The sequence below is a fragment of the Eucyclogobius newberryi genome, unplaced genomic scaffold (genome assembly GCF_026437365.1).
Source record: "Eucyclogobius newberryi isolate DKJ021-1_F unplaced genomic scaffold, fEucNew1.0.hap1 SCAF_3, whole genome shotgun sequence".
Classification (NCBI taxonomy): domain Eukaryota; kingdom Metazoa; phylum Chordata; class Actinopteri; order Gobiiformes; family Gobiidae; genus Eucyclogobius; species Eucyclogobius newberryi.
The window spans coordinates 11,874,487-12,451,202 of record NW_027315945.1 but is presented as its reverse complement, the minus strand read 5'-3'; the positions used below and the strand labels follow the sequence as shown (position 1 = coordinate 12,451,202).

The 576,716-nt window shown below is 41.4% G+C and overlaps 5 protein-coding genes and 2 long non-coding RNA genes across 10 annotated transcripts in view; 3 read left to right on the top strand and 4 right to left on the bottom strand.

The window, feature by feature from the left end:
• Positions 1-26,320, bottom strand: part of LOC140374658 (uncharacterized) — a 27,099-nt gene extending 779 nt beyond the window's left edge. Inside the window, exons 1-4 of one of the 2 annotated variants that reach the window (XM_072461623.1) lie at positions 26,035-26,320; positions 23,250-23,309; positions 17,053-17,427; positions 13,840-14,079 (exon numbers count right to left, since the gene is read on the bottom strand). In XM_072461623.1, coding sequence (XP_072317724.1) covers positions 13,840-14,079; positions 17,053-17,427; positions 23,250-23,301 — 667 coding nt within the window. In that variant the 5' untranslated portion in view covers positions 23,302-23,309; positions 26,035-26,320. The remainder of the gene's footprint in view (positions 1-13,839; positions 14,080-17,052; positions 17,428-23,249; positions 23,310-26,034) is intronic. The other variant, XM_072461624.1, reaches the window with a different exon arrangement.
• Positions 26,321-31,020: 4,700 nt separating this feature from the next.
• On the top strand, positions 31,021-52,184 carry LOC140374322 (uncharacterized). Of its 2 annotated transcripts, none has more exons than XM_072461184.1 (8): positions 31,021-31,096; positions 36,153-36,503; positions 41,606-41,872; positions 45,791-46,072; positions 47,448-47,552; positions 48,449-48,510; positions 48,654-50,270; positions 51,672-52,184. In XM_072461184.1, the coding sequence occupies exons 1-8, from the start codon at positions 31,057-31,059 to the stop codon at positions 51,693-51,695; spliced, it is 2,748 nt and encodes a 915-aa protein (XP_072317285.1). In that variant the 5' UTR covers positions 31,021-31,056; the 3' UTR covers positions 51,696-52,184. The 2 variants fall into 2 exon arrangements, with proteins under 2 accessions (XP_072317285.1, XP_072317284.1); XM_072461183.1 differs by having other exon boundaries at positions 31,022-31,096; positions 51,666-52,183.
• A 62,164-nt stretch (positions 52,185-114,348) lies between these two features.
• On the top strand, positions 114,349-117,758 carry LOC140374656 (free fatty acid receptor 2-like). Its single transcript, XM_072461619.1, has 2 exons — positions 114,349-114,483; positions 115,793-117,758. Exons 1-2 carry the CDS (start codon positions 114,369-114,371, stop codon positions 117,034-117,036), a joined length of 1,359 nt encoding a protein of 452 aa, XP_072317720.1. The 5' UTR covers positions 114,349-114,368; the 3' UTR covers positions 117,037-117,758.
• A 5,582-nt stretch (positions 117,759-123,340) lies between these two features.
• Positions 123,341-142,966, bottom strand: LOC140374014 (tyrosine-protein phosphatase non-receptor type substrate 1-like). Its single transcript, XM_072460772.1, has 6 exons — positions 142,896-142,966; positions 139,875-140,189; positions 133,331-133,708; positions 126,219-126,305; positions 123,707-123,744; positions 123,341-123,581 (listed from the first exon to the last, which is right to left on the bottom strand). The coding sequence occupies exons 1-5, from the start codon at positions 142,945-142,947 to the stop codon at positions 123,722-123,724; spliced, it is 855 nt and encodes a 284-aa protein (XP_072316873.1). The 5' UTR covers positions 142,948-142,966; the 3' UTR covers positions 123,341-123,581; positions 123,707-123,721.
• Positions 142,967-160,515: 17,549 nt separating this feature from the next.
• LOC140374137 (uncharacterized) lies at positions 160,516-160,822 on the top strand. The gene is made up of 2 exons (XR_011929070.1): positions 160,516-160,746; positions 160,790-160,822. It is a non-coding gene; the product is annotated as an uncharacterized lncRNA (long non-coding RNA).
• Positions 160,823-163,306: 2,484 nt separating this feature from the next.
• On the bottom strand, positions 163,307-165,434 carry LOC140374158 (uncharacterized). The gene is made up of 2 exons (XR_011929074.1): positions 165,303-165,434; positions 163,307-165,238 (listed from the first exon to the last, which is right to left on the bottom strand). It is a non-coding gene; the product is annotated as an uncharacterized lncRNA (long non-coding RNA).
• A 146-nt stretch (positions 165,435-165,580) lies between these two features.
• On the bottom strand, positions 165,581-461,278 carry iglon5 (IgLON family member 5). 2 transcript variants are annotated; one of them, XM_072461621.1, is made up of 9 exons: positions 460,789-461,278; positions 308,578-308,601; positions 238,145-238,223; positions 227,960-228,192; positions 220,070-220,189; positions 197,335-197,466; positions 195,233-195,353; positions 177,287-177,438; positions 165,581-166,564 (listed from the first exon to the last, which is right to left on the bottom strand). In XM_072461621.1, exons 1-9 carry the CDS (start codon positions 460,853-460,855, stop codon positions 166,461-166,463), a joined length of 1,032 nt encoding a protein of 343 aa, XP_072317722.1. In that variant the 5' UTR covers positions 460,856-461,278; the 3' UTR covers positions 165,581-166,460. The 2 variants fall into 2 exon arrangements, with proteins under 2 accessions (XP_072317722.1, XP_072317723.1); XM_072461622.1 differs by lacking the exon at positions 308,578-308,601 and having other exon boundaries at positions 165,582-166,564; positions 460,789-461,275.
• Between the last annotated feature and the right edge of the window lie 115,438 nt (positions 461,279-576,716).

Below are 576,716 nucleotides of genomic sequence, written 5' to 3'. Positions count from 1 at the left end.
TTGAGCGTTGTTTGGATATTACGGCAACATAGAGGAACGCCTCGGTCCGTATGACGGGGAAGAGGAAGAGGAGGCGTGACCTGGTCGGTGACGATATGAACAGCGGGGAGGACTCCCCTGGAGCCACTGATCCTGTGCAGCGTAGGGCGTCTTCTTGCTCGTCTATGGAGGGCTCTCTCAGTGAGGAGCAGGGCGAGGGGGTTGCAGATATCGGGGATGTGAGTTCAGAGTGTAAGGTGTTCATAAAGCTCGCGCAGGATAATGCGTCCTTTAAGGGGTGGGATCCGATGGCGTTGACAAGGAGCCTGACTGTAGCTGTGGGAGTGGTCAAGCATGCGAGTGTCCTTAGGGATGGCTCGCTGCTGGTCGTGTGCAAGGACGTGGCTCAGCAATGGAAGGCGATTGAAGCTAAGTGTCTGGGGGGGAAGGACATTCTTGTGTCTGATGCTGTAAGAGGCACGGTCAGGGGAGTTATCGTAGGCGTCCCTACGACGACATCTGTGGATGACATAAAGGAGAATTTGACTGGAGCTAAGGTGGTGGATGCTAGGCGGTTGAAGGTGACCCGGGATGGGGTAAGGTGTGACAGCCTGTCGATAATGATTAGATTTGAAGGTGGGATCCTGCCTCGTGTGGTGTGCGTTGGGTACATGCGCTATGGCATACGCCCATATGTTCCGCCGCCCCTGCGTTGCTTCAAGTGCCAGCGCTTTGGGCATATTGCAGCGGTCTGTAGAGGGAAGCAGAAGTGTGGTAAATGTGCAGGAGACCACGAGTATGGGAAGTGTGACGAAGGAGCAAAACTCAAGTGCTGTAACTGTGGGGGAGAGCATAGCTCTGCCTACGGGGGATGCGTGTTCAGCAAGAGGGCTGCTGAGGTGCAAAAAGTTAGAGCCTCTCAAGGCATATCCTACGCGGATGCGGTCAAGAAGGTGTCTGGTAGTCAGGTGAAGGTGGATGCAGTGCGGGCTGCCAGTGCTGCTGGTGACCTAGGCGACAGGGGAGGGGGCAGCGTTGCCCGCGGCCAGGGGGAGGTCCCCACTGGGATCCCTGTGTGTGTGGCTTCCACGGGCAGAGGCCCTGTGGTTGCGGAGGATGTACTGGTTGTGAAGAGGAAAGATTTCTTCCTCTTTATGGTGGAAGTGATTAACTGTACTGGTCAAACCAAGAAGAGATCCGAAAAGACTAGGATCATCGCTAAGGCTGCAGGGAAGTACTTTGGAGCTGGGGGTCCCGAGTGGACGGAGATAGAGGATGCGCTGCGGGAAGGCACCCTGCCCCATTCTGGCAGTGGGAGTGGGGGGGCTCCCGATGCGCCGTCAGGTTCCGGGGGCTCATAATGGCGGTGGTTGTCTTGCAATGGAATGCGCGTAGTCTTTGTGCTAATGGCCAGGAATTTAAGCATTTTGTCTCTACCTTGTTGAACAAGCCTCACGTTATGTGCGTGCAGGAGACTTGGTTACAACCTAGGTGGGGTTTTGGGATACAAGGGTATGTGTGTGTAAGGAATGATAGGGAGCAGGGTAGAGGCGGAGGTGTGGCTGTGTTTGTCCGAGATGACCTAAATTACGTTGTTGTCAGTGTGAGTAAAGCGCCGGAGGCTCTGGTGGTAAGGGTCTGGCTGGGTGGTGAAGCTGTTACTGTGGTTAACCTTTATAATCCGTGTGGTGAGTTAACGTTAGAGTCCTTACATAGTATCGGTAAGGATGTTCGGGGAAAGGCCGTGTGGTGTGGGGATTTTAATGCGCATAGCGCTTTGTGGGGCGGTAGTGGTACCGATAGGTATGGGCAGGTGGTAGAGGGTTTTATCAATCAAAGGGAGTTGGTTTGTCTGAATGATGGGAGTGGCACCCGCTATGATATGGGGACCGGTACGGAAAGTGCAATAGATCTTACGCTTGTGTCCAAGGAGTTAGCTGGTGTTTGTAGTTGGGAGATTCTTGGTAATCTTTCTTTTGGTAGCGATCACTATCTAGTCCGCACCGAGATTGGCTTTGGGAGCTGTGTGGTCAGGGGGACGAGGATCCAGAGGTGGCAGTTGGCAAGGGCGAACTGGGGGGCTTTCCTGAGGAAAGCTGATGATGGTTCTAGGGTTCTGCGGGAAGGAGGATTGACTCAGGTGGATGTTCTCAATAGTGCAATTGTCTCGCTCATCACGCAGTCAGCGGTAGGCACGATTCCTAAGAGTGGTGGTAGTGGACATAGGAAGCGGGTGCCGTGGTGGAATGAAGCATGTGGTTATGCTGTTAGGGCAAGAAATGCGGCGTTTCGCCGGCTAAGGGTTACCCACACTGAGGGTGCCCTCATTGACTACAAGAGGGCCCGCGCTGTTGTGCGGAAAACTGTAAGAACGGCCAAGAGTGCCTATTGGAGGCGGTATTGTTCCAAAATTGGGAGAGAAACGCGTCTCGGGGATGTTTGGGGGATGATTAAGCGGATGCATGGGGTTGAGCGCCGTCATGGGACCCCGGTCCTAATACTGAATGGTGTTGAAGCAGTCAGCGACGTTGACAAAGCTGAACTGTTGGCCAGCACCTTTGTGTCGGTGCACAGCTCTGACAATCTCTCACCTGCGGAAAGGCACTACAGGGAGAGTACTTTGGCCCAGAATTCTGAGCTGATTGGGCACCAGCCTTCGACTCAAGATGACCTTGACCTTCCGTTTAGTTTGTTTGAGCTAAGGAGAGCACTTTCTAAGGCGAAACAGACAGCCCCGGGTAGAGATGAGGTGTGCTATGACATGCTCTCTCATTTGACTGATGACACGCTTGGGCTAGTCCTGGGTCTTTTCAACCGTGTTTGGGATTCAGGTTGTGTTCCATCTGCGTGGAAACAGTCTACGGTGGTGCCGGTTCTGAAGCCGGGTAGGCCAGCGTCTGACCCTTCAAGTTATAGGCCGATTGCCTTGACGTCGCAGCTCGGGAAAACGATGGAGCGCATGGTTACCGAGCGGTTGGATTACTTCTTGGAGAGTCAGGGTTTGCTTCCCGCGCACCAGAGTGGTTTCCGTAGGGGCAGGAACACCATGGATTCCGTGTTGTGTTTGGAATCTGATATCCAGCTGGCCAGGGCTCAGAAAGAAAAGGTTATTGCGGTGCTCTTTGATGTGGAGAAGGCGTACGATATGGTTTGGAAGGATGGGCTCTTCATTAAGCTGCGGAAGTGTGGTGTGAAGGGTAAACTGTTTAACTGGGTCCGGAGCTTTCTGTCTGGCCGGCGTATCCAAACCAGAGTGGGCGCTGCTTACTCTGGGGTCTATGAGGTAGAGAATGGGATCCCGCAGGGGAGTGTGTGTAGCCCTATCTTGTTCAATGTTATGATTAAGGACATCTTTGACGACGTGGATGGGTCTGTTGGGAGGAGCCTTTATGCTGATGATGGCGCTCTATGAGTGAGAGGGAGGAATCTCCGGTTTTACGAGGCGAAACTGCAAAGGGCAATACAGCAGGTGGAGCAGTGGACCCTGAAGTGGGGGTTTAAACTGTCCGTACGGAAGTCTAAAGTGATCTGTTTCTTCAATGGGCATAGGGACGTCTCCCTTCGACTGCATGGGCAGGTGCTCGAACAGGTCAGGGAGGTGAGGTTCTTGGGGGTCACCTTTGACGAGAGGCTTAGTTGGCGTCAGCACATTGATGGGGTCAGTGGTAAATGCAAAAGGGTGAATAACTTGCTTCGTTGTCTATCCGGCCAGGACTGGGGGGCCAGCAGAAGGTCGCTCCTGGGTATTTATCGGGCCGTCATGAGGGCGGCTATTGATTATGGCTGTATAGCCTACATGTCTGCGGCTGAGACTAACTTAAAGAAGCTTGATGTGGAGCAAGCCCAGGCCTTGCGCATCTGCTGTAGGGCTTTTAGGACCTCCCCTGTCTCGGCGCTGCAGGTTGAGTTGGGGGAATTGCCGTTGCGGCTCCGGAGGCTAGAACTTCTGTTGGCTTACTGGGTGAATGTGCAAGGTCATACGAGCTCTCACCCGGTGAGGGACTTTCTCAGGGTTGATGGGAGGCAGAGTGAGGCTGGCGGTATGGTTTTTAGCCAGGTAGGAAATGCGAAGGCGCGGCTTGCGGGGGTTGGTGATCTGCGTGTGAGCCCGTCGGTGGCTTTGTCTGCTATAGCTCCGTGGAAGTTTGTCCCGGCTCCTGTTGATGTTAGCTTGCATGGGAAGCTTAGAGGAGTCGCTGGGAGGGCACCGCAGTTTGCCGTTCAAGCGCTCATTGATAAGCACTCAGGTGATGTGTTTATTTATACCGACGGGTCTAGGGATCCTGAGAGTGGGCGTACTGGCGCCGCTTATTTTGTGCCTGACCTGGGGCTGGCGGTCAAGAAGAGGTTGACAGATCGCCTTTCTGTTTTCATGTCGGAACTCATAGCGATACGGTTGGCATTGGAATGGGCGGAATCTGCTTTGCAGTGTTGCGGCATTGTGGTGGCCTCTGACAGCCTTTCTGCATTGCAAAGCATTAAATCTGGGAAATCGGATTGCAGACAGGATGTGTTGAATGGCATCTTCTGTCTGCTGCTCTCCCTGTCCAGGAAGGATGTGAGGGTTTCCTTCATTTGGGTCCCTGCGCATGTGGGGGTGGATGGTAACGAAATGGCTGATGCACTGGCTAAGCGTTCCCTTAGGCGGCCATCAATTGATGTGGCGGTTGAGTTAAGCAAATCTGAAGTCAAGCCCGTTATCAAGAGTCATGTGGTCGGCCTTTGGCAGGAATTTTAGAGCCACTGTGTTACTGGACGGCATCTCTATCACATACAGGGTAGTGTGGGTCCTTGCGGGTCTATGGGCAGGAACGCGTGGGAGGAAAGGGCCTTCGCCCGGATGAGGATTGGCCATGCTGGACTCAATTGGTCACTGAGTAGGATAGGCAAGCATCCGACCGGTCTGTGTGGTCGCTCTCGGGTGCCAGAGACTGTCGAGTATGTGCTGATTTGCTGTGACGCTTATGATAGAGAAAGGGCCAGGTTGGCCTTGTGGTTTCGGAATAATGGGCGGGAGTTCAATCTGCGGAACGTTCTGGCGTTCCAGTCACAGGGTTTGTGTCAGTTGTTGTTGTTGTTGTTGTTGTTGTTGTTGTTGTTGTTGTTGTTGTTTTATGGCGGTTGGCATCCGAGTGTTGCATTACCGCCAGACTTTATTCCTCAGACGTTTCGTAGTCCTCAGACTCTGTCGTAGTCCGTAAAAGTACACCTTCCATTGCTTTGGTGTTACAAAGCCCATGAGGTCATGATATGACTTTGTGACTAGAATAGTTGTTGTGTTGTTGTTGTTGTTGTTGTTGTTGTTGTTGTTGTTTTATGGCGGTTGGCATCCGAGTGTTGCATTACCGCCAGACTTTATTCCTCAGACGTTTCGTAGTCCTCAGACTCTGTCGTAGTCCGTAAAAGTACACCTTCCATTGCTTTGGTGTTACAAAGCCCATGAGGTCATGATATGACTTTGTGACTAGAATAGTTGTTGTGTTGTTGTTGTTGTTGTTGTTGTTGTTTTATGGCGGTTGGCATCCGAGTGTTGCATTACCGCCAGACTTTATTCCTCAGACGTTCGTAGTCCTCAGACTCTGTCGTAGTCCGTAAAAGTACTCCTCCCATTGCTTTGGCGTTACAAAGCCCATGAGGTCATGATGTGTTTTTGTGACTAGAATAGTTGTTGTGTCAGAGACCAACCGGCTTTATTCCAGGGAGACTCTTCTTCACCTTCCTCGCCCTCTTTGACGTTCGGTGCTTTGGAAGTACAAAGCCCATGAGATCATGGGACGTCTTTGTTGTTTTACAAAGCCCATGAGGTCATGGGACGTCTTTGTCGTTTTATCCTTTAGAAGTCCTTCTTCCATCACTTTGGCGTTTCTAGGCCCATGAAGTCCAAGCGCGTTAGAACATCCTCTTGCTAGTCAGAGACCAACCGGCTTTATTCCACGGAGACTCTTCTTCATCTTCCTCTCCCTCTTTGACGTTCGGTGCTTTGGAAGTACAAAGCCCATGAGGTCATGGGACGTCTTTGTTGTTTTACAAAGCCCATGAGGTCACGGGACGTCTTTGTCGTTTTATCCTTTAGAAGTCCTTCTTCCATCACTTTGGCGTTTCTAGGCCCATGAAGTCAAAGCGCGTTAGAACATCCTCTTGCTCCTCATCCTCGGCTCAGTCTCCAACACCCCCCACCTCTATAAACGTTTACCCAGCCCTGTGCTACATAAGTAAGCAACCACAGCCTGACACAAACCCTGTGACTGGAACGCCAGAACGTTCCGCAGATTGAACTCCCGCCCATTATTCCGAAACCACAAGGCCAACCCGGCCCTTTCTCTATCATAAGCCTCACAGCAAATCAGCACATGCTCGACAGTCTCTGGCACCCGACAGTGACCACACAGACCGGTCGGATGTTTGCCTATCCTACTCAGTGACCAATTGAGTCCAGTATGGCCAATCCTCATGCGGGCGAAGGCCCTTTCCTCCCACGCGTTCCTGCCCATAGACCCGCAAGGACCCACACTACCCTGTATGTGATGGAGATGCCGTCCAGTAACACAGTGGCTCCAAAATTCCTGCCAAAGGCCGACCACATGACTCTTGATAACGGGCTTGATTTCAGATTTGCTTAACTCAACCGCCACATCAATTGATGGGCAACGTTTAGCCAGTGTATCAGCCATTTCGTTACCATCCACCCCCACATGCGCAGGGACCCAAATGAAGGAAACCCTCACATCCTTCCTGGACAGGGAGAGCAGCAGACAGAAGATGCCATTCAACACATCCTGTCTGCAATCCGATTTCCCAGATTTAATGCTTTGCAATGCAGAAAGGCTGTCAGAGGCCACCACAATGCCGCAACACTGCAAAGCAGATTCCGCCCATTCCAATGCCAACCGTATCGCTATGAGTTCCGACATGAAAACAGAAAGGCGATCTGTCAACCTCTTCTTGACCGCCAGCCCCAGGTCAGGCACAAAATAAGCGGCGCCAGTACGCCCACTCTCAGGATCCCTAGACCCGTCGGTATAAATAAACACATCACCTGAGTGCTTATCAATGAGCGCTTGAACGGCAAACTGCGGTGCCCTCCCAGCGACTCCTCTAAGCTTGCCATGCAAGCTAACATCAACAGGAGCCGGGACAAACTTCCACGGAGCTATAGCAGACAAAGCCACCGACGGGCTCACACGCAGATCACCAACCCCCGCAAGCCGCGCCTTCGCATTTCCTACCTGGCTAAAAACCATACCGCCAGCCTCACTCTGCCTCCCATCAACCCTGAGAAAGTCCCTCACCGGGTGAGAGCTCGTATGACCTTGCACATTCACCCAGTAAGCCAACAGAAGTTCTAGCCTCCGGAGCCGCAACGGCAATTCCCCCAACTCAACCTGCAGCGCCGAGACAGGGGAGGTCCTAAAAGCCCTACAGCAGATGCGCAAGGCCTGGGCTTGCTCCACATCAAGCTTCTTTAAGTTAGTCTCAGCCGCAGACATGTAGGCTATACAGCCATAATCAATAGCCGCCCTCATGACGGCCCGATAAATACCCAGGAGCGACCTTCTGCTGGCCCCCCAGTCCTGGCCGGATAGACAACGAAGCAAGTTATTCACCCTTTTGCATTTACCACTGACCCCATCAATGTGCTGACGCCAACTAAGCCTCTCGTCAAAGGTGACCCCCAAGAACCTCACCTCCCTGACCTGTTCGAGCACCTGCCCATGCAGTCGAAGGGAGACGTCCCTATGCCCATTGAAGAAACAGATCACTTTAGACTTCCGTACGGACAGTTTAAACCCCCACTTCAGGGTCCACTGCTCCACCTGCTGTATTGCCCTTTGCAGTTTCGCCTCGTAAAACCGGAGATTCCTCCCTCTCACTCATAGAGCGCCATCATCAGCATAAAGGCTCCTCCCAACAGACCCATCCACGTCGTCAAAGATGTCCTTAATCATAACATTGAACAAGATAGGGCTACACACACTCCCCTGCGGGATCCCATTCTCTACCTCATAGACCCCAGAGTAAGCAGCGCCCACTCTGGTTTGGATACGCCGGCCAGACAGAAAGCTCCGGACCCAGTTAAACAGTTTACCCTTCACACCACACTTCCGCAGCTTAATGAAGAGCCCATCCTTCCAAACCATATCGTACGCCTTCTCCACATCAAAGAGCACCGCAATAACCTTTTCTTTCTGAGCCCTGGCCAGCTGGATATCAGATTCCAAACACAACACGGAATCCATGGTGTTCCTGCCCCTACGGAAACCACTCTGGTGCGCGGGAAGCAAACCCTGACTCTCCAAGAAGTAATCCAACCGCTCGGTAACCATGCGCTCCATCGTTTTCCCGAGCTGCGACGTCAAGGCAATCGGCCTATAACTTGAAGGGTCAGACGCTGGCCTACCCGGCTTCAGAACCGGCACCACCGTAGACTGTTTCCACGCAGATGGAACACAACCTGAATCCCAAACACGGTTGAAAAGACCCAGGACTAGCCCAAGCGTGTCATCAGTCAAATGAGAGAGCATGTCATAGCACACCTCATCTCTACCCGGGGCTGTCTGTTTCGCCTTAGAAAGTGCTCTCCTTAGCTCAAACAAACTAAACGGAAGGTCAAGGTCATCTTGAGTCGAAGGCTGGTGCCCAATCAGCTCAGAATTCTGGGCCAAAGTACTCTCCCTGTAGTGCCTTTCCGCAGGTGAGAGATTGTCAGAGCTGTGCACCGACACAAAGGTGCTGGCCAACAGTTCAGCTTTGTCAACGTCGCTGACTGCTTCAACACCATTCAGTATTAGGACCGGGGTCCCATGACGGCGCTCAACCCCATGCATCCGCTTAATCATCCCCCAAACATCCCCGAGACGCGTTTCTCTCCCAATTTTGGAACAATACCGCCTCCAATAGGCACTCTTGGCCGTTCTTACAGTTTTCCGCACAACAGCGCGGGCCCTCTTGTAGTCAATGAGGGCACCCTCAGTGTGGGTAACCCTTAGCCGGCGAAACGCCGCATTTCTTGCCCTAACAGCATAACCACATGCTTCATTCCACCACGGCACCCGCTTCCTATGTCCACTACCACCACTCTTAGGAATCGTGCCTACCGCTGACTGCGTGATGAGCGAGACAATTGCACTATTGAGAACATCCACCTGAGTCAATCCTCCTTCCCGCAGAACCCTAGAACCATCATCAGCTTTCCTCAGGAAAGCCCCCCAGTTCGCCCTTGCCAACTGCCACCTCTGGATCCTCGTCCCCCTGACCACACAGCTCCCAAAGCCAATCTCGGTGCGGACTAGATAGTGATCGCTACCAAAAGAAAGATTACCAAGAATCTCCCAACTACAAACACCAGCTAACTCCTTGGACACAAGCGTAAGATCTATTGCACTTTCCGTACCGGTCCCCATATCATAGCGGGTGCCACTCCCATCATTCAGACAAACCAACTCCCTTTGATTGATAAAACCCTCTACCACCTGCCCATACCTATCGGTACCACTACCGCCCCACAAAGCGCTATGCGCATTAAAATCCCCACACCACACGGCCTTTCCCCGAACATCCTTACCGATACTATGTAAGGACTCTAACGTTAACTCACCACACGGATTATAAAGGTTAACCACAGTAACAGCTTCACCACCCAGCCAGACCCTTACCACCAGAGCCTCCGGCGCTTTACTCACACTGACAACAACGTAATTTAGGTCATCTCGGACAAACACAGCCACACCTCCGCCTCTACCCTGCTCCCTATCATTCCTTACACACACATACCCTTGTATCCCAAAACCCCACCTAGGTTGTAACCAAGTCTCCTGCACGCACATAACGTGAGGCTTGTTCAACAAGGTAGAGACAAAATGCTTAAATTCCTGGCCATTAGCACAAAGACTACGCGCATTCCATTGCAAGACAACCACCGCCATTATGAGCCCCCGGAACCTGACGGCGCATCGGGAGCCCCCCCACTCCCACTGCCAGAATGGGGCAGGGTGCCTTCCCGCAGCGCATCCTCTATCTCCGTCCACTCGGGACCCCCAGCTCCAAAGTACTTCCCTGCAGCCTTAGCGATGATCCTAGTCTTTTCGGATCTCTTCTTGGTTTGACCAGTACAGTTAATCACTTCCACCATAAAGAGGAAGAAATCTTTCCTCTTCACAACCAGTACATCCTCCGCAACCACAGGGCCTCTGCCCGTGGAAGCCACACACACAGGGATCCCAGTGGGGACCTCCCCCTGGCCGCGGGCAACGCTGCCCCCTCCCCTGTCGCCTAGGTCACCAGCAGCACTGGCAGCCCGCACTGCATCCACCTTCACCTGACTACCAGACACCTTCTTGACCGCATCCGCGTAGGATATGCCTTGAGAGGCTCTAACTTTTTGCACCTCAGCAGCCCTCTTGCTGAACACGCATCCCCCGTAGGCAGAGCTATGCTCTCCCCCACAGTTACAGCACTTGAGTTTTGCTCCTTCGTCACACTTCCCATACTCGTGGTCTCCTGCACATTTACCACACTTCTGCTTCCCTCTACAGACCGCTGCAATATGCCCAAAGCGCTGGCACTTGAAGCAACGCAGGGGCGGCGGAACATATGGGCGTATGCCATAGCGCATGTACCCAACGCACACCACACGAGGCAGGATCCCACCTTCAAATCTAATCATTATCGACAGGCTGTCACACCTTACCCCATCCCGGGTCACCTTCAACCGCCTAGCATCCACCACCTTAGCTCCAGTCAAATTCTCCTTTATGTCATCCACAGATGTCGTCGTAGGGACGCCTACGATAACTCCCCTGACCGTGCCTCTTACAGCATCAGACACAAGAATGTCCTTCCCCCCCAGACACTTAGCTTCAATCGCCTTCCATTGCTGAGCCACGTCCTTGCACACGACCAGCAGCGAGCCATCCCTAAGGACACTCGCATGCTTGACCACTCCCACAGCTACAGTCAGGCTCCTTGTCAACGCCATCGGATCCCACCCCTTAAAGGACGCATTATCCTGCGCGAGCTTTATGAACACCTTACACTCTGAACTCACATCCCCGATATCTGCAACCCCCTCGCCCTGCTCCTCACTGAGAGAGCCCTCCATAGACGAGCAAGAAGACGCCCTACGCTGCACAGGATCAGTGGCTCCAGGGGAGTCCTCCCCGCTGTTCATATCGTCACCGACCAGGTCACGCTTCCTCTTCTTCTTCCCCGTCATACGGACCGAGGCGTTCCTCTATGTTGCCGTAATATCCAAACAACGCTCAATAATCCACCGTCAGCGTGTATCTTCAGTTGTTGTCTTATGGCGGTTTATACCTATGGTGTTTTATGGCAGTTTCAGAGACCGACCGGTTCCTTTTCTCTGACTCCCATTCAGATGTCAAACACTTCATGAATTATATTTGTCCTGACTGCATAAAGCACGGAAGCCCACTTATTTGTCCCGCCCACCTCACCTCCAGCCAACGGCAACGTTTTTTAGACAGGAAGTGCAAGTAGAGAACAAAAGAACTGACAAAGAACCTCTGTGTTTGTTCTTACATCCGTCAAGCAAATAAATCATAACTCAAAGTCGGGCTGCTGCATAATATCTGATTACTCTTTTTGTTTTTGCACATTTTGTGACTGAGAATTCATCAACGACACATATTTAAAGGTGTACCAAGTCACTTTTCCTGTGGGGGATCTGCCACCTGCTCGTCTTCTTGAAGATATTATTTATTTGTAAAGAAAATGTCCACATCATGGCATTAAATTAATTTACCTTGCATTTATTCAAGCTGTTTATATTCCTAAAGAAATACATTTAAAACATACATCCTTTCCACAGATCAAGTGTAACTTTCCATTTTACATTATGAGCTGTAAAAAGTCAAAAAATTTATTGAATAATTGAATGCACATCAGGGATTTCATTTTTTGTATGTAGTTTTAAAATATAAGTTATATATAAACCTCAATATTGATCTAAAATGACTCAGATATAGAACCAGGTCCATTGACTTCCTGTTCAAACACAACTCAAAAGCCTCTTCACTGTAAGCTGTGGATTTGAATTTATGTTTTTTTTTGTTTAAAAAAATGTGACATGTTTGAATAATTATAAGTAGGTACAGAAACAGAACTTTTTCTGAGCACTCAAGACTCAAATGCAGAATTATGCAGAGGGATTACTCAAAAATGCATAAATCAATTGAATTGCAACTCTGAGTTAGATAATGATGAGATAACAGAGTTATAACATGGTTCAAAGCTCATAAAAGTTGATTTTACATCATATGTAAATTCTGATCTATAAAGACAACATAACTAGTTGTCCAGTTCCAAAACTCTCTGCATGTGTGGCTTTTTGACTAAAGCCCTCTGAGCTCCAAGAGGGGATGTTTTGTCCATATGCGTTTACTCCACGAACAACTTTATTAATGAGACCCGGACTTAAAATAGAACATTCCGGGCAAAGCAATAACATCTCCATAGAGACAAACCCTCCTCTAGAAAAGTTACACAATGCACATTTAAACCAGATTAACACACATTTCAGACACATTTAAATTTGTGAACTGTAACTTGACTTAAATTGGTGATTATTGATATCGGACATCCATTTATTACCTAAACAACTGCAGATTTAGTTATTTGACATTCACATTTCAGCTGTTTGGAAGTTTATAAATCAGTGCCTACACAGAAATGTTTTTGTCTCGGATGTGTAGCACAAGTTGCAGCAGTACAGCAGTTATTACGCTAGAGATTTATCGATCCTGCAGTGGAAAATGCTTTATCACGGAAAAATGGCTGCCGACACAACTCTCAGAATTCTGTACACTCAGCAGCCTGCTCACGCTGACAAAATGCTCAATGTACACATGAGTGAGAGACACGAAACAGGAGGTGCAGATGAATAGTGTGGGATATAAAGAGGAGATTTGGCAGAACTTCAGTCTGAACTATGATTAATGTATTTTCTTACAAATATAAACAATTCACAAATAAACATTCTGCGTAATTTACGAAGGGAAATTCCTGCTAGCACTCTGGCCCACCGAGAATGCTGGTATTATGTACGTGGGGCATTCTTGTATTGTACTGTTTGTGTGGACTAAATAGTGTAAGTGAGTACTTTGCAGGTTCACACTTTGAACTGACTTTTCTCAAAGAAATTAGAGAGAGAGAAAGAAAGAAAAGGACTGTGAGTATGGGACACAGAGAGAGAAATATTATATTCATGCATAGAAGTTGCGATAGGAATTGTTTATATTTTGATAGTTTTGCGATGGACGTATACTAAGATCTTGTGTCATATTGGTTTCAATGGCCTGATACCAAACTGTTGTTTCTTCCTCAATATGGACTAGTGCCTCGCACCGTGTGATGTGCACCAGGTGATCAGACTTGACCGATCAGGGCAATGGCAGCTAGAGCTGAGCTAGCATGGGCTGAGAGCGAGGCTAGGCTACGCTTTGCAAAGCTGTCATAGGCGCTTTGAAAATGTAAACATTCTTTTTGTTAAGCTGATGGTGTGAAAATAGAGAGGAACTCGCTTAAGGACAGAGGGGTAGAGTCTAGATCCATGATGCAGACACACACAGCAGTCTCATTTTGACCCTTGGCACTGCATTTACTGTATATCTGGACTGGAGCAAGACTAATTTTACTTTATTAAATGAAAAGTCCCTTTAATTCTACATTGCAACTATTTTTGTTATGTATTGAATAAAACTCACAATATGATTTATTTTCCCAATATGTCACTTATGTGTAAGACTTGCAGGCCTTTGTATAGTCAAAATTAAATGTATGCTTTATGTACAAGTGTGGCATGGATTGGCACTAACATCGGAGCGAGTGGCACAAACGTCTGACCTGCTGTATAAGTGGCAGTGGCGTATCCCAGTTGGTTTTGGACCATGCAGGTGAAGCGTCCGCAGATAGGACTCTGGGTGATGCGCAGAGTGGTGCCGTCCTGGGACACCTGCCCCACAGTTTGGGTCACGGCCACCCTGTTGTAGAGCCAGCTGAAGTGAGGGTCGGTGCCCCAGGCCTCTCCACACACCAGCAGCGAGTGGGACATGTTAATGCTCACCGAAACATGGTGCACTGCCTCTGCAAAGACAAGAGGTGGGAAGAATATCGAAGCTTATGTGAAGGTATAACGTGTATTATTACGATGATGATGAAAGCAAATTATTATCATTAGGCCTTTGGAGATGTGATGTTTTGTTACAGAAAAGATTGTGGAATTTTTTTTTATTTGACTGTTTTTGACACTATACCATAGCTAAAATAACACATTATTTATTATTATTATTTTTATTATTTATGCATGATGTATGTAATAATTATTTTCCTTTTTGCTCTTGTAAACCCTATATTGATTTAAAAAGCAACAATATCTCAATGATAGAAACAGGACCATTGAATTCCGATCCCTTCATTGGGATATTTAATTATGGCAAGCAATTTACATATTTTATTGTTGAAAAATGGCTACCTGACGAAGAAAACTGGAAAACTATTATAGTGGCGGGTCTGCCACCTGCTTATTTCATTGGAAAAAGTGAGTGCTTTTCCTAAATGTTCCACAGTATGGCGTTAAAGTTATCTATCTTGCATTTATTCAATATCAAATGCTCAAAAATACCTTGAAAAACTATTTTTTTTACTATTAGCAGTGTCATCTCTCCACAGTCTCCTGGCCTGGCGTTGTCACCGGCTTGTCTACGTTTAATGCCATACTGTGGAACATTCCAGGCAAAGCAAAGTAAAACAAGACAAACAGTTAGTGTCTCTATAAAGTCACATTGTGCACCCTGAAAGTCAACATTTAATCTTTTTCCTCTACGCCAGGTTTTCTGTGTAAGAAAACCCTCCACCTGTCAACTCAACGTCAACTTGGCATCACAGATATTCATCAACATGGTCCTTACACACCAGTGGAACACGTCTGGAAAAACACCATCAATTTTACACTACAACAGCCAAATCTGACAAAACTGACGGTCGGACGTTAGGCACTCAGCAGCGAGCCTCTGTCAGGAGAAAGAGAACAATCGCACTAACTGTCTGCGAGCGTTCGAGACAAAAGAATCATGAGAAACATTTAACGCTGTCAGGAGGAACTGCTTCACGATCGCGGACGATAATGACACCGGCGAGGCAGATGTAACGTGAAAGAACAAGGGATGATGGACAGTCTTGGCGAGAACCGAGGAGATGAATGGATACTGTTAAAAGCACTGGAGAGAAGAGCTTTAACAAACAATAAGGCGAAAAGAATTCCTCACCACTCCCAGAAACTAAGAAAAAAAACAAGAAAGCTAGCCAAGCCTATGGGCAGTTTAATTTCAAGTGTTTCAATATTAAATACGGCATGAGAGGAAACAATGCCTGCTGGTGCTGAACCAAAGCACTTTCATTACACTGTGTTGGTAATTGCTGGAGTTTGAGATACAAAGAACTGGAGCAGTGCACAATATTTCTGTTCTTTTATGTTAGAATAAATAAAGAGCGGAGGTGGAACTAAACAAAGTACACCATTTTTCATTTCAGTGAAGGTATCTGTACTTTTTATTCATTCATAACCAAGACGGGAAAGCACAAAGTATTTTTCTGATGACATCCTCCCTGAAGGTTTTGACTTCAATTCCCGGCTTTGAACCAACATATGCTATAATTAAATACAACCAGGGAAATTGAGTTACCGATTCACCTTTGTTGACTGAAAATCAGAACAGTTGTTTATCAAGATCACTACATTTGACTCTTACATACGTTTCAAAATCTGTGTGAACATTTTCAAACAGGTACAGTACTTCAATACATACATTACTTAAGTATTACTAAGTAGATTATTGTATGTGTGAGGTTTTTTCCCCCTGAACTTTTACTTGAGAACCATTTAGTACCACTGAAGTTTGTTTATTGTTATGTTGACAGTATGAATTGTGATATTCTTTGGTTTCAAAGAAATTGATCACTGTTGTTGCTGTTGAATGGTCAAAAATCCTCAACTTTTTCTGAATTTGTTACAGGCCAACTCAAAGCCAGAAATCCCCTGTGGGTCTTCTGTGGCTTTCACAAGACTTTTGTTGTACTTGTAGACTTGAAAGAGTGAAATCTAATGCCAGATAATTAGACCATTTTATTGGAAAGCAAACTTTCTAAATGAAGTGAGATTGCCCATGGGTTTGAGTGTGCGACAATTGATACAGTGTCTGACTGGATTTCAATTACATTCAACTACTATTTGGTTTCAAATGAAGTGCGACAGCATCATTTTGTTACTAATATAGTTAATTTGCACATTTTCATAATTGAAGCAGTTTGACAGCGTTTACAATATTAACTCTTGTGTAGGTTATGCTCTGAACCAAAACAGAATAATTCAGTAATGGATCTGGAAGACTTCTGCTTACTTATATGTTGACAGATATATGAAGTTGATATAAATGCATTCCCTCTCCCCTTCATTAGCCTGCTGTTTATACTACTTGGCCAGAACCTGTCATCCACACACATTTCCATCACAGCAGTTCCATCCAATTAATTACAACACCATAGATTGTTTTTGATTGTCTATTGTATTGTGTTTGGCCAGTGGTTCCAAGTACAAAGCAAACAAAAGGGGAGACCAATCACAACCCTATCTCACTCCTCTTCATTGCACATTTTTTTATGCAAAATGCAGGATTTCTCTGATATTTATCTAATATTTTAATGTTAAATTGAATAAGTAAAATAAAAGTATTGCCATTTTCGTTTTGTTTGTCATATTAGAACTATTGTTTGAATTAGACACACTTTGGCCTCTTAAAACTTTACAGTATATAGGTAATAGTAGTGGAATTACCTTACATAAAGAATATCTGTATGCAAGTGAGGTAAGGCAGGTTATTCAGTTTTTTTTTAAAATTGACTTTTACCATAAATGAAGGCACTTTTTTGTTTGAATATGGCTGAGAATAGTGTGTAATATGTATTAAAATATTGCAATAATATTGGTATTGCTTTGACACCCATATTGCAATATTTTCCAATATCAGTAAAGCCTCTTTGTTGAATTTTGAACGTCCTTACCATACTCTCTAACAATGCACCGTGCGCTGGTCTGATTTCCGTTCTGGTGAGTCACAGTCACAATATAGTCCCCTCCGTCTTCTGGCACATATCCACTGATCTGAAGAGTGCTTTCCTCTTCTCCCACGTTGACGTTGGCCAGCACATTTGGCCTGGTCCCAGTGCATGGACTGGGGCCGCTGCCCTGGCATGTGGCCAGTACAAGCCTGTTGGGTGTGGACCCCGTCTCGGCCTCACGTTCCCACGTGACCATCGATAGCTTGTCCCCGGGAGTAGACTCGATGCGGGCGCGGAGGAGCAGGTTTGATCCAGGGATGACATGCACCGGGCCCTCGTTCAAGACCCGCAAGTTAAGGGACTTAGAGGCACACGGCACTGAGGGAAAGAAGACGCAATCGTTACACAAGTAATAAAGGAAGTTGTTTTTGTCACATAGGCTTTGTTAGAGCTGTAAATTGGAAGAAATAGGGGTGAAGAGCGGAATGACATTCAGCAAACTGTAAGAAATGGTTATCGATTTATCAGAGGCGCTAAATCTAGTACTGTCCTGCATGTGTGCTGTCCCTAAGCCCATGACCACAGTGCAGTAGATGCTAAGTGAAGTTAGCTCTCACTGTTGGCTCTCATAACACTTAGAGCTATAGTAAAGTTACCTACACCTTTGTAAAGGAGATAGACTAATGTAAGAATAATGTAAAGAACATTTCAGACATAACATCTCCACTGAGACACACAATATCTGGACCCTTCACCAGAAAACAGCCTACATTACCGTATTTTCCGGACTATAAGTTGTGCGGGGGGTTGTGCGACTATTACTTATACTTATATACTAATACTTATAATCCGGAGCGACTTATATGTGACATTATTTGTTATTTTCACACTTGTAACCGCATATCATACTCCAGTGCAACTTATATGTTTTTTTCTTCTCTATTATGCATTTTTTGGCTGGTGCGATTTATACTCCGATGCACCTTATAGTCTGGAAAATACGGTACATGTCCCTGCTCAGGATCAGGAATGTGTCATCAAACTGCAAATAGAGGATTACTGCCACACTAGCCCTAACCCTGTGGATATGGATGAAAACTTTTAGGATGTTAGCTACCATAATATTAGGACACTAGTGTTATAGCATATTATTATTACCATAACCTTGTCTTTTTCACTTGTATGCACCATTTTGGCTTTTAAACGCTGCTGGCTGCTATCAGCATTATGGTTTATCCACAAGTTTTCTCAACAGCGTTTTACCTGAAAGAGCTATTTGCTATCTTTACTTTCATTTGTCTTAAGTTCCCACACATTTTCATATTTTCATTCATTAAAACAAGTTCATTTAATTTAGTAACAATTAACTTCTGTCTATTTAACACGCTCATTCATCCTACTTGGTAATTCTACTTATTTCTCCATATTTTCCATATCTGTCTGACATGACCTTTTGGTAACAGATCAGTTGTACATAATAGACACATCGTTTTGGGCGTAACAGGTAGTTATTATCCTAACAATATAGCATAAAATTGTCTCGGTCTCGTTCTTGTACTTCTTTATGAATATTTCTGCTTGCATTCTGTCAACTTATGTCATTGTATGAGTTTTTGCAGAGGACAACTCTGTCTAATGCGATATCCATCAAGGTTCATCAATATCAAAAATCGGTTTCAGAAACTGTGCGGAGGGACGATAAGCAACAGCAGGCGATATAAGTAAAGTCATGTGTTTATTGTTGCGGGAGGTAGTTTAACAGGACTTTAATGTTGGCAGCATGAGCCCCGCTGAGACGCATTTTTATAACATTGTCAATCATTTATTTAATTATTAAATCATAGTCGTGTTTTCAGTGTTGTTAATTAGTGACTTATAACAGCAATTAAATACTGGGAGACTTCATTTGTAGAAATTTTGTTGTTGCACATTAGCCATGATGGTAAACTGTAACTTGCAAAACTTTTATTTTTTTTTATTCAGACTGAATACATTTATACATGACTGTAATATAAGAATGTTCTGAGAGCACAATTGACAAATAGTTTAGCTGGTGTTCTGCCAATGTGGTAAATAATCAGGCAAACTACCAATGTGAGATTTAGGAATAAACAAAATGCAGTACTATTCTACTTCAGAGTATGTGGTGAGTTCTGTATCCTTCTCCTGTAATGATCCATAGAGCTGAACCTTAGAGCTGAACCTGAGAGCTGAACCTTAGAGCTGAACCTGAGAGCTGAACCTTAGAGCTGAACCGTAGAGCTGAACCATAGAGCTGAACCTTAGAGCTGATCCATAGAGCTGAACCTTAAAGCTGAACCTTAGAGCTGCACCTTAGAGCTGAACCTTAGAGCTGAACCTTAGAGCTGATCCATAGAGCTGAACCTTAAAGCTGAACCTTAGAGCTGAACCATAGAGCTGAACCTTAGAGCTGAACCTCAGAGCTGAACCTTAGAGCTGAACCTTAGAGCTGAACCTTAAAGCTGAACCTTAGAGCTGAACCTTAGAACTGAACCTGAGAGCTGAACCTTAGAGCTGCACCTTAGAGCTGAACCATAGAGCTGAACCATAGAGCTGAACCTTAGAGCTGAACCATAGAGCTGAACCTTAGAGCTGAACCTCAGAGCTGAACCTTAGAGCTGAACCTTAGAGCTGAACCTTAAAGCTGAACCTTAGAGCTGAACCTTAGAACTGAACCTGAGAGCTGAACCTTAGAGCTGCACCTTAGAGCTGAACCATAGAGCTGAACCTTAGAGCTGAACCTCAGAGCTGAACCTTAGAGCTGAACCTTAGAGCTGAACCTCAGAGCTGATCCATAGAGCTGAACCTTAGAGCTGAACCTTAAAGCTGAACCTTAGAGCTGAACCATAGAGCTGAACCTTAGAGCTGAACCTCAGAGCTGAACCTTAGAGCTGAACCTTAGAGCTGAACCTTAAAGCTGAACCTTAGAGCTGAACCTTAGAACTGAACCTGAGAGCTGAACCTTAGAGCTGCACCTTAGAGCTGAACCATAGAGCTGAACCATAGAGCTGAACCTTAGAGCTGAACCTCAGAGCTGAACCTTAGAGCTGAACCTTAGAGCTGAACCTTAAAGCTGAACCTTAGAGCTGAACCTTAGAACTGAACCTGAGAGCTGAACCTTAGAGCTGCACCTTAGAGCTGAACCTTAGAGCTGATCCATAGAGCTGAACCTTAAAGCTGAACCTTAGAGCTGAACCTCAGAGCTGAACCTTAAAGCTGAACCTTAGAGCTGAACCTTAGAACTGAACCTGAGAGCTGAACCTTAGAGCTGAACCATAGAGCTGAACCTTAGAGCTGATCCATAGAGCTGAACCTTAAAGCTGAACCTTAGAGCTGAACCTCAGAGCTGAACCTTAGAGCTGATCCATAGAGATGAACCATAGAGCTGAACCTTAGAGCTGAACCTCAGAGCTGAACCTTAGAGCTGAACCATAGAGCTGAACCTTAGAGCTGAACCTTAAAGCTGAACCTTAGAGCTGAACCATAGAGCTGAACCTTAGAGCTGAACCTCAGAGCTGAACCTTAGAGCTGAACCTCAGAGCTGAACCTTAAAGCTGAACCTTAGAGCTGAACCTCAGAGCTGAACCTTAGAGCTGATCCATAGAGCTGAACCATAGAGCTGAACCTTAGAGCTGAACCTCAGAGCTGAACCTTAGAGCTGAACCTCAGAGCTGATCCATAGAGCTGAACCTTAGAGCTGAACCTTAAAGCTGAACCTTAGAGCTGAACCATAGAGCTGAACCATAGAGCTGAACCTTAGAGCTGAACCTTAGAGCTGCACCTTAGAGCTGAACCATAGAGCTGAACCTTAGAGCTGAACCTTAGAGCTGAACCTTAGAGCTGAACCATAGAGCTGAACCTTAGAGCTGAACCTAAGAGCTGAACCTTAGAGCTGAACCTTAGAGCTGAACCTTAGAGCTGAACCTCAGAGCTGATCCATAGAGCTGAACCTTAGAGCTGAACCTCAGATCTGAACCTTAGAGCTGCACCTTAGAGCTGATCCATAGAGCTGAACCTTAGAGCTGAACCTCAGAGCTGAACCTTAGAGCTGAACCTCAGAGCTGAACCTCAGAGCTGAACCTTAGAGCTGAACCTCAGATCTGAACCTTAGAGCTGAACCTTAGAGCTGCACCTTAGAGCTGATCTATAGAGCTGAACCTTAGAGCTGAACCTGAGAGCTGAACCTTAGAGCTGAACCTTAGAGCTGCACCTTAGAGCTGATCTATAGAGCTGAACCTTAGAGCTGATCCTTAGAGCTGAATCTTAGAGCTGAACCTTAGAACTGAACATTAGAGCTGCACCTTAGAGCTGAACCTTAGAGCTGAACCTCAGAGCTGAATCTTAGAGCTGAACCTTAGAGCTGAACCATAGAGCTGAACCTCAGAGCTGAACCTTAGAGCTGAACCTTAAAGCTGCACTTTAGAGCTGATCTATAGAGCTGAACCTTAGAGCTGAATCTTAGAGCTGAACCTTAGAGCTGAACCTTAGAGCTGAACCATAGAGCTGAACCTTAGAGCTGAACCTTAGAGCTGAACCTCAGAGCTGAACATCAGAGCTGAACCTCAGAGCTGAACCTTAGAGCTGAACCATAGAGCTGAACCATAGAGCTGAACCTTAGAGCTGAACCTTAGAGCTGAGCCTTAGAGCTGAACCTTAGAGCTGAACCTCAGAGCTGAACCTCAGAGCTGAACCTTAGAGCTGAACCTCAGAGCTGAACCTCAGAGCTGAACCTTAGAGCTGAACCTTAGAGCTGAACCTCAGAGCTGAACCTCAGATCTGAACCTTAGAGCTGAACCTTAGAGCTGCACCTTAGAGCTGATCTATAGAGCTGAACCTTAGAGCTGAACCTGAGAGCTGAACCTTAGAGCTGAACCTTAGAGCTGCACCTTAGAGCTGATCTATAGAGCTGAACCTTAGAGCTGATCCTTAGAGCTGAATCTTAGAGCTGAACCTTAGAACTGAACATTAGAGCTGCACCTTAGAGCTGAACCTTAGAGCTGAACCTCAGAGATGAATCTTAGAGCTGAACCTTAGAGCTGAACCATAGAGCTGAACCTCAGAGCTGAACCTTAGAGCTGAACCATAGAGCTGAACCTTAGAGCTGAACCATAGAGCTGAACCTTAGAGCTGAACCTTAGAGCTGAACCTCAGAGCTGAACCTTAGAGCTGAACCTTAGAGCTGAACCATAGAGCTGAACCTTAGAGCTGAACCATAGAGCTGAACCTCAGAGCTGAACCTTAGAGCTGAACCATAGAGCTGAACCATAGAGCTGAACCTTAGAGCTGAACCTTAGAGCTGAACCTTAGAGCTGAACCTTAGAGCTGAACCTCAGAGCTGAACCTTAGAGCTGAACCTTAGAGCTGAACCTCAGAGCTGAACCTCAGAGCTGAACCTCAGAGCTGAACCTTAGAGCTGAACCTTAGAGCTGAACCTTAGAGCTGAACCTTAGAGCTGAACCTCAGAGCTGAACCTCAGAGCTGAACCTTAGAGCTGAACCTTAGAGCTGTTGCTATAGAATGCATATATATATATATATAATATCACCATAATCTAGAACTGAGAGAAATGTATTTTGGATGAACTGTTTTCTAAAAGAAAACACTTTCCAAAGAAGAATCTGCTTTAAGATTATGTGTCAGCTCTTGTGTTTGTTGAAGGAGAGTTTATCATCGATCCAGATGAAGAAGTATTTGTAATAGGATACTTCATATTACCATCAACGGAAGAATAGATACATATTTTAAGTCATTAGAGTGTCTTTTGGAGAACAGCATACATTTTGTTTTACTTTAATTATTAAACAATTATAAATGAACAAAGTTTTGTTTTGTAATGCTGAATATTTCTAGTAAAACAGTTTCGTCCCCATGGCGACAGAGGACACACCCCCACTCCCTCACCAGAAAACTGACCTGAGATATAAAATGATATGTAGAATACTTAATAAAAATAACATGTTTTGTATGTATTTTTTAGTTGTTGCTATTGGAAGACATTTGATTCTTTTGAAACGTTTACTAAACTTTTTTCCTACCAAGAAGCTGGTAATAAAATGTCACTTCTCTTCATGCTTTGCTTTTGTACCTTACACAATGTTTTCCAAACCTCCTCCAATCAGAGCGACTTCCTGTGGTTTCAAACGTTATTAGAATGATGATGAAAACAGAAGCATCCTTACACAACAGGAGCAGTGGTGCCACCCTCCAGCTCAGGACACACAGCACCTCCATGGGACCTGCTGATGAACACACACATACACTCTGGGTTTCCTCTGCTCTGTGTGGCACATCCCAAACTCATTTACAGCTGCATGTCAGACCAAGGACCATTTTTATGATTTACTTTTTACATTATTCTTTTTGTTTCTTTCGGTGTATTTTGGGACCGCTGGCACGTTACCACAGCCAGAACTTGGAGCGAGTTTGCTGCCAAAACAAAACAAAGCCCTCAAGCACAACCTTCAAATCAGACAAAACATGGAGAGTAAAGAACTCAAGTCCTGCCTGTTTTAATTAATGTACTATGGAAGGTATAAAACCACAGGAGACAAACAAATCAACCTTTGCACCGGAGAAGAACACAATTTCTACTGTTTTAGTCCTGCCAGACAAAGCTTTTGGCATTACTTACTAATTGGCAGAGGCGTTTCTAACATTAAGTGCATCGGGGCCCCAACTCCTTTATAAAGGCCCCATAGTTTTAAAGTGAGTTATTCTCTAAATGTCTGTTCAAATATATCACTGAAGGACATCTTTATTCATATCACATTTAAAGTGGGCACCTATGTATCCATCTGTAGGGGTTTTAGCCGTGTAGGAACCTTTTTCACTTTTTAGTCCAGACCCCATTGTATGCGTGTTCACACAGAGCAAGAACTAGAGACCAGGGCCACATTTTGCTGACTTTCTTTTTACCTCCTGGTCTAGGGCTGGTACCTTTTGGTGACACGTTTAAAACACTGACTTTTTTTGTTTGAGCGTTTAGTACATCAGCTTTATGTACATTGTTTATAGGTCTCAAGACTATTGTTTTCCTAACTCGATGAAATTTCAAAGAAAAAATGAGCAAGGGGGGCTGGGTGGTTCCTCTGACTAAATAGGGACTGGGGGATTGGTTGCCTGACCAGCCATTCCCAACACGTTTTGGCAAACTACTTATCAAAACTGTGTGTGGGTCTGTGGCTCGACCGCTGCGGTTCCATTTCTAGGGCCGAGTTTAGAGCAGAGACAGAACCAATCACATAAACCCAGAAGTGACGTAAAACACGCGACACACTTAACCGGATTTTACTTAGGCCATGTCAACAAGGCGTGTTCCGCGTTATCCTTCGCCGAATGCAAAATATGTCTCCTGAATCGCGATGACGCCCTTCGCATAACCGGATCTAACGCACGTTCATCACGGCAAATAGAGCGGACTTTCCTGATTGTTCAAACCGAAGCGAGAGCAGAAGTAAACACTTATTACACTTGAATGTTTTGGAACGGTGGTGGAAAGCGCTACTTCCGTATCCCAATGTGACGCGTTAAAACCTCCGCCTGGGATTGGTCGGTAAATGGATTACCGACGATTTCATTGGCTCTGACTCGGGTTCCAGACCCTTACGCATTCGAACAGAATGTGGGCGGGGCTGGCGGGTCAGGCAAGGGGATTGGGGTTTTAGCTCTTGGAACGGTTATGTGCAAAAAATGTCTTATTTAAATCTACTGTAAATGTTTAAGGGTTTATGGCTCACGTTAATGTAGGGGCCTCCAAACATCTTTTCATAGGGCCTCCATGAAGTTAAAACACGCCCCTGTCAATTGGCAAAATAGTACTAATTTGGTGAAAGACATAATTTCTTCTAAAGCAATTGGTCAAACAGAAGCATCTAAAATAACTACATGGGAATAACAATTAAGCAAATTTAGTTTTATTTACAGTATTCATTTTTTTGGTTTATTTAGTCCAGTCTGCCCCTAAAGATGTTTTATTATTTAATTTTATCCACTTGGTGCCATGACATTTAAAGAAACAAGATTTTGATTGATTGCACAGAGGGATCTTATTCTAAGCCTGATTTATTGAAGCAACATTTTAATTTACATGCCAAGTTTTAAATTGACAAAATACTATAATATAATAATAAGTTAATATATTAAGTGATATTTCTAATTGTTTTTATTTTTTTCTAAATGTATTTTTTCCTATCCCTGCTTTCTTTTGCTTTAACACGTTTGTACTAAAACACAAAACAAAATAAAGTTTTCCAGGAAAAAAACACTCAAAATAAATAAATAATAAATACATACATACATACATACATAAATAAATAAATAAATATTGAAGTAAAAGTATCACATAAAAAATCTATTTAAGAAAAAGTACCCATTTAAAAATGTACTTTAAGGGTAAAAAGAAAAAAATATTGCACAAATGTTAAGTACTCTTAAAGAATTATAGAATTGTGCTGATCATTGGTAAACAGTAGGAATTCAAATACATTTTCAAAGTTTTCTCGTGAATTTGATAAAACTCAAAACCTTTAGTCAGGACGTCACATGTACATGCAAAAAATAACTCCTCAAACCACATGAAAAGTACTTTCTACTTTTCAGTCCAGTTAAAAATCTAGTTTAGTAGAAAGTACAAACCCGTGCTCTCACACTCAAAGGGTCCACTGCAATCTAAAACATACTTAAAAATATCACTTAAGTACACAACTTTTACTTATGTTGTACTCTGTTACTTTCTTACTAGTAGTGGATCTTGATCAAGTACACCCTTTTTTAAAAAACAGCCATGAAGCAAAACTACTATCACACTGAAACTTGTAAACAAACAAAAAACTACATGATTTATCCGTCATAACAACTCCTGAAACACCATCAATTCATGCATGAACGACTCGAGTAATTCCATACTGCACCAACCCCGAGACAACTACCCCATTGACAACCCCCTCTAAAATGGAATGGTCTTACCTTGACAAAGCCCTAGTCAGTCCACTCTCCCTCCTCTTCACTCCCCTCTGTTCCTTCTGCACCTTTTAGACTTTTTTTTTCACTGCCCTAAATAAAACCCAACCTTCAGAGCACTTGCCATCGCCGTGTTTTTAACTGGAGTTGTCTCTTTTCCGACGACACCAAAGTGCACTAAAGCTGCTGTATTTAGGGCTCTTCCTCTTTCCAACCTCTCCTCCGTCCTCCTTGTGTCACGGTGTGCGTCACTTTGTTTTTAAGTCTCCCCCTCCGCCCATAGTCCCTTCCCTCCCTTCTTCCTGTACTGTACTCTGCCCCTGCTGCTGCTGCGCTTAAAATAAGACCCGACTTTCCATTGTTACGTGAGAGGTGCGCGTCTGATCCTTCTTATCCCATTGACTTGCATTGGCTGGTCTCCAAACCTGTGCCTAGTTCAACGTTCTGCTATTGTTTTTCACCAGAGATAAGATGTGTGCAGGGAGGAAGTTTGTTACAATGTTGGGATTCGGACTCTAAAAATGGGCTTTGTGCTGCGAACTGCTTATCTAACACGATCGTTCCAATACATCGTCTTCCCCGTATTGTAAAGAGGGGCAGAAAATAAACAGTTTGGAATAGTTGTGGGAGTGACGGCTATTAAAATGTACCTTCATGCACGTAAAGGGGAATTCCACCATTCGGGTTCCCCTGGGAAAGATTTTGAGAGTGGTTTATGTTGCTCTGGTGCAAGTTTGGTGTGAGTTTCAATGTCAAAAATTAATACTCATTTGATATTGATGTGAAAACAAATCCAATAAATATTGCACAACTGGATTTTTCTGGAATAGTTTGAGAATGGTCTTGTACTGACTTAACCATGTGCAATACCGTCATAGTCATGTGCAATTACCGTCGTACTCACAAGCAATTAAGGCCATATTCATGTGCACATAACTGATGTAAATAAGAGGGTTTACTTACCATTAGTATTAATATTATTTAGTCTTATGCTAGCTATTTTTACTGTACTTTATTTTATTATTATTTACTTTAATATTTTATTTTTATCTTTATCTTTTGATTTGATTTGATTTATTTGTTCCTCCATTCCCTATTAAGATATGAGAGGAGTTTTGTTAATAAGAGTTTTTTGTTTTGTTTATAAGAGTTCATCTATTAAGAGTGTTTTTTTGAAACTTCCTATAATATCTGTCCTTTCCCCCTGTATCTACCTGCGTTGTAACACCGAAATTTCCCCATGTGTGGACAATAAAGGCATATCTTATCTTATCATTGTCTGAACATTGTGTTGTTTTGTGATTTGTTACAACTTAGACACAAGTTGTTGTTTTTTTCATCTTGAGCCAATCTTAGGTTTATGTGCATAATATGTAAATACCACAAACTTAAAATCAAAGCTAACATTTTGACTCTTAACGCTTACAGAAATCATCACAGTGATAACATTTTACCTGACACCAACAGAAGTTGACTTGGTGCATTATAAGAACCTGAACAGGACATAAACATAAAAAACGCACCAGAACAAGAAAAGCCAGTTCCACAACTTTCTCTCCAGTCTTTGAATTTCCACTGCAGGATATATCATGTTATTGTCTGGAAGTCTAAAAGATAGATGGAGACACTTTGAAAAATGAATAACTGGAGCTTTACAGTGAGAACAAAGATGACTGTGCAGAAGAACATATATCAAGCAAAAATGTGCACTTCTGATTTGAGAAACAATTTAATCTCTGGTTATTATAATGTGACCACCAATACAACATTACAACAAAAATGCACAAAATGACACAATTAATAGCTTTTCTGTTGGCTGACACAATATACAGTTGAGGACTTAATCAAAAGATGTTAGTGACAATTACAAACTATGCAAAAGAGGCAAAAAAAAATCATGACTTTAAACTGACTGTAAAACAACATCAATGTAATGTACTTTATTGTAAATGACTGTCCAATTAATAGTGTTTTTTATTTTTTTTACAGTAATAGCTGTTATTTAGTATACACATAAAATTGGTATAGGAACAGAAAAGTTACCTTGCCTCACATGCCATCCCATTACGTTTAGACACTGCTTATTATGACAAATTGCGCTTTAAAAAAAAAGAGAAAATAGACCTCTTTGTTAATCCTTTTCAGCCAGCACATTCCGAAACCATGTGTGACCCAGTCTGTCAAAACAGCCGCAAAATGTCGCCTGAGATATCTGGCTTTTCTTCTGTGCTCATCTCTCTCTCCATTAGAGCAGTCAAACATAATGAAATTACTTATTCAGCGGGTTAGCTCCACGACTCCACACTTTAGGAGACACTTCCCGGGGCACGAGTGATTCCAAACTGATTATTAATCCATTTGTGTTTTCGCATGGTTTATGAATAATCATGGCAATCACAGCTGCGGTGCCCACTGAGCACTTTGTCTACAGAGGAGCGGGATTTACTGCAACAAACCAGCGGGGGGCAGTGACACATCGGTGGAGAGCTTTGATTCCACTGCATCAGACATAATATAGGCCTACGTTAAGGAATATGGTTATTTATTTTCCTCCGTTCATATCATCACACATGGCTAAACATTAGAGAAGTTTGATTTGATCATTTATTAACCAATTTATCACATCGTTGATGCCATTTCGTCTCCAACCGAGGCACAGGGAATTCACTTTGACCTTGAAACATGAAGAAGGAAATAATTAGCATTAACTTAATGAAGAAAAATCCTAGTTGTCGCGGCCATGGTAAAAGAGTCTGTATTCTTGCCAAGTATTGCTCTTAATTGCTACTGACAGTTTATCTGCTTTGTCAATACGGAAAATTGCAGACAGGCAGGCATAATTTATCTTATCTTTAATTGCATTTTGGATTACAAAGCAAAAAGATTAGAAGGTGCTTTGCTTATTTCTATTAGGCAGGAATTAAAGTGCTTACAAACCCCTTAGAGAGACAAGATTGGGGTCAATTAAAAGAAAGAAAGAAACATCTAATGAAAAAATGTGCTTCCAAAATGTGAAGTCACTTTGGAGAAAAAAAACACATTCGCACCCTGTGTAAATTAATACTGAATCAACTATGCAGCTAAAATACAAGCAGTGGGTGTCAACAAGGGCTAATCCAATGCAATAGAAAAGGAAGGGAGAAAGGGTAGGGACTTCAGTAATCAGGGAAAAGTGCAATAGTGCATTTAGATACCTGATGAAAAATATCATACAAGTGTGTAATTTATCAAGGCTCATAAACAAGTGTATTTTCCCGCTCATCAGTGCTGAAAGGTCAGATTTTTTAATGATAGATTCAATTTGTGGGCTGATTGATGATTGTTTTTTAAAATGCAAACATTTAATCTACTTTTTTAAGTTTTGAAATGTTATTATTAGGTATTGAATGGTACTACATTTCTTATGTTGTTAATGTATTTGTTTTCATAGTTTCTCATTTGTTTGGTGGGCTATAGACCCACAGCCTATTTTCTTATTAATAATTGGACTGCTTTTGTGTATTATAAATCATACAAATTATACATTTACTACTGGTGTGTAGTATGTAACTCAATTATACCAAATGAATGCTTATAAATACTCAAAGTTTTACATATTTAACCCATTTTTTGTTTATCTTATGAGCTTTTGACTAGTTCATGGCTTTATTATAGCATATATTTGTATTTTATTTATTTGTAAAAGAGACAACACATATATAATGATTATTTTGTATGTAAATATGTAAAGGTTATAACCAACGAGGCTAATTTCCATATTCGGTCCTTTGGCAGGTTGATGTCAAAATATCTATACATATCACCACCATAATCACACAAAGGTCACACATCTGCACAGTTCATTTGGAGTTAAACCAACAACATCTCAATACTAAAAAGTTACTCAAGGTGACATATTTGACCCTCCAACAACCGACGTTTTAGCGCCTTAGAAAATGCTGCAGTGTTGACAGCTCTCTTCTATGAGCAGCTCTGTGTTCCAGGCCTGACACGCTCGGTAAGCTACAGTTGCCCAAAAGCACTTTCTCTGAACGGCACAGAACAATCACCTCTAGAACCTGCTCTTCTTGTCCGATTTGGATTTATTTTTTACAAATTCTAGAAAAGGGGGGTGGAGCGAGATCATTTTAAATTTTCTACACAAATCAGCATGTTTATATCATGTTGTAATTTTTTTTGATGGATGGTTTCAACTGATTTAAGTTTTGTTACTCAATGTCCAACTTAATGCAGTAATTTAGGTGGGATGAGATCAGTGAGTTTAGATACATAATTGCAGAGTTTGTGATTAGATTATTATATGACAAAAAATGTAAATGCTATGTCTGATTTTGTTCATTGTTGTAATAAAAAGAACTCTAATGCTGCCTCTAGTCTGAAGCTACAGTGGATGGCACATTTAGAGACTCCTATAACCATATGGTATTTAAATGTTCATGAAATACAGTTTGGAATAGTAGTAGATAATATTACAAATCAGAAAGTTATTATTATTATTATTATGATTATTATATACGAGATTGCAAAATATTGTTTTATTAACTTTATATACATTTTACGTGATTAATTTGGGACGTCATCTCAAGAAATTAAGAACATGGGCCTAAATAGTTGAGAAGGACAACCAAATATGTTTAAAAGCGTTATATACTCTTAGAATGATCATGTTTGTGTTCTAGTCCACGCTTCTAAGAATCTCAAAAATAGATCGCGGTCCCTTTAAGAAAACAGGTGCGCCACTGACGTCACGCACAGGTGGAAAACCAGAAAGTAGCGCCGCCGCTCAAAACTATGTCTCAAAACAAACTGGATTTTCCGTTTATTCAACACGCAAATCAACATGACAGCAGGTGCAAAGTACTTTGGTAAGATTTACGGGACACCATCTTAAGCTACCTTATGTAAACCTTTATTTTCTAACACACGATCGCTTGTTTGGCTTGTAGTTTCTCTCTTTTGTCTATGATTTGATAACGCTGCGGGCCAAAAACTGTATTCGATTTTCCCCAGAGCGCCCCGACTGACGAAATGAGACAACATCTGCTTCGTACCATCCTCCCTCTGGCAGGTAGGAGACCACACGGCCCTTGGCACTGTTTATGTCATGTTGAAAATAGTGTTAGAGTTCCGTGATTTGGAACAAAACAAACAGGTGGAGCACGAGTTGGAATTCAGAACACGTCGATAAAACATTTGAACCTGCGCGACAGCATTCCTGACCTTTTCATGCCTGTGCTTTCAGCTTGTCTGTTTGGATGGAGGATTGCATATTGTCTATTCATCACTTAAACATTTACACTTGAGTTCCTAAGTGAGCCACGACTGTCTTTATTCCTCCTCTGATTATAAAGGTCTATTTGTATGCCGATAATATCAATGTTTCAGTTCTTATCGCTTCACTGAGGCTATATTAGCTTCTCTGAATTAATATAGTGGGGTGTGTAATATTGTACAAATGTATTTTATTAAGCCTAATTCATTCAATAAGGATTTTCTTGGCTCTGGATGGCAATTCATTAACGCTTAGTAATTTTTCTTTGGCCTGCTTCTTCTGAAAGTTACGGCTTCACTCTGATTGGTGGAATCCAGCGGTCACTCACTCAGAGCTTTACAGATGCTAACCATTTGGAGAACTGGGCGGGCGTTTTGCAATTTTTTTTAAAATAAAAATAAAGTGCATTGCTATAAAGCATGTTTTTATTTTTTTGAATTTGTTGCACTGAAAAACCTAGAAGAACATGTGTTTACTGTGAGCGGGCTTTTCCACAAACTCACACTTGGAGGAGGAGCCATCTACTGCTCTCCATGGAAATATAATATTCCACCGTATGGCATAGCATGTATTTCCCGCCATGAAGAATGATCTTAATATATTGTTTTAACCTCCAGTTGCAGTGTACAAGTTACGAGGTGATATGACTAAATTGTAATCTGACAATTAGACCAACGTATCAGATCGTCAAAGGGCTGAGATCACTGTTCAATTTTCAGCACCATATTGCCCAACTTTACTTTATACTTTATGCATTCTCTTTTTTATAATTGCAACCTATTATATGTATTAATTAGACAAGTTTGCTGTAGTAATCTCCTAGCTGTAACAACGCATCTCAACAAATGAATACTTAAAGGGCCCCACATCATGCAAAGGGTTAGGGTTTTAAATGCAGTTTGGGTCAGATACTTGATAGTTTTGAGTGCTTTTGCCAAGCCCCTTGGCAAAGTCTAGATCTACAACCAAACTACAGCCCCAGTAATGACTGTATCAGAGATATAGGTCCACATAGAGTGTTTTTAATGAATACTTGTTATGAATTTCTTTGGTGCTGCTTCTTGTAATGTTTGCCTTGTCTGCTTGGGCTTCAGTACAAGACTAGACGTGTATAAAAGATGAAATTACTATTATTAGCGCACCATTAGATTTCCTCTCAGTCTTAAATGTGTCAGGTCTATTCTCTTTGTAAACTCTTTGCAGCTATCACATCCATTGCCACTGAATTAGATATGTAGAATGGTGCACACAGTCACTCCCGCTTCGCCTGTGGACTGGATAAAGAGTGGAAAAGATCAAGCAGAAAATCTCCTTCCTAAATTGTTAGCGCTGCTGTTGCTACATGAGCGCACCACATTTCCACCAGGAATGTAAATGGTGTTTTAATTTGCTCATTAACTGGGATTGTTGTTCATGCATAAAATATAATGATTAAAGTAATAATCAGCAACATTTTCATGCAATTAAATAATAGTTTTCCCACAATGTTTTTCACTACTTGGCACTTTGCTGTAGGGAGACATCACTTGTTTAAAAATGAGTTTAGTATAACTTGATAATTCAATGATTTAGCAGCTTTTATTCAACTTTTCAATTTGCACAACCCAATTTTAAGGAGCCTGTCGGGACTACAGGTGCCTTGCTGTGAACAAAACCAACTAATTTTCAAAATCTTGTGAGCTAAGATTGTAATTTTTTTTAACAAAGATTATGATTTGCTTTGCAATATCATATTTGCATAATCTTTAATTAAAACCAAACCATTTAAATATTAGCAACATTACCAAAGCACATTAGTAAATATCATGCGAGAAATGTGTATTTTTTAATGTATTTGGGGATTTTGGTTAAACGTGACAAAAGATGCTTATTTTATTCTACAATCGAATCTTCTTGTAACAAAGCACAATTCCCTAAATTAACTGACAACCAAACCAATGTTCTATTATAGGAAAGTAATTTAGGACAGTTTTGTATATTTTTTTAATTCTATGTGATGATGTCACACCTTCAGATGGGGGGAAAAGACAGTTTGTGCTTTTACATTCACGCCAGGAAAAATGCATATGTTACATAGTCCAATTTAGAGCAGAACAGTAACATGTTCACCTCATTGAGCGTCTTTGTAACACTCTGTGATGGTTGAATATGTGTTTTTGGGATGTTTGAAGTGTCCTTTGTTGCCCTCCGCTGTCTCTGGGCAGAAAACTAGCCATGCAACATTTGCGACACCGACCCGAAGACAACTCTTCTGAGAAACACTGGCTCTTTTTGATATTTGTGTGAAATGTTTGTGTATGTGATTATACTGTCTGGGCCCTTCACTGTAGACTAGAACGTGTGGTTTTGTTTTGAAATTAAAAGTGATAACTAGTGTGTTTACCTGTGCTACGGGGAGCAAATATATGTAATCAAATACTCTATATTAAAGACATTGCATATCTATATTATGTAATGTATATTTTTTAATGTTTTAATTTATTTGTTAAAGGCCAAAGGAAATATCACAAATGTTGAATCTGATAACTAGGTCCATGATTGTGCTGGGCAATTCTGGAAAATAATTTACTTTAAAAAGTCAAATTCTGTTCAGAGTGCACAGTGTAAACCACTCCAGGCACATTAACATTGCAAAAAAGACTTTAATCTGAACATTACAGATGTCAGTCCAAACTACAGGTTCAACTAAAGATTTCAAAATTTGAAAAAATCATGAAAACAATCATGAATGCTGTTTCAAAGATGTAGAAAATGTTAATATCAAGTTAATAATTTCTTGTAAAAAAGCACAAACTAAAAAGAAAGAGACAACATCAATAAACAACTGGTCTGAAGGCTGCATTTGAACAGAATATTTATGAATAATTAAAGTCTTTGCAGAGGACATTCTATCTATTAATCTATTAATTGCAGCCTTTGCGATTTAATAATTGCCCCAACTCAAAACCGATTTCAATTCAGTTGCAATATATCAAATGCCAGAGAGATAATGTACAATTTTTTTTGTCAGTCAAATTCAAGCCGTTTGTTTATAGTGCACGTTTCTCAAATGAGGAAGTCCTTTCAAAAATCCTTACTTGCTGATCTGCCTGTCAATGACCCAGACGTTTTAAAGTGGAGGAAAAGCGTGTTGTCACATTTCTACAATCTGCCATATTTATTATAATTGCAGTTCATGAATCCCTGTTGCATAGATGCATAAATGAACTATGTATTCGTCACCGTTTCATATTCACCCACTGTACTCCCATCCCACGCCCCTTGAAAGAATCATGGCAGCGCCGCGTCATTGCTGGGCGTCTCCGCACTGACTCGCTCCCTTTTACCTTTATGTTTGATTGATATTTTTAGCCGCGTCGCTCGCTCAAACCATTCCTTTGTCCTTCACTTCTCAGCGTGGGAACTTCAGTGTAATCCATCTCTCTCCTGGCTCTTTTCATTTTCAAAAGCGTGCCCTCCTCCTGAAAAGGTAGTAAATGCAGCGCAGCCAGGCCGATTTGGACCATATTGATTTGATTTATAAGTAGTCGTTGGCCATGTCACTCCGGCGTAGTCTGGTAGTCTAGTTAAAAGCATTGAAAATTCAGAGGCCGCTCTTTGCACAAAATCTATAAAGCCTTCACAAACACAAAGGTAAGGCTGTCTGCTGAGAGATATTGCCGACACTAAAGCATAGATCAGGTAAGTGCGTGTGTAAAATGAATGGGAAGCTGACAGCGCGCCCCACTTGTTCTCCGAGGACTGCACCATATCATTTCGGCGGCTTACGAAAGGCAAACATGAACGCAAAATAGAAGTTTAGCCAAGGTTCACGTACAATCTCAAAAACACGACGGTGTAATCTATAGAGCGGAGTGGACTGTGCGCCCTGGTAATGGTTTCTCAGCTCCGATCACACGCGGCAATTAGTCTTTATTGGACATGACTATAAAGTGGGAAATGGTGAGAAGAGCAGGGATGACATTCAGCAACTTGTGCGAGCCGGGAATCGAACTCACGATGCCGCGGCCGGACGCAAAGACTCTGCCGTACTGTATGTGCTGCTGCTTGTAAGGCATTTTAGAAAGAAAACCAATCACGTGTTTGTTGGAAAGAGTTCTCCAAAAATACGAAACAAAACACAGGATTACATTTGGAGAATCATTTTGAATATAATTTTTTTTCTTCTAATACAAGTATGTTTTTGGATGAATCCCCCGAGCAAAACAATCCCACCTCTTGTGTCTTTGTTGGTCGTAGGAGCTGAAGGTGCAATGTAATTCCTGCAGGCTTGTCCAGTATTCATAGAACCATAGTTACATTCATATTGTCATTTTAGTCACGACACCAAGATATAAATAAATCACATTAATGCCCAACATTTGTAATGTCATTTTAAAAGCTCGAAAAGCCTCTCAAATGGCCACACTTTAGTCATTCTTCATTTACTCTGCACTTTGTGGAGGTATACTTTTGTAGCCACAGCTGCCCTGGGGTAGATTGACGGAAGCGAGGTTGTCAATCCGTGCTAGCTGCTCCTCCAATCTCCAGCCACTCCATATACTTACCTAGACACACCGGATGTGCCAGTGCCTTGCCCAAGGACACAACCTCTAACCAGTACATGCATCGGCTACTGTAGCTGTAAATAAAACTATTAGAAGAGGACATTAGAAAGGTCTATCTGTACAAACGGTAAAGAAGCACACATACTTTTTCTTACCCATTATTACCAACAAAGCGCTTTTTAAGTCTCCATTAACAATTTGCTGACTACTTGGATATTTGCACCACCAGTTTGTACATGTTTTAGTTGATTCTATATGTTGAGTGTTCATACTCTTGTCTTACCCCTGCATGTCGCCGTCTCCAGTGCTGCTCTCCGGCCCGGCCGAGGCCCAGACCCCTGTGGAGATCGCCTTCCAGACCGACCCGGTGCAGGTGCAAACGGGCACCGACATCCTGTTCACCGTCATCAACGCGCCCATTGTCTTCACCATGACGTGGCAGTACCAGGGCGGGGTCACTCTGGGGCTGTGGGTCAACGGCGCTCCCTCGGTCAAACCCATGCCGCAGTTCCAGGGCCGGGTCACCATCACGGCCACCACACTGCGGATCGGGAGCGCGGCGCTGGCGGACGGCGGACAGTACACGGTGGAGGTGGACCCGGCGGTCAGCACGGGCCTGGGAAAGAACTCCAAGTCGGTCCAGCTAAATGTGTTTGGTGAGTGAGATATTTGTAGATTATTTTCACACTTGCAACTGCATTTCATACTCCAGTGCAACTTATGTATGTTTTTTTCTTCTCTATTATGCCTTTTTTTGGCTGGTGCGACTTATGGTCCGAAAAATAGGGTACTTATGTTTAGTACACTTTTTAAGTCGGGTCAATTAATGACAAGAAAGCTTTTCTTTAGGGGTGTGCTAAAATATCAAAATGTCTGTATTGGTATTGTATTATATTTTGGTATATTTGACTAAACACTACAATATTGTTGCATAAACAAGCATAACTTGTTTATGCAAATCGTTGCACATGTATAACGTTTTGATGATTAAAATAGGTGTATTTCATATAGAGTTTGTACTCGTCATGGTTTAACAAAGAGTGCTTGAAATGTATTTGGATCTTGAAAATAGTGACCTATCGCAGAATATCATGTGCAAAATATCGATGATCATATTTATAGCAAAATCATATTATCGTATCAAGAGCCATGTATCGTGGATCGTGTTGAATCATGAGGAAGCCCTGATTTTCCTGCTGGTTTTCTTACTAATTTGTAACTATTAGGCCAATTTTTTTTTTTTTTTTTTTGAACATACAATACATAACTACTTGATAGTTCTGTTTATATAACACCTAATTACCCGTCTTCTCATCACAAACACAAGGGGGCAGTAAAGGAGTTAATGATTTCCCTCTGATTAATAGAATGACTTTTGATGAAGGTCTCCATTTTCAGAATCCTTCAATTTCTAAAATTAACAACAGTGTTTTCTTTTTGACAAATGTTTTTCGACTTTTTAACTGATTGATTAAATGTTTAAATCTTCTTTAGATTTGTTTCTATTTAGGTTCACGCCTGAGTTTTCCCTTAATCTAAATAAATGTTTATTTCTAATTCATAAATCGTTGTTGCCTGCGTTTGCCACCGCTTCCTACAGCACATGATGAACGAGCGCCACACCGGTGTTAAGGAGGAACAGACGGGCGCGCGGGGGGCCGAGGAGGAAGGTGGAGCTTTGGGGGTTTTGGAGAATTAGTCCGGGAGGTATAATGAAATTAGTGATCCCTAGTTTAGCAGCAGGTAGAATTAATGAAAAAGAAGGAGGTACTTGCTGGAGTTAATGCTAATTCCACCAGATTGCCTACGCGCCGCCTGTTCTTTTGCATGTTTGATGTTGTCCTGCTCAAAAATCTGCCCGTCGCATTTCCATATATACAGTATTTGCATTCATTTACATATGTACTGTAATGGAGGCACTTCATTTGGCAGCCCACGCGTTGCCACGATGATGCACAGGCTCTCGGAAACTGGAGGCCAGGCCGTTAGAAGCTCCACTGCTCATTACAGCCCGGAAAGGTAATGTCCTCCGAGCTCGCAACAGCTATTTTATGTCATGTAAGAGCAGAGTCCTTAAGCACGACTATCAACTCTCTAACCTGCCACTTACTTTCAAGTTCAAATCAAAGCCATCGCAGACAAATACAACTTGTGTGAGGTTTCATGGTATCTTCCTCCTCAGATCTAGAATAAATACATTAATAAAGTAATAAATACAGGCTGCGGGGCAGGAGTAGTGATCGATTTCATTTACTTGAGTAACTTTTTAAAGAAATGGCACAAGAAACGACAAATAACTATGTCATACTTGCCGGTGGAGCAGGGGTTAAGGGCGTTGTGGTTTGGTTCCAGCCCATGACCATTTTTTTTTTTTTTCAATAAATTCTTCGGGACAGACAAATCTGGGAGAAAAAAATAATATATTTATAAAATCTTCATATTTTTTGAATATCCGAATGGTGATAGTCAGGCAATCCACCAGGAATATTCTAAAACGTGTCGGTAAATCAGTTACTCAATCAGCTCTCCTCAAATCCCTTTATTAATCCCTTAAGGTCTGTGTGCAGCAGCTGAGGAGGCTTCTAGAGGGTCTTTTTTGACTCTGTTCTGGAGTTTATACAGGAAGTCCGATGATCTTTACAATGTTCTGCAGCCTGCTTTCATCGTGCACAGAGATGGACATTCACCAGCAGATGTGGGAAAGTGAGAGTGAATGCGTTGTAAAAGGTGGATATAATGTGTTGACATCATTTGTGTTTGAACTACTCTTTCCACAGCGTTACCATGGATAGTTGTTGTCTTGTCACATGCTATTTACAAATGTTGTGCCTGAGGTTCAAAGATCACACAAAAAGGATTGAGTGCTGAAATACATACCCTTAGATTACAATGCAAGTTTCTTTTATTTTGAAATCAGCTCATTTTATAGCCATTTGAAATAGTTTATGCTTTTTCCATATTGCATTTCTTATATCGCAACAAATGCAATATTATCCCTTTTTAAGCAATTTAAAGTCTTACATTTGGTTATCACTATGAATAAGCGCCATAAACTTTTGATGAAAATATTAACATCATTATATAGTTTTTCTATTAGGCTGAGCAATATAATATGTCTGTTTGCTGTTACCCGACCGACCCAGTGTGAAACTTGCCGACTGAAATTTTTTTATCAGCATTTTTTTGAAAAAACGTCATTCTTTTATTTTTCAATTATTTCGCCGACTCACCGACCGGACTTCCCTAAACTACCGTGTTGAATATTTTTTATCATGCTTGTTATCCTATCTTTCATCCTTATAGCAAAGATAACGCACTGCGCATAGTCACTCCCCCACATGCGTCTGTAACAAAACAGACCGCGAGTTAATGATGACAAATTGCCTTATACAAATTAATGCACCTCTGTTGGGGGCACTTAAGTCTCCATAGGACATGCCAGGCTCTGTCAGGGTGTTTTACGCAATGCATTCTGGGATTGACACACGCCCAGTAGCGTCATCACAACAAACATGGCGGCGCCCTTGTCCCCCGCATGTTCCCCCCGCTCACCTTCGCTACCAAAATAAAGAATAACGACGTACAAAAGGTCGATCAAAATGTCTTAAAATCGTGAGATTTAGTCTCATGATCGGGTTGATAGAGACGTTTTCCGTCATTGACTGTTGAAGCCTGACCCCTAGTGGTCACTCCGACTCAAAAAATGGCAAAATTTTGATCTTTTTTTTGCCTTCAAAGTAAGAAAAATAAGAATTTGCCTACCGACCGAGCCACTTGAAAAATGTTGACTCGGGTTACAGCAAACAGACAATTTATTTGGGGCAGCCTTATTTAAGGTATTTTCTTTGGAAATTCTAAGCATTATTTAATATTGGGTCCGTCTGATAACTTCAAATCACAAATAAAATGTTGTGATTTGAAGTCGAATTAATAATATTGATTAATAATAATAAGGCATTCTAGTGTCACCAGTGCCATTTTACTCTTTGAGTCATTACTATTACGTCTTCTTCTGGAGTCCTGTTGTTTGAAAGTACTACTACACTTGTCCTTCTCTCCACACTTCCTACACATGATGTCTTTCCGTGGATGTTAATGCTGCGGAAAGCTCGGCGTCTGGCTCCTCTCCTCCTGTAATTATTTGACTTGGGCGGCGCGCCAAGAGCCACAGCAGCTCCCTGTTGCACTGTCTGCCCTTATATCGCCCATCTGTGCCCTCCTCTTGCCTCTCACTCCGTTTGATTAGGACAAACGAGCCTCAATAGAAACATCCAAATGGCCGACATTATTCTGTCACTTCAAATTCCAAAGTGGACTTGACCAGGCTCATTTTGGACGCTGTGTGCTTCACGAGCGAGGTGGATATACAGTATTCTACACAGTTTTACTTGGTTCTGCTCTTAACTTCTACTTAAAGAGCAACTGTGTGGCATTGTTTTGGAACTTATGATTCAGTTTTTGATTGATTTTTACTTTGTAGAAACTGTTAAACTATTGCGAGTGTAATCAGCGAGGTCTGATTGCATTCTATTCTGATGATATTAGTCAGGTGGTGAGAATTAGGGCTAAAGGTTGTATTTTTTTCAATCAGTAATTGCCTGAAATGAGACCACACTAAGGTTTTATTATTCTTAGTGTGTAGATATGCATGTAACAAGTTTTGAAAAGGAAGAAAACACAAAGTACAAGTACAAACAAAATCTGATACTAACTGATTCTAATACTTTCTGAAGCTTTGAGTCGATTTAATCGGTCGATGTCAACCAAAGAACATAGACCAAAAAAATCCAAACTAAAAAAAGTACTTTTCTGTATAGTTGTTCATGTCTTTAGTCAACTGAAGAATTTAATTTGTCGACTACTGCCCTAATCGATACTAAAACGGATAACAAACAGGACAAACTTTGACCTTTCTGATCAGGTTGGTGCAGTACCTCATTCGTCCAGTGGTGGTGCATAGACGATGTTTTTAAAATCCAGACGTCACAGATAGAAAAAAAGTCTTGATTTAAAAAAAAAAAGAAAGTCATTGTCCAGAGCTCTGAGGCTTTTTCTACCTTTTGTGAATAGTTTTAGAATGAGTTTTATCAGAACTAGTGCAAGACCATGTGGTAACATAAGTAAAGTACTGTTATTTTTTGTTGAAAAGTGTATTATCTCAAAAATACCTTTTTTAATTCTCTTTGCGGTATCAAGCCTATTCCTTTGTATCAAAATAGAGTTTGAGTTGGGAAATGTTTGTATCATGACAACAACACTTATTGGATAAACCAGATTTGTTTTTCAAATGTTTCTTTTAATTCAAACCCAATACAAAGCCAGTGTATACAGTCATAGTATCATTTATTGAGTATGATCAAACAGGTATTTGAACATTACTTTTGTTTTTAGTGGGTGTAGTTTAAGGTCATTGAGGCTGTACGATTAATCGCAGTCAAATTCAAATTGTAGTCACCATTTGAATGGACGCAATTAGACTGAAGATTTCCTAAAACTACAAAATATTATTCTTATTCTGCTTGAAAACTGCGAAACCTGTTGTTTTGATCTGTACAAACAGGTTCTGAAATGCATTGATTGTAATTATTTTATTATATTGCCAGTTCATATTTCATTGTTATTGTCTTTTGCCAATTCTCCTGGATATTTTTTCCAAATCATCCAGTCCTTAAAGCTATTATTGTATTCTATCTGATGCAAATGTTCGTTCTATAACATATTTATTTGACATCTGTTACCTTCTTCTTCTTTCCCGCAGATGCAGTGACGGGCGTGAACCTGTTTGTGCCCCCGGTGTCCATAGAGGGGAAGAACATCTCTCTGACCTGCACACACCAGACCGGCACGGACATCACGTTCCTCTGGACCAAAGACGGCACCACCCTGGCCCCCAGCGCCAGGATCACCATCACAAGAGGCTCTCTGGTCATCAACCCCGGCCAGCGCAGCGACGCAGGGGACTACACCTGCACCGTCAGCAACCCCGTCAGCGCCCGCACCGCCAAGCAGACTCTCACCGTCTACTGTGAGTCACACGTGAGCGCCGCTGCTCATTAAGGACTGATTAATAGTCCTCTAGGCCTCGTGATCGAACCGTTTGAACTATCTAGTTCCAATTAGGTTTGTCAAAAATATCTAAAACAATGTAATAAGTAATACAAAAAGGAAGATCAAAACTAGAGACTCATTTGAACAAATATTGATTGACCTGCCCAAATGTGACAGTTTTAGAACAATCTTGAGCTTTATCAGAACTAGCAGAAGACCACAGGTTTATTTGTATTGCACATTACAGTTAATTGTGTTTGTTATTGTATTGAGCCTATTCCTTAGTATCGAAATCGAGTTTGAAATAGAAAATTTGTGATAGTTGAAAGAACTTCACACGTCAAAGTCTATGAGACAGGTGCGATGGAGGGAGCAACTCAAAGTTCATAAATAGCTAATTTGACCTCTATGGCCTAGCAACAAGGAGACTTTAACACAGAATCAGTGAGCACAAGAGCTCTATCCAGAGCAACGGCAAGAATGATCCAGCAGTACATTTAGGGTGCTTTCACCCTCTTTTGCCTGGCTGGTTCAGTTTGTTTGGTTAATTGTGAATGCACAATCAAACTCTGATCCGGACCAAAGTAGCAAACTCTGGTCCAGTTTGAAATGTCGGTTGCGGCCCGATTGAATCGAACTGCGGCACGAGTCATCTGAATTGTGGACAAAATCGACCAGAGAGAGGAACAAAACCAGGAAGTGAGCATGAAGTGAGCCACGCTGAGACACACGTGAAGCTGAGAAACAAAATAAACTCCTGTGTGAGATCGATAATGGGACAAATGAGACATGAAAGTAACAGAGCAGGTCAAAGACTGGTTTAATTAAAACTAATGATCAACCAGAAAATACATCACAGTTTCCAATTACAGAAATAATTTAAAACAAAGTTTTAGCTGGCTTTAATGTGGAACGTGGCAAATTATTCAACCAGTATTAAAGTGTAAAAGTAAATGTGATACTGAGTGTACCTGTGCAGCCAGAATCTATCAATGGGAACCACAAATACAAACTGAAAGAACTATTGGAAAGTTGTTTCCAAAAGTGTCTGATAGACCTACAGTTTATCTAGGAAGTATTTTCTTTAATTATTGTCTTCTTTTTTTGTATCATTCATATATAATGCACTGATTTGTATAATTTTTAAATAAAAATGAGCTGGTGCTGTTTACTATTTCAAAATGTGAAACGGCTTAATTTAAGTAAGCTTATGAAGTGACGTTACAAAATGGTAGTTAAAAATTAAAATGTCATACCAGACTATTCTTAAGAATATATATTTGTACGTAGCTATGGCTTTACAGCAACATCGTATGTTAATGAAACAATAGACAAACTGCTAATTTATCGGTGCTGTTCTTGACTCAAGTTCATTTGAAACAGTCCAAACTTATTCCTCACTTACATTTTCTAAATATTCAGCATTATAATTTTATTAGCCTTTTTACAACTTTCAAATACTAGCGCGGAGTTTTGTCGTTGCTGTAAAGCTAACAACAACTAGCATGCTAACAGTACACTTCCTACTTCTCCAACAATATGTTCATGGGTTTCAACTCGTTGTTAAATACGACATTTTGAAGACTTTTTTTCCCCTGTCCAAAGATATATTTGGATTTTGAATGGTCAACCGCTACAAAACTAATTGCTCATCATTTTGAAACCCATGGATAATTCGATGCAGACAGCATACAACGGTCTCATTTTGCATCAAGGTCTATGTGACAGGTTAGACTTCACAAATTTCACAGGCCAACTGCCTTGTAGGAATGTCAGAAATATCGAAACAAGATACTAATTTGAACAAGGAGCTACACACAAAAAATAATGATTAAATGAGACTTTGAGACTTTTAAATAGACTTTCCTTTGAATGGCCTTGACTTATATCAACTAATATAAGACAACAACTAATGTAATGTTATAGAAACTTGTATTATGATTCTTTTGACAATTACAGTCTATTGTCTATAAAAGGACGTTTTTAATTATTGTGTATCCAAATTGAGTTTGAAATGTTAAGTACACTCGTGACCACACTCGTCTTGAGAGAGAACCTCATTTCCAGTCAGTTATAGAGCATGTCACTATTAAAAATGAGTTTGAATTATATCTCTAGTCGATTAGTCACCATTATTCTGATTATTCGTGGGAGCCTTTCTCCGCTCCAGAACTGCTGCGGCTAATCTGGTGTAGCCACCGCAAACGGCACTGGCTTATCTGCTTATCCACACTGCAGTGCTCTGATGAATGGCACACAGTTATTTTTTCTCTAAGCTTATTGGACTGTCGCATTGTCTCCATCACGCTCTTAATCCTGACAGCGGAGGCCTAAAATGACCCCACAACCCACTGCAACATGTGCAATAACCCAGCATTTTAACAGAGCTTTACGCCACACAGTTAGAAAAAGGCGCTTCCAATCGGTGTCCTTGAGTGCGACTGCCTTCCGTACTAGAATTTAATTTAGTTTTCGCACATTTTCTGAATGAAGCTCATTAAAAACGTAATGTATTAATTTGCAGCCATGAATTAATCTTTAACTTTTCCAATTAAAGCGGCAATGGGCAAAAATATCACAAGACAATGGCAGTGTGTGACAGTAAAGGGCATTTCCATGACTAGATCTCCTTTCCATATTTTATAAATGTAGAAATGGAAAATGCAACAATGCCTCCCGCTGGTTTAAAATTCAAAATGTCACCAAACTGTCTACTAGATTAGAATGAATCATGAAAATTCCACAAAAGTAAAACGGTATTATGGGGAATCCAAAGCAGTTACTCTCATTCGCAAATGAATAATATTACTTTACGCATATATTGTGATAGTAACTGCCTTTGTAAAATAATAATGATACTAATAATAAAAATAATGATATAAATACAAAAAATTATAAATAAATAAATGAAAAAAAAATAAAATAAACATCATAATCATCAGTAAAAGAGCTGATAAAAAAATAATCTTGCTATTTTATAATTCAAAACATCAGGTATCATCAGGACAAGGAAAGATTGCAGATTGTATTACACACAGGAACAACTGAACTTTTTCACAGACATTATTTAGACATTACTTACAAAATGCATATTTCAGTGGCACCAGTGTCATTGGGTAATGGAGAGATTATTTAGTTTCTACATCAGCATATGTTCTCTCTTCAACAGCATTTTGTCTTATAGATGGGTCAAACTACACATTTCACTCTAATGTAGTATAAGTATATCAAGTGTGTTTAAAATGTTGCTTAGAATGTTGTCTAGTTTTTCCTAGTCTGACAAGTTTGATGAAGTTTATTACTTCAGCAGATTGAGCAACGTTACCATACCTTGTTGGACCTTGTTAACCATACTGTTAACAAGGTCCAAACTCGCTCAATTTACAATACAATAGGTAAATAATAAATCTATTTAGTTAAAGAAAAAAGTTAATTTGTGAGTTTTACCTCGCTTTGGATTTTAAAAGCCTAATATCAGCAAATATAGTTATTGACGGCAAGACCAATATCGGTATGAGCCATTGCGATTAGATTTGTGTCATGTATTTATGTTTTAATGGTCTGATTCTGTTCAAAGTGCACATTTTAAATGTCCAGGATCATCAACAGTTGAGAAAATGCTGAAATACAAATTGCTAAACTGAGTCAAGAATAACTTGCATTTCAGAACAGAAGTTTGTAGAGGGCTCAACTACAGGGTTAACAGTTTTTACGCAGAATAAGACAGAAAATGTATTTGTAAAGGACTTAACTAATCTGTGCTCCTTGCTAATTACGACCATTCAAACTGCGATTTTGATGAAATTGTGATATATATCTGTTATGCACTTGAGTGGTCTTCTAGTGCCTTTCTTGTACAAATAGTGCATGAAAAGTAGTTTCTCTTTCCCCTCAGTCGGCCCTGACACCCCTGTGCTGACCAAGGACACTGCCAAAGACTGCGTGGGTGTCGGTGACGTGTGGACGGGGAAGACCATCACTCTGACCTGCACTTCCACCTCACTGCCTCTGGCTCAGTTCTCCTGGCAGTTCAACGGAAAGGCCATTAGCAGCCCCGACACTGGGCAGCTCAGCCTCCAGACGTCCGCCACCAACCAGAGTGGCAGATACACCTGCACAGCCAAGAACTCCGTCACAGGCCTCAGCTCGAAGCAGGGGGCGGATCTGGTGGTCACGGGTGAGTCCTGGAGGGGGTGTGGGCAGAGTGAATGGTTCACAGTATCGGCTAGAGTAAATACAATGTTAAGATTGAAAAGTAAATGTGAAAGCGGTCCTGGAAAAGGAGCAGCATCTATTATTTGTTGTTGAAACTTCGTGTCTGCTTCTGTCACTCCAGCTGTTAGTTTTCTCGAGTCTCCATCAGACGCTCCTCGATCCAAACGTCACGCATAATTTAACTTTTTATATGGGGATTTACTCTCTCAGACACTCACTGAACTCTCACTTATGTATCAGTTTTGCAAAATATGTGCATTTTCTAATTGTAAATCGGGTGTAACACTATTTTTCCGTTTATACTCGCAGTTTAGTGCCTGGTTTGTGTTTAATGCTTAAGTGCCTCTGACAGGTCGAATGACTCATTGAAGTAAGATGCAGTTAAGATAAATATATTTAAAATTATTTGGAAAGTTTATAATTTGACTTCCTGTTTGTAATTTGTAATCACTACAGGAAATTACCTTACAATAACGGGGCCAAAATTCATCTAATCAATGTAACACAGAAATGTTGACATGAGTGTCCCTACTGTGATGTCACATCCTGTAATTTTCTACAGATTTTTCAACTTTTCTCCACAAATAGCAACTTGATTGGTGTAAAACTATAATTTCTAGGTATAACAGATAAAAAATACACCAAAGAAAGAAAGAAATAGAAAACCATAAAAGCCTGTCACACGCACTCACAACGAATTGTACTACTACTAATAATAATGGCGGCTTTTACTTTTAAATATATATTCATAATCCTACTTGCTCAGCATGGAAATAAAATCACATTGTTAGATGTGACAATTTCCGTTCTAAACTCCCCTCATGGCACTATAAATATATTCCTCAGATTAGTTTTCGTTCAGAAATAACAAAGCCTTTTGGATGAGAGGTAAAACTTCTGCAACTTAAGAGTACTTTGTTGTAAATTCTTTGTAACTCATCTCCAGACTAATATTACAAGTCCTACTATTACTACTGCTCCTGCATCAGACCGCTCAGACGAGGAGACGCACTTGGTCGGCCGTCATACAGCACGTGAGTTATGGGCCGGCCGACCTTTGCTGTGACCAGTAATGATGGCAGTTGGTTTTGGAAGCGCTCCTGAATCCGTCTTGGTGACAGCAGAGGGACACAGTTTCCAGGGAGAGATTGATCTTCCCACAACGTGTTCAAAGTCATTCAGGGACGTTCACACCAGCTTCTATTTTCATTTGGACTTCTGTCTGTCCAATTACTTCATCATCATTTTAAAGCGGGTCCCTCCTTTGTCATGGCTCTGACTAGACTTTATCATTATTCTACATTTTGATCTCGTTATATCACATCTTTCTGTTTCAGATGTGTGTCTGGATGTAGGAGAGGTTGTGGGGGTGGTGATTGGCTCCTTAATCTTGCTCATACTTCTCATCATCCTCATCATTCTTCTTGTCAGATACATAATAGGTAAGTCTGGTAATGTGACTGGGAAGTAGATACAATCAAATTAAAGGTGTACTATGCAACATCTGCCATCTACTCTTCTCCATTGCCTTGATTTTATCCTTGGAGAAAAGCAGGTGACACCCCCAGGCAGAGTAACGGGTCACATCTATGGAGAGGCGACCCAGTTTAGAGTAAGAATGCATGTTTTTGAGCAATCAAACTCAAAATCTATACGTTTATTGCCATCGTGTGTAACATTCAAGGCAAATTAATAACATCTCCATGGAGACGACCAGAGTGGAACGTCTACCAGAAAGGTTACATAGTGCACCTTTGAATAATTTGAGTGTTCTTTGACCAAAAATAGTGCCATTTTGCTGCAGGTTTACGGGACTATACATTAGAATTACAAGTAAAACATTGATTTGATCTTCCATATTAAAAAAGGGTATGAGCTATTGATTCATGCTGCTTATTGGCTGCATACTTGAAGCCTTTTTACTTCCAAAAGTGGTAATCAAGTAGTGCATTAGTCAAACTGTTTTTAAAGGCAAATGATGGAATAAAATTATCTAAAAAGTGGCTTAGTGTTGTCTCATCTGCAGACAACTTTACCAATAACCTTAATACTTTACTTAACCTTAGATACAAAAAGTTGTTCTTATCCTCTTGCATCTTGATAAACTTCCTCGTCCCTTCCCCCCCAATATTCTAGGTGTATTTTATAATGTATATGAAACTTTTTTTTAATGTGTAACAATATTTCCAATATAATATAATGAAAATACTATACCTTCATTCTGTTTACCTTTTTGTTCTTTTTTTGGGCCTAAATAGGGTTTGTACTAGTACAGTTATATGCCTTCTCTACCTTATCTATTCTATTGGTCTATAAGTCATATTTTTTATCACCGCAGTCAGGCGTAGACGACGAGAGGCCAGCACAGTGCAGAAGACCAATGCAAATCCAAAGCCTATAGTAAGAGACTACCGCTATGATTCTCTATTGATTTTTGTCTTCATCTGATCCATGCAATTTACCCAGGGGCCTTCTCAAATTAACCTCTTTTTCTTTTATTATCCCCCCTCTCTATCCTGTCATTTTTATGTGTTCCTATTAAGCCTGAAAATCCAGCGGCTAATGTTGGCCGAGATTTAGCCCAAGGTCCCCAGCCTCCGCAGCTGTACCACGCCAGCGCTGAACCTCGGCGAGCAAACCACTTATACACTGCCCCTGTGCCTGGACGTAATGGTGATGGGCAGAGACCAACTCGGAACGCCCAAAATAACTCCGCTACCTCCTGGCACAATGGAATCCCCCTCGCAAATGGCCTTCAGCACAATGCCATTCAAAACTCTAATAACCCAACTCTGCACAATGGCATCGACAACCCCGCTTTTACCCGGAACGAGCTTCAGGCCGCGCCCCAGCAGCAAACACAAAATCCAAATATTGTCATACAAACTGGAAGCGCCCAAGTCCGACTCAACACTTTACAAGGGACGGCTCAGCAAAACAACAATGGACAAATCCCCACCATTCATGTCAATCTCAACTCGTATTCAGGAGACCAGCAAACTCCCATTGAAAGTGTGGCCCTTCCTGTTACGAGCACGGCCATTGATGAAGCGACGCAAACTCCGCAAAATGAAAGACGGGCAGCCAGTACTTTGAGAACCCCCATGCTGGATCGGCATAGAGCTGTTCTACAAACCAATGCCGGGCAAATTCCGACAGGCTACACTCATTACAACCGCAATAATACTGTTGAGAGAAACACAGAAATGGAGGTGTTCAACCAACAGTCAGAATCAAGAGGCAGATCAGACTCAAGCTCCTCTCAACCCGCATCTCGACGCCAACTGCCTTGGGATACGCTCAGAGGAACGCCGTCCTACCCCAGCAACAATCAAAGAAGGATAACTTCCGATAGTACAGACTACACCGAGCATCCGCCGTTACCGCAGGCAAGATCAAGAAGTAGAGAAAGACAAGAAATGCAGAGAACGAGTGAGAACAGGAGGCCAAGCAGGGAAAGGGAAATAGAAAGGAGATCGCCACGGGACGACATGAGAGGGAGGAGGGAGAGCCGTGCCCCCAGGCAGGAAGGCAGACGCGACAACAGCCCTCCGGCACTTCCTCTCATGAGCCAGGACTCCCCCGCGGGTCGCCCCTTAGTGCAGAATCAGCCCGACATGAGAGCGCTGGTCGATCCCAATCACCTACCGCACTCGCAGGCAAGTCGGCAATCCAGGCAAGTGCCCCAAATGGAACCGATAAGCAATAGAATGACAGTGGCAGCAAATCAAATCCCACAAGTGACCAATCAAATGCCACAAAGCAACTGGCCGCCCGATCAAATTCCACAAAGTCGTCCACAAAGGCCGCAATCTCAGCTCACCCAAGAGGCCCTCCAAGCGCACACGGAAAGGGCGCAGACTTTCCAAAACCGGAGGCAGCAGACACAAGCCGCCCTTTTCCACCCGGGCCCCCAGGCGAACCGGGTCCCCACACCGCCGCCCGTCATACCCCTGCAGCAGTTCCAGGCCCTGCCCGTAGAGAGGACCAGGCAGAAGGAGGCCAGACCGCCCGTGAACATGCCCGTGGCTCAGAGACCGCACCACGCACATCACAGGCACCACACGGCCATGCCCCAAAATCAGCACCAACATCATCAAACGCATCGTCAAACGCACCATCAGGCAGGGCACAAGCCGACGCAGGCTCCGACATGGCAGGTGAGTGGCATGAGGAATACATTTGGTTCATTCAGTTGGGTGTTTGTTGGCAGACGTCATTTATCTCTGTGACAATTGGCATGAAAGGAGTATGGACTGGGAACTGCTGCGTGTGCACTTGCATTAACTCATAATTAGCATATTTCCTCCTAAAAGGAAATGTTAACATGTTGTATACACATACAGCATATATACATGTGATGATGTATTCATGCTAAGACTAAAATCAACACCAGGTTTCACAGTGGGGCGGCAGTGGCTCAGTAAGAGCATTTGTCCCGCTCGGACCAGTGGGTTCTGTCATTGTGTCCATGTACGCGGGTGTATGAGCGAGAGTGTGTATGTGAGAGTGAACGTGGGACACATCTCATGGCTGCATCATGTGTATCATGTATGTTCATCAACATCCACCGTTCCCACCAAATAAACCAATAATAACTGAAATTTACAGAACGATATTTCAACACATTGTAGACCAAAACAAGAGCAAATAAAAACTGGAAAATGTAAATTTCATGAAATTTAACTTTAGAGGTTCCTAAAGAGTTTTAAACCAGTATGGCAACAAGATTTTTTGCAATGCATTAGAATTTAATGTTTAATAGTTGCAATTAGAAATCCCCAAAAGTTGAAATTATTTTGGTAGTACAATGTCTAGAAAACAAATTCTAGATAATCTCTTAATTCTTAAAAGAGAGTTGAGCAATATAAACAAATACCTTTCATTATTGATTTCTTCAACATAAACAAGACAGACTTTTAAACACTGCAATTTCTTCTTCAAGAGTAAACCACATATGATACTTCTACTCAGAAGACTGGCTCTACATGTCCCAGAAAAAGACCCACGCTATTTTCCAATCTCGATTCAAATGCGACCAACTGCACAGCCCCATCTGCAAACGTTTTCAAATCCATGTCATTTAGCTGTTTGTAGAAAAAGTGCATGGTTGACAATGGTTATTATTATGAATAACCATGCCATTGTCAACAGTATTCTCTTGCATCCAAACACAGTATGAATATGTATTTTCCCTCACCATATCTTTGCATCTCCACGTTTCGATATGCAGCTGCTAACGTACGCTCTGATATTTCAATTCACGCCACATGACAGGCCACATGACAGGTCTCTGATGTGCACTTAATTCCGTCACATCCACACACAGGTGCACCGACTCCTGCTTTTGTACGGACTTGCATTTCCTGACGGCTACATTTAACTCACGGCTGTCTATTTGATTGACACTTGCCACAGTAAACATACACTTAGTCCCCAGTGTTTGTGGCAGTTTTAAAAGCTACGGGAAGCGGCGTATGTCAGATGGTTGTCCTGTTTTTTCCCCCCCGGTTGACATGTTGGAAATGACGGTTGTCTCGTTGTGTATTTCGTAGCAACAGGCGCACAGGGGGAGGCCGCGGTGACAAAACAAGCGAGATACACCATTGTCCCCCAAGACTCATGCCACAAACCAAACAGCTGAAAGACGTGATCCAATAAGGCGGCAGGCAGCGGGAAGAGAGGGACTGTCAGGAAGCTCAAAAATGCCAAAGAATGAATGAAGAATGAAACGCTCCTTCGGGCGTGATGAAATAAGAGATCCACCGATGAAGACGATTTTTGTCAAGATGAAGTATAACAATGAGCACTTTTTGTTATTTTCACATGTATTTTGTGTCAGATTCTGTGATGATGGCGCTTCGGAGCAAGGAACAAGGAAGATTAAAGCTAAATCGGGTAATGTTTTGGTAGGAATGTGTGATATCAGCATTTTCAAATCAAAAATATATTGTATACGTCATAGAATTTGTTTACAATTCATACACAGCAGCTATAAACTTCCTATAAGTTATCTGTCCTTTCCCCCTGTATCTACTGCGTTGTAACACCAACATTTCCCGATTTGTGGACAATAAAGGCATATCTTATCTTATCTATCTTATATTCATAAAGATTAACCAAAATATTTGTCCGAAATGTCACAAACCTTAAATCTAAGAGCTATAAGAACGATAACGTTAGAGGTGTTATGATTAAAGTCGTTCTACAGTTTGTTACGTCAAAATAGTAGCTGTGTTTGAAAATTGTATGACGCAGCTTCATGAAATAAGTCCATGTATAATCGATTCGGGGGCAGAAATCTAGACAAAAATTGTAACAAGATGTAGTGAAGTTTTGTTTTGTTTTAAATTTTTTTGCTGTATTTAAATATTTAGCTACTCCGTCTTGAAATTCCTAGCCTTAATGTGATGCACTGCTTTCTCACAAGATATGAACCTTGAAGCTACGAATTTCTCAAAGTGACAGAGTTCCACTGTCAAGTCCAGATTACTCTAATAAGTGCTGTTTTTAAAATGTTTTTTATTATTTTGTATTATTCATGTACAGAAGTATTTTACCACCACCGGGTGTGGGGAGAATTAACAATAATCAAAGTGTAGCGTTTTTATTATGATAATCAAAGCTCTGCAATCCAGCTCACATCCAGATGACACTGGGACACAATGTTTGAATGTCATTTTTACATTTATTTCTTTTAGCAAGAACATTACTTACATTACATTACATTACTCTGTTCAATGCAGGAGCTCAGAAATGTTCCCAGTTTTGAGAGAAGATACTCACCAGATGAATAAGAGCTTTGCCGTTGTCATGGAGAAAGCGCCCGTAGAAACCATGTGCTGGAATAAAGATAGATATTTCCCTGATCCTTCATTTTTGTGCTAATAGACTCACATTTACTGCAGCGACTGTGTCTCTTCTCTAAAGCTCTGAACCACATGTGCTTTCCGAGTGAATATTGTCCTTTTTGTTTTAAGTTTTTGCACTTAAAGTAAAGATGTAAAACTGCTCATACTTTCTCAGCGATACATTTGGAAATAAAGTCTCTTCTGTTGACCCGGTTTAATAATGTTACCAGTATCAGCACGCTCTTCCTGAAGATAACTGGAAATGGAATTTATTCATACATTTTTCTGTTTTTACTCAAGGGTCTAAAGTGCTTATGTTTATTCTGTATTGTCCTTGTAACTCACTGTGAAATGTACAAACGGATTTGGCAGTGTATTTATTTAGATTTTTCTCTTCTAAACCAGAGCAGTGAAAATACCATATTCATTTGAATATTTGTCATTACAAAAACTTTGTTACACCCTTTGCCTTATTTGAAGATAATATAAGTTAATATTCAAAATGAGACAATTCAGTTTCTAAATATCGTGATATTTTCATGAATATGACACGATTACAATATTGAGCTGAATTAGAATATTGTCTGGTCAAGTGCACATGACGTTTGTAAGTTTCGTTTTGTTGACTGAGGTTGTTCCTTTGGTCACTTGAATAAATATTATTTTGAACAAACATTACACAAAATGATCTCTGTAAATTAGAGTTAAAATACCAGAGAGCCAAACTTCTACTTTTTGGACACTCACACCAGCTGATCACACAAAAAGGAAACACAACATCAACAACAAATACTTGCTTCAATTTATTCATGATGATTGAGAATCACTGTAGGTGTAGGTGCTGATTACATTCATTATTTCAAAAATAAAACTTCATTAGGCTGCCCCAAATAAATTATATGGTTGCTGTAACCAGACCCAAGTCGGTCGGTAGGTAAATTCGTATTTTTTTAATTAGTAATTAGTCCCTTGGGATGAAAGATAAGTTGATCGGCGCTATAAAATTACTTTACACAGCGCTTTTGGAAAGAACGATCAGTGAGTCGGCAAAATATTAGAAAAATAAAAGAATTTGGCGTTGTTGGTTTTAATTACTGAGAATAACAAGACAAGATTCTGGTCGTTATAATAAACATATTTATTCCCTACAATTACAAAACTAACAGATTAAAACGCATGTCATGTCCCTCAAGTTCCCATCAGACATCTGTGCTCCTCATCTGGGGGCCTCTCACACACAGGACAAAGAATATGAATATTCATAAGAAGGTGGATCTTTTCTGGCACCTCTTGGTACCAGGCTGTACCTTCCAGGACATCCTAATATGGTCGTGAGATGCGACCCTTGACCCAGACCGAGAAGCTGGGGGAGCAGAGACAGACACAAGCAGACAGAGAAGAATGTGCAGTGTGTGTGTGTGTGTGTGTGTGTGTGTGTGTGTGTGTGTCCAGTCTGCAATTACAATGAAAGGTATATTAATGCATTACAATATTAAATGCTTATTAATTCCTTCAGCGTCATTTTGACAAAAAGCTGTTTTTTTATTTTTTCAGTCGGTTGGTTTTATACCGGGTTGGTCGGGTTACGGCAAACATACATATTATTTTGCTCAGCCTTAGGTCTTACTTTTGCTTGCCAAAAAATAGGTTTTATCTTGATAAGTGACACGTCTCAGCAGTCGGGTGGCGCTGCTGAGGAAGATGACTGATGCTCACCAAAACATGTCAAAAACCTATTTACTTTCCAAGAATAAATCTAGAAACAATCAGTGGTGGGCGCAGGTGGGACAGTGATGGGTTCAGGTGTGCTCTAATCAGTGGTGGGTGCAGGTGGGTCAGTGGTGGGTGCAAGTGGGTCAGTGGTGGGTGCAGGTGTGCTCCAATCAGTGGTGGGTGCAGGTGTGCTCCAATCAGTGGTGGGTGCAGATGTGCTCCAATCAGTGGTGGGTTCAGGTGTGCTCCAATCAGTGGTGGGTGCAGGTGGGTCAGTGGTGGGTGCAGGTGGGTCAGTGGTGGGTGCAGGTGTGCTCCAATCAGTGGTGGGTGCAGGTGTGCTCCAATCAGTGGTGGGTGCAGATGTGCTCCAATCAGTGGTAGGTGCAGGTGTGCTCCAATCAGTGGTGGGTGCAGCTGTGCTCCAATCAGTGGTGGGTTCAGGTGTGCTCCAATCAGTGGTGGGTGCAGGTGGGTCAGTGGTGGGTGCAGGTGGGTCAGTGGTAGGTGCAGGTGTGCTCCAATCAGTGGTGGGTGCAGATGTGCTCCAATCAGTGGTGGGTTCAGGTGTGCTCCAATCAGTGGTGGGTGCAGGTGGGTCAGTGGTGGGTGCAGGTGGGTCAGTGGTGGGTGCAGGTGTGCTCCAATCAGTGGTGGGTGCAGGTGGGTCAGTGGTGGGTGCAGGTGTGGTCCAACCAGTGGTGGGTTCAGGTGTGCTCCAATCAGTGGTGGGTGCAGGTGGGTCAGTGGTGGGTGCAGGTGGGTCAGTGGTGGGTGCAGGTGTGCTCCAATCAGTGGTGGGTGCAGGTGGGTCAGTGGTGGGTGCAGGTGTGGTCCAACCAGTGGTGGGCGCAGGTGTGCTCCAATCAGTGGTGGGCGCAGGTGTGCTCCAACCAGTGGTGGGTGCAGGTGTGCTCCAATCAGTGGTGGGTGCAGGTGGGTCAGTGGTGGGTGCAGGTGTGCTCCAATCAGTGGTGGGCGCAGGTGTGCTCCAATCAGTGGTGGGTGCAGGTGTGCTCCAATCAGTGGTGGGTGCAGATGTGCTCCAATCAGTAGTGGGTGCAGATGTGCTCCAATCAGTGGTGGGTGCAGGTGGGTCAGTGGTGGGTGAAGGTAGGTCAGTGGTGGGCGCAGGTGTGCTCCAATCAGTGGTGGGTGCAGATGTGCTCCAATCAGTAGTGGGTGCAGATGTGCTCCAATCAGTGGTGGGTGCAGGTGGGTCAGTGGTGGGTGCAGGTGGGTCAGTGGTGGGTGCAGGTGTGCTCCAATCAGTGGTGGGCGCAGGTGTGCTCCAATCAGTGGTGGGTGCAGGTGTGGTCCAATCAGTGGTGGGCGCAGGTGTGCTCCAATCAGTGGTGGGTGCAGGTGCGCTCCAATCAGTGGTTGGCGCAGGTGTGCTCCTATCAGTGGTGGGTGCAGGTGGGTCAGTGGTGGGTGCAGGTGTGCTCCTATCAGTGGTGGGTGCAGGTAGGTCAGTGGTGGGTGCAGGTGTGCTCCAATCAGTGGTGGGTGCAGGTGGGTCAGTGGTGGGTGCAGGTGTGGTCCAACCAGTGGTGGGTGCAGGTGTGGTCCAATCAGTGGTGGGCGCAGGTGTGCTCCAATCAGTCGTGGGCGCAGGTGGGACAGTGGTGGGTGTCACAGGATTACAATTGCTGTTTTCTGTTGAGTAAACAAAAGTAGGTCATGAACAGCAAGATAAAGCAAACCATATTTGTATGAAGTAAATGTAGATTCTGAGAAAGAGTATATTTTGTTTAATGCTGAGCGCACAATAATGAAGACTAAACATATTTCTTGCCTCACTGCACACTTCTTTGTAAACCCTGTTTGAATGCACTCCGTCCCCCCTGTGTCCTCTAAATATTGTCTAGTAATTTAAAGAATATACCTCAAGATATCACCTTGAGGTAACATTTTAGCCCCTTTAACACAACTGTTGTCCACTTTGTCCCTTTCAAGACGCCTCAGTCCAGCCAGTTAAAGAATAAAGTACAAGAATCAAACAAGGAAGATAAAGTCAGATTTGTAGATTTGTGAGGACACTCTTCTGCATTTGTCTGTATTTTTGTTTGTCCCACTGAAATATCATTAAACTCTTCTCCCTTAAACATGAATTCACCGAGATAACCAAACTTTTAAACAGTCGAGTGAGGAAAGGGTTGGAGCAACATTAAAGGCTTGCAAATGCCTTTATCCACAAACGGAGCGGACATGGAAGTCAACACATTCAATACTTAAAGGGGAAAAGATCATAAATGTCAATGTTGCATAATATTTCTTAAGATCCAAACCTCCAGAATCAGACGAGTCAGAAGAGCTGAGATCTCCACATCCAGAGTGTTTCTTTCCCATACGCCATTCTATTCAATCAATTAAAGAGTTGAACAAATAAGATAAGATAAGACATTCCTTTATTGTCCACACATGGGGAAATTTTGTTGTTGCAACGCAGGTAGATGGAGGAAAAGGACAGATAACTTATAGGAAGTCTAAAAAGCACTCTTAATAGAAGAACTCTTATAAACAAAAACTCCCATAGACAGAACACAGAAAAATAAAGATAAAATAAAATAAAAACAGCTAGCGTAAGACAAAATAATACTAATAATAATAGTAAAATAAACACTCTTACATCAGTTATATGCACATGAATGTGACATTATTGTGTGTGAGTACGACATGCAATAATCCTATTTGCGATTCAATCTTATGCATTTCATTTCAATCTTATGCATTTTGTTACAATTCATAATTAATAATTGGTAAAATTGTCAGGTAAACAAAACTAAAGTCTGGTGAGAAAAAATACATATGCATTTTAAATGAATCATCAGCCCTTGCATACCTCTCCAGTGTTTCAGGTCCACTTTGTGATCGATTCTCTTCTCTTGCCATTTAAAAAGACCATGGGCTTGTGGTTTACCTTGGAAAAATAAAATACAAATAAATTAGTAAGAAGAAAAATGTACATAAATGTGTACTAGGTATTTTAACACTGGGACGACTCACATGAGACAAACCATTAAAGATAAAGCATTTTCCTTTGACTGTGGCACTAAAATCATTTAATTAAAAACCTTGTTTATTTATATGAGTTCTCATGGCTAACTCATTATGCACTGTCCATGGAATATATACATAAATAAAAGTAGAATTGTATGTAAAAGTGTACTAATATAACCTACCCATTATGGAGGACCCAGAGAGTTAAAAAGAATAAAGATTTAAATAAGGGTTAATATTATGATTTGATTTAACAAATGGTTTTAAATAAAATTCAAAGGAGAATTTAAGAAATAATGTATCAAATATTTTTTCAAAGAAAAAGAAAAGAAAACATATATTAAAGAGCTCTGTGTTTACAAAAATAACCATTTGTCCTTTTTTAATGCCATAAACACGACCTTTGTCCTCAGTTACAAGGTAAACATGTTTAAATCCAATGTGACTTTTACTGATAATGTAATGTTAATTTATTCTTAATTTCAAAAAGTCAGAGTACATTTTTTGTCATTGATTGCACATAAAACTGCTTGGAAATAAACCTAGGACTTTGTGTGGTCAGTGTGGTCACATTAAAGGTGGTATGGACGATTTTTTTTCAGCAAATTTTTTATCATATTTCCTCGTGGCGTGGATAAATCATTTGTCCTGCCACGTATCAATCATAAAACGCACCTACCGCTCACCTGCAGCCGCGTCAGGCTCGTCCCCACGTTTCCCCGTCTCTAAGCGCATGGATCTATCATAATATAGTTCCCTCAGTGTACGGGGCAAAATGAAGACGGAGAAAGACAGTTCGAGCTGACGCAGAAGTGGACAGAAATCTACGGGAGACGAGAGATGCGATGCGCTGCGTTGCGCTAATAAACAAACGCACGTGTGTGTTGTATCGGTCCGCATGCGCACTTCCGCCTGCGTTCTCAAATCGCCGAAAAATCGTCCATACCGCCTTTAACACTAGGCCACTAGGCTACACACCCTTTAATGTCCACATACGATTCAAATCAAGGGTTTGCTCACTTTTGTAATAAAATAAGATTGTGAAGTAAAACAAATAATGAAATGATAACTACCCCTTTTGGAAGCAGCTTCACACAAGCTCAGCAGCAGCAGCAGACAGCAGAGGATCTTCAGGTCCATGTTGAGAGCTGCTCGATGGTCTTCCTCCTTCCACGAGCTGCTTGGTGAAGGCTCCGACGTCGCTTTTATTTCAGGGCAAATGTGGGTTCCTCCTTTGGCTGGCGTGAGAGGGACATGTCATCGCATTTTTACTGCTTGATGCACAACACAATTTATTACAATGTAACTTTCTGACAGGATGCTTGAGAAACGCAATGCTGACTGTGTATTTCTAGTATTCTGAAAAGTGTGTATCTTCACTTACTTAAACCTTAATCAAAACTCACGCGTTGGACAGCGAGTTGCACATAAGATAAGATAAGATATTCCTTTATTGTCCCACATGGGGAAATTTCATACATACCGTATTTTCTGAACTGTAAGTCACACCGGAGTATAAGTCGCACCAGAGAAGAACCAATCCGGCTTGAGGACTTTACGTCTGGTGCATGTGATGTGTTTATATGTTTTATTGGGATTCATTTTTTGGATCACACCTGAACGATTGCCTTTTTTTTTTCCAAAATCGGACTTGCCCTAGGTTTTTTGTCGGATCAAGCTCAAAACAACACTGTCCTTATCTAGAAACATTGAAATTTAATAATTAGCACATTTTTTCCCACAATGCACTTTGTGAAAGTTCCGCTAACGGTGACACTTACAAAATAAAGGCCTCTGTGTTTTACAGATATAGAATATATAGAAGCAGTTTTATTTTGACATGGCCTAATGCTCGTTGCTGAGAGTTTTTTAGCATTTCAAAACAATTACTGCCTCAACGATGTATTGAAGCTTCAAAGCAACAAAAAAACGAAATGTAGGTTCAACCCCCCCAGACGAAAAATATTTAGTCTTTTTTTCAGTTTCAACCTATTTTGAGATGATCCCTAAGACACCCTGTGGTGCAGGAGCGCCTCTACTGGCATGATTTAACGTCACCAAAATAACAAATACAAACAATCTGTTTGTTTACAAACTTTGATATAATATTTGCATAAAACAGATTTACAACACAACTACACAACTACTTTGGATAATTTACTCCATTAAACTAAAGATAAGATTACCTTTAGTTGTACAACAGGTTTATACTCAGATAGACAGAAAAGATGAGAAGACACGACGGTGTGTACACGCAGACTTTTCAGATAGAGATATAGTTTTGCTTCCTCCCTTATATCAAAGGAAAAGAAAGTGGTACCTTGAGATGTCATCAAGCCAAAGAACAAAGACGGAACGCCGGTGACGTCACAAGACACCCGGTGCAGAGCAAAAGATGGAATGCAGCGACATCATATGGGATCGTCTCAAAATAGGTTGAAGCTGAAAAATGCTATATTTTTTTTGTCTTTTTCAGACTCCCCCCCTTAAAAAAAAAAAAAAGAAACATTAAACATAACAACTTAACAGTCATCACTTGCAATTTATGGACCATGAATTGGAGGATTTCCATTTATTCTGTCCATCTGTGAATATGTCTTGTCGTTTATGATCGGGAAATGTCACTTGCTGCAGTACGACGTACGCCTTGATAAAACGATGGTAGTTTGACAGACCTTGCTCACCTCTAGTCCCTGAACATCCTTTGGTATGTTTATCAGTAGCAGTTATGAACTCTCCAAATAATGTCACCTGTCCCGCATGTTTGTTTACTCAATCCACATGGTCCACGGGCACGACACATCCCATTCAACCGCTACGCCAGCACCATGCAGACTCAACTCGCTCAACCAGGAAGTGATTTAAGTTTCTGATTGGCTGCTGTAAATCGCTATGCGCTTTACATTTCACAACAAGCAAAGTCATGAGTGTCTGATGTCATGGATGTTGGCCTAATGCTCGTTGCTGAGAGTTTTTTTAGCATTTCAAAACAATTACTGCCTCAACAATGTATTGAAGCTTCAAAGCAACAAAAAAACTAAATGTAGGTACAACCCCCCCAGACGAAAAATATTTTGTCTTTTTTTCAGCTTCAACCTATTTTGAGACAATCCCTAAGACACTCTGTGGTGCAGGAGCGCCTCTACTGGTCGCCCCACTAACTACAAGAGCATAGAAACACAGGAGCCGAGGGCCTTTTGTACATTGACATTTATATTTTTCTTGCCTGTCGCCTTCCTTGGTTGAATTAAATAATAATATTGTTTTAAAAAGTTCCTTTCTTATATATATATATTTATACACTGCTAAAAATATGTTACTAATCTTTAGTATGCTTCTGTAATAAAAAATAAATGAAAAAAGTATAACATTTCAGCAAACACATTTTTTTTATCCCTGAGTTTTGTTCCCATAGAACTATTGAACACAACAACAATGTTTTTGTTTATAAGAGTTCTTCTATTAAGAGTGTTTTTTTAAACTTCCGATAAGTTATCTGTCCTTTTCCTCTGTATCTACCTGCGTTGCAACAATGAAATTTCCCCATGTGTGGACAATAAAGGATTATCTAAGAAACCAAAGTGACATTCATCCATTCATTTATCTTCTACCACTTGTTCCCTGCCCGTCACTTTGTGAAGCTCTGGCCTTGATAGATGAACAAAAGTATTATTATTATTAAAAGTAACATATAACATATAAAAGTACATACTGTTATGGCCCTGAAGAGAGGCTGCAACATATTTAAAAGGACACCGGAGACGAAGACAAGTTTAAACAAGTTTATTAGGTTTTCACCAAAATAAATGCCAACTTTCGAACCCCAGTGCCCTAAAAATCACCCCAAAGTTATAAAAAGAAAGGTGGACCTGGTGGGCCAGCCAAACAGAAACAAATAGGAGCGACACCGGGCCAGCCCCGTATAGGGCCGTCGAAGCCGGTGCCGACACCTCTAACTAAAGCAAGAAATAAGATACAAAAAAAACTCCTATCTAGCCCCAAACAAATGCGAAAATGGGACTACAGGTCCCACCAGGCCAAACAAAGAGGCTAAAGAGGCTAGTGCTACCGCTAAGAAAGCCAGCTGGGAGCAGGCGAGCTGAGTGGGACAGCGAAGCGGGACGCGTAGCGGGATGGGCGGAGCTGAGCTGTGAGAGAACGATGAGCCCATCCGGTCTCCATTTAAAGGCTCCAGGGCGCGCACCCGCGGCCGGGAGCCAATCTAATAAAAAAAAACTAAACAGATCATTAGACAAAAACTGAACAGACAAAATATTATTATAAACAATAGGAAGGAAGAGTGCCCAAACCTAACACATACTTATAACATATAAAGATATATAGACTCTATTATCTCTATTATATCTTTTTTTTACAGTGGTCTGAGGAGAAGTGGTCTAACAAACTCTGAGTAGGCTGTTGATGAGGCAAAATCAATAAAACATCATTAAAATGCTAATTTTACAAATATCTTTTCAACCGGACACTATGTGTTGTATTCTCCCCGAGATGTTGGAATGCCAGTGAAGATAATAGACAATAAACAACACTCAACACTGTTTTGTTCCAGGTGAATGCCATTCCTCGTTCATCCAAATGGGCTCCAAACTAAAGTAGTCATTTGAATTGCTTTGACTTCTATCTTTTTCAGTTATGAACTGGTTTATGCTGTCGTAAACCGAGGAGTTTAAATCTAAAACTTCATCTAACTTGTTCTGTACAGAAGAACATTGTTGAGTACTGTTATTTTTGATTGATTATATTTCCACATGTTTTTTGTATAGTATCTAGTATAGTAATTAGTAAAATCTTATCTTTATTAATCTTTATTAATAATTATTATATTTTGTTCAAACGATTGTGACTGTTACTCTCTTTGAGAGAGTTTGAGTGTTTTTCACACAATTTAACCTTGTTCTGCTATCACTTTCAACCAAATCATCAGCTAGTCCTCCAGACAGGTTTAACCCCAGTGGCATCAGAGGATGGGTGAAATGTAGAGATTCCCTCTAACTAAAAACCGATTAGTTAGTTTCCTCTCGGCCACTACACTACACTTTAACATTCCCTCACTAGATAGTACTACCAGTTCCCTCATAACACTGGCTAATGGAAACACTCTCAGATCGGCATTACCCACGTTGTACTAACCCAGTGAAAATACTACAAAGTGCATCTAGAAGATCCATTATGTAAGGATTCTGGAGACGTAGCGTACGGGATCAATCATCTCTGTCATTTTCCACGTGATTCTTGCCATTTTCCACGTGATTCTTGCCAGCACCTTTCCACCTGACCCTTGTGTGTTTGTCAGTTTCAGAGGAGTCTGAGTAAGAGCAAAACAGTCACAGTACATGGTTGTAAATAAACAACAGCAAGTCCATCAGGAGTAAACTAATAAACAAGGGGCATTTGAGGGCAAAAGCAGTAAAATGTCATGACATTGGCTTTGAGTTTATGAATGAAAATAATTGGAAACTAGTGGAATTCCTATTAAATATCTTAATATTAGTACACTTACCATTTGTTGTACACATAATACTAAAAGCTTTTATTACTTCCTGCAGTTTCTTTTTTTTTACTTTTTGTTTTGTTTTACATGGCTTTTAAACTTATTTTTTAGTATTTTATAATGTTAACAGACTCTAATGTGTAAAACAATCCAAATTGAGGCAGCTGGTACGTGGGAAATACACAAAATTCAATCATATAATGGCTGTATAAATAAGTTATGTGAATACTTTCTGGTTTGATGTGCGCTGTACAAAGATAAATTGTTTAAGTGCCTATGCCAAGGCCCTATACCGTAAATTCCCTCCTTCCACATACCCAAGTTTGACTAAAAACAGAGAAATTTCCTCTGAAAACTCCATATTTTCTTGTTACCGCGGACCTCTTTTCCCGAACTGCAGTATATTTAAATGTATGGGCCTCTGCCTCGCGAGCCATAACTCAAATAAGATTCAAGTTTGCCGGCAGCCGCGTCCAGTGATCCATGGCCCGCTGCTACTCCCTGTCCAATTCATCATTCCCCACTCGGCGCCTTCTCCACGTCCTTGATGTTTTAAACGAATATCTTTACTGCTCACAAGAAGGGAAACAGGCGGGAAACAAGGCATCGCCCCCTGGGAACTTAATTGTGTCTGTTATGAAAGCGTGAATTAGCTTTGGAAGGTATTGTTAGGGGTTTTGATATTCGTCTTATTTGGGGATAAATGAGCTGCCAGTATTGGGATGAGAAATAATGCCGTTTTTGTACTTTGAAACCAGAGACAGGAATATCTTCTAATAAATCTAAAGCAAAATATTAAAATCTAAACTAACTTAACCCAGAATCAAAACTCAATCACCCACCCCCAAAAAAACTTTTAAATCTCCACATTCAGATTTACATGTACTTATAAATGATTAATAATAGAATCCTACGCTGCCATTAATTCAATTTCAATATTTTATTTGAATTATTCCTCTTTTCATTTACAGAACTGTTGTAATTAAAAATACAATGACTCAATAAGATGAGTCCTTGTTCTACCCTTCACAACCAGGAGCATACATACTTTTATACAAGTGTCCAAAAAAACGTTAATAATTCAGCTATATTTTTTTATTAAAACAGGTTAATCGCAACGTTACGGAAGTAATCATCTGAAATAATTAGGATTTCAATTATGAGCCAAATGGTCATGTTATTTTGCCATAATCGAGCAGCTCTAGGACACTGCAAGTGATCTTAAACTTATTTCAAAGCGTTGTATTGTTTGCAAAGCCAGAAGAAACGGTCTAATAGGTTGCTATGTCACATTTTTTGGATGAGAATGGATTGGCTTCTCTTCTCCACCTGAAAAACTGGTTCTAAAGCTTTGCATATGCACCCAAAAAATCATGCTTTGTGAATAAGAGCCAAAGGTATTGTCAGCGATAGGAACTAGTTAGGGCTGTGGTCAACTTAACACATTCTTGGACATGCTCCACTGATCAATTAGTTGACTAACAAGACTGTAACCTCAATATTTATTATAATAAAACAGTGTATTAATACTTATAAAACCAGACTGAACTTTTCCCTTTGTATTATTGTCCCATAAAAATAGACAGTGGTGGAAACAGTATTAGATTTTGTTTAAATGAGTCATATTTTTAAACTGAAGTAACAAATAACAAATTAAAGTAAAAGTACCAGTTGAACAATGTAGTTTAGTAAGTAAGAGCATTTCACACAGATTTTGAGAAATATTAAAACATCAAATGTGTTCTTGATATTGGGAATTGTGCTCAAAAGCTAGTGAAAACATTTATGTAGTCATTGTATTTATATATTTTTGTTTGCTCAAAACCTTTTGGCAAGATGTCATCATGGACCCCTTGGCGGTCTCAAACCCTACAGGAAAGTACTTTACTTGATTTATATACTTAAGTAAGTAAGTAGTAGAAAGTATAGCTGCTCTCAAATGTTGTGAAGTAAAACGCATCCACTGTAAAATATATAAGTAAGTAAAATGCAGATGCCTAAAATGTTTACTTATGTGCAATACTTTGTTACTTTTGTTACTTTCCACGTCTGGCTTCAGGTACTCCGCTTGTAATGAAGTACTTTTTGGAGACATTTTTCATTGTCTCTTTGTAATTACGAGACTCGCATAATTGTTAAAACGGGTAAACATCGTAGGCCTCTGTTGATTGTCCTTCTTTCCCAGGAGGAAGGGGGCGGGGCTATGCCAAACCAGGAACTATTTCTTGGGCCACATCTGTTTACAAATGCCTCTCATGACACTTCTCAATTAGGGGGATTTGCCTGGCTGCAGCCTGGAGATAAAGCCCAGCCGCTCTGAAGGGGATCGCCAGCACAACGGAAGGATGGACCGTTCTTAATTAAACGCTTTTATGAGACTTAAATGAGATGGAAAATAATCACACAGAGCATGAACGAGGTCAGCACAAAGACCGCAGCGGCTACAGTTTCTGCTGAAGAGGCACTGTTTAACAATCGACTCGTAAAATGCATTGAAATGGCGTCTCTAATGGAATGTCATAATGATTTTTCCAATTTGTTTATTAAGGCTTCTTTTTTTACCGTGTTTTTACGCTTTGTGACGGTTTGTTTATTGAACAAATAAATGGTATTTGTGTTTTTTTATGGGATTCTTTTGGAGAAAGTGGGATTGCTATGTAACTCAACGTGTTTTATTCGACGAGAACAAGTCAAGACGACGATTTGGGGAAAGTTGTGCTGAGGTTGTGTCAATGTATGGAAATATATTCAACTTTGTACGTCAATACACTCCTATATTACAATTACGTGCAGGCAATGATTCTGAGTTTTGAAATGACTTTTGTGCAGCCTAACTTTGGCGTTGTAGATTATTCTAGAGGGCGAAAGAACTCCCGCTGGTGCATAAACCTCGTGAAGGTCAATTAACTTTAAAAACATGGAGGAACTTCATGAATTATCACGATGATTATGCAGAGGAAGTCACACAAATGTATTGACTCATGTTAAATAATAGTCAATGAGATTCGAATTCTGATTTCAATACCTTCTGTCAGCAGCGGAAATGGGTGATGAAGAATTAAATAAATGAAGCCCTAAGGAAACGTGAATGCTATGCTAGTAGAACCACGCCTTTGTTGTGAACACAATTTGACATCAGAGCGAGTCCAATTATGTTTTTATGGACTTTAAAAATGAGCAAGAAAAGTCTGGATTTTTACCTGTGATGCAATAATACTTGGAGAATTCAAACAAGAGTTACTTGTGAAGACAACCTTGTAAACAGGATTAATGAAACAAGCGAGAATGAAGCCAAAAAGGTACGTTTTTGGTGAGGGGACAACAATGTAACATGTTAATATCTCAAAAAAGTCAATTGTGCATTATACGTATGTGTCCTTTAAGGCTAATCTTACAAATAGTCTAAACAAGTGCACTTTGTTTCAAACTCCAAATCATGATTTATTAGCATTTTACAGTGCAGTTTATTTATTGCCTCCTGTCTGAACCCACTTTCACCTCTCGTTCTTATTTGCGGTACATTTCCTTCTAAGAATTCTATTTATTCTGCGACCAGAGAGCATCAGTAGCTTGTGCATGTTCTGAAGTGTTACTATTCTCTTTCTCTGTCTCTTCTTGGCTCTCTCATTGATCCTGCACTTAGGCACTTGTAACAGAGTGCGGTTGAGATGAGGCTTGTTCATGTCTCGTACAGTGTCATGTTTCCTGCTGCTGCTCGCTTGGTCCAGGCCTGTCTCCTTCTCAAATCGCATATGATGAAGAGAAAGAGAGTTCAAGGAGGAAAACAGTTCAATAATCAACATCCCTGAACCAACTTTCTGAGATGCTTTGCTATTTCATTACTGTCAAACATTTACGATTGGAAATTCTAACACATTTTTATAAAGACGGTTGTTGCTCAGGCGTTTAAGTAACGTTTAATCGTTCCTTCACTTGTTGTTTTCAGGAATGAGTCAAATGGTGGAGGTTTTTTCCGAATTTCAGTTTTATTGCCATTGTCAGTAAACATTTCACCAACTAGGAACATGCTACGGCGGTATGAATGAACTAAAGACCTGCAAAATAAACACTAAAGAACAAAAAGAATGTAGAACAAAAGTGATTTGAATACAATACAAATACAACAACAGGATCAGAGTGATAAACAGTGGATAAGAGGGTCATCTCCACTGGACGTTGAGCTCCGGGTAGTTACCGCTGCACCGGGACGTCACCCGCCGGTCCACCTCCCTCCTGCAAACAGACTCATCCCCGTCTTGCATTTATTCTTACACGGGTAAAACAGGAAGTGCACTGTTAGCATGCTAGTTGTTGTTAGCTTTAATGCGACAGCAAAACTCTGCTTTGGCTTCTAAAAGTTGTGAAAAGGGCTTATAAAACAGTGAATAATTAGGATGCTAAAACCTTGCAAGTTTATGTTCCCATTGACGTTATTATCGCATAAAACCATTTGGGATCATATTTTTTCAACTATATTAACATCCTGGTATTACAAACTGCACATTCACATTGAAACGTTGTAATGCATCTCCCCACTAATGGCACCAAATTTTCCACGGGCCCATTTCCCCGTACTTGTGCAGTTCTTGTTTTACTACTGATTTACTATGATTTAGCGTGACTGCCGCCAGTAATTGTAATTGTTTACGCCTCCCCCCGGACGCATAAATTAACCCAAACAGAAGTCAGACGCTGCAAGTGTAAATGGCCTGTTCTTTCTGCCTGTACGTTGATGAATGGTTGTTTTACCCCGTTGCAGTTTTGCTCGCTCGTCTGTTCACGTAGAGGAGAGTGAGGCCGCATGATTGGACTCCGGAGAGAATGCAGCAGATTATACAAAAGACCACAGCAACATGGCCGACGCCGGAATGACGCTTTTCAAATGGACCGGATCCAGCCTGCATACGCTATTCCTCCGTGTGCCGGCATTTCAATGTTTGTTCAAGATATGCACGGAGAGGCCGCAGGTAAATACTCTCATAATGGATTGCACAGTTAGACGACCAGGGAGAGGCTAGACTTTGTGATCGTGATAAGTAATTGAGACAACGCAAGAGAGCAGAGAGGCAAAACAACACATACTGAGATGAATTGGTAATTGAATAACGTGGGTTACATTTACCACTAATTCTAAGATGTAATATATGAAGTATTATACATCATTATACAATGCATTATTCAGGGTTTTTAAAGCGACAGAATGTAACTTTCAAGAGGTGGCACATATGTTAAAGTTAAAATCATACTTCAGAACATTTTCCATGGGGATATATGTGCCATGCTGTGGAATATTATTGCCCAAAGAACAACATTTCCATAGAAACAAGCTTGTTTTGCAGTGCAATTAATAAATCCCAAATGAAAACATGTTTTCATCCTAGTCTATTGTATTAAAAGGTTACACACTGGGTACTTAAGGTGGGACAAATTGTTTTTTTACCTACAATTTAAAGGAGACTTATTGTGCGTGTGAGCCATGATTTTATGGGTTTCCCCTCATCATTAGTTTACTCTAAATTACATTTTGATAGATTCATGCATATTTGAGTAGTCCTGCATTCAGGACTTGAGTGCGCTGCAATGACTCTACACAACTATTGAGTGTTTCTGAGAGTTCCACTTCGCTCCTCAGCAGATCCCAGTCAGAAGCTATTGTAGGTGGCAAAACTTCACCTCACTCTTAAAAACATTTGTCCAGTTGACAAAATTCAATTTTCTTTTGCTATGACACGACTGAGGGATTTCAGACATTTTCAAACTGCTGCATCACTCATGTCTCTGTCCGTGTGTGAGAATCGCAAAGGATCAGCACATTCTGAAATAATCCCATCAGCCGCTCTGACACTTACCACCATGCACCTTCAAAAACACCTCTACATCCTGCTTCTCTTAGCTTCACTTTCAACAGAATTCTGACTGTTGTAGCCAAAGGGATGTACAATTACTGTAATGTATTTTCAATGGAGTTAGGGGTTAGTTTACATCCTGCTTGACTAATGCATCCTGTCCTTGGGAAAATATCCGTCATCAAGGTTGTCGAATCTTCAAATATTTTACTGATTTGTTAGAATGAATGGGACAGACTATTGCCATGGTTATTTGTACAAGTTATGAAAGAAAATGTGAATTGAATGTACCAACTTGTCAATTATTTCTTTTTCTTTTTCTTTTTTGTTTTACTAGAGTTTCCATATTGTTTTAATCTCTTATATATAACACATGTCTATTTTACTTTCAGACTAACTTGAACAAAGTCTTCTGTGAGTATCTCTTCTCCCGTCCCACTGAGTACAAATTCCATTGCCCTTTCAGCGCTCGCTTCCAGCCGGGCCAACTTTTCTCTCTTATCCCCAGAATAGAGAAATCTCATTCAAACTTGACCTTTTAGCCCAGAGCTTATTGTGCAGCACTGTGGCACTGCAAAAAAAAAATGAAAAAAACCTCTCAACAACTCATGAGAAAACTAGTGGCGTGAAACAATTTTGAGACACATTTTGAATTGACCATGATGAAAGAACAGTGTTTCTCAAGCTGTGCTACTTTTCTTAGACGTACAAAAACATGCGTCCTCAACACAAGCCTGGGGAGCCTCTTCCTGCTTGTTTCCATGGAAATGTTCCTTTGGCTATATTATTTCACAGTATGGCATAAAACGTATCTATCTCCATGGAGAATGTAAACCAAGAATGGTCTCATGGAACCATGCAAGTGATGCTTGATCCAGAATCCACACTTTTACGAAGAGTGAGTCTGGTCACCACTCCCTCCGTCCACCTCCAGTCTAACTCAGACAGCCCCCTGTAATCAGTTTATTTCTGTGACGCATGTGAAATGAATGATCATTTCAAACTTCACAGCCTTTTGTGCTTTGCTAATTGATTTGTCCGAAATCTGCAATTTTTTGTCAGTTTTTGCCTTCTTTTGATACGGATAAGGCAAGCGTGTCCCTGATTGGCTAACCCGCCTGTCAATCACACCCATCATCACCATCAGAGAGGTCAGGAGCCCTGGTGGAGGTCCGGCCACCTGTTTGTCTCCATGGAGATGATACTGTATTTCATTGCCTGGAATGTTCCACAGTATGGCATTCATTCTTCCATGGACTGGAACTGATTTACTATTATTATAGATGATACTTGAATTACTTGAATGCTGTACTGTGGAATATTCCGGGCAAAGCAATAACTTCTCCAGGTGGCAGACAGAATAAAATACAGTTTAATTTCCACAGCTCCTTTCACTACTCAATACCCTGTAGAGTAAACACAGACATAATGTAGCCTTTATGTGGCTATAATTACATTTCATATTGTCTATTGGGAGGAGCAAGAGGTCAGACACACTCGTGCTCATAAGTGTATATCATTACTGCAGTAGTGTCCTAAGAGGATCTAGTTGCCCATTCCTTTCAAAGTGTCCTTGAACATGGGGCTCAGGCTGAACCCGTCCGGACCCTCTGTGCAGTCCACCCTTCAGTGACTATACACTCTTTACACATCACAGCTTTTGGATGCCACAGGAACTGATGCTATTGTCTGCACATTCTTCTGTTTGCAATGATGTACGTATACAAGGGATCACTGGAGTTGGGACTATGAGGAAGGAAATACAACTATAATTTTTTTTTTTTATTGTGGCCAAACACAAACTCTGACTGAAGTAAAAGTAATCTTGAATCTACTGAAATGGCACGTAGTTGGTCCTATACCTTATACACAATCACAGGCGTTCTGGCGACAATTGTAAGAGCACATTGTCAGTTTTAAAGCTATCAACATTATTCTTAGTTTAATGTAAAAGCAGCACTTTTTTGTGACAAAATCAGATGATCAGATGATTCACCAACAAGTTTTAAATACAATATATACAATATAATAATAAATTATCTTGTTGGTCATGATCGGTGCCCCTTGGCCACAGTACAAAAAAGCACACATTTATATTAGCCTCATATTTACTATTTACTACTACATAATAACTCCAGTGGTCTCTTGTATACAATTATATGACTACTAAATTGGTTGACGATCATTTCAATAATCGATTAGTTGCGATTAATCGATAAACTTATTGCAGCCCTACACTGATTCTTGTTTCATTGATTCATTTTGCACTTTATTCCTATCTTATCAGAAACATGAAAATGTAAATTGCAAATAGTGTTTACAAAATAAATAATGCTTTTTTCATTTGGGCCATTTCACATTTCATTTTGCTCACCTCATTAATGATGTCATCCTGAACGGTTTTGAATGGACTTCAGACGGCCAGCATGCAGCGCAAACAGCCCAGTCTCTCCCAGTGTCCTTGAACAGGTCCTTGAACACAAACCCCTGCAGTACTCCAAACGCTCCACATGGGACTGTCCAAGATGCAAATGACTCGCCCGCACACCAGGGAGAGCCGTGGGAGAGCTCCACACACATTACCTATTGATCACCTGCCACCTTTGCTTTCCCTCCAGGCTTTGGCCATCTGTGCAAGTCTGACAGTCCGATTCAAAATGAAAACATGGGCCACGGGCAAAATTAGTCTTGTCTACAGTCCAGCAAAATAAAAAAATACAATTCTGTAAGGAAATCCTTGTTTATTGATGCTTAAAGGTGAACGGCTGCCTTCGGGGAGACATATCAAGCAGTGTTACTTCAAAGTGTGCAGCGTTTCATCGTAATCTTTTGTTGATTCAGTGGAGCGTGCCTTGATGTTTTGTAAGTCTAAAAAAAAAAAACTTTATAAATGATGCTTTTCAGCGAAATATATCACAAACAAGTCAGGAGTCAGTGTAATTTCACATTTGAAAGGCTCTCTGTTGATGATGATAAAAGGATGTGGGAAACAGAAGCTGCAGGTGTCGTGATTAAAGATTAAATTCTGTTATATTTCTGACATCTAAAGCTGCTCTTATATGACTAAGAACATTTCTACATAATATGTCGAGCCCTTAAGTATTTTTGTACCCATTCTTTTCAATCTTGACCTAAATACAGAGGTACAAGAAGACTTTATTTATTAGATAGGAAATGAAAGCGTGAAATGGGGAATGAGAGCTTCTTAAATTGCTTTTCCCCCATATTTCTGTCAAATTAAACCAGTGTTTGTTCATCAGTGTCGTTACATTTTTTTTTAGTTTATTTGGGCTATTCGTAACATAATGTAAAGATACACAAAAGGACCACAGTCCAGGAATGGTCCACAGGATTTAAAGATAATAACACTTTTTAATAAGACCTAAAGAAAAGTACACATTTTTCCACTTGCTTTAACTGAAATGTAACCTGTAGAGTGAGGGCATGCACCAAAAATAGCAGTTTCAGAACAAAGAAACGAATGATTGCTGGAGTTTCATCTCTGGTAGTGGCCCTCGTGTTGCAGAGGAAGCCCCTGTCAGTTCAAAAAGCAGAGAGATGACTGTTCCGAGGGCCATCGATGCACCGGCTGCTAAAACAATACGAGTTTGATTTCTGAAAAACTGAAACTAACAACTCCCACGGCATCTATGTCAAAGCCTATGTAAATGCTTTTTGAAAAACACAGGATGTGACTATTAGATCCTCACTCACACCTTTGCAATTCGAGGCAACATCAGTAGAATAGAACAGAAAACTGGGTGTACCTCACTATAAAAACTAATTCAACTAAACTAGAGAATCATTAACACAATCTGTCGGTGTAATCCCTCATTCGTCCAGGCGTGTTCCATAGTAACTCTTTCTACTTCAGGAAGGCTCCTCCCAATGGGCGGGTCTTACCACAGAACAGTATTAATATCGGAGTTCTCGATCTAAATTCTTTTATTGACAATGACTCTTGGATGAGAGTCGAAACGTCTACTTTTTCAAACTGAGTCCAGATGACTACAACTGAAGCTTTTTCTACTATTAACACAATCTCTTTACTGTTTACATGTATTATTGAAATTCCATTAATTTAATACACATACATTCACTGTCAAAGTAGCAAATTAGCAATAGCACAACAGTTGCCGGTCTGATCCCTGCCCCTGGCCGACTGCCGTTATGTTGGGCTTATTATGCAAAATACAAGCTTTTAATCATGTTATATGCTTCCCTCCTCATTTACCCTCTCAAAGTATTTAGAATGAATGAGTAGCATTATTCTCCTGCATTCACGAAACCATTGCTTTGAGAAAAATGCATGGTTTGGCAGAGCGGCACTTTGTTGTGGTGTCTTTTACGGTGACGCGGTTTAAAGGGACAGGTGGGCAGTTTTACACTCACTTATTCCTGTTATTAGTCGTTTTTGTGATTTGAAATGTCCAAGATATAAAATAGTGATCCACAGATTCCACTAAATGGTTGGCAACAGCACAATATGTCTTCTTTAAAGCTGGGGTACCTGATTTTCAAACTAGGAGGAAGTATGTTTTCATATCCGTAGGTAGTTGTGGACAAATGAAGCCTGCGTAAATTCACCTGGAAGAACTAACTTTATCTGCATCGGCCTCCATGGAAGGACCCCTCTCCCCAGCTCCATCATCGCACTCAAGCGGGCGTCCGCCTGTCCGTCTGAGGGAGTCAGATCCCTCCTTCACCATGGACTCCTCCAGGTTTCTAAATATTCCCAAGGAGGTTTTGTAGTTTTTCCTGGCTGAGAAGGAGGGTATAAGGGCAGGGGACGCCCGCGCCATCGCCCCTCGCTCCTGCTCTCCATCCTCAACGCTCTCAAGTCACTCCTCCCCGCTCCCAATCAGCCCAATCGGTCGCATTTAAGCCCTGAGGCAGATGGCTCGGCCGCTTCAGACCGTACTGCGACCCACCACCTCCCCTCCTCCTCCTCCTCTGCATCCCTCTCATCATAATCATCCTCTCTACCCTCTCTCCATATCTACCACCACCAGTCTCCAGGCCCTGGGGGAGACATCTAATTAAATTAGATTATGGAGTGCCCATAATCGCTACGTTTTCCGCCGGGGTCTGAGCGCCAAATAACCTTCACAATAAAGCTTGCTAAACTATCTTTCCCGTTTTCTGTGTATGAGTCTCTTCAGGGTGAAATAAAGGCTATCTTATCTTGTTGTTTCTACCTCTCACAAACTTTGGCACATCAGTGGTATTCACATGCATGGATTTAGATTGTGTTTGGCCTCTAGCACAACTTCAAGATGGACTACCAAAAGACAGTAAAATAATTATCACGAGAAAGCATCATATAGCAACGCAAATAGCTCTTTCTTACAAGTTTGGCTTGATCAAATTTGGTACAATTAAATGCGGAGAGCATGCACCAGACTGACAAAGCCCCTTTAAGCACAGCACCTTGCCCAATACATGTAACGTAGAAAAGAGGCCTGACTATTCTACCATATTGTTGTGAGGCTAACCATGATGCAACTCCAGAAGTGACATCTGGCTCGCTAAACGTCACATTTAAGGTCAGCTGACATGTAGGAAAAGTTAGAATCAAACACTTTCGCTTTTTATCAGATTCCACTGCTTTGACAAAGCAGGAGATGAGCGTAAACACATCTAACAAAAGATGTTGTGATAAATTGCCTCCTTCCTTGAGCCTGATCCTTTATGCTTTCACAGCAAGTAGCAGCTCTCCATGGCAGCTATTATGCAAAATGTACTTTTTTGAGCTTTTAACGCCGCTACAATTACAATCCTCCTTTAGTTCTAGGATCCTCTGCATTTGACCCATCCTTCAGCAAAATTCAGAGTCAGGGACCATTCTCCACACTTTGCATTATGTTTGGTCAGAAAAACTAAGCTGGAGTAAATAAAAGTGATGAAAAGGGCCTGTTTTATCCAGGCAATTCAACCCAAGGCCGTCCTGCTTTGTGATGAGCGTGATAACCATGGTGATGTTGTCCTTCATGTTTTTATTGTGCACCTTCCACAGACTCATTCTGCTCATTCAACTGTTCAAATTCTACAATGTGCTTGATACAAACTGTGCCCTGTTCCAGACGCAGCAATACTAACACAATATACAAACGTTTCATGTCAATCAAGGCTTTGAGCTCTTTCTTATTATAGAACTACACCAGGAAATATAGGAGTTTACAAAGCATCATATAAAGACTACAATGAAATTTGCCGACATTTTGACCAAACCAGCGCTAAAAAAACTAATCTAAACTAACTCCATAATACAGGCATGTCCAAACTAGGGCCCGGGGGCCAAATGCGGCCCTCAGACCAATTTTTGTTGGCCCTCCAGCTTCCTGCTATGTCGGCCCAAACAACAAAAACTAGTACTTTTTACTGTGAAATTGGGAAAATTCAGGCATATTGATGTTATACCAACCTGATATTAATGTTCCAGGTATAATTAAAGGTGTGGAGGCTCATCGCAATTAGGTCAAATGCAAAATTTCGAATGATTCACTTTGTCATTCAACAAATTCGACATTGTCAAGTGGTTTCTGGCTCTCTGCCCCGTTTAAGTTTCAAAATGCGGCCCTAGGTGAAAAAAGTTTGGACACCCCTGCCATAATAGGACTTGACCAAGCGTAAAACAGGCCTGCAACAGATTTAGCCGTAAACTAAACAGCGAGACATGGCCGTGCAGTAGCTCGCCTCGCATGCTCCTCTGTTGTGCACGGCAGTATTGTGACATGATGACACATATCTGAGATCACCCGATTTCCCAAGCCGCTCAAAGGTTCTGCTGTGTGTATTCCGGTGTTGATGATATGATATAGTGCCCCGTATTTGTAATCTTTCCATATCCTTGTTTTCGTATCTGTGTGTATTGGTCCGGGTAAATATAATTGTTAGCGATAAAGATCATTTGCAGTCACGTGTATACAGTGTAATGTTCTGTAATAATGATGTTAAACCGTCTCACATAAACATTTGGAAAGTTCTTAACTGGCTTTCACAATGTAATATGGTTATTAGAGTCATGTTGGTAATAACCGTGCTGCTAAACAGCCATTCAACATAAATCCATTATTATTTTGCCAGCAGAGGGCAACAACATGTTAAAAAAGTGAATAAAGCATAATAAGGGATCATTTAATTCAATCAATTTTGTGTGTGTGGGTGTGTTTGTAGGAGTGTGTGTGTGTTTGTAGGAGTGTGTGTGTGTGTGTGTGTGTGTGTTTGTAGGAGTGTGTGTGTGTGTGTGTGTGTTTGTAGGAGTGTGTGTGTGTGTGTGTGTGTTTGTAGGAGTGTGTGTGTGTGTGTGTGTGTGTTTGTAGGAGTGTGTGTGTGTGTGTGTGTGTGTGTGTTTGTAGGAGTGTGTGTGTGTGTGTGTGTGTTTGTAGGAGTGTGTGTGTGTGTGTGTGTGTTTGTAGGAGTGTGTGTGTGTGAGTGTGTGTGTGAGTGTGTGTTTGTAGGAGTGTGTGTGTGTGTGTGTGTGTGTGTTTGTAGGAGTGTGTGTGTGTGTGTGTGTGTTTGTAGGAGTGTGTGTGTGTGTGTGTGTGTGTGTGTGTGTGTGTGTTTGTAGGAGTGTGTGTGCGTGTGTGTGTGTTTGTAGGAGTGTGTGTGTGTGTTTGTAGGAGTGTGTGTGTGTGTGTTTGTAGGAGTGTGTGTGTGTGTGTGTTTGTAGGAGTGTGTGTGTGTGTGTGTGTTTGTAGGAGTGTGTGTGTTTGTAGGAGTGTGTGTGTGTGTGTGTTTGTAGGAGTGTGTGTGTGTGTGTGTGTTTGTAGGAGTGTGTGTGTTTGTAGGAGTGTGTGTGTGTGTGTTTGTAGGAGTGTGTGTGTGTGTGTGTGTTTGTAGGAGTGTGTGTGTGTGTGTGTGTGTTTGTAGGAGTGTGTGTGTGTGTGTGTGTGTTTGTAGGAGTGTGTGTGTGTGTGTGTGTGTGTTTGTAGGAGTGTGTGTGTGTGTGTTTGTAGGAGTATGTGTGTGTGTGTTTGTAGGAGTGTGTATGTGTGTGTTTGTAGGAGTGTGTGTGCGTTTGTAGGAGTATGTGTGTGTGTGTGTTTGTAGGAGTGTGTGTGTGTGTGTGTTTGTAGGAGTGTGTGTGTGTGTGTGTGTGTGTTTGTAGGAGTGTGTGTGTGTGTGTGTGTTTGTAGGAGTGTGTGTGTGTGTGTGTTTGTAGGAGTATGTGTGTGTGTGTTTGTAGGAGTGTGTGTGTGTTTGTGTTTGTAGGAGTGTGTGTGTGTGTGAGTGTGTGTGTGTTTGTAGGAGTGTGTGTGTTTGTGTTTGTAGGAGTGTGTGTGTGTGTGTGTGTTTGTAGGAGTGTGTGTGTGTGTGTTTTTGTGTTTGTAGGAGTGTGTGTGTGTTTGTGTTTGTAGGAGTGTGTGTGTGTGTGTGTTTGTAGGAGTGTGTGTGTGTGTGTGTGTTTGTGTTTGTAGGAGTGTGTGTGTGTGTGTGTGTGTGTGTGTGTGTGTGTTTGTAGGAGTGTGTGTGTGTGTTTGTGTTTGTAGGAGTGTGTGTGTGTGTGTGTTTTTGTGTTTGTAGGAGTGTGTGTGTGTGTTTGTGGGAGTGTGTGTGTGTGTTTGTAGGAGTGTGTGTGTGTGTGTGTGTGTTTGTGTTTGTAGGAGTGTGTGTGTGTTTGTGGGAGTGTGTGTCTGTGTGTAGGGTGTGTGTGTGTGTGTGTGTGTGTGTGTGTGTAGGGTGTGTGTGTGTGTGTGTAGGGTGTGTGTGTGTGTGTGTGTGTGTGTAGGGTGTGTGTGTGTGTGTGTGTGTAGGGTGTGTGTGTGTGTGTAGGGTGTGTGTGTGTGTGTGTGTGTGTGTAGGGTGTGTGTGTGTGTGTATGTGTGTGTGTGTGTGTGTGTGTGTAGGGTGTGTGTGTGTGTGTGTGTGTGTGTGTAGGGTGTGTGTGTGTGTGTAGGGTGTGTGTGTGTGTGTGTGTGTGTGTAGGGTGTGTGTGTGTGTGTGTGTATGTGTGTGTGTGTGTGTGTGTGTGTGTGTGTAGGGTGTGTGTGTGTGTATGTGTGTGTGTGTGTGTGTGTGTGTAGGGTGTGTATGTGTGTGTGTGTGTGTGTAGGGTGTGTGTGTGTGTGTGTGTGTGTGTGTGTGTAGGGTGTGTATGTGTGTGTGTGTGTGTGTGTGTGTGTAGGGTGTGTGTGTGTGTGTGTGTGTGTGTGTGTAGGGTGTGTATGTGTGTGTGTGTGTGTGTGTGTAGGGTGTGTGTGTGTGTGTGTGTGTGTGTGTGTGTGTAGGGTGTGTATGTGTGTGTGTGTGTGTGTGTGTAGGGTGTGTGTGTGTGTGTGTGTGTGTGTGTGTAGGGTGTGTATGTGTGTGTGTGTGTGTGTGTGTAGGGTGTGTGTGTGTGTGTGTGTGTGTGTAGGGTGCCGTAAAAATGTGGATCTTCACTTCTCGTTCCATTCTCTGTGGAAATTAGCCAGGTCTTGCTCAAATAAATGAAAATAAAAAGTCTAACATACATTCATTTATATATAAAACAGACAATCTTGATAAAAGTACTCACGTAGAATGCAAATTTGAGGATTTGGATTTTGTGGCCTGTAGGCTTTATTAGATGGGAGAAAGTGTGAAATAGGGATGAGAGAAAAGGGAGGACATGCAGTAAATTATTGGAGTCAGGATTTGAACTCACACCACTTGGAGCCTGGCACATGTGAGCTGTGCCTTAACCACTCGACCACCAGGCCACACTTGAATTGTGTTTTGAATAAGGATTAGTTCAGTTTATTGTATGTTAGCAATAGCTTACATGTATCGTATGTTAGCATTAGCCTAAAGACAAAACCACTTTTCTAAACAGATACCGTAGATGTCCCCAGGTCCCTTTCCGCATTGTTTTAATTAATTATTGATTTATTTTGGCAAGACTCAATTAATTCCCCAATAAATGTATGGAGCAGGAAGTGGAGCTCTGCATTTTTAAGGCAACCGGAAGTAGCCGGTCGATTTGGTCAAAAGGGCCTATGTTTCCTTGCGATAAGAAGATATTTTATTTAGTCAAATGTCCAAACTTTTGTCCCCACTGTGGGCCGCATATCGAACAAAGGCTTGGGACATTAAACTTAGGTCTATGTCACAGTGCAATTAAGTTAGATTCTTAGAACAAAATAAGTTTTAGGAGGTGGATAATCTTTTTTGTAACAATTTGAGAGAGATTTTTATTCTAAAAATATACCCAATTTTCAAATATCTTCTTAAACACAACATATTATCTATAATTTGACTATTTGCCCACCCCAAGTTCAATATTTTTAAATACATAGGACAAAAATTTTAACAATATTCTAGTACAGCAGTTATTCATTCTGTGGACAGAAACATTGAGTTGTGCAGATGCTTAATGAATAGTGACACAATCCATTGGTCACACATCTTTAGGAACCACCACACTGCATTAGCCTCCCTCTGACTGAACAGAAAGCCTAAAATAGTTGTGTTGCTCCTCCAAATGCCATAGCAGCTGGGTCACGCGCCCTTATGTTAAGCATGCCTTTGGGAGCAAACCGTGACATTTTGGATTTGGGGCCTGTGTGTGCTTATAAAATTGCTCACCATCATGTACTTCAGAGGCGGGTTTGATGAGGACAACACGCGGGGCAGAGGAGGTCCCCACATGGCATTTGTGTTGACCCGAAAACATGCAGTTTGTCCTATCAGCCCCTGTACCACACTCACCGAGCCTGGCTGGAATCCAAATCAGCTAGATATAGATGTGTTCTTCTTTATTGATTCTTTTTAGACGTTGTTTCGTGCAGGACAGGTGTGAACATGAAAGGGATGAAAAGTGAGTGGAAGCAGCAAATTGTTGGAGACCATGCAGTGATGGGCCAGATCTTCAGTCGGATCTCCACCTGCTGCTTCTGCTGAAAACCAGACAAACAGCAGAAATATGTTTGATGGCCATCAGTCATGTGAGGACAGACTAATATCTCTTATCAGCTAATCAGAATCAGAATCAGAATCAGAATCAGAATCAGAATCAGAAAAGGTTTATTGCTATTGTCAATGAACAGAATTCACAAACACAGGAACTTGTCTTGGTGATTCGGTCCAACACAAAACAATGAACAATGAACAATGAATAAGTCAAGAAGATAACTATTTAAATCTACTATGGATACAAATAACAAGAAGCTATAAGATAAAAAATAAGAATAAACATTTAAAAATGTATATGAGTATGGAAAAGGCCAGACCAAATCTAATTCAGAACCACATCTTGGTGATTTTTTCCCTAAAATGTTGAAATCAATGTTTAACAACACAAAGCAGAATATATTCCTATTTCTGAAGATTTTTTTTTAAAAATACTGTGTTCTGTATAAAAACAATAACAATTGAGAGTCATTTGGAAGCCTCAAAGGTCGCCGTGTGTGATGTAATAAGATGTGTAGCGAGCATAAGCAAATGTTAGTTACATTTCCCCAAATCAGTTTAACATCTACATTTTCGGACTAAACTTTAGTCATCGTTTAAAAGGTCATGTATTTCCTCTTGAACAGTTGTCACGCGGGTAAAGGTCACACACAGTATTTTTGTTGTTTAAATTTCCCTTGGCAAATTGTCTATTTATGATTGAACAATTAACCCTCTTGACTTAACATGACATCTCTGAAACTCCATGTCTTTGGGCTGATGTTGATATGGTTTAGCCTTAATGCATGTCCCTCCCCAGTCTCATCCTCATGTTCCGCTGCACTGTCCGGTCCCAAAAAAAACAAATCCTTATCAATAAAAAAAACTGAAAATGAAAGGCTGGTTTCAAAACTTATATACACTACAATACCTGGGATGCTCTTAGCTTCCATCAATCATGTAATGTAACACTTCTATTCATACCGTTACCATAGAAATCGCTAGCATTGTTAGCTTTAGAAGTGGATATCCGAATTATATCGACATACGGCATCCACTTCAAAGTTAATTTATGACACATGATTTTGAGACTCAAAATAATGTATGTATAGAAAACCTCCCATTACTTTCTATAGGTCAGGCACTGGTAGCACTCTATCTACTGGCAGGAGAGGGAATTACCATGTGGAGGATATACAAAAGATCGCTTTCCCCTGACATGACAAGCATGCAGTTATAATAATTGCAAATAGGCGGCAGAAATGCTTAGAATGAGTCTGATTTATGGATTTAAAAACAGCACACGAGATCTCCAGATTTCTACCTTTGACATCACGCCATGGGACATTTGAACCTGTGTCTTTTTGTTAAGCTCGTATACAGGATTAGAGAAACAACTGTGAATGGTGCTAAATACAACTCCGGGTATGTTTTTGATGAGGCTCCAAAAAGTAAATTTAGCATGTATTCCCTTTAATGCCAATACGTTTCCTTTAAATGCCAAACGTACCTTGTGCAGGATTGTCTCTGTAAAGAAAATGTCCACAAACTTTATAATTGGGACTTCCTATTCATCATCTGTGAGGATTACATCGAGGAGCTTGATGCTGCTTCCTGGTTCAACAGTGCATGGCTCGTTATGCAGATTTGCCTAACCCTCCTCACCACTGCCTGGGAGAGATGCCAAGCCATGCACCTGTGCTATGGCCGTGTTATGGACGTTTATCCAGTTACGTGGAGGGGCGGGGGGGCAATACTCGGAGCGGTTGTAAAAGATATCACTCCATCGAAAGCTTGAGTCATAGTGGCACACAGCAGCTTGATTAGAAGGCCCAGTGCAATAACACACTAACGTCAGAGGTTCTTTCAAATGGGTCTTAAAATGACAGTTTACAATGCTTTGCCTGGAAGCTGGTCAATCATCATGGCATTGTTCTGTGAAAAGCTCTTTAGTTTTTCATGCTTATTTATTGACTTACTTTGGACTGTAAACATGTTTTGTTTTTGTTCTTTGAAATAATCTTGACTTGATTATCTAGTGAGGATTTAAGTCTGTGAATACAATAACACATTAAAGCCGAGATAAAAAAAAAAAACGATTTTGTTGTGGAAAAACACAGTGGGGGGTGTGACCAAAATGGGTCACAAAAATGCCATTAATTATTAAATTTCACATTATTGTACATTCCACATTACTGCACAGTTATTGCGCAACCCACTCGTTGCGCTGTCTACATCATTGCACATTCCAGGTTATTGCATTGCATGACTAACTCATTGCCCCGTCCCCATTATTACACAGGTCACTCATTGCACAGTCCCCATTTTTACGCAGGCTACTCATTGAGCAGTCCCCATTTTTACGCAGGCTACTCATTGTGCAGTCCCCATTATTACACTGGTCATTCATTGTGCAGTCCCCATTATTACACAGGCCACTCATTGTGCAGTCCCCATTATTACACTGGTCATTCATTGTGCAGTCCCCATTATTACACAGGCCACTCATTGTGCAGTCCCCATTATTACACGGCTCACTCATTGTGCAGTCCCCATTATTACACAGGTCACTCATTGCGCAGTCCCCATTATTACACAGGTCACTCATTGCACAGTCCCCATTTTTACGCAGGCTACTCATTGAGCAGTCCCCATTTTTACGCAGGCTACTCATTGTGCAGTCCCCATTATTACACTGGTCATTCATTGTGCAGTCCCCATTATTACACGGCTCACTCATTGTGCAGTCCCCATTATTGCACAGGCCACTCATTGTGCAGTCCCCATTATTACACGGCTCACTCATTGTGCAGTCCCCATTATTGCACAGGTCACTCATTGCGCAGTCCCTATTATTGCACAGGTGACTCATTGTGCAGTCACTATTATTGCACAGGTCACTCATTGCACAGTCACTATTATTGCACAGGTCACTCATTGCACAGTCACTATTATTGCACAGGTCACTCATTGTGCAGTCCCCATTATTACACAGGTCACTCATTGTGCAGTCCCCATTATTGCACAGGTCACTCATTGTGCAGTCCCTATTATTGCACAGGTGACTCATTGTGCAGTCACTATTATTGCACAGGTCACCCATTGCACAGTCACTATTATTGCACAGGTGACTCATTGCACAGTCACTATTATTACACAGGCCACTCATTGTGCAATCCTCATCATTGCATTGTCCACTTTCAAATAATATATATTTTACACACACACACACACACACACACACACACACACACACACACAGACACACACACACACACACACACGCACAAATCAAATAATGTTTATTTACATTTTCTTCACTTCATTACTTCATGATCTCTTTCAATTATGTTGTATTGTATTTATTTGTCAATCAGACTCTGAATGGACCTATGCATTAAGAATGTCTAAATTTTGGCATGGAGCACCAAAGGAGCTTGCAAAGGGTCCATGCAAAGACAGAAATGTTTTAAATGTTTTAAAATCCCCATAAATTTATTCAAGGAGTTTTAATTTACTGTTCCAAGAACAACAAATTCTCTACCTCTAACCTCTAGTGATCAATATACTGTGATAAAATGTGAATATATGATTATATTTCTGTGATGTATTTTATCTGCATAATAGTGATATTTTATCTGCATCATTAGTCTAAGAGAAGAACGGGTGTGTGACAGCATTTGTTTGTGAAGGGGTCGTAAAGATGGGCCAAAGAATGTTGCCCCAGGGGGGGGAGTTGCACCCCCCCTTGCAGGCTTTATCTCTACGGAAAAATACCAAGTGCCTTGATGTGAGGCTGACCAATGAGAAATGTGACCCGCCTATTCCAGAATATCTAATAAAACCAACCAGCATGGGAAAAAACGGGGTGAGACGCAGGAGGATCACGCAGGCTGCTTACCACAGCTTGCGTGATCAGTCCCGCGTTTTCTCCCAAGCTTGCCATACAAATGTCTGATATTTCTGTGTCGTTTCATATTCTAAGTTGAATTGTGTTCTCTATGTGTTACGGAATAGCATCTGGTGTATGTCTGATTCCCTGACATATACCTTAAACAAACTTCTCACAAGTGCATACATCTTCAATAAATATCATTTATTATAATTTTATTCAAAGTCTGGTATACAAATAAAGGAAGTTATTCAAATAAATGTAACTGAATTGGGACGGGGTCAGTAACTCATGAAAACCCTACTATTGCCACATTCAGCTAAATCAACGTCACAATTTGAAGGGAATTTGAAATCAGAGGGATAAAACCTTCTGTGGGGATCAAAAAGGCTCCCAGTTAAAAGGCGTATCATTAGACAGGCAAAAGTGAGTTAAATCAATGCTTTAGTCAAACAACGGGCGATCGGCCAGATAAAAGGATTCCCTATTGGAGCTGGCATATTCTCCCAGCTCTATCCAACTTGAAAGTCCGCCCATTAGAATGCAAAATGACCCGATTGCGGAATACACCTCTCACACATCTGAGCGGCACGGAACGCGGGCCTGAAATTTTAATGATGGCCTCCGGGAAACGCTGGCTAACATTCGGAAACGTTAGCCATGCCCTCATACTAACACCTTTCTCTGAAATTAGGGTGTCTAATGCCGGTAATCACTCGTCTTCATCTCCCCTTCTGAAGGAAATTACTGAAAGGTGGGCAGCGTAAGTGCACTCTTTGATTCAATATTTTAATACGTGTGAGGTATTGGTGCAAGAAAGATGCCACAGGATGGTTATTACAGGCTAAATGTTATAAGGTTACAAGCAGCACTGGCAAGATCATTAGCATTAAAATGACTGAAATGATTAGGGTCTTTGATTATGTGGAGTTTGTATTCAACAAATCTGAAACAAATAAATGCACAGTATCCTTTACAGCTGATTGTCTATGTTCAAGTGGTATTATTGTTTGCATCTATATTCTTAACCTGCTGTAGAAATATTTGTTCTAAAGAGAGACAGGATATTCTGGCACAGGACGTGTATTTAACACCAGCACTGGATCTGGAGACAAGGGAAAGCTACTCACAGAGAAATGGAGCAACTGTGCATGAAAAATTCCCCTTCATTTCCAAGCCTGCATACAGTATTTATCAGATGTTATTCAGACAAGTAGCCATGGATATCAGCGGAATTATTTGGCAAATGTATTAGGTCTTTTGATGGTGGAGAGAAACCATCTTCAATCGCAAAGTATTTAATGACATTGTGTTTAAAACTGTGACATATTTTAAACAGAGGAAGTAACCACAGGAGAAAAGGCGTAACATTCCCTTTGGCACAATGCCTAAGTGAAAAGAAAAGTATATAAAATAAAAAGAGTTGAATGCAACACCAGTAAGAATATTCCACAGTATGGCATTAATCCTATCTCTGTCCATGGAGATAAGGAGGTGATGCCACTATAGGCCAAGTTACAGGTCAGATCTGTGAATAGTTGACTCCACTGACAGTAAGTTCAGTAAGTGTTTTTGTAAGTGTGTTCCTTTTTGTTACCATTTTCTATCAGTTTTTTCATTTATAATAGTGTTGATTTGACTTTATAAAGGTTTGATTGCACTAAAATACAGTACGTTTTGATTTTAAAAACATTGCTATACAAAGAGTATAACAGCAAGCCTTGGATTACTTTTTTTTTTTTTTAAATGGCACTCCTCTCCTCTATTGGCAAATAAACGAAGAATGTTTTGAAAGTTTGTTGCAATATAAACACCCACAAAGATATAAATGCTATGGATGAATGTAATGCTGCTGTAGAACATTCCAGGCAAAGCATGGACATTTCCACCTCCAGAAAAAGTTACATAGTGCCCCTTTTTCATATAATCAGACAATCCTGGTCGCACCTGTACTCACGTCTAGTTGAACTAGTCATACATTTAAGCACAACGCCAAAGTCTGTTTCCATGGTAACATCCAGTTCAGTAGCAGGCAGCAGCTGACAGAATGGAGCCTCATTGGTCATACAGTCTGGTTTTTGGTTTGTTTGTGCCCTTTGTGTTCTGTCATGAATCACCCACAGACAGCGCACTGGAGATGGGGCTGTGGGGCTGTGGGGCTGTGGGGCTGCTGGGACGGTCAGGGTTCTGGATGTACAGTGGGTGCGTATTGCGAGAGGGGCCTGTCTGAACACCCCTCAAGACCAGGGGAAATGGGGTGAAAGGTGAAGGTCTGGGGGACCTGTGGTAAATAGATGTGTGGACGGGAGAAGCACGTGTCATTATCTCTCCTGCTATTCTTCTTTTGGACACATAGAGGAGGGGGTCAGAGGTCACAGCAGGCCAGTAAACTACAGATACAATGTTATCTTTCACCTTCTTTGCAACTAGGTTGAGTTCATGTGACATCATAACATTCTAGAATGGCCATAGTTTAAAATTGAGCTTGAGGGCTTGTCAGAATTTGCCAGAATTTAAACTGTCAAAATGCAGCTATTTAGTCTTTCTTTAATGTCTTTGTAATTAGCCTGTACTTGGCCTATCCACATGGAACAAAAACTGGAAGAACATTTACAATATTCTCTGTGAGCACAAATAAACAAAAGTGGTGACACCTTAGAATTGCAAAGGCATCAGTGTTAAATTAGCAGATATTACCGATGAAGCAATTACCCAATTATTGATGACCATAAAGTTATGAAGACATGCTATTGTTGGCTCTTGGACAAAGTGATCTAAAACAAAACCAACTGTGGCCTACATTTACTTCTGTTACGGGCACGGCTCTTGTTAGCATGAGCTGCCGCTCCCTTGTCCTCTGTGGTTTGTGTGTTTTCTTTGCATGTTAATTTTGCTGGTAAGCCCTGGATCCTGATTGGCCAACTACATCCAAGACCGGACTCTGGTTGGCCAATGCTGTGGGTTCTGGATTGGACAGGCACTTTTCCTGTTCCTCCAATCTTGTGGTCCACCTGGTGTGTGATGTTGTCTTCCGTCCAGCTCGCCATCTGTGTTGATATGTCTCTTTTAGTGATTATTATTGCTAGCTTTAACTTTTGTATTTTCATTGAGACACTCGTTAATTATTATTAACAAAAACTGTGTTGTCTAAAAAGTAGTTTGTAAGAGTCTGGTTTAGTTAAGCTTTGACTTGTTTAGTGTTTTTCTTTTATATTAGTCAATTTCATTTACAAATTATGATCTTTTATTCGATGTAATAACTAAACAAATTTGGGATATTTTTTGTTTTTTTACTTTGTATAACTTTCCTTTTGTCAATCCATAAATTGTTAGTTTCCATTTTAATCTCGGTTTGTTACTTTCTTTAGTTCTCTAGATGAGCAGGTCGTTACTACCTCTTCTCCAGAGCTCACCTGCACCTCAGACTTCATCACCGCATCCCAGTTACCCCTTTTTTACCCAATCTTTATCAATGCAGTCTTTTCCTCATAAACCCACAATCCAGACGATGCATCCGCTTTCCAGTTTAGGTTAAGTTTGTGACCACGCACCTCGTCCATACCCTTTGTGTCCAGGCCCCGGGGGAAGTCGTCTCCTAAATGTCATCTAATGTGCCCATGTCCATCATTGCCAGTCTTCTGCCAGGTTCTGAATGCCCAAAGCTGTTCAATAGAGCTCTTCTAATGCTTCTCGGTCTGTGCGTCTCCAGGGTAAAACGCTTTATACACGAAGCAAAACAGACAAGCTGGTGGTAAGTCGCTTGTGAGTGCAATGTTGGCAGAGTCCTGTAGAACTTTGAATCGATTCATTTTAGGTTTTCCAGCATTTAATCTGATGTTTTTGGCTCGAAAATAAACTATTAACTTGAGCCATTTGAGAGAACAAACCTTTTTGAAGCTGTATTGAAAAAAAAACTTGGCCAAAAATGTTTGTCTTTTTCAATATGAGTCCGTCTACCCTCTCCTGCTATTGGTCAGCGTCTGTCATTCTCTGGATATATCACAAATCACAGTGAATCATGAGCCCTCAGAAGCAACATATATAATTAGTTATCCACCCCCAAAGCATTTTAAAGTTAGTAATTGTACCAAACATAAATCAAAGTAAAAAAAAAAAATCTAATTGAGCTTTGCGTTTACAATTTTAGTTCAGTTTTAATTATAGGATTCCATTCACATTTTAAACACGTCCAGGAAAACTGACAAAAAAGCTGAAATATGCTTATGAACTGACCAACTACAAGAATAACATGCATTTCAGGACATGTTCATATATATCTATACTACATGGGTCAGCAGCCTTTACAAGTTGTTAATTGCATTCATTGACATTTGCGTTTTCATCTTGCAGCCCAACCTTTTGGCATATCTCCCACCAATTCTTGTAGACATCTAAATAGTCTCCAATCCCTTCTTTTCGATCAATCTACAGTATGCAATATGAAAGTGTTAATAGTGTCCACAGATATTGGAACAATTCAGCGATGCCCCAGCTTCTTCACAGTCTTGATCGTAGCCAGACACCTGCTGCTAATCCCTGCCTTCCAACCCTGAGCATGAACCCATAAGCTCCCCTCCTGTTTGCGAAGGAAGAGGAGAAATAAAATCATAATTTCACCATTCCCACGCTGCGTTGTGCCACTGCTAAGCCTCCACTGCGCCATGTGAAGGGCGATTTCGCTTCCCAACACTTACTCCCATCTACACACGGTCAAAAACCAGCGTTGAAAATATTACTGCGCACATTTAGCTGGCAGCCTTACCGACCGTGATCGGCAACCAATGTAGAGGAGTCGGAGGACGGAGGAGATGTGAGAGAGGGTTTGAGCGTTAAAGGGTCTAAATGGATTTCTCTCCACCCAGCGCGGCTAATCAGCTCTGTAATGAACACATCACTCTCCACAGCCAGCATCGCCTAACCAAAAGGAAACTCTGCTCTAGTCTCGTTTCAAAGTGTGGTGCAGTGTCAGACACAGCAATTAATGCGGGAGACAGAAACTCGTAGGGAAACAACTACAGTTTGTCATCAAGCAAACTCGTTATAATGATTGGACTTTGTGTCATGTGAACAAATGTGATGATAAATGTTTTTTAGAAATGTTGTGAGTCCTGCCTGGTGGTCGAGTGGTTAAGGCACAACGCTCGTGCTGCATTTACTGCATGTCCTCCCTTCTCTCTCATTCCCCATTTCACTCTGTCTTTCCTGTCTAATAAAGACTATGTCTCAAATTTAATTATATCGATTTGAAACTTTGCTCACATACGTTTTTTTATAAAGGTTAATCATTGTGTAATGTTTTCATTACGGTATTTTATGAAAAAAGCGTAAAATTGCATATATTTGGGACATTCATATTTTAAAAATGGACACAACCAGGTTTAAATTCCTTGGTTAATTTTTTTGCTGTATTAGGAACAATAAAATGAAGTCTGCAGAGCCGTGAAACTGGTTAGTTTTCTGTTTCTTTCTCTCTGGAGTTTAGTGATTGTCACGGCTGGGATGGATGCACATGGTGGTGTGGTTTTAAGAGCAGCCACATAGAGGGTTTTGACTCAAACATGATTTACTGAAACTCAAATCAAGTTTCACGTGATTTACTGAAACTCAAGTTTCAGTAAATCAGGTATGGATAGTAGGGCATTGGGCCTGTGGCTGATCTAGCATTTTGCCTCACATTGATTATGGACTTGGTCGTGTGTTTGTTCAGAGAAAATTATGCACGTCTCTGACTTTTCTAAGTCTCAATCTGAGGAGTTTTTGGACCAGTGTACCAAGGAACGGCTGCTCATTTCTGAGCTCTCCGTGTCTGATATTAAGCATGATGATGAAGTAAAATCAGTTGTCCTCAAGGCATATGAGATTGTGCCTGAGGCTTATCGGCAAAGGTTTAGGATGTGTGCTAAGTTTAGTGGCTATTTGGAGTCTTCATGAAATGCACTTTACACGCAGGTGCATGGCGTCAATGGTTATAATTGTTTTGGAGCAGCAAGTAAATTTAGTGCCAAATGCAGTAGCAACATATATTTGTGAGCAAAAGGTGGAAATTGCCTTGGTAGCCGGCACCCTGTTGAACGACTATGTTTTGATATGCAAAGGGTGGGTGGAACCGAGGAGTCCTGGTAGAGGGAGCACAAGTTGGCCTGGCAAGCAACAATTTGATGGGACTCCTAGTGGTGGAAGCAAGAGCAGGTGCCACTATTGCCGTGAAAGAGGCCATTGGAGATTTAATGTCCAGTTCTCATGTCTAAAGGTAGAACACCGACACTGCAGGTGAAAGTGGTGAAACTGGGTGGCTGCTCTGTCTCATGGGGGCCTATCTGGTCTTGAAAGGTGTCCAAAATTGTAATATCATGGTATAAACAAATGTATATAAACAAAAATATAATTACACTTATATAATTAACTATTTAGTGTAACAAAGCATCTACTAATATTAACAAACAAGTGCCTCAATGAATAATACAAGAGATTAAACTAATTTAAATCATGATAACCAAAAATAGACAGGTGTGGTAGCAAATTGAACATGATCTGGTTCAGCCGCCCCGAGCTGGTGGAAGACGAGCCAATTTATTGGGCACCTGCGGCAGGTGACTTCTCACGGATTGGAGGAGTGTAGGCCCTACCGGTCCAATCCTGGCAAGTTGATCCCAATCGGTCAATCAGGTGCGGAGGCCAACCAGCACCCAGAGCTCCTTGAGCACATTAGCATACATGCACACAGGCCAAGGGAGAGAACACAAGGGAGAAGAAGAAGTAAGGGAACAAAAGCAAGGGCCTTAGCAGTGGTGGCAGGTGGTATTTACGTGGGGGTCCAACAATTGTGGTAGTTACAATTTTGTTCGTTCATACAGAATATCATAACAGTCGTATGCACACAATCAGTGCAGCATCATCATCAATCATCAGAACTAATGACAGAATGTAGTTTTGTCTAAGTTGAATAAATCAACAATGCACAGTTAAAACATGAACTTTGCCAGCATTCCTACAACCTAGTCCACCACTCAAAACCAGCAACAACACCAGCGCAACACCAGCACAACACCATAACAAAATACCAGCACAACACCATAACAAAACACCAGCACAACACCAGCACACACACCAGAACAACACCAGCGCAACACCAGCACAACACCATAACAAAACACCAGCACAACACCAGCACACACACCAGAACAACACCAGCGCAACACCAGCACAACACCATAACAAAACAACAGCACAACACCATAACAAAACACCAGCACAACACCAGCACAACGCCATAACAAAACACCAGCACAACACCATAACAAAACACCAGCACAACACCAGCACACACACCAGAACAACACCAGCGCAACACCAGCACAACACAAGCACAACACCAGAACAACACCAGCACAACACCATCACACACACCAGAACAACACCAGCGCAACACCAGCACAACACCAGCACAACACCAGAACAACACCAGAACAACACCAGCACAACACCAGAACAACACCAGCACAAGACCAGAACAACACCAGAACAACACCAGCACAACACCAGCACACACACCAGAACAACACCAGCACACACACCAAAACAACACCAGCACACACACCAGAACAACACCAGCACAACACCAGAACAACACCAGCACAACACCATAACAAAACACCAGCACAACACCAGCCCAAAACACCAGCACAACACCAGCACAACACCAGGACAACACCAGCACAACACCAGGACAACACCAGCATAACACCAGCACAACAGCAGCACACACATCAGAACAACACCAGCACACACACCAGAACAACACCAGCACAACACCAGCACAAACACCAGCACAACACCAGCACAACACCAGCACAACACCAGAACAACACCAGAACAACACCAGCACAACACCAGAACAAAACCAGCACAACACCATTGCAACACAAGAACAACACCAGCACAACACCAGAACAAAACACCAGAACAACACCATAACAAAACACCAGCACACACACCAGCACAACACCATAACAAAACACTAGCACAACACCAGGACAACACCAGCACAACACCAGGACATCACCAGCACAACACCAGCACAACACAAGAACAACACCAGTACAAAACCAGCACAACACCAGGACAACACCAGCACAACACAAGAACAACACCAGCACAACACCAGCACAACACCAGAACAACATCAGCACACACACCAGAACAAAACCAGCACAACACCAGCACAACACCAGCACAACACCAGCACAACACCATAACAAAACACCAGCACAACACCAGCACAACACCAGCACAACACCAGCCCAAAACACCAGCACAACGCCAGCACAACACCAGGACAACACCAGCACAACACCAGGAAAACACCAGCATAACACCAGCACACACATCAGAACAACACCAGCGCAACACCAGCACAACACAAGAACAACACCAGCACAACACCAGCACACACACCAGAACAACACCAGAACAACACCAGCACAACACCAGCACACACACCAGCACAACACCAGCACAACACCAGCACAAGACCAGAACAACACCAGCACAACACCAGAACAAAACCAGCACAACACCATTGCAACACAAGAACAACACCAGCACAACACCATAACAAAACACCAGCACAACACCAGCACAACACCAGCACACACACCAGCACAACACCATAACAAAACACCAGCACAACACCAGGACAACACCAGCACAACACCAGCACAACACCAGCACAACACCAGCACAACACAAGAACAACACCAGTACAACACCAGCACAACACCAGGACAACACCAGCACAACACCAGCACAACACCAGCACAACACAAGAACAACACCAGCACAACACCAGAACAATATCAGCACACACACCAGAACAAAACCAGCACAACACCAGCACAACACCATAACAAAACACCAGGACAACACCAGCACAACACCAGCACAACACCAGGACAACACCAGCACAACACCAGGACAACACCAGCACAACACAAGAACAACACCAGTACAACACCAGGACAACATCAGCACACACACCAGAACAAAACCAGCACAACACCATAACAAAACACCAGGACAACACCAGCACAACACCAGGACAACACCAGCATAACACCAGGACAACACCAGCACAACACAAGAACAACACCAGTACAACACCAGGACAACACCAGCACAACACCAGCACAACACCAGCACAAGACCAGAACAACACCAGAACAACACCAGCACAACACCAGGACAACACCAGCACAACACAAGAACAACACCAGGACAACACCAGCACAAGACCAGCACAACACCAGCACATGACCAGAACAACACCAGAACAACACTAGCACAACACCAGAACAAAACCAGCACAACACCATTGCAACACAAGAACAACACCAGCACAACACCATAACTAAACACTAGCACAACACCAGCACACACACCAGCACAACACCAGCACAACACCATAACAAAACACCAGCACAACACCAGGACAACATCAGCACAACACCAGCACAACACCAGGACAACACCAGCACAACACCAGCACAAGACCAGAACAACACCAGAACAACACCAGCACAACACCAGAACAAAACCAGCACAACACCATTGCAACACAAGAACAACACCAGCACAACACCAGAACAAAACACAGGAACAACACCATAACAAAACACCAGCACACACACCAGCACAACACCATAACAAAACACCAGCACAACACCAGGACAACACCAGCACAACACCAGGACAACACCAGCACAACACCAGCACAACACAAGAACAACACCAGTACAACACCAGCACAACACCAGGACAACACCAGCACAACACAAGAACAACACCAGCACAACACCAGCACAACACCAGAACAACATCAGCACACACACCAGAACAAAACCAGCACAACACCAGCACAACACCAGCACAACACCATAACAAAACACCAGCACAACACCAGCACAACACCAGCACAACACCAGCCCAAAACACCAGCACAACGCCAGCACAACACCAGGACAACACCAGCACAACACCAGGACAACACCAGCATAACACCAGCACACACATCAGAACAACACCAGCGCAACACCAGCACAACACAAGAACAACACCAGCACAACACCAGCACACACACCAGAACAACACCAGAACAACACCAGCACAACACCAGCACACACACCAGCACAACACCAGCACAACACCAGCACAAGACCAGAACAACACCAGCACAACACCAGAACAAAACCAGCACAACACCATTGCAACACAAGAACAACACCAGCACAACACCATAACAAAACACCAGCACAACACCAGCACAACACCAGCACACACACCAGCACAACACCATAACAAAACACCAGCACAACACCAGGACAACACCAGCACAACACCAGCAAAACACCAGCACAACACCAGCACAACACAAGAACAACACCAGTACAACACCAGCACAACACCAGGACAACACCAGCACAACACCAGCACAACACAAGAACAACACCAGCACAACACCAGAACAATATCAGCACACACACCAGAACAAAACCAGCACAACACCAGCACAACACCATAACTAAACACCAGGACAACACCAGCACAACACCAGCACAACACCAGGACAAAACCAGCACAACACCAGGACAACACCAGCACAACACAAGAACAACACCAGTACAACACCAGGACAACATCAGCACACACACCAGAACAAAACCAGCACAACACCATAACAAAACACCAGGACAACACCAGCACAACACCAGGACAACACCAGCACAACACCAGGACAACACCAGCACAACACAAGAACAACACCAGTACAACACCAGGACAACACCAGCACAACACCAGCACAACACCAGCACAAGACCAGAACAACACCAGAACAACACAAGCACAACACCAGGACAACACCAGCACAACACAAGAACAACACCAGGACAACACCAGCACAACACCAGCACAACACCAGCACATGACCAGAACAACACCAGAACAACACTAGCACAACACCAGAACAAAACCAGCACAACACCATTGCAACACAAGAACAACACCAGCACAACACCATAACAAAACACCAGCACAACACCAGCACACACACCAGAACAACACCATAACAAAATACCAGCACAACACCAGGACAACACCAGCACAACACCAGCACAACACCAGGACAACACCAGCACAACACCAGCACAACACAAGAACAACACCAGTACAACACCAGCACAACACCAGGACAACACCAGCACAACACCAGCACAACACAAAAACAACACCAGCACAACACCAGTACAACACCAGAACAACATCAGCACACACACCAGAACAAAACCAGCACAACACCATAACAAAAGACCAGCAGAACACCAGCACAACACCAGCCCAGAACACCAGCACGACACCAGCACAACACCAGGACAACACCAGCATAACACCAGCACAACACCAGCACACACATCAGAACAACACCAGCGCAACACCAGCACAACACAAGAACAACACCAGCACACACACCAGAACAACACCAGAACAACACCTGCACAACACCAGCACACACACCAGCACAACACCAGCACAAGACCAGAACAACACCAGAACAACACCAGCACAACACCATAACAACACCAGCACAACACCATAACAAAACACCAGCACAACACCATAACAAAACACCAGCACAACACCAGCACACACACCAGCACAACACCATAACAAAACACCAGCACAACACCAGCACAACACCAGCACAACACCAGGACAACACCAGCACAACAACAGCACAACACCAGCACAACACAAGAACAACACCAGTACAACACCAGCACAACACCAGGACAACACCAGCACAACACCAGCACAACACCAGCACAACACAAGAACAACACCAGCACAACACCAGCACAACACCAGAACAACATCAGCACACACACCAGAACAAAACCAGCACAACACCAGCACAACACCATAACAAAACACCAGCACAACACCAGAACAAAACACCAGCACAGCACCAGCGCACACACCAGCACAACACCATAACAAAACACCAGCACAACACCAGCACAACACCAGGACAACACCAGCACAACACCAGCACAACACCAGGACAACAAGAGCACAACACAAGAACAACACCAGTACAACACCAGGACAACACCAGCACAACACCAGCACAACACAAGAACAACACCAGCACAACACCAGCACACACACCAGGACAACACCACCACAACACACCAGCACAACACCAGCACAACACCAGCACACACATAAGCACAACACCATAACAAAACACCAGCACAACACCAGGACAACACCAGCACAACACCAGCACAACACCAGCACAACACCAGCACAACACCAGCACAACACAAGAACAACACCAGTACAACACCAGCACAACACCAGGACAACACCAACACAACACCAGCACAACACCAGCACAACACAAGAACAACACCAGCACAACACCAGCACAACACCAGAACAATATCAGCACACACACCAGAACAAAACCAGCACAACACCAGCACAACACCATAACAAAACACCAGGACAACACCAGCACAACACCAGCACAACACCAGGACAACACCAGCACAACACCAGGACAACACCAGCACAACACAAGAACAACACCAGTACAACACCAGGACAACATCAGCACACACACCAGAACAAAACCAGCACAACACCATAACAAAACACCAGGACAACACCAGCACAACACCAGGACAACACCAGCACAACACCAGGACAACACCAGCACAACACCAGGACAACACCAGCACAACACAAGAACAACACCAGTACAACACCAGGACAACACCAGCACAACACCAGCACAACACCAGCACAAGACCAGAACAACACCAGAACAACACCAGCACAACACCAGGACAACACCAGCACAACACAAGAACAACACCAGGACAACACCAGCACAACACCAGCACAACACCAGCACAAGACCAGAACAACACCAGAACAACACTAGCACAACACCAGAACAAAACCAGCACAACACCATTGCAACACAAGAACAACACCAGCACAACACCATAACAAAACACCAGCACAACACCAGCACACACACCAGCACAACACCATAACAAAACACCAGCACAACACCAGGACAACACCAGCACAACACCAGCACAACACCAGCACAACACCAGCACAACACAAGAACAACACCAGTACAACACCAGCACAACACCAGGACAACACCAGCACAACACCAGCACAACACAAAAACAACACCAGCACAACACCAGCACAACACCAGAACAACATCAGCACACACACCAGAACAAAACCAGCACAACACCATAACAAAACACCAGCACAACACCAGCACAACACAAGCCCAGAACACCAGCACAACACCAGCACAACACCAGGACAACACCAGCATAACACCAGCACAACACCAGCACACACACCAGAACAACACCAGAACAACACCAGCACAACACCAGCACACACACCAGCACAACACCAGCACAAGACCAGAACAACACCAGAACAACACCAGCACAACACCAGAACAAAACCAGCACAACACCATTGCAACACAAGAACAACACCAGCACAACACCAGCACAACACAAGAACAACACCAGTACAACACCAGGACAACACCAGCACAACACCAGCACAACACAAGAACAACACCAGCACAACACCAGCACACACACCAGGACAACACCACCACAACACACCAGCACAACACCAGCACAACACCAGCACACACACCAGCACAACACCATAACAAAACACCAGCACAACACCAGGACAACACCAGCACAACACCAGCACAACACCAGCACAACACCAGCACAACACAAGAACAACACCAGTACAACACCAGCACAACACCAGGACAACACCAACACAACACCAGCACAACACCAGCACAACACAAGAACAACACCAGCACAACACCAGAACAATATCAGCACACACACCAGAACAAAACCAGCACAACACCAGCACAACACCATAACAAAACACCAGGACAACACCAGCACAACACCAGCACAACACCAGGACAACACCAGCACAACACCAGGACAACACCAGCACAACACAAGAACAACACCAGGACAACATCAGCACACACACCAGAACAAAACCAGCACAACACCATATGAAAACACCAGGACAACACCAGCACAACACCAGGACAACACCAGCACAACACCAGGACAACACCAGCACAACACCAGGACAACACCAGCACAACACAAGAACAACACCAGTACAACACCAGGACAACACCAGCACAACACCAGCACAACACCAGCACAAGACCAGAACAACACCAGAACAACACCAGCACAACACCAGGACAACACCAGCACAACACAAGAACAACACCAGGACAACACCAGCACAATACCAGCACAACACCAGCACAAGACCAGAACAACACCAGAACAACACTAGCACAACACCAGAACAAAACCAGCACAACACCATTGCAACACAAGAACAACACCAGCACAACACCATAACAAAACACCAGCACAACACCAGCACACACACCAGCACAACACCATAACAAAACACCAGCACAACACCAGGACAACACCAGCACAACACCAGCACAACACCAGCACAACACAAGAACAACACCAGTACAACACCAGCACAACACCAGAACAATATCAGCACACACACCAGAACAAAACCAGCACAACACCAGCACAACACCATAACAAAACACCAGGACAACACCAGCACAACACCAGCACAACACCAGCACAACACAAGAACAACACCAGTACAACACCAGCACAACACCAGGACAACACCAACACAACACCAGCACAACACCAGCACAACACAAGAACAACACCAGCACAACACCAGCACAACACCAGAACAATATCAGCACACACACCAGAACAAAACCAGCACAAAACCAGCACAACACCATAACAAAACACCAGGACAACACCAGCACAACACCAGCACAACACCAGGACAACACCAGCACAACACCAGGACAACACCAGCACAACACAAGAACAACACCAGGACAACACCAGCACAACACCAGCACAACACCAGCACAAGACCAGAACAACACCAGAACAACAATAGCACAACACCAGAACAAAACCAGCACAACACCATTGCAACACAAGAACAACACCAGCACAACACCATAACAAAACACCAGCACAACACCAGCACACACACCAGCACAACACCATAACAAAACACCAGCACAACACCAGGACAACACCAGCACAACACCAGCACAACACCAGCACAACACAAGAACAACACCAGTACAACACCAGCACAACACCAGGACAACACCAGCACAACACCAGCACAACACAAAAACAACACCAGCACAACACCAGCACAACACCAGAACAACATCAGCACACACACCAGAACAAAACCAGCACAACACCATAACAAAACACCAGCACAACACCAGCACAACACCAGCCCAGAACACCAGCACAACACCAGCACAACACCAGGACAACACCAGCATAACACCAGCACAACACCAGCACACACATCAGAACAACACCAGCGCAACACCAGCACAAAACAAGAACAACACCAGCACACACACCAGAACAACACCAGAACAACACCAGCACAACACCAGCACACACACCAGCACAACACCAGCACAAGACCAGAACAACACCAGAACAACACCAGCACAACACCAGAACAAAACCAGCACAACACCATTGCAACACAAGAACAACACCAGCACAACACAAGCACAACACAAGAACAACACCAGTACAACACCAGGACAACACCAGCACAACACCAGCACAACACAAGAACAACACCAGCACAACACCAGCACACACACCAGGACAACACCACCACAACACACCAGCACAACACCAGCACAACACCAGCACACACACCAGCACAACACCATAACAAAACACCAGCACAACACCAGGACAACACCAGCACAACACCAGCACAACACCAGCACAACACCAGCACAACACCAGCACAACACCAGCACAACACAAGAACAACACCAGTACAACACCAGCACAACACCAGGACAACACCAACACAACACCAGCACAACACCAGCACAACACAAGAACAACACCAGCACAACACCAGCACAACACCAGAACAATATCAGCACACACACCAGAACAAAACCAGCACAACACCAGCACAACACCATAACAAAACACCAGGACAACACCAGCACAACACCAGCACAACACCAGGACAACACCAGCACAACACCAGGACAACACCAGCACAACACAAGAACAACACCAGGGCAACATCAGCACACACACCAGAACAAAACCAGCACAACACCATATGAAAACACCAGGACAACACCAGCACAACACCAGGACAACACCAGCACAACACCAGGACAACACCAGCACAACACCAGGACAACACCAGCACAACACAAGAACAACACCAGTACAACACCAGGACAACACCAGCACAACACCAGCACAACACCAGCACAAGACCAGAACAACACCAGAACAACACCAGCACAACACCAGGACAACACCAGCACAACACAAGAACAACACCAGGACAACACCAGCACAACACCAGCACAACACCAGCACAAGACCAGAACAACACCAGAACAACACTAGCACAACACCAGAACAAAACCAGCACAACACCATTGCAACACAAGAACAACACCAGCACAACACCATAACAAAACACCAGCACAACACCAGCACACACACCAGCACAACACCATAACAAAACACCAGCACAACACCAGTACAACACCAGCACAACACCAGCACAACACCAGCACAACACCAGCACAACACAAGAACAACACCAGTACAACACCAGCACAACACCAGGACAACACAAAAACAACACCAGCACAACACCAGCACAACACCAGAACAACATCAGCACACACACCAGAACAAAACCAGCACAACACCATAACAAAACACCAGCACAACACCAGCACAACACCAGCCCAGAACACCAGCACAACACCAGCACAACACCAGGACAACACCAGCATAACACCAGCACAACACCAGCACACACATCAGAACAACACCAGCGCAACACCAGCACAAAACAAGAACAACACCAGCACACACACCAGAACAACACCAGAACAACACCAGCACAACACCAGCACACACACCAGCACAACACCAGCACAAGACCAGAACAACACCAGAACAACACCAGCACAACACCAGAACAAAACCAGCACAACACCATTGCAACACAAGAACAACACCAGCACACCACCAGCACAACACCATAACAAAACACCAGCACAACACCATAACAAAACACCAGCACAACACCAACACACACACCAGCACAACACCATAACAAAACACCAGCACAACACCAGCACAACACCAGCACAACACCAGGACAACACCAGCACAACACCAGCACAACACAAGAACAACACCAGTACAACACCAGCACAACACCAGGACAACACCAGCACAACACAAGAACAACACCAGCACAACACCAGCACAACACCAGAACAACATCAGCACACACACCAGAACAAAACCAGCACAACACCAGCACAACACCATAACAAAACACCAGCACAACACCAGAACAAAACACCAGCACAGCACCAGCGCACACACCAGCACAACACCATAACAAAACAACAGCACAACACCAGCACAACACCAGGACAACACCAGCACAACACCAGCACAACACCAGCACAACACCAGGACAACACCAGCACAACACAAGAACAACACCAGTACAACACCAGGACAACACCAGCACAACACCAGCACAACACAAGAACAACACCAGCACAACACCAGCACACACACTAGGACAACACCAGCACAACACCATAACAAAACACCAGCACAACACCAGCACAACACCAGCACACACACCAGCACAACACCATAACAAAACACCAGCACAACACCAGGACAACACCAGCACAACACCAGCACAACACCAGCACAACACCAGCACAACACAAGAACAACACCAGTACAACACCAGCACAACACCAGGACAACACCAACACAACACCAGCACAACACCAGCACAACACAAGAACAACACCAGCACAACACCAGTACAACACCGGGACAACATCAGCACACACACCAGAACAAAACCAGCACAACACCATAACAAAACACCAGGACAACACCAGCACAACACCAGGACAACACCAGCACAACACCAGGACAACACCAGCACAACACAAGAACAACACCAGGACAACACCAGCACAACACCAGCACAACACCAGCACAAGACCAGAACAACACCAGAACAACACCAGCACAACACCAGGACAACACCAGCACAACACAAGAACAACACCAGAACAACACCAGAACAACACTAGCACAACACCAGAACAAAACCAGCACAACACCATTGCAACACAAGAACAACACCAGCACAACACCATAACAAAACACCAGCACAACACCAGCACACACACCAGCACAACACCATAACAAAACACCAGCACAACACCAGGACAACACCAGCACAACACCAGCACAACACCAGGACAACACCAGCACAACACCAGCACAACACAAGAACAACACCAGTACAACACCAGCACAACACCAGGACAACACCAGCACAACACAAAAACAACACCAGCACAACACCAGCACAACACCAGAACAACATCAGCACACACACCAGAACAAAACCAGCACAACACCATAACAAAACACCAGCACAACACCAGCACAACACCAGCCCAGAACACCAGCACAACACCAGCACAACACCAGGACAACACCAGCATAACACCAGCACAACACCAGCACACACATCAGAACAACACCAGCGCAACACCAGCACAACACAAGAACAACACCAGCACACACACCAGAACAACACCAGAACAACACCAGCACAACACCAGCACACACACCAGCACAACACCAGCACAAGACCAGAACAACACCAGAACAACACCAGCACAACACCAGAACAAAACAAGCACAACACCATTGCAACACAAGAACAACACCAGCACAACACCAGCACAACACCATAACAAAACACCAGCACAACACCATAACAAAACACCAGCACAACACCAGCACACACACCAGCACAACACCATAACAAAACACCAGCACAACACCAGCACAACACCAGCACAACACCAGGACAACACCAGCACAACACCAGCACAACACCAGCACAACACAAGAACAACACCAGTACAACACCAGCACAACACCAGGACAACACCAGCACAACACCAGCACAACACCAGCACAACACAAGAACAACACCAGCACAACACCAGCACAACACCAGAACAACATCAGCACACACACCAGAACAAAACCAGCACAACACCAGCACAACACCATTACAAAACACCAGCACAACACCAGAACAAAACACCAGCACAGCACCAGCGCACACACCAGCACAACACCATAACAAAACACCAGCACAACACCAGCACAACACCGGGACAACACCAGCACAACACCAGCACAACACCAGGACAACACCAGCACAACCTAAGAACAACACCAGTACAACACCAGGACAACACCAGCACAACACCAGCACAACACAAGAACAACACCAGCACAACACCAGCACACACACCAGGACAACACCAGCACAACACAAGAACAACACCAGCACAACACCAGTACAACACCAGCACAACACAAGAACAACACCAGCACAACACCAGCACACACACATTAGGACAACACCAGCACAACACCAGCACAACACAAGAACAACACCAGCACAACACCAGCACAACACAAGAACAACACCAGTACAACACAGTCACTCTCATGAAGCTGCTGTAACTACAATAAGAGCAGGCGATCACAATACAAAAACATGTCATCAGTGCAGCTCCAGCGCACACTGTAGGTCCACCCTCCCACACACAGTGACAGCTCATTTTACACACATTTCAACTCTAAGGCTCTTCAAGTTCACCTAAAATCAAAAACAAAAATCTTACCTTGCTTTTCCAAAGACTGACGCTGAGTGCAACCTCAGTCTGTGCCTTCCCAGGTGTTCTGTCTCCAAAAGTGTGTCATTTAGTCCAATACACAGAGTTTCAAGTCCAGTGGGATCAGTGAGGTTTAGAGGGATTAAATGATAAATGAAGGCCAGAGTGAATCAAAATACAAGCTCAGATACACAGTAAATCCTCATAAACACGTTCACCCACCCTTTTTTGATTTTTTTTTCAATCTTAATGGTGCAAATTTTATTTTTGCAAAGAAATAGCATTGTTTTAAACTTTTGATGGATCCATATTCCGAGCGGGAGGCCATGTTGTTGCTGGACTGCTCTGCTGATTTCTGGGCTTTTTAATTTATTATAAATTTCAACTAGACCCATTGCCTTAAAGACCAGCCGCTCCTGGGCATGGACACTCTCCGAGAGGTCATTAGTCGCGATAAGGCCGGTCATTTTGGTGTGCGTAAATCATAGTATTCTTAAGCATTGTTTCTGGAAGAGTGACCTAACCCTGGGTTTATTAAAACTTGACACGTGTGCCAGTTCACCCTGGAGAGACTCAGACACAGAAAGCATAAAAGATGTTTTAGCGAACTTTATTGCAAAGTTTATTTGGCGCTCAAACCCCGGTGGAAGGCATAGCGATCATGGGCACTCCATAATCTAATTGAATTAGATGCCTTCCCCCCGGAGCCTGGAGACTGGTGGTGGTAGATATGGAGAGAAGGTAGAGGATGAAGGGAATGTAGAGTTGGAGCTGGGGAGGTGGTGGGTCGCAGTACGGTTTGAAGGGCTTAAATGCGACTGCCTGAGCGCTGATTGGAGCGGGGAGGTGTGACTTGAGAGCGTTGATTGGGATGAGTAGCAAGTGCGGGGGCCATGATGCAGACGCCCCCTGTCCTTTCACCCTCCTTCTTGGCCGGGAAAAACTACAAAAACCTCTTGGGATAAAAACAGAAACCTGGAAGAGTCCATGGTGAAGGGGGGATCTGACTCTCTCAGACGGACAGGCGGACGCCCACTTGAGTGCGATGATGGAGCTGGGGAGAGGGGTCCTTCCATGTTGGCTGACGCAGATTTAAGTTAGGTCTTCCAGGTGAACTTACGCAGGCTTCATTTGACAGGGAAATCAAACCAGACGGAGGGGTCGTGCTTTTTTTTTTTTTTTTTGAGTGGCGGTGGGTGGAGTTTGGCTCACTCACACTTTGTTTTCTTTTCCTTCTCTTTCATTCTTCACTACACACCTTACCACATCACCAAAAACGATCTATTCTCATCGGCGGTTCCTAGATCTATATGGATGTCGGTGAAACTGGTTCTAGTTAGTTTTGTCTCCAGAGTTTAGTTATTGTCGTGGCCCCGGGTTGTCTGTCTTTCTTGTTTAGTCCAAGATTGTAACGTTTGGTGTGTGTAGGTGCTACTTTAAGGGCTGAACTTTATATCTCTGTAGGAGAAAAAAATGTGCGTTACACTGTCCAATACAAATCTATGGATGTAAGTTGATTAAATGAAAGCATAATACATCCTTAGAAGCAGATTCGACATGTTTGTTGTTTCCACATGAAAGCTTGTATGTCAATAGAGCAAAATTACCAAAAAAACTAAATCGTTTTGTCTGTAGTTTCTCGCCTTAACATTTATCTCAAACATTAATTTTTCAACCAGTATTTTCAACTGTCATTGCACATCATAACTTTTGTTCCATCTTTGTCAAATTCATCTGCAATATTTCAAGGGATGTGGATCTTCTGGGCTTTTCTCTTCTAAAGGGATTCTTGTTTTAAGATAAGGACAAATCAGAACAGATTTTTGCTGATGAGTGTTCATCTGCATAGTCATTCTATTCAATTCACCAATGTCAAAAAACTGGTTTAAAAATCTTGTATGATTGAGGTAATAGGACAAATATATCATCCACTTTATACTAATGGTACATGAGTCAATGCAGTAGTTCATCATGACTCATTCATGACTGAAACTTCAAGAGCACAAATAGATGTGTTCAAAAGGGAAACAGAGGTAGTTTTGTTATTTACTTTAAAACATTGACCTTGTTTTTTGCAACTGTAGTTTAAAAAAAAGAGTTACGAGCCAGAGGCCATGACAGCAAATATACCAAACAACGCATACAAAGTCGAACTCGATGAGGTCAGGGGTGTATGCGCGTGTTTGATCAGAATATGTACAGTATATGTATGCACACTCATCTACTGTATATGAACTGGACTCTGTGTATCATGCAACACTACGGTTTCTCACTAATGCTAAGTCCCTCTGCACTCTTTTTGGTTTAGTTGGTTGGACATCACTTCCTACTCATGCAAAACAACATTAGTCCATATTCATTTGCAAAGCTATTCTGGGGAACTGTACTTTTCAACATGTCTCGATGCCTCACAGTGCTCAGAAAATCAGCGTTTTCCTACTCGGTACCAAAGTGTGGTGATAGAGAATTGTTTTCATAAATTAATATTCTGGGATTTTCTGTACTGGGTTGCCAGGTTTCAATGGGACTTTCTGGTTAAATAAAGGTATACCCCACAGCGATAACATGGGGTTGTGACAAACATGGTTAACATTTCCAGAATTAAAATGTCACAATTGGCTTGGTCATGAATTATGCATAGAAAAAAAAGAAAAAAAAAATTATGAGGAAAACACCAAAAAGCTCATAAAAGTCCATCCAACATGTGTTTCCCTTAGTTTTCAGGCCATGTTTAAATCCAGGCTTAAAACAATCATGCTTGGTTGTGCTTATGGCTAAATTATTTTTTTCTGCACTTTTCTCAAATATATTCAAAATGTTGTATTTATTCTTTTGTTTTTATTGCTATTTGATATTGTATTGCGATTTTCCTTTTGTGTTCTGAAGCACTTGGAATTGCCCTTTATAGTTATGAATTGTGCTATACAAATACATTCTACTGATTAAATAACTTAGTTTATTTCCATACTTGTAATAAAATACAGTGTAATATTGTGTCCAGACTGGTGTTCACAACTTTTGTAAATGTGTTGATGATGAAAACCTGTTCTTTCCTGTGTTGACACTTGACCAAACACTTTTCCTTCCTCTTTCTGAGAACACCAGAGAAGAGTATTTATGTTTTCTGTAAATGAGAGGGATAACACTGTACATTGGTTAGGCAAGGCAAGTGTATTTGTAGAGCACAATTTGTACATAAGGCAATTCAAAGTGCTTCACACAACAGGGGAAAAAATGCATTACAATAACATATATGACAGAAATCACAAAGACACAAATCAGAAAAACAGTTTAAGACATAAAAGAGAAGAGTGCAAAGAAGATCCTTTCACTCATATGCACAGCTAAACAACACTGTTTTTAGCTTAGATTTGAACATTGTCACAGTAGAAGCCCGTCTCACATCTTCAGGAAGACTGTTCAAGGTTTTAACTCCATAAAACTGAAATGCTGATTCTCCATGTTTAGTCCTGACTTTGGACATGTGATGGTACTTCCTGGTTCTAGTCAGGACCCGAGCAGCAGCGTTCTGGATGTACTGCAGCTGTTTTACTGCTCGTTTGGAGAGGCCAGTGAGCGGCCGTTACAGTAGTCTAATCTACTGGAGACAAACGCATGGATAAGTCTCTCCAAGTCTGGTTTAGACACTATATTTTTGATTTTGGCAATGTTTTTTAGAGGGTGAAAAGCTGCTGGTGTTATTGATTTGATGTGGCTGTTAAAATTCAAGTCTGAGTCCATTATTACCCCCAGATTTCTAATTTGATTTGTAGGTTTTAGAGTGAGACTCTGGAGGTGACCGCTAAAACTTTCTCTTTGTTTCTGTGGCCAAAGACGATGATTTCAGTCTTGTCTGAGTTCAACTGGAGAAAGTTATTTTACATCCACAAACTGATCTGTTGGATGCAGTGACAGAGTGAATCCACTGGTCCATATTCACCTGCCGACAGTGAAACATAGATCTGAGTGTCGTCTGCATAATTGTGATAGGGAACACCGCTGATCCTTATCAACTGACCTAACGGCAGCATGTAGAGGTTGAACAGAACGGGACCCAGGACTGACCCTTGGGGCACTCCACAGGTCATTGGCATGTGGTCTGAGACACAGCTACCAATTTCGACAAAGTACTTCCTGTCTTCCAGATAAGACTTTAACCAGTTTAGGGCAGTGCCAGTGATGCCCACCCAGTCCTCTAGTCTCTGTAAGAGGGTCCCATGATCGACAGTGTCAAAAGCAGCACTCAGATCTAACAGAATTAAGACTGAGGCTTTGCCCGTGTCAGTGTTCAGGCGGATGTCATTTGTCACCTTGACAAGAGCAGTCTCAGTGCTGTGATGAGGTCTAAAACCTGACTGAAAAACATCAAATGAGTTGTTTATTAAGAGGAAATCTGTGAGCTGTTGGTAAACAACATTTTCAAGGACTTTGCCCCAAAATGGCAGATTAGAATTTTTTTTTAAAGACATTGGGAATGTTCCAGATTGAAGCGACATGTTAACTATGTGAGTGAATGGTGCTGTTCAGCACGGACTTCAGAAATCTGGTGGGTAACACATGGAGGCAGCATGTAGATGAACTCAGACTGGTGATGATCTCATGGACAGTTTTGTCAGTTACTGGTGCAAAGTGAGTTAGCTCTAAGTGTCCAGGTGGTTTAAGGGTTATTTTTGCATTGTGGAATTTATAGCATTTTAATGCCCTGAACTTTGTACACGCGACACGCGAGTTGTTACTGCAGCTTTATTTCAGAAAAAATATCCTTCCCTAGTTCTACATAAAATGAGGTTGAACATGTACAACTTCTCTCTTTAGATCTATTTTTGAACCTGAAGCTTTGATCTGCATCATTTCCGTTCGGCCTGGCTGCACTCCCTTTTCTGTGCCATGACCGAATCCTCAGAATCAGAATCAGAAAAGGTTTATTGCCATGGTCAATGAACAGAATTCACAAACATAGGAACTTACTTTGGTGATCGGTGCAACATAAAACAATGAACAATGATAAAACAACCTTGATTAGTCAAAAATAAATCAATTAAAATCTGCTATAGAGTAAAAAATTAAAATAGGCATACTATGTACACAAATATACAGTTGAATTTACATATGTAGTTCAGAAAGTGAACAGTGCAGTGAGTGATTAAATCATGGTTGAAGTGACAGTGTTTAGGAAGTGCTCATGAGTCCAATGGCAGAGGAAAGAAGCTGTTCTTATTAGTTTATTATGTTATATTTATGTAATCTTTATGCAGTTTGGTGAAATGTTTGGCCAGATTTATTATTTGTTAGAAACATTTACACGATGTCGACTGGCCCGGTGCAGTTGTCCCCTGTGCGTGCCTGTGTCCGTGTGTCTCCGCCCTACTGGACATAGTTTGGCGTCATTAACAAGTTTCATAAAAACAACCGGTGTCTTTGTCTATCGAATTTGTCCATTTTCAAATTAAGTGTTATAACGTCGGTCCAGTCCTTAATTGTCGACCATTTCAAGTCAAGTTATTTTATTAGAATACATGTTATTTATTTCTTGGCGTCTCCCCCTCAACAAAGGTATGATCACACACACTTTTCAAATAGCCTTTACATGTGTTTCTATATTGTTTATGCAAAATGCACAGGACTATTTATTGTGTTTTAAACTAATTCCCTCCAAATAAAATGTTATATTTCAACTACCACCACTGTCGCTGTAAATATAGATATTTCAACTATACAGAAAAAAATATGTAAGTTATTTGTTTATGGCAAGCTATTGCACTTGAAATTTCTTTAAAGATTTGGAAATGTCATGAATGCTTTTTGCTTGCTGGAAATCCAACAGCTGTGTCATTAGAAACTATTAAGTGTAAAAATGGCATTTAATTCAGTTCATAACACTGCGATTAACCTCAAAGTCTGTGATAATGTTATTAGAGGACTCAAAACAGACTTTCCCTGTGTAAGCCAAACACACGTGACCAGATCTTGCCCACGGTTATTGGAAATCCCCTGTCCTCTGTCCCATACGCCTGTCCTCCATGTTTGTTTACACTGTGGACCAGACACCGACACGTGACAGAATATACACAAAGCACCAGTGTCTGTTGTCCCACACCTTTTCCTACTGTAATTTAATACGTCAACTTTATTTTCAGCAACGGTTCTATTTCTGGACTTACGTTTTCCAAGTGGTGATTGTGAAAATTCAACGATGTCTTTGTTCATGTTTTATTATAAATAGTTTTTTGTATCGATTGATTTTGTCGATTCATTCACTATTACTCTGAGTCATTTCCCTTTCATGGGTCAGGGTGAGCTTGTGGGTTGTGTTCACACTCATCATTATTTGGTTCTAAATTGAGTCCATTTTAGTCCCGATGTGGATTTGGTTTGGTCCTGTTCTAGTCCTTGTTTTGTTCTGATCCAAGTTCTAGTCTTGGTTTAGTCCCAATTTGATGTGGTGAATGTGAACGCTAGATTCTAGAGCTAATGAGCTAATGAGCTAAACACTTCAATGTTTTGTCATTTGCTTTAGTCTGTGGACAAGATTCATCAGTTGAAAATGAATAAATTCTATACAAACAAAACCCAACATAATTTAGTTTAAAAATTTGTATAGAAAAATCGTTATCATGTTAATAATAATTATTACACCTTAATTAGCCTTAATAAAGCTTGAACAAAGACTTAATGATGAACATAATAGTTTATTAAGAATGATTCACACATAGTACCTACTTAATTAAATGGTTAGGAGCTAGTATTAAGGCATTAGAGGCATTTGTTGATGAAAAATATAATAGTCCCATGGCTCACTGTACGATTCAAACGTTTTAATATTGTGATTAGTTGCAATTAGCGTGAAATATTGTTTTACATGTAGAACACTGTATTTAAAAATGCAAACCAATTAAAATAACATAGATTCAAAATAATCAAATCAGCATACAGAGTATCGTGTTCTTGCCAAAGCGGAGTACGACTTGGCGGTTTAGGGTGAAAGTCATGTTGGATTGTCCCAGAGCTGTGTCAGAGCAGAAGCTGGCCCTCCTGGAGTGGAGTAATGGGCCTGCTGTAACACTGCAGAAAGCCCCTGACGTCACGTGAAGCTGCGTAACTCAGTGGAACAGTTCTGTGGTTTAGAGGTTCACACGTTCAGACTGAAACACATCAGCATTTCTGGTAATGTGTCGCAAGAAATATCAGCTTTTTTTTTTTTGCTTCTCGAGAAGGCCAAATGAGTTATTAATATATTTTTTTGTTATGCAATCAAACTGGAGAAACCAGAAGGGGGAAAGACACTTTTCTTTTTTTCTTTGCTAGCCTCTCAGCGCGTCCGTAGAACACGTAGTAGTAGTATAATGATTTTAATTGTTTTATACTTTGTGACATACATGTTACACTTCTATATTATTGGATTTCTGCAACAGCATTTTAGGAAAACCAATACTGCATGACACAAATTTGTCTGGAATCTAAATCTAAATGACAAATGTTGTGCAATAGCTCCATGAATCACGCAGATGATCAAGAATTTAGTTGACTGACAATGTTAATAAAACTGTTCTGGTTCTGATTCATTCTGCAATATAAAAACCTACGTTTCAACCACAAACCTATAATTGGAGTCTGAAGGAGTGTGTTAAAAGGGACATAGTGTTTAAAGTCGACTTGAATTAGCTTTACACTGAGTTATAACTGTATTTTGAGTAACTTGTGTATTTTTGAGTGATCCTGCATTGTTCTACATTGTTGAGGCAAGAAAAAAAATCAGTTTTCACCTATCCCCGCCCACAGATCTACACTTACATGCTCGTGATAACTCCTGGTTATACAAGTAGGGATCAAAAATGTCATAAAGCCATTTTTCAACAATAAAAATATGATGATTAACATAGAAAAAATGTTTGACTAAATTAAAAAATCTAAAAATTGTACAGACTTTGGACAAAATGAGACAATTACACCGGACTACATGTTCAGGACTATGTGAAATGCTTTCTCTCTGTGTCGTGTTTCTTTTGCTATTGATTTGAAACATTTTGAAAACTTTGGGATATTCTACAAATATTTCTACATATATTTTGCTACAGTTTTATACCCAACACACATCTGTTTTTTGTGTCATGACCTACATATGTTATTCTGAATACTCTGCATAATTCTATATGTCTTCTTTTAAAAATATGCTTTATTGAAACTGAGCTTCGTCAGATCAGCACAAGTGTTTTGGAGCTTGTGTGAAGGTTAAATGAGTTGTGGTGTTCTCTTTCTGTTCCTGCTGTCTCTGGACAAAACAGAACAGCATGTGGGCGCGAAACCCGTGAACCTTGACACAAGCTTCAATATTACATACACATTATCCTTAAATGATCCCTCTATTTCCCTTTACCTCCAAAAAAAACTGCAAGTTCTATTAGTCTATTGTGTTTTTCTTATTACAAATTGAGATAAACAGTGACAATATAAGACGCATTTCCGAGTAATGAGTTCCTCTCTAAATGGGTCACAAAGGCCTTGACCTCTCACATGTGGCTCTGTGGTAAACCTCCTGAAAACATTCCAAGAACACGTACACCGTAGTCACGTCTTCACTCTCGCTCAACTTCTTACAGCGATGGCCATAAAAAGCACTTCCATAAGCAAAACGGGGGCAGTACAAAGTGGTTGAACATCTTTTAAGTTGCTGAGGCTATAGCGCGGAGCCTGTAAACCCACAGAGGTGAGAGCGCGCTGCAGAAAAACAAGCCTGGAGTCATTTACATACATTACATTACACCAGAGCTACTCTTTGTTCACCCCTCAGCCATTATGTCTTCAAACGACTCTGCGACTTTGTAAAAATGAGCCGTACCTGGTCTGCGCGCTGCAGTTCCCTTCTCCTCCACCAGGCTTGATTGTGTTTCTTATGCTACGGAAAGCATCTGAGGACAGCCTTTGTCAGCCGTCAGAGATAAGGCCCGTATACTTTTATGAGGGTGTGTATATAAGCCCGGGCAAATGATTGGTCAATGTTTGGAGAAGCATTAACACATTAGGATTGATATTACAGGCCTCTGGGCATGATAGATTTCAGTCATTTAGTGCAGTAAGGTGTCAAATAGAGGCACAATTAATAACATTAAACGTTTGTATGTTGAGTGTCAAGAAAAGCTCATAATAAAATAAATAGAGCTAGAAAATAAAGGGATTTAACGTGTACAATGGTGGTCAGTGCTGAGTCAGACTGCATAAAGGTTTACAGTTATGATAAAGCCCCCATTGGAGGAGACATATTTTGCAAAATCCACTTTTAAGAGCTTTTAACCACATTATAATTGTTTTATCTTCTCATTTACCCACTCAAAGTGATGCATGTTTGAGTAATCTTTATTCTCCTGCATTCAAAACACCATTGCTCTGTCAATTCTAGTTTTCCCCTACTTCCCATACACGCCGGCTGCTCTTTACATATTTTGTTCTCCAATTAGTTGTCATAAAAGTTGATGCATGTAGGATGCACTACTGTCGCGTAGCCATTTTGGCATTGCCTCTACCGTGAACTATTGTAAAACTGTAAATTACAACAATAATACCCTGCACTTGTAATGCATTTTACAGGCTTGTCTGTCTCTGTCGAAGCCTCTCAGAATCAGAATCAGAATCAGAATCAGATAAATCACTTCTGCCTCGCCATAGGCTCCTCCCACCACCAATAACTCCACACCACATTCATACTTGGTTAATGTAGCTGAAGTGTCTTGCCCAAATGGATGAGCACTCTAACCGTTGAGCCACTGTCACGGGGTGACGTACAGTACGGTGTTTAAGTTGTAAATAAACGTAAAGTGTAAACTGTTAAATAATAGTTCATGGGTGTCATAGATTGAAATTGTATAGCAGACAAAAGTACGTCTAAATGCATACAAATTGGAATGGTTTTTAAATTTCCCAATTGGGTTTAACATTCTAGTCAGAATTCCAGAATGTCTCAACAAAAAGATAGCAATTGATTTAACCAGCTGAAATCCTGCCTGATGACAAATGAGATAACAGGTATAGAGGTCTGATTTATGAAAGGAACTGCAGCAGTCTGCGCCTGCAGCTGTGGAACGCCACACTCCAGCTTTTCAGGAAAAGACTCAGGTTTGATGCAGGAAATGCTGTTGGAGAATACAAGCGTGCTCGCTTTTTTGTGTGACTGGAGTCATTTGAGTGAAGTGCCTTGCCCAGGGACACAACAATGGAGGTTTGAACAGGTGCTGCTTGACTAAAGTCTAGCCATGAATAGATGAGCTCTGAACCTAGACTTTAAAACAAGATTACCAAAATAAATTGTTTCCTTTTTGTCATTTGGATCATGACCCACTTTTCAGCACTCACAAGTTTTACGTTTTAGCCATTTAATCCTGGCTATTTGTTACCACAGCAACCTGATAAGCAATATAGGCTTGTGTCCGTTAATAACGATGCTGTCGCTTGTGCCTCGTGTGTGAGATAAGCATGTAAAAACGATGTGGCGTTGGGGCGGGTCACTTGTGGGCGGGCCCAGGAAAGAACGCAGTAAAATCCAGAGTGTTTTAGCCGACTCGAAGGCAGGAGGAAGTGAGGACGTTGCTTTATGTTGTGGCTTTTCTTTGGTTTCATCACCGTCGCTCTCCACTATAAGTTCCCCTCGCTCACCACCATAACACACACTTCTGATGAGGCGACTGCTGTTCAAACAAGTCTCATAGGTAAGACGTTCATTCATTTGTTTATCGTTAGTTTTTGCATTTTAATTTTAAAGCTATTTTTATTTTAAGGCTAAATTGCAGCCTCCATTAAAATCATTGACTAATCAGAAAAAAAAGATTATTATTATTGTTTTTTTATATTTTATTATTTGATCTATTGTGCATGGGCCATACAGATAACTTTAACAATGGTAACTAACTAATGAATCCAGTTGTTCTAAAATAACTCAACAGACAAATGAGATGGGAATTCATACATTTACTTTAAGTCATCATGTTATTTTTCGATTAATGAAAACTTCATTGGAACAAGTAGAATTCTGACGTGCTTTCATTATTTTGGAAAACAAAGCAAAGTAAAATACAATTTGTTCATTTTTGTTTGCTCTTGATATTATAACTAAGTTAGTGAGTGAGTATGAAGTACTTTGGCGTTTTTCTATATGTCCTTTAGCGCTATTGTCAGTTGATATTATTCACTTAATAAATGGTGCGAACATTGCATGGTTTTAGTTCAGACAAATGTATTGTAACATGCAGATTGCAGAGCAGTTATGGGAGCCAGGCCCGTGTTTGGAATGGTCCTCTGAGTCATTATAGTTATGATCAGTGGAGAACGTTGCAGAGCCGGCTGTAAAAACACAACTGTTGAACAATCACGCATTTTAATATACAACACTTACTCCTCATTAAGAGATAATGGCAGAGGACAATAGAGAGCTGGAGAGAGGACATTAAATCCAAAATGATATAGGTAAACAGTGCAAACTGCATCATAAGCAAAACTGTAATTAGCGATTAGCATTACAAATATCGTTATAGTTTTTGTTTTGCTCTTCTTTTGTCTTCGTGTAAGTAACAACTGGAGCTGAAATTGTATAAAACTTTTGACTTTCATACATACATGGATTTTTGATGGATTTGTTAAAACACCATTATATAAATGTACATCCAATGATAATAATAACTTAAATCACAAATTAGCAATGGGCCAAAAGTTTCAAACCTTGCAAAAAGATAATATTGATAAAATAAATATTATGTTGATCAGTGGTTGTCATAAATCGACTTCCAAAACATCTATTTTTTTTAAACAATTGTATGCCCTTATTTTTAATTTGAATCAATATTTACTCTGTTAATTTAGCTACATGTTCATCATCAATTAACATCCACTTTGGACCTGAAGCATTGAACTCACTCAGTCCCATTTACCTGGCGCTGTCCAAACAAATGTGAGATACGGCCAGTTGAAACCACTGTGTTACTCACTGTTGTAATCTCTTTCCATTCTCTCTTATCTGCAGAGCTCAAAGCCCGCCAGGAGACCACGACCGCCGAGTTATCAGCAAAGGACAGGAAAACCACGCTGTCTCGTTCGCGACCACTGACCCATTAAGAAGACCCCATAAGACCCCCACCGACACCTTCCAACGTCCCTGCGAGTTTGAAGGGCATAATGTGATTCGTTTGGGTTCTTGGGCCTTCTCCGACCTCTGGCTTAGCGATTCCGCCACCATGCCGCGTTGCCACACGGATCTGTGCCTGTCCGTCTACATCCTCACCTTTTTGCTCGGATTTCCCTCGAACATCCTAGCCTTCTACACTTTCTGCAAAAAAGTGCGACAAAAGGCCAGGCCCATCGACATTTTCCTCCTCAACTTGACTATTTCCGACTTACTTTTCCTTCTTTTCCTGCCCTTCAAGATGCATGAAGTCGCGAACGATATGATTTGGGACATGCCGTATTTCCTCTGCCCCCTTTCTGGATATATTTTCTACTTGACCATCTACACCAGCACCTTCTTCCTCATGGCAATCAGCGTGGAGCGATATCTCGGAGTGGCGTTCCCGATCCAGCACTCCTTAAAGCGCCGACCAGTGTACGCCACGGCAGCTAGCATCTTCTTTTGGATATTCACATGCATTCACTTAAGCATCGTCTTCATCATGCCGCTGATAGCTGACACCCCGATGTCCACCCCTACAAACTTTTCCAACAACTCAGATATCCAAAACACAACAACTTTGGCAGAGACAGAAAAGGTGTGTTACGAGAACTTTAACCAAGCGCAGTTGGAAGTCCTCCTTCCGGTGCGCCTTGAACTATGCATCGTCCTATTTTTTATCCCATTCTTTATCTCCAGCTACTGCTACGTCAACTTCATTCGAATTCTTTCATCACTGCAGCACATAAATCGAAGAAAGCGTCTCCGCGCAATCGGCATGGCATTGGGAACTCTAGTAGTCTTTGTCCTATGTTTTGCACCTTACAACGTTTCGCATATTGTCGGTTTCATCCAATGGAAAAGTCCGAACTGGAGGGACACGGCGTTACTTTGCAGCACTTTCAATGCCTGTTTAGACCCATTTATTTTCTATTTTTCGTCTTCGGCAATGCGAGGGTCGGTCAGCAGTGTTTTGCAAGGAGTTAGAAGAAAACTACCAAGCTGCTTATCTTGTCGTGTGCCCCAAGTTCTGAAAATCAGCAGCAGTAACAGCAACAGCGACAAAGATAAGGAACGCAAACAGGAGTCCGTGAGTGCAATCTGATGGACTGGGCAGGAGCAGTGAGCAGCTGTTCTTGAGCCACGTATTGTGCGTTTATTGTACTTCAGCCCACGAGACACGGAAAGGAATGCTTATGTTTTTTGCTCTTTAGCTCTGGTTTGTATAGGTGGATTATGTGTTGGGCCAGTGACTATCTCAGGTCTTTACCAGAACTTTAAAAGAGATGTATTGAAGCTCTTTTACCCATGCTTAAAACCTTTGCGTGCTACTTTTTGCCATAGCTGTTTGTGACTTCTTTTAAGCGCTGCGATTTACACACAGCCATTTTGAAACTATTCCTGATGCCACAATGTCTGTTTTGATGTTGGTATTACTGTTTCTAAAAATGCAGGTCATTTTTATTAAGTACTTTGGTAGAATAATGTGTTTATTTATCATGACATGGGGCTGTTTCGAAACCAGATCCTTGTATTATGTTTGTGTATAATGTATGTGTAAATGTGTGGGGTTAACCTGAAACTGCGATACCGCCGACGCGTGGAAGTTTACACGTCGTTATTCTTTTCACTAAAATAATTTGCATCGGAAAGCAACACTGCAGATAAGAATGTTTTATATCCAAGCAACATGCGCGTCATCGTGGGCAGTAAGAGATAAGGCTGTGGCAACGGCTGGACATGGACAATTGGTTGTTGACTTCTGCTGTAGCATTTGAGGACCTCGTGTTTGAACGTACGGTGTATGCAATAAAGCTGTAAAGTCTGTTTTGATAAGATACTTTTTGTCTATTTTCTGTGTACACATAGATAATATACCAATTTTAGAGTGAATGAACTTTAATCATCTCAATAAAGTTGAACAAAGACTTAATTTATAACGAACAAATTATTTATGAAGGCTTAGTAACAACTTAGTTAATCCTATAAAACTGTCCCATTCATTATTTATTCACTAATCCTTAATTATTCCAAACTATTTGTTCATTATGAATTCAGTTTTTCTTCATGCTTTATTAAGGTGTATTTATTACAACGTGGCACCAGTTAATACAATGACCAGGGGTGACGCCAGGTTTCATGGGCCCCCTAAAATTGACGTTCTCTGGGCCCTCCCCCTCACACCCCCTGCACACCCACAGCTGCAGAGGTGCGCTGGAGGCAGGACAATATGTGACTCTCCCATTTTCCAATGACGTCCACTCTAAACTTTGACCCAGAGTGAAACGTCACTGGCAATTTTAAGATCTTAAAAACAGTTTGCACAACTATTTGGAATGAGACGCTCCTCTTGTCTCCATCAGAGCATCCATCAGCTGATCGATACAACCACACGAGTCCCGAGAGCACACACACCGAGCCAGAACAGCACAACACAACTGCATTGTTTTTTTGATGTTATTGCTTGTTATTACACTTCAGTCTCACTCAGTCCCACTGCTGCTCCTTCACAGTTTATCTAAACTTCTGGCACATGTCACACAAGCCATCGTGTCTCGTGTTGTGTCCAATCCAATTGTTAATTCATCCTGTTTCATCCTGTTCTCCGTGAGCTCCGACCGATCGTCATAACTCCTTTGATATTAGCGTTAGCCTGGTTCTTTTTAGACGTACCAGTCTATTGTTTCAGGACAACTTACCAAACACAAACTGCTCCTCTTTGAGAAGTAATCTCATTATTAGTCCAAATTAAAGGTCCAAAGCTCAAACAAATCCATCTTCTCTTTGTTTTGTTCCTAAACTCTGCCAAAGGTGAACCACAGAAGAAGCTAGCCCATCAACAAGCTTTGAATGTAAAGATCTGGTAACGGCCCCAGTCATTACTCAGGAGCAAACAGTTCTGAATATGTAACCCCCAAAACACAAAATCTGACACTGTACTCAGAACAATGCTCTTTATTATCTTACAAAATGTTTTATAGAAATATATCCTTAAAATGATGTTGTTTATATTTATTTTATGTAATGTATTAATAAATAATGTCTGAAAGTCTGTTTTATGTTGCTCTGATAGTTTGGGCTTTAGCCCTGCGAGCACAGAACCATGATGTGTGTGTGTTTAACCTACGTGTGTCTGACACGCACTGCATCGAGAAGGAGAGCGAGAGACACACAGGGAGAGACATACAGAGAGACACAGAGAGAGACATACAGAGAGACACAGAGACACACAGGGAGAGACATACAGAGAGAGACAGAGAGAGAAATACAGAGAGACACAGAGAGAGACATACAGAGAGATACAGAGAGACACAGAGAGACACAGAGAGAGACATACAGAGAGACACAGAGAGACACAGAGAGAGACATACAAAGAGACACAGAGAGAGACATACAGAGAGACACAGAGAGACATACAGAGAGACACAGAGAGAGACATAAAGAGAGACATACAGAGAGACACAGAGGGAGACATACAGAGAGATACAGAGAGACATACAGAGAGACATAGAGAGAGACATACAGAGAGACACAGAGAGAGACACAGAGAGAGACATACAAAGAGACACAGAGAGAGACATAAAGAGAGACACAGAGAGACGCAGAGAGAGACGCAGAGAGAGACATAAAGAGAGACACAGAAAGAGACATAAAGAGAGACACAGAAAGAGACATACATAGAGGCATACAGAGACACAGAGAAAGACATACAAAGAGAGACATACAGAGACACAGAGAGAGAGACAGAGACACAGAGAGAGACATAAAGAGAGACACAGAGAGAGACATAAAGAGAGTCATTGCAGAGAGAGGTAGGCTTGACTTACATGTAGTTTTAGAGTCTCTTAATGCCAGTTCTTTAGTGACACAAAGCCCCATAAACACACGTTTGTCCCTCACTCCTCTGTCAGTTCATCTCGATCGCAGCTTCTGCAGATGAGGGGCCAAACCATTAGACACAGAGAAGCTGCAGTGAAAGCTAAAATCTAGACATTTGTCCATTTGCAGAAAAGTATTCTGAACTTTCTGGTCACCCCTGGGAAGGTGTAGGCTGAGGCTCCTAACTCAAACCACATTGTACAACTGTAAGATCAATACAATGAATCAATAAAGTTGATTTTAATGTAAGGTGAGCCATGGTAAGGGAGGGAAAACCTACTCAGAAAGCCAAAGACATGACTGTTATGATAAAAGTACACATAGCTTTTGTTCTGCTGTTAATAAATAGCTTTCATTCAGGAAGTATGCACAACTTCCTGTAAAATACTTCAAGATTGTCCGTCCAGAATCACACTGCAACCACAGAGCTGGGGCGTCAGTCTGGGGGTGGTAAAGGTGTCATTTATGTAATTACTACCCCCTGATTACTGTCACTACTACTACTACTACAACACGTACTTAATCACTACTACTGTGTACTAATAATGAAGTGACATTGCTGAAGAGGCTGAGGCGGTTGCTGATTCTACTGCTGCACTGGACAAAGCTCAATGATCAGGCAGATGGAACCCATTTCTCTGAATAGTTGATGAGAGGATTAGTTGAGAGGTGAAATTGCACGGGGTGAACGGCTGAGAGCAACAGTCATGTGACACCCAGCAAGGTGTTGGCGTCACAAGGGGCCACTTCCTTGATTCTTTAGCGGTGTAGCACACTTACTAAGAAAAAAACAAAAACGCACGAAGAAAAAGCCACAACGGATATGAAACAGACTGTGACTTATCATGGCTCCATTTGCTGGTTATTCACCATATTCTGGAAGCTGCCACAAGCGGGGATATTATTTGTGCTCTTTCTTCTGCTTGTATAATTTTACAGCTGCCAATCTCAAACGGAGAATATGTTCTACACAGATTACATCAACCGTTTTCAAGCCACCCAGAGAAACGCCGCAGTGTTGCACCATTGTTGCACATGAACAATTAAAGGTGGTATGGACGATTTTTTTCAGCATTTTTTTTTTATCATATTTCCTCGTGGAGTGGATAAATCATTTGTCCTGCCACGTATCAATCATAAAACGCACCTATCGCTCACCTGCAGCCGCGTCAGGCTCGTCCCCACGTTTCCGCGTGCCTAAGCGCATGGATCTATCATAATATAGTTCCCTCAGTGTACGGGGCAAAATGAAGACGGAGAAAGACGCAGAAGTGGACAGAAATCTACGGGAGACGAGCGATGCGATGCGCTCCGTTGCGCTAATAAACAAACGCACGTGTGTGTTGTATCAGTCCGCACGGGGGAGTGCGCATGTGCACTTCCGCCTGAGTTCTCAAATCGCCGAAAAATCGTCCATACCGCCTTTAACATTTTATAAAAATCAATCTACTTTATAGAGACAAAACCTTTCCCTCCATCTCCATTTACGCAAAGGGAAATCCCGCGAAATGCATGAGCTGAATAGCCTACTGCAAAATAGATTGAGCTATTGTTCATTGAATAAATCCTTCCGAATCAATACAAATGAAACAGGGGCTGAACAGTCATTGTCGGTCAAACGTTTGGATACTTGAAACTGGACAATGTTTTGGGAAATACAAGAGTAACTTGTAACATATCTCTCCTCTCTACCGCCCTTTTAATGTGGGGTACAATTTACACCTGATGAATCACGGAATCGAGAAAGCAAGTGAACAAAAATGGGACGCAGTTGGATGTGCTGTGTGTGGAACTGTCCTTCTTGCTGACCCCACTACTTCTACCATCAGTAGGCTTACGAGAGGGCAGAAGTACTTTTACAGCTTCCTTTGAAAACTCACAATCTTCTCCAAACACTGCTATCAGAGAATACAGGCGCTGTCATTTACTGTAATCCTGTTTAGTGTGAGTCGGGGGCCGGGACAGGTCTGATCACTTTATAGGACGTGTGTGACAGGTGCCTCGAGCGTGGAGGAGCCATTTTGACACGCCACATGCCACTGAACCGATGCCATGGCTACAAAGGGAGCAGGCAGGAGCACGGCGGGGAGATAAAGGGTGCGAATACAAGCAGATGGGATGTGCAGCAGGGCATCGCAACAATCCTGTGTATCAATCTATTCATATCTGCCCAGACAAGACATACAGAGGTTTTATTCACAGTGTGGAGGATAGATTGAAATTGAGCGGCCTTTTGATGCTGAAGGAACACTTAGGCAGGTTATATTATGGGGGAAATGTAACTGCGTTTGAAAAGGTTGAAATGTAAATATACATGTTAGGTTATATATAACTTTTAGGATGCTCTAGTTTTCTTAAAGGTGCACTCTAACCTTTTGTCAGGGTACACCACTTGCTTTTCTCAAAGGAATTGCTCTGGCTTTGCACTGAATGTTCCACAGTATGGCATTGGGGTGCGTTCACAGGGGTTCCCAAACTTTTCAGGCCGGGACCAAACTATTCCATACAACCAACTCGAGACCCCCGGTTTAAAATGAAAAAGATGTCTGAAGGAATTTCCATGTTTAGTCCTGACTCTGGCACCAGCAGGAGGCCGGTCCATGTTTAGTCCTGACTCTGGCACCAGCAGGAGGCCGGTCTATGTTTAGTCCTGACTCTGGCACCAGCAGGAGGCCGGTCCATGTTTAGTCCTGACTCTGGCACCAGCAGGAGGCCGGTCTATGTTTAGTCCTGACTCTGGCACCAGCAGGAGGCCGGTCTATGTTTAGTCCTGACTCTGGCACCAGCAGGAGGCCGGTCCATGTTTAGTCCTGACTCTGGGCACCAGCAGGAGGCCGGTCCATGTTTAGTCCTGACTCTGGCACCAGCAGGAGGCCGGTCCATGTTTAGTCCTGACTCTGGGCACCAGCAGGAGGCCGGTCCATGTTTAGTCCTGACTCTGGCACTAGCAGGAGGCCGGTCCATGTTTAGTCCTGACTCTGGGCACCAGCAGGAGGCCGGTCCATGTTTAGTCCTGACTCTGGGCACCAGCAGGAGGCCGGTCCATGTTTAGTCCTGACTCTGGCACTAGCAGGAGGCCGGTCCATGTTTAGTCCTGACTCTGGACACCAGCAGGAGGCCGGTCCATGTTTAGTCCTGACTCTGGCACCAGCAGGAGGCCGGTCCATGTTTAGTCCTGACTCTGGGCACCAGCAGGAGGCCGGTCCATGTTTAGTCCTGACTCTGGCACTAGCAGGAGGCCGGTCCATGTTTAGTCCTGACTCAGGCACTAGCAGGAGGCTGGTCCCCGAGATGGTTCACATGGCACTAAGATGTATGAGAGACTTTGGTGCTAGGCCATGGAGAGACTTGTATAGCCCGTATAAACAATTATAATTTAATTTAGAAACGTACAACTTCCAATGTGCCAATTTAAAATAATGTTTATTTTTATTAATACAGAATAATTACACATATTTATTAAGATGTTGACGATATAATAATTGCATTTGCACAACAGATTAAACAGTTGCACCAGCTAATAGACCAATTACACTTTAATACACAAGGCTATTTATAGATACATGATCCAGTTACTATTATTTCTATAGGAAGCTATAATAATGACAAATAACCAGTAACAGCTTTCATATGTACAGGACAAGTTCATAACAATCAATCCGATCTTTCATTGTGTGTCTGGACAGGACTCAGCTCGGCGTTATATTTGTCAAAGGTTGGTCTCCTGGGATGAGGTCCTTTTGTGCAGCCGCTCTTGTTTAATTTGATTTCCTGGAAGAAGAAAATAATAGCGTGTCGCGTCAGTGTTGACTTTCAGTGTGTGTGAAAGGTTACATGGGTAGAGACGGGAACACTGTGTGTGCTGTTAGCCTCAGGGCACACAATATTGTACTCACGTGGAAGACATCGTTTTACCGCCGTTTGTGCTTGACGGCTGCAAAAGACATAGTAGCAGTTTAAAGCGACGAGCGACATACTCTAATTCTGTATGGTGCTTTTACATCAACACGTAGAATGGCTGGCTGCTAAGTGGATCCTGGTATCAGTTAATTCGATTGATGAACAAAATAAATGAAAATAAAGCCCAGATGAGTACCACTGCTTTATTAAGGGCGCAACATAGACTTTTGTACGGGTGCTTGAAATCCTTGAAAATGCTTTGATTTGACTACGTTGTGTTCAAGGTTGGGAGAGTGCTGGTGTTTTGAAAAAAGTGCTGGGAAATGCTGGAAATTTAAACTTGCCATTCTGCATCCTACGCGTTTTGACAGTTAAGAGCGCTACCAGTCTTCAACTTCTTGTTTTGCAGTAAATTGCTGATACCACTGCTTCGTGCTGTTGTTAACATTAAGCGCGACCCTTCAAAATCATTTCTGCTGCGTTAATTCAAGGGGGAGGGGCTCACGAAGCCTCGAATTAATTACTGGAGCGGGGGCAGAGTTTTTCCCTCATAACACCGGCTTTTGCTGCGTTTGGGGCTTGAAGCAGGTGATAGACACAGGGTAAAATTACACTTATGATCAAATTAAAGAGAAAATGCATGGCGTAATATGTCACAATCACGTTTTCATTCGAAAATGTTCTGCGTCGCTTCGTTCTCTCTATCTATCTCTTCCTCAGTCAGTCGGTCTCGTCTCCGTCCGTCTCGAGAAGCACGATTTACCACCGTTCAAGTGCTCAATTTGTTTGAAATTACTTCCTGATAAAAAGGTGTACGAACTTTGCATTTCATTCATAAAATATACCACAAAGTCCTTTACAACGCATTCAAAACAATCCCACATGGCCACATCCCACACAACCAACCCCACAGGTTTAACCCTATCCAGTTATATTTTTTATATGAGGCAGAGTGCAGAGGAACCAGTGGAGGAAACACCATCAGAGACATTTAACTTATTTCAGTTCATGCCTGTGACTATTTTTCTTTAGTCTTTTACTCTGTATAGCATCTGTGGCCTTAGTTTGCAGTCTATTCAAGGTTATTCAAGCTTATTTCAAAAGGTCAGTTTATCAAAGTGAAGCCCATCAAAGATTATATATTTAATCACCAAACAAAATGATCTAATCTGAAACTAACAAGCTTCGTGTTTCCTCGGCTCCGGTCAGCTTGCCTTGCGTAGGATAATTAGCAATTTAAAATGTATTTTCACAAGCATAAGACAGATTTAACTGCATGCACTAACATGTACAAAGGTAACAGAACAGTAGCAGTTTGTTCATGTGTGTTGCCATCTGGTTAGGTGTAGGGTTAGCGGTAGATCAGGTACAAGTATGTTAAGGTTAGGAAAAGGCTTTGGGATTGTTATTAAAGGAGACATATTATTCAAAATTATTCAAAATTTACTTTAATGAGATTTCAACCTTGTTACAACAGTGTTTCATCATCATTAGTTTACTCAAAGTTGTATTTTGATTAATCCTGTATTGTCTTACACTTGAGGCTCGAGTGCTCAGAAACTTCCTGTTTTCACCTACCCCCTATCCCCGCCTGCACATCACTGTACTTAGTTGTGATTATTTGAAAAGTTAAGACTCTGAGTGACACGTGCAGGGTTGTGAAATGTCATGTAGCCACGTGTAAATGACAATATGATGCTTGTTACGGCGAAACTGTGCTGCAATTTTGAACAGGAAGTCAAAAGTCCTCTTTCTATTGCTCATCCAATATTGCGGTTTATAATAAGCAAAATGTAACATAATGATTTACTATGTTGTAGCATTAAAAGCAATTACCTGAAAAAGGCACAATCGTTTAATGTAAATGATGTTAACGTTTGTAATACCGCGGACAAAATAATGCATACAATATGAGCATGGACTGTGCGTTTGCTGTAGGCTACATTTTCAAATTCAATACACAATTTAACAGCACTTTTACATGATAGCAATAATGATGATAAGTGCTGATTATAGTATGGTACAAGTGTTTTAAATCATTTAGTTTAACCCTTTGCTCCTGAATTTAAAGTGTGTAAGGACTGGCATTTTGTTTGACGAATATAATGGACAAAATGACTGCAATTAACAGTATTATCAGGGTAATTATTCAAGCTGTAGACGGTACGGTATATTAACAATTGCAATTATATATGAATTTGTTTCTATGTCAGCCAACTACTAAAGTATTATTCTTGGTTGTAAATAAAAACAACAATGATCTAGAGGAGAACGTCATGAGTAGCGTTGTTCTGCACAGTCTAGTTGTGTCGTGACGATTACCACAATTACACAAAATCTACCTTTTTTATAGCGATAAATGATATTACTCTCTCGTCCCTAATTTGGTGTTTGCGTATTAATGCATTTGTGTATTTGTACACTGAGGCTTTTGGGATTCATTCGTCAAATACAGTCGAAAACGTACAAATGCCTTTCACAATGAATCACATACATTTGCTGACTCACCTTCCAAGGAAAAGACGGCCGTCAGAGCGGAGAGGAGACACATCTTGAGTACGTTGAGCGCTCCGATCAGCAGGTTGGGAGGGGCTTCTGTGGGGACGACATGAACACACACACACACACACACACATACACACACACACACACACACACACACACAGGACTGATTAGCACAGCCTGATCACGCATCGACCGGCCGGGGCCCACAGCGAGAGCCAGAGGAGCTGCAGAGGTTTGCACGTGATGGACACCGGCTCCACTCTGGCAGGAGAGCTGTTTAAATATCGATCGAGGGAATCGTTCATTTGTTCAAGTATGCAGGCCGAGAGTGATCAATGTCCCGACCGCAGTAACTCTCAGGTGAGAACACGGAGAGGTTGGTATGGTGATGCTACTATGTGATGTATTGACTAATTCAGTGGCTTATTTCTGATCTGGTGCATGTTCATGACCTCGTTTGAATTATGTATAAATAGTCTTGGTACGAAAGCTCAATGGAATATTTTTCTTTTCTTTTTTTTTTACCCTTAATGAGGTTATGTATTTTGTTTTGGCTGCGGGTCGAGCTACCTATGGGTATAAATGAAGTCACCTAAAGCCGAAGAGCCAGGTTTTTCAGTAAATCGTATTTGAGTAAACTAGCTCTGACTGAAAATTGGTCTAAAATTTTAAATTTCACCAACTTTATTTAAATTTTTTGTCTAATTTATTATTAGTTCAGGCCTGGAATTAGATGTCAACAAAGCCTTCTTTACGATCCATCAAAAACAAAAATCAGGAATTCAGGTTCAGGGAAATAATAAAACATCTTTAGGAGCAGATTAGACACTGTTGTTGTTGTTGTTGTTGTTGTTGAGAGAGCAAAATATATATTGTCTTGCCTTGAATAAAAGCATGTTTAAAGTTATGTATTAAATAATCCCTGAGGACTCCTTCACTTAAAGCTTTACTCCTTTGTGGCACTTAAAAGTACTTAAGTAACATTTAAGGTACATTACTGAAATACATTTTGCTTTGGATGCACTACCTTTGAGAGCAGATACTTTCTCCTCCACTGCACGTTTTAACTGGACTGAAAGTAGAAAGTACTTCTATGCACATCAATGACGACATGACCCTAGAAATGATCAATCAGCCCAATTATTTATCAAGATTACAACATTTCAATCTAAAATACATTTCATAATCTGTGTGACATACTTTTACTTTAAAAGTACATTTTCAAACAAGTATTTCAATAGTTTTGCTCAAGTGGATTATTTTATGTGGAACTTTGAAGTGTTTTTTTGCTCCCAAAATGGAGTACTTCATCCACCGCTGCACTCAGAGTCCTCCGTATGGACCAGGCTAATCTCTGTCTAACTGAAAGGACAACAAACAAGTCAGACGTGGCCATTTGAGCTTGTTAGCGAAGTTACAGGTTAGATCTCTGGAGAAGCAAGCCCATTCTCAATTAGAATACATGTATTTAAATGAAAATAAATAAAAGGTTTCATGCAATTTCAGGCAAAGCAGTAACATCTCCATGAAGACAAGCAGGTAGCAGATCTCCCACCGGAAAAGTCTTCACATTCTATCCTACACGTGGAACTAAAATAGTCTAATAGTGTCTTTTAACAGGGAAAAAAATGAGAATTATTTCTAGCTCTTAGCACAAAGAAACCGACGTCTGTCTTGAGGATGTGTCAAACCAGGGTACATTTTCCGGGCTCTGAAATTTAATACGCCTTTTCCACTTTAAATCATTTGTCTTGGTGGGCGAGGGCCACATTGAGAGGAGTTCTTCTTATGCCAAACACACATCACAAAATCACAGCTCTGTCAGTTCTTCTCTTCTCACAATATTTAGCGCCGTCTGCCTCAGCGGGACGACAGGGAGAACGTGCTTTGTACCAATCATCACCTCGCCGTAATCAGGAGCGATGGGCTCGACGTGATGCCACACTTTAATGTTGGAGTCAGAGTTAAAAATAAAGGAGAAAAATTGGAGGACTTCACTTTGGAATATCTCGAATATACTTCGAAATACTCTTTTGAGGCAATGCTGTATTCTCGTTTTTTTCTTGTGAGAGGGAAGGAGTAGTTGAAATCTAAGGTCTAACTAGGCATTTGTTGATTCAGACCTTTAATTAAGTTTGTCTGGACTACATTTTTATACCTTTTACTTAACCATGAAGTCCGTTAGAAATGAAAACCCGACGGAACCTCACCCAGACATGAAGCAAAATCCACCCGTCATGGAAACTAACCCAGGACCTTTTTGCCGTGCCAATTAAGATAAGATGAGATAAGATATTCCTTTATTGTCCCACATGGGGAAATTTCATTGGTGCAACGCAGGTAGATACAGAGGTAGATACAGAAGAACAGATCACTTATAGGAAGTCTGAAAAACACTTTCAATAGAAGATCTCCTATAAATAAATAAAAAACTCCCATAGACAAATAAATAAATAAATAAATAAATACCATTGCATGTGATCACGACAGTAATTGCACATGAATATGTGTCACGACAGCACATAGATTGCACATGAATTTCACAGTAATTGCACATGAATTCCAACAGCAATTGCACATATGACAGAATTGCACATCAGTATTAGGTTAGGTCAGTATTGCGAGTGTTCAGTACTAACAGTGTTTGTTATAAAGTCTGACAGCAGCAGGAAGGAAAGACCTGCGAAACCTTTCCTTCACACAGCGAGGGTGGATCAGTCTCTCACTGAAGCTGCTCTCCAGAGCGGAGAGAGTGTCCTGCATGGGGTGACACTCATGGTCCAGCATAGATGTGAATCTAGCCAGGACCCTCCTGTCCCCCACCTCCTGCACCGAGTCCAGAGCACAGCCCAGGACGGAGCTGGACTTCTTGATGACTTTGTCCAGCCTCTTCCTCTCCCTCTCTGTGATGCTGCTGCTCCAGCAGGCCACACCGTACAGGAGGGCTGATGCCACCACAGAGTCATAGAAGGTCTTCAGGAGTGGCCCTGTCACTCCAAAAGACCTGAGTCTCCTCAGGAGGTAGAGCCGACTCTGGCTCTTCCTGTACAGTGCGTCTGTGTTATGAGACCAGTCCAGTTTGTGGTTCAGATGAACACCCAGGTACTTGTATGAGTCCACTCTCTCAATGTCCCGTCCCTGGATGTTCACTGGTGAGGGGGCAGTGGGGTGGCGTCTGCGGAAATCCACCACCATCTCCTTGGTCTTCCCATGCATTGATGAGGAGGTGGTTCCGCTGACACCAGTCCACAAAGTCCTGCGCCAGTCTTCTGTACTCCTCGTCATCGTCGTCCGTGATGAGTCCGACGATGGCAGAGTCATCAGAGAACTTCTGCAGGACACAGCTGTCCGTGTCATGTCTGAAGTCTGCAGTGTAAAGGGTGAAGCGAAAGGGCGCGAGGACAGTGCCCTGGGGCGCCCCCACACTGCAGGTCCGAGTGTCAGACACACAGTTCCGGGCTCTCACAAACTGGGGTCGGTCTGTGAGGTAGTCCAGGATCCACTCTGCCAGGTCATACTCCACACCAGCCGTCTCCAGCTTGTCCCTCAGGAGCAGCGGCTGGATGGTGTTGAAGGCGCTGGAAAGATCGAAGAACAGAATCCTCACAGAGCTGCCAGGCTTTTCTAGGTGAGAGAGAGAGCGGTGCAGCAGGGAGATGACGGCGTCCTCCACTCCGATGCCAGGCCGATATGCAAACTGCAGCGGGTCCATGGCTGAGCTCACGGTGGAGCGGAGGTGGTCCAGGACTAGCCGCTCCAGTGTCTTCATCAGGTGGGACGTGAGAGCCACCGGCCTGAAGCTGTTGAAGTCTTTGGGGCGCGGTGTCTTAGGCACAGGTACCAGACAGGAGGTCTTCCAGACCTGTGGTACCACCCTCAGCTTCAGGCTCATGTTGAAGACATGCTCCATAACTCCACATAGTTCATCTGCGCAGGACTTAAGGAGCCTGGGGCTGATGCCGTCAGGTCCTGCTGCCTTCCTCACTTTAATCCTCTTCAGCTCAGGGGGACTGTGTGCTGGGGGGATGGGTGAGTCCAGGCGAAGTGGGGAGCTGATGGTCCGGGGCAGATAAGCGAAAAGGAACAGATGCAGGGCATTGTCCAGCTGTGGAAGAGGGAGCATGCAGCTGTGCAGGGGGAGGGGCGGGTGACCGATCAAATCTAAAGAAGTGAGCATTTAAATCAATCACCGACTGTAGATCCCCCTCTGTCTGGGCAGGGGGGATTTTGAAGCCCAAGATGGTTTTCAGGCTCCTCCACACTCCCTGAATGTTTTTTTGCTGCAGCTGCTCTTCCATCCTCCTCAGCCTGCCTGATCTCCCTCCTCAGCTCCTTCTGCACAGTCCTCAGCTCCTCCTTGTTCCCTGACCTGAAGGCTCTCTTCTTCTCCTTCAACAGAGCCTTCAGTTCACGGTTAATCCATGGCTTGTTGTTTGGAAAACACTGCACCGTCCGGGAGGGAACAATGTTCTCAAAACAGAAGTTGATGTAGTCCGTGATGCACTCTGTGATGGTGTTGATGTCCTCCCCATGTGGGTCATAAAGCTCAGTCCAGAGAGTGGTGCTGAAGCAGTCCCTCAGAGCCTCCTCGCTCTCAGCAGACCACATCCTCACCTCACGGGACACCACAGGCTGCCTGCGCACGATGGGTTCATACACAGGCCTCAGATGTACAAAGTTATGGTCCGAGCTGCCCAGGGGAGGGAGGGGGGAAGAGGAATAAGCCTCCTTGGTGTTGGCAAAAAACAAGTCCAATGTTCATTGTTCCTGGTAGGGCAGGTAACATACTGGGTGTATGTTGGTGGAACAGAAGAGGGAGAAGCGTGGTTAAAGTCACCAGAGACGAAGAAGAGAGCCTGTGGGTGCTGTGTTTGCAGCCTACAAGTGCAGGAGAGCAGTGCTTCACAAGCATTTTCAGCATTGGCAGACGGGGCCACATAGACTGCGATCAAAATCACATGTGAGAACTCCCGGGGAAGATAATATGGCCTCATGCCAATAGCCAATAGTTCAATATCCCTGTTACATAGCTGCTCCTTCACTGTGCAGTGTTCGGGTTTGGACCAGCTCGTGTTCACATATACAGCCAGACCTCCACCTCTTTTCTTCACGCATTCTCACGTTCTGTCCGCCCGCAGCAGATGAAAATTGTCCAAACCTACAATAGAGTAATTTCTGCTGTTAACCAGGTCTCTGTGAAAATCAAGACGCTGCTGTCCCTATAAATCCTCTGGGACCGCATGAGGCTCGCTATTTCCGTCATTTTATTTTCCTGCCTCATCTTCCTCCTCTCTTCTCTCGGAGTTTACGTCCAGCCCGTCTGCCTCGTTGCGTTTTCCTTAGGCTGTCCGCCGGGATAACGTGGCGATCTCCGGGTAAGACGACTGTTCTCCGCAGTTTCATTAGTTCCTCCTTTGTGTAAACGCGGTACGGCGCCGGCCGGGGGGCGGGTGCCGGAGCCGGGGGACTCAGAGCCAAGGCACATCGCCACGACACGACGAAAACACTCAATCCAGCCAAATAAAGTCAAAACAAGTTAATTTAAAGCGATTCCAGTGCGTGTCCCGATCGTTCGTGAAGTTCCTCTTTAATACAAACGTGTACATAAACGTGTACCGACGACACGCCGTACTTTAGCGGCGGCCAGAGGGCGCGGGGGGGGCTGGTGGGCTCGCTCGGAGCTAGCTCACATCACAACAACACGACGAAAAACGCTCAAATCCAGCCGAAAAAAAGTCAAAAACAGTTGAATTAAAAACGATTCCAGCGGTGTCCCTATCGTACAGTAAAATAGAAAAAATATACTAACTATATTTACAAAATATAGGAGATAAAGCACAGTAAGTGTGAGAAAAAAGAGAGAGCGTTTACACCGGGCTGCTAGCTGTACCAGCGCCTTATCTAATTAAAGTTTATCCTTGCTAATTATGCATTTTGTCTGGTAAAAAGGCTTTTACTTTTCACCGTTTGACTTTCCTTGTGTCTCTTTTTCCCACTGGGCTTATTTTTGGAGTTTTTCTTTGCCAAGGTCTGAGAACAGGGGATGCTCCAGGACAGTTATCCATTTTCTTATATCCCATGAATGTTGGTTAATCCATGAATCTGTCTTTTATTGACCAATGACTGTTTCACTGTTGGAATTTCCATCTTTCTGTTGCTTAAATGATTAGTTTAGTGAAGCCCTGTGTGACTCCTGCTGTTGGGATTTTAATAGTTTTATTGGTATCGTACAATGCTCTAGGTGATACTTACAATGCTTGACACTGAAAGAAAGGGTAACGTTGGTACCTTTCTAACCATCATTTTCAACTGAAATGTCATTTCGCTTCAGCTTGCTACGAAACGCTATGAAATTACCTACTCTAGTGTGATATCATTTTCAATCCGGACGTCAAAAAATTAAAAGCAACAAAAATAGCCACACTGGGGTGAAATTGTTCATCTTGAATATAATTATGTTATTGTGCTTTAGAGTATGTCATGTGATACACACCTTAAAGGATACATATTATGCAAAATTTACTTTTTTAGACCATTTTATAACATTGTTCTCTCATCAAAAACATACCCAGAGTTCAATTTTGCTTCTTTCACACGCTTCATTAATCCTGCTTTGAAAGTCCTTTCCCTCAGAGCTCAGAGCGGTCCTTTCCCTCAGAGCTCAGAGCGGTCCTTTCCCTCAGAGCTCAGAGCGGTCCTTTCCCTCCGAGCATCAAAAACATTCTGAATTTCCCAAATGTATGATGAATCATCGCCAAAGGCACTCAAGAGCATGTTTAAAGGCCAATAACAATACAAATAATGGATGATATTTGTCCTTTAATATGCAATGTCTTTCACTTTGGTCCAGGTCACCCTTGTACTTGGTTAAAAGGTTAATAAAGGTTAATAAATACATAAACAAACACATAAATAAATAAATGATATCAATAATTGAGTGAGGACTTATTAATTTATTTAATCAATTCTATTCTTTTAACTTGTCCTATGAGGGGCTGAATTGCTACAGTGAGGGACTTTTAGATAAAAAAACAGGTTATTTCTCAAGCGTACCCAATTTTACCAACACGTTTTCTACTTCTCTTTTGAATCTTAGTTCCTTTCTCGCTCCTTACCCCATCTGTAGGTTGCAGCCAGAGGATCCGTCATGGCGGGATGTCCCTCTACCACACAGGCATAGGTCACCCCGGTCTCCAAATGCTGTCTGTCTGGTAGAGGAAGCACACCGATCAGATACACTTCACTGGTCCTCGTGTCCACCAGTCGCACACACTGTGGACTCTGGACTTGGTCAGCGGCGGCAGCAGTGGTGGAGGAGGTGAGAGTGCAGTTGTTGATTGACGGCTGATCGATGGTGCTTGCTGCGCTCTGATTGGTCCAGTAGAGGCTTAGGTCACTCGGGTAGAACCCCCATGTGACACACACCAGGGAGAAGGGGTCGGTTTCTGGGTCTGTAGGAGTCTGCAAGTACAGTTTGGGCTTGGAGGGCGGGGCTGGGGAAAGTATACAAAAAACTAGAGGTATAAATACATTCAGGTTCTTTATAGACTAGTTAAAAGCCCGTCATCAGAATGGACAAGATTCTAGAATGGAGGCAAAATGAAGCAAAGCATAATTTTTGATGATTAACTGACTGAGCTAAATTGACAGAACTAATAGTTTTACGTCTTAATAACAAAATGTATCAACAATTTAGAATTTCCAGTGTATAAATGTCAGTTTGATTATATATGAGCTTCACAAAAAATATAATTTGTGGTAAAGTATGCAATATATCTGAGGATTAAAGTAAAAAAGATTGTGGGGCCAACATTTCTGTAAGGGTTTGTCAAGTTTTTATTTTTATCTTGCCTTCATCAAAAATGCAAAATGTGTAAACGCCTTTAAATTAGGCTGATATCACTCACGTTGTATCCGAGTGGTTTTCATTTGACAAAATCACCTTGATTTTTAATATGTTTTTTTACTGTTTTAATTCCTGTTTCTCCATTGAAATCACATCGTGTTTTACATCACTTTTGTTTAAAAACCTTTAAATAGTCTATAGCAAACCTAACTGCCAGCAACACAAAAAGTCATTTCTGTAACTTTCCATAACAACTACAAATAAAAATAATTACTCATGAACAAACACTTAATTCATACTGAACAAAGAGTTTATTGAGAATGATTCAGGTTTAGTAACTACCTTTATAACACCCTACAACCCTAACACCCCTTATATATATAACCCCTTATACCCCAAGTAACTAAGTAGGTTTACTAAGCCTGAACCATTCTTAATAAACTATTTGTTCAGTATGAATTAAGTTTTTGTCGTGTTCATGCCTTGTGAAGGCTATTTAAGCTGATATTATGCAGTGGTACCAATGTTTATTGTATTTTTAAATTTGAATAAATGAAGGTGCACCTTTGGTGAAGGGTACTCCAACTACTTGTCTCTCTGGAGATGTTTTTGTTTCACTTAGAATGTTCAACACTATGTCTATCTCCATGGAAATAGCTTATGCCACCAGGGCAAGTTACAGGTCAGATCTGCGGTGAAAGCAACACTAAGTAAGAATGATTCATTTTCCTCAAGTTTTTTGTTGCTAAGGAGATTTTAATTGAATAAATAATAGATTAATACATGTCATACTGTGGAAGCAGGTGGCCACCAGGAAAGTTACAAAGTTCCCATTTTTAAATCATTTACAGACATTTTTCCTCAAAGGCCAAGAAATGGTATTATTCATTTACTTTCAACATATGTTTTCATTGGAGAGGATGGTGGCCTGGGGTAAACTAAACTTGTACAATTTGCTGATAATCTGAGCTTCAATTGATCATAATAAGTCATTCTAATTACACTCTTTGCCTATTGGGTAACTGCTAAAAGTCACCTTGAATAACTTATTGTCCATACATTTTCAAATACTTCCTACAATTTGTCCTTGGACTTTCTTGGGGAATTTTATTACCTAGAGAATAGGCGTAATATGGAAGCCCTGTCAGGACATTTAAAGTCGTAACCAGGTAGGCCATAATAACAATTAATTGGATCTGGGACTTGTAATTAATCAGAATTGGGTTTATAATTCACTCAAACAGGCTTGATAGTTGGCATTTCACTTGATTTAAGACCAGAATTGTGAATTGAGTAAGAATAAAGATAAAGTAATTTAACATGTATCCTTTTTTCTGTCAACTGCACAGTGGCATCAAATATTACTGACCTAGATGTTAGTTTAATTTTAAATAAAGTAAAATAATAACGCTTCAAGATAGGTCAAACACAACTCTATCCAGCTGGTGCCATGGTAACAAGTGAGTGAGGTAAACGGGCCTGTCATTTATAACTTTAACTGGGTCTGTGCGCAAGACATGATCATTAAAGAGAAAATAGGACAACAATTAAACTTTGGAGTTGATGGATTCCTCTGGCACCAAGGGCAACAGAAAGTCACAGCTAAAATAGGGCCACACATTGAGACAGAGCTGTTGGGGAAAAGATTTGGTAAATAAATGGAACCCCGGCCTAGACGTTCTCAATGTTTTTTGAGACCAGATTGGAGCATGCACAAAAGTCATGTACATTTTTTAATGCTTCAATTTACCTCAATAAATTAGGGTTTATTTTACTTACCTTTTACTAAGCAATGCATGTTAAATCGGAAATCGTCACCATTGTAGCCTGATCACGTCCAACTGTTGGTAACTCTGTTTGCTGTGGCAAAACACAGTGCATAATTTGCCCATTGGATCTAAATCCAGATCTGCAAAGCGCAGAGAATGCCACAGCAGTGACCACAAACATTTTGACTAAAATGTTGCTCTTTAGTCAGAGCGGGCCTGTAAATGATTAAAATCTGTCTGTTTCTGACACAGTCTCTGTCTCGTCAACCCCAGAGCACACAAGAAGCAGTGCCAGGTGCACACCACTTCTCCCATTACCCCAGGCTGGCGCCAATCTTGAGGGTGCTAATGCCACTATAATTACTCGATATAACAAGTTGCGCATTCAATAAAATGTCTCACACTTCTCTTTCTGATCAGCATTTACCCCCTATAGCCATCTCTGTCACCAAAGCAGACATATGCAATCATTATATTACTAAACTTTTCAGTAAATTAAAAATGATTCTCTAAGAGCCACAACGTTAGCACACTTTAACAGCGTGTTGACTAGTCAGAGCATAGCAACTGCGCGTATGGATCTGTCCATTTTAACCGGCAGACGCAGTGGGTCAGGCTGTGAGTGAGGAGAGAGCAGGCGACTCTTGTTTGTGGCATAGTGGAAGGGTCACGCATTGAAGGGGCAATGAGGGAAAACCTGGGAGGGTCTATAGCATCACTTTACTGTGAGTCTCCTAAAATTCAGCAGGTGTCCTGTGTCCTGTGGGGTGCACTGAATTGAAGAGTAGCCTCCTCTCCAGTGCGCACACTGATGCAGAGTGCATTCTGCTGAATGAATGAATGACGCAACTGCATGTGCACAGCATATTAACATGAATGCATAGCCAAAAGACAGAGAGGGGACTTGTCTGGTTGGCACGCTCTGACTAGTAAAGGCACTGGAGAGCTCAACATGGAGAATGGCATTGCCAACACTGAAGGGAGAGATTCACTGAAACAACATTGACCCAGTGCGCCCTTAAGGCGGTAGCCACATGAGCCGAAATGCGCCTCACCTTGTCAGTGTGTGCAGTGGAGAGGAGCCCTCCATCCTTGCCACCATGGGATGAGAGATCCAGGGCTCAGCCCAGGCCAATACACACAGTTTAATATGTGTCCTTTTGACTTTTAACACTTACAAAGTTTGAAATCAGCAGACAACATTTCTGGCATTCTGGTGAATTCTAAGAGCTCTTGGGCAGCTCAAGTGTGTAAGAATTTTTAATAAATAAATGTGGCACACAAATGTCTTATATTTTTCTATATTCTAACTAATAACTGATGTCTAAAAGTATGCCTCCTGGTGAAAGGGGTTGTTGTATAATGAGAGTTTGAGAGTTAGTGTGAGGTTAATATAATAGCCTTATGTACAAGTCACCACAAGTTATTATCATTACATATTACTATCATTATAAGCAACATAAGCAAATCATATGCATACCTACAGAAAAGACAATACAATCAATGGGCCTACTTATATATATTCAATATTAATATTATTATTATAATTATTAATATTATTATATATTAAATAATAGACAGCTAATCATTTGAATTAGTTGAATCCTCTTATTGTCCTCTTATTGTATATGTACCTGGCCATTGCCCATTCACTCGGTTGCATGATGTGTTTTTAATGTTTTATTCTAGTACAGCAGTTTGGATTCGGAGCTTGACCGATGACACCCGGGGATTCAGCCCCGGATAAATTGGCCTGGCGACGCCTAGTGTCAGCGCAACAAGCGGCACTGCTACAACAAGCTGCAGGGCAATGAGGAGGATTAGAAGCTTTATTTGGATTACTATTGTTTATGGATTTATACCAATTTAACAGACAGGACCTTATACATAGTCACAATTTGAGCTATCTTAGGCTATGAAATGAATTTAACCACAGTTCAGATCAGACTCTGCTGCCTGTGGTTTACAGTAAACCACCTGAATGGGGCAAATGAGATAATGTAACATTCAGTAAACCGTTTATTGAATTATCTCATTTGCCCCATTCAGGTGGTGACTGAGATGGCCATAGGTCAACGATAAGCGGAGAAAGAGACATTACGGTTTATTGAATGTGCGCACTTGTTTTATAGAGTCATTATAGTGGCATTGGCACCCACAGGCCTGATGTCAGCCTGGGGTGAAGGGAGAAGTGGTATACACCTGGCACTACATTTTGTGTGCTTTTGACCATAGAGGGTTGAAGGAACAGATCAAGAGTGCTCCATGTGTAGTTCCAGCAAGCACTAGTTCCAGAACCAGACAGATTTTTATCGTTTTCAGACCTGCCCTGACTAAAGAGCAACTAAAGAGAAACAGTTTGGTCGATGGTTACTTCTGGGCTACTTCTTGGTCTTTGCCGCTCATGCTTTATTCATTATTTCTAACCAATTAACATACAGAGACAAACAGTTGGACATAAACAGGCCACAGTGGTGACAATTTGAGATTTCAATTATTTGAACTTATGTAGCTTAATTAAAAGGATTCACATTAGCCACACTTCAGATCAGACACTCCAGATGTTCTGCTGCGTTAGCTCAGATGATACACAAGCACGTGCACTTTCTCAGGATCCTGACCCGGGACCCGACAACTTACTAAGTCAGGAGCACGAGAATGACCCGTTATACTTAACAGTTTATCAATGTGGGCTCCATATTTTTCAACAGAACATCTTTTGATTTAGGTATTTGTCGATGAGATCTCTCAGTCGTCCAGGAGTGGTGGTATACTATATACAGTATGAATATATACATAAATAAACAGCAAAGATCTAAGCTGTGCCTCTCTTTATTCTTCACGAGGGGTTTATTCCCACATCACCCTGGCTCCATCCCTCCCTGCCTTGTTTTGTGGTGAGTTTGAGTCTCGCGGGCTGGATCGATGGCGAGGCTGGTGCACCAGGCTGAGGTTATTATTTCTGCATCTGTCATCAAACTGCTCAGCCACAGACTGACAGCAGGGACTTTCACATGGAGGGATTTTTTATATACATCCAGATTACGGTAATAATGCAATAGAGCTTGGAAGAAATGGATCCTAAATCTGTAATCTGGTGTCAGTGTATTGTTTAGGTACCAATAAAGACTTTAGTTGGTTTGTAGTTCACCAGGAAGCTTTATATGACAACATTGCTCATTTGTACACTATTTTACATCTATATTTGTATACTGATACTGGGTTGTATTACAGTTTTTTTCAGTCTGCAGTTCCTTCTGGTGGTGTTTCAGATTTTTTCAAACCTTAGAAAATATATGATATCCAATATAGCTATTGTAATTTAAAAAGAAAAAATGTTACATGTTTTCTAATGTTGCTACATAATATAATCAAAAATATTGAAGATTAAACATCAAAGGTAACACAAATGGACAAAAACTAATAACAGCGCAACATTAGCAGAGAGGTACAATTAGCAGTTTATACTTACATGACAAACTCAGGGACTTAAAACGCAAATACATGAATTTTAACTTTGATCATTAAGAGAAGGTTCAATTGTCTGTACTAATAATAATGTTTGGCACATCAGTAAAACTAATTGGCTGCTTACGAAGGGAAAAAAAGATACACAGGGAACTGAAAAACATTGCAGATTTCTGTGCAATAAATGAACAAAGCACTAAACACAAAACACTGAAATAAACTAGTCTGATTGCACAGTTCTGTTTGAGTTTGGCTCGAGGCGAGGAGGGAGTGGTGTCCAGACTGAGATCTCTCTGCATGCAAAATACATTCTATACTTGCCAGGCAACCAATTATGTCCTTTTATATGCTTTTTTTTTAATGTCGTATACCTGTGCAAAGGAGTTCCTAGCTTCCATAGGCTGCTAGATTCCATTTTCATTCGTATTTAAGTTTAATTGATAGAAGGGGCACTATGCTGATCATTTTGCATTGTCATGTCTCATACACAATATTTCATCCTGGGCAGGCAGACCATAATCATATACTATTTCAAAACCGTGGTCAAACTGGCCTCAGTAGATTCCCTTGACTCACCCAACACAAGGATCAGCGTTCCGTTGCTCAACTCCGGGTCTTGTAGCAGGACGGTGACCTCGCAGTAATACTTCCCAGAATCCTTGGGTGTCGCCTCAGTGATCAGCAGAGAAGCGCTTTGGTTCCCCTCCAGCAGGACGTGGCGAGGAGAGGCGGAGATGAGCTGCCTGCCATGGTCCATTCTGAACCACTGCACCCCGCGCTTCTGGGACTGCACAGTGAAGTGACAGGACAGAGTGGCCGTCTCACCCCTCATCACTGTGAGCTGTGCAGGAGACTGTATGAACCCCAGTCCCACAGGGGGCACTGTCAGTCCTGAAGATGAGCCCATTAATACAACATGTCAGACAAGGAAGAGGAGGTCGACTGCGAGGTCGTTTACTAATGTGTAGCAGACATGCTTGTGGAAGGATATCATTGCAATTTATGTCACTTAAATAATTCATAATCATACTCATACTCATTTGTAAGACTAACTGCATTTACTCAGACATTCAAAATATAAAATGTGTTCCGCTGCAGAGTGAGACTGTCCTTTTTTATGGAGAAGAAACACTTTACAAGATACATTTTTTAAAATGCAAGCACGCCATTTCTATTTTTTTGTTTTCATGCACACCAGAAATCTGATCATTGTCTGATTTAAGGAGTAATTTCATGAGAGTAATCTGATTTATTTCTGATTGTTCACCCCTATTCAGGTTTTGAGAAGGAAAATTATGCAAAAAAGGACAAACTAATGTGGCAAAGACAACAATGAAAGACTGAATTCATTGAACTTTGTCTTCCAAATAGAACATTTACTTATTAATTAACTGACATGTGTCACTAGGTGTTTTTGATGGTCAGATGTCTCATGTGCACGTAAAATACCCTGCCTGTATATACCCTAAATGGAGTTTCAACAAAAAAACAGAACTTATGTGCCTGGTTTGTCAGAAAATGATTTTTAGACAACCTGTGCTTTAAACCAGGCAGCACCTTATGCATATAGATATAAACCAGTTCATCCCAAGAACAAGAAAACACAAACACAGAGTAATGTTTTGTATTCTATTCGTTGTGGTGAGCAAGTCTGCATTAAGAAATACAATGACGCCACAAACAACCACTGCACAAAAGACAGACACAGAAAGGCACTCAAATTCTGGTTTACAATCAGCAGTGCGCTCTCATCTAAAAGCCACAAATCACATGATGGAGACAGTGACACTACATTACAGACAGTCAACATTTTGGGCAGGAAAAAGGATTTAATTTTTTTCATCGGAATAGTGGTCTGAGCCCCAACAGTCTACAGTAGCGTCATAAGGCCTTGAGAGTATAAATGCTGCTTTCTATATCTATATGTATGTCTATTATCTAATGCCCACCATCTCTAGTTATCTGCCATATAAATGTATCCACGGACAAATGAGTGAAGTGCATGAAGGTTGAAATGATAAACTTGGGTTAAAGAGATTGAGAGGCTGAAGGGGCTGCTGGTTCAGCTGCTGGGGAGAATGCATATGACGATAAACGAAGAATAAATGGTAAATGGTTTATTTTAGTGGCAAACGTGTCATGGGTTTGGAAGTCTTGTGCTTGCATTTACTGGTAATCCTTTTTTTCATCACCACCACAAACAAGTCAGTATTAAAAAAATATACAAAAATCTACAGCAGTCAGACCAAACACATTTTTGAGAACAATCAAAAAACAGTTTGATCAAATTGTAGAATGAAGCACACAATTAGAGAATGCCTTCCACTGTTAAGATAAATGCCCTCACAATAAAATGCGCTGTAGAGGAAACAGTGAAGTACGTGTGATTGGAGAACTGCTCATCTGCCCCGGTGCGATCAGGTGATTATTAAGTACTATGATGAAATACTGCAGATAATATAAGCAAGAAGTCACTCTCACAGGTGAAGAGCACACGCACGGCAAAATAGGTCAGAACTGTACGCAATGTTGAAGTTTGTACTTTTGTTCTAAAGTGGTTTTGTGAATGACACAAAACCACTTTAGAACTCCCTCCGAATAACATTCAATGTTGTACGGTTTTGGAGGAAGGCGAATACAAAAGGAAATAATTAACATTTTTATTTTTAACTATCTTTTAGAATTGAGAAGATCTACTTTTTACAATTTGGGATTTTTACCTTTAAATGTCACAATTCACAAACCTTTTAAAAAAAAAAAAAAAAAACTCTTTATGGTGAAACATATGTTGCTACATTGAGTTATAATAATATTTAGTATAAACTATTAGAATAGGCTATAGTCTATAAATGTTACACATAAAACTTATAAAGCAGAGCAAGATGAACTTCCTCCAAACACAGGACTGTAAATATACTATTCTAACTGGGTGAGATGGAATGTAATGCAATTTGTGTAACAATGTTGTTTTTATTAGGTTAAATAGTTCAAAGATAATACTGAGACTTTAAATTTAGTTTGTTTTCATATTTATTAATACACTACCGATTTTTTGCCCATTTTACTAACTTATTTTACAATTATTCTCAATTCAGGCTACCACATCATTACAAAGTAATCACCTTCTAATAGAAGGTAATTGCATGTTGTTATGATATTAAACACAGCCACATCTACGTGGCATGATTTCAGGTCAAAAAACATTATGTAACACTCACATTTTGGCAAAATGTTTTAATAACTTAGTGGTTTATTAAGTTTCAGGTGGCTTATTAGCCTGGAGCCAGCTTTAAAACATGTATTATTTTCTTCTAAATCTGAGAAAAATTATCACTCCAAACAAAGTAATAATTAAAAAAAACATGAGAACTTGTCATATAAACTTTTACCCAAAAAACATGCAGAATAGGTAAACTCCTCCATCTTTGTGGTTCTGTCCGAGCCGAGTTCAAGATCCGTCCCAGTGCCATTGAACAATGGGTCAAATACATTGGACAACTTTCACTAAGTGCGCAATACAGCGTACCTCGATCTCAACCGTAACACTTTACCACCATAAAATATACGTATAATTCTCCATGCAAAGCACTTGCTTACCAGCAGTTTGCCATGTCCACAGCAGAGAGCACAGTATGGCGACGGCTGTCATGTCGCCGCTCAGATTTGCGAGCAGAAGTGGCTGTAAACGTTGGGAGCGAACATGTGCTATTTACAATGTGACGTGTCAGCGTGTTCATGTGCGCTCGGAGGTGAGGCTTCATTAATAGGTCACGTTGGAACACGGGGCTCCGTCTGATCGGGGTCGTTTGGGTGAAAAACAACATGTCAGACAAGCAAACGGGCCCAGACGTCAACCACAGTGCAACAGTAAACATATGCTATCAGGTCACGCCGATACACGAGCATGGGAACTCATTTTTATGTACATTTGCTCCGCGCACAACTACATCGGCTAGCTCACTGTTTGCTCACAGTTATCGTTTCTATTTCCGCTCCTATTATATCTGATGTCTTTTTTGCGTGCTAGACAGATCATGGACAGCATGTTGTGAGTAGATATTGCTGTCAACATGTCTTAAGGACTTTACAAATGAAGTGAATATGCTTTTGTGTTTGTGTCTCAAAGCACAAAAATGCTACTTCCCTTCAAATCCTTAGCTGACATACAAAAACATATAGAATAAAACTCCTAAAAAAACTCTTATACATCTTAATCATTCGTTTTTTTTCATCCTTTTTTATTACTTTAAGACATTTTTAGACTAATTGCCATATGCTTCAAAGTCATTATGTTGTGCGTTACATATTTTGTACGCCTGTAAACAATGCAAATGACAGTACGCAGAAACATACATACAGCTGAATAATAACAATAATGACAACGATCAATGAAAAAAGGAATATAATCGACACCATATACACGTACAGACAGACACATTACCACATAGAGTGCTATATATTATGCTTACATGCTTATTCTTAATCATTCTTAAATTAGACAATACATTAATATTAGGGTGCAATCAGGCACATCAAAACTATAGGACCAAATTTTGACAAAACTGGCAACTAAATGTGCAGTTGACAGGTCCAAACCAGACCTCTTTTTCAAGGGTGACCTGGGGCAAAGTGAAAATGTAGCACACAAATCATGAAAAAACCTTTACACATTTAAAAGTGACATTTAACACAACTACATTTAATGACACAGACATTTTTTGTAGAAAACTCTTTGTTTTTTAAACTTGAGCAAAAACCTCAGAGCAAGACCAGCTCACAAACCTCAATTCTGAGTTCCAAGCTGTGGGAGCAGCATAGGAGAAGGCTCGTTTCCCCCAATCATTCCACACTCGAGATACCGACAAGCCATAAATGTCACGTGAGCGCAGGGCATAGTGTCCTCCAGCTCTCTGCACATTTTAGGGTGTACAGATACAGTCATAACGGAGTGAAAGCGTCCTAATGATGAAAGTGTCATTTCTCTAACCTAGAATTGAACTCCGTGGCACCGTAAACTTCTTTTCCCCTCTTTTTTATTAGACAACATGGAGGATACACACACGTTTTCATCTTGTTGCATACCTCTTCACAATAACACATCCGGTATTTCAAAATAAAACATTACAGGCACATAAATAATACATTTCACTGTACCGTTAGTTTTCAATACTCCCAAATAATAATGCATGGACACATTAACAGTGTAGCATATGAATATAAATAGTTACAACATCAGGCCGGTGCACAAACATGGATTAAAGTCATTAGGCCACTGAACCACAACCCGTCACATATCTTATTGTACAATGATAAGAAAGAAAAATGACATGGATTTGTTGCTTTTCTACCGCACCGTAAACATAACCATTACTATTGATATAATACTATGGTCTGTTGATTAAAGAAATCCACTTCCGTTTCAGCACATAATGGAATTCAGTGTTTTGAAATGATGTAACACATGTTTTTCAAGATTTAGTCGTCCTTGTAGGCAGTAGTGAATAATAATGAATATGTATGTTCCTTTAGCATGAAAACGCAGAGGTTAACGTAGGCTTTATTATTCATGCAATTTTCAATACAATAAGAAAAAACACACTGGAAATGATCTGAGCGACATTTTCTCCGTTTTCCTCTGCTAAAAAGTCCAAAGGCGACTTTCTTGTAAGTATCTGTGAAGTAAAAATAGGCTGACGTAGAGAGAGGTGAGACGGAGGTGAAGTAAGTACATTTGTGCATCAGAAAACAGACAGTGACAACCAAGTGTTTAATATCACTTTCTATTATTACAATTTCGCATAAGGAACCGGTCAGTATTTGTGTACTTGGGAGGACAAGTTTGTAGCTACTGAATTGTATATACTCTATATATACTGTATGGGACGGAATTGTATTGTGAAGGAAAAGTTAGTCTAATCCTATTCCAAAAGATTGGCCACGAGGGATTGTGTATGGGAGAGGTTTCAGACCCATGTCACTAAAGCGGTTTTAAATACTTTTCTTCTTTTTGATTATCCTGTGAAGACATGTAAGACTGCACTGCAAGTGAATAGGACAGAATTCTTACTTTGTCATGCCAAAATCTTTTGTATTTGCGACGTATAATTCTGAAAATGTGATCGGTCAACGTATACATTTCTTAGATACAAAAAACTTTAACAGATGAGATTTTGGATAATATATATATATATTATTTTGTATTTGAGTACACTCGATGTAACTGAAAATTGGCTTTTTAGAATTAGAACAAATCCTTTTGTATGATCTGACACCATTTTAAAATTTAGTGTGTTTAGGTGCTACTTTAAGAGCTGATCTTCATGTTGCTATGGGAGCAAAAGGCATTTACAATAAATCTATGGATGCAAGTGGATTAAATACAAATAATTCAACATCTTTATGTGCATATTGGACAATGTTGCTGTTTTCAGGTGGAATAGAACTGTTGAGAGAGCACTCTGATATGGGCCCACATGATTATGGTTAAATCCCAGCTGCTATTGTACTCTAGAGCAAGACACTTCACCCACACCCAAAAGCAATACGGAAGTGTTTGTGTGACTGTGACTGGAGCTATTTCGAGGCACAGAATGGCTTTCACATCTCCATCGGTCTGTCCCGGGTCAGCTGTGGCTACAAAAAGAGGAAACAGCATTTAATTCTCAGAAGGCTGAACGTTCAATATACATTTGATTGAATTTCGCTTGGCATTAGCATGAGTATCAGCCCGTGTTGAAGTTTAGAACTACTTTTCGCTCAGACAAGAAGGTCCTGGGTTCGACTCCTGGGCATGGGATCGTGTGTGGAGTTTGCATGTTCCTCTCTGCACTTCTTTTGCCCAATGCTCCTGCTGTGTAGAGTATTTCTTCTATTAACAAAATTCGCAATGACTTTTTGAGCTAATATTTATTCTGCTCGACTAAAATTACATCTCTTACAGTCTCTTGCAAAACATTACTTTTCACTTCTCTCAGCAGGAAGCCCATGCACACCTGACCTTCTGCTCCTCTGTCACCGCACACCACACTGAGCAGCTTTGCTTAAAAACAACTCCTTTTGTTTCTTCCCTCCCTCCTCTTGATATCATTTTTATATCCACACTTCATAGGTTTTTTGGGGGTGAAAAAAATATCAAAAGACACACAGAACTAAATAAAAATCAAGGAGAAGTTCAACAAAATGAAAAACGTAATACACTCGTGGAACATCTGTCAGAGGAAGACAAATGTTTTTCAGTTTATTTGGGTCAGTGAAGAGAGCTGATGTCGCTGCTGGGTAAAATGTACGGAACAGCATTATGCAACACTTAAAATGAAGACTATGAGTCATGTGAAGTGGAACCAAGTATATATATTATTAATGTACATGTAGGAAAGGTCATAGTAAAATAAATTGTCTCAAAATGAATTGGAGTGTGGAGAGTGAGGAGAGTGGGTGAACTGAGAATGCTTGACACTAACCAAGACCATTCAGCTATAGAATGTGAAATACTTTTATTGTAATCAAATATTGTAATAATTTAATAGTGCACACTCAAATTGCCTGAACTAAAGGAGGAATTTATTTTGACCGTTTTTGGCTGCTTCCCTCTGCAGTGCGGCAGCAGACAGCCGTACTCCGTCTCTTGACAACAGTGGCATTTTTGTACAATAAATCAGAATAAATAAATATAAATAAATCAGTTGTTTGTTGGTCTTTATTATCCACCAGGAAATTGTGACAAAAATAAAACATAACCCCCAAAAATCAATCTTTAAAAAGCTTTAGAGATGAAATCAAACCAGATAAATATTTTTTATATTTTTCGAGATGGTAATTCTCTCAATTTGCAGTACCGCTTTAGAATTAGGTTCCTTTGTAAACAATTTATTATAATAATGTTGTTGACAGCCTACAAGATGTCTACAAATGCTAGTAAATGCCTTATACCTGCATAAACAAAAAACTAGTGCTAATTAATGCTACATATGCTAATGCAAATACAAATAATTCAACATCTTTATGTGCATATTGGACAATGTTGCTGTTTTCAGGTGGAATAGAAATGTTGAGAGAGCACTCTGATATGGGCCCACATGATTATGGTTAAATCCCAGCTGCTATTGTACTCTAGAGCAAGACACTTCGTGCTATTAATGCTAAATACTTTGCTAAGCCCCTCCAAGAGCTACAATTCATTATTCATCGTCATTATTCATTCAATCCAAATAGAAGACTGACCGCCAACATTCACTGAGAAACACCCCAAGTAGTAGCTGAGCCCGTAACTTTTATTATACCGTATGCCAACCTACTGCCCTCTAAAATCCCCTCACCCATCCGTCGACTTCCTCTCACCCTCCTCCCTGTCCCATGAACACAATGTAAATCAGCACAAAAACATTCAAGACCGCTGTCAGTGGGGAAAGAAACCCAAGTCCCTTCCGTCAATTCTGCGCGCCACAACCAATATTTATCCCGACTGTGATTGACAGGCAAAATGCGGACGTGGGCACGCTGATTCTCGAGGGCCGCAGACAAGGGGAGTCATTTGTGGAGGAGCTGCAAGGTGGGCGACTTAATGACATGTCTCCATTGTGTGGCCTGCTCACAGCGTCGCTCAAAGGCACGACTACAGCAAGATTAGCCACGTTGACGATGCAAAACGTGTGGTGGGGAATAGTTCTATACATGGGTTTAAGGTGATGTTTTGAGGACTAGCTATAATCTGTGTTTTTTATTGGCGTGGCAATGATGCTGGATTTTCATCAATCTGAAATCCTTGGATAGGTTTTGAATAATGCACATGAGCATGCTAACAGGCTAAAAGAGCTTTATTTGGTTGTTTTTTCAGAGTTTTGTCTGTGTTCTATATTTGAGAGTTTGTTATTTTAATAGGCAGAATCCTTCCATTTGCTGTTTGTGCTAATTTGGTTTGCTAGCTCATTTTCATACAAGCTGATTAGGCTAAGTGGTCTCTGTCTTTCTATGTCAAACCAATTATCCATGGGTTTCCGCTTCCTTTTTATAGGTGATATGGAGAAGACTTTTATCATAATTTAAAAGATGTGATATTTTGTTTTGTAATTGCTAATTGCTGAGGGTGACTAGACATCTCTATTCATCCGGGACGGTCCCAGTTTTGAACCCTGTGCCACATGTCCCAGCAGATATGTCTAAAACCATTGATTTATCCCAGTTTGATGTAAAAACTGTCCCAGTTGTCCCGTTTTTTGACCACTTTGCCGCCAACGGTAAAGAGGGGAATATACTGTTGTTTCTTTAGCCAAAATATGGATTTAGAATAACCAGAATTTTAAAAATGCAGTCAGTTCCACTGATAGAAGTCTCTCGGATTATACACTGACTCACAAGGAAGCTGTCAAATTTACTTTTTACAATTTATTGATACTCCCCATCCCAACCTGAGGGTGTTCCTGTTTTTCATTTGGAAAATCTGGTCACTCTATAATTGTTAAATGGCAATGGTGCTAGATTTCATCACTCTGAAAGAGCCTAAAAGACGTTTTCAATGATGAATGCTTGTTATTTAAACTAGAAAGAGATGTAACTATTTTCATTTGAAAAAACAATCTCTTCTCTTCTATGCTAATTTGGCTTGCTAGCTCATTACTCATTTTCATACAATTTCATGTCTTTCTTCGTCAAACCAATTAGCCTATCCGTGCATTTCCACATATTGTTCTAGCTAGATTTTTATGATTTTGCCCTTCAACAGATGTAATGTTTTGCTTTTAATTGTTAAATTAGAAGACAATAGTGCTATATTTTTAGCACTCTAAAACCTATGGGCATGCCAACACGCTTAATTAACATTTTTTTGTTTTTCAGTTTTGTTTGTTACATTGAGTTGCTACATTGAGTGCTTGTTATCTGGAAAACATAGAAACACAAGTGTAACTAAGTCAGCCATTTGTGGCACAAATAAAATCTTGCTATCAATGCTAATTCAATTTGCTTGCTCATTAGCATAACCCAATTAACACATTTTGAAAGAAACTAATTAGGCCTCCCTCTTCCAACCAATTACCATATTCATGAGTTCCCTTTTCCTGTTTGTAGGTTATATTTGGGGGACTTTTCCCATTCAAATCCCATAATATTTTGTTCGCTACATGTAAAATATGCAAATATCTTACTGTCAGCCAGTCACATTCTGCCATGTCTTTATTCATTCTCTCAGTGTCATCCTGTATTCTCTGCCCATTTGCCACAGCAGCTTAGCCACCTCAGATTGTCCTGTTCTTCGTCACAATAGAATGGATATAAGACTGTCTGTGTCAATCTCTCCTGGTTGAAATGCATGTATTTATAAATGGTTTAGGTAATATAATAATGATAATAGTAATTTTATAATATTATTGACCTGCCCTCTGACCGGACCACCGGTGGTAGATGGATTTGATGTAGACTTTATATGGTCATGTTTTAGTCCTGGTTCAGCCCTTGCCTTGCCCATGTTTTGTTGTGGGTTTAGTTCTAGTTTAGGTCTAATTTTAATCTAATATAGTGTCTATAATAAGTGTGAACGCACCCCAAAACCTGTTATGATGCTTTTCCTTTAAATGATTTCCAGTCACACATGGGCATTAAACATCAGCCATATGAAGCTTGGATATTTCACACTTGATGACATACAAGGCAGTTATGGTGTTGGAAACTGATGCCCTCATTATGTAGCAATGTAGAGCTTAATAGACCCCTGAGAGCTGAATATTCTTGTGGATGGTTGGTAAACAGAGGATAACAGTGTTAATATAGTGGAATTAACCATGCTCTGCTGAAAAGGACAAACTGCGGATTTGGCTCAATAATCTCATATTTACACTGAATTGTCACTGGGTTGGCATATTGACTCGTGCAGGCTAACACCTAGTGCTTGTGTTTTTACATTGTGTACGGTGCCGTAAGCCTTTAATTAAACAGTATCAATGCCTGCCACCTCTGGAGGCTGCAAATTGATTTGTCCCACAGCTTTGTCATTACTAATATGAGAGATTGTCTCACATAAAAGCACAAGCCGTGGAGCAGTGATGTGTTAAAAGTACTCTGTCTGAAATGTTTACTCATCTCTTAAAGAAAAATAAATCATGACCTATTTTCCTACCGTAGTTTTACTAAATAGGTAAAGTCCAATTATTTTCTTAAATTTTCCAAAATATGTTGCCTTAAGGTTAGGTCTATCTACAAGGGGCCTGAAAAGTATACATTATTTTTAGTTGTATACATTATTTTTAGTTGTTTGTTGGGGCCCGGCCGGGCACAGCCCGAAAGAGCAACGTGGGGCCGCCCTCCCGTGGGCCCACCACCCGCAGGAGGATCCATAAGGGGCCGGTGCGGAAAGATCTGGGCGGCAGTCGACGGCAGGGGCCTCGGCGACCAGATCTCCAGACACAGAGACTAACTCTGGGGACATGGAATGTCACCTCGCTGGGGGGGAAAGAGCCTGAGCTTGTGCGGGAGGTTGAGCGATACCAACTAGATATAGTCGGCCTCACCTCCACACACAGTTTGGGCTCTGGAACCCATCTCCTCGAGAGGGGCTGGACGCTCCACTTCTCTGGTGTTGCCCGCAGGGAGAGGCGGCGGGCTGGTGTGGGCTTGCCTATAGCCCCTCAGCTCAGCCGCCACGTGTTGGAGTTTACCCCAGTGAACGAGAGGGTCGCGTCCCTCCGCCTTCGGGTGGGGGACAGGTCTCTCACTGTTGTGGCGGCCTACGGGCCGAACAGCAGTGCAGAGTACCCGGCCTTCTTGGAGTCCTTGGGAGGGGTACTGGACAGTGCACCGACCGGGGACTCCGTTGTTCTACTGGGGGACTTCAACGCCCACGTGGGCAATGACAGTGACACCTGGAGGGTGTGATCGGGAAGAACGGCTTCCCCGATCTGAACCCGAGCGGTGTTCAGTTATTGGACTTCTGTGCTAGCCACGGTTTGTCCATAAAGAACACCATGTTCAAGCATAAGGGTGTCCATCAGTGCACGTGGCACCAGGACACCCTAGGCCGGAGGTCAATGATCGACTTTGTTGTCGTGTCATCTGACCTCCGGCCGATTGTCTTGGACACTCGGGTGAAGAGAGGGGCAGAGTTGTCAACCGATCACCACCTGGTGGTGAGTTGGATCCGCTGGCGGAGGAGGAAGCCGGACAGACTTGGCAGATCCAAGCGCATTGTGAGGGTCTGTAGGGAACGTCTTGCGGAGCCCTCTGTCAGTAGGGTATTCAACTCGCACCTCCGGGTGAGCTTCTCCCATGTCCCGGGGGAAGTTGGGGACATTGAGTCAGAGTGAACCATGTTCTCCGCCTCCATAGTTGATGCGGCTGCTCGGAGCTGTGGTCGCAGGGTCTCCGGTGCCTGTCGTGGCGGCAACCCCCGAACCCGGTGGTGGACACCGGAAGTAAGGGATGCCGTCAGACTGAAGAAGGAGGCCTATCAGGCCAATCTGGCTTGTAGGTCTCCAGAGGTCATCGACAGGTATCGGCAGGCCAAGCGAGCCGGGGCTCGTGCTGTCGCAGAGGCAAAAACCCGGGCCTGGGAGGAGTTCGGGGAGGCCATGGAGGAGGACTATCGGTCGGCACCATAGAAATCGGCACCATAGAAATTCTGGCAAACCATCCGGCGCCTCAGGAGGGGGAAGCAGCGCCTCACCAACACCATTTACGGTGCGGGTGGAGGCCTGCTGACCTCGACTGGGGATGTCGTCGGACGGTGGAAGGATGAGGATCTCCTTAATCCCTCAGTCACGTCTTCCGAAGAGGAAGTAGAGACCGGGGACTCGGAGGCTGGCTCATCCATCACCCAAGCTGAAGTCACTGAGGTTGTTCGCAAACTCGGTCGGGGGACCGTGCCTCTGGACTGGCAGACCGGGGTGGTGGTCCCTCTGTTCAAGAAGGGGGACCGGAGGTGTGTTCCAACTACAGAGGGATCACACTCCTCAGCCTCCCGGGTAAGGTCTATTCCAAGGTATTGGAGAGGAGAATCCGACCGATAGTCCAACCTCGGATTCAGGAGGAGCAGAGCGGTTTTCGTCCCGGTCGTGGAACACTGGACCAGCTCTATACCCTCCATCGGGTGCTCGAGGGTTCATGGGAGTTTGCCCAACCAGTCCACATATGCTTTGTCGATCTGGAGAAGGCTTTCGACCGTGTCCCTCGGGGGGTGCTCCGGGAGTACGGGGTCCGGGCCCTTTGCTCAGGGCTGTCCGGTCCCTGATGGCCCTGATGATTACCGGAGCAGGAGCTGTGTTCACATGCCGGCAGTAAGTCAGACCTGTTCCCAGTGCATGTTGGACTCCGCCAGGGCTGCCCTTTGTCACCGGTTCTGTTCATAATTTTTATGGACAGAATTTCTAGGCGCAGTCAGGGGTCGGAGGGTGTCCGGTTTGGGGACCACAGGATTCCATCTCTGCTGTTTGCAGACGATGTTGTCCTGATGGCTCCATTAAACCCGGACCTGCAACATGCACTGGGACGGTTTGCAGCCGAGTGTGAAGCGGTTGGGATGAGAATCAGCACTTCCAAATCCGAGGCCATGGTTCTCGGCCGGAAAAAGGTGGCTTGCCCTCTTCAGGTGGGTGGGGAGTCCTTGCCCCAAGTGGAGGAGTTCAAGTATCTCGGGGTCTTGTTCACGAGTGAGGGAAGGATGGAGCGTGAGATCGACAGGCGGATCGGTGCAGCGGCTGCAGTGATGCAGTCGCTGCATCGGACCGTTGTGGTAAAGAGGGAGCTGAGCCGAAAGACAAAGCTCTCGATTTACCGGTCGGTCTACGTTCCTACCCTCACCTATGGTCATGAGCTTTGGGTAATGACCGAAAGAACAAGATCGCGGATACAAGCGGTCGAAAGGAGTTTCCTCCGCCGTGTGGCTGGGCGCTCCCTTAGAGATAAGGTGAAGAGCTCGGCCACACGGGGGGAGCTCGGAGTAGAGCCGCTGCTCCTCCACGTCGAGAGGAGCCAGCTGAGGTGGCTCGGGCAACTTTTCCGGATGCCTCCTGGGCGCCTCCCTCGGGAGGTGTTTCAGGCATGTCCCACCGGGAAGAGGCCCCGGGGAAGACCCAGGACACGCTGGAGAGACTATGTCTCTCGGCTGGCCTGGGAACGCCTCGGGATCCCCCCGGAGGAGTTGGAGGAAGTGTCTGGGGAGGAGGAAGTCTGGGAGTCCCTGCTCAGATTGCTGCCCCCGCGACCCGGCCCCGGATAAAGCGGCAGAAGATGGATGGATGGATGGATGTTTGTTGAAAATGTTGTTTTTATTTTACAGACTGGAGTATGATTATCTAATTATACAAAAATATGTATACTAAATGATTTCATTTATATTACTGTGACATGGGATGGAGGCTCTCTAACGATGCATGGAGCATTTACCCCTGAACAAAATATTTCAAGACTGGTTTGGCCGCTATCTTTAGAAATCTTCATTTGTTTCTTTTTGTAACTAGACAAGCAAGTTTGAAGCTAACAAGCGCATGAGGGCACTTTTAGAAGGTTGAACAAGTCAGTTGTTGGCACCACTTAAAAGTTTATTAAGAATGATTAAGGCTGGGTAACTAAGGCCCCATATTATGTAAAATAGACTTTTGTGAGCTTTTAACCTTCCATTAGTGTTCATTCAAAACAACCCCAAAGTAGTTATTTTCTTTCGTCGGTGGACTTTATAATTTGAAATGGGGGAAGGGTTTTTGGAGGGCCAACAACTACACGCAGAGTCCCGACAAATTTGTTCCTGTGTTTTCCAGTTTCTGTCCAGTCTGTTTAGGCAGGATTTACATCAGAAATGCACGTCTGCATGTCTGAAGACGGACGAGTCATTGATAATGTTTAAAAAAACATTCTATTCCCAACAGACACGCCCCCGCGGATTATAATAACATGTGTCAGGGGCCGGACACCAGACTGAACCATGTGGATTGTAATAACGTGTCAGGGGCCGGACACCGGTCTGAACCATGTGGATTATAATAACATGTGTCAGGGGCCGGACACCGGTCTGAACCATGTGGATTATAATAACATGTGTCAGGGGCCGGACACCGGTCTGAACCATGTGGATTATAATAACATGTGTCAGGGGCCGGACACCGGTCTGAACCATGTGGATTATAATAACATGTGTCAGGGGCCGGACACCGGTCTGAACCATGTGGATTATAATAACATGTGTCAGGGGCCGGACACCGGTCTGAACCATGTGGATTATAATAACATGTGTCAGGGGCCGGACACCAGACTGAACCATGTGGATTATAATAACATGTGTCAGGGGCCGGACACCGGTCTGAACCATGTGGATTATAATAACATGTGTCAGGGGCCGGACACCAGACTGAACCATGTGGATTGTAATAACATGTGTTAGGGGCCGGACACCAGACAGAACCATGTGGATTGTAATAACATGTGTCAGGGGCCGGACACCGGACTGAACCATGTGGATTGTAATAACATGTGTCAGGGGCCGGACACCAGACTGAACCATGTGGATTGTAATAACATGTGTCAGGGGCCGGACACCGGACTGAACCATGTGGATTGTAATAACATGTGTCAGGGGCCGGACACCGGACTGAACCATGTGGATTGTAATAACATGTGTCAGGGGCCGGACACCGGACTGAACCATGTGGATTATAATAACATGTGTCAGGGGCCGGACACCGGACTGAACCATGTGGATTATAATAACATGTGTCAGGGGCCGGACACCGGACTGAACCATGTGGATTATAATAACATGTGTCAGGGGCCGGACACTGGACTGAACCATGTGGATTATAATAACATGTGTCAGGGGCCGGACACTGGACTGAACCATGTGGATTATAATAACATGTGTCAGGGGCCGGACACCGGTCTGAACCATGTGGATTATAATAACATGTGTCAGGGGCCGGACACTGGACTGAACCATGTGGATTATAATAACATGTGTCAGGGGCCGGACACTGGACTGAACCATGTGGATTATAATAACATGTGTCAGGGGCCGGACACCGGACTGAACCATGTGGATTATAATAACATGTGTCAGGGGCCGGACACTGGACTGAACCATGTGGATTATAATAACATGTGTCAGGGGCCGGACACTGGACTGAACCATGTGGATTATAATAACATGTGTCAGGGGCCGGACACTGGACTGAACCATGTGGATTATAATATCTTGCCTCTCTGGGCAGCACCATGACAATGCATGACAATCAACAAATGTATTAGCTTTTCTTTTCACTAGCATTTAGCATAGCGACTGCAACATGCAACAGAGGGCACATTATTACATTTGATTGAGGCTTTAGTGCACTTTAAAATGCAGTGGGCAGTCATTTGTCTTTGTATGTCCCATAATAAACAGGTGAATGAGGCGTGAACAAGGAGTAAAATCTTTTGGGCATATTAAGTAGGTTTACTGATTAACGCATTGGGTTCTTGTCATTTGCTTTATGTAATAAGGCAACAGGCAAAAAAAAATGTGGGACACGGGGCCAGACCTTAGACAGACAGAGCATATTTTAACCCCTTCAGGAGTTTTTTATTTCGTCTCAATCCGTTCAGGGATCATTAAATACAAAGGGCTAAAAGGTTTAACTCTTGATTACATTAAATAGCAGATTAATTTACAGGAAGCCTTTAAAGCAGTCGAATAGGGCAGCATGCAGACTTTTCAAATTGTTTAATTCATGTTTTACTGACTGACTGCCAATAGTTACTTGTCAGAACTTTATTGTTGGTTACTGGAATGAGAAGTGAATACAGGCTTTATATTCTGATCAATGATGAATACAGGCTTTATATTCTGATCAATGATGAATACAGGCTTTATATTCTGATCAATGATGAATACAGGCTTTATATTCTGATCAATGATGAAATCTTGTCCAAAGTTATGAAATAAATCACATTTAACATTCTGCTTTAATTGACTGAAGCATATGAAGTTTAAAGTTTTATCATGGAAGTTTTATTTTAAAGATACTGGTACACAATGTGACTTTTCTGATGGAGGTGTGACATAATTCCATGTAGCGCACTTGACACAAATATCCTTGGTAGAGCGTCAGATCCTTTGGTCCACAGGTTGGAGGTGTGATCGCAGCTGCATCAAATGAATGCTGCCGTTAAGTCCTCAAGACACTTATCACTGTGTACACTGGTGTGAATGTATGTGCTATTACGTGTGTGAATGGGTGAGTGGTAAAGCGCTTTGAGCACATTGAGCCCTATATAAATGTTCCTGCTCACAGTAAAATGCATGTTTTCCAAGGTATTATTTTGAAATAAAACCCCTGTAATTGAATGAATAACATTTCCATAGAAATGTGGCCGATCCCACCAAAATAAGTGACATAGTACACCTTAAAAAAAGATTTGTCTGTTTTTTATTTTGGTCCAGGCTCCATAGAAGTCTGCACTGCAGCATGGTTGTTTAATTGAACTATTTTTGGATTATACAGTAGATAGTATATGTTTAGTTCAAATATGCTATCAAAGCAATAATGTTACTCACAATAGGAAACCATTATAAAGACTCCAATAAGCAGGGAACAAACATTTTGGCCTACACTTAAATTGCATTTAGTTAAACTATTCTTTCTAGATTTCCTTTCCTGGCCTTCAATGGTAGTGTCCTTTTGCTTTTAATCATTAACCACCAATGTATGGATTTAAATGTTCAGTATTGTTTTTACTTAAAGTTGCAATGAAGTCTTAATGATTAATTTAATAAGGTCTTTAAAAAGTCTTAGAACATATAATACAGTTTACTTCAGGCTCCCAACACATACGCTGCAATTAAGTTGAGAGGGATCCAGAAAAACACTTCTCCAATTCTTTATGAAGAGTCAGTCTGGTCACCTCACCCTCCGTCGTGACTCGAGTCAAACTCAAACAGTAATGTGCGATTAGATTTGTGTATTTCAGTGACACATGAGACATGAATGAGCTCATTGGTCACTTAATTTACAACAAAATCAAACTTCTTTCACCTCAGATTAACAGTGTTTTGTGCTCCGCTCATTAATTCTGCAGTCATTATTTTCCTTTCTTTTTTAGCCATGTTTGTTTCAATACCATACGTATCCCTGATTGGCTAATCCACCTGTCAATCATGTCCCTCTGAGCACAAACTGGGGAGATATAACCAACCTGACTGATGTGTAAAAAATACAGCGATATCATATTAGACTTTCCAGGCAATAAATTAAGTAGAATAATATGAATTAGATGTCAATAGTCACAGACATTTCAAGATTCAATGGGGGGCAGTGTGTTGCCCAAGGACACAACAACAGCTGTTTCTCTTACCTTAATGTCCTTCCCAAAAAACACACACCAAAAAAATCATGGCATCTTGGATTTCCCTAAACTAACACACACAAACTAAAACAAACCAATAATCCTCTGTATTCCCTCGACATAGACCTTTGCTTTACATGTGTAGTTTACTGCTTTAACGTTTCAGCTTGCCCAAATAGTTTCAGAGAACGGTAAAAAACAAAACAAAAATCAATGCACAATTAGGGGTGTCTTGTATCAGAAGTGATAAATTTGCTCTCCGTTCTAAGCCTAGTCTATGGACACTTGATCAATTCGACTTGTGGGGAGCGGCTGGGTATGGCAAGCCGCGGAGAAATTGCTCTATTCCAAAAGCCAGTGACTCACACGTTATTGATTAACCATTGCGTTCTAAATTGAAAGTCTTTCTTGGATCGGTTCCATGTAGCGAGCCCGCAAACAAACGCATCGTGAGGGACAACAGTGTTCTAACCTTGAACAAAACCGCAATTGTTCTGCCGAAGCTAATTATTCTACCACCCGTGTTCAACAGTTGGTGCTTTCCCCCCCTTTTCTTACACCACTCATTCGTCTTCACGCTGCGCCCCCAACCTGTTAAGAAAATCCTGTTGATTAGAACCAACTCCACGACGACAACGACAACGACGGACGACGACAACAACAACAACAGCTAAATACATAAATCAGCTCTTGCTATTGCTTGGCTGGAACAAACTGCTAGTGTGTCTCCAAATTCATAACAGCTTATTAACAAAGCTTGAATAAACATATCTTCATAACCTTCAACAGCGGGAGCCAATCAACAAGTTCCCGTCAATGCAATTAGGGCCATGGAAACGTCTTGTTTTGGGCCGCCGCTGACACACTAAACCTCATTTGGGGATGTTGTTGGTTCTTCAAAAATAGGCCAGTCTGTTTGTGATCCAGTCTATGTTATGCGGTTCCTATTACATTGAGGCAACCAGAAATAGTGCGTGGTGGCGACTACACCGCCTCCGGGGAGCGTGCAGATCAGATTTGGAAATGAAAAATGAGAAGTGTGTTGTGAGTTCTGGGAATGTCTGGGTTAGTGTCAGCCCTTCTCTTCTGGTCGCATTGAGATCTGGGGGGGTGTTGTCCTCCCTTTGGACGTCTACAGTGTCCTTGTACATCCTTGTGTCCCACCAGACTCCTCCTCTGCTGGACTGAAACTGTGAGTCATACATTGAATATATGACAAGAGGAAATGTGTTGTTTTTTTGTCCTCTGTTCCCTCTCCATCAAGAGTTTGAGACAGTTTAAAGCAGAGTTAGGAACAACATAAGTCTTTCAACCACATTCTAACAGTTCCATCGAATCTGAATCAGAAAAAGTTTATTGCCATTGTCAATGAACAGACTTCACAAACATAGGAGCTTGCTTTGGTGATCCGGTGCAACATAAAGCAATGAACAATGATAAAACAACCTATATAAGTCAAAAAGAGAGAGAATTTAAATCTGATATGGGATAAAAATAACAAAAGGCTATAAGAATAAAAATAGGCTCACTACGTACACACATTTACAGTTGAATTTGTAGTGCAAATAGAAAGTGAACAGTACAGTGAGTGATTAAATTAAAAACAGCAAGAAACTGTTCTTATGGCCGGGCATTCTGGTCCGTATGGACCATAGCCTCCTGCCTAAGACATGGACTATTTGAGTGGCTCAAATAGTCCATGTCCAGGGTGACAAGGGTTGGCTGTGATCTGACCTGCAAGTCCCAGAGCCCTGGAGATATACAGGTCCTGCAGAGATTAATAATAATAATAATAATAATAATAATAACTTTTATTTATATAGCGCTTTTCAGTGACCCAAAGACGCTGAACATATATAAAAAAGGGGGGGTATTTACAGACAGGGGGGACAACACGTACAGAACACATTAATATACAGATAAAATGAACAAGACAGAAGAAGTAGAGAGAAAAAGATGGGGATGTAACAGGGGGTAGAAGTGTAGGCAATGGGGTAGAGGAGGCTAGGGGTAGGGGAGGTCATAGGCTTGGGTGAAGAGGTATGTTTTTAGGCGGGATTTGAATGTTGTGAGTGAGGGAGAGTGGCGGACAGGTTGGGGGAGGGAGTTCCAGAGTCGGGGTGCTGTTCGGGAGAAAGCTCTGTCGCCAAAAGTTTTGAGTCGGGATGTTGGTGCAGTCAGGGTGAGAGAGGAGGAGGATCGGAGAGCTCGGGTGGGGCGGTGGGGGATGAGGAGGTCAGACAGGTAGGGGGGGGCAAGGTGGTGAAGAGCTTTGAAGGTGAGGAGGAGTATTTTAAAGTTTATGCGCTGCTTGATGGGGAGCCAGTGGAGAGAGCGGAGAACGGGAGTGATGTGATCACGGGACCGGGTTTGGGTGAGGAGGCGGGCAGCGGAGTTTTGGACCATTTGGAGTCTGTGGAGGGAATGGGAGGAGATGCCAGTGAGGAGGGAGTTGCAGTAGTCAAGGCGGGAGGAGATGAAGGCATGGATGAGGGATTCAGCAGCGGGGAGGGTGAGGCAGTGTTGGATTTTGGCGATGCGGCGGAGGTGGAAGTATGAGGTCTTGACGATGTGGCTGACATGGGGAGTGCACCGGTGCAGCGGAGGAGAAGCGGTGTCGCTCGCTCGTGGCGGTGCGTGCCGCTCGTGGTGGTGCGTACCGCTCGTGGTGGAGCCGGTGATCGGACGTGGAAACGCCGGTGCAGCGGAGGAGAAGTGGTGCCGCGTGGCGGTGCGTGCCGCTCGTCACCGACCTTGTCCTGCAGGTCAGAAGTGTTCTGGTGCAGAGCTGCTCCTGGTCCCGGGGCCGTTACTGGTGCAGAGCTGCTCCTAAGATTACCTTCTCAGCAGAGCGCACAATGCGCTGTAGTCTCTGTTTGTCCCTGGCTGTGGCTCCAGCGTACCAGACGTGATGGAGGAGGTCCTGGGTGATGGTGGTGCCAAGAAAGTGGAGGGAGTCCACTGTTGTGATGGGGTAGTCTGTGATGGTGAGGGGGGGCTGGGGGGCTGTAACTTTCCTGAAGTCCACGATCATCTCCACCGTCTTCTGGGCATTGAACTCCAGGTTGTTACCGCTGCACCAGGACACCAGCCGGCCCACCTCCCTCCTGTAGACAGACTCATCCCCGTCCGAGATGAGCCTGATGAGGGTGGTGTCTTCCGCAAACTTGATCAGTTTTACGGAGTCATGGCTGGAGGTGCAGCAGTTTGTGTACAGGGAGAAGAGGAGGGGAGAAAGTACACAGCCCTGTGGAGCTCTTGTGCTGATAGTCCGAGTGTCTGAGACATTCTTCCGCACTACCTCCGATCCGTCAGGAAGTCAGTGATCCACCTGCTCGGGAGGATGGTGTTGAATGCAGAGCTAAAGTCCACAAACAGGATCCTGACATAGGTTCCCGGGGAGTCCAAATGCTGCAAGATGAAGTGGAGTGCCAGGTTGATGGCGTCGTCCACAGACCTGTTGGATCTGTAGGCGAACATCAGGGGGTCCAGCAGGTGGGAAGTGAGGGACTTGAGGTGAGGACGGACCAGGCGCTCAAATGACTTCATGACTACAGACGCAAGTGCCACAGGCCTGTAGTTACTGGAGTATTAGTCTCGTTTTGGGTAAATTTCTTTGATAAAATTCAAAACCAAGAACAGCCATTTCATCTTGAAATGCAATGTAAAATAATAACAGATTAAAGAACATTATGAATAAGTTTACGTATGCTAACACCTTCAGCTACATTAGTTATCAGATAACTATAGCATAAAGAACACGCTAAAAAGTTTATCAAAGCATTACTATTCACCATAAGCACCAAATCACTAAATCCATTGAATTCTTCTTCCTCTGTGTCACTTCAATACAACTCTGCAAACTCCAGAGGTAGAGGAAATGCAGATTCTTCTTCTGCGCCGCTTAGAGCCTAGAGCGCCCTCCTGCGGTTGTCAGTGTGATAATAATCAACATGTGGATATGCGGTTGCAAGTGTGAAAATAACAAACAAAATTATGTGTTGTTAATAATGTATATTAATAATAGTGTTAATAATATCACATATAAGTGGCTACGGAGTATAACTTGACCTATGAAAAAAAGGAAAATACGGTAGATCTATAGTGATATAGACCCTCTATAAACCATTCTCAACCCTTGTCACTGATTCGATGACTTGTGTGTAAGGGATGTGAGTGCACAGATACAACAGTGTTCGCTCGGCTGATAAATGTCACTTTTTCTCCTGAAACTCAGTTTGTCTGCTCCTGTGAAGTGTGACTGTTGATAGAAGAGAGTAAACACCAGAGGGTCCGTGTTTCCTGACTTTTCATTGGTTAAACAGCGTCATGTGATCACCAACCAAAACAGAGCGTTGCGGTGCTAGGCTAGCTGTGATGCTGACCATTCACTCAGGAGTCTCAAACGGACCCATAGACTGATACGGTCTATGAATGGACCTTAAAAGTAGCGTCAGAGGTGCAGAAATTGGAAAAACTCCCCATTTATCAGAGGGAAACCCGTGTGTTGCCTAAAAGTAGTTTGTGTCTGTAGTTTACACAGTATATATTTGATGTTTAGGCAGAAATATCACTATGTGCCTTGCTGTTGTCATTGTTTGTGCATCTCTCTCTTCTGAAAAAAATCAAACTGGAAAGTTCACATCCAGACGGTGTTTCCAGCGTATCTGCTAATTTTCATTGGCCACTGACTCCATGTGTGTCAGTAAATAGTCTGTCGTCCCGGAGTACGGCCAAAATTGTCTTTATTACATGTTTAAATGAGTGCTACTGGGCTCTAATAATGTCCTTCTGCTGTGCACACTTTGCAAGTCCAGTTGTAACAGTTCCACACTACAAGACTGAAGCAGCTGCAACTCTCTTCAATTCGAGACTGGAACTGACTAGGCATGACTGATGATCAGGGGAAAATCGGGCTAAAAATGCGTCTTCAGCTCTAAACGAGAGAGACATAACTGATATCCTTTTGCCACTCTGTCTATATGTATATTTATATGTATTTGTGTGTTTGCTAAATTTTTAATATCATAATGTACAGACGATCAGGAGGGTAGGGGAGCCAAAATGAAGCTTTAATCACACAGTTGAGAGGAACCAATAAGTAACCTATATATATATATATATATATATATATATATATCACAGTCGCTCTCCGAGACAACCGCTGTTGTGATTTTTAGCGTTACAAAAATAAATCGAATTGAATTAACCTATTGTTACTTATATTATACTTACTATACTATTATTCAAATGAGTTTTCAAAATTATTTTTTGCATGGCTAATATCCAATTAACACTTCCTAACTTAATTGACTGGTTACAGTTTAATGCATACAATACATTTTATGTTAGGTTAAGTTTTTTAATCTAAAATTCCCTCAAATTCACTCTGTACTAAAAAGTCAAAAGCCCTATGAGTGACTTGCATCTAAAATTATTGAGTCCAAAGAATACATTCTGTAAGTATATATATCTTTTCAAACATATTTCCCCCGTTGGCCTTACAGGACTTCCGCTGTGTAGCCCACTGCATGTTGCTCCAGGTGCGGCGTCATGTATGATCGCAATGGCAGTAGTAAAATGGTACCCTAGTATTTTGCTCCAAAGCAATTTTAGATTTAGAAAATCTTATGTCGACATAATACTTCACTTAAAGGTAAGTACTGTATCTTAACCCCATTGAATGCCATGTCAATCCCATTACCCATAACACATTTTTTTTACTAGATGTATTTATTTTTTTTGAAAATCCATCCATACGTGAACATTGACGTGCTTTTTTTCAAACTCACACAGAGAAACATGACAGCTTTTGTTTGCCTTTTTTGGATATTTTCTTATGTTTTTGTTCTTTTTTCATCATGGACATATACATGTGTTATATGTGTCTAAAAGCCCTAGTGCCTCTGACACAGAACAATGCACAAGGGAAAAGAAAAACAAAACAAATCATGACAGAGACAGTTAAAAGAAGCGCTGATCAAACCACCTGCTCTTGTGCTTGAAATGGAATTCAACAAGACGCATGCACAAACTGTTTGTTCTGTCACAACCCAAGTACATCTCAGAGGGCAAGACTTTTTGAATACCACATGTATTGTTTTCAGATTAAGGGCCATTTAAAACAGAGCTTCACAATCATTGCAGAGTACTGTACATAGTTAAAAGTACAACATTGATATATCTTGTTAATGGCATCACACCACAGCTTCCACCATATTGTCAACTCTTGCACAACAGGGGTTATTGCTGGTTTGAAAGAAAACAACAGACATTCAGACACTTGATTTGCAACTATCAAAAGTGGCAGCTTGGATCTTTCAGTGCAGGCATGTAATACATTTGCATATACTCCCCTGCGAATTAGACAAGGTACCACCTTGTTCCATTGAAGCTTCCGTTGCTTGTGCTGCGGAAATTGGGTTTCCGCAGCACAAGCAACAGTTGAAGATTTGTGCCATGGGAGGGTTCCTACAGGGAGTGTCCATACTGGCATGTTGCACGTAGATTGAAAAGCTTTGTCCTTGAAGTGATTTCCTGTCGGCGGCTGGATTGAGCTTGATTAATGGGGTCGTGGGCGGCTGGCAGGTGGGACCAGCGGAGCTGGAGCTCTGTCACTTACCCAGCCACAGGTAATGGCTAATCACATTTTTATCTCCCCAGGAAGCAAAGCCGTACGACATGCTTTTAAAATCATCTGTCTGCTGAGAACTAAAATCGACCAAAATGTGAGAAAAAACAAAAACTCCTTAAGTGAAGTGGTGAAAACGGATACTAAATTACATCATTCACTGCCTGCGTATGAACTTATCCATTGCACCATTTCAAATGTTTTAAAAAGCTTGTCATGGCAAAATAGCACATCACTTCAAAAACTTTACATCATTTAACTTTTTTCCCCCCGATGTCTCTGAGTATATGATTTAATGTTAAAAGTACAAAAATGATTCTCCCCCACGCACAACTTGTACCATCAGACCAATTTTTTTCATACATAGACTTTACTATCCATAGTAATTCAAATACGTATTAACATCATCATTATCATCACCTGTAGTATTTTCAACACCAAAAAAGTAAAAGCAGGTAACCTTGCAGAGTAAAACAGACACAGTGCAGGGGGTAAAGTGGGGAGGAAGGGGATCATGGAGTCACAACAGGAACATCTCTAACCGGTACATGCTATCAACAAGCGACGAAAGGGCGGTGGTGATGTTGGGGTTGGATAGATCTGCAACTTCCCAGTACACACGACATTGTAAGATAGCCTTTTGCTGTTTGTTTGGGAGGTTAAAGCAGTGAAGTCAAGGCAGATGAAGGGGTGTCATTCTGTTCCCGGGCCATGTGGGGGCGCCTGTACTGCATATATTTACACAAGGTTGAAAGATGAGAGACATTGAAGTTCTGTTTCCATCAAGCAGTAAAATGTCATTCAGTTTGGTGGTGATAATACATTTTTATCATATCGCCTTTGAAGATCAGAAACTAAGGATTAGGTCTCTAAAGAACAATCTCATGAACAACTTTAGACTATGTACACATTAACTTCCACTTTTCAACGTAAGGTTTGAAAACTGAGAAACAGCAAAGGAAACAGGTAATTGGGCAAGGAACTAGCTTTATGAAAACCCTACATTCGTTGTCAACTTGTCAGGGAAGCCAAACATTTGATAAATTCTAAACCTAGATAGAAACACTTTTTCTCCACACCTTCTGCATGAATTCAACAATTTAATACGTTCTAAACCCAGATAGAAACCTGCTCCGCATTGTTTGCATTGACCGGTCAAGTTGTTGGGGAGCTTGGCTGAAATGCTTGGCAGTAAGAGTCTTTTTCTGAAAATGTTGGGTTTAAAAACTGGATTACCCATTGACTGACTCTAAAACCAAACCTTAACTGAGAACCAGCCCTCTTGCAGCAACCCTGACATGGGTTAGAAGTTAGATAATTTGGTCTGGAGAACCTGACACTTCGTTTTAGCTTGATGAGGGAAGCCAGAGCGCCAAGACGACACCCATTCACACACTGAAAGAACATGCTAATTTCTCTCTTAAAGACCCTCTTCCTGTGCCAATCTACTTGTTGTATACAAATTAGACCATGCTGAACTGTTTGGTGGAAACAGAGCATTGTGAATACTGAATAGACAGCAACGGACAGATGTGGTGAAAGGTTTGGGTAGTGAGGAGTCCACATGCGTAAGTATTACCCCAATATTACAGCAGGGGGGATAGTTCGGACTGACGCCATCACCACCCATCCTTTTTGTAAGTACCATTTGACATCATTCATAGCAGAGTCACTGCTACACAGAGAAAAAGCCATACATGTTTGTCAATGCGCATGGGTGACACTTCACATGGTCACCTATTGGACCAAGGGCAATCGTGACCTTCAGTATCGCATACCATTCCCAATAAAATCCATCTTGGTGATATTCTGTAAGGCAAACATTGTAGGTCAGTCATTGTAGTCTATGTTTATTTTACATTTTTGATCGTCCAGGAGTTAGATTAGCTATTTTCTCATTGTGATCACTGATACAATAATCTTCAATATACACTCTTTACCAGCCTGGTGGTTATAATGGTAAGGTAACAAAAAAAAAGCGGGTACCAAGTCAGATATTGTGGGAAAAGGACAGAAAGAGATATGAAAAAAAGAGTTTCCGTTGTTGTGGCATTGGTCGTTTGTTTGATGTTTCGATGGCTCCTTGAACAATGCATAATTATTTCAGTTCACAGTGATGGGTTCGTAATTAAAGAATTTCATATCTGTCTTCTTTCTGTCAAAAAAGAGTAAAGGGGAGAGACCGGGAGAAGGACGAGGGCTCGGCGGAATCGTCAGCGGTGGTCCACGTGGAGCTTTTAGACCTTCAGCAGATGGACAGCCGAAAGAGAAACCAAGATGCTGACGCCGATGTTCAGGCTTGCTTGTAGACTGCTCCCTCGGCCATACACAGCCCCTGGTCCTGAACAAACCGACACAAAAATGTATTACATAGTGACAATCATAATCAAACTACGCAATAGAGTTCCCAAATTTGCATTTATGGATTATCTAATCTTTGACACTGGTAACGGAATCAAGAGTAAGTAGTACATTCACACTAATGTAATAGAATGGCAAAAAGTAAAAAGTACACAAAGCATTGGAACAGTAAGACATTTTAAGACCATTTAGAGAGACTTTATTTCATCACGAGACCAATACTTTTTAACACAACTAAGTTACACCACAGAGATTGAGTGGCTTTCCACTCACGCCTCTCAGCAAGAGGGTTGTGGGTTTGATTTCTGTGTGGAGTTTATCCTTTCGTCCGGGTGGATTTCCTTAGAGCATTCCAGTTTCAACCAACACAAAACATGCACAGCAGGTAAAATCCTACAGTCCTGACCAAGCTTAGCACAAGATCTGGAGCTGGGTCCTCTGAGGTTGTTCTGTGGTGCCCTATGCTCCTGTCAGGTTGCCCCAGCGGCATTGAAGAATGGGTAAAATGAAAAGGACACATTTCCCTATGGGGACAATTAAGTGAACCTTAACCGAGACATAAACTGTCAGAAGCAGTGGTGCAGCACAAGCAGACACATGAGTCAAGGTGAACTGAGATTTTGTGATTGTTGGTAGTTTTAGGAGGGTTATTGAAGCACTGAAAGCCACCCAGGCACAGGTAGAACATGCACACTATAAAATAAAATAACTTTCCTAATTTTCTCCATTTTGTCATGTAAGGCCAAATCAGACACTTAGAAAGTTTTGTGTTCCCTTTATTTGAGGATTATCTGTCTGATGATCCAGCAAACAAAATAAGCATTTGCTTGCAGGAATTCTTAAAAATATTCTGTGCCATTGAAAAAGCACACATTGTGCATGCATACCCAAATAAACGGCTTTACAAAGTATTTTGACAACTTATCCCCGCATTATTGACACATGAACATTGGAAGAAAAGCCTGGCAAACGTGTGCTATTCCATAACCACTTGACCACAGGGCAGCACACAAGTAAATATTTCTATAGACGGCAGTTGTAGCTGCCCACTGATCAAAAGGTTGAAGGTTTGATCCCATCTCCTACTAGAGCATATTTGTTGTGTTCTTGGGCAAGCCAATTATCCAGCAGTTCATGAACAAAATTGTATTTTCAATGGGAAAAGTATGACCAGTGATGCCAACTAAGAAAAATGACAAAGCAATTAGTCAGTTAGATAGTGAATTTGAAAATCTTTGTTGAGGTTATGGTCACTATTCCATGGAAACAGAATGCTAAAATTATACTTTAGAACCATCTCCGTGGAGTTAGATGAGTTTTATGCCACACTGTGGAATGTTAAAGCTAAAAGAACAACATTTTCATGGAAACAAGCAGAAGGAGGCACATCCAGCTATTCTGGGGAAGAATGTCTCAGACACTCGGACTATCAGCACAGGTGCTCCACAGGGCTGTGTACTTTCTCCCCTGCTCTTCTCCCTGTACACAAACTGCTGCATCTCCAGCCACGACTCTGTAAAACTGATCAAGTTTGCGGACGACACCACCCTCATCAGGCTCATCTCGGACGGGGATGAGTCTGTCTACAGGAGGGAGGTGGACCGACTGGTGTCCTGGTGCAGCGGTAACAACCTGGAGTTCAACGCCCAGGAGACAGTGGAGATGATCATAGACTTCAGGAAAGTCACAGCCCCCCAGCCCCCCTCACTATTCTCACTTTCTCAGCACCACCATTACCCAGGACCTCAAGTGGGGGCCCACCATTAGCTCCCTCATCAAGAAGACCCAGCAGAGGATGTACTTCCTGCCACAGCTGAGGAAAGCCAAGCTGCCAGTGCAGAGGATGGTGCAGTTCTACACGGCCATCATTGAGTCCATCCTCACCTCCTCCATCACCGTGTGGTACGCTGGAGCCACAGCCAGGGACAAACAGAGACTACAGCGCATTGTGAGCTCTGCTGAGAAGGTGATCGGCTGCAGACTTCCATCTCTGCAACTGTACGACTCAAGGGCTCTGGGACGTGCAGGTCGGATCACAGACCTTCTCACCCTGGACCTACGGACTATTTGAGCCACTCCCCTCAGGCAGGAGAGTACGGTCCATCCGAAAACGGAACCCGCCACAAGAACAGCTTCTTTCCCTTTGCTGTTGGACTCATAAACACTTCTTAAACACTGTCACTTTAACCATAATTTAATCACTCACTGCAGTGGTCACTGCACTGTGGTGCAGTGGGACTGTGAAGCAATTTGTTTGAAAGTCTATAGAGCAAAATATAACATTTAATGAGTTTGCAAATGTAAGTAATACATTTGGATGGTTTGCATGGTAGACATTTTTGTATATTTATGTTTATATTGATTTTACCTTCAAAGACCATTTGTTTCTTCTTTTTTTGTGCACAACAGTCTGAATTAAAAGCATTTATTTATATATTTTTTTCAGATTCCAGTCATTTAGTGGATAAAAGTACTGTGGCTCTTCAATTATAAAGATCTGTTATTCCACTTCTGCCTTTATTGCGTGACTGAGCCAATTCCTTTTCAGAGATCTACCTCCCAAGGTCTGCATCTTCTGAGTGTATTTTATAAAACGTTGTCACTAGTGACCAAAATTCTGCTTCTTCATTAACCCATTGAATCAGAATAACATTATTTTCTATTTAAAAAGATGAATAGTAAGTTCCCCTCCAATGTATATAATTTCCATGTATCTAATTTAGATAATGCTACTATTTAACTCATTAATATAACAGTCATGTACAGCTTGTTCCTGAAATTATCAGATTTTTTGATCCAAGAAAGACATTTTAAAAAGCAGCTATTTTGGGGAAGAATTACGCACATACATACAAAAAAATCCCATTAAGATTTCTTTTCATAGCACAATACTTTCATTTGCTTTCCCTGCCATTTCTCTCCAAGCTGGTGGTGAAATTATAGAGAGCTGTAAATGCCAAAGTGGGACTAAAAGGTGGAAAAGTCACTTAACACAGCGAACATGAGAAATAGTAGTAATCCTAACGGAAGCTAGATTTGATATATGTTAATAGACTGTATCAAAAGGGAACATGGCACACATTTATGGCCTCAAAGCATAACTTTAAGTGTTTTTTGGGAAAGTTTTTCTTTTCAAACACTGCTGCGCCTGTAGGTGTCATTGGTTCCGTTAAAAAGCGTAAAAGCCAAAAAAAATAGTTGTGAAAATTGTTCTGTGCCATTATATCTCAGTCTTTGGTCTTCAATTTTTCTGGTAAAGTTATTTTAGATTGCTTCAACCTTCTTTACATGTCGCTTAAATTGGTCTCATAGCACAGGTTTAGAATTCTATTGGACAGTTAGTAAAGGATATGACCAGATTACAAAAAAATAATGGTACAATCGAACTCACAGTCCAAAATCCACCCAATATTTATAAAGCGAGTGTCTACAGAGCCTGGAACTGCTGCGCTATTTGACCCCGCCGTTTTAGACCGCGCCGGTTTTAGGGTCAGGGTTAGGGTCAGGGTTAGGGTCAGGGTCAGGGTCAGGGTCAGGGTCAGGGTCAGGGTTAAGGTTAAGGTTAGGGTTAGGGTTAGCCATGAGGCTATATGGCAGTGCCGCGGTTCCTGAAACTGCTGGGCCTTTTGACCGCGCCATTTAACCCTAACCCCATTTATAAAACAGATTTTTTGGGGACATGACTGGTTCACACTCGCATTGTTTTATAAGGCGTGAAATGTATTACAACAGTCGACAACAGCTCTTCGCCAGTGAGACTAAACAATCTTAAAATTTATATTTTATATTTTGAAAAGTGAACCATATTTGTGAATATTAGTTAGTGAATATTTTTGTTTTGTTTTTTGTTTTTAAAGGTTTTTTAACTGTTTGAGCTGTACAGAAGTTTGGTCTCCAATGAGAAACCAGAATTCAAGTGTAAAAAGTCATTATTTTCAGTTGTACAATATGGCTGTAGGTTTTTAATTATACACTTGTTGGCAACACTAATAGAGTTCACTATGACAGACATGGGTGACAGTAGTATAATTAAAAAGTTCTAAAACATTACTTGGACAAGTACGCTATGAGGCCAATGAAATGTAAGTTTTTACATGATCCAGATGATGGCATATACAGTTCATTTTTAATGAATGTAAACATGTTTTCTTTCAAACTGCATGTGCCTGGGGAAATCAACACATTAACTATTTTTAAAGTTTCGGTTTGCCAAAATATCTCAGTTATCTATAATCTAATCTTATTCTATCTATAAATATGGAGCGCTTCGTCTAATTTCTCAGGCCTTTTTAAAGCTACATTTGTCTCTCAGACTGACTTGTTTACTGGTTTGACGCATGCCAAAAATACCCGATGACCTCACTGCGACTGGCAGCTAAACAGCACTCAGGGTTTAATAGTATCCAGTCATAGAAATAACTCTTCTTGTGTTATCCAGGGGTCAGTAACCTCCGTGTGGGAGGTTTGGAAATAGAAAACATGCATCACTGGATCATTAAATGGACGGGTGTAATCCTTCCCCTCAAGAATAAAAAAGTAGTAGCTGCTTTTTAAAATGTCTTAAATTGAAAAATGTTTTACAAAAAAGAAGCACAGAACCGGATGACTGCATCTTGATATTAGTTAAAGGACACATAATATGCATAATGGACTTTATGATCTTTTAACCATCTTTTAACAATGCTCCCAAATAAAAAAACATATCTGGAAATGTCTTTAGCTTCATTCCCGCTTCTTTCATTACTATTCCCTATATCTCCGAGCGTCACTAAAACAATATGTTTCAAATTTCCCAGATTCATGATCCAGAGGTCTCCTGTGCTGCTTTTAAGTCCATAAATCATTGCCAGATTCGTTCTGAACATTTTTGCCTGAAATCACAATCACAACAACTGCGTGCTGACAGTAGATGGAGTGCTAACACCAATCCTGATGATGGACCGCCTGACTGATCTAAAGTCATGTGTTGTTTTAATGTAAAAACAACACCACATAGACTTTCCTTGAATAAGTATTTCATATCTACGGCTTTTAAATGTCAGTTGAAAATCGCTGTGGAAAACCATTTGTGGAGTAAAAATGGAACTCCAACTCTAACTTTGCATCAAATTGAAGTACAATTTGTATGTTCCCAGTTTGGAATAGAAAGATGTATGTGATATGTGAAAGAAACTAGTCATGGTGTATTTGACTAAAGCTATTACAATCACTGTGGCAAAAAGTGCTCCTGAGGATTTCAAATAATGAAGAGGGAACTGTCTTTTTCTGGTAACTCAGCTTTCAGCTCGAAATATGGCTGTTCCCTGCCATCTGGAGAAGAGCTCAGTATAGCCATGTGTCTGTCAGCAGGCGGTGTATACCGCCCAATCCGCCCATACATTTAGCAGCAGAACTGCCAGGATTCAGCAATAGTTTAGTACCTCACCAGTTCTTTAGACTTTTCCTATATAAAAAGTGAAGGTGGAATACGTTTCACTTTAATTGTCTTTGTTGGACTAGATAGTAAGTCTGGTAAAATGGGGGTAAATAGTGGTGTGTGACAAAATTATTAGTGCCAGCAATGGATTGTGTAAATTGTTTTGGAAGTGGAAGTTGTAAAAAGGAACTATAAAATGTGCTATATTTTCGTCTAGCCCTTTTGGGGATCAAATCCATTATAGGACTCATATTATAAATCATTTGCATATGTTCTTGAGCATCTTTGCTTTGACATCTCATGGTGACGTAATCCTTATTAGTCAAGGAGTTGTCCATGGTAATAAAGCATTCAAACTAATGAGGGATTAAACCGACTTGTTTCTTGAGATGTTTTGACTTCCATCTGAAAGTCATTTTTTCATCTTAAATTCATTTTCAATTAAGACTAAAAAGACTTACAGATGGAAGTCAAAACAACTTGATTTGACAGTGTCTGAAACAAAACAAAAACTAGCTTTCCCTGGCATGAACATACAAGAATGCAGTTGTAATGAATGCAATTAGAAGAAAAGCTCAGATAGAGTCTTGAGACAACCAGATTTCAACCTAGTCCATTAAAACATAGCTATAAAGTGCTAACTACTCTGCCAGTCTGCACATCCTAAACAAAGAAGTTAGCAGATAGCTTTTCAGAGCTCAAAACTAACATGCGCTGTTACTTTGAACTTAAAACCATTTCAAGTTGACCAAATCAATTCATGCATGTGATTGCTAACTCATTTCAATGCTTCTTTATGACTTTCCTATGTCTGGTCTTGAACCTAAAGCCGTTTGTTGTGTTCTGATGCCATGAGTAGATTATGAAAGGAAAGAGGACGCCATTATATACCAATAGGCTGAAGGGAGCGACGGCAGCAGCTTCAAAAAAACTGAAAAATCGGAAAAACTGAAAAATCAAATCGCTCCGAGAAGACGTATGGGTCTGACGAGGGAGTAAGTCACTGAAGGAGAGAGAATGAGAAAGGAACGAGAGAAAGGAAGGGGAAAAGAGGAGGGATAGATGAAGGACTCACTTAAGACGGTAATGGCACTAAACGGGGGGATATGAAGGAGGGCTGGAGAGGCGGAACAGCCGAGGAAAATGGGAAACGCTCACAAATCGCTCACTGGGGAGGTTTAATGATAACCAGGTCGGGGGAAGAGGGATGGCAACTTGTGGAGAAGAGAGAGGGGAAGAAGTGGTGTTGGTAGTGATGGGGTGGTCAAAAATAGGCAATTCATCTGAAAAAGCTGTTACTGTTACTAATCTCATTTTGTGGGCATTAGGATATTACACAAAATCTGATAACGATTGCATGTTATATCGGAACACCCGCACGACACTACGGTGTTGCAACTGTGTGCAATTTACTATTTTCGTGAATCAGACTTTATTTTCAGATTGAAAAATGGCCAGTTTCTTTCATATAAGCGCGCTGTAGCAGAACTCTGAGGCTTTACCCAGTGCAATGATTCATATTGAGCGTTCCACAAACTTGACGATTCAAAAATATTGCCAGTTGGGTTTTACAAAGTCGACTCGGTGGATTTAAACTATACTTCTGTGGCCAACGACTGCACGTGTCGATCGGAAAGTGCTCTTGGGGTGGAAGTGCATTGGTGACGTGTGTCCTCCAGCTGAAACTATGAACAAAACCTGCTTTAGTCGGTTTAATCTTAAAGGAGAAACATTATCACGTGTTTTGGGACTGTCCTGCTGCAGCTGTGTATTTGGGCCTCAGAACTCCTGCCGTGGACAACAAGAATGGATATCTCTGGAAGATACTTTTGGCAGCTGGGAAAAAGGCCATCACAAAAAAATTATTGACTTATGGAAAAGGACACATTTGACATAAACTGGACTAAATGGGATTCAAATCTTGAACCTGGTGTGCTTTAACCTTGCTTTATATTTTTATCTGGATGCTCTATCAAGTAATATACGCTTTGTTTTTTCTCTGGTACCACTCTGTCTGTACCTTTGTTTTGTTGTTTTTTTAATATATATTTTTTATATCTTTAAATGAAAAAAAGACAAAAAAAACCTATGGAACATACATTGACCTGCAGTTTTTCTTATTTGTTTGAATTTGTAACACCCCCTGAGCCTAACACTAGAACTAGCTGCTGTTCGTCACCTAAATATATATATAATGCACAATAATTCACCTAAAAATGCATATACACACCCAAGCAGCTATATGTTTTTGTTTGTTTACCTGTACGTCACTGTTCCCAGATCTATGATTAATCAATAGCATTGGATGATTATACATTTCCACTGACTCCCTAGAAAATTACAAATATTTCATATCCTATTTTGGGTTGTTATTTTCTTTTATTTGGTCATGATTTTGATGAAAAGGAAATAACTTGTTTTCTTCCTTTTCTACGCTCGCTCTCTAGAACCCATCAAAAAACTGGCAGGCAGATCTTTAATGGGGCGGAGAGTATTGGAGAACAAGAGAATGGAGGGTTGTGGGAGATGGCCCGTGCCGCTGAGGGGGGGACGTGAGGTCTCTGCGGCGGCTGCCACACTGCATCTGCTCAGCCTCGTGCCGCCTCGATTTTTTATTTGGGATGGGGCAGCGGGGGGACAAGCAAATGTGTGGATTTAAGACGAGCCATGGGAAGCTTTGGCGTGGTTTATGAAGGATTACTTATGTGCAGAGTGGGTATTGTTATTTACTATTACCGTATAACATTCCACATTTGCGTAAAGACAATCCGAGACTATTCTGAATAAGTTTATTTGGATTGGGTGCTGCTGTAGTGTTTCGAATTGTTTTGTCATATTTAATCGTTTTCAGTTGAGCCAAATGTTAAACCAATGAAGATGCTAAAGATGCTGATACATGTATTTACCAGTAGTGACCCAGCAGCTTATGAACTTTATTATCCTTACTTATTATTACCAGAGGTGGGTAGTTTTACTTTCACTTTTAGTAATATTTCTATTGAAGTAAAAGTTAGTTCAGGAAATATTTTGGTTACTCTTCCCACTCTGAGTTAAGTCCACAAGAGATACAATCTTTATGTTTAGCATTTCTGTTTTTTGCACTGCTCCGTTTAATTTTTTCATATTTTTGTGTCTGTCTTTTGAAAATACCATATTTTGTGAAATATTTAAAGATTTATTCTTCCAATTAACTTCAAACAAGAAATCAGATTGAGACGGTTACACTTAGTTACATACTAAAGTAATTTCTTAGTACTTGGTAAAATTATTTTGGAGTAAGTATACTTGATTAAATATTTTGGCTACTCTACCCACTACAATCTCTGCATAGTCTGCTGTTTTTGCTATATCTATGGACGTGGTACACCATGTTAGTAACATTTTTGACATTCAATCTTCAGTCATCAAAGAAGCCATATTCTGCAATTTTCTTCTTTGGATATTTCGAAGAAGAAAAGTACAAAACATATCGATTATTATTTTACATTTTGTTCATTTCAATCAGCAATATTGATCTACAGTTGAAGTTCATCGACTTCCTGTTCCAACTGCTAAGCCCCGCCTCTTCATAGTGCCATTTAACTGTAGCAAGCAGCAGATGTATTAATTATTTCCCCCCCAACATAACTTGTATAACCTGGCGTTTGAATTATTTTTGACTAATCGCAAGTACAGAGCAGTGGGTGGGGATAGGGGGTAAGTGAAAACAAACATTTTCACTGCACTCAAGCCTCAAATGCAGCACAATATGGGAACAATCAATTAAAATAGAACTCTTAATGTTGAGGGCACATTGATTTTTCACAATATATCTCATTATTTGCGCCTTTTTTTGTAAATACTTCTACATATTATCAGTCGTCTTTCATTCTTCCCCCAAACTACAGTATACCTTACACTACACATACACTATAATATGACGGAATTTGTTATTTTTGATATCACAAATTCTTGATCAAGACGCAGAGGAGTATAAAGCAGTCATTTCCAAACGCGGACGCTGGAGGGCTGAGTCAATGGGCCTGTGTTGGTGCATTGCGAGCCGTGGTCACTGCTCATTTAGCACGCCTCTCTCCGTCCCCGCTCGAGTGGAACCGACGAGCCAACGAGTCGCCTGCACTTTCAAGACGACATACACCTTCATACAGATCTCCAACTGCATCCAAATATTTAAACAGATGAGTTGTTACTAATCTGGTTTTGTGGGCATCAGGATGTAACGCAAATCAGATTAGGTGTTGCAATTGTGTGAAATTAAGGTTCAAGATTCTGAATTTATTTGGGAGATTTCATTTGTTGAAGGATGTGACGATACAACACGTGAGTGAGAGAGAGCTCTGGGGCTTTTAATGGTGCAACTATTAATGCAAGGGTTACACCATATCTTACTTTTAGGCAAATAACTTTTTTTTTTCTTGATGATTGAATGATTAGCACAAAACAGAATTGTGAATTATTGGGATTGAAAGGCTTTGCAGTTCTTTTGTGGTAGCGATTAAAACTGGATTTCATAAGCTTGAGTCCCTGGGTGAACAATTTTGGAAATGTATCTAATGGCAAGTATTGCAATTTCAATAAGATTTGCAAAGGCAATCTCTTTCTTGAACTAGTTTAATCGTTTTCATCCAAGCAAAAACTGTACATCTAATTGTAATTTAAAGTATGAAAAAAATCACGTTCACAGTGGATTTTTTTGTGGCTGGACTCTTTGTGAAGCTGTGACTGTTGTTTTGGCCTCTGATGTTGTGGTAAATATACAGTAAAGAGGAGTGCAGATGGAGGATTAGACTGATAGACACTAGTGAGCATTTGTTGGGGCTTGACAATTCTCATTTCAACAAAGTTCAAAAGTCCAAGTGGAAACCATGGAGGAAAAAAACACCATAAATAAATAAATTAATGAAGTCCTAATAAAAAATTTGCTTTTTTTTTGTGGGTTTGAACAAACTGATTCTCAATGGATGATTTGACTGTATATAAGCACAAGGCGAGGAGCTGAACAGTTTTATCACCAAAGGGAATACATTAGTATGTTATGATTACTATACTACTTACTATAAACTTTTTACCACCCTGTCATTTCAATATAAGATTCACATTACCTGTATTTACAAGCATGAATGAACTTCATATATTCTGCACATTTGTTGGTCCCACTGCCTGTCATCACTGAGTGGCTAAAGCAGCTTCACACATTCGATGCCTCATGTGCAGATTTAACATTACAATAGCAAAACATTTATTGGCTTTTTAACTATGGTCTGAGATGGCATGAGGTTTACTTACGAAACAGGAGCATGCTGGCGTTGGAGGTTCCCAGGCGGTTGGAGGCAAAGCAGGTGTAGTTTCCAAAATGTTTCTCTGTTACATTGGAGAAGAGCAGCAGCGAGCGCGTCTTCTCGTGTTTCACCCGCAGATTGTTGTCACTCTCAACTGGCCTGTGGACACAAGACAGGAAGGTTGGTATATTTGTAGATTTATTGATATCTAAGCTTTTATTAGTAGACAATGGAAAATAGTAGTTAATATATGGGTCTGGTTTGGTGGCTGCCAGTCTGCACCAACCACGACCAATCATTAATTCACGCAGCAAAAGACACCACCATCCCAGATAGCAAAATTGTTGTTGCCCAGTTGAGGCCCACATCGTACACTATGATTTGGCCCACATACCGTATGGATGTACGGCACTAATGCGGTCCACATTCGTTTACCACAACTGGCCCACCTTTGGTACAAATGCGTTTTCACTATTGGCCCAGCTGTAGCATACTTTCATCGGGCCACATCTGGCCATGATCCAAGACTTTGATGCGGCTGACATACCGTTTGGATGTACGGCACTAATGCGGTCCGCATTCGGTTACCATATGAAGCCCACATGTGAACCAAACCAACGCCAACTGTTAACCAGAAGAAGCCCTGAACATCCGAATGTGTTCCAAAGCTGGCCCACCTATAGTATACATGTGGTCAGATCTGGCCCACTTATGGCACGGATGTGGCTTTCTGCTTGTCCTACATCTGGGCCACATGTGGTCCACTGAATTACAGTGCACTGACCCCATCTAGCCCAGGTTTGGACCATACAAAAAGCTTGTGGCCCACTTGTGGCTCTTTGCGTGGTATACATCTGGGCCAAATGTGGTCCACTGAATTACAGAACAATGACCCCATTTGGAATGTGGTAAAGGTAACTAGATATAACATCCATCCATTTTCTACCGCTTGTTCCCTTTCGGGGTCGCGGGTGACTGGAGCCTATCCCAGTGACTTCGGGCCTTAGGCGGGGTACATCCTGGACAGTGGCCAACTCGTCGCAGGGCCAACACAGAGACGTAGACATGACATAGACATAGACACTCTCACATTCATTCACTTGGGCCAATTTAGAGTCACCGATGTTTACCTAACACATGTATGTCTTTGGACGGTGGGAGGAAGCCAGAGAACCCGGAGAGAACCCACGGTAACACGGGGAGAACATGCAGACTCCACCCAGAGAGATCATGTGATTATGGTCTGGTCCGGGAATAGAACCCATGATCTCCTTCTTGGGAGGCAAGAGCGCTAACCGCCTTTGCCACCGCGCTCTTTCTGCACTGATGCACTACGTAGTGACGTAGTGACGAAGCTACATCCGCTGCCCGGGCTTTTTTATTTCTTTATTATTTCTTTTAAAGATCATTTTAATATTAAATTGCATAGTAGTTCAGAACCAACTATGGTAAATTGACCAAGATTATGAAGTTTTGTCCCAAGTTCCAACCAGGCTTGGCAAACTGTACAAACAACCAACCTAAATCTCTATATTTAAGGGATATACAAATGATGCCCTTATTTTGTAAGGGTGATAGTTAGTGGTACTGCAACTAAAACAGTGATGGGGAAAGTAAAGCTTTTTAAAATATATATAATAAAATTCACATTAAGTAGTGAATTATTATTTTATAGGGTGAAGTATAATGACCAATGGTTGTGTCCATGTGGTGCAAACCTAGTTTGAGTCTGCATAAAATATAGACCTAGCCGTATTATAAGTCAGAATTACTGACAGACGGATGGAAGTGCCACATCTTTGCCATATAGTGGCCCACATGCATTTTGCCAAATCTGGGCCATATTTAACAAAGTGCACGTGGACCACATTAGGCTGACCTCTGGTTTACCCAAAGAAACCAATGATGGAAGTGCCACATCTTTGCCAAATAGTGGCCCACATGCATTTTGCCAAATCTGGGCCTTATTTAACACAGTGCATGTGGACCACATTAGGCTTATGTCCGGTTTACCCATGATGGAAGTGCCACATCTTTGCCATATAGTGGCCCACATGCATTTTGCCAAATCTGGGCCATATTTAACACAGTGCACGTGGACTGCATTAGGCTGACATCTGGTTTACCCAAAGAAACCAATGATGGAAGTGCCACATCTTTGCCATATAGTGGCCCATATGTATTTTGCCAAATTTGGGCCAAATTTGGTTATGCTATATAAGGCCCACTTCTGGTTAACAATTGTTTCTTCCGGCCGGACTAATGCCACAAGTGCCATATCTTGGCCAGATATGGGCCACATTAGCTTGCTATCTGGGATGATTAGTCAGAGCAGGGATCAAACCTCCAATCTTTAGGTCGATGAGTGAAAACTATAGTCACTGTTTCACTTTTTCAAATATGCATTTCTGGCAACAAAGTGGATTCAAGTTGTCAAAGAGTGGGGGAGTCAACTTAAAGCTATACCGTAAATGTGATTAAATACAAAATGTAGTGGGTGTGGTGATGCGGTGGAAGAAAGAGGGGAGGCTGAGGAGGCAGAGGAGGCTGAGGAGGCAGAGGAGGCAGAGGAGGCTGAGGAGGCTAAGGAGGCAGAGGAGGCTAAGGAGGCTGAGGAAGCTAAGGAGGCAGAGGAGGCTAAGGAGGCTGAGGAAGCTAAGGAGGCAGAGGAGGCTAAGGAGGCTGAGGAGGCTAAGGAGGCAGAGGAGGCAGAGGAGGCTGAGGAGGCAGAAGAGGCAGAAGAGGCAGAGGAGGCTGAGGAGGCTGAGGAGGCAGAGGAGGCTGAGGAGGCTGAGGAGGCTAAGGAGGCAGAGGAGGCAGAGGAGGCTGAGGAGGCAGAAGAGGCAGAAGAGGCAGAGGAGGCTGAGGAGGCTGAGGAGGCAGAAGAGGCAGAAGAGGCAGAGGAGGCTGAGGAGGCAGAAGAGGCAGAGGAGGCTGAGGAGGCTGAGGAGGCAGAGGAGGCTGAGGAGGCTGAGGAGGCTAAGGAGGCAGAGGAGGCAGAGGAGGCTGAGGAGGCAGAAGAGGCAGAAGAGGCAGAGGAGGCTGAGGAGGCTGAGGAGGCAGAGGAGGCTGAGGAGGCTGAGGAAGCTGATGCTTCTGCTGCTGCAATGCTTTGGGCAAAGAGGATTGTGTCACATAAAAGAAGAGACAAATTAGTTTCACAATGGACACACATGGAAGTGTCTTAGCAAAAGATTTAAGAGCGTAAGGCCTTGTACCAGAGCTCATGCTTGCACACTTCACGATGAGTATATTCCCCACAATGCAGTTCATTGATTGTTTTCAAACTTTGCTGCCTTCGCACCTTAGCAACTTAGCAACGAGCGCTAACTGGACACAATATCAAGGAATGTTACTATAGCCAAACGGATATACTTTAAGTAAACAACATTGTAAAAAAGTTACAGTTCCTCCAGCAAATTATCTAAACAGAGGCGTTAACTGCAGTTAAATTCGTCAGAAAATGACAGCTCTGACAGTTTTACACTGCTGGATTTGACCTTATCACTTTCACAGCGCGGACTTTACTAATTCTCATGTTTACCTCCCGGTGCCCTTGTTCACACACGTCACGCATTTTCAGAAAATACACACTTCATTGGAGAGTGTAGTGTGGATTTTGGAAGACAAATAACTTAAATCAGTGCTTTCAGAAGTGATATCCTTAGGGCCAAAGAAAGACTGTGAAAGAAGAAGTGGTGGAAAGGTAGGGTAGAAAATACTGTTTTCCTTGTTGAATATTTGATTAGGCTTCATGTAACTAACATAAGTCAAACATTACCTTAACCAAATTATGCACCAATCTGGCTTATCCAATCCAGTGTTGGCCTAAGAAACTCCACTTATTTTACAGTTACTTCATTTATATTTGTCCCAACACAATTTGCATCCCTCAACTCGCAACTCATTAAACTTAACAGAAAGAGTGTGATATCACAAAGCATCACACCTTCGACTATCTTTTTATGTCTCTTGGGGGCCTTGCACAAATAATCCAAGACCATAATAACAATGCCCTCCTGATGGGACCCATTATAATCGACTAACACCTCCCCTGGCTGACAAAAGCATCACACACTACTTTTTCTCGACGCCAAATATCTTCATGCACTTGGGGACCTCTTACAAACTTGGAAGGACAATTTATGTGAAGCTAATAGAGAGCAAATAGGTCTTTGATGCCAGATAATACTCCCCCAGAGATTGTAAAAACATATATGATTGTTATCGGAGATGTAATAATGTCAGGGCTAATGGGTGTGAGCCAAGATTGCGTCCGTGGCTTGCAGGCAGTTTCCTCGGTCAAACATGAGGTGCTTAATGGTTAGTGCGTGTGGATTTATGTGATGTGGCTTTTAAGGTAACAAGAGTGTCAGGAAAACACAGCACCTACGAGGAATGAAGGACGACTGTGGATAAAAGTGTGACAGTTGTATGTTTAATGCAGCTTACATGTGTTGTACAGTATATGCATAGACTTTAGATCAGGGGTGTCAAACATGCGGCCTGTGGGCCACATCCGGCCCCCCAGAAGTTTTAATCTGGCCTTTTTGATAGATATATAGCGTCCCAGAATCCTTTGCAGCCACGGCCCCTCCCCTCCCCTGCGCTGCTCTGCGCTGCTGTGTGTGCTGCCAGCGCAAATGCCGAGGGCTGAGAAGTGCCCACGTGCGTCGCACACTTTACAGACTTGAGCAGAAGTCTGAGCCAGGAAAGAGACGTGAGTTTTGGGAAACACGTGGAAGAAAGAAAAGAGACGGTTTTGTGGACAATAGAGCTGCGCTAAAAGCAGCGCTAATGTGGAGCTGACAACAAGAAAACAAACTTCTATGATGAGAGTTCAGTGAGGAACTCTCATCATAGAAGAGATGTTTAATCCAAACCAGTGCAAAACCTGGACAGATCAGGAGCCACGGGTAAAAAACACAGTTCAGAGAGTAATAAAGTAAACATGATAGAGTGATGCTGCTGTGAGCACTCATTTGATTCACTACATGAATAATTTGTCACTAAAATCAGCTTAAACTATAACAAAAAGTGAGCTCATATTGAGTTTGTGCAGCAATATCAACATGTCTTTGATAGTGATTTGTTATATTTGTTATTGTTTTATTTTTTACGTTATGTGGAAATTTGGCCCGCGGCCCAAAATGAGTTTGATACCTCTGTTTTAGACTTATGACTAATACTTACTAATAAGTAAGTAATGCATTTAGGTATTTAGGATAACTGAACCGAGTATTATTGGTCTTAAGGTTGGTAGAATAGAGTTGTCAGTGTCAGTGAAGTTCTCATAAATCTGTGATAAATTTACCACTGGGTGTGTTACATACATGCACACCGGAAATCAGATTCATGGTGTTATCAGATCATTGAAATGTAAAAAAAAGACAAAAAATGAAAGAGAATATACAAACGATTGAAAGAGTTTAAAATGTTTTCAACAGTTACTTTTAAAAACACTCAACAAAAATCAGATCTTATATTTGAGTTATCTGATTATCATGGTTATCTGATTTGGCAAGATAAATATGCCCATTATTGAAACCAAAATTCCACCAACAGCTGGATAAACCCACTAAAGTGATGGGGAAGTCAATACAAAAATATCCATATTTGGATACTGATAAAATAGGAAAGTATTTATTCTCAAAATTTTATATTTAATTGTTAAATCAGTTCACTCAGGGATGAGAAAATTAAGCCTTTCTACTCTATGGTAAAATTCTTCAAAAATCATTACAGGTAGTATCAGTATTGGATCAGTATCGTGACACTTGTCCTGGTATTACTTGGAATCAGATTTAGAGTCTTAAAGGTCCCATAACATGCAAAATCGACTTTTCAGAGCTTTTAACCTTCTTACATTGCTATTTGTGCTTCATATATGTACCCAGAGTGTTTTTTTGATTGATTCCCGCAGTGTTTAGCTATATTACAGACTATCTCCTTTCCTCGAATCTCCAAACTGACGGGCGGTGTTCACAGGACCGCGTCATAATCACAGGCACGCGTCATCATCCCCCCCCCCCCCCCCCCCCCCCCCCCCTTCCCCCCTCCACCTGCCTCCCGCCTGCCGCCTCCCGCCCCCTTCCCCCTGGCTCCGCGCTGCTCGTGTCTCCCTACAAGCCCGGAGTTTTTCTGCTTCGATTTACGACGAAACACGACTCAAAGGGGCCCAAAACTTCATTAATGATATCGCACTCTTTACTATCACAATGGTGAAGGTTTATGTGGCACTTGATGCAGCAACCGGGAAAATAAACGGAGAGAAGTTCATCCGATACCGAAAAACCAGGAAATAAGAGTGAGCTGGACATAAGACTTTTATATATAGATCTATAGATCTATAGATATATCTGTTCTGCGCACGCTGTAGAATAAACACCAGATTTATTTAGGCTCAAAGTAGTGTTGATCTGAAGTTCTATCGTTTGTCACTCACTCGCGCGGCAGGAGCGGCGCAGCGCGGAGCAGACAGCTGTGAGGCTACGTCACGTGTGGGCGGGGCACACACGCGCTCTGAGACTACGTCACGGGTTGAGCGGGGGAGCCAGATCGCTCTTCGCAAGGGTGGGGGCGAATATCAAACCAAGCCGCTTGCATTTCCGGGTTGGTGAGGGGGTCCAAGGTCTGGGTGATATTTCTTAACTATTATGTTAAGGGTGTTGCACAACACTTATTATTATCTATAAAAAGCATGTTATGGCACCTTTAATGGAGGTTGTTGACCTGGATATACTCTCAAAAAACAATTAAAGCTCATGTTGGTAGAGTGATCAAAAGGTTGGCGGTTCGAATCCCGCTCTCAACAAACACATCCTTGGTAGAGCGGTCAGATCCAGTGACCCACTGGCTGGTGCTGTGGTCCCAGCGCCCACAGGTGAATATTGTTGTTGTGTCCTTAGGCAAGACACTTAACCTGCCTCCTTCCCTGTGTCTGTGTACACTGGTGTGTGAATAGGTGAGTGGTTCCTTGATGTAGCGCATCTTGGGGTCGTCACAGCAGTGATAGCATTTTATATTCATACACATTTGGGCCATTGGACCACTTTATTCTGCTTCATATCTTTGTGTCTGCATTTAGCACAATAGTACAACACCTTTTTTGTCTTTTTCCTTTATGTTTTTTTAATACAGACATTAAATATATACATTTTGTCCATAGATACATATAAAAACGGTATGTTTTTGTCTTCTTTGCAGCTGCATGGATGGACGGCTGCAGGTCACGGCGCCGTAACCGATCAAATGATAGACGACTAATTGCGGCGGACCATTAGGGGATTTGATAAAGCAAATACTTGTATTGTGTTTAGAAACTAGCAGCTATAGGTGGAGACACCATCACTGATTTAGACCCTTTAAAAGTTTGCAAATAAATACCTTCTATATTTTGAAGAGGAGACAAAAGTTAAGTGGAAAATAATGTGATTACCCCCTTAGAAACTGGGATAACGGATTATCTTATCTTATCTTAACTTCAGAATATGAAAATATGAAAAAGGAAGATGTTTTGAAAGAAAAAAAAAAAAACACACATACTCTTTTATTTTGTCATTTAAAAAGGAGATTATGAAAGAAAGACGTCCCATGACCTCATGGGCTTTGTACTTCCAAAGCAATGGAATAAGAATTTAGTCTGGCGGTAATGCAACACATAACGAGGTTAAAGTAGGAAAGTCTGGCGGTAATGCAACACTTGGATGCCATAAAAAACAACAACGACAACAGTTTGGATATTACGGCAACATAGAGGAACGCCTCGGTCCGTATGACGGGGAAGAAGAAGAGGAAGCGTGACCTGGTCGGTGACGATATGAACAGCGGGGAGGACTCCCCTGGAGCCACTGATCCTGTGCAGCGTAGGGCGTCTTCTTGCTCGTCTATGGAGGGCTCTCTCAGTGAGGAGCAGGGCGGGGGGGTTGCAGATGTCGGGGATGTGAGTTCAGAGTGTAAGGTGTTCATAAAGCTCGCGCAGGATAATGCGTCCTTTAAGGGGTGGGATCCGATGGCGTTGACAAGGAGCCTGACTGTAGCTGTGGGAGTGGTCAAGCATGCGAGTGTCCTTAGGGATGGCTCGCTGCTGGTCGTGTGCAAGGACGTGGCTCAGCAAAGGAAGGCGATTGAAGCTAAGTGTCTGGGGGGGAAGGACATTCTTGTGTCTGATGCTGTAAGAGGCACGGTCAGGGGAGTTATAGTAGGCGTCCCTATGACGACATCTGTGGATGACATAAAGGAGAATTTGACTGGAGCTAAGGTGGTGGATGCTAGGCGGTTGAAGATGACCCGGGATGGGGTAAGGTGTGACAGCCTGTCGATAATGATTAGATTTGAAGGTGGGATCCTGCCTCGTGTGGTGTGCGTTGGGTACATGCGCTATGGCGTACGCCCATATGTTCTGCCGCCCCTGCGTTGCTTCAAGTGCCAGCGCTTTGGGCATATTGCAGCGGTCTGTAGAGGGAAGCAGAAGTGTGGTAAATGTGCAGGAGACCACGAGTATGGGAAGTGTGACGACGGAGCAAAACTCAAGTGCTGTAACTGTGGGGGAGAGCATAGCTCTGCCTACGGGGGATGCGTGTTCAGCAAGAGGGCTGCTGAGGTGCAAAAAGTTAGAGCCTCTCAAGGCCTATCCTACGCGGATGCGGTCAAGAAGGTGTCTGGTAGTCAGGTGACGGTGGATGCAGTGGGGGCTGCCAGTGCTGCTGGTGTCCTAGGCGACAGGGGAGGGGGCAGCGTTGCCCGCGGCCAGGGGGAGGTCCCCACTGGGATGCCTGTGAGTGTGGCTTCCACGGGCAGAGGCCCTGTGGGTGCGGAGGATGTACTGGTTGTGAAGAGGAAAGATTTCTTCCTCTTTATAGTGGAAGTGATTAACTGTACTGGGCAAACCAAGAAGAGATCCGAAAAGACTAAGATCATCGCTAAGGCTGCAGGGAAGTACTTTGGAGCTGGGGGCCCCGAGTGGACGGAGATAGAGGATGCGCTGCGGGAGGGCGCCCTGCCCCATTCTGGCAGTGGGAGTGGGGGGGCTCCCGATGCGCCGTCAGGTTCCGGGGGCTCATAATGGCGGTGGTTGTCTTGCAATGGAATGCGCGTAGTCTTCGTGCTAATGGCCAGGAATTTAAGCATTTTGTCTCTACCTTGTTGAACAAGCCTCACGTTATGTGCGTGCAGGAGACTTGGTTACGACCTAGGTGGGGTTTTGGGATACAAGGGTATGTGTGTGTTAGGAATGATAGGGAGCAGGGTAGAGGCGGAGGTGTGGCTGTGTTTGTCCGAGATGACCTAAATTACGTTGTTGTCAGTGTGTGTAAAGCGCCGGAGGCCCTGGCGGTGAGGGTCTGGCTGGGTGGTGAGGCTGTTACTGTGGTTAACCTTTATAATCCGTGTGGTGAGTTAACGTTAGAGTCCTTACATAGTATCGGTAAGGATGTTCGGGGAAAGGCCGTGTGGTGTGGGGATTTTAATGCGCATAGCGCTTTGTGGGGCGGTAGTGGTACCGATAGGTATGGGCAGGTGGTAGAGGGTTTTATCAATCAAAGGGAGTTGGTTTGTCTGAATGATGGGGGTGGGACCCGCTATGATATGGGGACCGGTGCGGAAAGTGCAATAGAGGTGGGGGGTGTTGGAGACTGAGCCGAGGATGAGGAGCAAGAGGATGTTCTAACGCGCTTGGACTTCATGGGCCTAGAAACGCCAAAGTGATGGAAGAAGGACTTCTAAAGGATAAAACGACAAAGACGTCCCATGACCTCATGGGCTTTGTAAAACAACAAAGACGTCCCATGATCTCATGGGCTTTGTACTTCCAAAGCACCGAACGTCAAAGAGGGCGAGGAAGGTGAAGAAGAGTCTCCCTGGAATAAAGCCGGTTGGTCTCTGACACAACAACTATTCTAGTCACAAAAACACATCATGACCTCATGGGCTTTGTAACGCCAAAGCAATGGGAGGAGTACTTTTACGGACTACGACAGAGTCTGAGGACTACGAAACGTCTGAGGAATAAAGTCTGGCGGTAATGCAACACTCGGATGCCAACCGCCATAAAACAACAACAACAACAACAACAACAACAAGAAGAAGGAGAAGAAGAAGAAGAAGAAGAAGAAGAAGAAGAAGAGCTAGTCTCCGGTCTGGAGAGACGGGAGATGGCGGAGGAGAGTGGATCGGTGGTCGAAGACGTTCTGGACGGCGTGGAGGAGCAGCCTTTTCTGGCTGCACGTGCCCGGAAACGTAAAAAGTCCCTTAGCTCGTCCGAGGGTTCTGGGAATGAGCAGCAGGATGAGGCTGAAGCTATTGATATCCGGAGTGAGAGCAGAGACTGTAAGGTGATCATAAAGCTTGCACAGGATAGTGCATCCTTTAAGGAGTGGAATTCAGTGGCATTGTCAAAGAGCCTAACTGTAGCTGTGGGAGTGATCAAGAGTGCGAGTGTCCTTAGAGATGGCTCGCTGCTGGTCGTGTGCAAGGACGCGGCTCAGCAACGGAAGGCGATTGGAACTAAACGTCTGGGTGGAAAGGACATTCTTGTGTCTGATGCTGAAAGAAACACGGTCAGAGGAGTTATCGTAGGTGTCCCTACGGCGACGTCTGTGGATGAAGTTAAGGAGAATTTGACTGGAGCTACGGTGGTGGAAGCTAGGCGGTTGAAGGTGACCCGGTATGGGGTAAGATGTGACAGCTTGTCGGTAATGGTAACGCTTGAAGGGAGGTGCCTGCCTAGTAAGGTGTTCATTGGGTACATGTGCCATGACGTTAGGCCATATGTTCCACCGCCCCTGCGTTGCTTTAAGTGCCAGCGCTTTGGGCATATTGCAGCGGTCTGTAGAGGGAGGCAAAGATGTGGTAAATGTGCAGGAGATCACGAGTATGGGAAGTGTGACGTGGGAGCAAAACTGAAGTGCTGTAACTGTGGGGAAGAACATAGCTCTGCCTTCGGGGGATGCAGGTTTAGCAAAAGAGCTGCTGAGGTGCAGAAAATAAAGGTCTCTCAAGGTATATCCTATGCAGATGCAGTCAAGAAAGTTTCAAGTAACGAGTTTAGAGTAAATACAGAGAGAGGAGCCAGCGCTGCTCCCAGCCAGGGCGAAATGAGAAAGGCCAGCGTGGCTCCCAAGAAGTGTGAAGGTTTCAAGAGTGGAGGTCCCAAGTGTGCAGGTTCCAGAATTAATGAGAATACCCTGGTTGTGGATAGAGAGGATTTTGTACTCTTTATGGTGGATGTTGTAAACTGTGCTGCTCAGACTCAAAGCAGAACTGAAAGGATCAGGATCATTGCTAAAGCTGCAGGGAGATTCCTTGGAACAAAGGAGCTTGATTGGGCAGATATAGAAAACAGGCTAAAGGCGCTAAATGGGAGTCGGAGTGATGGGGGTCTGCTTTTGGGGAGTCAGAGTGATCAGAGTGACGAGATGGGGGTGGGGGTGGTCTCCTGCCCTCGCCCAGTCTCGTAGACGCACGGCTACCAAGCAGCGACATCAGTGGAAATATTAAAGCCTATAGAATGAAGCCTAAAGAATAAAGCTGTACGGTGGAAGCACCGAACGTCAAAGAAGGAGAGGAAGATGAAGAAGAGTCTCCCTGGAATAAAGCCGGTCGGTCTCTGAAACAACAACAACTATTCTAGTCACAAAGACATATCATGACCTCATGGGCTTTGTAACACCAAAGCAATGGAAGGAGTTCTTTTACGGACTACGACAGAGTCTGAGGACTACCATAAAACAACAGTCTGAGGAAGAACAAGCCCTGGACTAAAACTGTGAGGAGACCTTGCTCAACACCCGGTCTGGAGAGACGGGAGATGGCGGAGGAGAGTGGATCGGGGATGGAAGACATTCTGGACGGCGTGGAGGAGCAGCCTTTTCTGCCTGCACGTGCCCGGAAACGTAAAAAGTCCCTTAGCTCGTCCGAGGGTTCTGGGAATGAGCAGCAGGATGAGGCTGAAGCTATTGATATCCGGGGTGAGAGCAGAGACTGTAAGGTGATCATAAAGCTTGCACAGGATAGTGCATCCTTTAAGGAGTGGAATTCAGTGGCATTGTCAAAGAGCCTAACTGTAGCTGTGGGAGTGATCAAGAGTGCGAGTGTCCTTAGAGATGGCTCGCTGCTGGTCGTGTGCAAGGACGCGGCTCAGCAACGGAAGGCGATTGGAACTAAACGTCTGGGTGGAAAGGACATTCTTGTGTCTGATGCTGAAAGAAACACGGACAGAGGAGTTATCGTAGGTGTCCCTACGGCGACGTCTGTGGATGAAGTTAAGGAGAATTTGACTGGAGTTACGGTGGTGGACGCTAGGCGTTTGAAGGTGACCCGGTTTGGGGTAAGATGTGACAGCTTGTCGGTAATGGTAACACTTGAAGGGAGGTGCCTGCCTAGTAAGGTGTTCATTGGGTACATGTGCTATAGCGTCAGGCCATATGTTCCGCCGCCCCTGCGTTGCTTTAAGTGCCAGCGCTTTGGGCATATTGCAGCGGTCTGTAGAGGGAAGCAAAGATGTGGTAAATGTGCAGGAGATCATGAGTATGGGAAGTGTGACGTGGGTGCAAAACTGAAGTGCTGTAACTGTGGGGAAGAACATAGCTCTGCCTACGGGGGATGCAGGTTTAGCAAAAGAGCTGCTGAGGTGCAGAAAATAAAGGTCTCTCAAGATATATCCTATGCAGATGCAGTCAAGAAAGTTTCAAGTAACGAGTTTAGAGTAAATACAGAGAGAGGAGCCAGCGCTGCTTCCAGCCAGGGCGAAATGAGAAAGGCCAGCGTGGCTCCCAAGAAGTGTGAAGGTTTCAAGAGTGGAGGTCCCAAGTGTGCAGGTTCCAGAATTAATGAGAATACCCTGGTTGTGGATAGAGAGGATTTTGTACTCTTTATGGTGGATGTTGTAAACTGTGCTGCTCAGACTCAAAGCAGAACTGAAAGGATCAGGATCATTGCTAAAGCTGCAGGGAGATTCCTTGGAACAAAGGAGCTTGATTGGGCAGATATAGAAAACAGGCTAAAGGCGCTAAATGGGAGTCGGAGTGATGGGGGTCTGCTTTTGGGGAGTCAGAGTGATCAGAGTGACGAGATGGGGGTGGGGGTGGTCTCCTGTCCTCGTCCAGTCTCGTAGACGCACGGCTACCAAGCAGCGACATCAGTGGAAATATTAAAGCCTATAGAATGAAGCCTAAAGAATAAAGCTGTACGGTGGAAGCGCCGAACGTCAAAGAAGGAGAGGAAGATGAAGAAGAGTCTCCCTGGAATAAAGCCGGTTGTTGTCTGAAACAACAACAACTATTCTAGTCACAAAGACATATCATGACCTCATGGGCTTTGTAACACCAAAGCAATGGAAGGAGTACTTTTACGGACTACGACAGAGTCTGAGGACTACGACAAAGTCTGAGGAATAAAGTCTGGCGGTAATGCAACACTTGGATGCCAACCGCCATAAAACAACAACAACAACAACAACAACAACTACGACAAAGTCTGAGGAATAAAGTCTGGCGGTAATGCAACACTCGGATGCCAACTGCCATAAAACAACAACAACAACAACAACACATAACAGTTGGGTTTTACTGGATAAATAATATAAATAATACATATCACATACTTTACCAAAACAATATACTTTCTGTGAAGCTTGAATACAATTTGAAAACAGTCCATACTTTGTTCTGCAAATGTATTGACTATCATTTCCATTTAGATTTGAGATTTTATGTAAATCATTGAAATTGTATTATGGTTTACTTCACTTTGCCTCATGACGCCTCCACTCTGAAACTTTCTTGATGTAGCATTTTAAAGGGTCTAATACTTATACCACATTTGGGCCATTGGACCACTTTATTCTTCTTCATATCTTTGTGTTTGCCTAACACCTTTTTTTTTGTCTTTTCCTTTATGTTTTTTAATACAGACATTAAATATATACATTTTGCCCATAGATACATATAAAACTATATACTAGAGGTGCAACAAGTCAATCGATCAATGGTAACCAATCAACCATAGAAATAGTTGGTCAATCGACCAATTGCCAACTGAGCTCCACCCAAACTCCAAAACATGCCAGAGCAGGAATCACAATCAAGTGTCTTTGATGAAAACCTTTCAACTTTTGAAAATAATCTCCAGGACGTCCTCAAACGGCTCCAGTTCAGCTCTATCTGGGTTAGGGTTAGGCAAAAATTTTGTAAAAATCTCATATTCACAAGACAACCAATTAATCAATTAATCAGTCGAAAGAATACCGGTAATCGACCACCAAAACACTTGTCAGGACAGTTCTACATTAAAATGAATGGATTGCTTCCCCCGCAGAGGTCAGTTGGTGGGCGTTCTCTCGGATGTCCTCAAAGGGACTGTATCTGACTTCAGATTGTAAAAGCAACTATCTGAAAATAAAGGGAGCATATTTGATGAATGAGAACCTTATAAAAGCAACTTCCAAGGGCATATTTTCCTCCAATCAGGCGCGATGTTGGATTATCCTATTGGAAAGAAGTGGCTTTGACCGTCCTATTTATTTGTCTAGGTTAAAAATCTGAGTGACAGAAAAGTTAAAAGTTAAAAGTTAAAAGTTCAAACTAAAACATATTCTTCACTTATGACAATTAAGGCGTGGAGGTAATTTATCATTTGAAATTAAACTGAAAGAAATTCCAGCACCAAGTGTCCAAAGAGATGTTTAATAGACTGAATCATGCACAATATAAAACCATTAAAAACAAACTAATATTAGAATAACACTTATTATTACTTATTAATACTTTGTTGTAACACATTTTGATTACATTCAATTGAGCGTGTAACACTATTGACAGCATAAAACGTAACCAAATATTTTCTATTTTTAAGCCGTGCTCCCTCAGATATGACCCGTGTTTTAACATCTAAATGGACTCATTATCTCATTATCTGAAGCTGAAGCCTCATTTTCATAAGGCCGACATGAGTTCGACCTGGAGCGATGAGTAAACAGGCTCAAATCCCACACAGGGATGCTTTTAATATCAGAACATTGGTATCTTAATTCTACCTCCAAGCAGAGACTTTTAAGGCAATAGAGCAGCATGCGCAGATTTAAAATAAGTCCACTCCATAGTCTTGGATCAGCGTATCCAACCAAAGTCACCAAACCAATATGTTACAGTGGCTCAGACAGAAATGCTGACCAACCTCTAACTGAGTGGTTTTCTAATCAATCCTTTAATGCATACTGCTTATGTGTCCTTCAACAAGAAACTAGTGTTATTTAGGGCTTCCACTCATTTTATTGGTCAAATAGTCAGCGAGAGGCCTATTAATCTCGTAAGGCCGTGCGAAGCACGGCTGCGAAAGTGCGCACGTAGTGCGCACGAAATCGAGCGCGAAGCGCTCGCCCACTTCCAAGCACTCACTAACGCACTCCTTCACTCACGCACGCCCCGTGCATACTAATTAGTAGTAGCACTCATTTGCCCTAAGTAGCTCACGAATACATTCCCCATCTCTTGCATGTTCCGTGCATATAAGCATGTAATGCAAAAAATGAACATTACTACTGTATAGAGGGCCAAAAACACAATGTGGGCGGAGCCCACTCAAAATTAACGAAAGTACCCGTCAGTGACCAGGGACCCACGAGCACTTTCCGAAAATGTATAGTTTATGATATTTGAAAAATGGGAAACATTGTTTTCGCATCGGAATATTATTATTTCTTCTTTCTTTCTTCTCGGGACCAACCCCCCTATTTTTCACCCAGGGAACATTGACGAAAAGTCAAAAAAATTTGCACACCTCGAAAAATCGTGCCTCTCTACATTCTGGCTATTTCCCTTTTCTAAAATAAAAAAAATTGGCATGCATTTGCACATGCATTGAGAGATAGGAAATGACCCAAAAAAAATCTGATCGTAGAATCATAAAATTTGGCGCAGAGGTAGATGGTGACAAGAGAAGTAAAAAATATTATTACGGCAACGCCGTCCACCCAACCAAATGTCGGACATATTGGTTCAAAAATGGCTAAGCAGGACTCGGGAGTTTTTCCAAACGTCGTACTTTTACGAACTCCTCCCAGGGCGTTGGCTCTAAAAAGCTGAAATTTGGTGAAAATGCTACTGAGGAGTGGGACGTCAAAAGTTATTCAAATTACATTGATACCTGTCACGGTCTCTGAGCGGCGAAGCCGCAAACTTTAGCTAGAATTTCAGAAATTTCCCAAATTTAACATTTCTGCCGTTTGCGCAGATAAAGTCCGAATTGCATTAAATTAGAATCAGTTGTTAAACTCTTTGCGCTAAACGTACTTGAAGTGAAATAAATTAATTTGGCACCACAGCGCCCCCTACAGATTTTATATGGAGGTTAAATGTTTAGTTTTGCGAAATTTTATGAAATTTGACACAAAACTCAATTTTGGCATCCCCATCAAAAAAGTCAATGAGACCCATGTCATAATTGTTATGGTTTTGCCGTAGCGATGACCAAAACCTCCCATGTTATTCCAATGGGGAAATCGCCAGAACATGTTTACACTTTAGACTTTCACAAACTCCTCTTAGGGCGTTAGCCCTATTAACCTGAAATTTGGTGAGACTCATCTTCAGGGGTGGACCGTCAAAAGTTATTCACATTTTTATTCAAAGAGTCACGGTGTCTGTGTGGCAAAGCCGCACATTTTGCCAAGAATTCAAAATAAAATAGCTTTTTGATGGTAAAACAAAGGGGAGAAGATGTGACAGCATCACAGATTCAGCAGTAGGCGTAATAAAAGGACAATTGGGGCGCGTTAGCGCCCCCTCCTCTTGCGGCGTGGCGGCGGTGTGGTGGCGGCGTTGCGAGGGCCGATCATTGCCGCTTGCGGCTATATTTATTATTATTATTATTAGTTTGATTAGTGTAACTCGTATATAATTAATACAATGTCTAATTTGTTTGTCTGTACATTGAGAAGGTCGAAAACATCAACAGCTTTTTTTCTGATGTATAAGATGTATCAGCCTAACTCCACCTGACCATCGGACCAGATTTAACCATCCAGACAAGTATTGGACCTTAAAACCCAACACGACCCGGTATAAAAACTCATTTTTGTCAACGCGCTGTCCCAGATTGGAACCAACTACCAACTGAAGTAGTTTTAAGCCCGATTTTGGCTGGAATAACCGTAACCTGACGCTCGCTCTCCTCCTTCATCAGCGCGATACTTATTTTTGGAGTTTGCCGATTAATCGAAAAGGAACAGAACCAGATTTGTTACCAACATTTACAACCAGATAAAGTTAGAAAACCTTATTGCTTATTAAAACCACAAATTGCCATGAAATGTATCAACCTTTTCATGGAGAAACGGTGATGCGGACTGTGTGTCTAAAAGGTTTCTTTCCTCTCAAGCTGTTTTCTGACCAAAGTTTTGCCTTGATATCTGCAGTGACACATCGTTTCCATGTGTTCTGGGACTGTCCTGTTGCACATAAATATTGGACAGAAATGAACAAGGCAATGCAGACGGTTTTTAACATCACCAGTCTGTATTTGGGCCTCAGAACTCCTGCCCTGGACACAATGCCAATGGCGGTTATTTCTGGCAGCAGAGAAAAAGACATCATGAAAAAATGGATGACACAAACAGCGCGGACGATTAAGGACTGGACTGACGCCATCACTGACTAAACTTGGAAATGGACAACTATGACAGAAACTGGACTCAATGGGACTTTTATTGTCGACTTTGTTTGCTTTGACTTCATTTTTCTTTGGGAGGCCTCACTTTCCTAAATTCTCATCTTAAATTTTACCTGATTTGTTTATTATTTATTATAATTTTCAATCTTGTGTAGTTAATCCCACAAGTTCTTGTCCTCATCCCTCGTCATGAATAAATAAATACATCAAAACTGCTATGCTAAAGTCATTTTCCCTCATGTAGATGTTACTTTACCCCCTGTTATGTTTGTGAGAGTGTGTCGCTCACCTGTGGTCGTCTCTGTACCACTCGAAGGTAGCGGCTGGTACTGCCATGGCTTCACAGCGCAGGATGACGGTCTTGCCCACGTGTGCAGGCATGTTCTTCACATCTGTGATCATGGGCGGGTCTGCAAACATCACCAAGAGCATAAGAATGTCAGGATTATGCAGTTAATCCATAATCGGGAATATTTAGGTCACAAAAAAAAAAAAAACAATAGTCACTATTTTAGTCTTATCTGTAGTTCAAAAATACATCTAAATATGAAGTACTTTTTATATGGCTGTTTTTGTGACATTTCTTTAAAGCCTATATGAAATGTTTGCATGTTTTTCGAATTGTTTGATGAGAGACCCTGTGGTAAAACAAATATGATAGTTTTCCTCAGTTATGTTGTAGTTTGTGAAGAAAATTTGACAAATGAAGGTAGTGCTGAGTTCTACAACAGAAAACCTCCGCCTCTGTGATGTCATCAAAAAGCGCCATTCTATTAAAAAAATGCACGCAACCTCCATCTTTTTATAACAGTTTAAACAACGACTCAACAAAACAAAGGTGTTGTCAGGTGTAATTATTTGTCTAATCATAACTATTGGATGGATTTTGGTCCTTGTTTACAGTCCGGTTGCTAAGTAACAGTTGAGGAATTACCTCTACCTATGCCGGCCAATTGCTGGCCATGTAAAACCAGGAAGTAACATTATAAACGTCACAAAGATTGCCAAATTGGACAAAAACAGGCAAAATGTTTGGTAAATAAATATATATATAATCATATTCCCTTTGTTTGACTGAAAAGAGTAGTCTAATGTGTCAAATGGACTTGAAAGCCGTGTTCACACCGCGGCATCAAATTCGCGCTCAAAGCAGATGTTGAACGCCTGTACATTTGAAGACTAAACGCATCCGAGGCGCGTTCTCGACGCCCTGGAGGCGAGTCGAAAATAAAGAAACAGCGGGTCCGCTGTCTACGCACATGTGTGTCCGTGCAGCGAGCTCTCCTCGCCTCCCTTTGCCCTACATACTGGCTTTTTAGACTTTTCAAGTGTTAATGCACTTTTAATGATTAAACTCAAATATTTTCCATAACCGACTTGTTTCTGTGCATAGCCTGAGCTCCTTATCGTATTATTAATTAATTCATGAACTCCGGGATTAAACTGTCCAGTAGACATTCTTCAAAAGCTGAATTTCCTTATTGACTACCAGTCCTACGATGAGCGGATCACGCATATTTCTATACTTATAATCAAATGAAGGCATAGAGTGGAGGATTCAAGATGTTCCCTTGTTAGTTTCATATACACAGTACAACTTGGGGTGCCTCCTGTGAGCAGCTGGTGCACTAAACGTTGTGACGAGCCCCAGTGCATGTCTTCGTGCTTCGTGCGCACTTTACAGACTGACTACATCCCGATGCCGTCTGCACCTTCACTTTAGCCTTATGAGGAACTTTCAGACTAGCGAACCTTCGGACTCGCGGGGGTAACCGAAAAAAAAAAATTCTGCGTCAAACACTTTGGACGCCTCGGACTCCCGTCAAAGCGTCGAGAGCGGAAAACGCCAAAGCGCCCCTGACGCACCGCGCTCAACGCCAAAAAAGCAGGAATCGTGCCGCAAAAAAGCAGTAATGTAACATAGATGTAGCACATTAGCTTCCCTCCGCCGCTAACAACAACAATAACGACACAGCAAACCACGGAGTAATGTGATTAACCAACACATGCGTTATTATTTTATCATCTCTCCTGCAGCTCGCCCGGAGGTGTGAGTTGAAGATCCTGCTGACAGAGGGCTCCACAAGACGTTCCCAACAGACCCTCACAATGTGCTTGAGTCCGGCTTCCTCCTCCGCCAGCGGATCCAACTCACCACCAGGGGGTGATCGGTTGTCAGCTCTGCCCCTCTCTTCACCAGAGTGTCCAAGATACCACGACTTTATTTAGAGACCATGTTGTGGTTCTATACTTCAAATGAGGATCTAGTTTCAATATTAGTTTTAGAATCCATTCATATCAGATTGTGTGCAGGTTGTGTGCAAGTGAAAACTCCTGACTTCATAAATGAACCTGCATGTGACCACTCAGAGATGGCTGTGCTTCACTTACAGTTCACAGTCACTTTGACTTTGCTCTGGTCGGCCGGGGCGACTCCGTTGTGGGTGACGCACTCGTAGTCTGCCGCCTGCTGCCTCTTGATCTCAGTGATGTCCAAGAACTCACCGTCGCTCAGCAGCCCATCTGAAAGGTCAAAGGTTACAAGCAGTTAAAGTTACGTTCACTGATCAGAATGATCAGAATGGTCAAAAAGGCTTTTTGCCACGAGCTACTGAAACCTTTGTTTTATTGCTTATTTTGACAGGAATAACATTAATTTTCTATTGTATTAACACTTATCTCAACATATACTGTAATAGAAACACATGGACATGCCTAAACATCCAAGTTATTTGCCTTTGTAGCAAAGGCACAAAACAGGTAGTGGAGTCTGGGGGGAAAACTTTAAATAAATCATGAGCAGCATGATGTGGTCCGCCCTGCTCCCTTCACATCAGAGGCTGCAAACATTTTTCTTGGGATTGCTAAACTTACTTTATGTTTTATATTGTAGGTTGATTTGTAACATTTATCTTTTACAAGAACAAGTTTAACTTTGTGTCGCACTTCCTTGTGTCGGCTGTGTTGGTTTCTACCATTCATTCAGTCTGTTGCAGCTTTCACTGTGAATATGAGGACGATTAATGTAACATAAACATTTTGTAGCTTGACAGCAGTAGAACAAGGCTGTGTCATTTCCCCAGAGGCATCAGAGGCATCTGTTTTTACTGTCTATGATCATAAACCTAACCAAGCCTACTGTGACTCGAAAAAGTGACAACAGGGAAAGAGGAGAGTGACGTTTGAGCAGGTCTAAAGGGAGAGAAAGCACTAAAGTGGCGTGAGGGTAATAACAGTGCAGTGATCACACAACATCAGTGATCAGTACCCAATTCATAGTCTACACCATTGCATCACTGACCAACAGCCTTGTTGGGTCATCAGATCAGAAACACGCTCTTGTCGCAGACATTTGTGAATAAAAAGTCATATTCCATCGTCATAAAAACGGTATGTTTTTGTCTTCTTTGCAGCTGCATGGATGGACGGCTGCAGGTCACGGCGCCGTAACCGATCAAATGATAGACGACTAATTGCGGCGGACCATTAGGACGTCCCATGACCTCATGGGCTTTGTACTTCCAAAGCAATGGAATAAGAATTTTTAAGGACTACGACAAAGTCTGAGGGGAGGAAGAACTTCTATAGGATACAATGTTGTTGTTGTTCTATGGCGGTTGGTATCCAAGTGTTACATTACCGCCAGACTTTATTCCTTAGACTTTATTCCTTAGACTTTATTCCAGCTGGCCTTCTCCCACGCCAGACTTGTCTCTTCGATCGCTCATAACAAAGGCATCTCATGACCTCTTGGGCTTTGTCAAAGCACTGGAAGTCAAGGCACTGGAAGAAGAACTTTTAGGACTACGACAAAGTCTAAGGAATAAAGTCTGGCGGTAATGCAACACTCGGATGCCAACCGCCATAAAACACCACCACCACCACCACCACCACTACCAACACCAACAACACCAACAACAACAACAACTTCGGTTGTTGTTGTGGTAAACATATCACACACTTTACCAAAACAATATACTTTCTGTGAAGCTTGAATACAATTTGAAAACAGTCCATACTTTGTTCTGCAAATGTATTGACTATCATTTGCATTTAGATTTGAGATTTTATGTAAATCATTGAAATTGTATTATGGTTTACTTCACTTTGCCTCATGATGCCTCCACTCTGAAACTTTCTTGATGTAGCATTTTAAAGGGTCTAGTACTTATAGACTTTTCTAGTATCAGTTCGGTCAACGTTCAGGTCAATGCTCTTCAAACTATGATGTGTCGGATAAAAGTAACTATTTCACACAAATCATATACTGTAGAAGCAACTGCCAGGGAGTCTTTTTTCATCTATCAGTCACGCAGTTGGGTGAAAATCATATCAAAACATCTGTCTGTCTGTCATGGTGCAATATCAGACAGAGAGAAGAGACTAAGCGGATGGAGTTTGATGAGAACCATGTGGAAACATCTGTCGGACTATATTGTGGCATCCAATCTTCAGCTTCTCCGACCACCACCAATTACTCACACACTGCATTCATACATATTCATAATTCCAATTCTGTTTTTTAGATGCGCTAATTTCTATGGCAACAGTGCTATATTTTGATCACTCTGTAACTCATGAATCTTTCCCAATAACATAATAACAGTATGCAATGATCGGAGCTGGGATCTCGTTGTCAAACTCCCAGTTATAAGGCAATCGCTTGACCATCTGAACTATTGTCAACCTAAAAAGAGTCACGTTATGTTACATGGGTACCTTTACATGGCCAGTACAAATCAAAGGATTACATAGATTACGCCTATAATTAAATCGCTTTTTGTGTGTTTACATGTCCAAAACACATGTTTTTAGCTATTATATTTAGAAGAGAAAGATCAAATACCATCTGTCCTAGTTTAGCCCTTTTTTGCAGGATTTTCGTTGTAAAAATGCTGTACAGGTGTTTCAATATTCTGATAAATTAGACATGAAATAATGATCAGATTTTTGGCATTCATGTAAACTTATACTGTATGTGTTACTAGTTCCTGATGGACAACAGAATGAATGTTGAGAACAATCTATTAAAAACTAAAATTACACTGATAGTCTTAAGCACAGACTTTAAAACGTTCAAGGTTTGAAGCCGGCAGTTGCAACATGTAAAATTAATCAGTGCATGTCCTTGCCAGATAAATATTAAAACTACAGCCTATCTGACTAATGTTTAATCAATAGAAAACAGCAAAGCCATTTGCTATAATCAAAAAAAATCACCAAAATGGCTATCCAATTAACTGGCCACTAACTAAAAGACTGATTAGAGCAATTTACATGAGCGAAATCAGGCCCATCAGTCCTGAACAAAAGCATATGGCACTGGACTAACTCAAAGCCATTCTGAGCTTAAAAGCAAATATGCTACTAACAAAATCATAGTGTAATAGCTTTAATAATATGTCTAGTTTTTCGAAAATGCTAATTTTTGGCGTGTCATTTACAGCGTCCATTTCAGGACAGAAAAAAATGTTAATTTCAATAACAGCTCCATTGAGGTTTCCAAGGTCTGTTTTAGCAATGAAGACGTTTCAAGTCCCATCAGAAAGTAATTTTTACTTTTTTGGAAATGCTTTGAGCAGCAGCATTTATACTCTCCTGAGCTAAATTGGTCCTGCCAAAAGGGAGGAGTTATAACTTAAAATAGACCGACCCTTGTTTACAAGTCTGACATTTCCACTCTTACAGCTTGTGTCGCTAATTCCTTTTCATGTCTGGCCAGCTCTTCTTCAGAGCTGTCAAGTACCTCATTAGCATTAGACTGTTTGATTTCTGTCATGCTCTTATGAGGCTATTGCAAACTGAGGGTGGGTTAGGGTTAGGGTTACAGTTTCGTTACAGTTTCGGTTCTTTCGGCTTACATTTTTAGCTCAGTGTTTTCAGATGTGAGTTATGGCTTTTAGATTAAGATTGACTACCGTTGAAACCTATTTGAACACAGACCACCCCTGAACAAATGAGGGATATAATAGTAGCAACACAAAGCACCTTTAACTTTTTCCATCCAATTTGCTAGTTCTTCTTTGCGTCTTGAATAATGTAATGAAATGCTTTCCCCCCCCAAACTAACATGACAATATAAAAGGTTTTCGATACATGTAAATGAAACACCATTACTTTTCGGCATTGGGGGACGTTCTGCTCCCTTCACCCAAACTGTACAGACACAGACAGAGAACGTGTGTGCTTTGTCCTAGCTTTTGAAATAGGTGTCCACTGCACCATTAACTAAGTCCCCTGTGCGTCTCAAACCAAATTAGTCAGTCTAGCTCTCCTCGGGCCAATAACTACACCAATCCTGTACTCCCAAAACACAAGGGAGACACTTATTGCTCTGGGACAACAACAGGAGTTATTGTATCATCATAGGGACAGAAAACAAGAGGAAAAGAGTGGAAGAGAGAGAGATCAGCCCCGCTTCTCTGCCAATCTTAGCAGCCAGATGTCTTCCACCAGCGTCAAAAGAGCATCAGCTTTATTTTTCTCTGCCTTTACCCTGTTAGAGGCATGTGGAACAAAACAGCAGAGGCAGCTACAGCGCCTAAGTACTGTTACATAAAAGACCTAAAGTCAACATTATATAATTACTTTTCTGTGCAGAGTGGAGTTAAGCAGTAAGGAGATACATGTATAGGGAATTGATGACTGAAGCAAAGTATTAGAATGTGCAAAGCATCAATCTTTAATAATCCGAACTTTATGTCAATCCTGCAGTTTTTGAGACTGTCTGGTCAAGCAGCATTGAAGCTAGGAAAAAATGTTTGCTGGACAATGAATGCAGTATACATACATTTCACTTCCTTCTTTATATTGCTTTATGTGTCCGCTTCACCAAGAGACCAGTTTATCATCCCTTTGGTCAAGTTAAACGTCACCTAAAACCACCCTGTCCATTGTTCAGTCACATCATAGACCCAGTTAAGTCCGAGTCTAGAGCTGGTCCCGCCTGGTAAAGTTTAGATTAGATCTGGCCCTCGAAAAGCCAACCATCATTCCAGGTGGCACTTGATGGGAAATGTCAGAGAGCTCGTCAATGAGGTTATGGAACAGGTCTGTTTTGACTTCTCTTATAAAAGCTAGATGATAAAAGTCGGTGTAATCCCTCATTCGTCCAGGCGTGTTCCATAGTAGAAAAAGCTTCAGTTGTAGTCATCTGGACTCAGTTTGAAAAATAGACGTTTCGACTCTCATCCAAGAGTCATTGTCAATAATGATTGACAATGATTGAATAATGAATGATCATTATTGACAATGACTCTTGGATGAGAGTCGAAACGTCTATTTTTCAAACTGAGTCCAGATGACTACAACTGAAGCTTTTTCTACTAGATGATAAAACGATATTTAAATGTTGGCAAGCGCTTTTGTCTGACAGAAGTCATTTGTTTACCTGTTTTACCCATGTCAGCTACAGTACTTCCTGTAGGCCTCCCCAGAAGCATCACATGACGGTGTTGTAACATGTTTTGATGATGTGACATGTTTAACAAACAAAGCTACTGTCGGACAATTTCTCCAAGATTGCATCCCACGGGTGTGACAAATGGGAGGCTCTCTCGTCTTGATTTATGCTCCTTGTGGATTTTGATAGCCTCTCAGATCCAGCAGTGTTTTTTGTTACTTTCAGCATGGATGACCCAGGCATTATTCCAGTCCATGATGCAGTTTTGTCTCTTGGCTGATTTCAGGTAAAGCCAACTCCTTGTCACAGATACAGTCCTCGAGAAGGCGTCAGACAGTAGGCACGTCTGAGGAAGGCTATGGGAAATAACTGAAACATGTACAGCGGGTTAACAAAATACTCTTGTCGGACAAAAAAAGTTTAAAGTGGATGACAAAATGAACCTTTACCAATGATATTTTGTGTGTCCTGTGACTCAATAATGCCACATACCTGAGAGACTGAGTTTTGTTTCATATTAGTTTTTCAGGCCGCAGCATGTAAGTTTTATCAAAAAGACCAATGATCAAACTTACTTTAAATAATTGCACAAAATCCAAACTTTATCAATCCAAAAAAGTGTCAATATCAAAATCACAATCAGAAAAGGTTTATTGTCAATGAATGAACAGAATTCACAAACATAGGAACTTGCTTTGGTGATTTGGTGCAACATAAATGATAAAACAATGATAAAACACCCTATATGTGTCAAAAAGAGAACAATTTAAATCTTCTATGGGATAAAAATAAAAATAGGCTATAAGATAAAAAAATAAGAATAAAAATAGGCTTACTATGTACACAATTATTTGCAGTATTTGCAGCCAGCTAGCTTGCATCACAATCCTATTACCAACTTCAAACTCAGCTTTCACGATAGATTCTCCTTGCCCCTCTATACCTCAAGCCATCATTAGCCCCTTGAACCTACACAATGATTCCCTATTATAAGACAAACACACAGTGGATAAAATAAATTCACTAAACGCCACTATTATTCCCACTGGAGATTAGCGCTGCGCAGCTAATTGAAGATTATATAGAGGATTATTAGCGCTGGCTACTGAGCTGGAGAGCATTATTTGCGTTGGTGACTATGTGGCACATTCAGTACAGAAGAGGTAGTGCCCCACACAATCCATTTTCACTTCTTCCATTAGTTTAATAAATACAGCTCCATGGTGACATCTCTGTCTATTCGGCGGAGCACCCAGCACGGTCGCGAAGAGAGGGGGGGAAAAGATAGAATCAGACAAGCAGCACTGGAGGAATTACACACCAGCCAGGGACTTCCGAGGAATATAATAGGACAAAGGAAATCAGAGCAGACATAAAGAGATGTAATTTGTGGGCAACGGGGAATGGTGAAGACACAGGTGCATGAAGTGGTTCTCACAAGTTCATACATCAATACAACAAAAGTTAAGGGTGAGTGAAGTGTCTTGTTCATGGATGGCAGTAGGTGTGGACAGAGGTCGGGTACGACGTGTCAACATTCAAGTAAGTGACAGGAAACAAAGCACAAATGCAACCAATTTGAATGAAAAAAAGAAAACTGAAATTAAAACAAAATTAAGAAAGCAAAAGACGGGGGGACTATTTCCAGGTGGCCTTTTGGTTTTGAAACTCAAGCATTATTTGTCCTGTCATAAACCTGTATATGCCACTATATGAATTGAGTTCTGATGCTGCTCGAATCAATGTATAAATGTGCCCTCTAAATCCTGACAAGAAACCATGATGGCAGCATCACTGTGCCATTTTCTAAATGTCTTTAGTATTTCATACTAATGTATGTTTCATTTTCTAAATTATGTTTTGCCCTGATCAGATAATATAACAGAAGCTACTCCATCACTCTCAAGAGGAGAGAATGTACAACTTTTTTCGTTTTTTTTTTTTTTTTTTACCAGATCAGCCTTCTCTTCTATTGAGAAACAGTCAGTGAAACTCATAACCAAAAGAGATTACTACAGTACATGCACTCGACTAAAAGCATTTGACGAAATAGCTTATGAAAACCAAACTGTGACGAGTGAGTGATGAATGATCCCAGTGCCTGGAATGAAGAACGTCATTGTTCTGGTGTGTAGGTGGAGGAACGGGCTGAACAGTTTTATTATGTGTTTGGTCCAAGAGAGAGATAATTTGCATTGTACATTAAAATGTGTTAATTACTTAAAGGCGTAATGGACGATTTTTCGGCGATTTGAGAACTCAGGTGGAAGTGCGTATGCCACTCCCCCGTGCGGACTGATACAACACACACGTGCGTTTGTTTATTAGCGCGACCGATCGCATCGCATCTCTCGTCTCCCGTAGATTTCTGTCTCTTCAGAGACAGCTCGAACAGTCTTTCTCCGTCTTAATTTTGTCCCGTACACTGAGGGAACTATATTATGAAAGATCCATGCGCTTAGACACGCGGAAACGTGCTGCTCTCCTGGGGACAAGTCGCACGCGGCTGCAGGTGACCGGTAGGTGTGTTTTATGATTGATACGTGGCAGGACTAATCGGCCGTCCACGCCACGAGGAAATGAGACTCAGATTTGGGCCAAAAAAATCGTCCATTACGCCTTTAAGTGTGATAATGTATCATGGCATCTTTTATCCATCAACATGCCCAGAGACAACAGGTGGTAATTATCAGCTTTTGTTATAACTTGGGGTTATCTTTCCTTTTGGTAAATGTTTATTGCACACTGTCCCTGTGTAAATAATACTGTAGTAACCTGCATCTGACTGAGCTTTACCATGGTGACAGTTATGTTGTTCTGCATGTTTTTTTAAATGTCTTCTGCCTCGTCTTGTGAACATTTTAACTTACTTCAAGTTAATTCAAATGATCCTAAACTGTTTGGGGAAATTACAGATCCATACCCACACCTCGGTCCGCCGATTGTTTGAATATTTGCATCAATATTTAATACGTTGTCTAAACTGTACATACCAACCCCAGGCCAGTTCCATCTGGGAGTCCAAGAGGAGGGGAGAAGAGAGTAACTCTCCCCCCCGACTTTAGCTAAAATATCTAATCTAAACTAAGATAAATAAGATAAACTAAGCTAAACTAAGCTAAGCTAAACCAAGCTAAGCTAAACTAAGCTAAGGAACAAAGACAATGCCAGAGAGGACACATCCGAGGAAGTTAATTTTACTCCTTGTCTTTGGACACGATGTTTGCTTCAAACTGCAACACGCAAACCCAAGCGAAGGATTCCCTTTGCGTCTTCCAGCCAACAACTTTGACTCAGTCTTAATAATCCATGCGCCTTCAAGACCATCGCTCTCTCGTCTCAAGGAAAGGAGAATCCAGCGCTTCTTCAGCCTGACGCTGTCAGAGCCTTCAGACTAAGTGGCCCTTGTCCTTCCCAGCGTGACCCCTGCAGAGCTGAACCCTGGAGGCGTCAGCTCCAGGGTTCAGCTCTGCTCTTATTTATTATTAATTAATTTGGACATTTGATTTGAGAATTTGAATAGCTTAAATACGGCTGGTGCCCCACATAACTAATAAAACATACAAATTAAACAAATCCCTACCCTCATGCTGTGTGGCATGTTTTGAAATCTTGATCCGATTCTTTAATCAATATCAACTTTGAATGTCACCCTCTTTCATAAGTGGGAGGACAGGATACAGTACTTGGACTAGTAGTTATACAACAATATCATACATACCACACTATGAAACAACACCACACTGCCACTACAACTACTACTCCCTTGCCTACTTCCCTATCCACCATTTCTTCAGCTGTTCACACCACAATCAAAGACCTGATCCTGCCCTGTCCTTCTCCAAACTACACCTCCATCATCCACTTATCCCATCCACTCTGCCTCCTGACCACCGCAGACCGAAAATCCGAAAGGTCTGGCTCGTTCTCTGGCTCTCCAACACGTCGGACACTTGATTCCTCACCACTTAAACACATTTTCATTCCATACGCTGCCACGACAGCTTGCAGGTGTGAGGTTTAAAAGAAAGAAGAGCAGACTGTGAAACATGTCATTTATGTCAGAATAGACTGACTGATAGGAGTGTGAGCAGTGAAAGGAAATGTTTCCTCTATAACTTTACAGATGGAAATACGGTCTAAAATAGTTGGGTTTTTATGTCTCTATAAAAGCATTACAAGATTTTTTGGTGAACGAATACAATAAATTCTCCAGTTTGAAGTACTCTTGTGGAAAAATGTTTAATCAATCATGATTTTAAAAGTCATACATTAACATCATATGAATTCTGTTTGCAAAAGATACAGATACAGAACCATGTCTATTAGTATAAAACTTACAGCTATGATCAACTTATCATTCGTTCATCATCTCCTCAGCTAAAGTGATGCCTTTTTAAGCTTTAAACAAAGATTCAAACATGCTTTTCAAGTTTATTGGATAGAATAATTACAAGCATAACTGTTATTACTCAAAAGGCAAATACGTCTCCTACCGTGCTTATTTTATATCCAGCTATGTCTACTACCAGTACTACCGTAATGTTTACTAAAAACTAGCCAAGAGAGTAAAAAGTATTGTAGAATACAGTAAAAAAGGTGTGCTTTTTGCTGCATGTAAACATCCATTTAGATCAGAATTATGATTTTCAAACCAGACTTCTACCTTTATAATCAACCCTAAACGTGAGAGCTGGCTTATTCTCCAGCAAAGTACTTCAGACTGAAATCCTGACTCACGATCCGGAGAAGAGTGTTGACAAAGCAGAGAGACTGTCCACTGCTCCTGAAAGATGGCTCAAAATGCTGAGGATGCATTTTGCAATGGGGGAAATAGTTAGCTTTATGTACAAAGAATATAAAAATAATTAGAATGCATGTTTTGAAGTGTTTACTTATTTGCACAACAAACTTAAACTTCTCTAATAAAACTTGTAAGATATTTTAATTTAAGGCCCTCATGAATCTCTTCTCATCCAATGCTATTAAGCAGCTCCTACATCCGACACATTATTCACCTACAGCAAACTCCATATCAAAATGTCTACATTATCGCCATAATAACCTCCTATGCCCGTATCTACTCATCTGTCCTTTTGTACATGATGTCATTTTTATCTTTTCATTTTCATACTGTGTTGTCATATCTCTTAAATCACGTATGTTGCCTTGAGCTAAGATAAAAGCGTTAGGGTCATTATAATTTATTTCTACACTCTCTACTTTCAACATTTCATTTTCTTAAAACCATTTAACCTTTGCTGACAAAACCATGGTAATGCCTGAAGCGCTGATGTTGCACTGGATTTTCACGTTAGCGCCTGTTAGCTCGTGTTAGCATCAAACAGCTCTAGTGGTCCTGTCTTAAGCATGTGCTTGGTGGAAAGGATGTGTCATGATAATGTACTCTTTTGCTGGTGTTGCGGTTAACTGGGGAAGACGTGCAAGGAAGACTACTGGTGTTGTGCTCTTGTCCACAGAGTTGAAGTAGCTTAATAGAAATGTGTGATCAATTCCTTCATGTCAAGTGTCTTTCACAAGGACTGCTGTTGCTGAGGTGGTATCCAGTCAAAGCAGGATCATATAGTAACCAAGGAAGATGAATTCTTGTGATTCATGCTGATGGATGTACTTAAACCTAATTTAGTGGAAATATAGGACTATTTTGTTTTTGATAAATGTGCTTTGTGGATTTGTGGATAGAAAAGTGCACCTTTTTTCTAAACTGGATTTAAAAAGTGTGATTTCTTGGATTCCGCTTTTTCCAGATTCCTAGTGATGGGCAATACCACATTTTTTTTATTCAAACCGGCATAGTAATACTATGTGTAATACTGTTTTGTACTAAAATGTATTAGAAACTCCTCAACTATGAGCAATTTTACGTTATTTTCTTTGAACATGCTTGAACTAATATGAATAGTAAATATAAGTGACAGAAAACCTAAAATATCTAATATAATCTACAGTGATCCCTCGCTATAACGCGGTTCACTTTTCGCGGTCTCGCTGCTTCGCGGATTTTCATCATGCATTGTGTTCTGCATTCTGATTGGCTAAACAGTCTCTCCAACGTTATGGATTAATATGTACACGTACGTAAAACCGCTTGCCAAATTTAAGTTTGCGAGGCCGGTGAGAGCGCACGTGTGAGCTTCAATGTTTTATGGAGTATTTCATTGTATAATAACTGTAAAAAAATAAAGGTTTCTACTTCGCGGATTTCGCCTATCGCGGGTTCGTTTTGGAACGTAACCCCCGCGATGAACGAGGGATCACTGTATTACAAAAATAAACAAGAGTTTCAATACTTCGATTTCAATTCCTCTGTCAGTATTGATAGATCAATATTTGATATAAATCTCCCTATCACTTTCAGCAAGATTTTGAACAGTTATTGTTGTTTTTTACTGTTGCTGGCTCTCACAAACCCTTTGACACACGTCCAGTATTCACATGCATTATTTTTTTGGGTGCGTTTACAACTGGAGAACATCCCAACTTTTCAGATGGAGAAGCAAGATTGATTCAAAAACGTGGGTGGCTGAATAACTGATGACATAGTTGCATTCTAAATATTGTTACCACTACAAAACCATTTATACTTTATCACTGTTTACTCCACAGCTATCAAACAACCACCAAACCAATTCCACCACCTCACAATCGTCGCCACCTCTACCGCTGTTTCCCACTCTCCTCCTGTTCCCGTGCTGAGAGTGAGTAATGGGAGGCAGATGGCTTGTAGATTCTTGCTGTTTCTTTTGGGCTTCTCCATACCATACCTCCCTTCCCTCCTCTTCACCCTCCGAACCCACTTCTCCTCACTCTCCCACTCCCCTCCCATTCGCCGCCCATGGTCGCCCACAAACGACGGCTAGGGCGGTTGCAGAAGAAACACACTGTTCCTCGGAGCGCTAAGGAGTGGGAGGGGAGTAGTTGGCCTGAACGAGGGATGGAGGGGGAGGGGGAGGGGGGGAGTTAGCGAAGAAAAGATTAGTGCTGACAGAGGCGAATGGAGTGAGGACAAGTGCGGACGCTCTGTGATGTCAGATGCAGTTTGTTGGCTGTGTATAGGACCTGCAGGTGTTTGCTTCTGTAAGGATAGGACACCTCCCTCTTACAGGCTATATACAGGAGTGTGTGTGTGTGTGTGTGTGTATGTGTGTGTGTGTGTGTGTGTGTGTGCATGTGTGTGTGTACTTGTCCCAAAATCACAGTACATAGGTTCAAAAAGTGTGTCAGGAAGGACATTGTATAAATAGCAGGTGAAAACCGGATCAGCAGCTGAACCTCAGAGGAAATACAGGGCACAAGTACATCACCACAGTATAAGCCTTTCAAGTGGAGCTGAAACATGGCGCCTGCTCACACAAAAGGGTCAACAAACGTTCCGACACAGATTAAATCAACATTTTGATTCCAAGTTATGAGGCATTAGCTCCACTTTCCACAGAGATTTGTTTTTATGCTGGATGCCATTTCTTTGGCCAGCAGTCATGCCTGACTTAAGAGACTGTTGCTTGAGAGTCTTGCCAAATAACTCCGACAGCACGTTCAGAGCCATTTCTATCTTTAAGCTGTTTATGCACTGGCTTCACATCCAATTGGAGGCGTCCACAGCTGAACATGACATCTGAGCAGAACATGTTAAGTGGCAGATTGGTGGTGATAGTGTTGGCATTTAAGGTTAATAGTAGAACAAGTTTCAAAGGTAATCACCACAATACTGTTTTAGAAATCAAGACGTTTTGACTTCCAATCTGACAATCATTTTCAGTTAAGTGGAAATGGTTTGGAAATGGAGCAGAAGCATTTATACTCTCCTCAGCTCTAATTGGTCCTGCCAAAAGGGAAGAGTTATAACCCAAACTTTCCACTTTTAACTAGTTTGATTTCTGCCAAGACCTACCTAGGAAACATTTTCTACCATGATTTTATCAATTCATGGTTAAGTTATACTTGATTTACCCCATTGGGAATTTGTTCAATATGCACCTTACCATCCTTAATACCATCTCTCATCATATCCATTGCCCGGTGCCATTGGGGTAACCTGTCAGAGGAGTACTGGAGAGCAGCGGTAGCCCAGGGATCCATCTCCATATCTTGAGCTAAGCTTGGTCAGAACTACCTTAGCTGGAGGATTTAACCTATTTTGTCTGTTGTTTGTTTGATGGGCAAAATTAGAGTGGATTGTGGACTGGAAAACCCACCCAGACATGTGGGGAAGGATGCAAACTCCACACAGAAGGGTCCTTTGCTGTGAAGACTCACCCACTGGCTGCTTAACCTATCAATTTTCATATTTTATTTGTCCACCAATTTGGTAATTTATTATGAAATAACCAATGCACGAGACTATATTGCGTGCAGTCTTCTTTGCACCTGAAGTTCAGTAGATTGTGTCATGCTCACATGTCTTCAAAACATTTCAAATTCTGTTTTCCAAAGTTTGTCCTTGCAGCTGTCCTTGCCCAGGTCCTCGACAAACCATTAAAAAAGCCCTGAGCCCATCTACCACATCCATGAAATAATAGAAACAAACAAACAAACTACAATTAAATCACACTGGACTGGAGAGATTTGTAAGTGGATCGTAAAGAGCCAATGCAAGGCCAATTCATATCAAGAACAGTGGATTTAAGAGGAAGAAGAATTATTCAAAACGATTTCATCAGCAACGTACTTTAGTGTCTTTTGTTGCAAATTCCACATAACAATACTACATTTCATTTGATTATATGTTTGACTGTCTTTAACAAACTCTCAAACCACTTTCCCTTCACCACAGCCAAAACTCACAATTGAGTGTATTATTTGTAATAAGAACTGCAGCGCTCGCTAGCTTTGTTTTGCTTCCATCGGACTGCATTACCGCTCCACACCGTCCGCAATAACAAGCACTATAATTGCATTCTGTTTAGCACACGTCCACACTGACCTATTTATTACCGCTTTGCCTTGAAGCCCTGTATTTCCCTGTCTCTAAATCCCAAGTCTCTCTTCTCCACTATGAAAAACCAACCTAGCACGCCTCAGATAGAACGGATAGACCCATTATCTGCCTTTCACTTCGATGTCAGGCCCAAACTCTATTATTTGTCTTGTTGTTATATCTCCCAAATTCCAAACTTCGGTTTCAGATAATGGACGGAAAGTAAATTGGTTGTTGATATTTTCTCTGCGGGGGTCAAAGTCTATACTGCGTTCACCCAATTTCTTCCCTGTCAAAGAAGAGGTAAAACCTACAATAGCTTGAAGGCTCGGCGCTCATGGATGTTCTATTAGCCACAAAGAGGAGCTGTCAGAATCCAGCCCATCACACCTGAGAACAAACAGATCCCAGCGGTCAGGAATCACATCGAATGGACGCCGTTAACCAAGACCAGATTCTGCTGGAGGGAAAACAACAGAGGGTAAGGAAATACTTCACTAAAGGAAAGAAAATGCTGTTGTTTTTGAGAAAATTCACTTTTCTCTATCAGGGAAATTGACTGAACTTCAAATCTAGAATACTTCGAGACTTCATTCAGATTGTAATGTAAATTTACTTCAATTCTAGCATTTTGTACACATACCTAGAGTTGTGTTTTTTTTTATTACATTCAATACGTATATAATATAAATTAATCTATTAACCTCATTACATTGAATAGTTCTTTTCTCAGACCACACTGGATTGCCTATGCTCCTGGTCAGTATATGGAAGGGTTAGGGTTAGGGGCTAGTGTATTCAACAATGTATTTCGTTACAGAATATTGCATACCTGCATTACAATGTTTTTTATAACACATTCTGTTACACGGGGCAATCAGAGGAATGTATTCTGAACTGTTAGAATAAATGTGTACCTTTGCTGCACCATTTAACAACAGAAAGTATTCACCACAGGAGCTTTATATTGTTCTACCTAATAGTGCTATTTGAAATGTAAATCAAATCAAATATAGATCAAATACAGTAATGTATTGACTTTATGTTAGGAAAGTATCTGTACTGTGAATGCCACCATCAAATAAAATGAAATATAAATGAAATATAGTTACTCAAAATTTGTATTCAAAATATATATTTTTGATACACATAATAAGTTACTTCTAACACGGCTCCTGATGTGCATCTGTAAAGTCGCACTTACTACGTAATCTTAACTAAATTAACTGTAATAAAACTACAATTCATTTTTGCTACTTTTTGCAACCGTACTACTTGAAGGAGTCATGGTCTATACAATATACCTGTATTTCTTTCTGCTTTTATGTGTGCTGCTTCAACATCTATTTAGACAAACTAACCCTATTTTAACTGTCCATATCCATATCGTTACAGGGCTCGAAGTTACATCTCAATGTGTTGAGTTATTTTCAAGATGGTCATACAATTTGTCAGATCTATATACAAATCAAAATACCCCTGTTATAATAAAAATGTTGGCTTATACAATTAACTGTCTTAAAGTGAAAGATACATGAAAGATTTCTTACCCTTCCCTCTACGTCTACAATCCATCAACCAACGCAAACAATAATTGCTGTTGCACAGTCCACCTTTCACAGTGTAAGTATAGTGCTGTATTGTCCAAGTGCCAAACAGATGACACAGTGGAGCATTACTCCTTAAACAAAGCCTCAAATCATATCATCTCCGGGGGCCAAGTCGCCGTGCCGTGACTGACTTTGGACATTAGTGCTGACAAGGGTACCATTAAATCGCACGCTGATCCTATCCCACTGTTTGCACTTCATCTATCAACCACCACTGACCACCCCAGCACCCGCCATCGGATAAAAATAGAGCTAATTGAACGGCAAAAGTTCGCATGCGCCGGTGCGGTGATGCTTGTTGACGGGGCGGATGAAGACAGATGCCGTTGATTACTGGTGGCGTGCTGGGGATAATTAGGTATAATGTGTGGCTGTTTGGGACAAAACGCAGGGACATGGGGAAAAGAAGAGAGTGTGAATGAGAGAGGGGGAGATTAAGCAGCTGGCTCTGAATGATGACACAAGAAGGAGGGATAAAGATGTATACAAGATCAGAATTCTGATCAGCCTTGTACAGTCGAGAGGAGGGGAAGAGGACTATGGACTACAACAAGCTCACGGACAGGCAGGGGAGGCAGGGGAGGCCAGGCAACTATGCCAAAAAAAACAATAATACATTGTATTAATAATATCTATGAAATAAATACAGTTAATATTTTTCTTTTGTATATTATTTCTGTGTTTTGAAGCCTGTCATTATGTGTTTTTAGTAATTCTACAATAACATTTGCTAAATTTCCATACTAGATGATTAAATTGCCCAGAGACGGCCGCTCTGAGGCTGATTGTACATCACTGCATTTAGAATGTTTAGCCAGTAGCATTATTTCATACAGGCATAAAGGCTGTGATTTGAAATGTTGCGATTTCATATTTCAACCACTAAAACGTCATAATATTGTCTGATTAACATGATGTGAGTGAGTGAAATTTAACTGTGCTGATTCCATTTTACTGCCTGAGTCTTGACACAAGAAGTGGTGTTTGAAGCACACAAAAAGGGCAAGGTTTAAAATCAAGTGCATTGCTCATCACACAAATTGAAGAACCAGAGTTTTGTAGTTAAATCTTTGTGTTGTCGCATTCACAATACAAATTGAAGCGGACTTGGTTAAATTGGGGACCAAAGTTGCTGGTCGGGTTTGCGTTCACGATACACTTGTCAATCAAACCAAATGTGCAGAAAGACACCTCTCCCCCTCGTCTGTAGAGGCGCTGTGTACAATATCAGCCAAAGGAATGACATGGAAACGTGAGGAAGAGGCCCGGAGCTCTGCATGATCCATGGGTTGGCACTAGGTCATATAGGGAATTGGACAGGAAGTGACAAAATCTTGCGGCCTAAATCACTTGCGGTTCACCATTTTACTACACCTGGTGGTGAGAGTAATAAACTGTCTTACAGCACCATCTTGACAGGCTTGCTGGCCTGATGCTTAGAGACATGGCTTAATGCAAGAGTTCATGGGTTCTATACCTGCACAGAGTTTTATTATCTCGAGTTTAAAATTTTTTGCAGTCTAGTTTGTTTTGGGATGAGTTAGCTACACTTTTGCTAATACAAAGTCATGGTATAAACTAGTTTTAACCAAACGAGGTAAACCTAAAACTTAGGGTTAGGTTTAGGGGTTAAGGGTTAAGGTTAGGGTTAGGGTTAAGGTTAGGGTCAGGGTTAGGGTTAAGGGTTAAGGGTTAAGGTTAAGGTTAAGGTTAGGGTCAGGTTTAGGGTTAAACCCAGACCCATGTGATTTACATTTTCACAAATCTTTGTTTTACATTCAATGCACGCCCATTTAACACTATTTCTTTCTAAATTATGAATATGACACGACCGTTCGCCATGTTTACTACGGTCGACCACCTGTTTACTTCCGCCCGGCTCCCGTCATGTCATCACGGGCCATGTTGTCACTTCCTCCTGTCCAATTCCCTATATGACCTAGTGCCAACCCTGATCCATGTCACATAAGCAAACTTGGAGTGGGACTTTAACAGTGTTTGGATTCATACTTTGGATTTACACCACAACCTGCCCCACATGTGCACAACCTCCCCTAAATGAGCACAACCTGCCCCATATGTGCACAACATGCCCCACATGTTCACAACATGCCCCACATGTTCACAACCTGCCCCACGTGTGCACAACCTGCCCCACGTGTGCACAACATGCCCCACGTGTGCACAACATAGCCCAGATGTGTGTCAGTGGGAGTCACAGCCGAGGCGGAGTGCGGACATGTGTTTTCACGACAGGAGGACAGGAAAGTACGAGGCTCAGAATGCCCAGGGGTAAAGAAAATGTTATTCAAATCAGCGTTGTATAATAAAAACAGGCTATGAAAGGTTTGACATCATCATATTTACTTGTACAGGTTAATACTGGTTCAATAATTGGCCATTTTTTCAACATTAAAGCCAGCTTAAGCGTTGTTGGGAGGTGGTCGGCTCCATCTTTGCAGGACCTGTACGTCTCTAGGGCTCTGGGACCTGCAGGTCGGATCAGAGCACTCCCCTCAGACAGGAGGCCACTCCCCTCAGACAGGAGGCCACTCCCCTCAGACAGGAGGCCACTCCCCTCAGGCAGGAGGCTACGGTCCATCAGGACCAGAACCTCCCGCCATAAGAAAAGTTTCTTTCCCTCTGCAGTTGGACTCATGAACACTTAACACCTGTCACTTTAACCATAATTTAATACATCACTCACTGCACTGTTCACTTTCTGCACTTCATATGTAAATTTAACTGTCAATTTTGTGTACATAGAAAGCCTATTTTCATGTTTATCCTATAGCAGATTTAAACGAATCCTGATTCGAATCAAAAGTGTATTGTGAAAGCACCCTTAGATTTTAGGCCTAGTTAACTTGTCTAGTCCTGTCCCAAAGAAAAATTTCATGCACAGAGGAGTGCGTCGTAACAGCCAGGGACACCCCTAAATCTTCAATCGTAAATTGTAGGCGAAATATAACAAAACAAAATATTGATTTCACTAATTTGATTTTTGCACATCACTTGCAGGCTCTTGCTATAATTACATTTGTTTTGTTAAATGCATAATTCAGATGTAATTTTTCAAAGTTGCAATTAATATTTTTGAGGTGACAATTTGGTAATTAATGCTAATAAACATTTGGTTATTAATGCTAAAATACTGCTAACATGGAAGGGTGCAGCCCTATTTAGTCTCTCTCTTTCGTTCTCTTTATATTGGGCTCAGAGTGTCCGTGCCTCACAGTTTGTAAACCTTCACCACACGCATTAGACATTAGGTGTAATAATAATAATAATAACTTTTATTTATATAGCGCTTTTCAGTGACCCAAAGACGCTGTAATCCAGGTGTCTAATCCAGTCCTTCCTTAGATCAGACAGACAATAGAAAACTGGCCTAGTCTAATCAATTCATAAATTAATCAAGATTTATTTGTATGGAACCATTCATACATAATGTAACTCAGAGTGCTTTACAACCATAAACACAGAGAAAAAAACTAAGTACAAAATAGCTCCCAATGCAAAAAATGTGTTACATTAAAATGAATTAAAAAAAATGTCAAATAAAGATAAAATTCTCTCATATGCGCAGCTAAAAAGAGATCATTTTGGCCTGGATTTAATCATTGCTAAAGTAGGGGCCTGTCTCACGACCTCAGGAAAGCTTTTCCAGAACATAACTGCAGTGTTGAAACGCTGCTTCACCATGTTTAGTCCTGACCCTGGGAATCAGCAGGAGGCCGGTCCTTGAGGTTCTCAGAGTCCAAGATGGTTTTACAGCTCATTTGGAGAGGCCAGTGAGCAGGCCGTTATCTATCCTACTAGAAACAAATGCACGAATAAGCCTCTCCAAGTCAATTTTAGACACTGCATTTTTAATCCTGGCATTGTTTTATAAACGGTAAAACGCTGCTGATGTTATTGATTTCATGTTCAACTCCGAGTCCAACATTACTCCTAAATGTCTCACTTTGTTTAAAGGTTTTACAGAAAAAGACTGGAGGTGACCACTAACACTTTCTCTTTGTTTCTGTGGCCAAAGACGATGATTTCAGTCTTGTCTGAGTTCAACTGGAGAAAGTTGTTTTGCATCCACACACAGTTACCAATCACAACAAAGTATTTTAGATAGAACTTAAACCAATGTAGGGCATTGCCAGTGATGCCCACCCAGTCCTCTAGTCTCTGAAGTAGGATCCCACGATCAAAGTAGGATCCAATGAGCGAAAGATCCAGCAGGACTAAGACTGATACCTTACCCAAATCATGCTCAGATTTCATTTGTTACTTAAATAATGAGAGCGGTCTCAGTGCTGTGATGTGATCTGAATCAAGACTGGAAAACAGAGTCCTTCTGTACAAGGAAGTCAGTAAGCAGTTTGTATGCTGCTTTTTCAAGGACTTTTACTAGAAGGGTTAGAAGAGCAGGTTTGAAATGGGCCGATCATTTTTCATTGCTGTTGCATGTAGCAAGACCGCTCTTCTTAAGAAGAAGCTGATTGACTTATTTTCAAGACCCTTGGGACTGTTCCAGACTGAAGAGTCGTATTGACTACCAGTATTTCAGTGAGTGGTGCGAACACACTGCTCGGCACAGACTTTAGAAATCTAGTGGATTTAAAATAATACAAATAATAATAATAATACTTTATTGTCAGATAGAATTTGACATTTGTCTTGCATTAAAACAGCAGCTCCAGCACACAGACACAATGACATTACAGACAAACAGAACATGTAGGACATGAAATCTAAAAAACAACAAAACAACAAAAAAACAAATCAAATATTGTCTACTTCCAATAATCATTAACATCAATGAGTGTGTCTAGCTGGCTGTTCAATTGCGGAGTTATTGCGGCTATTTCCAACCATCCATTATTTGAGAGATACCTCTCCCTTGTTCTAAACAGTGTCTGGTTGTACTCTCACTGTTTTTCTTTATTGATCTCATAACAGACCTGAGACTCTGACTTGAGGCACTCCCTTTTTTGTGCTCTGACCGAATCATCATTCCTCCAGAGGACCAATTGTGTCCAGGACATTCACAACACTGGATCTAACAGAGTTTAACAGCTCGTCAACATTAGAACATACGGTATTTTCACATTTTTACCATTTCTATGAACAGTGCACCTGTTCTTTCATTTATGTGTCTCCTTTGAACAATTGCAGGGCCAGCTGTTGTGACAGACATGCCAAAGAAGACACAGAAATAATCAGACAGGGCCACATTGTCTACATTGACATTAGGAATATCAAGCCGCTTTGTTATTAGCAGGTCCAAAATCTGTCCTCTGCAGTGGGTGGGGCCACTCACATGCTTAATCAGGCCAAACGTTTCAAGGACAGAATCAAGATCTTTAGCATTTCTGTCAGAGAGATTATTCACATTCACGTCACCTGTAATGACCATCAAAATCTGTGCATACGACTGAAAGCATCTCAGTAAACTCATCAATAAAACCTTGACAGTTCTGGCTTGTGTACAACCATAAAGAGTAAAGAGGGAGAATGTTTTCACACCATCTTAAATGAGACGTATTCAAATGACAAAAACACCCCAAATGACTTTCAAAGATCCCAAAAACACATCTGGAGAAGTCCATGTGTAGTCGTGATCCTGGCGCATGTAACAGTGTAGTCCAATAAAGACTAGGAGTAAACTAAGCGAGGCATTAAACTGCACCAGATCAGTAAAAGACAGTAAAATATGTGTTTTGGTCCGCTAGGTTAAAGTGAAAGTAAAAACTACCGCAGCTTCAATGTGTTTATTAGCACTGCAGAGAGCTAATAACATGTGATTAAAAACTTTTCAAGCATATCTGAAAATCAAATGATCAGATTAGTTGTCACGTTATGTATCTATGTTATATGTATGATAGACGTTTTTATTCAACGTTTTGGTGCTAATGCAATCCAAGGACACGTCACAATAGTGAATATGTTGGCGATGTTACTTTGATAAAACTTCCCATGCTCATTAAAATCCGTATGCTTGAGTGTCTAGCACCTGTTTTTTTAAATTCCATCTATTTCAGGAAAACACCTTTTCTTCGGTACATTGTGAAGCAACTATTTGTGGAACAAATAATAAGACTGAATAATATAGTCTAAAAGGCATTTTGACTGTATTCAATCATGTATCAGTGTCAATCACCAGGAAATGACTGTCATAGTTCAACATCAGCAGGAGAGAAAAGAACATTCTAAAACATGTTCTTCACTCATGGTTCAAAATCGAGAACTACAATAATAGTAATCGTAATACAAAATATTCCGTCATTCGTGCCGTTTTGAGGAGGTACAAAGTTTGGCAGCCCCCTTCAGTTTGTATTGTAGATGTTTCCTTGGGCAAGAAATTTCAAACTTTCCAAAACTGATGTGATTGTGATGGTGTTTGAAGAACCAAAGACACACACCGGTCCGTAAGAAGTATCACAAGTACCACACATTTTACAAAACCAAAAGAAGCAATAACTGTTTCATCTGATCCATCTGATGGATATTCTCATGATTGAACACTAAAGTTTCCACCTCTCTAAAAACAGGTATAGCAATAATAAAACCAACTCAAAAACCTGACCATTCATGACCAAGTTCAAACATAGAAGATATTGTTTAAGATGAGGAAACATATTGTGATAAAATGTGAATATATGATTATATTTCTGTGATGTATTTTATCTGCATAATAGTGATATTTTATCTGCATCATTAGTCTAAGAGAAGAACGGGTGTGTGACAAACTGCATTTGTGAAGGGGTCGTAAAGGGCCAAAGGATGTTTACCCTAGGGGGGGTGACAGCCCAGAGGAGTTTGGATAATGTTTACCCAAGGCTTGATCTCTAGGAAAAATACCAGCTGTAAAACAAGTGCCTTGATGTGAGGCTGACCAATGAGAAATGTGACCCGCCTATTCCAGAATATCTAATAAAACCAACCAGCATGGGAAAAAACGGGGTGAGACGCAGGAGGGTCACGCAGCCTGCGTGATCAGTCCCCCGTTTTCTCCCATGCATGCCATACAAATGTCTGATATTTCTGTGTCGTTTCATATTCTAGGTTGAATTGTGTTCTCAATGTGTTACGGAATAGCATCGGTGTTTGTCTCCTCCCAAGGACATTTTCTGATTCCATGACACAAATGGAAAGATTGCTTGACTTGGGTTGTCTTACATTTGTGGACCTTCCAGGTGACGGTGGGCTCCGGTCGCCCCACTGCGAGACAGAACAAGTTCACGTTCTCCCCCTCGTTCACCGACACGTCTTTGGAGATGTTGACGATCCTTGCTGGCACTGGGAACAGACGGGAAGAAAACCGGTCAATGTCTACCTCCATAAAAAATACCCCAACGCAAGAAATAACTTTGATTTATGGATTTAGCGGCAAAGTTCCTTGTGAAATTTGTACAGTAGATATTCATTTAGTTTGCGGTGCAGTTTCCAACCTTTTGAAAAACCCTTTAGTGTCCACTTCTACGGTCTTAGAACATGTTACAGAGCGATGCAAAGTGCCGTACCTCGCACCGTCAGGCAATAATCGGACTAATGATGTGAACAGCTATGCTCAGTGAACTTTAACCGTCTGCGCGACCTTCTCTTCAAAATGCGCACAAGTCCAAATTGCAGCAAATGGCCATTAAAAACCCACTCTTACGTCAGCGCGGCTTTGAATAATACACAGAATAAGAAGCTCTCCCAGACCTTTTAGTATTCTTCTCTTTCAAGATTCAGCAACCAAGATGATTACAAATGGGTACTTACAGGAGTACGTTGAAGAGTGTGTCTTCTAATATGAGACTGACAAATAACTGACGGTGAAAAGCACTGCAAAGTAATGTGAAAATAAACTAAACGATAAAATATGTAATTACACTATTTGGTGCATGGTTGATTTGAATCCTATGAGTTACTGAATACATTACATGTCCATATATTGTGAGGCTACAAGACAGTTCAAAAAGGTTCAAATTTCCAACATAAAAAGGTCAATCTGAAAAATTTGAATATGATTTGGTATGATGTGATTAAAACGCTGATGACGAAAGTGTACAAAGCCTGATTCAGCCTTGGCTATGGCTATTTGAAGTTTGCCTGAAATATTATATTACACACTATATAATTTCATTTTAAATTGTGCTCGTATTTAGCACTACCCATTCAATCTTGCAAATAAATGAGTTACTTCAGAAATTGCCCACTTCTTGGAAAACCTTTTTGATGCCCCTTGAATTCAAATTACTTGATATTGTTGCTAATGCAATACCACCGGAACATCTAGACTTTCATTTTGTTTCTGTCTTGAGGGACATTAGTATTTGCAAAATGCAGACTGAAGAAGTGTTGTCATGGTTTGATGCACTGACTTGGGGCAGTAATTATTCTGAAAGCTACAGCTGAACCTGGAGGGGACTTGGAAGTGCGCTCTGTGGACATCCGTGCCAAGTTTGAAGCCCCGCGGATAGGAATGTTTGTTTGGTTTTCCGTTAGCTAGCATCTGACATCGCCTCCGCCACCTGCGAGCCCAAAGCCCATGTCTCCGATGCAGCAGATTGTCATCACTATAGCCAGTTAAAAGTTTCTTGCAATTTTGTAAGAGGGTTATGGAGACATACATTAGTGCAATATTCAAAACAATTACGCGTTGTGATTGTTTGCACCGTATAGAATTTGCACCATAAAGAACTATGCTATTGTGAAAGATGCCTTGAGTACATAAAGGTACACTTTATATTATATTATACACTGTCATTTTTCTGTCTTTCAGTGGATCCCCATAGAGTGAAGCAGGCGACACCACTTTCTTACAAGATATTTTACAGCAATAAACCCTTTAATTATGTAATTTCAACTTGCAAGAGATTACATACCGTGGAACCTTTCAGATTTTTTTTTTAAATCTTCCTCTTACCGGAAAGGTCTATATACCTTTAAATAGCTGTTCAAAATACAGCATATGAAAAGACCAGAATAAATCCATTTACCCAGACGACAACAACTTACAACAACTTGCAATACGCTCCTTCCTTCTATCCATCCCCATAGCATCCTCCTTCACACACATCAGTCCTGATCAGTCAAACGTCACGCCGCTGCTAGCTTGACGAGTAGAGCTAGCGTCATAGTCACACTCTGTCAATCATTTAGCCCACAGACAGCCGGACGGCCCCCTCGTGCACCACATCTCCGCTCTGTTGTCTCCTCGTCGATCTAATCGGCCTAACTTTGACTTCATAAAGATGAGTAGAGCTCCAGAATGTATTGGACAAATTGACCTGGGCAGTGCCACAACCAAATGCAAGCTATTCATCAACCGCTAATGTCTTGGTTTACTGCAGCAGCGATTCCTCCAGCCATGTGCTACCGAGACGATGCCATAGGACAAGGACAAGCTCATTTGTGCATGTGTGTTGGTAAAGTTAAGTTTTAAAACCTCAGAAACCTTGATTGTAGAATGAGCAGCTAATTGGAAGACAAAGAACAAAAAAAAGAGGTCGTTTTTTATTTTAAATGATTTTTTTATTAACTCAGGGTGATGCCTCTGGAATTACTGATTTTCCTGCTCTTTTTAATACAATATGACAAAAATTAGAGCACAACTTACCTCAACATCTCAAGTTGATTCACTGTAAGGCTGTGTGTGTGCCAACTAATGTTTTGTATAATGGCGGACTCTGTTATTTGTATCAAGATGTCATGAACGTTGAAACAAAGGTGTGGGTACAACAAATTTAACTAGATACTGTGCCTTGAACCTTTAATATGAGTCTGATGTGTGTGAGTGAATGGTTGGTGGTGGTCGGAGGGAGAAATTGGACAGATTGGAGGAGTAGGGTGGAGTGAACAGATACAGCGATGTAAAGCGTCTTTGGGAGTCCAAAAGCACTTTTAAAATCAAATGCATTATTATCAATACTATTACTATGTATGCAGTATTCTAGCACTGACACATAAGAAGAGTAAGGACTGTTGGGGCCGTTTCAAGATGGTTTCTCTGCTCAACAAATCATAAAGCAGTTTAGCTGATGATTTGCACAGGTTGGAAACATCTCCACACACTTGTATAGACACCCAAAATGTTAAGAATTCAAATTAAGGCCAGGATCAGTCGACAGGAGATTAATGAACGTCAATATGAAAAAAAAAAGCACAGAAAAAGCATGGAAACCAACATGGATTGCCTTCGAGGGTGTGCAAGTCTTGAACTGAATTCTCAAATGTTTAAACTCCGATTTGGTTTTTGGAAGCTTGCATATGGGGATTGACCAGGAAGCAACCACCAGCCTTTTGACAATGCCATCTTCACAATCATGTTCATTTCCTTCTTTATTAACGTTGCAGTCTTAGTCGGTTGGACAATGGCTGGGTCGGGAGTTGTTTCCATCAGCCTAAACCAGGCATGTCCAAACTAAGGCCCGGGGGCCAAATGCGGCCCTCAGACCAATTTTTGTCGGCCTTCCGGCTTCCTGTTAAGTTGGTCCAAACAACAAAAAGTAGTAGTTTTTACTGTAAAATTGGAGAGATTGAAGCATTTCGACGTTATACCAACATAATATTTATGTTCCAAGTCTTATTAAAGGTGTGGAGGTATCAAAACTATGTCAAATGCAAAAAAAATCAACATTTTCAGGTTGTTTGTGGCCCTCTGCTCCGTATAAGTTTCAAAATGCGGCCCTCGGTGAAAAAAGTTTGGACACCCCTGGCCTAAACAATCCGACCTGAGAAACAAATCTAAAAAGTGCAATATTCAGCAAGGCATGTTCATGGACAACACGCTACTCGCACCTTCTTGCTTCGCTAAATTGTCAACACATGATTTCGTACAGTGAGGAAGAGCAAGGAGAAGAAGATCATCCCCTCCAACAACATGCAACCTTGTTTTTGAAATTGTGCTTCCAGAATTTGTACATAGAGACATGGACAAAGAAAACGATGAAGTCTATTGACGAGCCTTCAAAAACAGCGGTGCCGTGAAAGCGCCCGATCAATGAGAGAAAATGCAGCACCAATTATATTCGGCTTTGAATTCTGATTCCGATATTCCAGCGTGAAAAGACTGCACACCATCATTCACCAGTCATGTGCACATCTGTTGCAGCGTTAAAAAGAACTCGTTTTTGATATCTTTATTGAGGAACATGCAACTTCCTAAAAAAAAAAACTGTCAATAACACAAACGTCATTGGCGATTCATATGAGATACACTTCTTTATCTCCCCCTGATGTCGAGCCTGAATCAGAACCATTCAGCGCCGTGCCTGGGTTAATAACGACATTATGTTATTAAAATCATTTAGCAGATGTTTTTATATAAGACAGGCGGTGCACCTTTTTCTCTACTTCCTTCATTAGTAAGAATCACGGTATTGGGGAAAAACGAATTATAATACTTATTTAAGTATTATAATTTATGTACATTAATTTTAAAGCCTGAAATCAATGTTCGTTCAACAATTTTACTACAAGCTGGCATTTTTCAAGGTTATATGGGAATAAACACATTCACTTATTAAGAAGATAAGGCAGAAAGTGCTTTTTGGCTGTAAAACATATTTCTGATTGAGTTAATGACATCTACAGCAACAAAAATATCTCTTGGTGATATTTAATTTGTCTTTTGCAACACTTTTGGGAAAGACATGAACTGCAATTATGCAAAATTAAATGATAGACATTGGGTTTGTAGGTCTGAATATTGCACATAACTGTTTGTTTAGTTAGATTCATTTTAGATGAATGTGTTTTGTCTCATTTGTCCATGTTTGTGTAACATATACTTTGTCTTATCTTCTTGACAACCACTTGACATCAGCTGGTTATAATTGAGTGTCTGCGAGATGTCTCGCAGACACTATATGTTCTAGTGTTTTTTATTTTTATTATATTTTCCAGTTTTTTCCTGACCTTCGGTGCGTTTCAACTCCTTAACGCTTTCATCGATCTCAACAAGTGATACATCATTATGACCGTGTTCACTGTGTCATTATTGCTATTACTTTTGACATTTGTACTACTTGCACTTTTTGCAGTATTTGTAAAAGTATACTATTTTAACCCTTTCCAGTCCAAAACCTTTGGCGCGTTTCAACTCCTTAACGCTTTCACCGATTTCAACAAGTGATACCTCATTACGATCGCTTTCACAGTCTTACGTGTGCTATTACTTTTGACATTTGTACTACTTGTACTTTTTGCAGTATTTGCAAAAGTATCAGTATTTTGACACTTTTCCACCTTCGGTAAGTTTCAACTCCTTAACACTTTCACCGATTTCAACAAGTGATACCTCATTACGATCGCTTTCACAGTCTTACGTGTGCTATTACTTTTGACATTTGTACTACTTGTACTTTTTACAGTATTTACAAAAGTACTTTAACCCATTGTAATAATTGTGGCATTGAACACAATTCATGTTTTCAACAAATATTAACCCTTCCACACTTCCAAACACTTTCAACACATTCAGAATTCAACACATTAGTATTTAAACACATGTAGTACTTGTACACACATGTAGTACTTTTACACACATGCAGTACTTTTACAAAAAAAGTACTTTTACATAAAAAAATACTTTTACACCAAAAATACTTTTAACACAAAAAAAGTTTTAACACAAAAAATACTTTTAACACAAAAAATACTTTTAACACAAAAAGTACTTTTAACACAAAAAATGCTTTTAACACAAAAAATACTTTTAACAAAAAGTACTTTTAACACAAAAAATACTTTTAACACAAAAAACACTTTTAACACAAAAAATACTTTTAACAAAAAGTACTTTTACATAAAAAAATACTTTTACACCAAAAATACTTTTAACACAAAAAATACTTTTAACACAAAAAGTACTTTTAACACAAAAAATGCTTTTAACACAAAAAATACTTTTAACACAAAAAGTACTTTTAACACAAAAAAATGCTTTTAACACAAAAAATACTTTTAACAAAAAGTACTTTTAACACAAAAAATACTTTTAACACAAAAAGTACTTTTAACACAAAAAATACTTTTAACACAAAAAATACTTTTAACACAAAAAACACTTTTAACACAAAAAAATACTTTTAACACAAAAAATACTTTTAACACAAAAAATACTTTTAACACAAAAAGTACTTTTAACACAAAAAATACTTTTAACACAAAAAATACTTTTAACACAAAAAATACTTTTAACACAAAAAAATACTTTTAACACAAAAAGTACTTTTAACACAAAACATACTTTTAACACAAAAAAAAACTTTTAACACAAAAAATACTTTTAACACAAAAAAATACTTTTAACACAAAAAGTACTTTTAACACAAAAAATACTTTTAACACAAAAAAAACTTTTAACACAAAAAATACTTTTAACACAAAAAATACTTTTAACACAAAAATACTTTTAACACAAAAATACTTTTAACACAAAAAATACTTTTAACACAAAAAATCTTTTAACACAAAAAGTACTTTTACACAAAAAGTACTTTTACACAAAAAAGTACTTTTACAATAAAAAAGTACTTTTACACAAATTCGGCAATTTCACACAATTAAACAACTTCAACAACTTCACACTTCAACAAATTTGTACTTACACACATGTACACTTTCAGCAAGAATGCAGACACTCAAGCAATGGCTTCAGCCATTGCAAAATCTAGTTCAGAATGCAGTACACAGCTGACCAACTTCTTTACCAACTTTAGCCTGATGAAAAAATACATATCACTCAGGCCGTGCAAACTCTGCTGATATTGACACAAACATAAGGCCTTTTCACCTTAAAAAAAGACATTTTCTGATTTACAATCTCGTATAAAAGACCAGCTAATCAAGAAGTAATATCTATAATTGTATTTTTATTGACGCTCCAGCTCCAAGTCTGGTTAAGTAAACAGCGTTATCTTCAGGCTGAAAAGAAATGCTTCTAGCTTAACCAAATACTGTTGAATTGAACAATGAAATGAAGTCTAATCAGTCTCGTGAAAAGTACCAATACACAAGGAAAACAAGTAAAAGTATCACACACAGAATTAGTATTTAGGTACCCCTAAAGTATTTCCCACATATTTTGAGAACCGTTAAGTTCAATGGAATGATACTGATGAAGATTTTTGATACTTTTGGGTCAAAAAGAGCAATTTCATTTCTAGTCTATTTTAAGCCTGCAGTATATATTTTAGTTTGCTCATAGCTGTGGCTTCAACTCAAAACCTTTTGACAGGATGTCACAGTGAGCGTGTTTAAAATAACCCCTCAAACCCTATGGAAAGTGCTTTGTCCAAAATGTAATGGGCTAGAAAGTACAGATAGCTGATGTAGTAAAGAAAAAGTGAATGTTTCTACTGTAAAATGTAGTTAAATCTGTCCAACTCAACACAAAACCTCTAACAGACCCTTTGGCACATTGTTAATATCAAAATACATTCATTTTTGAGCGTGTGCACAGTTTTAGGGCAGTGAAACTAAGCACTTTTGTCTGCTGATTATTGTGTTAAAGCCAAAAACGATCTTTGTTATGCTGCTGGCTATACATTTTGTGCGGAAGTCAATACAAGGAGATTTTGATCTGTGTACACTTGTTTTATCTGAATAAAATTAAAGCCTGTTTGTGTCTACGTCCAAACTGAGGCGGACCACCCAAGCACAGCCAATCAGAGCGCTGCTTTCAGCTCTTACTGCCAGGTTGATGAGACATACAATACTTTATGTCTCACAAACGTAACATTTACTTATCAACAAAATAGAAAATATGGATACACCAGCTTTAAGTAAAGTACGGATACCTCAAAATTGTACTATACTTTTACTTTTGCACCCTGTCATGACATGGTGAGGCTTTTTTGTGATGTGGTCAAGGAGAGAGACTAAATACACAAGATTATTTCAACATTTCCTCCAATAAAACACAACTAGGTACTGTTCAAAGCAACAACAACAAAAAAAGAAGTCAGTTTTTCATAATAAGACCCTTTAATAACACCTTGCTCAACATATTCTAACCCTTCACCAAATACCATCATTTCTCTGCAGTCCTCTCCGCGGTGCATGAACCTTTCCTACCTTGCACGATGAGGTAGACGTGGGTGAGGCGGGGCTTGTTGTTGGCCTGGAAGGTGCAGGTGTAGGGGCCCTCGTCGGTCACCTGCACCTTACTGATGTGGATGGAGAAGTCGCTGCTGTTGTTGTTGAGCAGGGTGACGCGCTTGTCCAGGGTCCACTTGTCGCGCCCCGTGAACATGATGTTGGAGCGGTTGAGCCAGGCCTTGTGGGTCACCTCCTCGTCGATCTGACATCTGCACACACGGTTTGGCACACGGGTTAAAACACGGACTTTAACTGTTGTATGGAGAGTAAGTGAGGCAAACATGATGGCGCATGGAAAGCTGCTACAGTAATTGACACAATTGGTTGAATACTGAGAGCAAAGTGAACTATACGCTGGTCAAAATGTGTGCTTAAGCTACTCTGGGACCTGTAACAGATTTTGAACCATGAGTGAAGAATGTGAAAGTGTCAATGTGCCAGCTTTTGTTTGCTGTGAATAGTTCCCCTGGGGCTTACCTGGTTAAAAAAAGGTTCATAATAATTGCTAAATATCAACTATAAACCAAAGTTACACTCTTGGGGGCTTGTTTCTCCACATAACTTCTGGTTCTGCCCCTGTTTGTCTCAGTGGGGTTTCTTACTTTGCCTCTAACGTTCCAAAGAATGTCAAAAAAAATGTTGGAGAATGTTGTTTTAAAGTTTGGTTCAATGCAGGTGGCAAGCCTGGAACCAGGATTCTTACACAGTGCTTCTTTAAGACTATTTTGTTTCTGAAGGTGCAATATGTGTGAGATAGAAGCCCATGGTGGGTCATGAAGACAGATTTGAATTTCAGTTTGAAAAAATTACAATATCGATTAAAAATGTATGATTTTTGTTTGGTCAGATTTCAGTTGCAATAATACTTGGGGCTGGTTCAGTGTGGATTTGTTTGAGCCGGTACATATCTCGCTCTTACGATTTGAAAATCCATAGCAAGAACCACTAATAGACGTTAAGTTATAACAAAGGTTCACAAATTAACTTTTCGCTTTAGTAAAAATGTAACAAATTGTTTTTTTTTGGGCTATAAAATCATTAGTTACATGGTGTAAACAGACAGCAATATTTTTAGTCTTATTGCTCTTCTATTTTCATTGAAACTCACTCTAGTCTGTATAAAAACTGGGAATGACACAAGAATTTAGGGAAAACCATTTAATATCACCAATTACCCGCCCCTAATAATAATGACAACAATAACACATCATTCAACCAAAAATATTTTAAGGGAAACTTGATTATTTCCCCCCTCAAAATGTACTCAAATCAATATAAATGTTAATGAATTCAAGCTGCTATTATTTTAGCTCTCGACAGGTCATCAACGCTGTGAGTGACCACTAGATGTCCTTCCCCTGCTTTCACTAAACCACGTGTGGCCGTTCTGTTTAATTCATATGACACGGATAAATCATGCTTGAGAGAAACAGTGAGCGAGAGAGAGAAAGAAAGAAAGAGAGAAGGGCCATGCTTTTTAAACAAGACACCACACCAAAAGAAGCGTTTCATTACTCGATTAGCATCACATCTGTAGCTGGCGGCACACATTGTATTAAGTAAACCCACCATAAAATCATAATCGCTGTACAAATGTGCTGTTAATCTATTTTTAAATTAATCACTTCTTCTTGTTCTGGGGTACATCGGCGCAGGAGCCCAAAGGAGATGTGGACCGTAATAGCATCAAAATGTATTTATTCTTAATGGGCTGCATCAAAGACAACACGCAGCATTGTCTAGAAGTGTCTGTGCCACTGGGGTATAAGGGATTCTGCGTCGTGATGGAGTTATTTATAAAAGCTCTTTGCATCTGTTTGTTGTCCACGCATTTGATTAAAGATGGCATCGCAACTGCTGATCTGAAGTGGAACAAAGATACTGGAAAATGAAAGAAGTATAATAAATGCAATAAAAATAATAATTTAAAAAAGAATCCTATTTATAGTAATAGGGAAACTGGTTAATAAATCATCACTTTTACTTTCCTACTTGGGAATTTTATATCAAGAAACAATTTTCCGCATTCACAAACTTCATAAGGTCAGGAGCTTTTTTTTTCTCTTTAATTTTCAATTTTTTATGGGAGCCAAACTCAGACAGAACTGTGCAATCAGATTTATTTCAGTGACACATGTGAAATAAATAAACTCATTATCACATCAGAGTCAGATTTAGAATTACTTTGAATAATCCCCAAGGAGAAATTATTTTTGATACAAATATGCAACCGACAATAAAAAAAAACTAAAATGTCTTTATCACAGTAACAATAAAATGCTATAAATTGGTCGTTTTATGTTTTATGTTTTTTGTTTGATGCGCATGCTCAGTGCGGTGCAGCACTTGCATCTCTATCCGTCTGCAATAAGTGCTATCGCCTCTACAACTCTGGAGCTCTCACACTTGCCAGACAGAGGCTCTGATTGGGCAACTTAACGGTGTGTGTTTCATCTGGAAGTCTCTAGAAATCTGACACTTTATTGAACGAAATTAAAAAGAATGAACGTGCTCTTCACAGCCACCAGAAGGAACGCGTTCATGAACTTTAGTAAAATTAACATGTTCAGGCACAACACTGACCCTCACAACATATATACATATATTTTGCTTGTTCCTGTACTTTTACAGTTGAGCACCTGTTATCCACCATCTGCCTCTTTCGCCCTGTGCACAATGGTTGGACATAACCAAATGGCATTGCTTATTAAAAGAGGATCCTACAGCCCACATGTGAGTGTGATGCATCATTAGAAAGCTTAGGCCTGGTAGTTTTTGCAGATGTGCCAATTCTCTAGGAATTTGCATTTTGGTGCTGTTGACCTTTTTGTATCAAAAAGTATATTCGGAACAAGTTGACATGTTTTTTTCCAAGGGCTGTTGCAGACAAAACAGAAAACAGAAACATTTGTTAATAGTCTCATTCTGTAGCTGAAAGTGTGACGAAAACACACAAACCAAACATCATGTTGGAAATCGAACCAGTCTTTTGTTATGGACAGAGAAATACACTGGTCGAGCTTTAGTTAGATTTAGTAGATTTTTTTCACCGAAGAAAACACTGTTTACTGGACTATTTCTTCAAATGGGATTACGTCAGGAAAAATACAAGTGGGTATTGTTTTTCTGTGGATTATTATGGACAGAACAAGTACAGCTAGATATGGATTGAACACAGTTGAGTCCGTCATAAACACGCAAGAAACGCATTATGAAAAGTTGAGACTTTATCACAAACTATTGGTAATTGTTTATTGGGGCATATTATTCAATGTAAGTCAATGCCATATTCGTTTTGTTAAGAAAATAATCTTTAAAATGATGTATAGCTTGCTGGAATTGACAATGAAAATAAAAATGATGATGCAATAGAATTTAAAAGTATGGTTTTCGCCCGCACGCGCTCTGGCAGTCGTAAATAAGTTAATATTGCACAAAGAGGATTTGAAAGCGCAGCGTTGAGCAGTTTGATGGTGACAGTAGAATGATTTCCTGTGTCTCTCAGTGGAACAGCGAGGCCGTAACAGTCTATTGCATCTGACCAGCACACTGTGGAGCTAATAGAATAATCCTCCTCTCCGACTCTGCAGTTAGAGTCAGGTCCCTCCCCAACAACATGTCCGGCCTTCCTTCCGATTTTATTGATTATCATTTAGAACAAAATCAAACTTCTCTCACCTCGGATTAAAAGATTCTGCCCAGTTTTCAGTCTCCTGTGGTGTTTTCTCACCGTTCCTTTTTCCTCTTAAGCAGCCATGTTTGTTGTGATACAAGCGTTTGATGATCTGATTGGCTAATCCACCTGTAAATCATGCCCATCCGAGAGAACAATATTCAATATCAGCTTCTGAAAGCATTCTTAATATAAAAGCTTGCGTACCACAGGCTGGAAAAAACTGCAGTACAGGGTAATACAAATAATATTGTAAAAGTCAACTGAATTAAAGAGTTACCAGATCCTATTGTTGATTTAATGGTGACATTTAAGTTAAATATTGTCTAAATGGGTTTCTATTGCTAAAACATGATTTTTTTAAATCTTTTGTAGGCTTTCCTCCATCATACCAGAGTTTGCAATTAGAAATGAAGAGATCAGGTGCAGCCAGGACATGTTTACCAGTTGGAGGTCTGAAAAGTCTCAATTGCTGGAATGTACATTCCATTATTTTATTTTTTCTGTAATTTTGGTAACATGGTAACAAATAACAATGTTTTCCAAATATCTCTTTATACCAGATATAATACAGTAAATATGTTTATCTAGGTGATCACTAAGAACAAGTTTATGCTTAGTGATTATTAAGAAGTCTGTGTAATCCCTCATTCATCAAGGAGTGGTTCATGGTAGAAAGTGGTTTCAAGCTCATGGGATTGAGAATTTATACTGTCCCGCTCAAATTAATGTTTCTATGACATAGAGCCACTAAACACCAACACAAATGGGTCTAAAATCGATGTACACATCCTTGACCATATTTGGTCATTTTAGTGCATATTTGTAAAAAAAATCAAAGATCAAAGCTGTGCCTCATTGTCCTCTTAGGGTTCAACTGTGACCACTACATTTGAATTTTGTGGTTGGACCAACGGCCGTTGCTGAATTATAAGCCTGGCGATTACGCCACAACTGACCTGAGCCCCGCCCCTGTGGTGCATGAGAGACGAGACATGTTTCATGTCGGCAGCCGCTGTCAATCACCTGGCTAGAGCCCGCCTCCTCACCTGCCCCTCTCACCCCTGCGCCTCACCCAAAGCACCGCCCACAGGGGAGGCTTTTGGCCTTTTTCTATGAGGAGGAGGTGGCCAGACCTCACAAGGTGTCCAGATGACTACATTTGAAACCATTTCTATGAGATTATTATGGTTTAATTATCAAGTCTGCTTTGTAGGTGCACTTGTGTTGCCTTGTCTTTAAAAACACCTTGGTCATCATTAAGCTCTCAAATACATCCCAGTTTCCCCCATAATATTTCATTCATGTTTTTTTTGTCTTATCATCTCATAAATGCACCTTTAGATCACCTGTTTCGACCCGCTGATGCACTTCCTATTTGGTCTGTTTTTACAATACACACAGAGTAACTTCTCTTCTTCTGCTGTATGTAATTAATTCAAGAGCGTGTGACACTAACCAAGCACCTGTGTTGTTATTTAGGGAAACAATGGAGACATTCTTCAGAGGAGGATGGATTTTCGCCGGAGAGCACGTTCCGTTTAGCGATCGTGCCCAAATAACTGCGATAGATCCCTGTGTCTGGGCGCATTGATGCACAGCTGCGGGCTACACTCCTGATGACATTATGGATCGCCCTTTTTAATTTACAACTTTGGCTCTCGTTGTAAACAAATATTGGCGGAGCGGCGCTTGGCTTCAAAAGTGTAACAAATTCTACTTTAAGGGAATAAAATGAATGACTAAAGGGATTTTGTTTACATCTTGCTGGATTCGCTTAAAAACGTCAATGGATTTAAAAGATGCGGCACATTCACTTTAATAATTGGAGGCTTGTTTTTAATATTGCAAACTATTTTTTTTCCGCAAGTGAAATTTGGAACCTCCAAGGTGTCTTTGAAATACTCATTTGCATGTAAATAACACAGTGTTTGCTGCGGTGAAAGACAAGAAGCCACAAGCTGTTTGCACTAAAACTCTAACACTGTAAATACCTTCACCGGTGCAAAGTTGTGATGCAGGAAAAAAGAAAAGAAAAAAGGAACAATAAAAGTAAAACAATTACTTTTCAATCATAAATCCTTTGTTATACTGTACAACGTAGTTGGATGATAGTTGGAAAATACTTCTGAATAGTTGTTTTCTATGAAGTCACATTTTTATTTTAATTTAAATACTATATCACAGCCAGGAATGACTTAAAATGCAGTTGTCCTTGGATAGCAAAATAAGTACTTGCACTAGAATAGTTATGTCACTCCATGCGATCATTGTCTGTTCATCTGCCACAATAATGAATAAATGTGTCCTCTAAATAAAGACATTTTTTGGTAAATATGTTCCATTGTGTATGACACTCTGAGTTGACCTGTGCACACTTCAATGCTGAGACCATTGAGACTGTATATAATGAGTGCAGTTGAAAAGAACTCTTTCAAACGTTAGCCCCATTTGCATACGCTGAAAGACTTCCCGATGTATTTTTCATTAATGGAAATAACGACTGCTGTTTGATCTGCCTCTGCTTAGTATTCAGCACTTGCGTTTGTGGTGCACGCGTACATATGGTACACGTACTTACAGACGGCATGTTGACATCCGAGAGGCGTGTCTTATGTTCTCCTGTTGAGTACAATAACACTTCAGCCTTTCACAGATTATTCGTTTAAACGTCTTATAGAATCACTAAGGCACAGTGGGGAATGTTTCCACACCAGAGATTAACAAAATATCCCTTAATATACAAACAAAAGCAGATAAATCCATATTCACTTTTACCATTTGACACAACAATTATGATTTGCAATTGATTTACTTTTTTTTAAAGTGTTGTGATAAAATTATTAGGAACAATAACAGCTAAATGTAAATGTAACTGGACATGTTCTACTTTATGGCCGTCATTTTATCCAACTGGCCATGTTACAGGTCAGATCTATGGAGAGGCGATCCCGCTCATAATAAGAATGCATGTTTTTCGATGTATTTTATAAGAATTAAAAAATGCAGGATAAATGTTTAATTTAATAATATAGAACATTCCAGGCAAAGCAATAACATTGCCATGGCGATAAGCAGGTGGTGGACCCTTACACAAAAAGTTACATTGTGAACCTTTATGGGCTCATTATAGATATACAAATAGATGTAAATATATGCTAAAAATCATATTATTATCAAACAACATTATATCCACCTTATTCCAGCCCACTTTTGTCTCTTTTTGCCAGATTTGCACTTCCATTGTAAAGGCACTTCCAGTTAAGCAGAAATTCTGTTAACTAAATCTCACTACTAAATTATGACTTGAAGTAGATTGATTTGTGCAAAATGTTCTATGTTGTACTAGAACCAGGAAGTATGATCACATTAGTCCTGTTCTCAGGTCTCTGCACTGGCTCCTGTGGCTCAGAGAACAGACTTTAAAGCAGCTCTGCTTGTGTACAAGTCTCTCCATGGCCATTTCAGACATGTTAGTGCCATATGAACCATCTCTGACTCTGAGGACCTCAGGGACCGGCCTCCTGCTGGTGCCCAGAGTCAAGACCAGACACGGGGAATCTGCGTTCCAGTTCTATGGGGCAAAAGTCTGGAATAGCCTTCCTGAAGTTGTGAGACAGGTCCCACCCCGGCTGTGTTTAAATCCAAGCCGTGCCTATGACTGAAATACTTTTACCTGGTTTATAATGTTTTAAATACCAAATTCATTTGTTTTTATGATTTTATTTATTTATTTTGATATACACTGATTTATATTTTTATAAACTGTATCGTGTTCTTATTTTTCAAATGTGTTATAACATTATAAAGCACTTTGAATTGCGCTACGTACAAATTGTGCTCTATAAATACATTTGATTGATTGATATGTTCATGTGCAGTAACAAATCAAGAATGTAGCATAAAGTGGCGTTCAGACCAGGGTGTCCACAGCGTCCAGTTTACATTCAAAGTCTATGTGGACTTTGACTTTGAACGGCGCGAATTCTGCATTTTGATCATCGGACGCTTTGGACCGACGCTGCTATTGACTAAACTCTGCTCACCTCTGAAGTATCTGCGGGTCCGAGCCCTAGAGCCCATCGCCTCCGTTTTTGAACTTTGTAAAGTTAATACACCATTGCTCCAAGAGAAAAGCAACACTGAACAACTCCTCCACTTCATGTGCTCTACACGCCTCGGACGTGCGTCTACTTGTGAGTTTATTTTTTGCACGCGCGTCCGAGGCGTCTGCCTTAATATGTACAGGCGTCAAACTCCTACGTCGGGCGCGAATTGGACGCTGCGGTGTGTCCGCGGCTTTACTGGCAGTGCCCTTGGGAATAAGGTGAAGAGTAAAGGTGAAAGCTATAATAGTTGTTTTAGTGTAAAAAATCTAAACTAAATCCAAACCTTTCAATCATCAGCAGAGCTTTAACATTTTATTTTTGTGAAGGCATGGCACATTTGGCTCAGTGGTAGAGCTGCTGCACATATGCAAGTATGAAACTCATCTCACCATAAACAGTTTGAGGTTTGTCTCTGACTGTCCCTCTCTGGACCCTGTTTCTTTTCTTTTCTAAACCATTCGCCTGTCCATGGGTTTCAGTCACGCGACTCACGTCACACACGCTGTTGACTCTCCGCTGTTAGATAGTCATGAAAAACAGCTTATAAAACTGGAAATGAAAAGGGTTGATGCTTGAAGAAGACAGAAGTTATGGGCTTTGGTCCTAATCTACAGCAGCGACAACTCGCAACAACAAACTTTTGCAAACAATCACATCCAAGCTTCCTCGTCCACAAGCCGTCTGCACCAGACAAGCCGTCTGCACCAGACAAGCCGTCTGCACCAGACAAGCCGTCTGCACCAGACAAGCCGTCTGCACCAGACAAGCCGTCTGCACCAGACAAGCCGTCTGCACCAGACAAGCCGTCTGCACCAGACAAGCCGTCTGCACCAGACAAGCCGTCTGCACCAGACAAGCCGCGCACGCACGCGCGCGCACGCACGCACACACCTGTACCAGTAATCCAAGTATTTCCATTTTAACATGGTTACTTCTAATTCAAGTCCAGTTCATCAATAAAACAACACTCCTCTTGAGTCTTGAGTGACAGCTGTAGGGGGAGGTGGTGTCAGTTTGACAGGGGGGAGGGCTTATCTCAATGAGATGCAAATGAGCCCCCCTGTTACTCTAGGCTCACTCCGGTGAGAATCTTTAGAGGCCGTTTTCTCAGTGAATGGGTTTGAGAGTTGTATACATTCAAATGACCACAACTTACTCAAATATGATCAGATCTACACGAGTGAGACATCATTGGAAAGCTTTGAATTCACACTTTGAGAATCTGTGAATAACTCAAAATATCTCTGGGTAGACTTGTGACTGGTTTTTATACGGCCGGTCACATATGTAACCTAGCATTAGCCAGCTGCTAACTACCTGAAACAAAAAGCTCAGCCTCAGTCGGGAGTGATTTCTGTGAGTCCACTGGTCCCTGCTGACCATAGTAATACATTTCTGCACAATCAGGGTCTTTTGGGATGTAAGAGGACTCCTTTGTTTTGAGACTTTTTGTAGGCACAACTCACTTTTGGCCATGCAGCTTTTGTCCTCAAGATGGCAGTAGCAACGAGTGTCACGCCACTTCGGACCCATGAATAACCACCACTCCATTTAACTTTTACAGTAATCGACTCTGCAAATGTATTCAACCACTAATCACATCACTGATAGCTAGACAGCAGTGACAATGCACTTACGAAGGTGTTGGGAATCCCCAGCCATCCTGATTAGGGTTAGTGCAGGAGCCCATTTTAAACCAGGAGCTAATTAAACCGCTAAGGGGCCAACTGTGATACCTGACAGTTAGGATTAGTCAGTTAGCCCTATGACGTGGAAGACGTCACGCAGGAGACAGGAGACGCAGACAGGAAAAACACTGTCTTTTGTGGTGTAATGCAGTGCACATCGTTCAGAGGGAAACACCAGCTGCTGAAGAAATTGTAATTAACCCGTCATTATCATGTGTTTTGGGGCTGTTAAAAAATAAGAAAATAATATATATATATACATTTTCGGTGTAATCCCTCATTCAGGAGTGTTCCATTGTAGAAAATATTCAGTTTCGACTCTCATCCAAGAGTCATTCTCAATCTGCGAATATATATACATGAAATAATAGCACAAGAAATGTAAGACTCTATTTCAAAGTATATGCCCTAAATATGATACGGTAAAAATGAACTATTACACAAGTAAAATCTTTCTACAATTTAGTTATACTTTACTTGAACTAAAAAAAACTATGAATAAACCCTGAGAGACACAGTACATGGGAACATTAACCAGAATGCGATGGGGAAATGTTCGAGTTTCATATATTAAGAATTTAGGTCACAATGGTTCAGATTTGCCTCACATTTCAACCCAATCACCAGCGTTTACCGAGCGGGAAAAACCAAGGGTGATATTGGACAACCTTGACGGCAGAATGGGACTCACCTGAGGGTGACGCTGTCCCCCTCCAGCACCGTGATGTTGTCAGGCATGTGTGTGAACTCTGCTCCCTGCACGCTGGAGCCTGAAACACAACCACAAATCAAGTTCAGCACAGAGGAACAGAGATGTGGAGGAAATAAAGTCAAGTTTGGGACGTACCACTATCTAAAAAGTATTTGCCTCAAAGTACATTTTGAAAGAAGGCAAACGACTGGTGCGACATGGAAACACATTATGTCATTGTTTACTATTGTTACTATTTGCACCATTAAAAGTATGATGTGCTGAATGTCTTTCCCCATTCTTTCTCCAATTTAACTTTACGTGATTACTTTCCTCTTAATTAAAGCTTTAACAAAAAGTTGAAGTATTATGTAGCGGTGTAACAATAACTGAAATACTGTGATATCGTATCGCCAAATGTATCACAATAATATCATGGAAACTACATGAAGAAATAACTGTTGTTAAGCACTTTTATGGTTTCATTCAGTGGCTTGTCAAGGAATATATTTGTATTTGATTTTGAAAAATGCATACATATACAAATAAGAAACGGGACAAGAGAGCTGGACAAAAAAAAAATACAGTCAAGTCCCATTTAGGCCAAAGTTTATACATTTTTGTCAACGTATTTTAAACGGAAAAGGTGTCATATCTACAATTCTGTTACACTCTCAACAATATCAGAATAAATATCGTACAATGAAATGAATATTGTGATAATATCTTACTGTAAGATTTGCTTATCATATTATGTTACCAAATTTTAAACTTCTTAATTAAAAAGTGATCTCATGACAATCTGGAAAACTACCAAAACTCCCAAGTTCCACCAGAGCTAAACCAGGTCTAAAACAGGGCTATTCCAGAGCTAAATAGTCCAATTAGCTTCATTAGCTCCTTTGATATGACATAATAAGAAACCATGATATATTACAGATTTGAAATAGGTCTAAATTGGGTCTAGAATAGAAAAAGAAACATCGCTACAGTAAGTTAAATCAAGAACTGACCCAAAACAGGTCAAAAATATGGAAGAATTTGAGTAAAATATCGAACAGCAAATCATCCCGAAGAAGCTGGCGCACCACAGTTTGAGAAACCCAGGTACAGATTCTTTATTATGACACACCACAGACTTGTTTTGGCTTCCCGGCACCAGCGGGACGTCGCTTTTGTGCGGCGGGATAGCGCATACTTCAGAGCCATTGCATTAATAATAAACAGTCCTTGGCAGAGGCTATTTATACAGGCCATTTTAACAAGGCAATTCAAAGTCTACAAACTAATTAAAAAGTGACATAAAATTAAACAAGCACATTAAATTAAAGCTCATTGTGATAAAATGAAAGGGAACCAGCGACACAGAAAATACAAGAGCACGGGGTTGGCAAATTCAAAGTGAAACATGGAGGAAAAATAAGCTTCCTTTTGCTTATTGGAGAAACTGTGTCAACAGTAATGAAAAGAGTCTGAGGACCTGTCGTATGAAAATAAACGCTATTTCACTTGGTCTTGTCAGGTTTTAACGCAAAAGGCACAAGCAAAACTAATTATCTTATCATCATGGTTATTGTGAGTGGACAGGAGCGTAGAATTGCAAGTGTATTTTAGTCACCGACTTGTGGGATACAGTTTTCGTGAGTTATCACAGCTGACGACCTTTGCCGCTCAACCAATCACGTCCCAAGCATATTCATATAAATACACTTTCTTTCGCCTCCATCATCTCGCCATTTCAGCTACATGTGTGCCACGACTCTCCGGAGCAGCAGAAGAACCATCGCCTTCTCCATCTCCTCCTTTCACATTTGTTTCCTATAAGCAACGCAACAACGCAGGTAATTCTTTTAGGTACAAAAACAAAACCCGACAGGGCAAGAGAGAAACTAAATAAGTCAAAAATAATATGAGAAAATAAGGAAGGGGTTGCATCCAAAGAAAAGATGGTTAAAACTAGAGCTGGGTTGAAAAAAATCTGTTTTCCGATTTTTAATCGATTCGCATATTAATGACCGATTATCAATTCGTACGTCCAAAAATATTATTTATTTTTTTTAAATATTTTTTTTTAATATTTTTTTTAATTCAAATTCTTTTCTACATTTCCCTCAGTGAACTTCAATCTACCTTCAAGAAGGATAATTCAGGATTCCTGGATTAACTTTCTTGAAGGTAGATTGACCCTTAACCTTTTCATCAGTCTTCCATCAGTAACTACCAATACTCGTAAGATTTGCTGTTTAATATTGATATAATACTAGTTTTAATATGTTGCTTCTTTACACAGTCATAAAGTGAAGGAAACGGTTCAAATACATTTTTAATAACATTAACCCCCGGATCGAATCGAAATCGGATGGAATCGGATGGAATCTGAGAAATCGGTGAAAATCGATTTTGAAACGTAAAAATCGGAATCGAATCGATTCTTGAAATTTGAATCGAAACCCAGCTCTAGTTAAAACACATTGAGTACAAAATAAAAGTCCAATTTAGTCCATTGTCAACAACATCATACAGTCAGGACTTCAGCAGCTCCTCAATATGTTCTCATGATGTTCTTTCAAAATGCCATTACTGATAAAGCTTCTAAACATTATTTTATAATACTGGGAACAAACAGTGGTATGAGAGTGGTATAACCTGTGAGGCTATTATATTTGCCTCAGAGGTGACCGGGATATGCACAATATTATAAACTGTCTGGACAAATAAGCTGGTCAGAAGGAACACTGCTTTATTTGAATCATTCTGCTCTCCTCTGTGCACGGCCCAGCTGCAGCAGAGTTCTAACAAAGAGTGTGGCGTTCACTCGTGTCTCCACGTCCTGCATCATCGTTACTATAAATTCATGTAGAATGATGAAGCCCCGGAATGGCATCGTGCAGACTTTGGTTTGTCTTGAGAAAAGCTCGGCGAGGTCACACGCAGAAGAAGGATGAGTTATAAACGGGCTGAACAAAAACAAAACTTTCCATGCACTTTCATTTAGAGCCAAAGAAAAAAATGGATGAATTTTGTGTGGATTAAACCTGCTTATGAAAGAAACAAGAGAGCGTGAAGAGCCTGTTACAATCACTGTAGCGCTGGTGAAAAATGGAAACATGTGTGCAAACTCTGTGTTGGTTTTGTTCGTGCTTTTTCTAAAGTTCAAGAGTCGTCACTAGGCAACGGAGCCTCGCACTGTCCGGCTGCTCTGATTGGCTGGAGTAAAGCTGTCGGAAGCAAATTGGAAACAATTAGAGGTTTGCGAGCTGCGACCCGACAAATAGTCATAACAGGATCACATTGACCCCACAGACGCGAGGAGTGAAACCACAAATAATCACTTACGAGAATCGCCGCTCGGGCCACGTCTCCCTGAACTCGTGGAGAGGCAAATCAAGCTTAAAATCATGCACAAAAACAACATAAATCTATCACTGTCAACAAAAGATTAGAATGTCCCAGTTTGTTTAAGATGAGGAGGTTCTGAGACTCACCACATACGCGTCGAGACTTTCCAGCACAAAATAAGGGCTATTCCTGTGGGAGAATGTGACGTCTTGTCTTCCATGTGAGGAGTTCAACACTGCACTATGAAAAACCATGTAGTAAATAAATAGACTTGACACAAGACAAAAAGCGAACCCTATAGACGGGGCCCTGACTTGTTCTTGAATAGTGATTTGGTTGCATTCTGGAGGGATGCAACTTCAATGAGCGGGGCTGATAATAAGCCAAGGGAAAATGATTCACACCCAGTCACCAGAGCGTGAAATGAAGCCAGCAACAGTATAGCACCGGGAAGACTCCATACTGACTAGCAATATACACAAGCATATTTAATACATATGTACTTCCTGCATGCGTACAGGAGGTGCAGGCGTATGTGTGATTTGGAGCCAGGAGTTGGACTGCTGGACCTTTTATTTGCAAGAGTGAAAACATATCTTGCTGGTTTCTTGTATCTATATAATAATAATAAAACAATTATAATAATATTAATAATCTAATATAATATGCTTAATATAAAACTCAATTTTGATACTAAGAAAATAACAGAGAGAATAGATAGAAACATTATTATAGTACTTTATTTTATATATATTTTTTGCAAAACAATGTTTATAAATTAGCTTTTTGCCTTAAACTAGTTCTGACATAGATCAAAATCATTCTAGCATTCTGAGTGATTCAAGGGTTCTTAGAATACATTCAAATGAACCCGACCATATCCCATTATTCAGTATCAAAGGGTCCATTATCAATATTTTAAGTAGTATCAATACCAGTTTTAGTATCAATTAGTATCAGGGTATTGATTTGACAATCATCAAAACCGTAACTGGCAATTGGTAGAATCCCAAAGTCGGTCATCAATATATATTTTTGTCCATCGTTATTCGTCTAGTTGTGAAGCTGAATATTGCACTCGTTGCCTGAAAAAGTGCAGCAGCTCATTTTAAAATGGCCGTGAGTAAGATCAGTCAAGAACTAGTCACTTAATCAAAAAGTAATTGTTTTGAAGCCGGCCATGTTACGGACCATTAATTTACAATACAAATGTCTAAGGCACCAATTCAGGAACTCATTATTAGCATCTATTAAAACCTCGATTGACCTTCCCCCAAAGAATACTAATGTTATAGCAGTCGACATGACATATTTAAGACAACTAAGGAATACGTGAATAGAAACAATTGTATTCAAAAAGTATTTTCAATTTAGTCTGTGGGAATGAAAACCCGCTCATTTTAAACTATAATAATAACATTTTAGTTTCTCATTTGTATCATTCATGGTTGTGCACATAGGATTACATAAATTACATACTCCTTTTTAAAACAAAATTACAACCAATTATACAAATAGTTGGTCATCACTGTCGCCGTATAAGGTCAAAACACAAATCATTAGGCTTTTACTATAATTCATTAATTCCTCTGTAACGATCATATGCTCTCGTCTGAAACATCTTTTTTCAAACGGAATAAAATAGCATTACAGTCTTGTATGTGCTTGTATGAACAACACCAACAACTAAAAAGTGTCTTTGGAAAACAGCAGAGGAAACTTTCATTTATTCTTCTCTCATCATAATTCATGTAAAGACACTACAAATGTTACCAAACTATTAACAGCTTTACACATTGTTACAAGAATTTTGAAGCAGACACAATGCATTACACCCTGAATTTGCTTTTTCTTTTACATAACTGACATGAAGGTGCAAAGTTCATCATCTAATATTACTAATATTACGCCCAATAAGCCCAGTATACATCATATCGGCTGATGTTCACGTCATTGAGTAATATCGGCATCAGCCAAACGCGCCGATATCAGCCGATATTGCGACCATGCTGTCTTTGCAGAAACAGGAAGAAAACAACACACTTTTATCCAGTCTTTATCTTGAAGCAAAAGACGCAGAAATGTGTTACAGACTTTAAAAAGCTCTACAAAAGTGTGAGACAAAACTTCACACACAAATTTGCTCCTGCAACCTGCGATAAACGTGACATAATTTCACTCGTTTTCCTCCTCGACGATCAGTTGTTTACTCCAAATAACGTCAGTGTGAGAGGTTTAAAGAAGGAGAAGAGAGTCTGAGGAGGAGAGACTGTCGCTGCTGCTGTTACTGGAGAGATTCAGAGAGATCTTAAGAAAAGGAAGGAAGGCTAATTTGACTCTAATAAAGAATAATCATATTTAATCCTACCAGTCTTTAATATTTAGCACTTTATCTGAAAATAGTGCTAAATAAATTACAGCTCTATCAAACTTTTTCCCCTAACTGAAGGGTATTGTGTGTTTTAACTGGTTCTATACATTTTAAAATAGATTTGATCCTAATTTTAGAAAGCTCTTATAAAAAGGAATTAAATTACAGCCGTATTTAAAAATAAATAAAAATGTATTAAAAAATATCGGCACAATATCGGCTATGGGCCCAAGCTTTTCCCATGAAACTGGTCTCGGTATCTGCCTAAAATCTGTGCATCAAGAACTTCACAACAGTTACTTGGTCATTGCTAACCTCGTTGACAGTAAAACTTGATGAATAAATTCACATCTGTTTATAACCTCAACTTGGTTTTGGAGTCCTGCGCATCAACTGAAAGAAGACGTTTTCGCATGACTCTGGCTCAAATCCTTAAATCTCTTTCATGAATTCAGACACAGTTACAGTAAAAAGAGCTTAATGCTATGCTAATGAAAACAGGTAGGGCAACGTCCCAGCTGGATACCTGTCTTAGCCTATCCGCAGAACATGACAGCGCACCTGGGCCCGTGCCCCTCCCTCCGCCGCCGCTCTCTCCCTCTGACCTCAATATCTCAATAGGCTTTATCCCGCCGCCCGCCGTGAGCTTTAATAAACGGTGACTTTATGAAACCGAGATGGAGCTCTGCGCGGCGCTGCCAGGTCTGTGGAGGAGGAGACATGTTAAACAGAGGAGAGGGGATCCAGAGTGATAAGCACGGCCAAATGGAATGAAAATGTACCGTCAAGATTAATGTGAGGAGAAACGATTTTACAATTGCTCGTGATCGTTGACTCAGTGGGCCAAAAATAAATCGTGAAATGGTTTGTGTTCTCGCTTTCACGTCGTCGTGTAGCTGTTCATTTGTCTAGTATGTGACTAGCTTTATGAAATACAACTTTCTGAATTACCGTATTTTCCAGACTATAAGTCACACCTTTTTTCATGGTTTTGCGACTGGAGTTTGCGGAGTTGTTTAGAAGTGACACAGAGGAAGAAGAATTCAATGGATTTAGTGATTTGGGGTAAAACTGATGCTTTGGTAAACTTCTTCTTCTTCTTCTTCTTCTTCTTCTTCTTCTTCTTCTTCTTCTTCTTCTTCTTCTTCTTCTTCTTCTTCTTCTTCTTCTTCTTCTTCTTCTTCTTCTTCTTCTTCTTCTTCTTCTTCTTCTTCTTCTTCTTCTTCTTCTTCTTCTTCTTCTTCTTCTTCTTCTTCTTCTTCTTCTTCTTCTTCTTCTTCTTCTTCTTCTTCTTCTTCTTCTTCTTCTTCTTCTTCTTCTTCTTCTTCTTCTTCTTCTTCTTCTTCTTCTTCTTCTTCTTCTTCTTCTTCTTCTTCTTCTTCTTCTTCTTCTTCTTCTTCTTCTTCTTCTTCTTCTTCTTCTTCTTCTTCTTCTTCTTCTTCTTCTTCTTCTTCTTCTTCTTCTTCTTCTTTATGCTACAGTTATCTGAATATTATTATATACAACTATTCACCATGTCCTCTAAGCTGTTATTATTTTAAATTGCATTTCAAGATGAAATGTCTGTTCTTGGTTTTGGATTTTATCAAATACATTTGCCCCAAAAATGCGACTTATACTCCAGTGTGACTAATATATGTTTTTTCTTCTCTATTATGCATTTTTTGGCTGGTGCGACTTATAGTCCAGAAAATACGGTAAAGAGTAAAGTTCATATGACATATGATTTAGTATAGATTGATATGCAATCACTTATTATTATTTCATGTGTTTTAGCTTTAACAATTATATAATTGCCTGAGTAATAAGATTAAGTGGATAATCTTCACCTTCCAAGCCAAAAATAGGGTTTTTTAAAGGAGACATATTATTTTCTTCCCAGGTGCTTAGTATTGAGGTACAACATAAATAGATTAGCCATTTTACATTTTGTTTACCATAAATTGCCATATTGATCTAAAACGGCTCAGTAAAAGAGACAGTCCATCAACTTCAAAGTTTTATAGTGACAAGCAGATTTTAATTTATGTTGTTTTAATTTTTCTGTTCATGAAAAGTGGCTATGTGACATTTTAAAATGTCTTTCAAATAAGTACTATGAGGGCGGGGATAAGGGGTAGGTGAAAACAGCACTCGTTCTAAGCACTCACAGCCCAGTTGCAGAACAATACAGGATTACTCAAACATGCAGGAATCAATCAACATACGTAAACTAAATGATAGGAAACACTGTCTGAAATAGTGGTAGATTTGTTTTTCCATGTCCGTCCAACAGTGGCACGTAAATGCTACACTTTCTCATCCATGTAAATATTTAATCAACATTTCAGTCCATGTCTGTGAAATTAGATTTGGTGCTGCAAATTCATTCTCATACATAGCTTATAAAATATATGAAAGATTGAAGTTGAAGGTCTATTAAACAAAAGAAAAAAATGTTTGCCTCTAAAAGAAGATGAAAATGTGAAATCTATTGAGAAAACGTGTCAAAAATCATCTTCTTTGTATCGAATAGTTTGTCTTGATGGGTCCGTCCTACATTCTCTTCTTTACCCCACTTCATACTTAAAGCTTACAGTACAGTCTCCCCGACACACATAAAGTAAATTGGATTGAAAACAAATGAAAATCAAATGGCGCGTGTCGACACAAGACAAGCCCCGTGTGTTCTCAAAGTCAATGGAGGACGTGAAGGCCCATTGAACACACGTCACTACAGACAAGACCAGCGCCGTCATAAAAAAAAAAATCAATTGAACGCTATACATAAAGCACACTTACATACACGCATGTAGCTATATTGTACACAGTTATTTGTTCTCATCCCAACCATTCAGAGCTGGACAAAGGCGAGTTATTGAAGCCTACACAGGAAATCTGGCTGTAATGGCTCTTAATACCAAAATGCACCGCTATATAAACCTTAAAGCGACCAAGCTTGGAGAATGGGCTTGACTGTCTTGTTGCTAAGGGAGAAAGGGAGAGAGCCACACCAGAGTAATGGTCAGTCTGATGGAGCCAAGTTTTTATACATCTTGTGCGCATGTAGTGTTGCAAATATGCAAAATGTCTTCCAATCTTCAAGGCAAAATTGTGAGTCATGATAAAGGGTATGAGATGCTGGAGAAATAGAGAGAAGTAAGATTATATATAGTTATAGTATGCATTGATGGAGATTTATTCCTTTGTTGCAAAATGTTATGCCTAGAAGCGCTTTACAGATCAACAATTACGATAACATAAGTGTTTTTAATGGGAGTTGTATTATGTTGATTGGGCAAGACACTTTACTTATTCTTACTGTAGTATTCTCAGTATATTTTGGCATTTACCTCAGTATTTTACAGGCAATTTAAAAGTGGGGCATTTTTTAAAGCGAAGCAACTTTTGCGAGATACCAACTCCAGACACCAGAGGTCAGTAAAGAAGCATCTATATTATTATTATTATTTTTTTAGATGCTTTAAAATGCTTTAATATAATGGCTCTGTGACTTTAAAATAATTAGTGAGGTCTCTTTTATAAAGCGTTCGAATGCACACAAATGTACGTGATTTTCCGTATTAAGTTTGTGCTTTATAAAAAGACAAGAGTGAAAACGTGCGGTCCAATCCACAAACCCTGAACCCTGCCAGCCCAGATTTTAGAGACAAGGCAAAAGGCAATCTGTGGTCAAACCGGGCATAAGCGTGCATGTTTGAGGGAGTTTGTATTTGGTCCACGCGTCCACTTTGAGTCAGAATTCCAAATAAAGTGTTGTTAATGCACGATACCACTAGGCTACGAATGCGAGATCCTCTACCTTGACAAATGTCTGTGTTCTTCCTGAAAATACTCCAATTACTCAACTTTTAGCTTCATTACACCACCAAAAAAAAAAAAATCTATAAATTTGCAGACACACTTTACATTTGACCTACTTCGTCCTTGTCTACCACCGAAATTAAACAACACTTCTGCTCCTTTTCCAGTCGCGCTCTCTCTCTATCCCTCTTGACTTTATTTAGGTTAATTCAATTCCGCTCTCGGGCTGCAGGCTTCGAGACGAGTGCTGTCACAAAAAGACACACACATGCACACTTCTACCTAGGCAATTACAGGCTCCCCCGTCACCGTGCCACTCTGTAACCAAAGTGTACCGACACCTTTTGATGGAATAAAAGGTGTATGAACACTCGCGACACTCCAAACAACATCACAAAGGTTACAAGCCAGCGGGGACCCTATTCCCTTTTTCCCTGCTCAATTCCCGCTTCCGCAACTCGTTTGGCACCTCCGATTGTAAAGCGCGTCTCTCTCTGACTGCTAGCTTCGTGATAACCGGGTTAATATCTCTTCGCGCACAAACGTTTAGCGTAACACGTAGCTGATGGCTGTTTGCTGTAGCCGACAATAGAGCTCTAGATGGTCATATGTTGGGCTTTTTAGATAGGATATCAAACCTCCGTGACCCCGCCGCGACTGCAGTCAATCACACTAGCGGCGCAAATATTGCTTTGACCCCGGCGTGTCGAGATAAACGGACAGGTGGAATGAGGGAGGTCTACAGGGTTACGCGGCATTTTCAATGTTTGCGGAAAGGTCTATTACAATTCACAGCGGTAATTGCGTCAATGGAGTGAGATGCATGGTGGCAGAGTGGTTAGCGCCCCCAGCAGTTTATACTATATGAATAATAAATGCATAATAAAAGCACTCTTCTGGACGCTACGGTGCATTGTTTTGTTTTGATCCTCTGTGCTTGTGATCTCAGAGAACAAGGTGAGTAAAGTGTCTTGCTCTTGTACATAATGGTAGCATGCTGACTTCTGTTGGGCCCCTCTCAGCTTTATTTCCTGTTGCATCAACCAGAGCTGCATTTCTTAGCGTGACGTCACTGCAAAATAGATTTATTTAATTATATATAATTTTACCAAATGTTTTTGACAATATATTATGTGACAATCAGGTTAAGATTAGTCCATCCCCTGAACAAAATGCAGAATTAAAAAAAATCAAGTTAAGTCTTTCATTTCCAACAAATGGGTGAGTGTGTCTTGTTAAAAACTGTTGGCTAATGCTAACTAACTTGTGACTGTAATTTTTGAAAAGGCCTCCATACCCTAGGCCCACAGAGGAGTATGAGTCTGGTTCTAACATGAAGGGCACTTGCTGAAAAAACATGACCATGTAGAGATTTGCATGGTAAATGTAAACTAAATACATATGTTACAAAATGTCTATCATTAAAAGTGGACTATGCACTTTTTCTGTTCTGCCCCTGCTTGTCTCCATGGATATATCATTCCTTTGCCTGGAATATCCCACATTATGCATTCAACGTATCTATCTTGCATTTATTCAAGTAAAAAAATGTTTTACAGATCTGACCTGTCTCCATGGAAATGAGTTTTAATAGCATACTGTGGAATAAGATCTGGAAGAAGTTACTTACTGCATCTATTCATGAGTGCATATTCTAAGCATTTTATCTACATTTACTTTAGTTAAATAGTGTGCCTTTAATAATAAGATAAAAGTTCTGTATAAAAGACAATTATTTAATTTGGGTCCAGTCCTTCTTCTTCTTCTAATGTTTTGCTTGGAGGGTGCTTAATAACGTGAACAATTTTTTAAATGGTCACCACATGACCAAATGCACCACAAAGTTGTCACAACTTTCAGAGGCCAGAGTGAGTTTTGCCATCGCAATAAATAACAAATAGCATGCTAACAGTGCTCCTCCGGCCTGATTGAGAATTAACTCTAAAAAAAGCACTCTATAATTAAATGCACAATTTTCACCATAAGATATACTTTTACAATATATTTGAACTGAGGCAAAACAGATTTTACTTTATTACATGGAAAATGTCAGGTACTGTCTCTTTAAGGTCAATTCCACTTTTCATTCAAACAATGTTATAAAACACGCTTAACTCCTTTTTTAAAATGTGTAATATCCAAACAGTCTTGACATATGAATTGCCAAGTCACAACCATGTTTGAAATAACCACCGGGTTTCCAATGCTTTACCCAAGTGTTGTTCTCCCGTGTCTCCCAGCTCTTGTGTCCCGTTGTCCTTGCTCTGATCTCAAGCTCTGGCACTCTAAAGGAACCCACTCTCACGGCCAACACTTGCATCAGATCCAAACAGACTGCATTCAGCATCTGGAAGGTGGTCCACGTTTGCCGAGCATGTCTGAGAACGGCAATGTCACAAAATGCATGGGCCTTTTACCAAATGTCATAGTTATTTGAGGGGTTAGGGTAGCTTATTGCTTGTAAGAAAGTAGACTGTCCTAAAACAAATATAAGTTTTATTGGAGCATCAACCACTGCAGAGTAAGTGCCAGAAAAGGTGCAAAAACCCCATTAATCCCCAAGTAACCATGGAAACCAGCAGATTGTGGTTTGTTTTTGCATGAATATTTCTCTTGTGAGTGTTTTATGTACCTGAGGGAAGAAGACAAAAGCAGAACATGCAACCTCAACGCAGGAAAACATCACAAGTAGTTTTTGTAGTACTGTACATTTACATTTTATTCTACTACAGTCTTATCTTTTGCCAAAACTACTTTTTAGTTTTACTTTAGGCAAGACACTGGGCAAAACATACATACGTTTTCACTTGGAAATCACAACATTGTCCAATTTGCGCCTTACAATGTTTTACATTGTAACTTCAGAGGCAGTTTCTCTCCCATCTTGACGTAATAACACGTCTTAACAGTAGCACCTACACACACCTATCATCCCACCCCTGTACTTAACACCATTTTCACAAATTTTACCAAAGAATTATTTTACATCCAATTCTAATATCAAGATTATCAAAATGTATTAAAGTTTTAATACCAATTTATTTAGAAAAATTTGGATTTTCTGTAAGACCTATTCCTCAAATACTAAATTATTTGTTAATTTTATTATTATTATTGAGTGTCTGCGTGATGTCACGCAGACACTATATGTTCTTGTATTTTGAGTCATGTCACACATTTTTTATTATTATATTTTCCATAATTTTCATTTTAGCCAGTTTCAACTCCTTAACGCTTTAACCGATTTCAACATGTTATACCTCATTATGATCGCTTTCACAGTATTATGTGTCCTATTACTTTTGACATTTGAACAACGTGTACTTTTTGCAGAATTTTCTAAAGTATTGCAGAATTTGCAAAAGTATTAGTACTCATTTAGCCAGTTTCAACTCCTTAACGCTTTAACCGATTTCAACAAGTTACACCTCATTACGATCGCTTTCACAGTAGTACGTGTGCTATTTCTTTTGACATTTGAACAACTTGTGCTTTTTGCATAATTTGCAAAGGTATTAGTACTTTTTCCCCATTTAAATGAATTTGGGCATTATGAGTGTCTGCGGAATTGTTTAGGCTTTATTCTTTAGACTTTTGTGACGGAGCCAGTCAAGAGAGAGAGGGGGGGAGGGAGAGAGAGGGAGAGGGAGGGAGAGAGAGAGGAGGAGAGAGGGGGAGAGGAGGAGTAGAGGGAGGAGAGAGAGGGGGGAGGGAGGGAGAGGGAGAGAGAGAGAGAGAGAGAGAGAGAGGAGGAGAGAGGGGGAGAGGAGGAGTAGAGGGAGGAGAGAGAGGGGGGAGGGAGGGAGAGGGAGGGAGAGAGAGAGGAGGAGAGAGGGGGAGAGGAGGAGTAGAGGGAGGAGAGAGAGGGGGGAGGGAGGGAGAGGGAGGGAGAGAGAGATAGAGGAGGAGAGAGGGGGAGAGGAGGAGTAGAGGGAGGAGAGAGAGGGGGGAGGGAGGGAGAGGGAGAGAGAGAGAGAGAGAGAGAGGAGGAGAGAGGGGGAGAGGAGGAGTAGAGGGAGGAGAGAGAGGGGGGAGGGAGGGAGAGGGAGGGAGAGAGAGAGAGAGAGAGGAGGAGAGAGGGGGAGAGGAGGAGTAGAGGGAGGAGAGAGAGGGGGGAGGGAGGGAGAGAGAGAGAGAGAGAGAGAGGAGGAGAGAGGGGGAGAGGAGGAGTAGAGGGAGGAGAGAGAGGGGGGAGGGAGGGAGAGGGAGGGAGAGAGAGGAGGAGAGAGGGGGAGAGGAGGAGTAGAGGGAGGAGAGAAAGGGGGGAGGGAGGGAGAGGGAGAGGGAGGGAGAGAGAGAGGAGGAGAGAGGGGGAGAGGAGGAGTAGAGGGAGGAGAGAGAGGGGGGAGAGAGGGAGAGGGAGAGAGAGAGGAGGAGAGAGGGGGAGAGGAGGAGTAGAGGGAGGAGAGAGAGGGGGGAGGGAGGGAGAGGGAGGGAGAGAGAGAGAGAGGAGGAGAGAGGGGGAGAGGAGGAGAAGAGGGAGGAGAGAAAGGGGGGGGGGGGAGGGAGAGAGAGAGAGAGGAGGAGAGAGGGAGAGGGAGGGAGAGAGCGAGAGAGAGAGAGAGGAGGAGTAGAGGGAGGAGAGAGAGGGGGGAGGGAGGGAGAGGGAGGAAGAGAGAGAGAGGAGGAGAGAGGGGGAGAGGAGGAGTAGAGGGAGGAGAGAGAGGGGGGAGGGAGGGAGAGGGAGGAAGAGAGAGAGAGGAGGAGAGAGGGGGAGAGGAGGAGTAGAGGGAGGAGAGACAGGGGGGAGGGAGGGAGAGGGAGGGAGAGAGAGAGAGAGAGGAGGAGAAAGGGGGAGAGGAGGAGTAGAGGGAGGAGAGAGAGGGGGGAGGGAGGAGTAGAGGGAGGAGAGAGAGGGGGGAGGGAGGGAGAGAGAGAGAGAGAGAGAGGAGGAGAGAGGGGGAGAGAGAGGGGGGAGGGAGGGAGAGGGAGAGGGAGGGAGAGAGAGAGAGAGGAGGAGAGAGGGGGAGAGGAGGAGAGAGGGAGGAGAGAGAGGGGGGAGGGAGGGAGAGGGAGGGAGAGAGAGAGAGGAGGAAAGAGGGGGAGAGGAGGAGTAGAGGGAGGAGAGACAGGGGGGAGGGAGGGAGAGGGAGGGAGAGAGAGAGAGAGAGGAGGAGAAAGGGGGAGAGGAGGAGTAGAGGGAGGAGAGAGAGGGGGGAGGGAGGAGTAGAGGGAGGAGAGAGAGGGGGGAGGGAGGGAGAGAGAGAGGGGGGAGGGAGGGAGAGGGAGAGACGCAGACACTCCAGCAATGGCTTCAGCCATTGCAAATGATCTAGTATTATTTTACTATCATTTATTTTGTTGAGCCAATGCAGGTCAGCCTAAAAAAAGGTGTTGACCTCTTTTTCTTTTCTTTTTTTACCTGCTTGGATAAATAATAATAAATCAATGATATCTAATATGTCAACAAAATAAAGTAAGCAATTTCTACCTGGCTCTGTTAATTTTTCAGATTTACAAATATGGGCAATTTTGACAAGTTTCTACACATGAAATGTCTTCTTTAAATATGAAAGCATTTTTCTCTTTTTCTAACAAGTAGATTTTAATAGCTATTTAAATTTAAGCTTTATTCCTAGTCACACGTAGTGCCTCCCCTTTATTTTAAGAAAAACTCCTATTCCCAAAAAGGATGATTGAACACTGCTCAAGACACCCAAGAATTGAACCCTGGATCGTCCTCCACAAACCACAGAACCTAAAGTCAAATCATTTTAAGTCTAAAACCAGAACAAAAAAAGTGCTTGACAAATAATTTCCACTGTCATCTCTGCCAAAATGCACACGCCTTTTTTCAACCATAGCAACGCCGCTCGCTCCATACCCACGAGACATCAATTATATGTGATTTGTATTCTCTTGACTTTTACATGCGCCGTGCGTTTGTAATTGCACTCGCTACAGACACTTGAGAGCGCAGCCGCATTGAACTGAGCAACTTTAGCCTAAACAGCCCTCGCCTGCGTATCTGGGCCCCATTCATCTCCTCCCCTTGCGACCTTGACGACCGCATCAGCGCGACTAGAGAGCAAAGCCGCATCTATAACGGAAAAAAGATTGGCGTAGAGACGTATAACGATGGAGGGGTATAATAGGAGCCATAACAGTAATCTGTTTTAACATTGGCAGCGGTGGTTTAGACATTTAAAGTAAGAAGGAACAGCTGCAAGGTCAAAATGTATAAAGAGTTGAAGAGACTGTTGGTTTAAAGGCGTAATGTGAAAAGTTAAATATTATAGTGTCGTATGTGTAGGCAGCAAATGAATAGTGGATAGAGAAAATGTGAAATTATAATGAAATAATATGGGTAATTTTATATCATTATATTGTAGCTAGCAATTTTTTTGAAGCATTGTAATCTTGTTTTAGATATGGAAAGAACCTGGAAACTACAGAAAAAGAACATAAGATAAGATATTCCTTTATTGTCCACACATGGGGAAATGTCATTGTTGCAACGCAGGTAGATACAGAGGGAAAGGACAGATAACAGATTATAGGAAGTTTAAAAAAAACACTCTCAATAGAAGAACTCTTACAAACAAAAACTCCTATAGACAAAACCTCCCATTTCCCAACAAGGGATGGAGGGGAACATGAGGATGACGTGACGATCTCCGGGTAAGACGATGGTTTCCCCCTCAGTTTCATGAGTTCCTCCTTTGTTTAAACGCGCACCGGCGCCGTTCCGTACAACGACAAAAAACACTCAATAATCCAGCCGAACAAAGTCGAAACAAGTTGAATTAAAGCGATTCCAGCGCGTGTCCCGATCGTACAACTAAAGTAGAAAAAATATTTACAAAATACAAAAGATAAAGCACAATAAATGTGAAAAAAGTGTGAAAAAAGAGCAGAGCGTTGCACCGGGCTGCCAGCTGGACTGGGGCGCCTTTGTGACGTATATCTATGGGAACTACACACAAAGACCACACAAAAACCATGGATCCTTGAGCTTTGAGTCGTGAGTGGCAACTACTACACTACACAAGGAGAAGAGAGTTATGATAAGATAAGATAAACATTTTCCAAATTCCAGTGTTGTAACATAGATAAGGCACAGCAGTATAATAATAAAAATAGGTAACTTAATAATGTGACTCAGCGGTGCCAAAAGGGCTCATTCAACACCTTCAAAATTACAACTCTGGACAGACAGAAACCTGTGTTTGAAAGCTTCTAGTATGAAATTGTTGCTGCAAACAGTCCAATTTCCTGAGGCCTGATGACTACTTGATGACAAAATTCAAATTAGCTCAACAGTGTGCTCGTTGACAAATTATTATACTTATTTTTTTTAGGTCAACGTGACAAGTGCCATTATCTCAGGCTCTATCCGGTGACTCGCGTCTTAAGCTAAACACACTACGCACATGTCGCTGTTACGCTTACGACATGTGTTTGGTCTTCTCTCTCTGTGAAGCCCCAAGAAGCTCGAGAAGAGACCAAACATTTGTAAAAAAAAAAAAAACTCATTTAAGACCAACATCAATTTATTTTAAAGGAGTGCAGATAACTCCTGTTTATTCTGAGATTGCTATTTGGCAAAATACAAGTTTTTTTTCTCCATCATGAGGGTAACTAAGCATTAAATTGTTTAACAGCCTAATGAGTTTGAATAGCAAAGCAATAATGTGTAAAACCATAAATTAGAAGTATTCTGATGAAAATAAAGTTTGTGTGGTATTTACTTTTGAAAATCCCAGACAGTAGTGCACAGTGCATGAACTGGAGCAGAATTACGGTTGTGCGGTTGTGGCGCAGGTTGAGGTGCAGCCGAGCGGAGGTGCATGTTGTGGAATCACATGGTAAGACACAGCCATAAAATCAAGTTTGTTAATTTAATTCATGCATGGGAAACGGTCAATCATGCCTGAATGACAGATAAGGGAGAGAAGACTGGGATCCACCTGGTTATAGGTTATAGGTATGGATAAGCGTGATGGCCAGGCAAACAAAATTTCAGAAACATCACTTCTTACTGCATTCAAAATCATGTTCATATAATGACATTCTCACGAAACCAAAATGCATGAAAACAAAGTGAATGATTGACTCACAAGGCCCGTCCTTGAGCACATTGTATTAGGAGCGTATTGTCAAAGAACCCTGGGAAAAACTGACTATATTTTGATGGCATTCTTTAATAGCATGGGAGTCATGTTTTCCTGTAAGCTCGCCCGTCTAGACACAGGCCAGCGAAGGCGAGGACACACCCGCGAAATTAACATCAACATGCTGCAGTCAATTAAATATTTACAGAGGCCCTCCCCACCGACACCTCCAGGAGTGAGCTGAGGCAAACTGGAGATTAGTTTGCGCTTGGTGCCGGCGGCGGAAAGGGATTACACATTAACTGTCTGATATCTCCTTTTGATCTCATTCACTCTAGATGACCAAATTCATGGAGTCCAACCTCTGTGTACACCTTTGTAAAGACCTTTCTTCTTTTTCTTTGGTAGTTCACCCCTCCCCCAAAAATGTGCATCACATGTCAGGGCTGAGGAGTAAGGGAGGCATGGAGGAAAGTGATGGTCGTGTACAAGAAACCACCTGGACCTGGATGTTGAGCTTTGGCGGATCTCCGAGTTGACGTGTTACGGACGTCAACCGGATGTTTCTTGACAGGAAATCTAAGGAATGTCAGAGGAGTCTGAGAAAATCTGTCTGGGTAGAGGTATGTGCAGGAATGATTGACATTAGTGTTTACGGACTGTTACCGCATTCGACATTTGGCGGCCAGTGTGCGCTGGCACTTCGGCGAGACGGCATGGCTGAGGGCAGGCTATTTATAGGATTTCAGAATGTTTCTTTTGGCACAACTGCATTTTTTTGTCAACAACTATTTGTTGGAGTCAAAGATCAAATATTGCTCTTTGTAGTTCCAATTAGCAGGATCAATGTTGATGTATTCAAGGCCGGATTACAGTATCCAAGCTTTTTATTCAAGGTCATACTGTTTTTTCCACCTCTTTTACCATTCCCCACGGTACAACCAGCTTTACCTAAGCAACACCTAACTGCTAACACAGCTTGAGTTCCTGCGCCTGCCAAAACCTCCGTCTAAAGGAAAAGCGCGTACGGGAATGTGACTGGACCCTCTCAGCGAGCAGGAACATCTGTCCATTTCTATCATACAACAGCCACATCTCCGCTAATGCCTCAGGCCACTGTCCCTTTTCCTTCTATTCCTACCTCGTACTTCCTTTTCCCTTGCTCCCTTTCCTCCTCCCTCTGCTAATCTCTCTTCACACATCAATCAATAGAGCACTGCAGCCCATACAGTGCGGCACTTGTCCGACTTGAATGGGCAAACAGCTGATCTTTACCATTGAATCAAGCGCGGCCGATGAGAGGAAGCAAAGGTGTGCGAAAAACGTACAAAAGAGGGGTGGAAAAATAGACAAGACTCCAATTTCTCTCTCTTGTGCCTTGACCGTTTTGCTCGGACCGATGCCCAAAGCTTTAAGCGCTTTCCGAATCAATACAGTAGTTAAAGAGTTACTTCCTCTCCCCAGTAAGCGCACACACTAGCAATCTCATACAAGCCCCAGCGGAGCGCTCTTAAATACACTCGGCGCACTGGTAATTTGACAGATTTGTGGCCAACTGCAGTCAACACTTTGAAAAGGGGAAGTGTTAAAAAATACTTGATTCATCCCTGTAGCGGGCTTCCGAGCGCCTTTGATGAAAACACTCTTTATGAGCTGCAGAAAGTCTAAGTACATCGCAGAGTAAGGAGAGTTTAAAAGACGGAAGTCTTTCAACGGGATTTGGGGAAAAGGTATCTGGTGGTCAGTAGGAAGCAAACTATCTTGTAAAAACGGTGAAGATGCGACGGTGAATATATTTACAAGTAGATTTGGGGAAACATGGTGGTGAATTGGTATATTACATCCTCATGTTAGGCAAAATTATCATTATTCTGGAGCGAAAGCAAGCAGAGTTCAGAAAACTAAACACAATATTCTATGCCATCCTTTATATATGTGCCATCCACAATTCATTCACCTGCACCACTCAACAATCCATATTTCATAATAGCACTGCCTCCTAGAAAAACAGGGTTTCCAAACACAATATTTGTTCTATTAATATTCTGTTATATAAAGCAAACACAAGTTACAAGGGTACAATTTTGTAACCACGCTTTGCTCTTGGGTTTGTACATTGGAGTGCTGTCACAAATAGCAATCTGAACAAACATTTCCTTGTGCACAATAGAGCTCCAAGCGCACTGACAAGGCTCGCCCTACAGTTTACACTTAGCCTGTGAGAGCCCACAATAAAAACAGAAATTACAGCGCCATGGTGACAGGAGAGAAAACGAAGCACCGGAGCAGTTGTTTGGATGGACTTAATGGTGGCCTTTGGAAAGAACGGACCATCAAAAGGCAGTATTGACGGAAGCACACAACATGAGATTGTAATCGGTGGTTATGAAAGACAACAGTATGAAGAGGTCAGGAAAAAATGCAAGATTGTCAATAACAGATTTGAAGACGTCAATTGGATTAACATCAACATAAACCGTAATGACAACACGACAAGTAAGCTTGATTTGACCCATCCTTCAATGCCCCTGGGGAAACCTGTCCTTAGCAGTGAACAACAGCAGTGCAATGCCCGGATCTTGAGAAAGTTTCATGATCAGGAGTAGGGATGAATTTAGTTGTCATAGTGCAAGTAATCAATTATTGAAATAATGATACCACTTTATAATACCTTAATTTGCCTTAACAAAGCATGAACAAAGACTTAATTAATGATGAATAAATAGTTTATAGGGCATGATTCATTTATTGGGCTTAGTAACTATTTAAAGGTTAAGGTCAGATTTCAGGTGTATTGTTATTTACGTAGTTATTGTAAAGTGCAAACAAAATAACGTCCAATGTCATCCAAAATGTTATCCAATTTAGTAATAATAATCCTTGAATCACTTGGGATTTATCTGGGTCGAATTGAGTAAAAATCACATTTGTGGGCTTTTCACTATCTAAAAAACAAATCGATAAATCAAAACAATAACAATAAAACAATAGATTCATTCAGTTGCAAAAATCTAACCTTCCTAGCTTACTTTGAGGTTTACTTTGAGGAGCATTGAGCATGTTTAAAGTTCTAAGAAATCTCCTTTGGTTGGTTCGGTGTAAATTGGCAGAATAAGCACTTCAGTAGCTAGCACACCCTTCATTTACTTTTAATATTTTTCCAAGTACTTTATCTCTTCCTTGCCAGCTTTTTAAGTAGCTATCCCAAGAAGTTATGCGTAACAGAAGCTATTTGCAACTTTGGTTCTGAGGTAAAGTAGGACACACCAATAAACAGGGTCCAGTTAATCGCGGGTCTGTAGAAAATGTCTTTATTAATCAGACTTAATTTTGACTGATTAATTATGACAATACTGGATGTTTCAATTTGCAAAAAGCTTTGTTAAGTCGAATGGAAAAATGTCTATCTCATTGGCTACTGGTCATAGCGAAACAATGTAACAGGACTTTACAATACTGTACAATTAAACTGAAGTCAGCACTTAAATTTGGCAAGATGATGTGATAGTGTGTCATTTAGTGAAACAATACATTTGGGACGTTAGCTTTGCTGATGTTAGGACTAGTAGTGAGTGAAAAACATTGCGCGCTAAGCATTTTTATTAAATTTGAACAAAGCACGAAGCAGGCGTTGGGCTTAATAATAGATCTCACTTAGCTTTTGTCTAGCTTTCTGCACGCCTAAGCTTTGCATATTTATTTTCCCCTTTCACCATTCATTTGCTATCAACAATGCCCAAATATGGCGACACTGTAATACGCTCAAATACGCTAATGAAAACAGCTAATTGTTGACGAGTGAATGGGACACAATTAGCGTTAGCTCAAAGCCGCTGGTAATGAGCAAATCTAAAATAAGTTCTTTGTCAGTGCTTTTTAGTACATGGAGAAACATAAAGCGACGGTTTGGATGAAGAGGGGCTCCAGCTTATTTGGACTAACACACTCCAAACGTCCAGCCAGGTGTTACTGAGATGTGGTGGTCATCAGGAGCCCTGAGGTTGCATCAAAGCTAACGTGCTATCAGGAATCAGATGATTGACACTGAAATAAGCATCTGATGGGTTTTGACAATTCTCTTTTAAAAGCTAAAGGTAAATTCACAAAAAAATTGTTTTAGGGTCTGGTAATAAAGTTAAAATGTCCAGACATAATCCATATAAGAGTCCTATTAATTTTTCATTTCATTTTGGGGTAATTTTGTATTTGTGCATTTGGAGTACAAACTGACCTTGATGCTTCACAGAATGATTGATTTGACTGGAAATAAGTGGGTTACAGCTTTGTTCTTATGTACAGCATATGAAGCAGTTCCCTTTTATAAGATGGTGGACAAAATGGAATAAATAAAGAAAAAGTGTCGGCTATGTCTGTCTCTAAACCAATCAACTTTCAAGTATAAGCAGACTATTTCAGTCCATCGCCACTCAGTAGGCTATACAATTACAGCAGCAGAACCGTCGGCCCCTTCAGCCCCTTCACCACCATCAGTATCTTGACATTAGTCGGTTAGAATGGTCCTGTAATTCTATCTTTACCAACCAAGGAAAGGCAAGCACTTACTGTGAAGTGCTTAGAACGATTTCCGATTCTAAACGAAGTTGAAATCGAGTAGTATGTGAATATAAAATGTTCTTTCTAGTGCATTTTAAAACCTCCAAGAGCCTGTACCTAATGTTTAATTTCAATGTAGGCAATCACAATTAGTTTTGCTCCAATACGGATATGTCATAAAAGTAGTTGTTAGTGTTGGAGTGCGTTGTGCATCTGATTATGCATGCGTTCGCACATCCGGGAACTTGTGCAGTGGCAACCGAGTCCGCCATTTTGAAAGGGGCACAACAGCACGTCTACTACATGCGAAATCCAGGAAATATGAGGCCAAAATGCCAAAAACCTGCGTTCTGTTAGGACATTGCTCTGTTGACTGACCAAGGAATGATAGCTTTGTCGTGTACCTTAGTTTGCCGTGATCGTCTAAAGAATCAAAGCATTCGTAGCTCATTGTGCCGTAGAAAAGGATGCAGTCGTCCTGGTTTTTATATATCGCGTGCCCCTTTTAAAATGGCCGCTATGGGGAATTTCTGGCTGTATGACGTCACCGCAAACGCATGCATAGAGCGTTTTACTCTCTAAAAACCAGGCAGTGCACTGTTAGCATGCTAGTTGTTGTTAGCTTTGCCCTGACAGTCGCTCTGGCCACACAATGAAAAGAAAAGTTCTTATAAATTCCTGGTCAATAATTTGGAATGCTAGGACTGAGTTAGGTAAGTGAGCATTACGTTTGGCTCAAGACAAACTGTTCTGTTTTTTTTTTTTTTAAGACAGAAATATCAGGGACAGTTTATGTAGAATCATTTTGGACATTAATATCATTAGAACAAGATATTAGCAATAGTTATGATCGGTAATACACATTGGTAAATGATATAAGCGGTACACAAGTGCGTGAGAAGAATACTTTGTACTCAAGATTTAAAAAAAAAACTGTTGTAAGAACTAACTGCTCAACTTTAGAACTGACATAGCTTTTGAATTTTAGTGGCAGTTTTAGTAACAGGAATTCACCCAGAAAACAAAAGACATGAAGCTAGGAAACGCTAGTATCTAACTGCGTATCCAGTGCAGGGGAATTGTGTCGAGGATTCATGCGCACGAGGTAGAGAGAGACGCTGAAGTCAGAGCCCGGGAGCACAGCGCTGTCAGGAAAATTCACAGCGGCAGCATGAGTTTGGAACAAAACAGAATTTGCTCACGGGACAAGAAAGCGGCAAACACCTGCTTAGGACGGTGCTCCGGAGGGATGCAGCAGGAGAGGAAGCGGAGAAGACCATGGTGCAAGAGCGAAACCCGGTATGGATACTTTCAGAATAAGTACATTTTGTGTGTGATGTACTTTGGGGTTCTCCATCGCACATTGTTTGCATTAGTTAGTATTTTAGCAACTATGATTTAATTGTCTGCACTTGGGCATCAATTACAGTCCTCTTAAGATGGCAGCGTTTCATAGTGTCCACATTTTGAGTCTGTTTTTATGTATGTATCGCAACAGACCAACACATGTGCGCTAAACTAACCCCCCAGCTATGTCCTCATGACCAATATTCAGGCTCATGATCTGTTGGCCCTGTGGTCACTCACTGCTCCTGACAAGATGCCCCACTGGCTTTGATGAAGATGAAATTCCCAGCGACAATGAACAACTTTAACATATGGTTTGTATGTTTTTTGTGATATCAAAGGATTAGACAGTGAAATAGTGAACAGAAGTAGAAGCAACCATGTCATGTTCTCAGTGTTGCTGCAAGAAAGTCTGACCATAAAGAACTGGGTTTTTTATGTTATCCGTCAATATAATGTTAAATAGTAATTATGATTTGCTGTATTTTGATGACATTTTTAGCCAGGGGCGTCGCTAGTCTTGAAAAGAGCAGACACAATGTCCTGCATTCTTGTGAATTTTAAAAGCTCTTGGGCAGATCAAGTCTGAGTATTTTAATAAAAAATATGGCACACAAATTCCTGATATTTTTGTATTTTCTAACTAATAACTGATGTCTAAAATTGTATGTCCAAGTGCCACTGGTGAAAGGTAATGTAGTATTGTTTGACAGTTAATGTGAAGTTAATTATAGCATAATGTACAAGTCTCCACTAGTTCTATCATTACAAACAACATAGCAAATCACATGCATAAATAGAATGTACCAGTTAGAAGATTAGAAAATCAATGGGCCTTTAATTTTATGCTTTAAATCATTGACATGTAATCATTTGAATCAGTTGAATCCTCTGACTGTAATTGCCGTAATGTAGAGGTGACGTCTGCATTCTGTTGACTTTTAGATGTACTATTAGATCAGGCCATTGCCCATTCACTTGGTTGCATGATGTGTGATTTTATTTGAGGTGTTTTTTACTTTATTCTAGTGCCCCCACCCCTCTTAATCCTAGCCCCTGAGTCTGGCTGCTCCGCCCCGGCACACCTCTTCCCCACGGACTGTATAACGTCTTCTCTCTCCTCCTTCCTTCTGCTCTGTGCTGTGGACGTGAAGTTCTAGACTGCAAACTGTTGTAGTTAAATTTTGTAGGTACATTTTGTAGCTTTACACAGTTTCGTCAGTTATTCCCCCAGCGACCCTGATCTGTGCATCTGTTATTTCTAAGTCTGCTCAGCCCAGCTCTGCGGCCAACACCATGTGAGAGAGAAAACGGAAAGAGGAGGGGTGAGTCCTCAAAGAAAGGGACCACAGCAAACGAGCAGAGAGAAGATCGTGCAGGTCTAAATTGGGAGAAAGCCCATATGTATCGTGGTACGCATCATCAGCATTTAGTGGCAAATCTAGCCGCACTTCGACTGGGTGTACAGTGTATACCTGCGTATCGTGGAGTACATCACAGGACTTTCTACTCACAAAGTTCAACGTGTAGTCCTGTGATAATAGGCTACATCCTCCTCAGTGCTCTCCTCCTCAGTCTCCACTCACCTGTTCTGTCCTCAGCGGCTGAGAGAACACCCTCGCTCTCACACAGGCTCACACACTGCTCTGTGTGTCACCGCTGTTTACTATAGAGCCAGCGCTCAGGCTTAATCTGACGGATTTGTACAGCCGCTGCTCTGTCATGGTACTCCAGGTGTTTAGGACTGACCTGCTCCCGCACAAGGCCAGGTCAGGCCCACAGCTGCAGGACTCTTCTACAGCTGGGTTAATGCAGCGGCTCAGGGGCAGTTTGGATTCGGGGCTGGATCTTAGACATCTGGGGTTTAATTCCCGGTAAATTGGCCTGGGGATGATTATGTTTTTAGCATCTCAGTAACTTCCAGCTGCAATGTCAATAAAATCGTTTTTATAATGTTACGTTGCTTTGATTTAAGCTGCTAATTTCTCTGCAAATTAGGAGGTTGGTTTATATATCAGAAGTTGTAGAAGTGTTTTCCAGGGCCATGATCTGTCCACTTTGAGCACAAGTTCATCAGCCCAAGCTCTTTTTCAAATTATCAAACACAGAGACAAATGAAACATTACATATCATTTGTAATTCATACTTTAATGCTAAAATATATGTGCCAAAAAGTGTTCTTTCAGGGCTCTTGTCCGCCCTGGGCCATTCAAAGCATTCTAACTTTATCTTATTTGTTTTAATTTCACAGAACATTACAAACTGTGCTCCTCTCTCATATAGCAGCCGTTGGCACTTGTTTCTTGCTTCCACATCTCGGTCTCACAGCAGATGGAGCCCAGATGACACTCCATCTTGCTGTTGGTGTCACCTCCACAGTCCCCCCTCCCAGAATGCCCAGACGATCTGACAGTTACCTAGACAGGAGCATAATCGCACCCGCGTCGCTTCATCGTGTCGGGCTAAATGGCTTTGTGAGTTAAGCAATCTACCAGCCTAAAGACATGCTCTGAGCCTGTATCTTTGTCAGTAAGCCAAGGTGGAGACAGGCTTTTGGTGCTGCTTTGGAGACACCGGTGAGGCACTGTTAGAAAAGACCAATCGATGCAAAGGCAATTTTATCTAAGCACAAAAGAATCAAAAATACAGAGGATGGAGAGAAGCAAGGCGAAGAAAATGTAATCAGGTCTCCAATGTAAAAGCCAAAAGAGGGAAGGGCGTGACTAAAATGAAGCCCCAATGCATGACATTTCATAAAATACACTGAAATAAAATAATTTACATAATTACAGACGTTTTAGAAATGCGTTCATTCACAATAAGGACGCATCTTTTTCAAGGTAGTTTTGAGCAATAAAACACTTGAAATGAAGGCTTTATTTTAGTTTGTTTTATTGGTTGCTTTAGATATTTAAAAATAAATAAAATGGTTGAGAAACCTTAGAAAGCTTTTAGCAATTTGGCTAGTCTGGGAAGATGTTAGAACTCAAGAGCCAGGACCCTATAGCTGTTAGCATAGGGTACAAAAAGCAAAAAACACATCAAAACCAACCCATCGACCACATTTAGGTGAGTGTGTGGAACTTTTAGTGTTTTATTTTCTACAATTGCTTGTAAAACTGGCCTCTGAGTGAAAAGGCTAACTAACTTTAAGTTGAGTTTTTAGAACAATTCTAATGACCACTAACCTTTGCCTTTTCCATGCTATTGGTGAGGCAACCAGATGAATGGCATAAATATCATGAAATAAACATTTGATGTACTTTGATACATCTATGAATTGATATATTTCTCAGCCTATGTGATGGAATATGTGATTTGACATAACTCGGCTGTAAGTGATCGAGTTATAGCAAGTAGTAGGGAATGTTGTATCCATGAATGTCTATCGTTCCGGCCTTAAATGTGCGTGGGCAGCAGCAGACAGAGGACGATGCTGCTGGCTCTCTCTTTCCCATGAGGAACACCCTGGGGTGCTGTAGACCCGAACTAAACCGTATGTGTAATCAAATCCACTCCCTTTGGCTTGCCTGCTTTTTATCTCAACTTATCAATTTCACGTGTCTCTCTGAACATAAAGAAAGCAGTGGAGGATGTTGTTAATCTTGCAAACATAAACAAGTTTTAAGCCACAGTAATTTATTGGAAAACCGCCTACTTGGAGCTGATAAAATTGGATTGTGCATGGATGGAGAGTAAAAGGGTGAATGAAAAGCTTACTATGGTGGATGTATAAACCTGTTGTGATCCAGGGTGGGGTTGTAAAAGGGTTATGGTGGGCTTTAGCAGTCTGCACGGAGGCATCGGATGTGGAATAAGCCTATTAGTCAACCTGTGGTAATGGATGATTTGGGGGAAATCCAAGTCTTTTATAACCTGTATGGTAGAACAAGGGGTGGTCAGAAATCACAAAGGACAAATCTGACAAATGAGTTCTGTGCTAAGAAACTAGTGCCGTACACAAATAAAGTACGGCTAATTGCAGTGATATTTGCAGCAGGTGGCATATGGGTTTGGAACTGCACCTCACAGCAGACTATGTTGAGGGATCTGCGTGATCTTCCTGTGTCAGGGTGTGAATTGCACCCTAGTGGCAAGAACACCTTCACCTAGCACGCAGTGACTAAAGAGCCTTTGGCTAAAAGGTGCTGGCAAAGCCTGTCAATATATTTTAATCTGCAGAGATATACTTGTCAACAGGATCTTCATAAGTGAAAAAGATGATTTCTTCTTTTTGCTGTGCTTATAATCAATTGTTATAATCTGAATAAAATAATGTATCAATCAATAAAAGATGTGGTCGACTAAGACACCATTGACTGATCAATCGACTGAACAGCAGAAGTATACAGCCATACTGAAACAATGACTGGTAACACTACAGTCGATTATCTCCACAGTGAGGACTTTAGATTAGATTAACATGTATTGTCCCTGTAGAGAAATGTGTCTTCAGCATTCCACCCATCCTTCCATGCTGCTGGGACAACCTGCCAGGAGTAGTAGCTGCTGCAGTGCAGGGCCTGGGGGCAAACAGGTCTTGGTCAGGACCTTCGATGGAGGATTTTCTCTATTGTGTATGTTTTGAAACCTAGCTCACAGCAGATTGATCTGTGTCTCACTCTGGATTGAGTTCTTCATAATAATCAATCTGGGAATGCTCTCGCCAAAAGCCATTGGGAAGTAAAAAAAATACTTCACGCTGATTGGTTGAAGTGTCACAACAGCGGAAGAAGCAGAAACATCTAAATTGTGTTAAATTCAGTGTTCAGAAAAGCACAGTCCTCTTCCTCATCCACAAATGTACAAAGCTCCATTATGTGCGCGTCAATATTTCCCCTAGAATAGGCCAAAGTACGGCCGTCGGCGCCGCCATGTTGTGGTGCAGGTGGTGCAGGTGCTTTGAAACAAATCTGCCTGAAACAAGATTCCTAACATGGCAAACCCAAGATGGCGCCGCTGAAGGCTGCCTCTGCCCTTTGGTGCTCTTTGTTTTGACTGTTTTATGATGCTCCGAATCACCAAGACAAGTTCCTATGTTTGAGAATTATGTTCATTGACAATGGCAATAAACCCTTTCTGATTCGGATTCTGAAGATGGATTCTCAAGAGTTTGTGAACTCACAAAATATGGGAGAATTCATCTTGCTGGCAAGATTAGATGTTTAGAGTTGATGGGGGAAACCAGAGGAAACCCACCATCACACGGGGACAAACATTGCACAGAAAGGCTTTGTCTTCTGTATTGAACCTTTCTATGAGACGTATTTGAGGTGTTGTGTATGGATTTAAAACATGCTTCATATATTGTAACTTTTACCAATGGGGCAAACGTTTTGAGAGCTGAAGAAGAGGACTGACTTGATTAATTCATAACAAGGCTAAAAGCTTAAGGATGTATAATGTACATTCAACCGTTTCAAGTCTACAAAGTACAAAAACCTTCAATTGTGCAAAAACACAGTTATTATGTGGTAAGGATGGACTGCGCAGGTGAGTGAACAGAAGATTTAGCGTGTTTTGCATTAGTAGAACTGATGTGTCACAGCAAAACGCGCTGGAGAAAATGTGGTAAACAGGTTTCAAATGTATATTTGTCTTCACATGTTCTCCCGGGTCCGCGCGCAGGGATGGAGCTGCTCCGTCACAGACTCCCGCTTCACGCGCTTTTGACTTTTGACTTAATACCGCTTTTTATATTTCTTTTATATTTCATTTAATTTATTTTGTGTTGTCGGCGGTACTTTATATTAAAAAAGTATAATAATCTATTTTATTTATATTGTAGAAATCAATAATCTAAGTGCGGCGGATCCGTAAACCAACTAGCAAAAGCATTTTGAGAACCCACATAAACATCTGGACGAAACATCTGATATATTATTTAAAGATAATGTAATTGAGAAGACAAAATATCAAATAATTCAAAACATTTTGAAAGACTAAAAAAAAAAGAAATCTTATTTAAGGAGCTTTTGGAAGTAGTCGTAGTATATGTTCACATCATTTGTTATTGTAAATATAAAGCTTTTGTCACTTGTAGAGTTACATTGCGAAGAGGAAGAAAAACAACTGCCACAGTGGTAAAATATAAGACTCAAGTATTTAGTGTATGAAAAGTACTCTGAAAAGTATCATTTTATTTAAAAGCAAGTATACTGTACCAGCCATCGTAAATTATTCATAAATGCGTACAGGTATTCATAAATGCGTACAGGTACTGGTGTTTAAACATACATTGACCCTTTACTGTCATGCATCCTTTTTACTAATCCCCATATGGCTGAACATTCAAATTCAGCCAGCGAGCGAGCGAGCAAGTGTCGTTGCACACAACACTTTTTTAGCACGTACCTTTTAACCTTTTTACAAGCTGTCTCATTATCTCCTCTCACTTCTCACTCGCGCTCATGTCTTCATCTGGAAATGAACCGACTAAACATTTGCCAGCTGTTTGCCCGCTGTGAATGCAAGAAGCTGTCTTATAGCTGTCTTATAGATAGTCTGTGAGGTATAGCTTTTCATCCGCCTATTAGAGATGGGAGTATCGATACGCAACTAGTTGTTGTTTCAATCTGGTCTTTCAGTCTGCGCCCACGGAACACAGAATAAATTAACTGCTGCTACATTCCTCATCTGATGGAGAAACAGTGATGAGCTAGAGTGTGTGATGTGCATTATAATACGCTAAGGTGAGCCTAATGAGAGAATAATGTGATATGCTCGTTCTGACCACTGACTCGCCATGTGCACGGTCAGCATGACTGTTTGTTATGTGTTTGCAGCGCCCCCTGCCTGCAGCGTATCTCCGCAGATGAATGCAGGACCGAAGAGACTATAGGGTCGTTTTGGCATTTGTATTTGTTGTATTTGTAAATTATAATTTCTGAATGGCTCATGTGTACTGAATATATAACATATTTATGCACCACAAAATAGTATCATCCTTCCCTACCTCTCTTACCTGTTTGTGATTGCGTAATGATATTGTCACATGCTGATACGGCAGGTTTTATTGCGATGGGCAATGGCACTGTGGGTGGGTTTTTCTCAGGTGAAGATCAAGCCAGATATCCTGAGTAAGGATGGGACTTGATAAGATTGTTTTATCAGAATTGATCAGATTAGCCGCCCATTTAATGGCTGATATTTGTGATGGGGTCCTCTTAAAAATGGCCATTATGAAATAAAATATATAACTAACTATACATTTCAAAACATATATAAAAAAACATATCGTAATAAAAGGGTTATAGTTGCCTATGCATCAATAATAAAATAAAAAGTAATAGGAATGAATATTGAAATTAATAAATATTATATTATTATTATTAGTATTATTATTATATATAATTCATAATTTCAATATTGAAATGCAATACTTTGTTATCGGAAGTAACTATAATGGTAACGTCTGTCTATTCAAGTTAAGGTCAATATTCTAGTTTCTGAATAACACGTTTACATCATGAGCAAACAGTATACCTGGCACATGTCATTCATATCTCGATCCACAGCTCAACGCAGGGACGACATCTTGACAAATGTGAGTTTCGTTTTTTCTTCCTGCATTCAGGGACAACAACGGGATATCCTGATTGGGGTCTATGTGAACAAATAATTAGTTTAAAAGGTAAAAAAAGGGTAAAAGGAGTTTTTAAAAAACAGAATATGAGCATAATGCAGATTTTTCAATTCAATCATGCCCAAAATCACAACAGCGGTTGTCTCTGCGGGCGACAGTGAAAAAGGGATTAAACAATGTCCATAGGGACGAGGGGCCATGTCCCAGAGTCCTCTGTCCTTAGACCCTCCTTCTCGGCCAGGAGAAACTACAAAAAACCTCCTTGGGAAAAAGTAGAAACCTGGAGGAGTTCCACAGTGAAGGAGAAATCCGAATCCCTCCCTTTTAGAAAAATATTATTGGTGTTTATGGCCGTGCGTAACCGGGTCAATGCTAATACTCTGGTTATGAAAGGGTTTTGACTGCAAGTAAACTTAGTCACAGTTGAAATAAATGAGTGAATTAATGTAAATAAAAAATAAACATTGGAACACTTTATAATCCCTATGCTTTAATTAGCCTCAATCATGCATTAAGAAATGGTTATTAAGAATGGCTTACTACGTGCTAAGCCTAAATTATTCTTAATAAACTATTTGTTCATTATGAATTAAGTCTTTGTTCATACTTTATGAGGGCTAATGAAAGTGTACCTTAATGTTTAATTGAAATTTTGCATTTTATTAATTGTTTTCCTATTACATTCTCCTTCAAAAATGTTTTTCTCCTCTCTACTCTTCGGATTTTTCATTTATCACAGCTTGTATTGCACGGACAGCACAGATGTTCTACCCTGTGAGCGAGGCATTAACTAGCGGCAACGTAACTTCCTCCATTTTTCAAACTTGTATCACGTTGTATCCTAAAACAGCTACAACAGTTTGTCCTTTAAACATTTTGCTGAAATTTGCGATACTCAAAAATAAATGAGTTTTCCGTCTCCAAATTTGAGCGATAATGAATAAATTGAAGTCTGTCTTGGTCGCATTGTCTGACTTCCTGCTCAGTACAGGCATGTAAAATGTCATTTGTATTCATATTTGCACATGCATAATCCACACTCTAAGCAACACTCATAAATGTCAAATATACATGCATTATATTGTGATAAGGAGAGAGAGACGGTACTCATTTCCAAGAGGTAGTGAAGCCATGATGCTGAAGCTCAGGTGCAGCACGATAAACCCAATAGTATGCTCAAGCATGTTGCGTTACTATGGTGATTATGATACTGCCTGAAGGAATACACAACATAATTCATGAGCACTGGAGCAAAGGTGATGAGGAGTCGGTCAAAGCGGATAAGCAACAGTGCAACAGTTATTTTCCTTCTGTATCTCAAATATGTTTTTGCAGCGACCTTTAACATTTTTTTATGATTTATACAGGTAAAAGTCTCCAAATATCTCCAAATATTTCACTTTTTCAATCTCTCTTTCTCCAAAACCAAACCAGTCCATCCAAACCTGTTCATTTGCATACGTTTCTTGGATATATTCCCATGACCAGCATTGGGAAGAATACATGCATTAAAATGTATTGTATAACATAATCCTTATTTGGTTTGGTTACATTATAGTGGGTTATACCTTTATCACAACTACGATAAAGAAACATCGCACATGCATTTACTATAAGGGCTGCGTTTTCTATTTTTCTTGCTAATTCAGTGAAGCTGGAAGCCAAAATTCCGTGATCAAATACCACAATATATTCTTCTTATTTGAGGAAAGTAACTGTATTTGGAATTCCACCAAAAGGAAGAGTAACCGTACTAGAATACATAACTCTAAATTAGTATTCTGAATATGTGTTTATGTATATGAGTTACATCCCAACAATGCCCAGGACAAAGTATTGCCATCGAAATCGTCCTTATCTTCTTGGTTGTATATTTCATGAGTTGAAATGATTCACCCACTTCTTTAGCTACTTCTTTGCACTTCTAGTGCTTTTAAATCTCATTCCTCTAAAACATTTATATTGCAAAATTACACTTTTCAGGTGGACGGTCCAGCACTTGCATGTCTCTTTATCTATCTCCATAGAGACAAGCAGGCGACACCACCAGGTCAAGTTACAAGTCATATCTGTGGAGAGACTTTTAAAGAAAAGCCTTGAATCAATATCAAACTAGAACCAAGCCAGGAGCAAAGTGTCAACGCAAAATGTGAACTGAATAAATACATGATCGGTAAGTTTAGCGCCACACTCTGGGCAAAGCAATAACTTCTCCTAAGGGCACAAGCAGTAACCTTAACCTTAACCCTTAACCCCTAACCCTTAACCCCAAAACCTAACCCTAAGTTTTAGGTTTACTTCGTTTGGTTTATACCATGGCTTTGTATTAGCAAAGTGTAGCTAACTCATACCAAAACAAACTAGACTGTGCCAAAAAATAAATAAACTCGAGATAATTAAGCTCCGTGCTGGAAACGAACCCATGGACTCCTTTTCACCAAGACGTGTCTCCAACCATCAGGCCAACACGTCTGATATAATATCGCTGCGAGACAGTAAATGTACCTCCCTCACTACCAGGTGTAGCAAAATGGTGAACCGCAAGTGATTTGGGCCGCAAGAGGGCCGCCATTTTGGACTCTGTAACTTACGGACCGATAACTTCCTTCCTGATTCCCTATATGATCTAGTGCTGACCCAGTCGGCGTGCCCACCACCAGAAAATGAGCATATTGAACTTTTAAATGTGTGTAGGCCTGTCACAAGAGCACATTTTAGAACACAATATATTGCAGTTATGCAGATGACATCAAAACATTTGGAATTTTAGCGAGTGTTTAAAACTAAAATGTGAATATAAACATATAAATGTCTCTCACTCTAGTTTGAGCCTGACATTTAAAAAAGACAATGACGTCAACAGTAGTAAACCTGTTGCACAATTTGGGGATCAAAAAGTCAGTTTGTTGAGGAAATTAGCTTAGTTAATTGTTATGGGGCGGGTTGAAGTGTCCTTTATCTCCCCCTGCTGTTAGCAAGCAAGCTAAGCTCTGTACAATATAGAAACTACTGTCAGTTTCCAATTTCTAAAGTTAATTTGAGCAAAATAAAAGCTCCCCTGACAAAAATGGGGCAAAAAAATTATAATTGTTAATTGTGTTGCCCATAATGTGGGGCAATTTTAGAAATAAAATTATGTCAGTGCAGAACCTCTATAACAATAAATCAGGTTAAAAGTAAAATACTATAGCAGAATGAAATAATTAGCAATATAAGTTTCTTCTTCAACCCTCCACAGCTCAAATGTTATTATTTTAGAAAAAAATAACAGAAATCTCCCCACCTTTGCTAAGAAAATGGTTGGCACTAGGTCATATAGGGAATTGGACTGGAGGAAGTGACGACAATCCCCGTGACGACATGACGGGAGCCGGGCGGAAGTAAACAGGTGGTCGACCGTAGTAAACATGGCGAACGGTCCCGCTAATTCTGCTGATCCATCAATAATTTTCACTCTTGGGTCCAAACCTGAAGTTTACGATGCATTTGATGTGTACAAGGACCAAACAAGAATTGTGAAAATGTAAATCACATGGGTCTGGGTCCTAACCCCTGACCCTAACCTTAACCTTAACCCTAACCCTAACCTTAACTCTAACCTTAACCTTAACCTTAACCCTAACCTTAACTCTAACCTTAACCTTAACCTTAACCCTAACCCTAACCTTAACTCTAACCTTAACCTTAACCTTAACCCTAACCCTAACCTTAACCTTAACCCTAACCTTAACTCTAACCTTAACCTTAACCCTAACCTTAACTCTAACCTTAACCTTAACCTTAACCCTAACCCTAACCTTAACTCTAACCTTAACCTTAACTCTAACCTTAACCTTAACCTTAACCTTAACCCTAACCTTAACCTTAACCTTAACCTTAACCCTAACCTTAACTCTAACCTTAACCTTAACCTTAACCCTTAACTCTAACCTTAACCCTAACCTTAACCTTAACCCTAACCTTAACTCTAACTCTAACCTTAACCCTAACCTTAACCCTAACCTTAACCCTTAACTCTAACCTTAACCTTAACCTTAACCCTTAACTCTAACCTTAACCCTAACCCTAACCTTAACCTTAACCCTAACCCTAACCTTAACTCTAACCTTAACCCTAACCTTAACCTTAACCCTAACCTTAACCCTTAACTCTAACCTTAACCCTAACCCTAACCTTAACCCTTAACCCCTAAACCTAACCCTAAGTTTTAGGTTTACTTCGTTTGGTTAAAACTAGTTTATACCATGACTTTGTATTAGCAAAAGTGTAGCTAACTCATCCCAAAACAAACTAGACTGCAAAAAAAGTTTTAAACTTGAGATAATAAAACTCCGTGTAGGTATCGAACCCATGAACTCTACGCGCAAAGTCGTGCCTCTAACCATCGGGCCACCAAAATGGTGAACCGCAAGTGATTTGGGCCGCAAGAGCGCCGCCATCTTGGATTTCGTCACTTCCTTTCCAATTCCCTATATGACCTAGTGCCAACCCTAAGAAAATGCACAACCTAAAGGTACGCCTACTCAAAAAACCAATCCCGACTGGTCAAAGCAGCATTGCAGGTTAGGAATTGCAATCACCCTTCCTATACCTAGCCTCTTATTCCCATTCCACTCTGCCTTCTTCCGTCGCTATCCCCTTGGCCACCATCTCCCCTTCTCCATGCTCCCTCACCCCCATCTCTATGGCCTTATCGTCGCCGCGCCGCGCTTTGATCCTCTGCCCTCTAATTCAGCGGCCCATCCGAGCATATGGCTTTCACTGAGAAGACCGATCTCTTTCACCCCCGGGAGGCCCTGTGCGAGCCGCTAGCCCATGAGACGAGGGGAGGAGCGGGGAGGGAGGCGAGATAAGACAGGCAGAGGTGGAAGGTTGCGCAGATGTTGTAGAATACAGAGAAATGGACGACAATGGGGGAAAGATATGCGCAAAATGGTGGAATTCCTTGTGGGGTGGTTAAAGTGACGTAATAGATCGTGCTGGGTGGGATAGGTCATTTTGGGTTCGGAGAGATTCATGGTTAAGCTGCAGAAGGGTTTTATTGGTGGATGAAGACGTAAAAAATGTGCAATGTGGAATGTAAACCAGTGATTTGGCCAATTTGGACATTGTCAAATCAAATCAAATCAATTTATTTTTGATTTGATTTTGACATTGTCAGTAAAATATAGTACATGGTGAAGGCAAATTACTTATCACAATCCAAGGTATTTCAAGTTTTTGATTTAGATGACATTACGGTCAATGCTTGTACATCTGAATAAAGACAAACAGGTCAGATCTATGGAGAGGTTACCAAGCTCACAGTAAGAAGGCAAGTTTTTTGAGCAATATTATAAACCTTTTATACTATGGAACAAAGCAAAGCAGCTACTCTGCACCGGAAAAGTTAGTGACCCGTACTGGCCTGATCAAGCGATCCAAATAATCCAATAGCTTTAGAGAGGTATAGCTTTCAAATCTGACTAGTTTGTGGTTGGCTCCCGGAACGCTTTTGCACGAGATGATTGGATAATTGCGAATGCAGACAACAGGAAGAAGATTAAAAAATAAATTAAAACAGACATTTACTAAACACTGACTTGATGTTTTGATATTTCCTGGGATGCTAACTTTATATGTTGAGCCGACATGCTTAGCAAAGCAAAGTTAGAGCAAGTTAGAGTAAGTAAGAATTTTTAATATTTTACTTACTTATTACATTTCCAGTGAAGAACGCATCTAAAATCATCCAAACTCAGTGCATTATATAAAGACATTTTAAAACAGGTGAATTAAATGCAGAAGTTTCTTGTTTACTCTAGCTTGACGTAACGTCACTATTAAATGTCTTTTTGTGACTTAAAAAGTATAAGCTAATTAAATAGCTAACCTCTGCGAGCCCGGCTCTAAGCATGGAAATACAATCTGCCATGAATAGAAGCGGGGCCAAGGCCGGTCGAAACGTGGCTGTAGCGCACCTTAAACCTTCAACATTATTTTGTTCTTCACTATCCTCTTTCTTCTGGCTCTACTTCCTCTTATGTCTCTCCATCGTCTCTCACTATCCCGCCATGTTTTTCTGTCACTAATGAATTTTGGCGCTCTCAGCTGCAGATGGTGCCATCCACAGGCAGCCAGTGGTGGCGGTATTACCCAGGCCTTACAGACAGATGAGGGGGAGCGAAGGAGTGAGACATGAGCTAAGTGACAGTGTGTAATCACCTCTTATATAAAAGCAGCAGGATTTTCAGCACCTAATAAAGCCCACTACCACTGGAGCCACTCCAAGTGCCTTAAATCAGGCTCCGACGCATTCAACACATCCAGGCACAGACTGTAAAAAGAAGAGTTAAGATAAACTAGTGCATATGGACATGTTCCTTTTAGATGTCTAACACTAAACTGGAAGTTACAGTATATTGTTGGAATGGTAACGGCAGTAGTGTATTTTGCCACTACTATAACTGACATTTCTAATTAGATTCAGTAGTGTGTTAAAGGCAATGGGAGATTTTTCGGCGATTTGAGAACGCAGGTGGAAGTGCGCATGCGCACTCCCCCGTGCGGACTGATACAACACGCACGTGCGTTTGTTTATTAGCGCGACGGATCACATCGCATCTCTCGTCTCCCGTAGATTTCCGCCTACTTATGAGTCAGCTCGAACTGTCTTTCTCCGTCTTCATTTTGCCCCGTACACTGAGGGAACTATATTATGATAGATCAATGCACGCGGAAACGTGGGGTCGAGCCTCACGCGGCTGCAGGTGAGCGGTAGGTGTGTTTTATGATTGATACGTGGCAGGACTAATCGGCCGTCCACGCCACGAGGAAATAAGACTCAGATTTGAGCCAAAACAATCGTCCATTCAACCTTTAAGATATTGTGCAAAGCAGCTGTGACTGTTTACAATATTTACAATAATGCTGATCCAGTGCAAATCATTTAGATGCTATGTTGATTTATTTAATAAATAGAATTTAGGGATCACCGAGAATACATCATGAATCTCTCCCACTTCTACGATTGGGCTCAAGTCCAATTGTGGTTTGGACAGAAGCCAAAGGTGAAGCGCCTGGCAGCTCTGACGGATGTACTTCAGCTTTATCTTTTTCAGAAATCCAATTTGTTTGTTTGTGTTTTTGTACATACATAAAAAAAGCGACCTTTTGTTGTCCCAAAGTGCATGGGACAGGTTAGACAACACAGTTCACTAAAATGTAGGCTACTGAACTGAATATATGAAAGATTTGTCTATTTTTCCCATGTTTGGTGACGTTTCTAACTGCACTTCCTGGTTGAACAGAAGCAGCAGATTCGAGATGCCCCTCTCTCATTCTATGCCTGTGTGTTCATGTCAGGACAGGACAGGGCATTTGAGCGTTCTGCTATAGGTACCAATGTATTTTCAACGCCACTAAAAGTTTCATTACCTTTGGATTTCTCAACACAGAGTTGGTTTGGATTTTTTATGATGACCCTCTATTTGGCTTGTATTATTTCTATGGATGTGAGATAGGTAGAGATAATTCCTTATTTGTAACCAAGCAACTATATTGTAAACATGGCCCAAAATCCATATGAATAATACAACAAATAATAATACCTGATAACAGCTTTTTATGTTGTTAAATTACTGTTTAAGCTGTCAGAAAATTGTGACCGGTGTATGTAAAATTGTCCCTGTATTTTTGGTCGCTTAGTGATGACACTTCCTGCAATTTTCAACTTGAATGTTTCTAATTATTAAAAGTATGCTAAATATTTACAAAACGGGTTTACACAACAAAGAAAGAATTAGAAAAAAATGAAAATCCATCAAAATCACTTTATATAAACCACTCCCACACGTCTCCTTTTTCCTTTTTCTACTTTCTATTTTTCTTCTGTCGCTCAGGACTAGAGATGGTATTTCGGATATTCCATAGATATCTATATACGCCCAATATAAAAAATGTAGTCGACATTTGTGTGCACACTCATGTCTCATTCCCCGTTTGTCCTCAGTGCGGAACATTTGTGTGTTGTGTTAGTAAAAACCTAGTAATCGGCCAAAATATCTCTGTATGTTTACAAAATCATCCATCAAATAATTTCATATCCCAGAGAAATACATTTTGCTTAGTTAATTTGTCCACTTTCCTATAGTTTCACTTAATTTGTGGGCCTTGCTCTAGATCGTCAGCACATATCGGTTATGGATACGATATCAAAACAGCAGAACAAATCTTTATCCGCTCTGGAAAAATAAAAAGTGTCGAGTTGGAGCAGCGATTGGCTCTTCAGAAGCCCCAAACCCGAAGCATATCAATCATGCTGTGTTCGCACTTAAAACATTTAGATTTCTCTTCTTGTTCCACTGATGTAACTCTCCGCCCCAATCAGCTCTGAGTATTTGTCTGAACGCCCCGGCTTTTCCCGATCACTTTCAAAGGGAGCTCTCCCATATGAATAATGTTTAGAACTCAACTCAACTATCAATCTGGCTTCTGTCAAGTTAAACAACGCTGCCTGCTCATCAAATGTCAAAAATGAGAATCTCACCAATTGTCAGCTCCTCTGCTTTGAAAAGTGAAATCCAATGACACGTGGATTACTGTGAATAATGGAAGTTCACACAGACAAATCTCTTCTGGCTGTTGACTCCAGGCTCCGTGTTCTCGCTCCTCCCTTCGCTTCTGCCTCTTACCAATCCTTTCATAGAACCATGATCTTCTCTGGCTGTGAGGAAGGCTCCAGGCCCGACTCTATACTATCACTGCCATTACTGCTGCTTTACTGGTGCTTTCTTTTTCCTCCATCTTGCCCTCGGTCACAGAGAGCCAAACAAGCAGAAGCTGCACCCGCAATAGTCAACCAACACAGAAAGATGCTTTGTCCTGAAGAATATGTTCCAAGGCCGTTTGGCACGCAGGGTTCTGAATGATTTTGTTCACTTGCACACATTTATGCTTGATTTCTGTTATTAGTATTTTGTCTTGATGTAAAAAGTCATACCTAATGTGAATTGCACAAGACGTTTGCATACATTTTTCATTAAATTGTACAGTTTTATTAGTATTACATGGTGGGACAGCAAACTTCAACTCTCTTTAAAAAAAAAAACAACATTAACCATGTAGTGGTTAATTAAGACTACTTCTACGTGAAATAGGTTGCTTTGAAATTAGTAGTTGTTATTCAGGTTAGCTTTTAATTCTTTCAATAATTTCTAAATGGTAAAAGTCTGATTAGATAGAGATTGAGAACATGGTTAATCGTATTTTACAGAGGTAAAATCTTTAGTATTTTTCACAAAGGTTGCGCTATGTAACATTATTGCCCTGCTTAGAAGTAAAAGTTTGAAGTCCTGAAGTTTTGAACACCTCCATAAACAGCACTCTAATTGTTAAAGGAAATGTTAATGTAATAGACTCTTACAATTAATATTCCATACAATGCAGGCAGTTTCAAAAATATTACTGTAAATATGTACAATAAAAAAATATCTTTCTTTAGAAAATAAACATGTAAAGTAAAAAAAAAAAAGATCAGAATTTGCCACTGTAATCTTTCAAATTATGATAAAGCCTGTGATTTTCTGCCCTAAGAATACATCAAATCTGCTACTACACACTGCAGTATCTAACCAGAAAGCCACATTCAAATGAATGTGCCTATAACACGCCCAAAGACAAACTCGGTAATACCTTATCTACTTTCCTCAATGTTTGCTATCTCCTCTTGCTTATATTATGAATAGAACTGCAGTACTATGTTTAACCAATAATGGCTCAAATCTGCAGCAATGTACTACAATATCGAACATCAAACCCGTACCCAAGACTGGAAACATGTACTTGCAGAACTATTGAATTGTGACATTGCCAAGAGATCCACAGAGGCATGATATCTATAGTGTTCCTGAATCTAAAAATCAAACTGTAGCCTATTGATAAGCTACCTACCCAATTATAAGGATGTTTACCACTTGCCTGCATATTAAGACATTTTCAACATTCGACAAATGCAAATAATAGAAAAATACTATTTGTTTTTGCATTTCACTGCATTTCATTGCACTCTAAATCCACTTTTTAGTTTAGCGCTTCTTTGCTCTTTTGCAGTTGACTGATAATTACATGTAAAATAATCCGCAAGACGGCACAAACAGACGCCTGTATATAAAGGTGTGACAATAGATAATTATTCGCAAATACATTTAAAAACACCTTTTAAATACTGCATAATTCACACTTTCAGTACACGGTGTAAGCTCTGCGCAGTTCACAGCCAGCAGCCTTGTAGCGCTGCTAAATTCTACACTTGAATAGCTCGTGTTGTCTCCCTCATGCACACCCCTCCGTGTATTTTTCTTTCTCTTTTTGTTTCTAGTGTCAAGTGCACAGAAGCAGAGCAAGGTGATGTTCCCACTTTCCTAAAAAGTTAGCTCGCAGTCAGAGGGGGCTGAACTTGTGGCTCCAGCACACTAGAGCTCCATTCACCTGAGGCGCTTTGCAACCAAGGAGATGATGATGATGCAGGTTGTGTTTGGAAAAGGACAGAACAGGAGGGGAAGTAGCTTGATGGATTGGATTGTGTGGTTTCAAAAATGTTTAGTACGGCATGTTTAGAGGGCGGTGCGGCATGGACGACCTTGTGTTAGCGCAATTAAGCTTAACAGTCAATGGAGACATTTAGAGACAACTTCGGGAGCGTGCATAAAGATGGTGCGTGCAAAACTATGTATCTATGGATGTAAGTACAATAGACAATGTGTGGGGATGAACATACCGTATTTTCCGGATTATAAGTCGCACCTTTTTTCATAGTTTTGGCCTGGGTGCAACTTATACTTATATCTATACTTATACTTATATTCCAGAGCAACTTATGTGTGATATTATTTGTTATTTTCAAGCAGCTAGTGATTGGAGAAGAACCATACAATCAATTGTCTGCAGTAGTGAAATATCAGCGTGAGAGCATGGACCATGTGGGCGGAGTTTGGGCGAGAACCATACAGGAACTACTGCCTAGTCATGGTTCAACATCAAAGTGAGAGAAATTAGATTAAATGTCCGGCAAATGTCTAGAAAACCTTTAAGTCACTGGGTCAATACCATCAACACTTACGTTTTAGAGAATTCTAGTGTCAACTTGACAAAACAAATTAACACAGTGGGCATATTGGATTTACGGCAATAGCGAGTGGGAATGTTTTGAGCCAATTCTAAATTAAAAATAAATGCATTTAATCAGAATGCTCTTTCAACAACTAATTAACAACTCGTTTATCTGCACTGTTTTGATCAATTGTATTCTTCTCATTAAATGTGTGTTTTGTTTTTTTTAAAGCGCGTCATTATGGAGCCCAAGTTGTTATCTACAAATTGCTTTCGACTGCTGTTACAAAAGGCCCAAGAAACACATTCAATGTAAAAACAGTAGTTGTCGGATATGAGCAACAGCTTATGGTGGGAATTTTGCATTTAAAAACATGAAAAATGTTCAAAGCCATAGTGGGCCAAATGGCAGACAAATGGTGGTCTTAAAGGATCTAGTGCCATCTGGAAGAAGTCGACGGATTTTTCTATGATCTTATGTTCAAATCCAAACTCTGTAAGCTGCACCATACACAGGGCAGATGTATTTCTTAGCACCAGCGCTAATCTTTATCATATCTCCTTAAACCAAAGATATGTTGTTTTGCCAGGAAATGTTCCGCAAAACGACGATCTCCATCAAACCGTCGAATCCATCAAACCAATCATTTTTTTGTCGAGAGAAAAAACATTGCCATGAGACAAGCTGGTGGCGCGAAACGTATTTTGTGCACATTTAAACATCCATAGTTTGTTCTGAAAATGTCATCCATATTCGCTACATAAAACCGTGCAAACAAACTAAAAAAAACGATGAGCAAGAAAGAAAAATGACCAGAAGAAACCAAAAATTAAGCAAAACCTTTACCCTCAGTCATGACATTCACGAGCCTGTTTTGTCACATTTCTTTTGGATTGCCAAAATCTCATCTGAATACTGTTATACTGTTATTTTTGTCAATATCGCCTACACTTATACGGCAAGATTTACTCAATGAATTCGAGACCTCCATGACAAACCACCTTTCCCTGACAAATCACTTGCCGTTTCACTTTAGCGCAACACTTTTCCAATCTTGCAAGTCTTAACAAAGTCAACTTCACAGTCAAGTTTGTTGCCTTTTTGCCTCCCTTCATCCATTCTCTCCCACATGCATGGTTCTCGGAGGTAGGCGTAAGTGCGGGGGAACTGACAGACATCACATCGTTTCTCGTTTCATTAATAAACGATTGCAGCTTGCACTACTCTCCTCTCGTCGTCCTCTTCTGCTCTTCCGTCGTTTGTTCTCTGCCTGTAGACGTACTCCCACTTCCCCCACCGCAATCAGAATGCATTTTACAGCATTTTTTCCTCATCTCGACCTACTCTCTTGATGAATCTCCTCAACCAAAGTCATTTGTAAGAAGCGTTCCGACAGCTCCACGGAATTCTGAGAGGAAACGCTGCACTCGCAATGCATGACGATGTAGTTCTGAAATGGGGTAAGTAGGAGCTAATTTATAGTAATAATCAAGTATTTTGGAAGCAAATGCTGACTCGTGGTTGTTATTGTTGGATAGAACTACATAAGGTTTAGCATTTTTACAACTTAGAATGTCATTATAGCAATATATGTACGTCTAAAGAAGCACAACCAGCAGCTTAACCACCTTTCTAACTAAGTATTCCTGCTCCAGACAGGTTGACAATTACAATGTCAAACGCAAAGGACCTCCCATGAAAAAGAAAAGAAAAAGAAAAAGTAAGTTCTTCAATTGCTTAAGAAACTCCCCGAAACCCACACCCTATAGAACTTTCCTCGGGCACATTGCATTAACTATTCTCTTTCTTCAGACACTTTATTGCTGTGGTTTTTCTTTGTTCATTCCAAGTGCACCCACCAAAGTTTTTTCAAGTATTTTCTCAGGTCCTAAGCCAGTTTTTTCTTCTTTTCTTTATTTTACCGAAAGAAAGACGCTAATTTTTCACGCTGAAACCCTCAGATATGGGATGAACGTATCTATCTTCACGGAGACAAGCAGGTCAGATAAGTAAGAAAATGGGTGACACACTGGAACATTGCAGGCAAAGACACCTCCTTGGAAACAAGCAGGTTACAAAGTGTAAAAGTGTACCTTTTGCCTTCTATATACAGTACTTATTAATCTATGACACCTATGGATCAATATTTTATACTTTAGACATGTTACATTGCAATATTGATCTAAAATGACTTCAATAAAAGAAACAAGTGTCAAGTTTGCTAATTTACAATACGACACCAAAAAGGTCATCACAGCCTGTCAATGACAGGTGGAAAGTTAAGTATCGTACTTTTTAAGACGTTAAGCCGCTACGTCTTTCCCACATAATTTATAGATTTTTACTGGCTAACGACCACCAGGGGGCACTCTAGCAGGAAGCGCAAGCGTTTGACACACTGTAGAAGAAGATGTCAGTGGACAGTGGAAGCACTGTAAAGGGGGACAGTATTTTAAGCTTCAAAATGCTGTGTGTTTATTACAATCAGACTCATTCACGAAGAAATGAGTCTAATGAGGAAGTAAATCTAGACACAGCTGAACGCAAAGGCACAAGTGGAGCGCGGACATGCGATATACAGCGCTCCACAGTTTAGAATCTGCCACATTGAAATGAGACTTTCTTGGCCCGACCTGACCCACGGGTCAAAAGACGAACCGCATCACTACCATGGACCATATTTCTGTGTAAATATCTCATGTTACAAACACTCACTTGATAAGTACGAGCTAAGGAGTGGCTTTCTAAATTTTGGAGTAATATTCAGGAGCGCTGTATAGCCCGCATATATTACGGCAAGTAAAAATAAGGACTTGCTACTACTTTTTACAGTACCACCTGAAATTGCTGAGGGGTTATTTTTTTAATCACATTTATAGTTTAAGTTAACGTCTCAACTTAGAACAAAGATCACACATTTTGATGCTTGAATAGTTCTCAAATTCTGTAGGAAAGTACATTTTTATAGGTGTACCACAATACACTTGAGTAATTCTTTGATCTTGTATCTTGTATCTATCTTGTAACAAAATTTAAAACTTCCACCACTGCAAAGGTTACACAATTTTTCCTTACCGGCCGTTTTTTATTTGCTATGTAGATTTACAAAAGAAGGATTCTGTTCAGTGTACATGGTAAACAGCCCCAAAAGCATTTACATTTGAGAGAAGACTGAAATATGATCTGCTAAAACTAAAAGAATCTGCAGCGGTATAAACTACATGTAGATGTTTTTTTTTTTTCAGTTAAAGGACATTCTATTATTTAAAACAACTGTAGCCTTTGGGATCTGACAATTGTGCCAACTCAAACTGTGATTTTGATTTAATTACGATATATTAAGAGATGGTTTAAGAGAATGGCGTCCAGAGCAGTGGGCGAGTACCGGATCAGTGAAAACAGGGATAGTTATAGAGCAATGGCGTCATGAAAACCGGCAAATAAAGATGATTTAAACATGCATGAATCACTCTAACTACAACTCTGTATGGGTAAATGATGAAAATCCTTTAATATCAAATTTAAAGAACCTCATTTTGACAAAGTTTGCTTCAGCCTCAATGCTCCGTGCGCCAAAACCGTGTCCAAAACCTTCTATTAAAACTTCCAGTACAGTAAAATCCTAATCCCTTTTTTTTACCTCTCTCCTTTTACATCTGTGTCAGAGCTTTTCATCCACCTGTTCAGCTCTTTCCCCGAGATCCTTTTTGGAGTCATTCAGCTGTCTACGTATTGTCAGAGCGCTTTATGCAGCCTTCTCTCTCCAACAAAAAAACATACCCAACAATGTGATGCCGGCGCGAGGCCACCTGTCCTATTCCCGCGCACACACCCCGAGCTGTACGCGCATTTTCTCATTTTCTCACGCACTTTTTTTTTTACTTGACAATGTAATCCTGCCTGGCTGTTCGCTGTGATTTATGAGGCCCACTTAAAGGGATGCGAGGACGCCTTAGCTCGGCGCGTTAGATCTCGGAGACTTCGTCGGGAATGGGTGAATGGAGAGGCAACGGTCCTCATGTGATTTCTAAGCACCAACAGCTCTGCAGCGCTCATCACTCACCTGTAGTGTACAGGTGGGAGACAGCCAGACACAGAAATGAGCAAAGTAGGTAGAAGGAGAATGATAAAACATGGCTGCAGCGCTGGGAGTGTGAGCTGTGGCAACGTCGGTTCATCTCAGGTTGGACTTCGGTTGAACTGGTTTGACAAATGCAACTACAGGGATGGTGGAGCTGGGAAGATGGGATAAGGAATACTTCAGCCTATACACAAGTTTAGTCCCGATATAGACTTGTTCTGGTTTAATCATGTTCAAATCCAATTTTAGTTATGGGTTTAGTTCCAGTTGTTAAGACCTATTTTTTGACGTGTGGTTGATTGTGCAAGTGATCATAGCCTATTGGTCATTGTTGTGAGGGGACACATAATGCATCCACTTTCATGAGCTTTGTTCCACAGTGGCAAGCGGTGACTTTTATGGATGGGCAAGCAGACTTGGGGTGTTCAATATTTAGTGGATAACATAAAAGTAAAAAAATATATATATATCTAAAGTGGGGCTTTGTGCAAAGGCTTATCCTACTGAGTTAAACCTCCATACCTGAGAGATGCTGATTGGATTAAATAAATTGACTTCATCGACCAATTCATTACACAAATGACTGCCAGTATTTTTAACATCTAATCCTTATAAACATGAACAGAACCTTAACCATATACAAAGACTTGTCTCTCAAAGACAGTTTGTAAGTCAGTTCATTGAAACATGGCGCTGCTGTTGCTTCACTTCTCCTCGCACATGCTCAGTAAGGGAAAAAACTGCAACCATCCTTGATTCCCACAGGTTTATTCAGCGTGGTGTGATTATAGATCCATAGGTTTGAGACTGTGTGGTCCTCAGAGCGCATGCGCAGGCCAATAAAAGAAGCTGCTGTCCACTCTGGTTCTAAAAGCTCATGTTAGGGAGTGGAACATGAATGAGCCTCTGAACACGGTCGCAGACTGAGTCACTGCGGGGAAAACAGAACCATGCTTCCTGTGCAGTAATGCCCAGCGGCCTGTAGAGGCCACTAAAAGACACCGTGACTTAAGCCAAGCTTCAGCAGCAGAATTGAGGGGAAAACGGGCTTCTTTGGATATTGAGGTATGATACGGTGACGAGATGCTGCAGAGATGTCCATTTAAGAGCTCGCTGAGGCGTCGAGTTAGAGAACGACATATGTGGCACTCTTCCAACATCTGGTAAGTGTATAGAGTTCAAAGTGCAGTCTAAGGGGGGTTTATGCCTTTGTGAAGGAGAAGTATAAAGTCTACTGTAACGCTAGAATCGTGAGTCTCTGATTCGAACCCGCTGGAGCTCCCAGGCAACTGTCGACTCGCCTGTTGTATTGATGCTGTTTTCTGTGAATAAACATCCTTTAAAATACAGAAGCAAGTGTCAAGCAAATTCTTCCTCTTCTTCCCAACCACCTCGAACAACACCTTTAAGAGACTACAATATTTTTAGAATAATTCATATATAGTTGTGACACACGGTAATTTTAAATTTTATTGGCCAATCACTGATGCCTTGATTGCCCTGACCGCACGCCACTGGTGTTCCCTCAATATTGAAGTTGTATTTTGATTGATTCATGTTTCTAGTGAGCCTGCAGTCTCCTGCACTCGAGGCTTGAAAGCACCTGCAACTACCCCTTATTCTCTGCTCACTTCTCTGTAATTAATTGGAATTATTAAATTTTTCTAAGACATTTTGGAAGACAATGGATTTTTGATGGGAAAGAAGGGTATGCATGAAAAAGGGCAGAGAGTGGGGAGAAAAATCAAGCAAATTATACCAGAGCCATGACACGCTGAGGTTGGCTACATCTGAGCAATCAATACCATATCTATTATATAGTCTGGAAATACTTTACTTTACAACTACCTTGACAAGATGTTTTAGAAGAGGAAGCAGTATTTATTTTGCAGCCCTATCTGCAAATTATGTATTTATAAAAGTATATAGTCCAATTATCATCAAAACCACTTGATTAAAATATGCCCTGAGTACATAACTTCTAGAACATCTTAGTATTTCAAAATTTGCCACAAAACTCCTTGGTTAATGAGTCTACAATGTCCTAATTGAATGTTTGCATTACACTTTATGTTTACACTGCAGTTAGCGCCTTTGTCTTCATGTAATGAAACCTGGTAACATATGCATATTGAACATGCAGATTTCATTAAGTCTCATAAGCTGCAAATTACATGCAAAAGAAAATGAATATACTTAGCCAGGGTACGCATTTTGATGAATTACATTTGCACCGAGGTAGAAATGAGTTTAGCATACAATTACCTGTGTAATTAATGTGTTTTGAATCGGCCTCTTTATGCATTCAATGTTTATTCACTTTACAAATTATTTGAATAAGAGCCAAATTGAGGATGTAGCCACGGCGGTACACAAAATCTAGAACTATTGAAGTCCATTATAAAGTCCAGATTTAGACCTGTTTTATTCCTTATTTAGTCCTATATCAAGTCTAATTTCTTCCCAATGATTCAGCTACATCTTGACTTCAATCCTGGCTCAAGCTCTGGAGATTGGTGCTCCTCAAAGTATAAAATATATATAACATATAACAAACAGGACAAATTTGACCTTTCCTGAACAGTTTTACATCTTGACCTTTATCTGAACTAGTAAAAGGCCAAGAAAGTGGGACTGCACAATATATTGCAAACATATCAATATTGACTGAAGCACTTATAAATAATGCAAGAAAATAAATGCATTGCAACAACAGAACGTTAGATAGAAATGTACTGTTTTTTTAAGTATTCTATTTAAAAAGGTACGATTTTAGTCGAGGTTTTTCTAGTTTAGCCTTGTTTTGGTCTTGGTGTGAAGTAGTTTGACTAGTTTTTATACGACTGAATTAAAGCATGATTAAACTGAATTTACTGTGTCAAACAAAGTGTATCAAAATATTGCAATACAAAACTTTTTTTCTCGTGCAAGACTAAAAGGAAAGTACATTTCCCCATTGTGTGGACAATATCTTATCTTATCTTAAAACATTTAGAGCTGAAAATGACAGTTTTACTTCATCATTGTCGTATCGAAATCAGTATAGAGCCTATCAATTTAGAAATTTAGTATCATGACAACACTCTTTTTATTTATATTTTTTGACATGTGTCCGCACTTGTTTTCCTAATAAACATTACATGAAATGAACAAATGAATGGATTAACTAGCTTATACTTTACTGAAATGTGCTTATAATGATGAAAATGTGTTACACCAATGATGTCCAGCCCTCCGCCACTTGACCCTCGGGTAAAATATCTTGCCCACCCCTGTCCTGAGGCACAGGTTAAATGTTAAAGACACATTTCTTACAGAAACAAAGATGTTTTCAAATGATACAGCAACAGTTGCAGTGAATGCCTATTGTCATCGCACACACATCTTCAACCCAATCTCCTCGCAGTGTCCCCGGCTCCATATTCCAGGCCACATTTATCTGGACCGGGAGCAGCAGGAGAGGGCGAGGGTCTCTGCGCATATTGGTCGCATCCCTCCTCCGTGTGTTTGTCCGTGTGTGTGTGTCGGGGGGGGGGGGGGGGGGATACACGGACGACCAGAGCTTGGCTGGAGTTTGGGCTCTGGCACTCCGCAGTCTGCCCAGGCCGTTAGTCAGGACACTGCGGCCCCCAGCGCTGCACGGGTCATTAGGAGCAGAGGGAGACACACACACACACACACATTTACACAGAGAGAGGGCAGGGGGGAGGCTGTGAGGGGCCGCAATATGGATAAAGCTGTAAATGAGCACATAGCTGCACATAAGGGAAAGGGAACTCTCAGCAAATGGTCTCATATACAGTGGAAGCCATTAAGAAGACACTGTTTTGGGAATTTATTAGTGTCACTCGCTAAATGTCACAAGATCAAATTTGAGTGATATGACTATTGTTAGAAGAAACGTCCCAATTTAACGATTATTCCCAATATTTAACGCCATGACCAAAAACAGTTAATTCATGTTCATTCATATAGTCAAATGGATCACCGCTCTTCTTGTTTGTGACCAGCTTTACCTGACGTGAATTATCACAATTATCGACAAACCGATTCATCTCAAAGGCAGAAATATTGTTAAAATGATTTGCTGTTGGGAATGCAGAAGTAAACAAACAAATAAAACATACATAGTACTTTGTAGTAAAAGGTTCCAAAGACATTGAGATCGAGACGTTTTGACTTCCATTCGGAAATCATTTTCAATCTGAAGGCACTGGTTTGGGAAACTAGAATTTATTCTCTCTTGACCTTGCCCTGGAAAATAATAGGTTAGAGAATTTAAAAAAAATAAAACATAACCTAAAGGCAGGGTACGTTTCTTTTAGAACTCATCCATCTTAGGGCAGTGCACATTTTCTTTTTGTTTGCTTTTCAAACCAGTACCTTCAGACTGAAAATTATTTCCAGATGGAAGTAAAAATGTCTAATTTCTAAAACAGTGTCCAGATGACTGCCTTTGAAAACTTTTCTACAATTGACGACTCCTGGATGAATAAGGCAGTCCGCAATGACACAGAGGCCAAAGTGACCGGCACACGGAGCAAAACAGAAAAATGCAAAATGCAGATCCACCACTCCCTGGTCCCACACAAAATTAAGTTTTACAAACAAATGTCTTATTTTAAGTTATGTGACAGAAACGCATGAATTCATAGCTACTGTAACTGTTTACAGTCTGGTAACAAGTTGATTAGTCCTTTATATATTCCTCATATACAAACAGAACACTTTGGACTGGTGAAGTGAAATGTTGGTGTTTTGCGGACAAACTTATGTGAAATTAAGAATTAAATGTGTTTTTTTTAACAAAAACTTGTTTATTAAAAAAATGATTTAATATGCTTTTATATGGTTTGTGGAATGTACACAAAATTTACCAATTACTCGATTAATCGAAGAAAAGAATCAATAGAGTACTTGATTATTAAAATAAACCATAGCTGCAGCCCTACTGGGAAGTTTTGTATACTCAAATGTACAACACATGGTGCAATGTACTATTGCAACAAGTTGAATAAAGAAGAGCAATTGTAGTTCAGGAGACACTTCATCCTCCTCCGAGCTCGGCATTGGTTCCTTTGTAGCGCAACGACATGGCCCAACACAATTGCACCCAACAGTCTTTGAGAGTTGCATTTATTTCCATTTCCATGCCCAGGTACTTCAAACAGCTCTGTGAGATAAAGCTTCAGTGTTCAAGGCTCTCTCCCAAATCAAAAGTTTCTATGAATGATGTCACAAAGCACAAGGAAACACAGATTTACGAGTAGACTGTTGAAATTCTGCATTTGAACTTTCCATGAGCAAAGTTGTCTTTTGTCCCAATCCAACTCAACTTTAGCCGCACAGAGAAGCATGTTCTAAGCAGGTATAGCAGGACAAAATATTACATTTTCGTCGTAGTAGTAGCAGTAGTGGTAGCAGCCAGTGCTAGTCAGGCCCGTCTGCGGAAATTTGGGGGCCCGGAGCATGAAGTCTCACATGGGCCCCCTTCTAAAGTAAATGAGTAGTAAAGTGGCTGAACTCTGCAAAGAGATCTTTTGTAAACTAGTTAAAATGCATGTATTTGACCAACATTATAAATAAACGGTAGTTCTGAATGCTACACAAGCACATGGTGTCACATAGAGTATAAATGGACAAAACAGACGGGATTATTACAGCTTGTCCAAAAAACGAGGCATTAGATTTATACAAAGCCAAAAAGATTGTAATCAAACTGCATTATCGTTACAGATAAAATATACATGCTGAGAATAGTTTGATTTAAAGTTAATTGCATACAATCAGAAAACACATTCCAGTCAATTCCCTTTATTTCTAAGGAACATTTCACAAACAAAAGCTGTTTCCAAAGTGCTGCACAAAGTGAAATAAAATCAACAATTTAACGAATTTAATGAACAGAATTAAAACAACTGACTAAAGAGTTGTTTACATCTTTGGGGCCCCTTACACCTATGGGCCCCCAAGCATTTGCCCTCCTTGCCTTTTGGTAGCAACACCCCTGGTAATACTAATAGTAGTTCCAATAATGCTAATAGTACACATTGATTTAATAAAATGGGCTTTGGAACATGTGAAAACCTATGTAACTCTACTCTAATTGAAATAAATCTAAAATCTTCATCAATATCACAATTTTGCTCACGTTCAACTTCCTATTACATCAAGCATTTGCCTCTCCAGAGAATTCTTATCCTAACAACAAAAACAACGGCAGCTTAAATGCAAATGAACGCTCTGTAAACCGCAATGAGACACCATCAGCACTTACTTTAATCACATTCTCTTTACTACTCCTGCTATGTCCCAGCACTAACCCCGTTTTACAACTCATCCCGACGGAGAGCGCCGAGGCACGGAGCAGCCGGGCAGAGTCATCTTTTCAATTAGTTAATTAATCTGCGGACCCCAAAGGCTGTAGGAGTTTCTAATTGCGAGGGTAGTGTGCTAACAACCAAAGACGGGGGTTAAACGTGCATGATGACCTTTAGCACCCAGGGCTCAGGCAGGACAAGACAGGGGCCCGATCGGAGATATGGTCAGGGAGATAAGCAACCCCCGGGGTCAGTGCGGGATAGGGTCGGATGATAACAGTGTGGGGGTCATCTGGTTTGAGCGTTACAAATGGAGGGAGATAGGAATAGTAGTGGATGGTTTGCGTTGGAAAAGCAGAGGATGTACTTCCTGCCACAGCTGAGGAAAGCCAAGCTGCCAGTGCAGAGGATGGTGCAGTTCTACACGGCCATCATTGAGTCCATCCTCACCTCCTCCATCACCGTGTGGTACGCTGGAGCCACAGCCAGGGACAAACAGAGACTACAGCGCATTGTGAGCTCTGCTGAGAAGGTGATCGGCTGCAGACTTCTATCTCTGCAGGAGCTGTACGACTCAAGGGCTCTGGGACGAGCAGGTCGGATCACAGACCTTCTCACCCTGGACCTACGGACTATTTGAGCCACTCCCCTCAGGCAGGAGGCCACCAGGCAGGAGGCCACTCCCCTCAGGCAGGAGGCTACGGCCCATCTGGACCAGAACCTCCCGCCATAAGAACAGTTTCTTTCCCTCTGCCGATGGACTCATGAACACTTCTTAAACACTGTCACCATAATTGAATCACTCTTCACTGTTCACTTTCTGCACAATATATGTAAATTCAACAGTAAATGTTGTGCACATAGTAAGCCTATTTTTATTTTTTTTATCTTTATTTAAATAGCGTTTCTTTTTGACTTATATAGTTTGTTTTATCATTGTTCATTGTTTTATGTTGCACCGGATCACCAAAGCAAGTTCCTATGTTTGTGAAGTCTGTTCATTGACAATGGCAATAAACATTTTCTGATTCTGATTTTGTTGCAACATTTACTTTGATTCCTCATCAAAAACGTACCTGGAGTTGTATTTGAGCGCTCACAAAGCACCCTCTTTCAGATTTCCTCGAATTATGATGTAAAAGATAGAAATCCAGTGGTCTCCTGTACTGTTTTATATCCATAAATCATTGACAGACATTGAGATTCTTTGCCTGGAATGTTACATTAAACTTCCACCGCCAGAACTTACATACTGTAGTGCTCCTACAGTAGTGATAGGGTGATTTTCTAGTTAGAATGTCAGTCAAGTCTAAGTTATTATAGCCGACCCGTCTCACCCTGGATATTTTGAGCCACTCCCCACAAGAACAGCTTCTTTCCCTCTGCCGTTGGACTCATGAACACTTCTTAAACACTGTCACTTTAACCATAATTTAATCACTCACTGCACTGTTCTTACTGCACTACATCTGTATATCTGTACTGTAAATTTGTGTACATATTAAGCCTATTTTTTTTAATTCTATTTTTTATCGGATAGCTTATTGTTATGACTTATTAATTGTTCATTGTTTTATGGTTTTGTGTTGCACCGAATCACCGAGACAAGTTCCTGTGTTTTTGAATTTTGTTCATCGACAATGACAATAAACCTATTCTGATTCTGATTCTGAGTTAGAAGTAGCACAGTCATGGCAAGTAAGAGCTTTGCTATTTCCAAAATATGTATTGCTGATGTTGCAGAAATGCATGGTTCTACAAAACTATTCCAAGCGGTCCAATTTTATTAAAAAGTCACTCAAGTTAACACCTCTGCCCATGCTGTATGTAGACCCTAATAACGCTGTATTATAGTTCTCCTTTTGGCTCCTCAAAGATGAGACGTACTTTGGCGGAGGGGAGAGCAGAATTTGTAACCAAATTTTTCCAACTTGCGCTGATGTATCGGTGTAATAAAAGCAGCTTAAGAGTACAAATCAGCGTTTCAGACCGCGAACGGGCCGCCGATAATATGAAGGGAAACTTACCTCAGCTGAGGGCATGAAGGAGGGAGGGAGGTAAGACTAAATGAGTTTTAATTAAATTTTAATCAAGAGATTATCTTCTTATCCTTGAAACAGAGGGAACGGGTAGATCAGAAGGTGAGCCGGGGAGCGTAAGGAGGTGATGGATTGGATGGTTAAAGCGTGCCGAGACCCCGTCACATTGTCTTGTTAAAGTTTAATCAATCAGACAGTTCGTAAAAAAAGAGATCTTAAAAAACATGATTGAACTCCAGGTAGTTTTAAACAATAAAGATGGTGCCGGAAAGTTAAGAAGATGATGTTGTGTGGAGAGTTGTAAATGGAAAAGGTAAGTTGCTGTGAAATGTAAACACGATTCAGTTTAAGAAGGGTCAGTTTACTTTAATTAGAAGATTTGGGTTTCTCATTATTCAGGTCAATCCTTTGAAAACACCAGAATTTGTGCATTGTCATAAAGCTTTGTCTTTGCATTTAGTTTCGCCAAATCATGCTCTTACTTGCGCAGCTTCTTGTACCACTATACGTTGTACTTCTGTTTGAGTAATAGTATTTTGAGGTATAACAATTTTTGGCTCCTCATCCCACCTCTAGATACAATGACAAGTACAAGCCAAGTCACAATTTTTTCCAGTCAAAATTACTGTACTCAAAGTAGTCACTTTTAAAGATTACAATAATAAGAAGGAATTCATTTAAAACAACATAATATGTGCTAATGTAGTCTACTGCAAGACTACTTGTGTCATATCTTCTGGCGAAACACTTAATGCCTCTTGTCTGCATAGATGATGGACTAGAATGATAAGATTGAATGGTTTAATTGCGCTGTGATGCTCCGGCTGCTGGACAAAGAGGAGTTTTTTGTCCTGAAGGGTTTTGCCCTCCCACGACACTTTCGTTTTGTCCTTTGCTTTTTTGAATGTATTGTTTTGTTGTAGGATACCTTCTTTCTGTCTTCATTGATTGATTTATTTTCATGCCAGATGCCCTTCCACTCACAACTATAGGAATACTGTGACCCCCAAATGACCCCAGTGCGTACAGGAATTGCTGGTCGGACAATCTACACCGGCATGTCATACGGCGTAATTACAGCATGTGCCGCTCAAATTAGGTTAGAGTTCAAGTTTTTTTGTGTCAACGGAGCATCTCCAGGCTTTTTAAGCAGGAGAAACACAGGAAAGAGGAGCGGGGGTCACATAAACAACATGAATTGCATGTTGGTTTCCCGGGAAGGATTCATAAAGGACTAGGATGAGTTTATTGTCAAATTGGAGAAATAGCATGCTTTATGACGTCCAAATGACATTTTACAAGCACAACTTAAGACAGAAAAAGACATAGTGTAATATGAGCACAGCAGCCATGGCTTGTTGTATCTGACTATTTGAAAAGCATAGTCCCTCTGATGTGTAAATGCACAGAGTGGTAGCTTTGACATCTCTGGTGTAGCTTAATGCTCTAAATATACGTACACGTGCAGCTTTGCCTACGTTACATGCTGCTGTAGCTCCTGCTGTAAATTATATACGACAGCAATGGCTATTTTGAAAGAAGTGGATGGGAACTATGAACTTGGGTGAACCAGGTTTGAACCACCATAAATATATAAAGCAAGAAACTTATATATTGGGACTATGAAAGCTAGTTAGTGCTAGACATACGCTACTTACAAAGAATGCTAAAGAATGCCTTATTTGTTTGAGTCTAAAAAATAGGAGTAAAATGGGCAAAAAGGCAAAAATGTTGAGGCGGTCAAGAGGTTAAAAGTCCTTTAAAGGGCTTTCTTTGGCCTTGTCTGTAAGTAGCTTAATTTATAAATGTTCACTGAATAGTTTAGTTGACACACAGTGGACATTTTCCCCCGCCATTACAAACCTTATTGTTAAAACTGTTTTCTGTCACTTGAACAGAAAAATGCATCCTCTGGTGTGAATGTATGCGCCACATGAATAATAATATGATTTATACTGTATTATGTGTTTTTCTTGATACATTCAATTTCCTCTCAGCTTATTTGTGCCATATTACATTAGCTTAAAAACAGCCAATGCACGGTCTAAAATATGTGCATAATCAACACCTCTGCCTCTCCAAATATCACTGTATGCTCCCAGAACGCTGGATGCATTTCAGAAGTGTCCACATAATGAATAAGATATATGCAACAACGTGTTTAATGCAGCTTTTATTACGGCGCGTTGATGCCAAATGGCTAAAGTGATATACCGAGGACATAATGGAAAGATGCAGAAGCTGTATTTTGTATGGATGGAAAGGTAGCAATATGGGATGATTTGTATATGACGGGCTCAGTTTTGTTGCTGAGAATGCATGACAGTAGTAGTAATAGTGTTAAGTAGTAGTTGTAGTTGTAGCAATTGTTCCAAATAAGATAATAGCATAAGATAAGAGTATGCAAAAGGGTATTTTTATTGTACAATCACGCCGGAGTCAACACAGATTCAGGGAAAAAGGCCTTCAGCTACTTTGCTCCCTGTCTGTGGAACAAAATGGTTTTAAAGCAATGGTTAAGGAGGGTTTACATACGATTTGTCTATGCGTATATGTTGCGGTGGTTCCCAAACATAAAAGCATAAAAGAACATTTTGATAAGTTTAACAAACAACTTTGAATGGCCAAGCATTATTATACATTGTTTTAAATGCAAATCTAAGTGGGAAAACATTTAATTTTTTTATCTTGGATTGAATTTGAAAATGGTTGGTCTAGTATTGATTTTCAGCAGGCAATTTTAGAATTCCCAAACTAGGAATTTGCTTTTGGTGATATGGCGCAACATGAATCAATGAATAATAAATGTGTGTCTTCATGGAGCTCAACCTAAAAACTGTTATTTATTTTCTCTGAAAGCCATATGATTATGATTACATCACCTTTACCTGGTCACCAAAATCTCACCACAAAAATTACGACCCTTAAGCAAAGCCAGGCTCACATACAACTTGATTATTTTATTGACTACTCTCTCTGAAGTGGTTGTCGCTGCCGCACAGTAGATATTTTATTCTGAATGTCACTCAGCTCAGGATGCCATGAAAATATAGCACATAATTATATATAGTCTTCCACTTGTAACTTTTGATTCCGAAATTCTAGAAAGAGAATGGCCAAATTAGTTAAAAATGAACAAATTCCAAACAATTAATAATGATTTTTTTACTATTGCTTTTTATGTGGAGTTTGCATATTTTCCTGATGTGTATGTGTGCTTTCCTCTTCTTTTCACCTTCAAACATTCATGGTATATCGGGTGGGCTGATCTGTTCTCCTCATCGTGGACCTGGAACATACATTTGCTTTCACACTTGTGCATTGATCACATCAAAACTATATTTAACTGAACTTAAATTCTGAACTAACCCAAGACTAAACCAGAACTAGACCAGGACCAAACCAAGTGTGAACGCACCTTTAGATTCTCACCTGGGTTGACAGGTTCACCCAGCACCATTGAAGGATCTACAAAAAGAAAAATAAAACATTTCTCTATGGATTGCGGTCACATTTGTCCTGGTTTGATCCCATTTTGGTCCTGCCTTAGTTAAGTCCTGGTCTAGTTTTAGGTTTAGTCTAGTTTTAGGTTTAGTCTTACTCTGGACTCGGTGCAGGAGGTGGGGGACAGGAGGGTCCTGGCTAGATTCACATCTATGCTGGACCATGAGTGTCACCCCATGCAGGACACTCTCTCCGCTCTGGAGAGCAGCTTCAGTGACAGACTGATCCACCCTCGCTGTGTGAAGGAAAGGTTTCGCAGGTCTTTCCTTCTGCTGCTGTCAGACTTTATAACAAACACTGTTAGTCCTCAACACTCGCAATACTGACCTAACCTAATACTGATGTGCAATTCCGTCATATGTGCAATTACTGTTGTGATTCATGTGCAATTACTGTGAAATTCATATGCAATCCATGTGCCGTCGTGACACATATTCATGTGCAATTACTGTCGTGATCACATGCAATGGTATTTATGTATTTATTTATTTGTCTATGGGAGTTTTTATTTATTTATAGGAGATCTTCTACTGAAAGTGTTTTTCAGACTTCCTATAAGTGATCTGTTTTTCTGTATCTACCTCTGTATCTACCTGCTTTGCACCAATGAAATTTCCCCATGTGGGACAATAAAGGAATATCTTATCTTATTATCTTAAATGTTGATGTGGTGCATGTGCAAGTGTGAATAGAGTCTTAAAAGTGTAGTATCTAAACTATTCTGGGGCAGAGTTGGGCTCCACTGATTTGTTGTTGCCCTGGAATGTACCTCGGTATCCATCGACACAAACAGACAGGTCAAAGTAAGTATGAACATTTTCCAAGGTCTTTTGGAGCAAGAAACACTCCTAATGCAATATAGAAAAGTTTAATGCCATATCATGAAACATTCCAGTCAAAGTGAGTCAGTGAGTGAGATTTTTGTTCATCTTCTTTTTTCCCACCCCTGTTATAAATTCAACAAATTCAACTGAACTGACCGCCTCCAGCCCGCAGCCTGACCACCACCAGACTGCGATCTCCCCAGAGCTCAGGCCCATGGAAGACAAGAGCAGAAGTAATCACATTATCATATACAGGCTGTGAGCGGGTGTTGCATTGGATTACGTTTAGCCCGTGGTGCCTGGTGTTTGGACATATCTGAGCACGCTGCTGGAGAAAGGCAAAATAGTAAATAACACTGAGGAATGAAAATATGAAATACACTGTAAATATAACGGAGAATATTCCCAACGTAAATGACTAAAAAAGACCCACTTTGATCAAAATAGGAACTCATATTTAGGGAGTATCAGAGGAAGTACTGTATATGTTGATACAAAATTGAACAACCATGTCATTCAAGCACCTGTTGCAGTCAGCCAATCACAGTGCAACACCTTTGCCTCTCAATCCAATCATAAAAATCCAAAATCATTAATAAGATTATTGATGTCTCAACCTGCTGAGCGCTAACGTTTATATAAAGTGTAATCCTAAAAGTAATCAGTGAGTTTCTCCTTTTGGAGTTTCTGGCGGTTTGATTCTTTGATCTCCATTAAACTCAATTGGAACACCGTTTTTTTTACAGTCTACATTTGTTGTATGATAAATAAATTATGGACGGATTACAACAGACAGAAATGTTGAGAAAAATGTAACTTAGAAATGTAGCTTGTCTCTGCAGATGTTGTTGCTTTGCCTGGAACGTTACCCAGTATGGCATAAAACTCTTACTTAAAAAACGTTAGTGACACCACGAGGTCAGATCTGAGTATTAAAACATTTATAATTGATTAAATCCAATAGTGTGGAACGTTCTAGAAAAAGCAATAACTATGGAAACAAGCAGATGATGGACATCCACTAGAAAAGTTACATAGTGCTCCTTTACAAATTGAAAAATGGTGGAGGAGGTGGCGGCGAGGTCAGAAGTGGTGGTGCCGGAGCCGGTTGGGGGTATTGCACACAGCTCATGAATAAGGCATGGGCAGAGAGGCGAGGCCCGTCGGGAAGGCCCTTGTCCATTTGCCATTTGCACGCTTGGCCACAGTTCTGGAGGATGACGGAGCGCGGAGGGCGGATGTTGTGGTGGAGAATGGGAGCTCACGGGAAAAAGGGCTGTGTACATAGCGATACATTGGTGCATTGAGGTATGGGCGGTCGGGTATTTAATGGGGAAGTCGGGCGATATGTCAGTGTGACGGTATGTTTGAGGATAGACTTGGTTGCTGTTGATTTGTAACATGGGGCGGAACTTATGTGACATCACAAAAGGGGCGGAGCATCCCATGTGAAGCGCCATGGCGAAATGATGATGTGGTCAAGGCACAGAAAGTGCTGCAGGGCGATGGCAAGTCAAGGCTCCTGGTTAAAAAGGAGCTTTACATAGAAAAGCTGCAGTGAGAACAAATAATCCATAATCAGTGCTTCCGTAGTGTTTTAAACCTGCACTTTAATGCAATATTTAACAAAAAAGCTCTTATTGATGATAATGAGCTATGATTAATGATGATATTTAACTAGGAAAGCCCCATTGAGATTACTAATCTCTTTTTCAAGGGTGTCGTGGCCATGGCAGCAGCACGGCTCCGTCACAATATCAACACATTCATTTAGACATATTTATTGGAATCAGTTCTATAATAAAAAAAATCAACATTGCACCAACAAGGTTATAGTACATTTTTCTACCCAACTTTTGTCTGATACGTGCCACAGAAAATTTGGGTAGGCAAGTCAAAATATTGGGCAAGAGTAAAAATTAAGGGTTGAAAAAGCCTTGAATCAAATCGTATTGAATCACACAAAATTGATGCATTAAAACTGCATTCCTTCTTCTATAGCAGTTTGGAGAAACATTTAAGCATGTTAAAGAATTTGAACAATCGGAATGAATGCTTCAATCTATTAAACATTAAAAATATATTTCTTAATCTAATGAAATAAATGACTCTTTTTATTTGCTTTCATCATCAATCTACAGCAGTTCAACCACACCTTTACAACCAACGTCTCAGGAAGAACATAATGAAGCATCTTTGACAAAAAAGCAGATCCCCACCAAACCTGAAGAGCATGTCCATTTCTTTGTTTGTGAAGTGAAGAATACGTTACATCATAAACAATCAGAGCGTCTGCAGCGGGGAAGCGTCTTATCTCCCCAAGCCTCATCTCGGGTTATGAACTCAATTATTGTGTTGTTGATTGCTTTAGTCTTTTCGATGCCTTTCCAAAGTCTTTTATATAGTGTTCACATGGCCAATACTGCCACCACAGCCGCTGCAAACTGCGCAGTTGTGTATTAAGAACACTTTCCATTGTAAATGTACCACCATTTTAGTGAGTTGTACATAGTAGAAATGTGTAGAATTCTCAGTAGATTAGGTGGATGTAAGAACACATTGCAACATTCAAAACTGACCCTTTGGGATTGTTCAGTGGGAATATGTGAGAAACAGTAGATATGGGGACAGTCATCAGGGACAGAAACAAACTCAATACGATCAATGGATGTACAGAATGTTTTATGCTTTTATGGTCAAAAAATATTTCATAATTTAGCACACATATTATCCAAAATTGACTTTGTCTTTTTTTGCTTGGTCTCTCATCAAAAACATACCTGGAATGAATGAATGAATGAATGAATGAATTGTGTATGTTCACTGCCCTCTGATTTGTGATGTCATAGGTAGAGCTCTGAGATCTTCTGCACTGTTTTTAAATCCACAGTAAACAGTAAATTATTATGGAAAAATTTGCCCATCTCTGGCATAAGGTTCAAGATTAGCAGATTTTCTTTCACAAATAATGAATCGCCCATGGAGTTTCATATGTTGTGAATGCAATCTATTATTTTACTATTATGTTCCCTGGTCGTAGTTGGTGGGAAGACTCCATATCCATGACGTCTAATATGTAGTGGACATTCGACCTATAGTAAAAGTTTCAACTAGGTACTCAAGGCTGAGAACTTATCTTACAATCAAGAGGAAGGTCACCCATCACTTCCAACAGCAATTAGAGAATGGTCTTGGTCAAATGCAGGGGGGCAACAAGCTGATCTGAGAGGGAACTGAACTGAAACTGCGCAAAAATCTGGACACGTAAACCATTTCTCAAACAATATAGCAACAGTTAATCATATGGTTCCAACAATTACATCTGTGGGCCAAATTTCACTGGCATAAACACAATACATTCCAAATTATTGTTACTCAATACCCAATTCAACAAAGTTGACGTCCAGCTGTTTTTATGGAAATGACTTTCTATGTTTTAAAGCTTGACATTAAACCAGCTCAGAGCTTTTTCTTCAAAAGCAGCAAACAAACAATATGAAATATATCCTTTTTAAAGACAGCAACAAAGTGTTTTCAGAACAAAAGGGAGTGTAGACATTGCTGGAGGGGAGGATTTACAGCCGCTCTGCACAATTTCAAAACTCATGGACACAGATATTAATTTCTAAGTTCCTCTTCTGCCTAAAATGTATGCTTCATAACGATTTCCAATAAGAATCAACATCTCTCGTCACAAGAAAAAACCTTGAAATTGCATGAAAATCCATGATAAAAAATTCAAACAAATGATTTTGTAGTTTTTGCGAAGCTTGGGAAACTTGAAAAAGCTAATGACTTATCTGTAGAGGTGTCTGATCCAATATCTCATGGGAGGTTAAGCTAGCATTGATCTACCAGGCCGCCCTCTCCTATCTTCTCCTTTTTTCTCTGCTGCCATCCAAGCAAGGCAGATGGGAATCGATAGAAAATCAAGGAAACGGCTGGAAAAAATAAGTTGAAATGTTCCAGAGAGTGAACTTACTTCAAAGGGGTTAGGAGGAAGGAGGCGGTGGAACTTTTGAAGATTGGACCTTGCAGCAAATTGAGGTGAAAGAGTCAGGAGGACAAAGGAGGGACAAGGTCAAAAACACTAACGCTGAATGGGACAAATAAGTGGACTGCTGTTAACACTTGGAGACACCTGGACGGAGGGGGCAAAGGCATTCCGGTGCAGGATTTTTAGAAGAAGTAGATGCTGTCAAGAGACTATTGGGCTATTCACAAAGACCAGACAACCCGAGCTATCCAAGCACTTTGTCCTGATCCCGGAGTGATTCTGACAATAGACAGGGCAGACGAAGCAAATGGCCTGGTGCATGATTTGAAGAAGGCAATTCCATAAGGGTAAAGGCTCCTTTTGTTGATTTGCGTGGTATTATTGTGATGCATTCACAAGACATACCAATACATAGCAAAATATGTGACAATGTTGATGCAGTACAATTCAAAAAGCGCAATGTAGACTGTTTGCAGCAATTATTCCTCACTTTCTTTCTTTGTTTCCGAATAAGTTTACCGTTAAAGTAAACCTAACTTTTGCATGCTAACAGTGTACTTCCTGCTTTTCGGCGAGTACAGCTCGGCTTCTTATTTATGGTCTTTGCGGTTCAGGCGGCTGCAGATAGTAGAAATCTGAGCTAGTTGCTTGAAAATCCTGCGCATATTCAAATCTTTCCCTGATGCTTAAGGAGACGGCAAACGAGGGGGTGTGTTGACAAAATTATGACCTTTGCTGACTTTCCAGTATAAACTGAGCTTTAAACACTCTCAGAAACTTAGATGTAAACACACTGTGGTCTCATTTTGACCCCAAGAGCTGCTTTTCCATTATATCTGTATCTGAGGCAAAACAGATCTGACTTTAATGCATGACAAAAATTGGGACAGGCGCTTTAACCTGTCACATGTTTATTTTTGTTGTGTTTTTTTGAAGGATATTTTGTCTCGTAGGTTTAGACAGGACAGTACAGTCTGAAATGGGGATGATATTGGGGAAGGACATTGTAGCAAACTGTCAAGTGCTGGATTCGAGCTCACAACATGTACGTCGCTCACACAGAGACCACATGTGCTATTCCTCTCCACTTTTCACTTTCACTTTTCAACAAAAATAGACACAAGTAAAACTATTAAATTCTTTACAGGAGCTCGTCACTAAGTTACATGTCAGATCTATGCAGAAGCAAGTCTGTTCACAGCAAGAATCCATGTTTTCCAGATGATGAATGAATCAACGATAACAAAAGAACACATTTATAAACTGATCTAGCGAGACACATCAACAGAGAGAGGAAAACATACAGTATCTCCACAACTACAGACTTGAAAAAAAACAATCATTAAATCTAGCAAAGTTTCTCCTTGAGGAAGTGGTTTGCATCAGTGAATAACAAAACAAGATAGACAAGAGAGCTGTGGCAAGCAAGGCAAGCAGTGATTGACCAATACAATCTAAAATGACTGTGTATTATGTGTCATAACTAAATTTTAATTGTTCCGAAATAATCAGAATAAGGCCGTTTTCCCCTCACTTCTACTGCTGAAGCTTGGCTGAAGTCACAATGTCTTTTAGTGGCCACTGAGCAGTACAAATAAGCATTTAACAGTGATGTTTTAATAGGCAACTCTTTTCTACTATGTCAGTCTTATTTCAAATGCCATTAAAATATTAACAAGCTTATTACTGACCCTACTACTACTTCATTTGCACCACAGAAATACAGAATATTTGGAGTGCTGCTAAATGCCAAACATGTGACAAAACTGCTAGTCTCCTTACCCTGATTACTTGCTTTTCTAAAGACCTAGTGTCGTTTGTTTCTACTCGTCTGACTCGTGCCCTCACTTGAATCACCTTTTGCCGCTGTACTGATTGAAAAACTGTATCTCATAGAAAAAATATAAAACCTCCCCAACACAAACAACCTACCTCCCATGGGCCTCTTCATGCTTTTAATGCACCTTTCAATTGAAAAAGAAAAGCTGGGATTTCTGGAGACAGAGGCATAGTTCATGATAGCTGTTAGCTGTTGACCCTGTGGCTCCAAGCGCCTGTTAGCGAAGCCACACGTCCAAGCCAACTACGCCAGGCTAACAGAATTAGGCAATAAACAAGCCAAAGCACTGCCGGCACCACGCAGGGAGAAACAGTCACCCAAGAACTCAGTCTGGATTCAATTTCGCTTCCGGAGTGCGCTCACGGCAGCACTGGAGAGGCAGCTGGGGTCTATAGCAAAGGAGTTCTCTATAATAAGGTGCTGGAGTGGAAGGGAAGAGAGTTTGCAAGGAAATACTAGGGTCATTCAGTCAAGACAAGCTATGAAGTGTTGGTTAATGTTCATCAGTTGACTCAAGGACACTTAGTGAAACACAAAAATCCACTAAATGCATTGATTGAGGCATGAATTAATAGCATTGATGAAAAACAACACATTTAAAGACAGTATCACAAACAACACTAAACTCGACAAAAACACAAGAACATCACGTTTGCCAATACCATTACCGTATTGGCAAAGTGCTGCAGTGCGTTTTATATATCTTTAGAATATAAGTGAATTACATATTGTGTTGACTTGTTTGTGTTGATCTTAGCCACTCCTTTAAATTACTTTTCAACAATGTAAAAGTTCACAGTTGATATACATCCTTTGTAGTACATCATGGTAGCTTTATCAGTCAGGCACCTTCTTATTTGATTGACGGTAGAAATAATGACTTGAGATTAGAGTTTATACTACCATCTACATCATACTGTGCTGTAGATGGTTAATATATTGTCCTGTAAGTGAAGTTTGGATTCTTAGTTCCCTACACAGAACTTGAAACAGTAGAAGGTAGTAGTACACAGCTGGAGGATCAGTAAAAGGCGCTGTACTTGAATTTTTTACGCATATTTTTCAACACTAAATTGAGGTAGAACGGGACCAAAACAAGTCTAGATCACATCGGGACTGAACTGTGATAAAACCAGCTTGTGCTACAATTCATGCAATATTCTCTAGATTAAAAAAAAATCAAAAAACAATATACCAAAAGCCAATCTTCTGGCAAAAGCGTGATAATGTCAAGGAACTGTGAAAGGGTAAACTGTTGGTGAAGACTGATCGAGTGGTGGGTCCGGGGGTCTGTGGGAGGGGGACAGGTGGCGACCCGGCGGTGTGTCGCGGTAATTGGCTGGCAGGCTGCGAAGAGACACCGAATTGATCATCAGATTTGTTCATTGCCGTGGAAAGGTTTGGAGGTGTCTGAGGATTCAGCCGTGCAGCAGTTAGATCAGGTAAGAACACATTTAAACCGAAAGATAGCAAAGGACACATTAGCTAGAGCCGGCAAGCATGTTCTCCTTGCTCCCATAAAGTTACATTATTCAGCCGGAAATGGTAAACCAACATCGAATTAATGCAAGTTGGCATATTTTAATGAATTGTGTAATATATGAATAGGCTGTGCAATTTGGGGAAAAGATCTTTAATTCAATGTGTCTAGAATTGCATAGAGGCTCATCTTAATTGCAAATTGGATATGAAAAGTGGCTGAAACTATAAACTTGAATTCTAAGTTAAAAATTTTCATTATTCATTATTTTGTCGTCTTTAAGAATAAAACAAATGCTGAAATTGAAAGCCATTTTTTGCTGATTAAAATGGACTAACAACAGGTTCCAAAAAGTACGTGGACCAGGTTTTGACGAGTTTTGACGAGTTCTGTCATATCTAGATTGCCGTCTGAGGGATTATGCCAACATCACTGACAATGATGTATACCGTATTTTCCAGACTCTAAATTGCACATTTTTTCATAGGTTTGGCCATGGTGCGACTTACACTCCAGAGAGACTTATATGTGATATTATTCGTTATTTTCACACTGGCAACCGCATGTCACATTCTGATTATTTTCACTCTGACAACCACAAGAGGGCTCTCTAGGCTCTAAGCGACTCAGAGGAGGAATTAGCACTTCGTCTACCTCCGGAGTTTCGGGAGTTGTTTAGAAAAGTGACACAGAGGAAGAAGAATTCAATGGTTTTAGTGATTTGGGGTAATACTGATGCTTTGGTAAACGTCTTTGCATGTTCTTTATAGCATAAATAATATCTGAATAGCTGTTAATATGTTACGTTAACATACCAGACACTTACCACAGTTGGTTCTCTATGCGTCATGTAGATGAAGGTGTTACGTTAGCATACGTACACCTATTCATCATGTTCTCTTAACTGTTATGATTTTGAATTGCATTTCAAGATAAAATCTATTCTTGGTCTTGGATTTGATCTTTTTAAAAAAAATTTTTTTTAATAATATTAAAAAAAAAATTGTTCGTCCAATGCTATATTATGGACATAGCATTGGACGAACCAGATGCAATGTTTTAAGTGTTATTGCAGAATATGCTAATTTTAAACACCTGTCCGTAGGGCCAATTTAGAGTTGTCAATTTTTACCTAACACATGCATGTCTTTGCACGGTGGGAGGAGCCGGAGTACCCAGAGAGAACCCACGGTAACACGGGCAGATTCCACCCAGAGAGCTCATGTGATGTTGGTCTGGTCCGGGAATTGAACCCATGATCTCCTTCTTAGGAGGCACAAGCGCTAACCGCCTTTGCCACTGTGCACCCCCAAAAAAATTGACAGTGCGACTTATTATGTTTTTTTTTCTTCTCTATTAGGCATTTTTTGGGCTGGTGTGACTTATAGTCCGGAAAATACGGTATATCTTTTTTTTTACAATTGCAAGTCACCCTGATCCAGTCAATGACCCATTCAAACAGCAATATATCAAACCTATTGCTTTACTGTCTGAGGAATTGCACTTGGGAGACCACAGAACTTTTATGCCAAAATAATCAAAACCGTAAATAAAGCACTGAATCCGAATCCAAGTCCGCTGGGAGCTACACTCTCTTTACCTTACACTGCTTGGAAAAATGGATGTCCAAGTAAAACTCACTACAATCTTTTCTGTCTGTTGGTATCCCCAGAGAACGGCACTCACTATTTTTGACGTGTTTCCAACGGAGTCAATGTTGTCGAGATCTTTACTTTACTGCTCCCGTGGGAAACAAAAAACTAGTGCAGCCTGGAGATATATATGTACGGGATGAAGATTGAGATTTCAAAGTCAATGATGAAAAGGACGTTTCTCAGCGTTCTTCCACATCCTCTCTCAATCTTCCCCCCAAAACTTGCACCAAAAGAAATCTAAAAGTTATTCGCCTTTGTTATAATTACAATAAATCGAACCTTTAAAACATTGTATCTAAGAACCATGCGGTGAATCATAAGTTGCAGATTGATAAGTTGCATGCATATATATTTAAAAAGTAAAATAATATAATAAACAGCGTGATGTGCTCTGGAAATGGGTTTGGAAATGTCACTCAAAAACGCAGTGAAGTAGAAGCCGAAAATGATCTGAGGAGACAGGGAAGGGGGCGAGGATGTAGGTTCCTTTTCTAAGAATGCTTTAATCTTACCTTTAGGAGTTGAGCTTCATTCAAACACCTTTAGAATGATTGAGAAAAGTGTTGAGAGAGGTTCTGACTGATCTTAAAAGCTCAAAAAAGCTTGGAAAAAATGTCAAGTTGTATTATATTTGTCTTGTACTGGCTTGAAAATGTCAGTGTAATTTCACACAGATGGATTCAAAAAGATTGAGGTAGAATTAGACGGATTAATGTTATTGTCACTTGACCATCGCAGGTGACATCTCGATACGTAATGACAGGAGAGGGGGAACTGTTTACAGCTAAGGCAAAGGCGGCGGCGAGGAAGAAGAGCTAAAGATTCCCAGGTGGCTGATAGTTGTACTGCAGCAGCAAACATGGCACCTGCAGTTGAAATGACAGGATGAAGCTAAGGAAAAAGTGCAGTTGCCTTAATGCAGGGGTGTCCAAACTTTTTTCACCAAGGGCCGCATTTTGAAACTTAAACGGGGCAGAGGGCCACAAACAACTTGACAATGTCAAATTTGTTGAATGACAAAGTGAATCATTAGAAATTTAGCATTTGACGTAATTGCGATGAGCCTCCACACCTTTAATTAGACCAGGTTGGTATATCATCAATATGCCTGAATTTTCCCAATTTCACAGTAAAAAGTACTAGTTTTTGTTGTTTGAGCTAACATAGCAGAAAGCTGGAGGGCCAACAAAAATTAGTCTGAGGGCCGCATTTGGCCCCCGGGCCCTAGTTTGGACATGCCTGCCTTAATGTATTACAAATGGACACTTTTCCCTCACAATCCAGCTTGTATTAGCATGGTTTTTGATTTGATTTTTCCCCCCTGCTGCCGCAGGCTACAATTGGTAGAGAACGTAACCGTCATGCACAATGAGTTACTCGGGTAAAAAATCAGATTGTTTGACCTACTTGTAAGTCTAACGTACAACCTTCAACTTTCCTGCAAATTGCATCAGTGAGTGAACCTCCTCCCACTAAGCATACGCAGTGCCATTCTTATTACAGCAACAGAGCCTTGCTGTGAAAAGCCTTGGATGTTTGGTGCAGTCACGCAAGGAATCTCTCCAGAGAGGAAGAGAGGTGAGAGGAGAAAATATTGAGGATGGCAATGAAGAGGCACATTAATATTACAGTAAGTCAAGCAAAACCTAGGTAGGAAAGTGGCCTCTGGTTAGCGCGCCACTTTCGACTGCCAAGCTATCTCCTCAAGGCACATTCTTCTGCCACACAAACACTCATACTCAAATCAGGACGAAAAATAAATACTCCCGTGTAGATAATCAAGGTTTGGTTGCTGCATTTCCAATAGGGTATTTGGAGCGCTCTGGGTTATATTTCAGTGAGGAGGATCCGACAGCACAGCCTTGGCCAGTGCGCTGCAGAGATGAGAACTCAGACACAGATAAATCTTCCATGAAAGCTGGGATGGAGTGAGAGGAATAATTCTACAGGTCTGTGATGGAGCGCTAACCAAGCAAAGGCGAATAGACTGTTCGATGACAGCGGCAGAGAGTGTCGAGGTTTTGTAGAAGTTTTGGAGGTGAATTTTCTTTAAAAACAATCTTTTTTTTTACATTTTGAAATGAGAAAAGTTGAAAAAGCTATCAATTATAAGTATGCATCCCCTTGTGAGTGTAATAATGCAATGACAAAACTCTATCTATAATTGTTTTGCTCTTATTGATGATAAGTCATTATTGCAAGCCACTCACTGCACATGGCTATAATTATGTTGCTAATTAATTAATGTATTGGGGATTTTGAGTCATAGAATTTACTTGGGTGAACAACTTTTTTATTGTAAATTAGTTTTTAAAAAAAGTTTCTCCATTCAGTATCTTGTAAAAGCAGCTTTGTGACTAAATCAGACCGGTGTGCGCTATCTGCATCTTGAAATAAAATAGTTTATCTTTCTACCCTGAAGCAATCGCCGTGTGAAAAAAGCTATTCCAAAGCCATGCAAACGCCTGAAAAGTCATGCATTTGAATATTAACATTGTGCCAAAGGGTTTGTGAGAGCTAAGTGTTATTTAGAAAGATTTAAATACATACTTCCTCCTTCTGTTGCTTGAAAATCTGAAAAAACAAACAAAAAACAACTTAAAATTATGTTGCAGCAAAATGAACAGACTTGACATTTTCTTGCTTTGCACAATCGGTAAAAATAGGTTTATGTTGACCCAGGAGATTTTACAATGGAAAAGTTTACTGCTGTGACCTCTAGCTATTCTCCCATAACAATAAAACACATTTATTAACACCTAGTCTGCAGGTACATATCATTGGGTCAATCTTTACTTCGAAAAGGTCATTTTTGTAGTTTTCCATCAAGCCGACTCCACTCGTTTTCACACATTTTACTCTTTAATTATAGTGTATGAACTTGCGGTACGGATAGCTTAGCGTACGTTCCGGCCTTTCCAAGAATCCCTGCTGGACCGCATGGGTTCAACTTTCAAGTCAACAACTTTTCATTCCTTCCATGCCGTAAACAGTCTCCGGATGTGAAAACCCGTGACAGACAACGAGCTCTGTGTCCTCAAGCACCATTGACCTACATGTCAGCACGCACAGCTCCTAGGCCCCTCCCACCAATTACCATCGCAATGGGAAGTGACAGCAGACGCTTTCATGATGAATTTCAAACCGGCTGGCTAAGCTGATGTGCCGAGAGATTGCACGAGACAAGGCGAGACGGAATGAAAGAAGAAGAAAAAAAAAGAAAAAAGAAAAAAAAAGACCTCAAATGGCACCAATTCTCCGGAGCACCAACTTTTCAACACATGCCCAAAACCTCAGACCACCCCACTTCCCTGTGCTGTACTTCAACTTCCTTCTATATTTTCTGTGCCAGAAAATGAAGTTGGTTGCTAGGGAAACAGCCTTGAATGCAAATGGGAGGTGGACATTGAAATGTGAATGCGCATTTATATGATTTTTGTACGTTTGTGTGATGAAAAGAGTGTGAATGAACTGAATGCAGCGTGTTATTGGTATGCAAGAGTGTGCACGGCAAGAGAGAGGGAAAAGACTAAGAGAAGAGACTGTTGTGTAATTGTTTATACAACTTTGAAGAGGTTATGTGCGGTGAAGATCATCAGATTCTAAAGATCTAAAGAGTAAAGAGTAAACCCTGGTTTTCTGCTCAAAATATGCCCAGTTGAACTCCTGATCAAGAGTCGTTTTATCACCCTCGGCTTCTGTGTTAAGGCATTGAAAGAAGTCCAATATATCCATTGCTTTACTTTTCTATCCATTTATGCATATAATTGGTGTGAATCAGACCAGGGGGGTTAGATTCCTGACAGCAAAATTATTTTTTAGTTTAATTTTTCACAAAATAACTTTACATCTATTCTGTTTGATGCAAGTAAACATTTCTTAACATTAAACACGTCAAGTTGCAACTATATACAAATATAGAAACTGTAATAACAAAGGCCATCTTCTTCCAATGTCATGCATTACGAAATTGACACTATGAATAATTCTATATTTTTGAGAATAACAATATTCAGACTTGAATGTACAACCAACCAAATGTGTTAAAATGTCTTTTAAAAGTATTAGTTGAGGTATTTAATTAAGTCAATAACAGGGATGTCAAGGCCCAAGTTAATGGCCCACAAGTCCCAGTAAAGTCTCTGCTTTGAGTTTAAAGTACCTTACAAAGTACAATTATTATTTTTTGGCCATTAGTATGATTTATGTGACTGTTTTTTGAAAAGTTGGGAAGGACATGTTCCCGTTTCCTGTTTGTTCCAATAAAATTAAGCAATGAAAGTATATTAACAGTAAAGAGAAAAGAATCGTCTTAAGTACAAGGGTTCTAAATCCAAGTCAAGTCCCAAGTTGCTTGCCGAGTCTCAAATCATAGTCCGTTTTCTCAAGTCAAGGCTCAAGTCATCAAAACAGTGACTCGAGTTGTCTTCATACCCTCATTTGGATCCCCAAAACATAATCAGATCTTTTTGCTTCTCTATTCTAAACAACGACATTTCAACACAAGATTCAGAAAATCATCAACATTTCCATACTCCACCCTCTTATATTCCTGCGCTTATGAAATGACAAAAAAAACTAGTCCTCTATATGACGTCCAGCAACAACCAGCGAAAATTACAAATTGAAATCTCAAAATGTACAGCGACAATCCAAGTCCCCCTCCCCTCTGGGCGCGGCCATGCAGTGACTAAGGTGACATATTGTATTAGCCCATCACAGTGCGGTTAGCCAGCTCCGCTCTCACATTGTCATTCTGGACCAGGCGCCGCTCGCAGCCAAGAAGCCCCCGGTCGCTATTGATCCCACAATCTCATCAGGCACGTTTCCTTGAAGATGCAATTTCCAGCGCATCACCACACCGGGCCGGAGCACTTTGTTCCAGCCGCGCCCGCCTTAGTCATTGATCTACCGCCCCCTTTTCCCCCCTCCGGCTCCCTGCTCCCCCGGCCCCACCTACGTGTTCGCGACCATCTGTAGAGCGCTCCGACATCGCCTCCAACTGATGGCATCCCTCCTCAACGTCAATGTCTGTGACTAATTGAATTTTTACCTTGATTAACATTAAGCTACACTTTAAGGAGTCAAAAGGGTCACGCTCGGCTGCTAACGTCGAGATTAGAAGAGGGTTAAAAGTATTGGAATGCTTTTTGATGATGGTCTTACTTGTTTAATAGATGGACAGTAACGCTTTTACTCAAGGTTCTTTAATCAAATATTTATAAGGTGTTAATAAGCACTAGTTAGTTGTTTATCAGCCCTTTGTTATAGAAAATTGTTTTATATGCAGCATTTTTATGTTGTTACATTTTTTACATGGTTTTTAACACACATTTTTGTCAATGGTAAAGTAAAATGAGCTATCTACATATGCTAGTAAATGCCTTATAAGTGCATAAACAGATCACTAGTGCTTATTACTGCCTTATAACTAGTTTGCTAGTTTGCTAGAAAGATCAGGTAGTGTTAAGATAAGATAATCCTTTATTGTCCACACATGGGGGAATTTCATTGTTGCAACGCAGGTAGATACAGAGGAAAAGGACAGATCACTTATAGGAAGTTTGAAAAACACTCTCAGTAGAAGAACTCTTATAAACAAAAACTCCTATAGACAAAACCTCCCAGTTATCGAGCTTTAATCGCTAACAGAGGCTGATGGTAGTAGTGAAACATATATACAATTAAGATACGCAACACAAACAAGTTCAAATATAAAAGCACAGATCATTTTTGTAGGATTCTCTTTCTTCTTCTTTTCTTTTAAAATCAAAAGAAGAAGAAAACCACCTCTTTCCCCAGTCAATTCAAATCAATCCAAAAATATCAGCTTATTGACAACTGGATTTGTGTTTCATTGGGCGTCAAAATAAATTGATAAATAATAAATCCAATGTTGATCGATGACTAATGTTTTGGCCAAAAAATGGACAACATGCGGTAATATTGTTTATATACCTCTTTCTGTAAACCCGATTCGCCCATTTACCCGGTAACTCGCACTAACGAGAACTTTGGTGTAAACTGGGATTGAACCGCCAACAGTCCCACACACAATCCACGCAATGTAGCCCTTGTTTAGTTCTGATCTGGTCCGGGTTTACTTTGGAGGTTAGTCCTGGGTCGGTCAGGCAAACTCGACACTCAATACTGAATAAATGGCATGTTTTAGGAATCAAACTCAAGACCTGATCGTTGTGAGGCAAGAGTTCTAACGGCTATGTCACCTCAGAAGATTTATGCTGTGAATTAAACCTGTATTTGAAATGATTTTGGTCAGAAATATGTCCTTTAAAATCCACAGCAATTCATCTACCAGACTGAATCTTTTTCTCTGGCACTTTTTGCACATGATGCCCTTCCCGATACGACCCTCTCACGTCTCGCTCTAGAGTGAGGGTACGATGACAAATGAAAAGAAGCGCTTCCATTACTACACGTTGAATCCATCACTTGTCATGACGCACATGTGTACGACAAAATAAACAATGTTGTCAGACGAGAGCGCTTTTGTTCCTGTCACAACGCAATGTAGACAATCAATACAACGGAGACATATCACCCGCCGAAGCAGTGAGACTCAAAGAAAATATGCTAATTAACAATAATCTCGTACACGTAATAGGATAACATTTGATAAAATACACTTCCATCGTGTATGTCACCCTTCCAGTCGGGGTAAAACAGAATGCCTGTGTTCTAAAATAGGCTGGCACAGTTCAACACGTAAGCGCCAATGCGTTTTCGATGCTAGAGTTAGCGTTAGCCGCCAAAACAAGAGCAGTTTTGGTGACCACTCGAACGTTTTGCGTGGTTTATTGACGTTGTGACTAATCTAATACTAACACAAAAAAACATAGCGTGAATTTTTCTTTTTAAATTTCTTCAAGCACCACAAATTCTACTTTAATAAGGAAACTTTAGAAATCGGAGCTGGCAGTTTGATATTGACAAATGTAATGAACATGTAAACAATCTTTTGCCTGTGCAGCCTGTAAATGTCAAAATAAAATAAAAATGCTGCCTCATTAATATGAATAACATAGAACATTTATTTCAGAGCACTGGTGTTTTTCAATACACATGCGAGCAGTAACTGAATACATACAATATAGACATTTTAACATCATAATAAGGAAAATACAAAGCAATGACAGCTTTTTCTGATAAGTAATTGAAATCTCATTGTTGGAGCTGCAAATTACATAATTATAAGTGGAGCTTTTCACACTTGCCCAGAAAAGTGCCGTTCCAACTTGAATTACAGACCATTTTCGAAACAACTTTGGATATTGTGAGTTCATTTGCGTCATGCTGCTGTGGCTTGACGATTTATGGTAAATTATTTATCCCTCCATCTGTACGGAGTGCATCTGGTATAAAAGGGTTTACCTCATGCTGAAAAAAGGATTTGATTTGATTTTTACCTCAAAAAATAAATAAAATGGCTTGATACACGGTTGCTGAGTGAGGGGGCCGCAAACCCCTCACCTTCAGTCTAACTGGATAAAGTGCAATCCAGTTGTTGGGACGCTTCTCATTTAAGTATTTTGGCAAGTTTGGCAGTTTGTCGTGGAAAGCTTTTTTGAACTTCAAAGCTCTCTCACGTTAAATATTGTGGAGAAAACACTCAGCACTTTGCGTCATTGCTAATGTTTTCAGACGACTACTTGGTGTGTATTGATATATATACAGATTAGTATAAAGTTGCTCTCCCAATGACGCTTAAAACATGCTGTGGACTTCAAATGCTGCCTTTACAAATACGCTTTTAGGTAAAAAATATATATTTATATATACTTTTGTTTTTACTCTTCCATTTGATTCCATTGCCACCGGGGGGCTTGACTGGATGAGGTTAGACTGAGCAGTGAACCGTGTTGCTCTCTCATGTGAACAGACTTATGCCTTTGGTCACTGCAGTGGACGCAGGAGGAGGGAGGACTGACCACTATTCTGGTGCTGCTGTCTGGAGGAAAACACTTCATCATAATAGTCTGTAGTGAGTGAATGTGTACAATCAAAAACGTCTACAAAAGTGTCCGCCACCTGTTTGTCTCCATGGATGTAATTAATTCACTTGGAATGTTCCACCGTATGGCATTTAACTGTACACTTTAAGTGTTTGGCCTTCAGTCTCTTATTTGTCTCTGCTTTTTATGTTTTTCTTCATACTAACAAAGCAACTTCATGTTCGAACAGTTACTGAGTACTTTTGAAGTACTTCCATCAAAATAATGTTTTTCTCTTAAGGCCAAACACTACAGGAAAAACGTTCTTATTTATTTATTTTTCTGGTTTGTTTGCTCTTTCAACATAAAGGCCTTCATGTGGAATGAAATAACTGTCCAATCTGCATCTTAAGATTTATATAGAAAATTGTCATTTCAAATCATTTCTTTAGTTGATATCTAATTCTAAGCTTGATTTATTAAAGTTTGATGTCAAAACAATGAGGCAAAATTTTACTTTTAATGCAAATTTTCAGTCAGCTGTAATTTACACAAAAATCCCCTCTGTACATTTTTTGGTGACAAATATGTAGACAAAATGAAAAAAAAAAGAACATTAAAGGCGTAATGGACGATTTTTCGCCGATTTGAGAACTGAAGCGGAAGTGCACACGCGCACTCCCCCCGTGCGGACCTGCACAAGAGCATCGCATCCCTCGTCTCCCGTAGATTTCAGTCTCTTCTGAGTCAGCTCGAACCGTCTTTCTCTCTCTTAATTTTGTCCCGTACACTGAGGGAACTATGATAGATCCATGCGCTTAGACACGCGGAACCGTGCTGCTCTCGGGGGACGAGCCTCACGCGGCTGCAGGTGAGCAGTAGGTGCGTTTTATGATTGATACGTGGCAGGACTAATCGGCCGTCCACGCCACGAGGAAACAAGACTCAGAATTGGACCAAAAAATCGTCCATTACGCCTTTAAACCTGGCTCTGTTTTTATTACATTTACTGTATGCGAGTAAACTACAGGAGAAGCTTCAAAATGATATATTCAAATTGGTGATGGTTTTTCCTAATCACCTACAGTGTCTGACTTTAATTTACTTTATTTTTCTATTTGCACTTAAGTTATACTATTTGAAATCTAAGTAATATTAGCAACAATTAAGTACATTTTCAGCAAACTCTGACAAGCAGTAACATGTCCCAGTTCATCTATTCTAAGCAATCTTTTTCTCCATAGATAAATCCTTTACTCATCAATATTCCACTGCCATACCGCCCTGCCCTATACACCACCACTCTGCGCAGCCTGTATGTATTTGTTCTACATCTTTTCTCATCCCTCTCACAGCGGGACCCCACCTTTTCACGGCCCCTACACTCTCTCTCACACACACACACACACACACACACACCTCGTTTGCTGGACTTGCATGGCCTGTCTAAACCTCCGGGCCATCTCCTCCCTCCTCTTCTCCCTCCTCTTCTCCCTCCTCTCCTCCCTCCTCTTCTCCCTCCTCTCCTCCCTCCTCTCCTCCCTCCTCTCCTCCCTCCTCTCCTCCCTCCTCTCCTCCCTCCTCTCCTCCCTCCTCTTCTCCCTCCTCTCCTCCCTCCTCTTCTCCCTCCTCTCCTCCCTCCTCTTCTCCCTCCTCTCCTCCCTCCTCTCCTCCCTCCTCTCCTCCCTCCTCTTCTCCCTCCATACTGCCGCATCCCTCTGTCCGTCCCTCACGACCATTTTTAATCCTCCCGCATTCTCTGCCCCTGCTTGTAATCTCGTCACAAATGCATTTCAGATATGACTAACACATTACCCTTTCCCTTTGCTTTTACGCGCTTTTCTTTAATTACCGAGGCAATCATATTTACCAATTCCCTCAGCCTATTTATCTTCACATGCAACTGTTTGAATACTGAAATTGGAATATTTGCCTGTCTGGGCCGTTGGAGCCATTCTAAGAGAACAAGAACGGGACGTGAGACAGATTTGTAAAAGGTTTAATTGAGTGGGTAAATGTCCCAAGGATGAATTATTAAATAAGCAGGGAGGAGTGAGAGTCAGTGGTGCAGTAAACTGGCTGACAATTATTTTGCGGACATCAAGCTGTGATGACATTTAGGTATTCAGGTAATAATTTTCTTATTTTTTGCTGTTTTCTGTAAAATAATTGGTCAAATGTAAAGGGCCTGTTAATATGCCTTTGTCGCCTTTTTTATTTAAGTGTGAATGTTTTGGAACTCATCAAAGCAGCTTCTTCAGTTTCGCTGACAATTTTGACTTTATTTGGTGTATTTATATCTGTTGTAAATGTAAAATATAGTTTTAATAAGTGGCTATTTGTGGAGAAAAAGTTGACAAATCTGTAGACAATAACAGGAAGTGACATCACACACCCATTCCATGCAAATCTTATGCATAATTTGAACAAAAACTAAAACTAAAGATGCTCTCATTTATTGTTTATACAGATGTTTTTGCCCAGTGGTTGCAAGTGTATGGTAACATACTAGTACAAGTACTGTAAGGTTATGAATGTCCACCCACTTGTGAAGGGGGCGGGGCATTCAAGGTTGATATTGATTAAAGAATTGTTCAAGAATTCAAACATGACACTCTGCCTAAGTGTGGGTAAGTTTGAATCATATTTTTAAGAGTAGAATGGGGCACCAGCCGGGTAATCTGCAATTTTAACAACTCTATAATCAGATATCTAAATTAATTAAATAATTAGAAATTAATTTGCTCGTTGATCTAAAGGTTTGAGAATGTAACCGTGACATTGACCCCTTTTCTGGAAATGAAGGAACACTTAACCAAATGTGGGTTATGAAGATTTAATGACCAAAGAATTAAACAGATAAATATGAATTAGGAATATGCAAATGAGTCGATAACAGATGAAATACACTAGACATGATGGTTCTAGATTTATCTAGGTGTGTGTTAGAGTTAAGTCTAAGATGATATTCAGCCTGTGAAGTGCGTTCTTACTAACGGAACCAGAAGCTGTGATCCTGAGGAGATGGGCCTGCGTGAGGTCCAAGGGCCTGCGTGGGGTCCAAGGGCCTGCGTGGGGTCCAAGGGCCTGCGTGGGGTCCAAGGGCCTGCGTGGGGTCCAAGGGCCTGCGTGGGGTCCAAGGGCCTGTGTGGGGTCCAAGGGCCTGTTTTGGGGTCCAAGGGCCTGTGTGTCGTTTGTGTCGCCTCCAGGCTTCACTCAAGGGGTCACGCTGCAGCTCAGTCCACACGCTGGCCAGAGCAGGGCTGCTCTGGAGCTCGGCTCTGACGTTGTCTGACCAAAGGGTCAGGTTCTGCGATCTGCGTTCTCCTTGGCTCTGAGACGTTCCAAATGAAAAGGCCGTCGTGCTGCTCCACCGCTGGTGGTCAAAAAGGCTGTGGACTTGAAAAGTTGCAAAAGGTCCTTGCTTGATTTTGCATGATGCAGTTTCAATCACGTTTTTAAAAACGGGCACAGGTTTCTTAGTTCCGGGAGGGAACATTAGCTTCTCTTGGAAAAGTCTTTGTCCCGTAGCGTAGCATCGCTCACGCTAGCTAGGCCCGAGGCCTGCTCCCAAGGCCTCATGGACCTTGCTGGTGGGACCCTGAACGGAGGGTCGAGCTTCGAAGGAAACTCAGATGGAACTCGCTCTGGAGCTCGGATGGAACTGGTCTGTAACTCCCCGCTCTTTCCTTTTGTCTTTCCCCGCGGGGGGTTTTGGCGCCGTGGCTTCAGCCAATCAGCATGCACGCTGGGGTCAGAGCTGATAAGGGGACACGAGGTCTGGCTTTAGGCCACAAGAGTTACACAAAAAGGTAAAATTGTCCACAAAACAAGTTATGAAACAGTTAAAATGACATGTAAAACACAATATCACAATATGTACATGTAAAGTCATCTGGTGGACACATTTTTGCAATCTGATGATTGCCTACTAAAACCGCATTGTCTGTTTAGCATTTTAGCGTTTGTCTTGGAGAGAGGATTTTCTCTGTAATCCAAAAGGAGTCATTTGATGAAAAGTTATTTTCAAAGTTCAGAGCGTCTGTTGTCGCTATTACGTCCTCTTTCTTGAGGGCTGTAAAACTCAACCGGACAGCTGATGACACCTATAGCTCGCATTTCTGTCACCATGGCAACAGGGGGAGGACATCTGCATATCCTACACAAGCTAATATCCTACTGTGATGTAATCAATTACAAGCAGGAAGTACAATTATAAAACAAAAAAATGAGCTGAAATTTGTTTTAAAAAAAAAAAAATGCAAAATTTGAAATATCTTTATCTTAAAGGCACAATGGACGATTTTTCGGCGATTTGAGAACGCAGGCGGCAGTGCGCATGCGCACAACGGAACGCATCGCATCGCTCGTCTCCCGTAGATTTCTGTCCACTTCTGCGTCAGCTCGAACTGTCTTTCTCCGTCTTCATTTTGCCCCGTACACTGAGGGAACTATATTATGATAGATCCATGCGCTTAGGCACGCGGAAACGTGGGGACGAACCGCACGCGGCTGCAGGTGAGCGGTAGGTGCGTTTTATGATTGATACGTGGCAGGACTAATCGGCAGTCCACGCCACAAGGAAATAAGATTTAGATTTGTTCCAAAAAAATCGTCCATTCAACCTTTAACAACCATTTTAGTTCAACGAGTCGTCCAACCTGTCATAGGCACTTTTTTTTTTTTAGCTTTTACCATGTTAAAACATTGCTTTCTCATTAAAAACATACCTGGAGTTGTATTTAGCCTCATTCACGCGTGTTTGATTAATCCTGTTTAAAAAGTCTTTTCCCTCCAAGCTTCAAAAACACTCTTTTCCTCGATGTGTTTGTGATGTCATATTCTACCTATGACATGGCTCCAAGATTGTCTGCGCCGTTTCTAGGTCCAAAAAAATCCTCGCCAGATTCGTTCTGTCAGATCACAACAGTGTAGCTTCATGTCGGAGCAAACCCTTTTTTACATTTTTGATCTCACTGATGTAATTCCTTCTGCTGCCAGTAGAAGAGCCGAATTGTCAGTTCCTAGCGAGGGAAAATCCAGGGTGACATTAAGTACTGTTTTTTTTGTTCTAAAACATGAGATAACAAAGTAAAGGTACTAGTCATGAGCATGTTTAAAGGCCAACAACAATACAAATAATAAATTATACATGACCAATAAAGCTCCAACAGAGGCCGATAATTTGTTTAGGAAAAATAAAAACATACTAAAGAAGATACAAGCTTTGTTTTGACACTCAATAAGAAGAAAGCCCAGCAGAAATGTGATTACTAGTCTCACATTTGCAGTAAATCATGGCAGTGTATGTTTGAAAATGATCACTACAGAAATATTTTTCTTTATTATTATACTTTTTATATTGAACAGAGGGGAAAACAATACTTGCAAAGTGAAATCAGTCAAAAATGAAAGCATAAACTGATTAAAAACACTGATGAAGCTTAATGGGTATTTTTTACATCTAAATTCTATGCAATAATGTAGAGGCAACATATTTTACTGGCTCCTATTTATTGACCTCAGAGCTCCTGATTTTCAAAATTGCTCAACAACATTTTTTTTACAGCTCAAACTAATTGCTCTGGGTGGGATTAATAATATTGTCAGTCTTCAACTCCAAAACCTGTTGTTACTAAAAACAGGTGGTGATAACTCATTGGAGATTTTAGTGCCAGTGAATAAACTTTAAAAACATGGAGGAGCACTGCATTACAGGTAAAAAACGTTTGCGGGAAGTGACTACTACACAACACAATAACGTCTTGTATAGAACTTTTAAAAACAATGTCTCTAGATTACTAAGCAGTTGAAAATGAGCCAATTCTTCTCACAAAATGATTTATCTCCACTTTCCTATTCGTCTCTTTTTTAGTTAAACTTCTTGCCAGTTATACAAAACACAAGCTCCATTCCAAACTTTCCCAGCATTTTCTCATTTCATTCATACCAGCTATTGTACTTCTAATGCCCTCACTGATCGTCAAGTTGAAACCAAAATGCAAAAACCAAATAATACACTTTTTAATGTCCGGGTCGGGCCAGGAAAACTCATTTAATTCCACGTTTTAAATAAGACGACATACAGGGTCTTGGCACAAGTCTGCTTTTCATTTGACAGACTCGGTGTGTGCGTCGAGAATGTCAGCCGGTCCGTCACAAATCTTTTTTGGAGACAACGCGGCGAAGAACCTTTGAAGCCATAATGTCACTGTTTATTTTACCCACTCCGACAATTACGCCGCTCGACTTCTGATGACAGCCTCACCTTCCGGAACAGAAAAGGGCATTAAAGAAAGCTGCGAACTCAAACAAATCCGCACGTATATTTAGATATGAGCGAGTCATTCGGGTGTCGGAGGGGAGTAAGATTTGAGACTGCAAAATGGCATGGCTGGTAAACCAAGAGTCATCGTCGCTAACGCGGTGAGGTTTGTGCAGTTTTGGAGGGTGACAGGCAGAGATTTGGAACCGAAACAAAAGCGACTGGACCAATCATCACTCACGGGTGAAAGAACAAGATATACCTGCAATAAAGCACAGGCAAGCTACAAATGTGCGAGAAATATTGAAAGTCGTTTGGAAAGAAAAGGACCACCTTTATAATAATGTGATTTTTTTTCATGTGCATTAACTGTGATTAGGTTTTTTTGAAGGGCTGAACTAGGATAAAAAAAAATCAAAAATCTTATGAACAACTGAACGCCATGACTTTGTTTTGTTGTCTGATTAATGTGACTAGGGCTGTACAATCAATCAAATGTGCCATTGCCATTCTGTTATTTTTAATCATCAGTTTGGGTCTAATCCAGAGGTCTAAAGCAAATCTTTTCGGTAAAAGCAGACTGGTAAATGGCAATTCTTAAAAGTCTGTATTGTTGTACTGTACTGTTCAGATAATCAATATTGAAAACCCTTTTTATTAGTTTTTAATGAGGTGAAATCATTTTTTCTTGGCCAGCCCTATCAAATGGAATTTCCCTCCCAGCTGACTGTTGACTGCTGACCTTTGAAAAATACAATCATCCGGGTCAGTAAGATTTATAGCTATTATGATTTTTTTTTCTATAAAATATATCCAAAATTCAAATCATTCAGCAATGCATATTTAATCAGAAGTCAATATTGGTCTGCGAGGGTAATTGGCACTTTCAGCTTGGGGTTTTCTCCCATTACCACTCCAGTTACTGATAGATTCTAGCACCACATCAACCCGACGACCATCAACGCCTCGTCATGTTGACAGGTTCGGCAATCAACACCCCTTCTGCGGGGGGCGCTGGCATTTGAACATAAGTAATTACATGCGAAGACACACTTCCCACTGCATCTAAAATTGTTCGCGCTCAAAAAAACAGGCATTTTCTCTTGCTGTCAACCATTTACAAACGACGGTTGGGACAAAGACACAGTGCTGCCGGTCATTACATCTAGCCTATATACACGCCACAAAAACTGGATAACTGACTTACCGGTAGTCCAATTCAGGACTAATTGGATTGGACAGGTTTGAGTCTCATATTTAGTCATATTCCTACTGCATGTAACCGTCCCAACACCATGGATCTATAACATCACCTGAAAAATTGCAAACTGATCGTGGATCTACAGCTTTCAAAAAGTTGGGATTTTGAAACATCATCTTCACATGGAGGATGGCCCGTTCGGAGAAATTAATGCTTGAGAATGGAATAATTAACTTTTTGGCACCATGCACCAATAAGCACAGACCATTGAAACCAACACAATTCCATCTTGCATTTGTCTTCCAGCTCTTGTTACACTTCCAAGGATAAGTCAAGAAATAGACAGGAACATTTCAGACATGTGTTTGGATGTGTTCTCCAGATCAGCATCGGCAACAAACAACGGTTCCCCCACCGCGGACTACAGGTGTTGTTTTGCTTTAGTCCCCTCCGCTAACTTATGAGTGACGCGGTTCATAGCAGTAGTCTATGATAAAATGTTATGGTTGCTGAAAATGTGGTGATTGCCAATAGCTCCAACGTTTTAGTATTAATGCTAAATGTCCAGACACACCTGAACATATCTCACCTTCCGTTGATATCTAATTGGTTCGTTGACCTGGATAAGAGTTGTCTGGGATAGGTTTTTGCCGCACTTCGAGTTCTCTAGGTATGTAAGTGTAGGGAGTAATACATCAACCTTGTTTTCTCCTTGGTTATGAAAGAAGGAATTTGTACTTTTTTGCAGTCCAATCTCTTGTAAGTGTCTCATTGCCGCGCTCTCCTTAGTTTTAATCAGTAAAAAGATGGGATTCGCTGGCTTGTCTTAGGTAATCAACATCAGGGGATATAAAGCCATGCTAATTGAATGCTAACCTCATTGTCATGCACGGCCCGTATGCAACCTCGCTCCTCTCCCTCCCTTGCACACAAGTCCCTTAGAGGCCCTCCACTGCTGGCTCTGGCGTTCCCACCGATCGCTCTAAGAAAACAGTCCTTGTTTGAAGTAGATAGAGAGAAGGCTGCTGGGAGAGTTTAGCCCCTGTTCAGATACACATAGGGAAGGGAAGCTAGCAGAGGTGGGGGGTAAGAGTGATTTTACAAAACAGTCCAAGATTTCCAAGTGAGAAAATGACCTTATTTTCTCACAGTAGCACACAAGAAGCCCACCTGCATGTGCATCTGCAGTTTGGCAAAAGCTGTTCCGGAGGTAGGTTATTCCACTGTTTTTTTATTCTTAGACTTCTTAACTTTCTTTTACTGGCTGAAAGAAATTAGGTGATTATCATTTAATACAGGATATGCATTATATAGCCATTCTGTTCGTGATGGTATTGGCAATTAGATTTTATGCAGCAGTAAGAACAAGTGGTATAGTGGAAAGGGAGGATAGGCTGTTCTAAAATTTACATTAAAAAGCCATAGCCTAAGGATGAGAGAAAGTTTGAGGAGAAGGGTGAGGAGGCAGACAGGTGTGAAAACTTAACAGGATACAAAATATGGAACTTTATTCACCTTATTCAATGGTAAAATATACAAACTGTGTTGAGGCAAATTGGATTGCATGTTCTCCCTGGGTCTGTTGAATAAGATTATACTCCATCTTGGTATTCCTGGCCTTCTCTACACCTGACATTTGACTGATGTAAGAGTTGGCAAATAAAATACCTTAATTGTAACGCAGTACGATTATTGACCAGTTGCTTGGTCAACAAATTATGCCAGCTGGTTCTAAAATAAAGCGTTTTCTATGGCTTTTCCAGGATTTATAACGAGAAGGGATGGTTTTTAATTTGAATTGAATCGTTTGAAATCACCTCAAACTGATTCAATATTGATAATACAGGCAGTTATTGCATGTTTCCTTGGAGTTTACATTGGTTTGGACTAGCAACTAGAACCAATATTGCAGCAGGTGGCAAAAACTAATTGTAAACAGATTTTGCACCACAAATTCAGTAAATGTTCCCAAAGACCAATCATAACAGACCTACAAAAACCAAATGTAGTATACAAGGAAGTTTCCAACAAAAAACAAAATGTAGTTAATGATAGCGCAATCTTTGACTGAGGTTCAGGAGGTGGACCACGCCTCAACCTCCTCAGACTGTGTGTGTCCCTCGTGTCCCTCGTGTCCCTCGTACAAATAATGCCAAAAAGTCACATCTCAGAAAAAATATTTCAGGCGTCAGACCAAATAACTTAAGGAAAATAACAATCACAAATACACAAATGAATAAACACGTAAAATGTGGACTGCTAAACATTAGAGCAATTTCCTCCAAATCGCTCTTAGTTAATGAATTAATTAGTGACTATAACATAGATCTTCTAGCTCTAACTGAAACGTGGCTTCAACAAGACGACTACGTCAGACTAAATGAGTCCACCCCACCCAGCCATGTTAACTTTCAGACTGCCAGGACCACAGGCCGAGGTGGTGGTGTGGCAGTGATCTCCCACTCAAGCCTACTCATGAACCCTAAAACTAACAATGCATTTCACTCATTTGAAAGCCTTATGCTGTCAATCACATGTCCAAATATGAAAAACCAAAAAGGAGTTTTGTTCATAGTTATCTACCGACCTCCTGGTCCCTACTCAGAGTTTTTAACAGAGTTTTCTGACTTTATATCAAACTTAGTGTTAGCCTGGGATAAAATAGTTATAGTTGGAGACTTTAATATCCACGTGAACATGAGTGATGACGCTCTCAGTAATGCCTTCAGCGCCTTGTTAGACAGCATTGGTTTCACTCAGAATGTAAATAAACCGACTCACACTCACAAGAACACTCTGGATCTTGTCCTAACGTATGGAACAGAGATTAGTGACCTCATTGTCCTCCCTCAAAACCCTATATTGTCAGATCATTTCCTAATTACCTTTCAGTTTATTCTTAAAGATCATCCAGTCCCACAAAATAAAGTTATAATGAAAAGGACAATATCTGAAAAATCTATCTCAAAATTCAAAGAAATAATAGAGCCAATATTCAGTGACATGTCATGTGATCCTGCTGAGAACAGTTTTAGTCCCAGTTTAAGTGATCAATGTGTCGACTTGACCATGAATTCTCTGAAGTCTGCTCTTGACGTTGTCGCGCCGTTAAAACAGAAGGTCATTAGGCCAAAGCGCGCCTCCCCATGGTACAACCAAGAACTGCGTTCACATAAACAAAGAGTTAGAAAGTTAGAGGGATTATTTCGTCGCTCTCACACCGAAGAATCCCTAAAAGCATGGAAAAGTTGCCTGCTGTCCTTTAAGCAGGCTCTGCGTAAGGCCCAAACCAGATATTATTCAAATCTAATAGAAGTCAACAAAAGTAACACTAAATTCCTTTTCAGCACTGTAGCTAGGCTAACAAACTGTCACAGTGCAGTAGAGCCCTCAATCCCAGCTACACTTAGCTCTGATGATTTCCTCCTATTTTTTAATAATAAAATAAAAACAATCAGAGATAAATTAGATGAAATTACCCCCGCTATTAGCCCTGAACTAGCCCAAGCTGTAAATCTAACGTCCCATATAAATCCACCTGTAAACCTAGAAAGGTTCACAGCTGTTGATCAAGCAGAGATAACTTCAGCCATTATGTCCTCTAAAAGCTCAACTTGTGTCCTAGACCCCATTCCAAGCAGACTCCTCAAAGACATTCTTCCCCTAATTATAGACCCTATTCTTAATATAATAAATACTTCACTCGAAAGTGGCTATGTTCCACAGTCCTTCAAACATGCAGTCATTAAACCTCTTCTGAAAAAGCCTAATCTAGATCCCGACCTATTGGTAAACTACAGACCTATTTCAAATCTTCCCTTCGTCTCTAAAATCCTTGAAAAAGTTGTAGTAAAACAGCTTTGTCGCCACCTGCAGGACAATAACTTATTTGAAGTTTTCCAGTCAGGGTTCAGAGCCCACCACAGCACTGAAACTGCACTAGTTAAAGTCACAAATGATTTGTTATTAGCCGCTGACGATGGACTGGTCTCAATCCTGGTTCTGTTGGACCTCAGCGCAGCGTTTGACACCATCGACCACAACATTCTACTGCAGAGGTTAGAATGTGATGTAGGTGTTGGAGGAACAGCCCTCAGCTGGTTTAAATCCTATCTATCTGATAGGTTCCAATTTGTTAATGTAAACCAGAGCTCCTCACCAAGCTCTAAAGTAATTCACGGTGTGCCACAGGGTTCGGTACTCGGTCCAATTCTGTTTACTCTTTATATGCTACCATTAGGCAACATTATCAGAAAGCATGACATTAACTTCCACTGCTATGCAGACGACACTCAGCTGTATTTATCAATGAAACCTGATCAGAGCGATCAAGTAGACAGACTTAGTGCTTGTGTGAAGGAGATAAAAACCTGGATGACACTAAACTACCTGCTTCTTAACCCTGAAAAAACCGAGGTCATTGTGCTTGGCCCTAAGCATCTACGAGACGCTCTATCTGAGCAGATAGTCACACTGGACAATGTCAGTGTAGCCTCCAGTTCTACTGTAAGAAACCTTGGAGTCTTATTTGACCAGGAGCTCTCATTTAAAGCTCATATAAATCAAGCTTGTAAAACAGCCTATTTCCATTTGCGCAACATCGCCAAAATCAGAAGAATCCTGCCTAAAAGTGATGCCGAAAAACTTATCCATGCATTTGTAACGACTAGATTAGACTACTGTAACTCCCTGCTTGCAGCGTGTCCTAAAAGCTCCATAAAAAGCTTTCAACTGGTTCAAAATGCAGCAGCAAGATTACTAACAGGAACAAAAAGAAGAGAGCACATTACGCCAGTGCTGAAGTCTCTTCACTGGCTCCCCGTCGAGTCCAGAATCAAATTCAAAATTCTACTCTTGACCTACAAAGCCATAAATGACATGGCCCCATCCTACCTCAAAGATGCTATAGAACCATATCATCCAAACAGAGCTCTTCGCTCTCAGAATGCCGGCCTTCTGGTGGTGCCAAGAGTCTCTAAAAGTACTGTAGGAGGTAGAGCGTTTAGCTACCAAGCCCCTGTGTTATGGAATCAGCTCCCGACCCATGTTAAATATGCTGACACAGTCTCTTCATTTAAGTCCAGGCTTAAAACGTTCCTCTTTGAAATCGCTTATGGTCAGAGTAGTTAGGAACAGAAAGATAAACCCACAGCTTCAGCTACGCTGCCCTAGGAGTAACTGTGCTGGGGGAAGTATGACAGCTTGAGCACTATCCTCTTCTTCTGACTACTTATGCTATCAAACAATATTTATTTTTTAATTCCACTTGCAAACTGTTCACCGCCTTCTTTTTCTTTCTCTCACTCCTGAGGACCTGTGGACCCAGATGTCCCTCTCCTGGTGAAGTGGTCCCTGCCCCATGTGGACGGTCCCTCATCTGCCTGAAGAGTGGCTCCAGTTCGCCTCAGTCGGTCCCTCATCTGCCTGAAGAGTGGGTCCAGCTCGCCTCCGACGGTGCCTCATCTACCTGAAGAGTGGGTCCAGCTCGCCTCCCACGGTCCCTCATCTGCCTGAGGAGTGGGTCCAGTTCGCCTCCGACGGTCCCTCATCTGCCTGAAGAGTGGGTCTTGCTCGACTCCGACGGTCCCTCATCTGCCTGAAGAGTGGGTCCAGTTCGCCTCAGTCGGTCCCTCATCTGCCTGAAGAGTGGGTCCAGCTCCAGTCTCCTCGTGTCCGTCTGTCCGTCTGTGAGAGTCGGATCTCTCCTTCACTGGAACTCCTCCAGGTTTCTACGCTTTTTTCCCAAAGAGGTTTTTTTTGTAGTTTTTCCTGGCCGAGAAGGAGAGTCTAAGGACAGAGGACCCTGGGACATCGTCCCTCGCCACCACAGACATTGTCTGACTCCATCGCCACCACAGACATTGTTGATTCATTTCTCCCTGTGGCCCTCAGAGGCAACTGTTGTTGTGATTTTGGGCCTTACAAAAATAAATTGATTTGATTTGATGTCTCTATCATCTTCATCTTAACACTTCACCATCTAAGGAAAGGGGAGGTTCTGAATCGGCTGGGCTTATTACCTGAGACGGAGCCCCCATCCCGAGTCTCTACCCAGCCAACTTTAATCGATCTATCGTCGATTTATCTTTAATCTATCATCGATTCATCATCGTCATCATCACTATCAATATTATTAATAAATATTCTCTCGTATACCATTGTTGTGGGATTGTCCTTGCTAGTGAATTAATAGTTAGACTTACATTTCTCTTATGGCCTTTTCTATTAATAAAAAAGTACACGTGTCAGACAATGAAATCAAAGCCAAAGCTGAATCACATTTGAAGTCAATTGAAAGCGTTCAGTAAACCATGTTCCAATACAACGGTGCCCTATTAAATCCACCATAGTTCGCTTAGCATCTTTGAAATGTGAAACTGTAATGTGACATGCTGAAGGCACAGTCAGGGTCTGACAAAGAGCGTTAACTCGCCGTGCACATGCTGGGAATATGCTAATGCTAGAACATGTGCCGTGATAATGACAGACCTGAGACACGTGAAGGAGCGCAGTCGGGTATTCCACGTGGAACAGACCTCTACCTGTGTTTTTATGTGATTTTCATTTAACTAAATATAGCCCTGGAAGTAATAAACACGATTACATTTATGTTTTTTTTATTTTACAAGAAAATTAAATATTCATTGAATCAAGTTTCAGAAGTAAACGTTCAAAAGTTGAAGGTGAAAACACAAAACACAAAGGAGCAATTCTGGACTGCTACCAATTGACATTTAGAGATGGGGTGAAAGTATTTTCAGTTTTCTACAGAGTAACAGACCAAATAGAGAGGATATTTCAAATATGAGCGAGAGAAAAAGAAAATTGGGCTGAGGTCGACAAAAAAAATCTTGGTCGACAAAACATGGTCCGTTCATCCAATAATTTACAAAAAGGTTATGCATCGTGGAACTGGCAAAAGCTCTTAAAACGATAAAGTATCCACAAATTCAAGGAAATTAAGGTAAAATTTATATTTCTACAGAAACATTTAATTGTAAAAAAGGAAGAATATACTGCATAAGCGACATACTGCGGAAGCTACATACTGCGGAATTTGAATGTCAGTACTTCAGAGCACTCTACTTTTTACTTTTTACTAATTACTAACAGATAAGTCAGCATACCACCAATAGTTCTCGTACCAGTTAGAAGAGCCACTTTAAATTGCTAGTCTCGTACGCCACTTGCTAGTCTCCATGGAGATGTTAGGGTTAGGTAGCTTATCTACCATGGATTGACTGAATAACAGGTATTTTTATCGCTCCAACCTTGAAAAACATGTTTGTAGTGAACTTTTGGCATTAACTGTTTGTGTCCATGGAAATATATTTATATGCATACTTTTAATACCATACTGTGAAACATTTAGTCCAAGCATTAACAGCTGCATGGGGACAAACAAGTGGCGAACCCTCCCCCAAAACAGGTACATAATACACCTTTGACATTTAAGCGCAATTGAGCTTGTGGGTCTTGAACGTTTCATACGACAAATTTACTCTACATCCTTTAGTGTGTCTGCTATATTTTCTTCCACTCTCAACCAGCCTATAATGTCCACTTACTCCCTTTCATTTGCCTCGGCATTGGGAATAAGTACTTGTACTAAAGATGAGTGTCCTTCCATCTCTTGGGTCATCTCACTAATGCACACAGACATGCATACAGGACTGCTGCCTGCCACACGTCCATCCTAACAAAGGCCACTGAATTCATACGCAGCCTTTGTAGATCAGACCAATTAGATCTACATCACGTCTCTGCAGGATGGTACACGGGTGAGCCATCTCCACGTAAATAGGACGGAGGAAGTACAATGTTTTTGTTCCAGATGTTGTTCGCAAAATTTGTGTGGTTATGTAACTAGGCCAACGAGCAGGATACATTTTAGAGATTAAGTGATCCCCACTAGATGTATTTCCCTTGGGCTAAAATTACAATAAAATCTCAGAGGAGACTGGCTCACACCACAGAGAGATTATTTTGTAGTGCAATTTTTCTGCTGACAGAAAGTATAGCTTGGACTTGTTTGTAATATATGCATTGAATAGCTGTGCAGTTATCCACGCTGTTGTTGCCCATTTATGAAGCAGTCGGTGGTCTTATGAAAAATATGTCATTTACATAAAATATGTGTGTACCATTATCTGAAAACCATTGGCCATATTCGAAAATAACTCTCAAAGCATACCAAAGTATATTATTAACTATGGTCTTGGGAGAAAAAAAATGTGTGTTTTTTAATGTTAAACTGCAGTCTGCCCGTCCGTGGGATCGATTATCTCTCCTTCACAGTGGTTCTCCTCGAGGATTCTCTTTTTCTCATGTTTTATTGTATAGTTTTTCCTGAAGAATGAGGGTTTAAGGACAGACGATGTTCTGAAATTGTTATCCATTTGCTTTTTTCCCCCAGTGAATGTTGTTGGCCTAAATTACTATTTCATCTTAACTATCCGTAGCTTAAATCAACAATTTTATGAAATCCTGTGAGGCAGTTACCCTTGTGATTCATTGACCACAGCAGTAGCCTTCACCCTAGAAAGGTCTGTTTGGCTTTGCTTTAAAGTGAGCATCAGAGTGACCTGTCCTCAGATAGAAGGAGACATCATTCTAGTGGAAGAACCTCTGTCCAACGTGTTCCTAAAGGTGGGCACCAAGAGCTGCTTCTGTGACCCCAATCTAGTGTTCAGATGTGTGTACAGGTGGAATTAAAACTGCCAGTGGGTTTTCTTGTTTGTTTGTTTGTTTGTTTGTTTGTGTGTGTGTTTGTTTTAACTGAATGTGTCTTTATAGTTTTTAAATGTCAGTGCATTACAGCTGGAGAGCACTACACTCTACAATGAATTTTAAATTGTAATTGTTGTTCCACAGCAAAAAAGCTACGTACTCAATCAGTAGTACTTTTATAAATGGCATTGCCTCAGTAAGTGTCATGACTTGATTTGACAGCCGCATGAATTATCAATGGATAATTTAATGGATGGATTAGGCTATCTGGGTGAAATGTAGCCTATGACTTAAGTTAAATTTAAACTGGTTAACCCTCAGTTCAGTTGATGCGTTACAGTAAATATTTTATTTTCATTCAGCTCTTCTTAAATCTTATATTACTTCGACTTTTCTGTTGTTCACATGATTGCCTGACTTCCAGCAACTGAAATCGCTCACATTTGAATACAAGCTTTCGCTATCCCCCGTGGAGACCCTTTCCCCCCCAGGCTACACCACATGGGATGTCATACACGGATCGACTAGCATGCCACATCCAGCGCTGCACTGAGCTCCGCAGACGACTCCACAAATCGTAACCATCCAAAACCACCACCACCTCGGGCAACTCATGCATCCCCACAATTGATTTTTCCCTTTTCCGATCAGCCATTTTCACCTGGAAACGCAACACAACTGTAATCGTGGCCTCGCTCTCTCTCCATCACGCTGTCTGACAGAGCGCCCTCGCCTCGTGCGCCCCTTCCAGGCAGCTGCTGTTCAGGCTGCCATCTGGAGAGGGGCTGACCACCGCTTAACAGCCCCTGGCTCATCACACAGCTGGCATTGAGGCATGGAGAGGGGGAAAAGGGAGGTGGTGGAGGAGGAGGGTGGGGGGAGAATGGGAGAGCAGGGGAGCACTGGAGATAAGGCACGGAGCAGAGGGAGATGAGTGGGATCAACACATGCCACTGGTGACATTCAGGATGAGGCTTCAAGACTGGTGTGGAATAAGAATGCATGTAACTGATTCTAGGGCTGCAACGATTACTCGACTTAATAGAATAATTTGATTACAAAAAAGCTTCGATTATTATGTTATTGCCTCGATGCTTCGTTTAATTTACATATTTTATTAAAAGCACGTGAATCTGTGGCGCGAGGAGCGCAGGGAACGACTTGTGGCGCTTTTGTTTCCCACAGAGCTTGTTTCTGAAGCAGCTGAAGCACAACAGAGAGAGCGGCGTGTTTTAAACTCACGAGTGCGACTCATGGATGTATTATAGGTGCGACCCATGGATCTATTATAGGTGCGACCCATGGATGTATTATAGGTGCGACCCATGGATGTATTATAGGTGCGACCCATGGATCTATTATAGGTGCGACCCATGGATGTATTATAGGTGCGACCCATGGATCTATTATAGGTGCGACCCATGGATGTATTATAGGTGCGACCCATGGATCTATTATAGGTGCGACCCATGGATGTATTATAGGTGCGACCCATGGATGTATTATAGGTGCGACCCATGGATGTATTATAGGTGCGACCCATGGATGTATTATAGGTGCGACCCATGGATGTATTATAGGTGCGACCCATGGATGTATTATAGGTGCGACCCATGGATGTATTATAGGTGCGACCCATGGATGTATTATAGGTGCGACCCATGGATGTATTATAGGTGCGACCCATGGATGTATTATAGGTGCGACTCATGGATGTATTATAGGTGCGACCCATGGATCTATTATAGGTGCGACCCATGGATCTATTATAGGTGCGACCCATGGATGTATTATAGGTGCGACCCATGGATGTATTATAGGTGCGACCCATGGATGTATTATAGATGCGACCCATGGATCTATTATAGGTGCGACCCATTGATGTATTATAGATGCGACCCATGGATCTATTATAGGTGCGACCCATGGATGTATTATAGATGCGACCCATGGATGTATTATAGGTGCGACCCATGGATCTATTATAGGTGCGACTCATGGATGTATTATAGGTGCGACCCATGGATGTATTATAGGTGCGACCCATGGATGTATTATAGGTGCGACCCATGGATGTATTATAGGTGCGACCCATGGATGTATTATAGGTGCGACCCATGGATGTATTATAGATGCGACCCATGGATCTATTATAGGTGCGACCCATGGATGTATTATAGATGCGACCCATGGATCTATTATAGGTGCGACTCATGGATGTATTATAGGTGCGACCCATGGATGTATTATAGGTGCGACCCATGGATCTATTATAGGTGCGACCCATGGATCTATTATAGGTGCGACCCATGGATGTATTATAGGTGCGACCCATGGATGTATTATAGGTGCGACCCATGGATGTATTATAGGTGCGACCCATGGATGTATTATAGGTGCGACCCATGGATCTATTATAGGTGCGACCCATGGATCTATTATAGGTGCGACCCATGGATGTATTATAGGTGCGACCCATGGATGTATTATAGGTGCGACCCATGGATCTATTATAGGTGCGACTCATGGATGTATTATAGGTGCGACCCATGGATCTATTATAGGTGCGACCCATGGATGTATTATAGGTGCGACCCATGGATGTATTATAGATGCGACCCATGGATCTATTATAGGTGCGACCCATGGATGTATTATAGGTGCGACCCATGGATGTATTATAGGTGCGACCCATGGATGTATTATAGATGCGACCCATGGATCTATTATAGGTGCGACCCATTGATGTATTATAGATGCGACCCATGGATCTATTATAGGTGCGACCCATGGATGTATTATAGATGCGACCCATGGATGTATTATAGGTGCGACCCATGGATCTATTATAGGTGCGACTCATGGATGTATTATAGGTGCGACCCATGGATGTATTATAGGTGCGACCCATGGATGTATTATAGGTGCGACCCATGGATGTATTATAGGTGCGACCCATGGATGTATTATAGGTGCGACCCATGGATGTATTATAGATGCGACCCATGGATCTATTATAGGTGCGACTCATGGATGTATTATAGGTGCGACCCATGGATCTATTATAGGTGCGACCCATGGATGTATTATAGGTGCGACCCATGGATGTATTATAGGTGCGACCCATGGATCTATTATAGGTGCGACCCATGGATCTATTATAGGTGCGACCCATGGATGTATTATAGGTGCGACCCATGGATCTATTATAGGTGCGACCCATGGATCTATTATAGGTGCGACCCATGGATCTATTATAGGTGCGACCCATGGATGTATTATAGGTGCGACCCATGGATCTATTATAGGTGCGACCCATGGATCTATTATAGGTGCGACCCATGGATGTATTATAGGTGCGACCCATGGATGTATTATAGGTGCGACCCATGGATCTATTATAGGTGCGACTCATGGATGTATTATAGGTGCGACCCATGGATCTATTATAGGTGCGACCCATGGATGTATTATAGGTGCGACCCATGGATGTATTATAGATGCGACCCATGGATCTATTATAGGTGCGACCCATGGATGTATTATAGGTGCGACCCATGGATGTATTATAGGTGCGACCCATGGATGTATTATAGATGCGACCCATGGATCTATTATAGGTGCGACCCATGGATCTATTATAGGTGCGACCCATGGATGTATTATAGGTGCGACCCATGGATGTATTATAGGTGCGACCCATGGATCTATTATAGGTGCGACTCATGGATGTATTATAGGTGCGACCCATGGATGTATTATAGGTGCGACTCATGGATGTATTATAGGTGCGACCCATGGATGTATTATAGGTGCGACCCATGGATGTATTATAGGTGCGACCCATGGATCTATTATAGGTGCGACCCATGGATGTATTATAGATGCGACCCATGGATGTATTATAGGTGCGACCCATGGATGTATTATAGGTGCGACTCATGGATGTATTATAGGTGCGACCCATGGATGTATTATAGGTGCGACCCATGGATGTATTATAGGTGCGACCCATGGATCTATTATAGGTGCGACACATGGATCTATTATAGGTGCGACCCATGGATCTATTATAGGTGCGACCCATGGATCTATTATAGGTGCGACCCATGGATGTATTATAGGTGCGACCCATGGATGTATTATAGGTGCGACCCATGGATCTATTATAGGTGCGACCCATGGATCTATTATAGGTGCGACCCATGGATCTATTATAGGTGCGACTCATGGATGTATTATAGGTGCGACCCATGGATGTATTATAGGTGCGACCCATGGATGTATTATAGGTGCGACCCATGGATCTATTATAGGTGCGACCCATGGATGTATTATAGATGCGACCCATGGATGTATTATAGGTGCGACCCATGGATGTATTATAGGTGCGACTCATGGATGTATTATAGGTGCGACCCATGGATGTATTATAGGTGCGACCCATGGATGTATTATAGGTGCGACCCATGGATCTATTATAGGTGCGACACATGGATCTATTATAGGTGCGACCCATGGATCTATTATAGGTGCGACCCATGGATCTATTATAGGTGCGACCCATGGATGTATTATAGGTGCGACCCATGGATGTATTATAGGTGCGACCCATGGATCTATTATAGGTGCGACCCATGGATCTATTATAGGTGCGACCCATGGATCTATTATAGGTGCGACCCATGGATGTATTATAGGTGCGACCCATGGATCTATTATAGGTGCGACCCATGGATCTATTATAGGTGCGACCCATGGATCTATTATAGGTGCGACCCATGGATCTATTATAGGTGCGACCCATGGATCTATTATAGGTGCGACCCATGGATGTATTATAGGTGCGACCCATGGATCTATTATAGGTGCGACCCATGGATCTATTATAGGTGCGACCCATGGATCTATTATAGGTGCGACCCATGGATCTATTATAGGTGCGACCCATGGATCTATTATAGGTGCGACCCATGGATGTATTATAGGTGCGACCCATGGATCTATTATAGGTGCGACCCATGGATCTATTATAGGTGCGACCCATGGATGTATTATAGGTGCGACCCATGGATGTATTATAGGTGCGACCCATGGATCTATTATAGGTGCGACCCATGGATGTATTATAGGTGCGACCCATGGATGTATTATAGGTGCGACCCATGGATGTATTATAGATGCGACCCATGGATCTATTATAGGTGCGACCCATGGATGTATTATAGGTGCGACTCATGGATGTATTATAGATGCGACCGGGAAGAGTTTTGTTGTGTAAAACAGCACGGTGCCGCAAGCTGCCGCGAGCAACCATCACAACTAGTTCCGCGCGCCGCCCACCCCAGCCTCCGCGTCCTCACCGCGCCACCGCGGACCTCCGCTCCACACTCTGCTTCCCAGTCACACTCTTACGTTTAAAACATGCCACACGCTCCTCTGCGGCGCCTTGAAACGGCCAATACAGCCATGGAAACAGCAGAAATACCGCAACCGTGTTATAATAATCTGATGTAAAACAGAAAGTCCGCAATGACACGGAGCCAACGCCGTAAAGTGACAAAATGCTAAATGTAGAGCCACCGCTCCAAACACCAGGCCTCCCTGGTCCCACCCAAAATGTTTTACAAACAAATGTCTTATTTTAAGTTATGTGACAGAAACGCAAATGAATTCATAGCTACTGTAACTGTTTACAGTCTGGTGACAAGTTAATTAGCCCTTTATATATATTCTTTATATACAAACAGAACACTTTGGACTGGTGAAGTGAAATGTTGCTGTTTTGGGGAAAAAACTGATGTGAAATTAAGAATAAAATAGGATTTTTTAGGCAGAAACTCAATTTGTTATTTGTTTATTACAATTAACTATGATGTTTATTTAAAAAACGATTTAATATGCTTTTTAATGGTTTACGGAATGTACAAAAAAATTGAGCAATTACTCGATTAATCAAATAAAAAATCAATAGATTAATCGATCACTAAAAGAATCGATAGCTGCAGCCCTAACTGATTCTATGAAATGTTTTGGTTGTTTTTTAATTTGTATTTTTTTTTTTTAAAGGACTCGCTTTGCAAAATGCACTAGAAAATTGTTTCCTTATCAAAAACATACCGTATTGCTGGGGTGCCCAATACGTCAATCGCGATTTACAGGTCAATCTCAGAGGCAGTGAGAGCGACGAAAAGTGGCGAAAAGCGGCGAAGCGTGCCGGAAAGCGCCAGAAAAGCGCCAAAAGCGCCGAAGTGCCAGCTGTGTAACGCAAAGGAAGGAGGAGAGAGGAAGTTCTGGTTAAGCTCAACCTTCTATCATTTAGCATGGTTGTGGTCAGTATATTTTATTTTCAAAATAAAATTATTAAATGGTCGAGTTAAATAGCAGATTTTCGCTCTCCTTTTTATATTGCACATTTGTATATGATATACAAAATTAGCCTATTAATGAAAGCCAACATTGTGATTCTATTGCCTAATTATGGTTAAACAAAAACAAAAACCTGTTTACTACTGACAATAAAAATAATACTGAAATATACAATCATTTGGATCTATAGGTAGATCTTCGGGCTTTGTTGAATATAAAAGTAGCACGTGAGCCGAAAATGTGTGGGCACCCCTGCCGTATTGTATTTAGCTTCATTCACGCATATTTAAATCAACTTTATCCGAGCCTCACAAATACACTCCGTTTCAAATTACCCAGATTTGTGACGTCATAGTTAGCGATCCGAAGAGCTGCTGCGTAGTGTTTAAGTTTGTACTGTAAATCCTCACCAAACTCTTTCTGAGCATTTATTCCATCAAAAACAGCATGGAATATCTATTTGAGTTGTCAAATCATGGTTAAAAGCAGCTCAAAAAAGCAGCTCAAATAAAATGTGTCCTTTAAATGTTAAATGTTACTTTTCTGGTTGAAGTTTGGTACCTGCTTAGTCTGAAATGTTCCACAGTATGGCATTATATCTCTTCATGGAAAGAAGCAGCTCATGCCACCAGGGCAAGTTACAGGTCACAATATTTTTTATCAATACAAATACCTGTAGGTGGCAGTATTGTGAGTTTGAATCCCAGCTACAACAATTTACTGTATGTCTCTCTTCTCTCTCACCCCCCTATCACGCTCGGCTATCCTGTCTAATGAAGCCTACGGGCCAAAAAAATCCTTAAAAAAAAGAAAGAAATGTCCACTATTTAGTCTATTAATACCTGTGGAGCAGTCCAGCTAAATCAAATCAATACAAAAATAGGGTACTCAGTGCACCTCTAAGGAGTATATTTCAGTACAGATTTCTTTTCCAAAGTAAGCTGAGCTCATGTCATTATCCTGCTTGCCTTTACCATGTGAGCATCCCAATTGCATTTAATCCCCATATAATCAATCAAATCTTAATGAAGATAAATGCCACTAGGAAAGTGTCAAGTGGTCTCAGAATTTCAAATGAATTCTCTGTGCATGTAATTACTATTAGCTAAATGAGCACAACGAACGACCATTAGGTTTCTTCAATTTCAGGTGGGAGAAAACAAAGATGCCAATGACCCTAAAAGAAGTGTATAGTTCGAGGTGCTGGAGTGCGTGTCCGTCCTTCACGCCTCATAAGATGTTTTCAGGGCATGATTTTGGGTGTTATCGATTGGAGACGGACAGACGCACCCCTCAGGTCTGTGGGGAGTGACGCTGGTCATCAGAGCTGTCCACTGTCCCCTGACCAAGCCTTTTATTGCCAGCATTCACCTTCAAAGCAATTAGGAACAATTTTGTGTCCTCTACCGACCTGCTTTCCAAAGAAGGCGAACGGCCAAGGTTGGGTCAGTCTGAAATAGATTTTTTTTTATTGCTTCCCACGAAGTGTTGTTTGTTGGGCAGGGTCTGTTTTAGCAAATGTAGCTCTGCGATGGTGAAGTCAGAACAGACAATTGCAATTTGTTGTTGCAATAGAAACTTGGAGACCAACGCTTGTAATTTATGCTGTCAAAAAATTATTGCACAGCATTATTTTATGCTTTATTCGAGTTATATTCAGTTTAAATAGTGCAGAAATGACCAATATATTGTAAAAGAAAACTCTCTTAACTGGATACAAGTTTTAAAGAAGGAATATGTTTTGCAGTGACTTAATCTGTTCTGACAGGGTTCTGGTAAGTCACTGCTTTAAATATATGTCTTAAGGGAGGAGCTAACTACACTACACTTTTTATTAGTCTACTGAGCGACCCTAAGGTGAGTTAATGCCCATAATGGGTCATTTATATTTACCAGTGTATATATTATTTATATGTATACATAAGCCCCATTTTTTTTGTTTGAGTCTTAGGATGACATTGTAAATGGGTGTCATATTGTACCCATTTACAATATCTTAATTTCTGTGAAGAAATCCATTGTTTTTCTGACAACTGAGGGATTACACAGAAACATCCCCAATACAAATATGTAGCTTGGTTTGTAGAGCGTTTGCCTATAATAACGTTGATAATATAAAGGCATTTCAATACGACAGGACAAGGAAAATATATTTGCAATCCAGACAAAAGCTCAATAAAGGCTAACCGTTTTGAACCATTTTTACTGTCACTGAAATCTATTCTTATAATGACTCAATTTTAGCCTTATCTCTCCAAGCAACATATCCCACCTCTCCACTCAAAAAGGTTGGTTGGAATCTCCCCTCTTTCTATCCTCTCCCACACCTGTAATAGGCCCGTGTGTCACCATGAGTCACCATGTCAGTCAGCCCACTGCTCCTGTCAGACAGCCAACTGCATCCAGAAGTGTGTCATGAGGGTTAAACGCCTCATGCTCCACTGTATACCTCCACATCAGCTGCCACAGAGCCTGGCATAGACGCAGATTCAATCAAACCATTCTGCACCCGTTTCTGCTTGCCTGAGTGTCCTGTTATTGTCTGTGAAATTGTGAACTTACTGTAGATGTTTTAAATATTGAGGTCCAGTTTCGGAGCATGATAGCTTTGGTTTGGATTTGGGTTCATTCTAGATTTGTCCATGTATATTCAGTGTTTGTACCAATCTGACTCAGTCCTGCTTTAGAAATGGTATCTTGGGTTCTTTTACATTCTTTAGGTCTGTTTTGGGGTCAAGTCAAGCTGGTGGTTAAGTCCTGATTCAATTTGATTCAATCTTAGTCTCCCATCCAAGTACTAACCAAGCTCAACCCTTCTTAGTTGGAGATCAGAATTGATGTCTGGATTTCTGTAAACTCTATAAAACTCTACCTTATCTTTGTTCTGACGGTGCCAATTTGGAACCAGATTTGGTCTCCCTTTAAGATAAAAAAAGAAAGAAAAACGGTTTGGACTCTGTTGTATTCCTGCTTGTTACTCAACACGAATTTGCATCAGGTGCCCTCGGGAGAGTTTGCATAGCACACGGAGACCTAGTTTTTCTCCCGGATGATCCCTTGATGAGACGAATGAGGATCCTAGTTTCTCTCCCGGAAGATCCTTTGATGAGATGAGAGAGGAAGGCTGCTGGGAGAAAGGAGCGTTTCATATGCTTAGCCTAGTCATATTTTCACAACTCAATCGCGCCAATTTGGCACTAATTTGGTCGCAAAGTGTCCCGATGTCCTACTGGGCCGGCAGCAGTGGGAGTTTGAGAAAGACTCCCTGGAAAAGACAGCCTCTCGGGGGGTAAAAAGGTCAGCCAAGTCCAGGTGTGGTCCAAGCTCCTCCTGCGAATCCAACTGGCTCGCTCATTCCCGGCTTTAATTAACAATTCTGTCAAGTCATTTGTTTAATAACCCAGACTGGCTGTTCCGTTTGCGTTTGAAGTCAAGAAGACATTTCTCCTAATGAGCCAATGATGAAACTGCACCTGAATTCGTGCGGCCCCCAGTTGAGCGACTTTTTCTTCTCACCAGGAGATGGTAAAGCGCTCCAAACTGTGACAAATCCCTGTTTTTTTCCGAGAGGATTTTCTGGAAAGATACTGGTATAATCAGTGATGTTTTGCCCAGCGCAGTTTGGGAATTGAAAAGAAATTAGCAAAAATATGAATGCAGGTGCTTGCCCAGTGTTTACTTTGCTTGGATTCCAATTGGAGGCTTGGTTATTGTCGTAATCATCATCGAGCACATCTGGAACTAGAACTGATAAACAGTGAAAAGAAATGCTAGCAAAGTCACAGTCACTGCTTATGGTTTAACTGAAGTAGTTTTTTGGTTGTTTTTTTTTTGTGTTACATAAAAATGTAATTTGTTTTTCGAGAAAGCTTCAATAATTTCACCAAGCAATTTACCACCTGGCATTGTTTTGATTCTTAATATGTATCTCGTAACTGTCCAGACCACATCCACCAACAGTGAATTTGAGTGCTGAAGAGTTTTGCTTTCATGATTAGAGATTGCAGTACAGATCATACCAAAAATGTTGGCATTTGACTCAACTAGTTTATTGAAATAGTTGTGTGTGTCTTATATATCAGACAATATGGAAAAGATGATGCAATTATCTTTTCTTTTTTAGTTTATTGGAATGTCAAAAGTACTTGGCATTGGGTGTTGATTAAAAATAATTGTTATCTTCCAATCCCTGATGAACATCTCTTGTTAATTGTTGCCAGCCAGGTAATTCAGTCCATTTCATACCCTCGTCGTTCAAATGTTAAATCCAAGGTCTCTGAGGACAATTCAAATCAAATCTGTATCATATTGCATGGCTATATGACTAAGATGGGTAAAAACACAATTATTGAGGTTGTCAAAAGTAATTTATAACCGTTATGTGGCCTAATGTAATTTTAATGTTTTAATGGATAAATCAGTGGTGACAAAATTATCTTAAACCTTCAATGAAAATGCAAAAAGAAGAAATGAGGCAGAAATACAACTCATTTTCAAAGCATGCATACAAAAGATCAGAGGCGGCTAGAATAGCCAAAAATATACTCAAGGAAGAGTTCCTTTACTTTAAAGAATAGTAGTTAAGTGGAAGTACAAAGTAGTCCACAAAATGAAGGAGTAATTTTCTGGACACAGCATCTGATTCATATTTTTAGGCTAATGTAATTGGGAGGGAAATAAATGTTCCAATTCTTGAATGTTGTCAACTTAACACATTTGTCACTTACAGACTTACTCACAATGGGGAAGGGGAACGAGAACATTTACAAAGTATGACTACTGTTACACTGTACAATTTACTACTCAAGTAGGAGTAACTGTTGCTGAAATATACTCCAAGAATGAACATTTTATTGAAAGGTCACTCAAGTAAATGTCCTTGAGTGAGTACCACCTCTGCAAAAGACAATATATAGCAGAATGGACTTGGACTGCCTGTAAATTAGCTGAAATAAGAGCAAGGCACAATTAATTTCGGACACATGGCCAATTCCCCTTTTTTAATTTACTTTTATGACACAAGGACGTGCCATCAGCCCTTTTGCAGCCCGGCCAGACCTTCTGTGTAGGTTGGCAAGAGCAACGTGATTAAATCAGCACATTTATTTCCCCCTGTTCTTCCCTATTGTCTTTTTATTCCAGTTTGCTTCTCTTTGCTTGTCAAGAATGGTGGAACATAAGCAATAGCAGCAGTAGCTTACTTCCCTCTCCTCCTCTAAAGAGATTATAAGGGCTTGTGAATGGACTTCAAGGAAAAGCCACATGGAATTTCCGATATTTCCCTCTACTTTCATATCTGCCTGAGACCATGAGCGAAAGATGGAATCCAGAGACCCGACAATGTCACACACAGAGAGACCGCTGACAATGGACGGGCCTTGTTTCAACGCGCTTCCTCTGACCGCTAAAACCATCTGGACGGTTGAATAGAGTGTTAGCTCGTAGCCAGCACTGGTCCGGTTGACAGTTTTGTGAGCAGAGCTGGTTGGCACTCGCTAAAGGGCAGAGTGTTGGAATGAGCTTGTCATTCAGCAGAGATGGATTACAGTGATTCCTTTTATGAATGTCTTTTATGAACGTTTCATGCAAGGAAACAGACTGTCTTTGATACAAAAGAACAGTGTGTGTTTCATATGATTTATGATTTTTAAGATTCGTTTTGCGATAGTGTAAAGGATGAAGGCATGCGTTGCTGCAAAGAGGGTTGCCGCAAGGGAACAGGGAGGCATCTCCAGATCTTGAGCTCGGCTTGGTCAGGACCTTCCAGCTCGATGAACTCACCTATTGTGCATGTTTTGGGTTTCATATATGGAGCAGTCGCGAATAGATTATGAAAATAGGGCTGGAATATCACTGGAAGTCTCTTAATTCCTTATTATTATGTTTTATACCTTTCTTTTTTAGTCAATCTTTTGTTACCTTTAATTGACATGGCTAGATGTGGTAATGACAATATGTTAAAAAAAATACAATTAGATCACAGTCCATGTAGTATATGTGCATGTGCAAATGCCTTTAATAGGAAACTAAATCTATTCACTTTTCCCTGTCATTTGTTAAATACGCCTGTCACTCTTTCAGAGCTTGACAAGATGAGAGAAGAAGACAAGAGAACCTTTATTTGTCTGACAAAAGGGCAATTCCAATGTTCAAGGAGAGCTGGGGAATTATAATATGCAGTCAAATAAGTCAAATATACTTAAACACTGTGCATTTAGAGTAAAAAAAGTATCTGTTTTCATGCTATGGCCTGTTTTATGGCTCCATAAAAGCATATTTTTCCAAATTTCATGTGAGATGGTTTAGATTTGTGTACCTTCCCTGCTCTTTCTTAAAACAACTTCATCAACAGCATTGACAATTCAGTCTTGATTGAGTTGGTGATTAAAAGAGATTCAATCCACAAAATCTACTCTGTAAGACTTTTCAGCATCAGTTTCTTTTTGTTCTAAGACACATTTTCTTTTTTGATGGCGGTTCTAATGAGTTTTTGGCACATTCTGGGCTGATGCAAGAGCCATTGATATGCAGAAAAGAGAGAGAGAGAGGGGGGGGAAAACTTTGATGCCAGGTGGTGAATTGCTTGGTGAAATTCATGGAGATGACATTTTCAATAATCCAGCTGCATCAACAAATGTGGATAAACAGGCTTCCGGAATCATCATTGCATCAACGGTGATTTGCATGAAATTTACTCAATTTAAATGAATGGATATTAAGTAGACTAACAATGTCTAGGTTAGTGATGATGCCTTAGAGTTACTAAAGCTACAGTTCACATACAATGTGGCCAAGCATTTGACAACCATCTTGGCACCATTGGTGGGATAACTCAGAACATCATGTGGAAAACACACATGATTTTGTGGACACAGTGAAACATCTGTGAAACACCCAGATGACAGTTTCATATGATGTCGTGTCCCTTTTCACCTGCATCCCGACGGTCGGTACTAGTTCATATAGGGAATCGGGACGGTAGTTTCAGAATCCAATATGGCAGCCCTCGTGGTGGCCCAAATCACTATCTTAAAAGACAATCATTATATGGCGGCACTCGATACGCTTCAAACACCAGGTTAGGGTTAGGGTACACTTCGGATTTGGACCCAAGAGAAAATTATTGCCTGAGCTGATATTATAATAGATCCATGGACCGGTCTCGGTCACCGCCATGTTGGAATCAGTAACTTCCGTCCCGATTCCCTATATGGACTAGCGCCGACCGCATCCCGACCTCTGAGGCAGTAGCCGTGGTTAGGAGCAGACTGCAGGAAGACACCACCTTACAGGAAAGGACCAAACTGACACCTGAACACATCTGCAAACTGCTAGACATCTGTCTTAACACATACTAACGCTAACCCACAGACAGATTCACGGCTGTGCTATGGGCTCTCCCGTCTCTCCCATAGAAGCCAACTTGTACATGGAGCACTTTGAGAAGGAGGCACTGGCCTTCTCAGTAAATAATATTAAACATTTGTAAATTATTAGTTTATTTCTGTCAATGATTAGCTGATGATTAACAAGCATTATTATTATGATTATAAATGCTTCGTATCTATGCCTTATTCTAAACTCTTAACAATGTTATTTATTCCAAATGGTCCACAATAGGCAGGTGGTACCTCTCGGCCAAGTTATAGGTCAGATCTGTGGAGAGGCAAGCCTGCTCACAGTAAGAATGCATGTTTTTTAGCAATTAAGCACATATAAATAATAAATGCAAGATAGATAAGTTGAATATTATTTTGTGGAACATTCAAGGAAAAGCAATAGCATCCCCATAGAGACAAGCAAGTGTCTAACCCTCCATCAAAAAAGTGAAATATTGCACCTTTAACATTGTCTTGCTTAAGCTGTTAAGCAAAAACACGGTGTCTTCTTGAGTAGATTTGAATTCAGATGTGATAACGGATCGTTTGCAAATTGGCTTTTACTGAAGAAGAGTAACTGAAACCATGAAACCTTTCAAACATTTTTCTTAATTCACTCATGATACACACTTGCTGACAGAAATGTTTTGGACCACTTTCATACAGACACTGTGGATGAAGTGTCAGTTCCAAGGACAGAAAAATAATACACTTGCAATACAGGCAATTACCTGTAAATACTCAATGAATCCCATAATAATGTAAGCTCCATATAATTACCACTTTTAGGCTCTGGCCTTAGCCTGAGCGCAGTTGTATGGATAATGGGGATTTAGTGTATAGCAAACAAGCACATTATTGGACAGCAGTGTTGACAGCTCTGCGGATGAACTCATGTCAGAAAGAGGGAAAAGGGGATATTGCTAATTATAGTTATTAAATACCGGGGTTACAGTGATAGGCTTACTGACTTACTCTACAGAAGAAGCACTTGATTTGCTAATTATCTGAACAGCCTTTTGCCACTCACCCGGCTCCTAACAAGCACACAGTGAAGAGAGAAAGAGAGCGTCCCTCAAAGTCAGGTCGACAACAGTCACCCAGTGCGGGCGTTCTAATTTAAATCCCAATTTAAAGCAGGTGACTATGTTGTAATTATTTGGAAATGAAAGAGATATGAGAATACAGTATTGTTAGTTAAGCGGATCTGAAAGTGAATCGTGTACACAGTCAAAAGTATGTAGTGCATAGTAAAGCATGCATGTGTCCATTCAATCAAAACAGGGTCATCTCAACAGTCAATTGTTGTCATTTTGGAGACAAAAGTAGTGGTCAGACTCAGACTCAGAAAGGGTTTATTGCCAATGAACAGAATTCACAAACACAGGAACTTGTCTTGGTGATTCAGAGCAACATAAAACAATGAACAATGAATAAGTCGAAAGAGGAACAATTTAAATCTACTATAAGGATAAGAATAACAATAGGCAGATATTAGCAGTGGTAGTGAACATTGTTCAGACCAAAAGAGTGAAGGAACACATTTGTGAATTTGTCAATGTGAAGCACTTTTCTACTATTTATAACTATTTATAATAGTACTATTGTCAGTGTTGGGAAGTAACTGAATATTGGTGCAAAAATACACTTTCATAATATTAATTTGGAGTAACTGTATTCTGGTACAGTTACTCTTTCTTTTGGTGGTATACAGAATACAGTTACTTACATTGCAGTATTTGATCATGACATTTAGGCTTCAAACTGGACTGAATTTGAGAGGAAAATAGAAAACGCTCGATTGTAAGTATATGTAAAATTTCTTCTTCTCTAATTTGTGAGAAAGAGTCCCTTGTCCTATACATTAAAAATGACAATTTAAAAATTGTTTTAATCTTATGTTTCACACAAAAATATAAAGTAACTAAGTTAAGTATTCAGAAAGTAATATTATACATTTTATCGTTTTCACACTGACCATTGTTATGTTGTAAATACTATGTATTGATGTGTATAAACCTTTAATAGGAACCCCTATTGTCTGATATAAAGTAATATATGACACAAGTGGGTCATGATTTCATATTTTGGACAATATTAGAACAACTTACCGGTAATTAAAGAAACAAATCCAAAGACTTGAAAACTGCAGCTCACGTCACCGTAAACATGGTCATGGTCCATGCTGACGCACCGACTATGCAGAGCTACAAATAACTATGGCAAGCAGTGGGATTTTATTTGTATTTATTTTTTATATACACACCACTGTTTAAGAATAAAAAAGGTAAGGTCGGCTTTACTATCCTTGAGGGGGGAATTGGTTTGCTGCAGTAGAAAGTGTCCAGAGCAGTGGCTGTGCATCAGGGGCCGGTGGAAAAAGGGATTTTCAGAACAATAAAGATGACTCACACATGCATCAAGTCGGTAAATGAGAAGGGAAAACAATTCTATTCTGCTTAATATATCCAAGCATTATTAATAGTTAGTGAGTAAACAGTAGGTCTGGATTTTACCATTAAGTTACCATTAAGTGAGCGGTTTTAAAAATTCATTTGGACTAACAGCGGGTGACTCAAGCACATATTTACTCCTTTGGCTTACATCTGCGCGTCTTGCACATACTTCATAATTAGTCACAAAACAACATCCAGAGCAGCAGTCAGAAATATTCACTAATGAAAGAGTCCCTGGAGTAGAGTCGGCCGAGTGACGGAGTGATGTAAACTCAATAGGACACGACGCAAGCTAAAATGGAGGGGAAGTAGTGAAAAAATGCCACTCACGTCTCAGTTGGCTCAACAGTCTTTCCAACACACACTCGTCGTAGGAATTGCTTCTTTTTTTCCCCGTGTCCAGTAAAGCATACAGGGTTTGGCTTATGGTTGCACCCATCAGGGACAATTAAACCCGGTGATCTGTGACCGCGCTGCCACTCCATGTCAGCGCTCGCCTTTTCGCGCACTCCGCCGAAACGCTGGGGTTTCCTGACATTCACTGGGGGCAACAAGTCACTTCAGGAACACTGTTAATATCTCCTGACTCATGCGCAAGGGAGTTCATCTCCGAGACCGCCACTGCGCATGTCGTTCTCTTCCGCCGGAGGTCCCTGAAAATGGGGCTTTTATGTAAATGTTGGGCTCGAAATGGAATAGAATTGGCACAAAAAGTGTATTTGGGTTTTTAGAATTTTGGAGTCGATCTGGGTTTGGTGAAAATGTAAGAAATGTCACGATGTTCTTTTAATATTTTTTACAATGGTGGATTTTCTGAGCCATTTCGTACATGGATGCCGGTATACGCCAGTCGCTAAGAGGGTCTGTGGAGATGAAACTTCAGCATCAAGGAAATATGCATGTTTACAAGTGAGAGGCAGCTCTTGGTTGTCACTAAAACGTATTTAAGGAGGTATGAGTACTACTATTTTTTATCACTGGAATTATAATTAGAGTGCAATATTCTTGTGGTTGGATTTCTCCATGGAGATGTTGTTGCATTGCCTGGAATGTTCCACAATAATGGCATTAAACATATTTATGTTGGCAATGTGAAGCCACCATGCCAAGTTACAGGTTAGCCTTGTGTAAAGTAGAACTCATCCATATTTTTGTTAAAAAAACACCAATAATGGAAGAAAACAAGATAGATACCTTATTGAAGTTATTTTAATAATGGAAATGAGTTAAGAAACAAACAAAAATCAACATATAATTCTAGTTGGTGGAATCCCTCATGGTTTTTGAAAAAGACGTTTCGACGTTCATCCAAAAGTCATTCTCAATCTGATCAGATCGACGTTATAATTCTAGAGGAATTTGGTTTAAAATTAAACAATGTATTTTTACGTTCTACCAATAGGAAGTCGGCCCATCGTGTTGTTTCTCTTCTTCTTCTCATGCAGTCCATGGTGTCCGCAGATGACTATCACTGATCAACATTCTAGCGGCTTATCAGAATGATCTAGATTGACCACATTTGGCAGACTGAAGTAATTAACTCCAGCATCGCAGGCAGAACGCACGGAATTATGTCATTTTCTATTTTGGACATGCTGCTGAATTAAAGCAATACGACTGTGTGCCTTACAGTGAAGGAATACTTGAGGAATACTTTTGACCCATCCTTCAACCCACACTGTAGATTTGGAGTTGTGGTATATGACGGAAACAATCTAGAAAACTTATGAAATTGTAAATTGCACATTCATTACCGATGCTAGCAATGCAATGATGTAAAATGAGGTGATGTCGTCAACGTTAAAGGTGCACTGTGTTCTCATGAAAGTCTCAAGTCTTTGGCATCAAGTCCCAAGTCAAAGGCTCACAAGTTCAAATCAATCATACTTTTGGTGACGTTTGCGAGGGGTCTGCCATAGGCTTGTCTCCATGGAGATGATGTTGCTATGCCTGCAATGTTCGACAGTATGACTTAAATGTGTCTTGCATTTATTATTATGATGAATAACAAATATGCATTCTTACTGAGAGCAGGGTCACCTCTCCAATGATCTGACCTGTACCTTGGCCCTGTGGTCTCCATGGAGGTAGATATGTTTAATACCATACAGAGGAATTTTTTAGACAAACAAATAAGCAATAATTCAGACATGTCCTGCAGGTCTACAGTTGGTGCTCACAACAAAAATCAACATCAATCAACATACAATTTGCCTTTTCAATATTTAAAGGGCATTTTCTCACAGTAAATTTTTGATTTCTCCGCGAGACGAGACGGCGCCGGCACATGACAATCCGGCTGCAATTGCTGGAGATAAAAGTGCTTTATATTCGGGGGCTGACGCCGTGCCTATCAATAATATAAAGCATACGCAGTGGAGCACCAACACGGAACTGCAGAGTGCTTGATCAGCATTAGTACAGAGGAGACACCCCATAGATCAAACGTCACAATATTGCACCTTGGGAATGAAAATGGGCCGATCATTTATACCCAACATGCTGTATTTATCATGAGAGACCGGCGCAATACATCAAAATTCAGACAGCCATTTTCAAAAGTCAGTTTTTTTCTCTGGCAACAATGTGTCATCTTTGTTGGACTTGAATAGATTTAATACGATGAGAGCACTGTTAAAGCATTTTTAATTATTGACGTTTGTGAGTCAAACAGATTTTTTTTTTAATTTATTTTTAATTTTTTCCATGAACATGGAAGAGCTTCATTAACACATTGGATGTGACACATAAGCTATTGGGAGACACAATGATCGAAACCTTTTGTGTTTGCAGATGTAAGTGTTGATGTAGTGAAAGCAAATGGGAATACTAATATGTGCACTTTGTAACTGTTCTGGTGGAGGGCCTGGCACTTGCTTGTTTCCATAGAGATTATATTACATTGCGTGGAAAGTTCCACAGAATGGCATTTACCTATATCCATATAGTCAAGCAGGATATGCCAGAAGGCTACGTTACAGGTTGTATCTGTGGAGAGGTGACTTTGTTCAGAACAAGAATGTGTTTTAATAGTATTTCTGGATAATATAAACGTCTGTAAATAAAAAAAAAAGTCTGTTTGATAAGTTTAATACCATACTATGGAACATTCCAGGCAAAGCTTCAGGATTGTGTTATCATTTCAGCCACTAGTACTGTGAAACCAATGCAAATGTTAAGAATGTTTGATTCTTAACAGTATTCTTATCAGTAATAGTTTAACTCTTTTTCATTGTTTTTGGTAATGTATCTGCATGTACTTTTGGGACGTGTTGCTGCAATTTTTTTCGCCATGGTAGCAGACCCCTAACACATGCAATGCCTCAACAGACACCCATCTGTGTGAACTCACTCTTACTACTGTATGTCCTACTATCTCATCATAAACTTTATGTTTACAGCTAATTAAAAACTTAGAGCCGTATTTGCCACCGGAGGGAGCATTAATGGGAGTCTTTCCCAGGGAACCTTAACGCTGGCATGAAGAGGCTGGACTTGGCCGCTGGAGGCTGGAGTGGGATGTCCATATATGGTGATAGTGTTTTAACCAATGAAAAACATCTCCTGTGGGAGAGTCATGCCTCATATACAGGCAGATGAAGAAGAGAGTAATAACATTGTTTGAGTCTAAAATTTGTTCCCAAAATAGAAAAAAAAAAAAGAATACTATTTAATTCACCTTTATTTGTTTTTGCACAACGTGGAGAGCTAGCGTTCATCCCCAGGTTTACCAGACTAAACCCAGACTAAGAATGCGCACACAGCCCTGCTTATAAACTCAAATTGTGATCCATAAACCTGGGCCGGCAGCAGCAGAGCCACGGGAGCTGATGATCCTGAAGCGCACACTCCCAAACTGCTGCCATGACCTGCATTAAGGCGATTCATACTTCATAAGATGCGAGCACCTCAGGCTGTTTGTCAGTTCTCACAGCTGGTTCTTGACACATCAGCTGAGCAGAAGTTCGTTCGGCAGGACAGTCCTTCAATAGGCTCCGATTGACTAAACCATTGGTTGTCAAACTTACAACACCATCTTATTCTCCAAACTGTTAATGCTCAAAGTCTTTTTGAAGTGATGAGACCAGCCACAGTTCTATGCATGCACGCTCGCTTCCCCCTCTGCCCCTCTCTCTCGCATGTCCGCACTCAGTTCTTCGTTTGGCTCGTTTCTCAGTGAATATGTCCCGGTGCCCGGCCTCTGAGCCCCCGGTGACAACAAGGGCCACATGAGTCGGGTGCAGCACCGCTTCATTACGCACAGCTGGACCTGTTTTACGCAGACTGGGACAAGGATTTTGGTTGAATGTGATGTGAGAGTGTTGCGCAAATAGACGTTCCTCTCTGAGCTGAGCACATGGGTCTGTACGGCCCAGTCTGGCCCAGACGCGCAGTAACAGGTGGAGGGAGGTGGAGGGAGGTGGAGGGAGGTGGAGGGAGGTGGAGGTGTCCACCAAAGAGCTTTAAGAGCCGAGTGAGTAATGGCGCTGTGATGTTTACGTGAGTGGGAAAAAAGTAACCACATCATTAACCACGTCATTATTCTATAACTTATAATTTGTGTTAGTTTATTTATGCCCATGAAGGTTGTTTTATTATGATTATCTCATCCATATAGGGATAGTATAGTGCACTAGTTTTGACGTTTGTTACTTGTTACTGATTCTGCCCCTTTACAGAATGCATCAAGCCACGCCCTCAAGCTGCTTCACTCCACCTCGTATTTTGACATAATCACGCCTCTTCTCAGGAATTCCACCCCCTGCGCTGTCATCACTTATGGCGCCTGCAAGATGTGACGAAATGAGCTCTGCTGCGCCCACGTTAATGCTACCTGCGAGGGCAAAATACAGCACTTAAACTTGATGTTCAATTTCCTCCTGCAATACCTTTGTGGACCACCCGTTTGGAAGCCCAACAACGAATTTCAGAAAACAAACAAATAAAAAACCATTGCTATTTACTCGTCGACACTTTTACAACTGCCAATCGCATCCATCCATCACTCCAGCCTCCTCTTTAAACCCTCCACACTGACATGAATGCAAATGGCCTAATCTATTTTCCTCTGCTATTTCCCCCCAGACTCCTGTGTGTGGTCTGGCGCCTGCTGCACACCGGGCCTGGCAGCACACCAACAGGTTCACAGTCAATTACACCAAACACAAGACAATGGAGATGAATTGGAAACGTTTGCGATGATCATTTTCGCCCTTGTAGCGCCATTTGTGAAAGTAGTTTCTGATGCCGTTTGCGGGGCTGTTATCTCTTTAGAAATACAAAGGAAAAGCTGTGGTGTTCCGTGCTGCTTTTGGTTTCGAAAATGTTTGATGTAAACAGGTGTAACTTATAGTTTCATATCGCTTCTGAAGTCAAATGAATGAATCTCCAACCTCCAAGCATGCGCAGATTTGCACAGATGTCCTCGCCCTCCATTTATCTGAGCATGGAACTATATGGCTGTAATCCTGGACACTACGAAGGCAATGCACTGAAAAGTATTCCGTGTATCTCCATCTCAAATCCAATAACCACATCTTTGAGGACAGAGAAGTACATATCCTGACAGACCTGGTTTGAGAGAGGCGTCAAAAAGGCTGTATTTGTCAGGAACAATCCAGCTCTGAACAGAAATGTGTGTTTAAAGTACAATCTGTCACCCATTTACAACTCTATCCTCGGACCCAAACCAAAACAAAGAAAAGAATAGTTTGATGAAATGAGTTAAATGTAATATTAGGGCAAAATATGACTCAGGTGACAGTTCAGACCTTAAAGTCCATATGACACATTAGACTACACTTTTCAGTAAAACAAAGGGATATGATTATATAAGATTTTACCAAACATGTTGTCAGTGTTTGTCCAATTTGGAGAAATGCATAATCATTTCCTGGTTGGACATGGCCAGTAAATATGACATAGGTAAAGGTGACTCCACAACTGTTTTACTTAGCAACCAGATTGTAAACAAGGGCCAAAATGCATTGAAATCATATAATAATTATGATTGACCTTTATTTTGTTAAATAATTGTTGAAACTCTCATAAAAACAGTAAGTTGCATGCATTTTTGATAGACCGGCGCTTTTTGATGACATCACAGCGGTGGTCTGTTCTAGAACTCAGCACCATAAAACACAAATTTTTTATAATTTATTTTCAATTTTTCTTCACAAACTGCAACTTGACTGATGTAAAATTAAGATAATTATTTACCACAGGGACTATCTCACCAAACAACTAATTAGAAAAACATGAGAACCTGTCATATAAAAGTACTAGTGGCTTTAAAGTACTTCAATATACTTATCTAACAACATATACTCTTTCCTGTAAACAGCTAGATGGTGTGCTGGTTTCAGTGTAGTTAACTTCTTCCTTCAGACATCATTTAGAGCAGTGACTTCCCAGAACCCTGTCAGAGGAACTGGTAAAGCTACAGTTCTATTCACTTTTATAAACTTTGGACCAGAATTCCTTTTTCTTTTACCTGAGGAATTACAGACTACTTGTTAAAGCTGCTGTTCTATTTTTTAAAGATATGTCTATGTTGAAAAATGCAAGAACAGTTGGCACCAATGGAGTCTGCATATTATTACATTTGAACAGCCATGTTGTTGTTTTGACGTTTAAATGATCTGTTGACGACAAGATAAACGTTCAGATCTAAGAGAACGAGCGATTCTCATGTACAAGTAGACGGGTGAGTGCACACATTCAGCACATCAAAATGATAATAATAATTGCCATAGAACTCAGGAGTAAACTTGAGGATGAGCACAGCACAAGTTTACATCAGGACTGGACAGGTTCAAACTAGGACAAGGGTAAACTCGAGCTGTAATATGTTAGGGATGTGACAATATGCAAATCTCACGCTATAAAGTTACTACGATATTCATTTTGCCCTATAATATTTGCTGCGATAGTTTGAAGAGGCTACCAGAGTTGTAGACGTTATACAACTTCAAATGTCTTGACAAGATTTCGGTGCAAATCATTGCGTTCAAATTTCAGAGACTCAAGTGTTCTAATTAAAAATGAATCATAAAGGTTCTTAAAGTACAAAGTTTTTGCACAAAGGAGCTCAAAATCCGATATACTGTGACAGCCCACGATATTGTGAGTCTTTTTAGAATAAAAAATCACGATCCTTTGGTTATTGTTACATTCATAAAAGAGATAAATACTATTTTACAATAATAAAAAAGGTAGACCTTTTATCTTGGGTATACACATTTTTGAAGCTTTCATTTTGCAATATACATTTTTAATATCTAGTACATTCAAAATCCAACAATCCCTGTTGATTGGGATGAAAATAATAATAATCATAATTTGCCAGTCTCTGTTGCTGCTTCTGATAGTATTATCTCTAAAGGGGACAACATTGTAAAAGGTGGCCTCCCATAAAGCTGTGATGCCTTCATCTTGTGTAACTGCGGCAGTTCCGAACAACCCGGGCTCCGCGTGGGCGTCCTGCTTTTAGTCAAGTGCAAACATTTTAGCCTTAAGAGGGAAATCTGCCAATGTTTTGCACCATCTACGCCCACGATGCATCCACTGAGGCCAGTCCCCACTTCAGCATAGTTACACTACATAGAGGGAGAACAGCGTATACATGAAGTTACCCATGGTTAAATACAACAACATGCTAGTGCACAAATAGGCCAATTAAAACATGTCATCACAGCTTAGAGTGCACGCGCTGCCAGGCCGAACCGAGCTGGACTGTTTCCACCGAGGCCTGTTGCAAAGTCAGAGAAAGTCAAGGAAAAGGGATTGAGTTTATTAGTTGATGATTAGAAGAGCGGTGAACTTTTAATGACAGCATTCTTAGAAGACTGTGCCCTGATAAAAGATACAAGTTAGAAGTCTACATGGTTCATTTACAGTGATGGGAGTAACTACAGTTACAAAAGCAACAAAATACAGTAATATATTGCATTTTTCCGTAACACAATAATGTTATGGAGATTATTGGTGAAAAATCCTTAGGGCCTCGTGGCTCCTTGTCAGTCGGCGTCTTTTCCTCTCCCTCATCTCAAAGGCGCACATCGTACATCAGTGCCCTGGCTCATTAAGAGGCGCGATCACTGGGCTAAACTCAAGACTAACTGATCCTAACTACCACCAAAGTGTCCCAAAAGAGATGTATTGTAGTTTTCTTCGTGATGTGCGCCAACGGGGAGCTCTTGATCTGAGCAAAGGAGCAGCGTAATCTGCACCTGCCCATACATCTTCTGTGTAACTCCACTCAAATATTCCAACTGCTTGTATTAGTTAAGTGCAAGTAAAAGTTGATTTGGAGCTGTGGTTCTTCTGTGGGGGCCGCAGAGGGTCTAAACTCAGTGTAGGAGCGTTTACATCTCATTTGAAACCTAAATGGTCTCAATCTTCAATGATGTGGAACCCTTTCTGATTCTGATTTCTGGCAATTTGTGCACAATTTAGCTTGAAAAGAGAAGAGTGCAGTACAGTACACTACAATAAGTTCATAGTGCACTTTTAAAATACTACGATAATTTCCAACAACCATAATTACAATTTGTATTTTATATACCGGTTTTGTTTATTTCATAGCTTATATTGGCTCAAGAGCACATTAACAGTGTCCAATGGTTAATACTTAATACTTGCATACAAATGTGACATGTTACAATGTATGCTTAGGTAGAGTTTTATAGAGAGCACCAGTTGAGCCCTTTGAACAGTTTATCATATAGCTCTGTTCTCCCGAGTGTTTTTTTTGGGCGCCGCATTCCTGAAGCTTATGTGACTGAACACAAACATATGTCATTGGGACAAATAAGCCAGCCCAAAGTGTTCTCCGGAGAGGACAGGGGAGCACTTACAAGATGTAGCTTGTCAAGACAAAGTAAACACACCATGCCATTTTGAACTAACAAGCCAAGACTCTTGTATTTTTCATGAAGACATTGTTTTTTAAACCCCAAACCGTCCGGGGAGTTACAGCAGAGTCTCAGGGCAGCGGAACTTTGTAAGAGGAGATTAGGGCGAGCGGGACAATTAACCAACCGATTTACCGAAGTATTTCTGGGTAGAAATATGAAATGGTGTTTTAAAATACTGACGAGATTCAAAATTGAAAGGGAAAAGACTAAGCAAAGATGCACCAGATAATGACCAGGAGGACAATGTCTTAATCAAGGTATTGGTCCTATTTGCGTTGGTGCATTGGTAGAAGATTCAAATTGTATGTTGTTGATTTTTTCATCTGTATCAATAGAAATTTACTAAACCTGGAGTTGTGTTTTGTGGTTTGGATTTCTGCATGTTCAGTCCCCAGAGTTCAACTGTTGGTTCCACTGTGTGTAGTAATTAGTTGGTAATCCTGGGAGTTTTCTGGACTGGATCTAGTGGTTATAGGCATCATATTGCTCCTAAAAGAGCCAAGTCTTATTTACACTGATACACTGGCATTTTGTATGCTCAGAAATCAGCAAAGAAATAATTGCTTTAACCCACTTAGCCATACATATACATACAATATTTATTCAATTTTACAAAATGAAATATGTATGTGAAGGTGTTTAAAAGTTCTCTTTGTAACTTTTCTGGTGGAGGTGTAATTACTTGGCCTAAATGTTCCACAGTATGGCATTAAAAAAGTATCAATCAAAAAGTATGTATCTTCTTCAAGTCAAGCAGGTGTCGCCACAAGGTCAAGTTACAGGTCAAATGGCGTTTTTTTTTATCTTTACTCCGCTCTGGACTCTGTAAAAGTACTCATAAACTCATCTCGATGAATGTTTATGATGCTCGGAATGCATTAGTGAGAAATAATTTTTAAGTGGTTCAGTTTTTCCCGTTTTAATGAGGTCAAAATCAGGTACAGCTACAAGGAAAGTCACGGAAATAAAGTTTGTGTGTGTCTACATGCTTTATAAACAAGACCCCTGATACGTGGGCGTTTTTGCAAGTTCTTCCATAAAACACATAAATGAGACATACGTTTAATGCCATACGGAGGGAGCTTACAGACAAGGCATAAGCAACACAATAACATCTCCACCACAGTTTTACACATGAATAAACCCCAGTGCGAAGTGAATCGTCCTCCTTGATTTAATAAAGCGTGGCAGATCACTCATGCCCCCATATCAAACAGCAGGTGAGAGGTGACTTTCCATTAGCAGAGCGCGCCTAATGAATCAACATGGAGGCGATCTGTGCACCCGTATCACCGCGACGAGGCGTGTGCAAACTGACCCGAAACTCATCATACAACCCTCATTACCCGGGCAATGAGTCCGACGCTCCCGCCGTCAACACACGAGCACGAGCGAGCCAAGTGACAATTGTGTCGTCAACGGAGCAGGACCTGGGTGACTGGTTCAGAGGGGGTGAGCAAACAGGGGTGATTGAGCAAGGCTTATGGTGAGTGACACAGCCTCCGGGAGGATGGGGGGGAACGAGGAGGAGGTCGGTTTGTAAAAGATTAGACGAGGGCGAAGGTAAACTGACTGGGTTAAAAGTCAGGCGAGGTGAGCGATGATGCCGGTGATTCTGGGATGGGGTTAAAGTAACAGTATGTAACTTTCACCTGCACGATTCCAATCAAATAGAAAGTAAGCCATACTTCATAACATTGCAATAGGTAGGATTTTACAGTATTGGGGACTATTATAGCCAAAGGAACAATGTTTCCATGGTGATCAGTAGGAGAAGGCTCATCCAGGCCAAGTATGAGTCAGGTCTAGGGAGATGCAAGCCTGCTCACAGTAAGGACACTTTTTTTTGTTTCTATCGTTTTTCAGTGCGATAAAAATATCCAAAACGAAGAAATTATTATATATTTAATTATCGTCTACTTTGGGGCTAACAAGCTATTTCCTGGACACAAAGACAAAAGCTGTAGGGCATCATTTTCCGGTGTCTTTGTGCGTTAAGTTTTACTTTATTCTTTTTTTGTTTTGTCTAACAGAGAACAATCTAGCAAACTAAGGGACCAACTAATCTCATTCTGATTAGTGGAGACGCATTACAACAGATTAAGCTAAAGCCAGGTTCCATCTGCAGTCCCCGGGCAGGTTAGCAAACATAGTGAAAATACATCCAAATTATCTGGAGTTCTGGATATGAGCTTGCTTTGCCTGGAATGTTCCACAGTATGGCATTATCCGTCTCCACCAGGCTACGTTACAGGAGAGACGACCCACTTCTATCATGAATGCATGTTTTTATATTTGTATTATTATTTGCGAGATAGGTTCATTTTAATGTAGTACAATAGAACATTCTAGCTGATCCCCTTCAGAAAGAATGACCTCTAATCCTTCAGCTGGGTTCCAAACCATGTAAACACGGTTGAAAATTAAATGAGTCAATATAGTACGATCGCTTGGTAAAAAATCAACTTGAAATGCAAAGTTTATAGTTGGCCCTTTGATCCAAACACTGTGAACGGGCCGATTCCGTTGGTGAATGACAGCCAGCCCGCACCGTCTGTCCGGGGAGCAATCGGTATAATAAGCCAATTAGCTCATTAAGACCTTGTTTGGCGGCTTAATGAGGAACAGGGACACTCATTTGTGTAAATAAACAGGGGATGTTTTTGACACCGTTTGGAAAGCCTGACGCGTGTGTTCTCCTTTGCAGAGGTCAAAACATGCAGAGCAAAAAAAAATTCTAAACGCTCCCGTACATAGCGTCCCTGCCAATCGCGACGGCCGCCTCCTCTGCTATGCACGAAGCACAAACAGCGCAATATGGTGATTCAGTCATTCCGATGATGGGCGCCGACGCGGGCCAAGTGATGGAGACTAGAGCATCAGACGTGCCTTATCGCTGTTGAAAAAGGAAAAAGAACACGCTCTCGTAACGTTTTCCTCAGTCCATTTTGCAGCCATGTTCTAATAGCCTGGCTCTAAACGTTCGCCAAAGCCTCATTGTAACTGAATCCGCGCTCGCCTATCCATCCGCATCACAAGGAGGACCCATTGATCTGGCAGTTTGGCACAGGCTTTGATGGAAACGCACAGTAAATTAGAAAAAGCGTGATGGAGGGGCGAATGTGTGAATGTGCAACGTGCTAACCGCCCGGCATAATGTGCAATGCATCAAACGGCAGCATGTGTATTAGCGTCCTGATACAGGCATTAGAGTCGCATAAGGAATGTGCTGTCGAAGAATTGGCACGGTTTAGAGGGACAGGGGGGGTGTGTGTGCTAGCATTATGGCGCTAATAAAGTAGCATAGCTTTGCAATATTAGTTTATAATTGTGGCTGTAGTCGACGAATGAAAACGAACTGTACCAAAAGTGCACTGACAAGACAACACTACCACTACTACTACTATTTCTGCTGCTGTGAATATAAAAGCTTTAAACTTCCACCAAAATAGTTAGCCGAGTAATACATATCCTGGGACACCAGTTAAAATAAACCATAGATTTTGACTAGTATTTTTTCCATTTGAAACATAGAGCAAATAGAAAGCATGTTTTTCAAAGAGTTATATTTATTGTTTGTTTTTTTCTGCAATATTCCCATGAAAAAAAGGAAAGCTACATAGTGCACGTTAAAAATATGATATTATATCATATTTGAAAGCAATCGATTCACTGTCAAGTTTGTTTTTCACTATTGTCCTTACACAATAGAAGAAATGGCATTAAAACCAACATAAATTCAATTACTTCATGGTCTCTATCGATTAAATATGGGCCTTTTGTACAGATCTGAGCCTGGATCTTTGTAACAAGGATGATCATGTATTTGGCAAAGCTGAACGCAAGGCAAACTCCTGACCCAACACTCTCTGTCACTGTCACAGTTTTTTGCCATAATGTTCTCACCAAACCCTCACGTTTCCCTGTTGGGTCTCACTTCTGATGTGACTCCTGCTTTATCTTGGCTTGCAGCACTTATCTGCTATCCCAGTAATTCAGATACACGAGCTAAACAAGACACACACAGACAAACATAAATCCAAGAAAAATAAAATATATTTTTAGCAAAATGGTTCCTGACAGTCTTTTAGTTCGAATGAATTCATACACCAAAGGCACAGAACTCCAAAACCAACCCAGGGTACTGTATGGGAGTCTTTAATGTGCCAATTTGTCAAGTTATCCATCTTTACTGCAGCGGAATCACGTGACAGAGAGGGAGGTCTGTGTAGGGTAATTATACTTGTTTCCTGCTCACACATTTGTACCAAGATGTAATGTATATTCTCTGGGACTAGGCATTACATTGTGGACAATACGTGTAGCATTTTAGGTACTTAATGTTCATATTTCATTTTTATATTTAAAAGGGCTCCATCTGAAGCTTGTTCAGCAATGAAGGGGAGTACACGATTCATTGACCGACAATCATAATTCTATAAAGATCAATACAAAGGCTCTATAAACCAGGAGGATTTTGTGTGGTTTAATAAACAAAAATATAAAATCAATTAATGACACATTTGGTTACACAGGCTGTGCCTGGGCTCAACTTAGTTAAAAGAAATGCTGGTATTAAGAATTAGGTTTTGATTGGTTTTGGGGAATAATTCAAGGGAACCTGACTCTAAATGCCACTCTGCAAATATCAGCCACTCTCAGGTCTCACGTGTCCAAGGAGGATGTGGAGCAAGGCCTCCCACGTCTTTGCGTTCTCAGAGTCCTTTGCGTCCTTGGAGCTGTCCGGGCGCTGATGCTTGAGCAGGTTTAGCATTCGAAGAGTTTGATGAGTCCAGGGTCCGTTGAATTGTGCATTTTTCGAAGAAGATGTTCGGGTTGTTTGGTGAAAGCCGAGTTTGGAAGACAATGCAGCCTCCCTGGTGGGGGAGGGGCCCCTGCGGGGGTCCCCGACCCGATGTGTCGTCCTGTCAGGTCACGTGTCGACGGGAAGAAGAAGGAAGCAGAGCTGAGTCTACTCTTCTATTGACCTGGGAGGAGTGGCCTAGTGGGAGTGGGTTTAACTCTTGGTCAAACTTATTCTCAGTTTGGGCAAATTTAACTCAAACCAGAAAAAATGACATGTGACCATAATAAAATACACAACATTGTCAACGAACACACATCAATAGCAGGTAATGAGAAAGTACATTAAGTACGACATGAACACACTTCAAACCAGTTCTTGTGGCAAACGAAACTAAAACATGATTTAGTCACAAGTTTAGATCACACAGTCAGCATCAAGTTGGTTTAGATGTGAAATATAGTCATTAAGAAACTTAGTCCTGAGGAATGTCTCTTATCAGATTCAGGGGGAGGGGCTCCGGTGAGGACAGTGTCCTCTCCGTGGGGGGTCATTCCTTTACACCCAACACTATGCTTTGATTTCTGCAACAGTGTGTTGAGCTGTGAAAAGGTGCTGTCTTTCAAAGGTCTTTTTGGGACATATGGGTCCCCTACATCTGTAAGGGGTTTCCAAGGCAACAGCTACAAACAGAAAAGCTGGTTACAACATTAGAGATACATTATTAGTTAACGTACATAGCAAATTCATTACCGGAGCCAAATCAGCGGTCTTGGTTGACTTTCCATTCACTTTGGGACCATAAAAACAATAGGCAATTGACTTAGTTTTCCAGGAATTTGTGAACCTGCTTCTCTGATTGATCCAGTGTAGAATGTTGTTGGATGTGAACCAGATGGATATAAAAGTACTGAAATGGAATAAAGGAACATTGTCTATTTAGTTCCCTGTTTCTTTAATATTGCTTTAATATTCAGTTTGTACTGTGTTTTACAGTTAGACGATATTAGTTAGGACAGTATTTTTCGTTCCTTACAGACAGCTGTTTCTCTGTCATGGTGCAACATTAGACTGGGAGAGTCACAAAGTGGGTGGAGCGAGCAATTACAGCTGAACCGTTTTCCTCTCATCAATCGAAATCACGTATAATCATATCCTCGTAAATGGAAAAGGCATTCTTTACATAAATTGTGTTCAAGACACGTGGAGAACAAACAAAACAACTGAGCAGATTTTCATAGAAACGATTTCACAGAATGCAAATGTAAAGATTTGTTCCATTATTTTAGTAGTTACACATTCTTGCTAGCAGTTCTATTCGCCTCCTGTCCATCATAATGCTCTGCTTCTTCTCCATTTCAAATTCCAATATGCATTTTTGCCTCAAGACCTTTTCACGCAATGCCATGTCAACCGAGTCAATAAACAACATGACTGACATAAATCCAACTCTACAGCCACTTTCCAATGCCGGTCCTCCAATAAAACGTCTTGTTATGTACGAGGCCAATTTCACATGAAGACGAGCGCACAATAAGGCCCCTCCAAATGCCTTTTATAAATCGGAACACAGGGAAAGGCGCTAGACCTTGACTCGTGCCGATATTAAGTGCGGCGTGTAAATCTCTCACGCGCCCAAACATCGAACCTTTGGCAACCGCGGAGCCTCTGATCAAGTGTGTGGCTAATCCCCTCTGACTTTGGCTCCGATATGAGCTCCGGACGGCAGGGGGCAACGCACACACAAGTGGGGAAGGTGTGTGTGTGTGTGTGTGTGTGTGTGTGAGAGAGAGGCGAGGTGGAAGGGGAAGAAGGGGAGGTTTGTGTACCGAGCGAAATAAATGTGCACGGAATGGAGCGGTGGATGCAAACAGCTGAAAGCGAGACGGGCAGGAGGCAGAAATATTAAGAACGTGCAGAGGGAGAGAATTGGAAAACTGGATCCCGGGATGAGGATGAATAGACAGGCAAACAAAGAGGAAAAAGTTGAATGTTATAACCTTGTAAGACCCGGCGGTTTCATTTTGCAATTTTGGGGAGCAATATTTTTCGATTCTTATTGGATTTTTTTTCTTTTGAGCACATTATTTTGTAGCTCGGTTGAAGTCTTGTTTTGACCAACCTTGACAAACCTAGCTTGAGATCCTAATTCTTCTTATAGAGTTTTTAATGGTGGATTACTACTTTTCTACTAACATTTCTATTTTTGCTTTGCCTTGAATAATGTGGAAAACATTATGACATTGAAAAAATCTGTCTTGCACGTATTCAATGCTCAGAAATACCTTGTGATGTGATTAATGTGACTGGGCTTAGGGATGGGAATTGATAAGATTTTGGTTCAACTCCTTAACAATTCTCTCATTGATTCATATACTGTGTGCTGTATATATGATAACTTGCTACTCACCCTTGGGTCCTCTTCCAGGGGCCAGGGAGCTTGAGGGTCCTGCGCAGTATCTATGCAGTGATCGGATCACTGATCACAACTGGAGGAGTGGCTACAGAAACATTATGTGCTCGTGGCAGGCAGCAGAACCACAGCACCTGTAAATTGCATAATCTATTTCTTGCCATCTGTTCGATCACCATGCAGAAATTGCATTGACCAAGAAGGGCTTTGTATGGTTGCTGTAATATCAAATTCATTCAACGTCCTATGCCAGGTCTATCCATAAAAGTGATTATGCTAAAACTAGAAATTACAAACAGTGTTATGCAAACCTAATCTGTGTTCCAACTCTTTATACAGTAGGTGAGTCGCAGCTTTCGAGTTCAAAATGCACAGTTACCTTAAAAAGAGGTTAACAACAGAACTAGTTCATTTTAAACTTTAGCAGCTCAAGAAACATTTTCACGTTCTCACATATACCAAGCCTCCTAATTATTCTCTCTGATGGGTTTGTAATCACAACTTTCAGAGGCCATTGCTAATTTTGTCATCCAGGTAAAGCTAACAACACATTTTCTGCTTTTCAGAGAATAAAATGCTCCATAAATAGATATAATAATAATACTTGTATTATATTCTGTACTGTGTTAGCGACAATTGCCTTAGTCATTTTTGAATACTTATGGGGAAATGGAAAAAACTTTTTTAACTAAATGGTTAATTTTTTTAAATGTATGATGATGAAATGATTATTTATTTAGAGTGTATAATTAGTTTACATTGAATATTGATGATTATAAAACACTTACAACAACAGGAGCATCTTTAATTACAAGTTACTGTACATTTGCTTTGATTGCCTGATTCTGCCCCGCCCACTATTGCCTCTTTTTGCCACGGATCAGCGCTTGTAACCTTATTCTGTTGTAATTGCACTTCCAGTCAAGCAGGAACTCAGTTTACTTAAGTGGAGAACGAGGGAAAAATCAATATGCTATAAAATAGATTGATTTGTGTAAAATATCCAATGTCCATGTGACCAATAAGTCAACAATGCATCGATTCCCTGGACGGCCTGAAAATGACTTTATGGTTTGTGTAAAACTTATCTTTTCTGGAGGTCGGCAGCCCCGCGTTAACTAATACTACCGGAAAGAGGATTACCATTATTTTACGAACTATAAGTCGCAAATTTTTTCATAGTTTTGCAACTTATACTTATATTTATACTTATTTATACTCCGGAGCGACTTATATGTGATATTTTTTTTTATTATTTTCACACTTGCAACCGCATTTCATACTCACTTATGTATATGTTTTTTTCTTCTCTATTATGCATTTTTTGACTGGTGCGACTTATACTCCGGTGTGACTTATAGTCCGGAAAATACGGTACGTTGACTGGCTTCGGAAATAAGGCGAATAAATCAACATAAAACAATAAAATACTGGATCTAAGTTTAGCGCAACTAAATGTTGAAGTTATCTGAAATAACTTTACCAGACAAATTTGAGATAAAAGCTGATATTTTACTAATTAACACAGCTTTTACAGGGACTGCTGTGTGTTTTTAAAGTGCACAAACCGTCTAAGTCAAGTAGATGACTTAGTTTGTGTTTTTTGGCTATAAAAATCTCACATAAAAAGATGGAACTGATGACACCAACAGATGCAGCAGAATCTGGAGAGCAGAATTAGAGGAAAAAACTCAATTTGGCCAAAAAATGACTTGCAGTTATGCTTTGAAGCTGTCAATATGATGAATAAAAAGTGATTCACGTAGAAAGAGGCTGGTCAAGCTTGCTGACTTCTGCTATTTGTTCAAGAAGTTATCAATTAAAATTCCCTTGCCGTTTTGCCTGTTGAATTTCATCTCAAATAAATTGAAATGTGTTATGTTTCTCCGGCATCTTCCTTATCCACTCTTGCTTGATCGCGACAGAAAAAGAGAAACTGAATTTAAAAATACTTTTGATCGCTCTCCCTCGCTTCAGATAAATAAAATGATCAGCCGTCAGAAGGACTCGCTTCGACCTCGTTTCGGCCCGGCACACTTCCTCATCTCTCTATCTCTCCTCCAACTCTTGATTGGAATCTTGGTCATGGAGGTAGTGCGCTCACGTCAGCCTCTGTCACCCCCATCTGTCTTTTTTGTGTTTGCTTTTCCGTCTTCATCCCCCCTCCACCACCGTCTGCTCTGGGCTCTGTGGAAAATGTGCCCAAATTACCTGTCATACTGCCCGCTACATTTAAATAAGCTCGTGAAATGCACCTCTATCTCCCCCAACTCACCAGCCTGACGCTATCTTACTTCAAACCCATCTTCCGTTCTTTTCATTTCCCTTCAATTCCTCACACATTTTGCTTTGAGTCTTCCCCCCCCCCCCCCCCATTTGCCCTCAATTTCCACCTTGATATTTATACTCTCTCGCAAACAGAACGATGGGGAGGCGAGGGAAGGCGCGCCGAGTACCTTTGGAGTTCCGGAAATAGGCTGGTTGAGCGGACTCGGTAGGGGACGCTGCACGCAGAGACACGGGTCATTGACTACCTGTCATTTAGCCCCGTGGCTTAGTGAATTAGCAAACCTGCTTTGGTCCGCAGTCCCGCCAGGCTGCAGTATGTCATGGCGGATGGGATTTGTCATACGCGCTTATCAGAGTTCAAACAGCATGTGCAAGATGACGATTGGACACATTAGCTGACAGTTTTACTCGCATGTTCTCTTGCAGACACTACTGGGACATTCAGTCTTGAGCAGATTATAAATGTGTTTTATTTGTAGCTAATACCAAGCGTTTGGGGCTTGCAACTTTGATTAATAATGCAGTTGTAATCTTTAAAATCGCTCAGTGTGTAGTGATGGGCGATGCCTGTGATCACTACTATTGGCAAAAATCGCAATATCCATCTAATACCAATGAGTTTTGTATTCAAGTGCTTTGAAACTCCTATATAGTTTTATCGTTATCGTTTGTACATTATTTTTGCTCCACCCCAGCTTGAACGGATCCACAAATCAATATATGTGCGGATAAACTGAAATATAAAGAATCTGTTTAAAAATGTTCAAACAAAACTCAAGTGTTGATATTTCAATGTGATAATTGCTATGTTTCAATACCGAAGTATCAATATATATTGATATTGGAATCAATCCTACCATCACTGTCAATTTGTCTCTATTGTATATCTATCTCCCAATGGACAACATTACACCACTCATCACACCAAAGGGTCAATCGTTCCTCTTTTCATTCAAACATGGTGGTCAATGTTGTTTAGCACGTTAAAACCAATACAAAAAGCTTTAACATAAACACATACCGACTTTTATTCCTCTTTTTATTCAAACACGATGGTTGATGTAGTTTTGTACATTAAAGCCAATACAAATAGCTTGAACATAAACAATATTGACTTTTAATCAGTGCCGTTTAACTTCTGCTTGAAAGTCTGCTTGAAAACAAATGCTTTTACTATCTAAGATTGGCTGTTGCACTTAAAAAAAAGACAAGGTGATCACTGACAATTAAAAATGACTGAATCTTGATTAAAATGTGATTAATTACATAGCCCTCTTTTAAGAATATACCCTAACAGGTTAAGTTAGTACATCACAAATTAACTTGAACCGTGTTGCAGACAACAATCAATGGCCAGTGTCTGGAAGAAGGCGCTTTGATGAATGATGTGTGTGCGATAAATAGACCTTTCCTAAGAGCAGCTAAGGATTTCCAATTCATTTTTTTTGAGGGCAAAGGTTTCTTAAGTCTTTTCTACTTGCAAGATGGAGTTAGTTATGTTTGTATATTTTCTGCAAATCCTTGTTATTTCATTTGTATTTTTTTATGTTATACATTTTTGTTGAGCACAGAATTTAAACACAAAATAAAAAGCTTGCATAGCTCCAAAATCATGCATTTGTTCTTAGTTGATCTGGTGTGAACTCAACATCTTTCATGGCGTGATGCCTTTTGCTTTAATCTTGGTTTAGCTGTTTTAGGGATGCGTGCAATAATCTTGTACGGCAAATCTCAGTTTACCAGTTTTTAAGAGGGAATTTACAATGTGTGTTTGGCTAATCCTTTTGCAGCTATTGACAACATAGACAATACTGCCAACATTTCAAAAGACTATGTTGATTCTGGATGCAATGCTCTATGGTTCCATTGCCTGAAATCCCTAAACATTACAAATTGTTTTGTTTCAGTGGGTGGCAACACTTTTCATCAGAAATGTTTAGCCTGTTTAGTGAATATGAGTGACAAGGTCCATAATCAGATTGATCCAAAAAAATCAGATTGATCAAAAAACAAAAACATTTGAACCCGGACCCTAAGTATTGATACTGAAGAAACTCACAGACATGTATTTTTCTGAATAACTTTAGTATAGCCATGATCTATATAAAACAATCCAACACAAAAAGACATGGCCACACCACACATTTCTTTTTACCATTATTATTATTTTAATATACAGAAAGAGAGATAAAGAGACAGCGAGACAGCATACTGATGATATAAACGGCATTCAGTCTGGCTTAATTTTCCCATTTGGTTCAAAGGCAAAAAAATGTGTTCATTTTCAAATTTTGTCCGGACGTCTCGGTTTTTCCAATGTCAATTACTGTATAATGTCGGCCCAGTCCTTAATTGTTTAAGTTTTGAATTTGTGTCATCCATTTCTTATGTTACCGGTAGTTAGTTATGCCTTTTTTTCATGCTGCCATTAGAATTTTCCATTTATCCATTTATTGTATCCATGGCTGGAGTTTTGAGGCCCAAATACATAGATCTGAAATCGAGTGGAATGGTGATGTAAAAGTCCGTGCTTTATTGCTCTCAGTCCAATATCACTAAGCAACAGAAACATTCAGTAAGAAAATACAAAGTGTTTCCTTTTTTCTTCACCTCAAACCTAGTCAAAACATTTAGAATCATTACATACCCCTGGCCTTCATTTTAATACTTTCAATCTTTCAAAAACTACATCCTATAGAATACCATGATTGTCATTTCAAACCCAGCAGCAGTTCTATTCATGGCTTGTGCACCCTTTTTGATGTTGGTTTCTCTGAGGAGGTGGTCGGTGGAAGGTTGGTGCTTGGAGGTCGGGACCAAACTCGCCTCAATCTGTGCTTTGGAAGGTGCAATCATCTCTGCTCCGGGGGTTACAGGTGCAAACACTGTGATTTGCAGGGAGGAGAAAGGGTAGAACCAGCCAGAGGAGGCAGCTCTAACCCAGTGTAGCAGAAATCCCTTAAAATCTTCTGAGCTTGAAACAGTGCAGAGGCATTCAGCAGCCATCTTTTTCGATTTCTCAAGCGCACCTCACCTGACTTCCAAATTACCAGCCGATGGAGACACTTTGTCCTGGTAAATGAAGAGAAAAATGAGAAAGCTATTTGTGGGCTAGTTAAAGATTTGTCCAGGGCATACTCAAGGACACAAGTTCATAAAAGCTGGTCCAGTTCTTTAATACAGATTCGTTGCCAATTTACTTCCTTCTTTACTAATAGAAAAAGCACTTCAGATTCTTTCCCATACCCGTGAGGCTTTCAGAAACCACTTAGCTACTTCGACCAAATAATATTACGTCTGCGCCTCTTGCTAATGGAGAATAGATATTGGTGCAGAATGTACAGAAAATAACTGGGCTTCAAGCTGATAGAAAACATGATCAATCGACAAATGAATATAGAAATATCTTAATGCATTTTTAAGAATTGTACTATAATTTCCAGTTGCTATGGAAGGATCCCCGTGCTAATATAATGGCTGGTAGTTTATGGAGGAGTTTGCTGACTGACCCAAAAGGTTAAGGTCTGATCCGTGATTCCTAACATTTACTTGTGTCATCGATTCAGCATAGATTTGTATATGTTGTCTTGCGAGTGTGCTTCACCAAAGGCAATGTTGATTCATAGGAATTGCAAAATTACACCCACACAGCAATGAATTTGGAATTACATTATTCCTCATTATTATCAGTATTATTATTTTACATTTTGTGGGTCGATGCTCAAGTTACAGCAGGAACAGGCACTTTTTGTCTTCAACTTCCAAAAAAGTCAATTGTGCTTGAACGTCAATAGGACGTCCTTGAGTTAGAGGGAGTTGTAATGGGTCTGGATATAGGATCGACACCGAATCAATCAACTCGGATTCATAGATATGCACTAGATCACTGCTTAACGTTTTCAAGAAAGTGTTTAATTCCTCTGATTGGGAAACTGACCAGCACTTGGCAGCCGGTTTGTACGTCCTCGTGACTGCTTGGGAGATTGGACGTTTTCCAAGCAATTTGCGGGAATCCACCGTACAGCCGGCTACTGTGGGCGCGATAGTGCAGTGTGTAAAGTAACCCTGAGGTCTGCGGTTGGCCTCATGCATCAACATTTGTCACGAAAGGGCACCCAGCATGTCAGGACTGGGACAGATGGATCAGCTAAGAAGTCGATAATGTCTAAAACAAGTAGCGAAAGTGATAAATATGTGAATACTAGGTAGAGAACGTTAGCTAAATCTAAACTGAATCTCAGCTGCTTGGTAACATTGCTGTTGCACTTGAGAGAACATGTTGGAAATGTACTGTAAAATCAACCAAACAACAACAACAGCAAAGCTCTGAAATAGTTTATAAATGCCATGGCAAGACAATTGTGTTGTCAAAATGTGTTTTATGGTGAAACAAGACTTGTTAAACTTGAAATGAATCTGCAGTATATATATTTTTCTTATAGTAATAGGAACAAACATTTCTGTAACCATGTTTGTGCAATAAAAAAGTGCACTCAGTAGTATACAGACTCTGTCATCCTTAAAGAAGAACTGCTGCACCAAGACTTCATATGAGATCTAGTTGTACCTCATTATTCAGCTTCTATAGTCTGTCTGGTACACTTTTGGCCAACAGAGCTAAAAATCACACAGGTTTGCGCACAAAAATCAAGGAAACCCCCTCTGCCTCATTCACACATTATACAGCTCTCCTCCACAGGTTGAAGAATCCCACTTTGAGTATTCATTCAGTCCCAAGTTCACGCTGTGCTTGTCTATGTGCTCTGATAATTTATACATTTGTTCATCTTTCACACTTTAGCAGACAGCCTGGAGTACAAGCGGTTGTGGTAAAGGTTTGCAGAGATTATAGCATGTTAGCCTAAGATTGTAGAGTGATGAGGAGTCATGCACCACCCCCGTGCCACCCTGCTGTGAGGGTGGGCTGCATCTGCACGTGCCCACGTGCAGATGGGAGGAGGGACAAGATGGTTCCTTGGAGATAGTAAGGTATTCAGTTACTTAATACTATATGGATGTAGTGATTCCCAACAATAAACTATTAACCACATCTCATTTATAATAATATTATCAAGGTATTCATTTTATGGCACAGTATTTAAAGTAATACTAAGTGGAGGCTAATGTAGAAGTGCTACTTTCATGCTAAAAGTGACCTGGCCAGTCATATTCGAAACAAAAAAAGACTGCGTTATTTCTTGGATGGCTGGAGCAATGCATCATGGTAGGTTATGGCTGCTTTTTTGTGTGCTGCTGCAACAAAACTATGCATTTCAGTAAAGGATCTTGCAATCCGATAATCTATTATTGACTTTTGCAATTGAACATATAGTAATTTGTTGCATACTTGTGCTGTATAACAAACAACTGCAACACTCAACACGACATTCTGTATTTTTAAAGATTTTAACCATGTCATAACGTAGTTCTCTCATCGAAAACATACCTAGAGTTATACTTCATTCACACTTGTTTGATGAATCCTGTTTAGGGAGTCCTCTCCCTCTAAGACTCAGAAAACAATCCTTCACACTTAGAGTAGAGTGTCACGATCTTCTTCCCTCTCCATAATTCTTTTCCAGACTAATTCGGAGCATTATGTTGTCAAATCATGTTTGTTACAACTGAACGCTTATATTAACATGTCAGGGTGAGCAAGCTTTTGTTTATTTCCTCATAGTAATTCCCTTTGTAGATGAAGTGCTAACACCAAACACTGATAATGAAAAAGTAATGTATGCTTTAAGCAGATACATTATTTCAAATTGCAAAATGCTGTTCCATTTCTTACCATAGCTCCCAAGTTTCTCTCTTCTGTCTACTGGTATGTATGTGTATTGTGTGTATTTTCCTCAGACTTCATTATCAGAACTTGTTGCCATTTTCTTTGTAGATTTGAGTACAGCTTTTCCTTCCCACCCAGGCTGTATCTTTTGATGACAACGCTTTAGTCAGGCCTATAGACAGCTTAGCACAAACATACTGCTGCAAGTACACCGGCTGTGAGTATTCCTCCTCAAACTCTACACTAATCCTCGTGCAATAATGTAATATATGCACCGAAGTCCCCCAGGGCCCTGCACACATCCGGTAGGCTCTGGGAGGACCCCTGCCTCCTCACGATTAGCATACCTGTCGGCCCCGCACTCCTTAGGGCTTTTTTTGCACGTGGGCAGCCTGTTTCTCTGATGCCGCAGATAGGTGTATGGAAGAACATTCAAAGCAAACAACTCGCTCTGTTCGGCCCCGTCGGATGCCTCTCTCCACTGTGCATATTCTTCCTCTGAACTTAAAAGACAACAGAGGCTCTTGCAGGCAACGCGCTGCAGCGGGAGAAGCGAATTCCCACTAACAACACCTGCAGACCTGCACAAATTGGTGAACATGAAAAAGTAGGTTTGTTTGTCTTTTGGGCTTTGGGCTGTGAACATTAATCCACTGTCTGTAGGTAGAGATTCATTCTTTCACAAAATACCTTGTTGTTTTCAGCATGCGCTTCGGTGGAAAGACAAACCAGTGTGACATTTCTCAGGCATTAGATCATAATAAAACTTGTTTTGTTAACTGAGTAATTTTCAGAATTGCTATATTTTGACATATTTTCAATTACTAAAGTATGTTTTTTTAACTTAAATATTTTATCATGTCAAGATTCAGCATTTGCTTCTGGCTTCCAATAATCAGAGCGGTCCCTGTGGGTATGTTACTTAAATCTTATGTTACTTAAATCTTGGCTGGATCAAATAGTAAACTGTGTTGACATTGCATTTATTACACATTGTGCCATCTGTGAGAAATTCCATTAAAAATGTACAGATGCTTTATAACAGTGTCCATAATGTCTACAGTATATGCAATTGTGGAATTAATACAATTTTAATTAAGATCAAGAATAATTAATTTCTAATCGTCAATAACCAGTTCAGAACTTTTTAATGGAGAGTTCTACAGCCAATCTTCTGACAGTAAAATAAAGGGGTTAGAGTAAGGAGCAAAGTTCATAGAGAAAGTAATTTTACTATTTTTGGTGTGAAATACCAATGACTAAAAGTGTTAATTATCAGAAAATGTGTAAATAGTGAAAGACATTTTAAAACAAAAATTAAGATTGTGTGGCCCGTAGTTTTTTAACAGACAGAGGAGGACATGCAGTAAATTGTCGGAGTCGGGATTCAAACTCACAAACCTGCAGCCGGTTGCACTTGGAGCAGTGACTTAACCACTCGACCACTGGGCAGCACAGACAAATTAAATTCAATGAAAAATTGTGATTGATCAGTGTGAAGGGGAAAAAAAATTGCATATTTGAAAATGCATGCTTTATTTCTGACATATTTGAGGTTACAACACTGTGGGTGGAAACAAGGAATTCATACAAAACGTGAAGGTTATGTGATTGTCTTGCTAGTGGGAACAAGCTAGAAAATCCCATCTTCCTTGTTGAATTCACACTTTGCTATTCTAACCAACAATACTTGTAGATGTAGCTTCTTTCATCAGAGTTTTTCCAAGTTCCTACCTTGACCCAGAGTCCACCAGACCTGTAGTATCCCATTTGTGGTTGTCCTTCACAGGCCTGGCAGATACGGCACAAACCCTTGGAGGAGGACAGCTCGATGACTGCACACAGCTCTATTTAGGCTGCTCTCTTGGACACACAGCTGCCCTATTGTCACCCAGAGAGGCCCTAGCACCCACTCCTCCTCTCCTCACCACCTTCCCACCCCGACTCCTGCTCTCCCACGGCCGATGTGCCAAAACTTGCCATCCTCCCTCACAAAAGCCCAAACATTCCTCCCCAAAAGACTGCGTTCACGTTCTGTAATCGGTTGTTAAGGTCTTGTATGTAGGGCAGAGGTCAACAAATGGTAGATTTGTGAAGAGGAGGATTTGTGCCACTTTTTGTTTCATGTAGATCACCATAAACCAGATCGAACCAACTTCATTTTGAGACAATGGGATGCTGGATATGGTCTTTCGCAACCTGTTACAACAGATTGTAATTGCACGGTTATGTACGCAATATGATTAAAAATAAACAGATTAGAAATAATCATTAAATGCCTATTTGCTGAACGTAATGCAAGTGGCTTATCTGCATTGGCGTCAATATTGGTGCGTTTCCCCACCCATCACTGTTTCCGATTGTATAGATCCTTGTGCCATCCCATGAATTCATGCAGCATTGTTCCGTCAGCACTCAGAACGCCAGGGTATGCTTCTTTCCGTAATGAATCCAGGGTAAAATTCCCCCATCATGCCATGCTGCCTCTTCATGGTTTGATTTCACATCCATTTATCCGCCCCCTCTCAGCAAATGGCCTTGAGAATTTATGCTTTTCGACAACGACGGCGCTATCAAAGCGGAAAGCAGTCTATGGATGGCATGAGGAGAGGTAATAAAAAGGGAATACGGAGAGATCAATACGGTAGCAGCTATGCTTGCTGAGGCGGCGGGCGGAAGGTGTAAGAGAGATTGAAACGGCCCCAGCCAGATGGAATCAACACATGGGCAAGGGAAGAAAAAAGTTTGTGGGTTTAATTTAGTTTGTCTTCCTAGCTAGAGTAATCTAAGGTGCATGCAAGCAGGGAATCAATAGTTGTGGGTCTGTGAAAAGAGGAACTGAATTTGTGGGGAAATTTTAACATTTTGAGGGCTTTGTTGTTGTAGTGAATACAATGTAATGGTTTGAAGGTTTAAAGGTCTAAATGAGACTTGGGAGACAAATGGAAAACCCTGCAGATATTTCTTGACAAAGTCTAAACTTGTCTCTGTGTAAGTTATTGTGAATGCAATACATTTGGGAAAAAAGAAAAAAAAAAGGCAAATCTTTAAGGCCAATTACTAACCATTTTTATAGTACTTCATGTTTTTGACATGTCTGAAACCAGCAGCTTAGTAACTGGATAGACTAAACAACCTACGAACGCAACATGTTGTGATTTACCTTGCAAAAAAACCTCATTAACCTCATTTAAAAAATAATGTTTTTTTTTTTTTTTTTTTTTTTTTTTTAGGGGGGTCTACCAATTGCATTATTATTCTCACACAGTACAAATGCTTTCCCAATTTTCTTAAGTTAGCCCGTTCAATCTCCATTGCCATCAAAACACACTGTTATTGTGTTCTTGGGAAAATCTTGGTTGTATTTGACCAAAGATTGAATGGAAAATGCCCCAAACCAAAAATAACTTTGCGCTAATCCTATACCTCTCAAACCTTTTCTATTTTATTCCGAAATCTCTTGTTTTTGTTTTGTTTTTTGCATTAGCTCTTTTATTTTCTGTTGTAGTCCCTCATTTATATGGAACTCAAGGCAGGATCACATACAGCTTTGCTTCTCCAAAGCTGATTGAATTCTAAGCTCCTTCCCTTGCAGAAATGGAATGCCAAATTTATGCATCTCCCATCCGCAATACCACTATTACTTGATCTACTCCTATTTTCATTTTCTTCCCATTTCATCATTATAACAAAATCCTTGTGCTCAAATTGAATGATAGGACCTTTGTATGCACTTTGCCGTGGTGCTTAGACTAAGAGTGAACATTTTTGGCTGCAAAACCCCCATTACATTTTCTCTCCCAACCCAATTCTGGCCTTTTAAAGCAGAAGTAAGGAGCAAGGGCATGACTAGGATATTGATTTGTGTGTGTTTTCTCAAAGGGAGTTCCCTGCAGTTGAACAAATAAGCACATAATGGTATCCCTATAATGAGCTGTGATTGGATTACCTCAGTATCCAGGAAGATGGCTGCTTCTCCCTGTGTTGGCAGTGTAGCAGAAGAGAGTGAGTGCTCAAGTTCGGAATTGATTTGGGGGCTTGCGTTACAGGAATACTTGCTAGTCTCTGTTCAAAATGGCAATTTAGATAAATGCAGGTAATATACCCCGCTGACAGGTGAAATAAAAATAATGTTCGAGAGTAAAATAAGTGTTTTATACTGTTTATATGGAACGTATATTAGGCAACTGTTCAAAGTCTTTCACCTCTTTCACATATGTCCTTCAACAGTACTAAAATATAGATATTAAAGCTGGGGTAGGTAGGTATAAATCTGTAATTTTCTTTGGCACATTGCTAGTGTTCACATGAATTTTTTTGTTCGTAAAATGTACTTGTGTTTTTTTTTTTGGCCTTTTAGGAAATATTCCGACAAAAAAACACTGAACTACATTTCTTGCCATTTACTTATACATTTCCTATATTCATCCCATTTTCCTTGGCTCTCCACTCTTTTCTTACCACTGACATTTCTGTTGCCACACCAATCTATTACACCTTACAGTCCAGCGCGCACTGCGGATTTTCAACGCCTGATAGTTATACTGTATTTAATGTAATTCCATGTTGGATTAGCTCCCCAGCTTAGCTCTTGGGTCAATACCAGGTCACTCCAGAGAATTACGCCAGGCCAAGGCTCCACATTGTAGTTTCAGAATCCCCCCTACACACTATGATCAAACTCCGCTTATAGTAGCAACGCAACACAAAAAGTGTCAACAAAATTATACTTTGTGAGAGAATAATCCATCTATTGGTGGGATTTGAAGCGGGAAGTCTCTGAGGTCAAAGAACATCACTGCACTCAAGGTTCAATACACTGGATGGTAATTTGTTGGATAATACGTTTTAAAAGACAGAATTTGTCACAGAAATATGTGCGAGAATGTCAAACTGACTCATAAGAAAGCCTTCCTCTATCAAGGCCTTGTTGAGTAGTCATGGGTAACGCGCAACAAAAAGGAACAGAAATGTCAAAGTTGTTAAGTTATAGTCCGAGAGAGAGAGTCACAGAGAAATGTAAAGAATGTCAGCATTAACGGAAGACTGTTGGTTTGTCAACGTCCAGATGGGATCCATACAATGAGAGGGCTAACGTTGAACAGTATCACACATTGGTATCTTCTGGTTGCTATGATCCCGTTTTAAAACATTTTTTTCCAATATTAATGAGCTACTTGACACCTCTGTGGGTTATGTGGTTCTTATCCTGGTTCTTGGTTTAGTCCTCACCTAGTCCATGTTTAGCCCCGGGTTTAGTCCCAATTTGGATGTGATGTGTGCAGATGTTAGATCATACCAATCACTCGCTCATTCAATCAGAGCATGACAAAGGAGTGGGTGACCAACTGCTTGTCTCCATGGAGATAGATACATTTAATGCCGTACCGTGTAAGATTCCAGGCACCATGTTGTTTTGGACTCTCCACTAGAAACGTTACACAATGCACATGTAAAGAGATGTACTGAATCACAATAGAAAAGGCATATTGCAACTCTGAATATTGTTAAATTGAGGACAAACATGTTTTAAGAATGTTTCGAGGAAGCTGCTTCACTGAAAACGGTCACAATCCTTTTAAATTGAAATGACAACATTGCCTCTTAAACAATCCCTCCACATCTTTATGCTTTACCCAAACACGAGCCTCAGCACTACCCTCTCCTCCGACTCCGGCCGTGTTGTAGTTGTTGTTTAGCCCCGGTGCATACATCAGTGCTTGCCCGGGCTTCCGTCAAAGCTATTCCACTCTCCCGTCCTGCTGCTGCTGCTGCCGTATCAAATGCTGTTATAGATTAGTTGTTTTACTTTCACGGATGAGGGCATTTTGCTGTTGCCACAAAGTTTACAACAAACGACAATGTTCGGCGCATCTCGAGCCACAGAGCACTCTCAATAATGACGATACAGTTCCCCACAGTCTCTCGACTTATTCTTTTATTATGGTTCCGAGATGACTGTAAAATAGACTTAATAGGAATGGTGGAAAGGTGGGTACTAAAGTCTGACGTTCTAGTAAACTGGGTCACAATCAAAAAGTATATTCCCCTTGTACTTTACAAGGTTCCTCTACGTTCTCCGGTTTACCTTAGAAATAAAAATGGTAAAAAAGACAATGCTTTGCAAAGAGCAAAAACAAGCTGTGGCTACCATGTGTGGAATAACTTGGCCTTCAATGTTTCATCTTTTTCACACCATGCCTTCTTCTGTTTGAAGTCGTCCTTGTAAAACGCAGTGCTGCTGCTCCCATTATGCTCTTAACGCACAAACTCCATAATGAGGGCAGCTCCATTTTACAAGCCACAGTTTAAACGCAGACCGATCAAGAGTTTGATCAGTTTGACACTGTATAGAGTATGTGTTCTTTTGATGAGGAAAATCGTTCTTTAATCATAGACAATGAAAAAGAGCGAATGAAACAAGATGTTTGCTGTTTCCAGCTGACACAGTTTTTAAATTACGTCAGAATCAATTTTTTTCCAATTCAGTTATGAGGTCAGTCCCGTCCTTGATCGTCGGCTCAGTTTGTGCCATCATTTCTTTCCATTTTCCTGCCGCCAAAAGTGTGCTCCAAATGTATCCATTTATTGTATCCAAGGCAGGAGTTTTAAGCCCAAATATATAGTTTCGAGGTCAATGCCAGTACTGAAAACAGTTTGCAGTACTTTGTTCATCTCAGTGCAATATTTCTGAACAGTAGGACATTCCCAAATCACATTCATTTTATCTGAATCTTACGCCCGATCGATATGACAACTGGAATCTGTGCTCTTACCTCAAGGTCAGGTGCCTTATGTGCGAACACGTCTCCGCACCCGCCTTGTAATTGCTTTGCTGAACGCCGGGTCGGAAGGAGGTGTACATTATTTAATTTCCAAAACAATCAAGCCTCCCTAGGACCGTGTGCCTGCATCAGCGGATCGTCTCCTCTCACCTCCAAAACGACACCCCTCCCTCATGTAAAGAGCTTGTTTACAAAGTTCACATCCACTCAAACAGCTGTGCCACCGCCTGCTTCGCTCTGGGACAGCCCCGCTCATCAGAACAAATATTTTATTCATCTATTGTAATCCACCCAATGTCTTCTTTCCCCCGTCTGTAAGCAATGCGCCTCCCAGTGTGATTAACTGTGCATTATGACACGTAAATCAATTCAAGGCTGAAATAACATCGTCTTCTGGGTAGGAATCGAGAGCCGATTGTTGGCTATATCTAGTAATTAACTCAAGTGCAATTTGAAAGGTAATTTAAAGGGCCTGTTCCTGATTTCGAACCAAGAGTGAAGAACATGGAATCCCTTTTCTGTCTGACAGTTCAGTTCAGTTCACGTCCAGCAAAAAGGCGATATTAATCAGTCTCATTACTTTCATAAATAGCTGCTTTTACAATTCACTATGGACTAAATTAAAATTAATAGTAAAATAAAAAACATGTATCAAGTTAGTTATTTTTCAGCACATTTTTGTCATTGTCATTTTCTTCATCACGATTACAAAAATGAATTTAGAGAAACAATACTAAGTTCTAGCTTCATCAGTGGTAATATTTTGATTGGCACACGTTGCAGCCATTTGCATTTGACAATAAACTTCGGAAAATGTAATGTTTGTCTCAATAGCTCCACACTTCAAAATAAAAATAATATAAATGCAATTACCGGAGCCTTTTAAAGTTCAAGGTAGCAGTGATTTTCTGCAGATTAGCCATTACGGGATACTTCATATAATTTATCGACACAATATCTGACAGCAATTGATTCTTGTATATTCAGGCTGCATTATTAAAGATGTTTTGTGAGTAAAAGATGATTTGGCCAATCAAACACTGCTGCACAGTGTTTTATTGCTGCAAGCTGAATTATCGACAGAAAATACTGTTGCAAAATGCACCTCACTCAAGGCTGAACATCTTTGCTATTATAGACTCACAAAGCTTCTTTTTACCCCCCACATTTTGAAACAGATGCACCTCTATGTGCTTTCACGTGTCATTCATATTTCTTTTCCCCATGTTGCTGTTGTAGATTTGTTTTAAAATCTATCAAACAACAAATAACCCCAACCTACATTAATAAACCAACCAGAAAGCATTTCATTAGATGTAGGCTTGAGTTATGTCCATTCAATACCATCACAGTCGTTTATATTAAAGCTGAAACTGCCTAGAACTCTTATCAAACTATATGTGTATGCAACTTTAAATGCTATATTTGCAAAACAAGTACGAAAACCTCTCATTTTTATTGCACATTTACATGCACAGAAAACTCCTAAACAACAATATTCAATTCGTCTTTGTCGGATCACCGTTGTCCCAGTTTACATGCAGCTAAAAGAACCGAATGAATGAAAAGACGTTCAGGTGCGTCGTCGAGAAATTTGGCATTAGCATTTGCAACTATAATTACTAATAAAAAGACAGCTATCATCATACGTTTGTAAAAGAAAATAGACAAGCGACAACTCATTTACTTTGACCATTTGATTCTCATAGTAGCGCAAATGAACGCATGTTGACGTTTTAGTTTTCGCTTTCACTTTAACACACCGTGCCAGTTTGCTGATCTAAAATGAGTGAGTTTTTTGCTTTTTTTGTTTTTAACCTGGTGCAGTTGAATGCTTGTCCTAGTCTGCTCGCATGATTTATCCAACAGAATCAATGCAACGACACAAATGCTTCTCCACATGTGTTATTGAGATTTTCGCGACTCGAATCACCTCAATCGTAGTTCCTGGGTTTGAATGCATTGAAAATAATAGCTCTTTTTTTGCATTATAACAAGGGCAATTCTATGTACGCGCACAGAATCAAGGTCCGGCGAAACTTGCGGAAATGCTGGGAAAAGCGGTGCAAGGAGATTTGAACTAGTCACGATTACGCAAATATGGAGCAATATTGCCGTCAGCAAGTCAGTGAACACGCTTAGACAGACACGAGAAAGAGATTGGCAGTGGCACAAAACTCGCTCCTTTTGTTGACCTCACGCACAGGGGCGAAATCAGAAAAGCCATTTTGTTGCTCTTGGCATGAGTGCACCCTTAATACTGTGTTTTGGCTTTGTACCAAGTCTAAATATGCAGGATTACTCAAACACTACTATATTACCTTATACAGACTTTATTTAGTCTTTTCAAGTTTGGATCATGTCTGAACAAAAACAATTCATTCAAAAACAATGTAAGAATGAGCGGATACTATTTAGATTTTTGCACCAATAAACCCTTTTTTATATGTATGTATAAAAAAAACGTCACTGATATTTGTAGAGTAAACAACGCTACTAAAAACGATATTATATAAGGCCTAAACAGTTCTTCTTTACACTCTCCTTCACATGTCTCTTTGCCCTTGGCCGCCTGATGCTCAGTCTTCCCCTGATTGCAGTCGCTGCTCTCTTTCCCTGTCATGTCTGCGGGCGGGAGTGCAAGAGTGCTGCTGAATCTCCCAGTCTCGAACCTCCCCTTAGGTGGCTGATATCTGATCGCCGGGATTGATCGAGCCCAAGGAGAGCGTGACATTCAGCTATCGGCCTCGGCTAGATCAGCTCACCCAATACGCCAAGAGACCGCCATCGCTACCTCTCCCCCCTTTGGTTACAAGAAGTTAATTAGAGCAGAGCATAAGAAACAGACGGGGCAGTGTTGCCGCTAGCTTCTCCACAGTGCTACACACAGGATGGGCAAAAGTAATGGACTCATCTGTTTGACACATCTCTCTGTTTATTTTATAATATAGTTTATTTTTAACATTTTCACTGGACCGCGATTAAGGATGGGCAATATTGACAATTTTAGAATCTTAATATGTTTCATGTTCATCCTGAGGAGAATATTCGGGCGATATCATGGCAATTTATCAGAAATGTTCTCACATGTGTGTCCATATGTCGTCGTTGAGGTATTGCACTAAAAGTAAAGTTACACAACAAAGAGCAGAAATATAATTTCATATCCTTGTTTGGAAAATTATACAGTTAGTTTCTGTTATTTTAGATTTGATTCAAACATTTTTCAAGCCTTTGTAAATGTATATATATATATATATATATATATATATATATATATATATATATATATATATATATATATATATATATATAATTAACAATATACTTGATATTCCAATTTTGCTTAACAAACCACATTTGTAATAATTTTCCATCTACTGTATCTCCCACGTCTTTCCACAATTAAATACGTTTGCCGAATGTCTCTCTGTCTGCAATCGAGTCGGGACCCTCACTGCAATATTAAATTAACAAGGGTAATAATTTGAGCAAAAACAATCCAAATCAGGTTTAATTTTGTTTATTTGAATGGTTTGTTGCATTATTAGTCCTAATTTCAGTACAATATTATGTATTTCAATTTTTAATACAGTGTCATAATTTGAAAGCTCAGTGTCGGGGCCCCTCTTTGGGAACCACTGCTGTAGACGGCAGCAGAGCAGTGCGGCGGGACCCTTCTCCAGATCTTGAGTGAGGTCCATCTTCATCGCCATCATCATCACAGGAGCACGCGACAATAGGATCAATCTATTGTGCATATTTCGGTTGTTTGGTCAAATTTGAAAAATAAGAACTTTAGACACAAGGAGAATTAACAAACTCCACAAATAAAGCACACAAAAAAAACATTCTTCTTGCTGTTGGACAAGTCTATATGACCACCAGGAGAACTTTAATCACAGTTTGAGAAACGCTAAAATAGACAAATATGCTGCTTAACTTTTTACTGGCTGTGTATATCTATAGGAACTGTCCATGCAGAGCTACAACGCATGCGGATTGGGATTTCCCTGCTCTGTAAGGTGAATCCTCTGGGAATCCACATAAAGGCTTTTAGTGTGAGGCTACAGGCCGGCGGATGTGGGGCCACGCGCACATCGATCGGAGCGCTTTACAACAGAGGAGTGCGATGTCCATGGAATACACCCAGACGCACACTGTGTACTCCACAAGCGTGCTGATTCAGAATGTACACAATTGAAGCCCTACATCAGAGAGAGGGCACTAATGGACCAAGGGGGGGACAAGGCAGCGTTTAGTGATGTTATGCAATGTTCAGAAAGTATTTTGTAAGTTGTATGTCTGTCTTTTTGATGGTTTTGATTCACAAAGATGGGTAAATATTTGTGCCAGTTGTTAAATCATATGCTGATTGTGTCTTCTACAGTATGTACAATGTCTAGCTAACTTTTGATGAATGAATAATGTGTTTGCACTAATTCAAATCATGATTGTAAATGCTTCAGGACATCTGGCAGCTTGGTGACCCAAAAACAAATCATTTTTAAAACAATTCTCTTGCATACATAATATTGCAATATTAATTTCCCGGTATGATATTCAGTACGATATTATTTGAGAGGCTGACACACTTATTCCTTTTAAATTGCATTGACGATTGACAAGTGTGAATCATCATGGAAACTTGCATCTTTGCTCAAATCTGGCATATTTACGCTGTAACTGTTACAGATGTTTATTCAAATGCACTGTCCCTATCAAATAAATAAATGGATTATTGTCATTCAAAATAATGAAAACATAGAAGTGTTAAATAGCTGTTCCGGGCACTCCAAAGAGATACGTATTAGCCGCACAAAGGGAGTTTAATGAAACTTCATCAGGGCTTAAATTAATTAAAAAAAATATGTGTAGGTTTAAACTTGTAGACTTGTCCATATAAAGGTCTTTATTAAACTTCCTTTTGTTCTTTGGAGTGCCTGGATGTTTTTTCCAAGTTTCATCCTTGTTTTCAAGAGCACTCTCTACCATTTTACTGATTGAAACACTTGAAGCAAACAGCCATGTTTTTTCTGACCAATTTTTTTTGCTGGTGTTGCAACAAACAAATGCTTCATATGTGGGATGTTTACCGTATTTTCCGGACTATAAGTCGCACCAGCCAAAAAAGGCATAATAGAGAAGAAAAAAACACATATAAGTCTCATTTTTGGGGGGAATTTTTTTTAATAAAATCCAAGACCAAGAACAGACATTTTATCTTGAAATGCAATTTAAAATAATAACAGATTAGAGAACATGGTGAATAGGTGTACGTATGCTAATGCTAACACCTTCAGCTACATGAGGCACAGACAGAACTGTGGTAAGTGTCTGGTATGTTAACGTAACATATTAACAGTTATTCAGATTACTATAGCATAAAGAACATGCTAACAAGTTTACCAAAGCATCAGTTTTACCCCAAATCACTAAATCCATTGAATTCTTCTTCCTCTGTGTCACTTCTAAACAACTCTGCAAACTCTTCAGCGGAAGAGGAAGTGCCGATTCTTCTTCTGCGTCGCTTAGAGCCTAGAGCGCACTCTTGTGGTTGTCAGTGTGAAAAAAAAGAAGACAACGACTTATAGTCCAGAAAATACGGTAACCCTAACCCTACAGTGATCCCTCGCTATAACACGGTTCACTTTTCGCTGCTCTTGACGTCTCGCTGCTTCGCGGATTTTCATCATGCATTGTGTTCTGCATTCTGATTGGCTAAAGAGTCTCTCCGCGTCTTCTCTACCTGTGTGTCAATAACATTATGGATTAATATGTACACGTACGTAAAACCGCTTGCCAAATTGAAGTTTGCGAGGCCGGTGAGAGCGCGCGTGTGAGCTGCGGGACACGCCGGTGAGAGCGCGCGTGAGAGCTGTGGGAGAGAGCGGTGAGAGTACAGTACAAACGTTTATACAGTACTTTTATTTGTTAATCAAATGCTTGGGCCTGTAAAAAGGTTTTGTTCCTTGCTTTCAATGTTCTATGGAATATTTCATTGTGTAATAACTGTAAAAAAATAAAGGTTTCTACTTTGCGGATTTCGACTCCCGCGGGTTCTTCTTGGAACGTAACCCCCGCGATAAACGAGGGATCACTGTATTGTAATTGAAAGCCAGATTGCATTCAGACAACTTCTCAATAGTGATTACTAAATTGCATGTGAGATAAAGTAAAACTATGTCAAAACATTCTCTGTTAGTGATCTTCCTTGACTACAAATCATGTCCAACAATGCAAATATATAGACAAATCCTTGCAATCAGGTTTGTATGCCATTTAAAAAAAAAACATTTGCTTGAATCACCACAGGTTTTTTTTTTGCACTCACTTTATGACGTTTGGATAGCACATAAATAACCACTCATGCATGTTTATCTCTGCTTAAATAATGATGGCCGTTGCATATCCTTTGTGAAAACAGCTGAATTTGATGCTAGAATGAGTTTCTTGCTTTTCATTGCTCAAGGGTTCAGAAGTCAAGTTTCAAATTGAGATCAAAATGTTCTTCCAAAACACTTAAAACACATCATAACTCAGGGAACGGAGTGACAATTGTAACCATGCACCTTGTCAAATCCAGTCACAAAATCAATGGAGAGGCAGATCGAGAAGTACTTAGAGGAATGATTTCGCCACATTCAAACCGTGTGTGTAAATTTTATGTCTCACAAACCTTTGATGCTAAATTCATCTTGACAAGATTTTAAAAAAAATTACTCTCCAAACACGTGGGGAGACCAGGAATATGGCTTTGAAGCAAGTTAAGGTGATTTCGTCAAAGATTTTGTAGGTTTTATGGACAAATTCAAAGTCTACCATTTTGGATCTAGCTCATTTATACTCTTGTATAAGCATGGAAAAAAAGTAATTACATTTTGAGGAATACACGTTTTATAGGCTTACTTTTAACACAATTAAAAATCCTGTACCTGACTCAGTTGTGGAAATTGGCCAAGAGAAAGTGTCCAATATCGTCCCCTGGCGTTCTCCAACAAGCTAGCTTTTACCTATTGAAGCAACAATGGAGAAACAAATTCATACTACAAGCTGGAAACTTGAAGTAAAGTTGAGTGAGACAGTAGCTCCAGGAACAAAAATGAGAAAACAGTTCATAATTCTTACCCTTGCCAGCAAGATGAATCCTCAAGGTTTTTGTTAGGCCCTTGCTGATTTGTTTGCAATCCGCACCACTGGTTTAACGGCCCATCACATGGCATTTAGGGCCTATTCGGAAACACCCAACCGCTTCATTAGTGATAGTACTTGTGTTATGTTACCTCTATTTGCTCCCTACTGTCCACCCGCTGTCTGTGAACCTGCTCCTGCACTGCCTCTAAGCTTCTGCAGTTATAAATGCTAATGTTGCTGATGTCTACATGGCGCTCATGTAAACAAAAGCAAAAATCCCTTTTAAACATTGTCTTATACACTGGAAACCCTGATGCGGTCCTAGTTAGCTACCGTAAGCCCGTGCGTCACCACCTATTCTTCTACAACGCAATTTACTTTCACAGGTATTTCTGTTCGGTTATTATACCTGAAATGAGGGAAGAGGGCAGGGAAACGGGGCCAATGAGAGAGTTTGAATTGTGGTAAAGTCAGGGAAAGTACCGAAAGTGCAGAGGAGGAGGTCAGAAGACGACAACGAGAAGGGAGCGAAATAATATGATTTATTTATTTTTTAAACTCACAGACAACAAAACGGGGAGGAGAGATGTGGGACGATTGAGCATTGTTTGACGGACCATCAAGAGCAATCAAACGTCCGCGGAAGGTCGTGGAAGAAGGGAGTCTTTTATTGAAAACGTTATGGTCTTTTTTCCAAAATATGTATAAAACTGCTTTTTATGTACTAAAGGCTTCAATAGACCCACATTTTAGCTGGAATGAGCCCTTTTTTATCTTTTGATTGAATCGTTCGAGTTCCGACCTACAAGGACAACTAGGACTTAATCATAAGTTATCATAAGTACTCATTTTTAATCCGACCAATGTCCTTCCGTGTTACAATACCTGTTAATTAAAACTCTACCCCAGTTGCCTGCAGTATCTCACCTTAATTCAAATTTCAATTAGGAAGACGTTTTCCCCATAAGATCCCTGTGACAAAGGCGTTACTGGGAATCGTCCTCTCCGTAACTGGACACAATGCCACAACTCTCCCGTGTAAAGAATTCCTATCAGGCTGTAATGACATTAGCAGTAGAATTATTATCACGATTTAGCAGGAACCATGGCAGATCCCACTGAGTCTGGATCAGGCCTCCGTCCACATCGGAATCCCAAAAGACTTCATTAACATTATCTTGGCTCGCGGATTGGCTGGCTGCAGGGGCATATTCTTACTTTCAACGAGGAACGGTCTTCTTAATAATGGCTGGATAGTAAAGCAGCCTTAAATGTGAACTCAAAGAGCAAGCTTTATTTGTTAAATGGCTGACGGTAATAGTAACCAAAGCAGACAGAGGAGTCTTCAAAGCATTTTAGCTGCGTGAGTTTTACAGGATTCTATAGGAAACCCCACAGGTATAGGTATAGGCGAAAACATCCTTATAGATATTTACATGGCCTTTTGCTAATCCATTGTACTCATGGAGAAAGTATCAACCCTTTAAAAGTGTGTAAACAAAAACATTCTAAGATCCGGAAAAGTGGAACATAATGTGATTTCATGGGGCAAATTGGGATTAGGCTCAGAAGTGAGTGGTTTTGTCAAATAAAACAATTTTCATACAATAAAGTGACATCAGAGCCTGGTTTAGAGACATTTACTGTCGTAATTTACATTATTTGTTTATTTAATGAAGATTTTTAAAGACATTTTACAATTTTGATTAAGGTAAAATGATGAGTTTTAGGTTTTACAAGATAAATACAGAGAAATATTGCCCTATAATAGTTTTCACCTAATCTTCAGATAGCGTTACAACAAATTATGTTTTTAGTGAAGCTCATATTGAAAAAAAAATCTTTTGTTTTTCTTGGCAAGTCTTAAAATCTTTAGGAATTTTAGTATTTTATTACAGTTTATTTTACCCCCGAACTATGTTGGCATCAAAGGTGTGGCCATATCTGGAAGATAGGTAATCCAGATATGGATGTGGCCCCCAATTTAACTGTGGAGTCCCATAGGGTTCCATTTTAGGCCCTTTAATGTTTTCTGGGGCCGTTGAGTTTCTTACTGCCACCAGTCGGCCAGAAATCTGAGTATTCCTTTTGAATATTTTAAGTTGTTAAATCTGTAAAGTTGTTGCACGAGCGCTTATTAAGGTGAAACTCCACCTCCACTGCACTGACCTGGACCGTGTCATTAAGGCTTTTATAACCAGCCGCTTAGACTACTGTAACTCCCTGTATTCCAGGTCAAAGCTGGCCTCCATCCACCGCCTGCAGTTAGTCCAGAATGCAGCTGCTCGTTTGTTCACAGGCACCAGAAAATATGAGCCCATTTCTCCTGTGCTGACCTCTCTGCACTGGCTCCTGTCAGCTTCAGGGTTGATTTTAAGATATTGTTGAGGGGTTTCAAATGTTTGAATGGCCTGGATCCTCCCTGTTTCTCTGTGCATGTTCCTAGTAGAGCACTGAGATCAGCAAATCTGTGGTCACGGTTAAAAATCAGAGGGGACCGAGCCTTTGCAGTAGCAGGTACCAGACTCTGGACATTAGAACAGCCCAATCTCCGAACATTTTTAACTCTTTGTTTGCATGGGCTTTTAACACAAGCTGAACATACTTTTTTTTATAGCGTTATTTAGCTTGCATTTGCATTCCTTGTATGTTTTATTCTATTTTGTATTGCCTTTGTACAGTACTTAAGGCCATTGTGGATGTTTTAAATGTGATGTGTGACTTTAAATGTGACTTGCCTATGAACACATTTTGATTTGATTTCAAAATGATTTCAAATTACATATTCTTAAAAATTAATTAGGCACTGACAACATATTCTAAACATATTTTAACCAGACAGTTAAGATATAAGCACTGAGCAAATAACCATTACCAAAGCCCACTGACTTCCATTAATATTGAGAAAAAAAATAAGCAAGTGTTTTCCCCTGTCCCTGCCCTGTCTTTATTAGTTAGCGCATGAGGTCAGGAGTGTGCAGGTGGGCCAATGACACGCACTTAACACGGCAAAAAAACTTTGCACGGTCAGTACAACTTACAGCTGCGGGTTCAAATACTCACTGTAAAATATATCCATAGTAGTAAGCAACCGTTAACAGGAAGTGCACAGTATATTGCTTATGTGATCTTTTTTCCCACTGTAAAAAGACATATGCAGTTCTCAAATTACAGTAAGTAACCGTTTACATATGCAACTGCCCCAATGTGTGCACTTTGGTAGAAGTTAGTGTACTAGAAGCTGTTGAGACGGGGGGCAGAGTGAACTATAATGGCATTAGTCATTTGTATTTCCTGTGATTTGGCTGTTTTTGTGCCATAGCAGTAATAACAATAATGGTATTTTTGGAGCGTGCGTTGGCTGCTCGGCTCATCAGCGCTGACATGGGGGTACACAGTGTGCCGGCTCTGGCCCTCTGCCACGCCACGCTGATCAGCCTCCGTTATGGCTGTCTTTGATCATCAACTGGGAGGCAGGCGGTCGCACTTCAGCGCAGCTGGTCTCCTCCTCTTCCTCGTCTCCTTGTCTCTTCACACCTCCGAGTCCACTGTGTCCTTCCAAATACTGCTCCAGATGTCAACCATGGCATAATTACATGCAACAGTTCAGGTTCAGTCAGAGAGGGTAATTCTGAAAGGTATAGTCGATGCTAACGACAATCAAATGGGATCATTTTTAAGGGCAAATATGAAAAATTGTCTTTTTTGAGATACCTAGATATACCAAGTTTAAAACATGATTGTTTCATTAATCTGGTTTTTGAGTTCCTCTGGCTCTTTGCTTCAGAAAACATTCAAATGTTTGTGTTTCAAATTTCCCAGAAATGTCAAAGGTTGAAATGTTGAGATGTTTTTGAATTGTCTTTAAATCCATAAATCAGACTCATTCTGAACGTTTCTGTCTCAAATCATGTTCATTACAGCTGCATGCTGGTATTAGCATGCTTGAGCATGTTTTTCCCCCGTGGTATTTCAATATGCTGCTAGTAGAAAGAAATCAACTAATCATGAGAAAACGCTGTATTGTTAAGGAAGTAACATGTGATTTTTCATAATTCATTTCAAGACCAATAACAATACAAATGTTGTAAAAAGTGTGTCAATTCCTGCATTTATATATATTGGACTGTGCACTTTCTACACCTTTTTCAAGGAATGTAAATGTAGAACCTACAAAAATCTTTGCTCATTCGCTAACATAAAATGAGAGAAAAAAAAAAAAAACTTTAGGGAAGAAACAGTGAACTAACCTTTACTGTACATTCACAAAAGGTCAAATAAATCTGCCTTAGAGTTGACATACAGTTACCAGATGATAAGTATTTTAATAGAACTTATTTGGCTCTATCTATTTGAGTGCCAATATAGTTCTTTGTCTCAAGATAAAGTGTAAGCTAGCCCATATCTGCACTTGTACAGGGAACACAAAAAAGAAATTGCTGACAAGTTTGCAATACTAATGACAAATCTATGAGCCATATTTGATTAGAAACAACCTCGTTATCGTGAGATGCTTTTACTTGCGGCATTTTATTTATGCCTCATTAATTGAATTTGAATACATGTTTTCAACGCCTCCTTCAAAAGTAGCTGGATTCATAAGATCTAGCTTCTTAAGTAATAATCAGGCAATGTTCGGAAAAATATATTTTGCACATGGCTAACAATAGAATAGTTTCAAGTGAAGTGGTGTACAATCAGGTCAGGGCAAAAAGAAAAACGTGTGCGTTTCCGGTAACCTGACCAACCTGAATTTCAAAATAATGAAAACCCAACCTTATACATTTTATCGCAAAATTTACTGGCCGTACGTTTCGAGAATGTCAAATTGTGAGAGCGAATCCAAAAGCTGCGGGAAAAAATCATCTGTGGGGATCGTTATATATGAAAATCGCCGCACTTTTGATAGGTTTCGTTTTACCTACGGGCGCATCAATGTTTGCAGAAGCAATCTGCGCAGATTTGGCTGCTATGGCGAGGGCGATATGCACGTCTGGTGTTTCAGCTGTGAAGTTATAGGCCCGCTTTACCTGTGGGATATAATCATATGATCGTTTCATGAGCAAACATCTTTCACAAACGTGGTGTGAGTACAGCACCAGAGCAACTCTGGGAACTTGCAGCTGTTCAGACCAGCGACCCAAAAGTGTGGTTTGTCGCCGTGAGCAAACCAGCAAGAACTGGTCAAAGAGCGGTGTTGCGTTGCCTGGGATCGCACGTGTGAACGCAGTGATTGGAAACATTTGTGGAAACTACAAAACCAAACAATCCTGTGTTCGCTCATTTCCACATCGGAGCCAGGGCACGAAGCGGAGTGGATAGAAGCCGAAGCCCCGCCCCGTCCAGGGTTCAGAATAAGCGATATCGCATCGCAAAATGCGACGCAATTTCTCTCAAATGCGATGCATTCGTCAGAAAAAAGTGCTTTTGTATCGCAGCTTTTGCGATACAAAAATGTGTGTTCAATTGTAAAACCAAAGCGCCTAAAAGTACTAATCACTCATCAATCGATCGTCAATAACAGCATGACACATGTAGGACGCTGTGTTGTCATGGCGAGTCCCGTTGCTGTCTCAGATCGTAAATCTGAAAGTGGGAGGAGCCACGTGCGGTAAAGTTAGCGTCACAAATTCAGACGTCCGAGGTCAATAGCTCCTAAACGCAAAAGTCTTTGCAGATCATACACATGCCAAAATACTCACATTTACACTGCCAAGTGACACAACCTCGTTTTTAACAATCAGATGCGTATTTTGTGCGCAGCGAATTACACTGCTCCGAAAGTTCAGCCGGAGCAGACGAGTGCTTAGGGACCGTCATCAAATGTGCAGACGGAACCAAGACGAGAGTACTTAGGAACCGTCATCAAATAGCAAAATGAAAAATAGAAACGTTTTGTAGCTGGAATAAATAAATTGAGCGGTACAATTTGAACAACACAATAAATACACCATGATGAACACCACAGCAAACTTTATTTTTGCATCAGAAGCTTAACACATATTTTTTTGTGAGTGTAAAGAATTAATATGTAAATGAGACTCCAACTAATTTTATTTGCAAGTTTTCTGTTTTATTTTTAAAAAAAAAGTGTTTTAAAGTTAATTTGTTAAGGTTTTTTTTTTAATAGAATGTTTACAAATACATTTGAAATAAATAATCTTGTTACATCAATGGAAAATATTGATTGTTAGTCACTTTCATGTTTTGCTATGCAATTAATTGCCATACAAATTTGAAAAAAATTCACGGATTGTTTTGCAGCACTGCTATACAAGTGAAAATCCTTAATCTGAACCCTGCCGTCTCCCATATCTGGCGAGTTAATCTAACCGGTGAGATATACGCGGACACATCGCAACAGAGCGGTGATTACTAGATCACAATTTTATTCAATAACTGCATACCAATAAGGCCACTTCAAAGCGCTCACTTCTGAGAAAAGAAACTGTCTGCAAAACCTGTGCGAGGATTTTAAAATATAAAAAAATGATAATAATAATCCGACCTACCGACCTGGATTTTTTTTTCCAATGTTGCCGAAAAAACACAATTTTTTTGGTTTTTGGCCTCAGTTTTCTACGACAAACTGTCAGGTTATAAATGGTTTATCCTTCTTTCTGGGTCTATTTACATGAAACAAAAACTAGAATGAAGTTCAATGTCAGCACAAGTTCAATCGAGTTAAGGCAAAGCAAGATTGTTTGTAAGAGCTCAAGTTGTACACAAGGCAAAACAAAGTGTCTCACACAACAGGAAAAAAATGCATTAAAATAACAGACATGACAGAAATCACAAAACAGTTTAAGACATAAAAGAGAAGAGTGCAAATAGAATCCTTTCAGTCATATGCACAGCTAAACAACACAGTTTTTAGCTTAGATTTGAACATTGTCAGAGTAGAAGCCTGTCTCACATCTTCAGGAAGAATGTTCCAGATTTTAGCTCCATAAAACTGAAACGCAGATTCCCCATGTTTAGTCCTGACTCTGGCACCAGCAGGAGGCCGGTCCATGTTTAGTCTTGACTCTGGCACCAGCAGGAGGCCGGTCCATGTTTAGTCCTGACTCTGGCACCAGCAGGAGGCCGGTCCATGTTTAGTCTTGACTCTGGCACCAGCAGGAGGCCGGTCCATGTTTAGTCCTGACTCTGGCACCAGCAGGAGGCCGGTCCATGTTTAGTCCTGACTCTGGCACCAGCAGGAGGCCGGTCCATGTTCAGTCCTGACTCTGGCACTAGCAGGAGGCCGGTCCATGTTTAGTCTTGACTCTGGCACCAGCAGGAGGCTGGTCCCCGAGATGGTTCATATGGCACTAACATGTCCGAGATGTACTTTGGTGCTAGGCCATGGAGAGACTTGTACAGAAGCAGAGCTGCTTTAAAGTCTCTTCTCTGAGCCACAGGAGCCAGTGCAGAGACCTGAGAACAGGACTAATGTGATGGTACTTCCTGGTTCTAGTCAGGACCCGAGCAGCAGCGTTCTGGATGTACTGCAGCTGTTTTACAACTCGTTTGGAGAGACCAGTGAGCGGCCGTTACAGTAGTCTAATCTACTGGAGACAAACGCATGGATAAGTCTCTCCAAGTTGGGTTGATACACTATATTTTTGCCTTTGGCAATGTTTTTAGAGTCCATTATTACCCCCAGATTTCTAACTTGATTTGTAGGTTTTAAAGTGAGACTCTGGAGGTGACTACTAACACAAGTTAAAGTATTTTTTGTCACAATAGACATAATTAATTGAGCTAAGGTTAAACATTTGTAAATGTTTTTGCTAAAATGCTAGAAATCCTTCTCCAAGTGTGTTTATGTGGTGTGAATTAATACTAATAATAATAATAACTTTTATTTATATAGCGCTTTTCAGTGACCCAAAGACGCTGAACATAATAAAAAAGGGGGGGGTATTTACAGACAGGGGGGACAACACGTACAGAACACATTAATATACAGATAAAATGAACAAGACAGAAGAAGTAGAGAGAAAAAGATGGGGATGTAACAGGGGGTAGAAGTGTAGGCAATGGGGTAGAGGAGGCTAGGGGTAGGGGAGGTCATAGGCTTGGGTGAAGAGGTATGTTTTTAGGCGGGATTTGAATGTTGTGAGTGAGGGAGAGTGGCGGACAGGTTGGGGGAGGGAGTTCCAGAGTCGGGGTGCTGTTCGGGAGAAAGCTCTGTCGCCAAAAGTTTTGAGTCGGGATGTTGGTGCAGTCAGGGTGAGAGAGGAGGAGGATCGGAGAGCTCGGGTGGGGCGGTGGGGGATGAGGAGGTCAGACAGGTAGGGGGGGGCAAGGTGGTGAAGAGCTTTGAAGGTGAGGAGGAGTATTTTAAAGTTTATGCGCTGCTTGATGGGGAGCCAATGGAGAGAGCGGAGAACGGGAGTGATGTGATCACGGGACCGGGTGTGGGTGAGGAGGCGGGCAGCGGAGTTTTGGACCATTTGGAGTCTGTGGAGGGAATGGGAGGAGATGCCAGTGAGGAGGGAGTTGCAGTAGTCAAGGCGGGAGGAGATGAAGGCATGGATGAGGGATTCAGCAGCGGGGAGGGTGAGGCAGTGTCGGATTTTGGCGATGCGGCGGAGGTGGAAGTATGAGGTCTTGACGATGTGGCTGACATGGGGAGTGAAGGAGAGGGTGGGGTCCATGATGACACCGAGATTGCGTACCAGGGCAATTAGGCTCCAGCTCAGAGAAAGAGACAATGTGGTCAATTTGGCCCTCGGAGTCCTCTTTAATTTGCATTGTGAATGCAACCCTCGACTCCTTCCATGCTTCTGAAATAATAAAATCACATTCTTAGATGTCATGAAATCAACCCTTTAGACCTTGCAAATGCATCTCGGAGACAACATCCAGTACCAGTTTCTTGCAGCTCATTGTTTGGTCCAGAGGAACAGACCTTTGCAAACACAATCGGACAAGTGTAGAATGCAAGACAAAAACGCAAGTCAACACTTCAGCCCACCAGACCCAAGTGGCTTAGCATTCTCCACATTCTTTCTTTAGACAAATGTGAAGTCAAAGAGCATAAATGTTTGTGGGAAAACAAAAGAACAGCAGGTTCAGAAGGCCGTAAATAATATTGAACAAGTGGCCTTGGCAGAGCATGGCTGATGTGATTTCCTGCAAGACATTTTTAACTCCTGTAGATCCAAAGATGCACAACCCAGATTTTACTAGTGCCTGGAGTCATAGTGTTAAAGATTGTTTTTTTTTTTTTTTTAATTCTTTGTCTATACAATACAGGAATTCACTGTTTTGGGGTGGAATATTTGGTGGTCTTTTGGTTTTTAAATTACACACTAAATGTTCTATCCTGTTTGTGAATGATATGATTTTATTATTTAATCTGAACATTTTTGAGCTCATGTTTGGAGCTGATCTAATTAATTTATTTGTTGAGCAGGATTAAATATTTAGGTGGATCTCTTGCCCATGAGCATGAATGCAATTTTTTTTTAAAGCGGAAATGTATAAATATGGTCATATGCTATTTTAATAAATATGTGTACCATATACATTTCTATTTTACCCCTCAACCTCTTTAATCCAGAAATGGCAGTTTGATAAACACATGGAATATGACAGGAATCTTTTTATTCAAACATGTTGCCAGCATGTTATTATTTTCATTTTAAACTATTTTAGCTTTCCGTTTAATAATAATTGATGATTTAATGTTGTTGTGATCAGTAAAAAGAATGATTATTATTATTAATTAACAAAATTGGATTGGAGAAGGTTCAAATCACAGACAAGGACGATAATCCTTCTTGCAGTTATATTAGTTTTACCTCGAGTATATTATATTATAATATATTATATTATATTATATTATATTAGCCGACCACGAGAGAAAATAAGTTCTACACGGACTAAAAAGCTGTTTTCAGGCCGCTCAGGGAATCAGTGCATTGTTTATTTGTTGATCACGTGATCATTGCATATTTTACACAAATCAATCTACTTTATAGCATGTTTTAGTGGCGAGACTTGTTCTACATTTAAGCGCTGGACCGGAAGTGCGATTACTGTACAACGAAAGTGCCGATCCGTGGCAAAAAGAGGCAAAAGTGGGCGGGGCGGAATAAGGTCAATAATTTACCTGTAATGACTGCAATTAGTGAAACTGTAATGAAAGATTTTGGTAGACTTTCTTGGTGGCTATTGATATTTCAAAATCACATTCTTTAGTTCTGGCAGTAAGCGCCTACAGCGCCCTGGGAGTGCAACGCTATTTTTACTACTTGTTCCGTTGTGTTTTCTTACCTCAGTCAACCTTGTGTCCCATTACCGCTCCACCTGCGACTCCAACAGGCTTCTCCTGATAAATCAGGGCAATCTGAGGTCACGGCGTCCCCTTTTCCCCCAACATAATTTCATGCAGAGCAGCTAGCATAAGCCTTTCATGATTTGCTAATGTAGCATTTTGGCTGGGGTCAGCTGCATTTCTCTGAACATTTAGCCTTATCCGGACTTCTGCACCGAAAGCACTATTAATGTTCCGTTCCGATTTGTTATTGGTAAACACTGTGAAATTGCTTGAGTCAACAGCTTCGCGTCGGAGCCCATTTGCATAGCCCTTCGAAGCTGCCTCCTCCTTCTTAAAAGTATGTTTTAGTCTGCGCCATCTGCTCCTCAGTTCCAGTTCTGAAAAGGCGTTTTGTTTTCGAGAAGGAAACTTTTCAAATTGCCGTTTGGTGAAGGCGTGTAACATTGAACGGTAGCAAATTATACAGAAGGATGTTGGTATGGAAGTGCTAAATGTGTGCTGCTAGTGCATAGGCTACATCTGACTCATGTGTTTAAGTAGTGTTTGTTTTGCACTCCTTGTGTATTAGTTCCTGAATGTTATGCTGTGTATGGAGGAAGTTATTTCTTACTTATGTAGATAAAATTATATACTGCAAAGGAGAAACATCTTACTTTGCTATAGAAGTGTTAAGTGTATTTGAAAATGAACATATTATTTACAGATGCAACAATTCATATTCGTTATACAGCACAATATAGTGAGATATCGCAATTTATCTATGAGAGTTAAGCTGAATGAAAACATGACAGGCATGTTTCCACTGGTAACGGTTCACCAAAGACTTTTGGACATTACTGCTCCAAAAATATCAACAATGTCTTTGGTGAACCACACCGGTTCAAGCGAGGGCAAAACGGGCCCTTTAAGGTATTATCAAGGTGGTCAGGGTGGTCAGACTCGTTTTGGCTCCACGATCGCGTTAGCTAAATAGCGGCTAAGCAGCGGAATAAGATGTTTGGACCACATAGACCGAGCAAAAAGACAACAAACTACAGATATATAAAAAAATAATGATAATTTCTCAACAATGAAATCACCAAACCGTGATATATCTAAGGATGTAAATGTATTTGTTCTGAGCAAAACAAAGCTAGTACAGTGCGGTTTTGTGTTAATTGGCACGTGGCGACAGGACTGAATTCATTTTATTTCCAGTGCATAATGCATCTAACATCAGTCAAACCCGAAGCATTACATACAGAGACATTAAAACGGGGTGTAGAGCCTCCGAGAAGTGAAACAAATGCCAAAAGGCTGACGATGAACCTGAAGTTTATTGTTTACTCTAGCTTTAACGACTTCTTACACCGCCACAAACTTGAAATTTGTGAATGGCTGAGAATGGCCTCATAATTAAAAAGTATAAGACAGAATTTATTTAATATCTTATTTATTTGTTAAAGGCGCAATGGACGATTTTTCGGCGATTTGAGAACTCAGGTGGAAGTGCGCATGCCACTCCCCCGTGCGGACTTATACAACACACACGTGCGTTTGTTTATTAGTGCGACGGATCGCATCGCATCTCTCGTCTCCCGTAGATTTCCGTCTCTTATGAGTCAGCTCGAACAGTCTTTCTCTGTCTTCATTTTGTCCTGTACACTGAGGGAACTATATTATGATAGATCCATGCGCTTAGACACGCGGAAACGTGCTGCTCTCATGGGGACGAAACACACGCGGTTGCAGGTGAGCGGTAGGTGCGTTTTATGATTGATACGTGGCAGGACTAATCGCCCGTCCACGCCACGAGGAAATAAGACTCAGATTTGGGCCAAAAAAATCGTCCATTACGCCTTTAAGAAAACATTTGTTATGTTTACCTGATATTGAACCATGAAGTTAATTAGTCCTATCTCTAACTCTGAGTTAGTCACAATATTGAGTTCCACATGGTTCTCATTCAACAAAATGCCCATTAAAATGCTTAGGAGATATGCATACCTTGAGGCAATGTGGTAGTAGTCCATTCCTCTGTAATACCTTATCTCAAATGATTTTAATATTGTAATTTACAATCTCACTCTTTCAGCCTGACAGTAGCCCTTAAGGGACATGTTATACCGACTTCAACACATCTTCCAATTTACACCTTGAAAATTCCACTACAGAGCAAATCAAACACCAACGAGATTTCTTTCCAAAGTAGACAAGCTCATTTCAAAGGAAGTGTTTTATAATCCTCCATGTACATCAGTAATACAGTTGCTGAAAAATTACTGGGCATTTGCTTTGATACTTTATTTACTTTCAAATTTAAATACTATGGCAATCAAATCCTTCAGTGCCGCTGTAGCACTGAATGCATCAAATGTGTATTTTGATCACGGCTCTGCGAATGGGTGTCTGCCAAGTGGATGGATAATAAGAGGTGGAACGTGCAGCAGAATTTTAAAACTATTCCAATTTCTGGCCCCCGTTTCCATTATCATAATCTTCAAAGATGCTTGTCTTGTTCATTTTGCTTATGACCCTGTGAAACTAAGTCATTGAATTTCCTGAAATCACTGCAAATAAGAGGGCCATCATTAACATCCCCAGCGTGTCGGAGCAATAGGACGGGCCAGGCTTCAGAAATGAAAGGACATGCGACTGATGGCTTTGGAAATGATCTCAGCTCCACTCTCGACATGAATGCAAATCTGTCAACGTTTTCTGGTCCCCTCGTGCTGTCGCAGTGCCGCACGACCTCCGTAATTAGATGAGAGCGGGGAGACGTGTGCGGCTGTGGGGCAGTGCTAATACCAGACAGACTGGAGTGTTTTGTTCATATTCAGAGGGTGTCATGGCTTTTCTGGTGGTCCTACAAAGATCGAATGTTACTTTTCTTGCATTTCTCTATGTAAATCTGATTACTGTAATGTTCATCATGAATTATGTTTGCAAAAGATACGAGCACAGAACAAAGTCTAACCAAAGTATAAAACTAATAACAGGGATGAACTTACCAGTAGCTCATAACAGAAGCGTGTGGTGAAATTCATTACACAAACGCTTTTGTTCACTAACATCTAATCATTAAACATGAAAAGAACCTTAGCTACAAACAAAGACTTGTCTCAAAAAGATTCAACACTTGTTGAAACTTGGCGCTGCTGTTGCGTCACATCTCCTCTGCACATGCTCAGTTAGGCAAATCCTGCAAACATCCAAGATTCCCACACAGGTTTATTCAGCGAGGTTTGAGGCTCTGTGGTCCTCAGAGCGTGTGCAGACCTCTAGAAGAAGGTGCAGTCTCTGGTTCTAAAAGCTCAGACGTCTAGAAGAAGGTGCAGTCTCTGGGTTCTAAAAGCTCAGACGTCTAGAAGAAGGTGCAGTCTCTGGTTCTAAAATTCTCAGACGTCTAGAAGAAGGTGCAGTCTCTGGGTTCTAAAAGCTCAGACGTCTAGAAGAAGGTGCAGTCTCTGGTTCTAAAAGCTCAGACGTCTAGAAGAAGGTGCAGTCTCTGGTTCTAAAATTTTCAGACGTCTAGAAGAAGGTGCCATCTCTGGTTCTAAAATTCTCAGACGTCTAGAAGAAGGTGCAGTCTCTGGTTCTAAAATTCTCAGATGTCTAGAAGAAGGTGCAGTCTCTGGTTCTAAAAGCTCAGACGTCTAGAAGAAGGTGCAGTCTCTGGGTTCTAAAAGCTCAGACGTCTAGAAGAAGGTGCAGTCTCTGGTTCTAAAATTCTCAGACGTCTAGAAGAAGGTGCAGTCTCTGGGTTCTAAAAGCTCAGACGTCTAGAAGAAGGTGCAGTCTCTGGTTCTAAAAGCTCAGACGTCTAGAAGAAGGTGCAGTCTCTGGTTCTAAAATTTTCAGACGTCTAGAAGAAGGTGCCATCTCTGGTTCTAAAATTCTCAGACGTCTAGAAGAAGGTGCAGTCTCTGGTTCTAAAATTCTCAGACGTCTAGAAGAAGGTGCAGTCTCTGGGTTCTAAAAGCTCAGATGTCTAGAAGAAGGTGCAGTCTCTGGTTCTAAAAGCTCAGACATCTAGAAGAAGGTGCAGTCTCTGGTTCTAAAATTTTCAGACGTCTAGAAGAAGGTGCAGTCTCTGGTTCTAAAAGCTCAGATGTCTAGAAGAAGGTGCAGTCTCTGGTTCTAAAAGCTCAGACATCTAGAAGAAGGTGCAGTCTCTGGTTCTAAAAGCTCAGACATCTAGAAGAAGGTGCAGTCTCTGGTTCTAAAATTTTCAGACGTCTAGAAGAAGGTGCAGTCTCTGGTTCTTAAAGCTCAGACGTCTAGAAGAAGGTGCAGTCTCTGGTTCTAAAAGCTCAGACGTCTAAAGAAGGTGCAGTCTCTGGTTCTTAAAGCTCATGTTAGAGAGTGGAGCATGAACGGGCCTCTGAACACGGCCAGAGAATGAAACGGGGACAAACCAAGCTTCCCGCAGGACCTACCAAGCTTCAACAGCAGAAGTGAGGGGCAAAACGGGTTTATTTGGATATATATTGGAACAATTTAAATATAGTTGTGACACAAATGGTAAATTTAGATTTTATTGAGATGGTGCCCCCTCAACTTAAGCTGGGCCTTTTTTAGGCTATAAGCTAAGACGCAAATAGTACAATTACAATCAGGGAACTTATTACCCAAAATGCAAATTGTCAAGCTAATGTTGAAATATTGCTGACTCATAAAATAATTGATCAAATACTTTTTACAGCTTTTAATGGGCAGCTGTCAGCATTTTACATAGACAAATTAATAAACATGTGATTCAATTTATCTTGGGCATGTAAACACACACTCAAATGATATCAAATGATTGCGGAAATATTCTTGTCGGAATTTGACTGACCATGTAAATGCATCAGCTATCTCTGATTATTAATGGCTTTGAGACTTTTTTTTTTTTAAACTGTCTGTCTCTTCATCAACTTCCAGAGAAATTATTTGGCAAGACTGTGGATTTGCAATTAAAATGTCTTCTTAATCATTCGTTACAACACATATTGGTGTTAACTAGTAAAACAACAACGCCTGATTTCATTCTCCTGTATTGTAAAACCATCATTAGCAAAGAATGATCACGGGCCATTAGCTCATCAAGGAAGTAACCGATGAACCAAAACAAAATCGTTCTACTTGAAACTAGATTAATGTCCTGTGTGTTTTTTCTATTATGGTCATCTGGGACATTCTATGTGATGATCAACGACTTACTGTTATGCCTTTATTAAATATTCATCCCCTGTGAAGTACAGTACATATTGAGATACAGCTTGATAGGGCTGTCCCACTGGTAGAATTCCTTTGGGGACGTGATTATAGTAATTGCATTGTTTCTGCTGTTGTTTATTAAGATGTAGCGCACTGACAGCTTTTTTGTGTGTGTGTATGTGTGTGTGTGTTGTGTATTTGCTTGGACACAATTATTTTCCAGAAAGTCTTAATGCTAATGCTGGGATGAGAAGGGAGAAAAAGGGTGTGTAGGAGGGAATCACAGCTGTGGCGTTCACTATGTAACCTTAAGGTGAAAGCTCATGTGAACTTTTTGAGTTTGCTATTTCCTCTTGTGGCAATGAATGATAATATATTTGCTACATTTTATACTGGGATTCCTCCTGTATGTTTGAATATGGTGTAAAATGGTTTCCAGCTTTTCTAAACTGCGTGTGTTTTTTGTCTAACTGACCAAACAGAGCCCATGCAGGATTCACCATCATTTCTTGCGCACTGTGAGTTTTCCACAGTCACATTAAAATGTTTTGGTTTTCAAATATGCTGCAGTGCTATGAATAAGCCAGTGGGGGAGAGTGACTTTTATGTCACAGTCAAAAAGATTTATTTGTTAGATAAAATGGCATACTGCAGTTTTAACGAGTCCATTGCGAGACTGGGATGTCTATTTGTTAATTATGGCCGGCACTGGCTTAATTATTTTTTTAGTGACTGGAAGAGGGAGAGCTTTTTGGTATCAGTTGTGTCAAGGCTCCTTAGTACATTGCATGGTGGAGATTGATAAACGTATGTATCCATTATTTAAGTGTAACTGGAACAGACTCCACAGCTTGCCCTTTACATTTAGAAGGAGAAGCAGCTCTACTCTAAGCTGTTCATGTGTGATTGAACTCATCTCCCTATATTCTTTGCCTTTTATTGTTTTGAAGATTTTTTCCGGCCCTAAGGCTTTATTTGACGGGAGTGTCTACAGAGCCGCGGAACTGCCATGCTATTTTGTGCCGCGGCTCCTGAAACTGCTGGGCTATTTGACCGCGCCGGGGTTAGGGTTAGGGTCAGGGTTAGGGTTAAGGTTAAGGTTAGGGTTAGGGTTAGGGTTAAGGTTAGGGTTAGCCATGAGGCTATATGGCCGTGCTGCAGCTCCTGAAACTGCTGGACTGTTTGACCGCGCCACGGCTCTGCAGCCACGGCCTTATTTGACAGGACAGTCATAATGGGGGAGGGGGGAAGAGGGGGTAGAGACAGTCGGCAATTGTCGAGGGCTGGACTCAGACCCACAATGCTGCTGCAGTGTCAGCAACCACACATGTGCAACGCCTCCATCCACTGCACCACCGGCGAAGCACTTCTCTACTTAACACTACCCAGTGAAAAAAAAGCTTGAAATACAGCTTGATATGCACCTTATTCAGGAAGATTCCACAGGCGCTGCCATAATCTGTGGCCAGTTTTCCGGCTGTGTGATTTTGCATCAGGCTGCCAACTCCACAGCACATTTGTACAGACCATAAAGTGTTTTCAAGTCACCCAGAGAATGGGTGCTTTGAAATCAATCTACAATGTTATGATATATTAGCGGTGAGACTCAATTTTGCTTGTTTGTCATTGAAATCAATAGAATTCCTGTTAGCAGTCATAGTGGGGTGGATGTAGGGCTAAAGAAATTAATTATTGACTAATCATGACTCATAGAAATTATCGTATTCATATTTTGTATCTGAACTAGTGGCTCCCAACCTTTTTTGTCTTGAGGATCCCTTGATGCCCAAATTGTCCTAAACTACACAGACTCTAAAACATGTCTGATTTTCATTGATAATACACTTTATTCATAAATATGTTGTGTCTACAAGCCTCTTTCTTTGGTTGACAATGTATCTTAAACGTGTCAGTGTACAAAATAAATCATTGTTTGTCTAGTTGGTTACTAAAATAATCATGTTGGACGGATATTGTACAATGACCTGAAAACCCTCACCGTAGGCCACCTGCACCCTTCACAAACTTAATATACAACTTTGATGAGCACATCATACATCAAAACTGGAAATTCACCCCTAAAACCGTAAACTATTGCATGTCGGTGGGTCCTTGCCTATGTGTAAGGACCGTATATATATTGTCCCATGAAAAGCCCTTCCTCAGCAGCCTGTGTGTGTATGCAGCAGTCAGGAGTGGTGCAGAGCCGTGGGGCCCCGGGGACACAGCTGTGGCGCACTAACACCTGAGTCGGCCCCTGTTCTATACATACACCTCTCTGTTCCTCCGGCTCCGCACTAAAGTCACCACCACCGGCAGAAAAATGCAATGCAGCATTTTGATGCATTTCCAGGTGTGCAACACGACTCCTGTGATGTCCAAAGTGTCGCAACTGCACTTTGAGTTCATGGATAAGATACATTTATTGGAAGGGCTTTTGGTCACAATCAGCCAGTTTGTTAGCCATTTATTTTGAATTGATTATGTTCTAAAAGACCTCTAAACATGTTCTGAAATGCATGTGATGCTTGTGTTAGTTTAGCAGTTGGTATTCCGCTCTTCTCTCTGTTAAACAAACTATACAGCATTTGCTTTCAAGAGCTTGTAGCCAGGGTATAATTATTTTCCCTTCACATTTATCCTTTCAAGGAGTGATTTCAACACGTATGAGTCATTTTTATTCTGCTGCAATCGAGTCGCCAATGCTTAAAAAAGTTTTCACTGTTTTTTTCTTTTCTTGCGGTGTTGTCTAAACATTTTTGCAGATATAAAAAAGATAACTGCTCGCTACTGTGATCTGCAGCTCTCTGTAGTCGGCATGATCCGTCAATGCGGCCTTTGTTGTGATGACGGTCACGTACCATAAAAATTTAAATCAGCGAATAAAGCAGACATGTTGCTTTTATTATGCTCAACAATCAAATAATGATCAATATTGCAATTAGAGATGTCCAAAATCAAAATTAAACAATCTACGTGTGTCATACAAGCTAACTCTACAGCAGAAAAAGCATAATAAGTCTTCTTTAATGCAATGGACTGTGAACTGAATCTTGTTTTAACAAAGAATAAAGCAATCTTAAACGCCAATACAATGTTTGTTAGAAATTTGGTGATGCGTTATTTTCAAAAATCGCTCCTCTTTCTTCTGTGGATTGCAAAGGCTTAGAATTTAAGGCAATACCTGCACAGAGGACAAGCTAAAAAGCATGAAATCCCCTACACCTGCCTATGGAGCATGTCCAACTGGCTATGGCTAACAGGAGCGCTGCACCAAGGACGCCGCCGCTGCTGTTCCCAGTGAGGCCTAATGTTTTATTCTGTCACTTATTCGCTTCATGGCTGCCTTAATCTAATGCAATTCAAGCCACTTACATTTTTCATACAGAGCGCATTAAACAGTTAGTGCTGCCTGAGTGGGCTGCATCCGGGACCTTCAGAAGGACATTGTTCCTGTCCACTCTGGCTCAAAGAAGGAAGTATGTTCTGTTGAGGAAATATCTCAGCTCAAAATCTGCTCCAAATTTGCACTTTTAGAACAGTTTTCTTCTTAAATCGTGTCGTGAATGGTGTGCCATGTCAAAAAACGACTTTACTCTTTGATCAGAGTTAAGATATACTTTAGGATAAGATTTTGGTGTGAATTTGGAGTTTTGATTAAAAAAATAAAGTGATGGTAGAACTGACATGTGAAAAGTGTACTTTTAAGTTACCACCCACCTGTCCGCCGGCGAGCATTTTCTATATCTCAAATATTCTCTTACATCATCACTTTTATTTCCGTGGTCAATACCAGCAAGCCATACATCATTTTAAAGCTTATTTTCTCAACAAAACGAATATGTCATTGATTTACATTGAATAATATGCCCCAAGAAGCAATTGCCAATAGTTTGTGAGAAAGTCTCAACTTTTACAAACGCATGTCCTACCTGTTTGCTGTTTATGACGGACGAAACGGCTTTAATTCTGTACATCCTTGTGCTCAGTCTGTCCGTAAGGCATCATTGAAAAACAATATCCACTTGTATTTTTCCTGAAGTTTTCCGATTTTGAGATATTGTCAAGTAAACAAACTTTTCTTCGTTTCTCGCCGGACGAGAATGCGCTTGTCCGGCGCATTTCTCCGTCCATAACAAATGACCTGTTTGACATATAAAATAATGTTGGGTATCCTTCTTTTCTTCAGACTGTTACCTACAGAATGAGACCATCCACGATTTTTTCTGTCCACGGGTTTGTTTGCTACAGCCTCCGCAAAAAAAAATGCGCCGCTTGCGACGCACATGAATTAGTCTGTTTACATCTAAATAGCGTCGCATGCTAATGACGTAGCAGACTATGATTGACATATTATTCTAGCCAATAAGAATAGCTTTAGAAAGAGGGGCGGGACAAAGGGCTTATTGACACAGAATCTTCTGTATTATCGTGCGTAAGGCTCCGGGAAGGCTGTAAAGAGCCAGATTTCTCGGCAGGATTTTGCGCATAACGTTTTCTGATTTTATTAGCCTTTTGGACGTGCATTTTGTTAGATATATGTATTATTATACCAATACAAAAATAAAATAAAAATATTATATATATATATATATATATATATATTTTTTTTTTAACCTCTATATGGGAAATTCATGGGTAAACTCATATTTACACATTTTCACATATATTGTTTTTAGCAGTTATAATTGCTATTAGTGGCCTACAAAACATCAAAATGTATGTTTTATGATCATAGAGGAGCTAAAATTGTAATAAAACAGTTGGCACATATTTGGATCACATGTTCCGAATATACTTTTTGATACAAAAAGGTCAACAGCACCAAAATGCCTGTTCCTAGAGATCTGAAACTTTACACAGTTGTTGTCAACAAGATAAACATCATGTACAGTGAACAGCATATGCACACAATGAAGTATGTCCTGCTCAGGACCATTACAAATTGACAATATTCAGGCGAGACTAAAAAAGGATGTTTTGTTTATGTTTGGGCTTCTGTAGTGTAAGTTCTGAAGCCCTGACAGTGTGACATGTGCACATCTGCAGAAACTAGAAGGCCTAAGCTTTCTAATGATGCATCACACTTGCATGTGGGCTGTAAGATCCTCTTTTAATAAGCAATGCCATTTGGGTATTATGTCCAACCATTGTGCACAGGGCGAAAATAGGTGGATGGTAACAGGTTTTAACCATGTTATAACATCTTCTCCTCATCAAAACATACCTGAATTTGTATTTAGCTTCATTCACACTCTTTGCATTCATTCTGTTTATGAGCCTCAAAAAACACTTTTTAACACAATTTTCAAATTTCCAAGATCTGTAAGGTATAAAGCTAGAAATCTGCAGGTTTTTAATTCAACTATGACCAGACTTATTCTGAGCATTTCTGCACAACAGATGCATTACAACTGTGTGCTTACATTAGCATGTCGGCGCAAGCTAGCTTTTTTTGTTTCATGTTAACTCCCTTTGTCGATGGTGTGCTAACACAAATCCTGATGCTGGAACCCCTGACTTATTAAAAAAAAAAAGTATTGTTTTTGTTTTCAATAAATACATTAATTTAAGTTCTAAATGAGATACAAAGCAGAGGTACTTAAGAACATGTTTAAAGGTCAATAACAAGACAAATTAAAGCCGCAAGCGGCATCCAACGGCCCTCGCGGGCCGCCGGCCTTCCGACTCTGCGCTTTTGACTTGATAAAGATGGCGCCCTTATTGTGTCTTGAATAAAAAAAGAACTTGACAGACGGCGACACATTGGACATGGCCAATCCAGTGCAAATGAACACAAGTGTCAGTCAAATTTGCTGCGCCGCCGCACAGAGACCGTAGCACTTGGAATAAAAATATGGATACCTTTTGATGCCCCGCTTGTGTAGATGATTTTTCCCAAAGTAAAGCTTGATCGAGCTATTGCCCACGGAGGAGTTTGTTAAAGTGTGAAGCGTAAATGTGAACATTTCAAGGATTTGGCGTTTTTCCCATTTGTGACAGTATATTTGCAGCTCCACGGCACAGAGACCGTACCACTTAAAATCAAAATATGGATAACTTTTGATGCCCCGTTTGTGTAGATGATTTTCCCCAAATATGAGCTTGATCGGGCAATCGCCCTAGGAGGAGTTCGTTAAAGTGTGAAGCGTAAAAATGTGGTGATTTTAGAGATTTCACTGTTTTCCCATTTCTGACATATATTTGCGGGTCCGCCACACAGAGACCGTAGCACTTAGAATCAAAATATGGGTAAGTTTTGATGCCCCGCTTGTGTAGATGATATTCTCCAAATATGAACTTGATCGGACAATCGCCCTAGGAGGAGTTCATTAAAGTGTGAAGCGTAAAAATGTGGTGATTTGAGCGATTCTACGATTTTCCCATAAGGATAACATGGGATGTTTCTGTCAACGCTACGGTTACGCCATACAAAATATGACTTTGGCTCTCATACTTGTATGATCAGGATGGCAAATTAGAATTTAGTGCAAAATGTCATGTCATTTGGAAAACCTCTATTGTTTATAGGCCACTCTGAAGGCCAAATAGTCAGAATTCTGGGAAACGTTTGCGGCTCCGTCGCACAGAGACCGTAAAAGTTATCCTTAAAATTTGGATAACTTTAGATGCACCACTTGTCTAGAGGACGTACACCGATTTTGAGGTTGGTGGGCAAAACGCACTAGGAGGAGTTCGTTGAAGTGTAAAACATAAAAATGTGGTAATTTGAGAGATTTTGCGGTTTTCCCATAGGGATAACATGGGAGGTTTCTGTCATCGCTACGACTACGCCGTAAAAATTTAGGCATTTTTGTGATTGGCTTTTGTGATCGGGACGGCAAAATAGAATTTTGGGTAAAGTTTAGACAATTTTGGTAAAACTAATTTTTGACCTTCAATGTTAATTTAAAGGTCACTCTGTAGGGGGCGCTATCGCGGCCATTTCAATTTTGTCAGCCTAAACTGGTCCAAACTAGAAAGTTTAACAACTGATTAAAATTTGGTCCTAATCGGACTGGTTTTGATCAAATGGGAGCAATTTTTAGATCTGCAATATTCCAAAATAAGTTGTCCAACTTTGCGGCTGCGCCGCACACAGACCGTTAAAGGTATCTCAAAAAATTGAATAACTTTAGATGCCCCACTTGTCCAGAGGACGTACGCCGATTTTGAAGTCGGTGGGCAAAACGCCCTAGGAGGAGTTCGTCAAAGTTTGACGTGAACAAAATGACTAACACAGCGTATTTTCATTTTCAAAGGAAGATGGCGGCCATAGGGTAAGTCTGGGGGCGTGGCCACAATGATTTTTTTTGTTCGTCCTCACAAGAGGAATGCGTGTCCCGAATTTCGTAGCTTTACGCCAAAGTTGACCTCGGGGCGTCTCCCATAGGCGCAATGTATTTTGACTTTTGTCGGTGGCGCTGTCGCGCCATTTTTTAACGAAAAAAAAAATGGCCCAGAAAAAATAAAATTTTTCGCCGATTCTGAATTTTGGGCAAAGTTTGGTGAGTTTTTGAGCATGTTCAGGGGGTCAAATTAGAGATCAAAGCGCTGAAGAAGAACAAGAAAAATAATAATAATAATAATATTTTTAGCAAAAACAATATAGCCGTTTTCACTATAACAACAAATTATACATCGTTTGAAAGCTCTAAGCCTTCCCGATGCCGCCATGGGGTGGAATCATCATTACGAGCGCTTACGCGCTCGTCACTCCCTATTCCGTCGGGATGCCCCGCCCACTCCCCATAGACTTCCATTGATTTGAGCAGATACAAGCATGGCCCATGCCTGCGGCATGGATTCTCGCGTACAGGACGATGCCAGGAGGGTTTTTGAAGGAATGCAGCGCTTCGCGCTGCTGTTGTCAACAATTAGTGAATGGGCTACGCCCATTCACTAATTGTTGACTATTTCTGTCATAGCAGGAGTAAGTATGCATGATCCATGCCTTCGGCATGGGCTAGTTCACTGTACTTGCCAGGGGCGACGGGGCACCAAACATGCGGGCTGCGCCCGCATGTTTGGTAAGACAGTTGCAACGCTGCCTTCGGCAGCGTTGCGGGAGCAATAGGCCCTCCGCCCTGCTGGGGCTCGGGCCTAATAAAGCAGAATCCTTGCTCTAATTCTGTCAGACTTTTCCTCGTTTGATGAAGAAAGTCTCTTGTTCCATAGCCTGATCAGTCGCCGTCATCATTTGGCCCTTGTTTACTCAGCTCTCTCCTTTTAGTGGCCCCTTCTTTTGACTAACGTACCCCCGGTCTACTTCATGCTGGCGCTTCTCAGTACTCTCCCTCTTTCTCATTTACAGACCTCTAAAGCCAGCTCCATCTCTGAAACTCTGCCTTTTTACTTCAGCACTTTCACTTTTCTCTCATTGACTGGCCCTTCTATCACACGGCGTGAGCTCAGGGGCCCCGACGCAACGAGGCTACACAGCTAATATAATAAAGACCAGCATAAATCTGTAAGCGTCACCCTTTTAAGTCTGTAGATGCTGCGAAAAAGGCTGAACAATTTTTGAATATTTTTAGACAAATATTGCATTAGATTGATGAGATTTTTAAACACATATAATTAAAAGACTGCAAAAAACGTTGTTTCGAGTAGAGTGCATAATAATATCGAAATAAATGCAGCCTTTGTGGTAATAGCTATTCAAATTGAAATGTGCATTCATTTTGGTTTCATTTGGTTTCTCATTTGGTCACTTTCCTGTTTGATTTCAATATACAACTCTGGACTTTTTTGGGGGGATTTCAACTTGATTTTCACTTAGATCTTTTAGTGATTTCAATGTGATACACCTTATCCTAAAGTCAATACACCTTAATTTGCATGAATAAAGCATTAATAAAGACTTAGTAACAACTGACTTAGGCTTGGGAGTTAGGCTGTTAATGAAGTACTTACTAAGTTTGAATCGTTCTCATTAAACTATTAGTTCATGATGATTTAAGTCTTTTTGTTTATGCTTTATTAAGGCTATTAAAAGAGTGACAATGTGATTTTCTTGTTATTTCAATGTGATTCGGTTTCGATTGACTTTGATTTCAATTCCTTTCATGCTTTTCTTCTCCGAGCTTGTAAATGAGCGTTAGCATTAGCACATGTAGCTCGCTGTCAGGTCAGGAGCGACGGACGGGGGTAAAGTGCGTGTTTTTGATGAGCATGTACAACCTTGCAGCGGAGCCTCGTCGTAGCTCAGTGCAGACAGCTTGTTAACTTATGAGGCGACACTCCAAGGCCACAGCTTCGTTGATATTCAGGAGCTGGATGTATCAGGCGCTGCTTATGAAGATGAGAGGGCGGGTTAAGAAAATATTCCAGCGGGAGAGATGTAAGAAAGCAGATAGCATTGAAGTTCGATATCGTTTGGGCATACAAATGGTACATGCACTTTTGATTATGTTAATAAGGCCTATTCAATGCATACACTTACAGCGTATGAAGTATTCTCTATTATAAGTCAGTTTTGATGCTAATGTCTTAATGTGTTCATCAACAAAACTCATCTTTAACAATTCAATTCAATTAAATTTATTTTTGTAACGCCCGAAATTACAACAGCAGTTGCCTCGAGGGGCGACAGTGAGAAACAGATTCATAAGGACTTGGCAATGTCCCAGCATCCTGTGTCCTTGGATCCATCTTCTCAAACACACTGACATCTTCTCCACGACCACGGGATTTGTCTTCCCACATGGTTGTTTCAGAAATGAGAAGCCGCTCACTGCATGAACTGGGTTTAAATGCCGTGTTGCAGCTGAAAGATCATCACCTGCAGCAGTTCTCCAGTAGGAGGAGAGGACCTACTGTATTTGCTTGATTGAATCCAAGTGGTGACTCCACAGTGCTGTTCAGCTGCAAGAGCTCCTTTAGCTGCCATGCTTGTTCCACTGAGACACACAGGAAATGTTTCTGCTGTTGTCATCAAACTGCTCAACTCTGTGCTGCCAAATCCTCATCGTAACATCATTTTAGTCAATTTATTTGTCTAACTTTTGTAAAATTGTACATAATGTGTCAATATGTTGTGAGGGTCCTATATTTTTAAGTCATATGGCTACATGTTATTTTCGTTGGAGAGTTAGTAAAAATAAATATTGTTTTTTTTATTTTTACTCTGATACCAAGATAATGATTCTGCTGGTCTGTTCCATTCACACAAATAACAAATCCCCTTTGCCCTTAGGGAGGATTTCAATACAAATAATTCTGTCAAATTGTTGCAAAATTCGCTTCGACCTCTGAAAGGGATATAACAAGGGATGTGTTAAAAGAGCGGGGCACTATTTAGGACCGCTGCAGACCCTTTATAATGAAGTAATTAGGTTTCAGACAGTAAAAATCAGGTACAGAACCTTTATAAAGGACAAAGAAGAAGATCTGAAATAGTAAGTGTTCCTGATACTGTACTTCAAGTGTAGTTGCATAAACTATGCATGTTAAATTTGGAACACAGTTGTTGCAGCAGTAGGCGGTACTCCAGGAAGTACTCTTACAATTTTTAAAGCTCTCACATCTTCTCCACACCCTTGCATTGCTCAAATTGCCCATTCTGACTTTGAAGCTAGCAGTCATTGTCCATAGCCTCATTTGAACTGATTCATTTCTGATTGATTTAAGGCATGCTGGGATACAAGAGGATAATTACATTCGTTTTTTTGCGTACAATATTCAAGGCTATGAAGGTAAGGTTTCAAAAAAGTAATTACCAACACTATTTGAGACGTTTGTGGTTCTTTTGTGCTTATTTCCGTTCTTCCATTTCTTTTTGGAACCACTGATTCACACGCTTCGTCCATTTTGAACTTGTCACATTGACTGAAGACTTTCCGAGAGTTACATTACAGAAGTTGCGCACAGACTCCGACCGACACTTTGCACATAATGCGAGCCAATAAAAGTGACGTATGCTGTAGATTTGTTTTCACTGGCCGCAGATGGCTTAATGGCCGTGTAGTCCATCACTCTCGCACCTCCTCCCTGTGTCTCTGCTCGCTCTCTTTTCTCTGGTCCTCTCTCCTCCTTTGGTCCGCTGGTCCATCACATCATCCCACTGTTTGTCAGAGATGGAGCGGCGGACTCGGGCTTGAGAAACTTGCATCGATCGCCCCTAAACCTGCTGACTCCGGACAGAAAAAAGTCCACCTAAGCTGTTTTCTCTGCTCCCCACAATGTGCTATCACTTTAGCATCTGAACACAGGTCGCCGGTGCCGTGACGGGCACCAAAGACATAGAACATGGCAAGTTCTCATTTATGTTGTTGAATGTTTTGACTATTTTCCTTGTTAAATTGTTGAAAGGAATATATATATTTTAAAAACACACACGTTTTAAGCTCTAGAACAAAAAAATAAATTAATGTATCACAATGTTGCTTTAAACACAAGAAACCTTGTATTTTTAAGCGTTAAATGTTTATTTTTTACTTATTTTTGCATTTTTTGTTTTTGTTTAATTTGAACAGGACTCTTTATATGGGTTGGCAAGAATTATTCACATTTTAAAGACAAATGGCTATGATTGTGCTTGCCCAGAGGCTAGAAGTACACATTCTAATTTAAATGTCTTATGTATATATACTGTAAGTGTGTATCAAATCAGCAGAATAAGACCTAGAATTCAAAGCGTATCAAACATAAACCTGATGAGATCCACACTACGGCATTTTCTTTAATACAAAATGCACATCACTGTGACAGATGTTATTTAAATGTATATTAGGTAAACAAACACACACACACACACACACACAGTGCTCGGGGCTATAGGCTGCTGTGCATAGAATAGACAAAAAATGCTGCATTCTTATAATAATCAACATAAAATAACTAAGCACATCTTTATTTCCTGGCACATCATATTGATGTGATTTTCATTTTAAGTCAATCACTTGGACTGAAGTTTTTGTGCTAGTTTTACTTGCTTTAACAAATTCAAAAGGTTGTCAGATTTTAATTAAAATTCTAAACAATTCAGACTAGAGATGAAAAAAGCTTTTTCTCTAACACTATTTTATAAAAGGATGGGCCTTCATGCTACAGCATTTGCTTGAAGAAGCTCAATTGCTATTGTTTTCTAAAGGTCATGTATCTTCAATTGTACTGTGTTGAGTAGAATAAATAAGTTACAATTGGCCTTTGCAGTTGTAACACTCATAAGCAAGCACATATTAAAGGTGCTCTCTGCAACTTTTCTGGTGGAGGTCCGCCGCCTGCTTGTCTCCACGAGATCGCTTTGCCTTAAATATTCCACAGGATATGTCATTAATCTCTCTATTTGGAGAAAAGCCGAGGAAAGCACCAGGCCAAGTTACAGGTCAGATCTGCAAAGAGGCAAGTTTAATTAGAGATGGGAATCGAGAACCAGTTCCCTCTGGCCGGCTTTGGTGCGCACGCCGGGGCAGTGACCAGAGTAAGTCCGACAGGAGCGTCCCATTAAAGCGAATAACAATAAGACGAGATGACAGAAAAGCCCTGACTGCCTCAGCATTAAGCCCATCTGTTTGATCCCTCTGTTTGTCTGTCCAAAATGATTAAACGTAGATTAAAATCAGGCTTCTAAAACTAGATACCTAAGACGTGAGTGTCGGTACGGCCAGGTGCTACGTCCTCTGAATTTCAGCCTGTTCTGTCTGTCAATTCTTAGGAAACATAGTGGAAGCCTTTAGCAGGTTCGGTTTGATGACTTGATTCAGAATAGTAGCAGTGGAAACACGGTGTGGTCTGGAGTCAAAGGGATAAAGAAATAATATGGCAGGAGGGGTCTCCATGGGGGGGCTGAAAGGGTGCAGAGTCCCCATGGTGAATCTCACCTTCTGTGGTGAGTCACACTTTATAAAGGCAGAGACAAGGGTTAGACTTCTTCCAACCGGATGAATGGCGTAAGATAACATGTACAATGTGGACAAAGTTTTTTATCATATATGCATAAGACGGGCCCCCTGAACATGGAAACATGTCATATTCAAGTTTGGCAGTACCTATTATGGTTGCCAAAATCAGATAATAATCTATTCATGATTTGCAGTCTGGTGTCAGTAGGATTAATGTAAATTGTAAATATTTCTATTCTATGTCTATTGGATTGCTGATGAGGTGCTCCCTCTACAGGTGATTGGTTGTTGGTTTTTATCTGTTTTTAGCAATTGGGTAAGTCTGCGGATCCGGAGGCTGCACTCTGATGACCCGCACTGAGGTGTCCCGTACTCAGACTTCCCTTTGGCTTTGTTAGTGATTCTCATGGCTCAGCAGTCTGTCTAATAGTAAAACTAGGCAACATTAACCCCAAATTAAGCCCAATGCTACAAGTTGCATTTTATTCACATATGCAAATCTTTAAGTAAATAATGGTAGACATTATAACATCTTTACAATTATAATCAACTATTTAGAATTGGGTGGTTGTGGATAAACTGATTACACATTAAAAATGTCAGTCTACTGCTGCCTCTACTTTTTTAATAAGATCAAAAGTAACTCATCTTCACTTTTGCATAAAAGTTCAGCATTTTTGCTAACATGTAGGGAGTTTTTTTTTTGCATTTTTACAAAAATACACAAGTGCATTTCAGATGAAAAAAAGAAGTAGATGGGGAGGAAGGAGAACTACAGAAAGAAGAAGGGGCCTGAGTGTGGGGCATCTGAGAGTGCTGCCTAAGTGTCTGCACATTCACCCTACTCATTTTTGTTGTATCTTAAATGTCACATGTTACATCTTTATGGATTGTCTGCACAAATAGTAATATATTCTTTGTACAATGTGTTTGTCAAAACAATAAATCAATACTAGTATCAAAACTAAGTACTAATTTAAAGAGGATTAATATTGACCTTTGTAGCAGTTTTAAAGTTATATTGAGCTTTATCACAAATAGTATTACATAGACCACATGGTAATTTGTGTTGAAAAGTATTTAATTTGTATTTATTTATTCATTGACTTTTGAATGTTAGTATTTTGACAACAATAGTACCTGAATACTTAAAACCATATGCTCTTGTGATAAATGTAATAGATTTGACATATAAAGCGACTGACAACAGGGCTAACGTCATATCCAGGTTTTCTAACATATTAGTGCCTCTCGCTGAGCCAGAATCCCATGGCAAGTGCAGCTTTTGTGGTGAGTCACACTCGTAAGCAGAAGAAGCTCGTCTGCTCTGACCTCCGCCCCATGGGTTTCTCAGAATATGAAGAAAACAAGAGCTGTCAGTCTCCTGTCGCACATTAGGCGCTCGTAGATGCTAACTGCTAGCACCACAGCACACAAATGGGGAGGTGAGTAACAGCTTCAAGTAATGTTGCAGTATGTTATGTAAATGTTCAAGATTTATAAGACAATTATGCAAATTCAGATACAAATCATCTGTCCGATGTCATTTTGATGTTCAACTTTCATGTATAAATATATATAATATAAAATAAAGAACTTATGTTGGGTTTTGTGGCACATTCTTTTGGTTGAAATGATTTTGTGGCACATCACCTGTCAAAACTAAATTACAGCTTTTACTCAAATATTTAAAATATAATGTGTCAAATAATGTCCATGCCAATGTCTCGTTCTTTAAATGTGGTGAATGTTTTGCAACTCAGTTTGACCAGGGCACTCAAAAATGGTAAATTCATCTATAAACTAAAATCTATTTTTCTATGTAGATGAATTGGTTCATTATGGTATAACATAGCAACAAAGCTGTACAGGCTTTTTGTATTTTCAGTATCTCATGAAATGTTGCCAGAAAACCATTACTCTTGACCAAGTTACAGCATGGTGCCATGGTGAATAAATACTGTAAAATAATTATAACTCTTAGGCAATTTTAGTAACTGGTGCAGGACCGGAAACATCTTAGGGGAAAATGCTAACGTTTGATTCCGAACATTAGCTAACCTCAGGCAAACAGCTCAACAAGCTGTTACTATTCTGGTCCGAAGTGTGTCCAATTATGCAACTGTTTGTCATGTTGAGTCATGATTTTAGTTGAAACTCTCATTTCTGATGCAACTTTGACTAAAATAGAGATAATAGGATTTGTCATGTAGCTTACGTATCAGACTAGCGTGTTCCTGTCGGCCTGGCTTTGCTGTCTCCTTAGCATAACACTGTGGGCGCATAGACATTTTATTAACCACTCTATTTAATGCTGTCAGCCATATGCTGCCCATCTATCAGGTAAATTATTGCATTTTACAATTTGACATCAGTGGAAGGGTAATTTTAAATGTAAGAATAATGTTTGTGCATTGTGCAGTGCCTCATGAGACCCCGAGAAGCAATGGCTGATCACAATGCAGCAACCCTTGATCAGATCTTGAACTAGGATGTTGATGTCATCTACCTGAAGGATTAGACCATTTTGCATGTTTCATTTTGATTGAAATAGGTGCAAGAACACAGAGGGGGGATATGTGCATATTGCGTGTCCACAGCACAATATTGGCAGCATTTCTGATCGCGGGTTGAGACAACTGAACACAGTACCACCAAAGAGGAGCTGCGATTGATATCAAGTGTGTCTGATATGTTGTAATCTTGGTCGCAGAGTGAGTCCTCCTCTTGCTGCGTCCAGGATCAATCTCTGTCAAACATGTGACCAACAGTAAAAGTATAAGCAATTCTCAAAGTAACAACACAAAAACCTCATCTTCACATTTCTCTTTCATGTACTAACTTTACAAACAAAAAAACACCACTAGCATATACCGCTAGTCTCAGCTAACAGGAGCAATACTAGTGACTTTGCAGTGTGAGATCTGTAAATCTTGGAAGAAGAAAACAATGTGCAGTGGACCGCAGGCTTTAGACTATGTCAGTAAATACTAGAGTAGCTCACGAAGAGGCAGTTGTAGCATTATGCTTTTGTCCCTCAACTGGTCACTAATGAATATCTCAATATTTTTTGGAATATCTTGATAACAATCAAGATATTCCTGTTGGATTTATTAATTAAATCCAACAGAAATGTGTTAAAACATGTCTTTCATTTTTTTAGTTGAGGTTTATTTTTATTTTTTTTTTATTAAAAACATGATATAATCAACACAACATTCACAATAATATCTAACTTATTATATATTGCTCAGCTTAAACAACCAAGCCAAATGGAAGACTGGGTTTCCAAGTTACAGGTCAGATCTGCTGAAACTGGAGAGGTGACCCAGCTCATTATATATTTTATGTTTTAGGTCAAACTGTAGAACACCCCAGTAAAAGCAAGATCTCCATGGAGACAAGCAGGCGGGCATTACAAGTTTCACAAATTTCCTCAAGCTTTAGTAACCCCCAAAGGAATGTTGTGAAAATCCAGACAAAAAGTAAAAGCGTTCAAAATATGGACTAAAGCATGCAACACCCGCGTCCATGCCATCACAGCACAGTCCAAATTTCCAAGCATCTCAAGTAGAATTCCACACAGAGCCATTTACTCAGCGCTCAACAGCAGCGCAACACTTCACAACAGAGAGTCCGGCACACGAAGATGACAAGACAGGGGGCAAAACGTAAGAAAAAGCAATGTGGGGCAGATGGTGTGGAGAGCGGAAACCCCATAGGCATTGGCAAAGACTTCACAGACGCACACGCACAGAGCAAAATGGATTTTCAGGAAAACATGCAGCGAGGCGAGAGGTTTACTATAAGACAAAGGAGGCGGGAGTGTTCACGACGACACGGGTGGGGCGGAAGCAACATCACAAATACAGTATGGTCAATTGAACATGACAGATTGAGAGGGAGGGGTGAGGATCATTTATCAGAGTCATTTACGAGAAAGTGAAAGAAAGTGTTTTACATCAAATATAAAACAAATGAAACATAAGAATTTTAACAAATTAGTTGGCAAATTGAAAATAATGAATAATTGAATAGGACAAGAGCGGTGAAACGTCTCCACTTGTGTCCAGTTAACAGATTCATGTTTGTATTTTGCAACCTTTCTTGAATAGTTCTAGAACAGTCTCTTTTGGGTCTGTTCTCTGACAGTGTATTTTCACAAGCGAGCTACAGGGGGAGCTCTATTGCTAAAGTTACTTAGTTCTGCTTTAATTCACAATGAACAACTAGCTAAAGAACAACTTTACTACAAATTAGGGTATTAAGTAAGTAGTCATTCTCAGTAAACTAGTTGTTTATTATGAAGTTTTGTGAGCATGTAGAGTGGTATAGTCTTAGAGTGTAGTCATTAAGCGTCTATGACAAGACACCGCATTGTAAAGAGTAAACGTATTGACCTGTCTTCCTTCTTTTTCCTGGACGTCTGCTATTAAGATCTGTTTTCTAGAACCGCTCTTTAAAGCAAAGAATGAGTCCAATGTAGCCTAATCAAAAACGGTGAGCGTGGGGATTTTTCTCCTCTGCTTCACTGATGTATGTAATTGTGACTGCCACAACTCAACACAACAGGGGCAGAGTAAGTCACGCTCAATGCTGCGATGAAGATTGAGATAAATGTGAGAAAATGAGAAGAAAGATGGGCCTGATAGCACCGTTTGATGCAGTGGTTACCATAATAATGGTGGCTGGATCAAACAAGCCGTATAAATGTTATGATATGAAAAAAAGATGACATGATTAAAATTGCTATGATCCTGGAGATGGTGGTGGTGGTGGTCTGTTAGCCAGGTTTGAATCACTTTCCACATTGCACATTAGGCTGTAATTGCTCATAGCCGGCTGTTTTTAAAGCTTTTATTTATCCCTTTAATAAAAGCGCTTAGAATGCAGCCCCTCAGTCTGTTTATTCATGAATATTCAACCGCATACAAAGCCCTGGGCTATCGGCACTAGTGTCATTCACACTCTATGTTCAATGATAAAAAATAGTGCTAAATGTTGAAATAAGATTTTAGTTCTATAGTTGTTGTTCCAAAGCAACATATGCAAATAAATAAAAGGGCTAATACCAAATCAACATGCGAACACACAAAATGTTAGAACATTCAGAATAAAAGTTTGTTATTCACGCTGCTTTGGTCATAATGTATTATCTGGCTCTGTGTTTCTGAAGCCTGAAAATGGACAGTAAATCTCTGTAAACACAGCGCTTTTCTTTTTTACTATTTTACACATCAAGCCTTGCATAAGTTGGAATGTTTTCCCCATATGGGTGATAATGTTGGAATTAAAAAGTGCCGTGCCAGCTGAGAAGTGAAAACTGATTTAGCAAAAAGCAAATAAAAGCATAATGCATACTTTTTAGGTGGTTATCCATTTAGTGCCCTTAGTAGTAATGCATGCTAACAACACAAGTGTCCCATTTTCTGGCCCCAGGTGACTGGCCTCCACAGCCCAAACATGGAAATACAACACGGATAAAGAACTGCACAGTTACCAAGAACATCTACCATCTCCTTTGACTGAGAACAAAAAATCAAAGCAATAGTCCAACACTGTATGAGAAGTGACTAACTGATAAGTTACCAAACTAATCTATACAGCATATTTACATACATTAGCAATTACAAAGTTCTACCCATGTCATTTTTTAGATTAAATGTTTGGCAAAAGAATAGGCTTGTTGTCCACTAAAGACATGTTATGCCAATTGATTTATAGACTTTGCAGTTGACTTTGCAGTATTTCTATGACCTCACCTTGTATCTGATTCAAACTGCATCCCCTAGATCAGAGCACGAGATTTCATAATGTCATTTTTAAATGGAGACATTTATTTATTGAAAACACAAAATGCAGTTTTAAAATTAAGGTTTTTATTAGTAAGGGAAAAAGTCATTGTCCCGTAAACCTAATAACAGGTTGGGCCACCCTTAGCAGCAGCAACTGCAATCAAGTGTTTCGATGAGGAATTTTGGCCCACTCATCTTTGCATCTATTGTTGTAATTCAGCCACATTAGAGGGTTTTCGAGCATGACTGGCCTTTTTAGCGTTAAGCCACAGCATCTCAATAGGATTCAGCTCAGGACTTTGACTAGACCACATTACAGTCTTCATTTTGTTCAATTTTGCTCAGCTGGCCACACCTGGGAAGGTTCACCACTGTTCCACGGTTCCTCCATTTGTGGATAATGGCTCTCACTGTGGTTTGCTGGAGTCCCAAAGCTTCAGAAATGGCTTCATAACCTTTCCCAGACTGATAGCTCTCAATTACTTCGTTCTCATTTGTTCCTGAATTTCTTTGGATCTCAACGTGATGTCTAGCTTTTAAGGGACTTTTTTGGTCTGCTTCACTTTGTCAGCCAGGTCCTATTTGAGTAATTTCTTGACTGAGAACAGGCGTGGCAGTAATCAGGCCTGAACGTGTCTAGAGACATTGAACTTGGGCGTGTTAAACCACAGTTAAGTTATGTTTTAACAGGGGGGCAAGCACTTTTTCACACAGGGCCACGTAGGTTTGGATTTGTGTTGTCTTTGTCTAATCATTACATTTTTTGATGATCTGAAATATTTTAAGTGTGACAAACATGCAAAAAAACATAGAAATCAAGATGATTTCACAACACTGTTAATAAAAGTATTAGCTTAGACTTATACAAATTTTGGTGGACTAAAACCCGGACTGATAAACTGGCTAAAAACAAAAATACACACAAATTACTAGGCTAGACACATTTCTGTACCTATCTTGCAAAATTGGAATGCCATATTAAAAAACCACACAGATACAAAACCAGCGTAACAAAAGCCAATCCTTTCACAACCGGTCTTATCATTTTTTTCGCCTTGCTGGTGAGAACTTTACTCATCACATTCCTGAAAACTTTTTGGGAACTTGACTTGGTAAGGACGGCTCGTCTCGTCTCTAACAATAGCACTGGAGAATTAGGCGACTAGACTTCAGCTACAGTGTGGAATATCAAGTGATGCCAACACCATATTATCTGCTTATCGTCTGACAGTTGTTCTACAGTCTGCTCCTGCACGACTCATGATTATTTGATCCTCGCACAAGCAGGACACCGGGCTGCATAAAGTATAATAATGCCTTTGTCAGCTTGTCAGTCGAACCCCTCGTGCAAGTCTATCGAGCACCGAAGAATTTAAGAACGTCTCGGTTTGACAATCTGGCAGGAGCAACGAGAAAGTTACAAGCGAGGCTGACAACCAACATGAATGGATCAAAAAAAATAACAATACTAGCTCTGTCAACAATCCAGGCCATCAAATTGATCGAAGATTCAAGTGTTTTTTTTGTTGGTTTTTCCACAACAATAAACTAAGCAATAACACGGTTTATTTCGATGACTCAGTTGTGTTGTTCTAGCTTCCACGCAATGTCAAATGAATATCTCCAACTTGGAAAATACCAGCAGTGCAGATCTTTATGTCTGTCAATGGCTGTAAAAGTTAATTAGCCACAATAAGTGCTAGCTGGGTGAATGCCGCATCACTCAGCATACATCTGTCCTTAATAGCGCTTTCCGTTATGTGCAATATGTCGCCTATGTAACCTTGGTCGCCTCGCCGTCGTAAATGCGGTTGAAACCATAACTAATAGTAAATAAAATAGAATGAAACAGCTTCATAAGACAATATATGAGCAATAAAAAGCAATTCTCACAGCATCCTCAATTATCAAGCACTCACATATGCTTGTAAATGGCACAGGCCCTGAGCAAGTAGAATAGATTCTAAAAGTAATACAAGTGGAGCACTTATGTGTTTAGGAAGGATGATGAAATGTTCTGACTTTAACATGTTGAGTTAGCTACATGTTTAATCCATGCATTTTCTACTGTATTGAGACCGATTACAGATTTATTTCCATCCAGTGTTGCATTCTTTTTCACCAATTGATCTTGTGTTGATGATGGAGAGTGACCACTGCACAAAGCCTTCTGCAGTTCCAAACACTCTCACTGGGGTTCAGATCTGGAGTAGATCAGTTTCTGCTTCTCCTTACATGTTTTCTCTGCTTAAGGCCAATGATTTGACCCTTCTCAAACATTTTGACATCTTCTCCATGACCACGGGATTTGTCTTTCCACATGGTTGTTTCAGAAATGAGAAGCCGCTCACTGCATCAGTTGAGTTTAAATACCGTGTTGCAGCTGAAAGATCATCACCTGCAGCAGTTCTCCAGTAGGAGGCCAACTGGATTTGCCTAGTTGAATCCAAGTGGTACCAGAAGATACATTTCTTTGCCAAAACTTGATAATAATAAAACAACTTCTGTGTTTTTACTACTTACAACTTCAAAGGGAATCAGTTGTATTCCTTCTTTTCTTTCCTTGGCGTACAGTATTTCTCTTCTGGGGCATATCATCGGCCTTCTTTGGCTCGCAGTGAATACATATTGATTTGGCATTCAGTTATGTTAGCTCTAACTCAGATTTATTGAGAACAATCATGTGATAGCTCTCACGGAAACCCAGAGATTTCTGACTTGCTGGTTGATGTCGAGGGCTTCTCACTCATCCGGACAGGACTGACCTGTCAGTAAAGAGCAGAGGGGGCGGAATTTACTTTTTTGTGAATGACAGCTGGTGTGGCCACTACACCGTGAGGGAATCCACATGTACACCTGATGTAGAACTCTTATATCTGTCACTGAGTCCTTTCTACCTCCCCAGAGAGCTCGGAATTATAATCATATGTACCATTCATGTGCCCCAAATGTAAACACACTATAACAACAGCTGTAGTGCACCCCCGCCACCCCCTCTTCAGCTTGAGGGATTTCAACCAGTGTAAATTGGAATGATCTCTTTCGGGTTTTCAACAATATGTAAAATGTGACACACATTTGATGACAAAGTGTTGGACAAATGCTATGGCAATGTTAAAGATGCCGACAATGCAAAAGCGATGCCCCTACTTTCAAACTCAGACCTCGACACCTTATTCCTCAGTATAAGAGTAAACCATTAACTAACAGGGCACTAAAAGGGTTATGTATTATTTATAAACTGGGAGATCTTTTCACAAAGTAGAACTAAATAAAGCCACATAAACTATTTCTGATTACATTAAATTCAGCACAGATAATGTATTGAAAAAAAAAGAGGTGACAGTATACCCAAATAACAAGCTATGTGTATCCAAAATTGAACAGGAAGAAGAGAGCCTTTAAAAGTAAAGACAGGATGGGGGTGAACGAGGTTCAAAGGGAGCTTGATAAACTGTTCAAAGAGGCCAGGAAGCGCCACAGGGATAGTGTACTTTGTGCAAAAGGACCCAACACAACTGTGGGAAAACATGAATGTATTTTGACAGCTCCTAGATTTGGAAGTCTTTTTAGTCTGCTTAGGTGGATTTTTGGTGTTAACTTTTCTTGTTGTGTTGTTATGATTTGATAACATTTTCAAATTTAAGTGAGATTTGAGAAGTTCTTCCTTTAACTCCATTCATTTCAATGTAATCTTTAAATATAACAGTTTTCCATCGCCAAAACAACAAACATTCTTCTTTTTTCTTCTGCTCGTGGGCTTTATTAGACAGGGAAGTTTAGAGTGAAATGGGGATGAGAGGGAAGGGAGGACATGCAGTAAATTGTCCGAGCCGGCAACACGGCAACATTCAATGGCAGTTTCTACCCTCCTCTAGTTCTAGTAGTTTCACAACTCTGGGAGTCCTAGTGTTCAGCAAAGGCTATACACTGACAATTATTTTTATAAAGCAAAAGAGCTTACTGAATTCTTCCTAAGGTTTGAAACACAAGACTTTTCAAACCAATACGAGGCCCTGATGGAAACACTTTAAGATGATCCAAGTAGAAGGATTACAACAGATCCACATACAGTTAGATCTATGTTTAAGTGGACCAGATGGCATTTCGACACTTCTCCTAAAAGAATGTGCTGATGAATTAATCGTAGAATCGTACCTATAGCTAAAAAAGAACTCTGAATAATGATTTTAGACCAGTGGCTTTAAAGCAGGGGTCACTCTGCACATGGGGGCCCTTTGGGCCTCTCTCAGTCACCCGCCTGGACCTGTTCTAAATTCAGAACCGAGAGCTGGTCAACCGAGAGCTTTTTGTCAGCGCAGGACCAACCCAGAACTAAACCCGGTCTAACTCATGCAGACAAAAGTTTTAATCAAAAAACAATCCAAACATTTAAACAGGTCTAACCCAAACCAAGACTTACACAGGACTGAGCCAGGTATAAACCGAGTCAGACGAAACTGTTGGAAAGGCTAAATCCTCAAATATTTTACTTATATTTAACGTCAATTGTCATAAAGTGTTTTGAGAATTTTATGATAACCTTTCCAAAAACTGAGGTTGGTCCATTTTTGGACCCATTTCAATTTCCTTACAGGCATGAAAGAAGTACAGATGATGCTATTAATTACCTTACACATTTTGCACTTAAACACCTAGAAGACAATAAGGCAAATTTAACCTTTCCAACTGTATCTACCTCTGTATCTACCTGCGTTGCAACAATGAAATTTCCCCCATGTGTGGACAATAAAGGATTATCTTATCTTATCTTAAATGCCTTCTTTTATTTCTATTTTAGTTCTGCTTTTAACACACTACAGCATTTTTACTTACAAATTAATGTAAATCCTATTTATTTTTTATCTAATCAGCTGCAGCAAGTCAGAGTCAACCAGACTCTTTCAAAATCAAAAGAAAGCAGTACTGGTGCTCCCTAAGGATATGCTAGTTCTCCAGTTGGGTTTACTTTATATACAAATGATTGTCCACAAAAATAGAACAGAAATTTTGTCTTAAAATTCTCAGATGATACGGCCATATTGAGTCTACTGCACAAAGACACAAAGCCCTCTAAATGCTTCGTGGATGTGCAGTGGTGTGACAACCATCATTTGGTTTTAAATGTCAACAAGACAAAAGAAATCCAAAGTCTGTCAGTGACCATTGCCCAGTGGTCATCCATGACACTGTTATTGAGCAGCTCTCCTCATACAGATATCTGGGACTACATGTATTTAGCAGCTGTATATTCTGTGCCATCTGAGACTGCATGGTGTCAGCTCAAATCTGCTGTTTCAGTTGTACCAGGCAGTGCTGGAGAGCCTGGTCAGATACGCCTGGTACGGAAACCCTTCTGTGCAGCTGAAAACAAAACTCTTGCGCCAGATAAACACTGCCATGAAAATCATGGGAATGAGACAACCCCAATCTGTGAGCTCTCTGCTCAGACCAAGCCCCAGGGGGACAAGATGGCGGTCCATTCAAGTCAATGGGGTGTACTCATTGGGGCATGTCATCAAAAAAATATTTCTTCACCATTACTTCCTGGTTATGGAGCTAGTTCTGGGCCTTTCCCCGTGATGATTTGCGCAATGGAAGCGAGCACACCGACAGCAGATCACCATTCACCGTGAAAAGAAGTAAAATAATGAAATTATGATTTTTAGAATAGTGTGGCACTGGACTATGAGGCTGCTGTACAACGGAGTGACCACTTCTCAATTTGGATTGCCTTATCCAGTTAATATAATACATCCATCCTCAGTCAGGCCCAAAGTATAGCAAGCCTCGAAATAACGGGCCGGACACGGTCAATGACCGACTCCAAAATCAAGGCTCCGGACATAATGACCGACGCAAATTTTTCGCCGTATTATATATTTTTAAAAGGCAAAAACAGCGCGGTGAACATGCCCAAAGCGATTCCCATGCACAAACGGGCGCGCTATACTACAGACCACGATTTTTGCTGTAGTTACACCACACAGCGGAGGAAGGCAGCGGAGCGCATGTGCGCGGGCATTTCCATCGCTTAAGTTTTGTTTTGACAGACATGCCACTTCACAGTCTTCTCGCTTCTCATTGGCCGAGCGGTGTCCGTGATCTAATGTCGATGAAAGCGAGCATCTGATTGGCCGCTGCGTTCGGTCGCGTTCGGTTGTACTCGGAAATGCCCGGTCTAATTTTGCGCCACAAGTGATATCGAGGTTGGCGGGCGTCAATCTCTACTCAGTCCACAATTCAGTCTTTTTTAAAGTTTTTGCAACAAAAGCTGTAATTTTGCACATTAGGGACAATGTCAATGTGGAAGTATCCAAGGGCCCCAAGGGCCCCGCCCCCTGATCGGTACCATGTTGACAGGGACGTAAAAATAATTATTTCAAGGCTTGGTATAGTGTCTGACCCTGTGCATTTCCCATATGACCTCCTGCCCTAGGGGACACGTTAAAGGGTCCCCAAGTGCAGACTATACTGTCTACATCTATAAGGCTCCTAAACCAGCCTAGGAACTGAACCTTGTCAATTGTGTTTGGCTGTAATTGTGATTGTATGATGGTATTGTGTGTGTTTTTACCTGAAAGCACTACAGCATGACAATAAAGTATCTTGTATTATATATCATGTCTATATCATGTAGTCTGTAGTCGACTAAGAATATCTTTAGTCGACTATAGCCCTACTTGATATGCTATCCAGTCAATGCATCACAAAAAAAAATCAAAAATAAATCATTTATTAACAGCCAACTAAAATGCTGTAGTAAGGCTGATATTTAGTATATGCATAACAGTGAACCAACAATGTAATTGCAATTGTAAGATGTGTGGTAGGTTCTAAAAGCATGTTAACGATTTGTCTTACTTGTCCCTCTGGCCCTGTCCATTACCTACCTAGTCAAACAAACCGTTGATTTACTGCTCTCCCCAGTCTCCTACACCACATTGCTTTACACTGCTAATATATGGCAAGGTCATTCTTCAACCCTGCGTAATTAACTAGCTAGTCCTATAGAACGCCTTTAGGATACCATTAACCCGTACTAGCTTCATAAACCCTGCGCAAACACTGGCTAAATACCCCTGCAAATACACACACCACTGTGGCTAGAGAGAGCACGAGAGACGAGAAGGGAAAATCCATTTCATGAATATTGGATTTCATTATGAGCCAGAAAAAAACAGCTTCGGCGCGGATCATTCTTTAATGACCCAAAGTCCACTTGCATGAATCTTTTAGCAGCCGCTGTCTGTGTGACGAGTGAGGGAATATCAGCAGAGGGGAAAGGGAGCGGCCATTGCCCAGTAGATTTGGCATGGTGTGATGGGATGCCCACCTGGATCATGGTGCAAGACAAGCTAGCGGTCAGTTTGACCACTCAAGTGCAAATATCTGAAGAGTGGGAGAGATCTAAGTGAGTGCTTTTGAATGCATTTGCATAAAACTGGGATTTCGATTGGACACGACCTTGCCCTCTTGTCAAATTGGCCTGGAGGGCTTGAGAGTTCCGTTCCCTTAACTCTACCTTCCTGTAATGACACGGCGGTACAGGTGAACAACTCGCCACGGGGGGAAAAATCTTTAAAGAAATACTTAGCTGCAACACTAATTGGCAAGACAGCGAGGTCCAACGGCTGTTTACTCTCCGTGCCTGGTAAACTAGGATTCTGAATAACTGAGGGACTGTTCAGTGGAGGGACTGATGTTGAATGGCGATCCAGAAATGCCTTGTTGGGTTGGGGATATCTCAGAGGGCAGCTATGCAGGGGCTTTGTGCGGTGCAGAGGCAGTGGACAAAGGTTGGCTAATGAGGAGTGTTAACACCAATACTACAGCACACATTTAACACACAAGGGCAATGCTGGGGGAGAAGGTTTTCTGAATAAAATACCCTTGGTTTGCATTTAGAATGTTGTTGAATATTATGAAATGGACAAAAAGAAAAAAAGTTGAATTTTATGATATTCTACAGACAAGAACAACTCAAATGCATTGGTTATTTGAGACCTTTGAAAGTAAAAGTATTTAGGCCTGTCACAATAATTACTGTATTGACATTGATCAATAAATAACAGCTGGAAAAATATCTTTGGGGTGTACTAATTATTGTGCCTAAATTGTTATTATATGTGGTACATTTTTTGTTGTTTTTATGTAGTGCAATAAGACTTGAGTCAAATAAGAAACTTCTGTGATAAATTATAGAATGACTTTTTGTGTGTGTCATGTTTTAAAAAATATATATTGTACTTGGAGTAGAGTTATTGTGTCAGTGGAATAAAGTAGTTTTTCATGACATTTTGATATTGCAATATATCACACTTCAAAATGGTATTAATTAGTTATTGTGACAAGCAAGTAAAAGCTAAAGATCATTATACACTTAAATTCTAAATGTAGCTGTGTAATTTGATGTACTTATGCCATTAGAAGCTTTGAAAGCTATGCAAAAATAAATAAATTGCAGATGAAAAGATTGGCCAGCTTCAGCACGAGATCAAAGCCGTTTTCTCCTTAATCACATACTCATTACAACTTAAGTAGTATATACCAGATAAGTGTCATGTTTTAGAGAAAAGTCCAATAATTGTGCATCTTAAAGAACAGTCTGGATTAACAGGTGGAGTAGTACAGGCATGAAATGAATGTCGCTTGCAACCTGTGCGCGGCTAATAAATAAAACAAGCCACCAGAGGCTCACCGGCGGCCATATGGCGTGCAGAGACGAACGCCAATTCTGCCGCGTTTCATCCATCCTTGTAAAAAGCGTCTCAGGTGTAGAGGAGCCAGATCCAAAGAGTCCATTAGACCCTTTGAGGTAACACTGGGCGCCCATTACTGTCAGTCTGCGACCTTCACCCAAATAGCACTGAGTGAGAAATTTGATCAATGGCGTGGCAAAGTCAGTGGTTAACAAGGCAAGGTCTGGGTTCTTCTTACAGCCATGTTGGAACGCTATGTAACAGGAGTATATCACTCTAAATCAACTTTTTGCTAGCTTTGAATGTTTTTTTTTTCGTGCATTTATTTGGTCCCAGTAAACAATGTAAAATGAGTTCTTAAGAGACAAAATTGTGCGCTGTCTGCACTCAACTAAAAAGCATTTTGATCCATTGTTGACACAGAAATCGAGCTGGTAGCAGCAGCTGTTAGCAAGCTAGTTGTTGTTAGCAATGCCCAAAAACTTCAACTTTGGACGGTGAAAGATGTGAAATGTGCTTGGAAACAGATTGCTGCGAATAATTATGTTGTTAATAAGGTAGAAGAAATGAGTTTGAAACCACTGATATGTGTCAAATTGGATACAGTCCCTGAACACGTAGCTAAAACACGCGAACGCTTGAATTTAACTCGCTGTATACAATCAAACCCAGACGTCATTGTTGTTTGTTTTTTTAGTTCATGTATCTTTTCTAGATTTCAATTTAATTCCAGTGCTTTATTTTTCGGCAAAACAGGTATTTTTATCATCATATGTTGACAAAAATCTTAAATCGCTCCACATCCCATTGCTGCAGCACAGAATGTATCACAGCGACTACAAGTAGCTAAAGGACGGTGTTGCAAAGAGAAGTGAAATCAAAGAAGTTTTAAAATGTATTAAGTTTATTTGTAGGATCGTGTTAGTCTTATAACTAGGAGACAAGTGTCAGACGTGCACATCTAGATCTATAAGTTAAACTCTTGGCACCAGAGCTGTACAAGTAATTCTAACGGGGTATTAAATGGTAATGCTTCATCTTGATCCAGTATTTCCAGACATGACACATAAAACGCCGAAGAAAAAGAAAGTGCTTTTTAAATATGTGGATTTCTTATGAAGTGCTGTTTTTAGAACGATTCTCCAAATACTTTGAAGGATAACAGTGGTCTCCCCCAAGCGTCCTGTCAAGAGCACTCAGAAATGCATGGGGAGGATAACTCTGCTGAGATTTACAGCTTTGCATAAAGGGAGAATGTTTTAGACTTAATACGAAAAGGCTTGCTTTCCAATTCTGGTGGAATGTATCAGTGTTGATTTGTCATTTGTTCAAAACGATAAACGATTAAATTAGTATTGAAACAAGATCAGATTCATACAAATATGAACAAGAAAAGCTTTAGAATGGTCCAATCTTTAATAAAACTAATGTAAGACCACATCCTATTATATAAAGAAACACTCCTGTATTTTGTGTTGAAAATGATAAAAAACAAACAAAAACAAGATCAAGCCTTTGGTATTGAAATCAAGAACAGTTACAGAATAGTACATATGATTGCAATCTATTTTGAGTTAGTTATTTTGTGTTGATATACTGTAGAATGAGTCTGATGAAGGACTTTTAAAACACAGAGGAGCACATATGAATTACCCTCAGACTAAATATACTACTATTATATCATATCACAATATAAGAAATTTAAGATTCAAAAGGTTTTGGCGTGATAGCATGAAAATGGTAAAACAGAATCAACGTTTTTTTTGTTCAAATTCTAGCATTCATGATTTGAATGCATTTTTCCTGCTGTGTGAAGCACTTTGAATTGCCTTGTGTATGAAATGTGCTCTACAAATAAACTTGCCTTGCCATTTATAACATGTTATTCTGTGTTTTCTTTTTCTTTTTTTCTTCTGTACAAGTCAAGAAACAGCTCCATTCACACCTCTTTAGCAGCGATCACAACCCGGCCACTTCACTCGTCAAAAGCATAAGTGCACCGACCGTACCACCTGCTACTGACACATGCATCTTGTGATCCCACTGCAGCACATTCTGATGCCACGACAAGTCAATCTATGAACACCCAAACACCAAACTCACAAATACAGAACATTTGGAACCAGCTTTAGCGAAATGTAGCATCGAATAATTCAATAATTCATACAGTTTTGACAGAGAGTGTTTAAGCCACAGCAAATGTTGGCCTTTAGTGTTTTAAAATGTCGTTCAGTGATGTTTTATACCATTTAGAAATATTTTTTGACAAGCCTCACAAAATGAAACCTGCTTTGGGACCGCATGCTGACTTTTCATGGCAACCAAAAGAACTGATTCTTAAGCAGAAAAAAAATAGATAAAAAATAAATTGAAATAATGACCCTGACCTTTTAAGCTTTTGAATACCTGTATTTTTCATTTATTTTTTTTAATACAAATGTGTCTTCTATCTTTGACGATGCAACATCACAGAGATCCAACTAGCATCAGGAGACTACGATTAATGTGATTTTTGATAAAGGCATATATTTCTACAGCGGACGAGGGAGTGTGATGTGAGGGACAATCCAATGAAAGAATCACAGTTTTATGTTGAGTTGTGAAAATGCAGCATTCCCCTGATAAACACACTGGGGAGAGCTTTGGATCGAGCTGTTTCTGAGGCATTCCACAAGAAAATACAGTATTATATTGGCTTCACATCATTGGTTTTCAAAAAGGGAATTTCAACTGAAGCTTTTTTCTTTTAAGATCCGCCTTGACAGAAATGTTAAGTTACTATAGCACATACCGTATTATCAAATCACAATTTTGACCATTTGCAACATTTCCAAAATTTGTATTTAACCTGATACAAAATATAATTGTTAAAGACTTTCTATTGACCAAAACAAACAACATATTCCCTTTGTTTTGGTTATTCAATGCATAATATAAAAAAGAATCCAGGAAAGGGTTAAAGTGCCAATGACAATTTTACACTCATTTCAAGTTTATGCATAATTAACACAAAAAAACAACAAAATAAAGTCGCTCTCATATATTTTCCTTAGTCAAATAAAACATGTGATATTAGATGAGGTTATTTTCCAGTGTTTGCTGGGTAATTTCCTAGTGTGATGTCATCAATTACAATCAGGAAGCGAAATTACAAACCTAAAAAATTGCTATTCTTGGAGAACACTTTTATAATTTTTAATGCATTTTAGTTCAATGAGCCGTCCAACCTGCCATGGGCCCTTTAAGTGTCCTGCTTCCCAAGGGCACAATGACACTGATGGAAGCTTGGATCAAACCGCTGACCTTTGTGTTCACGTTCCAAAGCCCAACAACTGCGCTACAGCAACTCCACTATTCAGCCGCACCAAAACAAAAACATTTCAATCCAAGAATCGAGCAATTTGAAATCTCAACATGAAGAGCGTGTCATCAATCAACAATCGAGTCAGCAATCCACAACAAACGTCAACACATTTCCATCAGTGGATCGTTTACACCGAAAACCACAGGCAGAATATTATGCTAATGTCCAGCATAACGTCCATGATTGAGACTCGAACATAACGGACGATAAAGCCGGAGGATTTCAGCCCCGGCGGCTTTGACGTCAGGCAGAAGCAGCGGACAGATGGTCGTCATGGTGCTCTTGTGTCTTTAAGGCCGAGCCGGGCAGTGCCGGGTGAGTGGGCACAGACAGGGACCTCTCTCTTCTTCCCTTTTCCTCTCTCTCTCACTGTCTCCCCCTCTCTTTAGCTCTCTCTTTCTCTCTCTGTCTGCGTCTTTCTCTCTGTTCTTGACCCTTTCTTTTCTCTCCCATCTCTCTTTCCCTCTCAAATGTCTCCCTCTTCTCTCTAACTTCCTCCACGTTTCTTCTCTTCACTCTCTTCCCCTTCGCTCCTGAAATGATCTTTCCCCACCTCTCTCTCTCTGTCTCTCTTGTGTCTCTCTCTGTCTCTCTCTGTCTCTCTTGTGTCTCTCTCTGTCTCTCTCTGTCTCTCTTGTGTCTCTCTCTGTCTCTCTTGTGTCTCTCTCTGTCTCTCTCTGTCTCTCTCTGTCTCTCTTGTGTCTCTCTCTGTCTCTCTCTGTCTCTCTTGTATCTCTCTCTGTCTCTCTTGTGTCTCTTTTGTGTCTCTCTCTGTCTCTCTTGTGTCTCTCTCTGTCTCTCTCTGTTTCTCTCTCTGTCTCTCTCTGTCTCTCTGTCTCTCTTGTGTCTCTTTTGTGTCTCTCTTGTGTCTCTCTCTGTCTCTCTCTGTCTCTCTTGTGTCTCTCTCTGTCTCTCTTGTGTCTCTCTCTGTCTCTCTCTGTATCTCTTGTGTCTCTCTCCGTCTCTCTCTGTCTCTCTTGTGTCTATCTCTGTCTCTCTCTGTCTCTCTCTGTCTCTCTTGTGTCTCTCTCTGTCTCTCTCTGTCTCTCTTGTCTCTCTCTCTGTCTCTCTTGTCTCTCTCTGTCTCTCTTGTCTCTCTCTCTGTCTCTCTTGTCTCTCTTGTCTCTCTCTGTCTCTCTTGTGTCTCTCTTGTGTCTCTCTCTGTCTCTCTCTGTCTCTCTTGTCTCTCTCTGTCTCTCTCTGTCTCTCTCTGTCTCTCTTGTGTCTCTCTCTGTCTCTCTCTGTCTCTCTTGTCTCTCTCTCTGTCTCTCTTGTCTCTCTCTGTCTCTCTCTGTCTCTCTCTGTCTCTCTTGTGTCTCTCTCTGTCTCTCTCTGTTTCTCTCTCTGTCTCTCTCTGTCTCTCTGTCTCTCTTGTGTCTCTTTTGTGTCTCTCTTGTGTCTCTCTCTGTCTCTCTCTGTTTCTCTCTCTGTCTCTCTTGTGTCTCTCTCTGTCTCTCTCTGTCTCTCTTGTGTCTCTCTCTGTCTCTCTTGTGTCTCTCTTGTGTCTCTCTCTGTCTCTCTCTGTCTCTCTCTGTCTCTCTTGTGTCTCTCTCCGTCTCTCTCTGTCTCTCTTGTGTCTATCTCTGTCTCTCTCTGTCTCTCTTGTGTCTCTCTCTGTCTCTCTCTGTCTCTCTTGTCTCTCTCTCTGTCTCTCTTGTCTCTCTCTGTCTCTCTTGTCTTTCTCTCTGTCTCTCTTGTCTCTCTTGTCTCTCTCTGTCTCTCTTGTGTCTCTCTTGTGTCTCTCTCTGTCTCTCTTGTCTCTCTCTGTCTCTCTCTGTCTCTCTTGTGTCTCTCTCTGTCTCTCTCTGTCTCTCTTGTCTCTCTCTCTGTCTCTCTTGTCTCTCTCTGTCTCTCTCTGTCTCTCTCTGTCTCTCTTGTGTCTCTCTCTGTCTCTCTCTGTCTCTCTTGTCTCTCTTGTCTCTCTCTGTCTCTCTGTGTCTCTCTTGTCTCTCTCTCTGTCTCTCTTGTCTCTCTCTGTCTCTCTTGTCTGTCTCTCTTGTCTCTCTCTGTCTCTCTTGTCTCTCTCTCTGTCTCTCTTGTCTCTCTCTGTCTCTCTCTGTCTCTCTCTGTCTCTCTCTGTCTCTCTTGTGTCTCTCTCTGTCTCTCTTGTCTCTCTCTGTCTCTCTCTGTCTCTCTCTGTCTCTCTTGTGTCTCTCTCTGTCTCTCTTGTCTCTCTCTCTGTCTCTCTTGTCTCTCTCTGTCTCTCTCTGTCTCTCTTGTGTCTCTCTCTGTCTCTCTTGTCTCTCTTGTCTCTCTCTGTCTCTCTGTGTCTCTCTTGTCTCTCTCTCTGTCTCTCTTGTCTCTCTCTGTCTCTCTTGTCTGTCTCTCTTGTCTCTCTCTGTCTCTCTTGTCTCTCTCTCTGTCTCTCTGGTCTCTCTCTGTCTCTCTCTGTCTCTCTTGTGTCTCTCTCTGTCTCTCTCTGTCTCTCTTGTCTCTCTCTCTGTCTCTCTTGTCTCTCTCTGTCTCTCTTGTGTCTCTCTCTGTCTCTCTCTGTCTCTCTTGTCTCTCTCTGTCTCTCTGTGTCTCTCTGTGTCTCTCTTGTCTCTCTCTCTGTCTCTCTTGTCTCTCTCTGTCTCTCTTGTCTGTCTCTCTTGTCTCTCTCTGTCTCTCTTGTCTCTCTCTCTGTCTCTCTTGTCTCTCTCTTGTCTCTCTCTGTCTCTCTCTGTCTCTCTCTGTCTCTCTTGTGTCTCTCTCTGTCTCTCTCTGTCTCTCTTGTCTCTCTCTCTGTCTCTCTTGTCTATCTCTGTCTCTCTTGTCTCTCTCTCTGTCTCTCTTGTCTCTCTTGTCTCTCTCTGTCTCTCTTGTGTCTCTCTTGTGTCTCTCTCTGTCTCTCTCTGTCTCTCTTGTCTCTCTCTGTCTCTCTCTGTCTCTCTCTGTCTCTCTTGTGTCTCTCTCTGTCTCTCTTGTCTCTCTCTCTGTCTCTCTTGTCTCTCTCTGTCTCTCTCTGTCTCTCTCTGTCTCTCTTGTGTCTCTCTCTGTCTCTCTCTGTCTCTCTTGTCTCTCTTGTCTCTCTCTGTCTCTCTGTGTCTCTCTTGTCTCTCTCTCTGTCTCTCTTGTCTCTCTCTGTCTCTCTTGTCTGTCTCTCTTGTCTCTCTCTGTCTCTCTTGTCTCTCTCTCTGTCTCTCTTGTCTCTCTCTGTCTCTCTCTGTCTCTCTCTGTCTCTCTTGTGTCTCTCTCTGTCTCTCTTGTCTCTCTCTGTCTCTCTCTGTCTCTCTCTGTCTCTCTTGTGTCTCTCTCTGTCTCTCTCTGTCTCTCTTGTCTCTCTCTCTGTCTCTCTTGTCTCTCTCTGTCTCTCTCTGTCTCTCTTGTGTCTCTCTCTGTCTCTCTTGTCTCTCTTGTCTCTCTCTGTCTCTCTGTGTCTCTCTTGTCTCTCTCTCTGTCTCTCTTGTCTCTCTCTGTCTCTCTCTGTCTCTCTTGTGTCTCTCTCTGTCTCTCTCTGTCTCTCTTGTCTCTCTCTCTGTCTCTCTTGTCTCTCTCTGTCTCTCTCTGTCTCTCTTGTGTCTCTCTCTGTCTCTCTCTGTCTCTCTTGTCTCTCTCTGTCTCTCTGTGTCTCTCTGTGTCTCTCTTGTCTCTCTCTCTGTCTCTCTTGTCTCTCTCTGTCTCTCTTGTCTGTCTCTCTTGTCTCTCTCTGTCTCTCTTGTCTCTCTCTCTGTCTCTCTTGTCTCTCTCTTGTCTCTCTCTGTCTCTCTCTGTCTCTCTCTGTCTCTCTCTGTCTCTCTCTGTCTCTCTCTGTCTCTCTCTGTCTCTCTTGTCTCTCTTGTCTCTCTTGTCTCTCTTGTCTCTCTCTCTGTCTCTCTTGTCTCTCTCTTGTCTCTCTCTGTCTCTCTCTGTCTCTCTCTGTCTCTCTCTGTCTCTCTCTGTCTCTCTCTGTCTCTCTTGTCTCTCTTGTCTCTCTTGTCTCTCTTGTGTCTCTTATCCTCTTCACTCTCTCTGGCCAGCCACCCCATGCCATCTCTCTTCTCTATTTCTCTCTGTCAATCGATCCCCCTCACTCTCCCTCTTTTCTCTTTCTCCTCTCTGCATATCTCTCTTGTTTCTTTCCTCTCCTCTCTCTTGCCCGTCTCTCTCCTCTCTTTCTCTGACCACTCTCTCTGATCCCCTTTCACACACCCCTCTCTTTTTCTTGCACATCACCTTCTCTCCCCTCTCTCTTTTGATCTTTCTCTTTTCCCTACTCATCTCTGGCTCCCCATTCCTCCATTATTTCCTTTCATCTCGTTCTCCTTTCACTTCAACCTACTTTTCTCTCCCGCTCCCATTTTTTTTCCTCTTTCCTCTTTACCACTCTCTCCTTTCTCTCGCCCCTCTGTCTCTCTCTCCCCTCTATTACTCTTTTCTCACCCATCTCCCCCTCTCTTGTCTCGCCACCCGCTCTCTATCCCTTCTGTCTCGCTCTCCCTCCCTTTCCTCACTCCTTCCTCTCTCCTCTCTCTCTTTCTCCCCTCCTAGTCTCTCTTTTGCCACTCCCACTCCTTCTCTCCTCTCTCTCTTTCTCTCACTGCATTCTGACTGCCCCCCCTCACCCCTCAGTGTTCCATCTCTCTTGCTCTTTTCTTTCCTCTCTTGTCCTCGCTCTCTCTCTCACTCTCACTCCTTTCGCTTTCTCGCTCCCCTCTCTCTCCCTCGCTCCTTTCTCTCTCTGTCTCTCTCTGTCTCTCTCTCCTCCTATTCTCTCCCTGAACTTAAAAAATCCAACTTTGTATGCGTTCTTTTCACATTACCACAAATGCACTTCCACTTCTTCCTTCCTCCTCTGCCACGATGCTGTTTGTGCCGTGTAATTGCTGTCCTGTGAATGGAAATGTCGCAGTTTTTCAGAGGCACACCATCTCAAAAGCCATTCCCTTTATCCGTCTTGACAAGTCGTGTTGTGCCATCGCAGCCACACTTGTATTGGCGCAAATCTTGGCTCATTTAAAGAAAGTCCCCGCCGCCTGGAGAAAGGGGGGGAAATGGCTATGTTACATCAAACTATGCTGTCAAATCGCTGACAACGAATATCAGGATCCTCCAGAAGAAAAGGCGGTAGAGTGTTAAGGGCTGATGTGTGGCGTTAAGTGACATTGATGAATATAATTAAAGCATGATATTATACATAGCATCTCCCAAGTACCATCTGTAAGAATTTAAAATAACTATTTTTTGCTGTGAATATATCTTATGTCCCGTTTGCATTGTTACGATTTGTTAAATGTGACATATGTATGAAAATATGTAGTCTGGCTTTTGAAAATACAACTTGCCACTATGTTTTAGGTATTTTTTCCAAGTTGTCAAAGCGGGTTTAACTTATGTTTGGATTGTGTGTCCGACACCACGTGCTGGCAGCGGCGTATCATCAAAGCAAAAGTCAAATTAGATGCGTGGCTTTGAGCATTTAACCAGGTTATAACGTTGTTGCCTGGGATCCAGAACACAAAGAAATAGTGGATCTGGTCACGCAGCCCTTCGTCTTTGTTTATCGGCCATTTGAACAAAATCAAACTTCTCTCACTTCAGATTAACAGATTTGTGCTTTGCTCATTGATTCTATAGAAATCCACAATGTTTTTTAGTCCCTGACATAGTTTTTGCCTTTGCTTTTTTTCTTCGTGAGAAGCCATGTTTGTTTTGATACAGTGTGTGTGTCCCTGATTGGCTAATACACCTGTCAATCATGCCCAGCTGACCTCAGGAAGCTTACAGAGTGACCAGAGTGATATTGATCGGTATACAAATACAAATAAGATTGTTCTCTCATCAAAAACATACATGGAGTTGTATTTAGCTTCCTTCACACTAGTTTTATTAATCGTGTTTACGAGGTCCTATCCCTCTGAGCATTCCAAAACACACATATTTCCAATTCCCTCGCTGTGGGAGGGAAAGGTTTCGTAGGTCTTTCCTTCCTGCTGCTGTCAGACTTTATAACAAACACTGTTAGTCCTGAACACTCGCAATACTGACCTGACCATGTGCAATTCCGTCATATGTGTAATTACTGTTGTGATTCATGTGCAATTACTGTGCTGAGAATGTGCAATCTATGTGCTGTCGTGACACATATTCATGTGCAATTACTGTCGTGATCACATGCAATGGTATTTATGTATTTATTTATTTATTTGTCTATGGGAGTTTTTGTTCTACTGAAAGTGTTTTTCAGACTTCCTATAAGTGATCTGTTCTTTTCTTCTGTATCTACCTCTGTATCTTCCTGCGTTGCACCAATTAAATTTCCCCATGTGGGACAATAAAGGAATATCTTATCTTATCTTTCCCCAGTTGTGTGATGTCACAGGTGCGCTGGTGTTTTCAAGTGTCTGCATGGTTGTACAAGCGTGCTGGGCAGATTGCTCAAAACGTACATTTATAAATAATTTAAATTTATACATTTTAAAAAAGCGTAGACGACCTCCGGATTTCTATGATGTTACAAATCAAGAGAATTTTAAACCGACAGTTTTCTTGAGGCTCAGAAGGGAGAGATAAACTAGATTCATGAACCAAGCGTGAATTCAGCACAAGAACAACTGTTTTCCATTAGGGAACAATGTTGAAACATGTCGAAAAGCTGCACAGAACTTGATGTTGCAGTTGAGGTTTGTTAAAGGAGAAATATTATGCTTTTTCCCAATATTTAGTGCCACATTATTTTTTCTAATCAGCCATGTACACCCCGACATTAATACAGACAGGTCCACTGACAAATGTTAAAAGTCAATTATGCATCGTATGTCTTCTTACCAAGTTATGACTGTGAATGTCCCTCGACACAGTTCCTTGCAAAAAATACCTGAAATACAAATATGCCTGATAAAAGGAAAATCAAGCGATTCACCATCATCTGATAAACTGAATCAAATCATTTCTAGGAATAAGTCTGCACCTGCCAGCATAAAACGCACATTCATTCCGAGCATACTCCATACCGCTTATAATCCAAATCAAACTAAATCAATAGAAGGTTTTCTCAGCAATGGGCCGAGCTCTGTAAGCCTTATAAGCAGACATTCACATCTTTCTCAGTGGCCTTAAAAACAATCTTAATAGAGGCGCAGTGTCAATACGAGCTGATCATGATGGATTTGGAAGCAGATCAATCCCCACACCTGCGCTGTCGGCTGGGCATTTGTCATGTCTGGTCTCCCTGCCTCCTCCGAGACCACCGATCAATTTTGATTACTCCTGTCACACCATGTAACAAACACAGGTAAATGTACGTTTGATAAGGCACATATACTGTAGTTAGGATCAATTGTTGTATAGGAAAGACATAATAAGTGGTCATGGTGTACGGTTTATAGTATTTTTTGTTATCGATGCTTGTTCAAGTTTCTATATTAGTTTTAGTATTGATTCATATCGGTTTGGAGATACTTTTGACAACCTTACAAGACAACTTTTAATTTGTTCGTTGGAAAGGAAATTATGTCAGCAACATAATTAATTACGATTTGCTCAGTGCAATTTTGAATTGATTGAAGTATATGTTGCTTTTGAATATTAATCATGTGCAATATTGTAACATAATATGAATCACCCACATGCTGCACTGTACACAACCATGGTCACCGCCACTTATTGTACATAACAGGTTTTTATTATTCTTTGCTAGTTATCCATCTTGTTTTTTTGTTTGTTTTTTAGTTTTCATTGCATGTGTAAATGATGAACGTTTGGAGACATCCAGGCAGAGACATCCAGGCAGAGAATTATTTCTGCAGAGAATTAAACAAAAGCCGCGTGTGGAATAACCTGGGTCCTTCTTAACAAGCTTCCTGTTTGGGAGCAAACGGTTGGCAGCTAAACGCCAACAGTTTAGCTGCCAACAAAAGTAAGTCCAGCTGTGTTTGTTTAATTGTCTTATAATTTTGTATTTTATGTTTCTGCTGAAACCCTTTTCTAGTTATACAAGATGGTTACACTTTGCAACGAGCCATTAATCCAAAGAACTTCATGTTTTTTACTTACATAGGTCAATATGGCTGTACAGTATATTGAAAAACCATTGTCTACTAATAGTCTTATCAATTTTCAAATTTGACTTCATTACTTGCCCTAATTACACAGCTTTGCCTTGAAATATACTGTCAAAACCAGCCTTGTCATGCATAGTGAGTTTAACTCTGAACTTAGGCACCATAAGACCTTAATGCACTGCGGTCTCTGTCAGGTACTCAGATATTGACTGCTCAGCAAAAGCATGTTGTATTAGAGTACTGTTGCCCAACATTAGGCAGTTAATTGCCCTTTTCTGACACTTGTATTATTTCTTAATGGAATTGGAAGTCTGCTGGCTGGATAAAGGTCGCGTCGATACCCCCGTGCCCCCCTGATGGAGAGAAAGACTCGCCATTTGCTTTCGCTGACAAAATCATTCCCGCACATTGTTTGGTCTGGAAAAACATTTGGGCTGCTGTCTGATGCAACAAACCTTGGACAGAATACCTGATTTGTGTGCAATTTCAGCTAGGATTTATTTGGACAAGAGCGGAGCACGGACAGAATGAAAAGAGATTGAAATATGACTTGCATCTCGGAAATGATTTCATCCATTTGAATTTCAGCCCATTTTCATCTTATTCATTCCTTCATAAGAAATTTGAATTGCAACCAAACCTTGAAATGTTGATTTAGGGAGGCGAGATTAATGGGAATCATATTGGCTACTTTAAAGTTGCACTACAAATGAGACTTTCAGCCTTCCTTGAATAAATGAAAGGAATATGGATGAAGGACAATTCTGACAGCATCCTTGAAAACCATGAAAAGCCCAAGCAGATGCAATGCAAAGGGAGGGAAGAGAAAATACATTTGAATTATTGCAGTAGAAATCTGACAAATCAAATGAACAGAAATGAAGTCAAACTATAGGGCAGGGTAATATGACAAAATGCAATCATGATTTTTCAATAAAATGGCTTTCAGTGTCAATTCCCAGAACCTAAAAAAAATACAGGCTTTTAATAATTTGCATTTCACACAAAATTAGTCAACATGTCTTTGCTTTTCTCCAAAACGCTTACTTTTACTGACGAAGTTTGGCTGTGGACCCAAACACGACCTTGACTGAATCTCGATTTTACAATTACTACTGATAACGTGACTAAACTATCTTCCATGCACACTTTCTAATTCATTACCATTCTTCCTGTTTGCGACCAACTTTATGAATGATAAACTTAATGCGACAAACACAGCCGAAAAACAAAACAAAACAAAAAAATACTTTTGTTTGTGTACTTTATTTGGAGTCTAAATACTTTGACATTGATACTCCTATCCCTACTTGAAAGTACTTAATTTGGCCTCTAAAAATGTCACAATTATATTTTTAGAGAGATTTTTAGAGCTTTCAATTATGTTCTTACCGTATTTTCTGGACTATAAGTCGCACCTTTTTTCATAGTTTTGGCCGGGGTGCGACTTATACTTATATTTATACTTATATACTTATACTCTGGAGCGACTTATATGTGATATTATTTGTTATTTCACACTCGCCACACTTAAGTTGTACTCCAGTGCAACTTATATGTGTTTTTTTCTTCTTTATTATGTATTTTTCGGCAGGTGCGACTCATAGTCCGGAAAATACGGTACTTAGGAGGATAACAATTATTGATGAAAAGATCATGAAACTGTAATCACATTTACGAACAAGAGTGTACACATTTTGGTAATAGGAAAAGTAGGTTAAAGTTTGTTGAAGAGTCAAATGTATTAATTGATTGAGTTGAAAAACGGGACAAATTTTCCAAAATATTACACACACCTCAAAAAACGCATATGGCACTTTTAACAGCCCAACCTCGAAACAAGACCCGAAATGTTAACATGACAGTGCCCGCATTGACTCGGTAACCGTCGAGGCGTTGCCGAAAGATATCTCGCATTCAAAGACTTTAGAACGTCACCGTGTCACCATGTCCTGATACAGACACTTTATTACAAGAAAACCACACACAAACTCCACCTTAACGAATCCAGAGTGCTTTAAAAGGACAGTGTATCTCTATCTGGCAGGCTGCACCAGGAGTTCACTTCTGACAGGGAGCGAGTTGATTACATTTTGTGGCTGTTGGAAATGGCACATCGGTTTTGACGAAGGCAGGTATTGACGAAGCCGGGGGTGACGCTAGCTAGATAGAGGATTCGGGGCGCGTCATGGGGAGTGATTACTGGATTAATATGGTCACCTGGAGCTAGATAAATGAGCAATCAGACAGATGGAGCCCAAAATTTTTGGATCCACGCTTCACTGAATGTTGTGGGACGCTCATACATTAAGAACATTCCGAGCTTGTGTCAGTTGAACCACTTGACGAGAGCAGTTTATATAAAGATGATGCATTGGTGGATGACTAACCAACTTGAAAACATCTATATTTTGTGCTTGGATTTGGAACGGCACAAAAGAAAAAGTCCTCTGCCCTTCACAGCACACAGGCTAACACCCGATACCTCCGCAGAGACACGCACATCACACACTGTTCCACCAGGACACACAGGAGGTGACCTTTTGACTGCCGGCGTACACCTCCGCTCTCTCAAAACAAGGACAGCACTCTCAAGTGCTTTTGGTCCGAAAAAAAAAACAATGATGGCCCCAAGAAACCTAAACTTGTAACGGGCCAAGAAACTACGTATATGGACTTTTATCAACTTTTGATGTAGTTTGGGGAGACAGTTCTTCTTGGCAGGTGTGATTTGGCAGGAACAGTGGAAGTTGGCTGGGAAGAAGGTGAGAGAGACAGGAGCGGAATTGTGCACAATAGGGGCTGGGTACGTCTCTCAATGCACCATGCCATGCGGTTGGATGTAGCATGTATTTTGTGGATTAGAGTTCTGCCCAGGGAACTTCCAATCTGAACCGGCTGATGGCTGATGTCCCACAGTATAGAGCTCAACAGCCCCATATTCTGTTCTGAGGGCAATGGGTTAGGGTTGTGCTTGGAATCAGAACTGGGGGCGCCGCACTGTGGTCGAGTGGATAGCACATGTGCGCACCTGTGAGTAACCAGCAGCGTTGGGAGTTTGAATCCGGTTCGCGACAATTTGCTGCATTGTCCTTATCTAGTCTCATCTCCATTTTCCATACTATGCAATCATGTCTAATGAAAAGCCTCCAGATCAATAAATCCTTAAAAAGATACAAAAAATAAATAAAAGGAATTAGAACTGGGTAATGTGGGCAAATAATGCATTGTAATTTATTTAAACATGCGCTTGTATACTTGCTTTGGCGTTCCATGTTCTATAACCTTAAAAAAATTGTTCGTAGTGAAAATCGGTCAGGTGGGTGTTTCCCCATCAGGATTTGGTGTTATCATCTACTGGCAGCAGATTGAATTGACATGTGGGGGGGAACAACAAAAGCTAGGTTGCCTCAATGTGCTAATGTAAGAATGCAGTTGTAATGAACGTGATTTGAGGCTCGAACTAGAATGAGTCTGGTGATGATTTATAGATCTTAAAAAAGTGCAGGCCACCTATGACATCACAATTCCGGAAAATTTGAAAAGAAGTGTTTTCGGAGGCTCAGAACAATAAAGTCTCATAAACTCAAGACAATCCTAAATTAATCCATCCCCAGGAATGTTTATGATGAGGGAAGTTTATAAGGTGGTAAAAAGGTAAATTTCACTAAATGTGTTCTTTAAATAAATGTTGGTTTTAGTATTAGGTTTTATAAACATATATAAGACAGTTAAAGAAAAAGATATTTATTGCACACCCTACATGGACTTTATAAATATGCATCTCTCAAATTGTTTGTCTTCAACTAACTAATTTGCTGTCTGTTACTTGTTATGATCATGATGGTCATTCTGGCAAAAACACACCATGACTAATGTAAGAGTTCTGCAAGAGTAACACAGATATTCATAAGGCAGGTTGAAAAAGACCCATTATACATGAAGCTTTATAAAGCAAATGTATTTGTGTTTACAGCGTCTTTATGTGTCTTGAGAAAAAATATTATAGAACTCAACACTGTCCGCCCACAACTTGGTTCCAGAAATAAACTTCCCACAATTTTTTCCCGTGGACTTTCTGGGGAAAAATAATTTTGTGAAAAGTCTATCATAAATGTGTGGAAAATTCAGTTCCGAAACCACGACTGGGTTCAAAATGGACAAGACTGTAATTTTCTCACTAATGCACATTAAGTTCCTGATTATACAACCCTTTTCAACAGTTCTTACAAACGCATCAATTAACATATGAGTTCGCCAATATGGTATATACACATTTAAATACATGAATCATCTAAGACCGTCAAATTTGCATTCTAATAATATGTTAATCTAATATTTGCACCCAACCTGTTGATGTCTGACAAGCCTCATTTATTATACACACATTAGCGCCAGGGCCCACATGAGCATGTTATTAGCATGTTGAAGTGACTGCCTTACCAGAGGCATATCACATTACCCCACACTCCCTAATGTGCCAATCAAATCACGGAGCCAGTGACCCACCGACCACTGAAATTGCACCCAAACACTTTTTTATTGCCAAGACCGCATCGTAATGTTTTTTATTCCACCTAATCATCTGCTGGCAAATTCTATCCATCTCGATCAGCGGCTGTTGCAGGTATTTGAGTTTCCTCCTTCCTCCCTCACACCATCTGTCTCTCTTCCTCCGTTCCATCATTTTTTCATGCGTCCTCCATCGCTCTGGCCTGTCCACCCCCGTGCACGCAGCCAGTCGTGTGTTCTAGCCAGCTCTGTAGAATGAAACATGCATGCAGCGTACGTGTGCACATTTCATGGTAGAGTGATCGCAAAGCCGGGGAGGGAGATTTGATGGTGGTCGCGCCCACTATGCCTGCCGGCTGGTGCGCTGACCGCCTCAAACTCATTTCGAGACGCTCGCTGTGTAAACTCCACACCCACAAGTACAGGTGCTGACAGGAATTACAAATGACAATGGACATATGGTCTGTAGAACTGTAGGGAGAAGGGAGGATGAAGCCGCACCGAAGAAGATGAAGACATAAAGCATTTATAAATATAATGCATGAAAATAAATGGAAAGCAGGTCATGAGTATGCTTATTGGAAAGTACAAGGCACTGACAGAGGGAGGCAGTTGACATACTGAAGACTGAAGCAGGTTAAAAATCGTAACTAGCATTGAAAATTTGGATAGGGAAGGCATTTTGAGCGCTGAAATGATCAGATTTAATCTGACGAAGAGTTTGGATAGTATAAACATGATGGTGTATTCTGGATCAAACAACTTGTGGGAGAAAGGGTTCAAACTCTCCTTTATTGTTTCCCATAGGAGAGATACATCTTGGGACAAGTGGTCAAATGCTTTAACAGAAGGCATCAAAAGCACTGTGTACACAACAGTCATGTAGACAGATGGTTTACCTTTGCAGTATGTGCCCATGAACCAATATACTACCATGGAAACAACATTACAACTTGGTTGAGTGTTCACAAAAAACATCTTCCAAGCTCTCTCTAACACTTTGGCACATATAATATTCCCCTGCATGATTCGTTTGGCTCTTACCATAGGTCTAGAACTACTTTTTTTTTTAAGAGAAGCAAGGTGAACCACAACAACTGAACTGCAAAATAACAAAGCTTTAAAATAGATGACATGACCAACATTTATCAGCCCCTTATTTATCAATATCATCTTGCCCTGAATGCACTTTTAACGCAATCTTCCTACCGGTCAATACATCTTGAGTGCATAAATAATACATCTCAAGAGAAAACTGTGATCGATATGTTCCTTCCCTTCCACTGCAGCTCTCTAGACCAGCTCCGAATCACCACCATCCATCCCCCCCGCACCATCCGAGGTCAACAGCAGACCTGGATAGAGCGTGGACAACAATCCGACCAAAAAGATCCTCCTTTATGTCCCCGCAAAGTCCGGGGCCCAACCTTTCACACCTTCTTACACCTTTCTTTTCTCGCAGGTTCCCAATGGAGACAATATAGGTATGTGAACCTCGTTAGCCAACCGGTGTCACCCCGGCCAACTGTCTATTAAAACTCCCGTCGCACAATTATCCACTATTCTCCTTCGTGCTTTCACTCCCGGCTCTGCTCTGAATGAGAGTCAGAACACAATTACCAGTGAATCCACCCCCTCCACCAACTCATACACCCCCCAATTTGGTCTCCAATGGCTCCAGGAGACGGCGAAGGGGAGAGATGCTGAAATATTTATTGATCTGTTTTCCTCGGCTTTATTTATTTCCCTTGTCTTGCCATGCCTCGCGATTGCGGGGAAGAGCACAGCCACAGACCATAGATGTCAGAGGTAGTGTTTAAACAAAAGTCGAAAAGAGAAATAAAGAAAGCGTGATTAGGCATTTAGTTGCGACCAGTGGTGCTAACCCTGAGTAAATACAAGGTGCCATATCTGCTACTGTGTCGAGTGATGGTGAATTTGAAGTGAAATGTTAGTATGAGTGCATCTCTACATATACCTTGTTATGTTTTTCAATATGCTGCACAAGATTACAAAGGTTAAACAGAGTAAACAGAGAATAAATAGTTTGGTTGTTGCAACTGGAATTAGAAAAAGAAACTTGGATTGTTGAAGCTGAATACAAAGGTGTTACAGATACTTCATTATTGTATTTTGGCATATTTGGTTGATAAGAATTTGTAAATTATGTTTTTTTTTGAGAATATTGATTGATTGATTGACTTTCTTTCTTTCTTTCGAGATGGATCAGCCAAGTCATTTGATTATTTTAAGAGAGTGTCTACAGAGCCGCGGCGTGGCCGAAACTGCCATGTTATTTTGTGCCGCGGCTCCTGAAACTGCTGCTCTATTTGACCGCGCCGTTTTAGACCGCCGGGTTAAGGTCAGGGTCAGGGTCAGGGTTAGGGTTAGGGTTAAGGTTAGGGTTAAGGTTAAGGTTAGGGTTAAGGTTAAGGTTAAGGTTAGGGTTAAGGTTAGGGTTAGGGTTAGGGTTAAGGTTAGGGTTAAGGTTAGGGTTAGGGTTAAGGTTAAGGTTAAGGTTAGGGTTAAGGTTAAGGTTAAGGTTAAGGTTAAGGTTAAGGTTTAGGTTAGGGTCAGGGTCAGGGTCAGGGTTAGGGTTAGGGTTAAGGTTAGGGTTAAGGTTAAGGTTAGGGTTAAGGTTAAGGTTAGGGTTAGGGTTAAGGTTAGGGTTAGGGTTAGGGTTAGGGTTAAGGTTAGGGTTAAGGTTAAGGTTAAGGTTAGGGTTAAGGTTAGGGTCAGGGTCAGGGTCAGGGTTAGGGTTAAGGTTAGGGTTAAGGTTAAGGTTAGGGTTAAGGTTAAGGTTAAGGTTAGGGTTAAGGTTAAGGTTAAGGTTAAGGTTAAGGTTAGGGTTAGTCATGAGGCTATATGGCAGTGCCGCGGTTCCTGAAACTGCTGGGCCATTTGATCGCGCCGCGGCTCTGCAGTCACGACCTTCTTTTAAACCGCAGTTTGAACCCAACAGAGCAACTCCCTGTGTCCTTCTCAGATACGGGTTGTTGTCAGCAAACACTGAGGTGATGCCCTGGCTTTCTTCTATAAAGAAACTTGTAAACAACTGCAGGTTATTGGCTATCGTCATGGCAACAATGAACTGACTCACTCTAATTACAATTGTTACCGCGTAAGCATTCGGAGTAACCGGATTCAGCGATGAATCTGACGTTATCGCCGGGTAATTTAAGGCCTTGTGCACAATAGTATGTCCCTTTGGTAAATACCCGAGCAGCTTTTGGGCTTGTTCTAACGTCAGGGCGATTCAGCTTACCCTTTTTTGCAACTAATGTTTTTCTGCCGCCTTCTGTTGTAGCGCCAGTGATTAAACTTCCACATGCACCAGACAAGAGAAATCGTGCAACACACAAAGCCAAGTCCCATCAGTAGACATGGGCTGCATTAAGCGCCTAAGCCTCTGCCATTGATTTGCCGGCGCGCTCCTTGTCTTTGGGTAATGAGGACAGGGAGAAGCAGGACCCCTTGACGTCTCCCCGCGGACCAGGCGCGCTAGCACTAATCTGAATTGTGCTTCCAGGGATGCTAACTGGCGGGCACAAAGAGAGCATCGGAACATTCCCTCGAACACTGTTCAATCTTCCTAACAGCGTAACATCAGCGCACTATCTGAAACAAAAACAGCGCTCCCCCATAAAATATGCCAGGAAATCATATAAAAAAGTTGATATTCTTACTGTATCACACATAGGTCAATGACGTTTTATAAAATTTGTCGTGATATGCTGTATATGCATTTCTGCTTAGGTAAGCGTGAGTCAAACCAAGCGGCCCATTTGGTTTTGTCCATGTGCTCTTCATTGATTCACACTCACATGTCAATAGGGGAATAGTGGAGATTCATCTTCTTCTGCCGACCCCAGTAAAAGACTTAATCCACAGCGGTGTATGTGCATGTGAGGATATTATATATATATATGACAAATCCAAGCTTGTTCAAGCAATTTCTATGGTAAATAAAACCATAGCTACCGTTGGAATAATAAAAAGATACCTATATAATATTGGATGAGATACCGCGACAGACGAAACATGTGTTGGAATCTCCAAGATATGACTTAAGGTGTGCTTACACTAGTGTTAGCAATAAAGATTGCTTTTGGTAGAGAAGGGCATAAGGTTGGATAACAATATACACAACAATGTTAGATGGAAGATATAGTTTTTTGCTGATGTAGAAACAATTGTTGTATATCAATAGCCAGATACTAATCGATATTTAAACTGGTAGTTTTCAAAAACATTCATGTAAGAATGTGTCCTAAATTATTCATGTTGATGTTCATCTACTCTAGCAGTGCACGGTATGTTCTCTTTAGGCAGCTAACTGTGGAATAATTCTGTTCCAGGCATATAGAAACAAATCCTTTAACCAAAATTTGATCAAATATTAATTCTATGAAATATACAGGTTCACTAACATGAAAGATATGTCACGATACTAGTGTAGCATACAAATTCCAACAAATCCCTTTGGTTAACCACATAGGGACATATAGTACAACATAAGAACTACATTAGAGTACATTGCGACACTAATTAAACATAGCACAAGTCATATTCCCCAAGTTGAAAGCAGTCCCAGTTCCTTTCCGTTACACTGAACTCCATATTAGAAGTGTAATTATAATTGCAAACAAGCCGAGCCATAATCATTATTTATGACACTGACACTATGTAATTGCCCAAGCCCCAAAACCAATATGTGCGGGCCGGCGAAGTGTTTATTAGAAGCGACAGAGAGAGTCTCAAGGGTAAGAGTGGTGCTACTGCGGTCGTCCACGGCATCAAGGCGGCTATAGCAATTCTCTGAGGAATTCAGATCGTGACCCGGCAAGTCACAGCTCCGGACCAAGCGGCGCTAACTGCTAACGCTACGAGATGTTGTAAGGGTCGCGGGGTCGCCAGCTGAGGGGATAGTCATGTCCGTGTAGCCTGTAATTGGAAATGTTGCCAAAGCACAATGTTGTGAGTGAATGATAATGAACAAGACACCAGAAGATTGGGTTGCCCGGGCGATTCAGGCTTTTATGTGAGTTCTCTGTAGCTTGAAATCTAACAACTGGCAAGAACTGACAAGAACTTTCCCCCAGAGACGGGCTTCCGCCAAAAGCAGCAGTTCTGATTGGTCAATTGTGGAGCCTTTTGTTTGTGTGGTCTCACAGAAGCTAGCTTGTAGGACAATTACATGGAGAAGATGTACGTGAAAAGAATTTAAAAACATATGCAAAAATGATCAATCTTGTGCTGCACTATGGCCAAGAGGTTTGGTGGTTCAATGATCCTCTGCAACCTCAGTCTTGTGCGATCCAATTTTTGGTTCTGATGATTTTCTGAATGTTTCTCCTCGCTCTTCACCCCCATTGGACATTTTTATTGCATAAAACATCTTTCTTAAACTGTATTTTAAATTGAGTTTTAATTATTTTACTTAGTTGGATTAGAGGGTGAATTGAACACATTGACAAGGAGGGTTTACACATGGTTTTAACATGTGCTGCGTGAAAAAAGTGGCCTGGAAGTAAAAGACAGATGTTTGCAGGGAACAACCATTCATTTTTACAACAGATAGGAAAGTAATTAAGAAGATTGTTGCAATGTCTACTCTGGTTTTGTAAAAAATCAATGAATGTTCTAATTCAAATAGTGTTGCTAGTGTAGATTAGTTGTCTCGTCAAAATTATTAAGTTTGGTCCTGTTTCCTCCCAGTTTAGTCCTGATGTAAAGCTGGTTTGTTCCTGTTCAAGTCATGGTCAAATCCTGGTCTGGTCCATGTTTAGTTTGGGTGTGTGAACACTGCCACTGTAATATACTGAAGCAAGTCAGTAGCAAGTCATATTCCAAATCAAATGTGGTGCAAAATTGTTTTCAAATTCTATTCAAATCCAGATCAAATTTGCCGCAGCAGCACTCAGCTCCAGCAGGGCTCAATGGAGAAGTGGATACAAAGGTGCCTCCAATCTTGTAAGCCGGCGTGGACGAGTGATTGGATATTGATGCGAACTGTGAACATCGCAGGCAAAGCTTCTCTGCCCAACTCGGATTCGCCAGGAAGAGCAATCCCGCCTGCTGCTCTGGGAGGCTAGAAGTCCAACGCCCGTCCGTCTGGAAGGCTGGAAGAGCATGCATTATGGAGAAAGAACATGACTGTTAAAAGGGCACCATCCGCCACGTCATAAATCATGCAGCAGCGGCGATATCCAAAGAGTCGGAGCTCATCAAAGTAGTGTGGATGTGGTTGGCTTGGCGCTTAGAATATAATATATAAATAACTACAAACCTGCTAAGATATCAGATGGGTTTCAAATGGAAACATGGCTTTTTAATATAAGTACACCTAGATTCCTCCACAGCTGACTCCAAAGTGTGTACGTTAGGACTACAGAGGACTGCGGTTGTGGTTAGTAAGGGTGTGATTTGAAGAGCTTTACATTTTCCGTAGATATTTGTGTTTTTCACTGAATGCAGCAGCAACTAGACATTGCATGGTTTCAGGGGGCTGTCAGAGTTTTTTTTCTTTTTTCGTAATTGTAAATAGTTAGCTATATGTAATGAATACTTGAAAACATGGCAGTGTTTTGAACAGGCTATTTGTTAATAAAAGTGTCTAGTCTACATGTGTTAATAATTGTATGGTTTCTGACTGAACAAAGTACAAAATGGAATTGATATCTTCCCTTATCTACTTTTGGAATACTTGAAAGGGATCAAAACCAACCCCTGAGCCCCCAGTGTGAGTTTTGTGAGGGCTTGTAGACTAGGGATGTCAAGATTTGGTTCATCAATAATTGTGATTATTCAGGTTGCATTATAGATTTAAAAAAGCTGGTCACGAAATAGAAGAACAGTACTGTGTTAGATGATGGAAATGAAAGGAAATGAAATATGTATCTGTTGTTTGGTCATGGTCTCTTAGTAATTGTGAATATTTGTTGAATTCTGATGTTTTTTCGCCCTATTATCATAACTGAAATCAATAAACTTGGGTAAATGAATGAGGTGATTTGAGGTGTGCTTAAATATCAAAATATTGTGATTCTAAATCTTCAGTATTGTAATTGTTGGATGCTGTATCGATATAACTATAGTATAGAGTTGTTTTTTTGTATGTTTCACATTATTCAGCACTGACTTGCACAGTATGATGAGATCCAGGTAAACAGGCAGAAAGAGCATCCTTCTTTAAACATAATTCCATCTCTGGTAATTCCCTACACTTGACTGTCACTGCACCACATTCTTCACAACAAATATTCACAGAAGAGAAGAGGCGATGCTTTTATCTTCACACTCTCAGACACACGTAGCCATACACGCTTCGGCCTTGCACAATAGCACATCGTCCGGATCAAAAAGGGCCTTCTTTTCAGCTACAAAAACACCATTAGTCTATTCAGAGGGCTCCTACTTGGCGTGCAGAGCCACAGGCCGCTCTGTGGGTGTGCTCCGTGCCCGGCCCTTGGTGTGCCATCGGGGCCCCTTCCTCATCTCATTTATTCTCTCTTTCACCAAACACGTCTCAGAAGCATTAATATAAAAGGTGCATGGCAATGGCAATCGTCCACTCATACATACAGTAAATATGCATGAGGCACTGACGCAATTAATCACAACCAGCGTCGTGCATGAGACTTGACACGCAGAGGTTGGGAGAATGAAGAATAAAATCACACAAAATTAAACCATTAACCCTTAAACTTGGAGAACTGGTGTTATGACAGTAGCTGGGCAGGATGTGCAAAAGAGAATATTACCATTATGCATTAAGTGGCCTTGTGTCGTTAAGAGATCAGAGAGGTTAAAAAGAGTGTTTTGGTCATTTGTTTACTGCAGGATAACATAAGGTTAAACCAGGATTAAACCAGGTCTAGCACCATGATTAAACCAAATCTAAATCAAAGATTAAAGCTTTGTTCCCAATAGGGTTGTCAAAAAGTATAGAAAATCAAATACTAATTGATACTAAAACTAGCATGGATGATGAAATCATGACATAAACAAGACCTTTTCGGAACAGCTATAGAATGATCTCGAGCTTCATCAGAACTAGTATAAAACCATGGTAACATAAAAAGTACGACGATTTTGTGTTATTATAATTGTGATATTGAACTTATTATCAAGCACCACTTTTGCATACATTCGGATAAAACTTGGATTTAACCGGGAAGTAAACCAGGACTAGAAGAGGACCAAACTAAGTCTACGTCTTGACTAAACTGGGGCCAAATTAGGGCCAAATTGAAACGAGTCTGAACATAATAGAATTGCACAATATTTCCCAAAAGTAACGTGACAACAAACTAAATATACCATCTAAACATCAAGGTACTCCATCTGACAGAAATGTTTTTAAACGTAAATTAATCAAATTAAAACAACAAAAAGTTGAAAAAGATCATGAATAAAAAAGTATATTCAAATATCACAATACTAAACTAGAGAGATGAGAGTGAGATGGGAGGAGACTAGAGAGAAGAGAGTGAGATGGGAGGAGACTAGAGAGATGAGCGTGAGATGGGAGGAGACTAGAGAGATGGGCGTGAGATGGGAGGAGACTAGAGAGATGAGAGTGAGATGGGAGGAGACTAGAGAGATGAGCGTGAGATGGGAGGAGACTAGAGAGATGAGCGTGAGATGGGAGGAGACTAGAGAGATGAGAGTGAGATGGGAGGAGACTAGAGAGATGAGAGTGAGATGGGAGGAGACTAGAGAGATGAGAGTGAGATGGGAGGAGACTAGAGAGATGAGAGTGAGATGGGAGGAGACTAGAGAGATGAGCGTGAGATGGGAGGAGACTAGAGAGATGAGAGTGAGATGGGAGGAGACTAGAGAGATGAGAGTGAGATGGGAGGAGACTAGAGAGATGAGAGTGAGATGGGAGGAGACTAGAGAGATGAGCGTGAGATGGGAGGAGACTAGAGAGATGAGCGTGAGATGGGAGGAGACTAGAGAGATGAGAGTGAGATGGGAGGAGACTAGAGAGATGAGCGTGAGATGGGAGGAGACTAGAGAGATGAGCGTGAGATGGGAAGAGACTAGAGAGATGAGCGTGAGATGGGAGGAGACTAGAGAGATGAGCGTGAGATGGGAGGAGACTAGAGAGATGAGCGTGAGATGGGAGGAGACTAGAGAGATGAGAGTGAGATGGGAGGAGACTAGAGAGATGAGCGTGAGATGGGAGGAGACTAGAGAGATGGGCGTGAGATGGGAGGAGACTAGAGAGATGAGAGTGAGATGGGAGGAGACTAGAGAGATGAGCGTGAGATGGGAGGAGACTAGAGAGATGGGCGTGAGATGGGAGGAGACTAGAGAGATGAGCGTGAGATGGGAGGAGACTAGAGAGACTGCCTCGGATTATAGACACAAAAAGGACAAAATAGCAGGTCATATGGAAGCAGATGTTAATGATTTTCCATTATTCAGTTTATTACAGTTAAGAATCAAGTCACTTAAAATGCATTAACCCACTACTGGTCAGATCTGTGGAATGGCGACCATGATCATTGTAAGAATGAGTTTTCAATGCATATTTGAGCAATAAAAACACTTTGCAAAGAATATTTGTCTCACACACTCAAGCACAGCCACACATATCAGAAGAAATGGGTTGCAAGCAGAGTAGAGCGCAAGTGTCACGTGATTGAACAAACTAATTAAAATAAATATTCGAGGATATGAGCGTGGACTGCCTTTCCATGCACATAATAAAACAAAAAGAAGAAAAGTGTGTGGATTTAACCTGCTTATAAATGACACAGGAGAGCGTTGTATTCACTGGAAGTAAGGAGCCTGTTACAGTCACGGCAGCGCTGATGAAAAAAAAAAAAAAGTACCAAAGTACCTCTATTGGTTTTGTTTGTGCTTTTTCCAAAGTTTTAGACTTGTCACTAAGCAACGGAGCCTAACACTGCCTGGCATCTTTGATTAGCTATGGTTAAGTTGTTGGAACCTCACAATTAGAGGTCTGCCAGCTGTGACCCAACAAATTGTCTTAACAGGATCATATTGACCCCAAAGACATGAGGAGTGAGACCACAAATAATCACTTAATATCACTGCATGGGCCACGCCTTCCTGAACTCATGGAGAGGCAAATCCTCTAAAGAGTAGAAAGCTGAAGTTATAAACTGTACTCATCTTTCCATTAACCTAAACAACAACATGTTAGCTCATCTTCCAATAAGTAAATCCTGACCATATCCTGGCACAAGATTTGGAGATGCTCCTTTCAGTTTCATTGAAGGATGGGTCACATGCAACATCCACATAGAGAAGATGAAGTGAACAAATACAAACGCGACACAAATAATAAACGGCTACGATTCCTTAGATTCCAGCTCCGCGCTTCAATGGAACTCCATACAGTATGCACCTGTACTCCCGAAGTTCAAACGGTCACCAGATGGAACGGCCACGCTCATCTGTTTTTGGGCAAGCGGAAGAGTCCGGGCCCCAACATAGGCGCGAACAGGTGGGGTCGCCATGTCGCCCGCGCCATCCCTCTCGTTCCGGCGGCATATGGAGGCCAAATGGGGTCCACGCACACCGCACATGCTCAGTAGTGCCCACGCATGCTCTCCGTCTCCTGCCCTTCTCAACATCCCATGCACACTTCCCAGTATCACCAGCCTTGGCTTTTGGTATATTGAGAATTTAAGATGCCAAGACCAACAGATGCCTTGGTACGATTTTGGAAGGTCCTCTGTGTTTCCTCCCCCTCCCCCGTCTCCCTTTGAAATCTATGGTCTGTGTGCACTGTTGTTCCCCATGTTTGGAATTGGGAATGATTGGCTAGTTGAGCAGGTTGTGTTTATCTGCAACTGTTGGACTCGGCGGGGCTTGGACGGGATCTCAAGAGCCCCGGGGACAAAGGCTGGAGGTTTGACCGGCTTTTGAGTGGGGCTCCATGTTTTTCCACTTGGATGGATCTGCTCGATATATCATGGAATTATCAGGCATGCAAGTGTGTTTTGAGGTCTAAAAGGGTATTGCACCGGTATATGGACCCTGCGACGTGCTGGCCCCTGTCCAGGGCGAACCCCGCCAAAGGCCCAAAGTCACTGGGATAGGCGGGCCCTTACGGGAACAAGTGGTAGAAAGAAGAAGAAGAAAAAATCATGAAAGAAAGAATGAAAGGGTATTGCATTCACTTGCCAATACATCTCAAGAGGCCTGTAAACATCTTGCGCCTCAGCTCTGATTAGAGGTCATTAGACACGACTTTGGCTGCAAGGGTGACGTTTGGAGTGTTAATGCCTTTTAGACCAAACTGTTCCTCGTACGTCTAAATTTCGCTTCTCCATTCACACTCCATCTCCCCTTTAGTCCTCCAGGAAATGCCCGGTTTAACAGTGCATTTACACTGTGGCTGTGAGTGGAGTTTGATTTAAATAGCAATCCAAGTCTATTTCCGAATAAACGTTTAGCTTCTTTGACGATACTTTGCCTGCTCACAACTACAGTGCAAAAATAAAACTGAGAAATCACAAATAAGCTTGGGCTAAATCAGTGCCAAAGAAAAACAGGAATAGACGAGGACTAAAGCGAAACTGAAAAATGATATGAAAAATATATGATGTGCAGATAGAAGGCCCTTTTTTCTTTAGAGAAACAACAAATACAAAAAAAGAAGACAAAAATAAACGACCCAATGAGAGAACACAAAAAAGTGTATATCAGTCCCAATCATTTCAGATATTTGTTAGTTGTCTTATTTTATTTTTTTCAAATTAACCGTTTCCATCCTATAAATGTCCATTGTTTCTAGAGCCTAGTCTTTGATTGTTGGTTTATTCCATGTCTTGGTGATAGCCATTTTCTCTCTCTGCCAAATGTACATTCTAAACTGAACATTCATTACACTGATTACATTGATCATTTCTATTGCAGGAATTTTATGTCCCAGATACATAGATTCATAGTGAATTTCTCACTCCTTTGTCGATGCTTCCTACAATAAATTCACAACCAAATGGAGGTCTAAATGAGCAACAATGCAGGATATGGGGAACACTATGAGCTGCATTTTTCATTTTGATTTGGAATTGGGCCATTAGTTTCTCTAGTGGATCTTCCCTCCATCCAGATCCCGTTCACGCGAAGAGTGCGCTGACTACCTACAAGACTAGTCAATAACCTTGCACTTAATTTATTACAAATCTTGCTTGGTTGTCATCGCATCATTTCCCCCCCCCCAACATTTTCCCGCCTTTCTCCATCATTTTTCAATCCGTCTTGTTGCTGTCGGGAAGCATCCACAGTGTTTTAAAGCGAATGGCCTCTTGGCACAAAGTGGAGCTAAGTAAAGACAGGCTTTCACAGATCAAGCCTGGCTCTGACGTGTGATTGGCACAGACAGGTGTTGTGCTGGGAGACAGAAATGAGCCTGCTGAAAGTGAGGCTTAAAAACTGAACCTCTACCACCAACCAGATAGAAAGTTTAAAAAAATGTGTGTACAGGGTCTGTCTTAGTAGCGTTACATTATGCATGACAAGCACCAAGCACCAAAACATGAGTTATGAAGGAGAAATGAGGTACAAACTACATTTTTCCATATCAAATTGTGTAAAGGCCGTGCGACGAGGCCCAAAGTCACTGGGATAGGCTCCAGTCACCCACGACCCCTAATGGGAAAAAGCGGTAAAAAATGAATGAATGAAAAAAAAGTGTAAAATGTTTCATTTCCAGAATAACATATTTCTTCTTGTTGACTCCAGAGCAAAAACTTTTCTTTTTTCAATCTGTGATCTCAATTATTTAGTCCGTCATTGCAGCTTCACTCAAATGTCACTTTCTCCTTGTAGACGTTGATAAAAAACAAAAGCACACTGTCAACTCCAATTGCAGTAATGTTGAAAATAACCACCCGATGTGGCAATTATCCAAGTTTAAGAACTACGAACTTGTGACGGATCATGATAACTAAATCAAACGAACACACAACGACACCTTGATATGAAAATACATATACCTTGTGAGCGTCTGCTTGGTATTCGAGTTCATATCGCTGACATAACAAGGGTAATCTTAATGTCCAGTGGAGCGTGGTCTGTGCCGTTGTGCCTTCGAGCATGTGTGCGGCATCGTACGAAGCCGAGCGTGACCGGAGATTGGCCAAGCGTAGTCTGCGTCTGCCTCCCATCTTATTGCACTGACACGTCAATTATTGTTATTAAAGGATGAAGTCATTTATTTGTATAGAGATTTCCCACGGGACGGTGAGCATACTGCGTGGGTGTGTGTGTGTGGAATGATAGCTGCTCTGGACTGTAGACTGTGCGGATTACTACAAAAGACACGTCCTTCCTCTGCAAATACAGTTGATTGTACTTTTTTAATCACGCGGCTTATTCTTATAGTTAAGTTAACGCAATTCTGCAACTTTTTTCCCCACAACCTTTTTCACCACTGGAAGAGCAAGACCATCTCACTTTTCACCTTCCGAAGCATCTCACGTTCCTCCATCAGTGCATTGGATTTTTTATGTTAAAAGGCAATGATTAAAAGGTGAAAACTGCTATTGAAAGATCATTTTCTTTGTTTTTAATGAGACAAAATCAAATGAGAAATATTTGTATCATATTGCCAAGCTGTAATCTCCTCCATCAAATTCTGACACCTGTCTCCCTCACCTCCTCACTCTTCTCCATCACCTCCTCACTCTTCTCCATCACCTCCTCACTCTCCTCCCTCACCTCCTCACTCTCCTCCATCACCTCCTCATTCTTCTCCATCACCTCCTCTCTCTCCTCCATCACCTCCTCACTCTTCTCCATCACCTCCTCACTCTTCTCCATCACCCTTCTCACTCTCCTCCATCACCTCCTCACTCTCCTCCCTCACCTCCTCACTCTCCTCCATCACCTCCTCACTCTTCTCCATCACCTCCTCTCTCTCCTCCATCACCTCCTCACTCTTCTCCATCACCTCCTCACTCTTCTCCATCACCTCCTCACTCTTCTCCATCACCTCCTCACTCTTCTCCATCACCTCCTCACTCTCCTCCCTCACCTCCTCACTCTCCTCCATCACCTCCTCACTCTCCTCCATCACCTCCTCACTCTCCTCCATCACCTCCTCACTCTTCTCCATCACCTCCTCACTCTCCTCCCTCACCTCCTCACTCTCCTCCATCACCTCCTCACTCTTCTCCATCACCTCCTCACTCTTCTCCATCACCTCCTCACTCTTCTCCATCACCTCCTCACTCTCCTCCCTCACCTCCTCACTCTCCTCCCTCACCTCCTCACTCTTCTCCATCACCTCCTCACTCTCCTCCCTCACCTCCTCACTCTCCTCCCTCACCTCCTCACTCTCCTCCATCACCTCCTCACTCTTCTCCATCACCTCCTCACTCTCCTCCATCACCTCCTCACTCTTCTCCATCACCTCCTCACTCTTCTCCATCACCTCCTCACTCTCCTCCCTCACCTCCTCACTCTCCTCCATCACCTCCTCACTCTCCTCCATCACTTCCTCACTCTTCTCCATCACCTCCTCACTCTTCTCCATCACCTCCTCACTCTTCTCCATCACCTCCTCACTCTCCTCCCTCACCTCCTCACTCTCCTCCATCACCTCCTCACTCTTCTCCATCACCTCCTCACTCTCCTCCCTCACCTTCTCACTCTCCTCCATCACCTCCTCACTCTCCTCCCTCACCTCCTCACTCTCCTCCATCACCTCCTCACTCTTCTCCATCACCTCCTCACTCTCCTCCCTCACCTCCTCACTCTCCTCCATCACCTCCTCACTCTCCTCCATCACCTCCTCACTCATCTCCATCACCTCCTCACTCTTCTCTATCACTTTCCCACTCTGCTCCATCAACTTTACCCTCTTTTCGCAGATCTTTCCTTCCTGCTGCTGTCAGACTCTACAACAAACACTGCTAGCCCTGAACATGTGCAATACTGATGTAACCATGTGCAATACCATCATATCCATGTGCAATACTGAATCAACCATGTGCAATACCTGTAAACAAGAGTGTTCTATTTTGTTTTGTTTTATACAGTTTACTTACCTGCTAATAGTATTACCTAGTCTTGTGCTAGCTGTTTTTATTTTATTCTATTATCATTATTTTATTATTATTATTATTATTATTATTATTATTATTATTATTATTATTATCTGATTTTTATCTTTATTTTGTATTTTTATTATCTATTTTATTTTATTTCCCCCACTCCATTCCCTATTAAGATAGGAGAGGAGTTTTGTTACTAAGAGTTTTTTGTTTTGTTCATAAGAGTTCTATTAAGAGTGTGTTTTTGAAACTACTTATAATCTGTCCTTTCCTCCTGTTCTACTGCGTTGTAACAACGAAATTTCCCCTTGTGTGGATATTAAAGGATTATCTTATCTTCTCCTCCATCACCTCCTCACTCTTCTCCCTCACCTCCTCACTCTCCTCCTCACTCTCCTCATCACCTCCTCACTCTTCTCCCTCACCTCCTCACTCTCCTCCTCACTCTCCTCATCACCTCCTCACTCTTCTCCCTCACCTCCTCACTCTCCTCATCACCTCCTCACTCTCCTCATCACCTCCTCACTCTTCTCCCTCACCTCCTCACTCTCCTCATCACCTCCTCACTCTTCTCCCTCACCTCCTCACTCTCCTCCTCACCTCCTCACTCTTCTCCCTCACCTCCTCACTCTCCTCATCACCTCCTCACTCTTCTCCCTCACCTCCTCACTCTCCTCATCACCTCCTCACTCTCCTCATCACCTCCTCACTCTTCTCCCTCACCTCCTCACTCTCCTCATCACCTCCTCACTCTTCTCCCTCACCTCCTCACTCTCCTCATCACCTCCTCACTCTTCTCCCTCACCTCCTCACTCTCCTCATCACCTCCTCACTATTCTCCCTCACCTCCTCATCACCTCCTCACTCTCCTCATCACCTCCTCACTCTTCTCCCTCACCTCCTCACTCTCCTCATCACCTCCTCACTCTTCTCCCTCACCTCCTCACTCTCCTCATCACCTCCTCACTCTTCTCCCTCACCTCCTCACTCTCCTCATCACCTCCTCACTATTCTCCCTCACCTCCTCATCACCTCCTCACTCTCCTCATCACCTCCTCACTCTTCTCCCTCACCTCCTCACTCTCCTCATCACCTCCTCACTCTCCTCATCACCTCCTCACCTCTTCACACTCAGTAACTTCCCAACAATTGCTTGTCATGCACTATGCCACCCACTACTATATTGACGAAATGCATGTTGTTTTCCATTCGGAGATTTTTTTAGAATACCAAAAGAAATGTTCTAACTTGTCATGTTACATAAATGTTCTCTGCAGCAAAAAAAAATAATAAAAAAAAGTGAGTCAAAAACAAATGAACAAAAGTCCATGTTTAGGTAGGTCAGACATTGTAATTTAGTTATGATGTCCAAAATGCTGATCTGATTAACATGTCCTAAAACTAACAAGTCTATTCACCAAAGCAGTCATGAAATGTAATTAATACAAGACCACATGGTGTTTGGGCCAGATTTGAATCAGTTCATATGCACTAGTGAGTTACACTGAAGTTTAAAAGCCCTTAAAGGTTTGAGGACTATTTAGCCTGTTGTTTTACTGGAAAAGGAAAAAGCACAAACACAACTGGACCTGGGATTCCAAGGCCTGTCTATAGCTGTTTTGTCTGGCTATGTGTTTGTCAAACAAATGTTGTATTTGTGGAAAACAATTTGCCCTTGGGGTTGATTCTTAAAGTCTATGGGTCTAAAAGTCAAGTTAGGCTCATTCAGATTCTGATTGGATTTTTATCAGCTTGTGAAACAAAACAGCAAATTACAACATAAACAACGTGGACGTCATGTTCAATGTTTTTAAAATTACGAATAAATCAGCGCAACAATTGTAAATATTTTGTATTTGATGATCTTAACCTTGTATAATTCTGAAGAAAATTCAGTATACACTTTTTCAAATCAGAAAACGAACCAAATCATAAAATATAAATGTTTGGGTATATTCTGACAATTTACCAACATTATTTTGCAATTGTAATTATCTTGCACATTAATAAACAATCACAAAATGCAGAACAAACAAGCTGCCAATCACACTGCCAATCCTCCACCACACTGCGTGAAATGTGCAAACTATTGAAGTTTTAAAACGTACAAATTGCATCTGCAGAGCAATGTTTATGAATCCATCATCATATTTAGAGTCACATCCCGCACAACCCACAACTCTATTCCTGCTTTCTCCCTCCCAGTTGTGTCACTTATGCATAATGTAGGAGCGTCTTGCCCACTGATCTGCCGCGTGTTTGACCCCCACGGCTCTCTCCTTTAACCACACACACCAAACCATCCCTCCTTTAACCATCCCCGTCCCCTCCGCGTGCGCGCGTCTCCTTCCCGACCTTGGCTTTGATCAGACACGCACAACAAAACACTCCACACTCCATCCTCTCCTCCTGCACGCGCGTCCACGCTCAGACACCGCGACAGTCTGGCACTGCGGCGTGTGCGTGTGCGCGGGGGTAGGGGGGCTATTCCTGTCACGTAAAGGAATGTCCAACGCACAGAAGGTATAAACACGCAGAAACACCCTCGCGGTCATTAGTATGCAACCCGAGCTGAGCGCAAAAAGAAGCCAAAAAAGAACTTACCTTTGCAGAGCAGCACCAAGAGGAGGAGAGCAGCGGCCAAAGCGTTCCGCAGCACGCAGCAGCCCATAGTGGAGTTGTTGGGATCGATCCTTTTCCCCCAATGCCGTGATATTCCTTGCTTCTTCTCTTTTTCCTTTTCTTCTCCTTCTTTTTTTGTTACGGAGCCAGCCGGGGGGGAAATCTCTGCAGAGCCAAACGATGCACCGAACGCCAATAATAGTCCAAACTTCTACGCGCACGACCGGGACAAAAACATCCGAATCCACGTGACTTTTCCAGTCCCGTTTAAAAATGCGTAAAAAAAGCTGTTTGCGTGCGTCACCAAAATGGATATTCCAGTGAGTAGTTGTTGCTGGAGCAAATCTTGGAAGTGGTGCCAAAAAAAGAGTGGGAATGTTGGGTAGAAACGATGCAATTGATGTCAGTGATCGTCTCCCGAGATGTGCACTCGCGGAGAGCGGGATGGAGAGTGCGTGCGTCCTGGGCAGCGGCGGTCGCGAGAGTCCACTCCAGGCGTAATTACCCCGTAGCCGTGCGTCTGTGTTGGTATGCAGCGCGTCGCAAGCACGTAAAGAGGAGAGAAGGAGTCAGGCAGCAGTAGCATCAGCAGCAGCAGCAGCAGCAGCAGCAGCAGCAGCAGCAACACTCTCTGCGACGCTTACGAGAAGAACATGCGCGTTGATTGACAGTTCAAGGAGAGCCCCGTTCCTCCAATCAGCGAGGAGAGGGGGAGTGGGAGGCGAAAAGGGGGTCCCGCACGGACGGAGGCAAATCAAGTGTGCGCGGTGATGGGGGTGATGGTGGGCGGTTGGGCCGGTGCGCACCAACAACAGCCGCGCGCTTTCTAATTTAATGTGATTTATGGCGAGTCCTGGGCTGCGTGCGGAGACACGACGGCGCGCACACGCAGGGGGAGTCAGGGGGGAGTCAGGGGAGAGACAGGGGGGAGACAGGGGAGAGTCAGGGGAGAGTCAGGGGGGAGACAGGGGGGAGTCAGGGGAGAGTCAGGGGGGAGACAGGGGAGAGTCAGGGGGGAGACAGGGGGGAGACAGGGGGGAGACAGGGGAGAGTCAGGGGGGAGACAGGGGAGAGTCAGGGGAGAGACAGGGGGGAGACAGGGGAGAGTCAGGGGAGAGACAGGGGAGAGTCAGGGGAGAGTCAGGGGGGAGACAGGGGAGAGTCAGGGGAGAGTCAGGGGGGAGACAGGGGAGAGTCAGGGGGGAGTCAGGGGAGAGTCAGGGGGGAGACAGGGGAGAGTCAGGGGGGAGACAGGGGGGAGACAGGGGAGAGTCAGGGGGGAGACAGGGGAGAGTCAGGGGAGAGTCAGGGGGGAGACAGGGGAGAGTCAGGGGAGAGTCAGGGGGAGACAGGGGGGAGACAGGGGAGAGTCAGGGGAGAGTCAGGGGGGAGACAGGGGAGAGTCAGGGGGGAGACAGGGGAGAGTCAGGGGAGAGTCAGGGGGGAGACAGGGGAGAGTCAGGGGAGAGTCAGGGGGGAGAAAGGGGAGAGTCAGGGGAGAGTCAGGGGGGAGACAGGGGGGAGTCAGGGGGGAGACAGGGGAGAGTCAGGGGGGAGACAGGGGAGAGTCAGGGGGGAGACAGGGGAGAGTCAGGGGGGAGACAGGGGAGAGTCAGGGGAGAGTCGGGGGGGAGACAGGGGAGAGTCAGGGGAGAGTCAGGGGAGAGTCAGGGGAGAGTCAGGGGGGAGACAGGGGAGAGTCAGGGGAGAGTCAGGGGGGAGAAAGGGGAGAGTCAGGGGAGAGTCAGGGGGGAGACAGGGGGGAGTCAGGGGGGAGACAGGGGAGAGTCAGGGGGGAGACAGGGGAGAGTCAGGGGGGAGACAGGGGAGAGTCAGGGGAGAGTCGGGGGGGAGACAGGGGAGAGTCAGGGGGGAGACAGGGGAGAGTCAGGGGGGAGACAGGGGGGAGACAGGGGAGAGTCAGGGGAGAGTCAGGGGGGAGACAGGGGAGAGACAGGGGAGAGTCAGGGGAGAGTCAGGGGGGAGACAGGGGAGAGTCAGGGGAGAGTCAGGGGGGAGAAAGAGGAGAGTCAGGGGAGAGTCAGGGGGGAGACAGGGGGGAGACAGGGGAGAGTCAGGGGGGAGACAGGGGAGAGTCAGGGGGGAGACAGGGGAGAGTCGGGGGGGAGACAGGGGAGAGTCAGGGGGGAGACAGGGGAGAGTCAGGGGGGAGACAGGGGAGAGTCAGGGGAGAGTCAGGGGGGAGACAGGGGAGAGTCAGGGGAGAGTCAGGGGGAGAGTCAGGGGAGAGTCAGGGGGGAGACAGGGGAGAGTCAGGGGGGAGACAGGGGAGAGTCAGGGGGGAGACAGGGGAGAGTCAGGGGAGAGTCAGGGGGGAGACAGGGGAGAGTCAGGGGGGAGTCAGGGGAGAGTCAGGGGGGAGTCAGGGAGGAGACAGGGGAGAGTCAGGGGGGAGACAGGGGAGAGACAGGGGAGAGTCAGGGGGGAGACAGGGGAGAGTCAGGGGAGAGTCAGGGGGGAGACAGGGGGGAGACAGGGGAGAGTCAGGGGGGAGACAGGGGAGAGTCAGGGGGAGACAGGGGAGAGTCAGGGGGGAGACAGGGGAGAGTCACGGGGGAGTCAGGGAGGAGACAGGGGGGAGTCAGGGAGGAGTCAGGGGGAGTCAGGGAGGAGACAGGGGGGAGTCAGGGAGGAGACAGGGGGAGTCAGGGGGAGTCAGGGGAGAGTCAGGGGGGAGTCAGGGAGGAGACAGGGGGAGTCAGGGGGAGTCAGGGAGGAGACAGGGGGGAGTCAGGGAGGAGACAGGGGGAGTCAGGGGGAGTCAGGGAGGAGACAGGGGAGAGTCACGGGGGAGTCAGGGAGGAGACAGGGGGAGTCAGGGGGAGTCAGGGAGGAGACAGGGGGGAGTCAGGGAGGAGACAGGGGGAGTCAGGGGGAGTCAGGGAGGAGACAGGGGAGAGTCACGGGGGAGTCAGGGAGGAGTCAGGGGGGAGTCAGGGGGAAACGGACCGGGATCAGTGCAGTGGGACAGCGGTGGTGGAGTCGGAAGTGCTAGCCGCTAGCTGTGTGAAAGCCGTGTTACGCAATCGTATGTCAGAAGAGCAATCAGAGAAATGCAAAGGCTGGATTTGATGGTTTTGGAGGGAACAAATGAAGTACACGTGATCGGGCGGTGCCACACCGATGTTGCATTGTCCATCATGGAGTTTAAAAAGTGAGCAACGCAAAAGAAAGAAACACAACTTTTTTCAGTTCTAAGAAGGGATTTGGTTATCGGTGATATCAGTGGGTTTGCCCTAATATCTGCATCAGTCCAATATTGAAAATTGAAGCGAAACTTGGTACTCTGGCGTGCCCATGTGTCATTCCCAGTTGGTCTTTGGTGTATTAGATGTGTCTTTTTAAACAGACACTCGGTACATTTACAGAAATAAAATCAGATAACTCACAGATAACCCAATTATTGATTAATCAGAATAATCTGAGTACTGCTGTGTGTTTACATGCCCTCGAGGAATCTGGACATCAAAAACACCCGGTGATACTTGTCAGTTATTCAATGGAGTAACTGTTGTATTTGAAAGACAAAACATTTGACAATAACTCTTTTTCATCTTTAAAAAGTATATTTTAGTGTTGACTTTGCCACACTAGCCTTCCCTTTTTTGCACAATTTTCTGATTTAAAACTTGCACAGAAAATCACAACAAAATCTGATTACGCACATGACATTTTAAGAAGACATTTCAATAATCTGATAACTCAGGATAAATTTCCTGTCTGCATATCAATAAAGCCAAAGAGAGAAAACAATAAGAGAAGAGTAATGAGGCTGTATGTTTACACAATAATGCAACAAAGGATTTTACATCCCATGTAAACATTTTGTTTTTTCAGTATTTTTACTGAAGCTTTACAATAACTGAGCATACATTTGTGGTTGATATTGATTTTGGCAAATATTGGTTATTGGTGTAGAAAAATATTCAGTTGTAGTCACCTGGACTCTGTCTTTTATAAAAAAAAAACAACTTCCTTCCAGATGACTACAGCTGAATCTTTTTCTACAATGGGACACTTATGGAAAAATGAGGGATTACACCGAATTGGTTATTGGTCACAACAAACAAGACAAATCGGCTCACAATCAGACTATCCCTAACCTTATTAATACAGGATAAGACGCTCTCAAATACGGTACTCCCATAGCAGGTTCATTTTCGTTTGATTAATAAACAAAACAAATGAATAAACCAAAAATAGATCTAATTAATCCATATTTACATGTCGGTAAGCAGCAGAACCCTTATAAGGCCTGTAAGGTGTGTGAAAAATGCAAAGTGACAAGTTCCCCATAGTGTGTCATTGTGCCACAGTGCGCAGTTATGAGCCCAACACAGCATTACATCATCACGGCATCTCTGCATCACGTTGTCAAAGTGATTCATCAAATGACTGTGAATAGTGCAGTGAGGAGTAAAAGAGCACGGCTTAGTTGTCATTTCAACACAGCATAATGTCCCAAAGTTAAAAATGTCTGCAAAATGGGGTTTCCAAACATGTTTTAAAGGGGCACTATGTCATTTTTTAGGTGGGGGGGCTGAAACAGTAGGTGGCGGTAATGTAACACTTGGATACCAACCGCCATAAAACACCAAAGAAGAAGAAGAAGAAGAAGAGGGAGAGATGTTGTTTTCCCTACAATGCAGCAGAAATTGTATGGTTTGTTCCAGTTGTCCTCAGACGCTTTGACATGCGAGCTGAAATAAAATAAGCCGCAGCTGTTGTTATGCTAATGTGGCTAACGTCTTCAAATCAAATCAAATCAATTTATTTTTGTAAGGCCCAAAATCACAACAACAGTTGCCTCTGAGGGCCACAGGGAGAAATGAATCAACAATGTCTGTGGTGGCGAGGGAGTCAGACAATGTCTGTGGTGGCGAGGGACGATGTCCCAGGGTCCTCTGTCCTTAGACTCTCCTTCTCGGCCAGGAAAAACTACAAAAAAAACCTCTTTGGGAAAAAAGCGTAGAAACCTGGAGGAGTTCCAGTGAAGGAGAGATCCGACTCTCACAGACGGACACAAGGAGACTGGAGCTGGACCCACTCTTCAGGCAGATGAGGGACCGACTGAGGCGAACTGGACCCACTCTTCAGGCAGATGAGGGACCGTCGGAGGCGAACTGGACCCACTCTTCAGGCAGATGAGGGACCGACTGAGGCGAACTGGACCCACTCTTCAGGCAGATGAGGGACCGTCGGAGGCGAACTGGACCCACTCTTCAGGCAGAAGAGGGACCGACTGAGGCGAACTGGACCCACTCTTCAGGCAGATGAGGGACCGACTGAGGCGAACTGGACCCACTCTTCAGGCAGATGAGGGACCGACTGAGGCAAACTGGACCCACTCTTCAGGCAGATGAGGGACCGACTGAGGCGAACTGGACCCACTCTTCAGGCAGATGAGGGACCGACTGAGGCGAACTGGACCCACTCTTCAGGCAGATGAGGGACCGTCGGAGGCGAGCTGGACCCACTCCTCAGGCAGATGAGGGACCGTCGGGGGCGACCTGGACCCACTCCTCAGGCAGATGAGGGACCGTCCACACAGGGCAGGGACCACTTCACCAGGGGAGGGGCATCTGGGTCCACAGGTCCTCAGGAGTGAAAGAAAGAAAAAGGAAGGCGGTGAACAGTTTGCAAGTGGAATCAAAAAATAAATATTGTTTGATAGCATAAGTAGTCAGAAGAAGAGGATAGTGCTCAAGCTGTCATACTTCCCCCAGCATAATTACTCCTAGGGCAGCGTAGCTAAAGCTGTGGGTTTATGTTTCTGTTCCTAACTACTCTGACCATAAGCGATTTCGAAGAGGAACGTTTTAAGCCTGGACTTAAATGAAGAGACTGTGTCAGCATATTTAACATGGGTCGGGAGCTGATTCCATAACACAGGAGCTTGGTAGCTAAACGCTCTACCTCCTACAGTACTTTTAGAGACTCTTGGGACCACCAGAAGGCCGGCATTCTGAGAGCAAAGAATGCCGGCCTTCTTCACAGTGTTAATTTAAAAAAAAGAGCAAAATATTAACACTCAATAAAACAATTTGCCTTTTGTCTGATTGAGTACTTTCCCAGTATTTAATCCTACTTGTATCGAGTGATTACTGCTACTGCATTGCTTTTTCCGTCAACCCAGAAACTCTGAGAAAACTCCCAATTCCGACTGTTGAGAACTGCTAGAACGCAGCAGGTGACAGATATTTTTGAATTGATAAAATGAAGCCTGCGTAAGTTCACCTGGAAGACCTAACCTAAATCTGCGTCGGCCTCCATGGAAGGACCCCTCTCCCCAGCGCCATCATCGCACTCAAGTGGGCGTCCGCCTGTCCGTCTGTGAGAGTCAGATCCCTCACTTCACCATGGACTCTTCCAGGTTTCTGCGCTTATCCCAAAGAGGTTATGCAGTTTTTCCCGGCCAAGAAGGATTGGTAAAAGGACAGGGGACGTCCGTGTCATGGCCCCTACACCTGCTCCTCATCCCCAATCAACGCTCTCAGTGACTCCTCCCCGCTCCAATCAACGCACAGGCGGCAGCATTTAAGCGCTCAGGTTGATGGCTCAGTCGCTTCAAACCGTATCTGCGACCCACCACCTCCCCTCCTCCTCCTCTGCATCATTATTCTCTCCATCTACCACCACCAGTCTCCAGGCTCCGGGGGGAAGGTATCTAATTCAATCAAATCATGGAGTGCCCATGATTGCTACGCCTTCCACCGGGGTCTGAGCGCCAAATAAACTTTGCAATAAAGTTCGCTAAAACATCTTTTCTGCTTTTGTGTCTGAGTCTCTCCAGGGTGAAATGAAAGATAATATATCATTCTGTGGAACATTATTATTAACACTGAAAACTTTACCAAAAACATACATTGCGAGACTTTGTGCCAGATTTGTTTCATGTAATAAGGTAATGTCAGTTTTCCCCAGTACAGAAGAAGCTATTTGGGTGAAAATGAGACAATGCGTGCTCTCTGCATCTAATTGTAGAGCTATATATTCTTCGTCAAGCGGGACGTTTGCTGTTAGCATGCCGGTTGTTGTTAGCGTGTTAGCAAAACTCACGCTGGTCTTTGAAAGTTGTGAAAACCGTTTATAAACTCATTGCGGTGAATAATTAAGATGCTTGGGATGAGTTAGGAAAGTGAGGGATCATTTTGGACCTCTGCAAAAAGTTTCAAATAAACTGGTTCTGTTTTAAGATCAGGTACAGCACCTACAATTGTCTGTCTGTGTTTGAGTAAAAAAGAAATGCTTTGTCCTTAAAAGATCTCAACAAATTGAACATCCTGATACTACTAAATGAAATCAAGACACCTTCCCCCTGTAAACGTCACCAGGGGAACTCCGGCACAGCAGATGCTACTCACTGATAAAAATAAACAGTTAGCTGCAGCCCTGTTCCTGTGTTCCGCTTCGGGAGCTGAGTGCAGGTGAGGTGGGGACAGGATCCTTGCACATGGCACTGTCAGATTCTAATGGGAAGGAGCATAAAGTCATTTAGGGAGACACTTTTATATTTATGTGCAGCCACTAATGAGGCATTTGTAAACATGCAAATCTGCCCTGAGTCTGCTGCAGAAGACTGGAACATTTGGAAAAGGGAGCCTGAGAATAAAGCAGCGCAAACGGCATTGGAATTAGATTTTTTACCACCAATGAGGAAACACAAACTGTGGTAAAATATGCACGGAGCAAGAAGAAAATATTGTAAAATGCTTGAAAGGATCACACAGTTATTAACCACTGTTATCACTGCATCCTTCGTGAAATATTAAGAGATTGTAACCACCAGCTCTTGAGCTAAATGTTACTGTTAGAATTTGACATCTCGTGGACGCTCGAGTCTATTGAGTTTATTTACGGTAGTTTACTATATGTTCTTATTTATCAGTAAACTTCTACCAACCACCTAAACTGTTTTCACCTCAGTGTACTCCAATTTCCAAAAATAAAAATAAAACTAATAACAGTGCACACAGAGATAAAGAAAAGAGAGAACTGTAGAGTAACTGTTTGGTATACGTCCATTTGCCCAGCAAATATTACATTTTTTGAGGTTTAGTGTGAAAGTGAATTTAGTTAATGTCAATTGTAGTATCAATTAAATGATACATTTCATCATAATGGTCAGTGTTGGTTTGGCTGCAGTAACTCCGCCAGAATACTTTATAAAGATATCTTACCAATGTCTTGATGTCTTACTGCTTTCTTTATTATCCAAAATGAAATGTTATTTCTATGATACAAAAGTTTCTCACCCAAATCTATCGTAATGTGTCAATTGCTGAATCGTACTATCTTTATTCATCTTTGGGCCGATGGGTGACAAGAGATTTATGGAGTGTAACCGCAGACAGCGATGATGAATGTTGGGTATTTTCAGCTTGATCCCTATGAAATGAGCTAGCCTAAAACACAAAGTGAATGCTAACTTTAGCTTTATAGAGGTATCTGGTTTACATGAGGCATGAGAAGAAACTGAAGCAAGTATCGTTGTATCATAATGTCAGAAGATGCTATGTAAGCGTTTTTAATTTTATGCTGGGAATGTTGATGTTAGAGCACAAAAGTAGTAACAGGTATGTTGGATTGTACTTGTTAAGGCAATGAAAGAAGACTGCAAAATATGTTTTGACATGAAATACATGGTTTGTTGTCAACATAAAACATGCACAGTATAGGCCAATATTCCAGCTACAAAGCCTACTTTTGACCAAGGTACAGTGACGTGTATTCAGGGGAGGCAGTGCCTCACCTGTCAATCTTGGGAGAAAAAAACGTTCTTATAAGATATAATAAGTGTTAATATTTGTCATCTGGTATGTATTTAAACCCACTTTCCCTTTAATCAAAAATGGAACAATAATATTCAATTTATCAGAAAGTTTGCATGTCCCGTAACTCCCGTTCAGAGACAGGGAGGCGCGGGGGAGGCGGGGCGATGAGGCAGCACCTTGCTCTGCCTCTCGATACACAGTATAATGCCTCACAAACGGTGCTGGTGCGATGCAAATAATGTGTCCTACTGTCCCTCTGTATATACAACATAAAACGCTCTGACAATAAGCTCTGTACTTCCATATTCTGGATAATGTATAAAATTTAGTTCTGAAAAGTGTTTTAAGCTAGCAGATTCATTATAAAATTGCAGTAAAAGTTCACTCGCTTCTGAGCCCGTGGACTGTTGAATTGTCTTTGTTCTTGAACTCGTTTATTTCTTATTTACACTCCGGCATATCAAAATGTAAAGGTAAGACCAGAAATTTTTATTCATTTTGGGTTACAAAGTCGATCATCAACCTCTGGCCTAGGGTGTCTTGGTGCCACGTGCACTGATGGACTCTATTCCTTGTGCCTGAACACGGTGTTCATTATGGTCAAACTGTAACTTGCGAAGTCCAAAAACAAAACACCACTTGGGTTCAGATCTTGAGGGGGAATTCCTCCCAATCCCTCCTCTCTACATTGCCAACGTGGGCGTTGAAGTCACCCAGTAGAACAAAGGAGTCCCCAGTCAGAGCAGCATCCAGTACCCCTCCCAGGGATGCCAAGAAGGCCATTGGCTGACACAACTAGGAGAGACCAGTTCCAAACCCGAAGGAGCAGGGATGACCCTCTTGTTCACTTGGGTGAACTTCAACTGATGACTGAGCTGTGAGGCTACGGGCAAGCCCACACCAGCCCGCTGCCTCTCCCCATGCGAAATGCCAGAGAAATGGAGAGTCCAACCCACCTAAAGGATTTGGAGGCCAACCTGTGCATGGAGGTGAGGTTGACTATATCTAGCCGGTATGGCTCAACCTGTAACTCCCTGCTCGCAGCATGTCCTAAAAGCTCCATAAAAAGCTTTCAACTGGTTCAAAATGCAGCAGCAAGATTACTAACAGGAACTAAAAGAAGAGAGCACATTACGCCGGCGCTCGAGTCTCTTCACTGGCGAGTTTAGAATCAAATTTAAAATTCTACTCCAGACTTACAAAGCCATAAATGACATGGCCCCATCCTACCTCAAAGATGCTATAGTACCATATCATCCAAACAGAGCTCTTCACTCTCAAAATGCTGGCTTTCTGGTGATCCCAAGAGTCTCTAAAAGCACAGTAGGAGGTAGAGCGTTTAGCTACCAAGCTCCTGTGTTATGGAATCAGCTCCTGTCCATGTTAAAGAGGCCGACACAGTCTCTTCATTTAAGTCCAGGCTTAAAACGTTCTTCTTTGAAATCGCTTATGGTCAGGTCAGTTAGGAACAGAAATATAAGGCTACAGTTTCAGTTACGCTGCCCTAGGAGCAACTATGCTGGGGGAAGTATGGCAACTTGAGCACTATCCTCTTCTTCTGACTACTTATTCTATCAAACAATATTTGGCTTGAGCCTTCCATGGAATGGAATGCGATGAGACATTGTTCTTGCCATGGTTTCTTATTATTATTCTTTTGCATGGTAAAACGCCACGTTTGACTTTTTTTTTTCAAAATCGTACTTGTCCTTGGTAACACCTTTTGCATCTAAAGACAAAACAACACCTTTTGCATCTAAAGACATTGAAATTTAATAAATATTCAAAAGAATGTTGATATTCTTTAAGGTCTCCGCGTAACACACCCTCAAAAAAGACTTAATTTTCTGTGTTTTCAAGGACAAGTCACGCCTATTGGAATTGATCTGCGGAGCTCATATTTCACTCACTAATGCGTTTTTATGATCTGATTGGAAATAAATACCCATGTAACAAATTTAATCTATAGCGCCCCCTACACATTGTGTGAAAAACTCAACATTGTCTGATTTGTTTGAAACTCATGGATTATATTCTCCTCGAGATGCCATGAAAAAAGTACATCGCAGATACTGTATTGTTTATTTTCACAATTGGCCTGCAGAGGCGCAATGAATGCCTTCACTTCCTCTTCCGCTTTTATTTTGATTGGACATTTCCTCTCGCGCTACATTAGAATTATTATTCTTTAGACTTTATTCTTTAGACTTAATTCTTTTGACTTTATTCTTTAGACTTTATTCTTTCTGCCACAACTCGAGAGGGAGAGGGGGAGAGAGAGGGGGAGAGAGGGAGAGGGGGAGAGAGGGAGAGGGGGAGAGAAGGAGAGGGGGAGAGAGGGAGAGGGGGAGAGAGGGAGAGGGAGGGGGAGAGAGAGGGAGGGGGAGAGAGAGAGAGAGGGAGAGGGGGAGAGGGAGAGGGGGAGAGAGGGAGAGAGGGAGGGGGAGAGAGGGAGATTGTAGGATCGTTGACGCTCTGTAGCCCAGGTCATTTTGTAGTCTCACTCCATTTTTGTAGTTCCTCCTCTTTATTTTCCTGCCTCTGGACAGGCGGGAAGGCGGTTGCGCGGGAAGGCGGTCGTGCGGGAGGCGAGAGCCATCATCGCCGCTGCCGCAGCTTTAATTAATATTTAATTCCACTTGCAAACTGTTGCCTTTTCTTTTTCTCACTCCAAGGACCTGTGGACCCAGATGGTCCTCCCCTGGTGAAGCGGTCTCTACCCCGTATGGACGGTCCCTCATCTGCCTGAAAGAGCTGGTTCTCCTCCTGATGATCTCCGTTCTCCTCCTGAGTGGCTCCAGCTCTACTGTCTCCCTTGCATCCGTCTGTCCGTCTGATGGAGTCAGATCTCTCCTTCACTCTGGAACTCCTCCAGGTTTCTACTTTTTCCCAAGGAGGTTTTTTGTAGTTTTTCCTGGCCGAGAAGGAGGGTCTAAGGACAGAGGACTCTTGAACATTGTCTCCCGCCACCACAGACATTGTTTGATTTGTTTTTTACTGTCGCCCTCAGAGGCAACCGTTGTTGTGATTTTGGGTGTTACAAAAATAAATTGAATTGAAAATTGAATTGATCCTCCCGCACAAGCTCAGGCTCCATGTGCAATCCATGTGCCGTCGTGACACATATTCATGTGCAATTACTGTCATGATCACATGCAATGGCATTTATGTATTTATTTATTTATTTTTATCTTTATTATTTTTTCCCCTCCATCCCTTGTTGGGTAATGGGAGGTTTTGTCTATGGAAGTTTTGTTTATAGGAGATCTTCTACTGAGAGTGTTTTTCAAACTTCCTATAAGTGATCTGTTATTTTTCTGTATCCACCTCTGTATCTTCCTGCGTTGCACCAATGAAATTTCCCCATGTGGGACAATAAAGGAATATCTTATCTTATCTTATCTTTCCCTGTTAGGGAGGTGACCTTCCATGTCCCAACAGTTAGATTTTGTGTCCATAGACTGGGTCGTGGATGCACCAGCCTCTACTAAAACAGAACTACATTTAAAAGCACAGACCGTTTCCATTGAAGAAAATCCCCTTATTGAAACCAGCTCGCACAACCATTGATTGATTGCAGCATAGGAAAAAGCATGTTTTCCCCAATCAGTCCGCATTTGTAAAAGAGTGTAAACTTCTGAGAACTCAAAGAGGGCACAAAGAGGGCAACTAAGCCCTGGCATACAGTTCACAGTGATGGGTGAGTCTACCACAACCTGTCACAAATCTTAATGCACAACGATACACAGTATTTAGATTGAAGACATGTTGCTGTTGCATTAACATAAAGAACATATGTTATGGTTTAGTTTGTGTTCCCGCTCTCTTTCAGCAGAGCATGTGTGTGGCAGGGGGCGTGGCAGGGAGGGGGCGTGGCAGAGGGTGTGACCGGCTCACAAAGCAGTAAAACTCCTCTTCATCTAATCTTCCACCTGCAGTATTTAAGACCAGTATTCTCACCACCACTTTGCCAGTTAACTCTGTCAGGTTTGGTAGTGCTGCCTGAGCTTTTGTGATTTTTGTACTTACCTTGAAGTTTGGATTTTTTATGCTCACCTGCTTCTCCTCGTCTGTCCAGGTCCTTTGTGAGTCCCCTGCTTCTGGTGTCATCCCGCTCCTGCTCTATGCTCCAGCTAGATTGGCCTGCTCCTTGCCTGCACTGCCTTATTGTAAAATAAACTGTTAGACCTGCTTCAGTCTCTGGACTCTGCTTTGGGGCCACCACAAAGGTAAAACAATGGCTGATACCAGAAGTTTGTGGGCTTGAGAAGTGAAGCAGGATTTGTTACGATAAAACAAAATAAGCTTTGGTGCTGCTCTGCTGTAACAATAATGCAACAGAACAACAATAATGAAGGATAGCTCTAATGAATTGGACATATTTTCTCACTCCACGAGATAAAGGTAACATTATACTGCAATGCCATTTCAGTGTTCATTTGTTTTAACAAACAAACAAAAAATCAACATTAGAGCCCCAACTTGAAGCTCCAATATGATCCTTGAAAGCTGCAATAAATAAAAGGCCCGCTGAGTACATAACAGCTAATGTTAGTCAATGAAGATTATTCTAATTAAACAATGTGTCACAGTGAGCTGCACTGGCTAACGCACTGGCCCTGTTTCGCTCTGCGCTCTGCTCTACTTAAGTTTATTGAGTTGTTTCTTTATCCACTGATTAACCAATTACAGCTTGATTACCTCTGAGTGTGTAAGTAACAAGGCGTCACTGGATGATTTGTAATATTTAGACAGGTTTCACAAAGAGTCGTGAGGAGTAACTGGTTGCCTACTGTACAATAGCGGAGTAAAGTAACAACTACAGGCACAGATGATCAGTCAGCCAATCAGAAACCAGTGTTAGTCATGAGTTTGGACATCTGTAAATGCATACTATTCAGTATTAATAAGATGTAAGGGAGGCATTAACTGCAATGTCAGAAATTCCCCCGACTGATTTATTTCTCATACAAACTTAAATGTCAAATACATTTACATTTATGTGGCCTAAAATGCTTCTTTCTTTGTTTTTGTTGTTCAATGTACGGTAGTTTAGTAAAACTATCTGAAAATTTAAAGCAAAAATTGTGCTTTTCACACTATGGCATCTGTTTTCACATTTTCAAGACCTTCAATGGATCAGATTTGATCATGATCTGGCAATATGAGGAATACAGAAAACAACCGCACTCTTAAGCTGGAATTATACTTCCCACAAGTACATTTTGTAAATAAGATGCACGGAGCACAGCAGAGAAGACGTTGACAGTATTTAAAGTCTGTGCAGCTCATGCAGCTGTAGACAGTAAATCGGAGCTCGCTGCTTTGAAATCCTGCTAATTTCCATGTGGACCGTCTGCGTAGTAAGAAATGTTTCTGCGATGCTGACATAGCAGACAAGAAGAATTCAGACTTAGTTTTTTAATTAAGGAATAACATTTATTTTCTTAAAATATCCCCATCATATTCAATTCAGTAATGTACATTTTCTTACCTTTTCCCCGGCTAAATTTCACTTACGTTTAGCATTTGCTAAATCTGATGTGAACCAGGGATTTTCTCTATCTTTAATTGTACATTTCTTAAAGGGGGCATGTTTATTAACAATAGTCATGAAACATTCGTAGAAAAATAACTAGGCTGTTCACACATGGAATGGGTTAAAACATTTTTCACTAACATTTGGAAAGGTCACGGTAAAATACTTGTTTATTGAAATATTAAATTCTCTTTTTTTTCATTTTGGTACTGGTCATTTAGATCATTGCAAAAATAAACTACTTAGGGTTGTTTAAGGGGCATTTTAATCAAGGTGGGTTGTGTTATACATTTATTATTTGGTCTAGTTGGGGATACAATTAATTGTGTTCGATTTAAATTATCGCATACAGCTTAGTAAGTATATGAAATGGTATAGAAGTGTGATTTTGCAGAGGCATTTACTGTGTCTAACAAAGATAATTGAAATATTTCAGTTATTGTAAGTTAGAATAATGCAAATTATGTCAATCATGGTGAATCCAGACAGAGTTAAGTAACTATTGTTGAAAAATAAGCTGGATGTCATTAGTTGTAGTTTGATCTAAGGAAAAGAGGTGGGATTTCCGTTCCTGTTTGAGATATGTTTTACTGATGAACGTATTGTTATCATTATCACTAGTTGTTTCTTCTAATTTGATAAAAGAACATGCTCAAATAAATGCATTAATTCACGTACACATATCATTAACAAACCTTCACTAGCAAGGACCACCACCCCAGCTAAGATGCAACGTGTTCATTGGCATACGAGAAACCTGAACACAAATGTACAGAAATGGATGCCGTTTTTGGGGTTCTGGCGATGAGGGCTGTAGACTCCTAGGCCTCGATACCCACATCTACGACATAAATTAGAATATGGTGGGACAGAGGAGCATGAAGTCACGAACGCTGATGTGTGTGACCTTGATGCTTAAACAGTGTAGCTGCAGGTAGGGGCGTGAAAGGGGTGTGATCCTGCTCCCGAACTTAAGATAACAAACTTATCTTCATTTATGCACTACTAGATCCACAACTGCCTCACTGCAGCACCTTTTATTTACAGCCGTCACCCATCCCCATCCTAGCCCTGTTTAGCTTCTGAGATCAGACAATATAGGGCGTTCTCGTGGTGGTATGGCCTGTAGCTGAAGTGGTCGCTATAGCAGAGACCAGAAAATTGGTTGTTGTTTGAGTAACAACTGGATAATATGGAGTCGTAGCAGCAGTAAAAGTAGGGAAAATCAGTAGGATAGTGTGATAAAATGTAAATATATGATTTCATTTCTGTGATGTATTTTATCTGCATAATAGTGATATATTATCTGCATCATCAGTCTAAGGGAAAAACAGCATGTGACAGACTGCATTTGTTTGTGAAGGTGTCGTAAAGATGGAGCAACGGAATGTTTACCCTAGGGAGGGGATGTAACACCCCAGGGGGTTTAGGTAAACATTACCCACTTTTATCTCTAAGGAAGAAAGACTGTCGTAAAAGACAAGTGCCTTGATGTGAAGCTGACCAATGAGAAATGTGACCCGCCTATTCCATAATATCTAATTAAACCAACCTGCATGAGAAAAAAACGTTGTGAGACGCAGGAGGATCACCAGGCTGCTTACAACAGCCTCCGTGACCCCGTCCCGGCGTTTTCTCCCATGCATGCCACACAAAAGTCTGATATTTCTGTGTCATTTCATATTCTAAGTTGAATTGTGTTCTCTGTGTGTTAAGGAATAGCATTGGTGTATGTCTCATTCCATGACAGATAGCAGGAGCAATAGTTGTAAAATACCGTAGCTGTAGCGGATTGTCCAGTTGTTGTAGTGGTTGCAGAACAAGCGAATTAGTAGTGTCAACAGGTATAGTAACTTTAAAAAATGATTTAGTTGAGTGCTTCAAGGCTACTCCAAAAGTCCAATTCAATTTATGCCCCGAAAATGATCATCTTCCATTCAAATTACCCAGTACTTGTCAAACTCTACAAACACTACACACTTTTTGATTTCCAAAAACATTGCCTCGGTGTGTCACTAACCACTCTGCCAAGACACAATCTCTATTTGCTCAGCCCAGCTTCATTAAAACAACTGATGATTGCAATCAGCCTAGTTTCTCTCCGTACATGTGCCTATTATTCATAGACCTGTCAGGAGTACCCCCTTTGTTTGTTGTTCCAATTTATTTGATAAAAGTGGGAGCACCTGAGAAAATGTTGACATAAATTTTCATTCTGAGGCTGATTTGTACAGAAAATAATTATCCTCACACCGCAGTGGATGTCGTGTCTGTGCCAAGCGCTTACACAAACATGAAGGCAAAATAACAGTGTAGAAAATAAATGGTTAGAGCAATATATATTCTTTTACAGGGGTGCTTGAATTAAACTATTGTTGTTGACAATTATAATGCCTAATAATTCATTTTAAGTATTTTAGCCTTTCAGCTTTTTGCTGCATAATAATTATAAAGTGAGACTATAAAGCACAGTCCAGTGGCTCAGTTTCAGAAACCTGGCTCACGCCAGATTGATTTGTGTTTCACTCTGTGGAGTTCCTCACATGAGTCAATCTGGGAATATTCTCGCCGATGTTAGAAAATACTTTACGCTGATTGAATCAGAATCAGAAAGTGTTTATTGCCATTGTCAATTAACAAAATTCACAAACGTAGGAACTTGTCTTGGTGATCGGTGCAACATAAAACAATAAACAATGAATAAGTAATTGGTCGAAGCATCACAGCGGAAGAATCAGAACATCTAAATAGTGTTAAATCCAGGTTTCAGAAAAGCACAGTCCTCTTTCTCATCCACAAATGTACAAAGTGCCATTGTGTGCACGTTTTTGAAAAACAACATTTTCACATTAATTGTTTGGTATTTTTGTGTTGTTTTGACTTCTGCCCAAACCACAATGCTGCTCTGTGATTGGTTCCAGTCCCACCTTTGGGCCCTAAAGGCCATGTGATTGGCCCGTTTACCCTGGAACAGACTTCAGACAAAACAGCGGGAAAAGAGTTTGTAAACTCACAAAAATCTTGAGAATTCATCTTGCTGACATAGTTTCAGCGCTATCAGCTAAGATATTGTTCTTCGGCTAAAGAGAGCACCAATTTAAAAGAAACTACATAAAACCAAAGCAGCAGTGGTTTTCTATAAAGTTATAAAATATTAACCAGTTAGCTTTTTTCATTACTATATAACCCTTTTAAAAGTTTTTACTTGAGCCTTTACATTCTCATATTCCAATCGAGACACACTGGGAGCGTTAAGTTTCCTTTTAAGCCATGGTACCTTGGCTCAAATGTATCCCAGAACAAGAAATCAGTACAGCAACAGTCAAACATTTATCCTGTTTTACATTTGTTTTGCGAGGAAGGAAACGTACATCTCAACATGCTCCCGATGCCCGCCGACTGTCCAAGGCAGGCTGTTAATCACTGACAAGCACTCTCCTGTGTGGCAGCAGAGGGCCAGGTTTGTCTGTGATTCAAACCTTTGACCCGTTCCATTGTGCTGTACGAGTGGTCAGAACTGTATATATCTAAGAACTACCATAGAATTCTAAGGGGACAAGGTGTGGAAAGTAATACAAATGCAGCAGCTTTACAATATTACCTTCACACACTTTTGCAATAGATATCACATCAATATTTACCAATACATATAGAGCTAACAACTTAGACAACAGCATTGTCCTGTCTAAAAAGGCCAAAAGGCAAAAAGCATGGCCATGTAGAAAGCGTACAACTGAGCATACAACCCTGTGCTCCGATTTTATTTTAATAACTTTATCATTATAGGTCTAAGTATTTGCATTGTTTCTTTCAGTATAATCGCCTCACCTTTGTTTGTGTTTCATGGACAAGATCTGTGCAACGTTTTCAATTATATACCATATAACTGCGTCAGGGAGAGAAGAATGACAACATGCAAACCATTCCATACACACTGCGTCATACACTGATAGCTTGTGGAGTTCTCACAAATACATTTCGTTTTTTAAAGCCACCTCCTTCCGATACTTAAGTCTAAAGTCTATTGAACCCAATAATTTGTTTACCAATGTACAATAATGAGTACATACACCTGCATATGTATTCAACTAAAATGAATTGAACCTGCAAATCCATGGGAAGTCCTTGGGGCAGTGTTAAGAGCTCAGGTCGGCAGTTATGATGGCCCACAGAGGAGCAGAGAGAAGGAAAATAAGGGCTTTGTTTACCTTCTATATTCTACATTTGGTTCGATAAAACACAGCTTTTCCTAATGGCTAGTCTGTCTCAGGTGAGTTTGCTAATGTCGTTTGTGTGTGTATTGTATAAAGATAGGTCTGAATGAAACAAATGGGGATAAATTTGTATGGTAACATGTTTCAACTGGTTAAAAATGTTTCGAATAAAGCTGAAGCACCAAATTTGTCTTTTCTTTTTCTTTTCATAATTGACATTGTATCTATTGCAAACTTGTAAGAACTAGGGAGTGCCAGAGGGTTAGGAACAAAAGCTAGAATATGGTGGGACAGAGGAGCATGAAGTCACGAACGCTGATGTGTGTGCCCTGGATGCTTAAACAGTGTAGAGCTAGGAACAAGTTGAATACTTCTGCCTTTTACGGTTTAAAAATTAGGTTCCCCTGTTTAAATGTCTTTATAGAACTTTTAATGTTGATTTGGATTGGTTGTTTGTGTCACTGTTCAGTCATTTTGAGCTAATGTCCTTTTCCTCTGATGTCACCTACTTTTGACCATTTGTAGATATAGAATTACTTACATCTTTAGATAAGTGCTGCTTAAATGTCCTCTATTTGCAAGACTGACTTCTGATCCTGTTAAAGGATGAACTGTAATGAAGCAACGGGTGAAAAGGAGCACCAAAAACTGTTGAATTATTCCAAGCTAACGTATTTAAATGAATGTAAATGTCATGTGACAACTTATACTTTGCCTTTGTTGACACTACATTACAATAAACTTGCGTGCCTGATTCTGTTTGATCATGAGCCCATTTCAGGTGACATTGTTCAGCTATTTATGAAGTTCTGTTGCAAATAAAGTTAAAAATATCTACCACACTGTCCACTCTGCTACATTTATAACATAGGTCTTATTTTGAAATGCATAGATGCCCCAGAATAGGCTCACACACAGACGTTGGTAAATATTGGAGTATCCAGTCTGTTGAGAGGAGCGCTGCATGTGAGAGAATGTACGGTCTAACGCTGCAGTGGCTTAACATTACAGTCTGTGATAAACATGGTCAGTCAACACTAGACCACTACATCACATGTTTGGAAAGAATTCGGTTGGAAAAAAAGATTACAAACTGTGGTTGCAGAATGGGTCCTCCTTGTCTTTTGTCCTGCCATGGATACAATACATGGATACCTTTGGAGCAAACCTTTCTGGCAGGTACGGCCATCCAAGAAATGGATGACACAAACTCAACCAACAATCAAGGACTGGACACCAATTATAACTGACGTAGTGTAAAATGTAAAAAGAAAAAAAGACCTTCGGACGAATTTTTTAATTGATTTCTTGAACAGATTTTGGACTAAATGGCTCTTAAAACGCTGGACAATTTATGCAATGAGTTTGTTTTTTTGTTTTTTTTGAGGATGTATTGCTACTTGTTTTGTTCTCACTCTGTGTTATGTTCTGTATTTTATGTTTTGTTTGGGAAAGTATTTTTTTCAGAAGTAATTGGAAGTTGCAGTAACAACTCCCATGTCCTGTGGTAAAACAGTAAACAGATTAACATAACCTCTAATTCTTTAATATCAGGGCATCAAAAATGCTATAAATTCCACAATGCAAGTAATAACCCTAAAACCACCTAGACACTTAAAGATGCCTCACTTTGCACCTGTAACTGACAAAACTGTCCAGGAGATCATCACCAGTCTAAGTTGATGTAATTATAATCTGACTTTTTTGACCAAGTTCTCAGAAAGGTTATTTACCGACAGCTCAAAGATTTCCTCTTAATAAACTCATTTGATGTTTTTCAGTCAGGTTTTAGACCTCATCACAGCACTGAGACTGCTGTTGTCAAAGTGATAAATGACATCAGCGGATGTCACTAACACGGGCAAAGCCTCATCTTAATTCTGTAAGATCTGAGTGCTTATCTAAAGACATTGCCAAAGTACAGTGTCTAAACCAGACTTGGAGGGATGCGTTAGTGTCTCCAGTAGATTAGACTACTGTAACGGTTGTCTAATCTACGGCAGGGCGGCAGTAGCTCAGTGGTAGAGTGCTGGTCTTCTGATGTGTGTGACTGTGTGTGTGAATGGGTGACTGGTTTCTTGATGTAAATCGCTTTGAGTGCCTTGACAATAGGAAAGCACGGTATAAATGTGACCAGGTGACATTGTTCAGCCTGCTCACTGGCAGGCTGAACTTGTGTACAAGTCTCTCCATGGCCTAGCACCAAAGTACATCTCAGACATGCTAGTACCATATGAACCATCTCAGACTCTGAGGACCTCATTGCTCAGTGCCCAGAGTCAGAACTTAACATGAACCGGCCTCCTGCTGGTGCCAGAGTCAGAACTTAACATGAACCGGCCTCCTGCTGGTGCCAGAGTCAGAACTTAACATGAACCGGCCTCCTGCTGGTGCCAGAGTCAGAACTTAACATGAACCGGCCTCCTGCTAGTGCCAGAGTCAGGACTAAACATAGACCGGCCTCCTGCTGGTGCCAGAGTCAGGACTAAACATGGACCGGCCTCCTGCTGGTGCCAGAGTCAGGACTAAACATGGACCGGCCTCCTGCTGGTGCCAGAGTCAGGACTAAACATGGACCGGCCTCCTGCTGGTGCCAGAGTCAGGACTAAACATGGACCGGCCTCCTGCTGGTGCCAGAGTCAGAACTTAACATGAAGCACTTTGAATTGCTTTGTGCTCTACAAATAAACTTCCCGTGCTTTCTATTGGAAGTGAACAAAATTCAGAATCTAGGAACTTGTTTTGGCGTTAAGGTGCAACATACAACAATTTATATAATAATAGTACAAAGTATAGACTATGCTAAAATAGGATAAAATAATGGCAAGTAAGATACAACATGTATGGAATAAAAGTGATTTAAGTACTACATTGTTCAACATATATACAATGTTCAGATCTAAACTAAAACAGTGTGTGCATGTGTCAGAAAAGGCTTTTTGACCTTTAAAAAGTTAATTTGAAAGATAATTGAAAAATGTCTTTCCTCTTCTGTAAAGCACTTTGAATTACATTGTCTTCTAATTGTGCTCTACGATTAAATGAAAATATCTGTGTGCAAGTGTAAAGCTGGGGGACCTGACAATATTGTTGGGAATGTGTACATTTTGTCTTTTCCACTGAAGTGTATCTCATAAAAGCAGCACTTTGGACAAAAATTGGACAACTGTGCATTGTCTGTGGCTTAATATAAAGTATTTTATTTCTTGTCAACCCGGAGATAAGAGCCAAAAAAAAGCACTCTGATTGGCTGTGCTTGGGGCGGTGAAAAAAGCTGTTATAAAGCCATGCCTGTGCCTTAAAATTAATACATATATATATTAACTATGTGCCAAAGGGGTTTTGAGAGCGAAGAGACTCAGTTTCTGGTTCCGCAGTGTGAGATCATGTACTCCAGCTTTAAACAAATCAATTCTGTAAAACATGAGCATCTTTCATTGCAAGCAATATGGCCGTTAAGAATGATGCAACTTGGAATATACATGTTGTTTACTATTGGTAAAAATCTGAAACGTAGGTAAAACAAAAGAGGTACAACATGAATTTAATAAACATAGCTTGAAAATGTAGGGCCTACATTTGCATCTATTGTTCTACTTACACACTCAAGTTCACCAGAACCAAAACTTAGTCCAGTTCTTTAAATGCATCCCATATTCATCCAAACGTAGAAAGTAGAAAATCTACCTTGATCTGAAAATGGTTGCAGTTAAAAAACTTCTATCTCTATTGATATCACAAATGACATCCCCAGGACAAGTTGTGTCTTATGCAGTGTGTCTTTGGAACATGCGCCTAAACCTTCTGCTGCATCCAATTTAAACGACTTTTCTTAATCCAAAGGTGCTGTTTGTTGTCCTTTTATCATTGTGTTCAAGGTAATCCTCCACACACCTTAAGCATTTCAAATCTATAGTTTTAAGCCCCTGCCAAAGTTTCACATAGCCAGCTTTAAATCCCTGCACTTTTAAACAATTCATTTATTGCTTTGTTTGCTGTTTTAAGTCAGTCGTCCATGTGCCAAAGATGGAATATAACAATTAAATTGTTAATTTGAAGAAACTATTGGTGAAATAAAAAAATAACCGACTGACCATTTGAATTAATTCTACCAAAGAAGTCTTTTGCTGAAGCCATTATACAAACTGGTGTATCGTCCCCTGAGATTTCCCTCGCAGGAGCCGCAGGTGTACTATTCCTTTAATGGCTTGAACAGAGAGGTGTTATCAAAAGGAAGCAATTTATTTTTTTATTTTTCATCAGGATGTCAGTTTTAGCACCATATTAAATGTAATTTTTTAACAAGTGAAGGTAAAAGCAACACTGCTGCAGATGGATGAAAGGATCACATATTCTTTGTCAGAATGTGTCAAGTTAGCCCTTTATTCATTCACTCTTCTTCACACTCATTGGCGGTTAGGTTATTAAAAATTGTGTTTTTACTAGCCTCAGCTGATCTTGTCTGGGCAGCCAAGACTACACAACGTTTCAATATCCTGTCTCCATGATAGGTGTGATTGACAAGCCAGCCAACCAATCAGAGAATGGTTTGCTTATGTCATGACAAACATGGCAGCTTATGGGTAAAAAAAAAAAGAAAAAAAAAAGACGGATTGAGAAACCAAGCAGATTTCGGCAGAATCAGAGAGCGAACTAAAATCACTAAACGCTGAAAATCGGAGGTAAAAGAAGCTATAGATTTTGTGCAGAATAATATGAGGAATAGTCAGTTGGGGATAGTCATTTGAGAGTATGGTCTCATATACAATGACAAAAAAATCTGAAAAAAACATGCAGGAACATTTGGTACCTCTTCTTTGTTAAAAAACTAACTTTTACCTCAGGAACCATAAGTCCTCACCCACAATCGAGGTTTATTCATACATTCATTCATTCAAGACAAAGAAGGTGCAGAAAGGATCCAACTGCAGCGTTTCGAGTATTCATTTGTTTTGCGTTGTGGAGAATTTATATTCAGGTTTATTCAGGAAATGATCACACTTATTTCTCCATCATGGCCGTGAATGCTTGCTCTCTGGGAGACTGAAATGACTGGCAGCTCTGCAGTCTGCCATTTGCAAAATAAGAGGTGTGATAAAACTGGAGGCTGATAAAAGAGAAAAAAAAAAATGGGGTTGAGCTCACAGAGGAGGGAACTCTGTGATTGCTTGAACGGAAAAGTAATATGAATTTTGATGCAACTTTATGTAGAAAATGACTTCAGCTGGTATGGGTGGAGCTGAAGGGAACATTCAGACTCTTCAGGATGGTTAATAGCCCCAAAGGTTAAATAGCATATCATTTTTAGTTGTTTTATGTTTTATGTTGCCAATGTACAAAAAGTATGTCCAAAAACTACATAAACAATAGTGATGTACCAAAGGGTTTGGGAGATCTTTGAAAACCAAGCGAGCCAACCCCAGCAAAAAACGTTATTGCAGCTATTAAAGGCGTAATTGGTCTCTTCATTCCTTCCTTGTGCATAGAAATAAACAAAGCCACAAACAGTGTCGATGATACTGAATCGCACTTGATAAATGTTGGGGGCCTGTAGAAGTACCATTGAATGAACTCATGTGGAGCATAGATATAGAGGGGAAGGAAAGTGCTTTAGTTTTACTCTGTGGTATCGGCAAATAACCCCATTTGGTTAGAAGCTACTTTAAAAAGGTTAATTTGGCCTTTTAAGTTATTTATCAGCTATACAAAACATACAAGATTTGGTAAAACCGCACTGGTTGATTTAAAAGAATACACAGCTGATAAATTGGTTGGATTGTGAAGCTGTCATTGTGTTTGGGGATGGATAGAGTAATGTAAACAGTAAATGGTAGTTATTCGGCTAACACAACGTGAGATTCATATTGACAGCTGCCATGCATCTTCTTGAACTGTATAATTATTCTACCATAGCAAAACACATCTGGAGTTTGGGTTCACTCACGCCTAGTTGAGTAATCCAGCATTCTTGGCACTGGCAGTATGCTAATCACTCCTGGAAGCACTGACCAATGACTTCTCCAATCCCATTCTCACACTCCTTACACTGTTGCCCTCTCGTCTTGTTTCTGCCAGACAGCACCTTTTGAAGATCTCTTATGTACTATTGCATACAAGATCATGATTTTACATTTCTTTATATTAAACCATAACATTGATCTAAAAGAATAGGTTTCAAATATAGATATCCGGATGTTTCGACTGCAATCCAGAATGATGAGTCAAAACGTCTTGAGTTCAAAAACAACGTGACGACCTGGACGAATGAGGGAGGACATTGTCTCGTTGATCTAAAACAACTTGATTGTAGAGACAGGTCCATTGACGGATTTTTGGCTGCTGACCTGCCGCAACATGTGTGGTTGACCTGCTGTCTGAAACATTGCAAGAAAAAGGCTGTGGGTGGGGATAGGTGGTAAGTGAAAACCAAACTTGCGTCAATCACTGCTCATAAAAGTCTTTTTGTCTCCTTTTTGAATCCATTCACAGATTTTATATCATGGTAAGACTAGCCTGGCCTGTGTAAATTGCAAAGCAGTTTTATTCCCAAAAATATGATTGGTGTGCGCACCGGTGTCGCGTGAAAAATGAATGAAGAAAAGATTAGAAAGATTTGACTTAACAAACAGCACACCCAGTTTAGAAAGAAGAAAAAAAGATTACCAAGGTGCAGTAAATGAGCCGGGCAAGCCGACGTTACAACTTTTAAATCCTCCTCAAGCCCCTGTGCTCACCTGACGAGAGAGAGTTCTGAGGCGCATTGCTAACGCTAATTAGAACAGTCATCTTGACACTGCGACCTTTTCTGTTACAACTTCACTCTTTAATTTGTGCCTGAATAAAAAGGTCCTGATAGCATAGGCAGACGGTTAGTGCAGACTTAATAATCCCAATCTTTTAGGCACAATCGCTCTCAGACACTTGTTTTATCCTCTAGTCTGTGTTTGCCTCTCCTCCTTATACTGCACTGAAAGGCTGCATAGGGCAATCAACTGCACTGTATGAGAGCAAGGAAAGAATATTTCATTTGAATAATAGGTAGTATCTGATAGTATTGTATGACGCCACAAATATTTAGAGAAATACGAGGCTGTGATTCATATTGCGTTTCGAGAAGTAAGAGAATGTGTTTATAATACCACGTAACGTTAAACAATTTGCAAAAGTCACTTGGTTTCTGTTACAACAATTTAAGGTATTTCTGGATATATTCTATAGGGATTCTTTGTCTTGGACTGGCTGTACACTCGTCATAAGAAGTCACACTCGCAGCAGAAATACAATTAACTGGGCACAGTTTCAGTTCTAGACACAATGATTTAGGAGTCTTGTAGGTTTGCTAAACACAAACCATACAAAATAGAATACGAGTAGATTACTAAAATAGCTTCTGATTGTTAATACCAAGATGTATATTTTGGTCACTATCGCCAACCCCTACATGAAAATAGTTTGTGGCAAACTACAAAATATTACAAAAATCACACCAGACATGATACCACAAATGTCCTCCATGGCACGATGTCGTATTCTTTAAGGTCGGTGTGCTTCAAAATGACAAATTGTTGAATTATATCCATGTATGTACAAATGCATTAACTCGTATGCATTTATTTAAACATAAAACAAGAACAAAAAGGGGATGCGTCCAAGCAAAAGAAATTAAAGACCCAAAAGTCCAAAAGATTAGTTAAGTTAATATTGGTCCAGTCCTTAATCGTGATTGTGAAGGCCTTTTCCCCTGCTGCCAGAAGTATATTGCCAAGATATCCATTTATTGTACCCATGGCAGGATTTCTGAGGCACAAATACATGGCCTTGTTCATTTCTGGACACTCTCAGAACATGCGATAATGGTGCGCCTCCTGGCAACCACAATTTCATTTGGCATGAGTAATCCCTGAATAATGAGCACTTTAACATTGTGTTAAAAATGGCTCACAGTATTCCGACAGAATTCTTTCCAAATATGTGACTTTATGGTCCTCCTTTGTGACGTACATATTTTTTCCCATTCTTCATCCGACAAACAAAATAACCCTCTCTTTTCCATTTAATTTAAATAGAATTTGCAGCTTGGCTATTACTGCATTTATATACTTTATAAAGTTCAATTACAGTTGTTTTCAAGGCACACTTGGCAATACCTAAAGGAACACCATTTTCCCGCCACACTGGTTGAAAATCAAGGTGATAAAGTAAGAGTATACAGGTTTTCTCATTATAAACATCTCTTCAATGCATGATGTCTTTAAGGTAATAGTATTTCTGCGTGTGTCTTTCCTAGACCAGCATCCCAGGCATGAAAGATGACTTCGCTGGTCACGGTCTTTGGTGCAATACCCTATCATTATTCCATCTAGTCTCTGTTTATGTCTTTCTGTCTACTTTACACATACATTTTCTGAAATATTTTGTTTAGTGCGCAGTAAAAATGCAGCTTGATAATAGAGACATTCACTGTAAGAAGTGTGGTTTCAACTTAAGTGATACCTTACCTTGTTATGAGCTCTCACCTTCTTCAGCTTCTCAATTCAGATGTTACTGACTTTTTTTCCATACTGGTCATCTTATAGACATGTTAGAAAGTCATAATGCCTTTAGATCAAGTTTGAAAGTGTATGGATGTTAATTGTAATGATGCGGCCTTGTTCGTTGACGTACAGAGCAGCTGAGGTGATAGATGCGTACATAACGGATCATTATTCATCAGGAGGCCGTCAGTGATGCGGGTTGACGGAGCGTAACCCAATCATGCATCACGACGAACACTGCTGTCATGTCCGGCATATTTTACTGCTACGATGCAATAACCAAAGAATAGCATCTAAGGTGGGAAGAAATGTGCTGCGTTCACTTCCTTTTGTGTGTGAATGTTTTTTCAGTATTGCTATCTTTGCACACATCAATAATATGAGCCTTCCTATGTATTTTAACCATGTTTGTGGCCTTCTATGCGTTTTATTACACGGTGGTGGCAGTGGTGCTGTTGGTTAAGTATAAATTATAAATCAATTATAAATCAGTTGGATTATTCTCCAAGAAAAGTCTGTCAAAATAACCTACAGTACCATAACAACTTTACAAAGCACTTAACAGCTAACCAAAGGACTCTAACCAAAGACAGAATAAACAAAGAACAATCACAGTGCAAATTCTCGGTTCATCTAGGTAAAGGGAGCTAGGCCTTTCAAACATTTAAAAAGTAAATTCAATCATTTTAAAGTTGTCGATGGAGGTTGGACTTTCAGACATGTAAATTCACAAAACTCTTTATTCATTCTTGGAAACTCAAGCAACATGTCCAAATTCTGAGTTGATTCAATGTAGTCAATCCAACATGGCAGCACCATAGTTTTTCAAGTCAAAATGTCCACTCACTGTTTGTGAAGCTGCTCCTGCACTGAGTCTGAATGAGTCTGAATGAGTCTGAATGATAAAAGCTGAATGATTTGTAAACTGTGTGGACATAAAACGCAAATGCGTTTGTGTATTGTGAATGAGCCGTAGAAATCATTGTTTTCAAAGATTATATGGTTAGTCAAAGTTGAAAATTAGAGATCAGGTAGATTAGACTCTAACATTATGTAGATTATTGTTTAAAATGGTGTTAATTTGTAAACAGTAATAATGATCTACAAAGGCTTAATAAACAGGACCATTGACATGCTGTTAAAAACGGCAGAGACGCCACCTCTAATCATTTTAGAGGCATTTCACTTTAGACTGAAGCAGACTTTCATTTATATGATTTTATTGTTGAAAAGGTGACTCTTTAAAAAAAAAAAAAATTATAACAGAACACCTTAAACAAGATTACTTAAAACATGCATGAATCACTTGACAATAAACTTGTGAACGTTTATATACACAAAATACTTTCAATTCAATCTAGAGTGGAGTTACATCTCCACTAAAATGAGGGCTTGTGGCTAAGCTCAGTCATGCGGCGCGCACCAGTAACACACCACGGCCCACACTCACTTGTACCGGCTTCCCTACCGCTAAAAAGGCCTGTACCTCCCCGGCAACAAGGAACTCCCAATGTGTCACGCTCTATCAGAGGGGCTTACCTTACGTGGTACACCTCATCGCCCTGCTGCTCGGTCTTCACATGATACCAGAACTTGGCAGAGACTCTCGGATACTAAAGGAATCTCAAGGACCACAATATGTCTGCTGCATAGCACATAGACATAGATATTTGACTGACTGATAACTCATCAGAAATAGAAATAAAATTCAGGATCTGAATCATTTCGATATGTGATACATTGTAAAATCAATCCACACATGACTGATGAGTGCATAAACACAGAAGGATTATAAGTACAGAGAATATCATTCATCAATATCCAATATCCACAGGTTGGACACAGGTTAGGACACTACCAGGGTGTTATAATTACCAGAGATACAGAGAATAATAAACCCTTCAGAAATAAAGAAAAAGCCCAAAACATCTTTCAAATGTATTCAATTCTAGCTGGTGCCATCACCATGTTTAGGCCGTGATTGGCGAAGACTGTCCCTGAAATGTTTGCCAGCTGTGTTCTCTGAGCAGGAGTTCTCTGACGACTCTGCCATCATCGGACTCATCACGGATGACGGCGATGTGGAGTACAGAGGACTGGTGCAGGACTTTGTGGACTGATGTCAACAGAACCACCTCCTCATCCGCAGACGCCACCCCACTGCCCCCTCGCCAGTGAACATCCAGGGACGGGACATTGAGAGAGTGGACTCATACAAGTACCTGGGTGTTCATCTGAACCACAATCCGGACTGGACTCATAACACAGACGCACTGTACAGGAAGAGCCAGAGTCGGCTCTACCTCCTGAGGAGACTTTTGGAGTGACAGGGCCACTCCTGAAGACCTTCTACGACTCTGTGGTGGCATCAGCCCTCCTGTACGATGTGGCCTGCTTGAGCAGCAGCATCACAGAGAGGGAGAGGAGGAAGCTGGACAGAGTCATCAAGAAGTCCAGCTCCGTCCTGGGCTGTGCTCTGGACTCGGTGCAGGAGGTGGGGGACAGAAGGGTCCTGGCTAAACTCACATCTATGCTGGACCATGAGTGTCGCCCCCTGCAGGACACTCTGTCCGCTCTGGAGAGCAGCTTCAGTGAGAGACTGATCCACCCTCGCTGTGTGAAAGAGAGGTTTTACAGATCTGTTTCTGTACCTAATTGTGGGACAAATAAACTTAATTGGCAAGGAAAAACTCATAGTTACAATCACTGTTCCGCTCAGAAACCCTCAAACGCAAAGAAAAAGAAGAGTTTGGGAGACTACGGTCCTCCGGAAAGCACCGTAGAGGAAGGATGGAATCTTGGTACATACAGTAGATCTCCTGCACATGTCACTAAATTTGCAGAGGGCGCCATATTGGCAGAGGAGAGATAGCGCTAATGAATGGCAACGAGCCTCAAGTTTTGCTTTAGGAGTTTTTCTTTGGCATGAAATGAAGCAGTAAAAACAGTATATCATAAAAACGTATCAGGTAAAACGTTATCATCCCTTACCTGGAACGAGAAGAGGATACCACATTCAAATAAGCACTGTACCTATAACTTTTACTGATATTGAGATCTAAAATTATGCGCTCTTGAAAAAATTGTGAAAATGTGGGTTATTAAATCATTATGAGGCAATGGGTAAATCATTCCCCCACAAGAAAATCTATGCAGGATTAAATTTCTAACTGAAGTAATTTGAGTTTGATTCACTAGTAGTCCGTTTAGTTGCAGAAATCAACTTCTATTATCAATCTGGAGCTTTGTAAATCTGGTAAAAAATCTTTCTTTCTTCTGCCCTTGTTCATTTGAACACCCCGGTGTGCAAAAATGATCCACAATCTCTGAGTCTCTGATTAAGTTTTGTTGATTTGATTCCGGCTAACACGGTTATTTTTTTGATGTGAATTCTCCGTCACTACCCCTGCCAGTGTGGAGTTTGGTGGCGATCGCGTCATGATCTGCAGGACTGACAGAATAGTGCAGTTGGCAGAAGAGGGGAATTGGATGGCAGTTTCATGGAAAGGATTACAGAAAGGAGATTGAGAGAGGTATTGGGCAGCAGAAGGGTGAGAGGTGTTGCAGGTTAGCATGTTTGAGTGGCACAAAGAAGATGATGAGGGGGAAAAGGCAGCTTCGGATAAAAACATGACAGATATAAATGCGAACCACCTATACTAACGTAATTGGGCTCTGATCCCAGTTAAACTTTCAGGATTTAGAATGAGCCAAGGGTGTGTTTGACATTTAGGTTCAACAGCATGCAAGGTAATGTTCACAGTAAATTTAAAAAGGTCTTAGGGGAAGTCGGCAAACACATATAACAAGTACTCTGTCATGTATTTCTTGGTGGCATCGGCAGTTCCACTATTAACTTGATCTAATGCTATGGTTTTAGCTGCTGCGAGGCTCAGTCATTAAGCTGCAGTGCATATGCAAGGGTTTCCAAAAGTTGCTGTCCTGTCAATAAAGCAGCGAGTGTGGTGACTTTTAGCGATAGGCCAGCAAGACTCGAGGTGGTTATGAATATTTACTCAACATTTGCTACCAAAAACACCGAACTTCAATTCAGTAATTTTGTTTCTGCCACAACACGTCAAGCACAAAGAAAACAGTCAAAGTGTACGTCTGACAAAAAGTTGGGGAAAACGTGCAGATGCCAACGAACACTGTGCGGTAGAAAGAAAGAAAAAAAAAAAAACACTTCCAGGCCGAGGTTACTTGCTCGAATGATGCAGATGTTGCAAAGCAGTTCTATAGGTGCAGAGTGAGTGATAACACATGAATGGTAAAACCTTGCAGGAGAATCACCTCTACAGAAGTGCATGGAGTCTGAGAGCGTTATAGTGTATGGATTTGAAACCAGATCAAAGCCGTAATAGATGATAGAATTAAATCACACCCGCCTGCCGGAGAACTCTCTTTGTGTCCCTGTCTACTATAGCTTTCAAATTTCACCGCCCTCCTCTTCTATACTTTTAATTCACCACTTTGTCAGAATTTCCCGTCAAAGCAGACTTTCTTGATGCAACTCACCGACACGGGGGATGGATGGAAGCACACTGACACATAAAGCATCAGCATGATTACTTTATTAGCGCTGGCGGCTGTCATTCGTTGGATACTCTAGCTTTGTTTCATGTCACATCAGTGCCTTATTTAGCATTTGCTTAGCTACAAGGTTTTGTGACGTGTATATAGACATTTCCAGTACTCATGATAGAGTAATTGGCGAAACAGTATTTGTAGTAGTAGTAGTAGTACCGTATTTTCTGGACCGAAAGTCGCACCGGAGAATAAGTCGCACCAAAAAAATGCATAATAGAAGAAGAAAAAACATATATATGTTGCACTGGAGGATGAAATGCGGTTGCAAGTGTGAAAATAACAAATAATATCACATATAAGTCGCGTATAAGTATATAAATATAAATATAAGTCGCACCCTGGCCAAAACTATGAAAAAAGGTGCGACTTAAATACAGAAAATACGGTAGTAGTAGTTAGCGCTACTGCAGAAGAAGTTAAAGGGCATATATTATTCAAGATTGTAAACATGTTATCATTTCCCTTCTCATCTATCCTCTCCAAGTTGTCCACCCAACCCTAACCCTAACCCTGCTTATCCGGGGCCGGGTCGTGGGGTTAGCAGTCTAAGCAGGGACTCCCAGACACCTTCGACTCCTTCAGGGGGATCCCGAAGCATTCCCAGGCCAGCCGAGAGAAAAAAGTCCTTCCTCTCGAAATTGTATTTGAGAGATTTGTATTTGAGAGATTCCTGTTGGAGTAACCTTTATTCTGCTGCATTCGAAACGCCACTGCTCTGAAGATCCCTGTTTCTACGACTCTAGATACACTAAAAAACACTGCTCGCTATTGTGAACTGGTCATCTTTTTCCAGCAGAGCAGTACTTTGTTGTGATGATGTTTATGAACAGTAAAACGACAGTAAAGTTTGATTCCAAAGTCAAATACAAAAAATCTGAGCAATTCACTTTTGCTTTTACAGATAGACAGTGTTTGGGTTCACTTTAGAGACACAAAATCTCTCATTTCTATGACCTAAACATTTATCTATCTGATCCCTGTGGTGAGCTGCTATTTTGGTGACATCAAGAGATTGCGACTTAAACCTCTCAGTAATGCAGCTTTCAAGAGGCATTTTCTTATTTGTCAGCCTCTGCCATTCTCTGATTGTCAGGTAGAGTTAAATGATCAGTCTTGTGTGAGTATTTTGTGTTACCCTGAATACTGCAGTGTGTCTTTGATGAACGCAGCACAGATTCTCGTGTGAACACTGGAGTTCGGGAAAAGTGGACGTCTTGTGGATTGTTCTTGCCGACTTCCTCCAGCCCCGCGCCCGCAGAGCTCCGAGGTCAGTGTAACAGGGTGCACTGCTTTTAATCACGTTGCAGTTCTGGATCCACGCAGGCATCTTATTATGAGTACTCCTGGTGTTAAAGGTGTTGTACCTGATTTATGCAGTCTGACAACCATTTTAAATTTGCCCACTTACCTGATGTTTCTTAACATCCTAAATATTCCCCGCGATTTGTTTAAAAGCGCTTTTCACAATAAAATCTTGTCTGATAAGATGCAGAGAACGTGCTGTGGTCACATTTTTTACCTGAATAAAAAAAATCACATGTACAGATTTTACTTTATAACATGCAAAAAGCTGAAATCGGGTTAAGGACTTTGAAAGGAAATGTATGAATTTTGATTTGGGCCCACAGAAAATCAGCAAGGAGCTCAATTTAACCACAAACAACCTTTATACATTAACAAACCTAACAAGCATGCATATGAAATAGTCTGTGTACTTGAAGTTTACTGGTGTAAAGTAGTTATGGTCACTCACAAGCGCAGGCCACATCTTTCATACAGTCCGGCCAGAGCCCCGTTTCACTCTGCAGGCCATCCCAGACTAATTACAAAAATCTTAATGCTAGTGCCCCAATTGCATTCCTGATGTCATTAATCATGCCAATTTCTAATAGATCTTGGAACAAACGAGTGGGCAGAGAAAACAACTTTCAGCAGCTAACATTAAAAAAAATGCAAGGTTCATTATCATCAAGAGCAGTTTTGCATCCATTTGTATCCATAACTGTTGCACTTAATGCAGCAACTCATTAATCAAGCATACATTATTGAACCCCAAAAGGAAGCGCGGGGCTCTACAGCAGCAGTTTGGTTGGATTAGGCTGATCTTTTGGAGAAAGCTGTGAAACCTTTTCTTGGAGCCAGCACAGGAAACGTGACAGTGATGAATGGCAGTGTTGTGAAGGTGGATATCTATCATGGACAACAACAAGTGTCTTCCCATGACTACCTCGCAAAATGTTATTGAAGAAAAAGCCTACATTTCAGCATGAAGACTGTCAGAAAGACTAAGGGGGGAACCAAAGTTTAGTTCCGTGTTTCTGGACGGCCCTCTTTTACTGTTACTATTCAAGCTAACTATTCAGCAGCACCACATATTGTGTGCGTAATTACTATAAAAGTGAGTATTTGGTCGTGTTAATGTTTATCAATTGTATATTGTTGATGTTTATCCTTATCTTTGACAGTTAATGCACTGTATTCAGCTAAACTGCCGCGATCCATTACTTATCGCTGTTTTCGCCGTCAACTAGCTTGTTCTAAAAATAGCTCTGTCATCGGCGCATATGTAGGTTACTAATGTAACCCGAGTTCTATACCGCATATACTGTGCAATGTAGAAGTTTAGTAATGTGACTTAATTCATGTTTACTGTCTTTCTGTTCCCAGACCACACACACCACCAATTTGTAATATGTACAAATTAAAGGACATTCTCAATCAATCCAGTTTCCCCTGATTCTCTAACCGGAATCAACGGCCCATACTGTCCGCTCCAATCAGCGTTATTTCCCCTTGGCTAATGTGGATATTTCTACATTAAATTCTGGTCCTTCGAGCCGGATTGGAGCTACGCTTTAGCAGTATGGACCACGCAGCACCCATGGAAGAGGAACTTACCAGGCCCCAGAGAGAAGCCCGTCTACCCTCACATCTGATGGACTATGAAGTCAACTATGGCGTACACAGCTCACATCCTCCAAACGCTTCATCCAGCTACAGCAGCAAACACAGAAGCACCTCGAGGAGAGCCCACAGCTCTGTATCTGGCTTCAGCTCACGCTCAGGGAGACACACGGCTTACTCTATTGGTCATTACCCACAAGATGGTCTCTCTCCCATACAAGCTGCAATACTGGAAGAGAATGCTAAACAACTTGAACTTGTTAACCTCCGGAGACAGATGGAAGAGGATGTACAGGCAGAGCGGGAACTTCATCAACTACAGACCCAAGCTAAAGCTGCTCAACGAGCACAAGAGGAAGCCCTTCAAGCTAAAGAGGCCCTGAGCAAACGCCTCGACCAAAGCCGCAGACTCCAGCAGCTACAGACTGATGTTGAACTAGCCAAACTGGTCACGTCAATGCTCAGTACTAACAGCAACTCCTCGAGCCCCTATCAGCCTCAACCAGCAGCTGCAGCTTCACCTGCGCAGCAGCAAAGTACTCTAAGTCAAGCAACAGAGTTAAACCCTGCATCGCACCCCACTCTCGTCAACACCAACGCAGTGCAGCCAACACCGCCAATAGCATATTGCAAGTGGGAGCAGCCTCCGGCCACATCTTATCCCATCCAGGCTCCCTTACCAGCACCTGCGCCCTATCCTGGTCTACAACCACAACTCGGAGCAGAAATGCTAATTGCCTCTGCCTTTGGCATCCCCAAGCCCATGCTGCCTGTGTTTGAGAGCGGTCGTGAGAGTGACTTTGCCCTCCTGAAGATGGCACTGGATAGTCTGCTCAGTAACCACAGCCATCTCAGTGAGCAATACAAATACCAAGTGTTGCTAAGCCATCTGAAGCTGCCGAGCGCTCTTCAACTCGCAAAGGCATACATGCATCACTCAAGCCCGTATACCGCTGCACTCAACGCACTACAAGATAAGTATGGTCAACCAAGGCAGCTAATCCAGTCCGAGCTCGGCGCCATCCTAAACTCTCCTGCACTTAAGACAAGTGATGCCAACAGTTTTGACCTCTTTGCTCTGTCCATCCAAGCCCTAGTGGGTATGCTGAAAACTCTTGAAGGACAAAACGGCGTGGAGCTCATGTGCGGGTCGCACGTTGACCGGCTGCTAAGTAAGCTGCCCCCTTCTTACCGTGACGGCTTTGTGGAGTATTGTCTTAACCGAGGGATTCTGCAATCAGGTTCAGACCGCACCTACACGCTTCCTGACCTAGCTGACTGGCTCCAAGTCAAGTCTCAAGCCAAACGCATTTCAAGTCGTGCCGCAGCCCTCTACCAGACTGAGTCAAGTAAACCAGCTAAATCTACAAAGAGCTTCCCCTCTACAACCTACAGAGAGCGGTCCACACCTGTGCTTCTCACAGTGAAGGAAGAGTCAACTTATTCTAAACCTGCCCAGTTCAAGCCGGCCTCAAAGTCACAGCCCTACTGTCCGCATTGCGACAACAAAGATCACTACCTGAACTCCTGTGATAACTTTAAGAAGCTCACACCCAACCAGATAGTCAGTTGGATCAAAGATGGAAACCGCTGCTGGAAATGTGGGCGCAGTCATGCGGTAGATAGCTGCAACCTCAAACGGCCCTGCAAAGTGTGTAAAGAGCAACATCTCACAATACTTCATGACTCCATCCGTGACACCTCCAATGCTGTCCTGACAATGAGCCCAGGATCAACAAAGGTCTACCTTGACCAACCCAACCGTACGCAGCGAGTGATGCTAAAGGTGGTAAAGATCCTCATTCACAATGGCAAGCGGTCAGTGGAAGCACCTGCAATTCTAGACGACGGCTCTGAGAGGACAATCGTCTTATCACCAGTCCTCCAGTCCCTCAATCTTTCTGGAGTTCCAGAGACTCTTCCCATCCAGACAATACACCAGAATGTCAAACAGTTAGAAGGCCTGACAGTTTCCTTTCAAGTCTCTCCTCTTTCCAAGCCCAATGAGAAGTATCTCATCTCCAATGCATTTTCAGCTGATGGACTATGCTTTGCGGAGCACAACTACCCTATCGCTGCTCTCCAGCGGGCTCACAGACACTTACAAGGCATCCCACTTCAAGCTGTCGACCGTGTGCATCCACTCATCCTCATTGGTTCGGATATGTGCCACCTCATCAGTCCCGTCATGCCAATTATACAAGGCTCTCCAGATGGCCCTGTTGCTGTCTGCACTCGTCTCGGCTGGTGCCTTCAAGGTCCCATGACTCCAATCCAAACAGCTCATAATCCGACCCAATGCCTGCATATTGCTACAGCTGCAGCCAACATGGAGTTACTCCAGCACGTGCAGCGCCTCTGGCAACTTGACACCCTGCCTTACTGTGAGAAAGCGGTAACCAGGTCTAAGCTTGACCAGCAAGCCCTCGACCTTCTCCAAACATCTACAGTTAGAATAGACAATGAGGGTACCCTGCGCTATGCCACACCGCTCCTCCGCCGCTTTCCACCGATCCCTCTTCAAGCGCCCAAAGACGCAGCACTGCCAAGTCTCCGCAGCACCGAACGTAGACTTGCCAAAGACCCAGTAAAGGCCGCCACCTATTGCTCAGAAATCCAGAAGCTCAAGGCAGCAGGCTATGTAGCAAGGATCTCACCTGAAGAAGCATGCAAGTCCACAGAGTCCTGGTACATCCCGCACCACATTGTGCACCCTAACGGCAAGGACCGTATAGTCTTCAACTGCTCATTTCAATACAAAGGCCAAACTTTGAATGAGCAACTGCTTCCAGGGCCAACCCTAGGACCAACCTTGCTTGGCGTGCTTCTCAGATTTCGCCAGCACAGTGTGGCAATCAGCGGTGACATTCGAAGTATGTTTCACCAGGTACTCCTGCTTGCTGCTGACAAACCCATCATGCGCTTCTTGTGGAGAAATATGCAGCGAGAGGAGGAGCCCGACATCTATGAGTGGCAGGTCCTGCCTTTTGGGACCACCTGCAGTCCATGCTGCGCAACCTATGCTCTGCAGCGCCATGTCCAAGACTCTCAAGCCAACCCATCAGGTCTTGCCGAAGTAGTGACCCAGGCATTCTATGTTGACAACTGTCTCTACAGTACACCAGACCCTGCTCATGCCAAGGCTGTTGTGGATGGACTGTGCCAACTTCTCGCAGAAGGTGGTTTTGAGATCAGGCAGTGGGCAAGCAACCTGCCTTCAGTCATTGAGCACTTGCCCACCGAAGCTAGATCTGTCAGCAGTGAACTGTGGCTGTCCCGCGATAGCGCTGATCTGAACGAGTCCACACTTGGACTGCAGTGGAACTGCCTTGATGACACCATGGGTTATCGACACCGCCTACAAGAGCCTCTTCAACTCACGCTCAGAAACCTGTACAAGACTCTTGCAAGCCAATATGATCCATTGGGGTTCATAATACCATTCACAACTAGAGCAAAGGTTCTAATCCAGGACCTTTGGAAGCAAGACCTCAGCTGGGATGACCCAATCGAACACCAACAGCTTAAAGAGCAGTGGCTTGCCTGGGTCAAAGAGCTGCCCAATCTCCCTCAAGTGCAGTTCCCCAGAGCCTACATGCCTCCAAATGCTGATACTTCCACAGTGACCAGGGAGCTCCATGTGTTCTGTGATGCTTCGGAGAGGGCATACGGTTCAGTCGCTTACCTGCGAACCACTGATGACCAAGGTAATGTCCATATTGCCTTTATCCTAGCCCGTTCCAGAGTAGCCCCGAAGAAGTGCCTCTCCATTCCTCGCCTTGAACTCTGCGCAGCACTAACTGGTGCACAACTTGTCAAGCTTATTGAGACCGAGCTCACCATTCCAATCCACCAAGTCATCTGCTGGTCAGATTCCACCACTGTACTCCACTGGCTACAATCAGAGTCCTGCCGCTACAAGGTGTTTGTTGGAACGCGGGTAGCGGAAATCCAGACGTTGACCGACCTTACAAGCTGGAGGTATGTTGATTCGCCTCGTAACCCTGCAGATCACATAACCAGGGGCCTCACCTTGAAAGAGCTGCTGTGCCATCGCCAGTGGAGATTTGGTCCTACATTCCTCACTGAAACTCAAGACCGGTGGCCAACTATGCCTACCGCTGCTGCTGAACCTGATCAACGCGAGCTAAAGAAAAGTGCCTTCAACGGAGTTGTTACAGTGCCACCTAGCCCCCAGCTTCCTGACTCCAGTAAGTTCCACACCTGGACAGAATTAGTTCGAGCCACTCAGCAGTCCCGTCACGGGGCGGCTATGCCTGAAGTCAATATCGAAGCTTCAGACTTCATTGCAGCTGAAAGAGCCCTGCTAGTTCAAGCCCAAGTTGAGTCCTTCCCGGCAGAAGTTAAAGCACTCAAGACCCTTCGTCCAATTCCTACAGATAGCAGGCTCAGTTCCCTCGCTCCAGAGTACGAGCAAGCAACTGGTCTAATCCGAGTTGGTGGCAGGCTTCGACGGGCGGCTGACCTCGAAACTGAAACCATCCATCCAATTGTTTTAGACTCAAGACACCCTATCACCAAGTTGCTTATCAAAGACGGCGACGAACGGCTCCACCACCCGGGTGCTGAACGTGTCCTTGCGGAGTTGCGACGCCAGTACTGGATCCTAAGAGGACGTGAGGCTATCCGCAAACACCAGTACGGCTGCCGTGAATGCCAATTTTGGCGTGCCAAACCCCAAACTCCAAGAATGGCAGATCTCCCACCGGCAAGACTGCGGCTCTACAAACCACCATTCTACTCTGTGGGAGTTGACTGCTTCGGTCCATTCCTTGTGAAGACTGGTCGCCGCCAAGAAAAAAGATGGGGCATTCTATTCAAGTGCCTTCACTTAGATCTACTTGAAGGCTTGGACTCTGACACTTTCCTGCTTTGCCTCCGCCGCTTTGTTGCCCGTCGTGGGAAGCCATTTGAGATACTCTGTGACAATGGCACAAACTTCACTGGTGGCTGTCGGGAACTTCAAGAGGCCTTTCAAGCCATGAACCCTCAACTCCAAAAACATCTTGCAGAACATAGAATCAAGTTCCGGTTCAATCCCCCAGCTGCTCCCCACTTTGGAGGGACGTGGGAGAGGGAGGTCAAGTCGATAAAGGCTTCCCTTAGAGTCATTCTAAAGGAGCAAGTTGTTCCTGAGCCGGTCCTGCGCACCCTACTCATCGAGGTGGAAGGCATCCTGAACTCCAAGCCACTTGGATATGTCTCAGCCGATGTCGCAGATCCTGACCCGGTAACACCCAACATGCTGCTTATGGGACGCAAAGATTCGTCACTTCCACAAGCTCTCTACGACAGTGAAGACCTGCTGGGAAGACGCCGATGGAGACACAGTCAGGTGCTCGCCGACAACTTCTGGTCATCCTTCATCCGCCAGTACCTACCTGGTCTACAAGATCGACGAAAGTGGAAGACTGACGTGAAGGAGCTCCGCGTTGGACAGGTGGTCCTCATCGTAGATCCTCGCTTCCCGAGAGCATCCTGGCCCGTGGGCACAGTGACAGAGACATTCCCTGCACCAGATGGTCGGGTACGTACAGCGGCCGTGAAGGTGAGAGAGAAGACCTACACCCGTCCGGTCGTCAGGCTGATTCCTCTTCCTCCGCTGGTGGAAGAAGACGACAGCGCTCCTGATAGTCTTTCTGGTGATGGACAATTATCCTGACTGACAATTGGGGGCGGCTGTGTCAGAAAGACTAAGGGGGGAACCAAAGTTTAGTTCCGTGTTTCTGGACGGCCCTCTTTTACTGTTACTATTCAAGCTAACTATTCAGCAGCACCACATATTGTGTGCGTAATTACTATAAAAGTGAGTATTTGGTCGTGTTAATGTTTATCAATTGTATATTGTTGATGTTTATCCTTATCTTTGACAGTTAATGCACTGTATTCAGCTAAACTGCCGCGATCCATTACTTATCGCTGTTTTCGCCGTCAACTAGCTTGTTCTAAAAATAGCTCTGTCATCGGCGCATATGTAGGTTACTAATGTAACCCGAGTTCTATACCGCATATACTGTGCAATGTAGAAGTTTAGTAATGTGACTTAATTCATGTTTACTGTCTTTCTGTTCCCAGACCACACACACCACCAATTTGTAATATGTACAAATTAAAGGACATTCTCAATCAATCCAGTTTCCCCTGATTCTCTAACCGGAATCAACGGCCCATACTGTCCGCTCCAATCAGCGTTATTTCCCCTTGGCTAATGTGGATATTTCTACAAAGACTGTGTTATTTAATTATATTACCCTTTTGTCACCTGTCTGTCGCTAATTACGGTCTTTGACATTTCAACTAAACACCTCAAGCTTTTTTTGTTTGGATGATGTATACATCTCTCCTTTCTACTTGCCATTTTATTTCTATTTGCCGGAAACAAGGAACATGAGAATGTAGAGAAATACCGAGGCCTCAGAGAGGAGCTGGAGAAGGCCTGGAGCGTGAAGGTATCGGTGGTGCCCGTAGTGATCGGAACACTTGGGGCAGTGACCCCCAAACTGGAGGAATGGCTTGAACAGATCCCAGGAAAAACATCAGACATCTCGGTCCAGAAAAGTGCAGTGCGAGGAACAGCAAAGATACAGCGCAGAACCCTCAAGCTCCCAGGCCTCTGATGAAATTGGGTCAAATAGCACTGTAAATGAATCAAATGACTAGCATTCACTTCCTGCAAATGAAGTTACGCAATACCGGCATACAACACCGAACTCCATACTGAGAGCTGAAATAACAACAATACAGCATTTCATTTGTACTATATAAGAAGGTGGAACATGAATAAGATAATCTGAATAATATTCAGAGTAAATTGTACCCTAAATCGGTAATATTATCGATTTAGGGTACAATTTACTCTGTGAAAGCACACTTGGGTTAGATAAGGGTTGCCTATGTTTTATCGAGTTAGTTTTATTGTTATTCATGGCTTTATTTAATGACAAAAATGAACGTCTAGCTCGTTGCCATTCATTATCGTTATCTCACACCGGTCCTTTTCAGTTTGCTGTGGGAGTCCCAGGTTGGTGGCTCGGTTATTTAGGGGGTCCCAGCCAAAAACGTGAATTAAGATACAGTAGCTTAAGTACAATTCTCCATTTAAATGAGCTATTGACTAATTGATTTTTTTTTTTTTGCAACTTAACTGTTATTTTCATCATCTCCTTTAATCGCATGGTAAAGATGTTCACCTGCCAAAGTCCATCCATTCAGACCTCACTGTGTCATAGCGTTATGTAATCATCCATTTGACTAACCTCATTATAGATGCTGTCCATCAGAAAAGCATCGGCTGTCAACATTGCACTTAAAGCAACACCACATAATGTGACATTTAGATCTCAATATGTACTATTTAAATATCAGAAGTGTTAATGTTTCTGTTCATTTGCCAAGATGGAAACATGCATAAAGTGTTGAACGATCCGTGGACGAAATGTTTAATTTGCTATCAAGAGAACTCCCAATCAATGGTCAAGGTTTCAACACATTTTCTTCTCCTACTTCTTCTTCTTCGGTGTTTTGTGGCGGTTGGTATCCATAGTGTTACAATACTGTTTCATTGACCCTTTTTCTTTTTTTTTGAGGAACTTTTATGTAAGCCTGAACAATTAATAATGTTGTAATTGAATCATGAACATGTTTTTTTGCGGATTAGCTTGTTTTAACGTTGTTTTTCAATGACATGATTCACTGGCCAATCCTGTGGCGGTAAAAGCATGAGGTTTGGAGTGGCACTCAGATATAAGTGTATGTTCTTATGTTTACTAGAAGGTACACGCATTCCTTTATTGCATTGTGTGCATATATAAGACGAATACAATTTTGGAGATTTTGGAGCAATTCATTTGATTTGTTTTGTGTTAAAGGTATACTTTTGTTCTCAAATTGGCCCGTCCTCGTCATTCTTTCCAGGGACACACTTCACCACTTCAGCTGAACTTCATCTTCCTCCTTCCTCAGTTCGTTTTGCCTTAACTTTGAGTGCTCCTTCTTGATTTGGCCCATAATGAGAGTGGCTTAAAGTAGCGTGCTGTCCTGAAGTGAGCCGGGCAGGTTAATGAGGGAGCAGCCTGGCGTTTGGCCCGAGGTGTGCCCGGAACAGAGTCAATAGACGAGGAGGAAGGGCTGAGAAAGAGAGCAAGTCGACAAGCGGAGGTTCATGTGTAACTGTCCTGCTCTTCATCGAATGTTTCACACTATCATGTTCAGATATCAAATACATTTTCAAGTATAAATTGCACCAGCCAAAAAATGCATAATAGAGAAGAAAATAACATATATAAGTCGCACTGGAGTATAAGTCGCTGTGTTAATTTATTAGATAAAATCCAAGACCAAGAAAAGGCGTTTCATCTTGAAATGCAGTTTAAAATAATAACAGATTAGAGAACATGGTGAATAGGTGTACGTATGCTAACGCTAACACCTTCAGCTACATGACGTATGCTAACGCTAACACCTTCAGCTACATGAGGCACAGACAGAACTGTGGTAAGTGTCTGGTATGTTAACGTAACATATGAACAGTTATTCAGATAACTATAGCATAAAGAACATGCTAACAAGTTTACCAAAGCATCAGTTTTACCCCAAATCATTAAATCCATTCAATTCTTCTTGTCACTTCTAAACAACTCCAGAATCTCCGGAGGTAGAGGAAGTGCAGATTCTTCTTCTGCGCCATCTTGTAGTTGTCAGTGTGAAAATAAAACTAGCCAAAACTCCCCAAACTATGACTTATAGTCCGGAAAATACGGTAAAGGTGTTTTTATATTTCAAAAATACTGATTCTCTAAATGAAAAGTGAAAGCATTGTGGCTGTTTAAGACAATGGAGTTGATTTGTATTCCTGTTGATGTTTTTATGCTTTTAATTAGAGGGTTTCAACTGATGTGGGTGAGCGCTTTATCCTCTGTGCCACTGCCCAGCCTCACAATATACATATGCATAAAAATGAATATGAAGTATATCAATAAATAGACGTTTTTATATCTTCAATAATAGCCAAAGGTAAAATAAATAATTAAACCATTCCCTTTTCTGAATTGTCTTCCATTTGAACACTTTTGACAGTCTAGCCACATAAACAACTAAAGTGAAAACAATTTACTGAGCGCCGACTGACTTTGAAAGATTTTGAGATCTGGTTATAATTTTGACTGTTAAAGGAACCATACGCAGCCTACGGAATTTGGAGAATCATCATGAGTCACAAAACATGAAATTATAACATCAAAAACTTGTCAATCATGTCCAATGCTTTTATGATTAAGAATAAACAAGCATTACAATTGTCAATAAGTAAAATCTATATTTGATGTGAACATGTTTACCTCATATCTGGTAAAAGTCATGTCTATGAAATATAAATTTTCTTTAACTAGTGATGAATGACATGACAAGTATTGTGATATTGAGACTGATAACAATACCAATAACATTTGTAATACAATTAATTGAAGCTCTTCCATAGTAAAGTATTTGACTCAATCCAAATATCAAATGATTAAACAATGTATTTCAAAATAATATTTAAAAAAAAGTATATTTTTTTTCTCTCTCTGAATGTGAATTGATGCTTTTCTATACTTCAATGCGATTCAAGCTACAGAATGTCATAAATTCATAAAGTAAAGCAAACATCCTGGGATTGGCACAGAAAATGATCAGCTTCTTGTCATAGTTTGTCTCATACTTTAGCTTTCCTATATTAAACTTCTTTTGATTTATGCATGATGCCCTTCCTCTGGCCTTGTCTTTTTTCTTGGCATTGTCCCTGCGATGCTGTACAAGGATTCCATATATCTAGACAAAATCTTAATTCACAAAATCATTCATATGTGTGCCGACATGGCCTTAAACTTATCATTATGTCTAGTTAATTGATTCATTCATAATTTCCTCATGAGGATCTATTCAAGCGTGCACGATATGGCAATGATTTCATTAATTTTGACTTGACAAGGTTCTGTTAAGGAAATTAAAGAATCCAGCAAGGACACAGGGAGTTAAAAACATGCAGCCGTTTTACAGAGGAGATTTACGAGCCCTTGAGACACACAAATTATTACAGTTGATGGGTGAGATGGTAAGTGATCACATTTTAATATTACGCAAAATTACTCTTAAAAGGCCTGTGTTACACTGAAATACCCCATTTAAACGTCTGTGATGTTGTTTTATCATCACTATTAAATGATAAATCATCCACAAAGCTTTTCGAAGACATAAATTGCTGTCTTTGGGAATCAAGAACTTAAAGGACACATATTGTGCAAAATATTTGAGCTTTTAACATTGTTCCCTTATTAAAAACATACCTGGCGGTTTTTGTTTGTTTTTTAATTTAGCTTTGTGCATGCTAGTTTGATGAATCCTGGTTCTAAAGTCTTTTCCGGCCGAGCGTCAAAAGCACCTCATTGTGAATTTCTGGAAATCTTCTCTGCCGTTTTTAAGTCCATAAATCATCGGCATGATCATCACACCTGCTCAACTACATTCATAATTTAACTTTCAAATATTCCATTCCCTCTGCTGCCAGTAGATGGCCCCTTAGCTCAGTTCCAAGGGCATGTTCAAAGGTCAAAAACTTAATTCATGCATAATACACTGTTTTCTCTACCTCACAGGCTGAAGCGCTGTGATTCGCCACAGCTCAGCTCTAATTGGTTTATCCAACACATGCCCCGCCTCCCCCGTGCGGTTGTTTGTTTGTCTCTGTTCCTGTGTGTGTGCACAGTGCCATTTGGATTACAGCTGTAAAAAAAATAAAACAAATAGAGAAAAATATGTTCATCTGCACTAAATAAATAATGTTAAATTACAACAGGCTCTGCACTTGAATCAAAAACTGCAGAGTCTGATCGCTGCAGCAAGAATAAAGAGACCACTAACAGCAAATGGCACGAAGTCAACAACTCTGGAAACAGTTTGGAGAGAAGTTCTACATCCCAATCTGGCTCTTATTCACAGAGTTACGGGGCACAAACAGCTGAGTTAATATTTAAGTATTTCTCTTCACATTTCTGTTGAATTCTTTACGAAGCAACATAAAACATGAGGCCAGTTGTCCTGACAAAAGTTTCAGGCTTTATTTTTTCTATCCACACAGTCCAGGGTCCAGTGCAGCTCTCAGAGGCTGTGCTCAGTGAAAATGTAGCACAATCCACAGGTCAGATAAGAACCAGACAATTAGACAAAATTTACTAGACTAAAGAAAGAAAAAAAAAACTCAAATGGCTTTTTATAAAAATAAATAAATTAATGTTTTTAAATAGGGTTGAAACAGGGTTGTATAATTAATTGCAAAATTCTTGTTTTCCAGAAAAGTACAATCCCAAAATGACAAACTATAATGTTAACTATGACATTGACCCCTAAGAGAGATTTGTCAGTGGCAATGTAACAGGTACATATAATGTGGACAGTATTTTATGTTTTAAGATTTCTTTTAATTTGATTGAATTTATTATGTCATGATAGTCAACACAATTTATCTTTTTTGCTTCCCTGCTCAACCAGAGTGAATCATATTGTGGTCAGTATTTTATTGAGATGCAGAAACGGCCCACTTCTTCATCGATCTTATTATTATTTCCTGTTCAATAATGTGTCCAGCGCCTCATCACAGCTTCATTATGCGCTGGATGCTGTGTGCTAAAAATGTGCAAACAGAACTCTACCTGGAACATGAATTTTACAGGTATCCGTGGAAACAAGCTGCAGCTTTCTGGAGCTTTGGGACCAAATAGTTCAATCCAGTTTGTACAATCCAGCTCGTTACTTCCCCCGGTGGCTGTGCTCAGACGACTTCAGAACTTGTGATATTTAATACAAGGAAATAGGAATTATAGGAATAATAATAGGAATAATTTTGCGGAGGCAGGGGTAAAATTGGTTATACTCCAGCACAGTATTCAGGTCACACTCTGATCGCTATGAACAGTCTGCATCTAATTCTTACACATTTGTATCAGTCAAAAAAAAAGTATAAAGTACATGCTGATAGCGAAGTATGAGAAAGTTATGAAATGAACCTATAAACGTGTCCCCTCGCGCAATTACAGTGGACATATCATGCATTACTGCGGATTTGTTTAGTTTTTATTTTTGGTTTCTTTGGCCCGTACACTTTGTTTGACAGGACAGTGAAGCGTGAAATGGGAATGAGACTGAGGAATGACATGCAGCAGATTGTCGAGAGCCCCACATGGCAGGCATGCTTTAAGTGCTGCCACGATCTGCGCCGATATGCATAGCTTTCAAAAATGCACATTGGCGCGCTGCCCGGTGGTCGGGTGGTTAAGCCAGGCTCCAAGTGCTGCAGGTGCGGGTTGTCAGTTCGAATCCCGACTCTGATGGTTTGCTGCATGTCCTCCCTTTTCTCTCATCCCCATGCCACACCTACCTTTCCTGTCTAATAAAGCCTTCATTATTATTATCATTATTACAATTATATAACACAATTTGACCTCTGGTACAAATTGTGTTCAGGGTGTTGCCAATGTTTAGAGTCACTTATCTTATATTTTATAACATTGTCATTCAATAAATTGGGTCAAGGACTAATAGTCATATTAAAATAGACTAGATACTAATTTGCATTTTTATTTTAGTTATGTATTGTAGGTCACATGTGTTACCTGTGTGGATGTTCAGGACTTACAGGTCCCTGTTGTGATCGTTAGTTACATGTGGAAAGGTCAAACTAACTACCAGGCTTGGAATAGGGAGATAAAAAATACAGACTAAAAATATGGATTCCAAACACTGTTGCAAAAAGGAAATGTTTTTAAAGAAAATAAATGCAAATTCTGTCATGTATTTTGCATTTAATCCTGCACATTTTTTTTGGTGTTACTAATAAAGGAACATAAAGGAGGCATTTTCATTCTCTTAAATCAATAATGTGTATAATTGATTCATGTGTTTTTCCTGTTGTCAAACTCTCCCTTCTCCTCCTCCATTCCTTAACCGCTCGGCTGCTCATTTCTTCATCTCACTCTCCATCTGTCCTGCTATCCTGTGTTTTCCTACTTGTTATCCTCCCGAGTGGTGGTGGTGGAACAATGTCTTTATTGGAAGTGGCTGGCATTACTAAGCACGTGGTTCTGCAGAATTGGCACTGTGAATGAGGTGTCACTTCGGCGAGCAGTGTGTTTAGAGCGGAGCTGACAGGGAAGATACATCACTTACGCATTCCTCGAGATGTACTCATTAAATACATCTCGGTTTATCAGAGGATTTACAATACCTGTTCTAAAGAGGCATGATTTGGTCAGGTAATTGTGTTGTACGGTTTGCCTATAGGCTTCATACTTTCACGTTGGTATACTATCTGTACGGTGGCGGAGTGTGAAGCTCACGCAGCAAGAAGGTCGCGGGTTTGACCCCTGAGCCGCCCAGACCTTTCTGTGTGGAGTTTGCGTGCACAATAGGGAATACTCCAGCCAAGGTCCTGACTAAGCTAAGCATAAGATCTGGAGATGGGTCCCTGAGCGCTGTACTGTCGGAGCTTGTGGCAGTGGCAAGGGTCAAATGCAAAGTGTTCCTATAACCTCAACCTTATTCACGTATTGTTGCAAAGTGTGACAGATGGGCGCTGGTTGCATGACTCAAAAGTTCAAACCGTTTATAACATTTTTACGTGTAGCTTTATCAGGAAACTGCTACTTTTTTTTTTTAGTTCCTAACCCAGGAGTGAAAAAAGCTGTGCCTCATGTATCACTCCAGGTGTGAGGAGCTACTACTACCACTAATAATAGTAATACTGCAGTAGTATTTTTATTGTTACCACGTTATACTCATTCCTGATCAATGGTTAGTAGGTTAGATGTTCATTTTCATTTATTTTATTATTTCATTGTTTTGTCTCACAAACTGCCATAGGTAAAATGTGTAGATCCAAATTGGCTTGATAATAGAAACGGTGACATGCCCCTGTTTCTTGTTTATGTTTTTTTTACTTTTGAGAAATGGCCATGTGACAGTTTTGAATCCTTCGTGAGACAAGGAGTCTGAAAACATTTTTTGAGCATTGAAGCTCAAGCTGGACAAAACAGAATTACTCAAACATGCTTGTGATAAACATCATTATAACTGTTAAAAGCTCATCAAATTCAGTTTTAAACAATATGTCCCATTTTAAGGTCTCTTACTACTCGGGAACTTCAAAAATTAGATGTGAAATTATACAGTTTAATCTTTAAAACTTACCCCTATATCTCTTTTTTAAATGCCACATATTCTCAATTATTTGTGTCATTTAAACATTACTTTACTTTACTTGAGTAGCTTTGCTTTGGCATCTCACCATGTTATAGAACTTAAAGAAAACGGTCTACAAAAAGCACACATTACTTCATATCAGTCAGGTATTTCCCATGTTAGGAATTGAGTTATAGCTTCATCTAGTGGCAGCAGAGGGAATTACAAAGGGGAGATAAACCAAACTAGCTTCCCCCCAACATGCTAACAAACATGATTTGATGGCAGAAATACTCAGATCAAGTCTGGTGATGATTGATAGACTTAAAAACAGGAACTTCTGCACCTTTGATGTCACAAATCTGGAAAAGGAGTAAAAAGGAAGCATAATGCAACTCCAGGCATGTTTGTGACGCAGGAAGAGTCAATTTGGCATTATTTGTATCCTATCCATTAACTTCCACCAGATTCATTCAGATATTTTCAGTGCTCAAACGTCTACGATAGCAGCTATTGTTTTTAGCATGATTAAACTCTTGACTAGAGTGTGCAAAAAGCGGTCACTGGACCTATTCTTGAATTATGGTTACAAAGAAAATGCCTCTTGCCCTTGTTTTCCATGCATTTACATTTACACAAAGAAAAAGATCACGGCTGGTTAAAATGCATGATAGGACCTTTATTTAAACAGCTGTCGAGTTTATGAACATAATGTTAACAAGCCATTATTAAGTCTCCCTCTGCTTCATTAGCATGCACAAGTCGGCTGGTGCTACATACAGTGTAGTTATGCAAACACTAACCAGACAGAGTTGTCCTGGCAGTGCGATAATCACATTTGTCAAACGGCACACAGTTCCAGAGCAGCACACCCCCAGGGTCGCAGCTGTACTCCAGTGATTTTGGCACAAAGGACCGAATCTCAAGGTGCACCAGGATTTCACATGATGGCCTGCATCTTTTAAGATACTTTTCTTGATTAAACTGCCTCATAAATAAAACAAAAATGTAGCAGTGACAGCTTACTGCAGGGACATGTGGCCTAAATTCATTGTTGCACCAATGTATTGCTCTCACTTTTAGGGAAGTACATGTGTAGCTTATGTAAAACCATTTGCATCTGTTCTCAAGGATTATGGATTATTAAAATTATGTAGCACAGACAAGGCAAGTTTATTTGTAGAGCACAATCGGTGCACAAGGCAATTCAAAGTGCTTCACACAACAGGGAAAACATGCATTAAACTCACAAAGACATGAAAGAAATCCCAAAACAGTTGAAGACATAAAAGAGAAGAGTGCAAATACAATCATTTCAGTCATATGCACAGCTAAACAAAAGTCTTATTAGCTTAGATTTGAACATGAACAACAAGCAGCATAAAACTGAAATGCAGATTCCCCAGGTTTAGTCCTGACTCTAGCACCAGCAGGGGGCTGGCCCCTGAGGTCCATGTTTAGTCCTTCAATTCAATTAAATATATCTTTGTAATGCCTGAAATCACAACAGCGGTTGCCTCGAAGGACGGCAGTGAAAAAACGATTAAACACTGTTCATAGGGACTTGGCAATGTCCCAGAATCCCGTGTCCTTAGACAAATGTCCCAAGCTCCCCTGTCCTCAGACCCTCCTTCTCGGCCAGGAAAAACTACCAAACCTTTTTGGGAAAAAGTAGAAACCTCGAGAAGTTCCACAGTGAGGAGAGATCTGACTCCCTCAGATGCACAGGCGGACGCGCTTCAATTTGCAGATTAACTCAGGAACCAGTTCTCTGAGGCAGATGAAGAGCCGTTCATCTGGAGTAGAGACTATTTCTCCAGGCACGCCTGACTCTGGCACCAGCAGGAGGCCGGTCCCTGAGGTCCTCAGAGTCCAAGATGGTTCATATGGCACTAACATGTCCGAGATGTACTTTAGTGCTAGGCCACGGAGAGAGTCGTTTCTCTGAGCCACTGGAAGCCAGTGCAGGCCCCACATGTTATGCAGAGCTTCATGTTGTATGCACAAATATTCACTTACGTAATCTGTTCCAATTAAATTTGCCAGAGAATGTGACAGGCAGCATGTAGACTATATAACAAGGTGTGAAGTAAATGTACGTATCTGTGCCAGAATCTCTATTTCCCCTCTCACCTTCACATAATGTCAACTCAAAATGACAGAATGGGGGGACTGATTTGACATTCTGGCTCTCTGACATTCATAATATAAGGACTCTGGATCGTATTAAAAGCGTACTGAGAATTACAACTGTGAAATTTCCCTGAAAAAACTTGAAATGAACACCTAACGAGAGGAGATAAATTACATGCATCAAATTCTTCATTTCTCCTACATGTTCTAGTTAATTTTCTGTTCTTGTAATAAAGACATAATAGCTTGCTCAGTCCAAAGCTGTTGATTGTTGACTGTGGAGCAGTTTGTATCTGTCAGATAGCAACTACATGTAGTCAATATGTATTATTTCACTGTAGTATGTATTAGGCAGTAGTGGTGAGTGAACCATTCCTGCAAGTTCAGTCTCAGCATTATTAGACACAATTTCCTGTAGTCCCTGTAACAAATGACACGCTTGCTCATTCAAAGATAAATTGTTGTATTCAGGGTCATGAATGAGGGACAAGTGTTTATATGAACTTTGTTTCAGTGTTACTGAGCAGTGCTGCTCCTATCACTATTTGTAGCTACAATTGAAATAAACAATGCCATTTAAGTGATGGCTCAAGACCAAATAAATAATGAAGATTCAGAGTCTGTTAGAGTATTAAAAATATGTTTTTATTCATATTAAGAAGCAATATTGTTGTGTTAATGCAACAAGCTGAGTCATTATTTTGTCATGGGTTAACGCAGGTCATGTTTATCAGTTGAAAAACCTGAATAAAGAGCCTTGCCCTTGTCTTTTCCTGCCGCACTCACTCACCGCACCTCACATACAGAAGGTCCACTAGGGTCAGTATTGTTTGAGGAAGATCTAGTAATTGAACCCTGTACGGACAGCACTTCAGAAGAGTCCAAGCACTGTCTGAGTTTTTAAATTATCTTTACATTATTATGTTTTTAAAGACCCAGGAATGACAGAGACAGGGCCCGCTAAAGATTTCAAACTGTGAGTGACGCTAAACACATAATTAAATACATGGAAAATGAGTCATCATTCAGCAGATGTATTTTGTAAGCAGTGAGCTGGTTTGAAACTTGGACTGCACCAGACCTGAACCAGGACCTGAAGGACAAGTCCATGTTCCATGTTTTTGAAAAATGTACTTTTTTGAGCTTTTGTTCTAACATTGTTCCTCATAAAAAAAAACAGCTTTGTGATAGAAGTAAAATGAGGTAGAATCCCTTAGTCTTTTTTGACAGTGTAAGATGTATATACAACACCTATCTCTAAACCCCATCATTCATGGGGTTCAGTTCATTCAAATTCATTACATATTTCCAGACTTTCACAAGAGCTGCTAAAAAGGCGCCGCAGTCAGCTATTTGTTGGGCCCAATCAGACGAGCATATCCCCGTAGATTTATCCATTTCCCCTCGCAGCCTGGCAACTTCCGCACAGTGCAGCAGTCTCCGATGTATTGGCCAGACCTATAATCAATCTGTGCCACAGTCTATTCTCTTGGACTGGTTTGTGTGCTGTGTTTTAAATGAGAGAAAGAAGAGGAGAATAAAAAATGCACAGTTGGAATGCTTGGAAGAGGCCTGGGGAGGTTATCAAATGCAGTTGTGGCTACAGCTTGTCTTGTTTTTATGTGTTGGGTTTGTAATTGTAGTAAGGGGGAAACATTTGACAGTGTAATCATGCTTGGAAAAGACAAGCAGACATAGGACCTATTCAAAGTTTTTGTTTTGTCTAACAATGGTTAAAAATGGTGACCTTAAAATGTCTTTTCAGTGTTGCATGGTATCTGTTGAATCTCTCTGGAACATCGTGTTTTGGGATGGAAATTGTGTTCCAGACGCACACAAGGGAAAGTAAAGGCATGTCGGCTACGTTCATACTGCAGGTCAAATCTAATTTTTTCAAATCCGACCCAGGCCACTTTCGTAAGTGGATATAAATCCAATATGTATCTGTACTTTTAGAATGCGACTTCAATCTAGCAAGGCAAGCCTAGTTGTAGAGCACAATTCGTACACAAGGCAATTCAAAGTGCTTCACACATCAGGGATTTTTTTTTGCATTAAAATCACAAAACCTTAATTTCTATTAATTCAATTTAACAATGTTGCTGACATGAGTCATACATTTTGTCCATGGTTAGTGATCCGCCAGATGGAAAACCAAATCTATTGGACCACACTGGCAGACACTCCAGACACTCTTTCCCATATTTGACATTGCCAGCGTGACAGATGTCTCCGGGATGGGCACATCGCCTTTAGATTTGATTATTTCCCATGTTTGACCGTCCCTAAACATCAACGCACTGTCTGCCTCTCCACACGTCTGTGCTGAGCGTATGTTTCTTTAACAACGGACCCAGTCTCGTCTGCTCCCTCCCTAGATTTAGTTTTTGCTAAACTAATTGTACCAGATAAAACTCGACCAAACCTCTTAATGTTAAAACTTGCTCTTGATCAGTTTGAGTAAGTGGAGAGAAATGGCAGACAAAGCTACCAAAAACTAAAAGGAAGAAGTTTGTGAACTAATAAATAATATGGTCTGTGTGGTACTTGCAGAACTGTGTTGCTATCTCTGATGCCCAAATAGGATTTTCTTTTTACATTTTTTTAATGTGGTTGTTCACATTTCAAGTGTGTTTGCCGTTTGTGTCTGGTGTGAACAGAATGCAGCTTGATGTGTCCCGCATGCGCACAAAGAACACAACGTCACACGAAGCATAACGTGAGAAATCGCTGTGCTGTTCAAACTGTTTGACCTACAGTGTGAAGGTAAACTGCTGTTAAAGTTCACGGTGTACACTTGCGACATACAATACAACCAACAAGACTGCAAAGATTTGCCTCGTTAAAATGTGCAAAAATAGGCAGGGAGAACCGAGGCACACTGACCAGGTAAGTTCAATTTAAGTTTCTTTAAAGTGAACATTTGTATTTGAATTTGCAATTTTTTTACGAGGCAAGTCTCCACAAATTCTCAGTAAATGCATTCATCCTCATGGAACACCTGCCTTTTCTCCCTGTTTTTTTTACACCAAATGGACCCAGTGAATCGCTCACTTTTCTTACCTGTCTTATACAACTGCCAAAAATGGATGGCAAAGTGTCACTCATGATTTTGTATGGTCTCGTATCAATTAAAGCTGATACAACTATAGAGCGTCCTCTAAAATCCGGCACTATCGGCACATATTGTATATCTCAGCCATGGCTTTTAACTGTAACTTTCACAGTATGACATATGCCAACGGATTCATCGCATTTTTACAGATTGCTGATATCAGCTTCCTAAAGATATACCATACTGTGAAGGTAACTTTTGAGAAGAAGTGTCCATTTACCCAAAAATACCTCAAATACAATTCCACAAACCACACTGTCAGTCATTAGCGCTATGACACTGGACAATCAATCAAAATATATTAAAATTCTATGTGTATCGTGTGTATCCAAAGACAATACCTTTGTAAAATATATCACAGCCAAATATGTTCCTGTTTATGGACTGCCTTTCATTAATTGCTGTCTCACTTTGCCATTTACCACGGTCCATCAAAGCACATTTAACAAGTCGTATTGCGGATTTGCGGGTCTGCTAATGTCACGGTTCTGGCACGTTCACCACACTTGGACAGCTTCCCGGAAAAAAGAAAAAAAGAAATATCAGTAATCAAAGTTGAACTGTCATCAACGACGCGGCCGCGATTATCACACACAAGCACAATTAACGTATTGATTGTAGACCCTGCCAAGCCTCTTTGCAATTTATGCGAAACAGTCACCATTTTTCTGTTCCCTCTGCCCTGGGCCCGTTTAATGGCCTAACATATATGCCCTTGTCAGCCTCATTAATTAAACACGCCTTGCTTTCTGTCTACAGCCGGGAACATTTGTCAATACCTGTACAATGGAGCCCTTTGGATCTGTCCCGCTCTGTTTGAGTCAATGGCGCATCTTTTCGCTTCTCAACGCGCCATTGTTGCTTCGCATTTCAATCACTTGGCTGATAGCCATCTTTACTTTCAGCATCTTTCAGCCACAGAATTACTGTGAATGAGAAGGTGGACAATGATAACATAAACGTATAAATGGTCGTGTCAACTAGTTTGTTAGAGTTGTTGTTCACCCGGAATATGCAGAAGATTGAAAGGAAGTGTCAATAACACAATTACAGTTTTGTTGTTACCATTACTGTGGATGTGAAAATAAATCAGCATGCACAAGTTGTATTGAATGGTTATATAATTTGTAGCTGCATCTGTTCCTGGTGTGCTTTACACAGGGTTGTTCTTTGTTACAGAGAAGTTGGCATGGAGGGGAATATGCAAAAATATCAAATGTGTATTTAATTTCCCATGACAAACTAGAGCTGCAAGAAAATCAATAGCTGGACTCTAATTGAGTCTAAAACTAGTATTAAAATAATAAACTACTGTTAGGCCCGAGCCTCAGCAGGATCTAGGGCCTCTTGCTTTGCGCTGGGTCAAGAATTTCAAAAACATATTTGTATGGGGAGCCAAATATTTTTACGATGACACAAACCTCCCATGTTATACCAATGGGAAAATAGCCACGTCTGGGTATAAGTACATTTTTGGGTATAAGCGTTACAGTGCCGCAAAATACACTGAGAATTATGGTAATTTGTCATGCCGATGCACAGGAGCATGTTGTTAAAATGAGACTGAGGCGCGTCAGAATCATCCCTACATAATCGCGAGAGTGGAGAATGTACTGAGGGTGCCTCAGCGCCATAGTAAGGGAGTCGCGCATTTGACATACAACGAAGCACGGCCTGGGAGAGTAGGTGAATAATAAAGTCAGTGGGTTGGTCCAGAGCTATTTTACAAATAAAATACATACATTTGAGTCAATGTGAAGCGGCTAGAATGAGAATCAGCGCCTCCAAATCCGAGGCCATGTTTCTCGACCGGAAAAAGGTGGCTTGCCCCCTCCAGGTGGGTGGGGTGTCCTTGCCCCAAGTGGAGGAGGTCAAGTATCTCGGGGTCTTGTTCACGAGTGAGGGAAGGATGGAGCGTGAGATCGACAGGCGGATCGGTGCAGCGGCTGCAGTGATGCAGTCGCTGCATCGGACCGTTGTGGTAAAGAGGGAGCTGAGCCGAAAGGCAAAGCTCTCAATTTACCGATCAATCTACGTTCCTATCCTCACCTATGGTCATGAGCTTTGGGTAATGACCGAAAGAACGAGATCGCGGATACAAGCGGTCAAAATGAGTTTCCTCTGCCGGGTGGCTGAGCTCAGTCACACGGGAGGAGCTCGGAGTAGAGCCGCTGCTCCTCCAGCTGAGGTGGCTCGGGCATCTGTTCCGGATGCCTCCTGGGCGCCTCTCTGGGGATGTGTTTTCGGACATGTCCCACCGGGAAGAGGCCCCGGGAAGGCTCAGGACACGCTGGAGGGACTATGTCTCTCGGCTGGCCTGGGAACGCCTCGGGATCCCCCCTGAGGAGTTAGAGGAAGTGTCTGGGGAGAGGAGAGGTAAGTCTGGGAGTCCCTGCTTAGATTGCTGCCCCCACGACCCGGCCCCGGATAAGCGGAAGAAGATGGATGGACATTTTAGTCACTACTCACAGGGAAATGCTAATTGCTGGAGAAATTGTGATTGCTTGGATTCCCACCATTACCATGTGTTTTTGACATCATAATCCCTTTTGATTTAAGATCAATGTATTTAGTTCTCAAAAACACCTGCCATTGGCACAATCAACTGATTTATTTGGAACATGTTTTGCATGGTGGAAAAGAAGCCCGTCACGAAGAAATGGATGACACAAACTGATAGACCAACATTGTAACAGAAATTCGTAATTTTTTTAAATGGACCTACTTGGCAGACTTTTTTTTTATTATATTAGACATGCCATAATTGTATCTATTTGTATGTCATATGCTACTTGTAATTTTGTCTATAGTTTCTTTAGAGTCAACCGCAGTGTAATGTAATCTCAGTGTAATCTCAGTGTTAATGCAGCTGTGAAGGCCACAGAAGAGAATGTTGGGGAGAAAACAGCATCATGAAGTCCAAGGAACACACCAGACAGGTCAGGGATACAGTGAAGCAGGTTAAAGCAGGGTTAGGTTATTAAAGATTTCCATCTCATGGAGCACTGTTCAATCAATCATCTGGAAAAGGAAAGAGAATGGCAGAACTACAAACCTACAAAGACATGGTGTCCACAAAACCTCACAGGCCGAACAAGGAGAGCACTGATTAGAGATGCAGCCAAGAGGCCCATGGAGGAGCTGCAGAGATCCACAGCTCAGGTGGACAGGGAATCTGTCCAGGACAACTATGAGTCCTGCACTACACAAATCTGTCCTTTATGGAAGAGTGGCAAGAAGAAGCCATGATCTAAAAACAGCCATCAGAAGTCCTGCTTGCAGTTTGCCAGGAGTCATGTGGAAGAAAGTGCTCTGGTCTGATCAGACCAAAATTAAATTTTTTGGGTTAAAAGCAAAAGGCTAGGTGTGGTTAACCCATGGCACATGACTCTGAACACACCATCCCCACTTTCTAACATGGTGTGCTGTGGGGCAGCTTTTCTTTAGCAGGGACAAGGAAGCTGCTCAGATCTGGTGAGAAGATGGAGCTAAATACAGGGCAATGAACGGTTTCTAACAATTGCCCAGTCAAAGTCCAGACCAAAATCCAATTGAGATTCTGTGGCAAGATCTGAAAATTGTTGTTCACAAGCGCTCTCACTAATCTGACTGAGCTTGTGCTGTTTTTCAGCTGTAGACAAACCCCAAAAGACTTTCCGCTGTAATTGTAGCGAAAGGCGGTTCCACAAAGTATTGACTTGGGGGATGAATACTTTTGCAGAGCAAATTAAAAAAAAATTGAAAAATAAAATAAAGAAATCATGTGTGATTTCCCTTTCACTGCACATTAAGTGCCACTTTGTGTTACTCTTTCACAAAAAATACCAATACAACTGATTTAAGTCTCTGGTCATGATGTGACAAAATGTGGAAAGGTTCCAGGGGTATAAAAATACTTTTACAAGCCACTGTACATATACTGTATATGAAACTAATTGAGTGAGGTGTCACAACAGCGAAGCAACAAATCAAACACTTTTATTATATCCAGCAGAGACATATTTCCTGTCCACAAATGCACACAAACAATAGATTAGTCTAAATTATGTATTTGTTAGTACCCTTTATTTTACTATCAATCTATCCAACAATTCTGTCTTCTGTCCTGCTCCTGGTGACACAGCAATCTAGTATTTCTTTGTTCCTTACGCCTCATTTTTCCTAATGTGATCCATCTTCCCCTTTGAGCCGTCCAGCCTGTCTCTCATCTCATTTGACCTCCCTTCAATACCTGTCCCCTCAATACGCATTGATCATATTTAATAAGTCCCAAGTTTTAACTGCGACTTTTGCAACTATGATATCATTACTCAAACTGCAAGATGCCGCACAATTTTAGAGGCAAAAGGGGTTGGAAATTGAGACAAGGTACTTTGTCTTGTCTGATAGACTTGCCATGACAGGTCGGCAGCTGCTGTCTAAATGAAGAGCATTGACATTTTGGAGGTACTGTGAATTTACAACTCAGCATGAATGCGATTATCATGCCTTTGCCAACATGCCTCACCTCTGGGGTAATGTGTCCTGCGACTGGAGCCATGGGACCGGGCCACCTGTTTGAAGGAAAGGCCAGCTCTTTAAAAAGTCATGGCTTTTAGTGACGCCATCATTGAGTTAAAGCACAGAGGAGGATCTATTTATTTATTGGGCTGTCTATTTGTCTCTCTGTGCCAAGTCCATTATCCCCAACGAGGAGGTAAATTATTTAACATTTGCTGGCAGAGGTAATGTCATGTTCCCGGCTGTGTTGTATTTAGTTGTATTTTATTTTGAATCAGATGGAAACTATTATTGTTTATGGAATTTGGGCAATGTCCACTAACTTCATATGGTTTATTTCAGTGTTTCTGAGCAAACAACACGAACATGTCATCAAGTAACCATTCAGTTATTCAGAATAAAAAAATCACTGTGATAATGAAAGCAAGGGAGTAGAAAATTCTTGCCCAAGGACACAACGAGGCGGGTATTTCTTTCTTACACCAAATACACTGTACTGTAATGTGTATTTGACCAACGCAGTGCAGGTTAACAGGAAAATACTTAGACACCTTGAGGAGTCTTTCCAATGGTGCACATCTGACGTCAGTGTAGCAGCACGCATTGGTTTTATTGACTTTGGAAATCTTGTAGGACCTGCGCGGATCGGAAGCCACAACCGTCTCATATTTTGTATAATCCCAGCGTTGGTGAGTATCAGCTGCGTACATTGCCCAGGAGATTTTCTATGCAGAAAAAGGTTATCATTGATTTAAAAGTGAATTTCTGACATTTCAGGGAAATCCCAAATGCTGCAATCCCAAATGCAATTATAAGTTGATTAATAATTATGGTATTCAGGAAGTGCACTGATTACTGTACCCATCACAACAGAAAGACAAATATTTTAACAGGAACTGAGCAAATACTAACAATTGCACAGACACAAAAATGTATTTGACAAGATCTGTGATTTGTTAACAATATGAGCTGTTGGTTGGATCCTTCTTCACATTTATTGGCAAATATTGAACTCTGTTGTTCCCATGAAACAACCTGCTCTGCATGATTTGAATATGGATGAGGGGGAGTGTGTGCCATCGCTTTTGTTACACACATGAAAGACCTATTTTAGTGTCGCGGGAAAACACAAAAGGTGCTTGGAGACAAATGTCTCCCCATCGATGTAATTACGTATCATGTCTGTAAATGCTCATCCGTCTAAACTGTTGATATTAATTAGACAAATTGTACCAGAATGTCCGTACGTCAGAAGATAGAATGCGTTTTGAGTAGTTTATCTTGCCTTTGTAGTTTGTAAGCTTTTAAATGACCGCTGGGAATCGCTCCCTGATTCTGTGAAATGTCCCCAGCTTTGATCTAGATCTGAGGCTAACAAAACTTGGGCAGGAAAAACCGAGCAACATTAGACTTCACAGAAACGTGTGTCAGGAAGATGTGCGTGTGGCAACTATTGTTACCAATGTATGTGTATAAAAAATATAGACTTAAAGTGAACGGTGTAACCTTTCTGGTCAAGGTCTGCTGCTCTCCATGGATGTTTTGCTTTCGGAATGTTCCACAACATGGCATTCATTCAACTTACCTACTGTATCTTACAGATGTTCAATGACACGTGTTTTATTGCCAAACATCACCTTGATAAACATGCATTCTTACTGTGAATGGGTTCGCTGCTCCACAGATCAGACCTGTAACTTTGTCAGGTGGTGTCGTCCAGTGGTGTAGTCCATGTGATAGATGTGGGGTACACGGCGTGAAACCACTAGAATGGCAGCTGGTTTTGCGGACACTCAGTACAAATAGATCACTGATTTGTAACGGTACTTTTGAGCTTTCTCTCTGATTAGACCTGCACAAACTTTACGTCACTCCCTCTATCTCCGCTGTCACTTCTACAAGCACTCATTCCAGGCCTTGCACCTCTGCTCAAAGACATATTTTGCTTTTCTCTGCTATTATTTATGACAACCGTGGATCATTATTTTATATATTGGACATTTTAAATTGCAGTCCGCTGACTTCTGGGTTCAAAATAGCTTTTATGAGTAACATGTTCTGTATCTGTACTTTATCTTCACATATTTTCATCCCAATACAGATGTATATCTTTTTCATTTGTACAAAAATGGCTACTGAGCACAGTTGAATCTTACGTGTATCACATATTAAGAAAAACAATATATCGTAATAAAAAATGGACGAATAGAATTGGAGAACAAAGTGTAGCGCAGTGGGCGTTTACTGGGGGTTCGGTGAAGACGGGGCTAATTGGACCAATGAAGTCTTGAATGCAGAAGAATAGATAATACTCAAACAGTACTGTTTTGCATAATATTTCTCCTTTAAGGGGATCCATGCTCCATTTTACAAGCACCTACTCCATCATGTAATGCCTCTTTCGATTGCACATAATAGAAGATCTTTCTGTCTGTACACAATCAGCTGTCTGCAGGTGGCATATCTGTAGAGACATGTCGTTCCCTGTCTTACGTAAAGTTAAACCTATAAATTGAACCTGAGGACATTCCTTTCCGTAGTAACAATAGTCTGGATGAAATTGGGCAGTTCAGCTTTAAGAATGTGCCTCAATGCTGGACATGAGCATGAGTTGATTTATGGTGGTCTTCCTGTACAAAACTCGTGGTGCATAAACAGCTGTGGAGAATGCTGATCAATGGAAATCAATGTGAGAATGGCCACAGTGACCTTTGGAAAACTCTTGAGTGGGAAAGTGGAAGAAGTTTTTTTTTGCTCTTTATATTCTCCAAAGCGTTTCCAAAAGCCGTATGCAGCACAAACGCACTGCCGGTCTGTCCTCGCAGTCACGGAATAATACCTTTCAGTCGCACATCTTGTGGGCTGTGTGAGGTTTTTGCCTCTGAAGCGTTGTGACACAGGGCGGTGACATTTTCAAAACAGTGCGTTGGATCGGTACATGTGCTCTGAAGACAGTGTGCTGCGGTCCGCCGGTGCCACGTGTCATCTATGAGTGCAAACCTGTTCACCTCCCAGCACTTAACGCTGGCTCTGAGGAGTGTGAGGGGAGGGCAGCTGCATGAGTCACAAGTGTTAAAGGAACTAAATTACGCTTTGTCCAAGGTTTTTAAACAGCTTTCGTACACATTTCCCTTTGTAACTTAAGAAGACCCCTCCTTGAACTGAATGAGGGATTCCTCATTTTACCTAATAATTAATTCATGCTCAGGGAAAATTTGAATTGTATCTCTTCAGCGGCGTCTTCAATATGTGGCGGTAATTATTAGACAGCTGTGGCTAAGATCTTTATTTGAATTTTATCAAATAATCAGCGGTCATGTTCAGCATCTGTTTCATTTGGAGCAGGGTTGGATGAATAGATTTAGATTTAGTTTAGAAGTTAGGGTGATACATAAATCACACTGTCAACCCAGAAGGAAACACAATTACTCAACAATGTGTATTCTACAATTGCTAAAACGTTAACACTCCAAATCTAAGCTATCTAATTCTTATTTAAACGCACCTCCAGGGCCTTGCATTTGCTTAACATTACAAAATAGTTTCCCTGCACTGGATTCTGTAAATATCGTCATGATAGTGAAGTGCAAGCTGTGTCCGAGCACTATATGTTGTCCCCCATAATTCATAATGACAGGTCTGCCACCTCTTATAAACTCTAGCCTGGCTCCTGCCTCGCTCCTGTCTGTCCTGGGCCCTGGACGGTATAACCAGAGTTAGAGATAACTAATGCCCTGGAGGGAGCTCATACACCTGTAGCCCAGGACTGAGCAGGTGTCGAGTGGGCTTAAGGAGCCAAAAGTGCCCATTTGCCCGCAGTTCAGATTGACTCACTGAGTGGGGCAGTATAATTCTCGCTTCAGGCACCTCTTGTGGGCGGCTGCTTCCAAGAGCTTAGCTTCAAGATGCACTGCCGGTCTATCCAAGTGGGATACATGTCTCCTCCAGGCCTGGTTCCATTGTAAATCTGGTATTTTCCTGCAATGGCTGCCATTGTATGTCTGTCACTTTTGGTTTGTAGAATTTAGTGAAATGAATGCAATGTAAAGCTTTAATGTTTTTCAGTGGGAATTTAATCTAATTTAAATAATCAAGTTTTCTTTATTGAACTAAACTTAAAACACATATCCAGCATAATTAAGGAAATGATTTGGAAACTCAATTGGAGCCGTTCCCTCCGTACAGCTGCTGTTTTCTCCCACATCAACATAACCTGGGAACAACTCGAACTCAAAAGCATGTTCCACATCAAAACCCTTACGTGTCCAAAGAGAGAACAGAACACACAGGGTTAGGACACTTTTCTTTAAAGAACAAACTAGTTGCTTAGCGTGATTCACTGCAAGCTTCTACTTAATTTGCTGAATTCCTGTGACTCCTGTTAATGTGCTTCTCTATTATCGACCAATGTTTCATTGTTTGAACTTTCTGCTAGTAAAATTAAAAAAAATTGTGCAGCACTGTGAGGCAATTACTGTTGTGATTTTGGGTTTTTATTCAATTGAATTGAATTATTTTGCTGCTGCTAAACTCTGGGAGATATGTTATACAGCGCATTGGTAGCCTTAACGGACCATAAAGGGTGTCAAAACATTCTCCTTACATAAAATGGTTAATTTGCACATGTCTCTCAAATGCGGAAGAAAATCTCCTCTGAAAATGCTCGTAACATTAAAAACAGATTATATGACTCACTTACAGAGTTTAGTGCTCTGCTCGTTGAAGCGAAAATCTGCTCCGTTTCTCAATGCTCTGTTATTTTTCTCCCATTTTTTATTTGTTAGCCGCCATGTTTGTTAAGACGTGTATAGATCATGCGTTTCTCTGATTGGTTCATTCCAGTATCTTGAATGGGAGTATCTGGCAGGAGTATTAGCCGATGAGCTTGATAGTAGAAACTGGAGAATACATAAGGAGAACATGCAAACATCTCAGAGAATGCCCAACACTCCATGGGAAGTAAACAACATGTGGATCTACATGTCCCTGAGACGAGTACAGCACATTTCAAACTAAGTGGCTGTGTCATCTACAGGCACTTTGATTTATTCAAAGATCAAGACACTTGACGAAGACACAGCGATGACATATGAACACCACGCAAGGAATATTTCACCCGGATCTCCGCTAGATAATGAATGGAAGTGATCTGGCAGGGCATTGTGCATTCTCACCTGGACCGCGCATGCTGTCAGACATTACCTGCTCTCCGGATGACATAGCGTGCCCGACGGCAAAGAGATGAAATGACCTCAGATGAAAAAAAGGAAAATAGGCAGACGGACGTGCGCGGTTGGAACAGGGTGTCTCGGCGCTGTGATGGAGGTGAGCAGAGGTCTTAATAAAACTCACGGTGAGAAGGCGATGATATGATAAGATTCCCAATTACACAGAGCAGTTTAGAAGGCTGCCATTGGAATCAAAACAGAAAAATGCTGGTGGATTTTGGCAGATCATTATATTATGTTCTAATGTGACAATCACTGGCAATGTTTTTGACGTTATTCAAGCAGTGAATCAACATCTACTTTATTCATCACTAACTCTGGGGCAACGGTTGGTCAACCACATTCATGGGGGAAAATCTAAAAGAAAAAGTGGTAAATTTAGCACATAAAGACCCCATACAATCTTTGAATTTAACTTTGGATATAGTTAATGACTTGATCACCATCTTTCCAATACCTACCAATTCAAAGAGGTATATAAACCACTTAGAGGTCAAAATGCTTGCCCCCTGCCTTTGGTATAACTCAGCATGTTGTAATCCACAAAGCTCCTCTGTGTTTCTGAAGTCCATACATCATCATCAAATCATCATGTTTATTACTTTTTTTCCTCCCATATTGAGCAATCATGATTTCTGATTATATTTTATTTTACCTGATTAAAACACGTAACATTTTTCTAATTTCACAAACATAAACAAACTTCTATCAATTACCATTTAACATAAAAAAGTTAAATATCTACTTTCTAAATTCCTCCCCTATCATTTTACAGAGGATTGTTTACAGATTTAATGTCTGCTCAAACTGCCACTGCACAGTTCCCAAGACCTATTGCCCATGGTTAAGTGGATAGCACATATGCCTGTTGAGAGTCTGACTCTTGAAAATATGCTGAATGTTATTCCTCAGTCTCATCCCCATTTCCTGCCAAATAAACCTAATGCCTTCGATTGTAGGGCTTTTCATTTTTCACCAGCAGATGCAACAAATGCTCTACGGTATTTGCATGACACATACATAATTTTCATTTGTACTACAGTAAGGTTAAGGTATTCAAAGTAGTTTAGCGTAACATAACATTTACAACATGATATAGAACATTATCATCATCCTCTTTTTGAATCCTCGTTTAGTAAAGGTCGAATTATAAGCTGCTTTAGAGGTCACTGACCCTTACTAACCTGACCTGTATCCTCCAAACAAACAGCTGTATCTCTGAATGAACAAGTGTGTTAAAGGACAAATATTATACATGATTTGTGTTGTTAACAGCTTTTAAACAAGCTCTTGAGTTTTGCATATCATGTTTGTTTATAAAAAACATAATTCTATTTGGATCTCTGCTGAATCTAGATAAGATTAAATGAGTTTTGGGCCCATCTACTGGCTGTAATTACAACAGGCTCAATACAAAGAAGCGAGAATTAATGATTTATGGACTTAAAAAAGCAGAACAGATTCACAGACCCACATCACAGATTCAGCGAGGACTTTCTGAACGGGATTCATCAAGCTAGCATGAATGGAGCTAAATGCAACTCCAGGTTTGTTTTTGATGAGGAAACCATTTTAGAACATGGTTAAAAGCTCAAAAAAATCAAATTAGCAAAATATGTGCCCCCCTTGCTATGGCTACTTCCTGTACTAATCCTTGTCCTTTTCACCTTGAGTTTACTAAAGAAAAGACCAGTGCTGTTTGTAAGTCCCTCAACTACTATTCATTCTGCCACTGGGTAATAAATTGAAACTCAAGAGGGGGTTTTGTAGTGTTATGGGCTGAGAAAGAGTGTGTCGTATAAGGGCTTAACTCTGTTGGTGTCATCTGGGAAAGGACAAATATAAAGGGAAATTGCCTGCTGTACTTGAATAATAAAACCAAGAGCTTCTGTACGTGTGTGTGTGTGTGTGTGTGTTTGTCTGTGTGTGTGTGTGTGTGTGTGTGTCTGTGTGTGTGTGTGTTTGTCTGTGTGTGTGTGTGTGTGTGTGTGTGTCTGTGTGTGTGTGTGTGTGTTTGTCTGTGTGTGTGTGTGTGTGTGTGTGTCTGTGTGTGTGTGTGTTTGTGTGTGTGTGTGTGTGTGTCTGTGTGTGTGTGTGTGTGTGTCTGTGTGTGTGTGTGTGTGTGTCTGTGTCTGTGTGTGAGTGTGTGTGTGTGTGTCTGTGTGTGTGTGTGTCTGTGTGTGTGTGTGTGTGTGTGTGTGTCTGTGTGTGTGTGAGTGTGTGTGTGTGTGTGTGTGTGTGTGTGTCTGTGTGTGTGTGTGTGTGTGTGTGTGTCTGTGTGTGAGTGTGTGTGTGTGTCTGTGTGTGAGTGTGTGTGTGTGTGTGTGTCTGTGTGTGTGTGTGTGTGTGTGTGTCTGTGTGTGTCTGTGTGTGAGTGTGTGTGTGTGTCTGTGTGTGTCTGTGTGTGTGTGTCTGTGTGTGAGTGTGTGTGTGTGTCTGTGTGTGAGTGTGTGTGTGTGTGTGTGTGTGTGTGTGTGTGTCTGTGTGTGTCTGTGTCTGTGTGTGTGTGTGTGTGTCTGTGTGTGAGTGTGTGTGTGTGTGTGTGTGTGTGTGTGTCTGTGTGTGTGTGTGTGTGTGTGTGTCTGTGTGTGTGTCTGTGTGTGTGTGTGTGTCTGTGTGTGAGTGTGTGTGTGTGTGTGTGTGTGTCTGTGTGTGTGTGTGTCTGTGTGTGTGTGTGTGTGTCTGTGTGTGTGTGTGTGTCTGTGTGTGTGTGTTGATTTTTTTGTATAATCTGATTATAATTTGATGGAAAGCTGCTTAGATCATAATTATTTCCTCCAAGGAGTGATAGATTCATGCAGTGGGAGTGACTTTTGGGTGCTCTTAAATCTGTTGAGTTGTGTAGGGTCAATTTAAAACAACAGAACAGCCTTTCATAATGAAATGCCCCCGAGTCCCACGTCAAATGCAGAGGATAAATTGTTTTACGGGAACAATAAACCCTAACCTTGTCACATTAGTTATGCATAGACCATGGTTAATGTGGTTCCATTTGGAGAGTCTCCATGTATACAAGCTACCTCTGAAGTGTAGCATTGCACTAAGCATTGTAGCCACAGTTCAAGCAAGGTTGCCAAGCTGCACTATCACACACTCCAACCACCACCAATCACTCACGGGCACACCTCATTCATACTAGGCAAGCCTAAAGATCACCAAATGAATGCTCTAACCACTGTGCCACTTTCAGGGTCTAGACCAAATTGAATTGGGGCGCATCAGAGTTTGAAAGGGGTGCAAAGATCACGCAATTCCATTAAGTCTCATTATTTAACGCACCTGAAATGAGGGTGCAAACACAATTAGATGAGATTGCAATGCACCCGTTTGCACCCCTGTAGACCCGGGCCTGGTCACTTTACACAGTGTCGCAATAAAACATTGTATTGTTATTGCAATATCACTTTAGAATGAAATAAAAATAAAGTCTACGCCCAATCAAAAGTAGAACAATTTAGAAAATTGTTTTTAATTTAAAAGTTTTGGACTTATTTAAAAGGTAAAGTTTCTTTGATTTTAAAGAAGACGTGCTTTTTATCTGCTATATACTAATCATTTATTTCTGCCTGTCCCCTTTCAGTACGTCACTGTAAACATGATCACAACAAAGCTTTGTACATGCTGATAGCCCTGCCATTGATAGTGAGCAGTGGAAAGTGTTTTTTTTTTTTCATTTCTTTTCTTTCTTTTTCATTTGTACTAGAAGAGCAACGCAATGCTGCTGAATCCTAGATGTATTTATTTCTTAATCACCAATTCAGACAAATAAATAAATCTGAGAATGAAGCAGTGGGAAGTGGGATCGATACAACTTTGAGAGGGTAAATGAAAAGGAAAAACAATTAAACCATGAATAAAAGCTAAATAAATGAACTAACAATGTTTCGACACACATACAGTGCCTATTCAAATAAGAGTCAGTATACAGTATGCACACAGGATTAGTGTCTCTCCTAACAGCCCTCATTTTTATTCTTCTCACCTACCTCTGCTACTGAAGTCTGGTCTCTAGGTTATCAATAATTACAGTCTGTCGTCCTGCATAGTGTAAGACAATATGGTGCCATCTCTCACTGCCATCTCTGCCAGCTCCCCTGTCCTCCACTGTGCCCTTGGATCCTGCTGACTTCCACCATCACACATACTGGAACATGTCTGTCTCTCATGCTGACATATGACACTGCAGGCAGGGTGTCCATGTGGCCTGCCCCTCACCTGTTCTTGCTCCGTGCTAATGAAAGTCGCTAACCGCCGTGCCCGTTCTCCTCATTGTCCCAGATGTGCCCTCCTCGCAGATTCATGGAGCAGATGTATTCTTTGTTTCTGTCTGAGTGCTTTTAGAGAGACACTTGGATACGGGCTGCTAAAGGCACAGTCCCGGCCATCACAGCGTTCACACTTTGCTGCCTCCTCACAGTCAGCAGGGCCATTTAGGAACAAGCTAGTACCTGTGCATAGTGGCTGCAGCAAAGACTTGATGAAGTACTTTAATATTATGTTTTGAGTATACAAACAAAGTGAAAATACAAGAATCTATAAGCTGTGTTTGCAATTTCTTTTCAACCTATGGGGGAAAGTGGAGGGTTTAAGATGATCTACTTACCCAAACGTTGGCGAAGGTGCATACTTGAGCAGGACATGTCACATGGCTTTCCCAATTTCTGTGAATTTTCTTGTCTGTGAAGGTGCGTGGTTGTAAATGGGTGGGCAAAGTCACAATTTAAAAAATGTTTTGAACTGAATTCACAAAAGAGTAATGTGCTTCGGTATCAAAGTAGGTTAAAATAAAACAAAAATACACTTACACCACCAGAAAGGTTACATAGCGCACGTTTATAATGTAGAACCCCACAGAAATCATGTTTGTCATAATTTACTCACAAATTGAGACTAAACTGTTAGTAAACCATAGCCAATCATTACTTACCCATCAGACAAACAGCAGCAGAGGCATTCAGCTGAGCATCCTGGGCCACACCTGTTGACTGAGCTCCAAACCCTCTGAAATCTGCCAAGTCCCCAGGAAACATCTGGCTCTCTGGCTCCTGACGTTCTCCTGTGTTCAGCAGACACTCACACAGTTTGGCTCTCCACCACCTCACACTGGGCAAGGAGCCTGCAATCAGACTGTGAGCTGCAGTGCCCGCCCACACGATAATGCAATGTGGAGTCACGCTGCAGCTGCAAACAAAGAAACATAGCACAGGATGACCCGGTGACCCAGAGACAGGATACAGGCAGGGCAAGTTTATTTGTAGAGCACCTGTCCACGTTCAACCAGTAGATGGCGGTGAATGCACCTTTGCAGTTGGCTGCCTGTCGCCATTGAAAGCAACAACAACAACGACAACAACAACAATTCGTACACTGGGCAATTCAAAGTGCTTCACACAATAGGGAAAAAATGCATTCAAATCACAAAGACACAAGACAAAACAGTTTATGACATTAAAGAGAAGAGTGCAAAGAAAATCATTTCACTCATATGCACAGCTAAACAAAACTGTTTTTAGCTTAGATTTGAACATTGTTTGTAGAGGCCTGACTCACATCTTCAGGAAGACTGCTTTTCAGTTTAATGCAGCAAAAATCTGGAACAGATTCCCCATGTTTAGTCCTGACTCTGGCACCAGCAGGAGGCCGGTCCATGTTTAGTCCTGACTCTGGCACCAGCAGGAGGCCGGTCCATGTTTAGTCCTGACTCTGGGCACCAGCAGGAGGCCGGTCCATGTTTAGTCCTGACTCTGGCACCAGCAGGAGGCCGGTCCATGTTTAGTCCTGACTCTGGGCACCAGCAGGAGGCCGGTCCATGTTTAGTCCTGACTCTGGGCACCAGCAGGAGGCCGGTCCATGTTTAGTCCTGACTCTGGCACCAGCAGGAGGCCGGTCCATGTTTAGTCCTGACTCTGGGCACCAGCAGGAGGCCGGTCTATGTTTAGTCCTGACTCTGGCACCAGCAGGAGGCCGGTCCATGTTTAGTCCTGACTCTGGCACCAGCAGGAGGCCGGTCTATGTTTAGTCCTGACTCTGGCACCAGCAGGAGGCCGGTCTATGTTTAGTCCTGACTCTGGCACCAGCAGGAGGCCGGTCCATGTTTAGTCCTGACTCTGGGCACCAGCAGGAGGCCGGTCCATGTTTAGTCCTGACTCTGGCACCAGCAGGAGGCCGGTCCATGTTTAGTCCTGACTCTGGGCACCAGCAGGAGGCCGGTCTATGTTTAGTCCTGACTCTGGCACCAGCAGGAGGCCGGTCCATGTTTAGTCCTGACTCTGGCACCAGCAGGAGGCCGGTCTATGTTTAGTCCTGACTCTGGCACCAGCAGGAGGCCGGTCTATGTTTAGTCCTGACTCTGGCACCAGCAGGAGGCCGGTCCATGTTTAGTCCTGACTCTGGGCACCAGCAGGAGGCCGGTCCATGTTTAGTCCTGACTCTGGGCACCAGCAGGAGGCCGGTCCATGTTTAGTCCTGACTCTGGCACCAGCAGGAGGCCGGTCCATGTTTAGTCCTGACTCTGGGCACCAGCAGGAGGCCGGTCTATGTTTAGTCCTGACTCTGGCACCAGCAGGAGGCCGGTCCATGTTTAGTCCTGACTCTGGCACCAGCAGGAGGCCGGTCTATGTTTAGTCCTGACTCTGGCACCAGCAGGAGGCCGGTCTATGTTTAGTCCTGACTCTGGCACCAGCAGGAGGCCGGTCCATGTTTAGTCCTGACTCTGGGCACCAGCAGGAGGCCGGTCCATGTTTAGTCCTGACTCTGGCACCAGCAGGAGGCCGGTCCATGTTTAGTCCTGACTCTGGCACCAGCAGGAGGCCGGTCCATGTTTAGTCCTGACTCTGGCACCAGCAGGAGGCCGGTCCATGTTTAGTCCTGACTCTGGCACCAGCAGGAGGCCGGTCCATGTTTAGTCCTCACTCTAGCACCAGCAGGAAGCCGGTCCATGTTTAGTCCTGACTCTGGCACCAGCAGGAAGCCGGTCCATGTTTAGTCCTGACTCTGGCACCTGCAGGAGGCCGGTCCATGTTTAGTCCTGACTCTGGCACCAGCAGGAGGCCGGTCCATGTTTAGTCCTGACTCTGGCACCAGCAGGAGGCCGGTCCCTTAGGTCCTCAGAGTCAGAGATTGTTCATATGGCACTAACATGTCCGAGATGTACTTTGGTGCTAGGCCATGGAGAGACTTGTACACAAGCAGAGCTGCTTTAAAGTCTCTTCTCTGAGCCACAGGAGCCAGTGCAGAGACCTGAGAACAGGACTAATGTGATGGTACTTCCTGGTTCTAGTCAGGACCTGAGCAGCAGCGTTCTGGATGTACTGCAGCTGTTTTACAGCTCGTTTGGTCACGTCTGCTGCTGAGTGTATTCTACAGACATGAGTCCGGCGCATCGAGAACGCGCGTCCGGTGCGTTTGTCTTTCTAATGTACACACGCTCAAATTCTGCGTCAGCCGCAGCGGTTTGTACGAGGCTTAAGAACTGGTGCGGACCAGGGGAATCCGACCTGCGTTAATGCGCGTTAAAATAATTGATCGCGTTAAGAAAAGTGATGAGTTAACGCGATAATTACGCGTTAACTTGCCCAGCCCTAATAGATATATATATATATATTTTGATTATTTTAAAGTGTGCTCATTTTTCTCATTAAAAGGTAGGGCCCAGGACCCTATAAGAAAAGTGAAAGAAAAATAATTAAAAGAGAAAAGTTAGAGGCATTTCTCCCCCTAAAAAGCCACTTGTTTTCTGAAGATATGGACTTTTTTTCTGGAAAAGTAGGCCTTCATTTTTCTGGGGCTGGGACCTTCTTATTTTAAGAACAAAGATGAGAGAATGTTAAGTCAATGCTTTGTTTGCACATTTTAGTTTGTATAAGTTATTTAAGAGAACAATTGGTTATTCCACTTTACACTTTTTTTTAATTTTTTTTATTCTGGAGGTTTCTGTTTTCTTTAATCTGAAATAAAGGCCTTGAATTTATTTGCCTGGGACTACTTTTATTTATGGTAAAAGAGATAGTTATGCACCCAGTTCATTTCCTGCATTGGAAATTAACAATAAGTATTGTTGAAACCAGATGAAAATGTCGACACAAGCTGGACTTCAGTTCTGACCTTCTACTTGAACAAAATGTAATAACTGGACCTCAGTGACTTTTAATTGAATACCCCTGATGTAGAGGTTGAACAGAAGGGGACCCAGGACTGACCCTTGTGGCACACCACAGGGCAGGGGCATCTGGTCTGAGACACAGTTACATATTTCAAAAGTACTTCCTGTCTTCCATATAGGACCTTGACCAGTTTAGGGCAGTGCCAGTGATGCCCACCCAGTCCTCTAGTCACAACATATTAATATTATCCTGTATTAAAATGACAAATTATGTAACTATGCTGTCGTTGACCAATAATGTATATAAACCAGTTGTCGACCAAATACATTGGCTTGCATTTTTAGCATGTCTTTATGCTAAGCCATGCCCTCTGTTTCTGAGGCATCATGTACAGCATAGAAAAGTGCTGTTTATGAAATGTGCACCACAGCCTTAATATCAGGGCTATTAATCAACATGCACGCTGCCCTGAATACACGATTTGTATGACTTTGTCATATGCTGATGTGGCACTAAAGTTCAACTTTAGATGAAAACCCTTTCAAGCTTTTCTCCTGTGACTTCATCACAAGCTGCATTCATTTCCCTGCCACAGGGAAGAGTGAAAGCACAGACACACACAGTCTCTGTGGATTTGAGCACCACCAGCAGGGCACTTATTACAAATCACCTCATACACTCTTAAATTAGTCTCGAGTGAACACAACTTTCCCCTTACCCGATCTTTTTGGACACAGTCTCTAATGTGTGTGTACCTCAAAGACTTCTCTCCACTGCTGCAGCTAAACTCACACACACATCTCCCACACCATTTTTCTTTCTCTTTTTATTTTTTATTTGTTCGCGTAGGCTTTATTAGACAGGAAAGGACAGTGTGGGCGTGGGGGAGAGAGAAGGAAGGACATGCAGTAAACTGTTGGAATGGGGATTTGAACTCACAACTCAGCGGCTGGCTGCACTTGATGCCCGGCAAATGTGTGCTGTGCCATAATCACTCGACCACCGGGCAGCAACTCCACCACCATTTTTCATCTGTGAATCATTTGAATTACAAGATTTGACCTTTGATTTCAACCATGATAAGAATAATCCAAGCACTACAATACTGTTCCTCACAGTGAGGTTATCTTGGGTCGAATCTGCATGAGCCAACCCAGTGCGTCTGTAGTTTGCATGTTCCTTTGCTCAGTGTTGTGAATGCTTCCTCTTGCCACCTAAAAACATGCATGAGCTACAGTCAATAAAGCTATTCGATGCAGATTATTCTAAACAAAATGCAGCACTCCAGATTTGTGTCCAGAGCACAAATTAAATTCCACTTATTATGAAACCAAACCATAAAGGACAAATATATGTGTGCAATTATTATTCTGCTGTTATTAGAATTCATAACTATATATAGCATTTATACTTAACATTATTTTATAGCATAATTAGCATATTGGTGGCAAAGGTGAGTGGACTTGGACCATGGAGCCACACTTTTGGATTACCACCACATGCTGCCAAGAGTCATGGCGCCACCTTTTGAGCTTTCAAATTGGAGACAGGCAACATAGACAACATGTTTTTGTTCAAATTACACAAAGTTAAACTCCAAGCACAGTTATGGTGTGAAAACAGGGGAGTTTGCCATAATACAGGACCTTCTAAGAGATACTGCCCATGAATCAGAGGTGGCCCTGTTATCAGAGTTAATGGTCCTTGTCTCTCCTCGCTCCTGTCTCTTCCATCGTCCCACTCACCGGACACACTCTGCAGCCCCTGCTCCATTCATTTCATGCCCTTCACTCTTTCGAGCCACAAATCTCCTGTGCTCATTTTCAGCCCTGTTCTTGTTTACACTATCTAGATCTGCTGGTTTGATGTACGGAGGCTCACTGGTGCATTTTTCTGATTCCATAACAATACAGAACGTCTTTGGCTGACATCGGCTGTATGATTAACCTTTTAAATTGTAATAGAGAAAGAAAGCATGATTAAAAAGTATAACTCAGAAACATTTGGTATGTTTGGGTGACATAATTAGTGACGTGGCAGACCTCTGTCTCTGGACCTTTGCTCAGAGGATGGAAATGCATTCTGACTAAACAAATTGTGCCAAATCGCCCTTAGGCAAACTAATCTTAGGCAAACTAAACATAGCTAGCAACTGTTTGATATGAGCACAGTATTTGACAGTGAATGCCCTTTGAGAGAATACTTTCACTGGAGTACTTTTACGTCAAAACACGTGTTCACTAATCCTCTGCTTGACGTTAAAGTTCTCATTTGGCGTAATGTCATTTTTGTCTTTCAGTGCCTTATTTCTATCCCTTCTTTTCTCATCTCTCTCTCTCCCTCTCTCCTCCATCTGTTCTTCTCTCGCTCTCTCCATTTTTATTGCTTCCTCCCTTCGTCCCTCCGCAGCCCTCAATCTGTTTACCCATCCTCTTTTGGTGCCAAATCCCCCAATGTACTTTATTGGCGGGTGGTGCAATTCATCGCCAACACATTTCTCACAACAGAGGTGTTGCTCACGTTCAAATACAATATAGAAGCCGTCATGCAGAAACATCACACAGCATAAATATTTATTGTCTATTCTTCATTGCTGCTGACGCCATCTTCATCTGTTCCTCTTCAGAGCTCCGTTCCCTCATTGCCTCCTGGTTTTCCTTTATCTCTTTTCATTCTGATCAGTGCCAGCGTTGAGGCTAGACTAGTGTTCACCTTGTGGGTGAAAAAAGCCCCTTGTTTATCAAAGAGAAATTCTTCTGAAGAATTGCTCCGCCATATCAAAGACCTCACCTCTTAATGAAAAAGAAAATCCATTCCGTGGTGCAAGACAGAGAAAACAACCACAGCATTCATTTGGTTTCACAAAAGTTTGTCAGTAGATAGATATTTGTAAATAGATACATTGATAACATTACCTCACATTACATTTTGCCATTGTAATATTTAGATTAAACGATTTCAATCATTGGATAAAATAAAGAAAAATAGAAAAACCGAGAAACAGTCCTGGTAGATGATAACTGGAAGACTACACGCTCTTCCTATTTACTTTATCTCCAAGAGTTCAGATGGACATGACTGACCAATTAGAGAAACTCATAGTACGATCCTGTCAAAACAAACATGGCCGTTAGCGTGAAAAAATAATAGTAGTAATAACCGACTACAGCAAAACACTGCAGACTGATCACTGTTTCTACATCATTGAGCATACACTAAACCCTGCTAACTTCCATTGTGATCTAAATGCTAAATAACCACTGACATAAACAACCCTGATTGCACGGCTTGGTTTGAGTTTGGCCTGAGACTGAGGGAAAGGGGGAGGTGATCAGATTGTAAACCCTGTGTGTGTGTATAATATTCAGTCTGGATGCAACTCACAATACACATTATTTTTTTGTTTTGTTCTGGTAAAATTTCTAGACAGTGAATTTTTTTTTTATTGCACATTTAGTTTTAATTTTAAGGACACATATTGTGTACTATTTGTATTGTTACTGGCCTTTACATATTCCCTTTGATTTCCTTATTATTATTTTAGCTTATATCTAGCTCATAAAAGTCAGTTTTTTCTCATCAGGATTTGGTGTTATCATGTCATCTACTGGAAGCCGAGGGAATTAAATTGGGAAAGTATAAAAAGAATGCTATCCAAGAACGCAGTTGTATTTATTGCAATTTTACAGCAGAAACTTAAAAACAACAGGAAACCTGAGAAGCTCTATTGATGAGTATTTTCTGAGGCTCAAAGGGAGACAACCTCAGAACAGAATTGATGAAATAATAGTGAATTAAGATAATTATAACTCCAGGTATGGTATTGATGAGGGTATAATGTTATAACATGGTTAAAAGTGGTTAAAAATAAAGCCACTACTAACTACAGAATCCCAATATACAGTTCAGTTCAGTGCATGAAAGTTTGATATATTTTGTTGTCACTATTTACACTGTTGGCACAATAGCTACAATATGACATAATATAAGTTATAATGTGTCCATTAAGCTGGAAGTACTGGGAAAGTTGCAAAGTTTGTGGATCCATGAAAAATTGTCTCAGAAAGGAGACAGGGGACTTTGGTAAGTGCAGTTCAAACTGAAAAATAGCTCAAATTAAAATAGGATCTTTTGTCGGTGTAATCCCTCATTCGTCCAGGCGTGTTCCATAGTCAGTTTGTCCTGCTTCTTGGTTCTCTTCACTCTGTTGAGAGCCCAAGCGGGGTAACCACAGGCTGAGAGGGCATTACGGGCATAACATGTCCGTAATGCCCTCTCAGCCTGTGGTTACAAAAGGGAAACTGAACAGAGAAGGAAGGGTGTCTCTATCCATTATGTGTCTGGCCTGTCGGAAAAACTGCAGAGAATTTTTAGACAACACGAAGTCCCTGTTTATTTTAAACCAGGCAACACTTTAAGACAAAAACTGGTTCACCCAAAGGACAAATTGCCGACTCAAAAACAGAGCAATGTAGTTTATTCGATCCAATGCAGTGAAGAAAGTTGTAAAGAACGTTACATAGGTGAGACGAAACAGCCTCTACACAAGAGGCTTTATCAGCACAGAAGAAATACAAGTTCAGGACCTCAGAGTGCCGTGCATCTCCATCTTGAAGCCTCTAATCACTCGTTTGAAGACGGTGAGGTGAAGGTTTTAAGCAGGGAGAAAATATGGTTTGAAAGAGGAGTCAAGGAAGCTATTTTTGTTAAAAAAGAAAGACCTTCTTTAAACAGAAATGGAGGGCTTAGGTTTAATCTTCCTGTTATCTATAATGGGTTACTGAACCCCTGGAAAGGTAAAGGACCAGGGAATTCAGATGCTAATCAGGTACTCAGGGTGGTTGAGCCAGGGTCTCACTAAGGCAAAGAGGATTCTAATAGCCCATTAAGATTCTGAATAGGCTAGCTCGGTAGATACAAGGGGGGAGTTTCTGTTGAAACCAACAACTCTTTCTACTTCAGGAAGGCTCCTCCCAATGGGCGGGTCTTACCACAGAACAGTATTAATATCGGAGTTCTCGACCTAAATTCTGTTATTGACAATGACTCTTGGATGAGAGTCGAAACGTCTACTTTTTCAAACTGAGTCCAGATGACTACAACTGAAGCTTTTTCTACTAAGGATCTTTTGTCATAAGATTGTCTGTACTAAACCACACCAGGTTCTATCGCAGCTGGAAAATTACTGATCATAAGACTCTATTTATTATAATCTGTTGAGGAGTTGTGGAGACCAGTCATCAGACCAGACGAGTAGATACTACAATATCCTGTGTATGTGGTGAAGACTGTGAAGAAGTTCACCAGGAATCCACTGCCTTCTCTGCAGGAAGTCTACCACCACAGAGATCATAGAAGAGCTGCGTACATTATTAAGAGCCCGGCCACACCCAGCATTGAGTGTTCACACTTGTAACCTCCAGGCAAAACCAGATGTAGAACAGTGCAGTTTTCTATCATATACAGAATCTTTTAAGGAACTCTTAAGATGCCTGGAAAGTGTTGTGAAAGAAATCAATTTAGCAGACACATGTCTATGGGCTGATATCTGTGCCACGAGAAACTGAAGTTTAGTAAATTGAATGAATTATTGGTAAAAATGTAATATTGAAAGTATGATTTGATAGAAATTCATATAATTTGACATTCAGATGGCTAATACTTTCTTTAACCTGTAAAATTCAGTTAATTTTCAATTCTACATTTAATTTCTAACTATTTATTTTGGAATACAATTTCACTTACTATTAGGTCTCAATTTAATTTCCATTTCAGTTCCTAGTGGCACATATATCAGCCTATACATATCATACACTGATATTGTTATTGGCATTTAAACAGGTTCATGAGTACCTTTACTTTGGTAACTTATGTTTTTAAAAGTTAAAATAGCGCATGTATTGAAAACTACACATGACATTCTACCAGTAAGAGATTTGGTGTTAGTACTCCATCTACTGGCAGCAGAAGGAATTTACAATCAAGAAACGAACAAAAGCTTGCTCGCCCCGACAGGGTAGCTGTTGTGATGAGAGTCCCAGAGGGTGGAGAAGGCTCTCGCTCCACAGGTTCGGAGCTTGTTCCTACAGGAAAGGTACAGAAGGTTGGCATAGGAGGAGGATGTGCTGAGGGATGGTGAGCCAGTGGAGGCTCTGAAGGGCAGGGGTGACCGTATGTTTGTGAGGCGGGCAGCAGAGTTTTGAAAGGTGTACAACAAAGAATCCTTCTGTAGTAGTCAATTCTGGATGTTGTGAATGTCTGGATTAGAGTTTCAGAAGCAGAAACGGTGAGCGATGGATGGAGTCGGGCAATGTTTTTGAGATGAAGAAAGGCAGTCCGGGTTAGATCGGAGAGATCGGGGTCAATGAGGATGCCAAGGTTACGGATGAGCACGGAAGATTGTGGTGCACTACCTATGATGTCCCAAATTAGTGTTTTTGTGAGGCTGCTCAGAAAAGGATTAGAAAAGAAAAGCTCGTAAATTGGATAAAGGTCTATTTGTTCTAAAATATGACATAACCTTAAATATGTCCATGGAAAAAAGTAGGTGAGCATTAGGATCTATGGAGAGGCGAAAACATATATTTCAAGGTATTTTTGATCAATAGAAGCAACTATAATTGAATAAATGCAAGATTTTTTATTTTTTTTTAATTCTATGAAACATTCTACCAAAACCATATAATAACTTCTCCATGGAGACAAGCAGGCGTTTCAAAAAGTGCGCTTTGGATGCAACATCAATTGGATTGTTTGGATGTACAAAAACAGTTGGCGAAACACAAAATTGTGGGTGAAAGACGTCCTAAAATGCACAGCACTGGTGTTTGAACCAAATCGATTACTTACTATTTGTATGTCGTGTGTACTTCATCCACAATGACTCCAAGTATGTTTTTAGACACAAGCATGTTCCTTCACTTCATATTAAGTAACCAAGTCTCTGAGGTAGACATGTACCAATGAGGAGATTGAGCTTCACAGCATAAATTCTGAACTTTACAAACTTCTTTACTTGTTCATCCATAAGAGCCACCAATAGAGGAAAAACAATAACAACAGGATTCTGCAGCCGGTGAAGTTCTTTAACCACAAGGGGAGAAAGTTGATGAATCAAACTCTTGCTATTTCTATTGGTGAAAAGCACAAACGTCCAAAAATGCACAAAAGCGATTCCCGCTGCTCTTGTTTCAAACAAGAAATAGTCTGTATTAAAGCTAAAACTGAATAAATTGCAACTACAGTGCAGACGTTCCCTGGCGTCGCCATATTTGTTTTGGTTGTTTCATGCTCACCTTTCTGTCACCATAAATTATGTGACAACCCGCCTCGACCTACTCTGCAGCCCGTTAAACCACTGGTGCGGATTACAGACTAGTGCGAGCCTTATATGATGGATTCTCAAGAGTTTATGAACAAAAATCGTGAGAAATGAAGCCTGCGTAAATTCAGCCTGGAAGACCTAACTCCACCCATCTACGTCACCTGCTATGTCAGGGCCACCTGCTCCCCAGCTCAACCAACGCACCCAAGCTGAGCGTCCGCCTGTCCGTCTGTGGGAGTCGGATCTCTCCTTCACCGCGGAACTCCTCCAGGTTTCTACTTTTTCCCAAAGAGGTTTTGTAGTTTTTCCTGGTCGAGAAGGAGGGTCTAAGGACAGAGGACTCCCAGGACATCGCCCCTCGCACCTGCTTCCCATCCTCAATCAACGCACCCAAGTCACTCCTCCCCGCGGCACGTCGCACCTCTGCTCCCAATCAGCGCACAGGCGGTCCGACATTAACCCTCACTCAGTTGGCTCGGCCGCTTCAGACCGTACTGCGACCCACCACCTCCCCTCTTCCTCCTCCTCTGCATCCCTCTCATCATAATCATCCTCTTTACCCTTTCTCCATATCTACCACCACCAGTCTCCAGGCCCTGGGGGAGACATCTAATACAAATAGATTATGGAGTGCCCATGATCGCGATGTCTTCCGCCGGGGTCTGAGCGCCAAATAACCCATGTGATAAAGCTTGCTAAACAGTCCTTTCTGTGTTTGTCTGAGTCTCTCCAGGGTGAATTAATTTTGCTGGCAAAGTTAGCATTTCCTAAGTCAGTTCTTGTAATTGCAACTACATCCTAACTCTTCCAATGTCTATGATGTTGTCTCTACCTGCCATGATTCAAGCAAAAACTTGTATCCGTGCAATAAGCAATTTATCTCTCTGGGTTGAATAATCAGAAAACAACCTTGGCCTGGCATTACCTCTTTTTCATAGTGACCACTGTATCAAAGTAGGTATCCTGCCAAACTCTGTGTCCAATAATAGAGTGGCCTGAGTGCGCCGCTTCAAACAGGCCCTGAATAGACTGGTGCAGTGAACAGTATTTTTATTGAGGGCTAAGTAAGATAAATTGCTCACACAGTCAGCAGTACAATCGAGGACGGAGCAGACGGACAGGTAAATGCTTCTTATCCTCTAAGTTCACGCTCACCAAGTCCAGCCATATCAGCCTTTTTTTTATTATCATGGTAAACTCTCATTTCTTTTGCACCACACAGTAGTTTCAGATAATTAACACAATAGGTGAGATTTATAAAAGGTTTCAAGCACATAATATGAATGTCATATTTGACAATTTCATAAAAAGTAGAGCACTTAACAGAAAACTTAGCGAGTTTAATAATACTCTCAGATGCCTTCTTTGTTGTTTTGTTTAACTATAGAAGCTTTGCCCACATGAAGCAGTATGAGTGCCGTTCTGCTCTCTCCTCAGCCCACCACAAAAACCTGACAGTACAACTTATAGTATAAGTTGGTAATGGAATCCATGGAAACTATTGTACGAGTATAGGTGGTCTGTAATTGTACTTAAAAATACTATTTGCATATTTTCTTTATTCTTTATGTATTTGTTTATTTGACAGGGACAGTACAATTAAACATTGACACAAAACTGATAATCGATGTCATATACATAAGGCTTCTTGCCACAAGCTAATTTGGAGCCTCTAAAAAAGTAAGAATACATAGAAACAAGGCATATCTGTCCACTAAACATCCAAAGGCAGTTTAATGTTCACACTGTTGATTGTCTTTAAGCCAGCGTGTCGGTTTTGTGGAGAAAAGTTGGGGTGTCCGACTGTGACTTAAGCTCCAACGGCAAAGAGGTTCATAAGTGTGAAGCTTTCACTGAGAACGCTGACAGGCCCAGAGCCGTCCAACACCTTTTCACTCTGCAGTTCCCACTTATTCCAGCTCTTGTCCTCACACTTTCATTCAGTTCACATATTACACCAGGAGCAAGACCGTTAAAACATGTGAACGTTGCTTATACAAAGGATTAATGAACAAAATTATCAAACATCATCAATTTGTATTTTTGAATAATGCGACAGTGATGTTTTTAAGTGTCAGTTTATGCACTGGCACTACAGGCTTCAGGACAGAATAACACAATATGATATGTGAGATAAACGAATTACATACATATATACTACTGCAGCTTGGGTAGATATGCATGATCGAAAACAGTTTGGATTTGTTTTTATGGTCTTCGTCATCAAATTTGAGTTTAGAATCTAAAACAACCCCCAGATGCTTGAAAGGAAACGCATTGACACAGTTTTAGAATCATTTAAAGATAAACAGTTGTCATGGAGCAACTTTGATATGTCGACTAACAGCTCTGAGGCCTGTTTAGGGCTGTCTGCTACTACATAAAAAATGGTGTCATTGGCATACAATTTAGAAGGAGACGACAATCGCAATTTCAATACTCAAGTAGATTCTACAATTCAGTACTTTAACTTAAGTAATCATTTCACTGAGCTACTTTTACTTGTTTTGGAGTTTTATTTGGCCTGGTGTACTTTTATTCAAGTCATGAAAAGCAGTACTTTGACCATCTCTGTGTACGAGTAATTTCAGTTCCAGGCTGGTTCTCTCAGTCTGGTCCCCTTCTTTACAGCCTCAAGTCAAACTCACAGAAGTTGTGGTTGGTTTATTTCACTGACGAGCAGCAAATGGAGAAGCTCATTGGACATGTGTGACTTGTATCATCGATTAACAGCGTTTTGTTTGCCATTCTTTTATGAATCAGAAATCCGTGCTGTTTTTCAGTCTTGTGGTATTTCAGCAGCTTTTTCGTGGTATATCAGCAGCTTTTTACCATCTAAAAAACAATGCCAAAATAAAAAGTATAGTGTCTAAACCAGACTTGGAGAGACTTATGCATGCGTTTGTCTCCAGTAGATTAGACTACTGTAACTGCTGGTGCCAGAGTCAGGACTAAACATGGGGAATCTGCGTTTCAGTTTTATGCAGCTAAAATCTGGAACAGTCTTCCTGAAGATGTGAGACAGGCTTCTACTCAATTTTCAAATCTAAGCTAAAAACTGTTTTATTTAACTGTGCATATGAGTGGAATAATTTTCTTTGCACTCTTCTCTTTTAAGTCTTGAACTGTTTTGTGATTTCTGTCATGTCTGTGTGATTTTAATGCATCTTTGTTCCTGTTGTGTGAAGCACTTTGAATTGCCTTGTGTAGGAATTATGCTCTACAAATAAACTTGCCGTCCTCTTCTGTTCAACCAGACCATAAAGTGAATCCAACAACCGTCTTTATAGTCGTCCAAACACAGGCGCTGTTTTGTAGTCTTTCAAATGTGGAGAGTTTAGGGCTTCGCTTGTTGAATCTGAAGAAATCTGCTCTGTTTCTCAGCCCTCTGTGTTATTTCTCTGTCCTTCTCATAAGCCGCCACCTTTTATTTTGACACATGCCTTTCTCTGATTGTTTGATTCGTCCGTCAATCACACCCATTGGAAATTGTCGAAACAGGATATAGTTCCAAACATATTATAAAACTGTTTGGTCTTGTATAGTATTGGAGTATTCAAGGCTGGTCAAGCAAGGAGTTCAATAGTTGTCAGATATGTAAAGAGTTTTGCATTCATTATTTGTTTTAATTAGTCCCCTCGAAGCAGTTTAGGTCAATTTCAACCAGTGAACACTCTTGAGTCTCCTTTTGTAAACAGCGGTATGTTAAACTGACACAGCACAGACCTTCTCAGCTTCCCGACAGCGTGTTGCCATGACTGAACCGTGAGTGACAGGGATGCACTACCTGGGTGGAATAAAACCAGCGCGCCACAGACTTGGGCTTCCGGAAAAGCGCTCCGCTCCGAGTCTGCGGCGGGATGGAAAGAGACAGAGCATCAATCACATCTCCGCACCATGTCAGCCTTTCCTGCCTTCTGCTGTTCAGGCCCAGATCAGTGCAGGTGCCTGGAGCCCACAAATGAAACAGGCCTCCGGATGAAAGGTGACTGACAATGGGGCTATGCAATGTGATGCAAACATTAGACACCAAAGGATTGACTGATGTGACACGGTAAATGCTGATATTAATGTTTACTGCGTCATACCGCGTGGTCAAGCTTGGACACTATGCCACAACTCTACTTTACAATGTAGCGATTCCTTTTGATTCAAAGGCCGGAGTTGACTGCACAATTTGGTTAAAGAGGAATTTCAGTCGTAGGACAAGACACATTCCGTGTGGTAACGTGAACATAATTGTACTGGTGAGCAGAGGCTAATGCTACATGCTAGTGGTGTCTTTGCATAGAATTTAGTAAATGAGAGAGTAATTGTCATGTTCAGTGCTGGGCGATTCTGCGGTTACTTTGAGGAGCGCTTGTGTTTACTGTTGGTCACTGTTACATGTTGGACAGAAATTGATGATAGACAAAGCAAGAGGAGGGCTCACTCTGAAATAAAGTTTGACACGCCTCATGTAAATTACAACTGGCTTTTGGTCGTACAACAGTTCTAAGTTGAATCTTTTTCTTCATCATGTCTCACTGCGAGACCCACGTGTTTGAGACATCCAGCCGCGGATACATACAAAATGCATATTTTTGTGTTTTTTCATATTCTCATGGACTTCTTGCAAAACTTCTACAGCAGTTTAGTGGTGTTTTCTGCAGGTTTCTTTAGTTAAGGAATCTACTCTTCTGTGTCTAGCTTGATTTTTTCCCGCCTTACTTCATTTGAAAATGACTACTAACACACCAGCATGCTTAATCAATCATGAATAGCATCTGCTGATGGTGGAGTGGTTATGGCCCAGCACACGTACGCCAGGCTCCAGGTGCAGCCGGTCGCAGTGTCGTGAGTTCGAATCCCGTTTCTGACAATTTACTGTATGTCCTCCCCTTCTTCTCATCCCCCATTTCACTCTGTCCTCTCCTGTCGAATAAACCCTTCGGGCAACAAAAACTTAAAAAATGATGGCAATGTGAGTGAGATTTATAAGCCATGTACTCAACAACATTATGTGCTTTTGTAGGGCAGGATTTTAACCTGGCGGCGGACACTCTCTGTTTGGAGGGCGAGTAGAAGGTTTAGGTAGGGAACCATGGAAAGGTGTTCAGAAGCATTCAACAAAAATGGAATGGTGTGTGAAGCTGTTGCGTGCCTTTGACTGGAGGCTTCATATTCATTCAAACTGACATGTTCAGCTTCATATATTAATATAACATAATTTACACAATATAAACATTCGCCATGCCCAAGTTGACTAATGGATGCTAATATTTTTACATTACATCAGATTTTCCATTGCAGGCGGCTTATTTAACTCCCATCTACGTCGGCAGAAAGCACGAACTCCCAGTTATTTATGACACAGCCCCACGCACGCCTTTGCGAGTCAATCTGGATTAGGGAGTTTCTTGCTCGGCTGCGTCCAAATTCTCTAGGCTGTTTCTCTTCTGCCTTGTCCTTGCTACACGGCAGCTGTCTGTAGCACGACGCAACCTACAAGCACTCCGTAATTAAAGTGTTTGATCTCACCTCCTGCACCGCACACATTCAGACACACAGTTCCAGACCAGCAAACACCTAGTGCTATTGCCACCGTGATCAATGAGGGGAGGAGAGCAGAGAGCTGCAGACACACAGAAGAGATTGTACTTGTTAGTTCGGAGCAAGAGCAGAAGGATAGTTCTGATAAAACTAAGGGCATACAGTAGCACTACACAGAAGCTGAAATATATGCAAATTAGGTTTTGGTTTAAATTTCTGCTTCGTTGCATTCATTATCACTACTTAGAGTATCGGGCATAGCAACTTTAAACGTCTTTTCCTGTATAAGATTAAGTATAAGAACTATTTAAAAAAACATGTCGGTCTCACCACTAGTAAGTAATCTACTTTATTTGTACAAAACATACATGTTATTTACCTTTTCAACTTTTGTAACAACTAGCAAGGTCTCTTCTATCTGTCTCGTAAATGTTTTGCTACAAATGCATCTGCGCGAAGTCCAATTTGAGATTTCAAGGCGTACACAGTGTAAACGTATCCCAGAGGAAAACCCTCTTCTTGTTCTTCTCTTCTGAAGCCTTTCCCTCAGCAACCTCAAAGACTCTTTTGCGTCCTTCAGCCATTGTCTGTGGTGAGCACTGGCCATCTTGTCTTCAGAGCTGTCAGGTATCTCATTAGCATTTGACTGATTTTATTTGTGCCAAGGTGTTACAAGGCTGTTGTACACTAAGAAGAGGTTGTATCTCAGACCCCCATTCCTACTTAAAGAATAGTAATCAAGCCGAGTTATAGGTGTGAAAATGAGCAAATGGGCAAGGACTCCTCCAAGTCTCCTCCGGCTCTCCTCCGGCTCTTCTCCGGTTCTCCTCCAACTCTCTAAGGGCTCTCCTCCAACTCTCTTAGGGCTCTCCTCCGGCTCTCCTCCGGCTCTCCTCCGGCTCTTCTCCGGTTCTCCTCCAACTCTCTTAGGGCTCTCCTCCAACTCTCTTAGGGCTCTCCTCCGGCTCTCCTCCGGCTCTTCTCCGGTTCTCCTCCAACTCTCTTAGGGCTCTCCTCCAACTCTCTTAGGGCTCTCTTCCGACTCTCCTCCGGCTCTCCTACGGCTCTCCTACGGCTCTCCTCCGGCTCTCCTCCGGCTCTCCTCCGACTCTCCTCCGGCTCTCCTACGGCTCTCCTCCGACTCTCCTCCGGCTCTCCTACGGCTCTCCTTCGGCTCTCCTCCGGCTCTCCTCCGACTCTCCTCCGACTCTCCTCCGGCTCTCCTCCGGCTCTCCTCCGACTCTCCTCCGGCTCTCCTCCGACTCTCCTCCGGCTCTCCTCCGGCTCTCCTCCGACTCTCCTCCGGCTCTCCTCCGGCTCTCCTCCGGCTCTCCTCCAACCTCACCCCATGCGCACAAGCAGGACTTTGGAGATTTTGTTGTTTAATGCAAACAATTATTAAATAGATAATCATATACCTATTTTAATGTGTTGTTTTGCAAATTACAGTCATTACCTTTGTGTGGATAAATAAATTAGTAAGTACATAACATTATTTATCTATTGATCTTTATTTAACCAAGAAAGTCCCAGAGATTTAGCATCTCTTTTTCAGGGGAGTCCTGGCCTGAGAGGGGAGGAGCCTATTGTACATGTTTTAGTGTTAGGGGAAACCAGAGCAGACACGAGTAGAACATGCAAACTCCACACAGAAAGGCCCCACGAGAGTTGCCCGTTATTATTTATTTATTAATCCATCCATCATCTTGTCCTGAGTTTCTTTATTATTGAAATAATGAGAGACACACTTCTTCTCTACTTTCTGTCTGTATATATTGTGATTGCTTTCAAAGTAGTAAATACTGTAAATACAGTTGGGGACCAGCAGAACTAAGCCAACACTGTAAGACAGAGTCCTAATTCCACTTCTACACTATTATGTATAACGCTAACAAATGTTTTTTCATTTGTCAAAGTTTAGAATGGATACATAAAACTGCTTTACAAGTTGAAACAAGAAGAGCAACAACGTCAGAACGTTGCAAAGTTACTAAAGCACAGACTAAGCAGCTGAAACATTGGGCAACAGCTATATTTAAGAACTAGCCTTGTCACTGTAATAGAGGGCTCTCACATCATTTAAAAAATAATCCTTTTCCTCACTGTAATAGAGTGGGACCCAGAAGATTGAGCTGGCAGAGGAGCGCTGGAGGCGAGGCCCGGAGGCTGCGGACCAGGACCATCTGCAGAAAAGATGTAGAGACAGTGTCAGTGCCAGGGAGGACAGTAGGCATTCAACAATCACATGTCTGAAGAACCAAGCAATAAAGTCAAACATCCTACCTCTATTGGGACTATTTGAACTGCAATGATCAATATAGCTAGCTAAAAGGGTGCTTGCAAATGATTTGAAATAACATTATTACAAAATTGTGCCCTGTACAATTTGGAGCGAATTAAGACGGTCTGAAAGTGTCTCCAATGTCTTAAGTGAACCGTACAGGCCTGTTCACTGCTTCCGACGTGGACCTTGAGGAACACTAGCTTCATAAAGTGGTCTGGCTCACTTTGGCTCTCAGAATTCTTTTGAGTAGATAAGCAAGAGCGCAGACTCAGGCGAAAACAAGACGGTAGAGAGCGGATGTATGAATAGAAAATATTAAGTACTCACCAAATGTTTACTTGATTGTGTGTTTGGCAGTGGTGCAGTGGGTAAGGGCGCTGCTACCACTGCAGCGACATGGGTTTGGGGTCTCTGTCCTGTCAGAAACTGAACTTTTTTTTGAATTGCTGGGATTGGTCTTATGATAAACAATAATTAATGTTTTTTTTTTTTATGTTACACAGATTAAGCAATTACTAGACATGTCACTGCAGTCATAGAAGAAATCTGAAGCACTTTGTAGTATGACATTTTAAAGTCATTTATTGTAGCATGGACTGGGGTCAGTGTCACTGGCCTCATCCTTGCACAGCACCTGTAGATCAACATGTATTGACCCACTGATGCACTCATGATTTGTCAGTTAAAACATTTTGTATGTTTGTGTGACATCTGTGACTCACACAGAAGACCTCTGCCTCTGGACCGGGGTAATGTTGTGTGCCTCATTTTCCATCATATATCTATATTTTCCAATCACTATATTGCAAGTATTTACAGCTATTTGAAATCCCAAGGCTTAATATAGCTGGCACAGATTTTAATCACCCAGACAGCTGAACCATTAATTAATGAATCACCTAATCCCAAGGTTAACTGCAGTTCATACCTGAAATCAAGCAATTAGATCGCCATTAGAAGAAAACACTTCCCACGAGATGTTTCTCTCACCGCTTAAGAAGAATTGTGTGAATGTCTAATCTTATATTACACCATGGCAAACGGGAAATATTCTAATTAGAGGAATTGACTGTAACATCTTCTACAACTCGACCCTTTCGCAATAGTGCACAAAGTACTAGAAATGCTCAAAAACCCTGCTGTCATTGGACACACAATATTACCCAAATGAATCATTACCTCTGCACTTGACAATCTCCGATAAAAAAAATCTTAAAAACTCAGGTACAAATTAAGACTTTGAAACCCTTTGCAATATAGACATTTTTGACATAACGCAATTTAAACTTCTATCAAATCTATAGGGCTTTGCAGAGCTAGTTTAAAGAGCAAAGCTTAGCATGCATTTCAAAACGCCACTATGTAGTTTTATGTTACTCTATGGGGGCTCCACATTGATTTTTCCGGCACCGTACTTACTCAGCCGCAACCAGCAAAAGATGATCCGATGGCGTTTACTCCATTTGTGATTTTCTCTGTCGATCCAATGCACAGCTCACTGTATGTACACACAGTGGGCTAACACAAATAGGTAAGAACAAAGGGCATAGTTGTACTCAAACATTTGAACAGCGTAAATGTGTGAGTACAGAATAACATGAGAGATAGCCACCAGCGAGTTTATTACAACCTGAAAAACAGAATGTGATGTCAGGCACCGGAGAGAATAACAAGAGATGCCATCAAACAACAAAACATCCGCGGTACAATATGTGCCCTGCTTTCCTGAGGTGAACACACTATCTGCCTTTGAAAGCTTGATGTTTTTGGAGGTAAAAAGGTTCATTGTGGACATGTTTTTTTGGATGGATTGATGAAGTGGTAGCAAGCCTTGTCCAGTGGTAAAATGGATTGGAAGTAAGTCCTATTGGTTTGGAAAGTACTTCATTTGCAGATTCAGTTAGTCGGTGTACAATGTTGGGCTTTGACAGATTTATATTAGAAAAGCTAAAGTCTTTGGAAGACTTTTGACCAATCAAAGGTGTTATATTTTGTTTTGAATGATTAATTCCTATGGCAATAGTACTATTTTTCATCACTCTGAAAGCCATGGATACTTTCAGAGCATCTATAGCAGTGGTCCCCAAACTTTTTGACTCGAGGGCCACATTGGGTTCTAAAATTTGGCCGAGGGGCCGAGCCAGGAAAATATGGTGTGTTTGTGTGAACTAATGAATTACTATAAATTACACGCAAGATTTCTCAATGTACAAATTGTTTTCCAAATGCATTAAATAATGATTAATTATCTACTGTCCACAAGAGTCTTCTACTGTCCACAAGAGTCTTCTACAGTGTGTCAAACACTTGCGCTTCCTGCTTGATTGGCTCCGGTGGCCGTTTGTGGTGAATTTTATTTTCTGAGCGCCATAGATTTTCTTGTGCGCGCATTATGACTATGTGTGAGCAGTGCACTATGTGTGAGCAGTGCACTATGTGCGAGCAGTGCACTATGTGCGAGCAGTGCACTATGTGCGAGCAGTGCACTATGTGCGAGCAGTGCACTATGTGCGAGCAGTGCGCAGCTGCGCAGCTTAGAGAGAACAGTGCCATCTCTTGGGGAAATGTGGGCATTACAGGCGAAAGGTAAAATGAATGGCCAGCCACAGTATCGTGAGTTTGGATCCCGACTCCGACATTTGCTGCATGTCCTCCTTTCTCTCTCATCATTCCCCTTCCTTTCAATCTAATTCCATCTACTGTCTAATAAAGCCTACGGCAACAACAAAAAATACATATATATGTATATACTTTTTTTAAATTTTTAATATAACTTGGACATGCTTGGCGGGCCGGATTGAAAGGCCCAACGGGCCGGATGTGGCCCGCGGGCCGTAATTTGGGGACCACTGATCTATAGCTTTCAGTTGTGGTAGTACAGCCTGCAAGCGAGTTCTGTGACTTTGGGGATTGATGTCTAAAGGCTGTTTGTGCTAGCCGTTAGTCAATAGCGTTTCTTTGAAGTCACTTGACCTCTGAACTCACACACTTTTGGTCTTCTGTGTTGTTGCGACATGTTGCTCTCCTTGTCCAGGTTGATTGTAACCTCCGAGATGCTTGGCTCACTGTTTGCAGTGTCTAAGTCTCGCTGTCAACGCCTTCACTGAGCTGTGTTGCGCCCTACTTCAGGTTTGTGGTCAAATTTAGACATAAGTTGTATCAGTGGTGACAATACACATTTATATCTTTACATGTCACAGAAAAGACTTATTCGCTGTAGTGCTTGCTCTGTGTGGTCAAGTGCTTGGCGTTTTGTGCTAATATAAATATATAATGCAATGGAACTAATGAACTAAACGTATTACAACAACTGCCAAAACGAATTATTGCTGTTGTCTGAATAAAATATATTTTGCTCTACCCTAAACCTTGCCTATGTCTACTCAACAACAAACATGTGGGACTTTCCCAGGTGCCATTGCATCAGACGACATCAAAGTTATAGAGAAATGTGACATGGACTGAATGTATTGAATGAAAGGCTGATGAGTAGGGCAAGTAGTTTTGCAGCTTAGAAACAAAGGATGGTATTATCAATTTGGGGCTAAACGCTTTTGGTGGTGAAGAAGAGGAGATGGAGAGGTTGAGGTGACTGATGGTTGGGCTGCTGTAATGAAGATGGTACAGAGGGATGTAGCTGAAATGGCAAGGTGATTCATTTGGCCACTTCCTTTTTTTTTTTTGGGGGGGGGGGGGGGGGGGGGGGGTTACAATGTGCCCATGGAGAAGCAAATGGAGAAAAAGTGAGTGACTACAGCTGCACAAAGTCTCACGGTAATTTATATGCATATTGGATTGTCCATGAGCATTATCCTCACAGTTTCCATGTGGCTTTTGATGTACAAAGCGAACATGAGCTGAAGCCCTCCTTGCCGCTCGGCGGAGAATGGATGGTTGTTTGTGAAGATGTGAGTAAACACGCGTGTACCAGCAAACTTGGATTGTAAAAACCAAAGCACCTCTCCGAGCGGCAGGTGGTCCGAGAGAGGCTCCACAGCAGCAGGCTCCTTCCCAGCGGCACCCTGGTGGTGTTTGTGTAGCATGTCTTCCATTTTTGATTCCTAAAGCTCAACAAAGAGGCACACTGAAGTAGTTGTGTGTTTTCATTATGTGCCTGGACATGTTTGGGGTCATTTTAAGCTTCTTCAAGTCTACTATAGGGATGTTAACTAGCTTTGAAAATGGAAATTGATTAGTGGAAGGTAAGCAAGCATTTCTTGTACCAAACATCCTTCAAACAGTGCCATTGAAGTCAAGAGCAGAAACTAGCAGAATTACTTTTGTTTTTCGTAACTGGTAATACTCCAACATAAATCAAATCTACTGTAGTGTAAGCATAAATAAGTAAAAGTAAGTGAGTTATACAAGATGCAGATCATATATTTGTAACGGTAGAAGCTCAAAGTTCAAATTACAGCAAAATCTTGAGTGAAAGAGATGGAAAGGTTGAGAAGGTTGACCAGGTTTTGATACCAATGTTTTCAAATCAATTGCAATTCTAAGGAACATTTCCAAAAACTTTTCTCATCAAAATGAAGAGAAGCATTAGAAGAAGAGTCTTTGGCGCAGAAGACATTGTAATGATGGGCATGGGCAGATTAGATGATATTTAGGAGAGTCTTTTCCCCGAAGCCTGGACACTGTTGGTGGTGGATATGGCCGAGGAGCATAAAGGGAGACGATGAGGAGGAACACAAACTGGAAAGCTGATTAGGGGTTTGTAAGGAAATGACTGGATAATGAAGTGAATAGGATGTAATAATGAAGAGGTAAAGGTAAATGGCCCAATTAGGTCTTCCAGGCTGAATTTATGCCAATAGTAAAAAACGTATTTTCCAGACTTAGAGTATAAGTCGCATTTTTGGGGGAAATGTATTTGATAAAATACCAGACCAAGAACAGACATTTAATCCATCCATTTTCTACCGCTTGTTCCCTTTCGGGGTCGCGGGTGACTGGAGCCTATCCCAGTGACTTCGGGCCTTAGGCGGGGTACACCCTGGACAGTGGCCAACTTGTCGCAGGGCTGACACAGAGACATAGACATTACAGACAGTTCACGCTCACATTCATTCACTAGGGCCAATTTTTTTTTTTTTTAGAGTCGCCAATTTTACCTAACACATGCATGTCTTTGGACGGTGGGAGGAAGCCGGAGAACCCGGAGAGAACCCACGATAACACGGGTAGAACATGCAGACTCCACCCAGAGAGATCATGTGATTTGGTCTGGTCCGGGAATCGAACCCATGATCTCCTTCTTGGGAGGCAAGAGCGCTAACCGCCTTTGCCACCGTGCCAAAATCAAAAATATACAATAATTTTATTGTATTTCTGTTTCTGTAATTTCTTTGTGATTTGAATGCATTTTTCCTGCTGTGTGAAGCACTTTGAATTGCCTTGTGTAAGAAATGTGCTCTACGAATAAACTTGAACGTATGCGTACACCATTCACCTTCAGCTACATCACACATACACCGTAACCTATTAACATTTATTCAGATAACTATAGCATAAAGAACATGCTAACAAGTTTACTAAAGCATCAGTATTTCCTCAAATCACTGATTTAATTAAATTCTTCTTCCTCTGTGTCACTTCTAAACAATTCTGCCAACTCCGGAGGTAGAGGAAGTGCAGATTCTTCTTCTGCGTCAGCCTACAGCGCCCTCATGCGGTTGCCAGTGTGAAAATAGCAAATATTTGATTCGTAGTTCAAGACCACGATTTATGTATTTATTTAGTTATGTATTTGTATTGATACTTGTGTTTTGTATCCCATTTTTTGACAACCCCAGTAGACAGTAAAACAGAGTTTACAGGAGGAAAAATACATGTTGCAATTTTTTGGCAAACGTTCAAACTATATTGCTTTAAACAAGCTAGATTTCCATGAACCTTAGTCCAGTTTATTTATTTGATAAGGACAAGTTAGTCATTCATAGTTACACAGAACATGCAGCTGATGCATTCAAACTGTATTGTTAGGTCTCTAATTCTCAACTCCTGTCCCTGATTGGACCTTCTTCTATCATTAACAGCTCAAAATGTTATAAGACCTCTTTCTTTAAGATAAGATAAGATAATCCTTTATTGTCCACACTTGGGGAAATTTCGGTGTTACAACGCAGTAGATACAGAGGGAAAGGACAGATAACTTATAGGAAGTTCTTAATAGAAGAATTCTTAGAAACAAAACAAAAACTATTATTAACAAAACTCCTCTCATGTCTTAAAGGTGGAATGGACGATTTTTTTCTGCAAATTTTGTATCATATTTCCTCGTGGCGTGGATAAATCATTTGTCCTGCCATGTATCAATCATAAAACGCACCTATCGCTCACCTGCAGCCGCGTCAGGCTCGTCCCCACGTTTTTTGCATTGATCTATCATAATATAGTTCCCTCAGTGTACGGGGCAAAATGAAGACGGAGAAAGACAGTTCGAGCTGACGCAGAAGTGGACAGAAATCTACGGGAGACGAGAGATGCGATGCGCTCCGTTGCGCTAATAAACAAGCGCACTTCCACCTGCGTTCTCAAATCGCCGAAAAATCGTCCATTGCGCCTTTAATAGGGAATGGAGAAAAAAAAAGATAAAGATGAAAAAAAAATAATAATACAATAAAATAATAATAAAATAAAGTAAAGTAAAAATAGCTAGCATAAGACTAATCTAAACCCAAATTTACAATCTAAAACCCCATGTTTACAACTGTGCAGTTTAATATTACATACATATGACATACATATTTATAGGTGGGTACAGCTTTTGGTTTGTTGTTAGCCTTGAGCCTCGAGGTAAACTTGTAGTAGTAGTAGTAATAGTTGTAGTGGTAGTAGTATAGCTGTGTATTTGTCCACATAAATATTCCTCCGTCTCCCTCCTGCTCCAGCCCTTGGCCCCTCTCAGACCCCAGTTGTGCAGCCTTCTGACATCTGTCTCCATCACGCACCTCTCCCGGTTCTCTCATATTCCATCTAAGCTTCATTCCCATTCAGGGCGGCGCATTGGCTGACCTTGGGCCATCCTTGCCATTCCAGAGACAGGCTGAGCAGTGGTGGAAGGAGCAGCTATCCATCTTACCTCTGTGTGCCAGGGCAGCCAAACAAGCTCGGGGGAAACTACCGGTGGCGAGGTGGGGGCCGCGAGCGTCACAGACCTGAGTGGCACGATCCGTCAAATTACTGAAGCTGTTTGGACGGAGGTTGGAACCCCACAACGGAACATTTTTTTGGTCATTAGATCCATGCAATTGACGTTACAAAGTCAAAAAAATCATTGTAAGATTTTATTTATTTAACACACACATACACATTTTGGGTTTACATGTCTTACGGAGAAATTACATTGACTAACATTCATTTCCTTGAGCTCAATCCTAACCTTAACCATAGTTACTGTTTGCCTAACCTTAATCAAGTTTAACCCATAGATAAAGTGTCATGGGGACCTGTTCTTTGTCATTGTATAAACAGATTTTAGTCCTCAAAATGTGATAAATACCTAATCACACACAGAAAAATATCCATGTTTTATTATACACTTGAATTGACATTCTTTATAATTTCAATATTAAATGGTCATATTTATATAGCACTTTTCTATATTTAAAGCTCTGAAGGAACCCGTGACTTTCCCCTTGTCTAACCGAGAAGGTTTAGTATTTTTCCATTTTTGAAGAATCTTATTTTCTATTAGATAATGTTGCTTTCAAGAGGTCCTCTATCACATTGTATCTTTTTTGTTCACCTTAACTTTATTCTCCTCCTGCTTAAAATAAAAAATTGAAAAAGGCTGGCACACAAAGTCGTTGAGGATATAATCATTAGTTACAGCACTAGAATGACAAAAAATGTGTCTGAAGAGGAATGGACTTTGAAAACACAGAAAGAGCTCCATGGATAACTATGTAAGTGCTCATTTGGAGACAAATTACCCCAAATTGTGCCATTAAACTAAAACACAACTCTGTGCTTTTGTTTTATTACGAAACAACATCCAACATGTTTAAAAGCTCATAAATATCTATAATCTTAACATCTTCACCACGCATGTTAATCTGTTTTTTTCCCATGACATGTTGAGGTTTTGCTTTTTGGCTGTTCTGGCCTGTCAGCTTTGACCTTGTCGCGCCCTTGAGCAGACACGCTGGTTGTTTTGTTACAGCAGCAGATTGTCTCAGATGTCTGGCTTAGGGTAAAAATGTGATCTCAACTGGCTCATCACCAAATCTGAACCAAAGATGAGACAATATCAGCTGAAATGTCTGAAAAAGATGTTTTGCCATTCAGTGTGTTCATTTTTAAACCGCATTTGACAGGAAACGGGCAACGTTAGAGGCGGCAAGGTAAGTAATTGAATAGCAACATTTTATTATTCTAGGCAAGATATTTGGTCCCAAATGGTGCATTCAAGACATAATTCAAGACAAGAGCAAATAAACAACTAAATGGGAAGATTAATTATTCAAGCCATTTCATTTGAAAAGGAAAGAGAAGAAAAGGGTCTTGTGTATTTACTACCTTTTAAATTGAATGACACATAATTACATTCATAAAGGTTATATTGTGAAAATTGCTGCACTAGCACGCACAAGACACAATACTACTATAAAAGATCACACACAAATCATATCCGTTATGTCGAGTTATTCAAGTAAAGGATGCAGGATACTTTTTAATTTGGTTACGAAATACTATCAATCATTTTAAGGACACACTATGTATTATTTGTATGTTTATTTGCCTTTAAACATGCTCTTGAATAGTTTTAGAACCTAAAATGCTGTACATATTGAAAACCATACATTACGTTCTATCAGTCAGGCATTCCCTCATCAGGATTTGGTGTTAGCACGCCATCTACTGGCAGCTGACCGGAGTTACCATGGGGAAACAAACAAAAACATTCAGAAAGCAATTCGGAGACTATTTTCTCCTTTTGTCACGTAGCTGGGAGAAAAAAAAATAAAAAATTGAGATCCAAATAATTTACTGTTAAAAATATTGCTGAAATTTGTTTGACACTCACATTTACGGACTAGTAACCATCTACATGTTTTATTTAACTAGGATTGCATGTTAAACATCAAAGGAATTCATGCCTGCCATAGTAGCTCAGGCTATGGTAAGTTGCACATGTTAGCAACTTTACAGTGTTGGCCTAAAATGTCAAAATCCACTTAATAAATCAGGCTTAGAATTAGATCCATCAACTAATCCTGGTAACAAGTCATTTAAAAGAATGTAGGAGTTAACTAAACAACTGTGTTGTTTCCACTAAGCCTATATGTTGAAAGAGCAAACTGCATAAAAAAACTAAAAGAAAAAAAAAACTTTTGCCTCTATTTTTCTTGCCATAAAAAGCTACTGTTTTTACTTCTCTCGCAATATATTGTGTTCTATTTTGACCAATCTTGTGACACTACTTTTCAAGGTGCAGTGAGTACAGTTGAGTGAGTCAACTGCTGGATATTCGGACTAAAAATGGCACGATCACTATAGTGTGGACATTCAGACACAGTATTTTTGTGAGGAGCAGAGAAGATTTGTCAAAGGACACAGGATGTTGGGACACGGGATGCTGGGACATGGGATGCTGGGACACGGAATGCTGGGACACGGGATGCTGGGATGCGGGGATACGGGATGCTGGGACATGGGATGCAGGGACACAGGATGCTGGGACACTGGATGCTGGAATACGGGATGCTGGAATACGGGATGCTGGGACACGGGATGCTGGGACACGGGATGCGGGGACACGGGATGCTGGGATACGGGATGCGGGGACACGGGATGCTGGGACACGGGATGCTGGGACACAGGATGCGGGGACACGGGATGCTGGGATACGGGATGCTGGGACACGGGATGCGGAGACACGGGATGCTGGGACACGGGATGCTAGGATACGGGATGCTGGGACACGGGATGCTGGGACACGGGATGCTGGGACACGGGATGCTGGGATACGGGATGCTGGGACAAGGGATGCGGGGACACGGGATGCTGGGACACGGGATGCTGGGACACGGAATGCTAGGATACGGGATGCTGGGACACGGGATCCTGGGACACGGGATGCTGGAATACGGGATGCTGGGACACGGGATGCTGGGACACGGGATGCTAGGACACGGGATGCTAGGATACGGGATGCTAGGACACGGGATGCTAGGATACGGGATGCTAGGACACGGGATGCTAGGACACGGGATGCTAGGACACGGGATGCTAGGACACGGGATGCTAGGATACGGGATGCTAGGATACGGGATGCTAGGACACGGGATGCTAGGACACGGGATGCTAGGACACGGGATGCTAGGACACGGGATGCTAGGATACGGGATGCTAGGATACGGGATGCTAGGACACGGGATGCTAGGATACGGGATGCTAGGATACGGGATGCTAGGACACGGGATGCTAGGATATGGGATGCTAGGACATTGCCAAGTCCCTATGAACATTGTTTAATCTGTTTTTCACAGAGGCAACTGCTTTTGGACATTACAAAAATACATTGAATTGGATTGAATTGAACCACCTCGTAAACAGAATTAATGTAACAAGCGTAATTGAAGCTACTTGATTCTGATGAGGGAACAATGTTGGCGATTTTCAGATTCAAGAGTAAATTCATAAATAGATGTCTCCCTCGATCACTGTGATGGTGAATGGTGGTATAATCTCTTTTATATTTTGCAGACGGACTGTAATCCCAGATAAGCCAGGGGATCTTCTCTCCATCTCTATCCTAAAAGGTCATTAAATGAACCCAATTACGATTCTGACACCACTATGCGCCACATTTACTCGAGTCTAAAAGTGTGTAGCCCATCCACGAACACTCGAACGATCGGCTCCAACTTTAGCCGTTAAAATTCTGTGCCAAAACTTTCATTTTGGTAAGTGTGATTTGGCTCGTCATTTGCAGGACACTTCTCTCACTCGCCTCTCTCTCCCTCCTCACTAACCCTCTCCACCTCTCCCCCTGCTCGCCGAAATCCAGCTAACCTCATCTTCTCCTGTCACTCCCCATTTTCCCCTCATCTTGCTCCATATAGCGTCCCAATCAGCCCCATTGTAGACCCTTCCCTTCTCCTTCCTTGCTGCCTTCCCTGCCTGGCTCTTTCTTTTACCCAATTTGCACTCTATGCTAGCCTTTTTTTAGCATGCCTTGAGACACACACTTCTGCTCCCCCCTTCTTCGTACATGGTAATCACCTTGCAAATCAGTGCGGTGTCGGGCCAAGTGATTCCGAGTTGTTTGGATCCCTCCTCCTTAATCTCTGAAACGCTGGAATGGTCGTGGACTACAGAGCACTCTAGTCAGGAGTGGATTTATGTTTTAAAGGATGGCACGGCGCACATGACAGGGAAGACAAGCCATCTTGCAGCACAGAAATTAAGTGCGCTGTAAAAGAAATATGAAAAAATACCCCAAACGCTAAGAAAAAGCGGACGGAATACAGAAGCTGGCAGACAACGCACTGTTCTGATTCACAGATGGATTACATAAGGAAACGGGGCAATTTCAATGGTTAGCAGCCCATTTAGAACACTCCTATGCCGGCTGGTGTTCATTTTGAGGGAGAACAAAAGTCAAGACGTAACAAGAGGCAAGTGAGAGCTGGAAATGCAGATCCAAGCAATGTTATCGGTTGTATTTGGAGTTTGAATAGCGACAGTGAGTTCTGTTGTAATGTAATTTCAATTAGCGTCAGAGTCACAAAGCTCTGGCATCTTAAATTCTTCTTCCGCTAGTATGGTATCTGTAAAGGGAATTAAGTTGCTCCATCTTGTTTATTTATAGGACAAAGTGGAAATTGCTCTTCACGGCTGAGTTTCAAGACTCTGCTTTTAAATGAAAGAAGGCGAGCTGCTTATGTGCAACCTTTCTGCCAAATGTGCTGTTATCGGACAGGGCACCTTCAGCATCACTAGTTTACATGCTCACCATTCATATTTATGAGATTTATTTAATTTGTACCATGTAGTCAAGGGTCACTGTGAGATGGAGCATATCCTGGCTGACGCCCTTATAAAGCAGAAACCACGCTTCTAAAGTGCCACTTAATTCATCCTGTTGTTTGCTATTTGAAGTGAACTATTCATCTACTTTCATCGACTGGCTTTGGATGGTGACTCTATTGACAATGGTAGCATCTAGAGAGGACATTTTATGTGACGTGTCAGTCATTAAAAGAATTGATAAATGAGCACTTGAAATAGGAACAGGACGGGCAGGCCACATCATGACCTCACAATACAACGTAACTTTACACCTTCATTTACCTTTAGATATATTATTCATACAACTGCATTAGAAAAAGTTTCCAATTTTCTCATGTAAATGAAAAAATTTAGGTCCCACTTGAAACTTCAAATCAAACTCAGTTTCACCGTTTCCAATACAAAAACAAAGTTTTAGAAAATATCAAATGTTTTAGAAAATCAGATACCTCAGCTTTAATTTACTATCATTGTCTAGGATGTCCCAAGGTACAACCTAACAAAACAAAAAACATTTTTATGAATGTAAATATAAGCATATTATTATATTTTATAGGAGGATTGGTGCCGTCACATGTACATTCTTACTAAAACTGTAGATGAATCATTCTCAACACTTTGGGTGTCGATATAGCTGAAGGGGCCTTTGGTGTCATTAGACAATGGACCATAAACCAAACATCAATAAATGATATTCCCTTTGGGAGAGAAAATGCTCTGCTAAACCACCAAATAACATTCTGTATCAGCTAATGCAGCAAAGGTCACATTTTTTCGTGTCCTCGGGCAAGACACTCAAATCTTATGGCCTTTTTGCACAAAGATGGCGCAGTGTAATTTACAAAAAATGCTGGTGTAGAGTTGCACTATAACTGTGGTCCATTTGGCTTGGTTTATAATCTAAGAAATTGATACTTTGTAATATTTTGTCGGATAAGGCTGGCCATAAAATAGCATTAGCCCGATGTGGGTTTACAAGCTACCCCTGGGACCTAATCATGGCGGGATGTGGTCCGGGAGAAGATCATGAAGACTAATGAACGATGGAAGCCTCTGACTGTGGCACGAGCGTTCATTTCTCATTAATTTTGGGGCTAGAATCAGCGGCATCCAGAAAGTAGCACGCAGATGACCATTTGGAGGCTGGGGAGATGCCGGGGAATTAACAAGGTAGACTAACTGGCTCTTGGACTGGCAGTGCGAGTGTGGAACAGCTGGGTGTACCTCAGCGGCCCTTCCCCAAACTGCGTTCCTCTCCATTTAGCTGTCATGCAGCTGTGCACACAGACGGAGACTGTTTTTCCAGGGGAAGTGGCATTGGAGCTGCGAGGGGACTCCCCAGCTGTGGCGTCTGAAGCCCTTTTGACTCGGGAGAGCTGATTGGCTGAGCGGACGCTGCAGCAGGTAGAGATGTGGTGGCACAGGGCTGTGGTTTGCTGATTTATACCGCGTGTGCCACTGGAGAGCTGAATAAGCAGCACAGGGAGACGCTCAGTGTATGTCTAATAAACAAGAGCGCTACTGGTGTTTCATTCAATTGTAGCAAAAGGCTTTAGGGGGTAAATGTATAATGCACATCCTACAGAGGCATAATTTAAATCTAATTTGACAGTGAAGAAGGAGCAAATTAAGCCTTGTTTTTTGCAGTGCAGCGGGGATATGGACCGTTTTTGTCAACAGAATACAAAAGTAATCATTAATCACATATGGCCGTAGTAGCTGCAAGGTGGAAACATATTCAACATGGTAACTTCATGAGTGACTTTGGATGCCAGAGTAGATTTTGTTTGCTCCATGAGGCGAAGTGGGTTATGTGTTTCCATAGTGTCCCAGAGCAAGAGAACTCTCCCCCACTGTCCATTCTCCAGGCATTAAAGGTTATCAGAGAAGCTGCCAAGCACTGCGGTGCTGCTGAGCTTCGAATTATTTCCGTTGCACTCTTGATTGCACCAGAAACCGCAACCCTCCGCAAGCTTTTTCCTTGTCTTTTGAGTGCAGCTTTCAGAGCCTGTGACCTCAATAGTGCCACAGCAGTGCCCCACTCTTCATGGGAGTCTCAAAATCACCAAAACATAACAGTTGTAGTTGAGATATAGTACTCTACTTCAGCAACTCTCAAGACAGCTATGCAAACAACTCGTGCCCCACTGAACAATGTCATTGACACATAATGACAATGTTAATTTTTGTTTATAACTTTTAACCCCCAGTTTATTGTCTACTTTTTTCCTAAATAGGGTCCTGACCTCCAAAGCAGCCCCCTTTTTCTCTACTCGGCACTGGTACAGGTGCTTTTCTACTATTATTGTATACTGTACATTACTTTTACTCGGTTTAAATGAAGCAGCAATAATAAGAAACCAGAACTTTTGTCAGGGAACCTTTTGTTCGAGATGTAGATTTTCTCACAGATAATTGCACTGAAATTCAAATTCTTGGACCGTTTCACTTAACAAACGTCCACTTTACAGCAGTACCAAATGTTATATTCACCAAAGGTTGGCAAAAAAGACTGGAACATCCTAAATCTTTCATTAGCACCTGTCAGATTTGCACCAGCCTGGCCTTGAATTTGGCTCATGAGGAATTGATAAATTCACTAGGTTTACTTCTCGTAGAAAAGAAAGTGTAATGGTAAGACTAGAAGGCAGATAATTGCTGTTTTTCTTCAAAACAAATATTGACTTAATTTGTGTGTGTTTGCAAAATGAAGAATGACAAAGTTAGCCCTCTTCCAAGTGGCTGAAGTGCAATGTGAGTTGTTTATTCCCAGAGAAGATCCACGGATTCGCACTACACGGTGTGATTTGTCCAAATAACAGAAGAGGGCAATGATTTTACATCAGTGCAGTTGTGGGCATAATAATGTGCCAGACACAAAACCAAGAGAGTGGACTGTTTCCCTAGTCAAATTTTGAACAAAACACACACATTCCCGTATTGTGCTGCATTTCTTGCGATATTATTTTCGCAGCAGAATATAATACAGTATTTGTATCATTTGTATCAGTATCAACTTGTTAGAGGCCTATCATTTTTATGTTTTCAATACAACATACATACACAAACAGAACAGGAAACATGTACATAAATAGTCCTAATTTTGGAGTCCTGCATACTTGTACCAATTAGTCCAAAGTGTAATCCTATTTAAAATCGAACCCTTGCCTAGCCTCAATAAGACAGCACTTTAAATAACCCGTAGACAGGTTTTATGAAACATTATGGTTAGGTAAAAAGAAGAGAGCATACAGTGTTGCGTTATGCCGATGGATAGTGTGACCTAAAGCTCATTTTTATGTCTGAGATAGAAGTGATTTCCTCCCCGCCTGAAGAAATATGGAGGCTTGGACCCACACAATTTACACACACATTTACCTGCCGTCAGCAAGAAAAATAACTCTCCCGGGACATCGGAGGGACCCGCTAATATCCCCTATAGCCGCACGTGACCTTGCAAATCACTGGTTTTACATGGTTTAGCTTGTGTCCGCAGTCGTATGCCTCTCACACGTGCAGCAGAAGCCACTTAATCGGAACCATCCATTATCACGGACTTGTTTCTGGCTGCTAGGCTATTCTCTCTGATGGATGTGAATGAAAGCATATAGCCCAGACGCATGGAGAGGAGACCTTTGCAGCGACCAGGCAGATTAAGTAAGTCGTCTGAAGCATTATGCGACTACATGAAAAGTCACTGATGCATGAGCAGGGAGCAATTGCACTCCATGTATAAGCCATTGTGTTACATCCATTCCCGACTAATTTGACCACTGTTGTAGTTCCACTATATTATCTGCTGCTTAGACGTGATGAGCCGCTAACCAGAGCATTACAAGTGACATTCTATTGTTTTAAAATGATATAGCAATAATTAATATGTTAGCACATCTTGTTAAGCTTCAGTAAGTGTCTTAGGGGGATTAAGGATGTTGGTTTGATCGAGTGAGTCTGAAGAAAAAGCTGAAGAAAAAAAAGTTGTTTGGCAACTATCCATCCATCCATCCATTTTCTACCGCTTGTTCCCTTTCGGGGTCGCGGGTGACTGGAGCCTATCCCAGTGACTTCGGGCCTTAGGCGGGGTACACCCTGGACAGTGGCCAACTTGTCGCAGGGCCAACACAGAGACACAGACATTACAGACTGTTCACGCTCACATTCATTCACTAGGGCCAATTTAGAGTCACCAATTTTTACCTAACACATGCATGTCTTTGGACGGTGGGAGGAAGCCGGAGAACCCGGAGAGAACCCACGGTAACACGGGGAGAACATGCAAACTCCACCCAGAGAGATCATGTGATGTTGGTCTGGTCCAGGAATCGAACCCACGATCTCCTTCTTGGGAGGCAAGAGCGCTAACCGCCTTTGCCATCGTGCACAACTAGTGTTCCACTAGTTCCACTAGTTTGGCAACTAGTGGATTCCAAACTCAGAAAGTGTTTAGGATTTTGAAATATATAAAAACAGAGTGCATTTCAGACTACACACTTGCAGTGCTATTACACTCACAGGCTTTGAAAGACCAAGAGACTCCAGAGGGCGGTTCCAGGTCGGGAGCTCCCATCACAACGTTAAGAGGCTGAACTTGGGAGGGTGTCAGTACATATATGGTGATAGCATTTAAACCAATGACTTGTGTGCCCATAACCGTGTGGCGCTTTCCCCGCCACGAGCGCAGTCCCAGTTACCCCCGGTGATTGGAGCGTATATCCTTGGAATGGTCTTCCACTCTAACCAGCCTAAAGCAAGACCCGGTACAAGACAACAATGACAAGAGTCACGTGCAGCACATAGAGTGCTCGGTGGGATGCAGATGGTCCGGAGGACGTGAAGACAGAGTCACGCACAGTGTTCAGTTCCGGAGCAGAATGCCGGAAAGCGTGATTTTGTGTGCGGATCAAGACCTTGTGTTGTACTGTCAGTTTTAGGGTGGAGATTTAGCCAGTTCCCAAATAAAGATTCCTCCCTAAGCTGAGCACATGCAAGTCTGCAGGGTCTAGTCTGGTCCAGACTGCGCGGTAAACACTATTCAACGCCAGAGATGGAGGTGTCCAGCAAAGAGCTTTAAGAGCTGAGTGTGCAACGGTGCTGCTCTGCCCTGTTTATGTGTGTGGTAGAAAAATTTAAACATATAAAACTTGACTGTATTCATTATTCTATAATGGATTATTTTATGTTATGTATGAAGGTTATTATATTATCATTATATCATCCATTTGGGAATTGTAATACAACTCCAGGAAATGCCTTGGGCATGTTACATTTTTCGTTGCACTATTGAATTTATTATTGAGTTTATTAGTTACGATTCTGTCACGCCCCTGGCTGTGACACCCCGTCTTCCCTCTTGCTTTCCTCCCTTGTGTGTGGATGTGGGTGAAGTCTGCTGGAGCCCCTCACCTGTACTCACTCTGCAGTCAAGCTGTGCAGAACAAATATCCAGCTCTCCAGACAGACACTGCCTGCTTGTTACTTCATCTAGATGGTGATTCCTAGTCATCTTGTTTAGATACTCACCAGCATTAATACTCATACTTACCTTCGTCTCCTGTGTCCTAGCTCCTGAGGATAACCCTGCTTTTGATCTGCACTCCAGCTCTGGATCAATAAACCTTTTGCTTTTGCAGTTGGCCTTGAGGGGTGCGTACCGATATTCCCCGGTACTTATGTTCCCCCTTTTCTACGAACGGGGGAACTATGCATATACTAGCATAGGCTACTGGTTCTGGTTAAAAATCCCCAATAGTTGTGCATAAACGTATGGTTGTACAGCATAAAATATAACCCTAAACCTAACACAGGTCTTGGGGAACATAGGGCTGACCTCGTCTTTTTGGGTCCAAAACCTGCCTAGCCTCAACAGATACTGGCCTTTTATAGAAAGCACAACACCACGCCCTCAATCTGCTTCACCACACCTGATATTTTTATACCGTTCTCAGCTCTTTGGTCTTGTTTTTTGTTTAAATTTCTAAATTTGAAAAAACAAAACACCACAACGTCAGGAATTACAAGATGTCAGGAAATGAGCTTCTAAATGCCCAAGTTACCGCAAAGATCAGGGTCAAAATACATGTTCATGTGATAGCTCTTAGGCACCTGAAGAAAAAAAATAATACTCCCAACAGAATTAATCCGGAACTCTGTGACAACTCCGCTGCCCTTTCCGCAGTGCTCCGAGGGCGGTCTGAGCTATTCCTGCAGCCTCATTGCTCCATGATTAGATAATTAGTCTGAGCTTGTGGTTAGTAATATCACCACAAACGTTGACCCTTTTGAAAGCTGTAGGCGCCCTGTCAAACACATGCAGTTTGCTTTTACACTCAATGGAAAAAGGCTTTCTGGGATGCAGATTGCTTTCCCAGTCCAACATGTAACAGGTGTGAGTGGGCAGTGCCCTATCCAGGTCCTGGTCTCGGTAATCCGGTTTGTTATTTACCAAATTATCTCTCCCCTCTTTATTTTCAACTTTACTTCCCACAGGGTTGACAAAAAACAAATAAATGGGGAAATAAAAGATAAATAAATTGTTCTTCTTCATTCATGCCTGTCGGCAAAATCCTGGATTCTTTAAAACAAGTTTTAAAAAACTTGAACTTGCACTAAGTTCATCAGGAAAGTAATCAGCCCTTACATTTCTTTCCCAGACAATATAATTCCATACATTATAATTTACAATACATCTCTGCACCCCAGGGTGGCTCCTCCGAAGTCTGCTGTATTAAACTAAGACTAGAGATAACTCGTGCACTGGTGCAGGGAGAGATGCCTCGACTCTGCTAACGTATTCCAGTCAGGCTGCATATTGTTTGATATAATCAACATAGACCAGGGGGTGCTGCAGCGCACTCAAACACACACTCCCAGGAGTAATATAAAGTGTGCATGTCCTCCCCGTGTTACCGTTCATCTGTGTGTCTATGTCTCTGTGTTAACTCTGCGACGAGCTGGCCCCTGTCCAGGGTGTGTCCCGCCTAAGGCCCAAAGTCACTGGGATAGGCTCCAGTCACGACCCCTGCAACACCTCATGGGAACAAGCGGTAGAAAATGGATGAAAGAACACTGAGGTGATTTATGCAAAATTCAACACATGGCTATGGACAAGCACAATATTGTGAGGGAGAGAACACAATTTTCTGATGTTTTGTTTGAAATTGCTGAGATATGTAAAGGAAAGGCATAAGTTGTGGAGGTAGAGTCGGTTGGCGGATGCTGCTTCTTGTTTTCAAACAAGAATGCAAGAGCGAAGCCTTAATAAGTATTTCTGATATCTATATAACTTTTACTTCAGTGAAATGTCTTGGGAATTAGAACACTTTCTTTTCAATTTTGCATTTGTGAGAAGATAATGTTCATCTTTCAGATTAGCAAAACTAAGTTTTCCCACTATAATAATCTGTCTTTCATCAAAAATAATTCCAAAAAGATGTATGCCAATGGTTTGTCTATCCTGTTTTGTAGATTTTGGATACATAGTCACATTACATGATTCAACTGTATAGGTAACTGTGATATGTATGTGATATATGTAACTGTCAGGCACAGTGTATTAGGACAGCTATTTGAATGCATTTTTTGTCAGAGTTAACGTTTGATATGAACAACAAAGAGTATGATATGAGACGTCTTTGTGTCTTGACTTCATCACTGTGTCAATGATACAATATTTTTACATTGCAAATGTGGAAGAAGAGGATGACTGAAAGTGCTGTGTGTAAGAAGACGTTAGGAGGGTAAATGGGAAGGTCAAAGCAGTTTTTGTTTATGTCTGAAACTTTCTAAAGAGTTTCTATGGTAATAATACCAATACCATTCAATATCATCATTGTTGTGTTACTTTTGTTTTGTCTTTGTTTAAATGTGAAATCTGAAAATATATTAACATTTTGGATAAGTTCAAGAAGAAAAAAAGACCAGTAAAGATCATAATATCCTCTCTGTGCCTGTTACCAGACTGAAAGGGGAGGCATTATAGTTTTTAAGTTTAGGCTTTGAAAGGTTCCATGTTTTAAAGTCAAGACAGGACATAAAGGTGTACCAAGTAACCTTTCTGGGGATGAGTACTTTCGTTTTGTTTTGTCTTCTGTTTAAAATGTTAATAAGGATCAGTGATAGGTAGATCCATCCATCTCCGTCCGCTTTATCCCAGGTCGAGTCATGGAGGCAGGGTTGGGTTTAGATCAATCCCCGAAAGTCAGAATTCCAATATGGCGGCGACAACATGGCGGCGACTGAGACCGGTTCCGCTGATACAGCTCAGGCAATAATTTTCTCTCTTGGTTCCAAATCCGCTCTCTTGTCCCTAACCCTAACCCAGTGTCTGAAGCGTATCAAGGGCCGCCATATTGGAGCAAATTCTGACTTCCGTGAGTTAGCGGGGGGTTGATCTAATACTGACCACGGAGGCAGCAGGCTACACAGGGACACACACCTCCTCCAGCTCCTCCAGGGGCATCCTGAGGCGTTACCTGGCCTGCTGAGAGACAGTGTGCTGGGTCTTACCCAGGGCCTCTTCCTGATGGGACATGTTCGGAACACCTCCCAAGAGACAAATGGAACTGGAGCCCAGGCTTCTCTCAACATGGAGGGGCAGCAGCTCTATTCCGAGCTCCTCCCGTGTGACTCCCTATCTCTTCCTTAGCAGAGGCGTAGTACCTCAGGGTAATTCAGGCACACAAACTCCAACACCACGGTAAGGTGGTAGTTCATGGGGGAGCGATCAGTACCAAAATATCGATATATCAATACTGATTGAAGTATCAAAAAGTAGCAATAATCATACAAAAATGTATTGCTGAAATTGTTCTTTTTAAAGTTGTACATTTTCAAAATACAGTTTAGTTTATCTAAACATATATTATTCACATTCTCTTTACATGAGTTCAATCATAATAGGCTACTCTACACCAAGGTAAAAGTATGTATTTATTATAACACATAATATTCTATTTGGGGTGGAGGAGTTTCAATGCATTTAAAAGCTAAACTAATCCGCATCGGACTGATACTGCAATACCATAGTATTACTTTTTTTGGATTGGATTGAATTCTATATTGGATGGAAACTAAATTGACAACAGAACATGGCGGTTTGAATCTTCCTACACAATCTCTCTTCATTGTCTTAATAATACCGATTTTCTAATCCTGACCATGGCAACAAAGCCTAAACATGCCTAAACATACATGCCTGTTGGTACATGAATACTATACACAAGTGACCTTTCTACGGTTTACCTTGAACAAAGTACAAATCGGTTTAGAAAATCTCAACATTTCAGCCAAAGATATCAAACGAATCTTCCATCTCTAACTTCTAAACAGATGTCTCAGATAGATTGCGATGCCTATATTTATCTACAAATATTCTACAGATCCACCTTTCTGGATGTGCAACATACATTCGATTTGGAAGATGGGGTTGGCTGATACACTGTCACAGAGAAAATTGCAATATTGAGTTTTTTCATGTGCCCAAAACAGCTGAACCTAGTCGATGCTATGCTTCACCTCAGCTGAATCACTTTACCCACATGAATTACCATATCCACTAATACCAGATGGAAATGGGGGCATATAGTTTTTTCCGATGCTTTTGTAACTGCTTTTTGGCACCAAACGTATCATCCTAAAATGTATTTAAAGCGGGGGTATTAAACTTCAATTGGAGTATTCATTGTTAACACTTCATTGTTACCATTAAACAACATATTAATTCTATTTAGACACAATAATGTTCAATACAATTGAACACGTAAATAATTCCGCTTGACACAATAACCCATTGTGCTGGTGTCTAAGCGCAGCAGCAGAGCAAGTGCCTGGGGAGTGGGTTTGAACACTATGGTTAGATTGTCCGTCGGCACTAAGGCCACTGTAAAGTCCAGGAAGAGCTTGAAGCACCTCCTCACTGATCAAGAGCGAGTTTTAACACTAAAAGGTTTTGTTGAGTTTTGTCTGGGACAATTAGTTTAGTGAAAGCTAAATCAAGGGAGGGGGCAGTCAAGACTGGGTCCATCGTTAAAATTACAAAAGCGCCACACATCAGGTGGAGGCGCACAGCACAGACGTGTGCAGAGGCAGATTCCCCGAAGTGGGAAAAGAAAAAGAAAAGGCAATGAAAAGATTACAAGTGGAATTAAATGTTAAATATTGTTTGATAGAATAAGTAGTCAGAAGCAGAGGATAGTGCTCAAGTTGCCATACTTCCCCCAGCATAGTTGCTCCTAGGGCAGCGTAGCTTAAACTGTAGGTTTATATTTCTGTTCCTAACTGACCTGACCATAAGCGATTTCCAAGAAGAACGTTCTAAGTCTGGTCTTAAATGAAGAGACTGTGTCGGCCTCTTTAACATGGACAGGAGCTGATTCCATAACACAGGAGCATTAAGTCCGTCTACTTGATCGGTCTGATCGGGTTTCATTGATAAATACAGCTGAGTGTCATCTGCATAGCAGTGGAAGTTAATACCTTGGTTTCTGATAATGTTACCTAACGGCAGCATGTAAAGAGTAAACAGAATTGGACCGAGTACTGAACCCTGTGGCACACCGTACATTACTTTAGAGCAAGGTGAGGAGCTCTGGTTTACATTAACAAACTGGTACCTATCCGATAAATAGGATTTAAAGAAGCTGAGGGCGGGGCTTCTGACACCTACATCACATTCTAACCTCTGCAGTAGAATGTTGTGGTTGATGGTGTCAAACGTTGCCCTCAGGTCCAACAGAACCAGGATTGAGACCAGTCCATTGTCAGCAGCTGATAACTAAATAATTTGTGACTTTAACTAGTGCAGTTTCAGTGCTGTGGTGGGCTCTGAAGCTGTTTAACTACAACTTTTTCAAGGATTTTAGAGACAAACGGAAGATTTGAAATAGGTCTGTAGTTTACCAATAGGTCGGGATCTAGGTTTGGCTTTTTCAAAGGTTTGAAGGACTGTGGAACATAGCCACCTTCTAGTGAAGTGTTAAGAATAGAGTCTATAATCAGGGGGAGAATGTCCTTGAGGAGAATGCTTGGCATTGGGTCTAGGACACAAGTTGAGGTTTTAGAGGACATAATGGCTGAAGTTATCTCTGCTTGATCAACAGCTGTGAACCTAAATTCAAAATTTATGATGGATTTGTATGGGACACTAGTTTTACATTTTGGGCTAGTTCAGGGCTAATAGTGGGAGTAATTTCATCTCATTTATCTCTGATTGTTTTTATTTTTTTGTTAAAAAATAGAAGCTGGGATTGAGGGCTCTACTGCGCTGTGACAGTTTGTTAGCCTGGCTACAGTGCTGAAAAGAAATCTAGTGTTACTTTTGTTGTCTTCTATTAGATTTGATTAGTATCTTGTTTGGGCCTTACGCAGAGCCTGCTTATAGGACAATAAGCAGCTTTTCCACGCTTTTAGGGATTCTTCTGTGTGGGAGCGACGAAATAGTCTTTCTAATTTTCTAACTCTTTGTTTATGTGAACGCAGTTCTTCGTTGTACCATGGGGAGGCGCTTTGGCCTAATGACCTTCTGTTTTAACGGAGCTGCAACATCAAGTGCAGACTTTCATAGCCAAGTCGACAAATTGTTCACTTACACTGGGACTAAAACAGCAGGATCACATGAATCCCAAAGTTCAAAGAAATAATAGAGCCAATTATTTCTTTGAACTTTGGGATGGATTTTTCGGATATTGTCTTTTTCATAATAATTTTATTCTGTGGGGCTGGAAGATCTTGAAGAATAAACTGAAAGGTAATTAGGAAATTATCAGACAATATAGAGTTTTGAGGGAAGACAATGAGGTCACTCATCTCTATTTCATACGTTAGGACAAGATCCAGAGTGTTCTTATGGGTTGTGAGTCGGTTTATTTACATTTTGAGGCAAGGCAAGTTTATTTGTACAGCACATTTCATACACAAGGCAATTCAAAGTGCTTCACACAGCAGGAAAAATGCATTAAAATCACAAAGAAATTACAGAAACAGAAATACGATAAAATTAACAAAAGTAATAAATTAAAGGCGGTATGGACGATTTTTTGGCGATTTGAGAACGCAGGCGGAAGTGCGCATGCGCACTCCCCCGTGCGGACTGATACAACACACACGTGCGTTTGTTTATTAGCGCAACGGAGCGCATCGCATTGCTCGTCTCCCGTAGATTTCTGTCCACTTCTGCGTCAGCTCGAACTGTCTTTCTCCGTCTTCATTTTGCCCCGTACACTGAGGGAACTATATTATGATAGATCCATGCGCTTAGGCACGCGGAAATGTGACAGGTTAAAAAGCGAGTCACAGATTTGAAATTTGTCACAAGACACTATTTTCACCTTTTAGTTAATTATTGTGGTCAAGACTGTGTTCAGTACAAAAAGTGTAAATGATAAAAATGTACATATAACCTGTTAAAAATGTTTATTTCTATTGGCTGGCGGAAATGTGTAATATGCGCCTGCGCAAAGTTTTCAGTGTTCTTTCCTGAAATAAAAAGGAAGAGTAAGGACGTGACCGTCTCTGTCCTTCACTTTTCACATTCAAAAAGCAACCACGTACCTCTCCCAAACTGTCGGAGCAGAGGGCGCAACATTTGGAGGCACCACTGGGATGTTTGGCCAGAGTTTTATCCACCAGCCGTGAGTGGAAGCTCGACCCGAATATCCTTCTTCGAACCCTAGCATCGGAACCTAGCATCAGCAGCGAGGCACCGCGGACAACGTGGCTTTGTCAACACGTGCAACAGGTCGTATCTCAAATGCGCACAACCACCACTAGAGGGCACCGCAAGACCACGAAGTTGAATAAGACCTCGTTGATCTGCTTTGTCCACGTATCTGATCAAAATGGAGTCGGAGCTAGAAACTTTGCAGCTTGAAATTAAAGGTGCATTATATGAACTGAATGTTGAACAACTGATAAATGTGTGTTTGACACTAATATCTGGACAGAGAAAAGAGCAACTCACAGACAAAAGTCGTGGCCAACTTATTGCACTGATCACAAGCTATGTTGAAAGAGCTGAATTAGCTGAGCTAGAAGACGAGGGAATGTCTGAGTTGCTCAGTATTAAAGACACTATTGAAAGTGCAAAAATGCCAGAGTCGGATTTTGCCCGACAAGGTGAAGACAAAGAAAGAGAAGATTTACAAAAAGAGTTAAATGATTTACGAACCAGGATTCAAGAAAAAGAAGAAGCTATGCAGCAGATTACAAAAAAACTGACCCCACAACCCATGCCAGTGCAAAGACGAGCCCCAACGCTTCAAGATAACCCTATGTGGCGCAAAGACTTTAAGATTGCAGGCCAAATTGGTGAGCCCGGACAAAAAGACAAGCTCACATTCTCTAGTTTGGCCAGGCAAATTGAAAGTGGGCTCAATAAAGGCTACCAAGAAGACGAGATAATAGATGCAGTGATCCGTGCCATCACACCAGGTTTGCAGTTGAGGAGCTACCTAGAGAGTAAAGGGGACCTCACTCTTCCTGCTCTGCGGAGGACCCTCAGGTCTCACTATCTGGAGAAAGGTGCCACTGAACTGCACAAGCAGCTCTCCTCTGAGGTGCAAAGCAGTAAGGAGACTCCACAAAACTTCCTTCTGAGGGCCATGGACCTTCGGCAGAAGATTCTCTTTGCATCCCAAGAAGCAGAGTCAGGTCTGAAATATAATCCGGCTTTGGTCCAGAGTTTATTCATGCATACCATCCTGACTGGCTTGCAAAGTGACAGTATCAAGAGTGACATGCAGCCCTACCTTCTCCAGGAAACCACATCTGATGAAGTCTTGTTGGAGAAAGTTAATGTGGCGTGTGCAAATGAAAAGACAAAAAGAAACATGCTGTTACCCAAAGAGCGACTTCAGTTAATGTCGTTCAGCCCAGCGACACCCCAGCCCCAGCAGAGAAAAAGACAGTCCAAAAACAAAGCACTGCCGCTTTGCCCCCGGAGCTCCTGTCAGAGATTAAAAAGATGCGTTCTGAGATGGTGCTTTTAAATGACTTAAAGGCTGAGGTTTGCCAAATCAGAGAGACCATGCAGAAGTCGACAGCTGTTGCAGCACCCGTCAGCGGAGGACCAGGGGACCACTACTCAGCACCAACCTTCCAGCCGCGTCCACCGTTCCAGGAGCCACGACCGCCGAACCAGCTCGACCCATCTGCTGGGACCTTCTACCCTCAGCATTCCCAAGCAGCTCTTCAGCAGTACCACCCAGCACCAGGCCTGGGACCAACGAGAGGGAATACCCAGTTCCAGCAGCGATTTGCCCCTCAGCGGTACCACATGCCCCGCCCACAGCCCAGGTGTTACTCTTGGATTCAGGCAGGGGAGGAGTTTTGTCAGCACTGTTTTAGATGTGGGAGCAATGAGCATTTCAGGGCGGGCTGTAGAGTACAGAGACCAGTGAGACAGGCTAGAGGTAGTGCTTTAAACTAGCACGGGTCACTCCAACGGGACATGGGGTGACCACAGAGACAGACAGATCCCAGTGTTGTTACGGTTGTGCTAATAGTGAAATTCAAAGTTTAAAATGTTGTTCAGTGTGTAAAAGTGCCCTTTACTGTTCCAAAGAGTGCCAAGAGGAGCACTGGTCCATGCACAAAAGTAAATGTAAACCCTACATCTGTGGTAGTGTTAAGGGTAGGATGTCCTCTAAAAGACCAAACAACAAGAAACATTCTGAAGATAGAATACCTTCTGTCAGAGAATTAGTTGGGAGAAAGTGTCTCATTAGGTGTTTTTTAGGAAACAAAAAGTTTGAAGCACTTTGGGACTCTGGCTCACAGGTTTGTGCTGTAGATGAAGTTTGGAGAGACACTAACTTACCCGAGGTACCACTAAAAGATGTGAACGAGTTTATTGACCCTAATGTACCCCTACACCTTGTGGCAGCCAATGGCACAGATATGCCATACATGGGCTGGCTAGAGGTCCCATTCAGACTTACTGATAATGACTCTGAGTTACTCATACCAATTTTAGTACTTAAAGGTAACCAGCAGCGATGTCCGATTATTGGGTTTAACGTCATCGAACACTTGGTCTTAGACAGTTTAAAGTGTGGGACTGACTCAGGGGGGAAAGACAAACTTCTGAGGGCAGTTAAACTGGCTTTTCCACATCTCAGGAAAAACAAAGCTGATACTTTCATAAAAGCCGTGAGTGTGGGACAAACACCCGAGTACAATGTGAGAACAACAAATGAGAGAATGACTGTACCCAGTCATAGCTCACTTTTTATTGAGTGTAGGGTGCAGGCTAAGACGTTCAGAGAAGACGTTACATTGATTTTTGAACCTGGAGAAAATCCAAAATGGCCTGACGGACTAGAGTTTTGTGACACTTTAGTTTCAGTGAAAGCAGGGTCCATTCCCAAGATAGTTGTCAGTGTACAGAACCCAACCAACCATGACATTACTTTATCTGGTAGAACTACTATTGGTACTGTGCAGTCAGTGGGGTCTGTTTATCCGGCCAACATCTTCAAAAAAGATCTCCTACCTACTGTCATTAATGAAGTCCACATTCGTGAAGCCGCAGAATGCCCCCACACCAGCGAGCAATGGGACCCTCCTGTTGACCTGTCTCATTTGAATGAAGGTCAAAGTAAAATTGTTCAGCAAATGTTAAGGGAAGAGTCTCCATCATTTTCGAAAACTGATGATGACAAATGTGACAAATCTGCAGATGGACATTATGTTAAAGGACACAGATCCAGTTTCTAAAACATATCTGTCTGTACCAAAACCACTGTACAGGGAGATGAAGGATTATTTACAGGACTTGATAGCTCAGGGGTGGGTGGAAAAGTCTATTTCCTCTTACTCGTCCCCTGTAGTCTGTGTAAGAAAAAAAGACGGCACACTGCGTTTGTGTATTGATTACAGAGAACTGAACCGCAAAACACACCCAGATCGACACCCCATTCCCCGGGTACAGGATGTGATGGACAGCCTGGGAGGGAACACAATCTTTTCACTACTGGACCAGGGTAAGGCGTATCACCAGGGGTTCATGTCCAGAGACAGTAGACATATGACCGCATTTGTGACCCCCTGGGGCCTTTATGAAAGGATTCGAATTCCGTTTGGCCTCATGAATGCCCCAGCTGCGTTTCAGCGGTGTATGGAACAATGTCTAGAAGGACTGCGGGACGAGATATGCATTCCTTATCTGGATGACGTCCTTGCATTCAGCAGGACTTTTGATGACCATGTTGAGGATGTCAGGAAAGTATTGCGACGCCTCAGAGACAATGGGATAAAACTAAAACCAAGAAAGTGTGACCTTTTCAAACCAGAAGTTAGATATCTGGGCAGGATTGTTTCTGCTGAAGGAAGTAAAATGGACCCAGCAGACAGCTGCTGTGAGAGCACTGAAAAACAAGAAGCCAGGTACTGTAGGTGAGCTAAGAGCAATATTAGGACTGTTAAGCTACTATAGGCAATATATCAAAGGTTTCTCTTGTGTTGCTAGTCCTTTGTATGATTTGCTCAAAGCCCCGTCGAACACAGAGACTCAGCCGAACACAAGGAAAAAAGTGACGATGAGAAAAACTAACAGTGTCCCTTCCAGTACACCTATTCATTGGACTAGTGTGCATCAGTCAGTGTTGGAGCAGCTAATTGACTGTTTAGTACAACCTCCTGTTTTTTCCCTGACTTTACTCAACCGTTTGTTTTACACACAGACTCTTCTAACCAAGGACTAGGCGCTGTATTGTATCAGAGGCAAAATGGAAAACTCCGTGTGATAGCTTATGGATCAAGAATCCTAACTGCAGCAGAGAAAAACTATAACTTAAACTCGGGCAAGCTAGAATTCTTGGCTCTCAAATGGGCAATCACAGACAAGTTTCGTGATTACTTGTACTATGC

Coding starts and splice junctions, on each gene's coding strand:
- LOC140374322 (XM_072461183.1), top strand. CDS start 31,057: ATGAGACAACATCTGCTTCGTACCATCCTCCCTCTGGCAG. Junction 46,073..47,447: donor GGCGGATCTGGTGGTCACGG/GTGAGTCCTGGA, acceptor TTTCTGTTTCAG/ATGTGTGTCTGGATGTAGGA. Junction 47,553..48,448: donor TCTTGTCAGATACATAATAG/GTAAGTCTGGTA, acceptor TTATCACCGCAG/TCAGGCGTAGACGACGAGAG.
- LOC140374656 (XM_072461619.1), top strand. CDS start 114,369: ATGTTGTGGCTTTTCTTTGGTTTCATCACCGTCGCTCTCCACTATAAG. Junction 114,484..115,792: donor TGTTCAAACAAGTCTCATAG/GTAAGACGTTCA, acceptor TTATCTGCAGAG/CTCAAAGCCCGCCAGGAGAC.
- LOC140374014 (XM_072460772.1), bottom strand. CDS start 142,947: ATGACAGCCGTCGCCATACTGTGCTCTCTGCTGTGGACATGGCAAACT. Junction 133,709..139,874: donor AACGCTGATCCTTGTGTTGG/GTGAGTCAAGGG, acceptor TACTTTCCCCAG/CCCCGCCCTCCAAGCCCAAA. Junction 123,745..126,218: donor GGCCGTCTTTTCCTTGGAAG/GTGAGTCAGCAA, acceptor TGTCTTTTGCAG/CCGTCAAGCACAAACGGCGG.
- iglon5 (XM_072461621.1), bottom strand. CDS start 460,855: ATGGGCTGCTGCGTGCTGCGGAACGCTTTGGCCGCTGCTCTCCTCCTC. Junction 238,224..308,577: donor TCAAGCAACAGAAGGAGGAA/GTATGTATTTAA, acceptor GTTGTGTTTCAG/GCTCCAGCGTGCAGGGAGCA. Junction 197,467..220,069: donor CACCTGGAAGGTCCACAAAT/GTAAGACAACCC, acceptor TTGACCTTTCAG/ATGGGCTGCTGAGCGACGGT.